The sequence below is a fragment of the Felis catus genome, chromosome B1 (assembly GCF_018350175.1).
Source record: "Felis catus isolate Fca126 chromosome B1, F.catus_Fca126_mat1.0, whole genome shotgun sequence".
Classification (NCBI taxonomy): Eukaryota; Metazoa; Chordata; class Mammalia; order Carnivora; family Felidae; genus Felis; species Felis catus.
Window position 1 is genome coordinate 75,584,422 of NC_058371.1, and position 576,716 is coordinate 76,161,137.

The following is a 576,716-nucleotide window of genomic DNA, read 5'->3' on the forward strand; positions in this document are numbered from 1 at the left end:
GCTCTCAAGTGTCTCCCATACAGACTCACACTCCCATGTGTCATCTCCCCCACCAGCCTTTTGTTGTGTGCCCTAAATTCCAAGTAGTAACACCTTTGCTTTGAGCTGAAAGGTCCCTGTTAAGACACAAATAGATGAGCTAGAAGAGTCAACACCCTAAGCCACTAGCAACATTAACAACTGAGCTCAAATGAGCTTATCAAGTAGCTGGAGTCACCTCCGAAGACTCCAAGGAAATGAGACCAGAGTATGTGATATTACGCAGAGGCCAAAGTCAGGGCAGAGTGGGTAGCAAAGACATGTCTTGGATGATCTGGGGACAGAAGGACGGTTCCAGCGGCAAACGGGACAACATGAGGTGTTTCTGAGGGCACAGAGGTGAGAGGCTGCAAGGGATGTGTTTCGTGGGGTTCAGGCAATTCACCAGGCTTGTTGGACTGAAACCTGAGAGCCCCATTTCCTGCTGGTCTCTTAAACACGCTGGTTTGGAGCAAAAACCATGTCGCTTCTATTCCTGCCACCAGCATAACTTCCGGCAAACAAATTGCTTGCTGTACCTCTCACCTCCTCCTCCCCCAGGTGCATCCACAGTGAGTGTCTGAGGCGAGGCAGGCCCTGCAAAGACCTGGTCACATCCATTAACAAGGCACTGGTTATATCAATGCCAACCCTGAGGAGATTTCTCTGTGCTGAAGCAAGGCACTAAATATAATAGCCTCTTAACTGGCACATTGTTATCAGTATTATTATGGCTTTCTCTTCATGCCTGTCAGTGGATTATGGTAATTTTTTTTAGTCATGGGTTTTAATCAGAGTCAAAGTCTCTGAGTTACTGACAGCTCGGGAGAGCAGTCACTGCTCTAAGATTGACTTCACACTGTCACAAAATCATAACACTGGCAGAAAGATAGAGGCTCTCACAGGCCTCCTCCCGCTAATTAAAAACAAAGCAACTTTCCAAACAGCAGGCTCCTTTGCCAGGCTTCACAAAAAAGGCGGGGGGAGGGGGGGGAGCAGAGGGCACCTACTTCTCCCTCCCTCCCCCAAAGTTCAAAGCAAGAGACAAGGATCCTGGCAAAGGCAGTACTAGAGGCAGATATTGCAATTTAGCTAATGGTATCTACAGGAAGCTAGAAATCATCCATTTGACATGTTAAGGGACTTCAACAGCATCAGGCCTTGTTGGATTCTCCTGACCTTGTAGCACCTCCTCACAGACATTGTCCACATGTGACCACTCATTCGAATAAATGTGATAGAGCTGGGCAGATGGGTCACGGAAGCTATCCTCTCTGGAGGTTATGGAACAGAGGCAGTCATACCTCTGGCCTTGCCTTCCCGTCATCACGTGTAATGAAGTTTCCCTCCTGACCAAATGGGACCCCAGCTGTGAGGCATCTAGCAATTGACCAGGTGTTAGGCAGAGATCACTACATATTTTTCTTCTATCACCATGGAGAAGCCATAGCAGACCACAGTACGAACTTAAGACAAACCCTAGATAGTTTTCCATGTTGCCTCCAGGGTCCTTCTGCTTTTCTCCATCTGCAACACTTTTCTTCTCTCTAGAACCATCATCCTTAGAAACCCCATGACCAGCATAGGCCATTCTGGCGTCTAACTTAGGTTTGTCCTTTATGTCCATCCACACCTTTGTTTGCCTGGGGTCCTGTTGTCAAGTAGTTCTCACAGGGAAATGACCCGAATATGTCTGGCACGATAGACTGTTACACTGCAGTGATACACAAATCTAAAATCTCAGTGGTCAAAATAAGGGCTTCTTGTTCATGTTGCATAGCCATCCCAGGTTGCCAACTGTCTATGCCTCAGAGCCATCCAGTAACCCAGGCCACCATCCTAGAAGTTGCAGTCATCAGGACACCTGGGTGGCTCAGTCAGTTAAGCATCTGACTCTTGATTTCGGCTCAGGTCATGATCCCATGGTTCATGAGTATGAGCCCCATGTCGGGTTCTGCCCCGACAGCGCAGAACCTGCTTGGGATTCTCTGTCTCCCTCTCTCTCTGCCCCTCCTCTGCTTGTGTGTGTGCTCTCACTCCCCATCTCTCTCTTTCTCTCAGAGTAAATAAACATTAAAAAAAAAAAGGAAGTTGCAGTCATCATCCCCAAGGGAAAGAAGGCTCTAGAATCTTCTCCTGGTAGTTGAAGGCACTGGCTTAGAAACGATAAGTATTACTTCGACTCTTAAGTCATTGGCCAGAATTAGTCACATTGCTCCATCCGAAAAAAAAGAGGAAGTACAATCCTCTTTTGTGCATTGGAAGAACAGAAATATTTGGTGAATTGCATAAATGATTAGCACACCACTTAATTAATTTACACCAAGAAGAAAAATGAAGATTCAGAGAGTAAAGAATTACCCCTCCCAGTGGCATTCACTAGCACAATGAAGCTTATTATGTTCCATTCTCTGGTGCTGCACAGACATGGGCAGATGCTAGAAACAAGGGGAACCTCTCCCCAGTTCAGATCCTGCATTCGCTTTATTCACTCTCAGTTCTCCGAGTGGCTTGCCACCATGAATCCAAAATTACACAAATACGTGCTGAAGATGAAAAGGATACGATGAGTGTTTACCAGAGGGTACACTAAACGATGTACATGGCGGATGAGGGCATTAGAAGCCGAGCCAGGAATCTGAAAGGAACCATTGGAAGATGGAGACAGGCTGGGTGAGGATCACTGTTGCTGCTAGCTGCTAGCTTTCTGCATAAGGGGAGACAAAAAGGCCAACGTGACAATTATAACATCAATCTAACATGAAGCAATTAAGGCTTGGAGCAGAGTTTGAAGGAAAGAGACATCGGGTCTCAGAATTGGAGACTCCGGTGAAGGAACGCCAGACGTGATGAGATGATGGTGCGGGGAGGACGGAGACACTTGTTCTTGAATCCAGGAGAACTTCCGAGCTTTAGCAAGAACTCTGCAATGGTGGCAAGAAGCTGAGTTTCAGAAAATAGAAGGGCAGCAAACTCGTGTTCTTGTACCCTAGCAAATGCCACATATGTGCCCAGGGCAAAAACCAGCAAAGAAGTAAACCCCAAGTATGACCAATAATGCAGTCCTGAGACTCCATCTGAGCCTAAAGCAGGAGGGCGTTGGAATCTCAAAGATCGCTGTGCAGCTTGCACCAATTCCAGGGGAATAGGCCGGTGGGGTGATACCACATCCAGTCCGTCAGCAAATTCTATTGCCCTTACTTGCAAGATGTAACTTAAAGGGGACCACACTTTACCACCTCCACCTTCCTCCGAACACTCTAACCTCCTGCCTGGATTTCTGCAGTTACCTTCCCAACTGGTCTCCTATTTAAAGCCTTGTCTCCCAATTGTCTATTTTCTGTGAAGCAGCCAGAGGGAACCTCTTGAAGTGTAACCATTTCTCTGCTCAGCGCTTTCCAATGGCTTCCCATTCCATGCAGAGGATCCTAAGGCCTTCCCTTGACCTAGAAAGCCCTCTAGGATACCATCCTCTGAATCTCCTAGGACCTCTTCCCCCCCCCCCCCCATCACCCCTTCCTCCAGCACTCAGCTTTGGTCACACTAGCATCACTGCTCCCTCGGCCAAGCCTCTGTCTCAGGGCATTTGCACAGGCTGTCCTCTCTGCCCGGAAGGCTCTTCCCTCGGAGATCTTCATTGGGCCTTGCTCTCAGACCTCCTTCAGATGCCACGACATCAGTAAGGTCTTTCCTACTGTTCCCAGCCCTGAAAGCCCAATCTCCTATCAACTATCTTTCCTTCACCAATTTTGTGTGAAATGGGTTGTCACAGGCAACATATTTTACATTCCACTTTTTGGTTCTAGTGTAAGAGCGAAGAGGGCAGGAGGGTTTTTTGTTTGACTTGTTCACTGCTGTAACCCCAGCATCTAGAACAGGACTTGCCAGCAGTAGGAGCTCAATACATACATGTTCACTGAATAGACTGCAATTGATCACAACCTAACCACCACACTGACTTAAAGAGATATTCAAGGGACAGGCATTTCTTCTTCTTGAAATACCCTGTGAGGATTCAGGGCTGCCGCCTCCTCCTACCTGATGTCAGCTGCCATGGATACAGGTTTCTTAAAGGGGTCAAGGATGCGACAGATGCTTTACATTAGCTTTTATGTCCTCCATAAAATTAACAACAAGCAAACCTTGAGTAACGGAGCTATAATTCTGTCTTGCAATTCTGATCCAACACAGAGTGTAAGAGATTGGCTCTTGAGGCTAAAAGCTGTTTCCAGAACCCTCAATGGAATTATACCTCTGTAATTCATTTACTGTTATTCATTTTATATGTTTATAGATAGAGCCAAAAAAAAAAAAAATCACACAGCCAGCAAAACCAAAGCAAAGAAGAAAAGATAACCTAGTGGTTTTCATTTTTAAATTACAATCATTATGTAAGATACAGTATTTTGCCACACTATAGCACTTCTAGGCTAAATAAGAAATATACTTAACAACAGGTAAACCTAATAAGATAGCTTTTTGAAAAAATGAATAGTACCTTGCTCTGTCTTCAGGGATGTTATTTTCGATGGCAATATCAATTCACAAAGAAAAGTCAAGAGAATAATTATGGCTTTTTAGCCAATAGGACTGATATACGTAAATAGGATCTGTGAAAGTGTTGGATAATATCCTTGAAAGGCTCTAAAGTTATTGTCCCACTCCAGCTATTTGCAATACACGACCAAAAACAATCCAATAAGCCTTCATCACTTATGTCCAAGTTTCTAATGAAACAAGCCTCATGAAAAATAAACTAGCATACAGATGGGCTTGGAGAGATCTGGCAGCATATCTACCTTTTATATTTATTTTATTTTATTTTAAAGCCATTGAGGGTAACCAAAGTGGTTTGTTAGGAAGGAACATTGCAGGGGAAATTGCATTTTCCACTCACCAGACACAACCTAGATAAAGATACAACATAGACACTTTCTTCAGCCAATGAACTACCACTTCATTTGTGAAGGAACTGCAGGATGTAGCGGGTTTTCTTGGTGTGGATTTCTATCCACAGGACATTTGGCTGCCGCTTACAACCCATTGCATGTATAGGCTGCTGAACAGCCTCCAGATGGTGTGTATAAGGTTTTACAAATGTTTTTCTTGTTCCAATCAGACATGACCTTTCAAATATATAAAGCTGTACACACAGAAACTGCCACAAGACTTCTAGAAAAATTGAGCAAGTTCAATTCACAAATATCTTTGAGCACCTACTACGTGTGAAACATCATTCTAGGTACTAAGGGATATAGTTGTGAACAAAACAGATTTTAAAGCCCTGACTTAATGAAGCTTCTATTCTGGGGGGTGGGGGGTACACACACAGTGAACAAAATATATAAATTATATATTTTTAAGGTGATAACTGCTATGTGCTATAGAGAAAAATCAAATGGGGGAAATAAGGTGGGGTGGGGGTGCAATTCTAAATAGAATTAAGGTGGGCTTTACCAAGAAGGAGACATCTAAGCAAATGAAGATGATGGATGCCAATATCTAGAAGAACCTTCCAAGCAGAGAAAACCACAAGTGCAAAGATCCTGAGGCGGAAACATGCCTGGCATGTGATTGGAGCAGAGTGAGCAACAGAAGAGCGGTGGATGAAGTCAGGGAGGTCATGGAGACTATATTCTGTAATGACTCAGGCATTCCCCCCCAGACAGGACAACCATGGAGCAGGGTAGTAACATGATAGGACCAATGTCTTCAGAGCATCCATCTGGCTCTGTCCAGAATAGCTGTTGGGCTGGGAAGTAGGGAAGTGGATGGGAGGTGAGGGCAGAAGTGGAAGCAGGGGACGAGTTAAAAAGCCATAGCATTGCTGTCAGTATGAGAGGGAGGTTACCACCCTTGGACCAAGGTGGTAGCCACGTGGATGATACAATGTGTTTGGATCCTGGATATATTTTGAAGATACATAAAATAGGATGGGGACAACAGGATTGGGCCACTCCCAAAGATTTCGTATGGCCACTTTAAGTATCTATGATCCTCTCCCAACTATGTCCTGGGCAGTGTTATTTACAACATCACTCACCCACCCAAAACTTACTGGCATTAATGACAGTTTTGAAGGATAGTTCAGAAATGTGGATTCTTCGGGAAGTTTAAGAACCATGTTAGAATTAAAGGGTTCCCGAGTCAACAGAAGTGTCACGTCTCTGCTGCTCAGTCTGCACATGTGGGAGTGAGGGGGTTCACTCTGTCTCTTCTCTGGTTACCAGTTCTCTCCCTGCCTCATCGCTGTGCTAGGAGCTGAGAGCGACAGAGCCGTAGGGTGCTACCTGTGCACGCAACGAGTCCCAGACTAGCTGGGGAGATATGTGGAGGTACCGCCTCCTTTCTTGTTCTGCTCTTCGTCTTCTCAGTTTCTCTCCTCCTGCTCTGCCCCTGTCAGATCTCTCTGGGGCCCTCAAGGCACCAAGCACCAAAGAGAAGCTGAATCACGCTCCTGACAATAGTGAACTCTACGGAGACTGCCCTTATTTGCTTCTATGTTCTTGTCTGCTGTCTGATGCCTGTTTATGCACAGCTTCCCTCTCGGGAGTGGCGTGGCCCCGTCTCTGACTTTCTTCTGTGTTGTTGTTGTTGTTGTTAGCTCCAAGTTAAGAGAAAGCCGCCAAATCAAACAGGACCCAATCCTATCAACTCAAGAATCAGCTTAAGATGATTGAGACTGTGACCCTCCATGGGCCCTTTAACTTGGATGCTCGGAGATCTGCTCCTACTGGGTTAAGGCAAGAGTAGGCATTCCTTTCTGTATAGCTGTGTTCCATCTTCCCAGTTACTTACTTGGACCTTTTAATAAATGAGCTCTCCCAGCTAGAGACCTACAGAAGGTCATTGTTGTTTCGGTTCCCGATGCCTTTGAAAATGTAGCTAATGTTTTGTACTGGAGATGATGTGGGCTAGGAAACCAGAGTTTTACTGTCTATTTAATTTGTAAACCATGTCTTTTAAGCATATGCTGTGGCAGATGGTAGGTGATACCATGGTGTGTTTAGTTAGATGGGATCCTCACTAAAGTTCACCTGTCCCATCTGCATACTCTAGAGGCCAAGACATTCTAGTACCTGTGCTAGAAATCCATCAAAACCAAGAAGACTTTTTTAATGGTAAGTAATAGTAATGGGTCTGTGCTAATGAAAATTCAGAGCTTCTCCACCCAGAGTGGAAAAAACTGAACTGAACCCAGTATCAGCGATTTTCCAGCAAGGCTGTCACTGTGATCTGTGATGCGCTATCAAGATGAAATTGGAACCAAGTGTACTTTATTCAGGACATCTGCGAGATAAAAAATATAATGCTCCTTTTCTATCTTTGTGACATTGTTCGCAAAGATGTGATTTGGCTGTTAAAACCACTTGCGCTGTATCTCAAGGCTAAGGCTGACAATTCAAATAAAAGTCTCTCTCTCTCTCTTTGGTTTGTTATCTGAACCACAGTTAGCTGTCATGGCAATTCTATATACTGGGGCACTTGGGGAGGGGTGTGAGGCGTTTGACCTGCCACAGCTTCCCATCTGACTCTATGCTTCTGAGCATTTAATTTCCTGGAGTTCTAGGAAGTTGTTGTTTTTTGGTTTTTGGTGTATATTTTTTAATGCCTTCAATATCAGGAGCAGTGTTAAAAGACAAATAATGATGTTTAGTTTTTAATAATTTTATTATATGCACTTGGTAGAAAATTTAGAATATACATATTAGAAAATAGGATGCTACCATTTTAGATTAGTTCTGTGAATATTCCAATACATTTCCTTCCAGTCTTTTTTCTGTGTGTGTGTGTGTGTGTGTGTGTGTGTGTGTATGCATGTGGGTGCAATGTTGGCTTGTTTTGTTTAAAAAAGAGAGAGATGGGGAGAACTGAATGAATAATTTTGTGAACTCCTCATCAACAACTTATGACAAACATTTTTCCACTAATCTTTCATTCTTCACAGATGTGGACACACAATTTTTGGTTCTCATCATTAATGTGCAAGGAACACCATGAGTTCCTCCACTCAGATGAGTGTCTGTCTAAATTGTCATAAATCACTTTAGAATTTTCATCAAAAGAAACACTGTGAAATATCTCTCTGTCCTATAGGGATACAATACTGCAAACAGAATCTTATCCAAAACATTCAGATTTACTGGCCCTGCTGCCTCTAGCTTGAGCAAGCTCTGCATTCTTGTTTGCTTAACCTCAAGCCTGCTCAGAACCTTGAGTCTACCTGATATGTGGGACCATCCTGGACTGCAAAGAGTCCCCCAAGATGTCCTATTTACTACCCCTTTTCTTACAGGGGTGCCTCTGGCTTTCTGCAGAACCATTCATTCTTACAGCTAAATCCAAATCTCTATAAGAAGGCAACTTTCAGATAAATATATTTGTATATTTTCACTGGAGACACTAGGTTATAGAATTGGTGTTAGAAGTCCATTAGAGGCTTAAAGTACCAAGGGGAAGAAAGATGCACAGTTTAAATTTGAGAAAAGGAACATTAAAAAGCCACTCATCAGGATCTAGATTTGGCTGACAGCTATTCATGCAGCCCCAATATTTGGTATTCATTAGCTTGTGACATTGTCCTTTACTATGACACACTCCTATTAAGGAATCCTCAGGGAAAACTGTAGTGGTTGAGGAGAAGGAGGGTGGCCTCCTTAAAAGAAATTTCACTTTTGGAACAAGAAAATGGTTTGCAGTGCACTCACTTGTGTTTTGTCCTCTGAGTTGACCTTGCACCAAATTCAGACCAACCAGAGTTTGGCCAAAATTTCCATCTTGAAGTCATAGAGGTTAGGACTAGCCAGGGGCTCCCATGTCAGCAGTGGGTACCAGAGACCCAACATTCACATTGAAACTTTCACTTGCCTATTTTCTTTTTTGTTTGTTTGTTTGTTTGTTTGTTTCATTCGATGTAGGCATCCATCTTCAATCACATACAAACTTTTCAATAACATACAAATCACATACAATCGTCATCAGCAGGGAATGAATAAAATCTGTTGTATTAAACTTACTAAATTCCCCATTCCTGGGTATTGGAAGATGAAGAAAAGGGATAGATAGTCAAACTTCATTAGTACATTTAGTAAAAGTCTGGCTAACTGTGGTTCAATGGTTTCTCTTAGATGAAGCTACATATGTGTTCAAGTCTGTAATAGTCTTCTTATTTAAGGGCAATAACGAGCCTGCATAGCCTTTTTGAGCCACCCAGGCACCCCTAGATAGCGTAGCTTTCAACTATAAAAATATTAGGTTCAAGATCCAGGCACAAAAATGAAAGAAAATGAAGCAAAATTTCATTTTTACAGAACAGGTCAGGGTCAAGGGCACTTCCATTAAAAATAATATTCTCTAAATATGGAAATCAGCTGATTCTCAGGAAATGTTGGGAGATCTAGGACGAAACTTGCAGGTGTTGACATTTTCACTGGGTAACAAATGCTGACCACCAAGAAAATACACCAACAAATGTCTAACCTAGAAAAGAAGAAAAGGGAAACTCTAGAAGAGAAAGACTCATGTCCAGAGAGAAACCTGAGCAGTTCCTGGAAACTGAGGAAGGGAGCGGTCACTGGGGAACTTGAGTAGAGAAGGAAATTGCAGAGTGATCATACCCAGCTAGGTGTGAAGGATAAAAGAAGTTGAGAACAGGAAAACTACGTGAAATGGACAAGCTCGCAAAACAGAAATCCCAAGGAATGCCTGTAATCAAGGGTGTTTAAAGGACAATTCGCGAAGGGAATTACCTGAGACACAAATGCAGGCACCTCTGCCATCACCTTGAGTGGAAGGCAGATTTTACACGATGGATTGGAATAGTCATTTTCATTTCATAAAGCCTACATCCCTGGAAAATTGGGTTCCATAAATTGAGATTTTTGTTACATTAAGCTTTACTACTAACTTTCCAGTAGTTTTAGAGATATAATTTATTTGAACTATTCAGAAGTATAGAACAGGCTTGTAAGATAAAAATGCGTCAAAAGCTTAAAACTTCATTGAATAAATCATATTGGATAAGTAGTCAAACAATACTGATTTTTCAGGAAAAACAAATTGCATATCAATTAATACACTTGAAATACAGTTTAATTTTTCTATAAGCAATTATCAATGCTTATAGAAAAAAGGCAGAAATGAGAAACAAGGTTCACAGAGAACTCTGAAATTTCATTCCCATTTCAATCTTTTCCCCCATCTCCATTTCAATCTTTCTGTTGAACTAACTTGGGTGTTAAGAAGCTTGTTTCCTTTCTACTCATTAAATAAATATTTATTAATGGCCTATTCTATGCCAGACCTTCAACAGGGCATCTAGGAGAAAGGGACCAGGGCCAAGGGCTGACCAGAACCCTACTAATAACAGAGTTGATTTCAATTGTTTTCTGTTATCATCTCAGCAAAATGCATAGTATAAATTAAAATTAATTTTAAGATTCCCATAATAAATATGGGTATCCTTATCATAATCATGTCAAATAGTTTTTCACTAGCTCTCATTCTTAATTCTGATCTATGTAGGGACAAGAAAATGGCATCTAGGGAAAAATTGAGAAAGAATAGAAACTAGGAAAAAGCAAAATGAAAGTATATAAAAAATTAAGACACAAATAGAAAAGCAGAGTGTAATTCACTTACAAACAGTATTGAAGTTAATCCCGGTTTTTTCTGGTAGATGAAAAGTTGCAAAAATGGATTTATAAATGTGAATGTCATGATTGACAAGCCAAAGACTTATGTGGAGAGGATGTAGGAGTGAGACAGAAATGGTGTCTATTCCAACAAATAGCTAGGAAAAAAAAAAGGTAGCTGCAGAAATCAGTAAGCAGGAGCATTTGCTCCACATTCATTACAGAAATGACCAGTCACGAAGTCTAGGATGCAAGGAGCCGGTCAGGGCCATTCAGGAGGAGCTCTTTCTACAAATCATTTTCTTACCTACTCATTCCACAAACATTTGAGGTGCATCTCATAAGTACTTTTTGAGCCAATAAACAATAGAAGAAAATAATGAATGATCAAGCCAATCCTTCAGAAAATCTACACATCTTTTAGCACCCGCAGCTTTCTGCTATTATGTACTTCCTTTTTTTATTATTTTTTTAATGTTTTTTTATTTATTTTTGAGACAGAGAGAGTCAGAGCATAAGCAGGGGAGGGGCAGAGAGAGAGGGAGACACAGAATCCAAAGCGGGCTCCAGGCTCTGAGCTGTCAGCACAGAGCCTGATGCGGGGCTCGAACTCACGGAGTATAAGATCATGACCTGAGCTGAAGTCGGACGCTTAACCGACTGAGCAACCCAGGCTATGTACTTCCTTAACCTTGGCTCCTGTTGGGCTCTTTCTCACCTACCTATAAATAAGGATTCTTCAATCATAGTTACCATGACTTCAGACTTTCATGGGCCACACCAAGCAAATGATCTGGTCTATTAATTTTGAGGAATATGAATAAAGGCAGGCTGCAGAATTTCAAAAAACAAGATTAATGGTCTTCTTCCTAATTCTATCACTCATGGGAAAAATGGAAATATAAGCATTATGTTGCCAAATACCAAGGAGATGGCAGATATCTTCATTGAGATAAAGAGATGCACCCCTAACTTGAACTCTCACACACAACACTGTACCTTTCTGCTATAATAAGACATACACTATGCATGACATGATCTCGGCAGTGTTTACTCAGACATCCATGATGCTGGGTGGGATGACATTACAGGTCTTGACACAACTGCCTCCAGCTGTCTAATGGTGCAGCACAGGCTCATGCTAAAGTTTAGTATGTGATTCCACAGGTTGAGAAGAGGAGATGGGGAGCACTATGAGCTGAAAAATGTCATTCGAACACAAGCCGATGCCAACACCTGGGATGGAAGTAGCATGGACCCAACTTAACTACAGAAATCCAAAAGGAATTTTTCCAGAACCCAGTGCCTGATCATGCTGTCCCAGAAACCAGGGCTTAAGTAATAATAGTAAACTCTTGCATACTGACACTTGTACATATTTTGTCTTGTATTTATTTATTTACTTATTTACTCCAATATAATTAACATACAGTGTTATATTAGTTTCAGGTATACAATATAGTGATTCAACAATTCTCTACATTAGTCGGTGCTCATTACGATAAATGAACTCCTAATCCCCTTCATCTACTTCACCAACCCCTCCACCAACCTCCCCTCTGGTAAGCACCAGTTTGCTCTCTATATTTAAAAATCTGATTTTTGTGTGTCTGTTTTTTCCTGTGTTGGTTTGCCTGTTTCTTAAACTCCACATGTGAGTGAAATCATATGGCATTTTTCTTTCTGCAACTGACTTCTTTCACTTAACATTATACCCTCTAGATCCATCTATCTTGTTGCAAATGGCAAGATTTCATTCATTTTATGGCTGAGTACTATTCCACTGTGTATGTATACCACACCCTCTTTATCCATTAATCTATCAGTGGATGCTTGGGTTGCTTCCATATTCTGGCTATTGTAAATAATGCTGCAATAAACATAGGGGTGCATGTATCTTTTCAAATTAGTGTTTTCATATTCTTTGGGTAAATACCCAAGAGTGGAATTATTGGATCATATGGTGATTCTATTTTTAATTTTTTGAGAAACATCCATACTGTTTTCCACCTTGGCTGTACTACTTACACAGTTTTTAAAGCTCCATAGGTGATTCTAATGAACAGCACCATTGCCATAGCATCACAAAAGCTTCTAATTCTTCCTTCTGCCTCCTCCATGTTCCATCATGAAAATGACAGGTTCTTAAAACATAAAAAAAAAAAGTCACTAGATAAGGGTATTTGACAGTGTCACAAGACTTGCCTAAGACTAGATGTTTAGAGACATGCTTATCAATCTAAAATAAATGGGCGAATTTGCAGAGTAAAATTAAGTGGTTGACCGGCCGATGAAGTGGTGAAATATGGTCTATGCCTTAATGAAGAGAATAATGTGATCTCTTTTTTTTTTATCCTAAGTTTTTTTTTTCCCCATTAGGGGAAAAAAACCTTTTTTCCTTTATCCATCGTAGGTTCATTGACTAGGGCCCTACAAATTAGACTGAGAAAAAAAAATTAAGAAGAGAAAACCAAGCAGAAGTATATTTTTTTAAATTTTTTCTTAATGTTTATTTTTTAGAGAGACAAAGACAGAGTGTGGGTGGGGGAATGGGCAGAGAGAGAGAGGAAGACACAGAATCAGAAGCAGGCTCCAGGCTCTGAGCTGTCAGCACAGAGTCTGACGCGGGGCTCGAACCCACAAATCGCAAGATCGTGACCTAAGCCGAAGTTGAAGGCTTAACTGACTGAGCCACCCAGGCACCCCCCAAGCAGAAGTTTATTAACATGTGCACTGCCCATACACATGGAAGTACTCAGCGATAAGTGAGTACTTATGGGGTGGTTAGAACTTGGGCTTATATAGCATCTTAACAAAAGAACAGTAAGTTTTGTAGAGAAGTGATAAGACAAAGGAAAAGGGCTTCAGGCTTTTAGGGGTGGCCAACTGTGGGAAGGTAAATATATGGAGACACTAATGGAAGATAAGCGTTGTTCTGGCAAGGTTTGTTGTATAGATTCCTCTGGTGCCTGCCATCTCTGGATTTAGGATTTGTAAGAGTCTAGAATTGTCTCCAGTGATTCAGAATCATCTTACCCTTCCTGACAGAGAGGGAGAGGGCAGAGAGGTCTTTTGTGCCTGCTTTTTTTTTCTTCTTTAATGCCTTCAGCTCAAAATAATCCTTATGCCAGAGTGGCATATTCTGGGATGGCATACTCTGAACTCCTAAACCCCTTTCAAAGCTGTTTGATGGGCTGGAAAGCCCTCTGTGAACTCCCCACTAAGTTACTCTCACTATATCATCACCCAGTTGATTTCTTCTTTGGCACTTGTCACTAAGTAACTTGTAATTACTTAGTATATTAGAAGTGATATTTTGAAAATTATTTAATTAGCTTTTCCTGTTTGCTTTTGTACTGCAGACCCAAGGTGTCCATCTGCCATTGGGGAGATTAGAATTTCTTATAGGGTGGTATTCACTTCTAACATGCAAAGTAGGATTATGCAGTAAAACAATAGCTTCAGTAGCCAGGCATTTTTGCTGAAAGGATTTTCCAAAGTCCTCTAATATCCACTTCATTAAGGGCCAGTAGTGGAGCTCTTCTGTTGTGGTGAGAAGCTATCCCTTTCTCCCTGTGACAGAAAAGCTGGTGAGGTTTGTTGTTCAATATGGAGAGGATGTAGTGTAAGGGAGTAAAAAACAGGAACAAAAAAGCAAAAGCCTGGGAAAGACTCCGAGAGTGGAGAGAAAGAGAGAAAAGGAGAGAGAATCAATAGACCAGCTTTAAACCCGAGGAGGGTAGTTACTGTAGATAAATGAGTATAATAAGAGTAACACCAAGGGCAAATAAAAACTCTTGCTCCGACTTCTCTTTGGGGCTCTGGAAAAGTTCACCCAAGTTAGCCCTGGCCTCCTGCAAATTAACCCAGCAGTGTCCTTAGGCACAGAAGGCATATTGGTTAGTGTGCACAGGCTTTCTGCGGATACAGGTACCATTTCTGTCAGGTTTATTGAAATATTGAAAGTAGTTTTACAAAGTGAACTGTCGTGTTTGTACCCACTCCAGTCAATATTTTGCAGGATAATGAATTCTAGACAGCTCAAGCAGGAATCAGGGGCCCTTTTCTATCAAGTCCAACGTTTCCCCAATCCCTAACACAGTGATTGTGAATCCGTAAGTTTGCTTACTTATTAATCAGTCATTATTTATTGAGCACCACAATGCATCAGGTGCTGGGATAGATGCAGTCGACATGGAACTGTCTTCAAGGAGCTCACAATAAAGTAGGAAAAGGTGGTCATGTAAACACAAATTATAATACTGCTGTAAGTTGAATTGTGTCCCCCAGAAAGATAAGTTGAAGTCTTAACCACCAGTGCCTCAGAATGAAACCTTGTTTGAAAATAAGATCTTTGCAGATGTAATCAGGTGAAGGGTAGCAGAATATGCCACCCCAAAATATGACTACAGCAGTTCAAGGCATGCCACTTCAAAGTATGCCACTTTGGTTTGTCATATTGATTATTTTAAGCCACAGGCACTTGAAAAAAAGAGCAAATGCACGGAGAAGCTTTCTCTGAATTCCCTTTATCTACCTAAAGATGAATCCTCCAAAAGAGACTCAATCGCCATAAATCCCCTCCCCGGGAGTTGCATGAACCAGAGGAAATTGACTCTCATCATAGGAGACACAAAAAGTGGACATCACACCCAGACAAACTTTGTCACGAACTACCATACCTTCCATCTATGCCTCTAAGGGCTCGTTCACTAAAAACCCCTGACTCTCCCCTAAGAGATCAATATCAGCCTTCTCTTTTGTCTATTAAGATGGTATTTAATGCTGCATTCTAAGCCACCTCATGGAGTTACTCATTTTTTCTCTAGCTATCTCCCATGTATACATGAAGTCTATATAAGAAATTTCTGTTTGCCTTCCTCCTGTGAACCTGTCTTTTATTAAGCAGTCTCTGCTGAGAACTCAGAACAGTGAGAGAAAATCATTTTTCCCTTCTGATGCCCTAATCCAGTGGGACTGGTGTCCTTTTACAAAGAAGAGCATATGGGAGAGGACACCATGTAAAGAATTTAACAAAGATTGGAGTTTTGGTGCCACAAGCCAAGGAAGACCAAGGATTTCTGGAAACCACTAGAACCTTGGAGACAGACGTGGAACCGATTCTCCTTCAGAACACCCAGTGGTTCTGAACCAACTCTGCCAACACCTTGATTTGGGACTTCCGGCCTTCAGGACTGTACAGGAAAAAGTTTCTGTGGTTCAAAACCACCCAGTTTATTGTGATTTTTGACAGTGGCCCCAGGAAACTATCACAAGTACCATGTGAGGAGTGCGTCAACCAGGCATCATATAGTACTGGGAAGCACAGAGGACTCTCACACAAAGAGTAGGATGTTCTGACTCACTGGAGTGGCACAGAAGAAGTTGGAGGCAGAAGGCACATGAAGTTTCTAGCTCAGCCAGAACAATGCAGGAGACCTAGAAAACAGACTACTGCATACTCAAAAACTATTCAGTGGCTCTGAGAAGAAATGAAGCCTATGGTGGACCAAGGTGGAATTCAGTCTTAAACTGTAAGTTTTCCAATTGCATGGGTAAAGGAAATGAGGAATTCATGACAAAGCTTGAAAGCAGGCAATGGAACAATGCCTCTCTAAGTATGTGTGTGCTTTAGGGCCTTAAGTAAAGGAGCCCTAGGAAATGAGGCATCAGGGAGCAATGTAAATTCATAATCTGTAGATGCAGTACAGCCGGCCACTGGTGTTCTGTGGAAAAAAGGGGATGAAATGTTGCTCAATCTGTTTCTCAATGAGATATTATCATCTTTATTATTATTACTTCCACCAAGTTGACACTTTATCTACCAAAGCTGATATTTCAAGAAAGGCTTTCTTCGTTGAAATGGGTTCCTATCTTTTGCTATCAGACTCCAAAAATAAATCCATACCCCCAAGACTATGTATTTGGAATTCCAAGGGGTTTTCTAGGTAAAAATCTACTCTGCCATCTTTTTAAACAAATGAGTTCGGTTGCACAAATACATTCATGCCAAACCATTTCTAAAAGAAATGTACTTCAAGTTCCATAGATCATGTTGAGTTTTTATTCCAGTATTAGATGTCATTGTAAATCACAGAAAGAGTAGAGGTGTAAAGGCTTGAGCTGTCATTGCACATGGAAGGAAATGTTATTTTCTCTTAATTCCAATTTAATTAAAATTATTTACCAAGGTAAATATATTTACCTTACAGGAAAATACAGAAAAATGTTTCAAGATACAGGCAGGAGGAGAACACATATATTTTTCTCAATCAGACTATTGAGCAGAATCTTTGGCAAGTCTTGTGGGGAAAAAAAAGATACTAACCTTCTATTTTTGGGGTGGCTGATTATCCAGGTCTATCTTCTTTCTTCTACTATTAACTGATCAAAGCTGGGGAGAAATGATGGGTGAATCGGGAGCTTCCCATTTTCTTTTAAGTCCTTCCTTTTAGTACATTTACATTTTAAGCTTTACCTCTACTACAAAGTATTTCCTTCAGAAGGAGTTATTTCATGTGTCATAGCCTAAAACCTCAGCACCCAGTAAGCAACATTCTCTTTCTCTTATGGATAAGGCCAGTTCTACAAATCCCAAACTGAAGTGGTGTTTAGAAAGAAAGAGAGAAGTGAAACAGAAAATGTACGTGCAATTAAGGACCCGAAGTCCAAATGGCTGGTTTTGATTAACATGTACCCTTTTCCTAATGCTAATTCATTTGTTCATTTATTGGATTTCAAAACTGCACCCTATGCCCTCCAGCCTCAGCAAACAAAGACATAATTTAAAATACCAAGACACAAATGTGCTATTTATTACTGCGTAAAAGAGCCATTATTACAGTGACTTATTTTTTTTCTTCAGGAAACTAGCTCTTTTCAAGTTATTTACCATGTTGTCAATTATTACCATCATTAATAATGATAATGATAATCACTGAGAACTAGCAATGTGTTGGGGGATAAATAGAGCACAGAGCTAGGCCTGGTCCCAACCCAGTGAAACAATGGGGATTTTGTTTCACCTCAGATTTCACAAAGTGAGGATGGTAAATATCAGGAAAGTCTTTACCCATAATCTTCCCTCATCTTTTTAGTTGCAAAGCTCCCCTTTTATAATTCCTTGTGCACACAGAGGGTGTGAATTCACAGTTGCCCTCTCATGCATGACCTGGCACGTGCACGCCCCAACACTTACAATTCTTCAGGCTGGCACTGATTGCCAGATTCTCCCAGCTGAGAGGGACTGCATGTTAGTACCACTGGATGCGCTATTAATGGAATCTGTTATCAAGTCACAAGACAAGATGCCAGTCTGGCACTATTCTACAAACTGGAAGTGCATGGGGGAAAACACAGACACCCTGTCTGTCGATGAATAGCTAAGCTGTGAAACCCAATGACTGGGCACCTACTAGAAATTAGCTTGTCAAAAGTGATTGCACTGTATGAGACGGAGCATCGTGTGTTCGTGTGTCTGTCTGTCTATTTGCATGCATGTGCTTCCTTTGAAAATGCATGTGTAATTATAAGAGGAGAGTAACTAATAACTGAAATTCTTGGGCAGTATCTTGCTTGGATTAATGTGTTCTGATCACATTCTGAATATAAATCTAAGTGAATTACTAGAGCAAGAGTAGAAGTTGTATAATAGCTCTTTTCTAAGGAGTAATCTCTTTGGAATAATTTATTCTCACTTTTTTCATGTATGCTTAGGATGAAATATGTAATTTATTTTTATCATGTTATAGAGTTGACTTAATACAAACTTAAAGATAGACCCCTTCCCACTAATGTCAATGCTTTTCATTCCAAGGTTCTGAAGCTTTAATGCTTTAATTTAAACACGAGGAATAGGACTAGAAGAAAAGTCGTAGATCTTATTTTCCTTCTGCCCATTCCTTGGCTTCATAGAACCACTCCTTGTTCTGTAGCTGTCTACAAAACAGGGATCAGAAAGAAAACTAGGCAATGCTGGTGGAGGGAAGCACCGGTGGAATGTACCCTGGTTGCTGACATTTCTGTTTCATGGCCCCACTTCCTATTTATCCCACCTCTTGGCCACCTACAGATTACTAACTAATCAGAGGATCAGAAGAGAATCTCCACCTGCACGTGTATACACATAAACCCCTAAAACAAGCTTTTCTGAGAGCCACAGTAGAGATCATTTAGCAAAAAGGAGGTGAGTCCTCATCCTTTTAGCTCTAATTTCTACCTAGTTCTTGAAACGTTTCATAGGCAGTGGATAGAGACACAGAAACTACACACACAAACACTACATGTGGATACAGAACCATTCAGACATGCTTAAGACCACCTTCTTCTCTTGGGAAAACACATAGTATTCTGAGGTCCAAGTACAGCCCTCACTTTTGTATAATCATCTCAGCCAGAGTTATCTGTGTGTATCAAAGGGTGAAATTTGGTCTAGGCTATTTAAGTTTGTTTTCCTATTATCACTTAGATGCATAGAACAATATTTTCAAAATCTGTTTATCATGTTTTTAAGAAATAATTTTTCTCATATACACTTATAAGTGAAAATTGCTACGGGTAAGGACTTAGTTGTCAATAGTCATCCATTTTTCCTTCATTTGCAGTTACAAACCAGCATCAGATTATTTCTGACAGAGAAGTTTCCTTCAGTTTTTTGAAGAGGGAGAAGGTGGGAGGAATATTGAGCTTTTTTATTTAAATGACCTGAGATTTGTGCCTTTAAACTTCCAATTACAGAGCCCAGATTTGCTGCTGAACCTTCTGTAAACCTATCAGTTAAAAGCCTGTGTAGTTTTATGGCACGTCACCTCTAGCCTCTGATTAGCAAATTGCAGGCCAAGCTAAAACACTTAAGCAGTGCTGCAGCTTGTCTCATTTTGGAGGACCAGATCATTACAGTTTAGTAATTTAGAGAAATCTTTGCAGTCTATATGCCCTCCCTCTGTGGAGATCTGACGCACAGAGAAGGCACTCAGGGCCAAATTACACACTACATTTTCCTTATAAAAAAAATACCAAAGAAATTTGCATCGGTGGAATTTATGAGGGGTTTATTGCATTCACTCTCTGAAATTATCTTGTTCACTTCCTCACGTATGAGTTGTCTCCTCCTCCAAAATGTAAGCTCCATGAGATCACAGACCTCTTCTGTCTTGAGCACTGCTCTGCTGTATCTCCTGTATCTCCAGATTACTGCTCCGAGCTCAACGGATACTTGCTGAATGGATAGATTCATTCATTCATCCATTCCTCAAATATTACAGACGAGAAAAAATAAGTCCCCCACCTTTGAGAGAGTCACAGTCTTTTAGAGGAGTCACAAACACTAAACTACTACAGAGCAAGTACATGAGCCAGGGAAGGGCATCAAACACTAGACATTACCTTTAAAAATATAAGCTACATATATGTTAACTAACTCGGATTTAAATAAATATAAAAATATATATAAGCTACATATTACCTTTACGTTTCATATGTATGCTATGATATGGATACAGACATATTCACTCTATTAGCCCCCACTGCTTAGTTATTCATTCAGCAAATATCCTTTGAGCACTTGGGCAAGGCTGCCATTCTTATAATTTGGAACCATGCCAGAGCATGAAGCTGGCAGTCACAGGCCAAGAGGAAGTCTGGAGTCAAAAGCAAGCCAGGGTAAAGTTGGGGCTGGTGAGCAGCTTACGGGGTCCCCACAGTCCATCTAATCATTGGCTGGAGTAGGCAACTAGCATTGGAATATTTGAAGTCAAGAGGGCAAAGTTCAATAAGTTCTATTAAGTTCTCAGATTTTGAATTCGACGGAAAGACCCTGATGTCTGAATCTCCCAAGGGATGCCCATGAAGGAAGGCTGTTCAGGAGATAATTCATCCATTTTTGACTTGTGATTTCCCAATTTAGGGCGTCTACTTTTCAGTAAAAAATTAGGACTTGGTCCAGAGCCCTGACATCAGAATGTCTTCAAGCCACCCCTGGCTTAAGTACATTTGGGACCAGAGACACAAGACTGGAGGTCCTTTAGATAATGAGCCACCTGGTACCAGAACAAGTAATCTCTATTTATTTATTATGTGCAAATTTATTTTAGCACGCAAATTAAATTACATCTGTGACTTTATTTGGACTCCAAATGATGACTCAATGCATGGTTGAAATAGTTGCTTTGTTGTTTAGTGGCTAATAAAAATAATAATACCTGTATTTATTGAGTGGTGATTATGTGCCAGGGCTCCAGACATTTTCCATTGACTAACTTATTTAATATTTATAACCACCATGTAAGGTGGTTCCTGTTACTATCCTATCTTAAAGATAAGGAAATAGGCCCAGAATTGTTGAGCTGAATTTGCCCCAGATCACACAACTCATAGAAGGTAAGATTAGACAAAACCCAGACAATCTAGCTCCAGAACCAGCAAGCCCCTAACCACTGATTATTGCTACTATTTATTAAATGCCAGCTGTGTTCCAGAGGCTTTACATTTATTTTTATCTCTATAAATCTGTTTCATACAGCAACACGACAAGGTAGATGTTATCTTCCTCATTTTGCAGACAAAGACACTTAACGGTTGGCCCAAATAAGTTCTGAAATCAGGATATGAACCCTGTTTGTCTGTCTCAAAGGCCTCTACTCCATCCACTGTCCAGAGCTTCCTCTGCGACCTTGAATAGTCTCTTACCTGATTCTTACTTCTTCTATTCTTGCTTTATTTCATTTTCTCTGGTCAAAAACATCAAGAAGTTCTAATCAAGTGTTCATTAGGAGGTTCTGTGTTCCTTTCTTAGAGTTATAATCTTTTATATTAATATACCACTATGTATCTTTCCAATAATCTTCATTTACACGCCCTCATTCAATTATCACAACAACTCTGAGCTATAAAAAGCAGGGGGGGGGGCATTATTGTCCCTTATTTCTGAAATGAATAAGCCTCACAAGAGAGAGAGTGAATCACATGCCCAAGGGGCTTGCACCTGGTCCTGCTATACTTTCATTCACTTGCCTTTGTTTCTACTTTGTGCAAACATCCTGAAGCAAAGTTTGATAGGTGGGAGAATCAGACCAACAAAAGGAAATCTGGCTATCATCTCAGAGAGACCATATGGATTTTTACAAAACCGTTCCTACCCACAATAAAATAAAAGTATCTGAAAAGCCGTTGGAAGGTTCCAGTTAAATTCAGAGAACTGGACACATGCATTTATTACTACATCTTGAAATTATACAAAAATGAAAGAAAATGTACTAAGAGAATAATCTCACAATAACAAAGACATTGAGAGAGAAGATCAATTTAGGACATGCAATATCTGCATAGTAGGAGCCCTGAAGAGAGAGAACAGAGGGAGATTACTAGAAAAATAATTCAAAATTTTTATCCATAACTGCAAGATATAAATTTTCAGATTGAGATAGTCAGTGGAATACCCAGCTGGAGAGATAAAAAAAGACCCATATATAGAGGCATTGTCATGAAATTTAAGAACACTAGGAATAAAGAGAAGATCCAAAAAGCATCAAAAGAGAAAAAAACACAGATGACATAAAAGGACTGAGAAGCAGAATGGCACAGAAGTTCTCAATGGTAACATTGAAAATGAGAATGGAACAATGTCTTTAAAAGTCTAAGTGAAGAAGAGAAAAAAATTCTGAAGGAAATTATTTCCAACCTGGAATTTTAAGTCCATCCAAGTTATCAATCACATATGAGGTTAGAACAAATATGCTGTCAGATATTCATCTCAAGTATGTACACCCAATATATCCTTTCTCAAGAAACTACTAGAAAATGTGCCTTATCAAAACAAGGAAATAAACCAAGAAAGAAGACATACCATGGGAATAAGGAAATAGAGCTCCTCCTACACATTCATAAGGTAGAGGGAATCCCCAGGGTGATGATAATAGGATTGTTCAGGAATACAGTCGTGTATCAGGACCAGGGAACAACCATCCAGGATCAGAAGAGGAAACAGTGAGTTCCAGAAGCAAGTCTCTAAAACAAATATGAAACTGATAAACAAATACATGTTTGGCTGAATCGAGATGCAATTTACACGTAAAATCTTAGGAATAAATTAAGCACATACAAAACTAAGCAAAGGAAAAAATCATTCGGTGAAAATTAAAAATTTTAAAAAGAATATGTAACTGTAATATACTACATAACACAGCTTTGAATCATATTAACATGGCCCTAATAATATAAACACTGAGCATAGAGTGAATAAAATTATGACATGATTATGTTGGAAGAATGAGTGAAGAGAAGTGGTAGTGGTGTAGGCATAAGTGTTGTCATTTTCCATAATAAAATAAATAGATAGTATTTAAAACAAGAAAATACTTAGCAGCACAATGTTGTTGTTTTTGCCTGAATGTGAATGTTTGCCTGAATTCTAGGGAAAACAGATGAAATAGCTGAAAACAGTTTGCCTCTAGGAAGTGGGAATCGGGGTGAGAAGGAAGATGGCCCAGAGGACATAGTTCTTCTTAGAAATTTGGACAGAAATGTTGTTGCCTACAATTTTCCCCGTTTTTTTCTTGGTAATAGAATGCTAAATTTATTCAGGAGAGCAGTATGCCCAGGTAAAATGGCATGCTTCTCAATGACACTTACAGCTAGATCTAGCAATGTGACTTCATTCTGTTCAATGAGATGTAAGCAGAAGTTGTTGAGTATGACATGCCTTTTATCCTTCTTCTTTTTTTCTTTCTGCTGCCTGGAATGCAGACATGAAAGCCTGGACCTTACTGTGACTGAGGACAGAGAAGCAGAAAGCTAGAAGGAGATTATGTTTCTGATAATCTCAGACACTGTCAAACAAGCTCTGGACTATCTAGCACTAAATAGCTTTTACTAAGGGAGAATAAACCTTACATATTTAAGACATTGTCATTTTGGGTTTTTGCTAAATGCAGCTGAAACTAATTCTAACTAACACATATACTTTAATTATCTATCTTGTATATTAAACCATGTATGTGTACCTTGGATAAAAATTAGAAATGAAAGAAGGGAAGGTCAGCAAATGCATAAAGAGAAGAATTGCCAAATACTCATTTTGTAAAAGTTCTTTAGGACACTGATGTCCACCTGATAAGTAATGTTTCTTCCCTCATAAGCTTCATTGCCAAAGACAAAACTGAGATGAAAAATACACTGGGTGGAGCCTGTGGCAGAACAGACATTATATAAAAAAAGATTAGCGAAATTAGTCAGGGAAAGACAAATATCATATGACTTCACTTATATGAGAACTTTATGATACAAAACAGATGAACATAATGGAAGGGAAGCAAAAATAATATAAAAACACGGAGGGGGACAAAACATAAGACACTCTTAAATATGAAGAACAAACAGAGGGTTGCTGGAGGGGTTGTGGGAGAGGGGGGTGGGATAAATGGGTAATGGGCATTAAGGAATCTACTCCTGAAATCATTGTTGCACCACATGCTAACTAACTTGGATGTAAATTAAAAAAATAAATTAATAAAAAAAGATTAGTGACTTAAAGACATAGTAATAGGAATGATCTAAATAAAAAGGCACAGAGAAAAAGGAAAGTTAAAAAACAAAAAGACCTTCAGTAGGCTGTGGGATATCTTTAAGAAACCTAATATTATAAAATTAGAGTCCCTGAAGGACAGAAATGGAAAAAAAAGAGGTGGACAAAAAAATATTTGAAGTTGAAAATGGCTGAAAATTTTGCATATCTGGCAGAACCTATAAATCCACAGATCTTAGAAAAAAATTTCAAGAACAAAGCACATCAAATAAGATTGCTCAAAGTCAGGATAAAGTGAAAATCTTAAAATTGGTCAGAGGGAAAAAAAGATATGTTAGGTAGAGAAGAACAGTAAGGATTACAGCTGATTTCTTATAAGAAACAATGGAAGTGAGAAGACATTGGGAAAACATTTAAAGTAAAGGGATAAGAAAATATAATAATAAAGTAAAAGGATAAAAAACATGTGCAACCTAGAATTCTGAACTCAGAAAAAAATCATTACATAATAAAGGCAAAATAAAGATGTTTTGTTTACATACAAATGCTGCAGTAATTCATCAGCAGCAGATCTAGACTGTAAAGAAAGTCCTTCAGGCAGAAGAAAAATGATAACAAGTGGAAATATATATCTACACAAAGGAGAAAGGGAGTGCTGGAACTGGTAAGCAATGGGTAAATATATAAAAACATATCTCCTCCTAAGAACAAAGCAAGTATGTACATTCTCACGACTTGTATTCAAACTTATCCTAGAAGTTCTAATTGATGCAATAAAGCAAAAATAAATAAATAAATATGGCAACTGGATTTAAAAGGAAAAAGGAAAACTAATTTTATTTGAGACAATATAATTGTTCCGGTAGAAAACCTGATGAAATCTGCAACAAAGCCAATAAACTAATAAGTGACTTTCAGGAAGATTTGCAGAATACAATATGCAAAAACTCAGTCATGTTTCTGTATCCTGGTGACAACCAAAAATTTAAATTTAAAAATAATACCACTCATTATACACCAAAAAAAATGACATTCTTAAGGGTAAATCTGACAAAACTATGCCAGGCCTGAATACTGAAAACTGTAAAATGTTGCTGAGAAAAATTAAAGAACTAGATGAATTAAATAAGTCTTAATATTGTTAAATGTCAGCACTCCCCAAATTGATCTATAGATTCAATGCAATCTCAATCAAAATCCCAGCAATGTTTTTATAGAAAATGACAAGCTGATTCTAAAATTTACATGGAAAATTCAAAGGACAAAACAACTTTGGGAGAGAAGAGCAAAGTTGTATAACTGACACTATTCAATTTCAAGTTTTATTTTAAAACTACAATAATATAGTATTGTACTGGTAAAAAGATAAACCTATAAATCAGTAGAAAAGACTAGAGAATCCCGAAATAGGTCCGCACATATATGAACAACTGAGTTCTTCACAATGGCACAAAGGCAATTCGGTAGAGAAACTATAGTCTTTTCCACAAATGGTGCTGAAACAATTGAATGTCCATTTCAAAAGATAAGAACTTTGATCCACACCTTACACCAAACTCCAGAATGAACTCAGCATGTGTCATAGACCTGTAGATGACATGTAGGTGACATCTGACTTTCATTACATTGCCCTGAAAGGGGAGTGTGCAACGTGAGGAACCCATGCAGTTATAACAACTCTGCTTCTGACCCAGAAACCTCATGTTTGCTCTCAGGACAATGTATTTTATATATTGAAATATATAAAGAGACAGACATGAGCGGGGGTGGGGCAGAGAGAGAGGGAGACACAGAATCCCAAGCGGGCTCCAGGCTCCAAGCTGTCAGCACAGAGCCCAACACAGGGCTCAAATTCACGAACTGTGAGATCATAACCTGAGCTGAAGTCAGACGCTTAACTGCTGCTAACTGAGCCACCCAGGTGCCCCTATATTTACAACTTTTAAATCATACTATACACCCCAGCCCCGCTAATTTCATCATTTTCATGGTCCTAACCACCACATACCTTCTTAAGACTCCCAAATTCACGTTTTTCAGCCTAGACTTCTTGTTTTTCAGACTGGTATTTTCCACCAGCCCTCCATGTATCCACTTAGATGTCTCACTGACATCTCAAACTCAGTGTGTCCAAAACCACACTTGGTATCCTGTTCCCCACAACTGCTCATTTTCCTGTGGAGGCATCACCTCCCTGGAGTCACCCATGCCAGAAGCCAGGCAATCACCAAACACACACGACAGTACAGGAGAGACAACTTTCATGTGTCATTTCAATGTTTGTGGCCAGAATGGCCGAGAGCACCGTTTTGATTAACAGAAAAAAGCCCAGAGAAGGAGCATGACGCTCAGAGGGGAGACATTGTGGACATGTTGGCTTCAAAGTGCTGGCAGGGCATCCAGGTGGAGATTTCCAGCAGTCGGTTGGAAATGCCACTGTACATGACAGATTGCTGATCTTGGTTGCAGAAATGAAAGCTCAAGAGCTTTTCTGAAAAGTTTAAGCTGTGGTTTGACAGGAATCATACTGTTTCTAAGAGTGAAAACATTCAGAAGCATTCAGCTATGGAGGACAGACCACAGGGAGAGAGAGAAATGGAAGTATGCTGAGGAAAAGGGGAGCAGCGTTTGAAGCATGCTTTCTAGCCACCTAAAGGAGAGGCGGTACTGGTCAATATTTTTGTGGTAGGTCCTTTACTAGAGACTTCATGAATATATGACTTCTTTCTCCTTCTCTACCTGACAGAATCTCTTCCCTCTGTTTCCTGCTTCCTTTCTGACCCTATTTTTTTCTGGGCTAGGAATGCCTGCATGGGAGAGTGCAGTGTGGAGGACAAGGGCCTGGCTGTAGGCTTCTCACTCCACTGCGTTTGGAAGGCAGACAGTAGGGAACAGGTTAGCAGGAAAAGTCTTAAGGCTCTGGCTGCCCTTTTTGATTTGTGCTTTAATGCTGGAGTTGACAGCTTGCCTGAGAGAGGCTGAAGGGATGTGTGTTCTGCATGTCTGGAATTTATTCCTTTGGCTCTGTAAGATGTGACACTGCATAATGGGCATGAAGAAGTAATTTTGATCCTGTGACTATCTTGGCAAAGGTTCCAGAAAGACATATGGACATAATCTTCTGGACATTTGTAGAAGAGCCCTCCCTTAAGGATTGTCTTTGCAGGCTTTCATTCACTTCCAGTCCTATGGCTTTCACCTCAGCTTTATTCTGTTTTCACTTGAGAGATAAAAAGCCAAATCACATTCAATTGAAAGAACTAAAAATATTAATGTAGAAGTAAGTCATCATTATGACACGTATCAATTTCTCACCTCTGAGGCAGTGCACAGAAGCAGGGCTCTGGTTATTAACCAGCCATGATTAGGGGGAAAAAAAAGATCTGGGTAGATCTTGGTAGACACTGTGAAAATACAAATTTTCACCATGATGGGTTCTAGCATCTTCACCTACAAATTTGCAAAGGGTGACATAAACAGAAGAGTCTTCCTAAGAATGACAACCTGCTTAAATATCATTCTGCAACAAGCTGTTCCGTATCTAGGACCCTACATTCTTGGATGTTTCAGAAATGACTTATTTCTCATTGGAACAGATTTCAATCTATACACATTTCTGTTTTAAAATAGTTGAGATAGCGCAGTAAATCCAGCTAAGTGTACCCTAAGCTTCTGTGTGAGTGTGTTTGTGAACTACTTGTTCAATTTAAACTTCATCTACAGCCTTCATTTAATATTGATCATTGTTTCTTTCCTTGAAGAGTCTGACTAATACAGTGATAGAAAAAAATTCAGAAAAAACAAAAGCCAGACCCCAGTCCTAGGAAGATAACTGTGCCCTGGCCCTAAAGATACTCTTTAAAACTAGCTCCCAGAAGAAGAGGTCTTCCAGGAGCCAATATTTCTTCATTTGCTAGTGTTTTTGTGAATCTTCTTTGAGAAAATTCTTTGGAGTTATACTACTGGGAAAAGGAGAGACTGAAATGTGGAGACAGATGTTCCCTGGGGTATGAGGTCTTCTTTGCTTAGACCTAAGTGATTTTCCCTCCAAGGGAGCACTCAAAATCACCTTGCTGCAAAATTGCCTTGGCTAATGGCCAGCCTTAAGGGAAAGGTTTTTTTCTATCTCAAGGGGTCACCATACTGTCAAGGTCTAAACAAATGGCTGTTCTATGAACCGACTGAGAAAAATGAGTAATCAGGAGATTTTCTGTATTTCTACTCATTATGGTTATAGAGGAAGTCAATCTGATAGAATCTGATTATAGACCCAGAGAATTCTAGATCTTGAAAATGCTCAAGAGGTCATGTGATCCAACCTCTTGAAACTCAAGGCTAATGGATAGTAAGTTGCAGGGGTGCGGGGACACTATCAGGCCAACAGGATTTTAGATGATAACTTGCATATTTACAAAATTCTCCTGCACATGTCTGAGATAGGATGGAGGAATGTATGTTTAGCACATCAATGACTTTCTTCACATGGCTGGAAACAAGACTTCTGATAGGTGCTCAGTTTTAACCAATTAGGACAAACTTCTTCTCTTAGTTCTCTAGTTACAAAGAAACAAATAAAGCAGGAAAGGACTCTGATTGAACTTACTTGGGTCAGATATTCCTTTCCTCAGGTCAAATAAGCCGTAGCTGTGTGTGTGTGTGTGTGTGTGTGTGTGTGTGTGTGTGTGTGTGTGTGTAGCAGGCCAGCTTCATGTGCATGCAGACTGTGCCGTGACACAGGGATCTGTGCTTAGAAGGATTCCATGCTTGGCTTAATGCTTTGCTGTTTCCATCTAGAAATTCCTAATAAGTTTTAATCAACGAATTCTACATTTTAATTTTGCACTGGATGCCCCAAATTATGTAGCCAGCCGTGACATGGAATTCTAGCTCAGCTTGGCAATTCCTAACAGAGTCATATGAATGGTGTGAGTGGGAAATAACCCTAGGATCAATGGGTAAATGGTGGCCAGTACAGCTAACAGAGTTCTGAGAACTTAAAGGGCATGAAACATGAAAGATATGGTACTTGTACTCAAAAATCTCAGTCTAGTAGGACAGGTACGGAAATATCCATGAATGGATAAAGGAAACGCAGTTTGTATATATATGCACACACACACACACACACACACACACACACACACACACACACTGAAATATTATTCAACCATAAAACGAAAAGAATTGGATCTTGCCATTTGCAACAACGTGGATGAAACTGGAGGGCATTATGCTAAGTGTAATAAACCAGACAAAAAAAAAAGACAAATGCTGTGTGATATCACTTAAATGTGGAATATAAAAAAAAAAAGTTGAATTCACAGCCACAGAGATAGAAAAGGGATTGCCAAGGGGTTGGGGTGGGATTGGAAATTGGGATAGGTTGGTAAAAGGCTACCAACTTTCAGTTACAATATGAACAAAATTGAGGATCTAATACATAACATGGTATATTATAGAATTTAAATTTGCTAAGAATATAGAACTTAATGTTCTCACCAAAAAAAGAAAAAAAAGGTAAATATGTGAGATGATGGGATGTGTTAATTAACTCAATTGTAGAAATCCTTTCACAGTGTATGTGTGTATCAAATCATCATGTCATACACTTTAAACATCTTACAATATTTTTGTTAATTAAACCTCAGTAAAGCTGAAAATAATCTTAAAGAAAAAATGCAGGGAGAATGTCCACCTTTGCTTTCATTTCATAAAGACTGGTTTTATGAAACTATGAGTTCGTGTGTATGATTACAGATGGAATGAAGAGTCTCTTGTTCAACAACAGTGACACCATTATAGCAGCAATGACTTGCTACTAGACTGCTAAAAATATTCTTTCTACAGGATCCATAAAGAATAGGACAAAGGAAGCCCTGGAATGATGCCTGTAGTCTTGTAAGGACTCAAGGAATACATGGAGAATAAATGAGAGAAGGAAGTTGAATAAAGAATAAAAGAAAGGAAGGGAAGAGAAGGAGGAAGTAAGTTGGCCATGCTCAGTTTTTCCAGGTAGTCAGGCTGTCCGGGAAGACAGTAGTTGGAAACCATAAAAATAAAGGGTAAGCCATCTAGAGCAATAAATTTTATGAAATGTTAATTGGGTTTACTCTTAGCACTCTTCCTTTCATTATTATGTTTAACACCAAACACTAAAAAATTAATCAGGAAATTCCATCTGGCCAACAATTTTAATTTATGAAATTCCTTTTGCTTCTGAAGATTAAAAGCAATCCTCTGAGTGAGTTAGGCATTCTAAGAGAGCCCCAAACAGCCCTGAACAAAGACTCTAGAGTATCATTTCCTTTTATATTGTAACATCTTTGAATCACTTGCAATCTATAAATAAACTTGCATTTTACAGAAATGGCCCTACAAAAAGCAGTGCCATGCTGGAATTCAATATACAAAGCTATTTTTAACAGAGTTTTGATTTTTTAAAATTAATTGTAGGCCCTAGATAACACAGGAGTTCTAACTTGACTTACTACAAGTTTTATGTTGTGTAACAACTCTTTAAAAATGATTCTCCTACATCTGTGCTTTAAGTGCAAGTCAATGCTAATTGAAAACTTTGTTGATTATGGCTTCCCTGTTCTATAGTGGGGAAAATGGAAGCACTGATATTCTGAAATCAAAAATTAATGCTCTTTACCTTTAAACATCTTCGGTGCTATGGTGCTCCTGTTTTTAGAGCTATTTAGTTTCCCCAGGTGCAATATAATAAGTTATCTGACATCAAAATAAATCTTTGAGACAAAAGCTGTCCTCCTAAAACCTGAAAGAAAAGGAAGGGGAATTTGGGGGCAACCTTTATCTTGGTAGAAAGGCATGTTCAACTGTAAATCTATGAAAACATAACAATAATGAAATAATGAAAACTTAAGGCCTAGATATGTTTGTCTAACTGACCTTATTAGTTTATTTTATATCAGAGGATAACAGAGAAGAAAGAATTCTTGATGTGATGAGACATATATGAAACCACAAGCCTGGGGAACATTATAGCCTTTATCTTCTATCAAAAGGCATAGATCGTAGGATATAGCAGTTGTAGTATTTGGAAATTTTAGGCCTCAGAAAGTAAATGATAACTTCTTTCAAGAGTCCGTGGTTTTAAAGTATAGGAAGAGGAGGAATTATTTCTGCCTCTATCTTCATTAACCAAGATTAAATGCCTAGGCCTCATCTGTTTTTTGCTTTAGAAAAAAAAAATCTTGGGTGGTTTTCTCCTAACATTTGCTTTGGAGAGGATCAGACATTAGCTATGGTATCTAGAGACAAAATAGGACCTCAGATACAGGACTCTTGTAATAAAAACTAATTGATTTTCCGTAATTTGACCTGTCTTGCAACATTGTATTTCAGAGTGAAAATTATCACTTCCACACTTGCTGTTTTTTGACAAGCAAAAATAAATAACAGCACTTTTGAAAGAAGAAAGAGTAAATACAACATTTGAGTCAAAGGTGCCATAGAAATCTAACACAAGACATATAAATACTCAATTTTACTTTTCAACTCCATGGACAATGACTATTACACAGTAAGAAGCACAGTTCATGTGATCCACTGCACAATAGAACCAATACAAATGGATATTATCACTTTGAAATAAGTGACACCTTAGATCTCTGTTGGGGAAAGAGAACACAGGAGCATAAGGAAAAGTCCAGTTGAAGTTTCTAAAAAAAAAAAAAAAAAACAATAAACAATGTAGGCCAACAGCAAAATATTGGTTTTCCTTAGGGAAGTGAGCTACTATTCTAGAAAACAAAATTGCTCTAAGGGAGGTTGTTACATAGCAGAATGTCCTCTTGTCATAGATCCCAAGAGAAAGGCCCCAGGCACCTAAAATGGTTGCTAGTCTGGACAACTAAGCAAGACGAATTATTTTCTTTCCTAAACTCAAGAGTCTTCATTTTGGCATCTGCTAAGGACACTAAACTCTGAGAGACTGTAAAATGTCAAACTGACCCCCATAAATTGTGAGAACATTTCAACAGATTATGTGAGTTTCAGTGTGGCAAATAGAAGGTAATGCATTTATTGAATAAATCTATATAAAGTTTTTAAAATCACAGGCTCTGAATCACTGCAAAATGTTTCCCAGAAATACCGTATCAATGTCCTATGGCAGCCAAAATAAAGATAATAGCTTAGAGAAGGAACACAGAATATTAGGCTTGTTATTTGCTAGAGTGGCATTTTATATAATCTTGATTTCCTTTGCCTTTTGAAAAACGTGGCATCCAGCCCCATTTTTAGTATCATCTCTTTTCACTTTTACTACGTATGGAAGGGGTGAAAATACCTTTTAGTAACAAAGCTGGTCTAAGTGTGGAATCAGCATCAACCTGAAATCACTGTTGGGTCAAATTATCGAATCTTACTGGTGAATTAAAATCTAGAGTCGGACTCCAACGAGACAAGAATAATGTCTATGTTGGTCTTTCCCTCTTTAATTAGTATTCATGAATCACTGGATTTTTTTTTTTCTGTCTCTCTCTTTGCATTTATCTCAGTAGTTGTATCATTTGATTGCTAATGTGTTTGAATTGAGCTGCTTGATTTTAATTCAATCTGGCACCTCTTCATGGAGCACTAAATCTCCTCTCAATGGCCATACATTAAACCGTGGCGAGCCCTGAAGGCTCTGCCACCAACAAGACTTCAGCTTTTATTGCTTTGTGCAGCCCATCTATTCTTGGTTCAAGGGCAGCCTAGATGTAGAGATCCCAGTCCAGATACTCACAGGTAATGACACGGATTACCTGGCAGGATGTGTAAGATAAGCCTTTCTGTTCCCTTCTATACCACCCTGGTGGAGTCTGATACGTCTTCCCTTCGATTAGCAAGTAGGATTTCATTCACTCAGGGAAAATTGTCATCAGAGCTCCTGTGTCTTTGGTGGAGTAGTTCTTAAAATTCATACTTTACTCCTTGAAATCTTCAGACTTAAAATCAAGAGAACCATCTGACATACAAAAAAAAATCATCTGTTTTGAAATTTAAAAGCTGTTCATCATTATAGGTACATGATCTGGAAATAAGATATTACTCAGTGTGTGTGTGTGTGTGTGTGTGTGTGTGTGTGTGTGTGTGTGTATAAGCTCTGCAACTTTGAAGGGTAAAGACCCAATTTCAAAACAGAAAAGAGACAGCTTCTTAGTGCATAGCAGGAATCTTACCACATGCCGAACATAGTTTACAGGGACACAGTGTTTAACATGTTCTACTACCCATTACTTGTGACTCAGGAGTCTCTTCTCTCAAGTAAATGGTGAGTCATGGGGATATGTAGAGGTGGAACTTCTTTCTTACACATAATTTCTCTTTGCTTCCAGGATTAGTCAGATTTCTAGAAAAGGACGGGGGAAACAGCAAACCGTCCCTTGAGACCAGAAACAAGGAAAGCCAGTGGAGAGATTACAGTTTATGGGCCAGGCAAGCCTATTAGCAGCTATGCTCTAGACTCATCTTCCCCAGATGGCACTTCATCTCTACAAAGACATTGGACAGGGTGTTCTATTTCCCTGTCTTGGAAAAGAAGAAAAAGTTATAGATTTCTTTGCCCTGAAGCAATCTTCTAGAGAAAGCAATTGTTCCTTTCACATCAGTATTTTATCAGAATCAAGACTTAATGGTAAAAATAAAAGGAAATGAATCCTGTTCTCCCAATTGTCCAGCATGTACCTATTCCCTGTCTTTCTTCTTCCCCTAATGACACCTAACTGGATCTTAAAATGTGGTTTTTCTAAGAAGGAAACTTCTATTTTCAGAATGTCTTTTCAAAAACAGGACTTCTTCCTTCTCGTGCCAGTGTTCTTCTTACATGAAAATAATGCTGTCAATTTCTGTCATATGTACATCATTCTAAGTTATATTTTTTTCCTTAGAGAATTTATACTTACCTAGCTACCCTTCCTCCTTACCACATAACACAAAATTTAAGAGAGCAGGCTGGGCACTATAGCCATAGAACAGATAGAAACTAACAGTCCCACAGAGGAACTAAACTCACAACTGTGTTAAGAAATACTACAGCCAGCTCCGTTAGACAACAAGGGGCATTTCGTTTATCAGTCTGCTAAACGCCTTTAAAGCACTGTTTTGTTTCCACGGGGAAAAGTCGTTATCAAAGAATAAACTGGTTAACACAACTTTAAGTTTCAAAATTATATACAAAGAAATTTTGAGATACATTGCTGTGATACATTATCAAAGTGAATAGTGGAAACTACCTCCTTTAAATTTTCCTTGGAATTTTAATGTTTCCATTAAAATCGTTTACTTCATTGTGAAAATGATGCAAGTGGTTCTAAAAAATTAGAACCACTTGCACCATCCTCTCACATTGTACCCATGTTAGTCATGCAGTCATAAATCCTGGGACACCATGTTTTCACACCATTTCCCTCATCCCAAACCAACAGAAGGATGAGAAAGGGAGTGATTACAGTCAAACACAACTTAGATTTGGGGGTGATGATCTGCGTGTAAAAAATCAACGTGTTTATATAGATACCTGGAGATTTTGAGTCAAACCCAGGGGTAAGCCAGTCTGATCCAACTCTGACATTCAAAGACTCTCTGAAGAATACTAAACAAAACCAAGCATGCTATTTTAGACATACTTTCTAACTATTGCCATTTATAAGTAACAACTCAAAAATCCTGCTCTGGCTTACATATCTTTTTTAAAACTTGTTCTAAATTTATTTGTACTGTGTCAATTATGTGAATAAAGTAAGAGCTGAGAAACTCTCCCTAAGAAAATGTTTTTGCTAGAAACCCTGTCCTGCTACCTTCTGAGCTTCTTGAAAATGAAAATCTCTGTCTTCCAGATGACAGCCACCTTTTTGGTGGAACCAAAATAGCTCTCTCTGCTAGAGTGCTGTCAGTAAGAGTTCTGACAGATAACAGATTTGGCATGCAGGAGGAAGGTAAGAAATGGTCCCATGGTAGGGGGTTGGGTGGGAGCACCTACTAACTAAGGAGCACCTGACTAACAGGAGGGGTGCTTGGAAAACAGTGCCCTCCTAGACACCAGACCACGCTTGAGGAAACCAATGGGCACTTCTGGAAATGACACATAATCTTGGGGGAGAAGGGAACCATCGCTCTTGTAGGATTTTGAAAGGGCTATGTAATATGCATCCGACTGGAAGGTTTCCATTTGTGAAAGGAATCAAATATACTTGCATGCAGAGGATTTTCTCTCCCTCTAGTGGCAGGGCAGGAGCCTCTGAAGTGACATGCTATCACTGTATAATACTGCTTCCTAAACAAAGATGTGCATTTTGCCCACAAAATGAGTATTTTCACTAGTAGTGTGCTGCTCTCTCTTATGGTAGTTCTCAAAACACCCCCAACACTTCGTGTTAGGGAATGAATTGCCTAAGTATGCTCATTACCAGTGGTAAGGTAGCAAGGATCCTGCTGTTCTTTTGCTAAAAGATGCCTGTGCTCACTTCTGAGATACAGGATTCCCCTTTCCTCTACATTCCTATCAAGGATGGAACCATGCTGTGATCAGAAGCAACTGCCCTGACACCCCATCTAGGCCAGAAAAATCTGAGGCACTAAGTGAGAAAGAGAAAACAAACTTACCTAAAGAAAAGGTGGGCAATATGGAAATTCAAAGGAGAGATACTAATGAATCTGAAGAGTGATCTGAACCTGATAGGTCAATAATTAACCATGAATTTTGGAACAAATCTATTCCTCTACTTTGCAGTCTCTGTCATTTCTCTCATTTTCATTTTGGTCATGAATACATACTTCCAGTGTAGCAATTTGGATCAATGATATGGGTGAAAAACAGAAAAGATGGAAAAAGTAAATAATGACATTTTGAAGAGAATGACTAAAATTGCCTCCAAAGAGGGATTAAACTGCATAAAATACCACAGTTGTACAAAAGTATTGGTGGAAATGGATCATAGGTTAAAGCTGTCTAATCAATAGGTTATTTATCAATAATTGAAAATCTACCAGTGGGAGGTATGCAGAGTATGCAGCTTTTTCCCTGCTCCATACTCAAAGTCACGCATCCATGATGCCTACTTGACTTCTCCTCTTGTATGTCTCCAAGGCAACCAAAATCATGTTTTCCTGCAAACCTATTTCTTTTCTAGTTTCTTTATCTCAGTGAATAACTCCACCAGCCATCCGTTTTCACAAGCCAGAAATTCAGGAGTTACTTGACCCCACCTATTCTATCACCACCATATCTAATCCATCACCAAGTCCTTCAGTCTTACCTCCTAAATCTATCTCACATAGGTCAATTTCTCTTTGCCTCCACCACCACACTATTTCATCATCTCCCTTCTAAACAACTCCTACTCTAAAGGGCATCCACTCCATTCTTTGTCAAACACATTTCCCACACTGCACTGCTTCATTCAACAAATATTTTTAAGGGGTCTACTTTGTACTCTGAAAACACTTTGTTGAATAAGACAAATTCCCCATTCTCAAGGAGCTTGTGGAGACAGAAGATAAACATCAGATAGTCATAATAAGCACTATATAGAGAATTAAAATAGGGTGAATAATACAGAATGGCTGAATTGTGTGCTCAAACACAAGAAATCAGTGAGAGTTTCAGAAAGGGTTTGAGTTTCAAAGAAGTCCTTTGGGATGATGGTATCTATTAAGGCTTTTTCTCATGTAAGAAAAAGTGTTTCAAATACTCAGCAAGAACAAAAAGGAAAATAAAAATGTACCTGAAGGTACAATCTAGGTCTGTTTGTCTCCAAGCACCTCTCCTTAAATACAGCACTTATTACCTACATGAAAGTATCCTAGTTTCATTAACTTTTCTGTATAGCTCCTCTCCCAATAACGTAAGTCCCACGAGAATAGTGGACGTAAATGTCTTCCTCGTTCCTGTATCGTCAGTGCCTAAGAACTGTGCCTGGCATATAAGTAGGCACCCAAGTGAGTATTCGTAGCATTAATGCACAAATTAGTGTGTGAACGGGCAGAGTAAATAGAGAAAATAACTGAGTGAGTTTGGAACCTCAGGAAGTCTTCGCGGAGATGTCAAGTTCATTTACTTCAGCTGTTAAGGTTAACTGAGGTATAAGATCCCGCCAGGTTTCTTACCTTTGGATCTCCAGCACCACCTGCTCTTACTCAAACTCATCTAGGCACTCCCAGCCACAAACCTCTCCAACTCCCCGCTAGGAGGAGTCACACCTCCCGACCCAGAAACCCTCCCACCCTCTCCTCTAGTTCTCCTTCCCTCCCCTCCCCGCCAGAGTTCCGGCAGCCTTCGAGTAGCAGTGCTCACTGGGAATAGTAGTCTTCCGGTGTGAGGCTAAGGCGTTTTATCCATTTCTAGAACTACGCTTCCCAGAGAGCCTCGCGGCAGAGGAAAGCTGTGTCACCTGACAAGGACTCTGGCGGGGCAATGGCGGCGCCCATGCTGCGCGGGCGCTGCCTTGGAAGGTGTTGGGCTTTAGCCTGCATTGACAGCGGTTCTCGCCACGGAAGAGGGGCCGCGACTGGGTTCACGTCCAGCGGGAAAAGGGGACAGAGCTTCGTGGCTCAGCAGCCCCTCCTCACGGCCCAGAAGTCAAGGAAAGGGTATACTATTTCATACCATTACTGCCCACTTAGGTGTGAAGTGGAAATGCCGGAGTGGGGAGGTGGTGGCCACTACAGCCTGGCTTCAGTCTAGGCGTTTTGTGGGCGGGGGGGTTGGACTGTAACCTGAAACCTAAATGAAAGAGCAACACGAGCCCTCTGTCAGCCTCGTCTCCGCACTAAATCATCAAATAGATAAGCATATTTGAGGAATTCGCGAGTGTAAAATCTCAGGTGTTTTCTTGAATGTAAAACTACACACACCGAAGTGTGGATTCAGTCACTTTACTAATAGCACTACCAGTGGGGTCCGTGACAATAAGCGGGATCTTATTTAGCTGACATTTATTTAGCGCTACTGTGGGAGAAGTGTTTTCAAAGTAGAGAGGGATCCTTTACCTACAAGCTCTGGATGGTGGTGGCTTAATATTGTCAGAAAACTCCACCTATCTGTGGAGGTGTTTAATGTTGAACGTTTTCTAGACCTAGGAGGATGCAGCCAATACAAGAGATCTTCCTTCTGATTAGAGAGCTTTGCTTCGTTTGTTAAATAGCCTCTAAACAGCTGTTTATACTTTATAAGACTTAAGTAGTTTCTTTTTAAATACAGAAACAGAAGGCACGTGTTTGGTAATCACTGTATCCTTTGAGACAGTTAAGTTGGCATTATATTTGCTTTTCTGTTGGAGCGACAGAAGGAAAATGTCCAGAAACGTTCAACTTCTATTCCTTTTATAAATTAGATCGTCCGACTGTAAATGGAAAGTATTTTTTCTGTCATGTAATGAAACTTAAAAAAAAAAAAAAAACTTTTGAGTAATGTTTTCGCAAATGCAGACTTTCTGATGAGTTTTTCATTTAATTCCTCTCAGTAGCAGGCAGCGCTTCCAAACTTTAAAAGGAAGGACTTAATCTTCTCACAGTACTATAGATAGAGAACTTGTGTTGAAATGATTGGAACAAAACCCAATACATGCAAACAAAAACCTAGATAATATAGGAAATTGCATGGGAGCAAAGCAGAATAGGAACAGAACATGGGAGGAGTATGTGTAAACATGCATTGTCCAGGATGTATGATTTCAGAAGGAATAAGCACACTTACAAGAACCTGGAGAGATTTGTGTATGGAATGTTCATATAGACCCAATAGAGTAGGAGTGGCCAGATAGAGATTATTATAGCATTTAACAGCTTCTTAGATTTTGATAGCAATCAAGCATAAACAAACAGGAACCTGAAACTGTATCTGGGGAATTGAGAAAAAAAACAAAGCCACATCTTACAGTTTAATGTTCTCATTTGCACAAAATTCCCAGGAAGAGTATGATTTAGTGATGATTTATTATATCTGTGTCACTCTTACCATTTTACTTGCAAGCCATTGCATGATGGAGAATTTCCTTTCCTTTTTAAATAAGATATACGACTATTTATTTATCATTATTTCTCTAGAAGTAAAAGCATAATGTTTATGTTAATTCTAAAATATTTGCAAGATCAGCTTTCATTTACTGAGTCATTAATTGGGGAAAGACAGTTAATGTAGAAAATGCTGCTTTTCACTGAAGTCAGCCAAGCAGATGTCACGTGATACCCATTTCTAAATTGTTTCAGGATGCCAAATTGTTTCTTCATCACCTTCCTCTGTACAATGAGTTTCCTTATGCCATGTTGTAAATGCATTTTATCTTGCTGGTCTTGTAGATGTTCACTATGGATTGCTTTTGATTCAGTGATCAACACAATATGACATATTTTTAAATATAAGGATCTAAAATTTTAGTAAGTTAAAAAATATGAAATTAATACATATGGTTTAGGGTTGTAGAAATTCATGCATAGTTGCAGATCCAACTACTTCTTAACCATTATTTTTTTCTCTTTAGTGAACACAAATGGGCAGCTGTGGTAGGTTTGGAAATTCATGCCCAGATTGCCTCCAACTCTAAACTCTTCTCTGGATCTCAAGTCCACTTTGCAGCACCTCCCAATTCTTTGGTATCTTTTTTTGATGCATCTCTGCCTGGAACTCTGCCGGTAAGGTTTTTGTTTAATCATATTTCATTAGAAAATGCTTATGTTTTATTGGACATAGATAATGATTTCCTTGTTTTAACATCTTGGCACAATTCTTAGAAAGTACTTGTTTAGGGATTTGGAGTGAAGTAGGATGAACTAAATGTTTTCTAAAGACCCATCTCTGTAATTCTGTTTCTAAATCTAAATGTCATCCATTTATTCATACATGTATTCACTCATTTCACACACATTTTAAAATGTCTACTAAATACCAGACCCTGTGCTATGAACTGGAACATAAAGATGAGGGGCATTCCTTGCCTTTGAGGAGTTTAAAGACTAGGTGGGGAGAAGTGTCTTATAAACAAGTAGAGTACTATGTGATTATGCCTGTGAAGGTGATATGAAGGACATGGTTTTGGAACCCAGAGTGGGGACATCTAATTTTGTAAGAGAAGGATTATTGTGAGAAATTGGGGTATGAGTATGATTGGAAAGCTTGTTGAAACAGGTGGTGTCTGAGGTATCTGAGAAGCCAGATAGGAGTTAGGTAAATGAAGGAGGAGAAGGAGTCTGGTCACGGAAAACAACATATGTCACATGATATTATAGTGTAAGGTTCATAATGATTGTGATTATTGAAAATTAAGTGGTCAATAGTAGAAAAAGTCAACCACAGTATACATTGAATTAACTACTTATTTACTCACTTTCACTTAAACCCAGGGAATGACTAGGTCCAGTGTACTCAGTCAGCAAGATTGTTATCATATAGTTTCATACAGTTAACTGGATTTTTAAGAAAAGGATGGAAGGAACAATATGAATATTTGAGGTAATCAATAAATCATAGTCTGTGCGGGACATACAATATCCACTGGGTGTGGGATTTCCTGCCATCCTTGGAGGGAGTGTGTATAGATAGGTGGTGGGAACTGACAGGGAGAGGGAAGGATGGGTGAATTCTGCACTAACATGTGAATACAAGTGAAAGCTGGTTGATGTGACCATTGGCAGACTTGCAGAGATGGAGGTTTACTTTTCTCAGAGTCACTGTCCAGAGTAGAAGGTTATGGGCAATGCCTCCAATGTGCCTGCTATACCCAGTGCTTTGATTCTACTGGGCAGTGTCTCCTGTGCTTTTTGTTGTGGAGGACTCCCATCCCTGCAAACCCTATCCAGGCTCACCTTTGATTTGCTGTTGGGTCTTTCTGGAGGAAAGACAGATAAAGGGATGCCTGTCCCTCCCTCCCTCTGACTTAGAGTGTCTGTCTGTGGAAAAATAATTTTTGTTTGGGAAGAGACAATTTGTCAGTTACAAACGTATGAGTTCCTGTTTGGGCAGAGATGCAGATATAGTAGAAATAGAGTAATATCTGTTCAGACAAGTGAAATGGAAAGCAGGTCATCATAACACCTCTCCTTTTTTTCCTTCTGAGCTCAAAACTTTTTTTCACCATATGGTAGTTCATTATCAAGAGGCTACACATAACTTCTGATTTCTTTCTAGGTTTTTGCAGCTGGGAATACAGAATCCAACAAAGTATTTATTATAGTTCACATTTAGAAATAGATCTATTTGCAGATAGGTATGTTTTCTATAAATAGGCTTTCATTTGTGGCTAAATATGGTCAAATATTAGAGACAATTTAAAATAACTAAAATGTCAACATGCTTTGAAAGACTTCTTGCTATACACCAAAGAAGAAGGTGCTTGCCCAGTGATAAGCATAGCAAGAAAACAGTGAAGGTGTTTGGACATTTAAGTGGGTGAAAGCAGACATGAAATCAAGGGCAAAATTTTTATTAGTCCTGTTTTTCTTAATATTGGAGAGATTTGAGAATACTTAAATACGTATGACTTATAGTCAACAATAAGATATTCCATACTTAAAAACTGTATTAAGAAGGTAGATTTCATCATAAGTATTCTTACTGCAATAAAATAAAATTTTTAAAAATGCTGATGAGGAACCAATGAAGAAGAGCTAAAAACAGTTAAAGAGGCTTGAACATATGCATTGTAATCGGTCTCTCTCCCTACCCCAAAGAAACCCCACTGAAATTACAGTAAAAGAATTTAAAAGTTATAAACCTATAAGAGAGTGGGAGACCAGAATACATGAGAGATGGTAGATGGAGGAGGGACTGACTTAGCAGAGCTGAATTAAGTATAACCCAAGAAAGGGCCGGTAGTGAGGAGTGAGACGGCATGCCCTTCGTAGCCTCAGAAGTGGTCAGGATATGGGATCCTTAATTATTGTGGAGGGCCAAGGAGAGGTGGAAACAAGGGATTGATTCTGAGTCTGGATATGGAGCAGTTAGACTTAACGTCCTTTCCCCTGACCCTCTGTAGCTGCCCCACTCCCCACAGAAATCTATAGTTTTAGGAAAAATTCAACTGGTAACACATTCTCCCTGGGACCCCAGGCAGAGGAAAGGCACTGATGTTAGAGATTGCCTACACTCTAGACTCCAGGGCCTGCCCAGTGCTTTTCTCTACACTGTTTGGGGACCTCAGGCAACCTTGTATAGCCATCACTCCCCTTCCCCAAGCAGGAATTTGCAGAAACTTGTTTGGAGATTACATGTCCCTGGAATGAAGAGCTTCAGATACTGAAATTTGGAGTGGTAGGGGTCTCTATAAACAAAACTGCCTGGTCACCTGATCATCCTAGAATGCAGGCCACCGGTCAACAAGTCCTGGATACTTACGTTGAACTTGTAATCAGCATTTTAGTACCCTACTTCAAAATACAGACGGATGGCCAAAAATCACTAGACTTTTGAGGAGATTCTCCTACATAATGGAGACAGCCCCAAATAAAAAGACTAAAAGAAATAAGAGGCAGCAGATAATGCATAGGGTAAAAGAATACCTTAAAAATTAAAAGCTTTTATAAATATCCTCAGATAAAAAAGGTAGCTGCACCTTTGAGATAAGAGCATGATAGTACTTTTTAAAAATAATCAGAACTAAAGCTCCAAGAAATTAAAATTATGATGACAAAGAAATCCAGAGGAGTTAGAAGATAAAGTTAAGAAAATCTTCCAAAAAGTGTAACACAAATACAGTGAACTGGACAGTTGGGGATAAAATTAGAAGATTAGAGAATCAGTCTAGGATGCCCAACATCTGATTCATAGAAGTTCCAGGAGACAGAAGAGAGACCATAGACAAGAAGAAACTATCAAATAACACAGATTAATTTCCCAGAACGGAAGGACCTGAATCTTCAAATGGGAAGGGCCTGCCAAGGACCCAGTGCGAGGAACAAAAAGAGTCTCACATATAGGCATGTCATCGTGAAGTGTAGGAACGCCTGGAATAGAGGTAAGATACTGGAACTTACATAAAAAAGAAAAGAAAGGTCACGTGCAAAGGACTGGGAATCATAAAGTCATCAGACTTCTATTTTTTTTTAATTTTTAAAGGTTTATTTATTTTGAGAGAGAGAGAAAGAGAATGAGTGGGAGAGGGGCAGAGAGAGAAAGAGAAAGAATTCTAAGCAGGCTCCTTGCTGTCAGCATACAGCCCAAGGCAGGGCTCAAACTCACAAACCGTGGGATCATGATGTGAGCCAAGATCAAGAGTCAGATGCTTAACGGACTGGGCCACCCAGGCACCCCATAAAGTCATCAGAATTCTTAGAAGCAGTGCTTAAAACTGGAAGAGAATGAAATGGTATCTTAAAAAAAATCTTAGAAAAAAATGGTTCTAATTTAGAATTCTGTATCCACTATCAACTGTGACAGTAGAATAATAATATTTTCAGACAGGTTCTCAAAAACTTGGCCTTTTACTATCATGAAAACCTACTGGAGTAATGGAGAGGTTCCAGATTGCCAGCCCTGCAGCAGGCCCCAGGGAATCTGGTGGGACAGCAGGATGGATGGCTCCAGAACAGAGCCATTTCGAGAAAGAATGGGTAGCTGGGTGGGAATAGCAAATATCTAATGTTTGTGTAGATACAAGATTTTACATATAGAGTCTTTGAGAATAATAAGCAATAAGTAAAGTGAAAAATATGAAGCAAATAATGAAATAAAGACTCGTCAACTCCAGAAAAAACACAGCGTTCAAGAAAGGAAATGTGATCATAGTACACTTACCAGCTTAGCCAAGAAACCCATTTACTTAATAATAATAGAAGAACAAACTACTGATTTAACAAAAGCTGATATAACTAGGATTTGGGGAAATAAAAGAACTAAATTCTTATCTACCATTATCAGAAGTCACATTTCAAATTGATAAGGCAAGAAAAAAATAAGAATATGCTCTAGGAACAGTTTTGGTCACAGATTCAGGGAGGCCCCTTTCTGCTTTCCAGGCCCTAAGTTGGTAGATTGGTTTTTGTTTTTGTTTTTTTGGCTTTTATTTTTTTATTTTTTTAATTTTTACAAATAAGGCAATGAGTGAAAAATTTAGAGTTCTCAAGAGACAAATTAGTCAAAAGGGTTTTCAATGACGTATTAAGAAATTTTATGTAAAAGTAATATTAAGTAATCAAATATTAACCTCTGCTGGTTTCTCAGCCTTCTGCTAGTGAAATATCTTTTTTGTTCCCAAAGTCCAGATAGTGACAGACTCCCCCCCACACTCCCTACCTGTGATTCCCATCCTTACCATGCTTTTAGGAGGAACAGGCTCATCTATATTCTAGATTATTCATACCCAAATTTATGCATGTCGTGGGAGTATGTGCTTTCCTGGAGGTGAAGTGACCTACCTACCTACCAGTTTGACTTTTTGGACTTTAACATTACTCAGCTTACCATGGGATTGGACTGAAGAGTGGCATATTTTGTTCCTGAATAGAAATGTAGTAAAATAGGAAGCATGGGTAAATTCTAAGAGGCAAAGTAAGATAAAAATACTGCAAAATATCTTGCCTTATAACTTTATTTAAATTATCTCCTGGGGGGCACCTGGGTGGTTCAGTCAGGCGTCCGACTTTTGGTTTTGGCTCAGGTTTGTGGGTTTGAGCCCCATGTCGGGCCGCATGCTGACAGTGCAGAACCTGTTTGGGATTCTCCCTCCCTGTCCCTCTGCACCTCTCCTGCTTGCGCGCTCGCGCTCTCTCGCTCCCCCCCCCTCTCTCTCTCTCTCAAAATAAATAAACAAAAAAAAAAAAATTATCTCGTAGGAATGAAATTGGCCAAGTCTTGGGGCTCCATGTTCTAAAACAAGAACACTGTGTCATTAGGACAGCTATCAACTCTGTCTTTTTCCCAGATGAAGGAAGGATTGTCACTTGGCAAATGGCCAGCAGCCTTGGCCAGCAGGTGATGGATTTTTCCAAAGGTCCCCTGGCACTGCATATTACTTAAAAATAGGAAGATAAATATGACAAGACAGCTCAAAGATCTGAAAGTGGTGCTGCCAGGGAACAGGACTGGCGGGTGAGGGCAGCAAGAGCTGCTGGTTTTCATTATAAATTATTTCAAAATACCTGCCTGTAATAAATTGTTAAACAACTAAAAGTTAGTTGTAAAGGAGCAACATATAGATAAGAGGAAATTATTGATAGAATCAGGTTCCTGAGAAAGCAAGAAGTATCTTCAGAGCACAAGAAGAAGGACAGCTTTCCGTCTGTAATCTCGCGGAAGATGGTCCCTCCAACCCATCTGTAAAGGCAAGTTTTTAGTTTGGGTTGTGGAAGGTTGAGGAATCTCCCATCTGGTTTTTCCCTTTCCTAGCAAACACTTTCTTACATCTCACACTCCTTTTTGGAGCTCTTTCCTGCCTGAGTCAGTATCCCTTGCATTCTGGGTCTGTGGGTGATTCAGTCTCTCAGTTTTTCTGTGCCTCCAGTCGTTTCTAGCTCTTGAATGATAGCACAGAATTCTAAGTTGACAGTTATTTCCCCTCAGCACACTGAAGACATGATTCCATTGTCCTCAGGCATCTATTATTGCTGATGAGAAGTCTGCATCCTTTGTAAGTAATCTGATTTTTTTCTCTGATAGCTGTAGCCAGGACATGTCTAGGTGTGGATTTGTTTTTATTTATTCTGCTCAGTACTCAGTATGATTTTTCCACTTGAAGACTCTACCCTGCATTGTGGAGGTATCTCTGCGGGATGAATTCATGGCGGCCTCTACCAAGGCCCATTGGGCTTTATTAAACAAACTGTTTCCATGTTCAGCTCCTGAATATCACTCAGCTCGGATAGTGCCAACATTCAAGCCACACCCATGCTAGGTACAGGTCCAGGGGCCCTGATTTCTCAACACTTTCTTTTCACTTTGGCCTTGAGGCAGGTGGCCTGTTCCATATCCACTCCTATAGTTGGTGACAGAACATTTTCTGCCTGGACCAGGATTTTGTGGTTCCCATCTCCCTGCCCCAGGTGTCTCACAACCTCGACTTTTGCTCCTAGGGCAGGGGTGGGGGTTAGGGGGGAGGGGCTTTAAGTGGCCAACATCTGGTATCCTCTCCGCCTGGTGAACAATAATGATAGTAGTAAAATCAACTGACATTTACCAAGTGCATGGTATGTGGCAGGGACTGTTTGAGGTGCTTTCTTCATATGTGTTAACCTTTTTTAATCTCATAATAACTATATCAGACAGTTCTCATCATCATCCCAATTAGAAAGTAAGTGGAGAAGCTAGATACAAACCCAGTAGTCTGCCTTCCAGGTTCAAACCTGTAACCCCTTTGCCATCCTATCTCTTATAGTGACCCTTGGGTAATACATGGCTTTAAGCTCCACTACTGCCATGGAACCCCAGTTTCCTTTCTGGCTTTTGAACTTAGCTGTGTGTGTGTGTGTGTGTGTGTGTGTGTGTGTGTGTTTATAAATTTATACATTTATATAATGTCTGTGTGTATAGATACAGTACTTGTTTTCATCCACTGTGTCCCCTCCAACCCCAGTGTATCTGTACTCCCAGCTATCTATCACTTAGGCTGCTGTTTTGACCAGTGATTACAACCCCAGCCCCCTGCCCCTATTCTGATTGATGACTCTTCTGAATGTTTCTTAGGACCACAGGCATTTTATCTTCTTATTTTACCGTTAGTTTTAGAATTATATGGAATCTCATCATAAATCTTCAGACTGAAAAGGTCATTCAGCCCATTTTCTTGCTTATAGGCAGGATTACAGCTAAACTAAGGACAGCATTCTTTGTTTTTATTAGCAGGGATTCAGCCTCACTCATTACTTTGACCTAGTAAAACCTCTTACTCTGGTATAGAATCTTCCTAAACTTATTGAATAATTATTCATCTATAGAACTTAAGCGAATCTTAGGTTATCTGCCTAGAGTTTACTATTTCCTACTTATCAGTGTCATCTCGATTTCTCTACTTATAATACTTTTATGAGATGTGAAATGGGAAGAACAATAGGAAAGGAAACATATTTGTTTGATAAAATGTCAAATTTACAACTCTTGTAATTTGCTAATGTTTCTAGTAAGGGTGAGATTTCATCAAGTTTGTTTGAAATTTGTGCTTGTGCAAACCTGCTTGGACACACACCCACCCACCCACCCACCCTTCAGTCTGTTACTTGAAATGCTTGCCCCCTCCTAGTGTCAATCCCTATGCAGGAGAAAGCAAAGAGAACATTCTGCCTCTGTTGATGCCAGCTGGTAGGTTGCTCAGCTATGGCCAGTAGATAGCTACTTCTGATAATCAGGCTGCGCCACAATTAGATTAATTAAGAACTAGTGACTCTGCTCTTGTTTTCCTTGTTTGAAAGCTCTTATCTGTACATAACACCGAGCCCCCTAGTAACTGTAAATGTCTATTGTTTCCAGAACAGGGGAAAGGGCTGTAAAAAACTGTTTTCCACGCGTAGGCAAGAATATTCTCCTCTTTTCTCAGGATTAACCTGTCTAAAAAAGCATTTGAGGTTTTACATATCAAACATGTTTGGAATTGGCTCTGGCAGCTGTGGAATGGAAACTGGAAGATTGTTTACCATATTTTACAAAACTTTCTTTTATGCCTAAGAGTATATACAGTTGACCCCCAAACACAGGGGTTAGAGGCACAGAGTCAGAAATCCATATATAACTTTTGACTCCCCAAGAACATATCTACTAATAGCCTGCTGTAAACCAGAAACCATACTAATAACATAAATAGTCAAGTAACACATATTTTGTAGATTATATGTATTATGTGTTATTTGTATAATAAGTCTTCTAGAAAAGAAAATGTTAGTAAGAAAATTATAAGCAAAGGAAATTTATTTGTCATATTCTCCTGTATTTGTCGGAAAAATTCCACATATAAGTGTACTTGCACAGTTCAAACCTATGTTGTTCAAGGGTTAACTGCATTACTATTAGCAAGAAGAGAATGGAAGAGGGGGAAAGATATGATGTCAGTATATCTGAGATGATGCCTGCCCTCTGGAAACTAAGAAACGATGGAGAGATGATGCTTTATATTAGAGATTCATACTTGAACATGTATGCCACGTTGCACCATAAGGGATCTTGGCCCTTAAAGAAATGATGATGTGAATACTTTGTAAAATACTTTGAGATTAATTTAATTTTTAAATTTCTTATGGCATATTTATTTAAAGTTAGCTGTCAATATCCTAGCTTTCTGAACATAGCAGATACTAGTAATAACTTTTGTTTTGAAGGACCTAATAGATTTAGAAATACTTGACTAGTTCTAGAGAACATTAGGCTGAAGTGATTTCCTGACTCTTAATTCTAAACGTAATTATAAAAGTTGTTAACTCAAAACTTCTAAACGAAATAGAAATTCAAGAACACAGCATTAGGGAAGTGTTTAAATGCATACATTTATAATCAGATCTATATTTACCTCTCTGTCCATTCATACTAGATTATGTTATTTGACTAAGAAGACAAAATGTGACAGTTTTCTATTAAAATATTTTTCCATTTCAATGATTTGCTTTAATGTAATCTGTAGAACTTATAATTATATTATATTCTCAGTCTTTAATCTTGCCAGTCATTCTCGGAGTCACTTTGATGGTTTTCCTTCCTTCTTTTGTAAAGTAGGGTGTTCCAGGGGTGAGGAGTTTTGCCCTATGACCCTTGTCCCTATAAAAGTGGTGTGTCTGTGAGTTCAGACACACAAATGTGGAAAAGTTCCCTTTCAGCTCTTAAACTCTTCTGATGGTCCAACACTTGCCTTATCATGTCAGTAACTGGCTATCTGAACTCAGATGACTCATGAGGGTGATGGACTCACATGTTCAGTAGGCAGCATGACCTCCTCTCCCCTCACGTGGGAATCATTTGACTCCTTCCCTGCCATGGATCTTTTCCCAGCTCTCCGTAGATTCTTGAAAGCCTCCCTCTTCACGACCATTTTCACCTCCCCTACCCTGTAGCAGTCTTACCTGCAGTATTCCCCATGTGAAGTCTGACTGTATTAATAATAAGGCTTCTACTTTGTATCAATATATATTTGTTTTGTATAGTTGATTGACCATCCTTTTTGTGTATATTGTTTATAGCAATTTATGTGTTTGATTATAAGTTTCCAAAAAGCAGTTCGTGGACCTTTCTTGGGACGCTTGATAGTACCTTGCATATAACATGTATATAACACCGTGAATGGATATTTCTCTATATAATTGCATGCACATACATGAGGAGTCCATATGAAATAAAGTTCTAGGTGTCTAAAACCCTTTTGCCATTTTTTAACCTCTTTATGGGAATCTTTCTGAAGTATATTTTATACTTTCCCACTTTTGCATAGGGTATATTGAACATATAAGCTAACCTCTTGATTACTCAAGGTCATCAGCAACGTCAGTTATTGGTCAGTGTTGTAATATAATGGCGCCTTCAAAGGCTGTTGAGGTGTGTAAACCTATCTGATCCTACAGTAAATGGATCAGATACAGTAAAAGCCATTTTTTTAGGTTTCATATTGTGGTCTTTTTCCTTGCTATTATAGTTATCTACCCCTCACCTTTTTTTAAGCTGCTGTTAGTATATTTGACTCAAGGAGCCCCTTCTTGCTCATTTTCTACTTGTCAATCATTGCTTCTCATCTGCTGTAGCCCAGAAAGCCTGATTATTCACTTGCTATTGTAAGTAAGAACAAGGCTCTGCACAGAGATCTGTTCTACAATACAAAGTACATGAGTGGTAAGAAGCTTGTTAGCTTCTTAAAGTTATAAACAGTATGAGGATGGAATAGAAAGAGATCCTGGAAATTATTCAATTTAGTCCTTTTAATTTACAGATGAGAGAGCTGCTGTTGTGACTTGACCACAGTCACACAACTGCTTTGTGTCCCAGTCAGATTAGAACTCATGCTTAGCTTCCAATCTATATTCCACCATTATCGGAATTGCTGGTAGGCATTGTTATTTTGCAGGTATGTGTATATTTCAAAACATAATACCATTGACAGATGTGTATGTAATGTGTTTACATGTGCATCCACATGCTGATAGACACACAGAGAGGCATTGACTATTTAGCATTGACAATGATATTATGCACAGTTTCTAACGACAGTGTCCACTGGATGAGAGATCTAAATCTGGAGAGAGAGAAAAGAGGGAAAGAGTGCTGATTCTGAAGAAGAAATGGAGAAAAGAAAATCTAACCTAATTAGTCTTTCTCCAAACCCACCATTAAGGGAGCAGCTGTAGCTCTGGGCAGCTCTCAGCTGTACATATCACCATGCAAATACTGATTATAATGAAACATTCTTTTAGGATCTTTACTACATACTTCCTCCAGGAAAATTTTCTCTAGATTTTCTTTTGGTTCACGAATTCCCTATTATGTCTGCTCTGCTCTTTAATATATCCATTGAGGTGTTTTGTTTTGTTTTGTTTTTCTGAGAGTACCTTCCATATATAGAAATTTGGTTTTTTCCTTTAAATGTCTCCTGACTTTTTTTTTAAATTTTTTAATCTTTATTTATTTTTGAGAGAGAGAGACAGACAGACCAACAGAGTGTGAGCGGGGGTGGGGGGGGTGGACAGAGAGAGGGAGACACAGAATCCAAAGCAAGCTCCAGGCTGCGAGCTGTCAGCACAGAGCCCAACATGGGGCCCTAATGCACGAACCATGAGATCATGACCTGAGTTGAAGTTGGAGGCTTAACTGACGGAGCCACCCAGGTGCCCAAATGTCTCCTGTCTTTTAAAAAATACTGCGTTTTTTGTGTATTCAGTTTTTTAATTCTTTAGTAATTTTATGTATTTTTGAAAGTTTTTTTTTTTTTTTGCTTGAGAGAGAGAGAAAGAGAGTGCACATGTGCAGGGGAGGGAGCAGAGAATCCCAAGTAGGTTCTGTCAATGTAGAGCAGAGCTAACACCGGGTTTGCTCTTGCAAACTGAACCATGAGATCATGACCTAAGCTGAAACCAAGAGTCTCCTAGTGTTCAGAGTACAGATCTTTCACCTCCTTGGTTACATTTATTCCTAGATATGTTATTCTTCTTGATGCAGTTATAAATGGGATTGTTTTTTTATATTCTTTTTCTGGTATTTCATTCTAATAAAAACACAACCAATTTCCGTATATTAATTTTGTATCCCTCAATGACATTTGTTAATTCTAATAGTTTTTTTGTTGGAGTCTTTAAGGTCTTCTATATATAGTATCATGTCATCTACAAATAGTGGCAGTTTTTCTTCTTTCTTTTTTTTTTTAAGTTTATTTACTTTTTTTTCTTTTTTTTTGAGAGAGAGAGAGAGAGAGAGAGAGAGAGAGAGAGAGAGAGAATCCCAAGCAGGCTGAGCGTTATCAGCACGGAGCCCAACTTGGGGCTCGATCTCATGAACCATCAGATCATGACCTGAGCCAAAATCAAGAATCGGACATTTAATGGACTGAGCCACCCAGGTGCCCCAGTTTTTCTTCTTATCAGTTTGGATGTCCTTTTTTTCCCTTGTCCCATTGCTATGACTAGTGATTATGATGTTAGCTCTGGGTTTGTCCTATATAGTCTTTATTACGTTGAGGTACATTGCCTGTATACCCATTTGTTGTGAGATTTTATCATAAATGGTGTTGAATTTTGTCAAATACTTTTTCTACATTTGTTGAAATGATCATATTGTTTTTATCCTTCATTTTGTTAATGTGGTATGTCACGTTAATTGTTTTTTGCAGACATTGAACCATCCTTGCATCCTTGGAATAAATCCCATTTGATTGTGGTATGACCCATTAAATGTGTCATTGAATTTGGTTTACTAACATTTTGTTGAGAATTTTTGAATCTATGTTCATGAAAGATATTGCCCTTTAATTTTCTTTCTTTCCTCTTTTTTTTTTTTTGTAGTATCTTTGGTTTGGTACTGAACTAATGCTGGACTCTCAGAATGAATTTGGAAGCATTCCTTCCTCTTCAGTTTTTTTGGAATAGTTTGAAAAGGATAGGTGTTAGCTCTTCTTTAAATGTTTGGTAGAATTTACCCACGAAGCTGTCTGGTTCTGGACTTTTGTTTCTTTGGGGGTTTTTGATTACTGATTCAATTTCATTATTAATAATTGGTCTGTTCAGATGTTCTATTTCTTCCTGATTCAGTCGTGGAAAGTTGTGTGTTTCTAGGAATTTATCCATTTCCTCCATGTTGTTCAGTTTGCAGGTGTATAATTGTAGTGGTCTGTCAAAATCTTTAGTATTTCTGTGATATAAGTTTCTCTTTCATTTCTGATTTTATTTGAGTCCTTTTTTTTTTCTGGGTAAGTCTCACCAAAGGTTTATTAATTTTGTTTTATCTATTTTTTCTGTTTTTGTTTTTATTAAGACACATTTTTTTTCATAAGTAATTGTCAAGTTAACTAACATACAGAGTATGTAGTGTGCTCTTGGCTTCAGGAGTAGAGTCCCATGATTCATCACTTAAATGCAACACCCAGTGCTCATCCCAACAAGGCCTCCTCCTCCATGCCCATCACCCACTTACCCCTCCTCCCCAGCCCCCCCCCCCCCTTCCCCACATCAACTCTAAGTTTGTTCTCTGTATTTAAGAGTCTCTTATGGTTTGGGTCCCTCTCAGTTTGTAACTTTTTTTTTTCCTTCCCTTCCTCTATGGTCTTCTGTTAAGTTTCTCAAATTCCACATATGGGTGAGAACATATGATATTTTTCTCTGACTGACTCCACTTAGCATAATACCCTGCAGTTCCATCCACATTGTTGCAGATGGCAAGATTTCATTGTTCACATAGCTGTTCAAGGCTAGCTGTGGGTGTGGCTGAGTGGGAGCAGTTTTGGAGGAGTATTAGTCTCAAATGAGCTACCTGCCAGTTATGGCAGGGTGGGAGCTGCTTTGGGGATTTGCTGGTCCTGACAGAGTCTGCCTATTGGGTATGGCAGAGTAGGAGCCATTATGGAGGGACACCTGCCAAGGCTAGCAGGTTGGGTGTGGCAGGTCCATGGAGGAACACAGGGGCAGGGTGAACAGTGCTCACAAGAACTGGCTCTGGCCAGCAGTGGGCCAGCTAGGTAGAATCAGGGCAAGAAGAATAGTGCTTGCCAGTGCTTCTGTTCCTGGAGAATATTCCTACAGATCCCTGCCTCTTTCACATGCCCTAAAACTCATCATACATCTACTTCACATATGGCCCAGGTACTTTTCCATCTTCTGCCTCTGTGCTCAGTCTCCAAGCAAGTTAGCTTATGCATAGGCCCTTTAAGAGAAGACACTTGGTTTCCTATATCTCTGGCTCCCTTGGAGGTAAGCCCCACTCATTTTCAAAACTCCTAGAGTTAAGCCCCACTGGTTTTCAAAGCTCAGCATTATGGGGGGCTCATCTTCCCAGTATAGTGCCCCAGGGTAGGGGGTGTCTGATGTGAATCTTTTTTTGCATTTATTTATTTATTTAATTTTTAAATATTTACTTAGAGAATCCCAAGCATACTCCATGCTGTCAGCACAGAGCCTGACGTGGAGCTTGATCTCATGAACTGTGAGATCATGACCTGAGCTGAAATCCAGTCAGATGCATAACCAACTGAGCCACCCAGGTGCCCCCGGTGTGGATCTGGAACCCCTCACTCCTCAAGGAGGATCTCCACACGTGTGATATTACTCCCGCTTGTGGATCCCACATCAGTGGTGGGGGACCCAATACACATCTCTCCCCCTCCTACCATTCTCGCTGTGGCTGTTTATAACTTTAGCTGTGGAAGAATGTTCTGCTGGTCTTCAGGTCTTTTTCAGAGAGGGCTGCTCTATGTAGCTGCAGTCTTGGAGTGCCTATGGGAGGAGATGAGTACAGGATCCTCCTACTCCACGGTCTTGATCATCCATTTACCCATTGCCTTTAAAGGTTATCATTTTCCAAAAAGAATGTATCCTTTATCCTTTATCATTATCCAAAAAAATTATTGAATAATTGCCTTCACCTTTGTATGGGAATGATGGTGCCATCTCATTTCTCTTAAGAAACAACAAAAAGTGGGGCACCTGAGTGGCTCAGTCAGTTAAGTAAGTGTCTGACTCTGGCTCAGGTCATGATCTCGCGGTTCGCGAGTTTGAGCCCCGCATTTGTCTCTGGGCTGACAGCTCAGAGCCTGAGGCCTGTTTCAGATTCTGTGTCTCCCTCTCTCTCTCTCTGCCCCTTCTCTGCTCACACACTGTCTCTCAAAAATAAATAAAACATTAAAAAAAATTTTTTTTTAGTAAATAAAAAAAGAGACAACAAAAAGCAATATGATAGAATTGAAAGGTTCAGCCAGCTATGGTGGGAGACCCATGAGGAAACTGAGGTTTTGTCTTGCCCTCCACCCCAACCTTGGGGAACCTGAGGAAAGTCACCTGGCCTTTTCCCCAGGTGACTCTCCTAGGCCTGCAAAGCATCTCTCTAACCCAGCCGTGTTTCTCTGCTGCTATCTGCTTTTTTCCTGATAAGGGAACATCTCTAGGCAGCATACTCGGTCTTCCCAGAGATTCATTCCTGAGGATGAAACCTTCAGTATTGTATTTGGAAAGGGATTTTCTCCCATTTCCACATTCCTTATGCTGGTTTGTTTTCCCCTCAAAATATGTGCTTGGATGAGAGATTGCACACAGTAACAACGAACCCTTGTCAGAAAAGATGGTGCTATACTTAGAACACATAACTGTTTGTAATGAATTTGGTACACTACTGCACCAAAAAGTCTGTCATACTAGAAAGTGAGGTGGGGATATGTAGAAAATAAAATATAAACACATTACCAAAGATACCCAGGAGTATGAAAGCTTAGGGGTCTTTTGTTGATATAAATATATAGTAGTTAAAAAAATTACCTAACAGTGTTCTGTGACGCTATTTTTGTCTCTGACATTCAGGCAGCTCATACAGGCTTTGTACTGGTGATTTATACTAGCAGCCTGTAATAAAAATGCAGCCTGAAATCATGCAGCTGGGCACCATTCATTTTTCCTCCATGGACAGTACCAGAACTTAAAAAATTGCAGCAGACATGTAAAAGCTCTTCCCTCACAGGAAATGCATGCCCAGCCATGGCAGCTGGCCCTCCTGGGTTTCTTCTGCTTTATGGAGTCATTGGTGATGCTGTGCAGGTTTCTAGATTGGTTTTATGAGTATGAGAAAAGAATTTCCAGGAAGATATTATGTGGTTTTAGGGGGTCACTAAAAATAAGACCCCCTTCTCCTTTTGAATCAGAACCAGTGGAGAAATCAACACAGAAGTCAGATAGAGATGAACGTATCAGCTTTATTACAAATAATGACTTGATTGAAAAATGCAACCTGATATATAGCCAAATAACTTCTAACGCTTTCTGCTTAAGTTGAACTGGCTCCCCAAAACTGTAGGCCTTTCACTTGTTGGGGAAGAGCCTGCTTCTACAGAAGACTTGTCAAGTGTCCACAGTGTACCAGAATATATCATCTCTGTGGGCATGCTGATCGGAAAGAGCTTATATAGCTTTGATGATTTATGCTAGAGGCCTGTAAAAAAATGTTCAGCCAGAGGGGCCAACTCCCATGTGCTTGCTTCCTTTTCCCAAAGTCACTATAGTCAAGTCACTCCTCTTTTGGGAGAACAAAGTATGGAGTAGAGAGCAAAATCTAGCTATGGTAACATAGGAACAAGAGAATGGAGAATGCCCACTCTGCCTTCAAAAGCATGGGACAGTTTTATTGTGTCTGGCAGTAGATGTGAACTACTCTTTTTGGATAGGTTCTGTGGAATTCTTTCTCCATACCACAAGTATATATGCACTTGTCATCTGAGGCCATTGGGAGGGGTCTTTCTTACCTGGTCATTTCTGTGTGTATTTTCAGCTTTATATTAATATGGTGAGGGGTTGAGGTGGGGGATGGTTGGCTATTCTGTACACTGCAGCATCTTGGGGAATTTTTTTCCTTAGCTCTTTTTAAAATCTTGGCAAAGTTTGGAAGTCATTTTGCCATTGGCTTCTCAGATGACAAAGTCAGCTTGGTGATGTTGGCATTGTTGGTGTAGTCAGGCTGGGCTTCTCTGAAGAGCATTCTGTTCCTTGTGGCAGAGCGTTCTTGCCAGTGAGCCTTCATGTTTTCCAGCCTTCCACCACTGGTTGCATCGTTATAACAGGCCTAGAGCTGGGACAGGAAGAGGAAGTGGGAATATCAAAAAGCATTTGCATTCCCAGGAATCTTAAAGTATTCTGTTCCAAATTCTGATGCATGAATCTTCTTTCACAAGTGTAAAAGCAAGAAGCATAATCAATCAAGGGTCTTTGTCATGCTCTGCAGCTTTCTTAGGAGATGCAGGCAGGAAATAATATGCGATTGTCAATAGTGTCCTGAATTCTCAGTGATGTTTGCCAACTCATAGGCCACCCCAGTGAGCAAGGTCAGAGGCTTCAACCTCAGCCGACAGAAGAAGAAGCTGAGGGCTTTGCTGACTTGCCTTAGGGAGTCAGGGAGGTCAGGAGCCCAGTTAAAAATAGTAGTGAGAGTTGCCTGGTCCCCATTCTGCAGTATTTCTATTCTGCAGTATTTGCTAATTGTTCATTTCCAACACATAACAGGGATTTTTTTCCTTTATAGCTGGTTGTAAACTTTTAAGATGCCTGTCCTCACTCATAACCTGTGTTTTCTTATCATAGCTGGCTAGCTATCTTAGTTGCCGCCTTTTTCTCTTCCATTTTTACATCTATGAACATAGAGAAGTTAATGTATGTGAAAGCACTTCATGAACCCTCAAGGGGCATGTAAATGTTTTTGGTATTATTATGATACTCATATTCTTAACTTTGTGTCATTAAATTATAAATACTTGCATTTCATAGTGGCCAGTAGGTTTGGGCAAGGAATGGAGGTGGTTAAATATTTGTGTAATGCTCACTGAAATAGCTTAAGGTTGCACATGTCACAACAGCATGAATTTATTTAAGATGAGGTTCTTGACCATGGATGTCTTTCAGAGAAGCACACATTGAGAAATTTCATGTACATTTACATAGTGAAGCAACAGAATGGAAGCATCAACAGAAAATAAGATACCCACACAGCTTTGGGGGAAGCTGGAAGTATTTTCAACCAGAAAATATATAGTTGGGGAAAATAATTTACCTACCATGTAAAAAACAATAAACAAGTTGTCTTTCCATATTCTTGATTGCAGACATGTTGCCTATATGCAGGATTTATATACTTACATGTAGATGGTAGAGAATTCCCTGTCAACAGATTTTTCACGTTCCTGGAGGGTTGCACCATACTTCGTCACCTCTGTAGGGCCTTAGTATGTCCCACTTAATGTTGGCATAGGAAAGTTTTAGATAGATACAGTATCTAGAATGTTTTCCTTTCCACAGCTGATTTTCAACAGCAGTGAATATAAGCCCCTGATACGCACGTACAGTTTATGAGTTAGCATCAGTTTAAATAGCTCCTGTCTCCTCCAGGCTCTCTCTCCCTCTTATGGCTTGTAATATCTCACCATCCTCTCAGGTAGAATTATCTACTCCTTTCTCCTGCCCCCACACTTTTTATTTTGAAGAAATTCAAACTTATGAAAAAGTTGAAAAAATAGTACAGTGCACATCCATCCTGCACCTAGATTGTTTTTCCCTCTGGATGAGTCATTTGAGAGTAGGTTGCAGACATCATGGCACTTTATCCCTAAATACCTTAGCATCTCTCTCCTAAGGAGCAAAAACCTCCTCTTCTCTGCTCACTGAGAACTGGTCACAACTAACAGCGATACAACACTGTTCTCTAAAACACCGTTCATACTCAGGTTTCCACAGTTGCCTCAGCATTATCCTTTATTTTCTTCTCCCCAGGCCAGGATCCATTCAAAGATCACATACTTCAGGGGCACCTGGGTGGCTTGGTTGGTTAAGTGTCCGACTTCAGCTCAGGTCATGATCTCACGGTCTGTGAGTTCGAGCCCCGCGTCGGGCTCTGTGCTGACAGCTCAGAGCCTGGAGCCTGTTTCAGATTCTGTGTCTCCCTCTCTCTCTGCCCCTCCCCTGTTCATTCTCTGTCTCTCTCTGTCTCAAAAATAAATATATGTTAAAAAAAAAAATTCAAAGATCACATACTGCAACTAGTTGTCTTGTCTCTTTGGTATCATTTCCTTCCTTTTTCTTTCTCCTTTCCCTTCCCTTCTTTTAAAAGTCCAGGCCAAGTTCTTTTGTAATCTATTCTTAAAGCAAACATGATTAAGGAAATGGGGTGTTTTGCCCTATGAAGGTTTGGCTTTTTTTCTTTTTCTTTTACTTGTTAACTTCCATGATTTCATGGCTTGCCATGAAGCCTCTAAGGAGATGTATTCCTGTTGGGTGCATAAAATTAAAGATAGTTTTTTCTTCCTAAAAATGTACATCCTGACAGACTCCTCCAAAGGCTCACTCCTCAGGACACTCATCAGGGACTGATGAACGCAGCAGGTACATGTGCCTGTAGGAGTTTGCTTTTGGTATTCACAGGCCTTGTTCCACCAAATTCCCTATCCATCCCAGTAGTGAATACCCAGCTAGCATTTTTTTTTTTCTCTTCAAATTTTTATTTAAATTCTAGTTAGGTAACATACAGTGCAATATTTCTTTCAGGAGTAGAACTCTGGGGTTCATCACTTACATACAGCACCCAGTGCTCACCACAAGTGGCCTCCTTAGTACCCATCACCAGCTAGCCCATCCCCCACCCACGTCCCTCCGCCAACCCTCAGTTTGTTCTCTATCATTAAGAGTCTTTTATGGTTTGTTTCCTTCTCTCTTTTTTCCCCCTCCCATATGTTCATCTGCTTTGTTTGCGAAATCTTACGGTATTTGTCTTTCACTGACTGATTTATTTCACATAGCATAATACACTCTAGCTCCATCCATGTCACTGCAAATGACAAGGTTTCATTCTTTTTGATGGCTGAGTAAAATTCCGTGGTGTATGTATACACATACCTATATATACCACTCCTTTATACACACACACACACCCCATATCTCCTTTATCCATTCATCAGTTGATGGATGTTTGGGCTCTTTGTTTTCATAGTTAGGCTATTGTTAATAGTGCTGCCGTAAACATTGGGGTGCATGTACCCTGTATTTTTGTATCCTTTGGTAAATACCTAGTAGTGCCATTGCTGAATCATAGGGTACTTCTATTTTTAACTTTTTTTTTAATTTTTTTTTTTTAACGTTTATTTTTGAGACAGAGAGAGACAGAGCATGAACGGGGAGGGTCAGAGAGAGGGAGACACAGAGTCTGAAACAGGCTCCAGGCTCTGAGCTGTCAGCACAGAGCCCGATGCGGGGCTCGGACTCACGGACCGCGAGATCATGACCTGAGCCGAAGTCGGCCGCTCAACTGACTGAGCCACCCAGGCGCCCCGATATTTTTAACTTTTTGAGGAACCTCCATACTGTTTTCCAGAGTGGCTGCGCCAGTTTGCATTCCCACCAACAATGCAGAGCGTTCTCCTTTTTCCACATCCTCACCAACACTTACTGTTTCTTATGTTGTTAATTTTAGCCATTTGACAGGTGTGAGGTGATGTTTCATTGTGGTTTTGATTTGTATTTCCCTGATGATGAGTAATGTTGATCATCTTTTCAGGTGTCTGTTAGCTGTCTGGATGTCTTCTTTGGAAAAATGTCTAGTCATGTCTTCTGCCCATTAATTGGATTATTTGTTTTTTGGGTGTTGAGTTTGCCAAGTTCTTTATAGATTTTGGATACTAACACTTTATCTGATATGTCATTTGCAAATATCTTCTTCCATTCTGTAGTCTGCCTTTTAGTTTTGTTGATTGTTTCCTTTGCTGTATAGAAGCTTTTTATGTTGATGAGGTCCCAATTGTTCATATTTGCTTTTGTTTTCCTTGCCACCGGAGACATGTCTAGTAAGAAGTTGCTACAGCTGAAGTTAAAGCGGTTTGCCACCTGTATTCTCCTCTAGGATTTTGATGGTTTCCTGTCTCACATTTAGGTGTTTCATCCATTTTGAGTTTATTTTTGTGTAAGAAAGTGGTCCAGGTTAATTCTTCTGCATGTCACTGTCCGGTTTTCCCAACACCATTTGTTGAAGAGACCGTCTTTTTTTCCATTGGATATTCCTTCTTGCTTTGTTGAAGATTAGTTGACCATATAGTTGTGGGTCCATGTCTGGGTTTTCTATTCTGTTCCATTGACCTGTGTGTCTGTTTTTGTACCAGTACCATACTGTCTTGATGAATACAGCTTGAAGTCTGGAATCCTGATGCCTCCAGCTTTGCTTTTCTTTTCCAGGGTTGCTTTGGTTATTTGGGGTCTTTTGTGGTTCCATACAAATTTTAGAATCAGCTTTGTGAAAAATGCTGGTAGTATTTTGATAGGAATTGCGTTCAATGTGTAAATTTCTTTGGGTAGTATAGACATTTTAACAATGTTTGTTCTTCCAATCCATGAGCATGGAATGTTTTTCCATTTCTTTGTGCCCTGTTCAGTTTCTTTCATAAGTGTTCAATAGTATTCAGCCCATAGATCTTTCATTCAGCATACAGACCGTTAGTTAGGTTTATTCCTAGGTATCTTACAGGTTTTGGTACAGCTGCAAATGGGATCAATTCCTTGATTTCTTTTTTCTGCTGCTTCATTATTGGTATATAGAAATGCAGCAGATTTCTGTACATTGATTTTATATCCTACGACTACTGAATTCATGTATTAGTTCTAAAAGTTTTTTGGTGGAGTCTTTCGGGTTTCCTCAGAGTATCTTGTCTGCAAATAGTGACAGTCTGAGTTCTTCCTTGCTGATTCGTATGCCTTTTATTTCTTCTTGTTGTCTGATTGCTGAGTCTAATACTTCCAGTACTATGTTAGATAGTAATTAGTGAGAGTGGACATCTGTCTTGTTCATGACTGTAGAGGAAAAGTTCTGTTTTTCTGCTTTGAGGGTGATATTAGGTGTGGGTCTTTCATATATGGCCTTTATGATGTTGAGGTATGTTCCATCTATCCCTACTTTGTTGACAGTTTTTATCAAGAATGAAGGCTGAAATGCCTTTTTAGAGTTTGGTTGGTTCAGGCCAGTTGTTTCATTTCTCAGCAAGTCAGATCTTTCACCATAATACTACTCTTCTATACAAAGATGAAAGTAGATCTCATTCTGAATCATTAGAGCTTTTGACTCATGAAATTTCTTACCACTATCACTGATTACTCTCGAGATTTCAGTGATATGAAAGTTTGTCATGCCACTAAATTTCTCTAGATAATCTTGTGAGGAAATTTTAGGATAGATTAGAAAAGACTCAGCAGTTTCGGTATGGGGTCAATCTAAAATGAATGGGTTTGTGTGTTTTAGCCTTTTTGACATTAATATATTTATTCTTAAAAGTTATAAACAAGAGAAAGACAAATTTCAGAGTTAGCGGGGGGGGGGGGGGGGGTGGATCTTTCTCCAGTAAAGACTGTGGCCCCATCCCAAAGTTTTATTGACAAAGAACAGTGATTTTTTTTCTTAAACATTATTCCTGTATCTACTTCATGCCTTCTTCATACATCTCTTCTCCCCAGCCTGTCTGCATTTCAAACATATTTACTGTCTCAGAAGACAGGAAGCCACAAATGTGTGGTGGACATCAATGAGATGACGGTAAAAATTGGCTCTTTTAACTAATTTACAACTATTCAACTTGTTAGAAGGTAGCTCCTTTCATTTGAGAATGGGAGTTTTTTCCGGCCACAGGCATGCATGCAGTGTTACCCGGGAAAATTTTGGGTCACCATAAAACAGAGACAATGAAGTAATACAAGTTTCCTGAGGCATTAAGAAATATGGTCTCTGTTGCACTGGCGATAACACACTAATTATCACAAAAGGTGTTGGTTATCATTTAAGGGGGAAATAGCATGTTGACATAATACATAATTTCAGCATCTGTTGTGCCTTACTTTTGATTGTAAATCTAGAGTAATGGATCTATGGAGCTGTTTAGACCTTTTCTCATTAGAGTCTTTTGCCTCCTAGGAAAGCTTGCATATGAAAGATTCAAATGAGATGGGCATTCTGCCTTTAATAACACTTGAGTTCTGAAATCAGTATTTTCTAAATGTCTACCATGTGTTGAGTAATTTTGTTTAATTCACAGAACAACCCTGCAAAATTACTATTCTCTAACAGATAAGGAAACTGAGGCTGAGAGAGGTTAGGTAATTTGTGTAAGGTCACACAGCTAGTAACAGTAGAGATTAGATTCGGATCTCTCTGACTCCATTTTGTCCCAGTTTGTCAATTAGTAAAAGTCTTCTCATAGATCAGTTTGACTGCAATGAGTAATGCCAAATTAATAACTGTTGGAAATGTTGTGGGAAAGAGACCAGTTTAATGTATATACCCAATCTTGCTTTTTACTGGCTGTCAGTCCCTCTTAAGCCTTCCTGTCTGATTTGGCTAAGTGGCCAAGCTTGAGACTCCACAAATGAACATATAGTAGCTAGGCCATTGGCCTCCAACCCCAAAGGGAAGTCCAAGCAAACCAGGCTGTGCCCTGTGAGAAGTTTTAACTAGGTTAGAGATGGGTCTTGAGTTGCCAAGGTTTTTTCTTCTTTTTCGTACGATCCACAGGTAAATGTCAGATCTTAGATGCCAGTGGTCTGTGGAAAAGCAAGAGAGACTGCTCCAGCTCTAAAGACCAAGCTGGTCTAGGCTAGCCATAGCTGGTGGTGACTGTGGGCACCAGGTCCCCCTTGCCAGGTGGGCAGAGGCTAGAGGAGGATGGAATCCCACCTGAGGAGATTGGGCCTTCTGGCACTTTGGACCAACACAACATCCTTGCCTTTGATCTTGACCAGACGTCGGGAGTGGAACTGGTGCAAGAGGATAAAGAGGAACTTTGGAACTGAAGAACAGTCTAAACTGCCAAACCACACCCTTCTTTGGAACAAGAATTGTTTCCTGTGAAGTGCATATTTGATATTTTTTCCCTTTTGTGAAAGAGGGATTTAAACAAAAGAAAATATAGCATTCTCTTTCTCCTTTTCCCTAGGCAGTGTCCATGTTTAGGCATAAATAATATATATTTCTGTGGGTATATCCTTATAAACATTAATATCTGCATAAAGCTAGTAACTTCTGATGGTAAAATTTCACTTTAAAAAAATTAACTGACCAGTTTTCACAAGCTTAATTTTCATAGCTCTCGTGAGTGTTTGTATTTGTTTTGGGTGATGATAAAAGAGCTTCGTGGTGAGAAGGGATGTGGGGATACAGAAATGGGGGAACAGTTTTCTCTACCATAAGGAAAATTTATCTGTGTAGTAATTTTTTTCTTTGAATATGAATTAGAGGGAGTTCATGTTTTGAAATAAATTTATGGTTAGCAGTAAGATAAAGGCCCATTTTACTGCCTTATTTTTACTTAATAAATCTTAATTACTTTCTATCCATAAATTAAAGCATTTACCATGCTGTATCTTAATCATCAGTTTTGTCATATATAGCATTAATTTCACAGAATAATTGCCATTTGGGCTTTTTGTAAAACATCACCTTATAGTCTTCACTCCAAAAGAAGTGCTAACTAGAATTTCAGCGAGTACACGAGTCTTGTCATGTTACCTCCGTTTTTAAAGGAGGCACTGATACCAGTTGGACTAACTTTGGGGATCACCAGTTAAGGATGAAGTAGGAAGGGGAGAGAAATGGTATGAATTACAGACTGTTATGAAAGGCAGTTTTATTTCTTTGAAGTGCATCACAAAATATTTCCTGGTATAGGTCCCAGGGACTGCCTTCACTGAATAGACTTATTTATAATTACTAGAATTCCAGGAAATTCTAGTGAATATTATATTGACTTAAGTGCATTATATAATCTTCTTCATTCAGCTTATTTGCTTAGCAAATCCTTTCCTAATAGTATATAGACTTAGAGTTTGTTCCAGCCCAGGTTGAGTTATCACAGATGTTCCTTAGAAATTAGTAGCATTTCATGATTTTTTGGCTCCCAGTCTGTGAAAAAGGAGTCCACGAAATTTTCAGTTTTATGTTGATTGGATAGACGTGAGAGTGGCATCAAATATTAGCTATTATCAAAAGTCACAGAAGTGAATATAAAAATGTGTGTATTTGCTGTGCAGTTGTGGCCCGTGTATCCCCATATCACACCTCACTGTTCCTCTGCTCTGCTGAGTATCACTGGGGAACTGCCCACACACACTTCTGTTTCTGGTGCCTCCGCTCAGCTGGTAAAAGACCGGAAGTGGGAGGAAAGGAGCCACAGGGTATTTCTCCTTCCCTAGCCTCCTCTGGCAACACCTCTGGTAGTGGCTGGGTCTCATCCCTGGCTCCACCTCCCAGGAGACAGGTCCGCTGTGTTTCTGGCGTCCTCTGGGTGCCCTATGCCCCGGATCCAGTGATGCTGCTTCTCCACACCCCCATCCCTCCATCAAGGGGTAGAAATGGCTTCCTGCTGTTGAGAGTCTCCTAAATTGCATTACTGCGCCCTCTGTGATGTCCCAGCTCTTTGTCATCTGTGTAATAAAGTCTCTTTTTTCAGGTGGTTCTGTTTTACATACTAAGGGTGGTTTCTTTTTCTTGACACATATTTTATAGAACAATTTTGCTTTTATTTCATTGCTTATAGTCTTTTGGATGTTGATAAAGGGAATGTTAAATTATTCATTACCTCGGTTAATGTTTAATCAGCTTGGTATTGCATTTAGGTGGGGGGGGCGGAGCAAAGAGGAATAAGATAAAACGATTTGACTACCCTCAGGGAGCTCAGTCTGCTTGGAAGCTGGTGCTTTATCAGAGTGCATGGGTGCTGGAGAAGGAGTACCTAGACTGCAGTGGGGGCAGGACATCCAAGGCTTGCCAGGTGCTGAGATCTTGTTCAAGTGGATGAGAATACAGGGCATTACCAACAGAAGCAGCAGTCTGCACAAAGGGTGTCAAATGCATGTTTGCATGAGGGTCTATGGGATTAGGGACAGTGGAAGAAGAGGAAGCTAGAAAGGTAGGGGTTAAATCATGAAGGACATAGGAGACTCCCCCGAAGACTTGCACTTTATCTTTACAGTGATGAGAAGTGGTGAAGAAGGTTTTTAAGAAGGGGCATTGCATGGACAGATTTCCTCTTTAGAAAGATTGCTTTTGAATGGGTGTGGAGGAGATGTTGAGGGCTGGAATGGAGGGAGACAAACTTGGCCAAGGTGGTTTGTGCAGAAATCTCAGTTGGAGGGGATGATGCTTGAATAGAGGCCTGAATTAAACCAGAGGATGTGAGAGGAAGGCGGGGTGGTGGGGAGGGGTGAGTCAGGATATACTGAGAAGGTGGAATATGTGCAGCTTGGTGAATTGGGGCGGTTGGGGGGGAAGATGTGTTGGTAGTTGTTATTAAATGATGGTCCATTTTACTCAGAGATTAGGAAATGCTTGCTTAAAACTAGAAGACTGTTTCTCAAATTGGGGTCACAATGTGTCCTTGGAGGTCTGATGCATGTTTCTTCTACCTCTGCCTCTCTTATTTTCTGATTAAATAAAAGAGCCTCTCCACTTATTTTATAAATCATTTCGTGGGTACTTGTGTCTAAGGGTTTCAGAAACCTAGAAATAGAACATCCCCTGCTAAAGGTCCACTCATCACCAAATCTTCCACATGCCAGAGACTGTGTATTGTTTTACAAATTGAAAAGAACACAGTGCTTGCTCTCTAGGAGTTCAACCTCTGAAAACAAACCTAGAGAGAAAAAAACTGCTGAGAGAAAGATGTTAGAAACGATACCTGCCTGAACTTATCTACAGCGGAGTTTGGTTTAAGTTGCTGCTCCAGAGTTACAGCCAGGTATTTGCAGTTTACATAGCTATCAGTACGCTTTATTCTTTGAAGATTCAAAGTAGAGTGTCGTAATTGAGAGCCGGAGTTCCAGGGGTCTGACTTCCTGGCTCTGCCACTTATCATATGTGTCACCTTGGCCAAATTACTTTATCTCTAGAACCCCCTTCATTACCTGTAAGATGCCCTATGATTACTGAAAGGGTTAAATGGCTAACGTATGTGTTGTGCATGGCACACCTCCTGACACAATGCAGTGTGCAATAAATACTTGCCGATGATCATTCCCGAAGCCAGAGCGAAGCCTCTTCTAAGACTCAGTTGAGACCGGTGTGCTGTGTGAGTTCCAAGGATTGTTACTTTCCTTGTGCATTAAAGCTGTTGGGGCTAAACCTGAGATCCTTTGTAGTCACTTTATGTTAATTGTAAAGAAAATCCTGGGACATGCTTTCTTCGGGAGAAGTTAACTCTTTGGATTTTCAAGTTACCTCTTTGATCCCATTATACATGATTGGTCTTTGCTTCAGGAAACTTCTAGAAACCAGTGTGAAGGCCTGGAGATTGAGACATCACTGCCTCTCTGAAACCTTGCCTTGATATGCATCACCTCCATCCTCATTGGAGTTCAACACACATTAATTGAGCACCGCTATTTTTCAATTCCTTATTAGGCTCCAGGGATGCAAGGATGAACTGATAATTCCCATCCTCGTGAAAATTAGTCTAATGGAAATATATGTAAATAAGGTCAGTCCACTGTATTGCTAGCACAAATGGAAGTGTGTAGACGATCAAGAGGGGTACGAAGGGAAGATTAGTAAGGAGAGTTTCACAGGTTTGGTGACATCTCAGTAGATTTTGAATGGAATGAGAAAAGGGAGAGTCCACAGGTCAGCGTGGTTTGTATAGGTGATGGACCGTATGGGGTGGTGGGGAGCGGAATGTGACGGGAGATGAAATTGAAGATGGGGGGTGGGAACTGGATCTTATAAAAGCTTAGCCTGTGGGCGTTGGGAGCTATTGAGTGATTTTAAGCAATGGAATGCTGTAGGATTTACATTTTTAGCAAGATCTTCCCAGTATAGCAGGTGAACTTGAGAAGGATGTTGGAGATGCTGGCACGTTCATGTCCCCACTACAGATTCATTGAGGCCAGTGACAGAGTCCTATTTACCTTTGTATCTCTAAAATCTAGTACTTTATAGACACTTCAGAAGTTCCTCAGAATAAAGACAGCCCAAGTTGAATTTTCCAATTCTGCATCCCATTCTCGCAACATGCTGACCTGGACCTCCATCTGTCATAAGCAGCTTGACTAAGATCATAATAAATTCTTTTTTCTTGGCATTCTTTTAACTGGCACTCTCTGTTTACTAGCCCCTCTGTGCAGCTATAGTGTGGAGATGATTGATGCTTATAATTCTGACCCTGAAGTACTTCAAGTCTTCTAAATCATCAAAAAAAGATTAAAGTATATTCAATATTGCTGTAATGTTTATGTGTTTTCCTGCATTCTTATTCTTTGGAAATTGATGGTTTCTCAAATGCCTGCATCCTCTTGTGCACACAGGCACAGTGGGAGTCTGTGATCACCCACAACCCCTCACTCCCTCGCAGGGCCAGGTACAGGGAGTTTGTTAGCAATGCACATGCAGAAATGAGCAAGCAAAACAAAGCTGGGTTCTCTTCATGTCTAGAAGGAGGAAGCAGGTTGGCCCCCCGAGGGGCAGACCGGACAGAGATGAGAGAGAAAACAGGGGGAATAATAAAGCAAGAACTGGTACAGATTAGCAAGACAGACAGTTTCCAGCAAGCCCCCACTACAGTAGAGCCCAGGAGGAGCAGGGCTCCAGGCTGGGACACGAGCTTCACATTCTTGTGTGCCTTGACCCAAATCATCAGGCTGGGATTTGGCAGTGTTCTCTGCCAGCTATATTTGTATTGCAGTAACAACTGTTCAGTAAAATACCAAACATTAACAAGTGAAAACATCAATAATTAGAGAGCATCGTGTTCCCCACCCCCCCCAACACATCTCTTCATGAAAACCATTATTACTGCAGAGCTAACAATATTACTTGTCCCAGAATGAAGAAATCCAAATAGAAGTCCATTTTGTAACCTGGTTTCTGAAGAAAATGCATATAATGATGTTACTAGGAGGGAGATTCACTGTTTGAGTTCTCTTTCGGGGGTGGTATATTGCAGTGAGTAGAGACGCCTCTTACCTTTCTGTTGTACAGATTTGTCTTCAAAATCTGTGTTTGATCAAGTTCTGCCTGTGCTGGAGTGCCCCACTCATTATTCCAGCCTGGAGAGCCGGTCCCTAAACCACAGGGATTCTATTTGTCACTCGCTAGGCAAGGGCTTGTGTGGACCTTAGAGCTGACTTTACCATTTGCCAACTCAGTGATTTGGGTGACTCTTAGGATCTCTGGGTCTTAGTTTTTTCTTTACTGAAATAAAATAATACAAATCCCTTCTTTACAGGGTTGCTGTGAAGCTGAAATAAAATGGTGGATGTGGAAAGCCCTATATAAATAAAAGTATACTAAATATACTAATGAACATCATAAATATTCTAATAAAGAGTAGAAGTATGTTTCATTAGCAAGTACAAAAATTTTTCATCTTCAAAAATTTTCCCGAAGCAGAGTGGGGAAATGAACTAACTAGATAGGGATTTCTTACTATGGAGTAGATGTTCTGTCTGTTACTTTATGCATCCTGCAAGGTAGGTATTAAACCCTTATTTCAGAGAGGAGGAAACTAAGTCTTCACACACTTATACATAGCAGAAGTGGGGTTTGGACCTGCTTACTCCAGAACTTAATGCTTTCACCTTATCTCTAGTTGCCGGTCTTATTCCTTACCCCACATCCCCACCCCCCGAAGTTCTTTAAAAAGCTGTTCATGTCCTTTTGGGCTGGGAAGTTTGCTAGCCATTTCTTGGTCGTTCACTCCTGAAAGTGGGGTAGGGTGGGATCTAGAAGGAACCTGTGAGGTACGACAGCCCCTGGAAGGACCAGAGGCTCAGGAAGAGTCGGGGTGCAGGGCACACTCGGTCTGTACCTCTAGCGAGTCCGCCAGGCCTGGACCGAAACTGAGGAGGCAGGCATGCCCCATTTCCCAGCCCTTGAGGAAATGGCTGTGGCCGTTTTTCCAGAAGATTTTTCCCGGAGTTTCCAGAAGTTCGTTCTTCCTCTGGCAAAGTGCTTTCCAACCTCGCTGAGGTGGCTTGGTGAGCTGCTTCTTGGCTCCTCCTCTTAGGAATCAGTGCCTCTCCTGTATTCTGACCAATTCCTCGTTCTGTTTTAGGATTAAGTTTATTCCATGTAACCCTGCTGGGCTTTTCTGGGTCCCTCCCTGTTAACTTTGATGCGGCAGTTCCTGAAGTTCCCCGTGGAACCCACCACCGCATGCATTTTCTTTTTTATATAAAGTTTTCCCGGTTCCAGAGGATCAGAGCCTACTTGCGAACTGGAGCTGCCCACACAGAGAACCAGAGATAATGCCTGTTGAAGGGCCAGATTGAATATTCAGGGAGGATGTCAGTGTGTGGGAGAAGCATTTGTTCAGACTGGATCTGAGAGATGCTGTGCATCGTGTCTCCATAGGTTCTCAACAGGAGATGCGTCGAAGCGGCGGTGATGACAGGCCTGGCACTGAACTGCCACATAAACAAGAAGTCCTTGTTTGACAGGAAGCACTACTTCTATGCAGACCTCCCTGTAAGTACGCTTGGCGGCCCGCCCTGTGTACGGCCTCAGAGCTGGGGGGCTTGACGCGAGGGAGGGGGGCCGCGCCTCTCATGTTTTCAGTCAGAGCTCTGTCCGTGTCAGCGGGAGGTTCTGCCTGGCCCTGATGAAGGCAGGTGCCCCCCGATGTTTACTAGATTGGATGCAGTTGTCCTGATTGCTGACTCCTTGCTTAGCCTCATGCTTCTGCCGGCTCCCTCGTAATTGAACGGGGAGTAGAAGCCAGCGTTCTCGGGCTCAGCCCAGCCGCGGTGTTTGGCGCTAATTGCCTGTTAGGTCAAATCTAACTCTGTGGCTGATGCAACAGTAAATGCATACTGTAGCTTTGCAGATGGAGTGATAGCTTCCCTCTTTGAAGTTGAAGTTACCAGTAATAGGACTGTCTCCTCCAGGGACATTTCTGTCATCTCACGAGGAGCACATAAGTGGACAATAGTAAGCGGAAACATGAACCAGAAGCCTCGACTAACGACAGTAATTGTCTGTGCAGTAAACCCAATATTAACCTGCTTTTTCCTTAAAATTATAGTTTCTTCTTTAGGAGAAGCCAGGGTGAAGTAGAGCCAGTTTTTCATAATGTTGAACTGAACCGAAACTGTAACGTTGAGTGGGTTTCCCAAAATAGTATTTCATTTGATCTGAGCCTCTGATTAGTAAGTATGCCCTTTCTTCAGATTTAGAAAAACGATAGCGAAGATATTGCTTCCCGTTATTCTCCTTGAACTGAAGATGAGGGTGAGCTGGTTGTTAGTGGGTGAGGGTGGAAGTGCGATTAAATACAAAATGCGACTGGAACCTTATTTCTCCAATTGCTTGCTTGCTGCTTTCCCCTCTGGCTGCCACCCGTTAGCAAATTCTATCGCTTGGTAGGATGAAGGGAATGAAACTGCATTTTTTTCCATCTTTTGAGAGTGCTAATCAGTTCGGTTAAGGTGGGAGACTTAGCATGCAACTAAAATGAGATGTTTTAATTATCTGTGGCTTTCTGTTCTTTCTGGCCCAGGTGGCTCAGATAACCAGTTAGTCTTGCCAAATTTTACATGGAACATACTTCTGTAAAACGTCTTTGTTGTTTATCTGAATAAACAGTTCATTCAAATCCAAATATGACTGAGCATCCTGTATTTTATTCAACAACCCTATTCAGAGTTTAATTTTTATACATTGCGACTTGCTATTTCAGCACAGAGTTGACCCAGTGTAGCGGTTCTCAAAGGGCGGTCCCCGTGCCACTAGGATCAGCATCTCCTGGGGACTTGGTAGAAATACAAATCTCAGGTGCTGCCCCAGAGCTGCAGAATGAGAAACTCTTTGGGTGGGGCCAGTCTGTTTCGACCAGCCTGCCAGAGGACTCCTGATGCAGAGGAAGTGTGAAAAATGCCAGCCTGGTGGCTAAGAACAGAGTGTGGAGCCAGACCATCCGGTGTTCAAATCCTGACATGGATACTTACTAGCCCTGTGGCTTAGGACAAGGCACTTAACTCCTTCCCTGCTCCGTATCTCCCTCATAGGGTTGTTGTGAGGATTAAATGGTGTGAAGAACTCAGAACAGTGTCTGGGACCCCATAAGCACTGCGGGGACTTCAGCTGCTACTCTCTGTTCTCCAGTTCTCCATATCAACCTCCTGTCTCTTTAACGTGTGCTGATGCATGTGTGCGTTTGGAAGTCCTTCCACCTCTACTTAGAAGGAGGTGAGGGATGGGGCGCCTGGGTGGCGCAGTCGGTTAAGCGACTTCAGCCAGGTCACGATCTCACGGTCCGTGAGTTCGAGCCCCGCGTCAGGCTCTGGGCTGATGGCTCAGAGCCTGGAGCCTGCTTCCAATTCTGTGTCTCCCTCTCTCTCTGCGCCTCCCCCATTCATGCTCTGTCTCTCTTTGTCCCAAAAATAAATAAACGTTGAAAAAAAATTAAAAAAAAAAAAAAGAAGAAGGAGGTGAGGGAATCCTTGCAACATCCATCAGTATTTTAGTACTACATGTTTTCTTAGCCGAGTGTGAGTGTCACAGCATTTTCTAGCAAGGGAAATGGGAAGTTGGGTCATGGAGGGCAGCTGGCATGATTGGTTCCCTTAAAGAGCAGGAACAAAACAAGCGTAAAGGCACTAGCAACTGCTGTCTCCCGCGCTGAGAGTAGATGGCAAAATGCTTAGCCAGCACTTCCTAATAAGGAGGGTCTGTCAAGAGCCCAGTAATCAGATGCAAGGTTTAGGCTAATGAGCTAAGTGGAAACAATAAATTCTTCTCTTAGAGGCCTCTGACAATGAGATTATTGTTATTCCCCAATTTGTAGGGAAGATGGGATTCGTGTTTATTGCATCATGATTGGGGGTTGGGGGAGGTTCAGGGAAGGTAAGGGAGGGGGGAAAGCCAGAAGAGGCCAGGTTAAATTACAGCTAAATTGCATAAACTAATTTTCTTCTCCTTTTCCTTTTTTCTTCTGTTGTGTTTTTAAGTAAACCTCTAGTCTTAGTGACATAAAAAGAAATAGTGAACTGGACTCCCGCTCACATTTATGGCCTAATCACTGTGTAACTCATGTTGTGTGCAGGCAGGCTACCAAATTACTCAGCAGAGACTCCCGATTGCTGTGAATGGGAGCCTGGCATACAGTGTCTGTGTGGGGAAGAAATGGAGGCAGGTGATCACCAAGACCGTGAGGATCAAGCAGATCCAGCTGGAGCAAGACAGTGGCAAAAGCCTCCACGATGAGCTGCGGTCTCAGACACTCATCGATTTGAACAGGGCAGGTAGGCTTGGAGATTTTCTCTTGCCTTTCCTTCCAGCCAACCCTCTTCCCCCCTAGAGTTTTCCCAAATCAGTTGAGGAAATAGGCCCAAGAGTTTCGCAGATCCAGATCAAATATCAGCATTGGTATTGGCACAACTGACTCGAGAACTCAGCCTGAACTGTGATTACCATTGGGCTTGCTAATAACCCACCAATAACTGTGATTATCGTCAGGCTTGCTAACCTATCCCTAAAATGTGATAAATGTAGCCACCTCGTCACCGACCCCGCAGCTCGATCTCTCAAGCAGACACTGAAAGAACCAAAGTTAAAAATCAAAATTTGAAGGGGAGGAGAAACCATTCAAAGGCTAGAACCCGTGTTGAGAGTCCATCAGTGATGCAGGGTTTTCCTGAGACTTCAGCCTGATTTATCTGGAGAGCTGCGGTCAGGCTGACCCTGCCTCTCTTTGGTAGGAGTTGGCCTTCTGGAAGTGGTGCTGGAGCCGGACATGTCCTGTGGAGAAGAGGCAGCAACAGCCGTCAGAGAGCTGCAGCTGATACTTCAAGCACTGGGGACCAGCCAGGCAAATATGGCAGGTAGAAGCCACAGAGGAGCTGTCGGTCGTGTCCCTCCTTCTTGATCTTCTTTTTCCGCTTCCCAGGTGTCTTCTCACTGGAGTGTTTTCTGTGTCAGCTGCATTGGGGTTGTTTACGTGTTTTGTCAGCCTTTAGACCTCTGGGGTTTTTTTCCTTAGAGTTTTCCTTGGATTCCTTAATGAGCCCCTAGTCAAAACTAAACACACCAACAGCAACGGCACCAAGGCACTGAGCCCAAGAATATGAGATTAGGAGTTGTTAAAAAAAAAAAAAAATTCAGCTGAGTAAATTTGAAGATGAGACTGGCTTTATTTAAAGATTCATGAATCAGGCAGCATCTCATCTAGCTAATAGGAGGTAGCTCCAAGGAGTTGTACCAAATGGAAGACTTTTATAGAGAGAAAGCAGTGATAAAGGAAGTTTTATAGCAGAGAGTGGATTGTTTCAGGTAAGGTCACCTTTCTTTGGGGGGCGGGGTCTGTCATGCAAATTACCTCTCTGGTGTTGATGAGGAACTTCCAGGTCAACTGGATAAAAGGTCACGGTCCTGGGAGAGGCTGAAACTGCACTTAAGTTTTGGTTTGCTATACTGCTATTCTTTTCTTTCTTTCTTTCTTTCTTTCTTTCTTTCTTTCTTTCTTTCTTTCTTTCTTTCTTTCCTTCCTTCCTTCCTTCCTTCCTTCCTTCCTTCCTTCCTTCCTTCCTTCCTTCCTTCCTTCCTTCCTTCCTTTCTCAAAGGACTAGATGCGACTAGGTGCTTTCTTCTGGCTTCTTCTATCCAAATGTTTTGCACCAAAATGAGGGTCAGTGAAATAGTGTGTTTGAACAGTTTTATCTTTCTCAGAAGACATTATATTTTCCAGAATAGCTCTTAGTTTGTGAGTCTGTGCAGGTAGCACTTAGTTGCTACTTGATGATTTTTATTTGTGTCTTTCATTTTGTGGAATTTTCATCCAACTACAGCTGAAGCCCAATTACATCAAGTATAAGGCAAAGTTATGATTTCAAAATATTTGAACTTTGGGATAATATCAACTTCATTAGAAATGTAGTAGGAAATCAAACAAAAGAAACACCTGTGCCATTGGGACCAAGCAAAATGTATGTTTTAAGTGTTTGCAAATTGGATATAAAGATTACAAGTTTGGGGGGCACCTGGGTGGCTCAGTCAGTTAAGCGTCTGTCTCTTGATTTCAGCTCAGGTCATGATTGCAGGTTTGTGAGGTCCAGCCTAGCATCAGGCCCTGGGCTGGGCATGGAACCTGCTTAAAATTCTCCCTCCACCTCTCCCCCTGCCCCTCCCCGCCTCACTGTCTGTCTGTCTCTCTCTCAGAAAAAATAAAGATTACAAATTTTGGTCAAACTCAATTTCTTAATGGTTCCTCTCATGGCCCCTTCCTAGCACTCCTTTTTTTTTTTTTTTTTTAACTTTATTTATTTATTTTGAAAGAGAGGGAGAGAGAGGATGCATGCAAGCTGGGGGAAGGCAGAGAGAAAAGGAGAGTGAATCCCAAGCAGACTTCGTGCTGTGCTGTCAGCATGGAGACTGATGTGGAGCTCAAACTCACACACTATGAGATCATGACCTGAGCCGAAATCAAGAGTGGGATGCTGGATCAGCTGAACCACCCAGGTGCTCCTCCTGCCCTTAAGTCACCAAAAGCTAGCCTCGCCCATGATTGCCCTCTATTTTCTGTTCCCAGGGGCTTTAAACAAAACTCTTGCCACTCAGCATTCCTTGAGTAGAGAAAGGCAGGAGTGGAGAAAAGATACAGATTCTGCATATACAGTTGTTAATTCATAATTCAGTAGTGTATTAGAGTACTCCAGCGAGACAGAACCAATAGGATGTGTGTATATGTGCACGTGAATGTCATATGTATGTATGTTTATATATGAAGAGATTTATTCTAAGGAACTGGCTGATGTGATTATGGAGGCCCAGCAGTCCCATGATCTGTAGTCAGCAGGCTGCAGGAGGGCTGGTAGTATAGTTCCAGACCAAGTCTGAAGGCCCGAGAACCAGGAGAGCCGGTGGTGGAAGTTCCAGTGTGAGGCGGAATCCGAAGGCTGGAGGAGACCAGTACCCCAGCTCCACGACAGTCAGGCAGAGAGAGCAAGTTGCCCCCTCCTCTGCCTTTTGTTCTCCTCAGGCCTCCAGCAGATTGAATGAGGCCTACCCACAATGGCAAAGGCAGTCTGCTTTATTCAGTCTACCAATTCAAATGTTCTCTCCTCCAGAAGCAGCTCACAGACACACCCAGAATACCGTTTAACCAAATATCTGGGCACTTCGTGCCTCTGTCAAGTTGACCCATAAAATTAACCATCAGAAGGTGGTCACAGTGGATGCCAGTAAATACCATTTGAGGATGATGATTCATCTCCTTGTTGGTTTATAATACTATTTACCAACCTTTTGATGTCCCACATTATATTTGTGTGTTACAAAAGGACTTCTGAAATTGTAACGCCACATTTGTCACAGAGAACATGTTACAAGCAACAAACTGTAGCATTGGAGCCCCATACAAGTTGAATTTGAAGACAGAACTTGCCTATTTAGTATCTACTTTAAGCTAAACACTGGAAAAACACAGCTACATGAGTCTGCCTACAACTTGGCTTTATAGAAGCGAGGCTCTGTTGTAGGGTAAGAGAACTCTCCATTTCAGATTTATGGTTCACGCTGCTTTTTTACCCACAGAACATAAATGAAATATGGGCAGGTTGGATGGTTATCCATTTATGCACTAAGTGTTGATTCTCTATCACTTAAAAAAATTTTATTATTCCATTCTTCCTCAAAATAACTGTGATTCCTAGCAAACCTATGGAATAATAAACGGACCACCTGTTAGCTGAGAAATAGTCCCATCTGGGTCCTTGCCAAGAGATAAACCATAACGGCAAGAACTCATCAGTCGGTGACAGCTGAGAGGGTTCATTAAATCTCATTTGTTGTGACACTGTTTGTTGCTTTTAAATACAAATCCAGCAGCTTTGCCCCTAGCACAGCAGCAGAGCGGCTGTGGCTGTTCTGAGTGCTATGGGGAGGGAAGGTCCTCATAGAGTCTGCAGGGGTCCAGCTTTTTGTGCTGTTAGTATTTTATCAGCCCCAACCCCTTTGATCCTTCTTCTGCCCCACCACCGTAGGACCACTATGCTGGCATTGGAGACTGCAGTCTGAGAACTGAGGACCACCCTAGAAGGGACCAGTGGACCCCCAGGGTGCTTTTGGAATGAAGCTTCAGTTGCTCTGGACTGTGATTCAGTGAGTTCCTGATAGTTTTGCTAATGAGCATGGGTCAGCTCAGCCTGGGTTCCTGAAGTCATTTCCTTCTCAGTGGACGTTTGCCACTGTTGAGATCCTCAAAGCCATCTGTAGAGTTGAGTGTGCACTGAAGTAGACATTTGACATGGTTTCGGTGATAATGTCTGCCATTTTGAACGGCTAGCCTGTGCTCATCAGCTCACCAAGCATTTTTAAAAATTACCATCTTGTTTAAACTTTACGGCATTCCTGAGACATAGGTGCTGTGACGCCTGTTGTATAGGTGAAGAGGCTGAGGTTTAGAGAGGTCGTGTTATTTGCCCAAGGCTCACAAGAAGTGACTGAGCTGGGATTTGAGCCCAGGTGTGTCTGAGCCCAGGAGCCCTTTCTCTAAACCCCGCATCACACTGCGTCCTAGAGGCAGCCACGACAGTGTCACAGCCATAGATGACACCTTAGAGAGGCAGGATGGCAGAGCATGGGTGCTGAGGATGCTAAGGTCCCAGCCCTGGGTTGGGGCCCTGTCCTGCCTCTGGTGGCCGAAAGAACCTGGGCAAGGGGTTTTGATTTCTCTGAGCCTCACTTTCCACATTTATGAAGCGAGTCCCCAGATACTTGTCTATGGAAAGGGAAAGGTCATCACGTAGGGCTGGGCAGCTGGGTGTGGTGTCACTGTGCACTGAGACATGGAAGACGGGGAGAAAATCTGGAATTCCATCTTGGGTATGTGAAGTTTGAGATGCCCAAAGGGTGTCTAAGCGGCTTCATCTAAAGCTGCATTGTAGGAAATGAATGTGATAAAGTGTATAAAACTTCTCACAAGCGCTGACAAGTAGCATGTGCTCGGTAAACGTTAGGTGCTTTTATTAATGATAGTAAGTACTGTTGCTTTTACAGAACCACCACTCACTTTGGGTACATAAGCTTTGCGAAATATGTTCAATAAAATTTGGTCAGTGTGTGTGTGTGTGTGTGTGTGTGTGTGTGTGTGTGTGTGTGTGTGTCAGAACTTGTTATTTAAGTCCTGGAGAGCATCCAGTGATCAGAATGAGATAGCTTAACAGACCTCTCCAAATCCTCAGGCCCCTGCTGTTTACAGAAACAGTTTTCTGTCCTGATGGTATATTTCTGATGTGTGAATGTGTTCTTAGAAAAAAAATATGTAACTGCACCATATCACTGCGCTCAGTGGTATCGTTTTTTAGTTTTGCTGTTACAAATCTCTGCTTCTGGAGGGCAGAAATCGAGCTTGATAACGCTCTCATGATGTGTGAATGAAGGCCCCTCATTCAGTGCTGCAGAATGCATTGAGGTAAACCTGACTGGTAAGGCTTTTGTGCACCGGAGGCAATTTAACTTAATTTGTTTAAAAGGTATTTTGTCTTCACTGGATAGAATGTCTTTTGTTGATGCTTGATACTATATTTGAATCCAGGCTAGTGGACTCTCTTTCAACACTGCAGGATACTAAATGATTCCTCTCAGACATTTATGTAGCATGGCCTTCGCCGGGAGAGACTGAAATTCATGCTCTTGTTCCTTATCCAAGTTAAAATTCTAAATTGCAAAAGATGGTGCCATTTTTAAAAGTGGGTGAAGTCCCACTCAGGGTTCCCTGAGTTCAAAAAAAAAAGTTTCCCAAGAAGTGAGATTTGGTTGAGCACAGCTCAGCATACTTTAGAAGTTTTCCTCTGAGCTGAATAGGCCTTTCAGATGATTCCAGCTGTAGATCAGTCCTATTCAGACAGAAGTTGAGAACTTATCAGGAGCCTCTTGTGAGACAGTAACCAGTCTGCTTACTCATTGCTCAGGAAAATACCAGAGTTCTGGCTTCTCCAACAAGGTATTAATTTATTGAACAGTTACTTTCTGCCAGATCCAGCTCTAGATTCTGAATATGGCAGTGAAAAAGACAATGGCATCAAATAAGACTGAAAAGAGTTGACAAGGGATAGATTACCAATAATGAGAAGAAATTTGGATTTCATCCCAAATGCAGTGGGAAGTCGTTGAAGGGCTTTTAAGTAAGGGAATGACAGAGTCTGAAGAACGTTGTAGAAAACCACTCTGGCTGCAGTGTTGAAAGTGGATTTCAGATGAGTAGGAGCAGAAGCAAAGAGACCAGGAAAGAAGCTCTTATAGTAGACCAGATGAAAGATGATGCCGTTTTGGACAGGGTGGCATCAGGAAAGATGGAGAGATCAAGCTGAGTAGATTCAAGGTGGATTTTAGAAATAATGGGATTTGTTAACAGGCTGGTGTGGAAATCAAGGGGCAGGAAGAAATCAAGGATGCCTTCAAAGAAGCTTGAGGGGCTAGGTGGTGCTGTTGGCTGAAACTGGGAAGATGAAGATGAGCATATTTGTGGAGGGGAAATCGGGATTTAGTTCTGGAAAGTGAAATGTCTGTGAGATCTCCAAGTGGAAGTGTCACGTGGAGGTAAGGGTGGGGCTCAGAGTAGAGGTCTGGGCAGAAGAGAGAAATTTAGGACTTAGCAGCACATTGGTGGTATTTATAACTATATACCCCTCCAGAGAGAGTGCAAGAAGAGGGTCCTGAATTAGATGGGGAAGAAAATACCAGCAGACGAAATGCAAGTAGAGTGTCCAGAGAGGTGGGAGGGAAGCCAAGAGCATATAAGGTCACGGCAGCTGAGAGAGGAAGGTAGTTGAAGAAGGAAGGATTAGTCGGTATGTTGCATGCTTCTGGAGTGTCCAGCAAGGGGAGACAGAACAGGTCCTGTGTCCACTGCATTTGGCAGCCAGGAGGTTGCTGGTGACTTTAGCGAGGAATTTTCAGAGAGGCGGGGACAGAAGCCAGACTGAAGAAGGTTTAGGAGTGAACAGGAGGTGAGATGGTAGAGACAAGATGTGCAACAAGCAAGCAAAACCTGTGGGAGAGGATTTGCTGGAAAAGAAAGCAGAGAGCTTAGTAACTGATGGAAAGCAAATGGGGTTCAAGGGACTAGGGTTTGTGCTTTGTTTGGTTTGTTTTTGTTTTCCAGGAGCGAGACTTTCTGCGTGTGTCTCTACTAGAAGTACTGCCGAGAAAGCAAGGGGGTTGACTGATGTGGGAGAGAGGAGGTAGCTGAAAGAATGATGTTCTTGGGAAGGAGGGTGGGTGAGGATTTGAAATCCAGGGACAGTCCTGAAGAGACTTCCATTTTGGTCCTAAGGATAAGATTAATTCAAAATAGACTGTAGTCATGTGCTAAGTTCTATGGTATTGACCGTGTCTATTCTAATAATTCAGAGGAGCCACCAGCGGAGGCAAGCTTATTGATGAGAGCTTCTAGGAGGAGAAGTGGTAACACTTAAGTGGGATCTTGGGGGATGAGCAGAGGCTGAAGAAGGGACAGTAATAGTGATAAAGAGGACGTGCAGGAGCCAGTGGAGTGGGCAGGGGCTCCTATGCAGAAAGCTTCCCTGACTGGAGGAAAGCGTTCTCGTGGTCTGAGTAGCAGAGAAAATGTGGGTCGCGTCAGCCAAGACTGGATGACGGCTCTTCAGTACCAAGCAGAGGAGACAAGATGGTCCAGCAGGAGCTGGCCCTGCACATGAGCAAGCAGAGAAAATGAAGAAAGCCACATCGTAGCAGGATGAAAGTCATAGCCACATTGTGGGTGACTGGACAAGGAGGGGTTGCTGAACTACAAGTCGGGATGTGATTCTGAAACCCGGTCTGAAGTTCCGAGCCCTCCAGCGAGGGTGGCCGCAGTGGAAATAGAGAGGAAGTGACAGATGTGAGGGGTGTTGGGAGAGAAGAACTGACAGGATCTAGTTGTCAGTTTGGACGTAACAGGAAAAGAAAACAGAGGCAGTGTAGACGACTTCAGGTTTCCTAGACCACGAGTCTAACGTCAGGAATAGTTGGGACTTCTTGACGTTCAAGGAGGCACAAATTGTCCAAAATGTTGAGAAGTCCGTGCTAGAGACGTAGATTAATTTCTGAGCTGAAAGCTCCTTTTTCCCTGACGGTCAGCGTGGGTGGCACTTGGGGTCGCAGAGTGGGGGAGCTCATCCTTTGTTCTGGGGGAGCAAGTGGAGAGAGTAGGGCAGGCAGTGGGTGGCCGGTGGTCTCAAGCTTGCAGGAGGTTGAGCCCCACATCAGCATTTGGGGGAGCAACAGAGACTAAGACCATGGAATTTCTTGGCATGGAATTTATGTATCCTGTTTCATTATTTTAATATGCTTTTGCTGCGGAGTCTTGGAAAATGAATCTCTTGATTCAGCCCATCACAGCCCTCAGGTTTGGCACGTCCTTTTTAAATTTAAGAACCTGCCTAGGAAAATAAAAATCCAGCATTTTGCCCTCACGTTCTGTTCAGTTTTGAATATTGTCAATGAAACTGGAGAATAGAGAATCTGAGTTTTACTTCGTAGGGTATAAAATGCGATTGTTTTTTATCTTCATCTACCTATTTGTCTTAGGATTTTGTCTCTGTCTCCTCCTCAAGGGCCTCTTAGTCCTCTCCACAAACCACCTGCTTCCTTAGGGGTTATTGCTCCTTATCTGAAGGGGCTTTCTGGGTCAGAGAAGGGCCTTCCAGGAGGGAGGTAGTCCCCTCTGAGTTCCTCCACACACTCACCCCTTCATAACAGCACTGTCTGCTGCAGCAAATCCTTACAGCAATCAGGAAGGGTTCAGAGTCCTGTTTGTGGAAAGAAGAGATGATTGCAGTACCCAGAGGAAGGAGGAGGGGAAAAGCCCAGGTTTCTGGTATTTGCCCTTCAGCTGTAAAATCTCAAGGACTCCCTTATGGATCTCCTGGAATCACTGTTGGAAATCCACCTTCCATTGGAGAGCTGTGCAGGGTTATCAGATGATCATTTCTAATGCCTTCCTGCCAGCTCAGCTCTCACACTTTGGATAAAAACTCAGGATAAAACTACAGAGTAATTTTCCATTTTGACAGTGTTGTTTTTCTTATTTGGCAAAAAATTAGATTTCTGCATCTGGTACCTCCAGAATTTCTCCTGTCTTCTGCATGTGCACAGGGGCGTACAGATATGCACGCACACATAAGCTCACACCTCAGATGCCTTAGGACTGTAATTCTCGTAAGTGGGCAGAAGAGCTTCGGGACCAACCATACCTTCTCTAAACTTGGGTTGCCATAACTGACTAACAACAGCAAGTGGAATTAAATATTACTTGCCGGGAGACTTCAAAAGACCACGTTGCCTCAAAGAATTTCTAAAGAGTTATCTTTTTTCTCTCCTTCCAGAGGGCCAGTTAAGAGTGGATGCCAACATATCTGTGCATCATCCTGGGGAGCCTTTGGGCGTTCGAACTGAAGTGAAGAATCTCAACAGTGCCAGGTTCCTGGCCAGAGCAATAGGTGAACGTCAGCTATTACTTTTAATCTTCCTTTTGTATCCATTATCTATTGCTTTGTAACAAGCCACCCCAAACCTTCGTGGCTTATACAGTCACCATTTCAGTTTTCACAATTCTACTGATTAGATCCTGCCTCAGCTCATTCATGAGGCTGTGGAAGCTGGCACCTCGGCTGAAACAGAGGGTCTAAGGCGACACCACTCACATATCAACGCCTTGGTGCTAGAGGTCTGCTAGGCTTCTCTTTCCTTGTGGTCCTTCTTCATTCGCTTGCCTAGCCTGGACTTTTTTGTTTGGCGATGGGCATTCTAGGGGAATGAAGGCAGAGGCCTCAAGGCTTCTTGAGTCCTAAGCTCTAGAACTCCTATAGTGTCTCTCTCTTCCAGCACATTCTATTCAAAGCAGATTCAAAGGGAGGATCCTTTTTATGGGAGGGTCTGCAAAATACTGTAACTCTGTTTTTCCATTTACCACATTCTTTCTGACCTGCATGAACTTTATAAAGTCATGTTTATTCATTATACATTGGCCATAATTTGACCTCACTGGTCAGTATATTTTTCTGCTTCTTACTGTTTTTACTAATAGATTGCATGTGCCTATATAGTCAAGTTTTGGTCTTATTGGAGCTCATACAGTCCCATGACATTGCTGACTGTGAAGACATCTCAAAGGCCTAAAATATTCTTTAAAACCAAAAGTATCTGTAGAAGAAGAGAGAATGTAGGGAGGGATTGAGTTTAAAGTGCATTCCTTCAAGGATGCACAGAGCACAAGCTATCTGGATACATTGCTGTGTGTTGAGTAGAGTCTTGGGTCTTGTTGAGAAAAGCATTGGAAACAATAGAGCAGAGATTCTCTAGTCTTGTGTGAAACCTTATCCTGAACCTGAAATGATCAGCCTCAACAAAGATACTGTGAGTACAAATTTTCAGAAAAACGGCATCCTAATGGTCAAGGGGGATAACTTACTCAAGGGAAAGGGGTAAGAGAAGGTTCCCACATGAAGATAGACCAAAGAGGTGGGACTCTTCTGTCTCTAAAAGGAGATACAGTCCATGTCTATGAAGCCATGAAAGGTTTGGGTCAGGGAAACCCTTACAGCGCAGTGTTATGAAGGGGAAGCTTGGCAAAAATAGAAGAAAGCTCCACCTCACCCTGTGAAGTGTTCTGGAACTCATTATTCTAGGAGGTGGTGACGCAACCTAAAAAAACAAGCAGCAACAGGGGCGCCTGGGTGGCGCAGTCGGTTGAGCTTCCGACTTCAGCCAGGTCACGATCTCGCGGTCCGGGAGTTCGAGCCCCACGTCAGGCTCTGGGCTGATGGCTCAGAGCCTGGAGCCTGTTTCCGATTCTGTGTCTCCCTCTCTCTCTGCCCCTCCCCCGTTCATGCTCTGTCTCTCTCTGTCCCAAAAATAAATAAACGTTGAAAAAAAAATAATAAAAACAAGCAGCAAGATTTTAGGTAGGTTTATCCGTAATGATTTGCAAAGGAGCTCCCGAGACAGAATTCTGCCTGTGTTTTCACTCGGACCGGAAGAACCTCAGATTTACTATGATGGGCTTAATTCTCCAAGCCCATGATTTTTCCACCCCACATTTCTCCCTACATCATGCCTAGTAGCTATCATCTCAGTGGGGGAGATGGGGAGCAGAAACTGACACATTTTGGTGTTGCTGCTGCTTGTCAGCTCAGGTAAAAAAGTTTGGATTCGGGTATGGGAAAGTGGTATATGATGGTGTGGGGAGTAAAGGGGAGGCTTAAGCTGCTTTCAGAAAGAAGCTTAAGAGTTGTGGCTGTGTTTTGCTTACCACAGTCTGCCTGGTTTGGTGGTGAGGGAGCATGGCATAGAGCAGTGGCTCTTAATCATGTGGGGTCATAGATCCCTATGAAAATTCTGGACTCTGTCTCCAAAAAATGTACAAATGCACACACCCACATTTTGTGTATAATTTCAGGAGGTACCAGAACCTCTTGAAGTCTGTCCATGGATCCCTGGATAAGAACTCTTGATTGGCAGCGGTCCCTGATCTGGAGTTAGTTGGCCTAGATATTGGTCCTAACCCTTCTTCTACCAAGAGCTGTAAACTGGACTGGGTCACCATGAACCTGAGTTTTCTCAGAAAGTGAGGAAGCAGAACTTCCTAAAAGGCCCTTTCCGGCACCATTATCCTATGATTGCAATGAGAAAATATAGCCTATCAGGGAAGAATTATTATGAACAACTCTCTTGATTATTTTTGACTTGAAAATTGAAAAAGATTTCTAATTATTGCTTGATTGGATTAAAGGAATCAAAATATGATACTAAATTACTATGTTTTCCTTAGACTATGAAATTCAGAGACAAATCAACGAACTTGAGAATGGATGTGAAATTCTGAATGAAACTCGCTCGTTTGACTACAAGCTAGGGTGAGTTTGCATTGACAAGCATCTTGAACACAGCTGGGTGGGGCTCCAATCCAAGCTCACCACAGGCAAGCCCTGTGACCTTGAAGAAGGTACTTAGCTTCTCTGCATGAATGCTTTTCTCACTAGTGCAATTGGGAGAATACTGTATGCTACAGGGATAGAATATCCTGTAGGGCTGGCAAAAGGTTGAAATTGAACCAGACTTGTACATAAGTACTTATTACGTTCTGGCCTTTCATTTGCTTCTAGTTTACCCACTTTATGGCAAGAATTTCTACTTCCTTAAATTCTATCAGACTTAAGCTCTACCAGTTCAAGCTAGAGGTAAAGAGAGCTTAGGGTTGGTTACAGAGGTGTCCTTTGTTTTGTTTTGCTTTGTTTTGATAACTTTGACTCTGATATTCTGACTCCGAATTTTGAGGATTTTGTGCTTTTAGCAAGAGACCGAAAAAAGCTCAGAAGACGAGAGTTTGAGCTGGTTAGAAGCCGGACACACTGAAGCAATTTCTTCTCTCTTTTTTTAGTTAATCTAAATATTTCTCTTCCATTAATATAATTTTTTCATGGAGTCACGTAAGTGTCTGCCAAAGAAGGTGAAAGAGCTTGAATTTGCCCGTGGCTCTTATTGAGAGGGGTAACCCATTTCCCTTTGCACATATGTTAGGCGGTGCTGCACGCAATGTTTGTGTAACGTTTTCTTATTTAACCGTTATAGGTGCACTGTACCGATGAGAGACAAAGAAGGAAAACAAGACTACAGGTGGTTACTCCTCTTGTCAAAGTACCGTTACATGTTTGGGGTCAGGGGCGTATTTCAAATCCACTCGCAGAGTACCATAATGATCCTGGATAGTTTTTAAGAACCACTTTGTGTTTGTATTGTTGCATGATGGAAAATCTGGACTTCCTATTTTATGTGTATACTGAGAGAAAGAATGTTTTCTTCTTTTGGTAGCCTCAGAGTGCCTGATTTGACGAAATTCAACTGTTGGAAGACACTGTTGACTCACCTCTGTGTGAGAGTTGTTGAGCTAAGAGGGTGGCAGTTGAGGATGGGGCCTAGGATGTTCTTATATTCAGTGATAGATAAAGTAACACACTGAAGATCCTTGAGAAGATATGGGGAAAAAAAGAGATGCATATGTCAGTGGCATTTCCCTTCGTATCTCAGGTGATGCTATTTAATTGATAAACTAAACAACTTGTACTTAATATGAGATCCAGAAATAAGGACAGGCTTAAGGTAAATTGAACCTTTTGGTTTTCTCCCCACTGAGTTTAGCAGATTTGAAAGACTGAGGTTTTAAGCGACAAAGTTGTTGAGGTTAGCCCACTGTTCCTCCACAAAATGCAGGAAGTGCAGCTCTTGCTGTCGATGACAAGCATCTTGAACAGAAGTAGCACTGTGATGTGGGAAAGAAACTCCTAAACCCTTAGAGTGAACCTCCCCTGAAGGGCTCCTCTCCTGTCTCTCAAAGTCAAGATTGTTTGAATCACTGTGATCTTCTCAGTTCAACCTGTTCTTCCCAAGAGCTTCTTTGTTCTCCAGTGTTGCCGCCCTACTCTGTTTGTGCTGCTTTCTTAATCAGCGTGGAGTTTGGCTTTTAGGTCAGCTAGTGGTTTTGGCTCAATCCCTCAGGTTAATAGGCGGGATTCAGGAAGCCTCCCTTTGGCTTTCCTCTTGCCATCGGAAGTCAGGCTGATTCACAGCACAGATTTGGCATTGAGGTGATGGGTTGTTTGCACGTCTGATCTATCACCATGGCGCCACCATTTGCTCTGCATTATCCTGCTTCTACGTAAGCCCTTTGACAAGTATAAGCAGAGAGAAAATGTTGGATGCTGGAATACAACAGAGGGAAAGACATTATATGCAATGGTGCAGCAGAGAGGTCCCGTATGCTCCTTGGCATGTACCGTGTGCTCCATGTCACCCCCCACAGTTTCCCCTGACAGCGTCTTGCGTTGCTGTGTGATTTGCATCTATTCCCCAGGAAATGTTGAACACTCACTAAACACACTGGTACAGTACATTTGCTATAATTGATGAACTGATATTGAGATTTTATTATTAACTAAAGTCTATAGTTTACATTAGGGTTCACTCTTCACGTTGTATGTTCTGTGGGTTTTGAACAAATGTATAATGACGTACATCTACTGTTACAGTGTCCTAGAGGATAGTTTCACTGTCCTGAAAATCCCCTGTGCCCCGCTTACTCGTCCCTCCCTCCCCAATAGCTTCTACATTTTATTTAGGCAAAATCTTATTGATTTCTTCCACATCTCAAGGTTTTCTTTTTCTTTGACTTTTCATTTATTTCACAGATACTGCTAAAAATAGTGAGAATTTTTAAATGAGGGAAAGTCTTTTTTTCTGCCTAATAAGTAGATTGTTCTCCTTTGGTCCTATTTTTCGCAACCTATGTCTTTATGAATATGTACTTTATCCACAATTAGAAATCGCAGTGTGGCATCAACCCTGCGTGGTGCCTTTTTTGCTCATCATTCGTTTATAAGCATGGACGCTGGCAGATCTGGTGGTCTTGACCTGTAGAATACACTTGTCCAAAGACTCCTTCCTGGGAAACAGGGAGAATTGATATTATGGGACATTCGAAGACATTGGCAATTTTAACACGGCAGCTAAACATGAAACTTTTGATGATAGGAGTTTTTTCCCGTTAAACGAAACACTTCCGAGTCAGACCCCATTTCCTCTCTGTGCCTAGGTTTATGCCCGAACCCAACCTTCCTCCCCTGCTGCTCTATGACACTGCATCTCTGCCTGCTGGTGCAGACCCGCAGCAAGTGATCAACATTGACCGGATTCGGGAGCAGCTCCCTGAGCTCCCCAGTGAGACCCGAGAGAAGCTCATTCAACAGTATGGGATACTGCCAGAACACAGCTTCGCCTTACTGGTAGGTATTGATCAGAGGCTAAAATAAACCCAGCTCAGCAGTTTAGGGTAATGCTCTACACTGGGCTCTGAGTGGAGCAGGCAGGTTGCTTCAGTTGTACAATAGATGCTTCTGAGAAGAACAAGGTGCGATAACCTTTGCTCACCACCCTTTACGGTAAATACTCCTCAAAAAACCAGAAGATGAAGCAGAATTTCGCGTCAGTCATTTCTTCTGTGTAGAAATGAACAGCTGCTCACAGCAGCCGTGGAGGCTTCTTGAAGACAGTCCAAATGTTATGGATGAATGTTTTCCCATGTGTCCGCAGGACAAAAGAAAATCAATGTATAGGGTTTCTAGATGTCTAGCAGTATTGAACCATGACAGGGTCTGGCAGGAAGTTCGGTTCTCAAAAGCCAGCCAGCTGTTTCTCCAATTGTAGAAGAAAAACGTTTATTCCACACGAACCGTTGAAAACTCCGACTAAAAGTATCGGCCCTTTGAGGCTTGAAGATGCATCTTAAGGGGCTGTTAGAGAATCTGACACCACTGAGACCTGCTTAGGGATTTTCCATTCTTTTCAAAGCTGCCCGGGGCTTTGCTGTTTTCTTTGTCATGGCAACATTAAAGTGATACAGGCTCAGTGAGGGTAGGGTTTTGTCACAGTTGTCTCCTGCGTGCCTGTTAGGAAGTAGGAAGTTTTGCTGCTGCACGGTTCAGGCACTGGGGATGTGCCACGCTTTAGCTTTTGGAGCAGCGGAGTCTGCACAGACTCTGGATTTTTGGATTTTAATTAACCAATAATAACTACATAGGGATGCTGGAATGCACATGTTTATATACTTCAGTAACAGCAGCCCTGCCGTTTCTGGTACAGGGTTGGCAAGTGGATATTTGTTGAGTGAACGGCTCTCTCTTTATAAATCAGCTAATAGGAAAACTTCCTGGAGAATCTCACGTGAAAACTCCTCTTTTCCTCCCGGTAATGATTAGGCGTGCACAGATTGTTTTTCATACTCCAGGCAGAGGTGACCACTGCCTGCCGTGGGCTGGCATTGTGTCTTAGCCATAACTCTGTGATGGTTGCGGTGCTAGATTTTAATTATTTCATAGTGTGACTTGTTCAGTGCCTTGCAGGCAAAGGCTGTGTCACCCTCTCATTCGCTGTTCCTCAGCACAGATTAGCGCATCAGCAGTGCTTAATGCCAGATCTTTGTGTGAATCAGTTAGCATCTTGGACAGAACAACTTTTAATCTGAAACCTCGTACAACTCAAGTATTTTTCCCTAGGTTGACATAACCAAACTGAGTTTTAGTCCTGTCCATCTTCCCCAACATCTGATCACTTGAATTTCCAGCCCACCGGACTAAATACGAAATGCCACGTTCTGGTTCTGCATTTTACAACTGCCAGATTACACAGGGGGCAGGAAGACTGGGACGGAGCCCACTGGGTCATAGCCTCAAAGACATCTGTTACCTCTCTTTATTTGGCCTTCCGCCAGGTGAACACAGGCAGCCCTTGGAGGTAGCAAATGAAGAACCTAGGTTTCGTGGCCATTTAAAAAAGAATTTTTTTTTAACTTTTATTCATTTTTGAGAGACAGAGATGGCACAAACAGGGGAGGGGCAGAGAATGAGGTAGACACAGAATCCAAAGCAGGCTCCATCCAGGCTCTGGGCTGTCAGCCCAGAGCCCAGCACAGGGCTCGAACCCACGAACCATGAGATCATGACCTGAATTGAAGTCAGATGCTTAACCACCTGAACCTCCCAGGCTTCTCTTGGCCATTTCTTTGCTCACAACTGCGATTTTAGAAAAGAATCCACTAAATATAATGTTAAAAGTTATTTTTGCATATCAACTTCCTTTATAAGAGAGGTGAAAAGATCTCTCGGAAACTCCTCTCAAGATTATGGCTATTTCTCTCCAAGGCACGGACTGCAAATATACACTCCCTTTGAAGAGCATCTCTCTAGCATTGTCACACTTGGCCTCCGACAAGCATGTGATGGTGGGGAGCGTCTGCCGTCCCTTACTGAAAGAAGTCCTCTGAGGGCAGGGAGGTTTTCTTGTTCATGTTTCTGACCCAGGCTCCACTCGTGTGTCCTTCACAGGAGGCCTTGAATAAAGGCTGAGGGATGTCTGGTGAGTGGGTGTATGTTTTCATAGTTTAAGGTCCTGTTTAGGGGAACCCACCTTTCATCTCTTCAGTCCACCACTTTTATTTTCTGTTGCATCTCCTATGTAGTGGGTACTCAGTGGCAGAGATTAAAAAAAAAAAAGTGTTTCTTTGCTTTCCAAGAGTTTATATGTATACACACACACATGACACAGCTAAGCAGCTAACCAATAGATGCATAATGCAGGATGGGAGCCCGGGGAGGCAGTGATTACCTTGATCAGAACAAAAGGGAAAAACTTCAAGAAGGAGGTGATTTTTGAGCCAGTTTTGACAGGACTGGTCTTTTAATAGCTTAAAAATATGCTTATTTGTATAGCTTGCAGCCAATGTATTAGGTGATTCGTTGTTTTTTAAAGGGCCAGCCCTTGAAATTCCCAAGATGAGCGCAAAGAGAACTTAAAAGCAATGGAAAGAGAATGAGTCAGACAAATTGTTTTCCGGAAAGTAAAATCCTGAGCTCTTTATGACTTTGTAATCATTGAAAGCTGAGTTACTCAGACCCGAAAATGATATGTTCATGTTTTTTCCTGCCTTCATCAGAAACACAACAGATTGCTGAGAAGGGCGGATGCACAAATCTAATGAACCATCTTTCAATTTAAAGAGTGCCCAGGAGTATTCATTAAATAAATAGCAGTAGTGGAGGTGTGCTTTGCTGAGCTTCGATTCCATGCTTTGTGCCTTCAGATTGCTTGTTAAGTTAAGCATTTAAGCACATACCCACCCTCACACACATGCCTTACTCACACATAACAGAGACTTCAGAATTTAACTCTGATCTTTATCTTATTTTATTGTCTGGTAAGGACTGAATTATGTATTGATAATTTAGGCTTGATATTTACAGAACCCTAATATTATATTTTAGCGTCTCCCACCACGTCTGGCACATAGTAGGCACTCAGTGAATATTTATTCAGTGAATGGGCAGACAAACAAGTAAGCACGTCGGATACCATTACAATACTCATGGAAGCCCTGGAAGAAGCAGCATTCCTGACAAGAGCATCTCTATTTCTAAAGATCAGATACATAAGCCAGTCTTGACAACCTAGCAAATCATGGAACGATACCCGACTCCTTGAACTCGGGGTGAGAAGACCTGGATCACCGCTCTAACCACCCCAGATCCTGTGTTCCGATGCAAATCACTGGGTGTCTCTGACTCTTGTTTTCTAAACTGGTTTTGTCAGGACATTAAGTCCAATCTATACTCTGGTTTTCTCTCATGAACCTTCCTGACAGTCACCTCCAAACAGAAAGTCTGTATTACTGTTTTTTCCTCTGGCCACATAAAAAGTATCTTGCCCGACCTGAAACTTTGACCTATTTAGTTAACCTTGCTTCCCTTTCATAAGTCAGATTGCTCGATTGTTGACCTCCTTTGTAAGGATTAAGGAATAGAAATGTAGAAGCTGAGATCCAGGTATTAGGATTCTGAAAAATATGAGGTTTTAATAGTGTAACAAGTCCTTCTCTGAGTCAGCATATTCCAGGAGTAATTATTAGAATGATCTAGATTATATGCATGTGCCGATAATCCCAAAATGATGTCTGTGGGGGTATCTCTTCCTAAATCTGCCTTACCTGATTCAGAGAATGCAAACAAATTGTAGTCATTTGCCTAAGCAGTACATAAAAATGGCTGCTCGCTGACAGAAGTCTCTGTGGTTTATAGTGGTCACTTTTTAATTTACCCTTACAACAACCTTCTGAGGTAGATATTGCTGTTCTCCCCATTTTACAGATGAGGAAACATAACCTCTGCGGTTGAATGTAAGACGTTAAGTAACTCAGCCAAGCCTGTGGGGACTTCAGAGCCCAGGCTTTATTTACATGCCGAAGCTCTATTGCCTGCCTGCACGTGTAATGTGTCACAATGCCAAACAGGAATAATGTGTCAAGTTCATTGCTATTTTGGATCACTTGGTAGAGAAAATAGAATTTTTACGTTTGTTAATGTTTTATACAGTCCCACTAATGCTTCAATCAGGCACAGTCACAGACCATTGAGTCAATTGGAACTTTTGACCACTTGGTTTTTAAGAGGTCAGACTGCCTTATAAATAAAAAATGCTGTCTACTAAATTTAGTGGAAATCAGTCAAATCCAATGAAAAGCAGATATTATGTCCATTTTCCAAGTAGGAAATTTAAGTCACCAAAAATAAATGTAAGCTCTCCTCTGCAACTTTGTTTCTCAAACTTGCTGCCTCAGGTTCTTGGCTCCTTCTGACTAAATCATCGTAAAGGGTCTGCACAGAGTGCAGAATATGTGGAGTTTGTGAGATGACTTTGCCTGTTGTTGGCCTCGTGTCATGCACCCTGGCACATGGTAGGCACTTGGTGAGGAACAGATATGAGCTCACAGGGTGGCTGGCTGTGTACGAAGTCAGTAGATGGAAAGATGTCCATCTCATCAAGATTTCAGTGGAGGGGGCCGCCTGGGTGGCTCAGTCGGTTGAGTGTCTGACTCTCGATTTTGACTCAGGTCACGATCTCACGGTTCAGTTTGTGGGTTCAAGCCCCACGTCGGGCTCCATGCTGTGAGCACAGAGCCTGCTTGGGATTCTTTTACTCTCTTTCTCTCTGCCCTTACCCTGCGTGTTCGCACGCTCGCTCTCTCTCACTCAAAATAAATAAATAAACTTAAAAGATTTCAGTGGAGGAATGGCATAGCATCCCCAATTTAGTATTTCTTGAGGGCCTGCTATATGCGCCACAGTGCCTTATGCTGTTTTCAGATATAAGAACTTTATCTTTTCCGTGCCACTTTTAACTCTCCCAAGTAGCCCCACAGGGCAATGGGTTGAAACACTGACTAAGAGATAGTCTTGATTTCAGATCTCACCTCTGATGCTTTGGAGGGGAGAGCTCTGCAAAGGTGACTGGAACTATTACCCTCCCCAGCTGAAAGAGGGGAGGGGATGATTCACTCATCCTAAAGATGACTGACAGAGAAGAATCTTCACTGAATCTAAAAGAAGCCTAAATGCAGCCAAGCAGACTCCCTAGAATGAGTTCCCGGGGAGAAGAGCAGTGGCACCGAACAGCTGCTAACTAACACATTGATTTTAGCTCCTCAAAAGAATGCACTTTCCCACAATTCCATTATTTTATTCAGTACCTGCCAGCTGTTCAAAGGTTCTTAACATATTAAAAATGTTGCATTTTAAGAAAAGTCCAGCATGGCCCCAGTAAGACTGCAGGAAAAAGTGGTCATGACCCGCCAGATTAGTGACCTGTGCTGCTGTATATGGCTGTCTTTCTTTGTATTCAGCCTCAAGATGTGTAGTCTTACTTGAACCACTTCATTTTCCCCAGCTGGTTATTCCCCACTTAAAGTCATAATCCTTTGTTTCTGACACCATGAAAAAGGTTAAAGTGACTCCAGGGGACCAAGAAACAGAAAAGATATCATGACTATGGTTGGTCGTTAAATGGATTGTTTTCCAAGAGTTTTGCTTTGAGTTTCTAGTAAGCTTGAAATGGCTTGGTTTGGATGAACTGTCTTTAAAGTAATTTCCCATGATAAATATCTGTATACCCATAGGTAATACTGCTTTAAAGCTAATAGTTTAAAAAGGCGTCTGAAACCATATTGACTGGTTTCAGACTGCTTAGATGTACTGAGGAGCAAAGCACTGGTCTTCTAACTGCTGCTGAAGGAAAATCCATTTGGTCAACATCGTCGCTCACCATTTCAGCTCCATGTAATTTTCGAAATTGATTTTATTCTTCATTTTATAAAATTGTACCCAGTGCTTGCCAGCTTATGGGTGCTTTTACAGTTAGTGTATGCACTAGAAACATAACCAATATTTTCTTCTGGTAAAGCTAAATAAAAGATGCACCTTCTAACTTCACTCCTGCAAAACCAACAATGCATTTATTTCAGATACAACTAACAAAGGACTTTCAGAGATGAAGATCCTCCAGGCTCAGGGTCATTTGACCCCTCAGGGACACGCTCATTGGCCCAAAAGTACAGGGAGGAGTGAAGCCCCGAGTGCCCAACCTTGGGGATTCACAGGGGCTCTCTCCTTAATCCTTCCTGAAACCTGGTTTCCTGTTTGTGGAATGATTTCCTTTTGGGGACAATTAAAATACATTATTTCAGGTTTCAGTCAGATCTTAGAGCCAGTGAGCAAGCACTGCCTTGAAGCTTTGTTGCTGGTTTTAAGCTGCAGCCAGAAAGCTGCTGTTGACCAACACAGGTTCTCTCCGTGTTGGGCCCATGTGACAATGGTGGCTTTAGGCACATTGAAATGTGATTGTAATCAGAATTGATTTCTTGACAGCATACTTTTTATGGCCCACTCTTGCAGATACAGTTTTCTAATTATGCCAATCTACCGTCACTGTTTATTACCTAAATTATTTGGGTTTTAATTATCCAAGGAAAAGTCTTATTGCTATATTGGTTTCCCTCCACATCCCTCCTAGAGTTAATATATCTTGGAAAACGTACACTTGTTTTCCCGTTAGTCTAAGCCAGATGTAGGTGTGAACCCTCCCCGAACGGAACCATTATCCTGAGTTAAACTCAGATGTGTTACTTCCCGACTCTGCTGGGAACACAGCACAAGTGAAATTGTTGGCACCAGAGTTTTGCTCAGATTGTAGGGGCTTCCAGACCCACTGGAAACATGACCCAGGAGGAAAAAGTATGAAGACCAAAATAGGACCGTAGCTCTTTCTAGTTGTGTATTTTATGAGACAGACTAGAGAGTATACCCTTGGTGTTTCTGGGCCAGTTTCAGAGCTGCTTCAGATCTCCGTGTTCTTGAAAGTGGCCGTGATGGTTCAGGATTCTGACTTCGCCTGACACACTCAAGGGAGAGTGGTGTCTCCTGCGCTAGTCTCACACCACCAGACAGCTGCCTTTAGTTTTTCCCCATCCAAGACTCCTCTGGATGATTGTGTGTGTGTGTGTGTGTGTGTGTGTGTGTGTGTGTGTGTGCGCGCGCGCATGCACGTGCATGCTTGTGCTCGCTCACTGCAGGATTTCCACAGCCACTTCTTGTTTCCATGAAAAGCAGAGGGAGGGCTCCCTCACATCACAGACCTAAGCCACCACCCCACTGAATGTCAGTCCTTAATCTAGCCATAACTTCTGCTTTCTTCCCTAGCACCACCACTCAGGCATCCCTACCTAGTTTCCATTTCATCCCAACACTAGCATTTGATGCTATTTTTAGGGCTGCTTTTCACAAAGTTGGTGGGTCTGCATTCTGTTCCCACTTTGTGAGAGCGACCGAATTCACAGGAATAAAGAGGGAACAGTGGAGTCCCCACTGATCCACAGATGCTGGGCCCTCTTACAGTGTTTGCAGAAAAGCTCAGTGGCCGCTCACCCCAACACCCCTGCCATGTGGTGGAAGGGTGCGGTTCCAGTTTGTGTCTCCACCACATGGCACGTGAGCACCTGGCTCAGTCCACAGATGCAGGGTCTCCTGTACAGTCAGCCGCTGCCACCACAGGAATGACCTGCCCCGTTAGGTGTAAACCCATGCACAAGTTCTTCGTATTAGAAGAATTAGAATGCAGTAAAATGCAGCGTGCTTGATACCAAAACTACGTGAGCAGTAATGGGGTTGGTTTCGTAATGTCAGAAGGGGCATCAGAATTAGGCAGTGTCCTGGTTGGGCATATACATACCCGCTGTAACTTCTCTGAGGAGAGGGTGCAGAAGGGGTGCAGAAGAGAAGCCCAGCAACTCTGGCCACCCTCCTGTCCCCTGGAAGCTCTGTATGGCATAGGGTGGGGGGGGGGGTGGGTAGGGGGGTTGAGTGTCTTCCTCCCTGATCTGGGGGCAGGTGTGTGTCAGGCCACGGCGGAGAGTGCCAGGTGGTGTAGATGTACATTGGCAGAGGCAGAAAAAGAACTTGCCATTTTCTCCTAATTTCTCAGTTAATTGCTAAGGGCCTTTGCAACATTTTTAATATGTTAAGAATCTTTGAACAGCTGGCACGTACCGAATAAAATAATGGAAGTGGTGGGAAAGTGCATTCTTTTGATGAGCTAGTTGCTTCACGTTGTGCCTGGCACTGGTAGGTGCTCCGTCTTGGTCCCCAGGAAGGCAGCAACATGATATTTTCTTCCTCAGCGGCGGTGTAGCGTGGAGATAAAGAGCACAGACCACAGGCGTTCAGGTCCCAGTTCTGCTGCTTTCTTGCTGTGGAACCTCAAGCGAGTTCATGCCTCCACGTCCTTGTCTGTGAGAGAGAGTTCTGCTAGGATCCACCCAGGGTTGTTGTTAAGAATTAAATGAGTTAACGCAGAGACAGCACTTAGAACAGTGCCTGGCCCCTCTTGTTGTTACTAAAATGTATTATCATTGCCAATGGCGGTGGCAGCCGTGCACAGCTCCCCACAGGGCTGGCCGCCATTCTCCATGTCTAGCAGCTATTCTGGAAATATTCCTGAAAGCCTCCTAACTAGCCCCGGATTGCTAATCTAAGGTCCCTTTAGCTGCCATGTCACTCCCTGCCACATAATCAGCTGTTCCTCAGCTTGTACTTTGTGGGTTTTTTCTTCTCTGAAGTCTGCCACTGGGCAGCTGTCTCTGTCAAGTTGCATTCTACTTCTAAATATAGTCCAGCTAATTTCTGCCCTGTCATCAAGTTCAAAGGCTGTGTGACTTAGAACAAGAATGGTGGTTGGGAAGGCAGCCCTCATCCTATCCCAGCTTCATAGTCTTCCGACATTTTGTCGTCTCTGAAGGTAGAATGTAAAAAACAGCATTGCAAAAAGACGTTGCTTCCAGAGCCCGGCGCAAGGATAGATCGGGGTTCCTTTGCAGAGCAGACGGTGAAGGTGAGGCGATCCCTCTGCCTTGCCTCACAGCCACATTGACCAACTGACAGGTCCATTAGCAGTGGAGGGTTCCTGTCAGCCTCTACGAGGCTGACCTGGCATTGGCGCCGGGTGTAATTGAATGCTTCGGGAAATTTGATTAAAATGTGAAAAGGATGCTTCCGGGTCATAGAGCTACAAAGGCTGTCTGGCGTTACACGAAAGGCAGGACCAGTTAGTTGTCCCTGCTGTGTTAGCTGCAGCTGAAGGAACAATTAGTGTTACATTCAGCCAGGAGACTTGACACCCCGTGTAGCTAGAGTGTCGGCTCTGATGTAGGATAGGTCAGTCCGAGTCGGACGCTTGCATGTCGCCTTTGAGAAGGAAGTTGGGGGTTCCCTAATGCAGTGGCCTTTTTGTGTTGCTCTTCATATGGTTTTTATGGAAAGGAATTACCAGCGCACTGTTTTCCTGAGAAAACCAGATGGCTGCACTGCCACGTTCACCAGGGCCTCAGAGATTTGTGCCGAGCTTATTAGCAGTTGCCGACCTCCTAAGAAAAACTAAGAAGACCTTATCTAGAATGCTTGAAACGCGGGCTTGTGATCTAAAAAGCCAGAACAAGCAGCCCATGTGTGACTTTGTATTGATCCGTCATTCCCTGGGCGGCAGCGGCTCGGCCTTCTTCAGCCCTGCCGCGTGTAGCTCGCCCCATTACCATCACAGATTTTCACATCCGCTTCCAGTTGTGTGCCAGAGCCGCGTATCCCCCAGCGAAGTACGGTTCCAGCTTGGAGAGGCTTCATCACAGCACTGACACAAAAAGACAAACAGAAATCTGACTTGCCATGTTATCCATCCAATAAAAAAACCACCCAAGGGTAGAAGAATAGATATTCATCACGTCCCAGCAACTCAGCCAAGCCTGGGAGTTCAAGTGCAATATTTCTAGGTGGATTTAGAAAACCTTTCCTTGGCAAAGCAAAGAGCTCTGCTTCTGACAGCTCTTTTCACCGGCGGGCCAGCCTGTCTGCGTTAGAACAAAGGGAATTCTGCCCGTCTGATTTGGGCCAGATAGTGGTTTTCTACTTCCCCAGCGGTTTGCTGTACCATTGTGGAAGTTTGAATACTTTTCCGTAAGTTAAGCAAAACTTCCTCTTCATTCTTCCTGCATTTGCCTTTATCTGCAGTCAAGCTTTGGCTGCTGAGGCGGCCTTTGCCCTGGTTTAGCATGAGCAGAATAGTAACATTGGCTTGAAAAGAGATTCAAGAGATGATTATGGGATTATTCAGTAGGCTTGTCACCAGAGAATTTATCTGTTACAAAGGGCATGTAGATTTTTTTTTTCTTATGGAATTTCTACTTTAGCAACCGTGTGCCTGTGTGTATATTACGGCATCTGCAATAGCTGAGCTTTCAGAGAACTTTTGTTCGTATGTCTTGCTTCTTCCCAGTATCTTGTTTTTCCAGAAAGTTCTTTTGCTTAACGAAGGTTCTCTGAAAGGGCAAGGGTTCGAGAGCCTTACCCGCAGTATAAAGTGAAAAAGACCATTTCAGGGAAAGTGTGGTTTTATTTGCATTTCAGCAGGTAGGAGAAATCTACTAAAAATGTGTTCCCTCTGCATTTGGAAGCTTCAGCTTCCCCTGTGTGAGGGGAACATGTTTTTATCTTACTGAGAAACAAAGGATGGACTTAGCCACATTTTTTTGGTCCTGCCGAACTGCTCTGAGCTGGCAGTTAGCTATAGTAGTTAAGGCACTTTGATGAGTGCCTTGGGGTTACTCTTATGCATAATTGTGGCAATTCTAATATTTAAAGGTGAACATGGTATGATAAAGAATGAGCATTCACATGTGATTTTTTTTTTTTTTCAATGCACATGGTGATGGCAGCAGACATTAATTCCATCCGTGGATATTTACCGTGTAGCTGCCATGGCCCAGCACTGACTTAGCTCTGTTTATTGAGTGAACAGGACAGAATGGACCCTGACTCACAGAGCTGACAGTCCAGAGGGGAGACATAGTAGTCTTCTTCACATCTCCTTGTTGAGCCCACCCAGGCGATTGTTTTCACAGAGCAAGAGGAGAGGCAGGGTTAGCTGTGTCTAGTTTGGCTCCGAAGGCACGGAAGCCACTGCTGCCTCCATCAGCTGTGTGGTCTGAGTCGGTCACATGTGCCTGGGTTCTTCCTCATTTTGGAAACATTTGAGAACCATTTCTGTCATTTTGGGGATGATGTGAAGATGAATACAGTTACGATCCACTTTTGGTTTTTCAGAGGTAGAATATTCTGTCTGTTCCTTCTTCATTTACTTCTTTCCCTGCCTTCTTATTCTCACAATCACTGGGACTTCCAGCAGAGGATAGGCCTGGAAAGAGAAAAGACAGTGAAGTGGAGCCAAACTTCATGGGCCCGAAGATGAAGGACGCAGCTCAAGGGTAAAGGGTGTAGGGTTCACAGGGCTGACGGTGAGAGGGCGGGTGAGTTTGAGGGACAGTGGATTTCATTGCCCTCTGGTTCACCAAGCCAGGCTTTTGGAAATATGTTCATTCCTTTGAGAAAAAGCTATATAAAAAGTGCCATGACAGTAGTAGAAGTCAAATACTTGCTGTTTACTGAAAGTGATTAGAATTTTCTGGTGGCATTTCCATGTTTAGGAAAGTACAGGTAGGTGTCTCAGAGGAGGCAGAGGGTGACAGTTTCAGATTTGCCTTCAGAATGCTGATCTTTCATTTTTTTGGAGATATATATATATATATATATATATATATATATATATATGAATTTTTTTTTTTCTTTACAGAATGAAGTTGGCCTACTGGAGTTCTTCCAGAATGTGATAAAAGAAACTAGGGCAGAGCCAAAAAAAGTAACTAGTTGGGTCCTCAACATTTTTCTGGGTTTTTTAAAGCAACGGAACCTTGCTGTCAATGAGAGGTGAGTAGGGTCTGGGGATTCTTTCTTCCTTTATGATGAACTCTGTGTCCAGAAGCAGTTTAAGTAGGGCAGGGCTGGTGTTTTGTTCTCCGTAGTTCCCCTTAAGATCTCCTAACAAGACACAAACACCCTTGTGAATTCCAGATTCTAAAGCTATCCGCCATCACCTCTGAGATTTCATTTATTTGTTCCAATCTCTGACCGTACTGCCCTTTGTACCATGCAGGGCTGGGGGCCTGAAGATGAGTAAGACCAGGAGTCTACAAGCTGGTGGGGAATACAGATCTGTAAGAAAACAGGCATTCACCTCAGTGTGGTCCTGTTAGGCCAGAGGCACACAAGGTGCCATGAATGAACACCAAGGGGGCCTGGCCTGAGGCCGGAAGATGACAAAGGTTTCCCACGGAGGATATGCTGGAACCAGGCCCTGAAGACCTAGTGGGAGTTGCCAGGTGATGGGAGGGATGAGGGGATTCCGGGTAAGGGAGTGGCCATTGGACACTCAGAGACGAGCAGGCATGGAGGCTTAGGAAACCCAGAAACTTCGGGGTGCCAAGGGGGCACGCAGGAAAGCTCAGGAGAAAGCTGCAGAGACCACCAGAGGCCACCGTGCAAACACTTCTGTCAGCAGCTCTCAAAGCTATAGATCTCCAGCACACTCCAGTTTCACTCGGAGGGGTGGAATGGAAGAACAGACCAGAAGCAAGGAGCCTGTTGCCAGAGTGCCAGTAAGAAATGCCATGGGCCTCAGCTGAGGTAGATGGGAGAGCAGTTATCTCACATCGCATGACTTCCAGTTCTTACTCGGACAGCGGAGCGACATGGAGGATAGTGTTTTCCAGCCTGGCGAGAGCTAGAGGAGGAGGAATGAGTTCAGAGGGAAGGGGCGGGGCAGGATGCCATGCTCCATTTTGGACGTGCTGAGCTGGGCTGCCTGTGGGACAGACATCCCCCTCACGGACATAACCGGGAGGCAGGCAGATATATGATCTACCACTGACGGGAGATATCTGGCAGGTATAAATCCTAGAGTTCTCATTTGTTCGTTATTCAGCACATGTTTATTTAGACTCTGTGCAAAGCACTGTGCTAAGCATGGGAAGATCAGTCAGCACACAGATACAGTCCCTGCTCTCTGAGCTGACAGTCTAGAAGCTGGTGATTAGAAAGCAGTGAGCTAGCAGGTGCCCTGAGAAGGCGAAGGTAACAGCTAAGCTAAGGCCTGAGGGAAAGATGAGTAAGGTTAGGCAAAATCCAAGAGGTAAGAGTGTTCCAGGTATAGGGAATAGCACGGGTAGAAATCTTGAGGTAAGTTCAGGCATCATACTTCTGGCAATGCAAGTGCATAGTCCAGTATGGGTGGAACGTGGACTTCGTGGCTTATAGATGGTACTTGAAGTTGTTAAAGCGGAAGAGAACTGTCAGGGAGGGTACGGCCTGATAAGATGCTTGAGGAAGGAGCCGGAGATGCTCTAGACTCTTAAGTGAGAAGCGTGGGCAGAGAAGGAGGCAGCCGAGAAGAAGTGGCAGAGAAGAGGAAAAGTAGGACAGAGTTAGCACCACAAAAGCCTAAGAAAAGGAAAGTTTCAGGAAGGGAGGAGCAAGCAGCAAATTTAAATGGGAGAAGGAGGGAGAGTGAATTCATCAGGAACCCCAGGCTGATGGCCGGGGCCTGGCAGGGTCCCGGTGGAAGGGGGAGCCCAATCTCAGCAGGTGTGTCATTTGTCTCAGCAGCCTCCCATGGCCACGGAGAAGTGGAGGAGGGGGGACAAGCATATGTTGATACGTGATTCTGAAAAACTATTCCCCCAAAGGAGGTTAACACCATAGTGCCAGTTTCACATCCAGCCTCTTGCTTGCAACGTGTATATGTATGTTGTAATGTGGCATTTGGGATCAATTCACTTCCTCACTTAGCTCCTTACCACCAGTGGCCTTGGATGAGTTCCCCTCTATGACCCTCCATTCTTCACTCTGAAACAAAAATGACAGTACCTGCCTCCAAGGGTTTTTGAGAGGAAAATGCACAGTGCCGGGCACATAGTGAGCCCTCTGTGTTCGTTTCCTTCTCTTTGCCAGGTCAGTATACCAAGTACCAAAACAGTGGCCACCCTCAGTCCCCTAAATTCCTGTGGCATCTGTGGCCTTTTTGTCGTTCATTCCTGTCCTTTCAGGTTTGGCCTCTCTTCAGAAACTCCACTCTACACTGAAAATATTGTGGCCTTCAGTGAAGACTGGAACCATCTAGAAGAGTTTATGGAGGAGATACAACTGTCTCTTAAGAATGGCCTTAAAGAACGGATAGGATTTGGTGAGGCAGAGGTCTGGGCAGCACCTGTAGGGAGCCAAGGGTGGAATGGCAAAGAACTGGCATGTTTTTAGACCGAGGAGGAGCATAGCTTACAGGAGCAGAGAATGGAAAACGGCAGCAAGCACTGCTTCCTGTATGGTTGGAGCAGGGCTGGAATCTGAGGGTGTGGGAAGTCACGGGAGGTTAGCTGTGAATCCAGTAAATACGTGTAGAGCACCACTAAAAGGACCCCATCCAGGCCCTCAAGGAATTCTCCATCTCCTGGGGAGGACTAGACTCATGCACCAGTATTTTATTTCAAGGCAGAAAGGGGTGCTTCCTGTTTTAGAACTATGCACAGTGCAGTGAGAGCAGAGAGGAGGGAGATTGATGTTGGCCAGGAGAAGCTGGGAAGGCTTCAAGGTGTGGTTTGAGCTTTTGGAGGAGTTACCGATCTGATCTTTAAATGTATGGTTTTCCGTGTTATTGGCTGTGATTCTTAAAGTCACTGACTTTTCTTGGCAGAGACCTTAGAAAACCTTTGGTTCAGCTCATTCCTTTAGCAGACAAGGTGGCATACCTCAGGTGGTGAGCTGCTAAGACTGGAAGCCACGTCCCCGGACTTCCGAGCTAGTTTCTTTCTATATTGGTCTATAAAATTAGGGGTTTGCTCGACAACCATGTTGGTAGCTGTTAAAGGAGCTAAGGTTAATAAATTAGCTTGTCAAGTGCACTTGGAGCCCCTGGTATTTACCCAAACAGTTCATATGCACTAGAGTTTTAAGAACCCAAAGGGTACCCCGTTCTAAATAAAAGTATACGTAACTGTTCCAAAAGCAGGTAAAGAGGAAGCTAAACAATAGCTGTATCACACAATTTATGTAGATCAAGAGCCGAGGATCCAAAACCAAGCTGTAGGCAGCCTCTTTCTACACAGTTCAAAGAACCATTAGCTGGGCTGGATACACCAGCCTCACCTTGGAATAAACAGTAATTAGTGCACAACTCAGCTGCTGGGGCTAACATTTCCAGAGCTTAGCACGGCCGTAGCCGCGGAGCTTCGCAGTAGTCTCATGATGACCCCAGGCAGGGAACACTCTGGAGGTCAAGTTGGTAAGAACCGATTTTGCAAATTAGCACTCATCTTTAAAGACCTGTCTTGGTGTTTAAAGGGTCCAACCAGAAAAGCTCTTGTTGAACTCAGCTTTTTAATTATTTTGAGCATATTGCTTTGAAAGTTGTTTTTCTGTTAACTCTTTTAAATCTCTATTAATAACGGGTTTGATGTAGTTAAGAAAGTGGAAATTACAGATACCCTGGCCAAGCATTTCGTGGTGAGATCAGGCAAGCCCCACCATCCAGTTGTCCAGTCTAGTTGAGTGCCCAGTCTAGTTGAGTGCCCCAAACTTCAGGTCAGCCAGGGGCAGCGGTTCCTGAGGCACTAGCAGATCAGGGCAGGCTTTTGAGCCAAGAGGGGCTTGATGGTGAAGGGAAGGTAAGTCCAGCAGTGTGATGCATGGGATAGCATCCAAGTGGGGCTTCAGGGTTCAGAGCCTGTTAAAGATCATTCTGGCGGGCCTGTGAGCGAACAGTGCGTATGACTTCTTAAACCAAAACAAAGAATATGTGACAGAAACCATGTGTGGCCCACAAAGCCTTAAATACTTACTCTCTGGCACTTCCTGGAAGAAGTTTGCTGACCCCTGGTTTAAAACACGTTTGGTGAGAGCTGGTTGAATCTCATGGTGGAGAGAACTGGACCCCGAAGAAGCAGCGGCAGTCTTGGGAACAGATGTGCTTCCTTTCCCTGGCAGCCTGAGGTGAAGGCAGAAGACCACGTGGGAAAGAATGCTGGCCGGTGCTCATTATCGGGCCAGGAGTGAATGAGGGACAACCAGGGAGAGGGAAGAGATGGGAGGCCCAAGGAGAGGAGTTTTCACAAAGAGCTTTAAATGTAGCCCAGAAGTCAGGGTGCAGCAGAATGGGGAAAGCTGTTACGCTTGGCAACAAGCGAGGAGGGGTGTGATTTTTAAGAGAACATCTTCTGTAGAGGGGGAGGATTGGTGCTGGAATGGCACATGCTTACGAGGACAGATAGTAGCCACTAATGCTAGATATTTATCCATAAAAGTAAGGTAAGAGACCAGGCTTGCAGACTCCGAGATCACTTGCAGACATTTTCAAGATAGGAAGATCTGAGCATTTGTGAGGGTGCATGATTAAAGCCAAAAGAGAGGAAACAAACATGCAAATGGAATCTGCAGGAGTGGAAAGTAATGGGATAAAAGCATGGGTTGAGGGGTTTGTTTGCTGGAAGAGGAGGAGGAGGGCATGATAGAAATTTCTGAGTCGTGCATCATGAGCTGCTGTCCTTATGAAGTGAGAGGTGGGGGCAGGCGCTGAGAAGGGAGGTGGGTAACAGTTGCTTTGGTGGGGCCACCGGATAGGGGTGTGGGGAATTCATCGAGAGGAACACAAGGATTATTGAGCAGCAAGAGCCACCTGGATGTCCAAGTCCCAGTGTCCTCCTCCAGGAGCTTCCTGTGTCCCATCTTAGCAGAAGTAGAGAAGGTGGACTTTGGGCTTGAAATGGGTGCAGAGATGGAGATGGGCTGCTCATTTCTCTGATGCAGGGAGGGGTCAGGGATGTGCAGTTGTAGAGGTGGCAGTGCGTCTGCTCCCGATGCAAGCTGGAGGTGGTGTCGTGACCCTGAAAGAGTGCTAGCCGGACTAGAGGAAGTGGGCAGATTGGAAGGATCCCTTTGTACCTACACTGGCCTCGGGATTGGAAGCTGGCATGCAAAGCTTAAGCGTTTAGGTGTCAGATTCTTCTCAGTGGAGACACATTCACTGTCCAGAGACTGGCATCTGACAGCAACAAATCAGTAGCTTGTGCCTCGGCTGCCAATATGTTGCAAATCTGATGATGGTTTATTTATTTAACTGAGGAGTGGGGTCTTTCAGGATCCGTGTGACAGGTACTGATCTTTGTCCTTGTCGTATTCAAGGTTAGCCCCGGCATATCTGGAATTAATGTAGGCTGTAGGCGGTATACCAGATAGATATCCCTGTTGGTGGGAAGAGTTCTGTGACACAATTTCTTACTGACCGACTGTGTGTCAAGCATTTGCGGGTACAGAAAGATGAGTGAGAAATCTCAAATGCTGTTAGGTCAGTGGAAATATTTTATGGTGTACATTTATGACCTAACTAACGAATTAAGGTCATTAGATGAAAGGCAAAGTATTTTTAGTTACGTCGTGTTCTATTTCTATTCTCCATCTCCATGTCCCTTATATCATCAACTCATATGGGAGAAAGGACCTTTTCTTTTTTTCATGCTCTAGAAATCCAGTTCAACCTCAATGCTTATTATGGGTTCTATACACTGTCTACACTCTAATCAGCCACTGTATTTTCTAGGATTGCAGAGCATCCAAGGAACCCACATTTTTAAAACAAACTGATTCTTTATTACTTGTCAGTAAGGTAGAAGGCTGGAAAGGGGGTTTATCAGTTTATTTCCCAGCCCTCTGTCCCTCTTGCTGCTGAGATTTAATCAGGGTGATTCACAGATGTTCCGAATGCCAACTTAATAACACCAGACAGTCTCCAAACTTAATTTCCACTTGGAATTACCTCTTATCCATACTTTGGGATAAACAAAGACTTTAAGGATGATGGTCTGCCTCCGTGTGTCAGCTACTTCGAATGAACAACCTTAATGAGGTTTCACTGTGTTTGAATCAGAGTCCAGTAAGTCAGAGCTGGTAAACGAGCTCAGTTGGTTTGGAATGCATGGAAACTGGATGGAGCTAAGTGGCAATTTCCTTTTTATTATCTAAAAGCACGTAAAGAAATTAATTGTGATTGATGAAAACTAAGACAAAAGGTGTTTTCAAGTGGCATTAAGCACTTCAAAAGTTTTAGTTTATACAGACATACTAACGTGCTATTTATAAGTCATTCCTATTTAAAACTAGTCCCCTAATGACCTCAGATAAACAGAGTTCTTTTAGCCTAGTTGCTGTATGTGTTTAAAAGTAGCAAAATCAGGGGTGCCTGGGTGGCTCAGACCAGTGGCTCTTGATCTCGGCTCAGATCATGATTTCGGGGTCGTGAGTTCAGGCCCCGTGTTGGCCTCTGCCCTGGGCGTGAAGCCTGCTTTTAAATAATAAGATAGCAAAATCACATATTTTAAAAGAAATAGTCTAGGGGCACCTGGGTGGCTCAGTCGGTTAAGCATCCAACTTCGGCTCGGGTCAAGATCTCACAGTCTGTGAGTTCGAGCCCCACATCAGGCTCTGTGCTGACAGCTCAGAGCCTGGAGCCTGCTTCAGATTCTGTGTCTCCCTCTCTGCCCCTCCCCAGCTTGTGCTCTCTCTCAAAAATAATAAACATTAAAAATCTTTTTAAAAATAGTCTATAGTTCAGTGTTACTTTTCACCAAGTCACATCCTAAAGGTATAGATATAATGGATCCTGGGCCCTTCTGTGGTGAAAGCTCTCAGAAAGCTGTTGTGAGCCTGTGGAGGAGAACAGTGTCTGTGCAGATGCCCATGGGGACAGTTAACGAAGCGGATGGCAGTCACTGCACTCTCTTAAGGAAAAGCTCTTACAATTAAAAAGAATTTATATTTGCATAAAAACACTCAGAAAAGTAGCCTTGTTAGCTCTTTTGTTTGAAGTAATTTTTAGACTGATCTTGCATTCGAAAATATTTAATTACTGGGTGGTGGTTTTTTTGTTTTTTGTTGTTGTTTTGTTTTTCTCTTGTCATGGTTCATGAATTTTGCAGCCACTCCTTTTTTTTTTTTTTTTTTTTTTTTTTTTTTTGACTAATTAAACTGAGCAGTTGTTGCTACAACTTCTGCCAAACGGCCATTACTGTTGAGTGGTAAAACAACACTAGTCACCGAAACTTGTTATATCCTAACCTACAAAATAAATAAATAAAATAGAGCCCCATTGCCCTGTTATTTCCATTCCTGGGTGTGTTATTTAAACCTACAAAATCGAGCACTCTTCTTCTAAATGGGTGTGTGCTGACAGTGTGAAATGTACATTTATTTTTCTCTCCTTTTGGGGGCTGCTAGTCCTGTCACACCTTCTGTGCTGGCTGAGCTTCTCAACCTGCTGGACAGAAAAGTAATTTCTTCGGCAGCAGCTAAACAGGTATGTCCCCACTTCCTAAAGTTTCTGACTGCTCTGCTATTCCAGTAGATGTTGTATGTGAAATTCAAAAGCCATCACTAACTGAATTTCATAAAGTATTAAATGCGTGTAAGGGCTGTTTTCATACTGAAGAGGTAGAAACATTTCAGTTAGCAAATGAAAAAAGGCCGGTATGTGCAATGCAGGTAATGTGCTTTCCATCTTTGCTAAGCAGGTGGTTCCTGTGTGGTTTTGCCTGGAACGTTTGCCAAACATTTGTTTATGTGAAAGGCGGGACTGTAGCTTTTGGGGGCTTCGAAGCACATGCACTGCCCCTGTGGCCCCCACGAGGCCGATGCCAGAGCACCTTTAGCACTGCTCCCGGCCCTCTAGTCCTTCTCAGTCCCCTGCAGGCTCCCAGCCAGTACTAGGGCCTTATTTGTCTTCATTGCATGATTGCCCCCTGAAATTTAGTCTTCCAGCAAGGAGGATGAGGTCAGACAGACTGCCTCTTGTTTAGTAGACAAAACTTTATACACATGCGCAGTGTATGCAAACTGAGAAAAACAGCATCGTCATCAAAGGTGGCCTCTGCCTCGTCTCCTTTCCACCTGACAGTCATAGGTGGGTGAAAGGTTCCTGGAATCCAGAAAAGTCTTAAAGGATAAAGAACACCAAGGTGGCTGCCTTATTTCAACTTTGGGTATCAAAGCCATCAATGCTTCAGCCAGAAACTTAGTGTGACTTTAATGGTGCCTTCTGCATTTAATATTTATACCACATCAACAGTAGTGGCAGGCACAAAGTGAGGCTTTGGAAAAGCAACTGCTTTTGGCTAATTATGAGGCGCTGTGGCACTCATACCCAGCTCTGTGCAGTGAAACTGGAGACAGAACTAATAAAGGCTCTGTTTACCCACCGCCCAGTGAGGCTGTCGACTACAGGGACCTTGGCACATGTAGGAAAGGATTTGAGTTGCCTGGATGTCAGAGGAATACAAATGTTTATGACAGTGCTCAGCAGTGACAGAAAGATTAGATGGCCTGAGGGCATGCATATATATATATATATATATATATATATATATATATATATACACACACACACACACACACACACACACACATAAGAGCAGATGAATTGTAGCATTTGAAATGAAAGAAGGGAAAAAAAAAATCTTCCCCTTCTCACTCATCCTGCCCCACCAGACGAGGAAAAGGGAGGAAACCTAGTGCAGTGAATGTGATTGGTTTGGTAGGACCAATGGAAAATGCTAGAAGATGCTGATGGTTGGTTCAGATGTAGGTAGGGACACCTTAGATTGTATCAACTTTCAGCATGCTCAAAGAAAGCAGGGTGAATCCTGGCTGCTGTGAGGTAATCAAACTGAAATAAAAGTCTGACTAGAAAGGTGTTAAATGTATGTTGCCTGAGGGAATCTCCTGTATATATTATTGCCTTGGGGGTTTTGCTTTATTTATTTTTCTATTTGTTTTCTGTGTTTAATAAAATCATGTATGATTTTCTGGTGGAAAAAAAAAGGTATTTTTTCATTATAAAGAATTTAAGTAATATAGAAAAATATAAAGATCTTCAAATTTTACCACCTTGAAATAACTACCATTAATATTGGGTGGACACCCTTCCAGGCATCCTTCCATACACATGTACTATCAGAAGGATGGATTGATGGGATGGACAGACATGAAGTTAGAGAAATAAAGACTTTAGAAAATAAGAAATAAGAGGTTATAGTGATTTTTTTTTTTTAGTTTATTTCTTTATGAGCCAGGCAGTTCATTGGCTTTTAGTATATCCACAAACCTATTCAGCCATCACCCTAATTCCAGAACATTCTCATCACACAAAAAAACAAACCATTAGCAGTCACTCCCCCACTAACCCCTTGCCCTAGGTTACTACTAATCTACTTTCTGTCTCTGTGGATTTGCCTATTCTGGACATTTAATGTAAATAGACTTGTACAGTATGTGGCCTCTGTGTCCGGCTTATTTTACTTAACGTGATGTTTTCAAAATCCATCTATGTTTTAACATGTGCCAGTACTTCATTTCTTTTTAAGGCTAAAGAATATTCTACTGTAAGTATATGCCACATCCGTAAATGGACATTTGAGTTGTTTCCAGTTTGGGGCTCTTATTGAACATGCTGCTTTGAACATTTGTGTTCAGATGTTTTTGTTTGAGCATGTGTTTTCAAGTTGGTTACGTATAGACCTGTACGAACGGAATTTCTGGGTCATATGGTAGTTGTACATTTAACATTTTGAGGAGCCGCCCGACTATCTTCCAAACTGGCTGCACCCAGTTGCATACCCATCAGCAATGTATGAGGGTTCCTGTGTCTCCATATCCTTGCTAGCACTTGTTATTGTCTGTCTTTTTGATTATAGTCATCCTAGTAGTAGGTGTAAAGCGATAATCTCACTGTGGGCTTGATTTGCATTTCCCTAATGACCAACTATGTTGAGCATCTTTTTATGTCTTTTGTAGGGTACTTTTTTAAAAGAAAAATGTTACAATTAACTTTTTACTGAATTTTTAAAAAAGAATCGAAGTAGGTCTTGGCTTCTAGAAACCTGTGAGCCAGAGGGTGCTCCAGTAGAGCAGACTCTCTGCTTCTACTCCTTCTTGGTGTTTCCCTCTGACGGATTGGGGTTCTATTAGTGATTAGATGACCAGGAGATGAGGAAAAAAAAGTAGACCAAGTAACTGACTCCTAAGGATGACAGATATGTAGAAAGAGCCATCCTGTCCTTAGAACACACTGAATTCCAAAGAATCTCCCACTTTATGTCTAATTTACTATTAACCCATCACTCTCCCTTACATCATTGCCCATTATTTCATCCCTTACACATTTCACCGCCCCTTCCTTGGAGGTACTCCGGCAGTGCTCCTGAGATTTACAGGCCTCATCCCCTTGGCACCCCAGGGCAGAGGTGTTAACAGGTTGCTATCATGCAGCACTCCTGTTTTTCAGAAACGGAAAGAGAAAAAGATTACTTATCATCATGAGCAACCTCCTGGTAACTGTGGACAAAAGCATCTCGATTCTTGTCACAGGATCTAGTTCTAGCTGTTGAAGTTGTGGGTAGCGGCCCCTGTCTCCCTCACCAAGGAGAGGGCCGTCAGAGTCACGGTTCACCTGCAGACCTGCACCCCGGGATCCTGAGCCTCTTGTGAGTCAGAGGCCCTGGGTGTTGTCCACACTGCTGGCCAGCCACAGCCCCAGGGGAAATGGTGTGGACTGTGTGCATGCCTCCTTTGTGCACACTGGAAATAGATGTGGTTTATCCACTGTCTCTTGGAGATTTTCCGGTTAGCATTTCTAGTGGAACCAAGCCGGGTTATGATTCCATAGCGATGGAAATTGAATTTTAACATGTAGGTGTGCCACTTAACCCATCTCCTCTTGTCTACTTTGGGATCTGCTTTAAAGAGAAATCACCAACCCCTTTTAATGCAGAAAATGTTATATGTAATGCAGTAAAACTGTTACAAATGATGTGATGTCTTTTTCTCCCTTTTAGTGAGTGCTTCAGTTCTATGTGCATTTTACTGTGCCCTACTTCTTTTCAGGGCTTGGGCTGATGTTTGTGCCTTTCTAGAAGAATGACCTTTCACAGTTCTTGCCTTTGAGCAGAGGGGACACCCCTTTCTGTTCCTGTCCCGGCCCCCTCCCTACCTTCTCCCTTCAATAGGCCTTTCCTCTACACTCTGACCCTGGAAACCCCTGGACAGGTGAGAGGCCCATCTGCTTTCCTTCCATCCTTCCTTCTAGATACTTTAAAAATAGCTTTAGCGAGACACAATTGGGTAGTAGTTGAAAGGGTGTGTGAATTCAGTCCCCAGGGAACTTAGGGCTGCCCTATGTGTCAGAGCCGGCTCCGTGGTCAGTGTGTGATTGGGGGTTCCCAGCTTGCGTGACCCCATGCTTTCAGTGGCCATTTAACACAGACGGCCAGCATTACCCTAAGAATCCTGTGTTAGGGACTTTGATCTTGGGTGGGCAGCGGCAGGGCCTGGGAGCTGCACTCCTAGCCAGAAACAGTTGCACTTCGATAGCACTTCCCAGGGTGGTGATTAAACACAGACAAAAGCTGAGGATTTATGCTGCAGCACGAGGCTGGCAAGTACAGAAGCCATTATGTTTGCAGCAAGAGGGCTGGGGAGCCCTGTCGAGTCTGGCCTGGAGGTGGAAGGCCCCTTCAGTGATTCTCACCCTGCTGGGCTTCGGCCAGGAGTGCACAGACTGTGTCTCAAACAGGAACGAACAGAGGATTAGACAGCTGGAGTCTACTGCATCGGCCCAGGGGGGCTGGGGCTGGGCTGCGGTGGCCACTCGACCAATTGAGGAAGTTAATAAGCTGGTATGTTTTCACTCTGGGAGTAGAGAACACCCCAGACACAGGGCTCCCATTTGTTCCTGGAGGCCGCTGAAATGTTTCTCCGGCGTCACTCTGTATCCCCGCCCTACCCCGCTCTACTTTCTCAGGGAGCAGCCAGCCCCTGCATTTAAAAGTATCCATCCCAGCACTGTCTTGCGTTTCCTCTTGAATGGTGTGGTTTGGCAGTGGTTCCCAAGCTGCCTCACATCGCCTCTGTTCTGGTGTTTTTGGCTCAGCCTCATCCAACCAGCATTCGAGCCTGTCGGGTCCCACTGTATTAGGTGCCAGGCAAAGGCTGAGCCCCTGGTCAGCCTGCTCAGATCCGCTGTGTGCTGTCAGCCACGGTGGCTGTTGCGGGCCAAGAAAAATGATGCAGGCCCAGGAGCGGCCTCCTGGGTTGGCCAGGTGTGCCAGCTTACGATTCCCAGGCCCCAGGGACCGCCCACGTCTGCTGAGCTTGCCACCTCATCTGCCTATAAAGAGGTGCTGCATAGATTCCTAAGTCCTCACAGGTGATTGCACTTTTGAGCCAGAGCTCTAGATCCCTCTTGAGATTTCCACATTCTCCTGCTGAATGTTGGACATTTTTTAGGCACTGTTTTAGGAGACTGTGCAGATGAACAAAATAAACACTGGTCAAAGTCTAAATACTTACCAGAGGGCTAATTTAATCATATTATGATAAATATACTTAATGGATATTAATTTTTTTATTAATATGAAAAGTAGTTCTGTAGCAAGTAAAACAAAAGCAGATCACAGACTGTATATATGTTATGATTGCAACTGTGTTCCCTAAGAAAAATAGGGGAAGGAAAAACCCCAAAATACTAACATTTATTATCTTGAGGGAATGGGAAATACAGGTGATTTCTTTTTATCGTTTTTATATTTCCTTATTTTCTACAGTGAACATGTTTTTAATAGAAGTATAGTTGACACATAATCTTACATTAATTGCAGGTGTACAACTTAGTGACTTAACATTTATGTACATTATAAAATGATCACTATAACTCTAATTACCATCTGTTACCAAAGTTTATTATTGACTATAATCACTATGCTGTACCTTGACATCCCTGTGACTTGTTTTGTAACTGTAAGTTTATACCTCTTAGTCCGCTTCACATATTTCCCACAACCACCATTTTGTTCTCTGTATCCCTGAGTCCATTTGTCTTGTGTTTTTTAGATTCCACATACAAATGAACTCATATGATATTTTTATTTCCGACTTATTTCCCTTAGCATAGTACCCTGTAGGTCCATCTATGTTGTCACAAGTGGCACGATTTTCTTTCTTACGGCTGAGTAATATTCGTTTGTATATATATACCACATCTTCTTTATCCATTCATCTTTTGATACACACTTAGGTTGCTTCCATATCCTGGCTATTATAAATAATGCTGCAGTGAACATACAGATATATATATCTTTTCAAATTGTTTTTTTCATTTTGTTTGGATAAATATCCAGAAGTGGGATTACTGGATCATACGGTGGTTCTATTTTTAATTTTTTGAGGAGCTGCCACACTGTTTTCCAGAGTGGCTCCATCAGTCTACATTCCTACCAACAGTGTATGAGGATTCCTTTTCTCCTCACCAACATTTATTGCTTCTTGTGTTTTGTTTTTAGCCATTCTGACAGAAGGTGGTACCTCACTGTGGTTTTGATTTGCATTTCCCTCAAGATTACTGATGTTGAGCATCTTTTCATGTGTTTGTTTGTCATCTGTATGTCTTCTTTGGAAAACTGTCTATTCAGGTCTTCTACCCGTTTTTTAATCAGATCATTTGACGTTTTTTGGTGTTGAGTTGTATGAGCTCTTTGTATATTTTGGATATTAACCCCTTACTGGATATATCACTTGCAAATATCTTCTCCCATTCAGCAAGTTACCTTTTCATTGTGTTGATGGTGTCCTTTGCTGTACAAAAAAGGTTTTTGGTTTGATAGTCCCGTTTACTTTTGCTTTCATTGCCTTGCCTGAGGAGACAAACCCAAAATAACATTGCTAAGACCAGTGTCCAAGATTTTACTGTTTTAAGAGTTTTAATAGTTTTAGGTCTACATCTCCGTCTTTAATCCATTTTGAGTTAATTTTTGTAAATAGTGTAAGAAAGTGGTAGTTTGATTATTTTGCATGTAGATTTATTATATTGCATTATATTTATTGACTCCTTTGTCATAGATTCATTGAACATATCAGTATGGTTTTATTTCTGGCCTCTGTTCCATTGACCTCTGTTTTTTTTTTTTTTTTTTTTCCCTTTTTGCCAATATCATACTGTTTTGATTACTGTAGATTTGTAGTACAGTTTGAAATCAGGGAACATGCTGCTTCACACTTTGTTTTTATTTCTCAAGATTATTGTTGCTATTTAGGGTCTTTTATGGTGGTTCCGTACAAATTTTAGGACTATTTGTTCTAGTTCTGTGTAAAATAATGTTGGCATTTTGATGGGATTGTATTGAATCTATAGATTAGTTAGTATGGACATTTTAACAATATAAATTCTTCCAGTCAGTGAGGATGGAATATCATTCCATTTATTTGTGTCATCTTCAGTTTCTTTAATTGGTGTCTCATAGTTTTCAGAGTACAGGTATTTCACTCTGGTTACATTTTTTTCCCCCTAGGTATGTTATTTTTTTTGATGCAGTTGTAAATGGGATTGCTTTCTTCTCTTTCTGGTATTTCATTATTAGAAAAGCACAACCAATTTCTGTATATTGTATCCTGCAACTGAATTTGTTTATTCTAATAGTTTTTTGGTGGAGTCTTTAGAGACTTCTTAGTATCATGTCATCCATAAATAGTGACAGTTTAACTTCTTCCTTGCCAATTGGATGCCTTTTCTTTCTTTTTCTCCCCTGATTGCTAGGACTAAGCTAGAACTTACAGTACTATGTTGAATAAGATAGTGGCAAGAGTGGCCATCCTTGTCTTGTTCCTGATGTTAGAGGAAAAGCTTTCAGCTTTTACTGTTGAATACGTTAGCTGTACATTTTGCATATATGGTCTCTATTATGTTAAAGTGTGTTTCCTCTCTAGCCACTTTGTCATAAATGGATGTTGAATTTTGTCAGAGTTTTTTTTTGCATCTACTCAGATTATCATATGATTTTTATCCTTATGTTGTTAATGTGGTGTACCATGTTGGTTGATTTGTGTATGTTGAACCATCCTTGCATCCCTGGAATAAATCACTCTTGATCATGGTGTATGATCCTTTTCACATACTTTTTAATTCAATTTGTTAACATTTTGTTGAGGATTTTTGCATCTGTTGTTGATCATGAATATTGACATGTTATTTTATTTTTTTAATTTTTTTTTGGTAGTGTCCTTGGTTTTGTTATCAAGGCAATGCCAGCCTTGTACAATGAATTTGGAAGTGTTCCTTCCTCTTCAATTTCTTTAACAATTGTTTGAGAAGTATAGGTTAACTCTTTTAAAAATGTTTGGTAGAATTTGCCTGGGAAGCTGTCTAGGCCTGGACTTTCGTTTGTTGAGAAATTTTTATTACTGATTCAATTTCATTATTGGTAATTGGTCTGTTCAGATTTTCTATATCTTCCTGATTCAGTTTTGGAAGATTATATGTTTCTAGGAATTTATTCATTTCTTCTAGATTGTTCAGTTTGTTGGCATACAAGTTTTCACAGTTGTCTCTTACAATCTTTAGTATTTCTCTAGTATCAGTTGTAACTTCTCTTTCATTTCCTATTTTATTTGGAACCTCTTTTTTTTCTCAATGAGTCTGACTGAAGGTTTGCCAATTTGGCTTATCTTTTCAGAGAAATAGCTCTTGGTTTCATTTATCTTTTCTATTTTTCTTGTTTTGTTTTTTGGTGTCTATTCATTTCCACTCTGATCTTTATTATTTCCTTGCTTCTACTAAGCTTGGGCTTTGCTTGTTCTTTTTCTAGATCCTTTAGGTGTAAGGTTAGTTTGAAACTTTTCTTGTTTCTTGACGTGGGCCTGGATTGCTGTAAACTCCCCTCTTACGACATTTGTGCTGTATTCCATAGATTTTGGAATGTATGTTTCCATTTTCATTTGCCTCAAGGTATTTTTATTATTGCATCTTTTATTTCTTTGTTGACCCATTGGCTGTTCAGTAGCATGTTGTTTAGCCTCCATGTTTCTGTGTTTTCCAGTTTTTTTTCCTTGAAATCAGTATCCTTGAAATACAGTCATGGTCAGAAAAGATGTTTGATACGATTTCAGTTCTCTTAAATTTATCAAGACTTGTTTTGTGGCCTCACATGTGATCTGTCCTGTAGAGTGTTCCATGTGCACTTGAAGAAAATATGTATTCTGCTGTTTTGGGGTGGTAGGCGTCCATCTGGTCTATTGTGTGATTTAAGGCTACTGTTTCCTTATTGACTTTCTGTCTGGGTGATCTTTCCATTGCTGTAAGTGAGGTGTTACAGTTCCTTACTATTATTGTACAGTTGACCCCTGAACAACACAGGTTTGAACTATGTGGGTCCACTTACACACAGGTTTTTTTTCAACATATATTAGAAAGTTTTTATTTTGTAAATATAATTTTTTTCACAATGTCTTTATTTTTGCTGTATACATATAACAGTGTTTTGTATAAGACAGTATTAATATAGGTACTGACATGATACTTGTAAATGTACATTAACTTATGGTATTGATAAGTACAGTAATATATTTCTCTTATGATTTTCTTAATAACATTTTCTTCTCTCTAGTTTATTGTAAATATATCTAACATACAAAATATAATACTTTATAATATAAAAGTATATAATATATCTAACATACAAAATGTGTTAACAACCGTTTATGTTTTCAGTAAGGCTTCTGGTTTACAGTAAGCTGTTAGTACTTAAGGTTTGTGGAGTCGAGAGTTATATGTGGTTTTTGACTGCACAGGTGATCAGCACCCTTAAGCTCTGTGTTGTTCAAGAGCCTGATGTATTACTGTTAATTACTCCCTTTGTGTTAATATTTGCTTTGTATATTCAGGTGCTCCTGTATTGGGTGCAAAGATACTATAATTGTTTTCTCATCTTGTTGGATTGATCCCTTTACCATTATGTAGTGCCCTTCTTTGTCTTGTTATGGTCTTTGTTTTCAAATCTATTTTGTCTGATATAATCATTGGTACCCCAGCTTTCTTTTGCCATTTACATAGAATGTCTTTTTCCATCCCTTCACTTTCAATCTTTGTGTGTCTTTATGTCTGAAATGAGTCTTTTGTAAGGTAGCAAATGTGGGTCCTGGGTTTGGGGGGGGGTGTTGATGTTTTGTTTTGTTTTTTTAATTCATTCAGCCACCTGATGTTCTTTGAATGGAACATTTAATTCATTTACATTTAAAGTAATTATTGGTAGGTGTGTACTTATTGCCATTTTATTAGTTGCTGGTTGTTTTTGTAGTTCTTTTCTATTCCTTTCTTCTTCTCTTGTTCTCTTCCCTTGTGGTTTGATGACTTTTAGTGTTATGTTTGAATTTCTTTTTCTTTTTATTGTGTGTGCCTATTACAGGTTTTGGTTTACGGTTACCATGAGGTTCATAATATAATACCCTACGTATATGGCAGTCTGTTTTAAGTTAATGGTCACCTAAGTTCAAATACATTCTACAAGCACTATGGTTTTCCTCCCCTTTCCATTGTTTTGATGTCATATTTTCAGTCTTTTTGTATATTGCTTAACTAATTTTTATAGATTAGCTGATTTTACTTTTGTCTTTTAACCTTCATACTACCTTTACTGTATGTCTGCTTTTATCAGAGATTTTTTCCTTTCACAGTTCTCTTATAGTTGTGGCCTTTCCTTTTTTGTTTCCAAAAGCCCCTGTAACATTTCTTCTAAAGCTGGTTTAGTGGTGATGAACTCCTTTAGCTTTTGTTTCTCAGAAACTCTCTCTCCTTAATTCCAAATGAGAACCTTGCCAGGTAGATTTGTGGTTGTAGGTTTTTTCCTTTCAGCACTTTGAATATATCATGCCACTCCCTCCTGGCCTACCAGATTTCTGTGGAAAAATCAGCTAATGGTCTTACGGGGTTTCCCTTGTCCATAACTAGGTGCTTTCCTTTTGCTGCTTTTAAGATTTTTTTTTTCCTTTTGCTGCTCATCTCAGGGGACTTCCACTACCCTGTCTTCCAGATGCCGATTCATATTTGCTCTCGATTCCTTCTACTGTATTTTTCATTTCAGTTATTGTATTCAGCTCTCATTGGCTCTTTTTCATATTTTCTCTTTGTTGGAGTTCTCACTGTATTCATTTTTCTCCCAAGTTTGGTAAGCATCTTTATGGCTGTGACCTTGAACTATTTATCAGGTAGATTGCTGACCTCCATTCTGTTTAGTTCTTTTTTTGAGGTTTGTCTTGTTCTTTTGTTTGGAACATATTCCTCGGTCTCCTCGTTTTGCCCGACTCTCTGTATTTGTTTCTATGTACTAAGCAGATCAGCGACATTGCCCAGTCTTGAGGAATGATCTTATGTAGAAGGTATGTGCTGATCCCGACTACTCCCCAGGGGTGGTGCACAGGAGCTGCTTGGAGGGGCACCTCAGGGGAACATCTGGGTGGGTTGAGCAGTGCTTGCAGGGTAGATGGAGAGTATCAGAGATGGTGCCCACCAGTGCTTCCATTGCACGAGAAAGTTCCCACAAATCCATGCACCTCTGGCACATACCCTAAGGGTAGTCAATAAATCTCCTCCTTATATGGCCCAAGCACTTTTCTTTTTTTCCTTTCTTTTCTTTTTTTTTTAACCTTTGTTTATTTTTGAGAGAGAAAGAGAGAATGCAAGCAGGGAAGGGGCAGAAAGAGGGAGACACAGAATCCAAAGCAGGCTCTAGGCTCTGAGCTGTCAGCACAGAGCCCGAACTCACAGGCTTGAACTCATGAACCGCGATATCATGACCTGAGCCAAAGTCGGACTCTCAACCTACTGAGCCACCTGGGCGCCCCAGCCTGGCACTTTTCAAACGGCTGCCCCTGAGCTGGGTGTCAGAGTGAGTTTGTACTCCAACCTTTTAAGAGCAGAACCTCATTTCCTGTAACCCTTGTGCTCTCCCGGAGCTAAACCCTGCTGATTTTTAAAGGCACACGTTACTGGGGGGCTCATCTTCCCAGTACAGGTCCCCGGGGCAGCAGTGCCTGACGAGCCTGAATCCTAAACTCCTCGGGGGGGACCTCTGCATTGATTTCCCTCCTACTTGTGGACTGCCACGCCAGGCGTGTGGGTCCTGACTAGACCACGTCTCTGCCCCTCCTGCCCACCTCACTTTAGGTCTTTAGTTGTGGAAGAGCTGTTCTGCTAGTCTTCAGGTTGTCCTCAGAGACGATTGTTCTGGATGTAGTTGTAGTTTTGGTGTGTCCCTGGGAGGAGACAAATTCAGGATCTTCTTACTCCGCCATTTTCATCCTATCCCCCCAACATGTATTTACTCATATAATTAGAAACAATGTTTTGCAGTTTAAGAAATTTAAGAAATTTCTAATCTAAGAAGTAGATGAGAGAAATTCTTCAGACTTGCTTTTCTGCCTTACACATTGTTCCGTTATCCCTATGCTGCTGATGCTCCACTAAGAAGTTTGTTGAAGGCAGGGAAAGTTCTTATCTGTTTTTGAGCCCTTCTCCCTCAATGCCTCACCCATTTTCTGGCTGAAAAAATAGTTGAAAAGTTGGTTGGACGCATATATAGTCCGTGTTTTTCTAAGAGCAGGGACAGGTTTTCTCTAAGCAGCCAGGCCTGTGTAGCAGTAGCCAGAGGGGTGCCCTGCGGGGGGGGGGGGGGCTTCTAGGAAGACCCACCAAAGACACCGCTCAGCCATAGTCACCATGAGTATTCTGATAGCTGAGCGGATGGTGCACGGACTGTTGTAGCCACGGTAAATATTTGTGGTTTGTCTTTGTCCAGACTGGGGAAACCTTTGAGCCCTGCAGAGATACAAAGCATCTTCCCCTTCATTTGCTTTGCCCTGTGTGCTAATTATTGACGAGCTCTGTATTTCTGGGAGGAATGGCTCCTGGCTGGCCTGTCCTGAGCCCGAATGTTCATAAGGAACATCCAGTGCTCAGTACTGACTCCTGGCAGAGGTGAAGGAGGTGCCGCAGGAGACACTAGAAAAACAAGAGGAAGGAGGAAAACTACCCTAGGAAATGCTTTCTTTAAAAATGTAGTCCTTTCTTCCCCAACTTTGATAAGCTTGGGGATTTGTTGCTGTTATTTATTTTTTAGGTAGAAAAATACACCATTAACTATTCATTATCGTAGCCAGATTTGGGTCTAGCTCCACCAGTAGGGGATAAACGTGGCATGGCAGAGGCCCCTGTGGATTATGATTTATGTTTTTAGTTATTTTCCCTTTTGTAACTTATTATAGGGCCACTTTCTTGCCCCCCGGAAATCATAATTCCCAGCAGGCTGAGCTTTCTGGACTTCATCTCAGTGCAGTGGTTACATCCCTCAGCCTGTGCTGCCCCTGCCTTCAACAGAATAGCACCTCAACTAATTTACGCAGTGGGCGTGAAGCAGAGCTGGCCCTGGCCCTCTGACTCTTGGCGGCAGGGGCCCTGTGAGTCCTCAGCTCCCAGCTCCTCCCAGCCTCTCCCGGCCATGTGGTTTGAGTCCATGAGTGGGAAGGGCCCACTGTCCCCCCGTCTCAGGCTCTGTTCTGTGGGAACACCTCAGCCTGGGTAGACTGTCCAGGTGCTTCAGGAGAGACGGAATTCCCAAAGGGCAGGCCCGCACATCTGGGAATTCACTGAATCTGCTCTACCTCAGCTCCGCTTGTCCTGGCCGCGGCAGGTGGAGCAGGTCCTCACTTCTCCGTCCCTCTCTCCCTCCTCTGGCCCGTAGGTGTTTGAGGAATTGTGGAGGAGTAAAGGGAAGACTCCATCACAGATTGTTTCAGAAAGGAAGCTTGAACTGATGCAGGATGAAGAGGCACTGGAACGGGTGTGCCACGCCGTGATGGAGGGGCATCCTCAAGTGGTAATTAATGGTCACCACAGGGTGGAGAGGGTCTACTCTCCTGGTCAGGCCAGGACAGGGCCAGCCTGAGGACTCGGCCAGGAGCCTCTCCACTGCTCCCTTTCACCGCCCAGAGGCACTTCCTAATTAGGGCCGGCCCAGCTTGCCCAGCAGTTCCCTAAAACACTATCTGTTTTTAGCTAAGGTCAAGAGCTGAAATTTGGTGAATATTAGAAAAATACCACATTTCCTAGAAGGAAAATCCACCCCTGGAGTTTCATCTCATGCAGTTCAGTTTACGGGGGTGTTTATTGGGCTCACCGGATCCAAGTTTTGACCTCCCAGCACGGCACCCTCTCCCAGGGCGGGCACTTTTGAGTCTGTTACCACTCACTCTGCTTTATAAGGAGACCGCTCACTAACAAGCCAGCAGGCATGACTGCAGAAAGGGAAGAAAGATGGGCAAACACTTTAGCTCCATGCCTAAAAGAGGTGGGAAGAAAGGCAGAAAGGGAAATTACTTGTAAATTATGGAGAAAATCCTTGACAGGAGCATAGCTGAAAACCAAGTCATTCTGTGTTCTGAGCACAGAACAAAATATAAAAGCGAAAATGAGTGCCATCCCTTCCTCCCCAAGTCTAATCATACTGTCTAGAGATTTTTTAGTGGGTAAAAAATTGCTAGCATCTCTTTCAGAATAATACCCACCCACCCATCGGCTTGCCGGGGACACTAACAGCTCTGAAAAGAGCTCTCGATAAGGAAAATGAGCTTGCGCTGGGTCCAGCAATCTCCGTCTTCTGCCTCATCTGTAGTGACTGATAAAGACACACTTTCAGTTTTGGACTCGTCCTGCGGCACTGAGTACAGATGCCCACAGACGTTATTACCCATCAAGATGCCGCAGAGCCGGAGCTCGGGGCGGGTGGCCCTGACAGTCAGTGGCTACTTGATAGGAAGCTGGCGCCTCCTTCTTTTGTTGTCCCCATCCTGCCCACCACAGTGCACTCCCCAACCCCCGTGCTCCGGGACAGCTGCCATTTTTCGGATTTGTCTTCTGACAAACACGTGTCCTTGGCAGGCAGTGGGGGAGAAGGAAAGCCAGGCATCTCCGTGCCTGCTAACCACAGGAGGATTAGAGAAGGACCTCACTCTGACTAGACTAGATCGTTCATCTAGGGTTACTCACCCCAAGACTGAGAAGCTCTGTGTCACTGGGGCACCCAGGAGAGCACCCTCGTTCCTGCACTCCAGCTCCCTTGCTGTGGACAGTCCCTCGTCATGCACACAGCCCTCTCCTTGTCCGCTTTAATCAGAGAGCACAGTGGCAGACATCCCTGTGATGGGAGCCTAGAAACCTCCTCAGAAGTTCACACCTCCCCCCTTTCCTTTTCTCACTTTATATCTAATCCTAACAGGAAAACAAAAGAAATGAAGTTTAAGTGCCAGCAAACATAAACCTTAATTTAGCATTTTTAAGTATGCATATCATTATTTTCTCCTCTAAAACAGTTTCTATCTATCTTTAAAGGTAATGGACATGAAGAGGGGAAACCCCAGAGCCATAAACAAACTGATTGGGTTGGTACGAAAAGTAACTCACAACCGAGCAGATCCTACGGTGATAAAGGAGATCCTGGAGAAGCAGTTGTCGTCATGAGATGTTCTGGGTCCGTCTCTGCCTGAGGGACAGCAGAGCGGCCATGACTGAGAACCTGAGCCCGTGAAACCTGACATCCAGGGGCTCAACCTGCTGGCGCCTCCCAGTCTCTAGCCCCAGCTAGAGCTGTAGGCCACCCAGGGCCAGACCCGACTCTGCCCTGGGGTGCTACCTGCACAGACCAGCAGCGACAGCCCCGTTTGCCTCGTTGACGTGGAAGTGGTTCCAGGATGGCCGCAGTGGTGCTGAAGGAATAGCACGTTCCAGGCCTTAGTAATTCTAAACTAAGTGAAACACACGGTTTCAAGTGCTGTCACTGTTCTAAGTAAACTTCCCATCCCGCACTTCTTTAACAAGTATTTCTGAGTAAGTTCCAAAAGCCAGGCACTGCTCTAGGTGCCAGGCATGAGCAGTGGTCAAGAGGGACCATGGTCTGGATGCAGTGTTTTAGACCTGAAAGTAGATGAGTGGAGATGAAAACCACAACAGGACAGACATGCCAAACACACTTTTGTCTAGACAGGCCCTGCGGGGCTGGGAAGGAGGGCATTAGTCTCACTAGCCCGCACTCATCCACGGAGTAAAAGTGACATTGCCCACCTGCTCAGCTCCCCAGGGATTGCCGGGAGGTCTGAGAGTAAATGAAACATTATTTGTAATAAACAAAAAAAAAAAAGTTTTCAAATAAATTTAATGAACAAAATATATACTGAAATATCACATGAAAAATTAACTTACATGTCAAAGACTGTGCAGCTGACAAGGATCCCCGCCCACCCCACCCCACCCTCAAGCCGAAAAAAGATTAAAACAAAAAATGTAACATTAAATTGATTTGTTTTCCCTGGAAAGAATAAGATTATAAACTAGTACATCAAAATCTTGACCTTTAGCAGTAATTGTGGTGCAGTTAGTTAACAACCTCTCCGTGAAGGCTGGGTCGCCTTCACCCCTGTTCTCGTGACAGTAATGCGGCTTCTGTGTAACGCACCGGAGCACCCCTGTGTGCGCCGCGTGCCTTTGTTACCTCTGACTCATGGTGCTCAAAGACCACTTTCACAAATGCTGTCTTGTAACGTGTCAAACCGTGGCATAAGAGAACAGGCTCTTCGGAGGCTCTGGTTTTACACTGGCTTCTCCAGCGTACCAGGAAGAGTCCAAGCGTTGCCGTCATGAACGGTGGCAGCTGGGGAACCAGAGAGAAGCAGACCGTCCCCATCGCCAGGGTGACCGTGAGTGGTGCCCCAGGTGCTGGCAGTTGCTCAGGACTTCCCTAAGCATCCCCCTTACCCAGCCAAAAGAGCAGGGACAGAAAGGAAACCAGACAAGCAAGAAGAGGTAAGGTTTTTAAAAAATTGTGACAGAATGGCTCAGAATTGTGCGAGAATGTGTCACCTCACGCAGCAACCACGTGCCTGCTCCGCGTGCATTCTGTTCCAGCACTGACGACCTACTGGACCTAGAAGTAGAATATTCTCTTTTCTAGAGAGAGAGGCTGAGTCCAACTTCTCTCTGCACTTTGCAAGTCTGAATTACAAATGGGGCAGGACAGCCTGAGCCTGGATTCTGGCAGGATGGTTTTCTCAGGAATAATACGGTTCAGTTTTGTCTTAAAAACTCCCATTTTCACCAAAGGTCTGGCTTCTGGGTAATCAAACGTTACAAAAGATGATACTGGAGGATCTTCCCAGACCCTTTTAAATCAAGGCCTTGCTAAAATGGGTGATGGGGGTGGGGAGGCAGCCAGATGAAGACAAATCACCAAAATTATGTCCAGTGTAGACTGTATTATGGACTGATCATTTCCAGAGAAAAATGCCATCGAGACACCTGACCTTTTTAGTGCTGTCTACCTCTGACAATTGCCCGTGGTCTTGAATGCCCACTTCTGAAATCCCGAGAATTAGTTATAACTGCTAATAGAAAAAATCAAAACACAGCTCAGATTACCTTACTCGGAACCTGACTATATATTCAAAAGACCTATTTGCATAACAGAGTCAGAAACTCACAAAGTATGGCTCTACTCATAAACAGGTCTCAAGTACAGTTTTAAATAGATCTTTGCATGAGTGAGAATTTAGTCTGGTTCGTTGCTGTTCCAACGAAAATCTCATGAAGATGTGTGAGTTGGTGTCATGTGAAGCCATTGCCATCTGTCTTTGGAATCCACACACCTGTAGGCTGGGAGGGAAATGTGCTGGAAAACTGGCTCATCCCCAGGATGGCATGAACCAACTGGACCTGGTCATGCCCAAACCATGTGTTCTGTTGGTTGGTTGGCTGGCTGGTTCTGGCAGAAAGGAAGCTCAGCCTCAACACTTAGCATGGTACCTGGCACAGAGTAACTTTAGCGAATGCTGATTAAGTTTATAAAACCAAATTAGTGGACAGCCTTTTAGAATGAGAGGCTGGTGCTGCCAACAAGTAGGCTTTGAATTCTGGACATGAGTCTAGGAAGGAGCTTCTTGACTCTGTCCAGGCATATGCACCAAGGTGAACTTCTGTTCCTGTCTCTTAAAGTATACATGCCTCAGAAAAAAAGAAGCTAATCATTATAACAAGTTTAGCATGTTTTAGCTGAGCTTATACACACACACACACACACACACACGCCTCTCTTTTCTAATTATTGCTTATCTGCAAGAAGGCTATGAAATTTTTGAAAGTACACACCCTCCTGAAGCTTTGAGTTAGTTGATTCAATACACAGCTTATGGGAATAACCCACAATTCATACTGTGTTTTTCATTTCTACTGAATTTGCTTCATTTCAAGGACTCTACCGAGTGTTGCGGGGGCAAAACACTAAGTCTATCTCAAAGGTCATGTTATTTACCCATTACCAAAAGCAGCGTGGAAATGGCCATGCTTCTCTGGTAGATTTCAGACAAATGTATTCATGGATTATTTGAACACGGATGACCCTAAATTGAAAGATGGCTAGAATGTGATTGAAATCCTCTCTCCTTGCCTCCCTTAATCAAATAATTTAGCAAAAAGCATTTAAGATCAACACTAAATTCCCCCTTAAAATATCTCCAGGCCAAAAAGGGGCCTTGTTACAAGCCTTCTGCAGACTCGTCCCAATAAAAAGTCCGTAGACACACTCAGAAGCACAGACTTCTGCAGCCTCAGCTCCATGAAATTTATAATCTGGCCTGAGAGCTTCCATCACCCTTGTCAGGTTCTGAAATGACATAGTAAATCTAAGCTCCCCAGAAGATGCCTGAAATACATATCGAATGCATACTGACAGAGCTTATTGGCAGTCTTGTAACCGGTGTGGCTGACAATGAGTTAGGTTTACTCTCATGTCATAAGACAGGAACAAAATTCACAATGACCCAATGGGATGGGAAGGGTCAGTCCTAGCCAAAATCATCATCTGTCTTCAGATCCAAAGTGCAGAGCCAAAGAACTGAAGACTTACGCCACCCCCGCCCCCAACCCTGTCCCTGTCTTCTTCCCCATAGAACGTCACCAAAAACCTTTCATGAAAGCCCTGTTTATCCAGTTAACGAGCTGCCAGGATAATCTGTCCTCCAGAACAAGTAATGGCCTAATAAATGCCTGAGCGTGGGGAAGATTTACTGAGGCAAAATTATCCCGAAAACAATTCTTAGTCTTCTGAGAGCTCTTCCTAAAGCATTAGGTTTATGATGGTCATTCAAAAAGGAAAAAAGTCCACTCCATTTTCTTACAATGTTTCCTCAATGATGTGATTTAAGGGTGGAGTACACACTGGTCTGACAGTGTTCTAAGCTGTGATTTGATGGAGAATTAGTGCCGCGTGATTTACAGAATGATGGCTGAAGCGAGAGGGGCCTGAGAATATCTTCTCAATGACTTAAAGCTGGTGTGGCCTCAGCCCCCAGAGGACCGCTGCCTCCAGGAAAAGCCAACACTGCAGAGCTGGCTGAGCTTCGCAGCAAGCCACAAATTACACTGGTCTGGGCCAGTGGCTTGAAGTAGCACGTGCAGTAATAGCTGTCCTGCAATAAAGCGTTTCATAAAAATGGCAAGCTTGACAGCCACTTCCGTAAACACAGGACTGGTAATGAGCAATTAAACTGAACTGCCTTTAAATGAGAGCCGTAGCTGATGCTGCATATCCTTAACCTCACGCCAGTGACACAGCCCACCCCAGCCAGGGCAGCGCTTCCCTCACGAACCTAGACACGCCCGATCCCGATTCCGAATGAGCGGTGCTTCCACGGCGCAGAACCTCCAACCAGATCCGGACGTCAACCCACATGACCGTGGCATCCCAGCCGATTCAGAGACCATTTTCCACCCTGAGTACCACTGGCTGCCCAAACTGAACAGGCAACCCAAATATTCTCGTATCCTGTTTCTGGAGTCTATTTGTAAGAGGATGCTCTCCCCATAATTCCAAAGCTCTGTGAGGTCTTTCTTAATGGACTGAAAACCAACAATTACGTATGACCTAAATCAAAGGCACTTGCTGAGCAAAAGGTACTCCCGAGGACCCAAAAAAGAACTGAATGCATCCTCCCTACATGTGACAGAGACCTCAGTTCCAAGCCATCAATACGTCAAAGTATTTTCCAAGCCAGTACTGGGTAAAGAGGGGAAAATTCCAGAATTCCTTTAAATACTGAGGAAAGGAAGTTATCTATTAATAAAGGAAATCACATCTCTTTAATTGGTTACTCTGGCACCCCCCCCCTTTCATGGCTGGGAAATTGTTTATACCCCAAAAGCTGTACGTTAGCCTAAATTCACCTGGAATTTGTTTATAATTTTTAAAATTTAGTTGGTCGTTTCTAAAGATCTATTTTAAATATCCCAGTGCACACATATACTTTGAATCATAAAATTCACTCCATCTGGAACTTTACCTCAGACCCTGCATTGGGAATTGAAAGGCATGTGTGATGTTCCAGGAATCCTCAAGTTGTTTTCACTGCCCAGGACCATCAGGCTAGACACAGGGACTCCGGTCTCAGGCCTGCAGCCAAGGGTTTGTGCCCACTGTGCCTGCCAACAGGTAGCACAGCATCTGAGTGGGAGCCTGTCGTATGGAGCAGGGACCACACTCTCGGACCACATTTTAAAGCACGCCAAATATCTTTACAAATTTTCCCTACGTTACAAAAAAGAATTTCTGCAGGCCCCACTGACTACTTTATGATTTTTACCATGATTTTTTCCCACCAAGGAATTACCATTGTCACCCACCTACAGTACAGTATCTCCAGATCTTTGAATGATCAAAGTTCATTCCTCCAACCCCCCCTCTCCCCCCTCCCCCACCATATTTGCTTTTCTCTTATTTATAGCCTCAGGACTCTGCTGTTTTTCCTCTGGTATGTCCACACTATTGCCACAACCATCCTTACCTAAGCTACCTGGCTGTTTCACTCCACCGTGTGGATTTTCCAGTTCTCTATAATGCATTTCCAAGCCAGATTTCTGATTTCATTTTGAAAACCCCTGAACACAATACTGTGGAGGAGGCCTATAATGGATGCAGAAAGATGAACCAGTTTCCAATTCCAAATAGGGTTATCATGTGAGTTTGCTACCGGCACCCCACCACGGGAGCTAATTTTACTGTCTCCCACCCCCGACACTGATCATTTCTGCCCTCCTTTAAGGTAAGTCTAGTTCAGTACCTATTTTTAAAAATGCTAAGAGGCACAAAAGCAATCTCTTTCCAAAAGGGTACCCTCTACACAGGGGACTACAATGGTCTATAATAAAGCAATATGGACTGAAGAATCAACACCATCACCAGATAATGGAGAGAAGTGTAAATCAAGCCAAAAAGCCAATGAATACACTTTCCAGGTATGACTGCAGCATTTTCTGTACCTGTTCAGTCCAAACTGGGAGGCAAATACTTGTCCAAAACGAAGCTAGAGGATAATAAATTACAGCTTACATTCCATCTTCCTGTTCCTCTTTCTTAATCTACCTTGAGCCACCTTCTTTTCCAGTGGAGACCTGGGGGTTTGCGAATACAAGGCTGTGCCAGGAAGCCAGGCCAGTCCGCTGGGCCTCATACATTCCTGCAGCTGTACCACAGGGGGGCAAGCCATTTTCCAAGACAGACAAATGTGAAGTCAGAAACATACAATAGGTCGACATCTTTGGTTTCTTGCTTAGACTTAGAAACACTGTGAGGCTGGCCGCTGAGAGCCTCCTTGCCCAGGCCAGGTCTCCTGGGGTCCACATTCCATGGGCTGGCTAGCTCTCAATACAAAGCTGCTTCAAGAACCATGAAACACTGAAGGGCAGCCTCTGCTCTGCAAGGTCTCAGATGGGATTCTTCCCTCCACTGCCCTCCTCTGCTACGGGCCTGATTAAAATCATACCAGTCCTCCTGAGGCACAACCGCCAGACCTGTGGCTGCCCCCAGGGCTCAGCAGCGATGCCCACGAAGAAAACAAGAACTGGGAAGAACCGGGACTTCCCATTTCCCCCCAGACAGGGAGGCCCACCCTTGTTATGTGCTCCTCCCCTGCTCAAAATAGAGGGGAGTGGAACTGAATGTCCACAAATATCAGCTGTTCATGGTCTCGTTTTTTAGCAGACAGTTATTGTGTGTGTTTCTCCCTCTTTGGTGGTTTAAGGAGACCGGTGGCGCTAAGTATAATTATGCCTGGAGCAGGCTGCAAAGCAGCACAGAGGCACTAATACATCGTGTGGGGGCCTTCTAATGAACCCCATTACTCAGAAGGCAGCATTTCTGTGTGTAGTGAGTCACCAGCAGGCACTTGGCTTCGCGGGGCTTCCTGTGACCCGTCTGCATTTACATTCCAGGTCCCAAAGTGTACAGTGCTTGTTTCTCTACAAAGTGCAACATATTAGAAAAAGCAAACAGGATCTAAAATAATTGCCAATGTTTTTATAGATTTCATTTAGTTCACCTTTATCCTTTCCCCTGCCCCATACTCCTCCCTACCCCCCCAAAACCCACTGTGAAATAGCTTCACAAAATCTTTTATAAAACACAAAACAATGATACCCGAGTATATGATACCCCACTTTCTCCACCAGATCAAACTTCTAAAAACCAATGTAACGGTTTGCCTATGTAGATTTCATTTTGCGCAAATCTTACTAAAATAAAACTATTTCCAGTGTTTAGGAAGTGATACACTGATTAAAGAAAGCTCTCAAGCAACAAGAAAATTTCCCTGCATTCCAAATTATCCACAACGACATCTGACTTCCCAGGCAAACAGCTGAAACCAATGGATTTGCCTGCAACATAAGGCAACACATGTTGGGCAGAGTGCAAATCTTGGAAGTAAGATGCAAAGGGACACATGATACATGCTTGTGTGATAGAGGAAAGCGGGGCCCCATCTTTATTCTTCCCTTTTAGAAAAGGGAAACCAAAATACAGAAGGCAACAGGAACAGATGTTCATTCATGTGCTATTTGAAGAGCTGAGCCTTCTAACCCGGGGTACTTCCAGAAATCATGGAACCCCAGTATTTGCTTGGTGTGATCTAAGCTCTAAGCTGCAAGATAAGTGACTCAAAGGGATGGGAGAATACCAAAAAATTGAGGAGTAAAAAAGAAAAGAAAACCTGCCCAAGGAGTTACCAGCTTATGAGACTTACATTCTAGAGGAGGTGGAAAGACCCGGCTAGAGAAAGAGGAGGTACACAGAAAATTTCCCTCCCCAAAAATCAAGTATTGTCAGGAAATATCAAAGTAGAAATTTTTGTAAGCAGCTTTGCATTTAACATTCAGTCAAGACGCTAAAACCTTAAAAACAAGAAACCTCTATTAAAAAAAAAAAAACAAAAAACTAACAACAGGAGTCCTCAAAGTCACCCAGGATCTTGTAGCACAGAATGGAGTGTTCCTGGGCCAAGGCAGCCAGTTCCTTCAGGAACTCTGGGAAGAGGGCAGCGGCCAGCATGGTGTTCCTCACCGGCAGGGGCAGGCTTGGGGGCACCCCAGCCACCTTGGCTCTGTTTGTCAGGAAGGGCTGAAGCACTCTTGGGGGACCATCCAAAAGGTTCTTGCCAATTCCTGTCCTGGAAGCATCCTGAATGGGATCTGAAAGCAGAAAGAAAACTGTCAGGGCGACCCTCCACAGGCCTTTATGTCCACCCTCTTAAGTATGTGTGTTTGAGGGGAGGGGGCTGGTGGACTGTCTAGTCGTGGGTTCAGTTCCTAGAACCGAAGTCCGAAGACACAGCCCTTGAACATGTACCTTCTCCGCCCCGTGGCGCACACACACACACACGTGGCTGGGTTGCTGTCCAGCAGATAACCTCCAGCACCAGGTATGTGATGGCGAGAGTTTTATCCCAAATCCTGTGTAAGGAACTTCGTGCAGCAATTGTGGCAACCCTCCATGCCCAGGACATGGTGAAAGGAAAAAATGAAAAAGGTGTCTCCTGCCACTGCATCCTACCAAGTGAAGACTTAACTCACCACATGTTATCTGGGGACGTCCAGAGGCTCCACCTGCTCTCCTGGTGTTGGGGGAACCATCCTACCTTTACCAATTAAAGCAGAGCTGCAGGAGGCAAGCTGGGCTAACCAAGCCACTCCTTGCTCTCTGTAGCTCCGGCCTCAAGGGCTCCCTGAGGACCCCCAGCTCCTGGCTGGGATCTCCAGCCTTTTTTGAAGAACAGAATGGAAGAAGCCTTTTAAAGGTTGGAAATAACAGAGAGGAAGCTGGGTGCTAGGAAGACCGACCAGATTGGGAACTTCCCACCACCATGGGCATCTAGTGGCAGCAAGTGGCTTAGAAGCCTCCATCTAAGAAGGGTTTTCAGGGGTTTCAATCTCAGCTTCAGTAACACGGGTCCAGGATGAGATGAGCCCAAACTTGAACATATTCAAATGATTTGCATTTCCACATCAAATCAGTTTTACTAATTAAAATGGTTCAACTTTCCCCACTATTTAATTCTTAAATATCTCCAGCCTTCATATATTTATAGGAATTATTTATGCGTCCGTCTGCCCCTACTCAAATAGGCTCACTACTCTTTATAAATCATTATATTCAAGTTCTTCATTATTTTGGCTGCTTTTTAGAATTCAGTCCCATTTTTCAACACTTCTCAGAGTGTCGCTTAACTACAGTACTAAAAATTCTTGACATTTATAGTACTTTCCACATCTCACTACTATAGTCTTTAGTGTGAAAAAAAAAATCCTCTGCTTTACTGCTTTAAATATCTTTTAGATTAGAGTTTATCACACTTCATTCCATGAAGAACTGGAAAAGTTGTAGAGGATCTGTCTGCTGCCACCTTTCAGCAGAAACACACAACATGTCCGGACAAGAAAGTGAGGACAAAAGTGTTGAGATCACTGAGGTCCATGGCCAGCCTTGAAGACCACCCCCTGGGACCCTCACAGGAGTCCTCCAGCACCACAGCTCTTCAAAGGGTCCAGCAAAACTCACAAAGGAAGCTGGCCTGGCTACGAGTGAGGAATGGGACACCCATAGGCAGTAATCCCAGGCCAAGACCTGCACTATCCATGGAATTCTCTTCCCCATATCTCTGCTCCTCTAGATCTCACTAGCCTCAAGAGACCCCAGTGCAGTGGTTAAGAAGAGCACACACTCTGCCACTTAGTGGCTGAGTGACATCAGGGAGGTTGCTTCGCCTCTCTGTACTTTAATGTCCTCATGTGTCAAAAGCTCACAGAGTTGTAAGGATTAAGTGAGTCAATAGGAAACTCAACCCCCAGAACACAAATAATCCAATTAAATATGGGCAAAAGACCTGAATAATGAGACCACAATGAAATCTCACTTTGCAACTGTCTGCATGGCTAAAATCAGAAACAAGAAATGACAGGTGTTGGCGAGGGTGTGGAGAAAAAGGAACCCTATTGCACTGTTTGGTGGGAATGCAAAGTGGTGCAGCTACTGTGTAAAACAGTATGGAGGTTCCTCAATAAAATTAAAAATAGAATTATCGTATGATCCAGTAATTCTACTTCTGGGTATTTACCCAAAAAGAACAAAAACACTAATTTGAAAGACCTATGCAGCCCTCTGCTGCATCATTATTTACAAGAGCCAAGATACAGAAGTAACCTAAATGTCCATCAATGGATGAGTGGATAAGAAGATATAGTACATATATAATGGAATATTACTCAGCCATAAAAAAGAACGATCTCTTGCCTTTTGCAAAACGTGGACGAACCTGGAGAGTATTCTGCTAAGTGAAATAAGTCAGACAGAAAAAGACAAATGCCGTATGATTTCACTTACATGTGAAATTTAAGAAACAACACAAATGAACAAAGAAAAACAAAAAAAAAAAAAGACTCTTAAATATAGAGAACAAACTGATGGTCACCAGAGGAGGGATAGGTAGGGAGACGGGTGAAACAGATGAAGAGGATTAAGAGGTATAAACTTCTAGTTATAAGACGAAAAGTAAAGCAGAGGGAATACAGTCAATAACACTGTAATGATGTTGTTTGGTGACAGGTGGTGACTACACTTACCGTGATGAGCACTGAGTAATGCATAGAATTGTTGAATCAATGTTGTACACTGAAAACTAATATTGTATGTTAATTATACCTCAATAAATCAACAAACAAGAGGTAAAAAAAAAAAAAAAAAAAAAGAGCCACTAGGCATAATGTACACAGGGACCTCTTGATGGGTCATCCATCATATCATCAGCAATTCAGCTGCCACTGACTTCACAGACTTCCTGTTTCCTGCCCCAGATGTCGTTCCCTGCTCTAGCCTCCCACCCCATTTTATTAACCAGCAAAGGCCAATGTGGCCCTTTAACCTTGTATTGTTTGTTTTTCCTCCTCTATCAGACCTTGAGTTTTCTGAGAGCTGAGCCCCTAGGCGATGTGTCCTTCACAACACCCAACCCACTTCGTTATTCATAGCAGAAGCTAATAAACATTCGCTGAATGAACGAATGAGGGAAGGAACTGACCAACACCAGCTCTTCCCTACAACTGATCTCCCTGGATGGTTCATTTTCCTCATCTCCATCTTTCTCTTTCAAATTCACTCCTCCTTCCTCCCAAAAAAGGGTTTTTGTGGTTCATTATTCTAGCTTCATCCATGAATTCAAAAAGTGTCATGACTTTAAAAAAGTGTCATCACCAAGGCTCATTTACCCACTTGAATCCAAGAATCAAAATTGTCTTCACTAATAAGGCAGCAGCAGGAGCGTGCCCAGTGAGGGAGACCTAAGATTTGCAGGGAAACCCTCCCAGCAGGCTGTGCTGTTAGCACGGGAGTGGCCTCTCAGAGTGTCACAAAGCTCCATCAAGCTCTCAGTTCAAAAGCAAGGAGAACCAAGTTATGGTTCCTACCTGGCAACTAGCTTATCATATAATGTCTCTGTTTCCTTTTCTGTAAAATGGAAATACCACCCACCTGACCTCCCTCCCTCCCAGAACTCATGATCAGTGAAAGGACTCTGAAGATAACTAAATACAAGCAAATACAACCTCTGTGGTTTGGAAAGTATTTGAGGGGAAGTGGCTGATCCCAGCGATCAACAGTCTCAAGGATGACAAAGTGACAGCTGGCATAGGAAGTCTGTCCCTATTTGAAGCCATTAGTGAGGAGGCTCGTTTTTTTGTTTTATTTTTTTTTAATGTTCTAATTTATATTTGAGAGGGAGAGAAAGTGCAAATGGGGGAGGGGCAGAAAGAGAGGAAGATATAGAATCCGAAGAAGGATCCAGGCTCTGAGCTGTCAGCACAGAGCCCAACACAGGGCTCGACCCACAAACTGTGAGATCATGACCTGGGCCAAAGTCAGACACTTAATGGCTGAGCCACCCAGGCACCCCTTTGGCTCATTTTTTACAGGGCTGTCAGGAGGCCAAGGGAGTAGAGCACCTGCATGATGGGGGAACTCGCTGCAGGCACCCGAGTTCCACCCATCATCAGAGGACTCAGCAAGCACGCACAAGCACCTAATGAAAAAGGCAGGGAAGAAGAGAAGTATAAATAAATGTCAGAATCGGGAGTGGTTTTCTGAAATGCCGCCCTGGGTCTGAAAAGCTGCAACAGAGGGTTTTCAAGACTAATACTGGCAAGATTTAAAAGTCAGGTGAGAAATCTGTTACAAGCTCCTCCCACCCACCACGTCCACAGTGCTAGACAAAGTACACAGCTCACAAACATGGAAAACCCCAGTGTCTGGCCCATTACCATGATGCTCGAGCTCCTGGATTCAACTCATTTAGAGGCAATCGCATCACACTCAATGCTTTGGTGGTCAGCTTTGTGCAAGGGGACAGACACCTTTCTCATTCTGTGAGAAAGTTTAGAGACTTTTTAAGTTGAGAGGAGGGTGTCACTTTGCCAATATGAAAGAAGTTGGAAAGTTTACCTGAACAATTCTGTTAAAGGAAAAGTCTTCTTCCCCAGAGAACCTTCTCACAAGTCAAAGCCCCCTGAACATTACAGACCTTAGAAAGCATCAATTATGGCTCATTTGACAACTGTATGTGGTGAGAACAAGTTCCCCTGGGCACATACCTGGCATCCACAGCCAAGAAACAGTCTGAAGCCAGGACATAGCACAAGGTGTGAGTGGTCCCCGCCACTCCCCACCCCACCACCCCTCACCTGGAGTCTGTGGGTCAAGGAAAGCCTAGGAAGCCAGTCAGCGTCTGTGCCCTGGGCTCCACACACTGGGCAAGACAGGCTCAGGCACCTGAGCCTCATGACCCTGGCGGACTACTCCAGGCACCTAATTTCTGCTGCCTTATACGAAAATGAAGCCAGTAGTATCCTTCTCGCCCACTGCACCGTGCTATCTGAAAACAAGATTGCCTCGGAAAGCACGTTACAAATTGAAAACTACAAATGAAGACCAAGCATGGAGTGTAATGTAAGAAGAGGCATGCCACCTTCCATCTACAGATTGTAAAAATGCCCACAATTCTTCTAGCCCTTGCCATGGAGAGGTGGAAGTTTGGCTCCATTCTTGAACCTGGGCCGGCCCCATGACTTGCGTTGCTCAACAGAATGTAGCAGAATTGACCTTGTTTGGGCCCCGAGACAGAGCCTCAAAAGATTTTGTACAATCCTGCTCTCGTTCTTGCAAACCTACAGCTGTGATGTTGACGAGCCGGGGTGAACCCTCTGGATGATGAGTAATACAGACCCCCACGACCCCCATCACCCCAGCCGGAAACCACCCATATGAGTGAGGCCATCCCAGACATCCAGCCACCCGCTGACGGCCACACATAAGCAAGTCCAGCCAAAATCAGCCGAGGCTGGCCCAGATCAGAAAACCCGGCAACCACACAGACTTGTGAGCACTCATAAATGACTTTCTCTTAAACCACTGAGTTGCTGCAGTGGTTTGTTACTGAACAAAAGCTAATGCTCACAGGGTGAGCTACAGAGGTGTGCTCCGGGTTCAGGAGGAACACAACTAACAGACCAGTAGTCCAGGAGCTAGGAGAGGCCACGCGGGCCCACAGCCCACCTTTCCACAGAGATGTGGGGGCTATTCCCCCTCCGTGAATGGCCCGGCCCAGCCTGGACTACTCTTCTCTAGGGCCAAAGCTTGGAGCCTGCCCCCTCATCTCCCAGTGGCACAGGCCCACCTGTCTTTCAAAGTCTGCCTTGCTGTGCCCTGAAGGCTCTTCACAGTCAGAGCTCTACAGCCAAAAGGACTTGAGATAGAAAACAAATTCTTCATTTAAAAGTCAAGGAACAGGAGGCTCAGTGAGGCCCAGTGACCAAGAGGAAACAGCTACACAGAGACAAGGTCAAGCCATCAGAGTTCTGGGATCTTTTCAGCTCCCTTCTCCCAGTCCAAATGAATAGTTTTTACCTTACAGAGCCCTAAAGCACATTTATTTGGGGCCTGAGAGTCTCTGAAAACATAATAAAGAGAACAGATGCCCTCCTCAGGGCAGGACTGGCCAAAAAATGGTTCAGGGTGTGCACATAATGCCTCTTTCTGGCCCACACACGCCAAGTTATTTATTTTAGCCAAGCAACAACACGCAGCACTCCTCCCTGACCACTGTCGGGGAGGCAAGCAAATGTCCTACTAAGCCCTCCCAGCCGGGAGCAGGCCAGGTGCAAGCAGGGGAGACTTTTCTTTAGGTTTCAGAACGCGAAGAGGCGGCTCTCCCCTGTTGGGGAAAATGATGATGTATTTAGATGCTTTTAAGGCCCAGGAGCCAGCACAGCATCTGTGAGGCCAAGTCAGGAGGCTGGGGAAACGGAAGAACAGTTGGAGGAGAGACACAGAGGAGACACCTGACTTACCTTTGGTTAGTGACTCAGGGGTCATGTCAGACATGTCCACTCGGAAGAGCAGGTATTGCTGGGCTTGTATGAGGAGCCCCGGGAAGTCTCTCTCCACAGAAGCAAACTGCTCAATCTTGTTTTTCACAGACGCAAGGACCTGTCAAAAGCGACATTAATGATGTTAACGCTTCACAATGGAATCCCACCCTCAGTTATCGATACATCTTTCTGGTACAGCCCTCGCTGCCGGAACTTTCATGATATCAGGCATTTGCTTGTTTTTAACTGCCTGGGTGTTCTTGGTAGGGCGCCCTCGAAACATCAAGCTAAATGAAGCTTTGCAGTTTGTCTAGAATAATCCACACAACTGGTGTCATAGGACGGGGAAGGAGAGCAAATGAATTAGAACCGAGGGATTTTAGAAAAACAACAAAATAACAGAGGAAAGGAGAGAAGCAGCCCTCTCCTTAGCACCCATAAAATCAACAGGTATGGATATGGGCTCAGCTAACGTACCTGATAGAGGGAGCGGACACTTGGCTGGAAGACCATGTTGGTGTTGAGCAGAAAGGAGCGCAGGAGAGGCTGCGGGTAGCTGGCTAGCTGAGTAATGATCCCGATAAGCAGCAAATTAACATGTAGAGAGTTCTCCAGCATGTTCTCCAGCTTTGACAGGACCACGCTGATGAATGGGCCTGCAGGAAGAGCACAAGGCATCAGGGCTGGCTCGGCACAGATGACATCTTTCCTTGACAACTCAGGAGGCACTGGGGCCACCGCTCCCAAACCGCGGGTCCGCCAGGTGCAGATCAAATACAGAAACAGCAAATTGAGCCAGATCTTCTCCTGCCTCAAAGCAGAACATGAAGCAAACCACCACCACCAGGAGAAAGCAGGGATACGTGCATGGGAGCTGGTATTTTGACTCTATGAGCAGTTTTGATGCTTTGAAAATTATCACAGACCTTGAAAAAAGTCAGAGGAAGCATAATTTTAAAGATACACTTCGGGGCACTTGGGTCCAACTTCAGCTCAGGCCATGATCTCATGGTTCGTGAGTTTGAGCCCTGCGTCGGGCTCGCTGTCGGGCTCGCTGCGGTCAGTGCAGAGCCTGCTTCAGATCCTTTGTCCCCCCCCTCCTCTCCCTGCCCCCTCCCCTGCTCAAGCTTTCTCTCTTTCAAAAATAAACAAACATTAAAAAAAATTAAAATACGGGCTCTGTGCTGACCGCTTAGAGCCTGGAGCCTGTTTCCGATTCTGTGTCTCCCTCTCTCTCTGCCCCTCCCCCGTTCATGCTCTGTCTCTCTCTGTCTCAAAAATAAATAAACGTTAAAAAAAATTTTTAAAAAAATTAAAATATACTCCATAACGTTGCCGTATATCCAGAACTGTCAGAGCTCAAAACCATGATATTCAATCACCTCATGAAGACGCATACTGTAGGGCTTCACACAAACATCAGAAACCAGCAAAAGTTTTAGTAACAAAAAAACCTTTGTGCTAGTAAAGAACAGCAAACACACAAACTATGTTTGCCAAGTAGCAACATGGGAACAGGGATTGTCTATCCACAAGAAGCACCCAGAGAAAGATCCCGTCTTGTGAAATATCACCATGTGGAAGAATCGGAAGAAGAGAAAAACCAGGGGTGAATGAGGCCTGGGCTGTAATTTTAATGGCATTGGGCAGCTGGGTAACAATACTTTAATCTTCAGGTGGAGCAGGCGAGGGAGGGAGAAGAGGGACTCAATTTGGGGAGGTATAGTTTGAGGTGTCATAGGTTCCTCAAGAAAGAAAATCTATACGACTGCAAAAGTAGTTCATAAATAATTAGGCAAAAGGAGGCTTTGACTAATTTGGATCGTGAGAAAATTAATGTGCTTTATGTGGGAATTCATTGAAGACAGGGAAAATCAAAAAAATTAATCTGGCATTAATAAAATTACTTGAAGACATTTTCCATTTTTACCATAAAAGCGGTCCATTAAGCAAAATGAATGAGAATTCTGCATTTCCCCCAGTGGAGCTATTGATGATGCCTCTAAACCACGGCATCTTTATAACAAAAGCACATCACCCTTGATGAATAAACCTGCCTTACGAAGATTTCACCAACATTAATACGAGTTTAACAAAAACATACTTTACCACAAGATGCTTTATTCAGAAGCCTTGGTGGTGTAAGACAGTAAAACCCTTTGCAAGAAAAGAGAAGCCATCTGTGAGAATTGGGAACACCAAACCTAAACCCTTTACCCCTGGATGATGGCAATATTCCTGTCGCTGGGGTTGCAGAGGATGTTTCTACTGGGGCCTCAAACAGAAAGGTACTACCCCCTCATGTATTTGGATGAGCCTCAACTTCCCCATCTCTGGGATGGACAGAGCTCCTCACTTTCCACAACACAGGCGTTCCATGAACTCTCAGAGTAGAGAGCCTTCGCAGAGGCCCTGCTCACAAAACACAACTGGGAGTGTGCCAAACACATTCAGAAACTGGATGAGAATCCCACTTTGAAAGCACCTTAAAGAGGCTTCATCAAAAACCCTGGAAACGTCACTAGTAACTCTTCTGAAGGCATCACAACCCAATTCAAGCTTTTCAGGTAGAGGTACAAGGTGAAGGCTGCTGCCCTCATCCTCCCCGACTCCCGGCCAGGTCTTCCCTTTCTTCCCCTCCCACCCCCTCCCCCGCTGCCCTGCAGTCCCTGGCTCAGCATCTATTTTCCTCCAGAGGAAGCCAAGACAGGTGAATTCAGTCCCTTGAGGTAGATAGAATCCCCTATAAACAAACACATGTCCTTAATGAGAGTCCAACCCTGCCCTCCCATGGCCCGAGACTGTACTTTGCCCGTGTAGCCATCCAATGCACGTGAGATGTGCCGACCTTGCAGGTGCCCAGGGCAGAGCAGGCACAGTCTACCGCTACTACAGGGGAGGGAAACAGACCAGCCCCCTGTGGAGAGCGAGTGGCATCACCATCTCTGTTCTGAATGATAGAACGTTAGGTCAAGACCAGCAACTGTCATAATCCACTAATGACATTAATTACAACTTCTTAGGCATGTGCAAAAAGAAACATCCATGAAACCCTTTCAAATTCCTCTTTTATTCTTAGTTGATTTCTAGCACTTAAAAAAAAACTGCTTGGCAACAAACAGTTGCTAGGGGAAACTCTTAAGCAGCTGAAAATCAGAAAAAACTCAGCTACAATTTAGAAAGCCACAGGTGTGTGTGCGGGGTGGGGTGGACAGTGTGTTTTTTCTTCCTCTCTTCTTCTAGGAGGACAGGCAAACTCCCCACCCAGCAAATACTAATTTCTCAGAATAACAAGACAACGTGTCATTCACGTCTCTCCCCTCTCATGTGCCCTCTTCCCCTGCCCCCCCTACCCGCCCGCTCCTCCTCTTTTCTCTAACTCCAAGAATGGAGCGGCCATCAATTCCGTGCCTCGGCTCTGCTGGTCCCATGCTGGAAATACCTCCTGAATGTGGGCCTTCACTGCCACCTCTCTGCCAGCTCTGCCTGAGGTCTGAGTCCCATGGTTGCTTGTCTTGACTCCAGCAATGGTCTTTCTATTTTAGTAGAGATTTAAATGATTTTTTTTTTTTTTAGTTTTCTTCAAACAGTACAGAACTATAAAGATATATATATATCTTTATATAAACTCAGTTTATATATAAACTATATATATATTTATATATATAAAATATATATATAAATATATATAAATATATATATATATAAATATATATAAATATATATAAATATATAAAAAATATATATATATAAATATATATATAAATATATATATATATATATATATAAAATAGAATATATATATATATTCTATATATTATATATATAGAATAGATATAGATATATAGATATATATAGATATATAAATATATAGAGAGAGAATATATATATAGAATATATATAGAATATATATAGAATATATATATATTCTATATATATATTCTATATATATTCTATATATATTCTATATGCATTCTATATATATATATTATATATATAGAATATATATATAGATAATATATAGATATATATAAATATATATATAGAGAGAGAATATATAGAATATATATAGAATGTATATATTCTATATATATTCTATATATTATATATAGAATATAATAATACATATACAATAGAATAATAACTGAATTATTATTTAAAACATTTACTAATCACTATGTGCCAGGCAGTGTTCTAAGTGTTCCACACTTTTCATGTATCAACTTACTTAAATATTCTACAGGAGCCTACGAAGTTGGTTATTTATCCCCATTGAACGATGAGGCAGAACACTAAGTGTACGTGGCCAATAAATGAAAAGTCACGACTGTAATCCAGCCCATCTGTTTCCAGTGCTGCTTCTTTTCACCAACACACTGCCTTGCCTCTGCCCGCACACACGTGTGTGTGTGTGTGTGTGTGTGTGTGTGTGTGTGTGTATCCTGGTTCTTTTTTTTTTTTTTTTTGATCAAATGATGACATCTTCCACACCCTGTCCTGCACCTTGCTTTTCCATCGAACACTCTACCCTAGAGACTGTCCCATAGCAGCACATACAGAGCAGTCGCATTCAGCACAAGGCTGCAAGCTAGTCAGTCACCATGGGTACTACATTCGTAAAACAGTCTCCTACTAGTGGACATTTGGGTTGTTTCCAGTCTTTTTCTATTACAAACAACACCTCAACAGACATCCTTGTAAATACATCTTGGCACATACGCGTGAATACAGACTGTGAGACGTTCCCAGGAACAGAACTCAGAGCATGAGTGCATTCTGAATTCTGCCACAGTGACAGCAGGCTCCCACCTGCTCTCTCTCTCCCTATTACTCTAGGCTGGCCTTTCGAACACAGACCCAGTCACATCACTTGCCAACTCAGACGCTTCCAGGGTTTCTTCAGTGCCAGCAGCGCAAGGTCCCTGCTCCTCAGCTTGGCCCAAAGACCCCCTCCCCATAAGGTGGCACCAACCAAGCTTTCTGGCTTCCGCTCTCAGACACTTCACTGTCTCACAGGATCCACGCTCTGTCACACCTGTGCCTGCGCTGTCAGGCTCCTTTGTCTTCTGCCTGTTGTTTCCTCTTCCCCAGACGATCATTCTGAGCCACTTTAACCTGAGAGCTTCTATCCGCTGTTTGTACCCCTCTTCTGTGAAGTCTTTCCCACTCCCCCCCCCCACTGGGCTCCCCTAAGACGTGTGACACACAATCACTAATAATGCACTTCTTTGGAGCGCCTGGGTGACTCAGTCGGTTAAGTGTCTGAGTCTTAATTTTGGCTCAAGTCATGATCCCAGGGTCGTGGGATCAAGCCCCACATCGGGCCCTACTCTGACAGCATGGAGCCTGCTTGGGATTCTCTCTCCCTCTCTCTCTACCTCTCCCCCCCAACTCTGTGAGTCTCTTTCTCTCTCAAAATAAACAAACTTAAGAAAATAATGCTTTTCCCACTGAGTACAATTCTTTCTTGATCTCTCCTCTGCAAGTCTGTGAATCCCTTCAGTTTTCTGTCCTAGTACCTGGCACAGAACCTGCCAAATATTAGGAGATCAATACAAGACTGCTGAATGCACAAATAGAGTTAATTAGATAAATGAAATGGAATGCTTTGATCGTCCTGAGAAGCAAATTCATTTCGGTGGAAATCAGGATTCCACAGAGAGACAAAAGTTACGCTTACTGCTACACAACACACTCAGGAGTTTGGAAACTACAAAGTTTATATACGTGGAAAGAGAAAAGATGTTTCCTGAAGCTGTGTACAAATTTCAAAGGAGGAAAAAAGCAAAGTTTTGGTTAAAATTACCTATATGTATCAAAAAAACTCACAACATTTTGTTGGTTCTCAGGTGTATCCTATGCAAAACACTGATGTTATTTGATAAAGTGTTGTATTCTCTTTTTCTTCTTGCCCTAAGCTATACTTTGTTTCCGCAATTTACATATTTCCCAGGGACGAAGCTCTTTCACAAGAAAGCCAGCGTTCAGTTCTAAAGAGCAACCCTCATTAGCCCTGGGTGGCTCTCACACCCCCAAGAGCTCTGCAAAGTGGGGATTTCCAGCTGGGCCAGAGTAAATGGGGCAGGCCCCAGGCAAAATTCGGGTTTGTGGTAGGTTACTTCTGCCCCCCTTCACGCAGCCAGGGCCCTCCTGCTCCCCACCCCATCCCCAGCCCCCTCCCCTTATCACCTGGGCAAACTGAGATTATCTAATCCTTCTTACTTCTGATGGACTGACTGATTGAATTTTAATTAAAACCCATTCACACTGAAATGTTATCTCCACTAGAACCTCAAGCCTTTTAATTGTGGAATTAAAAGCTCTCTCCCTCTTTAAATAAATCTTCAGGCCTCAGTAAATAGATGAATAAATACAGGAGGAGGCTGGAAGAGCCACTTGAAATCACAGGAAGCCTACCAGACTGGGCCGGAAGATAATGTGATCTCATCTATTTGGGGTGATCCGAGGAGGTGGAGCACGACCGGTCCCACCAAGCTGCTCCCCGCCAGGCAGAGAAAGGCAAGCCTCAGCCAAGGCTGCCGGGGGCTGCCTGTAAGAGTGATAACAACACACACACCCCGCCCCGAGGTTCCCATTCAGTCCTCACAGGAGAAAGGGGAGGGTTTAGGATCTCAAGAGCTGGAAGTGCTACAGCCAGGAATCCCCCACAGGCCTGACTCCAACGTCGCTGTGGGTCCCTCTGCGGTGTCAGCCCCTAAAGGGGGGGATCTCTCCCGGTTATCTAGACACTGCTCAGGGGTCCCACACCAGCCTTCCCTGAGTTTGATGAGCCCCCTGGGCCCATTCCCCCCGCACCCCAATTTGCAGATTCAGATATTACTGGCTAATACTTAATGATGTTTTCTATCATAACTCCTCACCCCAATCCACGCGTCTGATATCCTAACCTATCCCTTGGGCTCTTACTCGGTTCCTACCTGTTGTTAGGGGTATATGCTGGAACACACCCATTCGCTGGCAGAGTTACAGGTTTATGGGGGTCCACTCTACTTATTTTTGGGTAAAGATTTTGCAATTACCTGAAATGAGCTCCGGGGCAAAGGCATACCTAGCTCCAATGGCCTCTGACGTGTGTATACAGCTGTCTTTATTCAGCAGCTATTCTGAGCACCTGCCCTGTGCTCTGTTCTCTGTTCAGGTGCTGGGAAAGAGCAGAGAAAATCCAACACCTGTGCCTTCGCGGAGCCTATGATTCTAGTGGGGGAAACCGTACCTTTCTTCTGTATAAAAACACATGCCATGGAGAAAAATTAGTAGACTAAGGGAAATGAGGCTATCAAATACTGAGACTGGAATTTTTGTGTGGTTTCATCAGTCCTAGTATTTTATCACACACATATCAAGGGAAGCAGTTACCCAGCTGTGAAATGCATCCTCTGATTGGCTGGGGTCCAAAAAAGACCGCTAGAATGACAAGGTAACATGAAACCACCTCTCTGTGCTCTTCACAAATCCACTTTCCCCCCTCTGTTAGGTAAAGTGGCAAGGCTCCTTGCCTCCACCTACCGTACTTCCTCGTTACAATACGTCCAAGTACTTACAAAAGCAGAAATCAGAAAGCGAGCGAAGATCATCACCTGTGAACGGGGTGCTCTGAGTCCTCACGGGAGGCTGACTGGCAAAGGCAGTCTCATCTCTCACCCCAAACGGGGACGGCGCGGCGTCGATGGTGGGAGCGTCTGCTATAAAAGAATCAAAGTCGTCCTCCTCTTCCAGGGCCTTCTCCCCGGCCTCCTCCTCTTCGTCCTCCTTTTCTCCTTTGCTCTCTTCTTCCTTCCCCTCTTGCTCTCCCTTGAGATGCAAGACAGCAGGCGAGGGGAAATTCTCTTCTGTCAAGCCCTCGGGGCCCGAATCCAGTTCTTTAATGATTTGGTCATACTGGGCGATGAAATCTTCACCCCCTGGGTTAATGACCATCGGCTTTGAATCGTGTTCGGCCTCGGAGATGGGAGACGCTAACTCCGGGCTCGGTTGCGGGGCTATTTCCAGCTCCTCTTCTTGTTTCGGTCCCTTGGACGCATTTGGAAACAGGTCTGAATTGTCCCTACCGTGTTCCTCCTCTGAATCCGTGCCTGACGGAGGGCTGGGCAGGGGGCCGTTGTTCAGGGCGGGACCCTGAACCTCAGTCTGGGCTTGGCTTGCGGGCCTGGCGGTTTCCGCCTGTACCTTCCTAGTGTCCTCAGAGTCCTTCTCGGCACACAGCCGGTACACCATCACATCATCCTGGAAGTCAGACTCTTCGATGTAGGACCCTTTGAAGAGCAGGATGGCGTTCTTCTTCATCTCCTGGATGTGTCTGGGGGGGTCGACTGGTGCCGGCGGGCCCGAATTCTCCAGATCATCATAAGGCCCGGGGGAGCCCACGTCCGCCCCTGAGGAGATGCCGGTGTCATAGCTGTCATCCCACTCCAGCTCCGTGTGGCTCTTCTCCTTTCCTGGAGGCGGCGGAGAGCCCCTCTTCCCGGGGAGTTGCGGCGGGAGCCTGAACACAGGATAGGGGGAGCCGACGACGCTGTCCTCCGTCAGGCTCTGGACAAACGTCTCCGGGTCAGGGGAGTCTCCGTCGTACAGGGCGGACCAGACTCGGCAGTCCCTCATGCAGCGGAGGATGTTGGTGTGGGCCTCCCACAGGTACTGCAGGTAGCTGATGTCCAGGGCTTTGCCGTACTCCACGATGCAGGCCGACGGAGACGACACCTGGGGCACTGGCTGCTCCACGGCCCCTGCCACGGGAGGCAGAAACGAGTCAGAACGAGCCCCCTGCTTACACGTACAACAGGTGGGGAGACAAAGGTAGTGGACACAGATGTGACTCATTTGGCTTCTAAGATTTTGTCCCGCCAGCTACTTTAGTTCTACTAACTTCTGAGTAAAAAAATGGTTAGATTTTAAGAAGAACAGAATGTCTGTCTTCATAGAAGTTATAGAATCATAGAGGAGACCTAGAACTCCACCATTTTTTTTTTAAGTTTATTTTATTTATTTTGAGAGAGAGAGAGAGAGCAGAGGAGGGGTAGAGAGAGGGAGAGAGAGAGAGAATCCCAAGCAGGCTCCACACTGTCAGTGCAGAGCCTGATGCGGGGCTCAGTCCCACAAACCATGAGATCATGACCTGAGCCAAAATCAAGAATCTGACGCTTAACCGACTGAGCCACCCAGGTGCCCCAGAACTCTACCATTTCTTTTCTCCTTCTTCTTTTTTTTTTTTTTTTAATGTTTATTTATTTTTGAGAGACAGAGAGACAGAGCATGAGCAGAAGAGGGGCAGAGAGACAGGGAGACGCAGAATCTGAAGCAGGCTCCAGGCTCCAAGGTGTCAGCACAGAGCCCGATGAACTCTACCATTTCTTAAATGGAGAGCTTACATGGCAGGTGGTTTTTCAACACTACCCCTCCCAACAGCCCTATATGGCAGATATCATTTTCTCCATTTACAGGCAAAGAAACTGAGGCTCAGAGACAAAAGATCACCCAACTAGTCAGGGGCAGAGCACAACTCAAGCACAGGCTGTCTCACGTCAACCCCCGTTCACACTTTGTTCGATGCCACACCTTTGCAAGCTTCCTGTCTCTTCATTATCTAAATCTCTACCAGGCCAGACCAGAATTATGAATTGCATTACCTGTCTACCCACCCACCTACGCCACTGTTCATCCATTAGGGCACTCCACTGTAAGGCGATCCCAGAGTGGGAGAGTGGAAAGAATGTGGAATTGGGAATCAGAGGACCCATCAGCTGTGTAGCCTTGAACAAGTCAACTCCTCTGAGTATGTTTCTTCCTGTGTAAAATGGAAATACTACTTTCTTCAAAGGATTAAATGTGAATACAGGGAAAGAATGTGGCAAGTTGTAGGCATTCGACAATCGCTTGTTTAATTTAAATTTTGAATTATGCAGCAAGGTCAGCCCCAGAATCATTCTTTTTTTTTTTTTATTTTTTTTTTAATGTTTTTATTTATTTTTGAGACAGAGAGAGACAGAGCATGAATGGGGGAGGGTCAGAGAGAGGGAGACACAGAAGTGGAAACAGGCTCCAGGCTCTGAGCTGTCAGCACAGAGCCCGACGCGGGGCTCGAACTCACGGACCGCGAGATCATGACCTGAGCCGAAGTCGGCCGCTTAACCGACTGAGCCACCCAGGCGCTCCCCCCAGAATCATTCTTGAAACAACTTTCTTAGTAAATAAAAAGACATCAGTTGTCAAATATGTTCTAAAAAATGACTATTGGTAGGAAAATAGACGATATCTGGACTAGTTTACCTAATAGGAAAATACATTTAAAATAACTTGTACTGCCAAGTAAATTATTAATTTCCATGATCACTGTATCTTTATTTAAAGACCAAGAATACCACCACCTTAATTTGTAACAATTACATCTACACCAAACACCCTGATATTTTCCTGGTCAAGTAGCCCAGCTCTTAGAGAAAATATACTTTATCTAACAGGATGGTGCCTGGATAGACAGGATGATATTGTTTGGGGGGATATCAGAATACACACTGGAAATACCGGGGTCAGTACCAGGGTTGGACTCTTCCCTAGCGGTCACAGGAAAGGCAGAACGTTCCTGAACTGAAAGAGCCTTCTGGCCACCGAAGATGAACAAATGCCTGCTTGTTTCAGCTGCCTGCCAGAGGGCCAAGGTTGATATAGGTGACCATTTAAATTTTACCTGTGCAGGGCCTGGGTGACTCACAGTCAACCGAGCATTGACTCTTGATTTCAGCTCAGGTCATGATCCCAGGGTCCTGGGATGGAGCCCCACGCGGGGCTCGACGCTGAGGGTGGAGCCTGCTTACGAGTCTCTCTCCCTCTGCCCCTCCCTGCTGCCTGCACACTCCGTGTCTCTCAATAAATAAATAAATTTTACTTGGACAAGATCAACTGTAACTGGCAAATAGCACGAGTACGATAACTCCTATTAAAACAAACAACAACAACAACAAAACAAAACCAGAGGATTTATTTAAAAACAAATAAAACCCTCGGAGTTACCTGGGTGGCTCAGTCAGTGAAGCATCTGACTCTGCGACTCTTGATTTTGGCTGAGGTGATGATCTCATGATTCCTGGGATCAAGCTTTTCCCCGCACTCCTCGGCTCCCACCCCGTGCTGTCAGCATGGACCCTGCTTGGGATTGATTCTCTCTCTCTCTCTCTCTCTCTCTCTCTCTCTGCCCCTCCCCCACCTGAGTGAATACTCTCTTCTCTATCAAAATAAATAAATAAACTCAAAAAAAAAAAAACCTAAGTAGGTCAACGAAATGAATCAGATATTGTTGCCACATCACAAATTTCAAGCTTTATGATGATATATTATTGGCAGGCAAGCACGCACAAAGGGTCATCTTAGAAATTAGAATAAGGACTAATTCTATCTTAGTTACAACCATCTCCACATCTCTACCCCCATTTTGTTTAAAAAGACATGGTGGCACATATTTTCATATATGTACTCTGAGGATGCCACTAAAGCCTGGTCAAAATAAAGGTCTGGTGGGTGGTGCCTGGGTGGCTCAGTCGGTTAAGCATCCAACTTCGGCTCAGGTCATGACCTCGTGGTTTGTGAGTTCGAGCCCCACATAGGGCTCTGTGCTGACAGCTCGGAGCATGGAGCCTGCTTCGGATTCTGTGTGTGTCTCTCTCTGCCCCTCCCCAGCTCTGTCTCTCTCTCTAAAATAAATAAACATTTAAAAAAATTTTATAAGACGAAGCAGAAAAGACCCTCCCCGAGTCATTCATTAATGAAATGGGGCTCACTGCATTATTCCCTGTCTACCCAAAGAGACACATATCCAGAGGAGGAATGGCATCTGGCATCCTTTTTGTTTCAAGATTATTCACTAGGCGAGTTCCTTTTACCTGAACTATCATGCGTACACTTTGACCAGAGAATATAGTCCCTCTCCTGGTTCCCAAGAGTCAGGGTGATCCCGCTGGAGCAGCAGACGGGGGTCAGGGCGAGCAGCTTGGCCGCAGAAACAGAGTAACAGTCTCTCTCCTTCACGGCCCACCTCTGACTCAGCATCATGTGGTTGCAAGGGATCAGATACCTGTAACGACAACACGGCTGCATTCAGCGTCTGCCACATCCACTCCCATCGGGACTCGTCATGGCCCGAGGTGGACGCATGATGCATCCTCTCCCCACTCTCGAGCCAGCCATCCTACCGGCCCCCCGGGGCTCACTCGCTTGCGTAAAACCTGCGGAGGGCTTCCTTCTTCTGGCAGAACCACCCCCTTGCAGAGGGCCCTCACGCTGCAACCTTCACGAACTGCCTCCTCTCTCACCGGGTCCGCTATCGCTCTGCCTCCATGTCTGCACCCACGGTAACCTTCACTAGGAATGTGCTCCCCGTTCCCTGCCTCACCGATGTCTTGTCATCCTGCAAGGTCCAGCTTCAGTGTCACCCTCTCTGGGAAGGCTTCCGGGGCTTCCTGCTCCAAGACAGAGCTATTCCCGCCCTCCACTACGCTCACTGCCCTCTCCTAAAGCACGGGTACCTAGACTCACAATTATTTCAGCGTCTCAGAACACTCAGACACTCAGTACAACGTGCTACCAGAGCAGGGGACTTCTTTAACAGTTTGGTTTCATAGTCCCAGAAACTCTGGCTCGTAGTGGATGCCGAATGACCGCAGCCGCACGAAAAGGCAAAGACCCACTCCACAGTGCAAACCCCCTCTCGTACTCTCGTGGTTGACCCTGAGAAAATATGGCGGCGAAAGGTATTCTGGTCACCAGTTCCAACATGGGAGCTGGGGACAGGGAGAAGGGGTGTCCCAACACCAACAAGCCAGCAAGGCTCTAGACACCAGCAGGGTGTCCTTCAATTCAACTCAATTCTGACCGTACCTACCTGGAGACAGCGTCCACAGGTGAAGGGTTCGGTCCTACATGACTGTCGCCCACGCACACACACTTCAGATGACCATCGCAGGCCAAGGTTATCACCTGTGCTTCTGACCAACCTGCTATAAATGGGAGGTTCCAACAACCTCCTTGGATATCAAATAATACACTGCAGTGGCTCACCGAACTCAGAACAACATTTTACTTCCTGGATCACCAGTTTATTACAAAAGGATATAACTGGGGAACACTCAGATGGTGGAGATGCATAGGGCAGGGTGTGGGGGAGGGCGCAGACCTTCCATGCTCTCTCCGCGGGTATTGTTCTCCCCACATCTCTGTGTGTTCAACAACCTGGAAGGTTTCTGAACCCGGTCCTTTTGGATTTTTATGGAGGCTCTATTACAGAGACACGGTTGATTAAGTCACTGGCTGTTGGTGACTGATTTAACCCGGGAGGTCAGGGGAGTAGGACCAAGAGTTGTAAGTAACCGGCTAATCACATGGTTGGGTCTCCTGGCAACCAGCCTCCATCCCCAGGTTTGGGTCCTGGAGTGGCCTTATCAACATAACAAACACATCTTTGTTCTTCTCAGCATGTAGGAAATTCCAAGGGTTTCAGGAGGTCTGTGCCAGACACAGGACAGGACAGGGACCAAATATGTATTTCTTTTATAAATCACAACTTCACAGTGGCCAAGGCCTCACCAAGGAACACTAGGCCCCACTGCACACAAAATGCTTTCCGTGGGTGATCAAAAATACCTGAGTATCACTATGAACCTAGAGATAAGAAAATCTGGGCAATCAGTTCTGACACTCTGGGATCACATCCACGGGCTTCACAGGTGGAATAAAGTTTGTTTAAATGGTTGACACTCTTAGCGGGGGGGGGGGGGTGTGTGTGGCAATAATACTGTTCCTTTAAACAAAGACGGAAAAAAAACGGGATGGAGGCAGCATGCCAGAGCCAGAGCCAAGTGTCACTCGTACACAGGGGCCAATTCCCGAAGACCTGAGCCATGATCTTCAATAAACCAGAATGTTTTTGTTTCCGTTTTTCGCTTTTGAGGAAGAGGCAGTACAGAAGAAAACAAGCTATGATGAAGGATTCGGTGAAAAAGATAGAAGGACAACTTTCAGGGTGTGTCTGGAGGCCTGAGAACAACTAAGCTGTGTCTCCCACTTCCTGTTGATCCAAATGAGGAAGGTACGTTTACATTAATGACTGACCAACGGCAAGAGCCTGAGTCGAGGAGGAAAAAAGACTGAATTCTTTTCATGGTGCTTTACAAGAACGATCTTAGTAACTTTCACAGTGTGAAACAAATTTGCCACTTAGCCCTCCCATTCCCAAAAGAACCACCACACCATTCTTCAAGTACTCTGCCACAGGCTCCTAGTCTCTTCTCCCCCACACGCACGGGCATATAATCCACACACTCCTGAAGCCTAAACTTGGAATCACCAAGATCCAGACATTCCCCGCAGGTCTGATGTGGTGGCATCGACTTTCATAAATTCGAGTGTATGAATATCAAAGGTCATAAAAACAAAAAGGAAAGAGAGGAGGACAATATGGGCAAGGTGACAGGTCTGTTCTAATTCTTGGCCCAGCTCTGGGGTCTTGATCCGAGCACTAGCGGAGAAGAAACAGGAGTTGTAGGTTGAGGCACCAGGGTGGCTCAGTCAGTTAAGCTTCTGACTTCGGCTCAGGTCATCATCTCACAGTTTGTGAGTTCGAGCCCCGCGTCAGACTCTGTGCTGACAGCTCAGAGCCTGGAGCCTGCTTCGTATTTCCTCTCTCTCTCTCTCTCTCTCTCTCTCTGCGTCTCTCTCAAAAATAAACAAACATTTTAAAAAAGAAGCTGTAGGTAGCAACATGAAGGAGGTCTTTCCACAAGGATCTCTGTGAGCAGAGATGCTTTGGTGACAGACAATGACGCAGAGGAGAGAGGCTTTCTCCCACTTGTCTACACAGGGCACAGCTCTGGCCCTGAGGGCACAAGGGAAGGCAGTGCTGGGCCAGCACCTCAGCACCTCTGCGCTCTCAGGTGGGGACCAGGCAGGGGCAGAGGGAGACGGCGCCAACCAAAGGGGCCTCACCAGGCACTGCTGTGGCAACTGTGGTGGTGGACACACTTGCTTGTGACCATGGGTTAAGACCCCTCCCTAAGGCCAAGTTCTTAGTTGACAGGTGAAGGCCAGAAGACCCAGGAATACATCGTGTGGTTGTTGAGATGGACTGTTCTCATCTCACTGGCTGGTGAGGCCTAGGGAAACTCATATCACATAGGATTTATTATCTCCTTATTTTGATCATTAATTATTTAAGAAAGAAACTGCTTCAATGCTTTGATACACTGCAGGAACTTGATGACTGCTTACAGCTCCAACCAAGCATATTTCATGATTTAAGTTGATATACATAGATTTCTGCTCTTTGTTTGAAGTATTTTTTAGAAATGGAACAGTGGATCAAACCTAATAAAGCTATTTATCAAATATCACCAGTGGGTAGCTGGAAATTATATTAGAATAAAGAGTAATTGGGAATTTGCAACTTTGCAAACACATATTTTCAGCAGAAACTAAGAATTTTCTTCTGAGTAAATCAAATAAACAGATTCCCTATAGGCTGAAGCAGAGGTTTTATCAAATCGAAAACGGGGGGGGGGGGCCTGGGTGGCTCAGTCAGTGAAGTGTCTGACTCCCGATTTCAGCTCAGGTCATGATCTCGCAGGACATGAGTCTGAGCTCTGCTTTGGGCTCTGCGCTGACAGCCCAGAGCCTGCTTGGGATTCTCTCTCTCTCCCTCTCTCTCTGCCCCTCTCCGCTGTGCGTTCTCAAAATAAAGAAAGTTAAAAAAAAATTGGAAATGGGGAGTGAGTTCACATAAATAACCCCTCCCTCGTATTCACAGTGCTTCCACAGCACCTCTGAAATGAAGGATCATCCCAGAGGGAAGAGTGGGAAAACCACGCGTTGACCCTCTGTCTTCCCATCCCTTACAGGGAAAGATTAGGAACAGAATGAATGTCAGAAGCTGCCCTAATGTCAAATATCAAAATGAAGTGGCTGTCGATAAGAGAAAAATCACTCCAGACTTTGTCCTCAAACCATCTTTTCACTTATACTACACATACTTTGTCTGGAGGCTTTTATTTAAATTCAAAAGCAGTAAAAATAACCAGAAACTAAGAAATATCTGATTTTAGAGATCCAGATTACTCAAAGCCGTCCTACGACACAGCAGGGGGAAAAAATGATATCGTCCATATTGTCCTCTCTTTTTTTCGTTATTTCCCCAACCCTTCGCGCCCCTTGGCCCACTGTCCCTCTCCCTGGCTCTCACTCATTGAAGTGAAGCATCCTTGCGTCTGAAACAGTTCAGTGACAGCCAATCAATAACAAAGCGCACACATTGCCTACTGCTACACTGACAACACGAGCGAAACAAAGCAGTACAATGAAGTAGGTAAGGTGTTTCTATGAGATGACAAGAACCTCAATAAAGCACCGAGAGGCAAAAATCTACAAAGCAACATCAGTAAATTTCAAAAAGATTGTTTTCCAAAGACACTCTGACTGTACTTTTCCTAGCCATCTTCCCCTAGGCTGGCTTGCCTTTTTTTCCCCCTGCTCTCCTCCAGACACCCAGTTCCCATGCAGGATGGAAATGTTCCTGAAGTGGACACACAGCAATGCACTTTGCTCTCCGAGCAAAACATCCTCTAACTGAACACAACAGGCAACGCAATTCAAGAACCTGACGACGGACCAGCACTTCCGGAAAAAATGCCCCAACCAGAATATTCAGAAACAGCATTCAGGGTAGTAAGCAATTAAATTTTGCCTAAACTGGCAAGTGCCAGGAATATGGGGGTGATCTGTCACCTCACTGCTTATCAGCGTTTCCTGCCTGCCTCTGGCCTATTCTATGTCACATCCATGCAGGCAGACAGTTTCTCCTTGGTTTTCTGCTCACTAAAATAGCCTCTCTTTTGGGGGTACCTTATTTCAAGTTATGGCTCCTGATTACTATGCTAACCGTAAGAAATATATCACTTATGAATGGATTATCACTTTGCAATATCAGTATTTAGTAGTATTTGGATTGCAACAAAAATGGACATATAGTTATTATTTATCACATAACAAATAAGTTCAATTCGGTGGACTCACATAATCTCGACTGCTCTACTGCCTCTCAGCCCCACACGTTTATCATGTGCGCTCGAACCACTATAGTGGCAATAACAAAAAGGACAGATTATAAATCTGTGTTTTATGTCCCTGAAGATAAAGTTTAAATGACTAGAAGAATAAGGATTTTGCATTGTCTTTGCTTTTGTACAGATTCTAAATCAGAAAAGACAACGTTTTCATTAGTTTAGGATGTATTTTCCAGGAAATTCTCCTCCCTTCAGTTTGTGTAGTATGTTACAGCGTTTCAAAAACACTTTTCAGATAGCCCCACACTTGATTCTCCCAAACATCTTAGTATGAGCTAGAAATTCCAAAAATAGAAAGGTCAAGTCAGCAGTTCACTCTCCTTCTAATGGGATCTGTTACACTTTATCAATTTAACCACCGTCATTCACAGCCTTGTTTTCATAATTTTAATCTCTTTACCTCTTTCTGCTGCAAATGTAGTAACTTCTTCCATTCTATCTCCTAGTTCACTAATTCTCTTTCTCTCTTAATCTGTGTCCCACATGCTATTTACCCAAACCCCTGATTTTTCATTGTAATAATTACAGCTTTTACTTCTAAGAGTTCTGATTGGTTCTTGAAATCTGTCTCTCACTTTTGCATGATCACAAAAACACCATTTCTTTAACAGAAAATAACAAGTGTTGGCAAGGATGTGGAGAAACTGGAGCCCTCGTGCACTGTTGGTGGGCATGTAAAATGGTGCAGCTATTATGCAAAACAGTAAAAAACTTAAAATAGAGTTACCATGTGATCCAGCCATCCCACTTCTGGGTATATCACCCACAAGAATTGAAAGCAGGGTGTTGAAGAGAGGTATCTGTACTCCTATGCTCCTAGAAGCATTATTCACAACAGCCAAAAAGCGGAAGCAACCCAAAACGTCCATCACCAGACATGGAGAAACACGATGTGGTATATATAAACAGTGGGATATTATTCAGTCCTAAAAAGGAAGGAAATCCTGACACATGCAACAACATGAAGACAACATGAAAAGTGATAAAGTTCAGGCACCAAAAAAAGGGTATGATTCCACCTAAGGGAGGTATCTAGAGAGTAGTCAAATTCAGAGAGACAGAAAGTAGGAGAGTGGCTTCCTGAGGCCGGAGGAGGGAGACATGGTGAATTAGTGCTTAGTGGGACACAGTGTTCCTGTTGCAAGGTGGAAACATTTCTGGAGATGGATGGCAGCAATGGCTGCACCACGATGTGAATGTATTTAATACCATTCAGTGAACTGTATGGTTGCGATGGCAAATTTTATGTTCTATGTATGTTATGACAATTAAATATAATTTAAAATGGGGGGGGGGGACCTGGCAGTTCAGAGGGCAGAGACCAGGAAGCTGAGGGTTCCCGCGAGTCTGCTGCATACCTGACTTCCGTGTATATTCTCCATTCGCTCATGGATTCCCCCAGGCAATGAGGTAGAATTCGAAATAAATTGGGGCGCCTAGGTGGCTCAGTCCACTGAGCGTCTGACTCTTGATTTTCACTCAGGTCATGGTCCCAGGGTCATAGGATCAAGCCCCACGTCCAAGCTCCACACTGAGCATGAAGCCTACTTGGTGGCTTCCCTCTCTCCTTCTCTCCCTCTCTCTCCCTCTCCCTCCCCCACCCCCTGCTGCCCCTCTCACACTCTCTCTCTCTTAAAAAAAAGAAAAAGAAAGTATTACATAAAGGGCAACTATCATTATTGTATTAAAGCCATCATCCTCATTAAAGAAACAAGGAATATGCTTGGGCTCAGAGAGCCTAAGACCAGGTAGTTACGTGGGATTTGGCTTCCATCACCCTATTCAGAATCTTCGACGTGTGCCCTTCAGGCACTTTGCTGGGAAACGATTAGCCCTGACTTGGATATGGAAATATCTCAACCATGAGCCAATTTCTCCCCCTTCACGTGGCACATGGCTGGGTCTCAAAAGCAGCTAACACGATCTCTGAGGGCGGTGTTTAGCACAACGAGCACCGCATCGCATCCCGCGTAGACCAAAGGTGATGGAGGAGTTGTCCCCAGCTGGGCCACACGTGATGAGGTGGCTCGGAGGGGAAAGGCTCTGCACATCCCCAGCAGGGCCAGGCTTCCAGGGAGGCTGAAAAAGACAGCTGCATTTCATGCCCCCAGCGAAGCAGCCTTTAGGAATTTGACAAATATAATCAGGTTTTACCATGGTGGGAAGCAAAGTGTGGTTTGGGGCAGTAAGAAAGGCTTTAACAAGTTGCTCTGAGGGATTCCGTTCAGGCCTTGCTAAATGCATCTGTCACGTCAGCAGACACCTAACGGGAGGCTGAAGCAATCCTTTTAGGATGGGATGTTCTACTCAAAATATTCTAGCCAGACTACCCAGGCTCTCCCTTCGTGATCAGATTTGTTCTTTGCCAGTCCTTTTTTTTTTTTTTTTTTTTTTTAATTTTTTTTTTTCAACGTTTATTTATTTTTGGGACAGAGAGAGACAGAGCATGAACGGGGGAGGGGCAGAGAGAGAGGGAGACACAGAATCGGAAACAGGCTCCAGGCTCTGAGCCATCAGCCCAGAGCCTGACGCGGGGCTCGAACTCCGGGACCGCGAGATCGTGACCTGGCTGAAGTCGGGACGCTTAACCGACTGCGCCACCCAGGCGCCCCGCCAGTGTCTTAAGATTAGTGACTGATGACCTAATCTAAACCTCTAGAAAGTCCAAAAACTCTTTTTAAAGTAAGAAAATTAATAAGCGATCTACTTCCCCACGAAATGATAACTCTGTGAGGCCTCCACCATGGTGGATGCCACCATCCACCTCTTCCAGCCTGGTTTTGGTTTTTTTATCGCTCCCATTTGCAGATAAACCAGTGACCACTGGTTCTCAAAATCAGCCATGCATCAGAATCCCCTGGAGAGTTAGTTAGAACACAGCTTGCCAGGCCCCACCCACCCCCTGAGTCAGCACATCTGGGAAAAGACCAAGAATCTGCATTTCTAACCTGTTCCTGGGTGAAGCCTCTCCTCTTGTTCCCCAACCACTTCGCCACCCCCTTACTTGTCCACAGCTACCACGCTGGAAATGCTAACGCAGCCACTTGGAATGTCCTCTTCTTGTAATTCTACTCACGTTGTATCAAAACCCCACTGGTGACCAGAGGTGGTCCAAGTCTCCTCCTCCTCTTCCCCTGTCCTAGGCTTCTTCTCCCGCTACTCCCAAGGAGGAGGTCACACAAAGGGTCAGAACGTCCTCAAAAGAATCCAAGGAAGGAGGAGGCAGGAAGGCGTGCCAGACGACCCTGGCTGACTTGTTCCTTTTTGTTTCCATACCCCGAGAGGGGAGTGTGGGAGCACAAAGCCTAGCCACCTCCCCCTCTCTCCCTTCACAAAGCAGATGCTTCCCTTGGGGACCCCCACAGGAGAGGCAGAGTTGGGCCAAGGCGGGATTAGGTGTTCCTGAGTCCCCTGCCAAATGACCACATTAACAGCATCCTAACAGCAGTTCACTTTGACTCCTGACACCTGCCTTCATATACTAGCCAATTCCCCAAACCTTTCTCACCTGTCCCTCCGAAGGTCCTACCTGCTCCACCTTGTTTAGAAGTCCTTTTCAATCCATCTACCCCATGCCCTACTCTCTTCTGAACTGTACACGGAAAGTACTCATTAAATATTTACTGAATTGAATTGAAACATACTTATGGGTCAGAGAGAGCACGCTGTAGGTGTAACATTAGGAAGGCAAGAGTCATAAAAATTATATATCAATAGCATTTCATATTTGGAAAAGTTGTTTCCAGTAACACAGGCCTCTAAAAGTGTACTCCAGGAGAAAGACATTCAGCCGCAGAACAGGAAAGCCTTCATAGTCTGAAAATTTCCCAACATCCTATCTGTTATTTCCAGGAACATATTTATAATACAATGTATTTAGCCCCGTAAATACTCTTAATAGGAAAACTAAAATTAACCTTGGGAAATGATACAGAAATCAGATTGATATTCCTGATCATTTTTTCCCTTAGAAGCATGGCTCCTACATGGCTTATATGACCCAGAGAAAAATATAATAGCAATAGAACATATTGAGTTTTTCTTTAAAGAGAACAAAAGAGGGCAACTCACCTTAGAACTAGCTGTAACATCACATCTTCACAATGTAAACCGATGAGAGTTCTAAACAATGCCAGGGACACCACACAGAGCTGGGAAGCAAAAAACACACATTCTATTTCAGATATTGGAAGGACAGCTCTACTCCCCACAGATGGAAAATAAATCAGAATTACAAAATAAAATGGCCTCTTTTTTTAGCAGCTTTGATAAAAACATGCTGCTTCCCGAGAGAATGTGTGTTAAGGCTTTTAGTTCTCCTACAGGATTTGATTAGAAAGCCTATGTCTAGGGGCGCCTGGGTGGCTTAGTCAGTTAAGCGTCCGACTTCGGCTCAGGTCATGATCTCACAGTTCGTGAGTTCGAGCCCCGTGTCGGGCTCTGTGCTGACAGCTCAGAGCCTGGAGCCTGTTTCAGATTCTGTGTCTCCCTCTCTCTCTGCCCCTTCCCTGCTCATGCTCTGTCTCTCTCTGTCTCAAAAATAAATAAACATTTAAGAAAGCCTATGTCTAGAATGATGCCATAATGCAGAATGACCCTCCTACAAAATGCCTGTGCTCTTATTTCCAACTTTTAAAGATCCACATAAACGTGCTCCTACAACTCCCCAACACACATCACACACACACACACACACACACACACACACACACACACACACACGATCTCCTGCTGGGCATTTATTTTCCCAAGTTATTTTCAAATATGACATTGGTTATTTACAAGACAGGGCTAACAGAAAATTGCAGGTACCCTGGCCAGCTCCCCAACTAGAGTGTTTAGCCCCATGCCTCAGCTCCTTTGGGCTTGTCTCTTGGCTTTGGGGCAAACATTCTCCTTGGTTCCATTTTCAGTAGTGCTGAGAGTATGATAATATAGTCTTCTAAGAAGTTCATTCGAAACCAAGAATTCTTTTGATCTCTAATTTCCAAAAAGGAAAGGTAAACAGCCAAATAGGGAAGATACCTACAGGTGAATTATAAAATCATGGTACCCTTTTGAGAGTAAGCTTTCATCATTTCATCAGAGCACTTAAGTAATTTTTTGCACCAGGGAGTCTGTGTTCTAGACAGGACGGACCTAAAACCTGGTCAATGAAATCCATAATGGTGTCATAATAATAATAGCTACAAGAAACAGCAGGGGAGGGGGGATTAGAGAAAAAAATATTCATCATTAATCCCCAAAACAAACTCTCCTGAAATTTGTTCTGAGTTATAAAGTCCCTTCCTCTGGGGTTCACCTTACCCGAAATGGGGTGTTGATTCGGCTTGTGAGAGTATCTAGGATGTGGACATTCTCGTGCTGGTGCAACAGGATAAAACGGAGGAAGATCTCGAGTAATGCTGGCTCGGAGATACTACGCAGGAAAAGGTCCAGATATGCAGTTGTGGTCATGACCTCCTCCACAGTCACCTGGGACCAACGACAGAGTGAGCACAGGCGAGCATCCTCTCGATGCTGTGATACATGCTTCCCCAAAGGCCCCTGGCCTCACCGTAGTGACCCCATCAAGGCAAGGACATGCCAACCACGAGAACACGCTTCAGAGCTTCATCTGAAGCCTATAACCTATTCACATCCCACAATACCACATGCTGCTTCCGCCCTTTAATTCAGTAACGGAAAAGCAAGGACATAAAAAAGCAATTCAAGTGTTCTGACAACTCTAATCATCAAATGCAGTTCAAATACCATAAAGATTTTAGTGTGTAACCACAAAGGGGGGGGGGGAAGATAATGTAAAGTATCTACATGGTCAATAAAGGATTAATTAGAAAGCTCAATATAACTGTTTCATCATTAGTCATCCAATAAATATTTATTAGACTTGTTATGTACCAGGAGCTAGAACCATAAGAACACATTTTCTGTCCAGGAAGATGGGTGTGTGTATGTTTGTATATATGTAAGAGGTACAGATACAAAGTAACGCAGATGTTCAGGTATGTTCCTGGAAAGCTGCAAGTCAAATTTTTATAACTGAATAATATACATAAAGTGTTATTTATAAAGTGCTATAAGAGTTTACCACTTATAAAGTAACCGATTTTTTTTTTATAATACAAATTAGTATTTTCTACGTGGTGTGATTATCCCAAGCAGTAGAATGTCTGTCTTTCAGGGAATATAAAACTCTCAAGAGTCAAGTTTTTCAAAGTGCTGAGGATTTGGTGCTTAAAGCATTCAAATTTTAATTTTAAGCATTTTGATAGGGAATATTTTAAGAACTCGGATAGCTTTCTTTGTCTTCCTAAAAAGCAAAGTACAACATCTCTTGACGAACAGGGGTCATCAATTGTCTGACTGACCGTAGAACAGAAATACCCAAACTGGGGTGCATGGAAATCACGAGGGAAACAGTTCCAAACTTCAGATTCCAGCTCTATCCCCTAGAAATCTCGGCAATCTCCCCTGCCATGAGTCTAATGCACCTGACGCTAAACAGATGGGGATGCTTTTTGAGTGGTTACATCTTTCTCTTTTCCAGTTTTTCACTTCTTTCTTCCTTTCTTCCAAAGTATTAACTGTCACTTTATGATATTGTTGTTGGTCATTCCTTTTATAATACACTCTTCTCCTTGTAATGTTCTGTCTTCAAAATCAGTTTAGAAACCAGATCAGCAAGTCTGATATCTGAGTATAGATAGGCCCCATGTGGATGCAGCTATACATAAAGGCTTAAACTGTTTTCATATATTTTCTTGGTCCTTAGTTATATTCCAGACAGAGGAGTCCAAGTGGATAAGATAAAGCCAAATCAGTTTTGTCTATTTTCCTTATTCCAAGCAAGGCATGCCTATACAGTACACTTGAACTCACCCTCTCAGGATCTGTTGACAAGTGGCCCAGCAGAACCCTGAGTGGCATGAGCTCGGCGTGCAACAGAGTGCAAACACCGTCCCCCTCCAGCTCAGCGCCAGGGCTCTGAGACCTCAAAACATTCCACACACCACTGTGTCATCTGACCAACTTGAAAGGGCTCTCTGTGGCCCAAATATAACAAAACAAACAGGTGAGCCTCAACCACTCGGCAAATAAATTACCTTGAGAAGAGTGCTTCTCATGGGCTGTCCCTGGTCCTGAAATAAACTGCTTCTATCCTTGTGTTTTTTTGGTGTTCTCCAGTCCCAAGCTCATAGCACTCTTAACACTGCCCTGGAACACATGCTATGTCTTTTTTATTACTCCAGTGCAATGTACAGAGTTGGGCACATAGAAGGTACTGAATATAACATTTCCTGAATAAACAACAGCCCCCAAGGTCCTAGTGATTTACATTTGCCAGAGTTGAGCTTAATTTTTAATTCTTCCCTCTTCTCTGAATGTGTTCTGAGGGCCCCAGAGAATGGGGACATTTTTAATAAAAACCTATGAAATAACTGATGTCACCAAGTATACTTATGGGGGAATGATTCATACCACCACCGAACGTGGAGCTCCATTAGCTCACCCCCATTCCACTGCCACCATCTCGGGGTCCGTTAGCAGAAACTTAATTCAAAATCACTTGGGCAGAAGTCTAATTCCCTAATGATCTGGATCACTAGAAAAACGCACAACCAGACATTTCAAACGGGCCATGCATGCATGCAATTTCTGCAATACTGTATTTTCAGCCTTCTTTACTGAGCACTGCTGAGCTGACATGTCCTGCACAATTCCAGGAGCTGCCTTTGCACCAATAATGCACCATCAGCTTTTCCCCCCTTAAGTTACACATGACCTTAATAAGCTCAAAAGCACAGCAATAAACCCTTTAGAACAGAAGTCTCAGTCTTTGGGGGCTCACATGAAAGCTGGGCATTAAGCATCTATTGTTTACTACTCTTAGGCTGGATAAATGAAAGATTTTATTATTTTTTTTTTCTTTTCTTAGCAATCAAAGCTGTCATTTATAAGCTAAGAGGATTTAAGAAAACACTTGGAGGGGCAGCATTTACATAACATGGTATAAATATTAAAACCCAATTCTATTAAGCATCAAGTTGTAACCTCTTTATAAATCGAGGTCACACTCACCTTAAACTAATACCCAAGCCAAGAAAATCTGGTTCCCTTCTCTGTCTCTTCCCTCCTCCATATTCACAGAGCCCTCAGAAGACTTTTATCCCAGAAAATCTTTTCCTGCCCCATTATCTTACTTTTCAGAATCTTCCTCTAATCCCCCAAATAGGCAACCTCCTTAACGAGGATGAGACCAGAGCCTAAGTGTGATCACTTGAAAGCTAACGATGAACCCCCAGGGGAAGGCAGCTCTGCCGTGCAGAATGCAAAACCAAAGCGGCCACTGATGCCCCAAAGAGGACATATTAGTCGACCAGGACAGTAGCATCCTCTTCATGGTCCAATTACAAAGGACAATCAGCTCTTGATGTATGTAAGACCTTTTGCCTTACCGGTGAGATGACTGTCAGTATTTATTTCTCTTGTTCTCTAAGGAATTGCAGGTAGCTACAAATTTGGGTACAAATACTAGTAGAAATAGTAAATGAGGTTCTACCTTACTACCATATAATATACAGTAATAAAATTTAAGGATACTAAAGCTTAGGAATGTTAATTCTTACTAAAGGCAGAACCATAGGGGCACCTGGGTGTCTCAGTCGCTTAAGCGTCCAGCTTTGGCTCAGGTCATGATCTCACGGTTCATGAATTTAAGCCCCGTGTTGGGCTCTGTGCTGACAGCTCAGAGTCTGGAGCCTGCTTTGCATTCTGTGTCTTTCTCTCTCTCTCTCTCTCTCTTTCTCTCTCTCTCTTTCTCTCTCTCTCTGCCCCTCCCCTGCTCATGTTCTGTCTCTGTCTCATAAATAAATAAACATTAAAAAAGTTATTTAGAAAAACAAATTTAAAAAAATTAAGGCATCAGGACAGCAATAACCTAAGGAAAACTCCTTCCCACAAACAAATAATTATCCTTGACAAGATAAATGCAACCATGAACCTAAAGAATGTATCTGCTGAGGCACCCTTCTGTGCTTCACTTTTCAGCCCCAGTTCTAGAATGGAACCTGAGCCCTGACTCAGGGACTTGACTTCATCTCTGTCAAGACCAGTTTGGTCTACCCTTTGAAATCAATCCCTTTCTTCACCCACCTTCTCCTCTCCCCCTTCCACTAGCTCTCACCTGGGTCCCCTTCACGCCCAATGCCTTCACCAGTCCCTCAAACTGGTGTTTCTAAACTAGAGTCTGAAATCCAAAAGTGGATAGTGAAATCAGTGTATCGGTTCACTCATGGTTTAGACCAGACTGAAACAGAAAATACTAGAGTACATTGCACTTGGTAGGAACTATTTTGTGAAACTTTTGGGTGCCTATTTTGTTCAAACTATATGTAATGTAATATATTATATTTATGTATGTGCCTTGTTACATACTCAGTAAAAAATATAGACAAACATACACAAATGCCTAAGATAAATTTTGGACTGTGCATTAGAGTCAGAAACATCTGAAAAGCGATACAGCAGCACTGCAATAACCACACCAGCCCATGGGCCTTTCTGCCTCCCCCTCAGCCGCTCAGGATCCTCACCAGTCCTACACCCCAGGCTACAACCCAGCATGTTCAGAGTCTGGAAGAAGTGCATGCATAGTCCAGATTAGTTCTCCGACCAGGAAGCAACTGAATTTACAGTCAATCTACTCCTCTCTATCTTAACCATGAGCCCCAGACATGCATTTTTAAAATTAATATCTCAAGCCTCTCAGAAAAGGACAAAATAGGACTTGTTTTCCTTTAAAAAAGGGAGTGGGAAGGAAGAGAGGAGTTGACACCATGTGTCACATCCGCTTCTGTAATTCAAAACTCTCTCAAAAGCGAAGGCCAGAACCAAGCCCAGCCATCGTGCCCACGATCGCGGCAGCACATTAACTTAATGCGTAGCGTAGGAGTGAAATTGAGCATATAGACATTCTGACCTTTCTGTAATCAGCTCGAGTTGGGCAATTCCATTTGCATCTAAATTAGCACCAGAATCCTCCCTATAATGGCAGGTTTATGTGTATGTCCCGAAAAACAAATTTCCCACCTGCTAATTGTTTTTTTGTGATCCAGTCACATTGGAACAAACAGATGGGTTCTACCTTCTGTCGCTTAGGCAGGTGGCAGGCAGTGGGGTCAGGTGACTGTTGCATCCTCTCCAAGTTAGAAGCCACCTTTCCCTGGCTTTTCCTTCCATAGACAGGAAAAAACTAGCTAAGCAGGGGCTCACCCGGGTCGTGTGTAAGTCTTCAGCCCCTGCAGCTCCAATTGGAGGGTTAGGAAACTGAGACTCAGCTGAACCCTGCCCACTGAAAGCAGCAGGGAAGAGAGGAACAATAAGGCTGGATCGCACCGAACAGGCATGAAGGGACATTCACAGGAAACACAGGCTAAGAACTTTGCTTGCTGCTGCCAGACACGCTAGCAGCCAGGCAGGAGGCATGTCCACCCAAGTGCAGCCAAGGGCAGCAGCTGGGTGGGCTCTTCACAGACATCTTCTACCCTCCAAGGACACAGAGCACAAAGAACGTTCCAGTACATAAAGGAAGACAGATACCCTGGTTCTCAGCAAGCAGCCCCACTGTTTCAGCCAAACATTCAGGAAAGATGACGTTCGGTTATTCCAAGTCTGCAGAGAGCCTGCAGTTGATGAGTCAGACTCTCTCCCTCCTGGCCCCTCAAGCCTCCCTTCTGCTCCTAGACCTCTAGGCCACACCAGTCACTGACACCGCCACGGGCAGGCTGAAAAGGCAAATGGAGGTGATATCCAAAATCAGTAAGTTTGACTACTTATTCCTAAAATATTTGAGGAAGGAAGGAATTAAAATGATGGCTAGAGTGACATCAGCAACATATTTTAAGGAAAAATATTAAAATTAAGCCAGTCTCTATCTTTTATTCCCAGCATTTCTTCAATATATCTGTAATACATTAAATGTAATAATTAAATCAATTAAATATAATCAATTAACTAATTCATTAAATATAATACACTTCCTCTTGCCTATCATAAACCTCTCCCCAGAGCGGTCAGCAAATTCTTTCTTTTTTTTTTAATGTTTATTTATTTATTTTGAGAGAGAGCGAGCACAGAGGAGAGGCAGAGAGTGAGGGAGAAAGAGAATCCCAAGCAGGCTCTGCACTGTCAGCATAGAGCCCAACGCGGGGCTCAAGCCCACAAACCATGAGATTATGACCTGAGCCAAAACCAAGTGTTGGATGCTCAACCAACTGAGCCACCCCGGTACCCTGGCACATTATATCTAAAGCCTCCCTTGCTGTACTATGTGTGCATAATTTGTTCCCTAATACTTCATTATAATATAACTTATCAGGGTGTAATTCAACATATGATCCATTATATTTGAACCTCATCTAATGGAATTCAGTTATTGAAATACTCCAAATATTGCATAAGAAAGCTATTTCACAGTTTGGTTCTGAGGTCAGAATGAACAGAGACACTCTGGGGTGGGTGTTTAAGTGCAGAAGCAGAGATCCAAACAGTATCCCAAAGATCGCTAAATCCATCCGTCGGCTGTTTACTAGCTGTTTCAGAAAGCATCTTACGAACTTACAATACGAACCACCATACAAACAACGCCATCATCACTGGTCAGTTTCTGAGCACCTACTGTGTAATGAAGGATTATTCTCAGCATATTGCTTCAGCTCCTGGAGTCCACACAACTTCATGAGAACGGACTCAACCCAAGCAAAATGACCCTGCATGAAAGGACCCTGCGGTACGTGAGCAGAACCACCAGAAGGCTGAAGAAGTGGGCTTCCAGAGGAAGGGGTTCTGCTGCCGGGCAGCCAAAACACACATCGCCACTCTGCCTTCTTCTAAACTGCTTCCCGTGGCAACACAGCCCCGTCTTCCCAACCAGAAAGCATTCCTCGTTGTAAAGAAGATTCTACCCCGGTCATCTAAAGTGTGCCTCACGCGGAGCGCCTGAGCAGCCCAGTCAGTTGAGCACCCGAATTCAGCTCAGGTCACGATCTCACAGTTCGAGAGTTTGAGCCCCGCGTCGGGCTCTGTGCTGACAGCTCAGGGCCTGGAGCCTGCTTCAAATTCGTGTCTCCCTCGCTCTCTGCCCCTCCCCCACTCATGCTCTGTCTCTCAAAAAATAAATGTTAAAACTTTTTTTACAAAAACAGTGTGCCTTACCCTGTGCTCACATTAAGATGTGGTGACAGGGAAATGCCACCTCTCAAAACTCAGCTGTCTTTCCTATTCTGGAATTATTAAGCCCTCAGCTTCCTCTTTTGTGGGCTAGTCCATTTCCTTTCCCAGTTTCCTTAATGCCTTCGCCCATCCTTTAAGACTACAAACTTACTGCAGAAATGACTGTGTCTGACCTACAGTGTGAATTCTCAAAGCACCTGCTACGCCAGCAGGGACTCAGAGGGTAATCAATACATGTGTCGAGATGGAAATCAGCAGCCCTGTTACTAATAAAAACACGTGGTTTTTACAGCCCATGTTTGGGGACGCCTTCATCAGCAAGGAGGTTAGATTAATTTGACAATACATGCAAAGCAGAGGATATTTTCCTTTTATCATGAATAACATTACATTGAAAATACAGAGCCTAACTCATGCCATGCTCTTGAATTACAGCAACCTAGAAAAGTGACCTATTGGGAAAAAAGAAATGCTTCCTCGGGTTTCCCCCTAATTTCTCTTCTTGATTAATAGGACAGTACTAGTGAATTCTGATGAGCATCGACATTAAAACCCAACAGTCAAGGGGAAATGGCTCATGGACCAGAGTCTCAATCAGCAGCTTCTGTAGAATGAAGTTATTTGAGAACAATTCTAAGGCGGCCTACCACCTCCCTCCCCATTCAATTTGCCTGCTGGGTCAAAGGGATTATTTGGCCTGGAGTTTTATACACAGACCAATTTTCCTAGACACCACAGACTATAACAAAGGCAAGCTAGGATGACAAGAGCCAGATTTCACTCCTGGCTTACTTTCCACGAGACAGAAAGTCCTCAACACAATGGAAGACTTAGAAAACACACAGGTATCTACCCAAGTGAGTTCAATAATTCTCGTCTCTCTGTTCTAATTCTCGTTTCTCTCTGTTGCCCCAACCTGGTCATCACCTGGCACTAGATAATCACAGAGTAAGGTACACAGAGGCAGACCCTGTCACAGTGATTCTGTCTCCACCTCACTGGAAACGCCAGTCAGACATACAAATGGGGGGTGGGGGAGAGCAAAAGAAAGTTTAGTGTGGGGCAAAAGAAAACTAAGCAGACTGTAAACTTCCTTTCTGTTTTCCTTTTTGGTTTTCTTACGACAATTTGAAATATTGCCGGCATTTGTTGCAGATAAATGTTTAATGTTCTGCTAGGAGGGTGCAGGGAAAGAATAGAAGATTCACACCACCTTCCAGACCGGACCCTCCCTCCCTTCTCCAAGACTGTTTCCAGGACAAATACCACCTGGCTGCCTTAGATAAATAAGGTGGGGCTTTGTGCAAGGTACTTTCCTGTGGTTCTTTGCGTTAGAGAGAGTGGGACCCTTCCTATCTTTCCATAATTCTGATGCTTAAGAACTGAGGGAGCATTATCTCCCTCGTGCACTTGTTGAAATTAAAAAGAAAGAAAGAAAGACAGAAATCTACTTTTCCATTTCAAATCAACAGTAAATGCAAGCTTAATTTATAACCCTAATCTTCTCTCCTACAATGGCAGAGAAATGACATGAAGTACCACGGCGAGGTCAGAGATGAGGTGGCTTTTCAGAAACTTACACTGATTCAGACTCTTAAAAGCTGACTGCGTGTGTTGAGACAATGAACACACTTTAGTCTCCTAACTTCGAGCTGCTTCTCCCAACTCCCTCTTCCGATCTGCCCTTTCTGCAGGACGTCCCTGTGCAGTGCACAACATGTGCAACCCTATATGTACACAGCCTGGCTTTTCCGCAGAATAGTAACAGAAAGCTCCAGCTTCCCATCAACAGAAACTAAACTTTGTTAACATCTATGAAACTTTGAGGTTTGTGGCAGGCACTTCTAACTGTCTCCCCAGTATTCAGTCTCTCTTTCTTCTTTGAGAACGAATCTTAAATTTAGAGCTAAAAAAACTACAGTTCCCTCCTTCCTTTGTATCTAGGTATAGCTACACCTGTCCTGGCCAGTGAGATAGATGTGAACAGAACTGGTGTATGGAATTAAAAAAAAAAAAGAAAAAAAGATTGTTTAAAGGGAGTTTTCTGTGACATGAAGGGAGTGTTCTGTTATCTGCAGCTAAACCTTATGCAAACTGATACAGTGTTTTCTCTGAAAATTAGATGATTTGCTTTGTAAGTAAACTGCTGGAGTGATCTCATGCCAGCATTTAGAACAGTGCCTCGCATATACTGGGTGTTCAAAATATATTTGTTGAGTGAATGGATTAATAATGAATGTTTTATACCAAGAAAAGACCAGCTAACATTTGCAGCCCATGATAAGGCTTAAAAGTAGTGTCAAGATTAATCTCATGGGGCGCCTGGGTGGTGCAGTCGGTTAAGCGTCCGACTTCAGCCAGGTCACGATCTCGCGGTCCGTGAGTTCGAGCCCCGCGTCGGGCTCTGGGCTGATGGCTCAGAGCCTGGAGCCTGTTTCCGATTCTGTGTCTCCCTCTCTCTCTGCCCCTCCCCCGTTCATGCTCTGTCTCTCTCTGTCCCAAAAATAAATAAACGTTGAAAAAAAAAATTAAAAAAAAAAAAAGATTAATCTCATAACCCATTCTCCAAATAATCTTCCAAAACATGAGAACAGTACTTTTTAAACTTTTTAAAACCAGAACCCACCATAAGAACTATATTTTACAATAATACATAGTATTTACAGTTACAAAGTACAACGCACTGATGTTTTCTATTTTATTGTTTTTTAAGGGCTAATTGCAACCCACCAAACCAAATTTGTGACTCATTAATATGACAATACTCAGTGTTTGAAAACTGTTTAAAATACAGATATACTTACCTGTTAATTTTTCTGTTAACTGCTAAACGAGTAAGAGCAAACACTAAAGTTTGATTTTTTTGTTTCTTAATTAAAACTCTAAAATATTCAGGGCACCTGGGTGGCTCAGTCAGTTAAGTGCCCGACTTCAGCTCAGGCCACGATCTCACAGTTCGTGAGTTTGAGCCCCACATTGGGATCTGTGCTGTGAGCGCAGAGCCTGCTTTGGATCCTCTGTTCCCCTCTCTCTCTCTGCCTCTCCCTGCTTGTTTGCTCTCTCTTGCTCTCTCAAAATGAATAAAAACTTTTAAAAAAGCTAAAATATTCAAAAGGTAACAAAAAGAAACAATGGTAGAAACAACAAAACACTGTGCTTATTTTGCCATTTTTATACAATAGTTAAATATCATCACCAATGTCTTATCCAAGCTTGGTTCCAAAACTGTCTACTCTGGATGGCTAAGTATTTGTGTTAACTGTTCTTTCTCTTAGCTAATGAGGGAACCGAAAGTGCACTTCCTTTCTAAGCTGGGATTCTCAAAGTCTACAGATACTAATTTAAAGAAGCAAAGGGTGGCGACTGGGTGGCTCAGTCGGTTGAGTGTCTGACTTCGGCTCAGGTCATGATCTCACAGTTCGTGGGTTCGAGCCCTGCGTCAGGCTATGCACTGACAGCTCAGAGCCTGGAGCCTGCTTCCGATTCTGTGTCTCCCTTTCTCTCTCTCTGCCCTCCCCCCCCCCCACTTGTGCTCTGTCTCTCTCTGTCTCGGAAATAAATAAACATAAAAAATTTTTTTAAAAAAAGAAGCAAAGGGCAGCATGGTGTAGTAGAAAACAGACAGCAGTGGGAATGTAAAACACTTGCATTTTAATCCTTGGATTCTGGTGACCTTGGGCAAGTCAAGCAATCTATTGGTGTCTCAACTGCTGCAGCTGCAGAACAAGCAGGATGTCCCTGACCCACGATGGAATCCAGCATGTCCATGAAGAAGCCCAACAACGAGATGTGGTGAAAGCTTCTGTGAAAAGCATCTTCCTCTACAGATTTTAGTGAGAACCCATAAGGTGAGGCTCAGGGTAACCGAAAAGCGCTTTGGAACACTTAGAGGACTCCCTGAAGTTAACATAAAGCCACCACACAAGCCTCCTCTGGATAATCTAATGTTTAGGCATTGAAAAATCATCTATTCCATATCCTCTATTCCTCTCACAAATATTGAGCTCACGGTCTCTGAATATTTCTTTCCAAGTCATGAGCCTTAGCGCGCTCCGCTGTGAAATGATGGCGTTGAACCAGATGATCTACCCTCTCAGTTCCAAAACCCTGAAATTCTTTGATCTCATGTCAGCGACATGAAACGGGAGCTAATTTCGTTTCTTTGCCTTGGTAATTTTACCTCCAGCATAACCAACACATGACTCTATTCTGTAGTGATAAGGGTGCTACCCACGTTCTTTGGAAACATTTATTTAATCACCTGCCTATGTATTGAGTGCTTTTCCTGTGTAAACTAGCAGCTGAGGACACATAAAAGAAGTACAGGAAACATCCTGTCCCTCGTGGCACTTCCAGAGGTGGGCTGCTGAAATTCACGTGGAGAAACAAGCATGAGACCGCGTGCTTCCAGAGAGCAGCAGTTCAGAGACAAGACAAATCAGTGCGTACTTCAGTGCAGGGCGTTAGCCCAATACAGGGACTGTGCCGAGACTTAACCGATGAATACATTTTGCACAGACAGACAGGAAGCAGGAAGAATTATCCAGCAGGAACACGGTAATAAGAAAGAGGGCAAGGGAGGCACTGCTCTGACCTCAGGTCTGCCTTTGAAAATCACGGGGAAAGGAACGTTACAAGGCAGGATGCGGACAGATTAGGAGGGGTTTTCAGAAACAAGGGAGGGAGTCTGGATTATTTTCTGCAGGCAACAGGCACGCATGATGGGCTCTTCAACATGGCAATAACATCTAAACTACCCCTATTTGTTTTTGTAGTATGAATTACTGCTTCCAAATCTCTAGAATTTAGAAAGGTTGGATTTCCGTAAACCTGACAGAGAAAAATGATCTTAATGTTTCCTCCCACATGCAGGATCACCCAACAGAGTACTTCCGGCCTCTCTGCCTCCCTAACGCCCTCCCCAGGAGAAGAAGAGTAAGGTCATTTTGAGAAGCCTGTCCTTCCTCTCTCCTTTCTTCTGGGAGCCCAACTGCCAGCAGGAAGTACCCATTCTTCTCTACTCCTCTCACTGCAGGCTCTATGGTGCATCTGGGCAAGTCTGTCTAATCCTGGGGGTCGGTACGAGGCAATCTTACCCCCAGGTATAAACTCTATTCTTCAGCCTCAGTTTTATTGATAACAAAGGCACTATTTTGATCTCCTCTCTGCCTCACTCGTAGTTCTCAACCTGTCAGAACTCAGATGGGGAAGAGAGCCCTTTATACCTCAATTACACCATACTGACTTTCCTGAAACTGCATAACCTCTGCTACGCACAGTTTGCACTTCAGAAACGCTTCAGACTCCAGGCCCAGGGCTTCAACCGTACTGTAACCCCAGACACTGCCAGCCTAGGGCAGTGAGAAAGGTGGCCACCGAAACAAACTTACGGCAACACACAGGCAGTCCTGACGGGGAACTGTGGACAGCAATTCCAAACTGACGGCTGCTGTATTTGGGCCCTCACCACCCTAAAGTCCCCGGTCCTGGCATCTCCTCTTCTGGGCTTCCTAATGGTCCAGCCCTTTCTGTATGTCCGAAGCCCACACCACCAGGTGTAACTTAACACTAAAGTAATCCCCCCACAAGTCACATTCTCCCATCTTCCCTCCTAACCCCCCCCCCCTTCCACACTGTTTAAATGAAGATTTATAGTCTATTCTCTCTGAGGTAAACAAGCAAGCTATACACAAGATGAAAGATCAGTGGAATTAAGTCTTCTAAGGAGCATCTACATTTTAAGGGTTTAACATGTGATGAGGCTAAATGATAACATGTTGATTATATGAGGATGAAAATTCTGAGTACACCTTTTCCAGCTGGGGCCTCTGTCAACACTCTTACTGTCCCTATTCTCAGCCCACCGGAGAGACAACTGGACACAGGCCAGGAGCCATTTCCAAAGGAGGAAAAAATTTGTTTATTTTTATAATCATCAGTAATTAGTACTATTATTAATAGTATTTCCAGAAATAGCTACCATTTATGGAGTCCCAGCTCTGCACCATGCATTATGGTGTTTCATATATGTTCTCTGGGTTAACTCAATTTGGCTTTGCAAGGTAGCTGTCAGGGTCGTCTTCTCACAGATAAGAAAAGTGAGGCTCATAATCTTGTCCCAAAAGTACACAATAAGTGGCAGAGACCAGATTCACCAGAGACCAGGTCTGCCCGATACCAAATTTCATGTTCTTTGTACTATTTTGAGGAGAAGCCAAGATAAGAATTCTAACATTTCCTTGGCATTCTCGTCCCCTGCCCTCTGGAAACTGAGTATAAATACTTTGAAATTGAATAGCTGTATCAACTATGTGGGCTGATTAAGGTCAAAGACACTATCTCCCATTATAAGAGTTGAGTGATGGCATTTTGGAGGATTTAGACCCATTCCTGCCCTTTTACCACACCATCCCTCATCCCACCAATTCAGCTATTTTTCTCTAAACCAGCTGCTCCCAGGGACGAGTCTAGACTTCACTCCAGAAAACAGCTTCTCCAAAGAACTTACTGAGCACCTTACTCCTGGGAACCACCAAAAGAGGTAAAATTGATTATTAAGCCAACAGGAAGGGAAAAAATTGTTCTTAAAACCAACAAGAGAAGAAAAAGATTTAATGTGAAAGGCCAACTCTCCTACTATCACTGGACACATGCCAACAATATAGAATCCATACCTAAGATTAGGACAATTATAATAACACATTAAACTGCCCCTCACAAAAACATGAACTTCTGGTCCTCACAGCTCCTGGCTATCCCAGAAGGGACTCCCATTCCTCAGACCTGGATCATACACCCAAAACTGACTCTACCAGCCCCAAATGGGGATGCAAAAATGGAGTCTTTTAGATGCAGCAATGACCTCATTACTCCAATCACAATACAGGACAGCTTCTAGCCTCAAAGAGAATAATGGTTTTCAAATATAGATCTCCAATGTTCAATTTGATTTGGAATCCAATGGTTCAAACACATTTTCAATGACATCACACGGCACCTCAAAAAGCTTTTAAAAAATACCCATATTCACACCCTATCTGGATCCAGGTAAATCAGAATCTCCATGGGTGGGGCCAGGCTTCCCTTGATGACTCTGATGTGCACCAGGGTAAGAACCACCCTCACAAAGGACACCTACATTACGCAGGTGCTAGGATGCCATGTAAGATACTTCAGTGGATGGAGTAACAAAAGTAAAAACAAAATGAAGAACTCAAACACAAACAAACAACAACAACAACTTTGGTTTTTGCTGAGCATTACTCTGTAAATATAAGGATGACAATCACATTCCCTCCAAAGAAGACTCCGGCCCAGGAGGTAAATGAGCATTTCACATCACAGGGCAAGTCAGTGGTGAGATCCCCACCCCGCGTTGCCCACGCAGTCATCAAATTACCCTGCTTGAAAGATGCCATTTTCTACCACCTGCCATACAAAGCGAGTATCGTGCAGAGCTTGAGAAAAGATTTTAAATTTCTATTGAAGAAAACAAAGGAGTAATTTGGAAGCTTCCAAAAACTTCACGTATCCAACTGGATAGAATACTGTACATTATTGAATAAGTTAATTGTCCAAATGAGTACTAGAGAATTTCCCGAGAATAGTAGCAGGATTTGACTAATTCCCACCTATTATAGAAAGACCCATTATAGAAGAGTTAATGTTTTGAATTAATGAGGCAAAGGATCCAAGCATGGTTGAAAAGACAGGTTGATATAACACCCACTTCCTTACCCTCCTTCTACCGTTAAAAAAAGGCAGAAGAGCATGGTCAATAGCATGTTCTGCTTTTAGCACTGTGAGGTACAAAGTGACCCTAACATCATTCTGGGCTTCTTTTTCTTCTTCTTTTTTTTTTTTTTTTTTCTCATTCTGGGCTTCTAATATCACTCTCATGATATGAATAAAGGGTTCCAGGTAAGAATCTGCAGATTAACTAAAAATATTGTTCCTTTCTTTATTTTAAAGTGGGGCCACCAAAAAATTAAATCCAAGAGCCTCTTCTTAGATCCACTAGATGGTGCAAGCTCTCCTGTTAGAGCAGACTTACCAAGAGGAGAAACTCAAGCAGGACATCAAAAATTAGTATGGGCGCACCCAACCAGCCCCTGGTCACATAGGAGGCTTGAGAGTAAAAGGATTTGCTCTCAAAGAAATCTATTTTGCAATTAATATAAGCATAAGGAGAATTTGTTCTAAATTCTGCACTGGGAGCTCAGGAGTTAACTTACACTTTGGAAGCAATCAATGGATCTAAGATTTACTTCCAAAGGGGTAATGGGAAGAGATGATACTGAAGCCTCTATAGACCAGCAGTTCTAGGTTTGGTCCAAGTTCTGCCCGTAACCAGCTGTGTGAGCCTGAGCAAGTCACTTAACCTCTCCGGTCTTCAATGTCTTTATCCGAAAAATGAGGAGCTGAGACTATACAGTCTCTGGAATTATGTCTAGTACTAAAATCCTGTGAGTGTATATCACATACTATGTTCCTATCTCCAATTCAATCTCTCCATTTAGATTTGGGAAGAACTTCACACACAGGAAATGCTTCATGAAATCCAACCAATCTGTGAAATTTGTTTAAACTGAGATGTTATTAATTCATTTACTGACAAACATTTTTAGAATCCCTACTGGGTGCCAAGCACTGGGGTGACACCTGTCCCAGAAATAAGGATGCAGAAACAAAGGAGTTCCTTACCTTTGTTCCACATAGAGTTCCTCTGTAAAACTGAAATCCAATAGATTTTAAAGTTATAAACCATAAATTCTGACAGACAGAATGCTATCTTCAAAGAAAAAAATGGACAGCTAAATCCACTAGTTCTATTAAAGCAACTATCACGAATATAAATATCATACATGCTTATCCAGATAGTTGAATGTCTTGATAAATAACCATGAAAATGATATATTGCCAATTATTTTTAACTTGATAGGTATCTCCTAGGCAACTCAAGCCAAAAACAATAAAGAAAATTCTCCCATTTTGAACAATTTCAATTCCAGATGTGGAGAGCATATTTTAAATCTGAATCTTAGAGGGGCACCTGGGTGACTCAGTCGGTTCAGTGGCTGACTTTGGCTCAGGTCATGATCTCACAGTTGGTGGGTTCGAGCTCCACATCAGGGTCTGTGCTGAGAGCTCAGAGCCTGGAGCCTGCTCGGATTCTGTGTCTCCCTCTCTCTCTCTGCCCCTCCCCCACTCATGCTCGCTCTCTCTCTCAAAAATAAACATTAAAAAAGTTTAAATATGAATCTTAGCATCTTCGCTGGTTCTTGAGTAATATTTTTTTATTCATTTTTCTTTTCTTTCTGGAAAACTCCGTATCTTCCTTTACACTGCTCCAGCAATATCCGTCTCAAATCTGGTCATTTCCATTGTGGATTTCCACAACAAATAAGACATATTCCACTTTTTCAGCAAAAAGCCACGTCTAGCCAATCCTAAACACCCCTCCCCTCAAGTACCTCACTTTCCTCCCATTCCATGCCACCCCGGAGTGCCAGCTGTCACCCAAACATCAGTTCATCAACCTGACATGACCCCCCCCCCCCGCAACAGCTCCAACTACTTAATGTCTTCTTAGCTCTCTCCTCTTTCTCCCTCACATTTGCTCCACAGATACACATCACTATCTAGTTACCATATCTATGTTCACTTCCTTATTCAGAAAACAGCAAAATACCTATATGTGCAAGGCAGTGTGCTAGATGTGCTGCTATAATATTTGTATGCTCAATGGATATATAAATAAGCACACATCATCTCTGCTCTCATGTTGTTTGTCACCTGGTAGGATAAGTAAGACACAGCAAACCCATAATGATCATACAAGGTAATCTTTTAAGTGCCATAGGAGTGAAACCAACAAAACTCTAAAGATGAGAAGAATGATTGCCTACGCCTGGCTTGGTCAGGAAGACTTTCAGAAGGAGGCAGTATGTGGTCGGGACACTGGAGGATGAGAAAGATTTGTATAGTATAGTTGGAGGAGATAAGTATAGTTGGAGGAGAAAGGTATCTCAAGTAGAGGAATGGCATAAGCACAATTAACTGGAAATCAAGTTCATACTCAGTGTATAGCAAATGGTTCAAGATAGCTGGAAAAGTCAACCTTTGGAGGAAGTTCGGGGTCAGCCTGGGAAAAGATTCAAACAGCTAAACTCTACAAGTCGAGTCCCAGAGTTATTTCTCCTAGTACATTGATGCCTACGGTTTCCTACCTTTTACTCCTGGCAATATGCCAAATTTTATAAATTACAGATTAATGAGAGAGCTGCCCAGTGACTTAAAACTATGATTCTCCAACATGTACATGATAAGAACTAAAAAGGAATAACAGAATTAACACATACAAAGCACTAACTCTGTGCCAGGCAACACTGCAAAGTATCAGCCCACTAAATCCTCACAAGTCGTTTAAGGTAGGCACTATTATATCACCCCCATTTTACAAACAAGGAAAACGGCTCAGAGGAGTTGAAAGTGCTGCCCAAGGGCACAGAGTTAGCAGGTGGCGAAGCTGGAATATCAACCCCTGCAGTGTGACTCTGAAGTTCACACCACATTAAATCCTCCGCAAAGAACTAACTAGATACCACTAACCACTACATCCAGGTTTATGCCAATGAATAAATGCACCTTCCTCTTTGCTCTCTATTTTAAGTCTGTTTACTTGGGCCAGTGTTTTTGTTTGGTTTTTGTTTTGTCACAGCATTATATACAGCATTATAAAGATAGGGATGCCCCCCAAGACACCATGAGGCTGGCTCTGGGCCATGGATTCTGTAGTCAGTTCACAATTTGTTCTGGGAATATGCAAAAGGAGAGGGAAGATTTGGGTTTCTGTGCACGTAACAGCGTGCCCAGGTCTCAGCTTACCATGTGCGCTACCTGGAGCCTCCACATTTACAAAATATTCAAAGATACAGTGGTTACGGGATACCTGGGTGGCTCAGTCAGTTGAGCATCCGACTTCGGCTCAGGTCATGATCTCACGGTCTGTGAGTTGGAGCCCCGCGTCGGGCTCTGGGCTGACAGCTCAGAGCCGGGAGCCTGCTTCAGATTCTGTGTCTCCCTCTCTCCCTGCCCCTCCCCACTCATGCTCTGCCTCTCAGTCTCTCAAAAATAATTAAATGTTAAAAAAAAATTTTTTTTAAAGATACAGTGGTTACGTAGGCTGGAAGCTTCGCACTACAACCTAGATATTAATTAGAAGATTTTCTTTAGAAAAAAAGTTAATTGTTCTGATAGTTTCTATTATAACCTATTTCTATATTCTCAGAGGTTTCCCACGATAAATACTAAGACATTTCATTATGTTCCACAGTTGGTCCACAAGGGATAGCGCTCTGGGATAAACAGTCGACTCTCTTAGGCTTTTCTATATACTGATGAAGGGAAATGTGTTTTTGTATATGGATCTAAATGACTGTGTGCATCATATTTCCACTTAATAACCTAGAATATGAGAAGTAAAAAAAAAAAAAAAAACTAATAATGGTTACAGTCAAATGAAGAAAATCTTGTCTCTACTGTGCAATCTCTCATGACAAGGAGCACTCACTTCCCCTTCTGCCCATAGCACCACGGCATCTAGTGGGTCCAGTCGGCAGTACAAGGATGACGCTTTGTTGTATTCTGTGATACACATGACACCGATGTGTGGCCAGTTTTCCTACTGCCAAGCTGGCAGCATTTCCATTTGAAAGTATTTTTTATGGTATTCACATCACTGTATACATATCTTCATAGTATTACACAGGAAAGCCATGTTGATTTCACAGCAGTAAATAATGGCACTTGTCCAGCATCCTGAACCATGGGAGGTACTTCTCACAATCAAACACTCTACACACACAAGGGAGCAGAAATTTATTCTTAGAACCGATACATCAAAGGGCACCTGGGTGGCTCATTCAGTTAAGCATCCGACTTCAGCTCAGGTCCTGAACGTGATCTTGCAAGTTCATGAGTTCGAACCCGGCAATGGGCTCTCTACCAGCACAGAACCTGCTTCAGATCCTCTGTCTCCCTCTCTCTCTGTCCCTCCCCTGCTCTCTCTCTCGCTCTCTCTCTCAAAATAAATAAAACATTTAAAAAAAGAACCAATACATAAGAACTCAACAATGTCCTTTCACTACTCACCTTTAGATGCTACTACTACTAAGTCCTTAAATGATGCAAGTATTGTGACCTATGCTACCCTCTTTGATAGCTAAAACAGCTCCAGAGGGAGGCAGAGCAGACCATATCCCCTTTTTTAATGCCTTGCTCGTTTGGGAAAGACTTCACAACTTCCCAAAGCACTGTTCTCTACCTCCTCATCTGATGTTCACCACAGCCTTAGGAGGCTGACAGCATAGGGATTACCACGGATGAAAAAACTGCATGCTTAACCAGGATAAGCCCCTTAAGATCACACGTAAAACTGGGATCTATGTCTTCTGAATCCTAGTCCAATGAAAGAGCACAAGCAGGTACCATGCCAGCAGAAGGGCAGAGATTATTCGTCCAATCACCCAGTGTGGTCCATGGATCATCCAGTTGCTGGCTAACAGGCAAAGCTCTGGGTATCAGCCCTATTAAATTAGATCCTGCTACTCAAGAGTTTGAGAGTAAGAAGTTCCCAGATGACTGTCTTTGCACATTTAAGTGCAAAGTGCATTGAGAATTAGAATAAGGAAGAAAGTAATTCCAGGTACAACACAGTTGACATCACGTTCTGAGAGAAATAAGGAAAGAAGTAAATCCAAAGTTAGGCTATGAGAAGAGATAAAAATGAGGTAAGGAACAATAAGCACTATCAAAATAACACCAGCATTCTCAGGGTGCCTGGGTGGCTTAGTTGGGTAAGCGTCCAACTTCAGCCCAGGTCATGAGTCTCACTGCTCGTGGGTTCCAGCCCCATGTCAGGCTCTGTGCTGACAGCTTGGAGCCCAGAGCCTGCTTCGGATTCTGTGTCTCCCTCTCTCTCTGCCCCTCCCCAGCTCATGCTCTGTCTCTCTCTGTCTCTCAAAAATAAATTTGAAAAACATTAAAAAAAAAAAATAACACCAGCATTCTTCACAGGGCTAGAACAAACAACCCTAAAATCTGTGTGGAACCAGAAAAGACCCCAAATAGCCAAAGCAATCCTGAAAAAGAAAATGAAAGCTGGAGGCATCACAATTCCGGACTTCAAGCTGTATTACAAAGCTGTAATCATTAAGACAGTATGGTACTGTCACAAGAACAGACACTCGGATCAATGGAACAGAACAGAGAACCCAGAAATGGACCCACAAACGTATGGCCAACTAATCTTTGACAAAGCAGGAAAGAATATCCAATGGAAAAAAGACAATCTCTTCAACAATGGTTTTGGGAAAAGTGGACAGCAGCCTGCAGAAGAATGAACCTGGACCACTTTCTTACACCATACAAAGAAATAAACTCAAAATGGAAAAAAGACCTAAACGTATGACAAGGAGCCATCAAAATCCTACAGCAGAAAACAGGCAGCAACCTTTCTGACCTTGGCTGCAGCAACTTCTTACTTGACATGTCTCTGGAAGCAAGGAAAACAAAAGCAAACATTAACTATTGGGACCTCATCAAGATAAAAAGCTTCTGCATGGCAGAGGAAACAATCAGCAGAACTAAAAGGCAACTGATAGAATGGGAGAAGATATTTGCAAATGACATACCAGATAAAGGGTTAGTATCCAAAATCTATCAAGAACTTATCAAACTCAACACCAAAACAAATAATCCAGTGAAGATAAGGACAAAAGACATGAATAGACACTTTTCCAACAAAGACATCCAGATGGCTAATAGACACATGAAGAGATGTTCAACGGTCGCTCATCATCAGGGAAATACAAATCAAAACCACAATGAGATACCACATCACACCTGTCAGAATGGCTAAAATTAACAACTCAGGCAACAACAGATGTTGGCGAGAATGCGGAGAAGAGGAATCCTTTTGCACTGCTGGTGGGAATGCAAACTGGCATGGCCACTCTGGAAAACGGTATGGAGGTGCCTTAAAAAATTAAAAATAGAACTACCCTACGACGCAGAAATTGCACTACTAGGTATTTATCCAAAGGATACAGGAGTGCTGATTCAAAGGGGCACACGCACAATGTTTATAAGCAACACTATCAACAATAGCCAAAGTATGGAAAGAGCCCAAATGTCCATTGATGGATGAATGGATAAAGAAGATGTGGTGTATACATAATGGAATATTACTCAGTGATCAAAAAAAAATGAAATCTTGCTATTTCAACAACATGGATGGGACTAGAGTGTAGTATGCCAAGCAAATTAAGTCAGAGAAAGACAAATATCATATGATTTCACTCATATGTGGAATTTAAGATACAAAACAGATGAATATAAGGGAAGGGAAGCAAAAATAATATAAAAGCAGGGAGGGAGACAAACCATAAGAGAGTCTTAACTGTAGAGAACAAACTGAGGGTTGCTAGAGGGGTGTTGGGGCAGGATGGGCTAAATGGGCAAGGGGCATTAAGGAGGGCACTTGTTGGGATGAGCACTGGATGTTATATGTAAGCGATCAATCACTAAATACGATTTGTAAAATCATTACACTATATGTTAATGAATTTGGACTTAAATTTTTAAAAAAAATCTCCACTGAAAGGTCTAAAAAAATATAAGCAGAAGTATAGATTACAGGGCTACAGAATACTGATGAACCAGTAATTTTTCCCACTAAATTTAATTGACAAATAAAATTGTGTCTATTTAGAGTGAAAAAAAGGGAACAATAAGCATATTATCTAAAATCAAAAACCAGTGACTACAAATGGTACAGGATTCACTGTCCAGTAACATACGGTGTCATGTGAAGGATGTCTCATTTAAGAGATTCAGCTGGTTAGTTAACGGGTGATATGCGTCAGGACTAAGTGCCAGAGACAATAAGAACTGTAAATGCAGTGCCTTGTTTGTTCTTCACAAGAACCCAATAAAATAGGTATCATTTTATCCATACATAATATATATACATAGACAAAGGTGCTTGCCACAGTCACATTGCTACTTAAGTAGCAAAGAGCCAGAACTCAAACTAAGGTCTCTTTGACCTCAAAAAACATTTTTTTGAAATGTTATGCTAGATTGCTTCCTCAAATTGTATTAATCAATTATAATGCATTAATTGAATATCTTAGATGGCACACACACACCTTCAGTTTTCAATTCATAAATCAAGTATTTCCAAGTCAAAGCCTCTTATAAGTGTCACTAAAATCCTCTGGGTCTATTTAATAGCTGCCTCTCGTTGGATAGAGCAATTATTAATTAAGGCGGTCTGAAGCTGGCCTGCTTCACATGATTTCTTCAATCCAAGTTGCATAGCACTACAGCCAATCCATGTTACATAGCTGCAGGCCCATGACAGGACGGGCCTTTTAATTACCTCATTCAACTGCCTCTACTGACAGACCACAGTGATCCCTACATCTGGCCTCTCGACTTCCACGGACTCTTCTGTTTAAATCCAGGATGACCGAGGACCCAGAATGACTGTTCGGGCCCCTTGCCACTGCCATCCCAGCAACTCGGTCGCAACTAGATCTCCAGCATCAGACTGGGACCATGACACTAGGATGTAAGCTGGAGACGGCCCCAGGTGCATCAGGCTTTCCCGCTTGAGCTCAAGCTCAAACATCCGCAGCACATGGCTTCCCCACTGCCAGATGGCCCTAAAGGGAATGCCTGCCTCCCTGCCCCGAAGCCGCTGGAGCCTGCCTCAGGCTCTGAGACAAGAGCAGCAACTTCTAGAAGAAGTGACCCCATTTCTCTAGGACATCCCCGAGACCCCTTCACTTTACACCAGACCAGCAGTGTATGGGCCAGGTGGGTACACAGGTATGCTTTCAGCATGGTGGAGGACAGAATCATTTTAAGTGACTGGTTTACTCCAGGCATGGTAAGAAACCAAGTTCCATATGAACAAGTATAGCTCAACATCATTATAAGAAGAGGAGTAAGAAGCTAGCAAAGAAACGGCGGGGGGTGGGGGGGGGAGGGCAGGATAATATTCCAGAGTCTTTAGTGATTGGACACCTTAGGTCAAAAATGTAGAGAATGGGTTTTAAAAAGCAAATTACTGAAGTGTATAAGCAGAAATATGAAATGGAGAGACCAAAATATTATCCCATTACAGTTATTTATACGGCACACCCCAGAGCTGGAGCCTAGTTTGGAGCTCCATCACTCAAGGGAAATTGTAAAAGATTTAGCAAAGAAACACCAAATTTCAAATATAAAATCTCAAAATTCCAGGGCCGAGATGGCATCCTAATTCCATGTTTTTGATTCCTTCTTTCTTCCAATTTCCCACTGAAAGGAATGACCTGATCGGTGAAGTTTTACAGCATTACTGGAACCAGACATAAAACTTCAAGGTGTTTTTCATCAGGAAGTAATGCAGACGACAGCAGAGTAACGTGCTGGGCATCCAGAAATGCAACAGGAAGTCTTCCAGAAGGGCGGTCAGGAGGCCTGTCTCTGTACTCTGGCCACTCCAGAACCCTCTCCACCATCTCCCAGACTAGAGATGCATAAAGAAGGGTGGACAGAAGAAATGGAGTGAAGTGACAGTTAAGTGACAGGCTGCTCTGCCCACTCCTCCCTGGAGACTAAAAACAGTATGACCTCAGAGGTCAGTGCACACCTCCTGTAAACTCAGCATCCAATTATAGCTCTTTAACATTTATTACTGGTGATAATTTGAAGATGGTATTTAAGTTCTCTTAAAACTTTCAGTCACAAGTTCCCCTGAGCATAAAAGTCAAAAACATTCCTAGCCAGTGAGAGCCCAATTAGACTCCAAAGGGGTCCCAGCCCACCTAACCCACAGACACACTAAGAGCAAATGGGTGACTCACGAGTGTGGCTGCTCCCAGCCTCTCAAAATCTCCATCTTCTCCAGTCCCCCAAAAACTTCCATCCATCAACCTAAGTCAATAAGCCATGAATTATTGAGCTCACAGGATACAGATCATGAATATGTATGTGTGTGTTTAGGAGACAAGATTGTAAAACAAATGGGCTCCACCGTGGTTTAGAGGAAGCCAGCCACACGTGCCTTTAAGGAAATGGCTGAAATTATTCTACCCATGTATATCGTTCAAGCATGTAGCACACAAGAGATGGTGGGAAATTGGGTTTTCTGGTAGATTTTTTTACTTCTTTTCCAAGCATCCTTGTACGGAATAACTTGCTGAATGAAACACAGCTGGCTGCTCTTCACAAAAACCAAAGGTACAGGCTTTCTTTGAGGTCAGTTATTACTGCTAATGTCTGTGAGCTGCCTGCAAAAAAGCGGGGTATGTAATTATTTTTCCTTCTCTCTCTCTCTCTTCCTTCAGCACACTCCCCTGTCAAGGTCTCCTGTCAATTTCCTAACGGTCTCCATATAAGGGAGCCAAAATAACCCACAGAACAGAAGAACATGCTAGTCCACAAGACACTTGACCATAATAATACGACTGAGCCTGGGATGCTATTCGCGCACCCTTTCTCCTCCAAATGCCTTGCCAGTCCCCTCTTTCTAACCCCGCCATGGCCAGGGCAAGCACTAGCGCCATCTTTGGCTGCTACTGCCAGCAGTCTGCCAGTCTCCCGCCAGCCCAGGAGGCCTAAACGACACACCTGCACAGAGATTCTTCCAAGCTAATGACAAAGTCAACCAGCCTGCCTCACTTCCGTTTTTATCTGCTACTCCCCAGCCTGATCACCGCATTCAAAAAACGACCAGCACCAACAACAACAGACTTCCTTCCAGTATTACCACCATCTTCAAACATTTAGGGATCACCTAACGAATACAGGACAACATGCTGCCTCCTACAGTACAGGTTAGCAACCTTTTCCTGTAAAGGGCCAGAGAGTAAATATCGTAGGCTTTGTGAGTCACATACAGGCTCTGTCATATACTCCTTTCTTTAAAAAACACTAATTGAGGGGTGATGGGGTGGCTCAGTCGGTTAAGCATCAACTCTTGATTTGGGCTCAGGTCATGATCTCACGGTTTGCGAGTTCAAGCCCCACGTGGGGCTCCACGCTGACAGCACGGAGCCTGCTTGAGATTCTCTCTCTCCCTCTCTCTCCCTGCCCCCCCACTCCACTCTCTGACTCTCTCTCAAAAAAAATAAATAAACATTTTTTAAAAACAATATTTGAGAAAGGTGAAAAACACTCTTTTAAAAGGAAATTTTGGTAAAACACACATAATATAAAATTTGCCATCCTAACCATGTTTAAGTGGACAGGTCAGTAAAGTACATTCGCACTGTTGTGCAATGTATCTCTAGAACTCTTTCATCTTGCAAAACTTAAACTTCTATACTCAATAAACTCCATGTTCCCCCAGGCTCCCCGCAAACACCGTTCTACCTTCTGACTCTATGAATTTGACTACTATGTGGAACCATACAGCATTTGTCTTTTTGTGACTCATTTATTTCACTTGGCATGCTGTCCTCAGGGCCCATGTATGTTGAGGCCTGAATCAAAACTTCCTTTCCTTCTAAGGCTGAATAATACTCCACTGTAGGTTTATACCATATTTTGTTCATCCGTTTATCTGTAGATGAATGTAAAAGCATTCTTAACTCACAGGATATACAAAAACAGGCCATAGTCTGTTAGATTTGGCCCATAGATCATAGTTTTCCAAGCCCTGCCCTGGAGGCATAAAAGAGCATTACAACACAGAGGTCATAGGACTTTCTCAGTCCATGGCACCTTCAGTGCATCAGTAATTTTTTCACAGCACCTCTAGGCCAAAAGAAATACCCAACCATCCCATTTATTAAGTATTTCAGTCCAAACAACTTAATATGTACTTAAGTCCTAACAACTTACTTCCTGTTGGGCACTCAAACCTCGGAATCAGACTGGACAATACCAGGTCATTCCACGTTCCACAATGATTTTCAGGTGATACTTGATTTTTATGTACAGCACCCACCAAAAACTCAGTTTTGCAAAAGCACAGTCATATTGAAAGGAATGTATATTTAATACTGAAACTCAGCAATTCCAAGCCAGTAATTCATGTGGTATCTGACAGACGTCACTGTACTTCCTTCATAAATTTAGAGTATTTCACCGAGACCTGGCACACTGCTTAGGAACTGCAGGTGCTGGATGGAGGCGGGGAAACAGAGTCAAATGCCAAGGATACATCAAACAACAGAAAGGAGAATAGGCTCATGGACAAAAGATTGACGCAGACACTAAGCTACAGATTCTAGAAAAGGGAGATGCCTGGAACCCACAAAGTCAGGGAAAGCCACAGGCAGGAGTGGGACTTCAGCTGGTCCTTGAAGAGACAGTAAGACCTGACAAGAGAAGAGGAAGAAAGAGAAAATTCCAAGCAAAGGAAATAGGCTAAGTATAGGAGAGGTTCTGAAGCAAGAAGGAGGATGGCCTGGAGTGGGGGGTGAGGGGGCACGGTGCAAGGTGTGGACTGAGGAGACCGAGGGAAATGGGGCCATTTCAGGTTTCAGAGGGAGGGTAATGGCTTTAAAGATATGTTTAGAAAGCTTAACCCAGCCATACATGTGAGACAACCTGAGGAAAGAAGTTGGCAGCAACAAGACATGTGAGCAGACAGTAACCCTGGTCAAGGCACATGGAGACAGGACCTAAAGTGCCCATGCTGGGAGAAGAAACAAAAGGATCACACAAAAGAACCTTATGAAGAAAGGTTAACAAAGGGGGTAGTAAGAGAAAAGGTTCAAAAACAACCAGGCATCTAGGCCAGGTAACTAGGAAATAAACGACGTGCAGAGGAGGAGCTAAGCTGGACTGGGGCGAAAGCTACGAGTCTGGCTTCTGATACTCTAAATTTGAGGAACACAGCAGGTCGCTTAGGCAAAAATACCCAGCCAGCGGTGGAGGATTTTCAGGCCATCTGTGTAGTTCATTGCGGGTGTAGGGGTTGATCAGCAGAAGACCAAGCCCCACGCATGCCCATTATTTAGAGAAGGAAAGGGGAAAGTTAAGTCTGTGCGGCCAACAGACTACAGGAGAACCAGGAGAGTCCACGGAGTGGACATCAAAGGGGAAAGGAGGTCACTAAGGAGTCAGAAGTCTTGGATTTGTTAATACAGCCATTTTTTCAAATCCCAATAATTTTAAACAAAAGTTTAAGTGCATTTAATGATCCAGCAAGGGGAAAGCTGGCAGGCGTACATAAAAAAGAAAAGCAGTCATCTCTTTCAGTAGTTTGAAAGGGTTTTATGGGTAGCAAGAGGGATAATATCTTCTCTTTAGGATGCTTCTTCCTTGTATCCCTATTTTCTTCAGCCCTTCCTTTCTCCTGAGTCCCCTTTCTTTCTGTTTTCTTTCAGTTCACCCCCACACATCCCAAAACGCCAACCACACCTACTGCCGTATCTGGTCACCGCCAGACGGGTCCTGAGCCCGATCTCCCAACTCCCTCTGCACTGAAACTGCTCACTATGGATGCAAATGCTCACCTGCCCTGGGAGTCAGACCAGGGTCTTTGCCCAGTCCTCATTCTCCCTGTCCCCTTGTGTACACCACAGCGCTCCGGTCCGCCCCGAGCCCGGACTCCCGCTGGAGCTCGCTTCCTGAACGTCCTTCCCCACCTGCTCACCTGCAAGGTTCAGCCCCAGGTCACTCACGTCACTCTCTCCCTAACTACTCCACCTTCTGTGTCCACCCCACACCTTCCCCCACCTGCCTGGCTTCCTTCTCTGGGACAGCACTTATGTTAGTCCATCTTGCTTCACATTTGTGGTTAACATGTCAGGATCCTAGGTCCCAGATTATAAACCCCATGGAGACAAGAAGGTTTTCAGGCAACTTCATTTCCCCATAGGGTCTGGTACAGACCTTTGCTTCCGGTGCACAATCACTGAGTGGTCTTAGAACACACAATATTATCCTCTGACTGCATAGGAGATGGCAGAATTTGTCCTGGAATAACTATGATAGCACCTTTGCACATAACGGCAGGTGATTCTCAGAATGCTCTCACGTTTGCTCTCCATTCCCTGCAAGAAGGAAAGAGGAGTTTGCTGTTCCCACTGTGCAGTTGAGGAAACAGACTCAGAGAGGCTAAAAACTTTGCACAAGGTCACACAGCAGTAAATTTGAGAGCCAGGACTAGAATTCAGATCTTCTGATTCACGGTCTAGTACTCTTCCAGCGCACACCCTGCTTCTGCCTGTGCTTTAGGTAATTTTTCGTTGTTTATTCATATCTGGTATATCGTTAGCATATCTGCCTGTCACATTAAAGTCTAACTATGATTTCAGGTTCCAGAGAACAAGGATCAATACATAGAAACAGGCAGTAACTATAAACTATGACAAGTGGACTTCTGTGTTTCTAGAAATTTTTAAACCACATTTTACTTAAGCACTAAATCCAAATACACTCTACAGTTGTCTGTTCCTACAATCGACACTCTAAAGTGCTGATACTAGTAAATACGTGTGCTGAATCACCTCTGTTCGCCTCTCCATATCTGCTCTCCATCTTTTCCACCATGCTCTGAGCCCCAGATGACCCATATGGACCACTTTCTTTCCACAGTTCCCATGCTATCTGGTTTCCATTTGGGTTCACTCAAAGGGAGTCTAGCAGGAGACCAGAGGGAAGGAGGAGAATGAAATTGGCTATTTCTTCCCTTGCCTCCCTCTCTGAGGCACTGCCTCAGATTGGCTGTGACCCACACCTGAAGTTTCTGGTTCTATTCAGGTGGCCCTCTCCACACAGCTCTCTCTGACACTTTACAAACACATTCAGTCCTAGGGATGGTAACCATGGTCAACTTGCCCACAAATTCTTTGACATTCCTACTATCAAAAGGTGGGGTCTATGTCCTTTCCCCTTGAAAAGGGGTGGACTCTGACTTCTATGAATAATAATAAAATATGCCAGGAGTAACACTGTTTCAGTTTCCAGACTGACAGCTTCTACTTCCTGTCTCTTGAGCCCTCAGCAAACAAAAAGGAATCCATCTATCTGCAGTTGCCATGTTGAGACAACACCCAAGCCAGCCCTGTGAAGAAACTGTGTGGGATGAGGGAAAGAGGGAGAGGGAGAAGGGGGATGAAGAGAAAGAAACCCATCGTTCCAATCAGCCCCCAAGATATTCAGGCCCCAGCCACCGTACTCATCCCAGCTGAGGTCCCAGATATCAAAGAGCAGAGAGAGATGAGCCATCCCCACGGTGCCCAGCCTGAATTCCTGAACCAAAGAGTCGTGCTTTATACTAATACATGGTTGCTTCAGGTCACTAAGTTAGGGAGAATTTATTACATAGGAGTAGATCACTGAAACACCATACTCTTGTAACCAGTCCCCCCACTGCCCAACTTGAGTGCCATCTGTTTCTTCTGGGCCCTGACTAACAAAATACGTATGACAGCCATTAGGGTCATATTATAATCACACTGCAGACTTCTCTTCTTCTAGGAAAATGGTAGAACTGCACCTCCCTCTGAGATGTGGCCTGGTGACTTGCTTTGCTTTAGACAACAAAATGTGAACGGAAATGACATGGGTCACTTCCAGATAACAGCTTCAAGAGCCAGTGGACCATTTACTGTGTTCTCTTCCTCTGACATTATGTGCCCAGCTATCAGTTCCAGATGGACCCCCACCTTGGGTCCCTGAGTTAGAAGAACATGGAGGAACGCTAGCTGCAAACTGCCCGCCCCACACCTCAAGATGGACAAGTAGTGTGAACAAATAATAAGTATTAGTTTTTTCAGCCCCTGAGATGTTGGCGTCATTTGTGACTGTAGCATACTCATCGTGACTGACATAGTACATTCCTTCGTCAAGTGAATCCTGACCAAAGCAAACCCTTGCCAGTGGAGACCATTTGAACTCCTGAATATTCTGTACACAAGGAAGCAAGTATATAGGTCCATCGCTTTCACATCTATAATCAGGAAAGCATGGAAATCAGTCAACCATTTGGAAACATGGGAACCCACCTCTTACACTTCCATCTACAAGGAGTGAAAGAGACCAAGGGTCCCTGCTACTACACTCAGAAGTCCTCGCCACATATCCCACAGGCGGCCCCCATAGTGACTGAGTACAGCAGGGACACCAGGCAGACCTGTCCCTGGGAGACACAGGCCTCCTCTGATGGGCCTCCTCAGACTGCACAACACTGAAGGACACTCCCAGCCAACCTCCCTCTCTCTACTTCACCTGGGGTCAGATTTGCACTGAGGTCCGACAACTCCCAGCCTTCCCCACCTTGCTGCCTATTTTCTCTCTCGCAAGCATTTCCCCTAATAAAATCCTTGCACGTTTAATCCTGTCTTGGCATCTGCTTCTCTGAGAACACAGACTAATACAACCACACCAATGAATATTCAGCCTTGAAAATTTAGTTTTAATAAATTAAATATACAGAAACAAGAGAACTACTCTTGCTGGTTAAGGGCTGCCTAAAGTCATAAATAACCAGTTTTGTACAACACAGTGTCTAGATCAAACTAATTCCTAAATCATCCATATTAACATGGTATCATTTTCTCTAGTATGACTTTTACTAAGTATGATTTTAAACCTATCTCCAAAAATTGATCCTTTCCTAAATGTACAAAACAGGGTTCCAATCCCTTATTCAAAATCCTGGAGACCATACATACATTGGAACTCAAACTTTTCATAGTTTAGAGAAGTAAATTTGTAGGATGCCTGGGTGGCTCTGTCGGTTAGGCGTCCGACTTTGGCTCAGGTCATGATCTTGCGGTCCGTGGGTTCGAGCCCCGCATCAGGCTCTGTGCTGACAGCTCAGAGCCGGGAGCCTCCTTCATATTCTGTGTCTCCCCCTCTCTCTGTCCCTCCCCGCTTGCACTCCATCTGTCTGTCTGTCTCTCTCTCTCTCAAAAATAAACATTACAAAAATTGTTTTTTAAGAAAAGTAAATTTGCCGTATTTGACTAACCCAGCGGATCTGAGGCAGCACCTTATAACCAAATATATTAGTATTCCTTCCACAGAACATACACATGTTAACACAAGTGGAATAAAAACAAATAGTCTCAAGATAGTTCAGGGGAGGGTTGACCACAAAATGAGTTCAGCAAAGGTTAGGTTGTGCTGCCACATGAATTATTTAAAAAAAAAAAAAAAAAAAAAAAAGGTTTTCCAAGCTTTTTGAATTTCTGACTTGAAGATAAGGGATTATGGATGAGTATATCCACGCTACAGAAAACTATGCAGCCCTGTGAAAAAAATCAAATATGCCTCTGCGCTAACACAAATATGCCTTTGCGCTAACAGGCCACAGTGTTGGATGGAGAAAGCGCCTAATGGAACAACTTGCAAAGGCAACTTTACATTGTGCACATACTGACTTGGGAGAGGGATGGTAGAGGCGACCTTCGCCTGTCAAGCAGCAGCACCCCACCTCTCATTACCCGCAGTCCTTCGTGATGACTTCATCTCTGGTTAGGAAATGCCATAGAAATAGTTTATGAGAATTGATTGTGATGTAGGAATATTTTTAACTATGAATTTATTTATATTATTTATGAGACAGAGAGAATGAGTTCACCTCTGCAAACTGCCTACGTGGATGGGACGGACAGTAACTAAAATACTATGCATAACTTGGGAGCTGAGATAGTACACCATGGAAATTTATTTAGGATACTAAATTAGGCTCCTCTCCCAGGGCAAGGGACACAAAACATGAAAAAACATACACTGGAGCCTCTACAGTAGACCTGAGACTTCCAGCTATCCTTTCCCATATCAAAGGAGAGGCCACAGGCTATTGGAGGTGAGTGTTCCCCCAGGAACTCCTCTAGAAACACCCCATTCTGGACTTCCTCATCTGCCTCGGGGGCTCCTGTCCTGCCACTCATGAGAGGCACCTTACTTCATCAACCACTGAGGCAGCCAACAGTCGGGGGAGAGATTGTTTACCCTCTCGCCTTGCCCTGCTTCCTTCCTAAACTTTTTCATTCTAAATGATAAAAAACCACAAAGAAGAAAATATTGGAAAGCAAGAAGAAAAATTAATTAGGGAGGAAATATTCTCCCTGGTCTCTAAATAGCCCTGGGAGAAACTATCTGTAATGGATAAAAGTTAGGGAATTTTAGTTAGGGGTTGGAAATTCAAATCCAATACAGTAACATTCACTTTGCATTTTATTTATTCAGTAGTGACGGTATTGTTTTTTATCACAATAAGGATGTGTTCCTGACTTCATGATTTTAAAAAACCTCATATTTTAATTACAGGCATAATAGAGGGCAATATTAATTAATATACATAAAGTGCAATTAGTATTCTCTTTGCATGGCACCTTAACAAACATCCTTCCGTTTGGGCACTGTTTATTCAGCCTCCCGAGTCCAAGGCTCTGTCCTTGGCATAGAAGATACACCAGTGAACAAACCAGGTCTGAACCTTACCCACAAGAAGCAGGCAAACCACTGTGGAGACAGCCATTAAACAAGCTATTGCACATTTAATGATTTGATTCCACTTCTGGGAAGTGCTATGAAGGAGTAGTACAGAGTGACCAGTGAGGTCCCTGTAACAGTCTCTGAGGTGGATCTCATTCTCAATTATGGATAAAGAGTTATCATTAATATTTGTAACATTAAGGTATGATAATTATAATAATGTAAAATATCCTGAACAAATAATCATGATAATTATCACTATTATAATAATGACTTGGGAAATTATTTTATATCAACTGGTCAATGAGGAAAAGCATGGGAATAAATGAGGAAGAAAGTCTAAATGTGTGAGAGAGTATAATTACTGCCAAAGAATTTCAATAGCAGCATTGTATTCCTTCATAGAGGAAAATGTCTCCATGCAGAGGCTTAGAGACCTTCAATACAAGACATCCACTCCACCTCCAGGACAGCAAGGTACTAACAGAAAGACAACCTGGAAACAAACATGAGCTTTGTATTTTCCAAAGATATATCCTGTGTTTTCCAAGACAGATTTCATTTTGAACACTTGGTCCCTTTGTGCCCATTAACCACTAAAACAATCTGGAAATATCAATATTTTGAGGTTGAAACCACATCCAAGATGACCTCCTGAACCTAGAAGTAGCACAAAAGTCCCAGTCAGACCAAAAACACTGTTTTGCAAAATAGTGCAGCACTAAATGGTAAAAGATGAACATTTTCTATCAAACCTGTTGCTCTAAACTAGAAACCCCATTACCATGGCTTCAAAGCTGCCATAATAAGGTATTCTTCAATTCTGTAAAATGAGAGCCCATGGAAATGGTACTTTCAGATGTAGAAACCTGGGCATCCCATCAACACATGTGATAAGTTGTTTCTTGCTTATCTCCCCACATGCACTGGCAACTCTAGTGACTCCACAAAGATTCTATGAACTAAATACTCTATGTGTCTCTTTACTCAGTGAAGAAAAACTCCTTGTAATTAGAATTCTAGGCGCATGGGTGTCTCCGGACAGCTCACAATGGAAAAGATACCAGTTGATTTATTATATGAAATGAGTGCATCATAAGGAATTCAGAGTGGTGTTAACGGGACAGCCAATCTTTGCTGGGACCCTAAGTTGCTTCGCTTTAATTTTTGCTGTCACACAATTGTTATAATAAAAAATTACGTTCTATTAAGGAGATGACGAATCTATGACACTTGTGCTACCATTGCCCCTTTCCCCACCACAGTAAACCTTTCACTCTCTAGAACAGACTTGGCCTCAGAGGACAGCTTAACAGAGAGTTCCAAGTAGCTACTCCCCATGAACTGAAGGAAACGCAAGAGTCAGAGTCATTTGCTAATCCTCACATAGACTATCTTACTTAACATTCACAATGCTGGGTTCTATGACACCAGCTGGATTCCATCAGACTTAAACTGTTGCCATTGTTAAGACCTATCTTTGGCACAAAAACAGACACATAGACCAATGGAATAGAATAGAAACCCCAGAATTAGACCCATAAAAGTACGGCCAACTAATCTTTGACAAAGCAGGAAAGAATATCCAATGGAAAAAATGGTGCTGAGAGAACTGGACAGCAACATGCAGAAGATTGAAACTAGACCACTTTCTTACACCATTCACAAAAATAAACTCAAAATGGATAAAGGACCTGAATGTGAGTCAGGAAACCATCAAAACCCTAGAGGAGAAAGCAGGAAAAAACCTCTCTGACCTCAGCTGCAGCAATTTCTTACTTGACACATCCCCAAGGGCAAGGGAATTAAAAGCAAAACTGGACTATCGGGACCTCATGAAGATAAAAAGCTTCTGCACTGCAAAGGAAACAGTCAACAAAACTAAAAGGCAACCAATGGAATGGGAAAAGATATTTGCAAATGACATATCAGACAAAGGGCTAGTATCCAAAATCTATAAAGAGCTCACCACACTCCACACCCGAGAAACAAATAACCCAGTGAAGAAATGGGCAGAAAACATGAATAGACACTTCCCTAAAGAAGACATCCAGATGGTCAACAGGCACACGAAATGATGCTCAACATTGCTCCTCATCAGGGAAATACAAATCAAAACCACACTCACATATCACCTCATGCCAGTCAGAGTGGCTAAAATGAACAAATCAGGAGACTATAGATGCTGGTGAGGATGTGGAGAAACGGGAACCCTCTTGCACTGTTGGTGGGAATGCAAATTGGTGCAGCCGCTCTGGAAAGCAGTGTGGAGGTTCCTCAGAAAATTAAAAATAGACCTACCCTATGACCCAGCAATAGCACTGCTAGGCATTTACCCAAGGGATACAGGAGTACTGATGCATAGGGGCACTTGTACCCCAATGTTTATAGCAGCATTTTCAACAATACCCAAATTATGGAAAGAGCCTAAATGTCCATCAACTGATGAATGGATAAGGAAATTGTGGTTTATATACACAATGGAGTACTACATGGCAATGAGAAAGAATGAAATATGGCCTTTTGTAGCAAAGGCCTTTTGTGGGTGGAACTGGAAAGTGTTATGCTAAGTGAGACTCTTAAAAACTGAGAACAAACTGAGGGTTGATGGGGGGTAGGAGGGAGGGGAGGGTGGGTGATGGGTATTGAGGAGGGTACCTGTTGGGATGAGCACTGGGTGTTGTATGGAAACCAATTTGACAATAAATTTCATATTTTAAAAAAATAAAAATTAAAAAATTAAAAATTAAAAAAATTTTAAACAAGACCTATCTTTGATATTGCTGAGGAATGTGAATGGAATGAGAAGAAAAATGAAGCTAAGGTCACTATCAAGTCAATTACACTGTTCACCTTCCTCAATTTCCACCAGTTGTGCCATAAACAGACAAGATTACATTAGCCAGTCACTGACCTTATGGAGCGCAGGAGCCAAGACCGGTACCAAGAACCCATTGTAAATATAATTAACAAGCTGATTGCGAATCAAGGGGTGAGCCACCTAAGAGAGAAACAGGTAGTCATGAAAAAGACAAAGAGTTTAATCTATAGGTCTTCTTAAAATCACACATTTCTGTGAACATCCTACATTAAAAAAGGAAATTCATATTTTGGCCATTTATTCCATGGTTAAAAAGTAATTCAGACTTCAAACCACTATGCAATTTTTTTCAGATGGTTTATTCCAGTATAAACAGCTTGGACTTTCAAATTTAAAAATTGGTAACTTTAGGGGTGCCTGTGTGGCTCGGTCACTTAAGCATCCGACTCTTGATTTTTGGCTCAGATCATGATCTCAAGGTTCATGGGATCGAGTCCTACGTTGGGCTCTGCACTGACAGCACAGAGCCTGCTTGGGATTCTCTCTCCCTCTCTCTCTGGCCCCCCACCCCATTCACACTCTCTCTCTCAAAATAAATAAATAAACTTCTGAAATAACTGATAATTTCAAGTTTCTACTTGAAAACAGATAGTGGATTGAATATGTATAAGGACACATAAATTAAAATTAACAAACTATAAAGTATATTTTTGCCCCATAACTTCACCTATGTCCCATCTCAACTTCTGACTAATTAAAAAAAAGAGTACAACTACTTGAGTGGACAATTCAATACATTTATTTTGCTAGCAGAAAGAATTCATGTTAATGATGGATTTTCTGACATTTATACTGAGGGGAAGGCATGGAGAAAATCTTTTCATAAAAAATAAGATTCTGTTCAAAAGTTGAAAACATTACCAGAGGTACAACTCTTCCTATGTTTGATTTTTAAAATATATTTAGCATGGATAACACTTTACTAATATCTTTTATGAGTAATCTTTTCAGTAATACCTCCAAACAAAAAAATCTTAAAACTATATGGCCTCAATTTCAAAATATAGCATGAAATATATCATTTCTCTGTCTTTAACCATGCCTGTTAGTTTTTACTTCTCTTTCTTAAAAAAAAAATAATAATAATAAAATCAAACAATAAACTGAAAAGCAATTTCTAGGGAAGTAAAGCTAGATCTTTAAATTACTGATAATCTCTCTCTGTGTGTACATTTGGGAAGGAACTAATAGTTTCATCTTTTTTATTTCCACACACTTCTGCAAGAAATGTTGATGGACTGTAATATTAAAGGGGGGAAAAAAAAACCCTGAAGATGTAATCCATTTATCTTATATATAAATAAAACTTCCTTTGACTTAGCAATAAAAATGAGATAGGAACTAAAGTAATTTACTTTCATTTTCTTCCAGAAGCTATTTCTTTATTTGGTAGATAAACAGATTATAACTAACATTTTTCACCTTATAATCAACATAAGGAAAACTTGATTTCTTAATAAATCCAATATGAAGGTAATATTTGTATTGTATAGAAAGAAAACATTTTTTATGAAAAACCACTACATCCTTAAATATATATAAAATCTGATTTTTATTGAAAGCAGTAACAAGAAATCTGAAGGTAAAAATCTAATCAAGGAGCCAAATATACTAGAGTTCAGTGGTTGTTTTTTCCCCGAAGCAGACCAATTTCAAAGCATAGATTTAATTTGTGTTGCTAAGAAGATGCTTAACTTCTTCTAAATTCAATTGGGATAACAATATTCTTTATGTAGCATGCACCATTAAGCAAAATAAAGTGTTTTCCTTTGTATACTCCCAAGAAGACCTTGAAGTAAGAGTAGTATAATTTGGTGTACTTAGAAGCCTAAAAATATCTATTTAATGAGTGAAGCATTGAACTTATTTTTGATGGTTAAGTGGATAATCAAAACAGAATTAACACTTTTTATAAGGAAGATAAAGAAAACCTACTTATTTTCTTCTCAATTAAAACTTCCCCCAAACCTATAAACTAACATTTTTGTTCATTCAAGGACATTCAGTATGCTTAAAATAAAGCAGCAATATTCCATAAACATTAAAATTTTAAAAAGGAATGCTGATGAACTATCTTCCGCAGTGCTTGTATCCTGAATGCACCAGCACAAAGGGCTCCTCTACTGTGTTCCAGTACCCACCTGTATGACGGCATTGCAAAACTCCAGGGAGTTCATGAACTGAACGAGAGCAGGGAGTAGGAGCCAGTCGTCCTTCAGAAGGCAGTGCCATTCCTCACCTTTCTCTTCGAGCTTTGTAGGCAGGGAAGAGTAGAGACCACTGAGCCCGGTTGCAAGTACCTGTGTTCAGATATAAAAATAAGCTCTTTTCCAAAGTTCTTAGCCTGTAACTCATAGCTGCCTGGTGATGCCAATGCCACTTGTCCAAAGACCACACTCTAAGCACCAAGGCTATTCAAATATTCAAAAATATCAGCTAGCTAGGAAGGACTCAACAGGTGAAGGGTTCAACTCCAGCCGAGGACACAGCAGCACCAGAGGGATTTGGCTGACACATGCACAGTTAATACAGGCTGCTTATCTCTCATGTGCCAGGCATATGCTCAGCTGGGGGTACAGGGAGTGGAGAGAGAGACACATGTGGAGATGAAGAAAACATGAGTCTGCCCGCAAGGTGTTTGGGAGAGAGGCGGATCCATATACAATGCATTACAGTACAACACACTGTGTTCAAATCCAGAGAAAGACTAAGGCAATCCAGGACAGAAGATCGCACAGGTAGGAACCATGAGTAGCCTTATGGGAAAGATTCGTGCAGACGTATTAAAGGTCATGACCGATACGCACATGTTTACAGTTTAGAAAGCACCTTAATCTGATCTCCACAATTATAGCAAGAAGTGGAGGTCATGGGCCAGTTAGATGTGATGATGATCAGCTAAGATGGGTCTAAGCTGAAGCATCAGCAATAAGAGAAGAGAGGAGGAAATAGAGCTGAGTATCATGTGTCAGGTGGCTGTGAGAGTGCACTAGGTAGGCCTCTATCAATCCAGTAGTAATCCAAAGTCACAGGGTTTATTTACATCCTCTCTCAGTGCTAACATGAAACTTTCAGCATTTGGGCTTAGTCAGTGAGGGTGAATGAGAACTCAAATTTGTCAGGTTATCCAGCTTGGTCTTTAAGAAAATAGCGATCCTTTTTTTTTTTTTTTTTTTTTTTTTTTTTTTTCCCAAAGAGAGAATGTGAGCAGGGGAGGGGCAGAGAGAGAGAGAAAGAGAGAGAGAGAGAGAGAGACAGAGACAGAGAGACTTAAGCAGGCTCCATGCCCATCGGGGAGCCCAAAGCAAGGCTCATTCTCACACTATGAGATCAAGACCTGAGCTGAAATCAAGAATCAGATGCTTAACCGACTGGGCCACCCAGGCACCCTGGTGATGCCTTTAATAGAGATAGAAGTGTAGGAAAGAAACACATTTACAGTGGGTACCTATTGATTTTATCTTGCAGAGTATAAGACCAAGGAAAACTATTAATTTCACAGTACTAGAGGCCTCCCAATTGGGAACTGATGCCAGCTAAACAGCACCTTAGAGATCCCAATCTGGCAGCCATGCAAAGAACGGGCAGGAGTGGCCCAGAACGGGTACAACGAGGTCATCTATAGAAGGCACTGGTCCAGGGTAAATGCTAAGTTTACAAGGAATTCAAATCAGATTGAACACTCAAGGAAACGTTCAATCCTGAGTGAGCCCCAGAAAAGAAAGAGTGAAGTATTCATTGATCTGACCGTCTAATAAGAGATGAACAGGCCAATTACAATAGCGCAATAAATACTCAAAATATGTAAGAGAAAAAATATAGTGCTCTGGATATACAAAAGGCTCTTACTCTAGACTTGGGGGGCTGAGAGCATGAAATGTTCTCAACAGAACTGATATCCAAGCTGCTGAGAAATAAATAGGAGTTACGCCAAAAAAGAGCCTTGGAAGGAAGACTATTTCAAGCAGCGGATGTACAAAAGCTCATAGGGGTAAGAAAAGATGGCATCCTCCAGGAACTAAGAGAAATACAGCATTACTGGAATGTAAAGGTAGAGGTAGAAAGAACCAGGCAGGTTCAGATCCTATAGGGTTTTGGAGGCCAGGGAAAAGAGCTTGAGGGACACCCCAATGGGGAGCCTAGTAGACAGATGTGTGCTTCTGATGCTCAGGAGTGGGATCTGGACCAGACGTGGGATCTGGAGTCATCCATTTGTAGATGGTGGTACCTCAAGCCATCAAGACCAGAGAGAGGAGGGAAGGCAGGTTCAGACAGATGAGATATGACAAAATAATCCAGGGCTTGGCATCAGAAACAGAAAGTCAGAAGAAAGTATGGAAACAGGTATGCTGAACTTGGAAAAATTATCTGCCAACTCATTGCTGTCTCTCCTTTTCTCTTGTCCTGTTCCCACAGCACTCTCCCATCCCTCTGTGGAACAGTCATCTTTCTGGTCGTCTTTATTAGGTGATTGGCTATTTTCTCCAGTTCATCTGTTCTGACTTATTCACTGCTCTTTCCCCAGCACCAGCCTTCCATAGTGCCTGCCCGACAGTTGGTGTTCTAGAAATATGTGTAGGTCGGGTGAATGAATCTGAACTCTGAGCAAAGTCTTGGAAAGGAAGACATAAATATTTAGCAATGAAGGTTTGGAGTCTTGTTCTTAAGACTATGCAATACTCATTATTCTGCAGAACATTTTCATCCATGTTTCTCTGCCACTCTGAAGAAGACAGCACAAGCATCCTCTGGCTCCACTTTCTGTAGGCCAGAACAAAGTAGGCCTCTGTGTCCAGCTGTCACATGGCACTGTCCTTCTGCACAGGCAGGCTTCTGTTTGCATCTGAACCATGCCCTTCTCAGAATACTCTTTTTGAAAAGTGAATACTAGGGCACCTGGGTGGCTCAGTCGGTTAGCATCTGACTCTTGGTTTCAGCTCAGGTCAAGAACTCGCAGTTCGTGAGTTCGAGCCCCATGTCAGGCTCTGTGCTAATAGAGTGGAGCCTGCTTGGGATTGTCTCTCTCCCTCTCTTCCCCCCCCTTGCCCCTCCCCCACTCGCTCTCTGTCGCTCTCTCAAAATAAATAAATAAACTTAAAATTTTTTTTTCTTAAGTAAAATATTAGGTATGTGTTATTTTTAATTACTGTCAGTGATGTATGTAATTTGAAAATTAATGTTGCTGTAATTATATTGATATACTGAATAGCTATTCCCAGCTTTTTAGTCAGACAAATTAGGCCTGTCTATGAATTCATCTTCAAAGCCTCAAAGTGGTTAAGGAATCGGGAGTAGGCAGAATTAAAGCCTTTGTACTGCGGTTAATTTAGCATGAGTTAGCAAATGTAATTGATTTTTAAAATGTGACATCAAGATTAGATTTCCCTTCAAGGAGAATTCTCCGTCTCTGTTCTCCCTTGCCAGAGGTTCCAAATTTGTAACAGGCAACTCACTCGGGTCACATTCAAAACTGGAATTAAAATGATTTGTTTGGGTATGTTGACAAGGAGTTAAATACTTTAAATAGGGGACATTCTTCTTTGGGACAACAAATGCCCTGATTTTGAAAAAGAGATAAATGCACAATCTCGTTTACTGTTTGTTTCCAGTACTTTAACATATTATCTGGCTTGAAGGTGTTCACTTGAGTGAGTGAATGAATGCATCAATAAAGGTCATTATATACTCTTGACGCCTCCCATGTTGAAATGGTTCACCTGTTTTTCTCAGGGCCCTTCATACTCCACTGTGGGCTTCTCTCCCAGATGCGCCCCCCTGCCCCCCCACACCGCCCGACTCCCACTCTCTCCCATGGCGTCAGCTGGTGTCTCTGCATGAAGACCTCGGATTCTCAATCTACAGGCCTGTAGTCTGTTGTGGAGTTGGATGTGTTATTCATAGTGAGTGCTTCTAGCATCTGATACTCAACATACCTGACTGGACAGATCATCCACACCTCCAGAGTGGACTAGAATGAACAAGTCAGACCAGGTGAGCCGGAGAAGACAGCCAACAAACTAACAAATGCAAGAAACACGAATGCTCTACAGAGGGACTCAGGGGGTGCTGTGGGAACAGTAGAAGGGAAAAGGAGAGGCAACAATAGGTTTTGCAGATCATTTTCCCAGTAGTTTAATGACATAATCTATTTACTTTTTTATTTCATTTTTATCGTAAAAATTTAAAAAAACATAGACATTCAACAGTTAAACATAAAATACCCATCTATTATTTGAGCCTTTTATGATCCTTCTCTACAAAACAAACAAACAAAAAAAGTAATTTTAAAACATAGTATTTATTCCCAGCCCATTAAGTGTTAACTCAGTATTTCTAATTTATCTTCTCTCAAGAGTCTCCTTAAAAGAAAGCTAATCACCATATAAAATCATAAGGATAACAACAGTTTAAAACAACAGGGTGCCTGGGTAGCTCAGTTGGTTAAGCGATCAGGTCCTGATCTCGCAGTTCGTGAGTTTGAGCCCCATGTCAGGGCTCTCTCACACATATTCTCTTTCTCTCAAAAACTTTAAAAACAAAATAAAATAAAAAGCAAACCACTTCCCTGACAGCAGAACAGTATGGGACTTGTTGCAACTGTGGATTTTAGTATCAGACTAACACGGTTTCAAACCTGACTTTGCCATTTACAGAGGTTTCTAAGGTTCAGCTTCTTCAGTGAACTGGTGAAAGAATTAAAGACAATACGCAGGTACAGAGATGGGCATCGTGGCTTACACACAGCAGTGTTTCCAGTGGAGGTGAGGAAAGAGGACATGCACAGAGGGCGGAACAATTCAGGGAAGGTCCATCAATAACTTTAAACACTAATGGTACCTGGTTAATTTTAGCAAAAGAAAAAGATTTCTAGAAGATGACTTTAGTCTGAAGCTAGCAGCAAAACAGCTGGTGGGGACCATTTGATACAACTTGCCAAAATAAAAAAGCTCATAAATTTTGGAGAGGAGATAAACAACTTTCTATCAGTGGCTGTGTACCTACAGGTTGCTTAATTCAATTTGCATTTCTTGATTTACCTATATGCAGCTTTCTACTTTGGCCAATATATAACAAGTGATGAAGACATAACCATCAATATTTGGTTACAAAAAATCAAAAGTGATAGGGTCATATATGGTTGCCCATCTATCATTTGTCGGTACTAAACTATACCCTAGAGTATTCTCATTCTCCTCCTTTTCTGGGAGAGCACGTCTTGCCAGTGGAGGCAGCGGAACGAGCTCTTCCTAAAAACTACAACACAAAAGTTTCCAAAATGTGGTCCAGTTTCCTGAAAGAGTCATTACTCTTCCCAAAGCCTGATGCTAACACACTTTGACAATCATACTAATTACAGAAAGCTTTTTGTCAATTGTGGTCCTTAGCTGGATGGCTAACAGAGTATGCTTTTATCATCAACATAAAGAGTTCTTTTTTTTTTTTTAATTATGTTGTCAGATGTAATTATAGAAAACTGGGTACAAATGAGATTATGGGATCTATCCTGAGGGGCAACTTGGCACAACGGACCTCTGTGTTCCACTCTAGCAAATAAGGTCAGTTGGAGCTGTTGTTGTCCCTCCGATTTTAATGAACTGCACAGTGTTTTAAAACACGTTTTTATAAAAGCAACAATTACTCAGCGAATTCTGCTTATAACACATAATAAGTGGGTATCTAAACATTAAAAACTGCTCCATTCTAGTGATATGTTTACATTTTGAAGTATAAAATATTACAAACCATAAAACCTAAAAACACCTCCAAGATTTAACATATTTTAATATTTTGCCATAATTTCTTCAGAGTGCTCTTTATTCTTTCAAAAAAAAAAACAACCCCAAAAAACAAAAAAAAACAACCACATTACAAATAGAGCTAAAGCCTACTCCAATCATTTCTCCTTCCTTCATCCCCAGAAATAACCACAATTTTGAACTCAGTACATATTATTCCTGTGCTTGGTCTTGTACTTTCGCTGTATACATATGTGTCCAAAAAATAGTCTATACTAAAGTTTTTTGAGTTAAAACCTTATGTAAATTTTATGTAAATACTAACACGCTATATGAAACCTCTTTCTACTTTTTCTACTCAACATGTTTTTAGATTACTGGTGTTCACACATGTGGATCTAGTTACATGCTAATACATGTGATTCATTCATTTTAAATCCTGAGTAGTATTCCATTGAAAAAGAATAAACCATTCATTTATCTTTCCCTTAATGTATTTCTGTTTTGCTCTTCCTCAAATCACTATTCTATTGAATATCTTTGTGTATGTACCCTTGTAAACATGCGCCAGACTTCCCTGGGGCAGATATCTAGAAGTGAAGACAAGATGACATAGTGTGCAAATATTCCATTTTATTAAATATTGCCATACAGTTTTCCTGAATTATTGTACCAATTTATATTCTCAAGAGTTCTTGTTTTTTCTCACCCTTGACAGATGTTGGTGTTAACAGATGTCCAACAGTTAGCCAACTTGATGAGCATTATCTGGTGTCTCCCTGTGGGTTCAATCTGCATTTTCCCTGATGCTACTGAAGATGAGAATATTTTCGTATGTTTATTGGCTTTGGGTGTCTTCTGGGAACTGTCCATTCATATCCTTTGCTCCACACTGGGTGTGGAGCCCGATGAGAGGCTTGAACTCACAACCCTCAGATCAAGACCTGAGCTGAGATCAAGAGTTGGACACTTAACCAACTGAGCCATGCAGGCCTCCTTTGCCCTTTTTTCTAATGGGCTGTTTCATTGTTTTCTTATTAATTTGTAGCATTACATATATTTTTGTGTATTTGGGGTTTCAATCACATACGCAGTTATGTGTATTACAAATATCTTCTCCAAATCTGTGTTTTTGTTCTTAATTCCAGTCGCTTCCTTATGGTTCATGCATTATAGGAAATCTTCATATAATTAACAAAGTGCTGCTTAAGCACAAGGATCCTTGAGTCAGGTTGCCCCAGTTCAGATCCCGACTTCATCTCTCACTAGCCATGAGGCCTTCTATAAATTTACTTACTGTCACTATGCCTCAATTTCTTCATCTATGAAAAAGGGTATAATACTAGTACTTACAGTTGTGAGGACTAGATGATTTAATACATGTAAAGCATGAAGAACAGTATCGGCCATACAGTAAGTTCTCAACAAATACGTTACTGTTACCATTATTCATAATCATCTGTTATTCCTGGTCTTTTACACACATTTATAGGACTTTTAGCAGCGATTTGTCATGTTCCATGAAGAATCCTATCGGGATTTTGATTTAAGTCACATTAACACTTCATAAATTACACCTTACATTTGCAAGGGGGCAACGTTACTTTTACCTGGAGAGATAAAGTGATCACCACTTTAACCAATAAGTAATCAAGTGTAGCATCACAAAAGTGAGATGACCCAACACATGCTTCTTGATATAATGCAATAAGAAGTGTATCACATCACCTGTAAAGTATTCTTACAAACTTACCCTGAATTTAATCAAGCACTTAGACCTAACTTCCAATTTGCGGGACATACAGGTGATAGGGACAAGTTAAACTACATAAGAAACAAACCCAGAGTATGTAGGACATTCAACAAGACAATGGCTTCTCTTAAAAAGTCACTGTCATTGAGGGGAAAAGTGGCAGGTTGTTATAGATTAATAGTGACTTAAAGAGATATGACAGGGGTGCCTGGGTGGCTCAGTCGGTTGAGCGTCTGACCTCGGCTCAGGTCATGATCTCACGGTCTGTGAGTTCAAGCCCCGCGTCGGGCTCTGTGCTGACAGCTCAGAGCCTGGAGCCTGCTTCAGATTCTGTGTCTCCCTCTCTCTCTTCCCCTCCCCTGCTCATGCTCTGACTCTCTCTGTCTCAAAAATAAATAAAAACATTAAAAAAAAAAAAGATATGACAATCAGAGATGTACCTTGTATCAGACTCCAGTTTGAAAAAAAAAACAACCTACAAAAATCATTCGAGGCATAACTGAGAAATTGGATATTAGATCCCATTACGGAATTATTGTATAATTTTCTTAGGTATAATAAAGGCATTGTGGTTATGCAGGAGGGTGTCCTTATTTATAGGAGATTCATACTAAAGTATTTAATGTCTGTAACTTAATTCCAAATGTCTATATCTTCATTTCAAATGGTACAGCAGAAACAAAAAACATAGATGATAAACATAAATATTAACAATTTTGAATGTAAGTGGTGTGTATTTGGTGATCATTTCGGTATTCTTCCAAGTTTTCTGTATTTTACCTTTTTTATAATAAAAGGTTGTAAAGCATAAGTGGCATTAACTTTATGGACTGATTTTCAGGAAAGTGTCATCTACACGGTATCTACAAATAAACAGTTTTCCATTTATTTAGGTCTTCTTTTATACTGATTAACAAAGTTTTATAATTTTCTCTGTAAAACCCTTTTCACAGATTTGTTAGATTTATTCAAGATACCTTAGAATTGTTTGCTTTTGCAGATAATATCTTTTCTTAATTGCCTTTTGCATACTGATCTGGAGAACCACCTGAATATTCTGATGATTTGTTTCAATGGCTGTGCTCCTTCTTTAACAGAACTACCCAAAACAATTCAAATAAGCCCAAACCCAAACCTCTGTATAGGTCCCTCACAAAACTATTTTTAGTAAGCTTCTGCCTCCACAGCATTGCTCATATCCAGCCCTTCCTTGCCATTCTCATCCCTATTGTTCTTGTTTCTAGACCCTAATGTATCTCCCGACCTCCTCAGCATCTCCCCATCTTGAGCAAACTCACCTATTTTACCCAGTTTAAACTCCTAAAAGAATTCTGATTCTACCGTGTTATTGCTCAAATTTCTTCAAGAGCTCTCTGAACTGGATAGAGCAAATGTGATAGGCAGACTAATGCCCACCTGCACCCACACACCCACACTGTCCGCTTCTAATCCCTGAACCTGTGAATGTAATAGGTTACATGGCAAAGGGGAATTAAGGTTGCTCATCAGCTGATGGTTAAATAAGGAGGTCATCCTGGATAATCCAGGTAAACCCAAAGTAAATTGCAAGGCTCCTCCAAAGTAGAAGAGGGAGGCGTGACTACAAAATGGTGTTCAGAGAGATACAATACTGCTGACTGCACAAGTGGAGGAAGGGGCCACAGGCCCAAGGAATGTGGGAGGCTTCTAGAAGCAGGACAGGGCAGGGAAGTGCACTCACCACGAGAGCCTCCAGAAAGGAGGCTGCCAAGGCAGGAGCCCTGCCAAGATCTCCATTTTAGCCCAGTGACACCTGCTGGACTTCGAACCTACAGTAAGCCAATACTACCGTAAGGTAATGAATCTGTGTTGCTTAAAGCCACCAGAAGAAATAAAAAAGTAATACAGCAATGTATTTCAAAGGTACTTAGATTCAGGTAAGAAGTTCCATCTTTGCCGATGATAATATATTCTTTAAAAAGAGTTTACAAGAAACCGCACCGTTGAAGGCAGTAAGGAAGGGAGATTTAATATGTTGGCACAGATGGAAGGGAATCAGCTCCTTACTTCCCATCTGACTATCACTCTTTCTACAATTTCTAATTCTACTGGTCAGAACCCAGAAGAGACACATGGTACCCTGAATTTCTGAACTGTAGTTCTAATTTTCAAAATTTTTATCCATCTGTTTGCCCCAAAATATTCACCACATACTAGGTGATCCTGGTTTATTAGTAAAAATAAGAATTTAGTAGCATGAAAAAGATCATTGCTTTTGAACCTCAAAGCAAAATACAGTATATTATTCACTAGGGTTGCTATTAGCATTTTGGGCAAGTCGGTTCTTTACTGTGCAAGACTGTTCCACAAACTTCCAGACATTAAGCATCCTTGGCCTCTGAACACTAAATGCCAGTTGACCTCCCTCCACAGCCACCTCATGTCCCTATGACAACAAAGGACACCCCACAGACATTCCTAACTGCCCTCCCCCCAGTCAAGAACTACTCATATAGTGTTCGTTAATAATGAATCTAATCTACTTATGGCAACTTGCCTGGCCTATTTCAATAAAACTCATTAATGGTCTTACTATTCCAGCAGAATCAGGCATACTTAAGGCAGTACAGTTTATAAAGAAATATAATGAGGTGACTGTAAGAAGAACAACGAATTGGAGCACCTGGGTGGCTCAGTCAGTTAAGCGTCCCCTCAGGTCATGATCTCTTGGTCATGGGATCAAGTCCTGTGCCCCACCCCACACTGAGCGTGGAGTCTGCTTAGGATTCTCTCCCTCTGCCCCTCCCCCACTTATGCATGTGTGCGCTCTCTGTCCCTCTCTCAAAAAATAAAATAAATACAAAATTTTTAAAAAGAACAGACAATGGAAATAGACTGGGAGTGTTTACTGAGTTGGGAAAATAAAATTAGCTGTTGCCCAACATCCCTGACAAATCAGATGATATAAATCTGCCATTCAAATGCCCCTTCCAAAGACAACACTAACACCAAAAACTAATCAGAGCCCTAAGATATCTTAAGAGCCTCAGACAGCTCCCATTATTTTCTGGAACTGTCACCACGATTGGATCTATGCTACACCAACACCTGCAAAGGACCTCACACTTTCTTTGTCACCATGTCGATGATCACAAAGCTATACAGAGTGAAGTATTTCTTGCTACCTCAAACTGTAAATACGTATTTATTTTTATAAATAAAATCAGTGCTTTGTGTCTCTAATCATCTGGTCATTATCTTGCTGAGAAATAAACTGATCTGTGAAACCAGCTGAACAGTCTCACCGCGTGCCATGATTCTACAGTGCAAGTTCAACTTGAAAAGCTAAGAATATAGAAAGTGCACGTTCTACCAATCACTCAGGATATGTTCATAGTAAAAAACTAAAATAGTTCCTAACCCAACAGAAATGAAACAAGAAATGGTAACACATAGAGTTTCCTCTGTTGGCTTATTTAGAGCTGACAATGCTCAGCCAAATAGCTTTTCAACTTAGATTGCTCCCTCCAAAAGATTTCCTCCAAACATCTTTCCGTAGAAGGTGCCAAGTACAACTTGCTGAAAAGAAAGGTATAAAAAAAAGTATTTACCATTAGCACGAGAGAGGAAAAGCGAAGTGGGTGGAAAGCATGCCAACGAGAGGGACTTACTGGACAAAAGTAGGTGTTCTCCACAATGTGATTAGCCACCATGCTGTTCTCAGCAGACAGAGACATGATGAAAAGCAAAGCATCCCGGGCCTGCTGACCCACTGTCCCCTCTCGGTGAATGAAGGGAATCAGAAGGGAGAAGATGAGGAAGTTGGCTGCCCCTTGGTCCTCACTAGTGTGGAAGAAGAGTTCCAGAATAGATGGATCTTTGGCAAGGATGGAACAAAGCTGATTGAGGAGGACAACCAGCTTCCCCTCCACGGCAGGGGTGCTTGTTCCCGAACAAGAGCTCAGCAACATCATCAGGGGCTTCAGGATGGGCTTGTGGTGCAACAGAGGCTGGTGCGACTGAGTGACCAACATCTCGTACATCTTTAGCTGCTCGATTTTAGTCTCATCAGTAAATTCCCTCCGCAAGCTCCAAAGGAAGAGTTTCTCCATGATGTTCTCGGAGACCACAAATTCCAGAATCGGCCCCATCGCAGCATCCTTGGCTTGCTCTTCAATTAGCAAGAAGAGCATGTGTTCTACATAATTCTGCACGGCACTGGCCTCATCTGGAGGGATGGATCCATATTTTGCCTGGGTGTTCTTCAAGGGGTCGTGCTTCTCTAAGATCTTCACAACCTGTAACCAATTCAAACATTTGTCATCCATCTCATGTTTACCATAATTACAATACACACCACCCCTGACTGCGCCTTATCTTTCATGGAAAATGCAGGAGCCATGGCCCAAAACAAGATAAATATGAACACTGTGTTTGTCTCTCTCTCTCTCTCTCTCTCTCTCTCTCTCACAAGAATAAAATGAAGTGGTTAAACTATAGAAAGCAGACATTTGAAGATGTTCCTTTAAAATCGTTATAAATTTGGGCAACCTAAACGTCAGAGAAAGTAGTATAGTTTAAAAAATTAAGCTACTTGTGTTCATGAGCCTATTATGAATACTACTGAGCAAAATGAAAAATTGTAAGTGATATATTAGATGAAAAATAAAGTCTTTATATATAGTCAGATACATCATTATCAACTATGTCAAAAACATACATGACAAAAGATCGAAAAATATATATGGAAAAATAATAATCACTTTTGTGTTCAAAGTGATGATAAATTTTCACTTTTTTTCTGCACTGTCAAAAATATCACTTTTTAATTTTAAAATACATTAAATAAGTAAGACTACCCATGCTCTACAAATAGATTTGGAGGTTCCAACAGGAAAACACGGCTCCTTCGCACGCCCTCGACTGAACATCCCCCTCCCTCCTTTACTTGGATGGACACATTCTCCCACCAAGCATGCAAGGTTAGTAAGGATGAAAGGAAACTGATGAACAAGGGATACATACCTAGCACAATCACCCCTAGCATATGGCATATGATGAAACTAAAAAAATGAAGGCTTGAACTTTGCATTTTTTAAAACCAGAAAAAGTTCTGGGATGACCATTTACTAAGTAAATCCCTAATGCAGCAAGTTTCTGTTTGAAGTGATAAAAAAAAGTTTTGGAAATAGTGGAGACAGTTGCACAACATTGTGAAGGTAGCCAAGGCCATTGAACTACACATTTTAAAAAGGTTAAGATGAGGGGCAGCTGTGTGGCTCAGTCAGTCAAGCATCCAACTTCAGCTCAGGTCATGATCTTGTGGTTCACGACTTTGAGCCCCATGTTGGGCTCTGTGCTGACAGCTCATGATTCTGTGTCTCCCTCTGTCTCTGACCCTCTCCCACTTGTGCTCTCTCTTTCTCTCTCTCAAAAATAAATTTATAAATAAATAAATAAATAAATAAATAAATAAATAAATAAATAAATAAGAAAGTTAAAAAGGCTAAGATGGCAATCTTTGTTATATATGTTTTACCACCACAAAGAAAAAAATCTATTGACGGTAAAATATAAATAAATCCCCAATTAGGTCATGCGATGTCCTGGTGTTTTTCTCCCTTACATCTGCTGCCTACTGAATGCTTCCTACCTCTCTCTGCCCATCAGTACTTACCTCTACTTTAGGACCTAGAAATTAAAAGAATTTCCTATCTCAACTCTCATGTAACTTTATGACTTGGAATTTCTACAATATCCATTCAATTGACTTCCCTTAAAATGTATACATATTCTAATAATAATTTTTAGACAACCCAGCACCCTAGCGATGAATTTATACTTGTTCCCTTTTGCCTTTCTGAACTGCACGCTATGGGGATTATGTTTGTCTTTTGCAGTACCCTCCTGGCCCAGTTCTATAACGTGCTGTTACACGCTCTATATTTAGGTTATAGAATTTTTGCAAGTCACTGGGGAAGCTGGCAAAAGTACAATGCTATGTCAGCATGCATGAGAAATGAGAAAAATGTATTTCCCCAGGAAAGGTCTAAGTTTTTCTCCTGTCAGAAACAAGGCAAATGAGCCTTTATAGACCAAGCAAGTGTATCCTCATAGAATGAACAGAATTCTACAGAATCTGGAATCTCTATCAACCTTCATTATGAAATGAATAATGCTGTCACAAAGAAAAAAAATCACTGCAACACCCCTGAGTTGACATTTTCAATGAGAAAGGCCTCGGGTTCGCAGCTACCCAGGTGGCACCTGGCTTAATGACTCAGCCCCAGCACATCCACTGGACGGACATCTCTCCTTCGCTCCCTGCCAGACTCCAGAGATCCCCCAGCCTCCCCCAACCTCCAAGAAGTCCTCCAGAATTCCTCAGAGGCCTGACTACCTCACTGGCAGAAATGTTGGGATCTGGCTGTCCTTTCCCTCTGCTCTGGCCTTGACAACAACTCCCAGCATGGGACCACAGTACCTCACTTGTCCAAAAGGGGCCTCCACTTCAACACGTATGTTCTCGAGCCCCCACAGCTCGAACTTCAAGGTTCCACATTCTGAAGAATAAATCAGCAACACGCTTTCTCCCAGTTCCATAATTTCAAAGTCCACATATTGAGTTTACTTATGAGAACTATCTATACAGGTAGGCCTCAGGGTAGAAATGTAATTACACTTCTCATGTGTGCTCAGACTGTCTAAACTGTCTAAAATTGATCCTATGCTTTATACACTGTTAGTGGTGGGGCAAATTAGCTCCATCTTTCTGGAAAACAATTTGGCAATCTGTATCAGAAGCTGTAAAATTATCCCTGCCCTTTGACTTGTTAATCTCACTTTGGGGAGAATCTAAGGAAATAATCCAAAAATAATATGTTAAGAAATGTTCACGCCAATGATATTTTCAATAATGAAAAATAAAAATAATATTGACCCAGTCAACAATAAGAGAATTATAATCGAAATGTTACATCACCATACAATAAAATTATTAAAAATAAACACTAAGTGAAACATATCATTGCATGCAAATGTATATATGAAATAATTTAAGTTAAAAACTAAATATATTGACAAATAGACACAGGATCATAAGTGAGTCTGAAAAGATATAAATGGGATTTTAAGGTTAATTACTTCTTCTCCCCTATAAATTGATCTAATTTCATAATATAAATAAAAATAAAAGTAGACAAAGTAATTTTGCACTAATCTCTTTCTTAAAAAACCAAAACACTGGAGCACCTGGGTGGCTCAGTCAGTTAAGCATCTGACTTTGGCTAAGGTCATGGTCTCAGTTTGTGGGTTTGAACCCCACATCAGGCTCTCTGTTGTCAGCACAGAGCCTGCTTCAGATCCTCTGTTCCCCCCTCTCTCTCTGCCCCAACGCTGCTCATTCTTTCTCAAAAATTAAACTTTAAAAAAAGAAAAACCAAAACCCTGAGTTAAAAGCAATTAATAATTGAAAATCTCCTAATTCTCAGAAATTCCTAAGCAATATAAATTTATACACGTGTATATGTATTTATACTATATGCATGCATGTAAGTATATGTTACACATCTAAATATATATAAGTAATATATAGCAGAACTATTTACATAGTCATGAAGCACATTTTCTCATAAATTAACCGTCACATATTATTTATTCCACTGTATTCCTTTGCAAACAGACTTACTTTTTTTGCTGTGAAAAAGCTTAGAAAAGAGAACTGAGTTTTTTATACAGAAGACAAACTACTTAGCCACTTTTAAATTGAAGCATCTTTACCCTCTTTATAGTATAAGCTCCTCTACACTGGTTAATGGGCAGAGAAACTCAAGAACAGAGCTATGATAACCCATGGAGACTGAAGGTTTGTTGATCATCTGTAATGGAGCAGACATATTAAGAGCCCTTACTCATTCCCGGCCCTGGCCGGGTGGTTTAACTGCCTGGAAAAGGGTGTGTTACACCAAGGCCTGTGAGTCATGGAATATACAGTGCTCAGCAAAGCGTTAATTATGCCTGCGTTGACACATGTCCTTAACCTCTCTTCTTAGGTGTCAGGACCCTCCCAGGCCACCTCCCTTTCCCTTCCTGGCAGACACACCCATGAACTGCTTTTAAGAGTGGTCTCTAAGGGCCCATACCCAGGGCCTGGTTCCTAACCTGACAGGGAATGTCTTAAGAAGCTTCTCGGCTACAGCACAACATGCGTTGAAATGCCAAAGAACTGATGCCTCAAGTTCACTGCCCAGATGGTGTCACAGTTCTCTCAGTTTCTGTAGATGCTTTCTCACGTGACCTGGACTTTTCCTTATTTTTTCCTTTAGTGCTGTCTTCTCACATCACTTCCACCATACCAGTACTCCTGTGTCCTGACTTCTGCCTGCTGCCTACTTTCATCCATTTATCTACTCTGAGCTTCCAGTCCTATAGATCCATGGTCTCTTGCTGCTCCTGGTGGCCTCCCCAGGCCTAGCACATTCCCCTGAGTATCCTCTATCTTATGCTCACAACTCTGCTAAATTGGCTTCTCAGCTGTATACTCAGTCTCAGGGATTCAGGTCCCAGAAAAAAACACCATTAGGGGAGCTGGAGGGACCTAGAGATGGGAAGAGAATGAACGCAAGCAAACTATGCTGTGCAAATATTTCCTTTACTAAACAAGTTCACTTCTTTAGGCTAAAAATGCCATTTAATAAAGCAATCAACCCCTGCTACAGCCCCAGCTCATTAAGTAAGGCAGCTAAGATCGGAAATAGCACTGTAAATGTTTTGCTGATCATGGCCAGGCATTTGTTGGTCTACAAACTTTAAAAAATATAAGCTGATACATTTATGTGTGAATCATAGCCTGGATCACAAATAGAGCCACATGTAAATTATCACAAATGTACAAAAAATCAATAGTATGAACAATTGTATACAAATTATCATCTGACAAATACGCTTAAATTTTAACCTAAATTCAAAGTCATTTGCTCTATAAATATAAAGGTTATTAGGGGTAAAGGAGATGAATAAATAGCATTTTTCTTTTATTAAGGATATCAGCTACTCCTAATGATGGTCCCCATCAGTCAGCAATAATAGGCCTGGATTAAAAATATTCACAAATTCTAAAATAGGCATCTCAAATGCTGTCAAAATGAAAGATCCACATAATCACTCCTCTAGCTAACAAATGATTATTCTTCGTGGTAAACGCAAGTGTTTATCTGTCAGATTAGCTTTGACTACATCTCAATATTGTTTTATGTCTTATATACACGCATATGTTAAGAGATGATTACTTATGCTACTTTGGTTAGAGCCTAGTTATTTCAAGAAAGTCACATGAGTATAACCCATACTTCCAAATCCTTTGGAATGCTAATTAAAGTGGCATCATGGAAAAAACCAAGTTACTAAGCAACATTTTCCATCACACAGAAGAAGGCCAGGCTTTTGCGATCTTAAGCCAAATTCCACTTAATGTACCAAATAACTACAACAAAACTAAGTTTCCATCCAGTCCTTGATCATTACTTAAAAGCCATGTCTTTCAATCTGGGGTATTCCTGGCACACCTATTGCCATGGGAGACATCTACTGAGTCATTTCTTTTTGTATTAAGATTAACAGCCTAGTAATATATCTGTGCTTGTACAATTTGGTTCATGTCAGCTCCAGTCCCAGTCTCCAGAGGCATATCTAAATCTGGGATTGAACAGGGTAAAAGCAGGAGCTATATCTACACATACCTCCTTGGGACCAAAGATGGTCTAGCACTACCATAATAAAGAAACATGGTAGAAACATCAATAAGTAAAATAACATAATAAAACCTTCATTTAGGTATGTTTGTTAAATTTAGGTTTTAGGGAAAGGATTTAAGAATAATGATCTATGTAATAATATTCCATGGTAAAAAAACAGACTTATCACTGATCATACAGTGGGTGCACTGTTGATATTTCCACATGTTAGACCACTTTAAAGTCCACTAGAAGCATAAGTTAATGCCTCAGCCCTCTAAAGAAACACAGCTTCTGTTCTGCTTCACTTTCTACTGTCAAGTTCAGAGCTACTTGAGAAGCTAAAAGATATAAATTTTTTTTTAATTTTTTTTTCAACGTTTATTTATTTTTGGGACAGAGAGAGACACAGCATGAACGGGGGAGGGGCAGAGAGAGAGGGAGACACAGAATCGGAAACAGGCTCCAGGCTCTGAGCCATCAGCCCAGAGCCTGACACGGGGCTCGAACTCACGGACCGTGAGATCGTGACCTGGCTGAAGTCAGACGCTTAACCGACTGCGCCACCCAGGCGCCCCTAAATTTTTAAAATATTAACAAACATCATTTGACTAAGATATTAAGATGAGATTCTCTAATACTTCCCAACTTTTCATCTCTCAAAGACTAATTTTTGTCATTTCGTCCATGACAAGGCATAGACCAAAAGAATGAAGACGAACGGAACAAGAGAATCAGTTTCACAGGGAACAGACACATCTCAAATCCATTTATAAGTCCTCTATACTTCTTTACTAGGATCAGGCCCCTTGGAGCTCTACATAAGATACTATACTTAAACCATATCATCTACTTTGCATTATTGTGGGAAGACATTTGACTTAATTAACTAATCTAATTTTTCCCATCCCCACCCTCACCAAGAAGAGAAAGGCTACTAGACTCACTAGCTTTTCTTCATCCATTGTCATTATTCTATCTGAGCTGAAATTTTCTTGGCTCAAAAATTGTATAACCGCTTATTTTTGGAGGCTGAGGGATGGTAAGGAGAAGCTTTGGGCTATTGACTAACCAGAAGCACACAGAAATGTGCATTTCCAATTGATTTTATTTTTAACCCATCACTTCTGTTCTCCTAGCTCTAAGTGCAGACACCATTGAGTATATAACCAATACTGATTCAAGGCTCAAAAGGAGAGGACAGAGAATGAATAGAGCAAGGTCCATGAAGCTTCACGGTACAGCTGTGCCATTACGAAAAACTGGTGTATGGGTGGGTTAATTCACATGGCAAAATAGTTGAACAGTTTATTATCTGGTGGACCAATGCTTCTTACATCCTGTTCTCTCTTCCATTCAGAAGAAGCACAGAAGTAAAGGCAAGAGATAAAAACAATAGTCTACTCGACTATAAATCGTTCTTCCAGACTACTATAAAAACTAAACACACACACACAGTCCTCCAAATCACAGATCATTAAATAGAAGTCCAAAGACCTTCCTACAAAATTATGGAATGTTTTAATACTAACGTATGTTCAAAGCTGTTTTCTAAGTCACCTAGCTCTTCTAAAGTTGTACTTCATACAATGTTCCCATCTCGCAGTTCAACAATTTATTGAATATCTACAACAATGGGGCTACGCTATTCTTGGCACTTGGAGATGTAGGTCAACTATAAATGGTCTCTGATCATGAAGAGCTTGAAATGAGGGTGGAAGGAAGCTACTGCACACATAATCTTAATAAAATGTGGCTGGTATAACAGAGAAAGAACACTCAGGATGCTGCTGGAGCACTGAGTAGAAGCATAAAAGAGAGCAGAGAAGGTTTCCTAGAAAAACTGATGTCCCAAAAGACTCTTTAAGAAGGAGAGGCATTTAACCAGGGGGAGGGATATTCCAGGCAGGAAGAGGAGGAAATGCCTAAAGCAGAGAAGCGTGAAATAGCGTGAAGGCCACTGCCTAGGAGTGGGGTTGGCTAGGAACTCCAAGTAATTTCCCATTTCTAGAGAATAAATCAGAGACAGGGAGTGAAATGAGGCCAGACCATAAAGGCCCTGTGTGACGTGCTGGCCTGTAGGTGCCCGGATGCCACTGAAATGTCCAACTAGAAAACTGACACGGGCAAATCTGGGTTTTAGAGTCACTGCTCTGGCAACATGACAGTGCAAGACGGCGTCTCAGAAAGTGAGAGAAAGTACAAGCCAGAGGCTGCTTCCTATGGCCTGGATTCACTGTCAGCAATGTCACCTGCCGAATGTCCCCTAAAGAACTATTCTGGGGATGTCATGACATCACTGGGCCCAGGGAACAGTTTGGAAACTCAAGTGCACAACTGGGCCACTCAAGATCTCTCCACTGGCAACCTTCCTGAATCACAGACTGCCGTGGATGATGGCTGGTTGTGTGACAAGCTGTCCCTGACAGACTGCAGCGTGTAGGTGGGCAAGCGGATAGCCTCCTCCATCAGAGTTTGCTTTGTAACTCAAGGCCTGGAACAGAAACTGCCAAATACACGTTAATTAGGCTGAATTTGTACTCAAGTATCCTAACAAACAGAAGAACTCTGGATACCACGGACGTCTGTTGACTTCATTTTCCCTAATTTAACAGATAAAAAGTATTATGCTTGCCAGCTGCTGGGGCACTTCGGTAAATACAATGTTGTCACCCAGTTCTGACTATGCCACATTTCTTACCAGCCTTACAGCTTCCTTGGGTGGCCTCAGGGAAACCCAGGGGCTGCTGTCACACTAGTCACAGGAGATTATATCAGGCTTTAGCTCACTTCCCAATCCTCTGCAACCCTTCCACATGTAGCTCCACACTGCACAACTCACAACAAAGTACTAATGTACAAAACTCTGAAATGAGTCTCATTTATTCCTATCAACTGAATCTCTCATTCTTTACCTGAGTTAGCCTTGCACCTCCACTTTGCCCTAACTTCCTCACTTTTTTTTTTTTATCACCAAGAAAAGCCAAAGCTGAACATTTCTTCCCAACATCTTCTCCAAAACATTGTTTTCCTTTGTCAAGAAAACTTTCCTTTCCTATAGTCAAGCTAGCAAAAATCTCACTTCCTCCATTTCGCAAGCCACTTTCACCCATAATAGTCCCTTCCTTTGATTTAATTCCTGTAGTAATATTATTCATTTTCTAATCATGTATCTCACCTTGTCATCCAAATTAGCATATACATTCTTTATTTTTAAAAATTTTTTTTAAATGTTTATTTATTTTTGAGAGAGACAGAAAGACAGAGTATGAGGGGTGAGGGGCAAAGAGAGACGGAGACACAGAATCTGAAGCAGGCTCTAGGCTTCTGTCAGCACAGAGCCCGATGTGGGGCTCGAACTCGTGAACCACAACATCATGACCTGAGCTGAAGTCAGACTCAACCGACTGAGCCACCCAGGTATCCCAGCATATACATTCTTTAAAAGCTCAGACCAAGGCTTACACATTCCCATGTCCACCTGTGCCCCCTATACCAATGTATCCGCAGTTTGGGCTTGGTAAATCTCCATTTAACAATAATTGTGTTGACATTCACATGCATTTCTTCAACGTGAAGAAATGCAACAGAAAGGTCCTCAAGAGCCTTTCTTGGAAGTAAATAGACACTGTGGGCACTTGCAGGTTTATTTAAAAGGAAAAGTCAAGGCTAAAGAAGTAAGAAAGTTAAAGAAATGGTTGAAACAACAATAAAACAAAGAGTGTCTCCACTTTATAAAAGCAAGTATTTAATAACTAAACACCATTCCCTCTGACAAAGTTATCCTTACTCTCAACTCAATATTCTGCTGCACTGGGATAAAGAAGATATGGCATATATAGATACAATGGAATATCACTCAGCCATCAGATCAAAAAAAAAAAAAAAAGAATGAAATCCTGCCATTTGCCACGAAGTGGATGGAGCTAGAGTATATTATGCTAAATGAAATAAGTCAGTCAGAGAAAGACAAATACCATATGACTTTACTCATATTAGAATTTAAGAAACAAAACAGATGAACATATGGGAGGAGGGGAAAAGAAAGAGAGGAAAACAAACCATAAGAGACTCTTAACTATAGAGAACAAACTGGGAGTTGATGGAGGGATGTGGGTGGGGCTTGGGCTACATGGGTGATGGGTACTAAGGAGGGCACTTGTGATGAATCACTGAATTCTACTTCTGACACCAGTATTGCAATATATGTTAACTAACTAGAACTTAAGTAAAAACTTGAAAAGAGGGTCCTAGGTGGCTCAGTTGGTTAAACATCCAGCTCTTGATTTCAGCTCAGGTCATGATCCCCCATCGTGCTCTGTACTGACAGCATGAAGTCTCCTTGGGATTCTCTCTCTCTCTCCCTCTCTCTCTGACCCTCACTCTCTCTCTCTAAATAAATAAATAAACATTTAAAATTTTGAAAAGAAAAAATATATATATTTTCTGCACTAAACAAAGGGTACTATGTTTCAGATAACCCATAATGTCTGATAATGCTGAAGTCATTCATATAAGATAGGGAAATGAGTAATATGATTCTGGGACCACTAATTTACTCCTTCACTAGTGTGAAAGAGTATTTACAAATTCATGAATTAAGACTCTCTAACAGCACTCCAACAGCTTTGGAGAAAGCTTGCCCAGGACGGAATTTGACAGGGCAAATGATCCATCCACATAAAATCAAGAGGTTGATATATCATGTCTATATAAATGGGTATTAAATGGACCACATCACAGATACTCCACCAGGAACAATTACAATCAAAAGTATTTTTACACAAATAAACAAAATGGGCTCAGAGCCAAGAATACATACTAGAATGATGGGAGTTCTTCAGCCAAGTGAAATGACTGAGGCTGAAAGTACTGTTAATATAAAACATCTAATTGGGGTGCCTGGGTGGCTAAGTCAGTTAAGTGTCTGACTTCGGCTCAGGTCATGATTTCATGCGTTTGTGAGTTCAAGCCCCATGTCAGGCTCTGGGCTGGGCATGGAGACTGCTTAAGATTCTCTCTCCCTCTCCCTCTGCCCCGCCTCTGCCCTCTCTCTCTCTCAAAAAAATAAAATTAAGTTAAATTAGAGATAAAGATAAAGATAAAAATAGGCTTTCTAAAATATTCTTCCCACACCCAATGGGCTAACAGCCACATCCCCTTGGTTCACAAACCCACTTTGGAGCTGGCACATTAAAATACTTATAAAAGTGCAAAGTCAAAGACAACTACTCTAATTATCTGGAAAACTCCTGAATTACTTTCCTCCCTTTGCTAAAGCAGACATGCCCTTAAAATCCAGAGCAAATCCATTATGATTCTAATTGTAAAAAGTCAGAGAATGGGAAATGCATAAAAAATCTTGGAAGCTTTATATGAATGACAAGAAGCTACAAAGTGCAAATGACCCAGAAGTAGAATCGATTTTGTTTTTGATCTAAACTGTGTCCCCTATAATTGTTGTGATTTGCAGGCTCAGTGCTTTAACCCCTGTACTGTGTCCGGCCACAGGAAGGAACTGGGTAGTCATTAAAAAACTGTCACATAAATAGCCACTTACCAGCTCACCTAGGGAGTGTAATGTTGGACAAGTAGTAAAGAAGGCCAATTTTATTTATTTTACTACTTACAAACTCCCTGAGGAAAGGTGGTGAGCTGATAAATTTTCTGAACACTCAACCCTTAATTATCTCTATGAGCAGATCAGAGTTACAGAGAAGTCAAAACGAATAATCAAGAAAACTTTTATAAACAGCTTTCTAATGAATTCAGGTACTGCCAGGCATCTTCTTTTGTTAGATTACACAGGGACTACCAGCCCAAAAAATGGTAGAAGCACAGAGGTCAAATACACGAGTCAAGGGACCAAGGTCTATGCACTTGCTTGCAAACTCGCTATTTGTATAACCTCAAGCAAGTCATTTAACATCGCTAATTTTCTATTCCCTCATCTGTAAAATGAGGAAGCTAATATTAACTGCCTTGTGGGTTTGCGGAGAAGATTAAATGACATAAAGCTTAAAGCTTTTGAAGTACTCAGCACAGCACTTGGTAGGTATTTCATAAATGTGTATTTTAGTGCTATTGGAATGTGAGGACTAAATGGAAATCATCAGGGAGGAGGGAAAGAGAGTTTGTAAACAAGGTCAAGTCTACTGCAAAGTGATGCAAAAGCCACTTTAAGGCCAACTGCTGTTCTTCTAAAAATATCTGAGGAACATATATGTTCCCTAATTGCTTTTATGGCAACCATGGTTTTTAACCAGATCCCTATTCTAGGAAAGAAAAAAAAAAGTTGCTTTCCCTTCCACCTGAAAGGGTTTCCGTGCCCTATACTTCTGGAAGCCTTAGTTAGTGCCACAGAGATAGGCAATCCTGGTTCAATGTGATGGAGACCTTGAGGGCTACCTAGACCAGCAGAGGAAGTGGAACTCATACATTACCTGTGCCCAGTGGTTTTTAAATACAATCATGCATGTTTCTGGGTCAACTCCCTGCAGGCTCACAGTCTGCTGGAGTTTACTTTCTGTCGCAACCGATGACATCATAAACCTTCATACATCAATGCTTCTAAGTCATATTTAATTTTCCAGAAAATTTGGCAAGCAGTCACTAACTTTCAAGTATCACGTAAGAAATGTAACTTCTTCACATTTCATTGTTATCTTCTGAAACCTGTAAGGACAATAACAAAAACACATCTCGTTATGTTCATATATTTAATAGGACACTGGCTATTAAATTTAAATCCAAGCATAGACATTCTCAAAGTCCAACGCAGAACAAAACATCCACGAAAGAGACATTACTACTCTATCTACGGGTTCCCCTATTTTCTCCTACCTTGCTACCAAAAATACAAAATAATGATGCTACTACCAAAGCTACGTGCATGAATTAAACAATTATCAGCTTTATTTTCTCCACTACCACCAACCACAGTCCCCTAGATTGAATTTCTAATCATTCAAATCTAGTGTCTATAATCAAGCAAGAGATTATGATAACAATGTCTGTGGAGTTTAAAAACATCCAGAAACAGGAAAACCATTAGTTAACAGCGACAGAAATAAATGGCTTGATGCCACTTGGGGTACTTATAAAACAGCACCCAGACTCCTGGGTCCATTATGATTGAATTTTTTTTTAATCAATGGCTGTCATAATGGAATTTAAAGCATTCTCAGTCATTTCATAGCTACAAACCAAGTTAAGGTTTCTAGCTTTTCTGAAAAATAATAGAATTCCAAGTAACCTTGACAAATCACAGATAGAAATGATCCATCAAAAACAAGATAGTGCTTACTCGGTGTGAGTACAAGATAGCACACTTACAAATGAAAAATGAATTATGTGGATAAAATATGAAGAAAGTATGACTACAACAGAGCCGGTAGGGAGAAAAAAGATATTGAGGTCACAGAGTGTATAGTAAATATGAGCCAGTTGCGTGTTGCTAACAGACAAAAGTGGTAAGACAATGGTATTGTCTTATCATTGTGGTCAGCCCATCCAAAGGACTGGGTACAGTTCAGAATCCTTTTTTTTTTTTTTTTTTAAGCGTACAAACTGGAGAGAGTTCAAAGTGATTACAGGATAATTATTAGAGCACCGGGAAACAAAATCCATGATAAAATTTCCAGACTTGCAGTGCCAAAAAAAATCCAGCTATTTTCAACTGAGTAATATGAAGGGTATCACACTGGTCAACTGTTCCGCCCACTAACAATAAAGTGTGAGAAAGGGGGCTTAATGTGAGGATTCAGGTTAGACTTATGGCCCAAGTTCTTTGTGGGGAGTGAAATTAACTAAAACATAGTTAAGGAATATTCAAAACAAGGACATCTGTTGGGGGTAGAAGGCTAACCATTCAACATTCATATCTGGGGGAAAAAATGTTAGAATGTAAGAACAGAAAACTTGCTAGACGTGATCATTCTTGAGGAAAGAAAACATTTTTAAGGAGAATGGAAGGAGATTAAAGTATGTAGAAAGAGGACAGCCTCTTTGAAGAAAGACCACACAAATTACATACCTGAGGGAAACAGCTCGTGTGTATCGTCTAGGACTGTATTTTATTACTCAAATTGGTGAATTTTCCAACATGTAATTCTTAATTCCTAATAATATAAATCTATTGTTTTCAATAAGACATTGCCCACTGCCAACAACAGCTCTTTGCCACTAAGAGGCATGTTTTGACAGGCCCATGTGTTGTCTTAAACACCAGGAGTGGCCTCCCCACGCACACAGGGTATACATTTCCCGTTCCCACGGTCCCCACCACTCCCTAGAATCTGACAGCCAGCGTCATCACCTCACTCTTGGTTACTGGACTGGCCCTTATTAGGTAACATTTCAGTATGTGGCCCTGCTTTACGTGATAAGAGATAAAAACAAGTTCTGACTTAACTCCCTTGTTGTCTTAAACATAATATTTCTGTGACAATGTCTCTTATTCAGATGCTATAATGAAAATAATGAGGAAAATCAGAGTGTTTCGGTTCATCCCAGAGGTTCAAAACGTACAAGACTCCTTGAGACTCCTCCCAGCCCCAGGATCCCCAGATTCTTCTTCTGACATAAGAAGGGAACATTGAACATGCCAACTGCTTCAAAATCAAAATTAGAAACATGCTCTCTAAGGTCTGTTAGGTTTGTTCTCAGAGGGGCTGCACACGCACTCTTTTCAGACAGTGAGACTGCATTATAGACAAGATAAATACCTTAGTTCAAGTCATAAATTACGAATTAGTTTCTTTTGTTGTTTTAATTTTATTTTATTTTATTTGAGAGACACACAGAGAGAGAGAGAGAGAGAGAGAGAGAGAGAGAGCAAGCCAGGGGAGAGGGGCAGAGAAAGAATCCTAAGTAGGCTCCACTCTGGGACTGAGCCCGACTCAGGGCTCCATCCCACAACCCTGGGATCATGACCTGAGCCAAAATCAAGAGTCAAACAGTCAACCCACTGAGTCACCCAGGTGCCCCACAGGTTAGTTTTGATGGAAATCAAAGGTAAGTCTCTTGATTCCCAGTCCACTGTTCTTTCTAGAAATCTATATTCTCCTTTCTCCTGGCTTTAATCCCTGGCGATATTCCCAAAGGAGGCTGTATCTTCTCTAAGAAAAGTGCATCTCGCTTGGACGATGCTTAACCAATCATATTTTTAAGGCTAAATGTGTCATAAATACAGAAGATTCTAAATGTGTCATAAATACAGAAACCACAATAACGGGTAAGCTTGGGAGAACAAGGGGGAGGGGTATCAGGCAAGTCAAGCAATTCATGTTTCAGAAGGAGAAACTGCCAGAAGATTCTATAAATGAAAATACTTCCAACACATCCGAGACAAGAAAGCTGGATATTTCCTCCGTCTGCCTGCCTGTCTGTCTGTCTGTCTCTCATTCCCATGTTAGAGTATTAAAGCACTAGCGTGTCCCCAGGGCAATAGAAAACTGAAAGAGAGGACTCCATATTTATGAGAGATGTATAAAGGTATATTTCCTCAAATGCCAAGGTTTTCAATATATTCCTGCATCTGTCTGTTCTCAGGCTTCACTTTTTTTCCCTTTTGCATTTTTTCCATTCCAGGCTTTTTATTTAACTCTCAGAGCACAGCTGAACGTCCCAAGTGAAGAACAGAGAAGGACAAAACTAAACAAAAAGCCAGGAGCAGGTAAAAGAGGCTGCAGCCACCGGAACATGTGCTCAAGTCATAAGTACGGCATTGTTGGACCTTTCTCCCGTTCTTGCCCTCTACTCTCTGTAGCCTGACCTATAGGTGCTGGGACTGTTTAGAGGAACACTCTGGCCACATATTCAGCCTGTTCTCCCTGCAAATACCCACACGCTCTTCAACTCGAATTTCATGCCTGAGAGACAGCTCTATAAACCATTCAGAGTGACTTTTTTCTTTCTTCAAATGAACCACCAACACTGAAAAATACCCAAAGGACTCTTTCCGACAGCGGTTGCATGTGGTTTTGTGGTGTGGTTGTTGAGTTTTTTGGCATGGGGTGGGGGGGAGGAGCTACCAAAATACATGTATAGCGTCTGATAGGCCAGCACAGATTCTATACCGCAGACAGAGCTGACTTTATTATTTCCAAAATTACTGAACAGTCAAATTTATATATCTCATTAATATTATATGTAAAAACATTTTTCACCAGTAAGGAAAGAAAAATGCTATTAAATCACTGTTGGGGATAGAGATAACTGACATAAGAATTATATGTATTCTTATTTGCTCTTTTTTGAAAGTACATTATATCTTTTATTTGGTTGTGAAAAAAAGCACATGCATATGCTTCCGTACCACAGAATTATAAAATATACCATCAGATCATAAAGGCTTAGATTCTAGTTACTAGATTATACCTCTTGCCACTGCAAAAATTCCTTCAGCCTCATTCGCAAATAGACAGACATCCTTATCTAATTTCAGGCTCCTCTGAAAAGCTTAATACTGAGGAAAGCTATAAATGTGTGAAAATCACTTTCCCCCTGAACACCAAATGACTCTATTTTCATATACCCCTCTTTCACTATAAGACTGAAATTACAAAGTAAACATTTTGTCATTTAATGATATATGGTCTCATACCACTCACACCATCCTCCTTTTATCTATTTAAATATAATATCTTCTAATAATGTATTATAAAAAATTCCTTAAGGAAAAGAAATGGTGGTCACCTTAAGGGGAAACAAGGCCAAGGGAACATTTTTATTAAGGAAAAAAATGATCATATTTGCAGGCCTAATGGGAAGGAACCAATGAACATAGAGAATTTAAATATATATGTATATTTATATACATATTTATATGTGTGTGTGTGTGTGTATATATATATATACATACATATATATGTATATATATATATATATTAAGGATTTTGATATAGCAACAAGAGCAGAGGAAAGGCAAGGTCAAGAACACGGGTAGGAGAGGCCTAGACTTAAAGAAAAGCCACAATGAGTTTTTCCACAGTGAGTCACCAAATTAGAAGCAATCTCTTGAACTTGATGAAAAGGCATGACAGGCTTCCTTCCCATTTCTCCTTCTTCCCTCCTCATATTTCTCTGGTTGGCTTGTGGAAATGCTTAGAGAGATTAGGTGGATTTAAAGTGGTAACAAAGGATAGGGCTAAGAGTTTTTAGTTCAGTCTTCCACGTGTGGAGGTCAGAAAATGTCAAGTCACCACTTGCAGACTTGAGCTCTGAACTGGGAGATGGCTCAGGACTCTAACCAGCTGTGAGACCTTGAGTAAAAAAAAACAGGGCTCTTGATTTGGAACCTGATTTAGATGAGTTACTAGGATTACATGGTTATTTCTTAGGTCTCTCCCAGCTCAAAAGTCATTATTTTCTGTACTTTATTCCACTGTTTTACTAATGGGGGAGGGGTAAGAAGATAGCTTAGAAGCAGAATAATGGCCATAATATAAAAATCTTTGTAAGATTTCTAGTTATAAATGGATTCTATCTGTACTCTTTTTAACAATTAAAAGCATATTTCAGGGAGCCTGAGTGGCTCAATCGGTTGAGTGTGCAACTCTTGATTTCAGCTCAGGTCATGATCTCAGGATCATGGGATGGAGCTCCGCTTTGGGCTCTATGCTGATAGAGCCTGCTTAAGATTCCCTCTGTCTTCCTCTCCCTCTACCCCTCTCCCCAACTCATGCTTGCACGTACACACTCTCTCTCTCAAAAACAAAAAAAAAAAAAAAAAAAAAAAGAAAAAGAAAAAAAAGAAAAGGAGGCATATTAAACAAACAAACAAACAACAATTAAAGCCTAGTTCACTTAAAGAACCCAAAGCAGGGGTGCCTGGGTGGCTCAGTCGGTTAAGCGGTCGACTTCGGCTCAGGTCATGATCTCGCGATCCGTGAGTTCAGGCCCCGCGTCGGGCTCTGTGCTGACAGCTCAGAGCCTGGAGACTGTTTCAGATTCTGTGTCTCCCTCTCTCTGACCCTCCCCTGTCCACGCCCTGTCTCTCCCTGTCTCAAAATAAATAAAACATTAAAAAAAAAAAAAAAAGAACCCAAAGCGCAGGAATCAGCCATCGCTAATATAATTCAGTTTGTTTGGGTTTTTTCCTAAGCAATTGCCAATAGAAAAACTCATTGTTTTAGAATGCACTTTGGAATGCCCTGAATTGGCTGCTACTAAATACATAAAAAGTCTATTACTATAAATGTGCTTATCATGTAAAATTCCATCTAGGGGTGAAGATTCTTCAAATACTGGGAACACCTGAAGAGAGAGAAAACTTGTGCCCTCAATTATGAGTAATAGCAGTTGGGGGGGGGATTCATTTTGGGTTAAACTACCTCAGACAACCTCTACTTAGAGCCTAATAAAATCCTATTAAACCTAAATCCTCCCTGTGCTGTAATCCTCTGGCCCAGTTTCCTTTTCTCTCTGGCTGTCATATCACATAGCAATGCTGGACTGTAGAAAATAAAGCAAGCATCCAATAGGCCCTGAGTCTCCTGGACCTTGTCCTTAGCCTCCCTCAACCTGCCATAGTTTTTTGACTCTGGCTCATTCACTGATTACTGTCCATTATTCAGTAAAGCAGAATCTTGTTTTGTCCCACCAAGTTGTAAACCGCCCATTAACAGAGTGTGCACAAGGAAAATTCTCTCGGTACGTAGATTCCAAATAGTTTCAGGCTTTGATAAATGCATACTTCAAAATAGTAACTAGATTGCAGAAAACTGTCAACAACTTCTTGAAAGAATTCCATGGTTTACATTTTAATTTCACTAGAACGGGCTGCCACCGAGGTCATACCCAAGTGCCATGTGACTGATTGATAAGTAGAATGGAGAAGAAAAATTAAAATTAATATTCATATTCATACCTGAAATTTGTTTGGGGACTTAATTTTTTTTTTAATTTTTTTTTCAACGTTTATTTATTTTTTGGGACAGAGAGAGAGCATGAATGGGGGAGGGGCAGAGAGAGAGGGAGACACAGAATCGGAAACAGGCTCCAGGCTCTGAGCCATCAGCCCAGAGCCTGACGCGGGGCTCGAACTCACGGACCACGAGATCGTGACCTGGCTGAAGTCGGATGCTTAACCGACTGCGCCACCCAGGTGCCCCATTTTTTAAGGCTATTTAAGAAACTAACCCACTACTGGCAAGGATTTAGAACATAAAAATTATAGTTTTTGAAAATTATACGAAGTGTCAAGACATCAGCTCGCTGGTGACTGAACAGAAAAGTTTCTTGCACACATGGACTGATTTGTTGAAACGAAAACTAAACCATTCTTGGGGAGTCTCCCCAACAAACCAATTCACCACTACAATTTTGGTAGTATGCACCGCCCTTTCATGCCACTATTTTGTTGAAAGCTATCAAGGGATAACTCAGGTAAAATTTATGCCACAAAACTGAGGTAAATGCAGAAACAAGATGAACCAACAACTTCTATGGGGTAATATTCTAAAACAGAGATTTGGGGTAAACGCTCTGAATCTAAGGACCCTCTCATACTAATGAAGTTCTTCTCAAGAAATGTTCTTGGAAAAAAAAGTTTTTGACCAACACGTTTTTTGGGCACTTTCTAGGGAAAAGCAGGTACTTTGGGAAGTTGTGCTGTTGAGTCTACACCTACCTTTATAGCTGTATCATTCAAAATTAGTTCCCTCCCAGCAGTTTTTCAAGTGCTTTCAGTGAAAATTTTCAGATACGCAATCCATAGTAGAACGAAGGTGATGTGATGATTACCTTTTGAAATAACAACATGAAAAGCCCTCTTTTCAAAAAATGTCCTTCATCCATGCACGACATAAGACATACTAAATCCAATGAGTGAAGTACCAATAAAATCCCATGCATATCCAGGAATCTCATAAATTGCGGGCATCCTTCTCTGAAGAGAGGCAGCTACAGTTTTCAGCCAATTCTAAAAAAGCGTCAATGAATTGCTCCCGTGTGAAAAAAGTTTAAAAGCCACTTTAAAGTTGCATTCATGGTAAAGCCATGAAGAGTCCCAAAACAGAGGCTAACAGCCAGTTCCAGTACTAAAGGTATTACTAGAGAAACCTGTAGAATTTTTGTGACTTTAATTCTAACTAAAAGTTCTGCTGCAGCAGCGTGGGGCTGGTTCCAGCCCATGAGTAACCACGCTCTTGAATAATAATCAGGTCAGGCCTTGGTGTCCTACCAATTTCATGGCTGGCTAAGCGCTTCCACTCTTACCCAAAACACTGCAAGGTGAGGCGTCAGAGGTACAAAGTGATTAGCATTTATTACAGAGTTAGCAAAGGCTTAGAAGTCAACAATTTGCTCGTCTCCGAGAACATGATCCTACGCTGATTAGGACAAAGCACTCTTCTTCACCAGTCTGTGAAACGGGCCACAGAGTTGGGTGCCTTTTGCATACTCTAAACATGACAGAAATGGAGTAAACCACTGGTGCTTGAGCTAATCGAGACTGCTGTCTTACCTTCAAGCAGGTGCAATACTAGTAGCTTATGTGGTAACCTAACACTATCAAGTTCTAATTTTACATTCATTTTTTATGAACATAAAAATTATGGGGGCGCCTGGGTGGCTCAGTCGGTTAAAGCGTCTGACTTCAGTTCAGGTCATGATCTCACAGTTCCTGAGTTAGAGCCCCGCGTCGGGCTCTGTGCTGACAGCTCAGAGCCTGGAGCCTGCTTCGGATTCTGCATCTCCCTCTCTCTCTGCACCTCTCTGGCTCATGCTCTGTCTCTCCCTCTCTCTCTCTCAAAAATGGATAAACATTACAAAAAAATTATGCAAAGCTTCCTTACATGTAAATATAATAATCCCTCTAACAAATGGTATGAAGATTTAATAGACTAAATTTTCTCATCTATGAGTAGGTAAAGCATTCTACAAGTACATAATAAAAGCCTACTGGTTTAAAGTAGTTTACCACTCACACATTTATTATTGCCATGATCAGTTTATTATTAAGATAAGACGTCATGATGATAAAAGTAAAAAAGTAAGATCTTCTAGAAGCACTGAAAAATTTCAGGGGTCAGAAGTTTTTAACTTGAAATCTTTCCCTCTTGAGCAACTACTTAAATGGGCCTCAGGAACATACAATCACGGTCCAGATTTACAGACATATCCAGAGGCAATTTATGAGAACTAAAAATGAGCTCACCTCCCACACCTCAGGTGAGAACATCAACTGGTCTTCTACCTACAGGGAATGATTTGGCAATAGTCTTCAAAATTAAATTTGATCAGCAAAACGATTTCTGTGCATTTATCCTATGAAGACCCTTTCATCTTGCAAAATGGCAGACTGAATAGTAAGAGTTGTCACACACGGAGCATGTCTCTGTGCCAGGACTATTTGAAATATATTACAACATTAAATCTTCTCAACATTCCCATGGGCTATACTCCCCTTTTTTCACAGGTAAGGAAATTACAGAGAGGTAAAGGAAGTGGCCGAATCAAAGTCATGCAGATATCCTGGGATCTGAGCCAGACACGTCCTCTTAACCACTAGCACCTCTCTAACTACAGTGATAGCCTTTGTAGCACTGTTTAGATAGTAAACAACTGGAAAGATCCTCAATATCCCCCAGCAGTGGTCTGGTTACATAAGTTCAACACTTCTTTTTTTTTAATTTTTTTTTTTAACGTTTATTTATTATTGAGAGACAGAGAGAGAGCACGAGCATGGGAGGGGAGGAAGGAGGGGAGACACAGAATCTGAAGCAGGCTCCAGGCTCTGAGCTGTCAGCACAGCTGACAGGTGCCCCAGTTGGGCACTTCTATATAATGGAAACTATGTCACAATTTTTTTTTTTAAAGTAGGTAGCTCTGAATGTACCGATATCGGAAAGGCTGCCAGGATATGTACAGAACATCAAATACACGACGCCATCGTTTGTGTAAGAAAAAAAGCAATGAGTTACTCTATATGCCTGAAAATGCACAGACCATCTGTGAAGATACCCAAAAAGGTTAGCAAAGTGGCTACCTCCGCAGAAGGACATCAGGTGGCTGGGGACAGAGGAGGCAGGGAGACCTTTTTTCACTGTGTACCTTTCTTCACTTTTTGCATTTGGTACCATGGTCATGTACTACTTAGAGAAAACATTTTTTAATTTAAAATAAAAGCAGGGGCACCTGAGTGGCTCAGTCGGTGTCCCACTCTTGATTTTGACTCAGGTCACGATTTCATGGGTCATGAGTTTAAGCCCCACATCAAGCTTTGCACTGACAGCATGGAGCCTGCTTGGAATATTCTCTCTCCCTCTCTCCCTCTCTCTCCTTCTCTCCTTTTACCCCTTCCCCCTCATGCTCTTTCCCTCAAAAAAATAAACTTTAAAAAAAGTTTATAAAATAAAAGCAAATGAACATCCAAAACAGTAGTACCCAAGTCCACCTTAGTATAGCAATTCCAATAGACCTGATGTCTCTTCATCTCAACAGGAAAGGAAAAGTGCCTGTGCAGAAAACGCCTGATGGTGTGAACAGGGATAAAGGAGAATCTTAATAGAATATGCCATTTGTTTTCAGTTTTGTTTTGTTTTGGTTTTTTTAGAGAGAGGGGAGCAAGCATGCCCAAGTTGGGGAGAGGGGCAGAGAGAGAGAGAGAGAGAGAGAGAGAGAGAGAGAGAGAGAGAGAGAGACTCCTCAGCAGGCTACATGCTCAGCACGGAGCCCAATGCAGGGCTCAACCCCACGACCCTGGGATCATGACCCAGGTGAAATCAAGAGTTCGACATCCAACCAACTGAGCCACCCAGGCGCCCCTACAGTATGCTGTTTGAATCAATTATAAGGACCACAAGATGTTTGAGAAAATATTCAAGAGAAGACACACAAAGGGAAAACAGCTACATCTAGAGTTCTGGCTTATTATCTTCCAACAGACTAAATATGGATGGAAAAAAAATGTTAAGACGGTGTAAAGAATTCAGGGCACCTGGGTGGCTCAGACGGTTAAGGGTCTGACTTTGGCTCAGGTCACGATCTCACAGTTCATGCGTTCGAGCCCCGTGTCTGGCTCTGTGCTGACAGCTCACAGTCTGGAGCCTGTTTCGGATTCTGTGTCTACCTCTCTCTACGCCCCTCCCCTGCTCATGCTCTGTCTCTGTCTCAAAAATAAACATTAAAAAAAAAAAAGTGCAAAGAATTCAGAAGAGTGGCAGTCTTACTGTTAAGGACAACTTTTCTAATACTTATTTTTAAATTATTGTGTAATAATACTTAGTTAAAATTTATGTAGTTTACCTTTCCCTATGGGGTTCATAGCTCTGGGAATTTAGAGAGTTAATGTCTTGCCAAAATTTTTGTCAGTCTAGATCACTGGTTCTCCAAATGTCGTTGGAGGAATCCTGTGTTCTCCACGGTTCTCAATAATTTTTTAAGGACCTCTTTTTAAGACAAAACAAAATCCGTCAAAGTAAAAGTAAAAAATCAAAAAAAAATACATCAGTCACAGCTCACTATGAAGATTTCTCTTACTTTAAAAATCGTCCAGCATTACAGTTTACTGTAGTTGTTATAGTTGAGCGATTTCACCACCATGCACTAAAACTTTTTATTTTTTTTAACGTTTATTTATTTTTGAGACAGAGAGAGACAGAGCGTGAACAGGGGAGGGGCAGAGAGAGAGGGAGACACAGAATCTGAAACAGTCTCCAGGCTCTGAGCTGTCAGCACAGAGCCCGACGCGGGGCGCGAACTCACGGACCGCGAGATCATGACCTGAGCCGAAGTCGGACGCTTAACTGACTGAGCCACCCAGGCTCCCTGCACTAAAACTTTTTAAATGTTGTCTTTTTTAATAGGATTTTTTTCTACTTGTACAAACCCCATTCTTCCAAACTAACATTTGCCATTGAAAACCGAATATTATGCACCTACAAATACATTTCTTAAACTTTCTCGTTTAAAAATATTGCACTCATTAACAGCAGATCTCACTACACTGAAGCCTCCATTTTGCCACAAGTATCATCCTGTGGAAGTCGAGAATAGAACTTGGTAAGAGATCAGTTACCTCCAAACAAAGCAGTGCTTTCCCTCAATGAGAGGTACATGCTCTCTCACTCTCCCTGCGCACAGAGATGCACACACGGTGCACGTGCACACACACACACACACACACACACACGTCTAGTTCTGCACACAGATGGAAACACTAATCATTACTTGCTGCCTTTTCAGAGACACTACAGTACAAAAGCCATATGTAATTTGCAATTAACAAAGGGTAATAGAGGCTCTAATTTCTGCTTGGGGGGTCCAGAATTTAGGCTGACTGTGATGCCTTTCCAAGAAATAAAAGCAAAGCTGAAGCGACTCGTATTAAGCAGTTCCACTGTTGCAGCAAGGATGGCTTATTGACTGGATGGCTGCCAGCCCCCTAGCAGACCTGCTGAGAGGCTGTCCTCATGGGGAGGAAGGCATTAATTTATCTATAAGCCTCCAGAAGCAACTGGGTAGATCACAGCTCTCCCATATTCTGCTTCAATTCATCTACACTTGCCTCTACAGTGACTGGCACAGCCTTGAATGGTTTCAGGCTATCCATACTTGTTTAATTAAAACTCTTCTCCACTAAATTAACATGTGTGTATCAATGTCTTCTGTACAGAGGGGAAAGAAAGAGAAAGTGAACGCAAGAAAAGAAAAATCAAAGACACCGGTATTTTAAATTAAATTTTGCTTGAGATAAATGTTGCAATTGGCACTATTTCTCCCTGGAGTTAGTGTTTCAGGTGGAAAACGATGAGCAAAAAGAGTAGACAAGAGTTCCTACTTCCCCCTCAAAGCATCCTGCACTTGAGAGCTAATTAACTTCTAAAATCAAAGGAGCTGTGAAGTAGGTATGGAAGCAAAAGAGTTCCTTTTTGTGGAAGGATAATTTTATATAATATTAACATACATATGCATAATAATTCGCTTACATTCTAAACCCTGCAGAATTACCAAAGATTGACGATCTGACTCAATACCACTGGGATGGAATTGCAGCTTCTCTGTAGATTCTAATGTCCATGCCTAAGGCAATACATGCAAACACTCAAAATTACTACCGACACCCCTTAGCAAAGCCCTTGCTGGAAATCAACATACTTTGTCTCATGAAGCTGGCAAAATGGCTAGAGTATCCCAAGAAGGCAGTAGGCATTTGGGGTCGGTTGTACCAAACATGACATGTATGGTCAAATGCAGGAATGGCTTTCAGCACACTGACACATTTCACACCAGGAGAGGCAGGTGAAGTTAGGACCAAGCAAGAAGATAGCAGGAACACATCTACAATTCCCCAAAAACAAACTCAAAATATCTGAAACTTTGAAATTATTGTCCTCTTTCTCTGATTTTTTGGGGGCGGGGGAGTGGTAGGTCAAGGACATATAAGGTGGGTGAAGTTACTACACAACATAGGAGCTTGCTTCAGAATAATTCACAAGGAGGAGCCTCACAAACATTAACTACATAGCAAATCTGTGCTAATTCCAAGTAAGTTACATTTCCTGCTTTCATAGAAAAGGAATGTAGGTAAACCATCCAAGAGACAACTGGAGTAAAATTAAAGACAGATTTTTTCCATTCAGTAAACATGGCTCTGTTTCTAAAATATTTTAAATTTATGCCCACGAAAATAGCATATAAACACTGCCAGTTACAAATCCGGTAATAAACACCATACTCTGGAGAAGGATTTCCCCAATGTGAGAAAAAAGAGGACAACGGAATGGGAATCAAACAAATTTAATCTGGATTTCAGGTGGGCCTGATTGTGCTAATATTAGTATTGATCTAATGAACTGATAGTGAACTTAGTAGCAAAAACTTTGGGCTCTAGCATACAAACTGTTCATTTTAGGTTCTTTCTATGCGAAATCTAAGAGAATTTCGAGCTTTAAACCTGACCATATCTAGTTCTAAGGGTTTCCAAACACATGCTCAATATAATTAATGTATGTTTAAAATATAAGTACTTACTTATAAGTATGGTTTATTGAGAGAATAAAATGATTTTCTCCAAAAAGTTGCCACAATCTTTGTCTGTCATGTGCTGAGAATTTAAGCACTGAGTGCAAAAAAGGTAAGGACTGCTATAATGCTAGATTTAAGTATTTTATATGATTATATCACAATAACATCTTCTTTAGTCTAACATAATCAGTATTCTATATTTGTTGCCTGCACAAAACTATAATTACTCGTTGATTTGATCGAAATTACTAGGTGACTTGGGCAATTCAGTCTGCCAGCCAGCCTTCAGGGTAATTAGCCAAATCAACAGTATATCAAAATGACTAATATGTTTCTGAATCATAGTTTAGACTATCTGCAACATCATGGCAATGCTTAGATTCAGTTCCAAAACCTCAGTTCATCTTGTTTAACTCTGTGGACTATTTTCCTCATAATTTAATTTACTCTGCACACAAGTTGAGTTTTTCCTCCCCTTCAAGGGAAAAAGGAAAGTGACAATAAAAGCCAAAGTACAAAACTCAATGAAATCAGATACTCTTGTTTCAAAAAATAAGGGGACGAAGAGGAGGAGAGCTGTTTATTGTGTGAAAAGGGTGTAGCCAAGGAGAAGGAAACAGAACAACAACAACAACAAATGGATTCTTACCAATCAAACCACCTCTCGGTGCTTCAAATTCCATTAAAGGCCACAATTCTGTTGATTTGATGCCAAATGCCTCTAAAATGTTCTTACCCAAGAAAAGTGTATTTTTGAAAGAACAAGGAAAGCAATACATTTAAAGGCTGGAGAAAATTTTCTTCCATTTACTTGGGTCAGTGAAACATCCATCATACAGAGACACAAACACCTTACAGAATAAAAGATCAGAAGGGCTACACTGGTAGAAGATCTAAGAGCCAGTGCCTCTGGGGGAATCAAACAAGTAACTGTCTGAACAGATCCTCCTGTGATTTCTCCCCTAAATCTAGCTTATGTGATTGGGTGGGGGCGGGGGGGTGGGGGGGGGAGAAGGGAGGAGGATCACAAAGCAGAACATGCTAGCCAAAAAAATGTGATTAAAAAATGATTAATTCTGCTCTCTCTCTCTCTTCTCTCTCTGGAGAATCTTTTCAAAGTCATTAAACAGAGTAACAATATAATGAAAAATTTTAAAAATAAAAAAAATGCTCATATTATCTACACACTGCAACCAAGCATATGAAATAAGCATGGGCTCAGCGTAACAGCACACGCAGTGTAAATACTGGTAGATGTATTCGGTAAATGGTAGCAAAAGTGTCAAAAGGACCTGGATGCGTTTAACAGATGCTCTCAGATCTAATTCCACCTGCTTGGGCTAAAAAAGAAGCACCCTCTCCACCCCTGTCACATGTAAAGTTCAAAGAACAAGCTGTCATTGCAAGTTGAGGGGGGTAGAATTCAAAGCAGAAACATAACATGTCCACTATAATCCTGCAAAAATTTCTAGCATCCCCAAACCTCTGGCTGCCAGGATCAAAAACATTATGCTGAACACCTACTAAGTGCCTGCCTTAAATTTACCCTATTAATCTCTTTCTTCTCTAAACCTCTTAATTACATCTCCCTATGGCAATGTACTTTCTACTTTGTGTTCTAGTTATTTCGGAACCAGACTCTGGTCTCCTTGGGGGTAGGGATCACAATTTATGTTATTCATGGGTGATTTACAAAGCACTCATCCAACTGCCCAAGATGCACAGTGTGGAGCACGGAAATAAGATTTAGTCCGAGGCCTCGGGGAATGAGGAACTCACACCGGGGAGAGGTTTGCCTGGGCAAGTAACAGTAATAACCAGAAGTAAGGGCTGCCATTTATGGGAGTCAGTGTACCCTGTGCTAGGTACCACATTAAACCGTCTGTGTAATTTTCACAACCATTCAATGAGGTAGGGGCTATCATACCCATTTTATAGTTGAAGGAACTGAAGCTAAAGGAAAGATGAATGGTCGCAAGGCTAACAACAAGCAGAGGCAAAGAGACCGGACAAGTTGGGAGACTGGTGAGAGAGAAGGGGAGTCCATTGCAGCAGTGGTCAAGCAAGGGAGTAGGAATGGCTTCACCAAAGAGGGGTTCTTTCACCGATACCATGTTTGTACGGGAATGTATCTGAGAGTGACACAGGGCAGCAATTCACCTGACCAAATGAGAAGTGTGTTGATAAAAATACGACGTGATTCTCTACATTCTAGGTCTTAATGAAATGTCTCCATTTGTTATTTGTTTTACTATAATGTCAAGAGAACGGTGTCATGGAGCTTGTACCCATTACAAATCCAACTCGTAGACAGATTAAAAGTTTGGGAATAGGCAAAATAATGGCTGGAAGAAACTACAACCATTAGTCAACCAGTTGTTGCTACCGCCACAACCTAGCACTCAGTTTAGAAAATCAGGGGTTTCAGCTACTGGATATGCTGTTGCATTTCCCTGCTTATACCAGGAGTAGCTATGCAAATGAAATCCAACTGGTTTGTAATTCCAACGCATGTTAGAAAGATTAACAAAACGGGGGCGTCTGGGTGGCTCAGGCAGTTAAGGGTCCAACTTCAGCCCAGGTCATGAACTCGTGGTTTGTGAGTTCGAGCCCCACATCAGACTCTGTGCTGACAGCTCAGAGCCTGGAGCCGGCTTCGGATTCTGTGTCTCCCTCTCTCTCTGTTCCTCCTGTTTGTTCTCTCTCTTTCTCTCTCTCAAGAATAAAGATTTAAAAAAAAAAATTTTTAAAGAAAGATGAATTAATTACCCAAAATGCTGACTCAAAACACTTTTGTGTTTATTTCTTCATATGACAAATACTGATCAATATGAGGAACGGCTCATAAGTTTAGTTGTGTATCTACTGCAATTTTTTGTATATAATTTAAATTAGCAAATTAAGATGTAACTACATGTGTTTTGTAAAATTGTTAATGAAATATAAAACCATGCAATATTTTAAATAAAAATTCAGGTCATTAATCCTTATATTAAATCCCCCCCTGTGGATCAGATTCTGCAATCTGGCTCCTGGTTACATAAAATTTCTATAGGCCATGCTCATCTTCTCCATGCAGCATGGTTCCAGGCTTTTCTTCAGATAATTATAATACAAGCACATTCCTGTGTGAGCAATTTAAAAATCCGTGACTTAGCCAGATTTGGAATTTAATACTAGAATAAATCACGCAATAAATTAGGTAAATTCTATACCAAAAAAAGTGGTTCTATTTTTATGGGGCTATACCTCAAACTCTCTTCTCTCTCTCTCTCTCTCACACACACACACAGGGTAAGACTGAATTTGTTAACAGATTGCATCTCCTACAACTATCCACTTACCTTAAACCCATATCCACCACACAAAGATTATCTAATAACCTCCTCTCCACCTTCTGCTACCCTTCTACTGAATTTCAAGAGCTGACGGCACTGTACTGGCTGCTGCGACATCCACACAGCCCCTCCAGGGCCAAGGGATTTATTCTCCCAGCTGCTACGAGTGTTCCTGGCTGTCAGCTTTCTCTAGAAGTTGCCCTCTGCTGAAGACAGCCATTTTACCCAATATTACTCCTTCTCCTTGAAGGCAGCCACACCCATGCCTGGACTAAGGAACACTGGGACCACCTCACCCCAATTCAGGACAGCCCAGGCCTTTGTGGAGACTTCGTGGCAGTCCATCATCTCTCTCTGCCTAGTCCTGCTTCCTTCTCTCCCCACAGGTGTTGATTCAAAGAACACAGCCTAACCTAACCATCTCAGAGTCTGCATCCCAGACGGCCTACAACAAGCACTATCAGTCAACCACAAGAAGCTACATACATATCCACAGCTATTAAAGATTACTTTGAAAGAAAGAAAATCCTATTTCTTTGAACAACAAAAATTTTTTGAAATGTTAAAAGTCTTCAAACAGAGAAAGAACATAACTCTGCAGGCAAACCAACAAAAAACAACACTAAGGCTGCTTCAATAAACTCAATCCATATTTCCCAATATTCAGTCCTAACCAGTCTTAAGAATTAACACAAAAGTAGCTTTTACTCTATGTGCTTACATTACCATTTAAAAAATATTTGTCCTTCATGTTAGACTGGTAGGTGATTTGAGTTCATTTAAAATAAATATCAGGGCAACTGGGTAGCTCAGTCGGTTAAGCACCTGACTCCTGGTTTGGGCCAGGTCATGATCTCAGCATTCGAGAGTTCAAGACCCTTATCGGGTTCTCTGCTGTCGGCACAGAGCCTGCTTCAGATCCTGTGTCCCCCCTCTCTCTGCTGCTGTCCCCCGCATGTTCACTCCATCTCAAAAGTAAACATTTATAGGGGCGCCTGGGTGGCGCAGTCGGTTAAGCGTCCGACTTCAGCCAGGTCACGATCTCGCAGTCCGTGAGTTCGAGCCCCGCGTCGGGCTCTAGGCTGATGGCTTGGAGCCTGGAGCCTGTTTCTGATTCTGTGTCTCCCTCTCTCTCTGCCCCTCCCCCGTTCATGCTCTGTCTCTCTCTGTCCCAAAAATAAATAAACGTCGAAAAAAAAAAATTAAAAAAAAAAAAAGTAAACATTTATAAATGAATAAATACATACATACAAACAACCTGGAGAACAAGACAAATAAATTAACCCATCTACTAACTTTTTCTTTCAAAAATAAACCCTTTTCAAAGATTTTTTGACTTGTCTGGTTACAGACAAGACAATAAGGTAGGTGAGAGGAGGAAGGGGTTTCTCCTCTCCAACACATGCTCATCGCCTTTTCAAAAAAACAAAAAAACACTATTCTTTTGCTTTATGAAAAGAAGGACATGAGTCACTACGTTTTGCTTAAGGTAACTGTTCTCCTAGGAAACTAGCTGATCTATGAGATATCACTCTGATAGTTCCAAAGCAGCTGTCACTATGGTACAGCATGAAGAACACTGGACTAGGGGTCAAAATTACTGGGTCCTGATCCTGACCACAGATGTGACCTCACGAAGTCATGACAACAACCTTTGACATCTAGTGCTGATGTCCCACTAGATTGGCAATTAAGGACACTGGCTGGTAAGTCAGGGAGACCCAGGTTCAAGGCCAACTCCCATCACTTTCTAGCCATGTGACCTTAGGCGGGTCACTAAAGGTCACTAAGCCTAATACCTCATGTGTAAAACAGTGAGGACCATATGATGTCAACATCATAGGGCTGCTAGGGACAATAAATGTGACACTACAAGTATGTGCTCCACAGTGTCTCTCTCGTTGCAAGCACTAATACAAATGAGCCGGTATGATCAGCTCTTTTTCAGCATGTGCCTGGCAGAATCCAAGAGCTTCGGGAAGAATCAGTGCTTAGACATTCAAAAAATAATGACCATGAAGGCTCTCCCAGGTGTCAATTCATTGCTTTTCTCAGACTTATAACCTAGATATCCAAAGAGGATTTTGTGGGGGGGAAAAAAGCATTTAAGAAAGTTCAAAGAACATGGACCAGCTGATCTCGGAGCTCTCTGTGAGTGTGTGGCCTGCTCCACAGAGACCCTCTTTGTAATGTAGTTCCAGCACCACCGCTGCAGATACTTCCGCCACTTGTCACACAAGGTAGAATGCAGCTGATGGCCTGTATTCCTTTACGACAACCCTGCAGGGGACAAGATAAGGCCAATTAATGGCACGACTGCACAGAAGCACATCACAATTATTTTCTCCCGGTTTCTGAGTAGCAATGACGCGTTCCAATCAAAACTGCCCATCTACAGGAAGAATCACCGTGTAGTTTTCCAACAAAGGGAACAAGTGTCAAGGCAGGAGTCGCTGGAGCTGCTGAATCCGATGAAGTGGGGATCAAAAAGAACGTCTTCGCAGTGGTAGCCTGAGACGTTGCGTTTCCCTCTGGCCATGAACCTGGCCACCAGAGAAACAAAGTTTAGGCTCTGAAATAACAGCAAACAGTTTCTGTTATTGAGATGAAGGCTCTGTCCCTACGCCTGAATATGTTCATGGTCCTCCTTCTTTTATGCACATCCCCACAGTTCCAGATCTTTTCATAGTAGGCATATTCTTCACTCCTGGATGACTAGGACATCTTCTCACTGCTCAGGTCTTGGCTTGCATGTCTCTACCATTGGGAAGTCTTCCCAGAAAGACTGGACATTTTGCCCCACAAGATGATAAACCCCATGAAAGTAAGATCTGTATTTTGTTCACTGCTGTTATCAAACCCAATGCCTTTGTTGACCAGGAAAGAATCCACCAAAAAAAATTTTTTAAGCGAGCATTTATTTGGGTGATTAGAATTGCAATTCGTGGGACACACTGAATCGTGTTCCAAGGAAGACAAAGAGGGACAGAGTTATAAAGGCGAAAAGTTAGGAGTGTAGTTTTCACTGAGGCACAGTATACAAAACAGGAACTGAAATTAGGTTAACTGGGGTTGGCCGGAATGATATGCAAACGAGGGACTGAAGCATCTTAGACTGAACTGGCTCCTTTCACAGTGAAGGTTGTGGATGATCCAGTTGCCATGGTGAGGAGGAAGTTAAATCCCCACTAAGGGCTTGTGGGCTGCCTTAAAAGTTCAAAAAGATCATAGTTCTTCCAGTGAGTACCCATGTAAGCTCCTCCTCCCATGTGACCTCCCAACCCTCTTTCAGAAGAGACTCTTAGCTAGGCTTGCTTCCCCCCGCCCACCCCCCACCATTAAAATCTCCTTTTACACCTTACACAATGCACGTAAGAGGCCCTTCACTAATATTTGTTGAGTGAATTAATGAATGACTAAGTAAAAGAAAGGGAAACAGGGTTGTCAGGCCAAAAACTTAAGCCCAGTTTTACCTATCATTTCCATGATGTTTAAACAACCATAATAGGGGCGCCTGGGTGGCGCAGTCGGTTAAGCGTCCGACTTCAGCCAGGTCACGATCTCGCGGTCCGTGAGTTCGAGCCCCGCGTCAGGCTCTGGTCTGATGGCTCGGAGCCTGGAGCCTGTTTCCGATTCTGTGTCTCCCTCTCTCTCTGCCCCTCCCCCGTTCATGCTCTGTCTCTCTCTGTCCCAAAAATAAATAAACGTTGAAAAAAAAATAAATAAACAACCATAATATGTTCCTGAGAGAGGAATGGACATAATTATCTTTAAAAATTGCCTTTTCTAAACTTCTCCTCCAAAAGCATATTAAATAGGGTTTAGGCATTCACCTTTCCCCAAAGGCCAGAGGCTTTTCAAAGCAGGTTTCTTCTTTTTTTTTTTTTTTTTAAATTATTTTTACAGGAAATTTTAATCCATCAAGACAGTTCTTGTAATCAATTAATAACATCCTATGCTCTCTGTTTAAGGGTAGGGTGATAAAGGTAGGTTATTCTGAGACTAAGAAAAGTGAGGAAGTATCTTGCCTTGGTAATTTTAGTCAATCTTATTGGCAGTAAAGGAGAGATATGAATTTAATGTGCGTTTCCAACCTTGAAGCTACTAACCTTTCTATGCCTTAATCATCACAATATCAAAAAAACATTTGAACTGCAAAAACTCAATGCATTTACGTCTCATCCCACAATACTGATATACAGAAATACTAATCCGTGCCACCTAGACCTTCCTGGAAAACCAAGAGCTCTTAAGATAAAGGCAAAAAGAGTGAGAACAGTGAGGACTTACATACTTCTGAGCCTGAAGAGCAAAGCTGCATTAAAATTATGGTTCTAAGAGGGCACCTGGGTGGCTCAGTCAGCTGAGTGTCCAACTCCTGGTTTTGGCTCAGGTCACCATCTCACAGTTTGTGGGTTCAAGCCCTGCATCAGGCTCAGTGCTAACAGTACAGAGCCTAGTTGGGATTCTCTCTCTCTTCCTCTCTGTACCCCACCTCAACTCTTACCTCAAAAATAAATAAATAAACTTTTTACAAAAATAAAAATAAAATAAAATGATGGTTCTAAGAACCAGTTTCCAGGGCAAGGTTTAGTGAGACTGAGTCAGCTTCCGTGGACTAGCTCCATATCACAGCTTTCCTCAAACCACGGCAGAAGAGAAAGCCACACGGCCAGACATTGCAGGTACCACCGAAGCCCACACTCCTAAGGAAGCCTGTTTCCAAGCACAAAGCACTAAAGAACTTCACAGAGTCGGAGGCCTCTCTCTGCCCGTCAGGGACAGGTCATTGCTCAAGTCCTCATCTTCCTCATCTACACACTTCTTCCATTTTATCAGAGTTAAACATTGGCACCTGGGAAGCTCTAAGTGGGGAAAGGAAGGATTGAATAGTGCCAAAGCTGGACTGTCCGATTAGGTTAACCTGAACCCTTTTACCTTAGTTGCAAACATTGATTATTTTGTTCTAAGCAGTACCTCCAAATTTGGTCAGCTATGTCTGGGAAGCCAGACGGACAGATGTAGATGAATAATTAAGGTAAATGAGACACAGTGTGACAAAATGAAAAATCAATGAGTTTCAAAACCAGATCAAGACTCATTCTGCTCTGAACTGGTTCTATGAACCTGTTGCTTAACCTCTCTGCGTCTCACTTTCTTCATCTTCACAACATGGGTTAAACAGTTCATACAGTCTCCTCCAGTTCCTAAGTCCTAGAATTCTACAGAGCCCATCACATCTCTACTGAAAAATCAACCAAGTAACTACTCATGCAACATCGTGTGCCTTGGGTTTGGTGCAGTGTGAGTCATGACCCTTGCCCTAGATCATCTATCACATTGGGGATGACTCATCAAAATGTTATTGGTCAACAGGAACAGTGAATGAGTGGTCAACAAGCACTTAAACACCTGGAGTTTCCCAGGATAATGACATAATAAAGTGGTACAATCTCTGAAAGGCAATTTTGCTAAGATACCAGAAGTCCTCTTTAAAGCCAGGATCTATGAACTATTTAATTATAGAAATATTTATTAGTCATTTAAGACCTGGGTATAAACTGTAGGTCCACTATAGACAAATTACATAAACAATTAAATTGCACTCATTATAATGTTGATTTAGAATAATACTTAATGACATAGGCAAATACATATAATGTTAAGAAAAACAGGATACAAAATTATATACATGGCATGGCCATAATTGTATATAATGTATATAAATGCTCTGTATTATCAGGTATATATGTATAATATTTATAAGTAAGACAAAGAGGACAGACACCATGTGAAGAACAGTTATCTCTGGGTATATATATATTTTAACATTTATTTATTTTTGAGAGACAGAGAGCATGAGCAGAGGAAGTTCAGAGAGAGAGAGAGAGAGAGAGAGAGACACCGAATCCAAAGCAGGCTCCAGGTTCTGAGCTGTCAGCACAGAGCCTGACGTGGGGCTCGAACTCACAAACTGTGAGATCATGACCTGAGCTGAAGTCGGAGGCTTAACCAACTTAGCGATCCAGGCGCCCCTCCAGGTGTATTTTATTTTCTTCTTTGATGTTTCCATTTTCCAAAATCTCTATTTTAGCATGTAATAATCTCACAGTCAAAGGAATTTTTAGTACATAAACAGGACTGAAGAATACAAAACAGCAAAGACTTAAGTAATTACTAACTTATTCTCCCCATTATACTAGTTAGGAGTTCAGACAAAGAGCCATCACTCTAGGCTGGGGGACTGAGGAAATTCACAAGTAGAATTTGAGTGTACAGAATAGTGTTTAAGAGCACTGACTCTAGAGCTGGACTGCCTCGCTTCAAATCCCAGCTCTGCCATTTATCAACTGTGTGAGTTTAGGGAAGTCCCTCAAACTCTCAGCCTCAGTTTTCTCATCTATAAAATGGGACTGATATCAATTCTTGTGAGGATTAAACAAATTCATATAAGGGTTTTAGGGCAGTGTCTGACACATAGTAAGCATTATGTAAGTACTAAGATAGTTATTAGAAGGGCATTTTAGACTACCTATGCATAATACACTAATACATCACCCTTTTGCTGAATTCTTACTTTGTGCCAGATACATATACAACTCAAACCTCACACTTCTGTGAAGGAAGGACTATCATTATGCCCAATTTATAGACGAGAAATCTAAAAGATTAACTGCCCAAGGTAAGCTGCTGAACCAGCATCTGAACCCCATGCTAACGTGACCCCAGAGCCCGTGTTCTTTATCATGACACCATCCTGTATGGAGCAGTAAACAAGCTTACCCTGGGCAGACAACTTACTTTTGAAGAGTCCATGCACAAGAGTGCATGGAACTGGATAATGAAAGCCAGACAAGTGAGTTAAAGCTCTAGTTCATTAAGGCAATTAGGAGTTGATAAAGGTTTCTGAGCAAAGCAGTTCCAGGACAAAAGAGGAACATAAAGAAATTAGTCTGTTAGATAAACATGGGATATGTTGGAATGAGGTTTTTGACAGAGAGACAGAGAGAAAGACACAGAGAGAGAGAGGGATTATAACTGGTGCAGTGATGAGGCACTGGGCCAGGTTAGAGGACAAAGAGAAAACAGGGCTGAACAAATGGAAGAAAAAAAACCTGCTTTGAAGGAAAAATTAAGAACTTGGAAACGCTGTACGCTGGGAGGGAAAGAAAAAAAAAAAAAAACCAGGGACAAACAAGTCACATCCCACAACCCAGGAGGGTCAGACTAGAAAAGTTTCCTTTCATGTTGATTTCTGTAAGTTTTGAGAAACATTTAGTGCAATTACTTATTTGTAAAACGTATGTTAAAAACCAAACCAACAGTAGCACAAAACAAAGCACTATGCAACACTGTACCCTGTACAAGCAATGTGGGGTGAGTGAAAAGGTGCCCCGCAGGGAGTAACAAAGTGATTAGCAAGGAATCATAGAACATAAACATCTACTGTGGAAAGGAAGTGGCTATTTACAAAATCAAGATAAAGATCCCACTAATGGCTAATGCCGACAAAGAGCCCAGGTCTGATAACATCTTCCAGGACAAAGACAAGCTGATTTACCCCTTGTTTTAAAGAGCTTGCCAACAAAAATATGTGATTGATCTAATTAGCTTACTGCACTGAGGGAAACGCGTGCCAAAATCATGTGTCCTCACAGACTAGTCCTTCCAGGACAAAGCAGTGTCGCATAAAAGCCTATCCTTCAACTTAAACGTCTATGCTCATTAAAAGGGACGAAACCCAGCAGTCCTCAGCATGCAGAAGCTTAATGAACATTATTGGATAGTGATGACACAGACATGAGTCTCAAAAGAACAAGCTCTTGTGGTGGAAAAGAGGAAGGAACAGGAAGGACTACAAAAATGTATGTGTGATGGCTAAAGTCCAATTCTCTGCTCCGGCCAGGCAATTCTAGTACATTATACCTGCATTAACATTCCCACTCTCCACTTTAATGGTTTATTAACCTAATCATAATGCCTGTCTTCACTTGAGGTTATTAGCAAATATAAGCCATGTCTGTTGGGTCCAGCAAAGTAATTCATTCGTTCAACAAATCATCTTGGACGTTTGCCCTGTGTAGGTAATAAATGATTATCTCTATCTAGTCTTGTTACTAAAGCCAGACAGGGTCTAAAAACCAGTTTGGTGTGCTAAAAAATCCTTCATGAGCAGAGATGAACAACTCAGAGAAAAGAAAAGTGACACCACTAGCTTCATCTAATAGTCTGAAGATCACAAGGAGCAGGAGACTAACTGGTTACTAGCAGGTGGTACATATATTTCCAAAAAGCAAACTGTCTTCTTCAGAAAGGGTATTATTACTCAATTTGGACTTGGCCAAAGTCAGCACAAGAAAAAAATAGTATGTAGTTGTTTATCCAAGTTGTCTTGCCTATTCTACCTTCAACATCACTGCCTGGAAGGATCCTTGGTCCAGGAAGCCATAGCAGCTCATGCTCTCGGAGCCTGGGGTCAGCAGATGTGACCTGAATAGCCGGGCAGCCTGCCTGACGTGGGGACACAGGGCACACTCAGAGCATACAGTGGGAACAGAACAGGGTCAGCCATCTAAGCAGACTGCTACTACTTTTTCTAAACTTATTTTTACCACTAAGATCTTATATAAAAACAATTTATCAGTTCGTGTCTGAAGTAAGGATAATTTATTATACCAAATTTTACTGCTTAGAGTATATTTTGAATAGCCTTGAACGTGAAAAATGAATCACTTTGTGTCACCTTATATTGAATAATGAGCATCAGTTATAGGAGAAATTTCTCACAGGAAGAGAAAACAAAATGTTTGATTTTATCAAATGTATAATTACTGCTATTTAAGAATTTGAAGAACTAAAACTAAACAGCTATGACAACAAAGAAATGCATCAAACTTCAGTTTTCAGTGAGAATTGTTTTGAAAGGTATTCATAGATAATTTAGTTTTTAGAGGACTGTCTTCTCTGAAAAGAAAACCTGCCCCCTGCTTGGCTGCAGACCAGTCTTAGTCAACTACTCAATTTTGCTAGCATATAGCTCTCTGGGATGGAGGGGCTGCAGAAATCCTACTGCAACTGAGATGACTGTGGGTAGATGAACACAAAATGTCCTTGAAGGCAGAGACTCTTTAAAAAGGACATATATACACATTTTCAATACTTTGTTTCATCATGAACCCTAAAGAAAAGCAAATCCATTTGCCAATATTTTCACACTGCCATTTCTTCAAGTACAGGCATACTGACTGAAGTTCAAAGTTGTCTTTCCTGCATGAACCATGCTCATAATGCATAATGTATCATTTCCAGTTTGGCTACTTGAAGCTGAGAAAAACCTCAGTGTGAATCAATCTAAGTGTAGAATCTTTTCATATTTTAAACATCTTCCCAACCTTTTAGAGTTATCTCTTCCACACCCAATTTGACAGCAATGTCTTAGAGCAACTTGCCTTTATTTTACTCTTTACAAAGAATTCAGCTTCACGGGAACAATTTTCTCTCCGCACATATATTTTATCAGTTTCAACGTTATTTGATGAAATTATATAATTACTATAACAATGCACACAACTCAGCAGTGGGAGGAGACATCTGAACCTCAAGAACACCCTGGAAATAGTCGGCCAAATAGAACACTCACCAGGGAGTGGGTAGTGTGTTTTCCAGATGGAACAGAAGGAACTGGAGATCCAGGGAACCACTTAGATAGGTTATGAGAACTGCCGCTGTATGACAAGAAAGAAGCCTGTTGTGTCTTCAAGAGTCAGCCTCCAGCTTAAAAGGGTATCTCCAGGCAAAGTTATGTCTTGTTTAGAGAAAATGTCAGCTAAGTCTCTCAGGGAGGGAACTTCTGTGTCTTTCTGCAGCATCCCTTGTGGGAGAAGTGCTAGAGAGCCGTTCTTTTTGAGAATGGAAGCATGTACTGCTATCTGCATAGCCTAAGGATATCCCAGAGTTTAGTTTCCAGTAGTCACTCTGGACAATAATCCCTAACAGACAAGCTGGTGAAAAAAACTACGGCCGGTAGAGAAAAAACTGACACACAGATGGCAAATAGAATCTCCCACACCACACACACCCCCACCGACACACACAAACACACACAAAAGACACTGCTCTGTACCTGCACAAGGCTATTACAACTGGCAGCCAGAGTACTGAAGCCAGCCCCCTGGCTTATTTTTTATTACTATTATTCCCACTTGGGAGATTAACAGGTTTGGTATTCATGCTCCAGTTTACCATAGACTCCACCACTCCCTATGGTCTCACACCTGCCTCACCCCAGCAGAAATGCCACTGAATCAGTAAGGATATTAATAGAGTTCCACCATAACTTGATCCTGTATAGGCACTTTGGTATGCCTCTGGTAACAACTAGGAGTGCTCTTAGAGAGAAAGCATTTGCCTTGGCAGAAGCACCAACCCCGACAGTAAAGAAAGACTGGAGCATTCACTTACCACAGAGAAACAGAAGCAACTGAGTAATGAACTGTTCAAACACCTTAGCCTCCATAAGAACCATATGAGAACCTTGCTGAAATGCAGATTCCTTAGAGCCCTTAATCCTTCAGATTCTGATTCAGTGTGTCTAAGAGTGGAGATCCAGGAATCTGCATGCTAATAGGCACCCAAGCTACTTACTTTTATTACACTGATGCAAGACGTATAATAATAAAAGTATTAGCAACAACCATAAGTGCTCCCCAGGCCATGCTCCGAGCAATTTACATGTAATGACTTAATCCTTGGGACAACTCCATAAGGTAAATACTATTATTATCCCTATTTTACGAATAAGGAAACCGGAGGAGAGAGAGATTAAGGAGCATGCCTCTGCAGACTCAGCTGGTGAACGGAAGAGCCGGGATGAAAAACTAGGCCATTTTGGCAAAGAGTTCACTGTCAACCACCCAGCTATACCACACACTACTACCTCGCCTAAAGGAAGCTGTAAAACATAAAATACAAATCCCTAAAGGTTTACAGCTTCTGACTCAGCAAAAGCCCAGTTAGGGGAGTCCTAACAATGCCCATTTCCACATTCATCACCATCCTTCATGGCAGAAAATAAGGAGTTTATTTTGCTTGTCACAATTCAAGAAATTGTAGAACTGGTGAGAGAGACCGGGGGAACAGGATGAATGACCAGACTCAGGTGCCCCGATTCTGAAGCAGGATTGTAACATCTTGTGAAAGCTCTCAACAGCATGAAATAAAACAGAACCCTTATATTCTCCCAACTAAAGTTATGAGAAAAGGAAAGACAATAGCCCAGTTATTAATAAACCTAAAAATAGTCCAACCCAATTCCTACACAGTTACCCCAAGCTGAAAAATTATGATCAAAGTTAGAGGGTCTCTGAGGAACGAATCAAAAGGCCATGTTGGCTAGACAAAGAGTTCTGAAACTTGATACCAAAAGCATGATCCATAAAAGGAAAAATTGATAAATTGAACCTCATTGAAATTTAAAACGTTTTGCTCTATAAAAGCCTATATGAAGAAGATGAAAAGACAAAATAAAGACTGGCAAAAAAATATCTGCAAACTACATATTCAACAAAGTGTCTAGAAAACTAAAGAACTCTCAAAACTCAAGAGTAGTAAATAATCCAATTAGAAAACAGGCAAAAGATGTGTACAGACATTTCACCAAAGAGGATACCCAGAAGCAAATAAGCACATGAAAAGTGTTCAACATTATTAACTGTTAGGAAAATACAAATTACAACCACAATGATGTATCATTAGACACCTATCAAAATAAGCTAAAATTTGTAAAAATGACAACACTAAATGTTGGTGAGGATGTAGAGAAACTGCATTGCTCATACACTGCTGATGAGAATGTAAAATGGTACAGCCACTCTGGAAAACAGTTCAGCAGTTTCTGTAACATGTAACTCCAGTACAACCCAGCAACTGACCAAGTGGGTAGTTACCACAAAGAATAAAACCTACATTCACACAAAAACCTAGACACAAATGCTCATACCAGCTTTATTTGTAACAGTCAAAAACTAGGACCAGCCCAGACGTCCAACAGGTAAATGGTTAAACAAATTATAGTATATCCATATCATGAAATATTACTCAGCAATAAAAAGTAACAAACTACTGATAACAGCAACAACTTGGATAAATTCCAGGGAATTATTCTGAATGAAAAAAGGCAACTCCAAATGGCTGCATACTGTACAATTCCTTTCACATAACATTTTTGAAATGACAAGATTTTATAAATGGTGGGTGGATTAGTGGTTGCCAGGAGTTAGGTATGGGAAGATAGGGACTGGGAGGGCAGGGGGGAAGTGACATGGTTACATATGGGCAGTTCCAGTATTAGAAACATTCAGTATCTTGCCTGTGGAGGTAGACACGCAAACCTACCCAGATGGGAAACCTGTATAGAACTTGACAGGGTAATAAAGGCACATGCAAATAAGTACAAAATTGGGGAAGATCAATGGATTGTATCAATGTCAATATCCCGGTTTTAATACTATACTATAGCTTTGCAAACTGTTTCCATTGGGGGAAACTGGGCAAAGTGTACAAGGAGTTTCCCTGCATTATGTCCTACAACAGTATTTGAATTTACAATTATCTAAAAAAAAAAAGAAATCAATTTAAAAAAAGGTCTATGATCCCAAGTGTGTAGGTAAAATCAAGTACTGTACTGTGTTCTTTCACTGGAAATGTAAAATAGTGCATCCTTTCTGGAGGGCATTTGTCAGTGCTATTGAAAGTGAGAAACACATACATACCCTTTGATCTTGGTCCAACAACTCAACCACTAGGTTATTAATCTTAATGAATAATTTATGATGTATCAAGCATTTAGTTACAAGAGCATTTATTTCAGCGGAGCTTTCTTAAAGACTGGAAAAAACTAAATGTGGTATATCCACACAATGAGATTCTAGCTAGTCGTCAAAATAACCTTTGGGAGCAAAACAGGTGAGTTGAAAGATCATCAAGATGCATGCAGTTGTTCCATGAATATTTACTCAATTCCAACTAAGTGCCAGGCACTGTTATTGCACTATGAACTCTGACATGCCCACAAGCCACAGTCCCGGTGCTCATTAAACTATACAGTCTGGTGGACCGTCCTCTATTGGTAAGAAACACTGTGCATGTATCTCTTTGTGTGACTACAAATACACACATACACACACACATACACACACGCACATATGTGCATCTATAATATAAATTCAGGAAGGACATAACCCAAAATGTAAATAGTGGTTATTTCTGCAAAGTGGGATTGTGTGTGTGTTTAATTTTATTTGCTTTGTTATCTGTCTAAATATTCTAAATTTCTACAATTAACAAGTTTCATTGGTATTAATTTTAACTATTGAAGGAAAAAAAGGAAGGTCCCCAGAGATTGTCTTTGTTTTTGCTTTTTAGTTTCTTTTGGTTTCTATCAGGGTACAATCAGAGTGAAATTTTTCTAAATCTTGTTTCAAAGAACTCAAAAGTCTCCTCAATTATCAATGTCAATAAAGGCAAATTAACCAAACTGGATTACCTTGGGGTAAGAATTATGTCCATTCAAAACAATTACATTTCCTCACAAATTCAGGTGTGTAAGCAATTTCTAGCCCTTGGATTGAGCTGGGGTTACTACTTCAGGAGGTTTGTATTATTTGCTTGTTATCAGAAAAACAATGCAGATTAATTACAGAAAAATAAATGTAATGCAGATATGAAAAAAAAACACAACTGGTATCACTCAACCAGACAAAAATAACTATGTTAAGCTCCAGATATCCTACTTTAAATCTGCATCTACGTGTGCATATTCACCAATTCATGTGCTTGCGCTTACCCTAAGATTTGCATAGCATATATTATAACTTTTTTCTTTTGCTTAACAATACATGCAATTTTAATGACCTGTTTTAACATTAAGTATGTGTATTTAAGGGGCACCTGGGTGGCTCAGGTGGTTAAGCGTCAAACTTCGGCTCAGGCCATGATCTCACAGTTCGTGGGTTCAAGCCCCGAGTCAGGCTTTGTGCTGACAGCTGGGACCCTCGAGCCTGCTTCAGATTCTGTGTCTCTCTCTTTCTTCCCCTCCCCAGCTAGTGCTTGGTCTTTCTCTGTCTCTCAAAAATGAATAAAAACGTTAAAAAATAAAATTTATGTATTTAACCAACTAGTGTCATAAACAGGGGACAATGAACGTTCTTTTTACTAAACATTTTCGCATATCCTTAGTTTTGTCCTTTTGTGAAAACCCTAGAAGTACACACACCTGAAGGCTTCTGATATAAGTGGGCTCCCAAAGAACTGTACTGATCTATACTCCCCATAATTAGTAGGGGAATAAAAGCGATCCATTTTCTACATGCTTACTAATGCTGCTGACCAACAATAAAGATTAACTTGTCATCAAATTCTCTAGAATTTCACCTTTGGGGGGAAAAATTTTTTTTTTAATATTTATTTATTTTTGAGGCAGGGAGGGGTGGGGGGGGGGGCCAGAGGATCCGAAGTGGACTCTGCACTGACAGCATAGAGCCCAATGCGGGCCTCAAACTCATGAACTGTGAGATTATGACTTGAGCCGAAGTCAGGCGTTCAACCTACTGAGCCACCCAGGTGACCCAGAAAAAAATCATTTTTACAGCGGATCAAAATAGAGGAATTATTTGGCTGTGAGTTAAATTAGAAATTTTAATTTGTCAATTTCACTTTAATTGCAGAAATTTGTCAGACCCTCTATGGCAAACAAAAGATCATCTCTGTAGGACTCTGTATTCAAACAACAGCTTTATTTAGATAATTATTGCAGATTCATATCTGACACCTCCAAATCTTTGGCCTGCAGAAATCAGCCTTTCCACCAAGAACTCCAGTGCTGACAGAGGCGGCCTCTTTTTTTTTTTAAGTGTTTATTTATTTATTTTGAGAGAGAGAGAGGGAGAGAGGGAGAGAGAGAGAGAGGGAGAGAATGAACGCAGGGGAGGGGTGGGCAGAGAGACAGAAGAGAGAAAATGTCAAGCAGGCCCCACACTGTCAGCATAGAGTCCAACGCGGGGCTCAATCTCATGAACCATGAGATCATGACCTGAGTTGAAATCAAGAGACAAATGTTTAACTCTCTGAGCCACCCAGGTGCCCCGAAAGAGGTGGCCTTTTGAATAAATGAGATGATGCAGGCTTCACATACCTGCCATAAGGTGCAGTATAGTAGCTCAGTGCCCAACACAGTAAATGGTCTAAAAACGTTGTTTACTATAAGGTTGTGCTATAAGCAACGTAACCTTAACTGACATAGTGAGGACTGAAATACCAGCTGTATCCATCTTTTTTTTTTTAAACAAACAAGGAAACTGGGGTTCACAAAGCTAGGCCTGCAACTCATATCTCCTTAATGCCAGGCTGATCCTTTTTCTCTAGCACTATGTTTCCCCTGCACAGACTGAAGGCTTAGAGACACCTTAATTCACACAATTACACTTAATCAGAGCAATCTGCAATTTGAGATTTAAGTCTACATGCTCAAAATATACTTGGTTTATAGATATCTGCCTGGTTAAATAATAATTCTCTAAAGCAGATATTTTAAGTTGCAGGCTAAAAGTGAATGGGTTTATAACCACCTCAGAAGATGATGAATGATTGATTATAAATCTCTCCTCTGATAGAGGGCTTCTGATTGCATTAGACAGAGGGCATGAAGACTAATTAAAAATGCTCATACATTCATCACCGCTGATTGTGCGTAATCCACTGCTGAAGGTACCAGCGCACTACCTTCTCCAAATGACAGCGGAACCAGATGAATTTCCACTCAGAACTCCCAGAGGCTATCTGTCTCTATTTCAGGGTAAATGGGCTTTCCCTAATAACCTAAATCACAAACAGAATGACGGTTCAAAAACCCTGGACCAAATTTTACTATTCTATCTGAGCAGGGTCTGGCCAAGCCTGGTCACATGGTATGTGATCAATAAGTAATTACAGATGAATTGGTAAATAGGTGCTGGGTCTACTTCAGAAAGTTTCAAAACTAATTTTTCTAGGTGCCTACATAATTGGAAATCACAGTATGTGTTCCAGTCAGCTAAAGGAAATACATCCTGTATGGCACCCCAAACAGCCCTCATACATGCACTCCAGCCCTAGAGTGAGTGGTTTGTACGGATCGCTCCCCACTCCCTTGGGGGCTACAGTTCTTATCTGGCAGTCATCACTGCTGCAATCACCTGGGAAAACATCACCAAGGCAAAACACTGACAGGTGCTTTCTAACAAGGAAAGATGGATGGTCCTCACCTCTGTCCTCTGCTCACCACACACCACAACCACCAATACATGCCTCTGAGCTGAAAAAGGAAGAATGGGAGTAGGCTGATGGTCAATCTGGGCTCTTCTACTCCTCAGGAAGTATCTGTCCGCCCACTTCACCCCGATCCCAGAAAGCCGCCACCACCAGCCTCCCCTTTGACCGTGTTCGGGAGTTAGAATCCATGCCTAGCTTCAGGATGTGAGAGGAGGAGACTCCACGCATTACGCTGGCTGAGAGTGCCACAGTGCTTAAGGAGCGTTTACCCACACTGCTCCAGGAGGCCCCTGTGGCACCTCTGTATGTCAGCAGTGGGAGCAGCCAGGGGGCTGGGGAAAGGAACAGTGTCTGGTCCGTGGAACCTGCACAACAGAGGGCATGTTTGGAGTACTGGCTCAAAACTCAACTTCCTGTTGAACTCATACCGGCCTTTGACTCCCTTGCTGTATAAAGGACCTGACGAATGAAAATGGATCTGAAATTGTATAATCTGCATTAATAGCAAGGAAAAGAGTTTTGAAATTAAGGGTGATTAAACACAGCAACTATAAACCTAAGGTGGAAAATGGAAAAAAAATGATGAGACTCTGAGCTTGAGAAGTCATCCTAGTTTAAGTAATAAAAGGACAACATCAAGAAAAGATATAAACCAAACAAGAGCAAAATTGTTATGCAGCTGCTCGCCCTCTGCTTTTTGAAAAACAATCAAATAGCAGCACTGAATTATGCAATGCCACACATCCACACACTCTATGTTCCCTCTACGTGAACTACCACAAGGGAAATTTACATTTTCTATTTTGTAACTTTCTTATACATTCCTAATATGTTTCTATGTTGTCTTTTGTTTTTGTTTTAATTCTTGCTTTCTTTACCTCATTCTGTTGTTTACACTTCTTTCACTAGGTCCTGGAGATTCAGATTCTGACCCTACAGATATCTGTCCCTATAGATATCACTGTAATTTACATAAGTCTCAATGAACCTCCGTTTTCTCAATAAATCATTCCGTAAATTCTATTCTGCACCAGATTCACTGCTAAGTACAGGAATATAAGACAGAACAAGTCAAGCATGGCACCTGTTTCTTAAGGAGCTCAATCTATAAAAATGATGGTTAGATATGAAATCAACAATCCTTTTTAAGTTTTCAAGGTTTTTTCTTTGGTTTTCTCCCTCTCTCTCCAGATTCTCATGGATCTAACTTTACCTCTTTCATTTGCATTCTTAATCATCTTTAGTACCCCAAAAGCACTCAGTGCCATATGAAAATGTTATTCTGTAGCATTAAGATTTAGCCAGATTGGCTCACAAGGCAAAACAAAGTGGCGGGGAGGGGCGGGTGTGAGAGGGGCAGTGCAGTAGGGACAATCTATAAAAATCAAGGCCTCAAACGATGTACAGCAGCACTTCTTCAGATAAACACTGGCTGTGAGTAAAGGTGACAGGGAAAACGGGTAGGGGAGAAGAAGAGAGCATAACTATCTCCTCCTCCTCAAAAATTGGAACCTGATCCCCTGAAGGTCTGGTCACTGGGTCATTCAGTCCTAATTGCTTAATGAAAGTGTACAAATCAGCAGATATTATGCCTGAGCGTTCCAAATGTCCCTAATTATGACCAAGTAGAGGAAGGCCTTAAAAAAAAAAAAAAATCACACTTCACCATATTGAAAGGGTTGCTGGCACATCATTAATTAAAACACCTCAGCTCCCAACTACATTAGAAACATGATAATTATCTTCATAGGAAATTTGCTTTAGAACACTTGAAATGCTTCAAACCCCAGTATGACAACAGAATATAAACAAGAAGACCATGCATTAAGGCTCCTGTCCATTACTATGCTGAAGCAGCTCAAAGTTAAGAGCTCCCCCCTTTGGGAAGAACGAGCATTAACAATCCTGAGAAGAAAACGCAACAATTACCACGATTATCATTATAACCTTAGCAGCACCTAACTTTTCTGGAGTCATTACCTTGTGCCGTGCACTGTGCCAAATGCTTTCTTTACATGCCCCAAAAGCTCAGAGAGACCAAGTAACTTGCCCAAGGTCACCCGACTCAGGGCATGTTAGAGCAGGTGGTAATGTAGCCATTACCACCAAAGAGGTAATGTCAAAAGAGGAGACAGGAGCAGGAAAGAGGAGTTAGTTAAGTACAAACATCTGCATTTTCCCAAAGTACAGTTTATTAGACTAAAAATCATAAGGAACACAGAAGTTAAAGCTGAACCATTAAAGAAGCCAAACAGAATTCCAAAGAATTCCCCAAACAGGCATCAGAAAATCTGCCTTCTCTCCCACAGCGGGTAAAATCTGAATAAAGAGAAATGATGGGGCGCCTGTATGGCGCAGTTGATTAAGCGTCCGACTTTAGCCCAGGTCATGATCTCGCAGTCTGTGAGCTCAAGCCCCGCGTCGGGCCCTATGCTGACAGCTCAGAGCCTGCTTCGGATTCTATGTCTCCCTCTCTCTGCCCCTCCCCTGCTCATGCTGTCTCTCTCAGTCTCAAAAATGAATAAATGTTTAAAAAAAAATTTTTTTAATAAAAAGAGAAATGATGAGGAGCACCTGGGTGGCTCAGTCATTTTAAGCATCTTGACTTCAGCTCGGGTCATGATCTCGCCCTTCATGAGTTCGAGCCCTGCATCGGGTTCTGTGCCGACATTTCGGAGCCTGGAGCCTGCTTCAGTTTCTGTGTCTCCCTCTCTCTCTGAACCTCCCCTGCTCATGCTCGGTCTCTCTCTCTCTCAAAAAAATAAACATTGAAAAGAACATTTTTTTTAAAAAAGAGAGAGAGAAAGAGAGAGAAACAATGAGAATGAAGCATGAGGAAAAAGGGATTCATCAAGAAGGTGCCTACCCAGGACCTGAGGACAGGCAGTGGAGCTGCAAGCTAGCCAACACAGTGTAGCCTATGCCTACCGTGTGCCAGCTGCAGAGCAATCACAAACCCCTGTGTGAGGAAGAGGACCTGGGAGAGGGAAATGAGCAGGACTGACAGGCTCCATTCCAGTAACGTTCACCTCTAGTGTTCCTCAGTTCAGAGGAGGACTTCTCAGTTTGAGAACGTCCCCAACCCAGCTCCTGGTTCAGCGCCAATATAGTGAGAACAGTAGTGATGTCAACATACTGAGTTTTAACCATTTCTTTTCAATAACTGAAAACTCAAGAATCTTTCTTAGAGCCTCTTTCCCTTGGGATGGGAAAAATGAGATGCTCTCCTGGCTACCGCGCACCAGGAAAATGGCTACCAAAGCCCAGTCCCTCCAAGAACAAGAAAGGGCCGACACCATTTCAAGTTGTACTGTGGCCCTGCCTCATTTTTTAATAACTCGAAAGTAGAAAACATATCATGGCCTAGGAGAGCCAAGTAAATCAGGCATTTTTCAAATCTCAGCTCTGTCACCTACCATGTCTATAACTTTAAGCAAAGTACTTAACCTCTTTTGGCCCCAATTTCTTCAGTGTCAAAAGAGGGATAATATCCTCCACCTTCCTGGTATCTTGCAGGCATTACGTGAAAGTGTGTATGCTCTTCACCCCGTTGAGGCATATGCCTTGCTCACGATCCCTTCTAAAGGAAATTGGTAATATTCCCAACCAATGCTTGAGGGCAGCCTTAGGCAATGATTTTCTCACTAAAACACACCCACATTCACACCTCCACACACACACTCCCACACCATCGACCTGCTAGTCCTATGGAACAGAAACTGACAGGACCCAGATCGGGAACCTGACCTAAAAGCAACCAATGCCTAGGCTGGCCATCAACCTGTGATGTGGTGCTTTAACCTCAGAGATGGTTAGTTGGCTCAACCATTCAAATTCTCTCAGAGATCTGAATCAGGAAGTAAAGTCAGCTAGCAGCAGGCAGTGAAGCAGAGAGCCCCAAGACAGACCAGCAGCCTGGAGAGTACCTGAGTTAACAGGCAGGGCAGGCTCCCAGAATGACACCCCACAACCCCTCAGCAGAGGCCTCCAGAACTAGTAGAGACACAAGCAGCCTTCTGACTTCAGCCTCCAGTTCTCCTCAGCCCCTGCCCTTCCCTTCCCAGAGCCTGACTGTTTCCCTTTCCTAGGACCTAACAATAAGCTTCACAGGACCCGAAGTCACAGGAGTCCATGTCTGTCCTTTGCAACCAGTGGTAAGGCATGTAAGTAGCCTACACCAACCTGTGAAATAGGCATGCGTGGCAGAGAACCATTCACCAGGCTGCTTTGTAGGACCTCATGGACAAGACTGGGAAGGAGCAAGGACATGATCCATCTAACAAAGAAAGGCTCGAGATGCCCTTTACTGGGGCGCCTGGGTGGCTCAGTCGCTTGAGCGTCCGACTTCGGCTCAGGTCATGATCTTGCGGTCTGTGAGTTCGAGCCCCACGTCAGGCTCTGTGCTGACAACTCAGAGCCTGGAGCTGCTTCGGATTCTGTGTCTCCCTCTCTCTCTGCCGCTCCCCTGCTCATGCTTGGTCTCTCTCTGTCTCAAAAATAAATAAACATTTTAAAAAAAAATTTTTTTAAAAGATGCCCTTTACAGACCCAAACTGCCAGAGAAAACAACTCAGGGGAGGGGACACCCTGTTATATGATACTAAGTATGTGATACAGATCTTTACGAATTTCCATGAAGGGAGGGGCGCCTGGGTGGCTCAGTCAGTTAAGCAAGCATCCAACTCTTGGTCCAACTCTTGATCTCGGCCCAGGTCATGATCTCACAGTTTCTGAGTTCAAGCTCCGCGTCAGGCTCTGCACTGACAGCACGGAGCCTGCTTGGGTCTCTCTCTCCCCGCCCCTACCCCATTTGTGCACTCTCTCTCTCTCTCTCTCTCTCAGATATATGCAAAAAAAAGAAAGAAGAAGAAGAAGAAGTAATGGTAGTAGTAGTTCCATGCCAGGAAATACCTAGTAAAGTCCAAAAGCCCTCATATCTTTGCCACCATTTCTAGCCTCCTTTGAGGGAGAAAAAAAATAAATAACACTCTAACAATTCTTGAGATTGAAACAAAGATAAACGTTGCTAGTTCTCACTTTAAGTTTTCATTAAGGAATGAAAAACAACAACAACAAAATACACTATCCAAGCCCTTCCAAAACAAAACACAGAACAAAAAAAAAAAAAAAGCCTTAAAGCCAAGCCTCCTTGCTCCCCCTCCCAAATACAAAATTTAGGAATCGGCAGTCAGGATAACTGGCTGCATCCATCATGCAGGAGCCTCGGCATGAAGCCCCTCCCAGCACCGACCTCCTCCCAGCCTGGCCTCCAATCCCATGCCAGCTTTTCGGGACGACCTTTGGGGTCCCTCTCCATTTATCACTTATTTTATTACCTGGCTTGCAACCCAATTTGTTCCACTTCATGTTTCTGGCTTAAATGTGTGAGTTCTATATTTCAACGGCATGGACAATGGGTTTCGGCAGACACCCTTGATGTCCATTTCACAGCTACCTGCTTCAGTGGCTCTCTCAAATCTGCACAGAACATCGAAAATGTGTTTGCTGTATATTCAGAAGAGGCGGCAGACAGGCACTTCTGCATAAATCAGACCTGGGGAGGGAGTCAGGGGTACTCTAACAGGCCAAAGCATAATTTATCTAGATTTACTTTACGTCCGACCGCTATTCAGCTGGGCCCGAAAACTGTCATTCCTGTTAGCTTTTCCTTCAGCCACCAGAAGCACTAGGCCCAAAGCAGCTGCTGTTTTGACAAAGTATTCACCTCTCACAGGGGTGGGAGTAAGCAGAAAAATTCAGATCTAAAGCCATTGGCCTGGGTCCACTCGATATGTTATGAGAAATGCCTGAGATAACAACACTTAGGCTTCTGTTTTGAGCTACGTGGTGTTTATTCTATTCTCTTACTGTACGAGATTCAGTGCCTTCCCGGCACTGAGTGGCAATAGCTCAAGGTGATGAGCAGTGAATCACAACAAACTTCATTGAGTGTTTTCTTGCAGCCTATAAATAAAATCAGAATCTCTGAAGCCAGTAAACCTCCGGAGGTCTGAACATCTCAAGGTTATTCATTTCTAAACCTCTCCGGGAAGGATATAAACACAATCAAAAGAAACGCAGTTTGTAGGGAACAAAACTTCTGAGCTCACAAAAATCCCACATTTTGATTGTGAGGACGTTAGGCTAAAGCACTGCAGACCTTTAACTTTCATGCCATGTTACCAAAAACAAAACAAAACGCCAAACACCTCATTTTCCAATAGGGTTTACTAAGTGCAGACAGGTAAGCAGCAAAACACCAGCTTCAAGGAAAAGCTAGGGTTCTGCAATTATTTTTATATAATGAAATTGATAAAAAGGGACCAAATTTAACTCTTCGTTATGCCACAGAGAAATTTCAAAACATTTGCACAACAAACGGTGAATAACTTTTCAGGAATCTGGGCAACTTTAAGTTGGGATTATAATTTGTGGGTAATATCTGAATAGGTTCTCTTCTCTCTCCCCAGTACCCCCAATTCAGGGGTGGAGCCTGGCCGTCCTGCCTCCCACCCTCGATGAGTGGATTGCAAAAATGGGCTGAGCCAATCAAATTCTGCCCCCCCCCCAACTAGGGATTTAAATCAGAAATGGAAAACACTAAATGAGTTCCTCTAGTTGCTTCAATAACTGGGACATAAACTTGGGAGACATAAAGCAGCCCAGTTGAGCTAGGTGGAATGAAAGCCAGTTTAATAAGAGGAAGAAAGAAAACAGGATAGAATGCTGAGCCAGCAATCCAGTCCCTGGTCAGAGCGCAGGCTAAGTCTGAGTTCCTTAAGGTATCAGAACCCCTTCAATAAATTTCCCTTTTTACTTAATCAGGTAGAGGTTTCTCTTAACGTCCACCTATCTCATCAGGGCTAGGGCTAGGGCTAGAGCACGGGACGAGGCTTAAGTAATATTAAAATGATCCTTCAATAAGTAAAAATGAAATAAGATAATCATCAAAATTCCAAGTCAGAAAACCTTTTGATCAAAAGAGATAGAGCTGACATGCCATTGAGAATTTGATTCCTTTTTCTAACATATATTTATTATAGCACCTGAGTGCAAAATCAAAGAGCCTCACTTTGTATGTGTCAAACGGGTAGTAGCACCTCGCTCCCAAGGCCATTTCTTGCTGCCCTCCCTGATCGCAACCACACTGACACACAGCAGCGAGTATCTTTTGTGTCTTCCCTTGAGTGTTAATTTGCCCACGTTCAGCTTCTTCTCAGCAGCCTATAGTGGCTTCCAACTGTTCAACCTATCAAATTAAAACACCCAATTTTGCATCCATTAGTTGTGCGCTATCCAGCCACTGTCCTAACCCATTGTACCTAAGCTCACCGTCAGCCCAAGAATCAGCAATCTTGTTCATCACCCCATGGTCACAAGATGCCCACGCCAAGTTGAGAGCACAGCACTTGCTGATGCTTCCACTCAGACAGGAGTGAAGAGCAAAGAGAAAAGATCCCAGAATCTGGACACTTGGACACCAGTCGTGATTCTTCTATTAACCAGTTACCTTTTAAATTCTACAGGCCTGATTTCTTCTCTACAAAATAAAGATGCCAAGACTTGACCACTGGCTTTTAGCCTCTTTTTCCTGCCCCAACACACCAAAAAGGTATGGCAAGAGCACAAGAAAAATTAAGTAATAACAGAAGAAAACAAGGTAAAATGTCACACTGACTGAGTACAATATCCAGAAAGAGATTGCTGTTGGCTTGGCTGGCATCATGGCAGAGGTAGAACTTGAGTTAAGCCACGAAAGACAGGACGAACATAGATCAATAGAAAGACATGTGTTGGGGCGCCTGGGTAGCGCAGTCGGTTAAGCGTCCGACTTCAGCCAGGTCACGATCTCGCGGTCCGTGAGTTTGAGCCCCGCATCGGGCTCTGGGCTGATGGCTCAGAGCCTGGAGCCTGTTTCCGATTCTGTGTCTCCCTCTCTCTCTGCCCCTCCCCCGTTCATGCTCTGTCTCTCTCTGTCCCAAAAAATAAATAAACGTTGAAAAAAAAAATTAAAAAAAAAGAAATACATGTGCTTATGTCACTTAAGCCTTCATTTACTTTTGTGTTGGTTGTTGACAAGTCGTATTAATACACCATTGGGGAAAAACACATATTAAGAGATTGAACTAGGAAGAAAGGAAAAAAGGAACAACTCTAAAAGTCTATCAAATACCTATTAGGAAAGGTTTCTAAAAGGCAAAGGATAGTGGTAAAGGGAGATTTAAAGATAAGGGGACATGGCCTCCTAGCACCTAACCACTGAGGGTAAAGACCGCATCTGCTCTGCTCTAGTCTATACACTAGACTTCCAAACCCTGAGAGCATCTAGCTGCATGCACTGTAAATATACGTTAAAGAATACATAAATATAGCCCCTATCTTTAAGGACTTAGGATTTTTTTTTTAATGGAGAAATAAAAGAGAGAGAACATGTTGTCCTCTCCCTTCAGGATCGTTAATAAATATGGCATCAATTTTACTTACAGGGAGCCCTCCTAGGGATAATAGAGGGACGAATGTAAACCTCACACAATAACCATTTTACACAATAAATAATCAGATCCCACCATGTTAGCAAGTAAACAAATCTGTCACTTGACTCATTCTCTGTGCTGATGCATTAGCTAAGAATGAGCTTTTTAATAAAAAAGAATAAGTCACTCCAGAATGGTGAGTCCAAGCAGTCTCTGAAATATATATTAATTCGCTCCAAAATGCCATCTCCTCTTAAGCTGATTTTCTTCTCCAACTGCCTCCACCATAGGCAATTATGTCACACTCACCAGATCCATGTGGTCCCAATGACAGTCTCCTTAAACCAAATGTATTACCATAGCAACAAAGGGACTACATTTGCCACTCTCTACCTGCCAGGACCCAATCAATTATTTAACATGCCTATACTACAGTGACACTGTATAAATGATCATGTTCATTAGCAGCAAGAGTCAGCTTGAAAAAAACCACAAACACCCAACAGCTAAACTGATCACAAACCAAACACACACACCTTGGTGTTGATGTTAAAGAGCACTGCACAAGGGAAGGACGGAGAACAAAATGTTCTTAATTTTAAGCTTCCACTTTAGAATTACACAAGCAAACGCATCTCTCAGCTCTGATTTAAAAAAAAAAAAAAAACAGGAAGAAAAACATATAAACCAATTTTAAACATAAAACACACATTATCAAAAGTTGCTGAACACAGGCTAATTCGATGAGAAGATTAGAGAGCCAAAGGATGAAATTCATCTTAAACCTGTTTTACGGTTTGGGTTTTGGTTTTTGTTCTGTCCCATTTTCTGGCTTATTTCTCATTAGGAGAATAGGCAGGGGACTGGAAAATTGGATTCTGAAGGAAATGTGCAGCCGCCAGCAGCCAGCTGTGACCGCCCTCTCACTCAACCTGGTTCAATCTCTACCGACTTCCCAGGGCAGATTCCTGAGCAGAGAACCACTGAGGACATCCATCTGTTCTGTGAGAAAGGAGAGAGATTCTTCCATTAAGAATAACCAGTGGGTGATGGACATTGAGGAGGGCACCTGTTGGGATGAGCACTGGGTGTTTCATAGAAACCAATTTGACAATAAATTTCATATTAAAAAAAAAAAAAAAAAAAGAATAACCAGAGACTGAGTTCAGTCCAGGACTCCTTCAATTCACTATGGGATGCACCTCAAAACCTCAAAGCCAATACAACTGAAACCAACGATTCTATCTTGTGAGCTGAATCCAGATGGGGGCTGGGTTAGGGCGGCCCCCGTGCCTTGTGTCCATAGTGACCTCATCACAGGATCAGCACTGAAGGCTGGCATCAACACTGGGACTGGAATGGAGGGTAAATGGCTTTTTGACTCACTTTGTTATGCTCTTTCCTGTTGCCCCTCAGAAAAGGAGAAAACGGGGGTAGCCCTCTGAAAGATTCTCATTTTTTATAATCAACTATAGTTTGACAGTGAAAGCTTCACACAGATGAGAGTTTACATTTCGTTAAAAATGGCCGACATCTCCAATTTACTGACAAATTAAAAGGCGTATATAAAGTGTGAAGAATCCACTCTTCCACAGAGTTCCTATGATACTGTTCTACATACTGTCCTCTGTCATTCTGCTTGCCAAAAATCTAGCCTGCCACAAGCTGCGGCTATCAAACTTTGATTAGATTGCAGAGATAACTTAATAATTTATGAGAACGGTAGTTTCCCAGTACAGTAGTCTTTCCAACACAAATATTAATTTTTGTTATTGTAAATACATCAAAACCTCTTAAAAGATTATGAAGTACAATTAATTCACTTTCCAGATGGAAAAAAAAAGTTTTGAGAACATGAAAAATATATTAAATATTCGCCTAAAATAACTGCTTTTCCCTTAGAATCTATCTTCCCCAAGAAAAGCATCACAAATACTTTAAATGATGTCTAGGGTGGCCCATCCACCAGAAATTGCTCCTGGAAGTGGATAAATTATCAACAAGCATTTATAAACACTTCACACCATGATCTAATTTTATTTATATGCTCACATAAAATAAAAAACATTCACCTCGGGTATCATTTACACAACTAAATGTCTTGCTGATTATCATATAAAAAAGCTTACGACAGATAACCTCTCACATTTGACGGTATATGAGACATGAGTTATGACTGCTGTTCTATTTCCATAATTGAGTGAATGCCTTTAGACAATTGGTCAAATGTCTGCCTCTCATTCTCAGTCACTTGACATGCATGCAAATACATGTTTACAATAGAGTGTGGAATCTACGGAGAACAATAAATTCTCAGAAAACCCTTCTGAAGTTTTTATTTTTAGTCTTTATACTTCTCTACTCTAGTAAGTTTGGTTGACAGTATAATAGAAGTAATCCATCGATGACATTTAGAAGCAAGGTGTTATCTTCTTCTCTGGCTGATAAGCACTTCGTGGCTAATCTACCTTTTTACCAAGAGCAGGCACCCTCATTTGTCACAGAACTAAAAATAAGAATATGTTATGTAAAGCTGAACATCACACTTGTATATATTTGCCCTAAATTTTTGTTTACAAATTATTTCTACCACTTACAACTGTAATAATCAAAAATTAAATAACCTAAGTAATATTCATCACATACTGTTTTTAACAGCAAAAATTATACACTTTTGAAAATCCAACAGCAAAGTGACTCCATATGATTATGGACATCCCTGAAATATACAACTATTAATAATGGCACAAGACAAAAGTAGTCAAAGGAGATCAATGGAACAGAATAGAGAGCCCAGGAAGGAAAGTCCCACATACACAGCCATGACTTTCAACAAATGTACTAAAGCAATCCAATCAGTGACAAAAAATCTTCCCCACAAATGATGCTGAAATAACTGGGTTATCTAATCTACATGGAAAAATACCAACTTGATGCCTACATCTCACATCACTCACACAAACTGATTTGCAATGTAATGTAAACGCTAAAACCATAAAGCTTTTAGAGGAAAATATAAACTATCATCATGACTTCAGGGTGGGCAAAGGTTTCTCAGGTCACAGAATGCAATAATATAGGAAAAATAATAAATATGACTTTGTCCAAATTTAGAAATGCCATCAAAGACAGAATTAAGAAAATGAATAGCTAAGTCACAGACTGGGAGTAAAGACCTGCAAAACACCTATCTGACAAAGGACTGATATCCAAATATATATAAAGAACTCCAACAATTCAATCATAAAAAGACAACCCAGTCTGAAAATGGACAAAATATGTAAACAGACTCTTCACAAAAGATATGCAATTGGCCAATAAGCATGTGAAAAAGTTCTCAACATCATTGTACCACTACACACCAAACAAAATGACCAAAATCAAAAAGACTGCCCAACACAAAGAAGGGGAGCAACAGAAACTCGTATATATCACTGGTGGGAGTGTAAAATACTACAACCACTCTGGAAACAGGTTTGTCAGTTTCTTATAAAGGTAAACATACTCCTAAGCATTTATCCCCCACAAAATGTATACATGTACACACACACACACACACACACACACACACACGAATGTGTGGATATGCGTGTGTCCTCAAAAAGACTAGGGAACTCTCTATGGTATTTTTGCAATTCTTCTGTAAATCTAAAATTATTTTTAAATAAAAGTCTTTTTTTTTAATGCTGACAAGGAGGGCCCATGCAACATGTGGAAGGAGGCAGCTAAGGAAGCAGGAGGTATATGCAAGGGCACAGTGGGTCAGGGAGTCACGTCTGCCTTCTGCGTGCTTCCATTTGCTAGCTTGTGCCAGACATCTGGGCTAAAAGGGACATAACCTGCCCTGTGCATGTGAAAGAAGAAGAGAACAAAGCTCTCCTAGTTCCCAACCCTATCTAGGACAAGCCATGTTTTAATACTTTCAGTTGTAAGAAAAATGTTTGGACCTCCCAAAAGGTTTCTGCTCCTCCTCAACAACAACAACAAAAAAGACAGAGACAGAGAGACAGAGAGAAAGAGAGATCAATCCTTGACCCAACTGATGTTTCCAATCCAGATCACAACTTGCCAAGAGAGAGATATAAATCCAGGAAGGAAGGAAGGGAGGGAAAGAGGGAAGAAAGATGGATGATAGGTAGGTAGGTAGGTAGGTAGGTAGGTAGGTAGGTAGGTAGATAGATAGATAGATAGATCGATCATACATGCATACATACGGGGTGGGGGGAAAATCTCTTTAAATTATTTATACCTACACACAAAATAAGGAATAACTACGCCAATCACAGTATTTTCAAAGTACTTTCAGCAGCTCCATGGGAAAGAAACATGGAGTAAACAAAAAGGGGCCCTGGGATGCAGTCTACCTCAATGCTAGCCTTCTGTTGGCCACCATTATTCCTTGCCCCAACCACTATTTACTTGTTTGCCAGTTGAGAATGACAACAGAGGTAAATTTCACACAAGAATAAGCTCACAAATGGTGCTCTCAGTCTCCAAGGCCCAAAATCACATCTGCCAATCCATTTTGTACCACCTCTGGCTCAGTGCCCCATAAAGGTAAAGAGCTTAATGAATGCGTCCAGTGTGCCAATGGCTGAAAGAGTTTGCTTCCCATCTCATTTACTCCTCAAGTAGTATTTAGTAAGTATTCACTTGTACAAGGGTAGCCCCAAGCTAGGGGCTATTTATATTCCTCCCAAATAATGTCCGATACTGCCACAGGGAGGAATTTCATCCAAATCCAAACGGAAGAAAAATTGTTGCTTTAAGGGTTTCCTGGATTTATCTTGAGGCAGAAGTTTTAAGAGGAATGTTCCTTCAAAGTTATAGAAAGTTTTTAGGGAAGGTAGGCTGGGGAGGGGAAGCGTAAATGAGCTGACTGTGGGGAAATGGGCTTTTCTAACCTCTGAGCTGCCCGTTTGCTCTGCTCTGTCTCTGCCAGGATCCAGACAGTGCCAAGTGACTGGCCCTACCTGGTTCTGGACTCAGTGAGTTCCAACTCCAAATTACCAATTTTTGTTTAGCCCATAATTCTAAGCCTTGTGAAAGTAATACATCATATTACAATCCTGAGAGCCTTTCCATGCAAGTACACCGTTGAATTTTTGGTTCAACGAATGACTGTGGACCACTGTTCACTGAGAGGGCAAGTAGAAAGCTGCTTGTTCTTTCTTACGTCTCACACTGTCACCCATAGCTCCAGCCAGGGGCCACATACAGCCAGTTATTTATTCTTAGTTTCTGTTCTCTGATGAGGAACCTCTAGATGAGCCAGATCCTACCCCAAGGCAAAACGCTAACAATTCCAGAGCCAGTAACGTAAGGAGACAATGCTGGCCACGGGTCAGACGTCGGCACACTTAACATTTCCAGACAGCACACGAAAGCAGATCCCCAGAGCCTTTCTTCCCTAAATTACCGCACCTGCCTTGGTCTTTCTTAAATCTTAAGTTCCCAAAAGGTTGTTTTCATTTGCAAACGTTGCACCTCTCTGAGATACTCTAAAACTAAATAAAAATTGAGTCACTCGAAGCACAAAGCCACACAAAATTATGTGATCCTGTTGCATAACCCCTACTCTATCTCCCCAGTCCCATCTTTGTGCCTCTTCCAAACCGTTTCATAAACCTGCTCGGCAAGGCCTAAGTGCTCAACCTTCCTATGGCACCTCCTCTAGTCTTCACCTTGAAATTGCCTCTTCCGTTTTCATTCTATATTCTCTGTCTTCTCCTGAATCCTGCAGAAATGCCTCAGGAAAGAGACACTAATTTCAATACTAGTCTGCTTCCAGGATCAGCAACATTTACCTTCACTGTTTAAATAATATATAACACAATCTCTCTGTTAAGCACTAGCCCACACCACCCTTTTCAGTTCCCAACCCACTTCTATCCCTGTAAACGTCTCCATCTCTCCCTCAGACTCAAAACTGTGGTTCTCAAAGTGTTTAAATTAACGGGTAGTGAGAGAGGGGTGGAGAGAGCAATAGGAGCTTTTCTGTAGGTCATTATAACTCTGAAAATAATGGGGGGAGGGGTCGAGATGGTGGCATAGGAAGACCCTGAACTCACCTCCTCTTGTGGACACAACAAATTTATAGCTACGTATGGAATAATTTTCCTCTGAAAATGGCCTGAGAACGAGATGAATAGAACCTCCACAACAAAAGAGATGCACTGAGAAGGGTAGGAGAGGCAAAGACATGGCCTCACCCACGACCCACCCCCCTCCTCAAACAACACAATCAGGTGGGGATCCAAAAACCGGGGAGCTCCCCCTCAAGAGTGAACAGATTACAGGTGTGCCTGGGTGGCTCAGTCAGTTAAGTGTCAGACTGTGGCTCAGGTCATAATCCTGCAGTTCACGAGTTTGAACCCCATGTTGGGCTCTGTGCAGACAGCTCAGAGCCTGGAGCTTGCTTTGGATTCTGTGTCGTCTCCCTCTCTCTGCCCCTCCCTGCTCATAGTCAGTCAGTCGTTCTCTCTCTCTCTCAAAAATAAAACATAAAAAAATTTTTTTAAAAGAGTGAAGAGATTGTGCCCCACAACAGGCACCCAACCCTAGGGGCATCACCAGAAAGACAAGCCCCCAAAATATCTGGTTTTGAAAATCAATGGGAATTAAACTCAGGACAATCATAGAACTAAAGGGAACAGACATCCTGTTTGTTTTTGTTTTTTTAATACAATTTATTGTCAAATTGGTTAAAATACAGTGTGTAAAGTGTGCTCTTGGTTTTTGGGGTAGGTTCCGTCCCTGGCTCATCGCTTACATACAACACCCAGTGTTGATCCCAACAAGTCCCCTTCTCAATGCCCATCACCCATTATCCCCTCTCCCCCACCCCCCAATCCACCCTCAGTTTGTTCTCTGTATTTAAGAGTCTCTTATGGTTTGCCTCCCTCCCTCTCTGTTTGTAACTATTTTTTCCCCATCCCTTCTCCCATGCTCTTCTGTTAAGTTTCTCAGGATCCACATATGAGTGAAAACATATGATATCTGTCCTTCTCTGACTTATTTCACTCAGCATAATACCTTCCAGTTTCATCCACATTGCTGCAAATGGCATGACTTCATTCTTTCTCATTGCCAAGTTGTATTCTATTGTATATATAAACCACATCTTCTTTATCCATTCATCAGTTGATGGACATTTAGGCTCTTTCCATAATTTGGCTATTGTTGAAAGCACTGCTATAAACAATGGGGTACATGTGTCTCTATGAATCAGCACTCCTATATCCCGTGGATAAATTCCTAGTAGTACTATTGCTGGGTCATAGGGTAGTTCTATTTTTCATTTTTTGAGGAACCTCCACACTGTTTTCCAGAGTGGCTGCACCAGTTTGCATCCCCACCAGCAGTGCAAGAGGGTTCCCATTTCTCCACATCCTTGACAGCATCTGTAGTTTCCTGAGTTGTTCATTTTAGCCATTCTGACTGGTGTGAGGTGGTATCTCAGTGTGGCTTTGATTTGTATTTCTGTGATGATGAGTGACGTTGAGCATCTTTTCATGTGACAGACATGCTGCTCTTAAAGGGCTTGTGTACAAACTCACTTGCCATGAGATCCAGCACGAAAGAAGCAGACTGAAAAGCACCTACACCATAAGCAAAGGAGACCTACTTACTAATTTTAAAGTGCCTGTAGAAGAGGCAGGAACCTACAGGGACTTTATCAGGGACAAAAGTGCCCACAAACACCATTTTTGCATTCCCATCCTAACGTGGGTGACAGATCCAAGGGGCACCACTTGTAGTGCCTTCCCTCTAGCCTGCCAGCACTGGAGGGCATGTTCTTCCCACCCTGTGCTCTAACCAGGTTGGCCAGCACCCATAGTACCACCCATCCTAATTAGCACCAGAGCTGCAATTGGCCCAGACAGGTGGTCTCGGCCCCACCCAACCCACACAGAGACCAGCTGCCACCACAGCAAGTGAATAACCCAAGCCCCACCATCTCCCCACAGCAGTTGACCTGTAATCAACCAAGCAGGTGCCCCAGTCCTCACCCCACCCCCAGCATGCAGAGATTGAGCTAAAACCAGGATGGGTCAGCACCCCACACCTGCCCACCCTCTGAGCCCAGAAGCTGACCCATAACTGGACTGTGTGAGCATCCTGAGTCCCACTCTACCCATACAGAGGCCAAGGCACAACTGGGCCAGCTAAGTGCCCCAAGCCTTGTCCTCCTGGCATGCAGCAGCGAGGGCCCTATCCCGGCCAGAAAGCACAAACAGCACATAGGGGATGCCCACAGACTGCCTGGCTCAGAGCCACACAGAACAGCTCCTGAGCCTCCATTTCTGAGCCACACAGAACAGCTCCTTCACAAGATCACTCCTTCAAGACTGGGGGGGTAGTTCACCTATATACAGACAAACACAGAGAGACAAGCAAAATGAGACCAAGAAATATGTTCCAAACCACAGAAAAAAGAACTTAATGAAACAGAAATAAGCAACCTATCTGATAAAGAGTTCAAAGTAAGGCCATTAAGATGCTCACTGATCTCAGGAGAAGAATGGATGAACACAGCAAGTTCAACAGATGGAATGAAAATATAAGAAAGTACCAAACAGAAGTTACAACTGAACTGAAAAATATACTAAAAGGGTTCAACAGCAGAATGGATAAAGCAGAAGCACAACTCAATGAACTGGAAGACAAAGCAATGGAAAACACTCAGAACAGGGAATTTTTTTTTTAATTTGTAAGAAGAGGAATACCTTAAAGGACCTTGGGACAATAACAAGTATAATAACATTCACATTATAGGTGTCCCAGAAGAAGAAAGAAGGAAAGGGCCAGAAAAATTATTTGAAGAAATAATGGCTGAAAACTTCCCTAATCTGGTTAAAGAAGCAGACATCCAGGTCAAGGAAGCCCCCAGAGAATTCCAAATAAGATGAACCCAAAGAGAACAAAACCAAGGCATACCATAATTAAAATGATAAAATTTAAGGATAAAGAGAGAATCTTAAAAGCAACAAGAGAAAAGCAACATATTACATACAAGAGAAACCCTGTAAGGCTATCGGCAGATTTTTCAGCAGAAACTTTACAGGCCAGAAGGAAGTGGCATGATATTTTCAAAGAGCTAAAAGGAAAAAACTGCCAACCAAGAATTCTCTACCCAGCAAGATTACCATTCAGAATTGAAGGAGAGATTAAAAGTTTTCTAGATAGGCAAAAGCTAAAGGAGTTCATCCTCATCACACTGGCTTTATAAGAAATGTAAAAGGGGGGGCACCTGGGTGGCTCAGTCGGTTAAGCATCCGACTTCGGCTCAGGTCATGATCTCACACTCCATGACTTCAAGCCCCGCGTCGGGCTCTGTGCTGACAGCTCAGAGCCTGGAGCCTGCTGCAGATTCTGTATCTCCCTCTCTCTGACCCTCCCCCATTCACACTCTGTCTTTCTCTGTCTCAAAAATAAATGAACATTAAAAAAAATTTAAGAAATGAAAAAGGGACTTCTCTAAGCTAACCAGCAAAGCACTAATTAATAAGAAAATATACAAAAGTAAAAATCTCAAGGGAAAAGGTAAATAAACAATAAGATAGACATTAAAGTATGAAGGTTAAAAAGTAGTAAAATTAATTATAAATATAATAATTAGTTAAGGGATACATAAAATAAAAAAGATGTCAATATGTTCTTAGAAACATAAAACGGGGGGGGGGATGGGTGAAACTGTAAAGCTTTGGAATGTGTTCAAAATTAACTTACTATCGCATTCAAAGAGACTGTTATTGCATAAAATGTCATGCGAACCTCACAATAACAAGAAAGAAAAAAACTTATAGTAAATACACAAAAAAAGAAACAGAAAAGAATGCCTGGCAGACTAAAGGTAAAGGGATGGAAAAAGATAGACTATGCAAATGAAAATAAAAAGAAAGTTGGGGTAGCAATACTTATATAAAATAGACCTTAAAACAAATACTAGAATAAAAAACAAAGGGTTGGGCGCCTGGGTGGATCACTCGGTCGAGCGTCCAACTTCGTCTCAGGTCATGATCTCACGGTTCATAGGTTCAAGCCCCACATCGGGCTCTGTGCTGACAGCTCAGAGCCTGGAGCCTGTTTCCGATTCTGTGTCTCCCTCTCTCTCTGCCCCTCCCCCACTCGTGCTCTGTCTCCCTCTGTCTCAAAAATAAATAAACATTAAAAAAAATTTTTTAAAGGGCATTACATAGAGATAAAGGGATCAATCCACAACAAAACATAACACTTATAAATATTTACATACCCAAATAGAAGCACCAAAATATATAAAGCAAATATCAGACATAAAAGGAGAAGAAGATAGCAACACAATGTTAGTATGGGACTTTAATACTCCACTTTCATCAATGTATAGATCTTCCATACTATTTTCCATAGTGGCTGTACCAATTTACACTCCCACCAACAGGGCACCAATGTTCCCTTTTCTCCACATCTTTGCCAACACTTCTTATTTCTTGTCTTTTTGATACTAGCCCTTCTGACTGATATGAGGGGATACCTTGTTGCGGTCTCAATTTGCATTTCCCTAATGATGAGTGATGTTGAGCATCTTTTCATGTGCCTGTTGGCCATCTGGATGTCTTCTTTGGAAAAATACCTATTCAGATCCTCATGTTTGGTTTTTGGTAAGTGTACCATATGAGTTCTTTATGTATTTTGCCTATTAACCTCCTAGTGTGGTGTGTGTGTGTGTGTGTGTGTGTGTGTGTGTGTGTGTGTGTCACATACATATATATGTAGTGTGTGTATACAGACATACACATACATAGGGAATATAGTCAAAATATTTTAATAATTTCATATAATGACAGAGGGTAACAAGAGCTATGAAGGTCATCATTTTTTAATGTATAAATATATCAACTCATCATGATATACAGCTGAAACTAATATAATTGTATCCCAATTATAATTCAAGAAAAAAGATAGAAACCATCATAAAGGCCACTTCTTGACTTAATTGTCCAAGAAAGCATTTCCCTCAAAATACAACATAAATCTCAGATTATCTACCATACCATTAATGTATAACGGCATGAAAATAAAAATACATTAGATAACTCTTTTATCAAATGCTAATAAATGCAAATATGTCCTGGAAGTAAAAAGTGAAGAATTTGGGTTAAAAATAATACATAACATGTTTTAACTTTTTAATAAATTCGTTTCTGGTTTTTACAGTCTCTCACTCCTTATTTACTTCTTTTTAAAAATTAGATAGGGGCGCCTGGGTGGCTTGGTCAGTTAAGTGTCCAACTTCGGCTCAGGTCATGATCTCACAGTCCGTGAGTTCGAGCCCTGTGTCGGGCTCTGTGCTGACAGCTCAGAGCCTGCAGCCTGTTTCAGATTCTGTGTCTCCCTCTCTCTCTGCCCCTCCCCTGTTCATGCTCTGTCTCTCTCTGTCTCAAAAATAAATAAACGTTAAAAAAAATTTTTTAATAAAAAAAAATAAAAAAAATAATAAAATAAAAAAAATAATTAAAAAATAAATAAATAAATTAGATATACCAGGGCACCTGGGTGGCTCAGGCGGCTGAGCGTTCAACTCTTGATTTTGGCTTAGGTTCTTGAGTTTGATCCCCACATCAGGCTTTGAGCTGGCAGTGCAGAGCCTGCTTGGGATTCTCCCTCCCTCTCTCTCTGCCCCTCTCTCTCACTCTCTCTCTCTCAAAATAAATAAATAAACTTTAAAAGAATTTTAAAATTAGTTATACCTATCCCAGCATATAAATAGAGACAGTGGTACAAGTCATGGAATTAAGCAGTGCTACTTTGGGTAGGAAACATGTACTTATTATTGAAGATTATGTAAGTCTCATTTTGGCCTTAAATGCTAAGGGAGTATCATATTGAATTTCTCTCTTGGAGCAGTAAGATTTGTTCTCTGTCCCAGGTAAGAAAGTTGGTTTACAAATAAATTTAAGAAATTATTCCCACAGTTCTAAATTTCCTCCCATATTACATAATTGGTTTCATATTTTTATGTTCTCAAATTCAGCACTCTTTTAATATAGGTCTTCTTTTATTTAGTGGAACTACTTCCCTGGCAAAGGTCATAGAAGACTCAGTAGAGCCTTGCAATATAGTAAATATTTTATTAAGTATCCTGTCCAAAAATCACCCCTCTCTACATACTCACCACCCAGGCCAATTTCTTTCCCCCATTTTCCATAACTCCACTTGAATTTTATCCCCCAAACACAGGCCAAGCCTAGCCTCATTTACGAACATGATTTATTAATGCAAATGTGCTAGAATCTGATCTTTAGCTTTCTGAGAAAACCATATGGTAAAGCACCTTTAAATAAAAGTTACTGATCAAATCTTGGCAGACTATCAGTCTCGTGGGTACAGCATAATCTGTCCTAATTTATTAAGAAAGCTTTTCCAAGTCTGACTACTAATTCTTTCAATATCTAGTTCTAGGTAAATTAAATTAGTCTGCAGATGGTCCAGAGCTCGGGAGATTATCAAACTATTTTACATTTTCAGAAACCCCAAATTATTCGGTGCTAGCTAGCCATTAAGTACAGAAGATTTCCATTCGTGGCTAGTTTATTATTAATGGCCTTGAACAACATACAATTTTGTTGTCAATCCATAGCATGCTAGGACAACTCAAAACACTCTACTGGGTGCAGACCAGGCAGCACAGGAATTTTGTCATTTCCCGTCTCCTTCAGTCATTACAAGAGTAATGCCAGCCCGTGTTTTCAATACAGTTAAAGAGCTTAAGCGACTGCCACACTGAAACGTTTGTTTTACTACATTAACTTCATATTCCTGTTCTGAAATTGGACAGTGTACCCATTTCGTTTCTCTGCACTTGTCCCTTATTTGTCTTTAAAGAAACAAGGAAAAGTTCTAACTCTATTGCAATCTCACACACAGAAAAATGCTAGATTCTTCTGGCACACTTATTCTTTCCAGGCTCCATTTAGTTCAGGGCTTCCTCCCAAGTGTATCAGGACATACTAAGTTTCTAAGACCTGTTTAATTGTGACAGCACCAGAATTTCTCCACAATATGGACTCCCTTTGGACAGATCTTAACCTCATACCCTTTGTCCTCAGATTTCCAATCAGTCCAGTCACCATCCTCTCTCACTACTAATTAGAATTCCACTCATGTTTGTTTTGAATTCAAAACAACAAGAATGTCCCTGGGCACATGAATCCCAGCTATAGGGAAACTAAAGAGGAGTATTCTCCACACTGGTTATATGCTTATGATTCTACAAACTATGAACAGCCAAGACAGAGAACTTCTGATATCAAATCAGCCTCACCACAAGTAACTCAAGGTCAACTATTCTAAAACTAATCCAGTTCAGTGCTTCTCCCCAAATATGTTTTAAGTCTATATCTTCCCACACTGAACTAGAATAATATCTCTTAAGGAAAACCTCTGCAACCCACTTATTCTAAAACATTTATTGGGGTACCTGGGTGGCTCAGTTGGTTAGGCATATGACTTCGACTCAGGTCATGATGTTATGGTTCAAGTTCAAGCCCCATGTCAGGCTCGATGCTAACAGCCTGCTTCGGATTCTGTGTCTCCCTCTCTCTCTGCCCCTCCCTCACTTGTGTTATCTCTCTCTCTCTCTCTCTCTCTCTCTCTCTCTCTCTCTCTCTCTCTCCTTCCCTCCCTCCCTCTCTCAAAAAAAATAAACATTAAAAAAAAAAAAAACAATAAATCTTTACTAGGAACAAGCTACAGTACTTAACATTGGCCAGTGACTATTTCCAAGTTGAGATTGCTTTCCCCTATGGTCATGATTGACAATAATACCAGCTCTGGAAAAATTCTGGGGTAGATTTAACATGAGTGCACCTTTCGCCATGGAACACCTCAGTGGTTCATTCAGCCAGGTATTAGAGTGACCATTCTAAGAAAAAGTGTTACCGTATCCTCAGATTCTTCCTCAAACAATGTGTTGATCAGGATGGCTGAAACTATAGGTGACAGAAATCCATCTCAAGTCTGCTTAAGCAAAGCAGAAGATATATTAGTTTATCTAGACAGGAAGAAATTCTGGATAGCACTCAAAACAGAGGAAACAGGAATCAGGACTCAGTACTGTCATGAAACTCACCCACCACCCACCTTAACAAGTTTCTGCTTATCTCTGGGTCTCCTTGCTTAATGCCTTCCTACTCTTCACTCTATGTGTGTCTTCCATGTGACCCAGGAAATAAACTCCAAGCTATCATTTATCGCAAAAGTCTTGGGGACAATTCCCGTCTGCCTAATTAGATCATGTGCCTTTCCCCATATACATCACTGTAGCCTGGAAGATGGGGCAGGGGAGGAGATGGGGCACTGTAATTAGTCAGGCCTCAATTCATACTTGCTTTTGTGGCTAGGAATGGGAGGCAGGGAATGGAGACATGGATCAACATGACTGTTATCCTTATCAAAATCACATCAAGTGGGGGAAGAAGTCTCCAAATGGAAGAGGCTGTTACTACCAAAGGGGCAATGAGAGAAAAATGTTCAGGGCAGCAATAATCATTAGCTAGTATAGTCTACCAATGACCTCCTCCAGGAAAGATAAGGTGGCCATCTACCCAAGTGTGATTCCCAGACTTCTTACACATTTTAAAACAGACAGCAACCTGCCACCCACTCAGATGACCATTGAGAAGCATAAGGATATATTCTTGTCAATAATGTTGAACAGCTCAACTCTGGATGCTCATAACAAGAGAATAACCTTGAATTTTCTGCTGCTCAGCTCTGATCAAAAGTTTAATTGTAGGAAGTAACATTCAGGGAAAATTAATGAAGGATATGCTGTCCCTCTGTAACTACTGGTTACCTTTCCAACTGCCATTTTGCCCTTTTGTTGTTGTTATTGGCAAAATTTGACTTTGTTGGGTATCTACCCTGATTCCACCTGATTCAGCATTAACTCCTCCTTCAGGGATAAAGAGTGAGGAGTTAAATTCTAAGTCACTCATAACGGCCTTTCATGCTCCTTTCTAGGGCTGGTTTAAGGGTAGATAGGTGACCCATTTCTGGCCAATGAGACCCGGAGGGAGTCTGCTATGGAAATTTCTGGGGCAGGCTTCCCTGCTCCTATAAGGAAAACAGAAGAATGTCAGGAACTCTTTCTACTTTTGGATAATATCACAACCACCTTGCAATCTAGAAAGGGGCCAGCCTAAAGACAAACACATTGAAGATGGTGGAAAAGACAAAAAGCTCATTGATGACACTGTAGAACTGCCAGTCAACTAGCCCTGAAATCTATCATAGAGATATCTATTATTCTTTGCAGTTAAACAAATTTAGAGGCGGAGTGCTCTGTATTTGTTTTTTTTAATTAATTTATTTTAATTTAAATCCAAGTTAGTTAACATATAGTGTAATAATGATTTCAGGAATAGAATTTAGTGATTCATCACTTACATATAACACCCAGTGCTCATCCCAACAAGTGCCCTCCTTAATACTCATCACCCATTTAACCCATGCCCCCCACTCACCTCCCCTCCAGCAACCCTGTTTATTCTCTGTATTCTCTGTTTTTATCTTATTTTTGCTTCCCTTCCCTTATGTTCATGTTTTGTTTCTTAAATTCCACGAGTGAAATCATATGATATTTGTCTTTCTCTGACTTATTTCACTTAGCATAATACACTCTAGTTCCATCCACGTTATTACAAATGACAAGGTTTCATTCTTTTTGATTGCCAAAGAATATTCATGTGTGTGTGTGTGTGTGTGTGTGTGTGTGTGTGTGTGTGTACACATCCTTATCCACTCATCAGTCAATGGATATTTTGGCTCTTTCCATATTTTGGCTATTGTTAATAGTGCTGCTATACACACTGGAGTGAATGTGCCCCTTCAAATTTGTAACCTTTGGTAGTGCAAATGTGGGGTCAGAGGGTAGTTCTATTTTTAATTTTTTGAGGAACCTCCATACTGTTTTCCACAGTGGCTGCACCAGTTTGCATTCCCACCAACAGTGCAAAAGAGTTCCCCTTTCTCCACATCCTCACCAACATCTCTTGTTTCCTGAGTTGTTAATTTTAGCCATTCTAAAAAGTGTGAGGTGGTATCTCATTGTGGTTTTGAGTTGTATTTCCCTGATGATGAGTGATGTTGAGCATCTTTTCATGTGTCTGTTAGCCATCTGGATGTGTTCTTTGGAAAAGTGTCTATTCACGTCTTTTGCCCATTTCTTCACTGGACTGTTTTTTTGAGTGTTGAGATAAGTTCTTTATAGATTTTAGATACTAACATTTCTAACGTTTGATACTGACGTTTATCAAATACATCATCGGCAAATATCTTCTCCCAATCCATTGCTTGTTTTTTAGTTTTGCTGATTGCTTCCTTCACTGTGCAGAAGCTTTTTATCTTGAAGTCCCAATAGTTCATTTTTGCTTTTGTTTTCCTTGTCTCCAGAGACACATCAAGTAAGAAGTTGCTGCAGCTGAGGTCAAAGAGGTTGCTGCCTGTTTTCTCCTCTAGGATTTTGATGACCTCCTGCCTTACGTTTAGGTCTTTCATCCATTTTGAGTTTATTTTTGTGTATGGTGTAAGAAAGTGGTCCAGGTTCATTTTTCTACATGTCGCTGTCCAGTTTTCCCAATGCCATTTGCTGAAGAAACTATCTTTATTCCATTGGGTATTCTTTCCTGCTCTGTCAAAGATTAGTTGGCCATGTTTATGGGTCCATTTCTGGATTCTCTATTCTGTTCTATCGATGTATGTGTCTGTTCTTGTGCCAGTACCATACTGTCTTGATGACTACAGCTTTGTGATACGACTTGAAGTCGAAATTGTGATGCTTCCAGCTTTGGTTTTCTTTTTCAGGATTGCTTTGGCTATTTGGGATCTTTTCCAGTTCCATACAAATTTTAGGATTGTTTGTTCTAGCTGTGAAGAAAGCTGGTGTTATTTTGATAGGGACTGCAAGAAGTGGAGTACTCTATATTTGGGGTAACAGATACAGCAAAAACTTCTTTTTACCCAGAATGATCTAATTGGATGGTTAATGTTAAAGAATTGGCTAACTGATAAAATCAGAAAAATTACATAAGCATTATTTTCATGTAAACATATGAACATACATTTATTCACCAATCTTTAGATGTGGGACCCACATGTTTTGTTTCGTACAGGACTCTGATTGTTATTACATACCTTGTTTCTTACATAAGCCACCTCCACAGTGCATACTTACACCTTTCCAGTTTGGGTTTCTTTCATGTAAATTAATAAAGGTACTTCCTAAGTAATCTGAATGCTGAATCCTTACGGAGTTGTTGGAATTTTTTCACAATAGTTTACAGTTGTTTCACTTATACAAAATATAAAAGCAGTATTTTTTTAGTTATTCTCATCAAGTTTTTCCAAAGCATTAATACTTGTTTTTCGTAGATATGTCTTTTTACTCTTACAATTGTTTTATATAATACTTAATTATTTCATACACTAAGTAAAATTTGCACAAACATACACATAGTTGGCTGACAGTAAATATAAAATTCAACTAGAGGAAGCCCAAGTACAAGGTTTCTCTAAGTAGCCCTTGGCTGCAAGTGCAATTCAGCATGCTGTGGACGGTGGTCATGATGCTTTGCAGAGAAAATGGAAGCTGGATGAATCATGAAATCTGGTGAAGTAAAGGTCAATTAAGAAAACTTGTAGGGCACCTGGGTGACTCAGTCGGTTAAGTGTCCAACTTCGGCTCAGGTCGTGATCTCATGGCTCGTGGGCTCCAGCCCCACGACAGGCTCTGGGGCTGACACCTCAGAGCCAGGAGCCTACTTCAGATTCTGTGTCTCCCTCTCTCTCTCTCTCTCTCTCTCTCTCTCTCTCTCTCTCTGCCCCTTCCCTGCTCATGCTGTGTCTCTCTCTCTCTCTCAAATAAATAAGTAAATAAACATTTTAAAAAAAGAAAACTTGAGAACTTGTGTCTTATCAGATATAGGACTTACAAATATTGTCTCCCACTCTGTAAACTGTCTTTTCACTTTCTCAATAATGTCCTTTGATTAATAAAAATTGTTCCTTTTTATGAAGTCAATTTATTTTTTTCTTTTGTTGCTCATGCTTTTGGCGTCAAATCTAAGATCCATTGTAAAAGCTAAGATCATGAAGATTTACCCCTATGACTTCTTCTAGTAGGTTAATAGTTGTAACTCTTGTATTTAAGCCCTATGCCTTTTGAGTTAATTTTTGTAGATTGAGTGGGCTCAATATCCATTCTTTTGCATGTGGTTATCCAGTTGTGTTAGCACCATTTGTTGAAAAGACTGTTTTTTGTTCATCCCCAATAAATAAATGGTTTTTTTAACCTTATCGAAAATTAATTATTGCAAATTAAGTGGCCATAGATATTTGAATTTATTCCAGGATCTTCAACTCTATTCCATTGGTCTAAATGTCTATCCTTATGTCAGGAGCACACTATTTTGATTACTACAGCTTTGTTACTACAAACTGTTTTTTAAAAGTTTATTTATTTTGAGAGAGAGAGAGAGCATATGGGTGCTTATGACCTGAGCCGAAACCAAGAGTAAAAACTTAGCCAACCCAGGAGCCCCTGTAGTAACTTTTTAAATCAGGATGTACAAGTCCTCAAACTTTGTTCTTTTTCAAGAATGTTTTAACTAATTAGGGCCTCTTGTAATTTCGTATGAATCTGAGGATTGGCTTTTTTTTATTTCTAGGGGGAAAAATCCATTTCAATTTTGACAGATACTGCTTTGAATCTGTAGATCACTTTGGGGAATACTGTCATTTTAACAATAGTAAGTCTTCCAGTCAATGAGCATTGAGGTCTTTCCATTTATTTAAGTCTTAATTTATTTCAGTGGTATTTTATAGTTTTCTACTGCATCAGTCTTTCACCTCCTTAGTTAAATTTATTCCTGGAGATAGATAGATAGATAGATAGATAGATAGATAGATAGATAGATAGATATTTTGCTTTATTTCCTTTAGAATTGTTCATTGCTGGTGTAGAAACACAATTGACTTTTTGTGGGTTGATCTTACACCGCAATTTTGTTGAATTTCCTTGTTAGCTCGAGTAGTTTGTGCGTATGTGTATGCATGCACTCTTGGGGACCTTCTATATATAGAATTATATCATCTACAAACAGAAATAGTTCACTTCTTCCTTTCCAATTTAGATGCCTTTTATTTCTCTTCCTAGCCTGAATGCTCTGGTTAGGACTTCCAGTGCAATGTTGAATAGTAATGGTGAAAGCAGACATCCTTGTCCCAACCCTGATCTCAGCCTTCAGTCTTTATCATTGAGTATGACGTTCGCTGGGGATTTTTCATAAATGCCCTCTGTCATGCTAAGGAAATTCACTTCTACTCCTAGTCTTCTGAGTCTTTTTTTTTTTTTTAATCTGAGAGAGAGAGTGCAAGCACAAGTGGGAGAAAGAGGCAGGTGTTGGGGGGGAGTGGGGTGAGAGACCCAAGTAGGCTCCACACTCAGTGCAGAGCCCAGCACAGGGCTCAATCCCACAACCCTAGGATCATGACCTGAGCTGAAATCAAGAATCAGACACTGAACCAACTGAGACAACCAGATACCCCTTTCTAAGCCTTTTTGTTACAAAAGAGTGCTGAATTCTGTCAGATACTTTTTCTGTATCTATTGAGTTGATCATGTGTTTTTCCCCCTTTGTTCTATTAATGTGGTATATTATATTGATTACTTAGTGGTTACCATGGGGATTACAGTTAATATCCTAAGTTTATAACAAACCCATTTGAATTAATATCAACTTAGCTTCAATAACATGCATTAAATCTGTTCCTATCCAGCTCTGTACCCCTACTTTATGCTGTTATTATCACAAATTATATCTTTATACATTGTGCACCCATTAACACAGGTTTCTAATTACTGCTTTAGACATTTGTCTTTTAAATCATATAGGAGGAGTACCTGGGTGGCTCAGTCAGTTAAGCATCCAGCTTTTGCTCAGGTCATGATCTCAGAGTTCATGGGTTCAAGCCCTGCGTCGGGCTCTGAACTGACAGCTCAGAGCCTGGAGCCTGTTTCAGATTCTGTGTCTCCCTCTCTCTCTGCTCCTCCCCTGTTCATGCTGTGTCTCTCTCTGTCTCAAAAATAAATAAAAAAGTTAAATAAATAAATAGATAAATAAAGAAATAAAGAAATAAATCGTATAGGAGGAGTACCTGAGTGGCTCAGTCAGTTAAGCATCCAGCTTTGGCTCAGGTCATGATCTCAGAGTTCATGGGTTCAAGCCCTGCATCGGGCTCTGAACTGACAGCTCAGAGCCTAGAGCCTACTTCAGATTCTATGTCTCCCTCTCTCTCTCTGTCCCTCCCCCCCTGCTTGTGCCCTCTCTGTCCCTCTCTCTCTCAAAAAAAATAAACTTTAAAAAAATAGTAAGGCATATAGGAAAGACAAAGAGAAGTTACTAACTAAAATAACAATAATACTAGCTTTATATTTACCTATAGTTACCTTCATTGATGATCTTTATTTCTTCATATGGCTTCACTACTGCCTAGTGTCCTTTTGTTTCAAGCCTAAAGGACTCTCTAGCATTTCTGGCAGGACAGGTCTACTAGCAATGATCTCCTGTAGCTTTTGTTTATCTAAGAATGCCTTAACTTCCCCTCATTTTTGAAGGATAGTTTTGCCAAATATAGAATTCTTGGATAACAATTTTTCTTTCAGCACTTTAAATATATCTTCCCATGGCCTTCTGGCCTCCATGGTCTTGAAGAGAAATTGGCTGTTCATCTTTTTTTTTATTTTTTTCTTAACGCTTATTAATTTCTGAGACAGAGAGAGACAGAGCATGAGTGGGGGAGGGGCAGAGAGAGAGAGAGAGAGAGAGAGAGAGAGAGAGAGAGAGACAGAATCGAAGTAGGCTCCAGGCTCAGAGCTGTCAGCATAGAGCCCCACGTGGGGATCAAACTCATGAACGGTGAGATCATGACCTGAGCCGAAGTCTGTCGCTCAACCGACTGAGCCACCCCGGTGCCCCGTTGGCTGTTCATCTTTCTAAGGGTCCCATGTATGTGACAAGTCAATTTTCTCTTGCTGCTTACCAAGTTCTCTTGGTCTCTGGCTTCCAATAATTTGATTACAATGTACCTAGGTATGGATCTTTTTGAGTTTATCTTACTTTTAATTTTTTTGAGTTTTGGATGTGCAAATTCATATCTTTCATAAAATTTGGAAAGTTTTCAGACATTATTTCTTCAAATAATCTTTCTGCCCCTTTCTTTCTCTCTTCTTTTAAGGATCCCAGTAATGCATACATTGCTAAGCTTGATGGTGTCCTATAGGTCACTTAAGCACTGCTCATTCTTCACTCTTTTTGCTTTCTGCTCCTCAGACTGGGTAATTTTAACACTAAGTCACACTGATGGCAGAAGATTGTGGGGTAAGGTCCTAAAACGCTTGCAGCTCAGATCTGCAAACACCATGAACCCAGAACCCAACTCCAGCCTTAGACAGGCTCAACCCCTTCAGGACACTTGTTCTTAAATCATTGTGATGTTTCAACTTCTGGCTCCCCTTAATGTAAGTCAGCTGCACCTATGAAGCAAATTTTTCATCCACATTGAAAAACAGGAGCTCTCTCTCCCTCTCTCTCTCATAAAATAAACATCTATTTAACAGAAAGAAATTGATCAATAATTAATAATCTTCTAAAACAGATATACCAGGCCCAGATGGGTTCACTGGTAGATACTACCAAACATTTTAGGAATTATACCAATTCTCTATAATTTCTTCAAGATAGAAGTAGAGAGAATACTTCCTAACTCATTCTATGAAGCCAGCATTACCCTAGTATAAAACCAGACAAAGACATTACAAGAAATGAAAATTATAGACCAAAATTTCTAATGAACACAGACATAAAAATTCTCAACAAAGTATCAGCAAATCAAATTCAACAATCTGTGAGAAAGCACGTGGTACAGAAGGATGAGCAACGAGCTTGGGCTTGGAAGGTCTGGGTTTGAGATTCGGTCTGTCACATGCTATTTAATGGCATTGGGTACATCACTGAACCCTGCTTTATCCTAATTGGCACCCTGCCTATCTCCTGTATAGTTGTATTAAGTCAAGTGAGGAAAATTTATAAAACCACGTCAAATTCCATTGTTACTCCAAATTAGAAAGCACTGATTTAATGAACAGCAACAATGATACTCTGAATAACAAGAGACAACAGAAGTAGGAGTTACCAAAATCAAAGCCACAGGTTTAATCTTGGATTGGCTTCAAGCTCACACTGTTGTTCATGGCAACATACTGCAGCTCCAAGCCTAAGCAGCCACCTCAAGGATGCACAGGCACCACCAGGACCTTAACAAAACTCCCAGAAAAATGACTTAAGGATTCAGACCCTACAGACATTGGCAGAACAGCCCATCTCTCAGGCACCAGCTAAGTACTTGACAACACTGCCATCCTACGCTTTTGCAGAAGCTGCATTTATTTTCCGCTAAGTGTTCTGGCAGCCCGCTTTACAGGAACCCATTACACAGCCACCAATTTATTTGAAAAAAGGAGAAAACAGATACACACAAAAGAAATTCATTACCCACGGGATATGTCACAGTTAATGGTAATTAATCAAACTTTTTTCCCTTCATGTAGAAAACCAGGCACATAAATAACCATATCGGGGATCAATGGAGCATCTGTTTCATGCTTTAAAAAAAAAAATCAACTAGCAGAATGCTGCTCAGATTTTCTGGTATTCTTAAAGAAAACCATTTTCGGAGAAAGAAGATATATTTTTACTTAAAAGAATAAATCCATTATCTCTTTCCTAAATTTGTTTTCTATACCATAATTACATCCTTTTACAGATGGGTACAACACATATTAACACAGGTGTATTTGATTATAAACATTAAAAAAATTAGGTTATTGGCATAAAATATGAAAATGAAGCTCAGGCATTTCCTTTGGCATTTTAGGAAAGCAAATGTCAATTGGAAATGTTTCTGTACATCTAAATTAAACAACTATACTGATTAAAGAAAAATGTCTAATCTTCTGAATTCCGATCTCCTGAACAACATGAAGGAAAAATTGCCCCCCTCCACAGATGGCCAATTTATTCTGTCATGTGACCAAAGTCCAGGTGTTTTTACTGCCTTTATGATGGCTGGTATCACCCAAATTCAAATCCCATGTGTTTTGCTACCCTCTCCAAAACTGAACTCCATACAAATCTTCATTCCTATGTTCTTCAGAAAATCAGTATTTGCCCAGTGATACTTATTTAACCAAGTGCCATTTTAACCACAGCCATAATAGATACCCAGAAGGCAGCAGTACTTCGTCGGCTGAAGATACCATAAACATAAAGCTATACACTATTATGTGTATGGTGAGTCACTTATACAAAAAACATATAATTTAAATCTGCCAACTGTTTCATTTAACTTTCGCTGATTTAAGAATTATGCTTAGGCTTTTCTTTCTGGAAATGTCTGAACCTATTTCTTTGAACTCCCTAAATTAATATTTGACCGGATTAGGTCATTAACTCCAGGACTGTAATAAATACTACTAATAATAGCTAAGGCTTCAGTGGCACTGAGCATGTAGACTTACATATAAACTAAGATAGGCACACCTCAAAATTCTGCAGGTTTGCTTCCAAACCACTGCATTAATGTTGCAGTAAAGTGAGTCAAATGAACTTTTTGGTTTCCCAGTGCGTATAAAAGTTATGTTTACAGCATACCTTAGTCTAGCAAGTGTGCATTACATCTAAAAAATCAATGTTTTTATTAATTTATATATATTTAGCAATGTATGTAGTAATATATTTATTAATACATATTTGTGTTAATGCATTTATTAATGTATCCATTAATTTAAAATATTGCTAAACAAATGTTAACCATCCTCTGAGCTTTCAGTGAGTCATAATCACTGATCATAGACCATCATAATATAATAATGAAAAAGTTTGAAATAAAAGGAGAATTACCAAAATGGGACACAGAGACACGAAGTGAGCAAACCACAGGAAAAATGGTGCTGAAAGACTTGCTTGATGGCGGCGTTGCTACAAACCTTCAATTTGTTTAAAAAAAAAAAAAAGCAGGGGCACCTGGGTGGCTCAGTCGGTTGAGTGGCCGACTTCGGCTCAGGTCATGATCTCGTGGTCTGTGAGTTCGAGCCTTGCGTCGGGCTCTGTGCTGACAGCTCAGAGCCTGAAGCCTATTTCGGATTCTGTGTCTCCCTCTCTCTGACCCTCCCCCGTTCATGCTCTGTCTCAAAAATAAAAACAAACGTTAAAAAAAATTTTTTAATTAAAAAAAAAAAGCAAAAACACAGTATCTCTGAAGAGCAATAAACTGAAGGACAATTAAACGACATATGCCTCAAGAGTCCCTATAACAATCTTATGGGGTAGGTATACTGTTATTTTCTCTGTCTCACAGCTGAGAGGAAAGGAAAACTGAGGCAGAGAGAGGTTAAGTAACTCGTCCCAGGTGACAAGGTGCAGAGATAGGATTCAAACCCAGGTAGGCTGTCTCCAAACTCAGTATTCTTCAGCCTAGATTATACAGTATTTCTGAGGATACATTAGCAGATTTAATTTTTTTTAATAGATTTTATTTGAAGAGAATAGCTGATCTTGACTTAATCCAGGGGGAAAAAGATTTTTCTATGTCTATTAATAACAAATAGTAAATTAGGAGGTTCTACCTCATTGCTTGACTGATTGTTGCCTTCTTTTACTGAGTTGCTAATACATTAAAATGGTCCTTTGGGAGACTAGAAAAAGAAAGAATGGCCACAAAGTCCAGTAGGCTACTAATTAGAAGTCTCCATATGCTCTCCTCCTCTCTCTGCACAAATTTTAAAGTTTCCCCCTGTCCTTCTGGACATCTTCTATGTTGTCAATTCCGAGTCATTAAAATAGTCTCAAACAATGTCCTGATAGTACCCATGAAGTCTCTTATGAGAATATTCTCCCAGACAATAGCTGAAGATCTATAAACAACAGCATGGTCTTCTTTATGACTTCCCATCATCAAAATGAAAGATTTCCAGAAGAAAATGGGGTAAAAATTAAAACGTGTGGAGAATGGAGAGAAATGCAGAGAGAAGTTCTAATTGGCATGCATTAAGGGCTTTGTGGCCATTTTATAACTATGCTTACTTTATGAAGTCATGTATCAGAACTCAGTCTAGAATAATGTGGTCAAGGAAAATCAGGATGTTAAAGAAAATGATAACCATCAGCTAGAGGGGTTCGGTTGAGCAGGCTGGATGTGTACTGGGCAGAATTGGCTTCATGTGGAAAAAAGAGAAGTTCAGACCAGTAGGTAAGCCAACGATCCAGGGTTTCTGCCCAGAGAAGGAAGCAAAGCCACATGGATTGAATAGAGGTCAGGGCTCCAGTTCTTAGGAAAGTAGCAGGCAAAAGAAATGGGAGACTGGGACTTACATATACAGTAAAAGTCAAGTTATAGCTCTTGTCTTTCACTTGCTCTTGCCTCTCAGTCACCAAGCAAGATTTCCAATCTCCTTAACTTCTACCCCAAGATATAAAAACACATCTTCAGACCCTGTGTGCACTCTTGTTCTCTTTACACACTTCTAAATGAGAACCCAAAAGATATAGTAATCACTTCCATTTATTGCTTAGTAACTATCTAAACTTGTTTTTAACAAGTTCATACATTTGCCTTTTAGCATTTTACTTTCAGTTGAAGATTGCAAGGTTCTATTTTTTTTTTAATGTTTATTTTTGAGAGAGAGAGAAAGAGACAGAGTGTGAGTGGGGAAGGGTCAGAGACAGAGAGGGAGGGAGACACAGAATCTAAAGCGGGCTCCGAGCCCTGAGCTGTCAGCACAGAGCCCAACACGGGACTTGAACCTACAAGCCACAATATCATGACCTGAGCTGAAGTCAGATGCTCAACCGACTGAGCCACCCAGGCACCCCAAGGTTTTATCTTTTAATGAAGATTCCAACGTGTAAACAAATACTGGAGAGAAAGAGAGGTTGAAACTGAAATCCCCCTAGATAGAGTCCACCTTATTTCATTCTTTTTTTTTTTTTTTTCCCCAACGTTTTTTATTTTTTTATTTTTGGGACAGAGAGAGACAGAGCATGAACGGGGGAGGGGCAGAGAGAGAGGGAGACACAGAATCAGAAACAGGCTCCAGGCTCCGAGCCATCAGCCCAGAGCCTGATGCGGGGCTCGAACTCACGGACCGCGAGATCATGACCTGGCTGAAGTCGGACGCTTAACCGACTGCGCCACCCAGGCGCCCCCACCTTATTTCATTCTTAAGGCCACCCAAAGAGCACAGCCATCCTCTACCCTGGAAATGTTGTTGGGTAAAGTATCTTTACAGTTGGCCTCTTCCAAGTCCTGAAGCAACTGTTCCCCAGTGCAGGTTTGTGCTTGCTGGTCTTTCCTCCCTATAAAACAATGGAACCCCAGAGGTAAAGGGGGGGGGTCCCACTGCAGTCATTCTGCAGAGGTGATCCCTGAATTCATATATGTACCAAACATTAGGTCATGAGATCATGACCTAAGCTGAAATTACTTTAGTCCAGGGTTTATCAACCACAACACTACTGATATTGTTAAAGAGAAAATATTCTGACAGTTGTCAAACAAGTATGGGAGGATTTAACTCAGGACCATTATAATAGGTGTCAAGACTATCAAAACAGGGGAGTGAGATCAGGCTCAACTCCAACTCCATAGAGCAAAGACAACTGGGAATTTATACCAACCAACAAGCAGAGTGAAGAGGTCAGGAGACAGAAAATTACTAAGACAAGACAGCAAGGATGGGGGATTCTTACTAAACTGATCTAACAGGATTCTTGCTGAGCAGATATCAAGGGTGGGGAATATGGAATTTGATCAGGAATCAAAGCTGATCAGATATTAAGAATGGGGGTATTTTCACTAAACTGGCTTGGCAAAATTCTTGCCAAAATGGAGATAGGCAGGCCAAAAACAGGATGGGAGCCAAGTTTAAGACCTAGTCAGCAAGAAGGCTCAGAGGAGCCTAACTTAAGTTTGGGCAAGAGAAAGTCTTTGTCAACATTTTGGATCAGTTCTTTGTTTGTCTTGAGGAGCCATTCTGTGCATCATGTTTAGCAACATCTCTGGCCTCTACCCACTAATTGCCAGTAGCATCCACACCCCCCACAGTTGTGACCACCAAAAATGTCTGGAGACAATGCCAAATGTCCCCTGGTGGCAAAATTGCCTCTGGTTGAAAACAACTGCTTCAGATCAAGGGTTGTCTTTTTTTTTTTTTTTTTTTTTCTTTCCTGTAAAGAGCCAGGCAGTGAATATTTTAGGCTTTTCAAGATACATATAGAGTTGATCCTTGAACAACACATGTTTGAACTACACAGGTCAACTTATATGTGGATTTTTTTTTTCAATAAATACAGAACTATAAATGTATTTTCTCATCCTTATGGTTTTCTTAATATTTTTTCTCTAGCTTACTTTAAGAATACAGTATATAATACATATAACATACAAAATGTGTAGTAATTATCTGTCTATGTTATCAGTAATACTTCTGGTCAATAGGAGGCTATTGGTGATTTTAGGAAGGTTTTTAGGGAGTCGAACGTTAGCATGGATTTTCTTTTCTGTTTTTTTGATGTTTATTTATTTTTGAGAGAGAGAGAGGCAGAGAGAGAAGGAAACAGAGGATCTGAAGCAGGCTCCTTGCTGACAGTAGCCCAACACAGGGCTCGAACTCACAGACTATGAGATCATGACCTAAGCTGAAATCAAGAGCCAGATGCTCAACTGACTGAGCCACCCAGGTGCCCCAGCTGTGGATTTTCTGGGAAGCCAGTGCCCCTAACTCCCTACATTGTTCATGCGTCAACTGTATGCTCTCTATACATATTCCTGTCTCTTTTTTTTCCCAAGCATTTAAAAATGCCTAAACTCTGGCACCTGAGTGACAGTTAAGCAGCCAACTTCAGCTCAGGTCATGATCTCACGGTTTGTGAGATCAAGCCCCGTGTCCGGCTCTGTGCTGACAGCTCAGAGCTTGGAGCCTGCTTCGGATTCTGTGTCTCCCTCTCTCTCTCTGCCCCTCCCCTGCTTATACTCTGTCTCTGAAAACTGAATAAACATTAAAAAAAAAAAAAAAATGCCCTAACTATTCTCAGCTGGTAGATGGTTTAAAAAAAAAAAAAAAAAAAAAAAAAAAACAGACAGCAGGCCAGATTTGGTCCATGGGCCATTGTTGCCCAAACTCCACTTTAACCACTTTTTGAGTACCTATAGACAGTATACAGACAGTATACAGACAGTATTATGTTTAATAAAATACCAAGTTACTTAAAAATATGAGTAGAGTCTTCATACCTTTCTATCAGTATTATTTTCTCAATTGAGGGAAAACAGAACTAGGGGCAAAATGTTATAGCAGCCCACAGAATGATTTTACATTAGAAAAGTATGCTCATTCTCAGGAGCCTGAAGGAAACTACTCAAAACAAATTCCCACAAATCTGCCCTTTCCCCACCAAACATAACTAAACCTTGCATTCCCATCCCGAGGTCCCCAAATTCTGACAGACAGTGTTGATTTAGAGGTTTGTTTTTGTTGTTTTTTAACTGACACTACTTTGGTTTATATTTCACATGGTTTTCATACGCTCTCTCCTTACATAACACTCTGGAATGCACCTCTAAAATTACTCTATTCCTGCCTACAGAGCCTGTGAATATGAAAGAGGTCACTATCTTGCCTAAGGGTCACTTACATGAACCCATACACTCCATGGTCCTCTCATTATTTTTCTCTAGAAACAAATATATACTTATATATTAATAGAATTGCCCTGGACATGATGACTTAGTTAAAAATGACCCTAGGACTACATAGAGGTGATGCTCCAATCCAGCTACTGAATACGAGAATTCAAGTTTTGTGGTGCTTTTGTTTTTAACAACTACAACAAATGCCACTGGGGAAAATAAAAAGACCCAGCAACGTTTGTTATTTCAACTTTCTAGTTTCCATTAGGTAAGGTTGAAATACCAGGCAAACTAGAGAAGGGATCTTTACACCAATTCAGGAAAACATGTCTAACATGTAAATTCTAAACCCTAGAGGATACATCTTCCATTGCTTATTCTTCTGTGATTAAAACATCAATATATAACTTTACCTTTGATGATAAGACCCTAAATAGCAAAGCAGTGGTTGATCATCAAAATAGAAGGCATATTCTTTATTTTCAACTGAATTCCTTTTTTAAATCATAAAAAATAGTCACTGCAAACAAAGAATATATACAAAATACAAGAATAGTAAAAATGACTCAAAGCATAAGCAATATACTATTTTTAAAGCTCTAGTATCTTTCTACTCTTTTTCCTACATTTCCTAATAATTTCATAAATTTTACAAAATCAGAGGTATAAAATATGTGTGGCAAAAGAATTGGCAACAGAAATCAACAAATAAGGGATCCAAATCTTCAATCTCTTCTGTTCATTCTTCTATAAATCTACCAAAAACACAGAAATCTAAATAAAATTATATACAAATGTACTAAGTCTTTCATCAAAGAATATTTTTAATAGTGAAAAAACTGGAACAAGCTTGTGTTCAATAATAAGAAAAGGATTAAATATATTCTTATAGTGGAATGAATGACAACTGTTAAAATTGCATGTTTTTTTTAAAGAATTTAATGACTTGGGATCAAATTTTGATTCCTGCTCCTTCCCTTTAATATTATATCGTAAGCATTTTCCCAAGTCATTACATTCTCAAAATAATCCAATTTATGGAATTTAGATTTTAGCTTTACAGAAAAGCGAAGAGAAGGAGATTGAAGATAGAAATTTCTTACTTCTTGATATCTCTTGCCAAATATTTTGCTAAATATTCTAGCAATTTATACTCCCACCAGAAGACTGGGGCGCATCTCAATGAGACTTTAAGGTATACTCTCAAATCACTAAGTGCAAATACCCAGAAAAAAATGTTTCATAAAAGTAATCATTTAGATTTTTTACATGCCTGTGAATAAAGATCATAAAATATCCAAGTAGATTGCTAATTCTCTCCTTTATTAACAGAATACCAATTTTGCAGCAAGCAGCCAAGATCTAAGGCAAAAAGTAGATCTCCTGGGGGTGCCTGGGTGGCTCAGTCAGTTGAGCATCCGACTTCAGATCAGGTCATGATCTCACAGTTCATGGGTTTGAGCCCTGCATCAGGCTCTGTGCTGACAGCTCAGAGCCTGGAGCCTGCTTCAGATTCTGTGTCTTTCTCTCTATCTGCCCCTCCCCCACTTGTACACTGTCTCTCAAAAATAAACAAACATTTAAAAAAAAAAAAGATCTCCTGGCCTCCCTATAGCCAGAGGTGATACTATGATACCGTCCGACCAATGAGTATAAGGGGAAATCCATGAAGGAAATCCATGAAGGCCTTTCAGGAAAGCCCCTAAAAAGGGTGGAGGCAAGAGGCAGACTGCTGGCAAGCTCCCTTTTGCATTTTGACTTTCCCTTCATTCCTAGAATGAGGACCTACACTTGAGCTAGACTTCTTACGTCCATCTTGAGATGGGAACATGGGGCAAGGATCACACCAAGATAGTAAAGCTGAAAGATGGAAGGACCTAGGTCCCTGATAATCAAGAAACCACCACACTAAGCCTGGATAGCCTAGTGCCAGACTTGTTTTATGTGGAAGAAAAATAATCCCCTAATTTGTTTGAGCCATTGGTTCTGGTAGTTACTTATGGGTGAACCTAACCCTAACTGATATATCAACTTACAGAGTTATTTTTAAAAAGGTACGAAGCAGCTGGAATTGGCAGGAATTAATTAGTTCATTTAAATACTCATTTACTCTTCCATACAATCAATAGCTACTCTGGGCAATGGAAACACAGCAATAATGTAGCTTACAGTCTAAAAGAAAAACTGAACAATTAAGAAACAGTTTTATATGGGCACCTGGGTGGCTCAGTCAGTTAAGCATCTGACACTTGATTTCGGCTCAGGTCATGATCTCATGGTTGTGGGATCAAGCCCCATGTCAGGCTCTGAGCGGGCATGAAGCCTGCTTGTGTTTCTCCTTCCCTCTCTCTCTGCAAACCACCCCCCCCAATTCACTCTCCCTCTCTCAAAATAAAAAAAAACTTTTTTTATAAATCAGATGGTATGGAAAGAATGGTATGCTATGGCAGCAGGTAAGAAAAAGCATTTAACCCAAACTGTTGAAAGGTAAATGGGATCAGAGGTGGTTTTCCAGGTGATGTGAAATTTAAGTTGAGACCTGAAAACGGAAATGGTAGTGTTAGCCAGACGAAGAGACAGTGAGGGAGGAGTATTCTAGGTGGAGGGAAGAGCATATGAAAAGACCCAGAGGAAAAGAGGGACCGTGACATATTGTAGGGAATGCAAACGGTATGCTTTGCCAGAGCACAGAACTGGAGTGGGAGTGGGGACCGCACTCTTCCAGAGAGCTTCCAAAAGGACAGATACCGACCCTTCTCTGCACCAGACCTGACTCTGACTTTTTTGTTCTTTTATTTCTCTACATACAAATTAAGGACCCAAAGAGGCAAAAACAAAGATATCAATTATCTTTTTATTTTGAAACTCTCAAAATATAGGTACCACCAAGGTGCGGGTACCTGCACCCTTCCAGCTTTCTGCCTTAGGGTGAGATTCTTCAAATGCCTGAAGCATTCTTTCCTCAGAACTCCTGGGGCTTGCCCAACAGAGAAGTGGAATAATCGAGGATTCACCCAATACTAGCTATCTGATCATGGAAAGGTTAGGCTGGTGAGTACAGAAAAGTGTCATAATCAGATTTACTACAAGGAAGAATAACACACTGGCCATAATATAAAGAAATGGATGGAAAGAGGACACAGGTTATAATTGCAGGGGCCAGAGATGATGCAGGCCTAGATCAGAATACTTACAATAGAAAGCAGAGAGGGACACCTGGGTGGCTCAGTTGGTTAAGCGTCTGACTCTTGATTTTGGCTCAGGTCATGATCTCAGGGTTCATGAGTTCAAGCTCGACATCCAGCTCCATGATGACAGTGTGAGCCTGCTTGGGATTCTTTCTCTCCCTCTCTGTCTGCCCCTCCTCTGTTCAGCACAAGTTCATTCTCTCTCTCTCTCTCTCTCTCTCTCTGAAAATAAATAAACTTAAAAAAAGAGAGACAGAGACAGAGAAGTAGATTGTGCTTCTGAAATTTAGTAGGAAATTTAGTCTGCTCAAGAGGACTGAGCAGACATGCAGAGGGAAAGAGGGTGAAGTAAAGGGTAATCCTAGACATCTGGCTAGGCTTCCGAGAGAGGAAGGTAGCAGAGCACAATGATTAAGACTACAAACTCTGGGATTCCATTTCCACCAATTAACAGCTGTGACCTTGGGGAAATTACTTAAGCCACATACTCGGGTATCCACATCTGTATGATAGGAATAACAATAGAATCTACCTCAAAAAATTGTGTGAGACTTACCTGAAAGTCCTTAGAACAGTCCCTGGCACATAGGGAATGCTGGATAAATGTCAGCTACATAAAGGGTGATGGTGATGCCATTCACCAAGACAAGGAACATGAGAGATTTCAGGGGAGTAGAAAGAAGAGTCCTGTTTGGATATTTTAACTGGATCTGCCTGTGGGATATCCAGTAGGCAGCTGATTATATGAACTAAAGCTCAGAGGGGAGTTCTGAGAGTCAGGTGCTACTTTAGAAAGGGTGGTATTAAGGGGTCATTTGAGCAAGGGCGGGCAGACATGCAGAAGCGGGCCCTGAGGGGAGAGCATGTAGGTGAGATGTGGAGGAAAGAAGCTCCTGGGGAACCCTGACATTCAAGGGATAAAGGAAAAAAAAGACTGAGAAGGAGCAGCCACTAAGAGGGAGACTCACGAAAAATATTTCTAATAAGATTGTACCATAAAAATTAAAGAAACAAAAATATGAATGGCATGGGAGGGGAGCAGCAAATTTTCTTCTGCCTTTCTAGGTTCTTTTGGCTGTCTATGAATTAAATTGACAAAAGACAGATTAACAGTAGAAAAACAGATTTCATTACATACATTCAGGAGTCCCCAAAAATGTGACCCACAGGCAGTTGGGCAATTGAGGCTTATATGCCATCCTGAGCTAAGGAGAAGGGGGTAGGGGTGTGAGACTTCAAAGGGGAGAAAGACAATTTACAAAAGGTGGGAAGAGCTAATGTTTGGAAAACAAATGTTTTCCATGCCATTCAAAGACAATGAGATACAGAAAGGAACCTGATTTCCAGGCCTTGCCAAGCTTCCCCCAAGCTTACCACACTTAGACCATATTTATAGTTATCTCTGGTGACAGTTCTCTTCCTGGACCAAGCCCCCTATATAAATTCTTTTAGGCCCCTAAGAGGGAGGAGAAATCTCTGAGTCTTTTGGGCCTCAAATTCAGCTCAAAGTAATCCACATGCCAAAGTGGCACATATCAGGGAGGCTTGATCTCAATTCCTTCAAAAGTCAGATGAGGGAAACATCACAGAGGGAACAATCTCAGAGATTATAAATAAAGGGTAAGGACAAAAAGACCTCAGTAAAAAGCAGTATTCCCTAAGAGCCAGTGTTTATTTTTATAAATTACCTAAAGAACCACATAATGAAATCTCCAAGTTTACAAGAGTCGGAAAGCTCTTTTAAGTGAGCGGACTGCCTTACCAATGAGGATTAGCATCAGAAAAATCTCCTACAGTAATCTAAGTAGTCAAGAAAGAACAAGATTTTTCAAGGTAAGATTCTGATTTTTCAAAATCAGAACATATTGGTTTCAGTGAAAAATAATCCAAACTGCACTTTGCAAATAAAGCTCTGGCCCCCAAGCTTCAGTTACTGAACCTCCCAAAAAAGCCATTTTAAAATCCCATTACTTTATAACTTGAAGGAAACTCAGAGACATCCACTGGTTCAGATCATAAATATGAAAATTTGCTGAAAAGTAGACAGCGGAGTCATCCAAGACCTACTGAATCAGAATCTCAGGGTATGAGGTTAGAAAAAATTTACTGCTTTTTAAATTTTTTTAAATAAGCTCACTAGATAATTTGTGTGCACACTAATATTTGAGAACCCTTGCTTTATCTGATCAGGAAACCAAGAGCTAAAGAATATGAATGACGGGGCACCTGGGTGGCTTAGTCAGTTAAGCATCTGGCTTTGGCTCAGGTCATGATCTCACCATTCATGGGTATGAGCCCCACATCAGGCTCAGTGCTGATGGCTCAGAGCCTGGGAGCCTGCTTCGGATTCTGTGTCTCCCTCTCTCTCTCTCTGCCCCTCCCCCACTTGCACTCTGTCTCTCTCTTAAAAATAAATAAACATTTAAAAAAAATTTTTTAACGAATACGTATGACTTGGACAATAGCACATAACTAATGAGAATGACTGAAGCAATTCTTAAACTGTAATATGCATCAGGATCATCTGAGGTCTTGTTAAACATAACTACCTGAGCTCTACCCTCAGAGTTTCTGATTCAACCTAAGAATTCACATTTCTTTTTAATTTTTTTAATATTTATTTTTGAGAGAGAGAGAGAGAGAGAGTGCGCACACATGCGAGCAAACAGGGGAGGGACAGAGAGAGAGGGAGACACAGAATCCAAAGCAGGTTCCGGGCTCTGAGCTATCAGCACAGAGCCCGACACAGGGCTCAAACTCATGAACCACAAGATCATGACCTGAGCCGAAGTCGGACACTTAACCAACTGAGCCACCCAAGGGGCCCCAAGAATTTACATTTCTAACAAGCGTCCAGGTGGAAGCTGATGCTGTTCATCGGGGGACCACATTTTGACAACCTCTGGTCTGCACTAAGCCATTAGAGACTTTTCTCTGTACACCGATTCAGGGCAGCCTTGTACCCTTAAAGACCAAGAAAAGCCAATGCGTTTCAGGAACGTTGTTGAAAATAAATAGAAAACATGACCAAACATAAATTACATACATTTATTCTAAGCCGTTCTGATAAACTGGAAGAAACATACAGAGCTGGAAAAGATCCAAACTAAGCTAGAATGAAATTACAAGGGTCGTGGAACCTATGAAGAAATAAAAATAACTGAATACATAAAAGGACAGATTGCACAAAACAATTTAAAGATAGATCGTGATTTTAAAGTCTATAAATTATGAAAAGATACATGCAGAATGAACAAATTTCAGAATGAAAGCACTAGGTAGCTGGTTTGATTATTTGACTGTACAAAGTCATTTTAGGTATCTCTTTATGTTATTTGATGGGGTTTTGGAGTGGTGGGGGTCCAGAGCTGACAGCCAAGAAAGAATTCTTTGGTGCCAAAAGGTGATTTTATTAAAGCATGAACAGGACCCGTAGGCAGAAAGAGCTGCACTGGGGTTGTGAAGAGTAACTGATTATATACTATGGAATTGGAGGAGGTAAAGGCAAAAAGGGAGGCCTCTAAAAGGACTTCCATAAGTGAAAGAAGACTCCTAAGATACCTGAGCCCTCGCTATTCTCAAGCTAAGGTTATTTTCCCTCTAGCAAGACATTAACATGATGACAGAAGAGGTTCCTGGAGAAATGTTATGCACACTCCGTATTTGCCTTAAGTATTTGTCAGTGGGCTGCAGGTTATAAAGAAATTTAATTTTACCTGCCATTTCCTTCTTGCCTTTGTTCCCCACATCACTATGAAGGGGAGGGTGATATTGGGGCTCCAGGAAACTGAGCCTATAGGTTTCTGGAGATGAGGCTATTAACAAGATTGCATTTTTCTTGTAATTTACTACGATATTCGTAAACTGATGGAGACTCATGTCCTGCATGACTGTGATCTCTATCAGTTAATCATTTGTTTTCTCCTTTCTTGTGTCCTTGCACAGCCAGGAGTGTCAGGAATAACATCACACATACCCCACCTGGGGGGTTGGCGTTTGCTACCTATCAGCTTGCCTTATGCTCCCTCAGCATCATTTACTCAGAAAAATCTAGTCCAGTTTTGAGGCTAGATTTTTTATGCAAAACCACTTTTGACAGTGGTTTCCCACTGGTTCCACACAAAGCCATGGAAGTCACTCACCACCCCAATTCTGCATGACTCGGACATCCCGGATTTACGTCCGAAAGACAGCATTCTAGTGCTGCTGTCACTGTGGCTCTTCTCTCGTGTAGACAAGTCTTAACCCTGAAACACTACATTCAAATATGTAATTCCCTCAACAGCTCAGAATATCTGTAATTGCCTCTGTCTACCTGCTATTTGTCTCACTGTTCTGAGAACAAAATCCCTAACAGATGAATTCCACTGACAGCATCTCCCCAAGACTATCATACACATTTTATATCATATTGTCTCCAACTCCTTTCAAACCCACTTTCCATCTGTAGTACTTACTGTGCTACCTTTATTATCCGTTACCATTTCCTCTGAAGAAAGTAATGCGCCTAAGTATGCAATCCTTTCATTATCCATGCCACTCCTACACCCACCTGAACTGTTCCCTCAATCTTCTGCCCAGGCTTTCCTCTCAGTTACATATATTTGCTACTACATTCTTCCCACTCGGTGCCCAGTACCCTCCTCCCCTCCCAAAAATAACCTGACTTCTAAGGGTGCAATATCTGATGTCTGACCTTTCCAAAACCAGTGTAAATATTCTGTTGACACACACACACTGCTTTTTACAGCTAAGAGGCAAAAACAGGTTCCAAATAACTTCTGCTACACAGACAGGTGAATGTTTGAGCTGGCTACAGGTTTTTCCCAGGATTCATTACTGGCTATTCTCTACCACAAAAACGTTGATTCTGTTACGATCTTGAAACTAAAGCTCCATAAAACGACAAGATCCTTCATTGGCCAGAGTTAACTAAGAAAAGCCCTGTATCAGGTCTCATACACACACACACACCCATACCTAAAAAACAAAACAGAGTTTACCATAATCAAAGCCCAAATACAAGAAGTCACTGCCCACCAATTAACAAACATAAAACTTAAACACAGCCTTTACACTAACCTACATTTATTAAACCTTAGTCTAAAGTGGGCTTCATATTTATAAAATAGTTTCTGAAATAGTCTTTTTTTTCTTTTTGTTTTGTTTCTGAAATAGTCTGACATATCTTCTTAATTACAAACACAGGAGTTTCTGGTTATTCCTACATAGATACAACATAGCCATTTATGATTTTCTGCTTTTCTTTTCCTTATCCTAAACTGTTTTTAAAAGTACAAACTTGGGGCGCCTGGGTGGCGCAGTCGGTTAAGCGTCCGACTTCAGCCAGGTCACGATCTCGCGGTCCGTGAGTTCGAGCCCCGCGTCGGGCTCTGGGCTGATGGCTCAGAGCCTGGAGCCTGTTTCCGATTCTGTGTCTCCCTCTCTCTCTGCCCCTCCCCCGTTCATGCTCTGTCTCTCTCTGTCCCAAAAATAAATAAATGTTGAAAAAAAAAATTTTTTTTTTTTAAAAAGTACAAACTTCACTTCAACAAACAGTGTTGGGAAAACCAGATACCCATACACAAAACAATGAAGTTGGACCCTTACTTTACACCATATACAAAAATTACCTCAGAATGGATCAAAGACCTAAAATAAAAACTAAAACTAAAAAAACTCTTAGAAGAAAAGACAGGGGGAAAGCTTCATGACCTTGATTTGCACAGGCAACAAAAGTGAAAACAGATATACTGAACTATATCAAAATTTAAAACTTTGGTGCATCAAAGGACACAATATACAGAGTGAAAAGGCAACCCACAGAATGGGAGAAAATATGTGCAAGTCATATTTCTGATAAAGGATTAATATCAGAATATAGTATATATTAAAAAAATACAACTCAAAACTAAAAGACAAATGACCCAATTAAAGAATGGACAAAGGACAAGGGGTGCCTGGGGGGCTCAGTTAGTTAAGTGTCTGATTTCTGCTCAGGTCATGATCTCACAGTTCGTGGGTTTGAGCCCCACGTCAGGCTCTGTGCTGGCAGCTCAGAGCCTGGAGCCTGCTTCGGATTCTGTGTCTCCCTCTCTCTCTCTCTGCCCCTCCCCAGCTTAAGTGCTTGCTCTCTTGCTCTCTCTCTCTCTCTCTCTCTCTCGCTCTCTCTCTCTCAAAAATACACATTAAATTTTTTTTAAAAAAATGGACAAAGGACTTGACTAAACATTTCTCAAAAAAAAAGGTACACATAGGGCCAAAAAGCATATGAAAAGGTGTTCACCATCACTAATCATTTGGGAAAGGCATATCAAAACTACAAAATACCAACTCACATCCATCAGAAAGTCTGCTATTAGAAAACAAACATAACAGGGGCGCCTGGGTGGCTCAGTCGGTTGAGCGGCTGACTTCAGCTCAGGTCACAATCTCGCAGTCCGCGAGTTCGAGCCCCGCGTCGGGCTCTGGGCTGATGGCTCAGAGCCTGGAGCCTGTTTCCGATTCTGTGTCTCCCTCTCTCTGACCCTCCCCCGTTCATGCTCTGTCTCTCTGTCTCAAAAAAATAAATAAATGTTAAAAACAAACAAACATAACAGATGTTGGCGAGGATGGGGAGAAAGAGGATCTCTTGCATTGCTGGTGGGAATGCAAACTGGTGCAGCCACTCTGGAAAACAGTATGGAGGTTCCTCAAAAAATTAAAAATAGAACTACCTTATGACCCAGCAATTGCACTACTAGGTATTTATCCAAGGGAAAAATGTATGCTGTTTCGAAGGGGCACATGCATCCCAATGTTTATAGTAGCACTATCACCAATAGCCAAAGTATGGAAAGAGCTCAAATGTCCATCACGGATGAATGGATAAAGAGGATGTGGTATATATATATATACAATGGTGTATTACTCGGCTATCAAAAAGGATGAAATCTTGCCATTTGCAACTATGTGGATGGAACTAGAGGGTATTACGCTAAGCGAAATTAGTCAAGAGAAAGACAAATATCATAGGACTTCACTCATGTGAGGACTTTAAGACACAGAACAGATGAACACAAGGGAAGGGAAGCAAAAATAATATAAAAACAGGGAGGGGGACAAAACAGAAGAGATTCTTAAATATGGAGAACACACAGAGGGTTACTAGAGGGGTTGTGGGAGGGGGTATGGGCTAAATGGGTAAGGGGCATTAAGGAATCTACTCCTGAAATCATTGTTGTACTATATGCTAACTAACTTGGAGGTAAATTTTTAAAATAATAAAAATAAATAAAAATAAAACAAAACAAAACAAAACAAAAAATCAATAACCACTGTCAGTGAGGATGTAGAGAGCTCTTGGGTACCATTGGTGGGACTGTAAAGTGATGTAGCTGCTAAGGAAAACAGTGCTTCATAAAATCAAAAATGGAATTACCATTTGAACTAGCAATTCCACTTCTAGATATATACTAGAATATATAATAATATATATACATATAATAAAATAACTGAACACAGGGACACAAACATATTTATACACCACATACATAGCACCAGTATTCGTGACAGCCAAAAAAGCTGAAGCAACCCAAAAGTCCATCAGTTGATGAATGGATAACACAAAAATGTAGTAGAATATGATTTAGCCTTAAAAAGTAAGGAAATTCTGGGCCTGGGTGGCTCAGTCGGTTGGGTGTCTGACTTCAGTTCAGGTCATGATCTCACGGTTCATGGGTTTGAGCCCCACATCAGGCTCTAAGTGCAGAGCTTGGAGCCTGTTTCAGATTCTGTGTCTCCCTCTCTCTCTGTCCCTCCCCCGCTTGTGCTGTCCTTCTCTCTCAAAAATAAACATAAAAAACTATATATTTAAAAAAAGGAAACAAGCATCTCAAGATAATAGCCTTCACTTAGAAATCTACAGTCACATTTTTATTTTACATTTATCTCTCAATATTAACATGCACAGAATGCTATAATAGTGCACATATCTTTTAAAGTAAAGGTATAATCTGTAAATTTGAAAATATCTAAAAACTAACACACTTTATACGCAAGGCTTACACTACCTAAAAATAGTAAATTTATAGGAACGATTACTAAAGAATGTACATGGTAATGAAAATAACATCGTAACAAAGGCTACTGTTTCATTTCATGTTAATACTCCCTTTCATTGGGGGGGTTCAAAGAGCTTCACAAAATTTCAGGACACTATAAATTTTTCCTTTTTTTTTTTTTTTTTAAGTTTATTTATTTATTTTAAGAGAACGAGAGCAGGAAGGGGCAGAGAGAGTGGGAGACAAAGAATCCCAAGCAGGCTCCATGTTGCCAGCATGAAGCCCCCCATGGGGCTCAATCCCACAAACTGTGAGATGATGACCTGAGCCAAAACCAAGAGTTGGATGCTCGGACACGGGAGGCATCCAGGCGCCCCAAGTCTTTTTTCTGTTTGAATCATAAATTGCACAGCAAAACTTTCCTCACTGTATTTACTGGAAAACACTGGGCTGGATGGCAAATGAGTGTAGCATAGACTCCAGGGGCCTCCAGTGCCTCCCCATTCCTCTTTTCCAGCCACACTTGAAGAAGATATCTGAGGTACAACTTATTAGCAAATATGAAGAGCAGATCTTTCATAAAATTTAGCATTTGGCATCTGGATGTCAGAAATAGATTTATGATTTGCACCTAAGGAAAAAATACATCCACTGTGAATTTAGACATAAAGTTCAAAGTACAGTTTTATTCAATTACACCCTCCATTTGATCTAATGATAAGCTACTTGAGAATGTAGTCCTGTGCTATTATATTCAAAGCAAATATCAAGGAAATAACTATGCAACAACAGCTTCACATTAAAAAAAAATACAAAGATTAGATAGAGGTATGCTTTTACAACATTGGGGATGTCAATCTTCGATGGTATTTACTTGACAAATGCAGATTCCCAAACCCCTCCCCACACCATTCTGATTGTGACACCCTAGATTGGGGCCTAATAATTTGAATTTTTAATGTGCATTTTTAACAAGCACCCTAATAACACTTGGAAAAACAATGCAAAACACACCACCAGTAAGATGCAAATTACAAGGCATAGAGGTATACCTGAAGTTTAGATCCCATCTTATTTAACCTCATTAATACAGGAACACTTTCTACAATGCAGACTGATTGATTTTAATAAGAAAGAATACCAACATATACATAGTCAAATAGATAGCACATGCTTCTCTGCAAACTATAAGCCCTATTGTTTAACAATACTACCATTGTTTGAAACTTAGAGTCACCTCTTCTTAGAATTAACTTTTAATACAGTGTATAAGCCTTCAAACACACAAATTACAAAAAGGAAAACTGTTTTCATTATGTTACTGTACCTTGTGGTTTTTGATCAAAAGTAGAGCCCCACAGATTCATCACCCTAGCTCTAAAGTTTAGACTACTTCCCAAATACACCCCCACAGGGTTGAGATGTGCCACCACAGAAAATATGATGTTTACGAGTGCTACTGGAGAGGGGCGCCTGGGTGGCTCAGTAAGTTAAGCTACCAAAGTTTAGGTCATGATCTTGCGGGTTCGAGCCCCACGTGGGGTTCAGGCTCTGTGCTGACAGCTCAGAGCCTGGAGCCTGCTTCAGATTCTGCGTCTGTCTCTCTCTCTGCCCCTACCCACTTGCGCTCTGTCTCTGCCTCTCAAAAAAATGAATAAACGTTTAAAAAATAAAAAAATAAAAAAAAGAATGCTACTAGAGGATAGAGATGTAGGTCCAAAAAACACATAAATAAATTGGTTTTTTATGTTTATGTAAATGTTTTGAGTATAGGACAGCCTCTCAAACTGTTGTGAACAAGATAATGTTCACTTGGATGTGTAAGTTCAAGTAGGTTTTTTTTTTTAAGCCTGTTACAGAACAGTACTGAACTCATACTAATAGTAATGAGAAGATGTTACCTGAGATTGCCGTCTTTGGTAGCGTAGTGCTGGGCTGTATTTGCTCAATTCACACTATCAGAGGGGCAGAAAAGATTTCTCCAACACTTGGCACTGTTGGAAACTCCCAGAAGAAGACTTCCGAAATCTATAGAAAGGAATAAAAAATATCCCACGATCATTAATAAACTGCTAAAACCCAGTCTAAGACTCTCTAGTCTTTCTCCCCTCCCTTTCCCCACCATTTGTGGTACACTGAGAGGGTTCTCCTCAGATCGCACCTCTCTTTATCAAAAAGAAAATTATAAGCAAAAAGTAAATTTTTACTTAAACACCTGAATGTTTGCCAAAAATGAAAGACTCCCTCTGGGTAGCAGAAAGTAGAGGATTCCTCCATTGTCTAAGAGATGTTAGACAACTACACACTTCTTCCAGAACAGAAGAAAAAAAAAACATGAAACTAAATAAATCCATACCCCTGCATCAGCAGCATTGTATTAAGATAATGACAATACAATACAAAATAGTCAAGGCAGGGCCACAAACGACTTTCACAATCAACTTTTTAAAAGTGTGGAATACTCCCAAAATATTCCCTGGTACCTCTGACCTACCCTGACTTTGACAGTTGAAAATTCCAGCTTTTTTGCCAGCCCATGAGCAAGGTTTACGTTGGTCTTAGACACACATCTCCTATCATCAGGCCTAACTGAGAAGATAAGTTTCACAACACAGATAGATGGCTTAATCCCTACTGTACAGCCAGAAATGCAGGAGTCTGAAGAATGTTGGGAAATTATCCTACCTGAGAGAAATACAAAGAACACCTAGAAGTGTCCTGGAGAGCACAGCAAAAACACTAACTCCAAACACAGAGTACAAAAGGCAGAAGCTAATGCAAATGCTAAACAAAACCACAAGAAGTCACTGTTCAAGATCAAAATAGGTGGAAGCTAGACAAATGTCCAGGTAAGAACATCTTATAAGAAAACAATAAATGCTACACTTAAATTTGGCCCTTAACTACAGAGAACAAACTGATGGTTGGTTACCAGAAAGATGAGTGAGGGGATGGGTTAAATAGGTGATGGGGATTAAGGAGTGCACTTGTGGTGATGAGCACTGGGTGTGTACAGAAGTGTTGAATCACTATATTGTACACCTAAAACTATTACACTGCCTGTTGACTCTACTCGAATTAAAATAAAATTAAATTATATATATATACATATATATACACACACATACAAACACTTAACTGTAAAGCACGAAAACCATTTAAATGCCCAATAACTGGGGAAGAGTTAAGTAAATTTGACACAACATAATTTACTTAACCGTAATTTTGTCAGCCATCAAAAAACTTTGAGTTTATAACAAAATGGAAAATGCCATTTACCATATGAAGAAAAAGCACAGTGCAATGTTGTAATTACATATGATCGCAACTACTTTTGCAAAAGCAAGAAATAAGATGCAATATATTCTGATATAGTTATAAGTATTGGGTAAAATATTTCCCCAACTTAGTTAAAGGGAACAATTCAAGAGTCTAGTACAACAAATACGTCTTTAAAATCTGTGTGTAACAAGGATGAGCCACTCGTTAATGCAATAATTTTCCTGCAACAGTCCAATATATTAAAACATGGCTTCCTAGAAGTCACTGTCAGAGGTTTTGTGGATGTGTTTGGAATGTAATACCTTTTCTTGTAACAAAAGTTTCACAAAAGCGAAAAAATGGGGAGGGGGGGGACCTCAGGGCAACCTAAATCTTCAAAACTGGGTACAGTAGTGGTACTGACCAGGCACAAGAAGAGTGCGTATGAGGCACAGAAAATAAAAGGTAACATTTTACATGCAAATAAATTCTTATCATTAAAAAGGAGACAGAAGGCCCCAAATGGAGGCACTTGTGCTAAACCCCACCTCAGCAAACCAAGACTTAATACCTAACCTGCTTTTCCAACCCCTTCACCATCCCCCCCAGGAATGTAACCTTTAACAAATCAACATGGAATTAGCTGAACAGCACTAGCGAGATAATCTACCGAATACACCCCCTCCCATCTCCCTTAGGGTGACAACCTTGTCTGAAACAATGTATTCTTTGCTAATAATTTCCATTTTCTGCCCCCACCCTCCTGCCTTTAAAAACCTTTCCTCTTCTACAGCTCTATAAAGCTCCTGTCTGTCTCTAGACGGGAGGTTGCCCAATTCATAAATCAGTTAAACAAGGCCAGTTTGATCATCAAATTTATTCCGTTGAATTTTTGTTGTTTAAAAATATTAAAATATCTTCAGTACCTTCAAATCCGCCTTCTTCACTCTAATGAATTAATCATTTATTAAGCATCTGGGACAGCGCAGTGTAATTCATAATCAAATCTACAGGCATTTAATCGCAAGAGGTTTTACAAGAGAACAGAATGCTACTTTTTCCATAATCCCACATGAACAGTTTCATCATCATGCACTGGAGAGATACAGGCTCTCCTAGTGCCTCTTAAGAATTACAGATTGCTTCCAGATGCTTTTCAGGTGATTTCGAGCCTTTCTTCATTCTGTGACTCTTGAATTATGAAAGGGCATCTCTAATTCATGAGAAATACTTCTCCCATCTTAGTGTCCATTATCATATATCACATATCCTCCCCTTACACTCTAAATTTTTAGACACACATACGCTTTTACTTAGGTAAAAAGGCATCGTGTATCTATCACTAAGGGCTTTACTGAGAACCATTTCTATTTTACCATCATGATTCCGCCAGCAGCAACACTTTGGAACTTCAAAGGAAGCAGAGTCCTTTGACAGTAATGCACAGAATGACATCGAAGCAAGGTTAAAAAGAACTCAAGTAAATTGATAGGACTCTCAAAAAAAATTCACTGGGTCTTGGTAATTCTCTTGGTTGTCATCTCATTTAAAAACAAAATATTTCTCCTGCTTAAAAGAGGGGGGGGGGGTGGTAGGGAGTTAGCAGTTAACTGTTCAGTCACACTCAGATAGATCTCTGCTCAGGCAAGTACTCTCCTAACAAAACATTCTACCTCCACATAATAAAATCATATTCAGGCTCACACTCTTCTGTGTAACAGCTAGGTTACATCCCTAATTTCAACTGAGAAACAAAATTTAAACCTCATTTCCTGATGGCATAAATTCAGTGAATTTAGACCTCTGCTGTGCTGAGTTCAGAAATCTGTTAGCAGGCAGAAGCACACAAAAAGCACAGCGAAACCACCAAATGAACACGGGGCGGGGGTGGGGGGCAGGGAGGATAATTAATATCCACATCATGGACTTCTCCCTATAATCAGTACAACAGATTCAGGGGGTTTACACAGGAGGTGTGGATTTATCTGCAGCACTATATTAATTGACCTGTGCTATAATCAAGTGCTTTCCTGGAGGGTAATTAAATCAATCAATCAAAACAGAAGTCTCAAAAAGTTCAACAAGTTCATTCAAATACATGCAATTGACTATGAGCTAATTATTGAATAATTTCATCCTCCAAAAGAGCTGACCTGAGATAGACTATATCCACACGTGGAAACTGTAGGATAGAACAAAATATATTCTACATGGTTCTACAATCTTCAATGATTCCATTAAGCACATCAATAACAGCCTTAAAATGCACGGACCTAAACCCAATCCCTGAATTTTACAGACAATAAAAACGAAGCACAAGGCACAAGAGGCTGAGTGACCTGTTCAAGATCAAACAGCTGGTATGTGGTGAAGACAGAGGGAGATACCCTATCTTCTGACCCACAGTGATGCCATCTTCTCCACATTATACGCTCACGATTCCTCAACTATCTACCCATTAAGTTGATTATATTCCTCTGCCCCACCCCACCCCAACAGCAAAACTTCTAAAGCTTTGGGAAAAGCTGAATCAAATGAAGCTTCAATCTTCAATTTCCATTCAATCAATCCCTGAGATTTTGCATTACTTTTATAGAGTCTCTTATTTACCCAAGAAACCCAGTGTAATCTGGATGACTTTGGGAAGGTATCAACCAAGAAACAAATGAATGAGTTGTAGCATATCACAGAGGAGGAAAAGCAGGCAGAAAGAGATGACAAATATCTTAGAAATATATCAAAAATACACATTTATTAAAATGAATAACAAAGGTGAACAAAGCCAAAATCTAAGTATTAAAGTGCTATTTCCCAATGTGACAACTACTCAAAAAGATGTTTTTTAAAGGAAAAAAAGTAGTAATTGTTGTTTAAAGTTTGGCATTCAAATAAATTTGGAAAACACTGCATTCTAAATATCTCTCTTGAACATTCACAAAGAACATTTTATGTATTAAGGATCTAAAAAAACCTGCAAGAAAGAAGCCTGCTTAGTTTTAATCCAATGTTGCCCAATTTTATTTGGCATCTTTGGTTTGCAGAGCTTGTACTGACATCCTCCAAGAAACATACTTCAGAAAAAGAAAGAAAGAAAGAAACATACTTCAGGAAGCATATATAGCATTTTTGATGAACAACATGAGTATGACCCTCATTAAGCAGCATTTATAGCAAGATGGGCTTCCTCTTCTAGACCCAATCGTTAAAAATCAACTCAGGAGATAAACCCTGTAATTATAATGCAAATAGCCACCACCACCAACATGTAATATGTGCTAAGTGCAAGGCATTGTGCTAAGTGTAATTGTTTTTAAAAGGGGTGGGGGTATCTTCATATTCAAATTATACTCCCCAGAGGCTGTATCTATTCATAAACAAGCAAAACACTTTAACACAGATAAACATATTATATAAACTATCCTATACCTTGCATTTTTCACCAAACACATACTGGCAATTTTTCCAAGACAATACATAAAGAGATTCATAGGTATTTTTTATGACTGCACTGGTTTTCTAATGTACAGATGTAACAATGTATTTATTCAGTTGCCATGGATGAATATTTCAGTTGTTTCCAATCTTTAACCAACATAAACACTCCTACAATAATTATCTTGTACATACATCACTTTCTCATACAGGTAATATATATATATACATGTAAGATACATTCATAGTACATATGTATATACAGTATGTCTCAGAGGATATATTCATATCTAGGATAAATTTCTAGAACTGAAGTTCCCAGTCAAAGGATATGAGATTCTTTGTTATTGTAGATTCTGCCAAATTGGCCACTAAAGAGGCTATTGTTTTGCATTCATACTCTCTACAGTGTAGATCATAAACCTTTTAAATCTTTGCCCATTTAATGGAGATAAATGGTACTTTGGCATAGTTGTCACGTACAAATCTCTTTTAATAAACGTATTAAGCATCTTCTCATGTTTAGAAGCCACTGTTATTTCCCTTCCTTTTAAAGACTATTTGTATCCTTTGTCCATGTTTCTACTGAGTTGCTGGACTTTTCTTATGGATATGTAGGATCTCTTTATTAGAGAAATTAGTCCCCCTTTTTAATATAAAAAAGTAAACATTCTTCCCAATTTTCTTGTTCTCTGACTTTCCTTATGCAGAATTTTTTTAGTTTTTTTTTTTTTTTTTTTTTCGGGGGTGGGGGGCAGCAATGCGATCAAGTTGGTCGATCTCTTTGGTGGCTTCTCAGTTCTCTGTCTTACTTAGGCCCTATGCAGTCCAACGTTATAAAATAGCTTCCTCATGCTGTCTTCTAGAACTTATTTTTTTAATTTGTTTTATATAGCTTTTGGCTTAACATTTGAGGTACCGCTCTAAATAGCTTGTTCATTCCAGATGGCTACCTGCTCATCCGACTACTTATCAAACACAGCATCTTTCTCTAATTAATCTGAAAGGCCATCTTTATCATACACTAAATATGGTATTTGGTAATACCAATGTTTCAAGTATCACAGCCTTATAATATATTTGAATCTCTTGTTTATTTTTCCATGCGAACATAGAATAAGCCTGTTTAGTATCCCCCACCAAAAAAAAAAAAATCCTATTGTTATTTTCACTAGAACATCATCAAACACACATATTAATGAATATAAGGAGAATTGGCATCTTTTTATCCAAGAATATGACAGGCCTTTTCATATCTCTTTTGCATCCCTCAGCAGCATTAAGTGCCTGCCTACATATACATCATATATATTTCTTAAGTTTATTCTTAGGTATTTTATACTTTTGTACGCTAATGGTCTTTTCTTCCATATATCTTCAGATTAGTTATTGTTGGTATATATGAAAGTTGTAAATGTTGACATAATATCTTGGCATCCAGGCACATTTATACATTATCTGTATTTTTTTTTAAGTTTATTTATTTTGAGAGAGAGAGAGCACATGCAAACAGGGGAGGGGCAGAGAGAGAGAGAGAGGGAGAGAGGGAGAGAGAGGGAGAGAGGGAGAGAGGGTACGGGGTAGGGGGAGAGAGGGAGAGAGAGAGGGAGAGACAGAGAGACAGAGAGACACAGAGAGAGAGAGAGAGGGAGAGGGGGAGAGAGAGAGAGAGAGAGAGAGAGAGAGAGAATATCCCAAGCAGGCTCCATGCTGTCAATAGAGAGTCCAAGGTGGGGCCCAAACTAACGACAAGATCATGACCTGAGCCGAAATCAAGAGTCAGACACTTAGAACTGAGCCACCCAGGCACCCCTATACAGTATCTTTATAATTAGTTTTTCACTTGATTCTCTTGGGTATTCTCGTCGTATATTCTTGTCATTTGCAAATATATTCATTTGCAAATATATTCATAGTATGTTCTCAAATTTCCTATTAAGCCTAAGATGGCTTTTGGAACGAGATGGACATACCTTATTTTGCTAAGAATATTTTCCTACTCTATTTTATAGAGTTCTTTGAGACCAATAATTGATACTGAATTTTATCAGATGGCTTTTCTATAAAAATGATATGATTTGGGGCACCTGGGTGGCTCAGTCGGTTAAGCATCCAACTTCAGTTCAGGTCATGATCTCACGGTTTGTGGGTTTGAGCCTCGCCTCAGGATCTGTGCTGACAGCTCAGAGCCTGGAACATGCTTCAGATTCTGTATCTCCCTCTGTCCCTGCCCCTTGCCACTCTCTCAAAAATAAACATTAAATAAACATTAAACATAAAAATGATACGATTTTTTTCCACTGATATTTAATAAGATAATGAATGTTGTTAATAAGCTTCATACTACTGAACGCTTCTTGTATGCCTAAAACAATCTTCGTGTATTATAAAGTACATAATGTGTTTTCTCACTCCATTTTCTAAGCAACCCTACAAGGTGGGTACTGCCCTCACAGCTGCTCTGGCCCTCACTCATTGCAGGCTGGCTCTCCTCCTTGCTGCTCCCCAAACATGCCATGCTTGCTCTCACCTCAGGGACTGTGCAGACTTGCTCCTCCCTGAGATCCCCAGATACCTTCATATATCATTCCTGTCTCCATTTAGGTCTCTGCTGACATGTCACTTCAGTACAAAGCCCTCCCCTATCTACCTCACATAAAACAGAAAGAAAGCGCCTTCTAGTCATGTCATTCTACCCCAAACCTGTTTTATTTTTCTTGGTAGCAACTGTTACCATCTAAAATACATTCTGTTTCTATTCATTTATATGCCGTTTCTCCCTGTAGAATATAAGCTCCACAAAAGCAGGGGTTTTGCTGCTTTGCTCACTGCTCACTCCCCAGCACCAACAGCCCTGACACATAGAAATAATGAATGAATGAATGAATGAATGAATGAACGAACGAACGAACGAATGAATACCCATTTTTTTAAGTAGTCTCTGCCCAGCGTGGGACTGGAACTCATGACCCCGAGATCAAGAGTCACACACTCCACTGATTGAGCCAGCCAGGTGCCCCATGAATACCTATTTTATAGACAACAAAAGTGAAGTTTAAAGAGATTATGTAACTGGGGCACCTAGGTGGCTCAGTCAGTTGAGTGTCCGACTTTGGCTCAGGCCATGATCTCACGGTTCGTGAGTTCGAGCCCCCTGTGTCGGGTTCTGTGCTGACAGCTCAGAGCCTGGAGCCTGTTTCAGATTCTGTGACTCCCCCTCTCTTTGATTCTCCCCCACTTGTGCTCTGTCTCTGTCTCTCTCTCTCTCTCAAAAATAAACAAACATTAAAAAAATATTTTTTAAGAGATTATGTAACTAAAATCACACAGTGGCAAAGCAGAGACTGAAACCCAAGTTTAACTTTCAATTCCCTACCCTTAACCGTCAAAACAAGTGACAGGTGATTTGAGCTCGCAGAAAATGCTCATACAATCTTATCAACAACACTGAAGCACAAATTATTGATGCCTTTGAAAGTTACAGGAAAACCGTAGATGGTCCCTGTACAAGATAAGCACAAGAATCAGAAGATGGCCTCCAGAGGTTTCCTACAAAATGCATGGGCACTCTGTTAGGGCAACTCTCTCAATACCCATGAACCTCACACAATTCCAAGCATCAGGAAGCTCTGACCTTCATCCACATATGTCCTTGGATACCCAGCAGGTAAAACTCAATGCTTCAGGGCCAAATGCCATTCGGCACACGTTTACTAACAGCACCGGTAGATGCAAGTACTAGAAGTGCACCGCCTGTCCCCCTCACCCCCAAGACTACCCATAGTGTGGCCACTACAGACATCGGGAACACGGCTTTGAAAAACTATCTGCTCTCTCAAAGCCTAAGAATCTTTTTTGGTTTTATGGCAATTTACAGTTGAGTCTTCTTCATGCTCTTTCCCTCTTCTTTCACTGGGATACTTTCTTGAACCAACTTTAGGGTAAAAAACAAAATTTCACTAATCTCCATTTCTGATATTAAATGGTACCTGTAATTTTTTTCAGAATTCCATCAAACTCTGTATTTTAGAACTGTGTGGCTGGTCCAACATTGCAATGTGTCACATTTAATTCCATCAATGTAAAGCATAATGAGCAAAGATTGAGCTAGTGAGGCATAACTAAATGTTTTGAACCTGTGAATTTAAAAAGCAAGGCTCATTTACGTTATTTCTAAATAGTAAATAAAATCATTTTCCAACATTTCACTATCAAATTACAGCAATTTTTCCACCAGCATACACTTGAGGAATGCCACAAAAGGACTTTTCTAACAGTTCATGCTATTGTCGCTCATAACCTCCTAAATATTTCTCTCATTGGCTTCTACTCAAAGATAAATAGAAAGCAGTAAAATTTATGGAAAATGTATTCAACTGCTTAAAATACATCAAGCAAAAGGAAAAAGATTTTAGAGCTATATTATGAGTTGTGAAATTATATCTCCTTCACTTAGTCTCCAGCTTCAATGATAGGTAACAAAACCGACCCACTGGTCAAGTTCCAAATCACCTCCTCCATGGAGCCCAAATCTCTCATCTCAAATTCTCACCTTGGTCAAGGCCAGAGTCAACACCTGTCCTTCATGTTTTTGCACAATGTCACTTCGTAGCCACAAGTACAAGCTTTCACACCAGAGAGGAAGCAAATGCCAGTGCAAGGGACACGTTTCCGCCCTCTTAAACCAGGCTGTTGATTGTTCCCTTGACTTTCTCAGCTGTCAAGATAGCAAAAGGCGGAAAAGGGCCTTTCTGTGAAACTGGAAAGTGTAACCAGATAAGTCTGCCCTTTAAGCAATTCACAGAGAGAAAGGTAAAATACAAGCCTGGTTACGGTTTAAAAGTTAGCTATGAAACCTATAAGCTAGCACACTTTACCAACATGTTGCAAGATTTTAATAAAGTAAGATTATTACAGCGAAGTCTATTCAAGTCAATTTTTACATATGGGCCAAGGAAGAGGCATGAAAGAATTTTTTAAAGTAACATTTAAAAGATACCATACTTTGTAAAATTAAGGGAAAAAATGGCAATTGTGCCAGTTCAGAAATGCCTTAGAAAAGGGAAGTGAGGAAGTCTAAAAAGCATTAAGTATAAAAAGAGAAACCAGAGTATTAAATTAAAAAAGAGAGATTAGCATTGAGAAAAATTCACTAACTTAATAAAACTCAGCTTAATATAAGAAAATAATTTATTCACCTTGCATAATACTCCTTCATCTTATTTATTCCTTTCTCTAAGAATTCTGGAGCTCTTTATAAATACTGTCCACTTAATCCCTCATTTACCAGTATGAAAGGAAAAGGCACTGCTATTACCATTTGCAAACATGCAAAAGATTTTAGTGTTTAAAAAAAAAAAAAAAAGAACAAGGGATCTAAAGTTTCAGGAAACTTCAAAGCAAAGAAGACAGGAAGTAGACTCTTTTTTGGCCTGGGGTTTGGGGAGGAGATGTGGCTAAAACATACAATAAAGGCAAAAATATATATAATATAGGACTGGCTTAAGTAAGCAAACAGGTCAGGAGTATACTGGCCAGCAGTCTTGCAGGAAAAATAAGTTTGGCAGAATCTCAGTTTACACTCCAACATTCAAAAATATCTTTTTTATATCAACTTTTGTAGCAAGTTATATAGCAAGTTCATGCTTTACAATTCTTACAAACAGACCAGCATCGGGCATCACCACGCGCATTTCTTTCTTTGAATCTTAGAAGCAAGAAATGTTCAGAAGCATGAAACAGCTGACAAAACTCTAACCTTAATATGAAATCCCTAACAGAAAACACGAAGACAACAAAGTGAGACAAGTCGCTACAAAAAACAGAGCAAGAGGAAAAGATTCCACCATTTTCAGGCACAAAAAGCAAAGCACAGTAAACATTCTTTGCAGCCACAGGGCACCTTGTACATGCCTCTATTAATATTTGTTTATGTTTTTATACCCCTAGGAGGCTATGATCTCCTTGAAGGCAAAGACCTGGCTTTATATCAGCCTGGCCTATCAGCCAGTGAATTCAAATAAATGAACCAAGTGTTGAGTCAATTAACCTCTCTTAAATTCTCTTGACAAAATATATTCACAGCATTCATATTATGTAAATTTTATTTCTATTAAAACAATACCAAAAAGATCATGACCTCAAACATATATTAAAAGCCAAATGGTAAGGAAAGGGCTTGTTCTAATTATTAAGGCAAAGCTGTTTTTTCAATCTTATTTCCATTATTGTTAAGGTATACTGTAATATTAGTTTCAGGTGTACAATTATAGTGATTCAACACTTCCATGCAATACCCAGTGCTCATCACAAGTGCCCTCCTTAATCCCTGTCACCTATTTAACTTATCCCCTCACCCAACTCTGCTCTGGTAACCATCAGTTTGTCCTCTATAGTTAAGAGTCTGTTTCTTGGTTTGTCTCTTTCCTTTGCTCATTTGTTTCTTAAATTCCACAGGAGCGAAATCATACAGTATATGTTACTAAGGCAAAGCTCTTGTGAAGTCAGAAACTACGTCACTGGACTCTAATATAAACATAGTATGTTTCACAATAAACAATAAGCCTTTAAAAATCACACAAGTGTTTCCTAACCCCACATATGTCCAGAATCCTTAACTGTCCAGACAGGTGAATACACAACCTCAAAATACCCACCAAGCTATATATGGCTTCTGGGTCAGGTGACTGGCATGGTGTTGAAACTCATTTACTTTCTTTATTTAGATGCAAACAGATTCTGTAATAGGAGGCTCCATTGTAGGAAGCACAGATTCAGAGTGCTGGTTTTGGGTTTGTTTGGTTTTTTTCTTACAAGAATCTGAGGTAAAAGGAAATTCAGAGAAATCTAGATGCCTGCTTTGCCTCAGGCTCCCTCCTAGCCTCAAGTATTTCAATCTATTCTGCTTCTTCCTAGAAATATAAAGTCCACCACCACGGGTTAGGGGACTAATTGGAACGTGGCCCTGGAGCTCCTGAACTTACCACCTGCCCCTCATCTCTCTTAATCTCCATTGCATGTGTACCCATTGATTCCCCTGAGATCAAAACAAGGCATCTCATTCAAGTAAAAAATATGATCTTCAGTATTGTGCTCTGACTGTGAAAAGTGAGGTCCACATCAGGCACAATTAGCTAACATCATACCCACTGTCTCTGCCCCATAAATTAAAATCCTGGAGCAAAAATGCAATGTGGCCAAAGACCAAAGAAGGAAAATGAAGACCTCAATAGAAAGATGCAGACGGCAAGGATATTATTAATTACCCAGTCTAAACACCTAATACTAACATTAGTGACTAGAAGAATTAAGAGCTTTCTATGACCAGTCAGGTCTCACCAGATATAAGAATGCTAAGCAGGACAATGTATCACGGGAATCTACTCCTGAAGCCATATACACTGAATGTTAGCTAACGTGACAATAAATTATATTTAAAAAAAAAAGGGGGGGGGGCGCCTGGGTGGCTCAGTCGGTTAAGCGTCCGACTTCAGCCCGGGTCACGATCTCACGGTCTGTGAGTTCGAGCCCCACGTCAGGCTCTGGGCTGACGGCTCAGAGCCTGGAGGCTGCTTCCGATTCTGTGTCTCCCTCTCTCTCTGCCCCTCCCCCGTTCATGCTCTGTCTCTGTCTCAAAAATAAATAAACGTTAAAAAAATTTTTTTTTAAAAAAAAGAATGCTAGGCAGGAACCCTCTTCTCTGTATTCTCACTACTGTTCAACAAATCACAGATCTATAAGCCCTAAAATACAGAAATTAAATGACAAAAAAAAGTCTAAATGACATTAATATGCATATTTGTGATAGAAATATGGAGTCACTTGCTCAAAGTGAAAGTCTAAATGACATTGGTATGCATATTCCTGGTAGAAATAGGGAGTCACCTACTTAAATTTTCATAATCAATTACGACACTGACAGAAAGAACCACCACCCCACTTACTAATGCCTTTTCTACCCACCCAATGCCATGGACCTGAATTTACTGACATCTTGATCCTTTTCGGTGACCCTACTGAAGTGAAAAAGTAATTCAAGTCAGAACAAGAATCTTTATAAGAAGTTTTCAAAGCACGAATACTCCTTTTGGAAAATGCTCTGGCCCTAAGCCCTCAGCACAGACACCTTTTATATGCCAGCCTTCCTTAACACACAGAATCTCATCACTGACTGAATCACAGATACAATGCATTTGCAAAATAAAAGTAAATAAAATGTCCACATATACAGCTTCCTTTACTACATTAAGCAAAAAGTACAAGTGGAGTACAGGAGGCACTGACCTCTAGCTTAAACACAAATGGAATTACCCTACCACACATTACTTAAAAATGCAAAGCACAATCTCAAGTTAATTTGTCACTTGGAGAAATCGCTGTGCTTTTAAGATGAGAATTCACTTATGAGAGGCTCTTAGCACAGTTTTCCCCTTAACCTTCTCAATTTATCTTACATTTGCTACTCTTCCATAGCAAACTTTTATGTGCAATTTTAAGGCTGTGTAATATAAGTTACAAGGGCACTAGTCTTTGAAACCCAAAGAACAATCTAATGAAAAGGAGGCGATGCTACCAGCTGCCAATGACTTGCCCTCTCCTGACGCAACATGCTAAAAAAATATGATCAGGGGGGTTTTCTATGATCTTTATGAAGGAGAAAAGAAGAGGGGTTGGGGCCAGCTTACATTTGACTGTGAAGTGAGGAGATGAGATCTATAAAATTTTTGTTTAAATATAAGGAACCGCAAAAAAGAAATCCACAATTTTCACAGGATCCATTTCCTTTAAAGAATAACAATTTTAGGGGCGCCTGGGTGGCTCAGTTGGTTGAGTGTCTGACTTCAGCTCAGGTCATGATCTCGTGGTCTGTGAGTTCGAGCCCCACATCGGGCTCTGTCCTGACAGCTTGGAGCCTGGAGCCTGCTTCAGATTCTGTGTCTCCCTCTCTCTCTCTGCTCCTCCCCTGCTCATGCTCTGTCTCTCTCTTTCTCTCAAAAATAAACATTAAAAAAAGAAAGAATAACAATTTTAGGTGCAGTTAAACAATCAGACTTTTATCCACAATGGACTTTCAATACTAGTCTAGGCATCATCCAAGAGTATTCAGAAGTAGCCATAGGGGCACCTTGGTGGCTCAGTCGGTTGAGTTTCTGACTGTTTCAGCTCTGGTCATGATCCCAGGATCACGGGATGGAGCCCCCGTTGGGCTCCGTGCTGAGCATGGAGCTTACTTGGGATTCTCTCCCCCACCCCCTCTCTCTTTCTGCCCCTCTCCCCTGTGTTTTCTCTCTCTCTCTAAAACAAAATGAAAAAAAACCATCTTTTTAACAAAATTAAACAAAAAAAGAAGTAACCAGAGCCTGAGCCAGTGGGAGTGTCCTATGCATTCAGACCATGAGGACAGATAAACCTAGCGACAATTTCACATTTTTCTCTAAACCTCAGGGTCATCAACTGTAAACAGGGATAATATCCTCCTGTTCTATATACCTCAGAGGATTGTACTTTTTAAAGAAACTACTCCTGAAACTACTGAATTAGCCATTGGTAGCAACAAGTGTGCATCCTCCCTCCTGCTCAGAAACAGAAAATCATGATTCTAGAAGTAAAGAACTAGTCTTGCTTTACTTAACATATGTACAAACACTTGAGGAGACCACAAGGCAGGCTAAACTAGGATTGCCAATCCCCCTGAAAGCTCTTCCACCTCAGATGACTGCAAATCTAGTGAAGACTTCTTACAACTATTATCCCAAAGCAGCTAAAGCAATAGTTAATCAGTTTGGGGGAGGTATCAGGGGGACAGAGATACTTTCCAGAATCTGATGAAAACTACAGACCCTCTATCCACAAAAAAAATCATATTCATACATCCAAGCCAATCTTATTTTTCTGATCTCAGGGGTGATTCTTGGATCTTACTTACATTCAGAATCCCTAGCTACAGGCTGTTGAATGACTGCCTAGTTAATCAGGGAGACACAAGAGAAGAAGAACAGGTTTGCAATGCTGAGACAGCTAAAATGATCGTGGTCATGTAAGTGCTGCATTGGGAATCCTCCAGCAGACCCTCCCTGGAGACACGAAGCTGAAATGCCTGAGTGGCCTCAGCAGCATCCAGAAGAATGAGGCCCTGACTGCTCCAGCAGAAGATCACTTCCTCTCATAAACAACCAGGCTTCCTACTAACACCTGAAACACCTAGTGTTCAGACACATCTAGTCGCGACTTCAGAATTTCCACATCAAAGTTACCAAGGGGTGGTAATCTAATTGCAAGTCAGAGCTAGGCTATTTGTTTTTTTTTTTTAATTTTTTTTCAACGTTTATTTATTTTTGGGACAGAGAGAGACAGAGCATGAACGGGGGAGGGGCAGAGAGAGAGAGGGAGACACAGAATCGGAAACAGGCTCCAGGCTCCGAGCCATCAGCCCAGAGCCTGACGCGGGGCTCGAACTCACGGACCGCGAGATCGTGACCTGGCTGAAGTCGGATGCTTAACCGACTGCGCCACCCAGGCGCCCCAAGGCTATTTGTTTTGAAGACAGAGTTGGGGCGCCTGGGTGGCTCAGTCGGTTAAGCGCCTGACTTCGGCTCAAGTCATGATCTCTCACTCCGTGAGTTCGAGCCCCGCATCGGGCTCTGTGCTGACAGCTCAGAGCCTGGAACCTGTTTCAGATTCTGTGTGTGTGTGTCTCTCTCTCTCACCCTCCCCTGTTCATGCTCTGTCTCAAAAATAAATAAAATGTTAAAAAAAATTTTTTTAAAAAACCTGTCTTGAAGACAAAGTTGCTGAGGACTTCCTACAAGATAGAGATAACATCAAATGTGCACAACAGAGCAAGAAAAACTCTATATATAGAAGGCAAGGGGACAGGGGTAGCTGTCCCATGCTAACCCCCAGACTACTACTGCTCTGACAGCAGAATCACCCAGAAAGCTTGTGAAATACCAACCACTAGGCTTCATCTTCAAAGTTTGTGATTCAGCAGACCCATGGAAGAGGCCAAGAATTTGCATTCTAGCAAGTTACAGGGGCTGTGGCTGCTTCTAGTCCACGGGACCCCACTTTGAATATCACAATTAGAGTCTATCCCACATAGGGCATCCCAACTTCCTAAGCACATTCATAGTTTCAGCCATATGCCATACTTGCCATCAAATAGAAAAACCAGTATCACTCCATCACTCAAGTCAGATTCTTACCTGTACCTAACATGCACGTTGGTTGGGCTAAACAACATACAATAAGCTTCTTCATGACTGGTGAGTGTCTGTAAGTAATTCACACTACTTCCTACAGAGGAAGAACTCTGAGCAGTTCTGTTTTAAAACTGTACCCTCAGGAAGCAATAAACAGCAAATTGGTGCTAGGAATATTTAAGACTTAGCAAAACACCCATTACCTCCAGAGCTGTGGTTTTCAAATTAAGCTCCACAGAGCCCCAGATGGTGTATCTGTATACCTCAAGGGTTGGGGTGGAAGGGAGTAGAGAGATAAAAGAGGCTTTTGGCCTCTCGTTTCAGTGCCTCTCTGAACTTAATGTTCAGTTGTTCTCCAATTTACACAGTGGCATAAATTACATTTATTAGTGCTTGTACTGTCCTTTCGAGGCAAAGAAAAGTTTAAAGAACTCTGGACTTGACTACCTTTAAGAGTCCCTCCATTTCTATAAATCTATTAAATACAACAGCCAAAGGCTGACCGCCCCATTATAAAAATAAAAATACCAAACTGGCCCAGAGGGCTGACAAACGGCTAAAAATAGCATCAGAATGGTTAGCAGTCAGATCACATTTGTGTCTGGTAAGAAGGTCTGGATGTCACACACAGGAGCTTCTAAACTCACTGAGGGCAGCAAATGAACTTCTGTAAACGGGATATAAAAAAACAAACTCCAGGGGCATCTGAGTGGCTCAGTTGTCGGTTGAGCGTCCAACTCTTGGTTTTGGCTCAGGTCATGATCTCGCAGTTTTGTGAACCCTGTGTTAGGCTCTGCACTGTCAGCGCAGAGCCTGCTTGTGATTCTTGGTCTCCCTCTCTCTCTGCCCCTCCCATACTCACTCTGTCTCTCTCAAAATAAAGAAATCAATCAATTGGGCGCCTAGGTGGCTTGGTCAGTTGAGCATCCGACTTCGGCTCAGGTCATGATCTCACCGTCCGTGAGTTAGAGCCCTGCGTCGGGCTCTGTGCTGACAGCTCAGAGCCTGGAGCCGGTTTGAGATTCTGTGTCTCCCTATCTCTCTGCCCCTCCCCTGTTCATGCTCTCTTTCTGTCTCAAAAATAAATAAACGTTAAAAAAATATATATTAAAAAAATAAATAAAATAAAAAAATAATAAAAAAATCAATCAATCAAACCTTAAAAAAAAAAAAAAAAAAACCTCCAGTAGTAATTACCTTTACTTAAACTTGCCCCATCAAGCAGACACCTTACAGAAATGACGGTCTTTTCAATAAGGACCGTGGTGATATTCTGAGACATAGAGCAAGATGCCACATACTCAGGATTATTATCAACAAAGCCATCTACAAAACTGGCCAAACTTTTCTTTATGATGCATATTTGTAAGCTACCAGGCAAGTTATGCACAAAGTACTGGGATCATCACTGCAGTCCACAGGTGGACCACAGCTGAAAAGACAGAACGGAGCACAGGTGGATGGGGGTGTGGTGGATGGGGGAGGTGGACAACATCTCTTTTATTATGCTTTAATGTAAGTCATCCATAATTCCAGTGTTTAGAGTCACCTTGGAGGGGCAAATGAGGAAATGGAACTTTCTAAGTGAGGAACCATCCATTCCTGGGATGCCAAAGTTGTCTATAATGACCAGAATGCCCTGTTATGGAATGGAAGATATGGGTTCAGGATTCAAAACAAAGACAGTAAGAGCATCTTCAAACACATACCATCATCCTATTTTCAAACAATCCCTTTGGTTACCTTCTTTGGCTAGGGCAGCTCCCAGAAGCAGGAAAAAGGGATTATCTCAAAGATCAATCCAATTCCAACAGAAAATCTAAACCACTCAGTAAAACTCATCTCTCCTAAACCAAAGCAGCCAGAATGTCCCCATTCGTATCTGTTCTAGGGACCATTGCAGAACGGGGGTGGTGAGGAGAGACAGCACCAAGCAGAGGTTTTGCGAATTCATTATTTCATTTAAGAAAAATGTCTCCTGAGTACCTAATATTCAGTGATGAATATTACATAGTCCCAAATCTAAAGGAGCTCACAGGGGCCCTGAAAGACCTACCCTCAGCCAACCAATACTGTAAAGTTATATCTAATTGCACAGAGAATTAGGTTAGAGTCCAAAGTCAAACTCGAGGCAGCAATTACAAACAACTGAAACTACCCTTGAAAATTCCCTGAAATTCCTCATAAATACAATACTATGCTGTACAATCCTAAGTCCAAGAGAACCAGTTTTTCCTGCTCTCTAGAAAAGACTATTACCTCTTCAGGTAAACACCAGATGAAGTACTTGGCCTGCATTTTACAGGCCATGTGGTTAAACCCAATTGGTCTCTCTGAGAGGAAATGAAATCTCCCTAACACAGCAGGCTCCTATCTCTCATCTCATGTTCACTCTAGGACCTATACTCATCATAATTCAATCATCCTTTCTTGACCTTTTTTTTTTCTTTTGGCCAAGTGCATTAGTTTAATTCCCATGAGTGAAATATGCATATAATGACTATCACCATCTTAATATTTACCCAAAGGCATGCCCAAAATGCCACCATTCCTTTGAGTCCACACACTGTGAATCTTTCTTTTGAATGCAAACATTATCCCTACACAAGAGAATGAATGTTTTTACCAAATTAGCTCCAGTTAGTTATCTGGAGAGACCAGAAACACCAGAGAGTTTTGGTAGGTAAAAAGAAAATCAAGAAAGATCCAGAATATGTAACATATGTTCAGCAAATTGGGGCTGTCAGGAAATAGTGTGAATCCACGGTATACCCCAGGAAGAGAACTGGAGGAACCAAGAGAAAATTCTGAAGACATATATCCAAAGTTCTTCATGGTCAGCCCTACCCTCATACGTTACAAAGAAATCCCATTCCCAAAGTCCTCCAGGTGAGAAACATTTCAAGAAAAAGAGATGGGCCTATCAGGCTATTCTACCTTGAGCCAACTAGACTACCCAGTTGATTATATAGTCCCAACTGCTCATGCTTTCCATTGCCTTCAAGGTCACACAAACTCATGTGGCTCCAAACATAGGCCTGGAAATTAATACAGTCCCCCACATCTTTTTCCATTTCTCTTGTCCCCCACACAATGGGAAGAATGAGTGCCACACCCACCACACCTCAGAGTCTCCTGGGCAGCATCAACAGAGTAAGCCTGACCACCGCTCGGAAAGCCAGCCCTCCCCAATTCCCACAGGTGCAGGTATACTTTATTCCAGTCGGCAACAAATGTCTTCTCAGGAAACAAAGCACTCACCGCCAGCCTCTTCACCTCACCTTTTCTGTAGCCCTTTCTCCTCTCTCTGTCATACCGTAGATTCTGCTGCTGTTGCCCCTGAGCAAGCTCCCTCTCTAACCAGTTTTCCCTCCACCTTATCAATATGTTTAGCTCACTGCACATCCCTCTCTCTTTGTCCGCTCCAGATTCCACCTCATCTTCACGTTTATGGTCAAGCTTCTAATCCTCTGATACTTAGCCTCTGGTTCCCCAGAAGAACAGGTGGCACATGTAAGGGCAAAAATGCACCCATAAAAAACTGTTTATACTAGCCAAATAAACATATACATTTTCATACAACTACACAATTTAAGCCCTGTTCCATTCTTTTGGACACAAATGTTCAGCAACCTGCCACTCCTCCATGACAGCCTGAAATCATTCCTCTCTGCATTTCCCCCCTACAGTGAACTTCCGATCTGCTCAGAACTTGTACTTGACCTCGGTCCATACTATAACCATCTTAAATTCTTCAGCTGATTTTGGAACCGAGAAATTTTAAGCAGGCAATTAAAAAAGACTAGTAAACCTGCTCTTGACAGGACTAGATTTAACTCTAATGAGATAAAATGACAACCACATGGCTTGCTGCCAAGGCATCATGAACAGTTTTAAGAATTAGATTCAAAATAGCTGATAAAATCTGAAAGACAGAACGACCTCTATCTATACATTGTATATTTTGCTTGGTTTGCACTGTGTGAAAGATAGGAAACTCAGAATATCAAGATACCAGTTTAGGGAGAGACCTTCAATTCAAGATTTAGGAAGAGGTGTTGGGAGAGAGTGCTATAGCAGAATACTTACTAACTAGATGTAACTATTTTTTATCGGCAGCCAATGTGAAATGTGTAATGCACAATATTCCTAAACTTTATGCACTGAATGTTTTCTTTTTCTGTCTTGCAGAATAAAATGGTCACTTCTTTGCTAAAATGCTCACACCTCAAGGCACCTGGGTGGCTCATGAGGTTAAGCGTCCAACTGCGGCTCAGGTCATGATCTCACGGTTTGTGGGTTCGAGCCCCGCGTCGGGCTCTGTGCTGACGGCTCGGAGCCTGAAGCCTGCTTCAGATTCTGTCTCCCTCCCTCTCTGCCCCTCCCCAGCTCACACTCTGTCTTTCTCTCTCTCTTAAAAATAAACATTAAAAACAAAATTTTAAAGGCTCTCTCACACAAACATTTCGACCTAATAACTGGAAGAAGATCTACAAAAACTATTTAATTTAAATTTAATACATTAAAGTCTTCATACACATTTGAAAACACTGTGTCAGTATTCTTATTTGCACAAGAACGTATCTTCACACATCAAAAAGAAATGCCATCTACTGCTAGGCATACACAATTTCAATAAAAAAAAAAAAATGGTTTCCCGTAGGGGCGCCTGGATGGCTCAGTCGGTTGAGCGTCCAACTTCAGCTCAGGTCCTGATCTCCCTATTCTGAGTTTGAGCCCCACATTGGGCTCTACGCTGACAGCTGGGAACCTGAAGCCTGTTTCAGATTCAGTGTCTCCCTCTCTCTCTGCCCCTTCCTCACTCGTGCTCTGTCTCTATCTCTCAAAAATAAATAACCGTTAAAAAAATATTTTTTAATAAAAAAAAATGGTTTTCCAAAGCAGGGGAAAAAGTAAATTCTTAAAACATGAAAAATCCTAAGCATTCAAAATAGTTGACTTGAGATTCCCTTCATTTCATTTGCCAAGAAAACACAGAGCATCTGTCCCACAATAGAAAACCAAAAAACACAAAAACTGAATGTGACACTGCCTTCACCTTCATACCACCACCACCAACCTTAAGAAAAGGTTGTATCATTTTGGCAGCTCCACAACAAGGGCCTCCATACTTAAGCCATTCTAGCTTCAACCACTGTTCTGGTTTCTTGCTTCAGAAACTACGGTCTTAAACCTGACACTGGAGATAAATAATGGAGATTAACGCAGTATTACCTTGAACAAGCAATTAAAAGAGGCTGAAAAGCAGCAACTAAACCCCAAACCATTTGCTCTTGCACAATAGGAAGCAGAAGATAATCTTGTTTACTAAACATAAATCACTGGAGATCTGGCCAAACTCTTAGAGGATATTCCAGATGGAAACACTGCAAAGACAAGAGCTGCTTATGTGAGTATTTTCTTCCAACTCTAAAAACAAACTGGACCAGTTTTTCTTGTTGCTTCTAGGAAAACAATCATTTTAAACCAGGGAGGTGATTCAACAGAAGGGTTTCCCTGGACCCACTCAGGATCTATTTTTGCTCCCACCCTTGCTGCCCACCCCCTCCCCCACCCCCCACCCCCCACCCCGGCCTTCTAGCAGGATTAGGTTTCTTGCAACTAAGTTTGCTTCTTCCTGCTTTAGTATCTATTTAAAAGTCTTCACACGGCAAGAAGCAAACTCCATTAATAAATCCTACTTTCTCACATATTTTTGTGGTATATTCCTATTTTTCAGAGGAAAAAAGTCAAGATACAGTCCTTTCGTGTGTGTGTGTGTGTGTGTGTGTGTGTGTGTGTGTGTGTGTAATTTTTAAATTCTCTTTAGGGCTCTGTGAGTTTATCCAGACAGGCCTCTCACAGAGGCTGCTGTGTTTGCTAGGGTTCATGTTCACATGCTGCCAGTTGAAAATCGCTTGGCTTTACTTTTCATTTCCTTGAGTTAGAGTCACTTAGACAGAGAGGCTTTGAGAGCTACAATGTGCAGAGTCAGGGGCTTATTTGTTTAAAGGTGCTACGTTCACAGCCGAATATTTTGATTGTGCTCCTTAATTCAGCAACCAAAGGTTTGTCAAGAGACTTTCTTTATTACTCTCTTTCGACTAAATATCACGGGAAATGCCAGTGATCCTGACTCAGATCTGCTGTGTCCCAGAAAAGCCACTCTGAGGCTTGAGTGGGGGCCTAGTGAGATAACCAAACAGGAGACCAGTGCAAAGGAGTCTGTCCCCACCCCTACACACACCCCCACCCCGCCCCACCCCATCCTCACTGCCCCCCATCTCCAGGCAAAAGCCTCCTTTCGTTTTCAAGTGTACTGTAACAGGAAGCCCTGGATTAAATCTCAGACCCCATACGTTTTAGTTTTTAGCCTACAGCTCTAGATATTCCCTCATACACATTTGAGCCAACGGTGCAAATATCCCAGGGGATCTTACTCACATCTGCCAAAACCTACATTACAAGCTCCTACCAAACTTCCATTTCGTCTGATTTTCCACTCCTATATGCTGCACACATTCCAACCCCACCCCCATCTCCTCCACCTCCACTATTACTTTATTCCCTAGCAAGGTAATCAAGTCCCCGGGCACCTAGTAAAGACTTTTCTAGAGTCTGCGCACACGGCAGCAGACATGATCCTGCTTTCTTCCTCTTCTAGGACCAAGAACAAACACTGCCCCTTCTCCGGGGCCTGGCAGCTTCCTCTAAGACCACAAAGCAAGCCAGTAGCTTAACTCTGAGTAGCTTAACCACTGACAATTTCCTTCCTACTCAATATAGCCAAAGTTCTGTGGCTTAAAATCAAAGCCTCACAAAGCTCAAGATCCGGAGCCAGGCAAAAGTGGCTTTGACTCTGCTCCTTACCATCTCTGTGACGTGGGCAAAAACCTCTCTAAGTCTCAGTTTTATCTCCAAAATGGGGATAATAATAGCATTTGCCTTTATCGTGAAGACAGAATGAGATAATGCATGTGCCTGGCACAGAGTAGATGTCAGATATTTTTGTTATGATATTAGTACTCTACTGTCGTTATTACTACAGGGATAACTGGCATAAACTGGTAGGCTTCAGGCCAAATTTGAACTTTGTTTGGCTGTCATATATACTTCACTTTTGTTTATTTATTACTTTTGGAGAGGTAAGCATGCTCCAGTCTGTCACAGTCCTCACTATTCCCCCCTTAAAACCTTATATCTCATTATACTACCTATCTGGCCCCTAAATGTATGTTACCCACCCCCTCCACACCTCCCCAAACTAAAGGTCTCAGAGATACACAGGAGTTTTGGGGTTTTTTTAAAAAACAAAAACATTCTAGAGCTAGGGTAGCTAGGCATTATACTAAAAACAATTCCTTTTTAAAAACCATAGCAAGGAGCCACCATTTCCAAAAAGGTTAAGACTTCTCCCATCAGTCAAAAGGCAAACAGGTGACAGGTGGGAAAAAAGGAATAAATTCTACTTTGTAGTTTTATGGTCAGTAACAACTTCCAAAACATGGAGAATTTGCAAGGTTCTTCTAAAACACAGAATCCACTGTTAGCTTTGCTGGTCTGGAACAAAATGGACAAAAATAATACCAGCTGATCAGAAAACATACTTCAAAAGCCAGACTCTTTCCTAAATGCAGAAGGCCATTATATCCAGGCAATCTCTTGTTCCAAATGCACCTGTCAGAAGTCAAGGTCTTAAATTCACCTATAGCTTTGTACATATCAAAAAGTTAAGCTGCCTGACATTTAATATTTTTCTCTTCTTACTAACTTTGCCCACAAAGATTTTCCATAAATGATAAAAAGTATAGTAAGTAACCTTCTTCATAATACATATAATTTCTGGAAAAAATACACTGTCAAAAGTACAAAAAAATTAAACACTATAAGACTGTAAAGATATTAGAGATTTATTGATATAAAATTACATAACCATAATTCTCTTTATTAAAAAAATCTCTATCTCCTATCATTCCCAAGAGGCTATCCATTGAAAACATTCTCGGGGCGCCTGGGTGGCTCAGTCGGTTAAGCGTCTGACTTCGGCTCAGATCATGATCTCACGGTCCGTGAGTTCGAGCCCCGCGTCGGGCTCTGTGCTGACAGCTCGGAGCCTGGAGCCTGTTTCAGATTCTGTGTCTGTCTCTCTCTGACCCTCCCCCGTTCATGCTCTGTCTCTCTCTGTCTCAAAAAAAATACATAAACATTAAAAAAAAAAAAATTAAAAAAAAAAAAAAAAAGAATCTCATATTAAAAAAAAAAAAAGAAAGAAAACATTCTCTTTAAAACAAGATCATTCCCGGGGCACCTGTGTGGCTCAGTCGGTTAAGCGTCCGACTTCGGCTCAGGTCACGATCTCGCGGTCCGTGGGTTCGAGGCCCGTGTCGGGCTCTGTGCTGACTGCTCAGAGCCTGGAGCCTGTTTCAGATTCTGTGTCTCCCTCTCTCTGACCCTCCCCCGTTCATGCTCTGTCTCAAAAATAAATAAACGTTAAAAAATAAAAATAAAAAAAAAAATTAAACAAGATCATTTCCAAAAGAATAAAAATAAAAACATGACCATTTACTTCAACATATAGTTGTCCCTTGAACATGGTTTTGAACTGCATGAATCCACTTATACAGACTTTTTTACAGTACTATAAATGTATTTTCTCTCATGATATTCTTAATATTTTCTTATTTCTAGCTTACTTTAAGACTACATTATATAATGGGGGGCACCTGGGTGGCTCAGTCGGCTAAGCATCCGACTTCAGCTCAGGTCATGATCTTGCAATTTGTGAGTTCGAACCCCGTGTTGGGCTCTGTGCTGACAGCTCAGAGCCTGGAGCCTGCTTCAGATTCTGCATCTCCCTCTCTCTGCCCCTCCCTCACTCGCTCTCTCTCTCTCTCTCTCAAAAATATATAAACATTTAAAAAAATTAATTAAAAAAAGACTACATTATATAATACATATACAAAATATGTGTTCATTGACTGCTACTGGGAAGGCTTCCAGTCAACAAGGCTATTAGCAGTTAAGTTTTTGAAAAGTCAAAAGTTATACACGGATTCTTGTCTATGCAGACGGTTGGTACTCCCTAACCCCCAGGCTGTTCAACTCTAAAAGGACTTGGGCTTCTTTCAAGGTTTACAAAAATTTTCAAAATAACTACAAAATAAAAGGCAGACAAGGTCAAAATTACCATCACAACAACCAATACAGTGATCTTGTATGAATCCAACTCATATTTACTCTTTATGGAATGTGCACACCCTCTGATCTGAGAATCCAAAGTAAACATAATTAAAGTAATTTACAAAGAAAGAAAAAAAAAGGGCATTTGCCACAATGTTAACATGGTTTATTTCTGGAGGAATCGATCCTAGGGAATTTTTCTTTTGGGTATATGTTTTCCAAGTCTTCTGCTCTATAAAAAAAAATATATATATATATATATATATTCCTTTTATCATCAGATGAAAAGTGTTTATTTATCTATTTTAAGGATACTATACCTAACTACTATTGAGGTTCAGGATATATTTCCTAAAGGGCCAAGTCCCTTAAGGAGTCAAGGGTCAGTATATGGAAAGCAGCTCTCCACCAGGACTCCTTTGCCTTCACTTCCTCTTCTGAGAGGTTTAAGGACGAACTCTCCCCCCCAGAATGCCACAGCATTTACGCTCTGTACCACACGATGCTCTGTACCTTTCTGCGGCCAGCTGGATGCGTTCCCTAGCGCTCAACACTTCTACCCTCTACTCCTGGCTACTTTCAATAGGAACTGCATTTTACATGTATTTTATAGACCTCTCCAGAGGTTAGCAGCTCTCTCAACACAGCAGACTTCTGACACCTATTTGTTAAACATAAATGAAATAACCAGTTAATAATCAATTAATTAATAGTAAAGTAAACTCAGCCTTCTGCTTCTTTGCCTTTAGAGGTAGCACTGTATTCTGTGTAATAACAAAGACTGACATGTGGTCCCAATGACCGACATCAGGACTACTGATGGGAAGGCTTTCAGAAAACACACCAAGCACGGGAGGAAGAAGTGGCTTCTCCCTGAGTCAGCCCTGCCCAAAGTAAGAGAACAGACCTGGGGGTGCCACCTCTCAAGACAGTAACGAAATCCACTCCAGTTCCTGCATCATTCCCGTAGAAAAGCATGTGATGTCAACTGCAGACTCCTAATCCAGCTTTACTATCCCATAGAGAATCCAATCAGCAAACAGTAAAAGGCAAGAGGAGCTGATCCCTCCTGGGGGATACCCTGCCTGCCTTTGGTGACGGCGGTGGAGATCTCAGTTTACAAAGGCTGTGAAGCACTGGCAGGGTTTTCAGGGATCTTAGACAAAGTGCTATTATTACAGTGACGCTGAAGATGGGCTAATCACAGAGGAAACATCCTTATATTCTTTGGCTTCAATGGCTTTAATTATATTTACTGTGAATTCTCAAACCAGTGGGTATACCAATGTGTGAAGAAAAACAGGAGTTGGGTGTGTAAAATTAATTTTACTGGGTACGGGGAAGCCACTGTGAATTTGGAATTGTTAAACTGAGCTGCTTCAGAGTCAAGTAATCATCTATACAAACTGGAGTTTAGGATGGCAAAGCAGGGGAGGCGGTGAATTGACTGGGATTTGAACTCCCAATGAAGCTGGGTGGCTGTGTCCCAAACCACAGGGAAGAATGATTTCTGTTTTGCCACCATGAGCCACCAGGAATTGCTGTTGGAGTGAAGGGAAATCCACACAAGTGAACAAAAAAAATAAACCCTACTAAGATTTTCCATTTTTACACACAAACGAAAGCTAAAGGATGTGTTTATAAATATTTCTGGAGCACCTGGGTGGCTCAGTTGGTTAAGCTTCCGACTTCGGCTCAGGTCATGGTCTCACAGTTCATGGGTTCGAGCCCGCATTGGGTTCTGTGCTGACAGCTCAGAGCCTGGAGCCTGCTTCGGATTCTGTGTCTCCCTCTCTCTCTCTGCCCTTCCCCCCACTCACACACGTGCTCTCTCTCTCTCTCTCTCTCTCTCTCTCTCTCAAAAATAAACATAAAAAGAAATTCCTAACGCAACCTCTTTGATTCTAATCTTTCAGGCAGTTGTAATGCAACATTTATGGTCAAACATAACCCCTCCGTGATTTCAAAAATGCTCTTTAGGAAGCATCAGCGCATTTCTGGGGTTTGTGTTCTACAACCACCTCTGCTGGAGATTTCTGAGGTCTGATTTGCCCCATTTTCTCCACTGGACTGTAATTGTTAGGTGTGTTGAGTGTTTTAAACAAACACAGCTGTCAAGACTTAGGAAAATGGAAATTTGCTGGGGGTTTGAGGGTGGGAAGAATAATAAACTTAGTAGCCTTTTTAGTTCTGCAAAAGAGTTATTTTACAGTCTTTGCAGTGAGAAATGCCTGCATTTTGGCATACCTGGTCCTGTATCACACACGCAGATCCCAAGTTACCTACAGCAGCAAAGTTATTGGCCCAAACAGTACAAAAAGTGGCTGCCAGTCTTCCACACCAACAATACCAATGCTTCCCGGTGAGCCTCCAAGATTATACGCCTGAATCAAGAGGCATATAGATGCCCTATCACAGCCCTCGAGAGTCAACTTTTTATTTAACCTAGTGATAATTAAAAGGCCGTAGTTCATCACTACCTTCCTACCACAAAATCAAAAGGGCACTGCATTATACCTGAAAGCTTTGACACCTAGTAATACCATCTCTACTGTCCAAAAAAAGAAAAAAAAAAAAACAAAATAAACAAATGCTGGCGAGGATGTGGAGAAACTGGAGCCCTGTGCACTACTGAAGGGAATGTGAAATGGAACAACTGCTATGGAAACCAATATGGAGCTTCCTCAAAAAAATAAGTATTAATTAACAGAATTACTATATGATCCAGCAAACCCAATTCTAGCTATATACCCAAAAGAACTGAAAGCAGGATCTTGAAGAGATATTTGTACATCAGTGTTCAGAGTAGCATTATTCATAACAGCCAAAAAGCAGAAAGCAACCCAAATGTCCATCAATGGATGAATTAACAAAATGTGGTATATATGTACAATGGAATATTCTATCATTAAAAAGAAGATAATTCTGATACATGCTACAACATGGATGAACCTTGAGATAGGTGCAGTGAAATAAATCAGTCACAAAAGAAAATAAATACTGTAGGATTCCCTGTATATGAGGTACCTAGAGCAGTCAAATTAGTAGAGATACGTTATAGCATGGTGGCTGCTAGGGAATGGGGGAAAGAATGGGATACAGAGTCTCAGTTCTGCAAGACGACAAAAGTCCTGGAACGGATGGTGATGATGGTCGCACAACAATGTGAACGTACTTAATGCCACTGAACTGTACATCTTGTTAAAATGGTAAAATTTGTGTTACGTATTACAGTAGTTTGCTTGGGCTACCACAACCAAGTTCCACAGACAAGGTGGCTTAAACAACAGAAACTTATTTTCTGGAAGCTAAAAGTGCAAGATCAAGGTGTCAGCAGGATTGGGGTCTTCTGAGGCCTCTCTCCTTGGCTTGCTGGTGGCCATCTTTTCCCTCTGTCTTCACAAGGCTTTCCTTCAGCAACTGTCTGTGTTGAAATTCTCCTCTTCTCACCAGAGCACCAGTCATATTGGATTAGGGCCCACCCTAATGATCTCATTTTAACTCTATCACCTCTTTAAAGACCCTGTCAATACAGTCACATTCTGAGGTACTGGAGGTTACGGCTTTTACCTATGAATTTAGGGGGAGGGAATTCAGCCAATAACATGCATATTTTACCACATTTTTAAAAAATAATAATGAAATAAATTGGAGCAGACATGGGGAAAAGAACAGCCTGTGGGAAGGCCCTGCGGAAGGAGAAGTTTGGTGATTGGAGGAAATGAAAGAAGGCCTGCAAGCCTGCCTCGAAGGGGAAAGTGACAGCTAGTGTCATCAACAGAAGACAAACGAAAAGACAATCCTTGAAAATTCATTCCAAAATTTACAAGCTCAAAAAAAAAAAAAAAAAAAAAAAAAAACCTTCTAAAAAGAACAGCCATGACAAAGAATAAGCAGCTTATTTAAGAGAGGTATTGCTAGTTACCATACATGGGTAATTTCAATTAACTTTTAAACTGTTTTTTTTAATTTAAAAAAATTTTTTTTAATATTTATTTATTTTTGAGAGACAGAGAGAGCATGAGCAGGGGAGGAGCAGAGAGAGAGGGAGACACAGAATCCCAAGCAGGCTCCAGGCTCTGAGCAGTCAGCACAGAGCCTAACGCGGGGCTCAAACTCACGAACCTTAAGATCATGACCTGAGCTGAAGTCAGACACTTAACCAACTGAGCCACTCAGGCACCCCTGAATTAGCTTCTGAAAGACCCCTCTGCACTCAAAAGGGGTCATCTTTGCATTTTTGTTAATGTCCTAAGTTTTCCAAAACTTCTTTTTTCTAGCCTTAGGTTTTTTTTTTAATTAACACTATGGTGAAACACTCATAAAATTTACCGTTTTAACCATTTCATGAAGTTTTTATTTATAGAAATATCACCACTTTAGAGAAAACATCCCTAAAGTTAACCTCAGCGTACATTGTTAAATGGAGAAAAGACTGGGTGGTAATTACTACTATCATTTTACATAAAGCCAACTTACTTTTCCATTCGATTTCAGAAATTTTCTGAAATGTGTTAAGTGCAGAGTCAAGAAAAATACCAGAGTTGTCACATTAAAGCCCTGGATCAGCATTCACAACCCAAATCCCCTTCTGGCCGTGTGCTGGCCAGCCTGCGGTGTGGTACCACTGAAACAGATCTGCTGGAACCCAGCATCCCAGGCATCATCCTCCAACTGTAATAGTATGCATTCCAGAGAAAACGTTCTGAGTCACTGAATGTCAGCCAAAATTTTTTCACAATAAAGGCAGATTAGGAGAGAAGGGAAAATAACTGCAAAATGTTCGAAGTGCTAAAACTTACTTCTCAATTTTGTCCAAGAAGAGTCACAACCAGAAGGAGAAAGAGAGAACACCATAATCATATAAGCAGAAAATCAACTATTGGAGATGAGCACTTCCTCTTCCTCCTGGTGCAATGAAGTCTGCCTACCAAAACTAAATTCCATCACATATTCTAGATATACAGATATGCATACCCTCACCTACATATTCAAGCTATAGAAGAAACACCCACCAGTCATTAAGAGAAGACTAACTGAAAAGGGCGCCTGGGTGGCTCAGCCGGTTAAGTGCCCGACTCCCAATTTCGGCCCAGGTCATGATCTCATGGTTCATGAGTTAGAGCTCCGTGTCAGGCTCTGCACTGACAGTGCAGAGCCTACTTGGGATTCTGTCTTTCTCTCCCTTTCTTTCTCCCCCCTCCCCCCCACCCAGCTCATGCTTGCTCACACTCTCAAAATAGACAAACATTAAAAAAAAAAAAGAGAGAGAAAACTAACTGAAAAAAATGACAAACTTTCACAGAAGAAAGCATGAAGGATTAATAGCCATATGAAAATATATCTCTAACCTCATTAATAAAGAAAATTAAAGTCACGAGAATGTAAATTATACTACACATAAATTACATCTCAATTTCTAAAACACACAATAAGACAGGATTTCACATCTACCAAACAGGCAAAATTTTTTACAAATCCAATCACACAAATGTTGTCCAGCCACAGGCAATGTCCTTCATCCTGATACAACCACTGGTAAACAGTCATCATCACCTAGTAACACGTATAATCTCTATGACCCAACCATTCCACTGCTAGGTTTATACATTAGAAAAGCTCTAGGGGCGCCTGGGTGGCTCAGTCGGTTGAGCATCCGACTTCAGCTCAGGTCACGATCCCTTGGTCCGTGGGTTCCAGCCCCGCGTCGGGCTCTGGGCTGATGGCTCAGAGCCTGGAGCCTGTTTCTGATTCTGTGTCTCCCTCTCTCTCTGCCCCTCCCCCATTCATGCTCTGTCTCTCTCTGTCTCAAAAATAAATAAACGTTAAAAAAAAAATTTTTTTTAAAAGAAAAGCTCTAGCACATATACAATAGGAACTATGTTCATACCGATCTTCCTCATGATTGCAAAAAGTTAACACAAATGTCCCTCCGCCAACAGAAAAGATAATTGAATATGGCATATTCCTATGATGCAATTCTATACAGCAAATAAAATACAGCTTTGTGAATAAACATGAATGAGTCTCAAAAACATAATCTGGAGTAAAAGGACAAGGTAGAGAAGAATACATGTTACAGGATTCCATTTTTAGAAAGAGTAAAAGCAGCTAAAATTAAACAATATATTGCTTAGAGATAAATACACATAAGGCAAGTCCTTTTGGTTTTTTTTAATGTTTATTTATTTTTGAAAAAGAGATAGGGTGTGAGTCGGGGAGGGGAAGAGAGAAAGGGAGACACAGAATCCAAAGCAAGCTGCAGGGTCTGAGCAGTCAGCACAGAGCCCAGCGCTGGGCTGGAATCCATGGGTTGGAATCCACATACCGTGAGATCATGACCTGAGCTGAAGTCAGACACTTAACCAACTGAGCCACCCAGGCAACCCCAGGGCAAGTCCTTTAAAAAAAAAGGGGGGGGGGGGCAAGAGAATGGCTAAAAATTAAAGAATAATGGTTAGTTACCACAGGAGGCAGAGGGGAAGAAGAGTTTCATATGTATTAAAAATATAATATTCCATTTCTCAAGCTATCTAGTAGGCACCAGTATTCATTTTATTATTTTTATTTAAATTATACATACACTGATATATACCCTTTTGTATGTACGTGTGTATATATGATATATCTCTCTTTTTAAAAAGTAAAAAAAATCCAAACACCAAATGCAAATTTTTTTTTTTTTTTTTTTTTTTTTTAAATAACAACCTGGTAACATTTCAGTTTCAAAATAGTTGACGGCCTGGGTGCCTCTCCTGAATTCCTAATGAAGTGAAAGCTTCAAAAAAACAAAACACAAGAATTTCAGGAGATTAAAAAAAGTTTGCTGAGAGAGAACTTCAAATGGACCGAGATTTCAACACATTCTAGAAAACAGGAAAAGGGAATGTGCTGACAGATGGAGCATGAGGAGAAAGCAGCTACCCAAGGACCACCAAGGAAACAATCTGCTCCACAGAATCCCAGTGAGACTCCGGGCTCAGAGACAACAGGTATCACAGAGTGAGGAGGAGGACACAGAGCAGGAAATAAGGAGGTGACGCGATGACAGTACGCACTACTACCCCACCTCCCTCAGCCTCTCACAGAGCCTCCAGGCAGCTTAGCTAAACACAATGACAGACAAAACATCTGGGGTTCATCTTTAAAAGAACAGAACCAATTGTGACAGTAGGGAGTGAGAGATGCCGCACGAAGGCTTCCGATGTGAATTTTGTTCTCTCAGAATAAATCCTCATCATTACGGCATTTGGGGAAGAAGCAAAGATGCCAGGTGACAACGCAGCCTCCCCTGGCCCCGCCTCCCCTCAAATCTATTTAGAATTGTTACTTAGGGGTGCAGTGCAGCTAGTGGAGGAGAAACTCTACATACAGATCTTTTTAGATTCTTCCAGTCTTTCATTCTTTAATCATGAAAATGCAGGGGTGCCTGGGTGGCTCAATCGGGTAAGCGAAGGACTTTGGCTCAGGTCATGCGCCCGTGGTTCAGGAGTTCAAGCCCTGCAGCAGGCTCTGTGCTGAGAGCTCAGAGCCTGGAGCCTGCTTTGAGTTCTGTGTCTCCCTCTCTCTCTGCCCCTCCCCCGCCCATGCTCTTGTCTATCAAAAATAAATAAACATTAGCAAAAATTACGAAAAAGCAAACAAGCCTACAAGGAGAATCAATAACATGGGGGCCGGGGGAACCTGTCACTGAGAAGAAACAGTTAATTCAGGAAAAGAGAAGAGCACTTTTAAAGGAAATCACTCTAATGCAACTCAAAGATTCCAAGAAGATACTACAGCTATTAAACAAGGAGACACAATGAAAATAAAATGATTGGAGAATAATCAAGAACTTTTTAAACAATTTTGATGATGTGATTACTAAAATGAGAAGTCTATAAAAGTACTGCAAGATAAAAATAAGGAAATCTCTCAAAATGTGTAATGAAAAGACAATGAAAAATAGAAAAGATTGGAAACAAAGAACCAATGCAGGAGATGCAGTATCCAACTAAAAGCTGCCCAATCTGTACGATGTTCGGTCTTCCCTGACCCAACCCCAATAGGTCACTGAACCCAGGGTGGCTACCTGATCCAGGAGAAATAGATCCATTGGCAGAACTAAGCCAACCCAAGCGCCCCTTTTGAGAATCTGACTTAGGAAAAATACAGGCTCTAACATGAGCCTAAAACCAAAGGTCATGTCAGTGCTAGTAGGTATAAATATGTTGGCCCATGGTACAGAGAAGGGAATAGAGAAGTAGAGAAAAAGGCAGAACAAGAGAGGAGGCAATGTGACCATGATTCTTGACTTTTTCTCCCAAGCCATAGTCCCTAACGGGTCCACTGGTACCACTGAGATTGGTTGTTAAATCCTACATTTCAAGGGTTGGGTTTTTTTTTTGGCTTTGTTTTTGTTTTTTATTTAAGTGAACTGAGTGGGCTGCTGTTCTCTGCAACCAATAAAACTCTGAGTGAAACAGCAGGTATCTCTTGTCTGGAACTGCACAGTAACCCAGAGATACCACATCATGTCTGCTCCACCATGGGAACGCCCTGCCTTTCTGCTCACCAATCCTCTGTGCACAACACAATATTGGCTCCCACTGCCTGTCATTCTGTCAGCGTCCCACAATAATGTGAGCTGTGTGGTATTGCTGAACATTTTTAAGATTATATGTGATCAAACACTCCCAATAATTAAAATGTCAAAATCCAAGAGTAAACATACAGTGTATTCAATGAAAACTCGAAACTGTGGAACAATTGGGAAGAGGAGGAGAAGGTTAACTTGCCTTACAATATGAACAAGAGAACAAATGGTTCAAGATTTGGAAGGAAAATGAACAAATTAACGTCTTTTGTATCCTCGCAGAGTTTTTCAATCAGTCTGAAAAATTAGAAAGCCAGGCAAAACCCCTCTTTTGATGACATGAATAAAGCTGATTTACTCAGAAAGGACATGGAATGCCATTGTCTAGATTAACCCGCACTGAACAAGAAAAAAAATATTCTTTGAAGTTCAGAAAATGGAACAGAACCCTTCTGCCTATTTGGAAGGTAACTTTCATGCATTCCCTGGGTAACCAGAGTCAAACCACAGCGTTAAGAATCTGAAGCCAATCTAAAACAGTGAGAGACAAATACTGTACAACTGAGCAAGGGCAACACGGCCACAGCTGAAGGTGAAGGGATAGAGCGTGTGTCCACAGGCTTGCGTGGTTAGCAGCCACCAAGCCTAGTCTTCCCTAGACCTTCTGATTGCAGAAACCAGTAGAACTATACATATATATACAGGTACACACACACAGGCACACACACATTCCACCAATAAAACCGCCAATTTTCTTTTTTCTAAGTAAAGGTAATTACTATGTAAGTAATTTTATCTAAGTAAAAGCTGTTACTATGACTAGATATTATTACTCTCATTTGAGTTTTTTTTTTTTAACATTTATTCATTTTTGAGAGACAGAGCGTGAGTGGGGGAGGGGCAGAGAGAAAGGGAGACACAGAATCCCAAGCAGGCTCCAAGCTCTGAGCGTTCAGCGCAGGGCCCCACGCCGGCTCGAACTCACGACCCACAAAATCATGACCTGAGCTAAAGCTGGACACTTAACTGAGTGAGCCACCCAGTGCCCCTGATTTTTTTTTTTTTGAAATGTTTATTTTTGAGTGAGAGAGTGCGTGCGCACAAGTGTATACACACGCGTGAGGGAGGGGCAGAGAGAGAGGTGGACAGAGGATCCGAAGTGGGCTCTGCGCTGACAGCAGAGCCCAGAAGTGAGACTCGAACTCACAAACCATGAGATATGACCTGAGCTGAAGTCAGACGCTCAACCAACTGAGCCACCTAGATGCCCCAGCATCATTTGATTTGCAAAAAGGACACTTTAATGCCCCCTCCAAAGAAAGTAGGAAGAACTTGATCTTAGCACTTTCTAAAACCCTAGAGAACTTCATCACAGGCTAGTAAATACACTTCCATTAAGGCAATTTTGCACCACAGCTTAGCAGGTTTTGCTTTAGCTATGATTTGTGATTCATTCCCTCACAACAAGTTCATTACGCTATTAGCCCCTTCCCTCAAAACAGTTTATTATAAAGAAGAGAGGGGCGCCTAGGTAGCTCAGTTGGTCAAGCTACCGACTCTTGGTTTCAGGCCACAAGCTCGCTGTTCCTGAGTTGGAGCCCAGAGTGGGAGCTGTGCACCGGCAGAGCGAAGCCTGCTTGGGATTCTCTCTATTTCCCTCTCTCTCTGTGCCTGCCCCCCCCCCCCACAGTCTCTGTCTCTCTCAAAATAAATAACTATTTAAAAAAAAAAAAAAAAAGGTTCTGTTTGAGAAGATTCAGGCCCATCTACCCTGTGTGAAAACGTACTATTTCTGTTCCAAGAGTTTTGATGCCAGTGACTGTCTAAATCTCCTGGAAAAAATTGCTCTAAGGTGTGGTTGCCAACCCCTCTAGGACTTTGCTCTTGGTGACATGAAAGCAGTGTCATTGGTGGAAATAAGAAAGGCACGAAAGGGAGTTGCTTTAGAAGAGAATCAAAAGTGATGTATTAATAGACATGTCCACTAGGCAACTGAAGATTCATTCATTTGCCCAACAATATTTATCAAGCCCCTACATGGCACCTACAATGTGCCAGACACTTGAACAAAAAAACATAAAAGATCCCTGCCTTTGTGAAGCTTACATTCAAGCAGGACGATAGAGACAAACAATAAACACAGTAAATACATTATACAGTATGTACAAAGTGCTTTGCAAGAACAATATAAAGGGAAAAACAAAGGTTGGTACTAATCTACAAAGAAAAAAAAAAAAAAACACTAGTTGAACCTAAGAACGGATGAGTTCCCCAAGGAGTAGACTATTTGGCTAAAATGCCTTCCACTTCTAAAGCTGTACCATTCCAGATCAAGGATATTGACATAAATAGCCTCAAGCTTCTCTTTGAAACAGAGGGTAGGATCAAAGGATCACAGGATTGTTGTGGGCCTGAAGAGGTATCAGAGACCCACCACCATGGAACTGTCATCTTCCAGTCGAGGACATACAGGCCTCCAGAATTTAGGTAAGGTCATCTTAGAGAGAAAGATGACTGGGAGAAGAGGAGTTCCAGAACTCTCTACCCTTTTTTGTAACTTTTAACAACAGTAGCCCTTTTGGTCACTTTAAAAGAGCTTCAAACTCTATTGGAGGCAATGAAAAATATTTTTTAATTACATAAATACATGGTTTTGCCATATAATGCCAATAATAAAAACAGAAAGCACTTAGATAGCACTTACTTTGTGCCGGACACTCCTCTAACTACTGGTCATGAATAATAACTCATTTAATCCTCAGAACAATCTTATGAGGCAGTCAGACTCCAGAGTCCTTGCTTTAATGCCACGTCACACCCTTCTACTTATTTATGCATAGCCGCATGGAGCATAATCTTTATCATTAATTAGGATACTAAGGTCTAGAGTTTTCATTTGGCCCTAGCAGAATTAGAACATATTTGCATGTCAAAAATGCAGCTATTTAAGCTTTGTCTGAGGAAGACATGATTTAGAAAAAAAAAAAAATTGAAACTATATAATATAAACTAGTTGCTCAGAATTAGAACATATTTGCATGTCAAAAATGCAGCTATTTAAGCTTTGTCTGAGGAAGACATGATTTAGAAAAAAAATTGAAACTATATAATATAATCGGTATCATGCTAAATAACTGGTAGTCACTGATTCAATAACAAGTCCTTGAGGTATGTTTCCAACCACATACTATTTCAAAGATACTCTTTCCAGACCCTAAGCAATTTTTTTTTTTTAATGAAACTCTGGTAAAGCAGGGGTTCATGTTTTTGTTAATTGGACAAATCTTACATGTTAGTTTTCTGAGGAGAGTAAGGGAGAGAAAAACAATTAAAAAGATTTCTCTGGTTAGAATTTTTCTTTCCTTTTCTTTCTTTTCTTTTTATTTTAGAGAAAAAGAGAGAGAGAGCATGCATGCAAGCTGGGGAGTGAGGCAGAGGAAGAGGGGCAGGGGGAGAAGGAGAGAATCCCAAGCAGGCTCTATGCAAGGCTCCATCCCACGACCCTCGGATCATGACCTGAGCCGAAATCAAGAGTCAGACATTCAACCAACTGAGCCACCCAGGCACCCTTCTGGTTAGAATTTTTCTAAGCATCTGGTATTTAAAGTTTTACTGCTAGAATCATGAGTTTACCAATAACATATGATAATGGGGGATAACTGATAAAATACAACATTTTTAAATTAAAAACAAAAAAACAAAGATTGCCCCTTCTCAACATACCAATACAGATTTTATTTATAAAATTTATAAAAATTTAATTATAAAATAATCAAATCTTACCATTTGTGACAATGTGGATGGAACTAGAATGTATTATGCTAAGTGAAATAAGTCAGAGAAAGACAAGTATCACATGATTTCACTCATATGTAGCATTTAAGAAACACAACAGATGAACCTAGGGGAAGGGAAGCAAAAATAATACAAAAAGAGAGGGAGACAAACCATAAGAGAGTCTTAACTATAGAGAACAAACTAAGGGTTGCTGGTGGGGTGTTAGGTGGGGAGAAGGGCTAAAGGGGTGAGGGGCATTAAGGAGGGCACTTGTGGGGATGAGCACTGGGTGTTATATGTAAGTGATGATTCACTGGATTCTACTCCTGAAACCAATACTACCCTATATGTTAACTAACTTGAATGTAAATTTTAAAAAATTGAATAAATTCAACATATTTCAATAATAGCCTACATCATATTATATCAGAATTATATTTTCATTTTTAACTGATTAGTCAATTTGAGCTTTTGTGAAAACATAACCTTGGTACTGAAAACTATAAAGCCGTTTATACGATGAAAGTTACTCATTTGCTCAAAAAAAAAAAAAGAATAAAAAAAAGTTTAAGAAGTCTGTTCACTGAGGGGCACCTGGGTGGCTCTGTCAGTTAAAGCTTCAACTTTGGGTCAGGTCATGATCCCATGGTTCGTGGGCTCCAGCCCCGCAATGGGCTCTGTGCTGACAGCTCAGAGCCTGGAGCCTGCTTTAGATTCTGTGTCTTCCTCTCTGTCTCTGTCACTCCCCTGCTTTCTCTCTCTCTCTCTCTCTCTCTCTCTCTCTCTCTCTCTCTCTCTCTCTCTCTTTCACTTTTGTTCTCGCTCTCTCAAAAATCAACATTAAAAAAAATTTTTTTTAAAAAGAAGTCTGTTCACTGAAATGTCATAGGTAAAAAAAAAAAATCTGTTTTCTACCAAGTTGCACAGATGTAGATGTGTCTTTAAAAATTCCTATACAATTAAAATGGATTCCTTTTCTTTCAAAATAAATAAAGTTGATGATCTTTTGCTTTCAGTTAACCAGATTCATTTTCATTTCAATGGACCTTCCTGTATAAGAGCTTTGACTATGTGCCACATACGATTAGAATTCACTCCACATTCATTAGTTGTACTAGAATTTAATCATATAGAATAATAGTTGAATACATGGATCACTGGTTTCAGCTCACAACCATTTTATTACAACTCTTCTAGAGGTGACGTAATCTGCATTTCACAGCAGGTATAATAACTATAGTATATATGTGCACAGATCTGAAAGCAGCTTCTAAACCCACACTGATTAGACTGCTCCTCTCCTAACTAACCCCTTATCTTTTTTCTGTAAGAGGAGAAAACTGATTTTTCTTATCGGAGCTAAGTTGGGAGATGCCAGGGTCCCAATTTGATGCAGCAGTATATTTAGATATGACACAGTGAGGAAAATAGCATATGTTGGTTCCAATATTCAACATTCTTTTCTCATCCTGAGGAGCATCACATTTCATTGTGTTATATTTTCAAACATATAATTCCTCTGACCCTCAGCACATTCCAAAACCTTCTCTGGCATACTGCCTCTTTCTTTCTCCTTATTCTTATCACCATGGAGGGCCCAACAAGCAGCTATTTTTGAATGACCTACTAATGCTCAAGTCAGCCACTATTTGAGTGCCAAATGTGTGCAAGGCCCTGTGATAACAATGTAAAGAATATAAAGAAAAGTATAGAATTCTTGTCTCCAAACAGCTTTTAAACTAGTAGGAAAAGATAAGTGTACCAATGACTATACCACCAAGGTAGAATGACAGGGAGAAGAGAGGTGTTCTAGACATTTAAGGAGGAGGAGGAGGAGGAAGAAAAGGAGGTGGGCAGGGACTCTAAGCTGTGCTGCAGCCAACATGTAGAGGGAAACATGATCGGTTATAATATTCAGTGTCCACAGGGTAAAAATAAACTAGTTGCTCAGAGAAAGAACTATTTTTTGATACTGAGATCAGAAAGAAATTCAACCACAGTTCCTGACAGGAGATTCTACTGAAAGTAATAAAAACCATAAGGACATACATATATATATGTATATATGTGTGTATATATATATATATACATATATACATATATATGTACATATATATATGTATACATATATATATGTATATATATATATACACATATATATATATTTACAATAAACAATAATAAGTGCGAGTAGGGCTGAAAAGCTCTAATGAAAACCAAGAAATTCAACACGGACATGAGGCAGAAGAGCAGTCCTCAGCTCTACTATGACCGCAAACTCCATACCTGTAGCACTCAGAGAAGATACTGAAGCATTAATCACCACATTTAGAACAACTGCATTTCTTCTTATAGAGTAAGAGGAGGTCTAAATAAGTAAATGCCACTGTGTTATGCAACTAAATTCATGTTTCCTTATACAAATCTAATCACAAAGATATTTCGATGTCAACAATTGATACTTCATGTAAACAGAAAGTAGGTCATCACATGATTCTCTACGTGAAAAACCCGAAAGACTCCACCAAAACACTGCTAGAACAGTTATGTGAATTCAGCAAAGTCACAGGATATAAACAGAAATGGTACAGAAATCCACTGCTTTTGTATACACCAATAATGAAGCAGCAAAAAGAGAAATCAAGAGATCGATCCCCTTTAAAAACCATAAGATACCTAGGAATAAACCTAACCAAAGAGGTAAAAGATCTGTACACTGAAAAACTATAGAAAGCTTATGAAAGAAACTGAAGAAGCCACAAAGAAATGGAAAAACATTCCATGCTCATGAATTGGGAGAACAAATATTGTTCAAATGTCTATACTACCCAAAGCAATCTACACATTCAATGCAATCCCTATCATAACAGCAGCATTCTTCACACAGCTAGAACAAGCAATCTTAAAATTTGTATGGAACCAAAAATACCCCAAATAGCCAAAGCAATGTTGAGAAAAGAAAACCAAAGCCGGAGACATCACAATTCCGGACTTAAAGCTATATTACAAAGCTGCAATCATCAAGACAGTATGGTACTGGCACAAAAACAGACACTCAGATCAGTGGAACACATAGAAAACCCAGAAATGGACACATAACTTTACTGCCAAATAATCTTTGACAAAGCAGGAAAGAATATCCAATGGAAAAAAGACAATCTCTTCAACAAGTAGCACTGGAAAAACTGGACAGCGATGTGCAGGAGAATGAAACTAGACCACTTTCTTTTTTTTTTTTTTTTTTTTTAATTTTTTTTTTCCAACGTTTATTTATTTTTGGGACAGAGACAGAGCATGAACGGGGGAGGGGCAGAGAGGGAGGGAGACACAGAATCGGAAACAGGCTCCAGGCTCTGAGCCATCAGCCCAGAGCCCGACGCGGGGCTCGAACTCACGGACTGAGAGATCGTGACCTGGCTGAAGTTGGACGCTTAACCGACTGCACCACCCAGGCGCCCCTAGACCACTTTCTTAAACCACACACAAAAATAAATTCAAAATGGATGAAAGACCTAAATGTGAGACAGAACATCCAAATCCTAGAGGAGAACACAGGCAACAACCTTTTTGTCCTTGGCCACAGCAGCTTCTTACTAGACACATCTCTGGAGGCAAGGGAAACAAAAGCAAACATGAGCTATTGGGACTTCATCAAGATAAAAAGCTTCTGCACAATGAAAGTAACAATCACAAAAACTAAAAGGCAACTGACGGAATGGCAGAAGATATCTGCAGATGACATATCTGATAAAGGATTAGTATCCAAACTCAACACCCAAAAAAACAAACAACCCAGTTAAGAAATGGGCAGGAGACGTGAATAGACACGTTTCCAAAGAACACATCCAGATGACTAACAGACACATGAAAAGATGCTTAACATCACTCATCATCAGGGAAATACAAATCCAAACCACAATGAGATACTACCTCACACCTGTCAGAAGGGCTAAAATTAACAACACAAGAAACAACAGGTGTTGGTGAGGATATGGAGAAAGGGGAGCCCTCTTGCACTGTTAGTAGGAATGCAAACTACCGCACCACTCTGGAAAACAGTGTGGAGTTCCTCAAAAAGCTAAAAACAGGGGCGCCTGGGTGGCTCAGTTGGTTGGGCGTCTGACTTCGGCTCAGGTCATGATCTCACAGTCCATGAGTTCAAGCCCCGCGTTGGGCTCTGTGCTGACAGCTCGGAGCCTGGAGCCTGCTTCACATTCTGTGTCTCCCTCTCTCTCTGCTCCTTCCCTGCTCATGCTCGGTTTCTGTCTCAAAAATAAACATTAAAAAAAAATTTTTTTAATAAAAAAGCTAAAAATAGAACTACCCTATGATCCAGCAACTATACTACTAGATATTTATCCAAAGGATACAAAAATGCTGATTCAAAGGGGCACATGCACCCCAATGTTTATAGCAGCACTATTAACAATAGCCAAACTATGAAGAGAGCCCAAATGTCCATCGACTGATGAATGGATAAAGAAGATGTGGTATATGTAGGTACACACACACACACACACACACACACACACACACACAGGAATATTACACAGCAATCAAAAAGAATGAAATCTTGCCATTTGCAACGAGTGGGTGGAGCTAGGGTATTAGGCTAAGCGAAGTAAGTCAGTCAGGAAAAGACAAATACCATATGATTTCACTCACAGGTGGAATTTGAGAAACAAAACAGATGAACACAGGGGCAGGGAAAGAAAACTGAAATAAAAACAGAGAGGGAGACAAACCATTAAGAGACTCTTAAATATAGAGAACAAACAGGGTCTCTGGAGCAGGGAGGAGGATGGTTTAAATGGGTGGTGGGCATTGAAAAGGGCACTTTTCGGTATGAGCACTGGCTGTTATATGCAAGTGATGAACCACTGAGTTCTACTCCTTAAACCAATACTACAGTGTATGTTAACTAACCTGAATTTAAACAATAAATTTTCTTTAAAAAGGAAAGTAGGTCATCAGTCTGAAACAAACAGAAGTCTAGTTACATTTAGAAATATGATTTTTAAAACAAAGTTTCCAAAAATATCTCATTTGACATCATTTGATTCTACAAAGGTTTATTTTACCACTTAAATTTACATCAGCAGAAGTTTGTATCTTCCCACTTTACAAGAATTAACAAAGTAGTTCGAGGAAAGGATAACACTTTTTCAACTTTAAAATAAGAGGAAAGTTTCTACTGGAGAGTAAATCCAATAATAACAGATACTTGGCTATTTTTACTAACAGATTTGTGTTAAAAAGGCATCTAGTTCCTGATCTGGCCACTGAAAGCAAAAGTCTCCTTTTATAGAATGGAAAAGATCATTCTTAGATAACAGAATCCAGGAATGATTGGTGGTAAGAGGTCAATTCTTTTTACCTAACCAGTGATCTATTCATTGCTTGGGTGAACAATCCACAAACATTACACAGTCTTCTGCAGTGGAGTCTGCATGAATTGACTAGAAATAAAAGCATTACTAGACCACATTAGTTCAAATTCCAGTGATTAGTCCCCAGCCATTATTAACAACTCTGAGATTCCACATGGACCAAATATTAAAATTTATAAATGACTGACAAAAAAATCCCAATTCTTATTGCAAAAATTCATATACCTGAAAATGAATAACCGATCAAGAAGAGGCAGAGAGGGTAGGGTCAACATGCAAATATTTACTCATGAACTTGGCTCTCACTGTTGCCTAATTTTTCATTTAGTTCTGCAGTCTGATTACGTATCATGTGTCTAAAAATTATCAATGAAGACAGGTTCACAGAGAATAAAGAACATATAAATTTAAAATAGTTTGAGTCCTTCTATTTACATACTGATCTATCACATTCTAAGTACATCTCATCCAAATAGTTAACAGCATACGAGCATTATTTTGCCCTCATCTCATTCCACAAAGAATTTGAGGTGACATATGAGAAATGCATGTATTAAGGGGAAAAAACTAAAAATGAGGCCAAAGGAAACCATAAATTAGAGAAGAAAATAAAGACTGTGGCTGGGAGAAGAGATATTGGAATAGAACTTAAGTATGGAGACTGTAAGCTCCTACATAGTTAATACAGTTGAGCAGAGACTTTGATTTTGTGCTTCCTAACAGCTGAAGTAAAAAGGTAAATGTGACCAGTTATAGGATTGTCTATGAGGAACAAAAATTTGCAATCCTCTAAGGAAGCAAAGATGTTTACTATTATTTACTATGAAATAAAATGCTCTTGGAGACACTGAAAGATGGGATGTAAAAATGTCCCAATAGAATCTCAACAACAAAGGAGGTCACAAAGCTGGGGCCTTTTATGTTGTCCCTGATTATAACTGAATTCTACAATGGAGTCAAGATAAAATGGCCCAGGTGCACAATTTTTCAAGCAACACAGAGGACTGAGCTGGAAGTACAGGCTGGAGTCGAACAAGGTAGTTTGACTAAGAGATTATTAGCACTAAAGTACAAGAGCGAAAATAAAAATAAACAGCCAAAACTATCATGTTTCTGAGTTTCCATCCTCACCTCCTTTCTCTCTTTGAACTAGTCAGTCCCTGGCCCAATGTCATCTATCCTACAACTGGAGCTGCTTAATTATCACCCCAGCCTACATGTTCTAACCCAGAGCTAAAATCCTATTTATTTTCACTTACTTATCTAATACTGTTACCTCAAGGTCCCCACTAGCAAATTAACTCTACAAATCCCAAACTCCTCTAAGTAATGTTTCTCAAACAGATTTTCCTTCTACCATTCCTTGTTTGTATAGAAATCTTATCCCCTCAGGCATCTTACATTCTTGAAATCAACTCTTCTCCTCCTCCTCCTCAACTTCCCACATCTGATCAGCAGTCTACCTTACCATTCCTAGTGGCACAACTGCCCCATTGTCTCTAAACGAGTCCCAGGAGCCCCCTACCAGGTCACATCACCATTATCTCAGGGCCCTGAATTATTGCTCAGTCACTTCTCTCTCCCCATTCCAATTTAGGGGTTACACTACTGCAAGAATAATATTTCTAAGGCTGTGATTATGACCATCCACTAAAAAAGCCTCCAGCGGGTTCCCTCTGCTTACCTGAAGCAATCCGGCATATCAGGCCTAATGACTTATCTCTCTCCCACACAGCCTATGCCCCAGCCAGCCAGTAAGTCTAGCCACTCCCTAAATAAGCTGGATCTCTCCATTTTTGTTCATGGTAATATACCCATGAGATGCCCTTCCCTTCACCTCTGTGTGTTTAAAAAAATTTTTTTTAAGTTTTTATAGAGAGAGAGAGACAGAGCAGGAGCAGGGGAGGGGCAGAGAGAGAGGGAGACACAGAATCCGAAGCAGTCTCCAGGCTCTGTGCTGTCAGCACAGAGCCCGACGCAGGGCTTGAATTCATGGACCGTGACATCATGACCTGAGCTGAAGTCGGATGCTTAACTGACTGAGCCACCCAGGCACCCCTCACCTCTGCATGTTTAAAGACTAAGCTTAAAGGTCACCTCCCTCAGAAAGCCTTCCCTAATTCTCTCTGTGGAAAGTAACACTTCCTCCTCTCTCCTTCCCCCCTGCGTCTGTCTAGGGCTGTCATTCCTCACAGTAATTATCACGTCCTATCATTAGTGTCTTCCCTGTCTAGCCTATGCTTGAGTCTGCTCCACAACTACCACCCTAAACACACATCTGGTCCTGTCAGCACACTGCCTGTAGTAATCCCTCAGCTCTCATGAGGATATGCAAGACCTTCAGAGTGGGAGTCACCCACAGCACGTTGTCCACACATCAGTCACTGCACACACTGACTCACTCTGTAGCAGGCGGTCTACATGTGTGTCTCCTCCAGGGAGAGTATCAAACCTTACTTATCTTTGCAATCTAGCGTAGCCACCCAGCAACTCTCTGCACGCCACCCTATTTTCTTTCTCTGCAGGTCTTGACACGCTTAGGTATGGTCTGTCTCCTTCCCACTGGAACGTACACTCAGGGAGAATACAGACCTTGTCTGCTTTGTTCACAGCTATATTCCCAACACCTAGAACAGTGCCTGGCACATAGGAGGTGATCAAACGCTTCATATGATTGATAAACAGATGAATGATTCTTAGTTTCTAGCCCTGTCCTGGCACACCACAGGTGCCAAATTAACGTCTGCGGAGTCAATGAATTCTGTCATGTGTAAGTTATTTTTGTATATGTTTTACAGGCTCTAACAGTTGGTGATCTTGATATCCTCTCCAGCTCCCAGCACAGTGCTTTGCACATGCTACACCCTCGATAAACTTCTACTAAATTGAATTGCTGGTTCAATAAAAGCCCAAGTAATTTATTAATTTATCTTTTCAATCTGATTTCATCTCATCTTGTCAGTAAAAGGAGTCTATTTTTTCTCATGCCACATGACGTCTTCCTCCCGGAGAAAAGGCAGCCCAGCGGGAGGTTAGGATCACCAGCTGTGCTGTCCTAGAGGTCTGGGTTCAGATCCCAGCTCTGGCACTGATCACCTACACGACGTTGAGAACACTATTTAACCTCTCCTGGTTTCAGCTTCCTCTTTGAAAGAGGATCAGGAAACGTGTCATGCAAAGCAGCCTATTTACTTCACAGCTAAATGAACGAACAGTCAGCCCTAAAATCCTTCATTACACCTTCTTTACCGGCGTTAAATTGTTCAACTCATGTTAGAACATTTTAACATATGTTGCCTGAACTTGAGTAGATCATTATTTGAAATAATAAGTATTACAACACCTGGGTGGCTCAGTCGCTTAAACGTCCAACTTCAGCTCAGGTCATGATCTCACAGTCCATGAGTTGGAGCCCCAGGTCAGGCTCTGTGCTGACAGCTCAGAGCCTGGAGCCTGCTTTGGAGTCTGTGTCTCCCCTCCCCCACTTGCACTTAGTCTCTCTCTCTCAAAAATAAAATAAAAACATTTAAAAATTTTTTAATAGTAGGTATTAGTTCTCCATTAATTTTTCATGACCTCACAGTGTTTCAGGGTTCGTCCAATGAGCACAGGTAACCTGAGCACATTACTGCCATCATTCCTAAGACTTCCCAGAGCTACAGCAAAATAATGTCCCAAGATGCCACTACCTTACACAGAAAATCAGTTCTCTTTCCTGTAACACACAGAAAACAGCACAACAATCAGGTAAGTGATAAGCGTAAGAATTGTACCCATCAAATACATTATATAATAACATGACCCCGGCTTAAGACTGGATGATTCACAAAAACTGATAATAATAGAGGGCTTAATGCTAAAGTTAAGTATGTCTCAGTCAAAATGCATTCGACAGCATTCAAATCCCTGTGGGGGGACAATAATTCCATTAGAGGCAGAGAATGGTTGGCCAGGGCTCACACAGATGAATGAATGTCACTGATTCACGTATGTGGTTATGACTCAGTCACAGAGAGCAATCACTGAGATTCACAGACAGAAAACACAGTGAGTCTTATGCACAAACACTGAAAGGTCTTTTTCTAAGAGCTTTATTTAACAAGAAGCAGTGACCTGCCAGGAAAGACATTGAGCATAGAACCACCGTTTAAAAGACCAAAATCAAAAAGTTCTCTCACAAATCTTGGTATTATTGCTTAGCTCAGAAAATGTATTTGGAAAAGGAGGCACAAAAAATACATTTGCATAAGTAAATACTATCCGCACTGAAGCAGTGTGAAAATGTAAGCCTTTAACTGGCAAGTTGTAAACCAAACAAAACGCTAAAGAAAGTCAAATCCCTGTTGTTCAGGTATAAGCAAAAACACTTGAGAATCAAAGGTCAATGGAACTTTTGTTACTAAAACTTGTCACTCAACTGTTGGCTTACAGAGCTGTCTACTATTCTAAAACCATCTACATCAGGAAGAGATGAGTGCATTTTCTCAAAGGTGAGCAAGGGAAAAATACAGTGCTGATGGTCACCTGAATGGAGCTGTGACAAATGTCCTGCTTGAAGACGAACTTCAATAGCTGCAGTTACCAGTTCGGTGTATCCAAAAGAGTTCCCACAGATTAAAAGGTACAGACACAGGGGCGCCTGAGTGGCGCAGTCGGTTAAGCGTCCGACTTCAGCCAGGTCACGATCTCGCGGTCCGGGAGTTCAAGCCCCGCGTCAGGCTCTGGGCTGATGGCTCGGAGCCTGGAGCCTGTTTCCGATTCTGTGTCTCCCTCTCTCTCTGCCCCTCCCCCGTTCATGCTCTGTCTTTCTCTGTCCCAAAAATAAATAAACGTTGGAAAAAAAAAATTTTAAAAGGTACAGACACAGGGGCACCTCGGTGGCTCAGTTAAGTGTCCAACTTCAGCTCAGGTCATGATCTCTCAGTTTGTGAGTTCGAGCCCTGAATCGAGCTCTGTGATGACAACTCAGAGCCTGGAGCATGCTAAGGATTCTATGTCTCCCTTTCTCTCTCTCTCTGCCCTCTCCTGCTCATGCTCTGTCTCTCAATAATAAATAAATGTTAAAAAAATATTTTTTAAGACACATATGTGGGTTAATTTCAATTCAGTTATTTCTGCTCAGGATCAATGCCGACTTAAGCTATTGGAGAAAGGGAATACATACAACTTCTTTGCAAAATCAGGAGGTAAAGGGGCAATCCTTAGCAAAAAAGAGGTTAAGTGCTGGTGACTAAGTCAACAAAACTACTGAATAAATAACCTTGAATAGAACTTGGCCAGACTCCTGGATACTTTCCAATGGAAGAATATGGTCCCAGTTCTGTGATCTTTCATACCAACGGAGACTTCTGCAAGACACAGAACTCAACATCTAAGAAATTTAAAGCACTTTATAATGGTTAACTCAATCCCTTATTACATTCCTTTCCAGGAAAAAACAAATTTTGCAAGACTCATTTTGCCCGTGGAGGATGAAAAGCGTCAAGATGAAGCGAATGACTTAAGAAAGTAAAATGCATCCCTCTCCCTCACGGCCAGAAACAAACGTGAAACATCCTTTCAACATGAAGGGTGACTTCATGAAAGATTTTAACAGAAACATAGCAGAACCCACACATCCACAGGAATATTAGCCTCTTCAAAGACTACATGCTGATTACAAAAATGCCCACCAATGGTCAACATATTTTAGGAACAACTCTTTTAAGGCTGCCTTATGTTTACAGCATTCTTTTGAAATTTTTAACTGTGGCAAATTTGGTTCCTTGAAAGTGGAATTGGTATCTGTAGGTGGAAGTACTTTTAGAATCATCAAGCTGGATATTTTTAATCAAAAGGTAAGTCCTTTTTTTTTTTAATTTTTTTTTAAGTTTACTCATTTATTTTTGAGCCAGAGCAGAGGAGAGGCAAAGAAAGAGAGAAAGAGAGAGAATCCCAAGCAGGCTCCACAGTGTCAGTGCAGTGTGCAACTCAGGGCTCGAACTCAAGAACCATAGGATCATGACCTGAGCCAAAAACAAGAGTTGGACACTTAACTGAGCCACTCAGGTGCCCCAAAAGTAAGTGCTTTTATTAAGCAGCCTGTAAACGTCTTCCGAAAACAATTCTTATATGTTCCAGAATTCCTTTCTAACAACAGCAGCAGAATAAGCAGGCAACCTCCCCGGATGACCCCTCTGAAGGGCACACTTCACTTATTACAGTGTCTTTGGTACTGGCAAAAGTGATTACATGCACTTAATCAGTTAGGTAACAGCTATGCCTGATTCCATTTTCTCATGTTTTTCTTTCATTCAACAAGTATTTACAGTGCACCTGTTATGTGCTAGGTACTAAGTCCTAGGGCAAAAACAGGCCCACTACTTTCCCTTATGAAGACAATTTATACAAGTACATAATTTATCACCAGTAAGCCCAATGGAATGGGGAAGTGGGGGAGGGGGGAGATTCATGGTGATATAAAAGCCTGCAACAGTGAGACCCAACTAGTATAAAAAGGCTTCCCTGAGAAACAAGGTTTGAGCAAAAGATAAACAGGACTTAACTAATTAAGCAAAGGGGACTGACAGGGAGAGATACAGACATGGTAGGGGTGAGGAGGAATGTTCGGAGTCATGAACAGCATGTGCAAAGATTCTGAGGCTTTTTAAAAGAGTGTGGGCGCCTTAAGAACTGAAGGAAAGACAGTGGTGCTAAAGTATTGTGAGCTAATGAGTAACGGGTGTGAGACAGGCTGGCAAGGTAGTCAGGCTGGACCCCTCAGAGACAGGCACACAGAGGATCTTTATTTACCTTCAGAGTGATGAGAAGCCCCAAGCCTCCTAAAATGGGAGGGAAGGTGAGCGAGGAAAACACCACCATGAAATCTGCATTGTTTACAAATCACTGAGGCTGGAATGAGGAGCCAAGTGAGGAGTGGATAGGGTGGAAGCAGGAAGACCAGGCAAGAACCTACTGTAATAATCTAGAAGAGAGGGTAAAGTTAATACAGATAAGAAAAATGAAAGGGCTTGAGAGATACCAAGGATGTCAACTCAGTAAAGGATTGGATGGTATTCTCCATTTGTGGTTTACTCAAAGATCATGCTTTGGTTTTACCCAAGAGTTCCTTATTTGTTAATTATTTGCAAACCAAAAAGCATCATGCAAATGCCAGGATACTTTCTCAATCAGCCTTCTAAATCATATTTTAGCTTCTTTTAAATGAAGAAGAAAAAGTAGCAAAGAAAAAAACAAAATTTAAGAAGCATCTCATTTTATGTAAAAATATGTGCTCCTGAAAAATTATGCTACACCTGGGTAATAAAAGAATCTATTTCATAAAGAATATTACTGAGTAAATATTTCTTCCTTGCACACAAGCATACACTAAAAAATGCAGAACAGATTATCGTGATACTTTATCAAGTGAAATGTAAACCACTATCTTGATTATTTCCATAAATCACTTCTCCTTTATTGCAGGGTACATAAATTGGGTGATTTTACAACCCTTAAAAGATGGAATGGCTGAGAAATTTAATAATCACCAGCAAGTTTTATAATAAACCATTTAGTAAGCAACTAGAATGCCCAAGAGGCTTGCAAGGATTTAAATCTATTCATCCACCAACGACTTTATTCACATGGAAAAGTCATTTTTATATCTACGTTACAACATGCCATCTCCAGTCCATACCCTCCAAAGAAACGTTGCTTTCCTATAAGCCTGAAGACAATGTCATAGCAATATAAGAAGCTCAAAATATAGTCAGCCTTATAGACTATACACATATACCACCACAAAAGTCTAATTTTGGCCATATGTCATTTTGTCTGACTATACAGACCAATTTGTACTACAGCTCAGAATGAACACAAAAGAAAGAACTGGGTTTTAGGAGTCTCGTATATCAAAACAAATGTACCAGCTAAATTCTAATTCAATGAGCTAAAAAAAGACAGTCTAATTTTGAGATTTTGCAACTAGAGTTTATACCAACTCTTCAAAATGCAGCTTTTACCTTGGGAAGGAAAAAACTGAATATGAAAAACACCGAGGAAAGAATTTAAAATCATGGAATGTCAATAAACTGACTTCTGAAGACTAAATGCACTTTTAAATATGCTGCTTTTGGCAACTAAAGTCACGACTCAGGCATTATTTTATCAGAGATGCTACATGTGAATTTCTGTTTTCTTAACTTAAAAAAAAAAAAAACCTTAACATACACAAGTATATGTAAAGTCATTTGAATAGTCTAAAACAGTATCCTGACAGTCATTATCATTTATAGCACATACACTTAAGGCTGAATTGGGCATACTGCAGTGTTTTGAGAAATAATCGTATTTCTGACATACCACAATAGCTCTGAGAAATGCTGTGCTCTACACCATCGTGTGGTTATTTTAAATGTATAACTTGAGGGGTGCCTGGGTGGCTCAGTCGGTTAAGCATCTGACTTCGCCTCAGGTCATGATCTCACGATTCGATTCGTGGGTTCAAGCCTCACGTCAGGCTCTGTGCTGACAGCTTAGAGCCTGGAGCCTGCTTCGGATTCTGTGGCCCCTCTCTCTGCCCCTCCCCCGCGCGCGCACGCGCACTCTCTCGCGCTCTCTCTCTCTCTCTCTCTCTCTCTGAAAAATAAATATTTAAAACAATTTAAATATATAACTTGAAATCTTTCCAGCACAGGGGTGAGAAGGAGCAATCATGAAAAATTTCACTATTTGGAGGTGGGGGGGCTGGGGGGGGGTGAGGAAAAACAGAGTAAAACAGACTAGATTTCTCAAGATTTATAACACTGCAGTATTACCTAAAAGAGTAATTCATAGAAAAATATTAATTACTACAGAGCTATGCCAGGGAATGTGCTCTACATGCCAACTTGTGGGTCACTGGGACATTTTATGATCACATGAAAACACAGTTGAAAGATGGGTTCTAAAATAATGCAGAACAGATTATCTTTCATAATTTCATCTGCTTGACAAAGATGTAATGATACAATAAGTTACTCTGCCTGAGAGTCTTCACCAACAACTGTGACACTTCTCATGTGATCACCAAGATTTTAGTACAGAAGAGAAAAAGGACTTCCCTTAGCTAAGCCTCAGGTCATCTTATAGCTTACAATTTCTGAGTCCAAGTAAACAGATTTTCATTTGCCCTCTATCTCTCTTGAGAAACATAAAGAAATGTCTAAAAAGCTAGTGAAAAGTTGAAGGATGTTAGAAATCTCATACCTAATTTTCATTAGCAGGAAAAAAAATTGAGATTTGTATTTATCAGGAGTCAATGTAGCATACTGTCCAGATTCTCAGAGAAACTAAGAAATCCTGCTCTGAGAGTCAACCTTTCTCGTTTGTTTTTACCTTTCACTACAGAAATATTCAAACACAAACAAAGTAGAGAGAACAGTACACTTAACTGCCGAGACTCATCTCAAAAATTAACAATTTATGGCCAGTCATAATTCAGCAGGTTATAATCTTTCACTTTGCTCCTTGCCTTTGCTGAGTTGTTTGAAAAGTGAAAGCAAATCTCATATACCCGTATGGAAGGTAAACAAAATAAATGGCCCCCAAAGATACATCACTTCCTAATCCCCAGAAGCTGTGAATACTACCTTATCTAGCAAAAGATGTGACTATAATTTAGGATTTTAAAAAGGAATTTACCTTCATTTACATGAGGAGGCTCTAAATGCAATCACATGTGTTCTCATTAGAGGCAGAAGGAGATTAGATACAGATGTACACAAGAAGATGACAGGAGATTAAGCAGAGAGATGCCGCCACAAGCCAAGGACAGCTAGCAGAAGCTGGAAGACACAGGAAGTCTCCTCTAGAAACCTCACAGGGGAACATGGCCTGCCAACACCTTGAGTTTAGAATTCTGACCTCCACAATTATGAGAGAATAAATTCCTGTTGTTTAATCCACCTAGTCAGTGGTAATTTGTTAAGGCAGTCAAAGGAAACTAACACAATACTATATAATCTGAAAAAAAATGTAGTATGCATCCTTAAAATAATTTTTAAATTATTTTTAAAATAATACCACTATTGGGTCGCCTGGGTGGCTCAGTCGGTTGAGCAACCAACCCGATTTTAGCTCAGATCACGATCTCATGCTTCGCGGGTTCAAGTCCCACATCAGGCTCTGTGCTGACAGCAGGGAGCCTGCTTGGGATTCTCTCTCTCTCTCCCCACTCTCTCTCTTTGCCCCTGCCCACTCACTGTCAAAAATAAACCTTTAAAAAAAAAAAAGGTCTACACATGTTTAAAAAATAATAGCAATAATTCCACTATTATTCCTCTAAATCCTTTAATTTATCCACTGTCTGGAGTTTAAATTGTCCAGATTATCTAACTTTGTATAATTTATAGCTTTGTAATTAATTTATCCAAATCAAGATCCAAACATAATGGACACATATCTCAAGTCCCCTAATGATAGCTTCTCTTCCCTCTGTTTTCCTTGTCATTTATTTAATTACACTAATGGAGTAATCTGTCCTACAGGAACTTCTACATTCTGGATTTGGCTGGTTACCTCTCCGTGGTATTGTTTAACATCATCCTCTTTTTCCTGTGCTTCTTATAAACTAGTAGTTAGGCATAAAAGTTTGATCTGAATTACATGACATTTTCTTTTAACAAGAAACCTCACAGACAACCTTGTATACTTCCTATCCCATCAAATTAGGAGGCCTGTAGTATCTACTTCTTTCTCTTTTTGTAACATTAAGATTGATCAGTGGGTTCAGGGATTATTAGCCTAATCCATCAATTATAAAGTCTGCCATCAGCCTCTGACCCCTAGTCACTGGTGACCATTCCTAATATCTATTATTTCATTGGGGTAACAAAATGGTTATATTTTCTTTATATCATTCCTTCCACATTTGTTAGCTAGAATTCTTCTAAAAACAAGATTTTTTCCAAACTATTTTGTTACTCTGAAATACAGCTGTTTGGCTTTTTGTTTTTAAACAGGAAAGGTACTATAAATGCTTGATAACATCTAATTTTTAAGGGAGTGCCAGGATGAACACAACAAAGAGACTACAAAGACCACCTTGTCTATACTCAATGAGTGTAACTTTCCAATTGCATTGAAGTTAGTTCTCAAATTACCAATTCAAATACTTGGTCTACAATATAAAACCTATTTTTAAATAAAAGCCAGGATTGGGGTAACTGGGTGGCTCAGTCAGTTGAGCATCCGGCTCTTCCTGATTTCTGCTCAGATCATAATCCCAAAGTCATGAGATCAAGCCCTATGTCAGGCTCCACGCTGAGCCTAGAGCCTGGTTAAGATTCTCTCTCTCCCTCTGTGCCTTTTCTCCCTCTCTCTCTCTCTCTCTCTCTCTAAAAAAATAAATAAAAGCCAGAATCCAACACAACATGTCAATTTGATGTCAGTTCTTGGGATTTATGCCCTATCAGATCATTCTAAACTCCTCAACTAACCACTCCAAACCATTCAGTCGGGGTCTACTGGATCCTATTTCACTAATACAAACCACCTTCTCATTCTACACTGTGCCTTTGGTTTAGTGTTCTTCACAACTGCCTCTCTCTTTGCAAACTACTAAAGCTGGCCTTTTCCCCTCCAGGAGTCAAAACACCTCCTGCTCTTGCTGTCCAACACGGCTCCTCTCTTCTGAGAAAAGCACAATCCTTCTTTTAGGAAACTGTTCCTCTTCCTCACCCCAAATAGGTATTTCTAAATGGGGCTGCCAATAACCAGACAATCGGTGCCACTGGCCATAAGGACAAAGATGTCACCCAAAAGAGGTCAACCAGAGCCATTCCTAGGATTCAGAGATTTGGACTAAGGAAAGAAGGCCAAGCCCCCTCTGAGTGATTTTTTGGCTTGCTGGCAGCCATGCCCCAGCCACGTGGAAGCAAATGACCTAGAGAGAAGGAGAGACAAGAGACAGAGAGTCTTGGGGCGCCTGGGTGGCCCAGTGGGTTAAGCGTCTGACTTCAGCTCAGGTCATGATCTCAAGGTTTGTGAGTCAGAGCCCCGCGTTGGGCTCTGTGCTGACAGCTCAGAGCCTAGAGCCTGCTTTGGATTTGTGTCTCCTTCTCTTCCTGCCCCTTCCCTGCTCACACTCGGTCTCTCTCTCTCCCAAAAATAAACATTAAAAAAAAAGAGGGAGAGAAAGAGACAGTTTTGGTGATACAGGAGTTTTTGGTTTGGGCTTCCCTCACACTCACCTCACCTGCCCTATATTTTGGCCATGCGAGCCAATAAGTTCTCCTTCTGTACAGTTTAATTTCTATAATTTATGACCAAAGAAATCCTAATATGATCCCTACCATGATTCTTGAAGACTTTGACCACAGTCACCACTACCTTCATTTGTCGTACCTACTTTCATCACATACTATCCTAATAATTTTATGTGTCAATTACATATCTGTTGCCACATATATTTTCCAGACATATATTTTACACACTTCTTGACCTCCCCCAAACAGTCCCTAGAATGGGGCTAATAGACCTCAGTATATAAATAACGATTGCCATGCACTGATTTTTACTTCCATGTTAAGCACTTCACATCTGTTATTTTATTTAACGCTCACAGAAATAAGAGCATTATTATCTCCACTTGATGATAAGGAAGCTAAGATTCATCCAAGGAAAGTAACTTGTCCAAAGTCACACATTTACAAATGGCAGGGTAGGGACTTGAACCCGATGTGTATTTAAACTGCCATCCTGCTTCCCACAATATAATTCCTTGCTACTTAACTTACCAGAAAGTATAAATGATCAGAGACTTCCATGTAACCCCTGAGTTTCCACTAACCTCAAAGTGTATTTTCCTCCATCATTAAAAATAACATTAATGTATTGATGTATAAATAAATGAACTATATGAAAATAAGTATCTTGAAAAAGTTATAATACAATTTCACCAAGATTGCTACTGGCAGCCTGAAGACTAAATGCTGGCATTTCTCTTAAAGTAATAGGTAAAAGGAATGAATATTTAAGACTACTCTGTCAGAACAAGTTGTATACAACTCCCCTGGCAGTGATATTTCAAAACAGCAAAAAGAGATTTGTGAGCACCTGTCAACATGTGACACGCCTACAGCTCTCCAATTGCTCAGAGGAATATTCCTGTGTCATCATTAGACACTAATAGTTATCGAGCGCTCCCATGGCTTGGAGGCAGGAACAGAAGGCCTTTAGGAAGAAAATGGTTTCATCTTCACGGCTAAAAAGGAGAGAGGCCAGGACAGTAAAAGCAACTTACTGGTGGAGAATCTAATCACCACCAGTTCTCACCTCTACAGTATCTGCATCCTTTGGGCCAACTTTCTCAATTTCATGCTTGTGCCTCCAATTCCTGCTAGCCAAGTCCACGTGTAGCTCTTGCTAGCAAATGAACTTTGAGGCAATAGTTTTTCGGCATCCAGCCAAGTATCTTCCATTGAAAAGAGTCCCATAAATGTATATTGACGGTTGTCTGTTTCTTTTTTTTTTTTTTTTACCCTTTCTCATTTTTATCACAACAAAGTGTTTTTTTTATCACTTTCTCATTTTTATCACTTTCCTTGAGGACCTGACACCATATAGGCACAGTTCTGGGGAACAGAATGATTGTTCCTAAAAGGCCAGAGGACATTGAAGAGGCACATGTAATTTTGGAACAACACAGTCAAGGGGAGGTATGCCTAGCACATACTGAAGAATGCATCCCCTGGTGAGACAAGACATACTGTCTCACTTGCTGACTTGCATACTTTGGTAAAAGCCCCTAAAGAATGGAAAGCTGTCACAGGCTTAAGAGTATCTGAAATGAGATCATATAGATGAAAGTGCTTTGTAAACCATGAACAGCCAAGGGACTATAAACTTCTGTTGTGATATGGCTATTATTACAAATGCACAGATCTGGGGAACTGGTAGTTATATGGTTTGAAAGAACTAACCTGGTCTGGATAGAAGTGATCTTTAGTAACCATTCTCTTTCAGAGAATGCAAAAGAATACAAAAGAAAAGCTAAGCAACAAATGGTAGGGAGTGAAGACCTCCAAGTTAGCAAACTCCCACTCAGTTCAACAAATTCTTACTGAATTTGGTCAAGCACGAGTCTGTGTCTTGGGATATACAGCCAAAGACAGCCAATACTAATATGGTCAAAGATTGCTGTCCTTTTTGGAGCTCTATATTCTTACTAAGGGAGAGAGTCAATAAACAGTACACATAATAAATAAGTAAATTATAATATGTTAGAAGATAAATGCAAAAGAGCAGGGTAAGGAAGATGGAAAGTAGAAAGTGTTTCCAGTATTTTGAGCTTAAAAGATGAGCAGACCGTCAGTACAGCATGTGACTCTTGATCTCAGGATCGTGAGTTCAAGCCCCATGTTGGATGTGGAGATTACTTAAAAAATAAATAAAATCTTTAAAAAAAAAAAAAAAAAGATGAGCTGAAGAACAGAGCAGAATGAAGTCGGAGTTCCTCAAAAACTACGTTCGGTTGTGGGAAAATGAGGAAAATCATACTCTGCTTGAATAAAATTTGCATAAAATTTGACAAATCTAAATTCCCTAGGAACATATAGCTCATTTTATTATTTCTTTTCCTTCACCCTTGTTCAAAATTATTGACAAAAATGTGCTATATAGCGTATTTACGGAAGAAGATACAAAAAGACTCAGCCAGAAGCAGAGCAAAGGGAATTACGAGAGAAACGAGCAAAGCAGAGGACAGTAAAAGTAAACCAGGCAAAGCAGTGCCTCAGGAATGGGCTCATTTCAACAAGACTTTAGGACTCAATTTTCTTCTCAGGCAAAGTTGGATCTAGTTCAAGGATGATATATAGGTTTCATTTCTGGTAACAACCCCAAACAACTTGCAGAGTCTCCCTGGAGCATGGCATTGATAAAGACTTTGGGGTCTTGTGGCAAATGAATTAGACATTTCTTATTGGGTTCAATACGGAGGGTGGGCAAGGAAGCATGATTTGCCTTCCCTTCCCTAGGTAGATCTTGGTGCTTTAAAAAAAAAAATCAGTAGACATTCTCTGGCCACCTATAAGTAAAAGTTAACATCAAGAACAATGGAGGATTTGGAAGGATAGGGATGGAATTCCTAAAGGATTCTTAAATTCCTAAAGGAATTTATAATCTAGTTGGGAAGAAGGTCAAATGTATACAAGATGACACTGCAAGGCATCAAATGACTCAGCTTGTAAAATTTCATTCCAGAGATTCACATGCCAAGAAACTGCTACAGCAAAAGATAGCCAAGAAAGACTTAGTGGAGGACACAAGCTCTGAACTGGGCTTTGAAGAATGTGCATCACTGAAATAACTAGAAAAAGGAAGGGTTACTCCCAGCAGAGTTGGATGAAAAGGCATAGGTAGCATCTGCTCCAGAATGAGAACAGACCAGCATGGCAACCAGGTCATAGATGGATGCCTTGTGTATCACTCAGGATTCTCCAGAGAAACAGAACCAATAGAAGATTTTACACACACACACACACACACACACACACACACCCCACAGACAGAGAGAGAGATTTATTATAAGGAATTGGCTCAAGCAATTATGAAGGCTGAAAAGTCCCACAGTCTACAGTTAGCAAGTCAGAGAAGCAGGAGAGCCAATAATACAGTTCAAGTTCAAGTTTCAGTCTAAAGGTAGAGATGGATGGCCTAGATCAAAAACAGTCAGGCAAAGAGTGTGAATTTTTCTTTATTCAGCTTTTTGTCCAATTCAGGTCTTCAACAGATTGAATGAGGCCCACCCACAACAAAGGCAATCTGCTTTACTCAGTCTAACAATTCAAATGTTAAATCTCATCCAAAAATACTCTCACAGACATACACAGAATACTGTTTAACTAAGTATCTGGACATCCTGTGGCCCAGTCAAGTTGGCACATAAATTTATCACCCCACTTTGAGTTGAGTCATTACCAGTAGGAAACAAGGACCATGATCCGTGACACGGGCAAAGATACACTTTATAAAATCAGACTGACTTTAGCATGAAAATGGATTAGAGAAAGAAAAAACAGAAACAGAAACAAAATTTAAAAATATAATTGTGGACACCTGGGTGGCTAAGTGTCCAACTCTTGATTTCAGCTCAGGTCAGGATCTCATGGTTCGTGGATTCTAGCCCCACATACAGGCTCTGCATGGAACCTGCTTGGGATTCTCTCTCTCCCCTCCCTGCCACTTCCCTGCTCAGACACTCTCGCGCGCGCACACTCTCATGTTATTTTTAAAATAAACATTTAAAAAATATATTATAATTGACCATGTGACAATAAGAAGTAGGTAGATCATCAACAAACAACAAACATGTATAGGGTTCTATTTGATATAAGGTACTCTGCTAGGTGATTAAGATGCACTTACTCATAAGTGCTACCCTATAGTTTAATTTGATATCTGGATCCAAACGTAGACCTGTCCAGCAGGAATTGGAGAAGCAAGCCTAAGATTCCAAAGGTCAGCGAGAGGATGCAGATTTATAAATTATCCACATGGGGAAGAGAGCCAAGTTGAGAGTTTGCCCCTGACATGCCTATACGGAGAAGCTCAGAGGACAGCAGGTTGAGTCAGTCAGGCTCGAGTCAGGAAGCCTAATCAGACCTACTCGTTTTGTGATTCACTGTGAAGGAATGACCACTCCTCAGTGACAGACTAACTCTAAAACATGTTCAAAAGGTAGGATTACTTTAAGGGGAAAAGAACGGGAGGCAGCAACACAAGCGGACCCCACACACCCAAACTCAAGTTGCAAGTGGGTTCTTCTGTAGCAACTCCAGTGTCTGCTTTTCAAATAGGACATGCAAGGTCTTAAACAGTAACACATTGGAGAAGTACCAGGAGGAAATGCAGAGAAGGTGAAACTTAATCAAGCTGATAAGAAATTTGCATTAACCATTAAGCATTTAATACAACTCAGGTAAATAGTGTTTCCTGAAGCAAATCGAGGGCAACAACAGTCCCGCTGTCAGATTTTTCACACGCATTTAAATGACTACATCTTGCTTAAAATAAGCAAAATGTCAACATTTTGAATATATACACAAATAGGAGAGATTTTAAATACTCAACTTAAAAAACTGACTTCATGTTACAGAATAGACAATAATCAAGAATACATTAGACAGGTTGCATCTTCCCAAAAAGATCAAAATAAGAGCATATGCCAACTATAAAGTACCCCCATGTCTTAAGAAATAGTTCTATTAAAAAATTTTTTTCATATAAGAGCACCTGGGTGGCTCAGTCAGTTAAGTGTCCGACTCTTGATTTCCACTCAGGTCATGATCTCACGGTCCATGAGGTCAAGCCCCATGGCAGGTTCTGCACTGTCAGCCATGGGATCCTCTCTCTTCCTCACTCTCTGCCCCTCCCCTGCTTGCTCGCTCCTCTCTCTCTTTCTCAAAAATACATAAATAAACTTGAAGAAAAAAGAAAATGTTTCATATAAAAAAATGTCAAGAAACATTTCCCCTAATAAAACAAAGATGGACAGACGTCATCTTCATGTTGAAGATGCACCAAATATTCACGCTAACAGAGCTAGTTAAGACACTGTTAAAATACACTTACACATCAATACATGCATGTATACATATGTGTGTACACACATTTATATACGTTTTCTATACTCGTTTTGATATATTACAAAGAAAATACTAAAATGAATGAATCCCAAGTACAAGTTCCATGAACACAAACCAAACAGAAGACACTCATTTTGAGGCATGAAATCTAATCCTCTAATCTAATAGCTATGAACAAAGCTTGAACTCAGTGAAACTATTAATCGACTCTCTCAGATAGTCAATAAACACTTTGCCACAGGAATCCCTGAGATGTGCTTGCTTCAGTGACCCTGAGTCATGAAATTTATCAAAGTAACATTTATCACATTTATCAAAGTATCATTTTTCACATTTTTCACACACAGAAAAGTGAAATCCATTCCTGGCACTTTCTATAAACCTAAAGGTCTTAAAATTAACCCATTACCAGTATTTCATCAGAAGTAAACTTTAACAATATAAGAAGAGCTAAGATACACTCATTCTGTGTTCTGCACCACCTAGTGGATTCGCTGAACTCCTTAAAGGCATGTCCTAGAATAACGTTCTTCGGAAAATGTTTAGGGAAAAGAAAAAAAAAAAAAAAACTATGCTCCATTAAAACTAATTAGCAGCTCGTCCAACAACTGCAGAGTATTTTTATAGCTGTTATCAATTACTATCTTCTCTTGGGGAAAACATTAAAACCAAAAGGAACTTGCAATGTGAGCAAATGAGGCAAGACCCACCTAAAAGCTCAGAGCCTTTGCTACTATGACCTCCTATTTCAGTGTCTGATCACATATGAATCATTTCTATCTTCAGTCTTACACATTAAGAAAAAAGTAATAGTGTCCCTCCATGTAAAATTATGGTGTTAACATAATTTTACATGGAGGGACACTATTACAGGAAGTATAAATTAGAGAAATTTAATATTTTCATGTCTTTGACTTTCACAAAACTTCGCTATAGAAAACATTCACACAAGTGTACTTTAGGGGATATTCTCTAAAATGCTGTTCTTAATATAGAAAAATGGGAAACCACCCAAATTTCCAACAACAGGAAACAGTTTAAATAACCTGTGATGTGCTATTACACAGCCGAAATGCTCTGTATGTAGGGGCATGGAAATACTTTTAAGTTATATATATTAAGCTAAAATAAAAACCAAGTTGAAAGTTGTTTAGTATTACCCATGTACTCGGTAACAACCACAATAATATTTTAATATGGAGATAAGTTTGGAGGAAAAACATGTACCTATTTATAGCAGTTTCGCCAGAACATTAGATTACAGTGCACTTCAAATTTAAACATGACATATTTCCATAATATTTGATTGTTGAATAATATGTACTATGTGTATAATCAGAAAGAATAAAGTTTTATTTTAAGTTAGTGATATACTTCAAAGGGAAGTAGGAGAAAAATTTAGGATAAAGAGAAAACATAGGATGTTAAAAACTTTTCTAGGGGCGCCTGGGTGGCTCAGTCAGTTGAGCGACCAACTCTTGATTTCAACTCAGGTCATGACCCCAGGATTGTGAGATGGAGCCCCACATCAGGTTCCGCAGTAAACATGGAGCCTGCTTGAGATTCTCTCTCTCTCTCCCTTTTGCCCCTCTCCCCCGTTTGTGCGTGCCCTCTCTAAAAAACAAACAATGCCAAAAAACAAAAAACAAAACAAAACAAAACCACTTTTCTATAATTGCTCTAAAATAACATCTGTCTCTACCTCCCTTTTAGAAAAGTTATATCCTTCTCAGAACTTCAAATTTAAGCCACACACACAGATACTGGAAACACCTCCTTAGCTAGCATCTCCTGTTAGTCACAGCTTCTCAGGATAGAAGTTGAGCCCAAATTCCAGTACTTATCAAATTCAACCGAGCAATGCTGTCACTTCCTAAACAGTTGCAGACAAACTGCATTCAGTGTCTCTAATTCTAACTACAAGTTAATACAGAATTCACAAGTAAAGGTACAGAGTCTGCAGACTCTAAAGATACTTGAAGCTTTTTCATAATGGAAATATGAGGGGTTAAGAGATAACTACTCTTGAATCCACAGTTCCATAACCTATTTAAACATTGCAAAAAAACTAGATCAAAGTGGAAAAGAGAATTGCCTAGAAAGGTAATTGTGGAGAAACAAACATGGGGAAATGTTCCACTGCCTGGGGACGGTATGAACTTGTGCTAGGAGAGGTTTGTCTCTACAGTCATGGGACCCTGACAAACATTTAAACTCCCATACCTCAATCTGCTCACCTGCAAAATGAAAAAACTGGCCATAAAGAGTCGCTATAGTCCTTTCAGTTCTAAAATTCTGAAAACAGACCGCTATGCTATTCTCGCCAAAGGATTTTTTTTAATAATATACCTGTACACATCATAGCATATATGATACAAAGTTGTAAAGTAACATAGCCAAAAACAGCAGACTCCTGTGTGTCTCTTCTCCACCCCTGAATTCCATTCCCCAGAAGAAGCTCCTTCAACTCTGCAAGATATTTCTTCTGGTAATTAATTCCACATTTGTAAATCACACATTTAAATTAGAATTTCCCAGGTTTTTTTTTTTTTTTTTTTTTCAGTTTGAGACATTATAAAAAGTTCTTTTCTCAATCTATTGGGGCATTTATTCACCCACCCCACTTCCCCAGGTATAGCCACACTGTTGAGATGCAAACGATATAAAAATTACATACACATATATGTGTGTACATATTTACATATCATCCTGTCCCCAGTGAGGTCACATTTTGGTTAATAAATAAGCTTTCATTTCACATCCAAACACTTCACAAAATGTAGCAGGCAAAAAATTAAAAGCTTGGCCTCTGTATTAAAAATCCTGGATTCGGGTTTGAGTCCACGATGTATAGCAGCAGAGTGTGAAAATGTGCTAAGGAAACCTAACTCAAAACTGGAGTTGGGAACCCTCGAAGAGAGGTCTCTGAGACGCATACCACTTGTGGTCACAGCTTGCGTAGTCCAGGAAAAAAGAAGAAAGGTTTCCTCTCAGCCCAGCAACAGCAAGCTGCGCCTACAGCCAATGAGAAGCCACCACCACTTAGAATTCTCATTTTCCTCCAATAAACTTTTGTTCAAAACAAATCCCTCTAAACTTCCTCCTTACCTCTATAAAGAAACACTCTCCTTTGTTTGCCTATGGTACCCCAACTGTAATTTTTCCACTTTCCCAAATAAGCTCAATTTTTGCTGGCTGAACAGTTTACCTTTTTTCTTTTAAAAGGTTGACATTTCTATGGTCAACGAACCTTCAACAAAGCAAGAAAGAATATCCAATGGAAAAAAGACAGTCTCTTCAACAAACGGTGCTGGGAAAACTGGATAGAAACATGTAGAAGAATAAAACTGGACCACTTTCTTACACCATATACAAAAATAAATTCAAAATGGATGAAAGACCTAAAATGAGACAGGAAACCATCCAAATCCTAGAAGAGAACACAGGCAGCAACCTCTTTGACCTTGGCCAGAGCAACTTCTTACCAGACATGTTGCCAGAGGCAAGGGACACAAAAGTAAACATGAACTACTGCAACTTTATCAAGATAAAAAGCTTCTGCACAATGAAGGAATAATCAGCAAAACTAAAAGGCCGCCTACAGAATGGGAGAAGATATTTGCAAATGACATATCTGATAAAGAGTTAGTATCCAAAAGCTATAAAGAACTTAGCAAACTCAACACCCAAAAAACAAACAACCCAGTTAAGAAATGGGCAGAAGACAAGAATAGACACTTTTCTGAAGAAGACATCCAGATGGCTAACAGACACATGAAAAGATGCTCGACATTACTCAGCATTAGGGAAATACAAATCAAAACCACGAGGAGATACCACCTCACACCTGCCAGAATGGCTAAAATTAACAACACAAGCAACAACAGGTGTTGGCAAGCCCAAAATCAAACATGAATTGCGAGGTTTTCTTGGACTGGCAGGTTATTGTAGCAACTGGATCCCAAACTTTCCCCTTATGGCCCAAGATTTATACACTTTGTCAAAAACTACTAAATCTGAATCTAACATCTGAAAGATTCAGATAACATGACTTTTCAAATCCTAAAAGTTAAAAAAAACAAAAGAACAAAAAACACCTGTCCTTGGACACCCCAATTGTCAACTCCCTTCCTGTATATGAGAAAGAAGGGAATGCCCTTGAAGCACTCACCCGAAAGCATGGAGATTGCCATTGATCCATTGGATATTACAGCCAACAACTAGATCCTGCAGCCTGTGGATACCCCATGCCTCACACTTATGTCTTCTACTGCCCTCTTACAAAGACCACTAAGGAAATAGTCATAGGATCTCCTTTAACCATGTTTGTGCCACATGCAGTTTCAAGTTCTTAACTCTCATCATAGCATCTTTCAGTAGGCTGTCTCACTTAATAAGTCACTGTAATAATTCATCACTGTAATAAATCACTGTAAAAACCTTAGCCCTGCTACTATTTTTCCCCTCCTACTCTGACGAAACCCCCCATAACTGCTCAATACCAACAGATCACCCTCTGACTCCCTGTGATGACTTATAGAAAACTCTTTGAGTAACACTGACTACTCATGGTTCACTGATGGTTCTTATGTGCAAAATGAAGATGGTAAATATCATGCTGAGTATGCAATATCAACTCCTTTTGAAGGAACTAAAGCAGCACCTTTAACTTTGGCTACTTTGGCCCAACAAACCAAACCATTCACACTGGGGCCTGTATCCTAATCAATGGCAAAACTGCCAACGTTTACACAGAGAGTAGATAAACCTTTGGAGTGGCTCATGACTTTGAAATGTTATGACAACAATGTGGCTTCCTTCAGAGACAAAATTAAAAGCAGACATTTTTTTCCAGAAATTATTGGATGCTATACTATTATCTGCTGCTTTGGCTATTACTAAGATTCTAGAACATTCTAAGCTTGACTTTTGGAAAGCTAAAGGAAATCACCTTGCTGACATTTCTGCAAAATAGGCTGCCCTCCAAAGTTCCAAAGTCAAACTTCTGTCGTGGTCCAAAGGAACTCATCCTCAGATGATAATGTGGAGAAACTGACTAGAGACACCCAATGATCAGCACTAGAAAGGAAAAAACAGTATTGGCAATCGGATGGTTGCTGGTATAAGAAGAGAAACCTCTGGTTTGGGTCAAATAAAAAAATAGCCCTACCAGAAATTCTGAAACTCCCACTACTGACAACTGTACATGCATTAAACTATCAGTTGATACATAAAATGAGATGTTTAGGAACCAATACTGGTAGGGAAATATTAACAAGGCTTCAGAAAGTGCCTACTTTACTCGTCCCACCTGCCCAAAATAAAATCCAGGGCAACCCGTCTGCACAGTTCCTGGGCACTTTAAATTGCCTAATGGACCATTCAAGGTTTGGCAAATGGATTTATTCAGCTACTTCCATCTTACGGATATAAATATGTTTTGGTAATAATTTGCATGTTTTCCCACTGGGTCAAGCTTTTCCAGGTAGACAAGCTACTGCCTCTTCAGAAGCTAAAATCCTATTGGAAAAGCATCTATACACAGGGAATCCCTCTTGAGCTTCACAGCTACCAGGGAACCCATTTTTACTCATCAAATATTATGGCAAGTCTGTGCTGTTTGGCCAGTTCTACAGCATTTTCACTGTAGTTATCATCCTCACTCCTCAGGACTAGTCAAGTGAACCAAAGGCATCATCAAAACCCAACTGGCAAAATTTGTGGAAACTCTCCAAATGCCTTGGTGGTTGGTTGGTTCTTCTAAATCTCAGATCCACCCCCTTTGGAGCTCATAAACTCTCATGCTTTGAGTTATTTACTGGGTTCCCTGTAAATCTAGCTTCCACGTCTTTTTACCTGCACCTAATAAAAGGAGATACAGTTCAATATTGCGAATGTCTAATTACATCTCTTGAAAACAATCATGCTCAAGTAGAGCAATCTTTTCACAGTGTGTTCCCAGGAGATGAAGACCCAAACATCACACCCTGCAACCTTGGCATTTTGTTTATTGGAAAAGATATCTCCAATAAGACTCTCTTCAACCACACTAGAAAAAGGCGTTTATCAAGTGTTACTGACTAATCCCTGTGCAGCCAAAATCCAAGGAGTAGACTCCTAGATCCATGTGTTCCATGTAAAGAAAACTCTAAAACCTGACTGGACTTGTACACCAACTGGTGGCCTCAAATTAGAGATTTCCAGGAACTGAAGCAGACAACAGCTGGAGCAGACAGCTTTCCCCAAGATGATGGCATCAGGCCAATACTCTTTCTGCTTTTTCTTATCCGTTTTCTCCTTCTCTATCCTGGAGGGACAACACCCTCCTTCATGTTTCCCAATCCCTCAAAAAAGGGGGAAACCTTCCTGATAGTTCAGATTCTGTTGAACAAACCCTGTCATCAAAACCCCAATCTGTCCAGGACAGCCATGACCTTGTAGTCTTCCTCACAGCAACCTTCTCCTTCATTTCCACTACAACCACTAACTATACCTGCACCTCTATGGATATTTGTCACTAAGTTAAATTTCTACAACCACGTTTTCCTGTACCTTGGTTTGATCTCTCCCCTGCCATAACTCTCAATGCAACTAATCATACCAATTCCACCCATACAGTTTCCCATTCCCACTACTACCTTAGGTCTGCTTGCCCTAGCCAAACAACCTCCTCTCTATATGGCCTTTGAGAGCAAAGTCCACAGAACAATATGGTTTCTCCCTACTTGTTCCTCAAACACCACTGACCCTTAGCTTGAAAGGACCAACTGAAAAATCCCAATTAAGAGCCCTATTAATAATCAAACCCTAGCAGGAATCTTATATGCACCACCTGGTTTTATCTTTGTGGCAACCCAGCCTCTCAGTGGGCCTATGAATGTTTAGACAGCTGGCGGGTTGGAGGCCAATGCTTGCTAGAATAACTGTCTCTGTGAACATCCACAATAAATCCGAAGCCTTCCTGTGGTCTTCCTCCCTAAACCTTCAACTCTGCATTCACCAGGAACTCCCCAGAGGTATACAGGACTCTGGATGCCTCTATTGTAGGTATTCACACCAATGAACAAATTATTAGAAATCTCTCTCTGGAGTTGGGAAAACTTGCCAATTCCTCTGTTAAGACAATAGCAGTCCAACCACAATTATTTGACTCATTGGTTAAAGTAGTTTTGGACCATCACATCGTCCTTGATTACCCACTTGCTAAATACAGAGGTATTTGTGTGATAGCAAGCAACTAACACACATGAATAAATTCTTCCAAAGAACCAGAAACCCAAATACATAAAATTAGGGAACAAGTACATCGCTACAACAAATTCCACCTGATGATCTGTGATCCTTTGATCTCTTTGGCTAGTTACCTTCAGGTTTAGGCTCCTGGTTTAGGACTATTACACAAACTGGAGTCATTATTCTGCTCATCTTATTTTATATAATCATTTTCAAACTTTGTACCTGGTGCCTGTCAAACCTTTGGGTAGAAATAACATACCCAATAAGGTGATGCTGGCTCAATGCATCAAGATGATCTCCAATGCTTACAACCTAAGATATAGACTTTAGATGGGAAATGCCTGAGAGTTCTCTCTTCTACTCACCCTTGTTACTCAAATGTGGCCTCAACAGTTTCCAATCTGGGCCCTTTTCCTTGACATGGGACAGGACCCTAGGAAAGGTTCTTCCTCACATCAAGAAATAAAAATGTTTCTAATAAGAACAGATGACCCAACTCTTGATCAGTGATGCTCTTAAAGAAATATTTTGATCACAATGGGGAAATGTAAAAATGTGTTAAGGAAACCAGACTCAAAATTGGAGTTGGGAAGCCAAAAAGGGAGGGCTCTGACACACGTACCACTTGTAGTCACAGCTTGCACAATCCAGAAGAAAAATTTCCTCTCAGCCCAGCAACAGCAAGCTGCCCTCACCTGCAGCCAATGAGAAGCCACTACCGCTTGGAAATCTCATTTTTCTTCCAAAGAACTCTTGTTCAAAAGCCCTCCCAACTTGCTCCTTTTCTCTATAAAAGGATACTCTCCTCCTTTATTCTCCCAACCTGCCTATAGTTCACCATCAATTGCCTGTCCTGAATTGCAGTTCCTCTGTTACCCTGAATAAATTTGGCTGAACTGCTTACCTTTTCCTTTTAAAAGGCTGATAGAAGGATATACCTAGAAGTTCCTTATTTTCTCTGAATCTTAACTGTTTCCCTCCTATATAATCTAAATATAATAGCACCCACTACAAAATGGTTAAATCACAAAGCACAAATATGGTACATGTCAAAGTACTTTGCTAATTATAAAGCTAATCATAAAACATACAGAAATGTTACTTTCTGCTCTTGCCTTTACTAAGAGACCAGATCCCTATAAATGAAATCCCTGACATTATTGGTCACTCTTGAGCACTGTTCCTCTACTTAGGCTAAGAGTTAGAAGTCACTGAAAATAAGAGTGAAATAGATATCAATTGTGTTCCAAGGCCAGAATCTGAGTGTCCAGTTCTTCAAAGGGCTCACGTGTACACAGAATATAAAATAAATACCTAAGCATGGATTTGAGAAGGCAATTTAGTTTTCTATTCACCTGGAGAGGAAGCTTCCTTACCAAAATTTTATTTTAAGTAATATGAGAACAAAATTTCAAAAGTCACCCCTCAGGCAACTCTTGTTTCTAATATGTACCTCTCTATTTTGAAATAATTTGTTTGTACATTTGCTTTTTGACTTGTAGACATTATCTATTGGCTTCCTATTATGATAGAATGAACTTCGGAGAGAAAGTGTTCTGAGCCAAACTTGAGATATTATGATGCAGAACTGTCCAGTGATGCATTACTCCGAACCACCCTTTCATTTCTAGTCTTCAAAGGCCTACATTAAAAGCAATACAACCTAGAGTGTCTCTGTTTAGAGACAATAAGAAAGCTAGCTGTGCCTAAAGTATTAGACCACTCTAAACCTCTCTCTGAATCTAGTTCAGGGATGCTCGGTTTCTTTTGCCCTTTTCACCCACCCCACACGGTTTAGTCCTGTTCCTAAAGCTATAGGACAAATGAAAAAGGAGACCCCAAACAGTTTCAGGACAGCTGTGGGCATAATTCTTATGAGTTCTATGGAAAGGGATTAACTGGAGCTAAAAGAAACCAGCTTTTAATTATCTGAAAAGTTATCTAAAGCCGACAAGATGCAGCATTAAAATTTATGGACTGAATCTCCTGCATTACATCTGTCCAAAGGATACCACTAATGTTCTCCAAATGTAGACTTCTTATGGGGTACGCTAGGTTTGAGGCAGGGACAACATCAGGTCCAGTGCCAGGTTTACAAGTAAACTTGAGGTCAGGCAGGTGACCCTGTCAAACAGGCATGGTACATTAAGGAAAGGAAATCTTTTCTCTCATTAATCAACAGGATAAAGGTGATTAAGCAGGAATTATTTTTCAATGACCTACATAATTTCATCAGGCTGCTATGGCTATTAGCAGAGAGCAGATGACTTCCTAACAAGATGAATTTGATAGCACAGCCCTTCCCGAGAAGGCTGGGTGTGGGCCCAATCGGTTGACACTGCCTACTACTACTCCTCAGCTTGGGGATCCTTCCTCCAATGGGGATATCTCCCCGTCACTGGATGGCTGAGGCTGCAGCACTTGCTGAATGGTGGAAGCCGGGTCTGTTAAGAAGGGATGGATCCAGGTAGGTGAGACAGAGGTCACGTGATTCCCAAAGTTCCAAACAAACAAGACTATAGCTGCTACCAACACCTCACCCTGGCCAGGCTTGAAATAGAACAGCAGCTAGTTCATTCCCTAGCAGAAACGGGGTTAACAAGGAAGCATTGTTGGAGTCGGGGCGGGAGACAGACGGACAGGCATGCAGGCACGACATCAATAACAACCACCATGATTTGAACGCAGTTTCATTAGAGACCTTACGAAACTGAGCAAGAGCCACCCAACAAGTCCGCCCTTACACCGGGAGAGTGCTACAAACCTCAGAGGGACGCCACCTCGGTCTCCCGTGAAAGCGAGGTGGCTTGGGGAGAAAAACTGAGCCCCAGATCTCTTCGCCTCTCCTTCCTCCCGTAGGACCCCCGCTCTCTGGCCCCAGGGACCAGGGAAAGAGGTGGAGAGACCTGATGACATCTTTCTCCGTCAAAATAAGCCGGCTCTCTCTCTCCCGGGGTCAGTCACCAAGTAACGCCGGGTCCCGCGGCTCTCGCAGCCACCTCGTCCTCGCAGTGCTGCGGCCCGATGCAGCGATCTAGTTTGGGGTATTCCCAGTGCAACCCCCAACCCAATACCTGCTCCTCCAGCCCAGTCGGCGGAATGCAGAGAAAGGACGCGTCTGCTCTCCCCACTCCCTTAACCCCCTAAAATAAAAGAAGTCCTCAAGCGGCAAAGCTCCAAGCAGGGTGCCACGTACCTGCCCGCGGACTCGGCTCCTCCTTCCACACAGTGCGGGACGCTCCGGACAAGTGTCCCCAAACTGTCGGGAAAGTTTGTGCCGCCGTCCAGGGTACACCGGACCCCGAGCCGCCACCCGCGCCGGACTCCAGGAGGGGCGGAGAGCCAGCTCCTCCCCGCCCGGCTCCAACTCAACAGCCCGGCCCTAGGAAGAAAGTAGGAGAAGGGAGAAGGTTTGAGCGCAACTTTCCGACCATGCGTCAGCGGGCGGCTGAGCCGCGCGGATCCGGGGCTCTGCACCACTCCCCCCTCCCAACTCTGTGCTCCTGGGAGCGCGGGGGGGGGGGGGGGGGGGGCGGGGCGAGCCGGGGCAAGGCGGGGCCCAACCTGCCCGGCAGCCCAGGGGAGCACGGGGCCCGGCCCCGCCCCAGCCGCCGCCAGCCCCGCCCCCACCCCTGCCCTTGGGACGCGCGGCCGCCAGGTGAGCCAGGGCTTGGGCTCCGCGGCGCGGCAGCCTTGCGCGGGTTTCCAGGGTGAAGGGGGAGGAGCCTCGGAAGGAAACTTTCCACCGAAACTTAACCCGGGCGACGTGGAGTACACCCCACCCCGCCTTTAGGGGCTCGTCTTTTGTCGGCACTGCATCCCTTCACACACAACCGCTCTCAAACCTCCCCACCAACGAAAAAATAAATCAATATTTATGAACCGACCACAAGGCTGGTTTCTTGGGTCCTGCGGGGTGGAGGAAGTCAGACAACTCCGCATGTCACGGACGTTTTAGATTTCTTGCTCCCCAAAGGTTTGACGGCAGCCAGCGGTGCCCTCTCCCCACTCCAATTTCTTTCACTGAAGCCTTTCTTTCTGTCCCTGAGGTTTGAACTTTAATACTAACAAGGTCCCAAGAGAGCTGAGTCGATGACGGAAGCGTTCTCCTGTTATTTTACTGGCATATTCTACTGAAGTGAGCAGGGGGAGTTTTACTCTTGGCGGACTTAAGGAGTCAGGGTTTTGGAGGAACGGAGGGCAGTGAGCAGGTGTTGCTTTTTGTTTTTAAGGTGAGTCAGCATTGTTGCAATTGTTTGCGAGTATATGTGTGCGTGGCACATGTTCCCTAGCAATCCTCCCCCAACCCCCAGATGAGGGCTTTTTAATGTGGACAGTTCTACAGAAAAAAGGAACCATCCCCAACTCAGGACTCCCCAGAAAATGGCACAGCAGGTTCAGAATCCATTACCCCAGCACCCGGGGCGAGGAGTTGGTGGTGGTCTTTGGCCCGAGCCCAGACCTCCACGGTGTAGGGCCTAGCCTCTCCTTTGCCCTTAGACACTTGGGGCTGTGCCCATTGCCAAAGTAGGCGGCGCTGACTTCCCTCCCCCATTCCTGCATCTCCCACGCCCCCTGGGTGCTTGGGCAGCAGAGTCAATGCTCTGCTTTCTGGACTTTAAAGCCAGGAGGAGGGATCAAATTTTTAGGTAGAGGCCTTCTTGGCATTTTCAGAGCCCTGTGGTTGGCATGGCTGAAACTTGAGGTAAGCCAAAACCTGAGCAGGTCAGGCCACACCACAACTTACAAAGGTGGATGTGGAGGACTTTCCACCTCAGCAGCATCCTGCTGGCACCTCACCAAATTCTCCTTTGGAGGAGTATCCTCCTCCCTCCATTCTCAGTGAATGGCATCCGGGGAAAACCAAAATCAGGTATATCTAGTTTCAAGTTCTCTCTTGCAACCATGGTAATGGGATGATAGGAACTTCCCACTTCCTTATAAGGCTGTCTATGACCACTGCTGTGGCTCATGGAAAGCAGCACCAACACAGGTTGCACTTGCTGGGAGTCCTTTCAGGATTCACTAGCCTTTTCACCTGTAACAAGTGTAGACAAGGGTCTCAAGTAAAATCTGGGGAAGGACAAGGGAGAAAAAAGGGGAAAGTTCTACCCAGCAGGTCACCTTGGCCTGCTCTAATAATTGGAATGTGGGGAAATCATTAGTGCTTTTTGCATGCTAGGCATTCTTCTAGGTGTTGGAGTCAAAGGGGATAACAAAAAAACTTAAAAATTCTAGCCCTAATGGAGCTTACCTTCCAGATGGGAGAGAGGCATATGGACAGCCATATGATTAGAAATGCTACGGAGAAAAATTAAGCAGGGAGGGGACATGAGGAAGAACAGGTTTTTTTTGCTTTTCAAAATTTTGTTTAAATTCTAGTTAACATATAGGGTAATACCGGTTGCAGGAGTAGAATTTAATGATTCATCACTTACATGTAACACCCAGTGCTCAACACAAGTGCCTTCCGTAATATCTATCACCCATTCAGCCCATCCCCCCCTGCCCACTTCCCCTCAGCACCCTCGGTTTATTCTCTATAGTTAAGAGTCTCTTATGGTTCTCCACCCTCTTTTTTTCCCCTTCGCCTATATTCATCTGTCTTGTTTCATATGGTATTTGTCTTTCTCGAACTAATTTATTTCAATTAGCATAATACACTCTAGATCCAACCACATTGTTGCAAATGGCAAGGTTTCATTCTTTTTTGATGGCTGAGTAATATTCGTGTGTGTGTGTGTGTGTGTGTGTGTGTGTGTGTGTGTACATGTATACACATCCTTATCCATTCATCAGTTGGACATTTGGGCTTTTTCCATAATTTGGCTATTGTTGATAATGCTATGAACACCAGGATGTATGTGCCCCCTTCGAATCTATATTTTTATATCCTTTGGGTAATGCTTGGTAGTGATTGCTGGATCATAGGGTCTATTTTTAACTCTTTGAGGGACCTCCATACTGTTTGCCAGTGTGGCTGCACCAGTTTGCATTCCCACCAACAGTGCAAGACGGTTCCTCTTCTCATCCTCGCCAAAACCTGTTTCTTGTGCTATTAATTTTAGCCATTCTGACAGGTGTGAGGTGGTATCTCATCATGGTTTTGATTTGTATTTCCCTTATTATGAGTGATGGTGAGCATCTTTTCACGTGTCTGTTGGCCATGGTGCTCTTTTAAATAAGAACATCTAGCAACACCTCTGTAGGAAGTAATATTTGAGCAAACGCCTAAAGGAGCAAGATATCTGGACAGACAACTTTCAAGGCAGAAAGCACAGCAAGTACAAAAGCCCTGAGGCAGAATTATGCCTGAGTGCACTAGGAACGGCCAAGAGGCCAGCATGGCAGATCGAAGAAGGTAAAGAAGGGGAAGAGACTGGGGTGAGACAGTTCAGGTGAGGCTTTTACTCTGAGTTGGGAGCCATTGGAGAGCTTAGGGTGGAAAAGTGACATCTTCCGTCACATTTTAATAGGATAACTTTGCTAGATTGAGTAGAGACAGTAGTGGGTAGCAGAAACCAATTAAAAGGCTACTGAAATCATCTAAGAGCAAGAGGGCAGTGACTTGGACCAGGGAGATACGGGTGGAGGTGATGAACTGACAGGAATCCCTCACAGATTGAGTGTGAAGTATGACGGAAAGAAAGCAAAGAAGACTGAGGTGTTTGTCCTGAGCAGCTGAAAGGATGCGACTGCCAGGGCAAAGAAGACGACTTCAAAAGGAGCAGGTTGGGATAAAAATCAAGAAGGCCAAAGGGATGACAGGAAAAAAAGGACACATAATTTGAACAATCTTCAATTTCCTCAGTTTATAAAATGAAAAAAATACCTACTTCATTAGGGTTGTTTTAAGGATAACATGAATTAATCCAGTGAAGTGGCTAGCACAGTCCCTAATAGATGGCAAGCAGTTAAGTTTCCTGTGTACAATATGAATTTCATACATATCCACTCTGCCCTCTGGGGATGAAACAGAGTCATTGTTTCAGAGGAAATAAGTCTTACTAAAAGGAGAGGGAAAAGAAAACAAAGAGAGAACATGAAATAAAAATACAAAAACAATGGAATATTACTCAGCCATAAAAAAGAATGAAATCTTGCCCTTTGTGACAAGGATGAACCTTGAGAGTGTTGTGCTATCTGAGATAAGTCAAACAAAGAAAGACAAATACTATATGATTTCACTTATATGTGGAATTTTAAAAATAAAATCAGACTCATAGATGCAGAGAACTGACTACTGATTGCCAGAGTAGGGGACAAAGTGGGTGAAAGGGATCAAGAAATACAAACATCCAGTTATAAAATAAATAAGTCATGGGAGAGTATTGAACAGCAGGGGAAATACAGTCAATATTATTGTATTAACTTTTTACGGTGACAACTGGTAACTAGACCTATTAGGATGATCATGTATATAAACAATGTATATAAACATAAAATTGCTATGTTGTATACCTGAAATAGGATATTGTATTTCAATTATACTAAAATTTAGAAAGATGGAAACTCATAGTCAATGGAGGAAAAAAACAGAAGAAATGAAGTCCAAGAAAAGTGTCTAATAAAATCTATGTTATAGTAGTTTCTCTGGAGTTCAGTCCCTCAAGGAGACAAACTATCAGAGTTTGATAGTTTGGGAAAGGAATTTGAAACATGAAAAGTTTGTAATAAAGCAAAAAAAATACAATATATATAATAAGCAAAGAATTTTGGTTACTACTCCTTATAAAAAATTATTTCAAGTAAGATGTAAGAATAGAAAAATATTCAAAAGAGAATTCTAAAAAGTAAAATTAAAAAAAACACAAATGACCACTGTATTTTAACAGTCCAGTCATATCAATTAAAGCTAGGATGAGAAACAATTATTTTTTATTTATAAATTTGGCAAGACTAGAAAAATTATAAAAAGTAATATTGTTGCATGTTGGATAATTTCATATCATGCTAAAGGAAGCTATAGTAATTTTTAGAAATGTGTATCTAAATATTGAAAATGTTTATACTTTTCAAGCTAGAAATTTTACTTCCAGGAATTTATTCTAATATTCAAATATTTGCTAAAACTTTACATATAATGTGGCACCTGGGTGACTCAGTCAGTTAAGCATCTGACTTCTGCCCAGGTCATGATCTCACAATTCGTGAGTTCAAGCCCTGCATTGGGCTCTGTGCTGACTGACAGTTCAGAGCCTGGAAACTGCTTCAGATTCTTTCGCTCTCTGCCCCTCCCCCCACTCAAATAAACATTAAAAAAAAAAAAAAATTTTACATATAACAATGTCCATCACAGGGTCATTTAAGTATAGTGAAAAGAAATATCCTAAGTATCCAACAAGACAGATTTATGGTAAGCACTAGGTTATGGTAAAGCCATTTATGTTATTATAGGCAGATTTTTTAAAATATGGATGAATATCTATTAGATGAAAACATGTTCACAATATATTATAGTAACAGAATAAGCCATGGGGCACCTGGGTGGCTCAGTCAATTGAGAGTCCAACTCTTGATTTCGGCACCACATTGAGTGTGGAGCCTGCTTGGGACTGTCTCTCTCCTTCTCTCTGTGCCTCTCTCTCAAAATAAATAAACGTTAAAATAAAATAAGCCTACCACAAAACAGAATGTAAAATAGTATTCTCCCGGGGTGCCTTGGTGCCTCCGTCAGTTGAGTGACGGACTTTGGTTCAGGTCATAATCTCGTGGTTCGTGAGTTCGAGCCCTACATCAGGCTCTGTGCTGACAACAAAGTCTGCTTTGGATTCTGTGTCTCCCTGTCTCTCTGCCCATCCCCTGCTTAAGCTCTTTCTCTCTCAAAAATAAACATTAAAAAAAATTTTTAAGGAGGATTCTCCTTAAAAATGTTAATTGTCATCTCTATATTAGGATGACTATTTATTTTCTTTGTTCCTTTCTCTATTTCCACGTTTTCTGTCATAAGCAAGTGTCATGCTCTCTTGGGAGTGGAGCTGCTGAATATATAATGAGATTTAGTGAATATTGCCAAAAGTTTTCCAACATGGTTATACCAATTTATTTTATTATTTTTTTTAATTTTTTTCAACATTTTTTATTTATTTTTGGGACAGAGAGAGACAGAGCGTGAACGGGGGAGGGGCCGAGAGAGAGAGACACACAGAATCAGAAACAGGCTCCAAGCTCTGAGCCATCAGCCCAGAGCCCGATGCGGGGCTCGAACCCACGGACCGCGAGATCGTGACCTGGCTGAAGTCGGACGCTTAACCGACTGCGCCACCCAGGCGCCCCGGTTATACCAATTTATACTTCCACTGGCACTATATAAAAGAGTTCTAGTTTGAAACAATGCATTTTTAACATAATGTATCTAGTAAACAGCCATTGATTTGAACTCTACTACTTTAGAAGTTAAAATGATTTCATGGAAGATAGAAGTACATTGTTGTGAATGCACAGATTAGTAATATAATGCCAACCCTTTCTAAGTTGTATTTTTCATTATCTCATTTATTCTTACCCTTCTTAGCTGTGTTATATACATTAGTCAAAGTATTCAGATTAGATTTCTTTAATGCAGCAGTTGCACAAGACTCCCTTTTCTTACCTCCTTTGTCCCTGCTTTAAAATGTGATTGTATTTCAAATTGCCTTACACATTTCCCTCAAAATATTTAAAACATCAAAATCCATGATTATGTGAAAAAAGGAGAGCAGTATCTCATTAGTACTTGCAAACACTCTTCTTTCACAGAGCTCATGGGACTATAGTCTGTATCTTAACATCTCTGTGAGAAAGCGAACAAAGGCTATCAGCTCTGTTTAACAAAAACAGAAGTTCAGGTACAGCAAAGGGAAGAGGGCAGTTTGAGATGAGGATGTCAAAAAGATCCCTTCATTGACCCAGATACCTTGGAATCTAATCTAAAAAAGACACAAAGACATTATCATTTATAGTCAGATTAAATCTAAATATAAATTGTCTCCTAAAGTTGCTTCTCTTAAGAAGAGCTTAGAAATGAACAATGTGTATCTTGTTAGAATATTAATCATTCTGTCAAGAAATTCTAACAAATACATTAATAATAAAATAAAATTGCTTTTCAATGGTCTCATCTCCTGTGGAGATTATCGAGTGGTCAAGGTCTACCTACTCCACTGATGATATGTCTTATTTATTATAAAAACTCTTCAAATCCACCTGTCTTCTCCTTTAAAGAAAGTCAGGGTAGGGGCGTCTGGGTAGTACAGTTGGTTAAGGGTCTGACTCTTGACCTCAGTTCAGGTCATGATCTCACAGTTCGTGAGTTCAAACCCCACATCGGGGTCTGTGCTGATGGTGCAGAGACTGCTTGCGGTTCTGTCTCTCCTTCTCTCTGTCCCCTCTCCCTCTTAATCTCTCCCTGCCTTCTCTCAAAATAGACTTTAAAAAAATGAAAATAAAATGAATCACTGTAGCATGTTAATAGCCTAAGCTCTGGAGCAGATGCAGCCGACAGGAGTATGTTCAAATCCCAGCTCTACTGCTTTCCAGCTGTGTGACCTGGATCAAGTAAGTAACTTCATTTCTTCTTGTGCCTCAGTTTTTGCTCTAATAAGAGATCATCGTTGTAACTATGTCACTAGTTTGTGATGAGGATTATGTAGCTCCCTGAGCACAGTGTAGAGCACATGATAAGCACTCAGTAGATTTAGTTTTCAAGGCAATTTTTAGGAATCTGTAATGAGGAAGTAATTCTAAAAGTGGATATTTAAGTACAAGTATTATCATACCAGCATGAATTTATATTACCAAAATTTTGGAAGTAATTTAATTATCGAATAGGAATGAACTAAAGTAAATTATGTTCTATCCAAACATAGTCAGTCTACCACATAGTATGATCTCCATTTTTTAAAAAAAAAGCTATAAAATAAAACCCCTGTGTACATTCAGAACTACAACGTACGGTTGTGCAAGTTGTTCACTGCACAGGATGCCTGCCCTTGGAGCAAGTAAGATCTGAAATCTAGCTGTGCTCCGCTTATCAAGCTGTACACCCTGGTTCAAGATTGCATTCACCTAGAGAACAGGATGCCTTTTTCTGAATTGCCCAAAGGGTTAGTATGGGCTAGCATCACCTATGTGTAAATCTGGACAAAAACAAAAAAGATTGAAAAAACGCAAACCGAAGTATTAACTCTGATTATCTTGAAGAACCAGGATTCTAAGAGATATTTGCTTCATTCTAATTTTTTATATTTTCCCAGCTTTCTACAATGAATATGTTACTTTATGATAAGAGAATAAATTTTACTTTTTAAAAAAGGTTGTATCAAAAATGCAAATCAAAACTACAAGATAAAGCCTCACACACATTAGAATGGCCACTACCAAAAAAAAAAAAAAAAAAAACCCACAGAAAATAAATGCTGGGGAATATGTGGAGAAAAGGGAACCCTTGTGCACTATTGGTAGGAATGTAAATTGGTGCAGCCACTATGGAACAGACTAGGACAGTTCTTCAAAAAGTTAAAAATATACTTACCACATGACCCAGCAATCCCCCCTCTCACATAAAACCAACAGAATTGAAAGCAGGATCTTGGAGAAATATTTGCACACCCATGTTCATAGCAATATTATTCACAATAGCCAAGAGGAAAAGGTGGGAAACTCTGGCATTGTCCTTGACTATCCAGCTCATCCAAAGTCATGCCCACTTCCTGGAGACAGTGACTGGTCTATGCAAGAAACAAAGTTTGGGTCCACTCTTTGCAAATCAGAAAGGCAGTCCCAGCTCTGGAATTCTCCATAGGATCAGGCTGAGACTACCACAGTTCAACTGCTCACTTAGCAGGATCCTGCTTCCTTTACTCCCCTACAGGTGTTGAGCCTGAGATCATAGTCCAATAATCTCCCTAAATGCAAATCTCTATTTTAGGGTCTGTTTTCTGGAGGACCCAACCAGGAACAATTGTTAAAGAAATCTTTTCCTTTCCTGATAGTCTCCTATATTTTCTTCTTCACTTTTATACTCGATCTTTTATAATTCATTTGGAGTTTACTTTTAGATAAAATCAGGATCTGATATTTTTCTTCTTACAGTGAGCTAATTTTCTCAGTACCATTTACTAAATAATCCAATGTTTCTTTGATTTTATTTCTCTATGGCAAATTGCCTATATACACACGTGTGTTTCTTGACTTTTTACCCTGACCTCTTGGCTTAAAGATTTGATCCTGGAACACTGTTTCGAAAGCTTTGGCTTATTTTTCAAAATTGTCTTTAGATATTCACCAAATACATTTTAGAATCACTTTATTGACATGCCTCCAAAAATCCTTCTGGGATTCTTTTTAATTACACTGAATTTATATTTTTGAGTATATTTTGAGTAATTTAATCTTCAAAATGTTAACCCATCCCATCTCTTAGCAGGATATTTTGCTTCATTTATTCAAGTATTTTTAAAATATCCCTTAATAGGGGTGCCTGGGTGGCGCAGTCAGTTAAGCGTCTGACTTCAGCCAGGTCACGATCTCGCGGTCCGTGAGTTGGAGCCCCGCGTCGGGCTCTGGGCTGATGGCTCAGAGCCTGGAGCCTGTTTCCGATTCTGTGTCTCCCTCTCTCTCTGCCCCTCCCCCATTCATGCTCTATCTCTCTCTGTCGCAAAAATAAATAAACGTTGAAAAAAAATTAAAAAAAAAAATTACCAACATCTGAAAGTGACATGTTGTAATGCATTCACCAATTCTTTCCAGTCACCTAGCATTAGAAGAGGTTTCTCTCCTTTTAAGTCTCCAACTCCCAGGGTGCCTGGGTGGTGCAGTCGGTTAAGCGTCCGACTTCAGCCAGGTCACGATCTCGTGGCCTGTGAGTTCGAGCCCCGCGTCGGGCTCTGGGCTGATGGCTCAGAGCCTGGAGCCTGCTTCCAATTCTGTGTCTCCCTCTCTCTCTGCCCCTCCCCCGTTCATGCTCTGTCTCTCTCTGTCCCAAAAATAAACAAATGTTGAAAAAAAAAAATTTAAGTCTCCAACTCCCATAAGAAAGAGCAGAAACTTGCTTTTTCTGGACTCTTGTACAGACAGAACATAGATTTTGCAAGGGACATTAATGAGCTAAAGGAGAAACCACCACAACGCATCATTCTGCAAGATATAGAAAACAGAGACCGGCTTGGGGGAGAGATTCTCTCACTAGTACCCAGTGCTCACACCGGTAGCATTGGCAATGCTCGCTGCAGTGTCCACACAGAGTGGGAACAGCGCTGTCTCCCCTACAGCAGACCTGCAGGATGACTGGTGTACATGCAGTTCCCAGTTATATGGCTTCTAAATCTGTATCTGTTGCCAATGTTACAGACTCAGTAAGCTGCCTAGTATTGTTTAATAAGTTATTTAATAAGCTTGATGTGGTTTTTATAGATTTTAGCAGAACTAACAGTTATATTTCACATTTATTGTTATCTCTTTGCAATGGCCAAGACATCAACTCTAACTTGAAAGGCAGTCGTCATGGTGGAGATCATGATGTTGTTCTCAAACCTAAACAGAATACAAAGCAGATGCTATTAATTGTCTACCCGATTTCAAGCCTTCAAGTTTTTTCCTTTCTACCAATTTTGTTTACAGAGGCAAAACTGCAGCTGCCCTTGCAACTAAAAGGTGGTCGTGTATCACAGTCAAGCCAATGGAATGTGATACAAGGTCCCTGTGTGAGCTTTTAGAAAGCCTGGCAGGCTAGGTTCCACATCTCTTTGCCCTCTCTCTACCTGCTTCTTCCTGCCTGGATCATGATTACCTAGAAAAGCAAAAGCCACCTTGAGAGGATGAGGGGGGAAAAGCTGGATATGTGAGATGATGATCACGCAATAAGAAAGCTAGAAGAGGCCTAGAACACTGAAACTTTGTCAGAACATACACCAGAGCTATACTGTCCACCTCTGGACTTCCTGCTATGAGGAAAAAACCAATCCCTTGTGCATTTACCACCATTTTGGTTTCTTTTACATACAGGAAACACACTCCTAAGTAATACAGCACCTAAAATTTTTCTAAGTATGATGTTTATTATGAATTTTTGGTTGATGTCCATCATTAGGTCAAAATTTTTTCCTTAGATTCTAGATTATAGATGTCTAATTTCTGGCATCTCCAGAATTGTTGTGCAGGAGAAGGAGCCAGCTGTCATGCTCAATTCACTATCTTAGCTAGAACCAGAAGTCTTTGACTTAATGCATGAAACGTTCTTGCAAATATATTTATGTAAGTACATATACACACCTTAAAGATAAGGAATACACCAGGCATGTGTGTGTGTGTGTGTGTATGTGTGTACATAAGCATTTATTTCCTTCCTTCCCTTAAATACTGTACACACAAAAAGAACCTACCAAATTCCAAACCTTCTATTAGTCCTATAGGGAGCCATAAACATGAGCATAATACTATCTTACCACTGTAATCCAGAAAAGAAAATAAACTGCATGGTATAACGTGATTAGAGTTATAGGAATTTTTTTTTAAAGGGAAGTAAATTTAGCTGGAGCTACCTAGAAATGTCTAATAGTTGGGGCACCCGGGTGGCTCAGTCACTTAAGCGTCTGACTTCAGCTCAGGTCATGATCTTGCAGTCCGCGGATGTGAGTCCCACATTGGACTCTGTGCTGACAGCTCAGAGCCTGGAGCCTGGCTTCGGATTCTGTGTCTCCCTCTCTTTCTCTGTCCTCCTCCCCCACTCAACACTCTGTCTCTCAAAAATGAATAAATGTTAAAAAATAAATAAGTAAGAAAGGTCTAATAGAATGGTACTTGAACGTTCTATATCAAGATGGTAATGTAGGAAAATCTTGACCTCCCCTCTTTCCATGAATAAACTGAATCAACAGCTACACATGAAACAACTTCCTCTGAAAAAACAAAACACACAAACTAGCTAAGCAAATCCTATGTATCAGACAAGTGAGGGGGGAAAAAAACACATTAAAGCAGATAGGAGTAGCTGACACCATCTCAGACACACTGACACAAAATCAGGAGGGCAATCGAAACCTGGAGCCTCTACGTGAGGAGGTAAGGATTTTAAGCCTGCATTGGTCACATCAGTGTTCAACACCTGCACCTGAAAGAGAACCCCCGCAACACGCGAGCTTTGAAAACCAATAGGGCACATGTCCACAAGACCAACAAGGCTATAGAGAACTGAGAAACACCTCTTAAAGAGCTCACACTCTCAAACTTACCCATTACAGGGACCAGTGCAGAGGCAGCCAATTTAGAGGAGCCCAAACTTTATGTAAACAATGCTTATTTAATTATCTTAAACACCCATCTGGAGGGCAGGCATCTAACTTAACACACATCAAGGAACATACTGGGGCACTCTCTGGGAACAGAGGCTGGCATGCCCTATCTGCACTCTCCTTGTGCCTCACTCCAGCTCACCATTATCTCCTGGAAAGGAATAATTACCCTCCTCTGGTCTCCAATTTTTGTAGCTGTCACCAATGGACACCTAGATCACCTGGCGCTAGTAGCCAGTGGGACTTAATGCTTGCAGTTCCATAGGACTGTGTATGTTGTATACTTTAAAAAATATTTTTTTTTGAGAGAGAGAGCATGAGTGGAGGGCAGGGAGGGAGAGGGAGAATCTTAATCAGGCTCTACACCCAGGACCAAGCCTGTAGCACAGAGTTCAATCCCATGTCCTTGAGATCGAGCATTGGATGCTTAACCGACTGAACCACTCAGGTGCCCTTATGTTTGCATACTTTAAAAGCTGCTGTCTGAGTAAACAAAAAAATAAAAATAAAAATAAAAAATAATAATAAAAGCTATATCCTGAGGGTCTGGCTTCCAATCAACCTGAACAAATGTACTGACTGGGATCCTATTCTTTGGGAAACTGACAAGTTTCGGCATACTCTCAATGACTGGGATCCACTAGCAATAAAATAGGCTGCCTGGGTAATCATGAAGGTTTGAGAGCCTAGAGCGAGGGCAGGGTTGAACAATAAGTTTCATCTCCTAAACAAGGTCACTCCTCCAAGGCTGGGAGAGGTGGCTGTTTTATCAAATACACACACAGAAACCAACAGAGTCAAACAAACAAACGAAATGAAGATACAAAGAAATGTGTTCCAAATTGAAGAACAAAATAAAACACCAAAAAAAAAAAGTCCTTAAGGAAACAGATAAGTGATTTACTTGATAGAGAATTCAAAATAATGGTCAGGAAAAAATCTCATAGAACATAGGTGAAAAGTGGACAAACAGAATGAGAACTTTAACAAAGATGGAAAACATAGAACTACTGGGGTGTGTGGATGACTCAGTTGGTTGAACATCCAGCTCTTGGTTTCAGCTCAGGTCATGATTCCAGGGTCATGAGATCAAGCCCCACGTCATGCTCTGCACTGAATGTGGAGCCTGCTTGGGATTCTCTCTCCCTCACTCTCACTCTCTCTCTCTCTCACTCTCTCTCTTTCTCTCTCTCTCTCTCTCTCTCAAATAAGAAGAAAAAAGAAGAAAAGAAAATATAGAATGACCAAAAAGAAGTCACAGAGCTGAAAAATCAATAACTGAACTGGAAAATATAGGGATTCAACAGCAAATTAGATGAAGCAAAAGAAAAGATCAGTGAACTTTAAGAAAAGGCAGTGGAACTCACCCCATCGGAGCAGCAAAAAGAAAGTGGAAAAAGAAAAAAAAAGTGGAAGCTGCCTTAGGGATTCATGAGACAACATCAAGTGGACCAACATTTGCATTACAGGGGGCTCAGAAGAAGAGAGACAAAACAGGGCAGAAAACATAGTTGAAAAATAATTGATGAAAACTTCCCTAACCTAGTAAAAGAAACAGACATTACAATCCAGGAAGCCTAGACAGTTCCAAAAAAGATGGATCCCAAAATATCTCATTATAATTAAAATGTCCCAAGATAGAGAGAGGCTAGGAAGATGGGAGAGTAAAAGAACCGTAAGCTCACTACATCCCACAGATACAACTAGGTAACATTCACATCAGTGTAATAACCCAAAGGGGACTGGGTGGCTCAGTCAATTGAGCTTTTGACTCTTAATTTTGGCTCAGGTCATGATGTCACGGTTTGTGGGATTGAGCCCCATGTTGACATCACGGAGCCTGTTTGGGATTGTCTCTCTGCCCCTCCCCTGCTCATACTCTGTCTCTCTCAAAATAAACAAACATTAAAAAAAAACAACAACAACAATATGAAGACTGGGAAAACAAACTCCACAACTAAAGGTAGAGAATAATCCACACTAAAAGAGAGTAGGAAGGGTGAAGATGCCATTTGGGAGTGAAACAGACATTGACTGTCTGTGGTAGAAAGGGAGCCGGTAGCATGGTGAAGAATGAAAAGGAGACTTTCCCCGGGGTGGGGGGGGGGGGTGCTACACATGAAAGACAAATCCCTATGACATTTGGCTCTTAAAGCAAGAAGGGAGGAGACACCACAGACCCAGGGCTTGGAGCAGCTCAGAATAATAGGTCTTCAAGTCTGCAATAAGAAGTGGCCTCCAATAAAACTACATTGCAAAAAAATGGGAAAGAAATAGAATGAAAAGAGTAAAAAAGTCGAAGAGGCAGAGCCTGAAGAATTTGTGGTGGAAAAAGTACTGGACTGATGTGTAGCGAATGGGAAGGTGGAGCATTTACTGAAATGGAAAGAATTTACAGGTACTGGCAATACTTGGGAACCTAAGGAAAATTTAGATTGTCCAGAGTTAATTGAAGCATTTCTTACCTCTCAAAAAGCTGGTAGAGGAAAAGATGGTACAAAAAGAAAATCTTTGACAGTGAATCTGATGAGAGCAAGTCAAAGAAGAAAAGATAGGCTACTGATAAACCAAGTTTGCCAGAGGTCTTGATCTTGGACAAATAATTGGTGCCACAGACAGCAGTGGAGAATTAATGTTTCTCATGAAATGAAAAAATTCAGTAAAGGCAGACTTGGTGTTGGCAAAAGAGGCAAATATGAAGTGTCCTCAAATTGTAACTGCTTTTTATGAAGACAGACTAACTTGGCATTCTTGTCTAGAAGATAAAGCTCATTGTTTGCATTGCTTCATCTAATATATAATATATAATATACAATATAGAGGAAATTTAGGTCTTAATTTTTTAATTTACTCGTGAAAAAATAACATTCTAATGAAAATCAAGTTTGATATGTTTCTTTTGAAGTAGTATTGGGGGATTGTTGGGGGGGTGGGTTCTGTAGCTATAGCACTGGTTACTTTGAACAAATAAAGGCTTTCTGTAATTGCTTCCTTTATCAGAAAAGAGCATTTGAGACATGGTATATTATTCTCCCGCATTAGAGAACACTTTCTCTACGTGTTGGGGGAAATCTTTATAGTCATTAATCACAATGTGTTCAACTCCTATATGCCTATCGACCATTCTGAGTTTTTTGTTTATTTGGGGTCTTTTTATGCATATGCTTAAAATACGTATGTAACACTGGGTGTTGTATGGAAACCAGTTTGACAATAAATTTCATATTAAAAAAATAAAATAAGTAAAAATAAATAAATAAGCAAGGCAGCAAGGCAATCATGAATTTCCAAAACTAGACCATCAGATATAAGTTCAGTTGATTGTGAGTTTTGAAACTGTTTATCAAAATCAAATAATTTGATTTGATTTGTATTAGGAAAAAAAAAAAGTATGTAAATGGTTTTCTTTTCTCCTCCTCCCCCTTGGTTTTTTTGGGTTTTTTTTTGTTGTTTTTTTTTGTTTTTTACATTCATCAAAACATCAACAGCATTTTATAACCATGGATGAGCCTGTGTTGCTGGGATGCCATCATTTTCAGCAACATAAGAAATAAATCACATAACGGGGTGCCTGGGTGGCGCAGTCGGTTAAGCGTCTGACTTCAGCCGGGTCACGATCTTGCGGTCCCTGAGTTCGAGCCCCGCGTCAGGCTCTGGGCTGATGGCTCAGAGCCTGGAGCCTGCTTCTGATTCTGTGTCTCCCTCTCTCTCTGCGCCTCCCCCGTTCATGCTCTGTCTCTCTCTGTCCCAAAAATAAATAAACGTTGAAAAAAAATTAAAAAAAAAAAAGAAAGAAATCACATAAATAGAAATTTTTCCTGAAGCCTTAAACTTTCAAATTTTATAATTGGAAGATTTAAATGTAATGTAAACTTGGGGCACCTGGGTGTCTCAGTTGGTTAAGCATTCAACAATCCTTGATTTCAGCTCAGGCCATGATACCAGGGTCATGGGATCCCCACTAAGTATGAAGCCTGCTTAAGATTCACTCTCGCTCTGATAGAGTCCCAGACAAGAGGCACCTGGGTGGCTCAGTCAGTTAAGTGTCTGACTTTAGGTCAGATCATGATCTCACAGTTTTTGAGTTTGAGCCCCGAATCCAAGCCTAGAGCCTTCTTTGAGTTCTGTGTCTCCCTCTGTCTCTGCCCCTCCCCCTGTCTCTCTCAAAAATAAACATTAAAAAACATTATTTTTTTTTGGCAGTTTCCCAGGGGCACCTGACTGGCTCAGTCGGTTGAGCATCCAACTTCAGCTCAGGTCATGAGCTCACAGTTTGTGGGTTCCAGCCCCACATCAGGCTCTGGGCTGACAGCTCAGAGCCTGGAGCCTCCTTTGGATTCTGTATCTCCCTCTCTCTCTGGCCCTCCCCTGCTTACGTTCTGTCTCTGTCTCTCAAAAATGAATCAATGTTTTTTTAAAAAAAATTTTAAGCGCTTCCCAGACAAACAAAAACTAAAGGAATTCATGACCACTAAACCAGCCCTGCAAGAAATTTTAAGTGGGACTCTAATAGTGGAGTGGGAAAAAAAAAAAAGCAGCAAAGGATACAAAGGATGAAAGAGCATCACAAGAAACACCAAATCTACAGATAACACAATGGCACTAAATTTATCTTTCAATAATCACTCTGAATGTAAATGGACTAAATGCTCCAATAAAAAAAAAAAAAGATCTTTATTCTGTCTACAAGACACTCATTTTAGAATTAAGGACACCTGTAAATTGAACATGTGGGGATGGAGAACCATCTATCATGCTAATGGACATGGAAAGAAAACTGGAGTAGCCATACTTCTATCAAACTAGATTTTAAAACAAAGACTGTAATAAGAGATGAAGAAGGACATTATATCATAATTAAGGGATCTATCCATCAAGAAGAGCTAACAATCGTAAATATTTATGCCCCCTACACGGAATACCCAAATATATAAATTAATCACAAACATTAAGAAACTCCTAGATAATAATACCATAATAGTAGGAGACTTTCATACCCCACTTACAACAGTGGACAGATCATCTAAGCAGAAAACCAACAAGTAAACAATGGTTTTGAATGACACACTGGACCAGATGTACTTAACAGATATATTCAGAACATTTCATCCTAAAGCAGAATACATATTCTTCTCCAGGGCACATGGAACATTCTCCAGAATAGATCACATACTGGGTCACAAAACAGCCCTCAACAGGTACAAAAAGATTGTGAACATACCAGGCATATTTTCAGATAACAATGCTATGAAACTTGAAATCAACTACAAGAAAAAATTTGGAAAGCCCTCAAATACATGGAGGTTAAAGAACATCCTACAGAAGAATGAATGGGTTAACCAGGAAATTGAAGAATAAAAAAATACATGGAAGCAAATGAAACTGAGAACACGACAGTCCAAACCCTTTGGGATACAGCAAAGGCAGTCCAAGAGGAAAGTACATTGCAATTCAGACCTGTCTCAAGAAGCAAGAAAGGTCCCGGGGAGCCTGAGTGGCTCAGTCATTAAGCATCTGACTCTCGGTTTTGGCTCAGGTCATGATTAATGGTTTGTGAATTCAAGCCCCATATTGGGCTCCATGCTGACAGTATGGAGCCTACTTGGAATTCTTTCTTCCCCTCCCCCATTCATTCTGTCTCTCAAGAATAAACAAACTTAAAAAGAAATTATAAAAAAAAAAAAACAAGAAGCAAGAAAGTTGCCAAATATACAACCTAACCTTACACGTAAAGGAGCTAGAAAAGGAAGAGCAAATAAAGCCTAAAGTGAGCAGAAGAAGAGAAATAATAGAGGTGCTTGGGTGGCTCAGTAGTTTAAACATCTGACTTCATCTCAGGTCATGATCTCATGGTACGAGAGTTCAAGCCCCACATTGGGCTCTGTGCTGACAGCTCAGAGTCTGGAGCCTGTTTCAGAATCTGTGTGTCTCTCTCTGTCCTTCCCCCATTTGCTCACATGCTCGCTCTCTCTCTCTCTCTCTCTCTCTCAAAAATAAACATCAAAAAAATTTTTTAAGGGAAATAAAGATTAGACCAGAAATACACATTACAAAACAAACAAACAACAACAAAAGAGATCAACAAAACTAAGAGCTGGTTCTTTCAAAGAATAAACAAAATTGATAATTCCCTAGCCAGACATATCAAAAAGAAAAGAGAAAGAACCCAAATACCCAAATAGAAAAGATCATGAATGTAAGAGGAGAGATCACAACCAACACCACAGAAATACAATTACAAAAGAATACATGAAACATTATATGTCAACAAACTGGGCGATCTGGAAGAAATGGGCAAATTCCTAGAAACTCACAAACTATCAAAACTGAAACAGGAAGCAATAGAAAATTTTAACAGACCCATAACCAGCAAAGAAATTGAATCAGTAGTCAAAAAATTCCCAACAAACAAGAATCTGGGCCAGATGGCTTCCCAGGGGAATTCTATCAGACATTTAAAGAGTTACTGCCTATTCTTCTCAAGCTGTTCCAAAAAATAGAAATGGTAGAAAAGCTTCCAAACTCCTTCTATGAAGCCAACATTACCTTGATTCCAAAACCAAAGACCCCTCTAAAGGGGAAAATTACAGGTCAATATCCCTGATGAACCTGGATGCAAAAATTCTCAACAAGATACTAGCAAATCGAATTCAACAGTACATTAAAAGAATTATTCAACATGATCAAGTGGGATTTATTCCTGGGCTGCAGGGCTGGTTCAATATTCACAAATCAATCAATGTGATACACAACATTAACAAAAGGATAAGAACCATATGATCCTGTCAATAGATGCAGAAAAAGCACTTGAAAGCACTTGACAAAATACAGCATCCTTTCTTCATAAAAACCCTCTCAACAAAGTAGAGATAGATGGAATATACCTCAACATCATAAAGGCCACATACGAAAGACCAACAGCTAATATCATCCTCAATGGAGAAAAACTGAGAGTCTTTCCTTTATGGTAGGGAACAAGACAAGAATGCCCACTCTCATCATTACTATTTAACACAGTACCGGAAATCTTAGCCTCAGCAATCAGAAAACAAAAAGAAATAAAGGGCATAGAAACCAGCAAAGAAGAAGTCAACTTTCACTCTTTTTAAATTTTTTAATGTTTATTTATTTTTGAGAAAGACACAGAACATGCAAGGGGGAGGGGCAGAGAAAGAGGGAGACACAAAATCTGAAGCAGGCTCCAGGCTCTGAGCTGTCAGCACAGAGCCTGATCTGGGGCTTGAACCCATGAACTGTGAGATAGTGACCTAAGCTGAAGTTGGTTGCTTAACCAACTGAGCCACCCAGGTACCCCAAAGTCAACTTTCACTAATTGCAGATAACATCATACTCTATGCAGAAAATCTGAAAGACTCCATCAAAAAATTGCTAGAACTAATACATGAATTCAGCAAAGTCACAGTATATAAAAAATCAACATGTAAACATCTGTTGCATTTCTATACACAAGTAATGAAGCAGAAGAAAAAAAAAATTCAATCCCATCATCACATTTACAATTGCACCAAAAACTATAAGATACCTGGGAATGAACCTAACTAAAGAGGTAAAAGATCTGTACTCTGAAAACTATAGAAAACTTATGAAAGAAAATGAAGAGGACACATAGAAATGGAAAATCATTCCATGCTCATGGATTGCAACATTATTAAAATATCTATACTACCCAAAGCCATCTACACATTTAATGAAATTCCTATCAAAATACCACTAGCATCTTCACAGAGTTAGAACAAGCAATCCTAAAATTTGTACAGAACCACAAAAAAAACCCAAATAGCCAAAGCAGTCCTGAAAAAGAAAAACTGGAGCATCATGATTCTGAATTTCAAGCTATATTACAAAGCTGTAATCATCAAGACAGTGTAGTACTGGCACAAAAACAGACACATAGATCAATAGAACAGAAGAGAAAACCCGGAAACAGACCCACAACTATATGGTCAACTCATCTTCAACAAAGCAGGAATATCCAATGGAAAAAAGATAGTCTCTTCGAAAAATGATGTTGGGGGGCGCCTGGGTGGCTTAGTCAGTTAAGCGGCCGGCTTTGGCTCAGGTCATGATCTCACGGTCCGTGAGTTCAAGCCCCGCGTCGGGCTCTGTGCTGACAGCTCAGAGCCTGGAGCCTGTTTTGGATTCTGTGTCTCCCTCTCTCTGACCCTCCCCCGTTCATGCTCTGTCTCTCTCTGTCTCAAAAATAAATAAACGTTAAAATATTTTTAAAAAAATGATGTTGGGAAAAGTGGATGGCAAAATGCAGAAGAATGACCTGGACCACTTTCTTGTATCATACACAAAAATAAATTCAAAATGGATGAAAGACCTAAATGTAAGACAATCCAAATCCGAGAAAAGAACACAAGCAACAACCTCTTTGACCTTGGCCAGAGCAACCTCTTACTAGACATGTTGCCAAAGGCAAGGGAAACAAAAGCAAACATGAACTTGGGACTTCATCAAGAAAAAAAAGCTTCTGCACAATGAAGGAAACAATCAACAAAACTCAAAGCCAGCCTACAGAATGGGAGAAGATATTTGCAAATGACCTATCAGATAAAGCGTTAGTATCCAGAATCTATAAAGACACCCTCTCCAAAAAAAACCCCACCCAGTTAAGAAATGGGCAGAAGATATGAACACTTTTCCAAAGACAACATCCAGAGCACTAACAGACACATGAAAAGATGCTCAACACTAGTCATTGTCAGGGAAATCAAAATCAAAATCACATCACACCTGTCAGAATGACTAATACTAACACAAGGAACAACAGACAGTTGGCAAAGATGCAAAGAAAGGCTACCCTTCCTGCATTATTGGTAGGAATGCAAACGGGTGCAGCCACTCTGTAAAACAGTATGGAGATTTCTCAAAAAACTAAAAATAGAACTACTGTATGACCCAGCAATTGCACTACTAGGTACTTACCCAAAAGATACAGAAATACTGATTCAAAGGGATATCAACAAGCATTATCAACAATAGCCAAACTACGGAGACAGCCCAAATGTCCATCGACTGATGAATGGATAAAGAAAATGTGGTGTATATATATCCAATGGAATATTATTCAGCAATCAAAAAGAATGAAATCTTGCCATTTGCCATGATGTCGATGGAGCTAGAATATATAATACTAAGCTAAATAAGTCAATCAGAGAAAGAAATACACCACATGATTTCACTCATGTGGAATTTAAGAAACAAAACAGGTGAACATATGGGAAGAGGATGGGGGGCAGAGAAGAGGGGAAAACAAACTACAAGAAACTCTTAACAATAGAGAACAAACTAAGGGTTGATGGAGGGAGGGGGGTCAGAGGGATGGGCTAGATGGGTGATGGGTATTAAAGAGGGCACTTGTGATGAGCACTAGGTGTTGTATGTCAGTGATGAATCACTGAATTCTACTCCTGAAATCAATACTGCACTGTATGTTAACTAAAATCTAAATTAAAAAGAAAAAGAAAAAGATTCTCCCTCCTTCTCTGCCCCTCCCCCACAAACAAAAAATTGCTTATCATGAAAACAATTTAAGTTGGACAATTTAAAAGCAACCATATCAGAATCCATATCCATATCTATAGTTCTATAAATGCAAGTTTATTTGTAAGATCCCTGAAAGGAAAATTTTGTTGCTACCAACAACTGCCCACCTAAATGAGAAATCTAGATAAATCCTGGTTTAATTAGGTAAGCAAAACTTAGCTAAATGGACATTTAAAGCTTCCTTCTAGTGAACCATTCCTTTTCAAGAAGTTGGAATCCTTGTGCTGTATTCACTGAAAGGTCATTATTCATGGAATGTATAAGACTTCATTCATGGAAACCTAATCATAATCAGATGATTAGAGAAGTTGACAATTTAACACCTGCTGGAATAAATGGGTGGACAAACTTCTATAATCTAAATTCTTGACCTGAATGTTTTTTCTTGATCCCAACTCATTCCTTACATGCATGCTCGATCCTCTCAGTATTTGAATTACTGGTTCAGCAGAAACCAGGAAAAATTATAATTTTGTAGTCAGAATGTTATCCAACTCTATGTTGTTTACTTTATTGTAAATACAGGTAAATAGTTGTCAATAAATGTTTATATTCCTTAAAAAATTTATATTTTTAAGGAATATTTAAGGAATATTTTATATTCCTTAAAAAATATAAATAAAAGCGAAAGGGGCCAAATTTCATGAGTTCTTACAACCAGTTAGACTTAAAGCCCAAAATTCTTAAAATCCATCGGTTTGATTCTGGGAGAGCCTGGAGGGCATTAGGAGGCCGAGTTCCCATCCTTAAAGACAGAGCCCAAAAGCTCATGCAGATATAGCACAGAACCAGCAGTTTGAAAACTGCCTGGACTAACAGGAGGGAGAGTAATTTACTCATCTCAGGGTATGGCCTTGAAAGATAGGGATCACAGGGAGACCCCACCAGGAACAAAGGAACTGGCATATGCCATTTCCCTATCGCACCCCACAGTATAAACATAAGGCCACCTGCAGGGACCAGCACAATACCAACACTTGCTACCTAACTTGCTTATGCCAAGTCACCCCACACATGCTTTAGCAGAACTGTCCTCCCCAGTTACACCTGCAGGGCACTGCAGACCCTCTCCCCAAGTAGAGAGGCATAAACCCCACCAATGTCCCATCTCCCAAACAGGTGTTTTATGGAACCTCAGTTCCAGCATTTTGGTGGTGGCGTCAGATATCCTTTAGAAGCAGACCAGTGCACACCTTGTTAAATCATGCCCAACCCCTGCTAGGGACCAAATGCTGCCCAAAACAGGAAAATAGAGCCTCTGCAGACAATTGGACTGAAGGAAAAAGAAGCCAGGACTCAACAGCAGAACACACACAACACACATAAAAGACACTTCCTGAAGGGCCAGGCCCTGGGGAACAGGGGACCCTGCACTGCAGGGCATTATAGGACCTCTTCTTCATAAGGCCATTACTGTCAACAAGAGACATATCTGACTTTTCTAACACAGAGAAATAGACACAAAGAGTTAGACAAAATGAAGAGTCAGAAAAAGATGTCCCAAATGAAAGAATAGGACCAAACCACAGGAAGAGACCTAAAAGAAATGGATATAAGTAATATGCCAGATAGAGAATTTTAAGTATTGATTACAAAGATACTCACTGGACTTGAGAAAAGAGTGGAGAACAGTGAGACCCTTAACAACCAGAGATGAAGAACACAATAAATAAAACAAAAACTCAATCAATAGTATACATACCAGGCTATGGGGGCATCTGGGTAGCTCAGTCAGTTAAGTGTTCAACTCTTGCTTTTGGCTCAGGTCATAAATTCCCAGTTCATGGGATCGAGCCCCACATCGGGATCCATGCTCACAGTGAGAAACCTGCTTGGGATCCTCTCTCTCCTGTGCTCTCTCTCTGACCCTTCCCTACTTGTACTCTCACTCTAAATAAATAAATAAAACAAACTTAAAAAAAAAAAAAAGAATACCAGGTTAGATGAAACAGAGGAAAGAATTAATGACCTAGAAGAAAGAGTAACCATAAGTAACCAAGCTGACCAAATGAGAGGAAAACAAATTATGTAAATTGAGAATAGTCTTAGGGAACTCAGTGACTCTGTCAAGTGCGATAATATTCATATTATAGAAATCCCAGAAGAAAAAAAAGGGAGGGGGCAGAAAATTTATTTGAAGAAATAATAGCTGAAAACTTCCCTAATCTGGGGAAGGAAACAGACATCCCAACCCAGGAGGTACAGAGACACCCCACACACACACACACCAAAAATCAACCCAAGGAACTCCACACCAATACACATAGTAACTTAAATGGCAAAGAGTAGTGATAAAGAAAAAAATTTTAAAGCAGCAAGAGAAAAGATGACAGTTATATACAAGGGACACCCCCTACATCTATCAGCAGTTTTTCAGCAGAAACTTTGCAGCCAGAAAGGAGTGGTGTGATATATTCAAAATGCTGAAAGGGGAAAATCTACAGCCACGAATATTCTATCCAGTAAGGCTATCATTCAGAAAAGAAGGTATGATAAAGAGTTTCTCAGACAAACAAAAATTAAAGGAGACCATGACAACAAAACCAGCCCTATAAGACATATTAAAGGGGACTCTTTGAGTGAAAAGGAAATGCCATAAGTGAGAGTATGAAAGGTAAAAAACACAAAAGCAGTTTAAGTCTTTCTGTAAAAAATCAGCCAAGGGATTCATAAAATAAAAGCATATAAAATATGATACCATATTCCTAAAATGTGGGGGAATATTTTAGGAGAGGAGTAAAGAATGGGTTCAAATTTAAGCAATCGTGAACTTAATATACACTGCTATATGCACAAGATGTTATATACAAACCAAATTGTAATAAATCAAAAACCAGTAATGTATGTAAAGAATAAGGAAAAAGGAATCCAAGTATATTACTCAAGAAAGCCAACAAAACATGAAAGAGAAGAAAGGATCAGACAAAAACTACAAGACAACCACAAAACAAGTCACAAAATGGCAATAAGTAACATATCAATAATTACTTTGGGGGTCACCTGGGTGGCTCAGGTCATGATCTCACAGTTGGTGAGTTCAAGCCCTGCATCAAGCTCTGTGCTGACAGTTCAGAGCCTGGAGCCTGCTTCAAATTCTGTCTCCCTCTTTTTCTATCTCTACCCCTCCCCAACTCGAGCTCGCTTGCTCACTCTCTCTCTCAAAAATAAACATTGGGGCGCCTGGGTGGCTTAGTCGGTTGAGTGTCCAACTTTAGCTCAGGTCATGATCTCACCCTTCATGAGTTCAAGCCTCACATTGGGCTCAATGCTGACAGCTCAGAGCCTGGAGCCTGCTTCAGATCCTGTGTCTCCCTCTCTCTCTGACCCTCTCCCATTCACACCCTGTGTCTCTCTCTCTCAAAAATAAACATTTAAAAAAAATTTTTAATAAACATTAAAAAAATAATAATTACTTTGAATGTAAATGGACTAAATGTTCCAATCAAAAGATATAGGGTGACCAAGTGGATAAAAAAACAAGACCCATCTACATGCTGCCTACAAGAGACTAATTTCAGACCTGCAGATTGATAGTGAGGGGATGGAGAAATATTTATCATTCAAATACATGTCAAAAGAAATCTGGGGTAGCACTACATATATCAGACAAAATGGATTTCAAAACAAACACTGTAATAAGAGATGAAGAGCACTATATAATAATAAAAGGGACAATCCAACAAGAGAATATAACAATTGTAAATATTTATGCACCCAGCATGGAAGCACCAATACAAAAAAAAATAACAAATGTAAAGGAAATAATTGATAGTTATACAGTAATAGTATGGGACTTTAACACCCCACTTACATCAATGGACAGACCATCCAACAGAAAATCAACAAGGAAACAATGGCTTTGAATGACAGACCGGACCAGATAAATTTAACAGATATATTCAGAACATTCCATCCTAAAACAGCAGAACACACATGGAACATTGTCCAGAATAGATCACATATTAGGTGACAAAACAAGCCTCAGCAAATTAAAAAGGATCAAAGTCATACTATGCACCTTTTCTGACCACAACACTATGAAACTAGAAATCAACCACAAGAAAAAAATCTGGAAATACCACAAATACATTAAGGTTAAATAATATACTACTAAACAATGAATGGGTCAACCAAGAAACCAAAGAAGGAATAAAAATTACATGGAAACCAATGAAAACGAAAACACAACAGTCCAAAATCTTTAAGATGCAACAAAAGCTGTTGTGAGGGAAGTTTATAACAATATAGACCTACCTCAAGAAGCAAGAAAAATCTCAAACAATCTATCTTTATACATAAAGGAGCTAAGAAAATTTTAAAAAAGAAGGAAAAAAAAAACAACAAAATCCAAACCAGGAAGGAAATAAAGATTAGAGCAGAAATAAATGATATAAAAACTAAAAAAATAGAACAGATTAATGAAATCAGGAGCAAATTCTTTGAAAATAACAAAATTGATAAATCTCTAGCCAGACTCATTATAAAAAAAAGGACTCAATCACAAATAAAAACCAATACGACCAAAACACAATTATAAGAGATTATAAAAAATTATATGTCAACAAATAAGACAACCTAAAAGAAACAGATAAATTCCTAGAAACAGAGAACCTACCAAAACTGAAGCAAGAAAGATTAGAAATTTTGATCAGAACCATTACCAGCAATGAAATTGAATCAGTAATCAAAAAACTTCCAACAAATATAAGTCCAGGGCCAGATGGCTTCACAGGCAAATTCTACCAAACACTTAAAGAAGAGTTAATAGCTATTCTTCTCAAACTATTCCCAAAAACAGAACAGGAAAAAATACCTCCAAATTCATTCTGAGGCCAGTATCTCCTGATACCAAAACCAGATAAAACACTAAAAAAAAAAAAAAAAAAAAAAAAAAGGACTACAGGCCAATGTCTCTGATGAGCATGGAAGCAAAAATCCTCAAAATATACTAGCAAACTAAATCCAACAATACATTTTTAAAAAACTGGGGCACCTGGGTGGCTCAGTCAGTTAAACATCGACTTCAGCTCTGGTCATGATCTTGAGGTTCATGAGTTTGAGCCTCGCGTCAGGTTCACAGAGCCTGCTTGGGATCCTCTCTCATCCTCTCTCTCCCTCTCTCTCTGCCCCCCTCCTCAAAAATATACATTTAAAAACATTAAAAAATGAAGTACATTTTAAAAATAAATAAAATTTTAAAAATCACTCACCATGTTCAAGTGGGATTTATTCCCAGGATGCAAAGTGGTTCAATATTCATAAAAAAATCAGGGCACCTGGGTGGCTCAGGGGGTTAATCGTCTGACTTTGGCTGAGGTCATGATCTCACAGTTCATGAGTTCAAGCCCTGGATGGGGCTCTGGGATGCTGACAGCTTAGAGCCTGGAGCCTACTTTGGATTCTGTGTGCTTCCTCTCTCTCTGCCCCTCCCCTGCTCATCCTCTGTCTGTCTGCCTCTCTCAAAAAATAAATAAATAAATAAATTTTTAATATTCACAAATCAATGTGATACGTCACATCAATGAGGATTAAAACCATATGATCATTTCAATAGGTGCAGAAAAAGCATTCCATACAGCATAACATCCATTAGGGTTTTTTTTTTTTTTTAGGTTAACTTATTTGTTTTGAAAGAGAGGGAGCGAGCAGGGAAGGGGCAGAGAGAGATAGAGAATCCCAAGGATGCTCCAAACTGTCAGCACAGAGCCCAACACAGGATTTGATCTCACAAACCATGAAATCATGACCTGAGCTGAAATCACGAGTCAGATGTTTAAACAACTGAACCACCCAGGCTCCCCAACATCCATTCATGATTAAAAGTCTCAACAAACTAGGTCTAGAGGGAACATGCCTCAACATAATAAAGGCCATATATGAAAACCCCACAGCTAACATCATAGTCTATGGGGTAAAACTGAGAGCTTTTTCCATAGGGTCAGACACAAGACAAGGATGTCCAATCTCACCACTTTTATTCAAAGTATAAGTCCTAGCCACAGTGATTAGATAACAAAAAGAAATACAAGGCATTCAAATTGGTAAGGAAGAAGCAAAACCTCCACTATTTGCAGATGACATGATACTGTACAGAGAAAACCCTAAAGACTCCATAAAAAACTACTAGAACTGATACATGAATATAGTAAAGTTCCAAGACAAAACACCAATTTGCAGAAGTCCATAGCATTTCTATAGACTAATAATGAAGCAACAGAAAGAGAAATTAACAATCCCATTTACAATTGCACCAAAAATAATACCTAGGAACAAACTGAATGAAAGAAGTGAAAGACCTGTACTCTGAAAACTATAAAACATTGGTGAGAGAAACTGAAAATGAGACAAAGAAATGGAAAGACAATCCATGCTCATGGGCTGGAAGAATATTGTCAAAATGTCCATACCACCAAAAGCAATCTACAGATTGAATGCAATCTCTACCAAATACCAAGAGTGTTGTTCACAAAACCAGAACAAATAACCCTAAAATGTATAAGGAACCACAAAAGACCCCAAATAGCCACAGCAATCCTGAAAAAGAGAAACTGGAGGTATTACAATTCCAGACTTAAAGTTATATTACAGATCTATGGTAATCAAGACAGTATGGTACTGGCATAAAAACAGACACATAGATCAATGGAACAGAATAGAAAACTCAGAAATAAACCCATGATTATACAGTCCATCAAACTTCAACAAAGGAGGCAAGACTATCCAATGGGAAAAAGACAATCTCTTCAACAAATGGTGCTGGGAAAACTGGACAGCATCATGCAAAATAATGAAACTAGATCATTTTATTTAACCATACACAAAAATAAAATGAATTAAAAGTCTAAATGTGAGACCTGAAATCATAAAAATCCTTGAAAACAGTACAAGCAGTAATTTTTCTGACACCATAGCAACATTTTTCTAGAGGTCTCCTGAGACAAGGGAAATAAAGCAAAAATAAACTATTAGGAATATATCAAAATAAAAAGTTTCTGCACAGCAAAGCAAACAATCAACAATCCTTAAAGTCAACATATTGACAGGGAGAAAATATTTGCAAAATGACATATCTGATAAAGGGTTAATATCCAAAATATATAAAGAACTTTACAATAGCCAAAAAACAAATAATCTCATTAAAAATGGGAAGACATGAACAGACATTTCTCCAAAGAAGACATACAGATGGCCAACAGACACATGGAAAGATGGTCAACATCATTTATCAGGGAAATGCATATTGAACTACAATGAGATTATCACCTCACACCTATCAGAATGGCTAAAATCAACAACACGAGTAAGAAGTGTCAGTGAGGATATGGGGGAAAAGAAAGACTCTTGCATTGTTGGTGGGAATGCAACCTGCTGCAGCCACTTTGGAAGACAATATAGTTGTTCCTCAGAGAGTTAAAAATAGAGCTACTCTTTAATACACTATGTAATTTAATAATTACACTATGGGGTATTTACCCTCAAAAAACAAATACGCTAATTCAAAGGGATACATGTACCCCTGTTTATTGAAGCATTATTTATAATAGCCAAATTATGGAAGCAGTCCACATGTCCATCAATTGATAAATGGATAAAGTGTGTACATATTTACAATGGAATATTATTCAGCCTTAAAAAAGAATGAAATCTTGCCATTTGTAACAACAGGGATGGAGCTACAGAATATAAGTGAAATAACTCAGAGAATCACAAATACCATATGATTTCACTCACATGTGGAATTTAAGAAAGAAAACAAGGGGTGGGAGGGAAGAGAGACAAACCAAGAAGAAGACTCTTCCTCGATAGAGAACAAACTGATGGTTACCAGAGGGGTGGTTGGTAGAGGGAGTGTGGAGGGGATTGGTGACACAGGGGATTGGATTTCAAGATTACACTTATGAAGAACACTGAGTAATGTATAGAATTGTTGAATCACTATATTGTACACCTGAAATGAATATAACCATGTATGTTGACTATACTGGTATTAAAATTTAAGAAACTTATTTTAAAGAATGTCAAAAGTTTTTTTTTTAAAGGAGAGAATCTTAAAAGAAGAGAAAAACACTTTGTGTCATATACAAGGGAATCCCAATAAGACTATCAGCAGATTTTTTAGCAGAAACTTTGTAGACCAAACAGAGCAACACAATATATTCAAAGGGCTGAAAGAAAAAAACTGACAACCAAGAATACTCAACCCAGTAATGTTGTCATTCAGAATTAAAAGAGAGACGGTTTTCCAGAAATAAAAACTGAAGGAATTCATCACCACTAGACTGGCCTTTTAAGAAATGTTAAAGGGAATTCTTTAAGCTGAAACAAAAGGGTCCTAATTAGTAACAGGAAAACATATGAAAGTATAATACCCACTCATAAAGGTAAATATGTAGTAAAATTCAGAATAATGCTGTAAAAGTTGCATAGATCATCACATATAAGATGGTATGAAGGTTAAAAGACAAAAATAGTAAAAATGTATCTACAATAATTAAGGGATACACAAGATAAAAAGATGTAAAATGTGACCTCAAAAACATAAAACATAGGGTAGGGGGATGTAGACCTTTAGGATACATCTAAATTTAAGTGGTTATCAATTTAAAAGACACTTATAGAGGCACCTGGGTGGCTCACTCGGTTAAGCATCTGACTTTAGCTCAGATCATGATCTCACGATTCAGGAGTTCAAGCCCCACATCGGACTCTGCTGTCACCATAGAGCCTGCTTTGATCCTCTGCCCACCCCCCTTCCCCCCTGGTTCTATCTCAAAATAAATAAACTTAAAAAAAAAAAAAAAAGAGATTGGGAAGCCTGAGTGGTTCAGTTGGTTAAGCATCCGACCGCAACTCAGGTCATGATCTCGCAGTTCGTGGATTCCAACCCTGCGTTGGTCTCTGTGCTGACAGCTCGGAGCCTGGAGCCTGGAGCCTGCTTTGGATTCTGTGTCTCCCTCTCTCTGTCTGCCCCACTCGTGCTCTGTCCCTCTCTCTCAAAAATAAACAAACATTTAAAAAAAAATTTTTTTTACGGTTTCTTGTTTTTAGCTCCTGATATGAATTGGTCCACTTTTTTTTTTATTTAACATTTTCATCAAGCTTTCATGACTTCTGATTCTCTTCTCCTCTATTCACAGGAGTCACCCACTCTAACTGGTTAGTGATAAACCTCTTCCTTAAAGAGAGATGGGGTGCCTGGGTGGCTCAGTTGGATGAACATCCAACTCTTGACTTTGGCTCATGTCATGATCATGGGATGAAGCCTGCATCTGGTTCTGGGCGGAGCATGGACCCTGCTTAAGATTTTCTCTCTCTCTCTGTCCCTCTCCCCTGCTTATCTATTGTTATAGCCTGATGAACACTTGCCATTTATGTTTTACATCTCTCAGAAACTGTATTCTCTTCATGGCCTGTTACATACACTCCATACTGGATGCTTTATCTTCGGACCTAGGCTACAAAATAACATTACACACTAAACTCACAGATACTTAGGAAACTTACAGCCAGTTTCAAGAGCTTTCTGTAAGTAGGCAGTGAGAGATTATAATTAAGCAGCTATATGGAGCTTTTATTATTTTTTTTTTCAACGTTTATTTTTGGGACAGAGAGAAACAGAGCATGAATGGGGGAGGGGCAGAGAGAGAGGGAGACACAGAATCAGAAACAGGCTCCAGGCTCTGAGCCATCAGCCCAGAGCCTGATGCGGGGCTCGAACTCACGGACTGCGAGATCGTGACCTGGCTGAAGTCGGACGCTTAACCGACTGCGCCACCCAGGCGCCCCTATATGGAGCTTTTAGAAAGGAAAATCCAACAAGAAAGTGTAGCTGTAGTGAACCATGATTATTCATAAAATTGTATGAATAATTGAAATTCACAAGTTTTCCTAATAAAAACTGCTTTCATCTTTGTCCATTTGGGCTGCTTTAACAAAATGTCACAGACTAGATGGCTTATTAATAACAGAAATCTTTTTCTCACAGTTCTGAAGGCCAGAAGTCCAAGATCAGGGCACTAAGGCATTCTTCTGAGTTGCAGACTTCTCATTGCAGCCTCACTTGGTGGAAGAGGCTGGGCGCTCACTCAGGGGTCTTTTATAAGAGCAATAATCCCATTTACCAGGGCTCCACCCTCATGACCTAATCACCTCTCAAAGGACCAACTCAAAACACCATGGCTGTGGGGGGTAGGTTTCAACACATGAATTTTGAAGGGACATAGTCAGACTATCACACATGCCCTCTGCATGTAAAATCCCACTGAATTTGCAACTCTTATCATCGAAAACTTGGAAAGATGGCAGGACTATAAATTTGTAATTACCAAAAGGATCATTATCTATAAATCAAATGTATCAATATGAAGGATTATGGTGATTCACAGTAGAATACAGTCACATATCTAAATATGTGAGTCCTAGCGGTTACTCACAAGGACTAAAAGCAGGTATCAGATTGAAACCATGTTCAAGAAAAGCATTTTTGCAAAAAAGCAGTCTTTCTTTCCATGAAATAGAAAAATCAGTTTGAAAGATGTGCTAAAAAAAAAAAAAAGAATAAGGACTGGTAGGAGACACCTGTGCCCAGCATAAAACAGTGGCTCACCAAGTGTGCATCCTTCTCCGTCATCAGCATCAGCATTACCTGAGAACTTGTTAGAAATGGAGATGCTTTGCCTCCTCCCACGCCCCTGCCCTAAACCTACCAATCAGACCTCAGGGTTAAGGCCCCGCGATTCATGGTTTAACAAGCCTACCAGGTGATTCTGATACATAGTAAAGTTTGAGAACTGCAGGTGTAAAACACAGCAGGAAGATATTTTAAAGGCAACTCTTCATCATACCTAATTTAAGTTCCTCTAATTTTAGATAGCCTTGGGATTTGGCCATCCTCGGCTTGTCTATGATTTTTCAAAAAGAAAGCTATAAGATTTGGCATTAAAAAGGGCATTTGTGACACCCTGTTATCAAAATAATTCCTGATCTAAGCATATTATGCTTGCTGTTTTCTATCTGTCATCGGGACCTAACTCTGCGACACAAAACACTCAGTTCTTCTTACCCCTCCCTTTATCCTCTACTGCTCCTTAATCCCTTTCAGGATTCTCTGTGGTCCACAGGCTTTGACAATGAATTTCAGGTTCTAATTGTTTCTCAGAATTTGTGAAAATATGATTGATAAACAGTGAACTTTACAAAGCTAAGTAGCTTTAGAAAAAATAAATAAGGGGCCTTATCTATAGCCTGGATATTCAGTTCTACAATATAAAGAGTTACATTTTTTAATTCTAGGCTTGTTTACAGTTCATTAGCATATTCCATTTGCAAGTATTTTTTTCCTTTTGAATGTGTTTCCTGGAGTTAGAATAGATGTGATTAAGATAAAACAATTGCCATTATTTACCAAAAAGGTGTATGATTCAGTTATAAAAATAAGAGTATAGGCAGTTGATCATTTAAGAACTCTTAAAAATGTACCAAACCTTGAATTTGGATTCTCTCTAATATCACTAAATATTGAGGAAAGCAGTACATTGTTAAAAACATATTGGAAAATCTGTCTTTTCCCCTTATGTTAAACCTGCAAGCTCTTTTACTACAGTAAGTAAAGCAAATAAACAATGATCATCACACAGTGAACTGTTGCTTAATTTTGCAACAGTGGAAATCTCTCTAGCACAGTAGTTCTCATCCTTGGTTTCATATTAGAATCACCCAGGGAGCTTTTTTAAGTACCAGTGAATGCCCAGGTTGTATCCCAGAACAATTAAGCAAAAATCTCTGGGGCTGGAAAGCAGATATCAGTATTTAGAGCTTCTCCAGGCAATTCTAGGGCACTTAAGGTTGAGAACCACTGTTTAAGTTGATCAAGGCCCTTTTATGGAAAGGATTCTATTTGGTGTGGTTAAAGTAGACATAGAATCTAAGGACATGAGTGTAGCACCTATTGATTATCACTGGTTGCTAGCTAAATCCTTAGCTCATGACCATTTCACATCACTCCATTTATTCAAAAATCTTTAGTGGCTATACAAAAACTCACTCAAAATGGATCAAAGACCTAAACACAAGAACTGAGTATAAAACTCTTAAAAGAAAGCATATGGGAAAAGCTTCACGACGGTGGATTTGGCAATGATATCTCGGATATGACATCAAAAGCATGGGCAATAAAGTTGAAAATAAATTGGACTACATCAAAATTTAAAAATTCCGCACATCAAAGAACACAATCTATGGTATGGGAAGAAATATTTGCAAATTGTATATCTGATAAGGGGTTACTATCCAGAATACAAAAAAAACTCCTACAACTCAACATCAGAGAAACAAATAAACTAATTTAAAAATGAGCAGAGGTCTTGATTAGACATTTCTCCAAAAATATACAAGTGGCCAACAAGCACATGAAAAGGTGTTCAACATCACTCATCATTAGGGAAATGCAAATCAAAACCACGATGAGATACCACCTCACACTCATTAGGATGGCTATTATTTAAAGAAAATTTTAATGTTTATTTTTTAGAGACAGAGTGTGAGCAGGGGAGGGACAGAGAGAGAGGGAGACACAGAATCTGAAGCAGGCTCCAGGCTTCCAACTGTCAGTCCAGAGCCCGACATGGGACTCAAACCCATAAACCACAAGATTATGACCTGAGCTGAAGTCGGATGCCTAACTGCCTGAGCCACCCAGGTGCTCCAGGATGACTATCATTAAAAAAAAAGGAAAGAAAGAAAGAAAGAAAGAAAGAAGAGGAAGAGTGTCCATAAGGATGTGGAAAAACTGAAATCCTTGTGCATTGTTGGTGGGAATGTAAAATGCTGCGGCTGCTATGGAAAGCAGTGTGGTGTTTCCTCAAAAACTTAAAAATAGAATTGCCATGATCCCACAATTCCACTTGTGGGTATATATCCCCAAGAGAATGGCAAGCAGGACCTGGAAAAGATGCTTGCACACCCATGTTCGCAGCAACATTATTCACAACAGTCAAGAGGAGGAAGCAACCAAAATGTCCATTGACTAATGAATGGATAAATTATGGAAAAGGTGCTCATTTATGTTCTGAGCACAAGGCAAACTCAAAAGAGTATAACTTAATATTGGTTCTGTTGTTATTAGCACCTAATATTTATTGAATGCTCACCATGCACTCAGTACAATGCTACCCACTTGTGGCAGCCCAGATGCTCCTCTCAGACCTCCAACCGCATCAATCTATTGGCCTCGGCTGCTAGGCTCTGAAACTATTTGGGCCAAGCTTCTGAAACTATTGGCTGCTCCCAGCCAATGCCTAAGCATTGGTAGAGGTACAAAGCAAGCCCAGTCCTGGAGATACTCAACGCCTCTGAAAGGCAACTTAGTGGTCTGAGGGCTCCCTAACAGCTTTGCCAAAGCTTATGTAGCTTGCATGGCAGTCTGGGACATTTCCACCCAACTTGCTTCTCTCTCTACTCCACTGATGGTCAGACTGGCATTATGGTCTGATGGCTCTCCCTGCCCTTTCCAGCTCCTTCTCCATCTTCTCTCACAGGGGAAAATCTAAAAGGAATCCTTGCATCTTTACCCCCGCTTCTTGCAGGACCTGTCTTCACATAGTAAATGCATTACTTCAGTCAATGCTTATAACACAAATTGTACCGATCATCTCTACTTTATACATAGGGAAACTGAGGTTTAGAGAAGTCATTATCTCATCAATGGCAGGATTAGATTTTGAACTATAGTTTTTCTGACCCTAAAACAAGCACTTTCAATCAGTACATGAGTAACACAAATATTTTTATTTTATTTCATTTGGAAAAATGTCCTAAATATGGGGAAATACAGAGAATACTGTAATAAATTTCCACATGTCTATTACTCACAATTAACAAGAATGATTGGGTTGTCAAATGAGCTCCTGAATTTTTAAAATATTTGAATAATAAAACACTACACTCGAACATTACAGATAGGAAAGGCCATGGGACTGGTGCTGGGTATTCTATCTCCCTATCAGCAACTATTTTCATGATTTTGCTGTGTGTCCTTCCAATTCATATATTTTTTTTATTTCATTTTCTTTTTTAAAGTTTATTTATTTATTTATTTTAAGAGGGGGGAGGGGCAGAGAGGGAGGCAGACAGAGAATCCCAAAAAGGCTCTGCGCTATCAGCGTGAAGTCCTGACATGGGGCTCAAACCCACGAACCATGAGATCATGACCTGAGCCGAAGTCAAGAGTCAGTGACTCAACTGACTTAGCCACTCAGGCACCCCTTTTCTGATAATTTTAATACATACATTTGTATCTATAGAAATTCATTGCTTTGTGTGTTTCTAAATTTTACATTAACGGATATTATCTGTATGTCTTTTTTTTGCAGCCTGCCATTTTCAAGATGAACTATATTTTTAAGATTGCTTCATGTTACTAATTCATTCTTCTAAACCAGTGCTTCTCAGCAGAAGGCCATTTTACCTCCCCAAGAGACATTTGGCAATATCCAGAGACATTGTTGGTTGTCACAATGAGAAAGGAGAAGAAAGGGCTACTAGCATCAAGTAGGGAGAGGCCAGGGATGCTGCTAAATACCCTACAATGCACAAGACAGCTCCCCACAAGAAAGAATTTTCTGAGGTGCATGGGTGGCTCAGTCAGGTAAGTGTCCGAGTCTTGATCTTGGCTCAGATCTCAATCTCTTGGTTTGTGGTTTGGAGCCCCATGTCAGGGCTCCATGCAGACAGCATAGAGACTGCTTGGGATTCTCTGTCTCCCTCTTTGTGCCCCTCACCCTGCTCCTGCCTTCTCTCTCCCTCTCAAAAATAAATAAATAAACTTAAAAAAAAAAAAAAAGAAAGAAAGAATTTTCTGGTCTAAAATATCAATAGTGCCAAGGTTTAAAAACCCCCACCTAAACTAGTGATCCTCAAAATGTGATCCCTGGCTAGTGGCCTGAGCATCAAATGGAAATTTGTCAGAATGCAAATACCAGGGCTTTGCATCTCACCCAATCAGAAATTCAGGGGGTGGAGCCCAGAAATCTATTGTTTAACAAACCCTGTTGTTTAACAAACAATCTATTATTTAACAAATCTAGTGATTCAGATGCTCACTAAAATGAGAACTGCTGATCTAAACTGTTGGCTAGTATTCAATTGTATGGAAACACTCCAATTTATCCTGGGAACCATTTCACATTTCTTATGAAAAACAATGTCCTCTCTACTATGATGCTTTGTCTTCCCATTGCTTTATCATAAAATATATGCTGTAACAAACTCAAATGAATATTTTAGCAGGAATGAACATCTATTGAATGCTTACTATATGCTTGGCATTCTAAATGTTTTTCATCTGTTACTTACTGATAGCAATCCCACCAAGTAGGTGCCAGTATTATCTAACTTCGCAGCTGAGAATCTAAGTAGTTAAGGGGTGTCTAGATGGCTCAGTCAGTTAAGTGTCCAACTTTGGCTCAGGTCATGATCTCACAACTTATGGGTTCGAACCCCACATTGGGCTCTGTATTGGTGGTACAGGGCCTGCTTGGGATTCTCTCTCTCTCCCTCTCTCTCTTTTCCCCCGCTTGCATTCTCTCTCTCTCAAAATAAATAAATAAACTTTAAAAAAAAGTTCCTTAAGTTAGAAATTTGCTTCAGGGTCACACAACTTAGTGTCTGGCTGAGTCAGGATTTGAACTCAGGCTGTCTGAAATTGAGACATTGCACATACTCTCAGAAACAGACCATACCATCCTAGCTTAATGTTCAGAACCTAGCATAATGAATGGTGCATTCAAGCATCTAACGAAAAAACGATACAGGAACGAGAGAAAAGGGTGCAGTGAAGGTGGAGTCTAATCTGCATTTGGCTTGCTTCCACCAGGCACAGAAGCCCAATTTTATCTAAAATACTTCAAAGCACCTGCTCCAACCATATACACAGGCATTTATATTTATATCACCAGAGCAAGAGCCTTCATATGAAATTTGGAGCAAGAATCTGGCTTCTCAACACTTTTTTTAAGATTAAAAACAGGATTTGGAATCAGGCTGAGTTCTGCTCTAAGCACATGAAAAATAGATACTAAAACTTTAATGGTATTTTTAGCCCCACCTCCCCTCAAAAAACTCTCAATGGTGGCCTCCAAACATTCACTGTAGTTTTAATTTTTCTTGAGTGTCATATTCTATTTTGATGTGGTATGAAAAGTTCAGTGACTTTCATCCTAAAATATTTAGGATGACACTAGGCATGCATCATATTGGGCCTGAGAGCACTGGTGTTTAAAGGGGGAGGTATTGGTATTTTGGGTGGGACAATTCATTACATAGACCAGCACATTGCAGAAAGTTTAATATCGCTGTTCCCCATCACAAATTGCCATTAGTGTTCCTGGTTATGTGACCATCAAAAATGCTCCTGCACATTCCCCTAGTGCACTGATACTCAAAATGTAGCTTTTGGACCAGCAGCATCAAAGTTACTTAAGAGATTATTGTAAATGCAAAAGGTAGGGCCTACCCCAAACCTAAACAATCAGAAACTGCATTTTAACAAAATCCCAGGTAATCTGTAAACACATTGAAGTTTGAGAAGCAGAGTGGGACTACCTGTTGAACACTGTTTCCCTAGAAAACTTCCTGGATTAGGAGGCACTTTCAAAACTGTTCAGACTAGAGATGCTACTCACTTAGTAAAGCAGTTCTACTTCTGATTGAAAATCAGAGACTCAGAGCATTTCTGAAAAATGAAGCTGACATCCAGTAGGATACAGTCAAATCGTATATGGGCACAAGTCCAAAAAAAATTGCTTGCACCCCTCAAAGCATTCTTGCCTCTCATCAGTTACTTAGATCTATAGGTCAATATCCTGCTTTTTTGTTTAAACAGGTTTGTGTTGGATTTCAGTTACATGTAATGAAAAAGCCCTAGGAAGAGAGAGGCCACACTGTGAAGAGTGTTAGAGGCTAGACTGAAGGACATGAGCAGATACTCCCAACGTGGGGTCTGTGAATGGTGACTGAAGTGCCAAGAGTGTGACCCTTTCAAGCCTTTCGGGTAAACAGGGAGCATAAGATGACCAGAGACCCCAACTGGTCAACTCTGGCCTTAAACAACTTTACTTATTTACCCTAGTGTGCTAGTGATCATTTCTGTGTGTGCCTTGTTTAAAAAAAAAAAATACTGGGAATTATTATTGTCGGCAATAGGTTACTTGGTTTGTTTTATTTTAAATTGTGGTAAATACACATAACATTAGATTTGCCATCCTAACCGTTCTTAAGTGTACCGATCAGTAGCGTTAAGCACATTCACAGTGTCGTGCAACTCATCTCCACAACTCTATTCATCTTGAAAAATTCAACTCTATATTAGTTCAACAACATCCCCCCATGCCCCTCTCCCTAGCCCCTGGCAACCACCATTCTACTTTCTGTCTCTATGAATTTGACAACTGTAGGCACCTCATGTAAGTGGAATCATACAAGAGTTGTCTTTTGGTGACTGGCTTATTTCACTTAGCATACTGTCTTCAAGATTCATCCTTATTGTAGCATGTGTCAGAGCTATTACAAACGATTTTTTTAAAGGAAAGGATTAAAGCTTCCCTCCTAAGAAATATTTCACACTGAGCAACATCCTTGTGGTTACAGCAGAATTTATCTGTTTGGAAGCCAGAGAAGATTAGGATGAACTCTGTGCCTGATATGATGCATTCCCAAGGGGGAAATTTACCTTGCTTGTTTTCATTGAACCCAGCAGTCTCCAAATTGATACAATAGTAAATAATCATTTTTTTAATAGGAACTTCAGTCTTGTACTTCTATTCAACTCAAGTAGAAATTGTACTTCTATTCAACTCAAGTAGAAATTTCCTGATAGTTTCAGTGAAAGAACCTGCAAAAACTGCTTAACCAGAAAGCTCTCAGGTGTCCAACTTACCCTGCTCACTGGTTTCTGTATTTGATAGGACATGGTAACCATATGAATCAAAACTGGGTGACTTAAAATACAGAAGAAGGTTTGATTCAGAATCCAGGTTCCTTTATTTCGTTGATTTTGTTTATGACAACCTGCAACCTTACCTTTCAAAATATGAATTGCATTAACTTTTGACCTATCAAAAAGCTAGTTTTATTTCCCCTTTCATCATTAAGAGGATAGAATTTTTCTTGAGTAAGGATTCACAGTTAATTCATGATTCTTTAGAGCTTTATGGCTACCTGTGAATACTAATGAGGTGGTCTTGAAAGAGTTGGTTGTTGATTTTTTTTGGTCGATTGGTTGGTTGGTTGTTACTCTGTTGTACAGTGGAGGGATAAGGGAATGCACTTCTCTGCAAAGGGAAATTCTTCCCATTGGCTTAATGTCTATCTTCAAGCTCTTGTATGTTTATTCTTCTTTCCAGTCATACAATACCTTAAAAATACCTACCGTGGGGGGCGCAGTCGGTTAAGCGTCCGACTTCAGCCAGGTCACGATCTCTCAGTCCGTGAGTTCGAGCCCCGCATCGGGCTCTGGGCTGATGGCTCAGAGCCTGGAGCCTGTTTCCGATTCTGTGTCTCCTTCTCTCTCTGCCCCCCCCCCATTCATGCTCTGTCTCTCTCTGTCTCAAAAATAAATAAATGTTAAAAAAAAAAATTAAAAAAAAAAAACCTACCGTGGATGAAAAAGATTTTAAGAGAGGGTTTGCTAAACTGTTCCTAAAGTATTACCAGTTATGGGGGGTGGGAGGGCCTGAATAGAATTCAGTGCTCCAAGAGCACTTACTGTGATTCCTGCCATCATTTTTGGAAACTTATAATTATTTTATCATTTAGAAAATAATTAAACTTGATAGATTTCAGTGTGCATTAGTGCATTAGAGCATATTCAATTCAAACCATAATAAGAGAAACAGCTTTACATTTGCAGCTCTGAATAGATATTTTCACTTTTGTCCCTAATGTTCATTAATTACTATAATTTTTTGGTAACTTTCCTCTCATTTAAACATTTCCTAAAGTTCTGGAGCTTGTAAAGGCAAGATCTTAAGAAAAAGCCTTTCCCAATATAAATTTTTAAAATAGTCCTATCCAAACTCTTTATATGTAATGACTCATCAGTAAGCTAGAAATTTTAACTTATTAAATATAATTGGTAAAGTTACCAAATTAAGCATTTCATGATACTGTTTTCCCAAGTTTCATTATTCAGTTGCTTCTAAATCTTTTGTGAGAGCAGGGGTACAGTGCAAGCCCAAAATACATACAAAGCTTTTTATAGTGCAGAAAGCATAGTAATAATACTTAACTGTATAAAGCTTTACATTGTATAGTGTTTTCACAGAGCAAGTAATGAGGACTTATCAGGAATTCTCACAATGATTTCAAAACATTTCTTCCTGAGTTCATTGATGTTCAAAGATATGTAGCATGTGCCAAATGTGTAGTAAGAATTTTCGAGCCTCCAAAAAGGGTCCAAAACACCCTCAAAAAAAGAAAAAGACAAAATTTAGCAATAGTTTTCAAGGCAATGGGACAACGAAGGAGAATGATCCCTGGAAAATGGGAAACAAGCAAGGGAAGCCGTGTGATTGCTGCAGCTTACTGCTTTGGGAGAGGTTCCAGGCCCCAGGGCAGGGAGCCAGAATCCAGACACAGCCCAGCAAACTCCCTGAGCCCGGAGTCCAAGGTAACGAAAATGGTGAGCATCCACAGGACAGAGTACTGGAGAAGAAAGAGTTGCCCAGAGACACAACCCTGGAGATATACAGAGGGCCCCTTTCAGTATTCAGCAGAGTACTGATGAGTGCATGTATGTGAGGAAACTACCTGAGTCTTGGAAACAATTATTTGAAAGGCACAAATTACCAAAGCTCACTCAGGAAGAATTAACTTAAATACCCTATATGTTCATTAACAAGATTGAATATGTAAAGAACCTTCCCAAAAACAAAACGCCAGGCCCAGATGCTTTACTTGTAAATGCTATAAAACAATCAAGGAAGAAATAATATTAATTATAAACAAACTTTCCAGAAATTTTAAGAGAAGGAAATACTTTCTGATTCATTCCATCTGGGCAGAATTCCCCTGACGCCAAAACCAAACAAACGCATGACAAGAAAACTATAGTTCAATATCACTCATTAACATAGATTCAAAATGGGGCGCCTGGGTGGCGCAGTCGGTTAAGCATCCAACTTCACCCAGGTCACGATCTCGCGGTCCGTGAGTTCGAGCCCCGCGTCGGGCTCTGGGCTGATGGCTCAGAGCCTGGAGCCTGTTTCCGATTCTGTGTCTCCCTCTCTCTCTGCCCCTCCCCCATTCATGCTCTGCCTCTCTCTGTCCCAAAAATAAATAAACGTTGAAAAAAAAAAATTAAAAACATAGATTCAAAAAATTCTAAACAAAATCCAACAATATATAAAAAGGATAATACATCATGACCAAGTGGGGTTTACCCCAGGAATGCAGAGTTACTTAGCATTAGAAAATGAATCAATGTAATTCATCCATCTTAAACTAAAAAAGAAAAATCATATGATCATCTAAGTAGGTGCAGGAATGCATTTGATAAAATCTGACATCTGTTTTCTCAGCAAGCTAGGGAACTTCCTCAATCTCATAAATGATATCCATGAAAAATCTACGGCTAACATCATACTTAACTGTGACAGATTGAATGCATTACCCCCTAAGATCAGGAGCCAGGCGTGGATCAACACTTCTTTTCAACGTTGTACTAGAAGTTCTGGAAAGGAAGAAGTAAAATAGTTCTTATTTTCAGACAAAATTATTGTCTATGTGTAAAATCCAATATAATGTATACAAAAGTCACTAACATAATTGAGCTTAGCAAGGTTGTAGGGTACAGGTACAGGATCAATGTACAAAAAAGCAATAGTATGAAACCAATCTGTAAGATACTGTAATGGTGGGCATAATATCATTGTACATTTGTTAAAAACCATGGAATATGCAACGCAAGGAATGGCTCCTATGAGCCATAAACTATAGACTTTAGTTAATAATAATGTATAAATATTGGTTCCACAATTATAACAAATGTACCACAGTAATTTGTATGATGTAAATGATATGGGAAACTGGGGGGTGGAGAGGATATGTGGGAATTCTCTGTACTTTCCCATCAATTTTCCTACAAAGCTAAGAGTGCTTTAAAAAGTCTATTAACTTTAAAAACTAACTTAAATAAACTTACAATTAAATAAATCGTGTTGGGGCGCCTGGGTGGCGCAGTCGGTTAAGCGTCCAACTTCAGCCAGGTCACGATCTCGCGGTCCGGGAGTTCGAGCCCCGCGTCAGGCTCTGGGCTGATGGCTCAGAGCCTGGAGCCTGTTTCCCTCTCTCTCTGCCCCTCCCTCGTTCATGCTCTGTCTCTCTCTGTCCCAAAAATAAATAAACGTTGAAAAAAAAATTAAAAAAATAAATAAATCGTGTCAATTCCCCCCAAATTGATTTCTAGATTCAGTGCCATCTCAATCAAAATCCCAGCTGATTTTTTTTTTGCTTGAAACTGACAGTGATACTAAAATTCACATGGAAATGCAAAAAATCCATAATAGCCAAAACAACCTTGAAAAAGAAGAACAAATTTGGATAACTAACCCTACCTGATTTTAAGACTTGTTATAACACTATAATATTCCAAATAGATACAACTGAGGGGAGTGTAAATTGAAGCACTGGTTCTATATATCATTTGGCAAATGACTAAAGTCTTTGACTCAACAATTCAGTTTTAGCAATTTCTACTATAAAAAAAAAAATCTAAGACACAGAAGAACAAAGATAGTAAAATCATCATTATTCTTTGTGGCTACAAACTAGAAAATTAACAGAAAACCTTGGATTGCGAGTAACTTGTTCTGTGAGTGTTCCGCAAGACGAGCAAACATTTCTAATAAATTTTAACTAGATAAACGAGCATTGTCTTGCAATACAAGTAGTCTGTGACACCGGATGCCACATGATCACAACTGAGCTAATGGTTCTTCTCTCTCTCTTGCTGCAGGATTGTGGGTGATCATCTCCCATGCTCTGATGCTTGGTCTCAGGCCTCAGTGTCTGGTAGAAGTCAGTGATTTTTCAGAACATTGCAAGGTGCTCAAACTGGCACTAGTGTATTTTTTGTCACTTCAAAGCACCTATGGACAATCCTTTGCTTTTCCATACAAAAGTAAGCTTAAGAATGCTTTGCTTCATCTAAGTTAAGCAGCCTGCAGGTATAGACCCTTTTCTCTGCTGCCTTATGACCAGTTACATTAAATACAGTATATGACAAGAGTTTATTAATACTGTAGTCAACATCGGTGTGAGCGTATACAGCACAGAAAAAGGTTGAAAAGAAAGGTGGTAAGAAGAAGGAGATGATTACGATGGCAGTTAGGGAGGAAATCATCAGGAAGTACTAACAAGATAGTGAATGGCCGAAATTGCAAGATTTTATAAGTAGTCTATGTCTGCATCTCATCTGTAGAGAGATGGAGGAGGACTCCCTTACTTCAAATGAGATTAGGGAGGTGTGTAAAATGTGGGTAACAGTGCAAAATTTTGTAGAAATCACCACCCGAATAAGGCTGTAGCAGTGTGAATGATAAATTTGTTTCAGGACAATGCAGTGTCACATTTCTGAGAAATCCTCAGAAGGAGGCAAAAGCAAGTGCCATTGAATAGGTTCCTTGTTAAAGGTACATGAAAAGAAAAAGATTCCATTGAGCCAATAGATAGCAGTGATTCTGTTAGTGATAGTGAAAGTCATCCTATACAATAATCCTCCTCTCTCGTCTCCCTCACACCAGCCATGAAGGTTTCCAAAAGTAATTGCAGGTTAATTTGTTTATTTTTCACTATATTTGGTATTTTATTATTTTGTATTATATTACAGTATTGTAATCATTTTTGTATGAATATTTTTGGATTGGGGAACAAATCATCTATATTTACATTATTTCTTATGTGGAAATTTGCTTTGATATACTAGTGCTTTGGATTATGGGCATGTTTCTGGAACAAATTATGATCACAAACCAAGGTTTTAGTGCATATGACAACAGGAGACTACTTGAATAAATTATGGTATATACTTACGTTAAAGTAAGTATACATCCCAGCCGTCAAAAATTATGTATTTAATGACATGGGGAAAACTGTGATATATATAATTATGTGAATTTAGCAGGTCACAAAAAAATAGATTCCTGCTTTATTTTAAAATATCTGTTTCTTAGTGACCGGCTAGCTCAGTCAGGAGAGCAGGAGACTCTTAAAATATCTGTTTCTTGAACTATTGGGACCCCATCAAAATAAAAACCTTCTGCACACCGAAGGAAACAATCAGAAAAACTAAAAGGCAACCAACTAAATGGGAGAAGATATTTGCAAATGACATATCAGATAAAGGGTTAGTATCTGAAATCTGTAGAGAAGTTATCAAACTCAACAAATAATAAATAATCCAGTGAAGAAATGGGAAAAAGGCATGAATAGACACTTCTCCAAAGAAGACATCCAGATGGTGAACAGACACATGAAAAAGTGCTCAACATCACTCATCATCCGAGAAATACAAATCAAAACCACAATGAGATACCACCTCACACCTGTCAGAATGGCTAACATTAACAACTCAGGCAACAATAGATGTTGGTGAGGATATGGAGAAAGAGGATCTCTTTTGCATTGTTGGTGGGAATGCAAGCTGGTACAGCCACTCTGGAAAACAGGATGGAGGTTCCTCAAAAAATTAAAAATAGAACTACCCTATGACCCAGCAACTGCACTAGGTATTTATCCGAAGGATACAGGTGTGCTGTTTCGAAGGGGCACATGCACCCTAACGTTTATAGCAGCACTATCAACAATAGCCAAAGTATGGAAAGAGTGCAAATGTCCATCGATGGATGAATGGATAAAGATGTGGTATATATATACAATGGAGTGTTACTCAGCAATCAAAAAGAATGAAATCGGGGCGACTGGGTGGCACAGTCGGTTAAGCGTCCGACTTCAGCCAGGTCATGATCTCGCGGTCCGTGAGTTCGAGCCCCGCGTCAGGCTCTGGGCTGATGGCTCGGAGCCTGGAGCCTGTTTCCGATTCTGTGTCTCCCTCTCTCTGCCCCTCCCCCCTTCATGCTCTGTCTCTCTCTGTCCCAAAAATAAATAAAAACGTTGAAAAAAAATAAAAAAAAAAAAAGAATAAAATCTTGCCATATGCAACTACGTGGATGGAACAGGAGGGCATTAATGCTAAGCAAAATTAGTCAGTCAGAGAAAGACAAATATCAGTATAAGTATAACTTCACTCATATGAGGAATTTAAGATACAAAACAGATGAACAACAATAATATAAAAATAGGGAGGGGGACAAAACATAAGAGACTATTAAATATGGAGAACAAACAGAGAGTTGCTGGAGGGGTTGTGGGAGGGGGGATGGGCTAAATGGATAAGGGGCTTAAGGAATCTACTCCTGAAATCTTTGTTGTACCAGGCACTAACTAATTTGAATGTAAATTATAAAAAATAAATAAATTATAGAAAGAATAAATAAATAAACAAACAAGTAAATAAAAGAGCTGTTTCTATATCTGACAAAATGTTTACAGTTCTGGGGCGCCTTGGTGGCTCAGTTGGTTAAGCATCCAACTTCGGCTCAGGTCATGATCTCACAATCTGTGAGTTCGAGCCCTGCATCGGGCTCTGTGCTGACAGCTTGGAGCTGAGGCCTGCTTCAGATTCTGTATCTCCCTCTCTCTGCCCCTCTCCTGCTCATGCTCTGTCTCTCTCTGTCTCAAAAATAAATTAAAAAAAAAAAAACATTAAAAAAATTTTTTAAACGAAATATTTACAGTTCTAAGTGAAGAAATTATCAGTTATTTTTCACAAAAACAAATGCATGCCTCTTTTTAAAAAAAAGGTTTTCAATTTTAAAAATTTTTGAATTTTATGATTAGAAAGATATATTTATCAAAATAGTAATGTTTCGCATGAAAAAATAATGCGTATCTCAAATTACATTTGACAAGTTAAATCCTGTTTCAAACTTAAGAAGGAGGAACTCTCTAAATGACTATATGATAGACTTTCCCTTCTCATTCATTCATTGTGTTTGCTTTCCATTTTGCAATCAGTCTGTATTTGCCTTTATGTTTTATATTTTTAAATTTATTTTACTTTTCATTTATGTATTCTTTTTATTTTAGAGAGAGAAAGCATGCAAACCAGGGTGAGGGTCAGAAGGGGAATGAGAGAGAGAGGGAGAGAGAGACAGAATCTCAAGCAGACTCTACTCTCAGCACAGAGGCCCTCACAGGGCTTGATCCCACAACCTTGATGTCATAACCTGAGCTGAAATCAAGAGTTGGTCACTCAATGGACTGAGTCACCCAGGTGCCCCTGTTTTATATTTTTAAATGAAATCTGTACATGCTTTCTATAAAAAATTTTAAAGACACAGAAAGTATTCAGAAGAAAATAAACAAATAGTATAATCACTACTAATACGTTCTTGTGTTTCATTGTTCTTTCAAGGACTTGTGAGTATGCTTCTCAGTCCCTGGCCTGTATCAGTGGAAGATGCTGTTCATATGGAATCAGTCCCATGAGCCAAACTAGTCCCACATAATTGTAATAAAGTTATGAAATTGCTCATCCTTTCCTATGTGTTGGAATAGATATTCACTTATTTGTTTTGGAATTTCATTAATTTTCTTCCAAATATAAAAGTATTCATATTCATTATTTTCTAAGATATAAAACACTATAAAGAAGAAAATAAAAATCGACAATAATTCTACCATAAAGAGATTATCACAGATACCTTCCAGGGTTTTATTCTATGTTAATATGTATTATATAAACACTTTACTAAAACTAGGATCTCACTATATATTGTTTGGATTTTGCTTTTTTCACTTAACTTTTTCTCATTGTAATTTTTCCTACCTGTTAATGACTGCATTGTATTTATTTGTATGACTATACCATAAGCCATTTAGTCAGCCCCTTATTATCCGACATTGGATTATTTCCAAGTTGTTGGTTTTTTTTTTTTTTTTTTTTTTTTTTTTTTTTTTTTTTTTTTTTTACAAGGCAAGCCCCCTGTTTACTGGGATATGGGGACATATTAGCAAGTACTGTAGGGACCATCAATTTACAAATATTTTTGTGCTCTACACGCATTATTTATGATAGAGTTTTTTTGTTTTTTGTTTTTTGCCAGGGAGAGGGTGATGGATGGTCAGGGAAGCTAGGAAGGGTAGGAGTGGGGAAATGTGCTCCATCCAGTTCAAGAAAAACCACTTTTGTTGCTTTGGGGAGGGATTCCTGGAGCCCCGCCCCCCAGACCGTTGCTCAGAAGTCTCCGTTCCTACTGTACGCTGAGCTGCACTGCACCCCTGTGGCGGAGCTGCCGCACTGCACCAAATCGCAATGGTTTTAAAGAGGTTATTTGGATTCATTCACTTATGAACTCATTTTTTAAATCCAATTTAAAACTGCAGTTGTTTTCTTCAACTCACAGATAGAAAATTTACAAACTCAAAATGATAGAATGTGTGGAATTTGGATCTGTAATAAATGCTTCCTTTGAGCTCTGAGCACTTGAACAAAAATAAACTGAGCACTTATGTCCCCTGCTCTTTTCTCTAGCTTCAGCCCTGTTCATCCTGCCCTCAGGCATTATCCTCTAGCCATAATGAACTACTCTCAAGTCCCCCAATAGGCCAGGCTTCCTTTTGCTTACTGGACTTTACACATACTAAGCAAACCCCAAATCCCCTCTCTTTACTTGACTTCTAAATCTCTCTTAAAATGTAGAGTCCTTTCAATTCTCTAAGATGGGACTGATTGTTGACTGGTGCCTGAAGCCCCCCTTCCCCCCCCCCCCCCCCAGCTCTGAACAGCAATTCCTGTAAACTCATTTCGTTCCCCTACTGGACTAAAAGGTGCTAGAGCACACACATGACAAACATAGATAGCACAGTATGCCCTCTCCATTCAGTTCCACCAAATTCAATTCTGCCAATATTAATGGGATGTCTACTCTTTCCAAGGATCATCACTGATAACTTGGGTGAAGAGAAGGGAGAAGGAAAAGGTATGGGATGGAGAACTGATATCTACTGCTATTAAATTTGCATGGTATATTACTCCTTCCAACCACTTACTTCATGGACAAAGCATGAGGTGTTAGACCTCGCTTGAAAGATTAGACTCAGATGTATATACTTTAATACACCCCCATGATTCTAATCATGTGTAGCTAGTGCTGAGAACCTTTGCCTCAGAGTATCTGTACCACACTCCTAAGTCTCAAAGTCTTAAACAGTGAGAAATAATGGTGAGAATTTCAAGTAAGTTGGTGAAACACTATTTGAAGACAGAAGTAATTTTAGAGATGTTCCGGTTTTGCCTGCCCAATATCCATTCTTCTGCTGCTAGGAGCACATTGGTTTTCCTTTGGAGAACTACCCCTTCCCTACTCCAAGCTCTTGCAATTGGGGTAGAACTGATTTTCATCCAGTCCCCCCCACCTCCAACACATACACATGCACACACACACAGTACATGCACACACAGCACCACCCCCTCCAAGCTCTGAATCTGCTCTTTTTCAGCTTAAATTGAATTTGGACTCAGTCACAGCTGAACCTTTAGACTGAACTTCTATCCTTGGACTTTTCAATTATTGAGCTAATAACTAATAAATCCCTTGCCACTACTTTTCCCCTAGATGACTTTGAGGTGAGTTTTGTCATTTGCAACCAAAACATTTCGAACCAACAAATTTATGAGACTTTTAAATAAGTAAAGCAGCTTTATATTTTGTCTACTGATAGAAAGGAGATACATCATTTGATATGTCCTAATATGTTTTTTTTTACATTGTTCTAGATAAGATTTCCTTCGTTGTTCTCAGCAGAGCTTAAGTGTATTAAACATGAAAAGCATGACATTTATATTGTCTAGGTTAGCCTTGTTCAATGTATAGGCATATTGTGGAGATACTGAGTGTTCAGTTTCAGATCACTGCAATAAAGTGAATATCATAATAAGGCGAGTCAAATGAATTTTTCAGTTTCCCATGTTATGTTCATACTATTGTGCAGTCTATTAAGTGAGCAATAGCATAGTGTCTAAAAAATGATGTACATACCTTAATTTAAAAATACTTTATTGCTAAAAAATACTAACCATCATCTGAGTTTTCAGTGAGTCATAATCTTTTTGCTGGTGGAGGGGCTTGCTTCAGTGTTGATGGCTGCTGACCAGGGGGTGGTTGGGGAAGGCCAGGGTATCTGGGGCAATTTCTTAAAATACCACAACAATGAAGTTTGTCACATTGATTGACTCTTACCTTCATAAATGATATCTCTGGGGCATATGATGCTGTTTGCTAGCATTTTACCCACAGGAGAACTTCTTTCAAAATTGGAGTCAATTCTCTCAAATCCTGCCGCTACTCTATCAACTAAGTTTATGTAACGTTCTAAATCCTTTGTTGTCATTTCAGCAATCTTCACAGCATCTTCACCAGGGGTAGATTCCATCTCAAGAAACCACTTTCTTTGCTCCTACATAAGTAGCAACTCCTTGTCTGTTAAAGTTTTACCAAGAGATTACAGCAATTCAGTTCTGTCTTTAGGCTCCACTTCTAATTCTAGTTCTCTTGCCATTTCCACCATATGCAGAGTTACTTCCTCCACTTGAACTCCTCAAAGCCATTCACAAGGGTTGGAATCAACTTCTTCCAAGCTCCTGTGGTATGTTGATATTCTGATCTCTTCCCATGAATTACAAATGTTCTTAACAGCATCTAGAATGGTAAATCCTTTCAGGAGATTTTCAATTGAAAATTGCTCAGATCCATCAAAGGAATTACTGTCTATGACAGCTATAGCCTTATGGAATGTATTTCTTTTTTTTTTTAATGTTTATTTATTTTTCTGAAAAAAGAGAGAGAGAGAGCATGAGGGAGGGAGGAGCATAGAGAGAGGGAGACAGAGGATCTGAAGAGGTCTCCGTGCAGACAGCGGAGAGCCATACAAAACTCATGAACTGTGAGATCATGACCTGAACCAAAGTCCAACGCTTAACCAATTGAGCCACATAGGCACTCTGGAATGTATTCCTTAAATAATAAGACTTGAAAGTCAAAGCTACTCCTTGATCCATGGGCCACAGAATGGATGTTGTGTTAGCAGGCATGAAAACAATATTAATCTTGTACTTCTCCATCTGAACTCTTGGGTGACAAGTGCATCGTCAGTGAACAGTAATATTTTGAAAGGAATCTTCTTCTCTGAGCAGTAGGTCTCAACAGTGGGCTTAAAATATTCAGTAAACTATATTGTAAACAGATGTGCTGTCATCCAGACTTTGTTGTTCCATTTATAGAGCACAGGCAGAGTAGATTTACCATAACTCTTAAGGGCTGTAGGAATGAGGAATGGCAAATGAGCACTGGCTTCAACTTAAAGTCACCAGCTGCATTCGCCCCCTACAAGAAAGTCAGCCTGTCCTTTGAAGCTTTGAACCCAGGCACTGACTTCTCCTCTCTCGCTATGAACATCTTAGATGGCATCTTTTTCCAATAGAAGTCTGTTTCATCTATGTTGAAAATACGTTGTTAAGTGTAGCCATCTTCATTAATTATCTTAGCTGGATCTTCTGAATAACTTGCTGCAGCTTCTACATCAGCACTTGGTGCTTCATCTTGCATTTTGATGTTATGGAGATGGCTTCTTTCCTTAAGCCTCATGAACCAAACTCTGCTAGCTTTGCTAGCAACCTTTCTGCAGCTTCCTCATCTCTGAGCCTTCAGCTGTGAAGATTGAGGAGATTTACAGCCTTGCTCTGGATTAGGCTTTGGCTTAAGGGAATGTTGTGGCTGATTTGATCTTCTGTCCAGACCACTCACACTTTCTCGACATCAGCAATGAGGCTGTTTCACTTTCTTATCATTCATGTGATTACTGGAGTACCTCTTTTTATCTCCCTCAAGAACTTTTCCTTTGCACACAACTTGGCTAACTGGTTGGCACAAGAGGCCTAGCTTTCGGTCCATCTCAGCCTTCAAAAGGCCTTTCTCACTAAGCTTCATTTCTAGCTTTTGACTGAAAGTAAAAGATATATGACTCCTCCTTTTCACTTGAACACTGAGAGGCCATGTTGTAAGATTAATTGGCCTAATTTCAATATCATTGTGTGTCAGGGAATAGGAAGGACCGAGGAGAGGAAGGGAAATGGGAGGATTGCCAGTTGGTGGGGTGGTCAGAACACACACATTTATTAGGTTCACCATTGTACACAAGCATGGTTTGTGACACCTCACAACAATCACAATAGTAACATCAAAACTCACTGATTACAGACCACCATGACAAATGTAATACTGAGGAAACCATTTGAAATATTGCAAGAATTGCCAAAATGTGACAAATATCTGATAATTTCTATTTAATTTTAAAACAAAGTTAGCAAATGCTGTTGGAAAAATGGTGCCACAAACCTTCAATAAATAAAAAATGCACTATCTGCGAAGCACAATACAGCGAAGCACAGTAAGACAAGTACACCTGTATTTGTTTCTGGCATGAGTCTTTAAAAGCTACACACACAAATAAAATGGAGATAACAAGACTTATTTCACAGAACTGTTGAAGGTAAAATGAAATAACATGGGTGAAATCTCTTTATGCCACATAAATGTTGGGTATCATTACTAATGGGTATCATCATTATTACCATCATCTTTCATTTTCTGCCAGCAAAGTTCCTGGATGGTTATTTATTGTTATATGTATTGATAGCTATACAAATGCAAACTGTAATTGAGCAAGTAAATGATAAAAACAAGAAATTTGACTCTTTTTAAGCTATAATCATCCCAGGAATGTTGTAAAAGATCAGTTGAAATAATGTATTTGAAGGTACTTGGAAAACAAAACTGCTATATGATTATAATGTGCTGTTATGTCAGCCCGATGGGTCACTGAATCTTAGATATCATTCATTCACATGTATGTTTTGTTTCAGAGCTTATAAATATCTGATAATTTCTATTTAATTTTAAAATGAAAAACCCACAGCCTGTGTTATAGAGTGCAATCTTATACAATGAATGGCTTTATCTTAGTTTTCATTCTCTTTGGCCTCTCGGTGACATTTAACCACCCTGGCAACCCACTCCTTCAAATTCTTTCCTCCCTTAGAGTCAGTGACACTACATTTCCCTATTTCTTCTTGACCTTTTCAACTATTTTTGATTCCTTTCCTCCCTTCCAACTCTTAACTCTGAGAATGATACACCCAAGACTCTGATCTCCACCTCCTCTGTCTCTGTCTCTGTCTCTGTCTCTCTCTTCAGTTCCTGTAGAATTCATTCATTCTTATCTATCTTGCATCAGTCCATAGTTCCATCTTCCAACTATTTATTTCAGCATGTACATGCTGACACTACCTCACTTTCAATATCTTCACAAAATTCATAATTTCTGCTATTCCAATTTGGCTCCCTTTGCAAATGCCCTGTTTCGGGTGATGGCACTGCCATTATTCCTATGTCCCTGCCTTCCATATTGCTTCCCTCTGCTTCAGATCTGTTTTCCAGGCTCCCAGTACATTAGTGCCTACCGGACTCACCTTTATATGCTCTCCTGGGACCACCACACCAGCCCAGGCCCTCATCGTCTCCCTACCAATCCTTGTAGCTGGTCTCTTTAACTCTAGACTCTCCCTATTCCTGTCTGTCCTATGGACTGCAACTAAATCAATTCCCTAAAATGCTTTTTTGGTGAGTTCCATCAAAGCAAGAATCATACAATGGGCATCTTGGTGCCCCCAGCACCTGACACAGTGCCCAGCACATATCATGGCTCTTGACTGATTGTCATTCCCTTGTTCGTGGGACTTGTTTCAGTGTGTGTGTGTGTGTGTGTGTGTGTGCGTGTGTGTATGTGTGCGTGTGTGTGTGATATCAACTTCAGTCTCCTTAGCTTAACTAGTTTTCTGTAATATGAATTATTCAGCCCATCTTATTTCTAACTGCTTCATAGAGTAAATCATTTACTCAAACCAGTCTGGTTTTTCCTTTTGTAAACTTATACTGCACTGATATTTAAGACCAAACTATTTAGCAATCATTAATTCTCTACTATCAATGTAATTTGTCTCTAAATAGATTATAATACCCTAGAAGTCTGAAACTCTATTAACTGGCTGCTAGAGTGTAGTCTTTTGAGGTACCCCCTTCACCATAAATACTACCTCTGACCCACTAAAGTAAAAAAATCTGATATTTTTCACTTATATACTTACATTTACTTCCATATTTATAGATCTATAACATATTATTTTTCACTTATATACTTACATTTACTTCCATATTTATAGATCTATAACATTATTTTTCACTTATATACTTACATTTACTTCCATATTTATAGATCTATAACATATATTTATGTATCTCATAGCACTTGACATCATGCTGAGTACCAGTGGTCGCTTGTTAATTATTTGCTGGGTACTGCACGTGGCACTGAACAGCATCCCATTGCGATTCACTGCTTGACCTGGAAACCCAACAAAAAATAGCACCTTGGTGGCCTGACATTATTATCCATCTCTGAAGATGTAAGAGCTTAATCTGTCACAGAGTGAGTCTTTTAATACTGGGATGATAGGGCCCCAAATATTTATTTTATCTAAAAAAAAAAAGAAGAAAAGAAAGAAATGATAATAGCATTTGATAAATATGGCTGCACAAACCATAGGACTTACAATGAGAGACAGCCTCTGAGCTGATGCAATGTTAAAAAAAAAAAAAAAAAAAGTACTGGAGTAGACCAAGAGAATTGTACCAGTCCAGTCGTGTCATTTCTGATTTTTTCTTTTCTTTTCTTTCTTTTGCCCACAGTAGGAATGACCAAATGATCACCTGGTAGCCTGAATTAATGGACCTCCTTTCAATTCCTAATTCAAAGCAAGGGAGTTACATTGTGTTCTTGGTAGAATCCAATGCATTGTGTGGATGCAGGAAGGAGCCTCAGAAATGGAGTCTTTACGGCTGTATAATTCTGCATGTATTTGAATAATTAAAACTTATGTACCCCTCCCCCAGCCATCCTTTTATTCTTAGCACACTGCAGACATTAATGGCATGAAGCAATAGTGCACTCGCACACTTTCTGAAACAATTGCGCTAATTGTGAACTTGCCAACTCCTAACAAAAATGCTAGTGTGCACTGCTCTGCAGTTGTGCCCAGCTCCACGAAGAGATAGCAACACTTTTGTCTCCAGTAGCCAAGACTCACAGATGGGTCACTCGGCTGAAGCAGAAATGGGCTATGCTTTTGGCAGATAAATTGGAAAGTTGGCTGACTTGCTCAGAAACCCGACGTCCTGATCATCTCCAGCCTCCACAGACAGGCAGACTCTTCAGACACATAGTTCCAGCTCACCACCTCCCCTCCTCAACAGCATTTTCTTTGGAAAAACTCACTTTTACTATGTAGCTCGCTTCCCCTCTGTTTCTTTGATGACTGTACATTTGCATGTCATATATATATTTGCATTAAAAAAACTCTCTTGGTAGATATATATATATATATATATATAGAGAGAGAGAGAGAGAGAGAGAGAGAACTACATTATATAGGGAGAGGGCAGGGGAGGGGGGAGGAAGGTATCTCAACCTCATCTTTCTTAACATTTCAGGCTTGATAATTCTTTGTTGTGAGAGTCTGTCATGTCCTGACAACCAAAACTGTGTCCAGACATTGCCAAATGTTCCCCAGTGGGGAAAATTGTCCCTGGCTGAGAAGCAATGGTGCAGAGCAATGTTGAGTGAATTGTTTGAATTAAGGCCTTGATGCACTGTACGTACTATGCACAATCCACTACAAAGTGCAACCACATAAAAATTGATTAGAACCGAAATATTTCCAACTGAGACTCATTTTTATTTCAAGAAATATAAAATACAACATAATTAGAGTATTAAAAAATTGAATAGACCTTTAAATTTTGCTGTAATTTGTACTTTTTAATCAAGTATATTTGATATACTAGGCTTTTATTCAAAACGTCTGAATAAGAGAGAAAAATGTTTCCGTAGGTTCCCTGCCTCTCCTATTCTGCCAGACAGGAAGTTTTTACCATACACCTAGATCCTTGAAAACATTTTTAAATGAGGTAGTTCACGTAGCATAGTATCATGTACATACATGCTAGCTTTCAAAAACTTTCAATAGTTATTATTATCTTATTTAATTCACATAACAACCCCAGATATAGAAATTATTATTTTTCTTTTACAAATGAAGCTCGTAGAACTTAAGGAGTTTCCACAAGGTCATACAACCAGAACATGTCAGAGTTACCTCTAGAACCCAGATCTTTCTAACCTCAAGTCTTATGTTTTAACCATTTGTTTTTACTCCCATAATAAGGAAACAAAAGGGGCGCCTGGGTGGCGCAGTCGGTTAAGCATCCGACTTCAGCCAGGTCACGATCTCGCGGTCCGTGAGGTCTATCCCGCGTCGGGCTCTGGGCTGATGGCTCGGAGCCTGGAGCCTGTTTCCAATTCTGTGTCTCCCTCTCTCTCTGCCCCTCCCCCGTTCATGCTCTGTCTCTCTCTGTCCCAAAAATAAATAAACGTTGAAAAAAAAAATTTTTTTAAAATAAGGAAACAAAATTCAGGACGAGAAGAAATGAATTGTCCAAAATCCCAGAGGGATTGCTTTGGTGACTCCTCTGTGGTTGTTGCAATGGGGTGATGGTGACTATGACATGAAGTCCTCTCTTGGGGTTAAATCTTGCCCACTGTGGCTTTGGGAATGTCACCCCATCACTGCTCCTTCAAGGAACTCTTCCTGTAGGGGCCTTCTGAGAGTGTGTAGGACATCTACATTCAGCCCACACTAGGAATAGGATAACTTCCAAATTAGACTTTGATCTATAAAGATGTGACATAGGGTGGGTTACTGTGGGGACTGGTTAGAGGGGAGGATCCAGAACAGATGTCAAAGATGCTGGGAATGGTGGGATCACAGGGTAGGCAGAAGGAGATTAAGATTGGAAGGTGAGATAGGAGGGGAGTAAGACTGGCCAAGGTAAAGATGTTTAGCTTAAACTAGGCAGAGAGAAGTATGCTTCTAGACCAAGGAGGCAAGGGGAAAGGTGTGTTCTCCACCCCTGAGGATGTTAGTTGAATTTACACCATCCTTAGGAAGGATCTCTATTCTCTTGCTAGGGCTACCATGACAAAGGACAACAGCCTGGGAGGCTAAAACGACTGTATTGTCTCCCAGTCCTGGAGACTGAAAGTCTGAGATCAATGTGTCAGCAGGGTCAGTTCCCTCTCTGAACTGTGGGGAAAAATCTGTTCCATATCTGTCCCCTAGTTTCTCCTAATTTGTTGGGAACCTTTCATGTTCCGTGGCACCTTGATCTCTGCTTTCAACTTCACATGGTTTTCTCCCGGTGTGAATGTTTATCTCCAAATTTCCTCTTTTCCCAAGGACACCAGTCATACTGTATTAGGACCGACTCTAATGATCTCATTTTAACTTGATTACCTCTAGAAAGATGCTTTCTCTGAAAAAGGTCACATTCTGAGGTACTGGGGGTTAGAACTTCAACATTTGAATTTTGGAGAGATATCCTGTTTCAGATTCTGTGTCTCCCTCTTTCTCTGCCCCTCCCCTGTTCATGCTCTGTCTCTGTCTCAAGAATAAATAAACATTACAAAAAAATTTGTTTAAATGGGGCGCCTGGGTGGCTCAGTTGGTTAAGAGTCCGACTTTGGCTCAGGTCATGATCTCACAGTTCGTGGGTTCGAGCCCCACGACGGGCTCTGTGCTGACAGCTCAGAGCCTGGAGCCTGTTTCAGATTCTGTGTCTCCCTCTCTCTCTGCCCCTCCCCTGTTCACGCTCTGTCTCTGTCTCAAGAATAAATAAACATTAAAAAATTTTTTTTGAATTTTGGAGGGCTATAATTCCACCCCTAACAGGATCTAAGTAATGTTGGACGCTTATAAATGAACAGTTAAATCCTTCTCCCAATCCCTCTTCAGCCCTGACCCAGCAGGAGTGACACCAGTGCTCCCACTCCAGCTTCAGACACTGAAGGGACTGCTACATTTTAGCAGCTGATGAGTCATGACCAAGCCACTCCCTTGTCTCCAGAAGAACAAACTCACAAATCTAATGAGGGTGCCTGTTAAAGCATAAGCCTTGCCTCTAGATTTTGAAATTTCTGTTTCTGAGCTAAGGACATGAAAACTGATGTCTTTCAGAATAAACAGATATTAGAGGTAAAAATTAACCCCTTTTAAATTAAATAATTTGAAGGACTTAGACTGTGTGCCAGTGACCCAGAAGTAATTAAGATATAATTAAGGTGCACTGTAGTGTAAGGACAGAGTTAATTCATATGCATTAAAGTGGAACTCAATCGTAAATGTAAGCTTTTGGAGCTTAAATCAGGAAATCCTCAGAGTTCTAGCCAAAATCAAATGAGAATCTACATGAGAATTTTCGCCTTTACATAGCCAGCTGTTGTCTTTGTCCTGTGCTATTCAACGCTTTCTGGGAACAGCCCCAGGCCCTCTGACCCCAGGGAAACCCATGTAACCCTTGCCAGGTTGCTCACCCCCCCATTTCAACGGTAGGCCAGGCTTCACACATGAATCGAACAAAGTCATTCGAAGCTCCCACCTAGAACTTTCTACAGGAGCTTTGGGGAGGAAGCTCACTCTTGCTTGTTGGGTCACATGCAGGAAGGATGTGAATCTGAAACTGTCAGAAGCCATGTTCCCCACCAACAGGGTAATGAAGAGAAGGGTAAATAGAGAGTCCTGGCAGCTTTGAGCCATTATAATCTCCAAGAATCCAGAGTTGCCTGGTTATAGCTTTTCTTTTTATTTTAGTTTTAATTTTTTTTAATAATAGCTTTACTGAGATATAATTCATATACCATAAAATTCACCCATTTATTTAAGTTGATTTATTTTGAGAGAGAGTGCAAGTGGGGGAGGGGCAGAGAGAGAGGGAGAGAGAGAGAATCCCGAGGAGGCTCCCCACCTTCAGCGCAGAGCCCTATATGGGGCTCAAACCTGTGAACTGTGAGATCATAACCTGAGCTGAAGTCCAATGCTTAACCAACCAAGTCACCCAAGTGCCCCAAAATTCACCCATTTAATGCATACAGTTCAGTGATTATTAATATATTCATAAGATTGTACAGCCTTCACCAGTATCTAACTTTAGAACATTTTCATCACTCCAAAAAGACACCCTATACCCATCAACACTCACTGCCCATTCACCCTCACCCAGTCCCAGGCACCCACCAGTTTGTTTTCTGTCTATGTGGATTTTGCCTTTTCCAGAAATTCTTACTTTTCTCTCATACTGTTTTAAAATTGTTTTCTGCTCTGCCTCCCCAACCAAGGCAGGGATTGTCCTGTGATGATACTGGATGTATTTAACAGGCATTCAGAGGGATAAGATTCTCTAGCAGGGGCTCTCCCCCTCTCCCATAATTTGGGAGCAGACGATGACCTGAGTCTCTTAGTGTGGAGCTCCTAGTGGACTCATGCTCAGAGGGTGGTAAACTTTTGCATGTGAGTAAAACGTGCATATCATTAAGTTTTTTAATTGTACAGTTGAATGGTGTAAAGTATATTCACATTGTTGTTTAACCATCACCACCGTCCATCTCCAGAACTTCATCTTCCCTAACTGAAACTCTGTACCCATTAAAACAATTTCCAATTCCCCCCTCTCCATCTAGGCCCTGAGCCTCTATTCTGCTTTCTGTCTCTATGAATTTGACTACTTCAGTACTTCGTGTAAGTGGGATCATATAATATTAGTCCTTTTGTGACTGGACTATTTCACTTGGCATAACATTTTCAAGTTCCTCTGTGTTGTAGCATGTGTCAGTACATCATTCCTTTTTTTTTTTTTTTTCCAAACTGTTTCTATTGTGGGAAAATACCCATAACATAAAATTAACCCTCTTAACCATTTTTAAACCATAAGAAACTCTTAAATACAGAGAACAAACTGGGGTTGCTGGAGGGGTCTAGGGTGGGGGGGATGGGCTGAATGGGTGATGGGCATTAAGGAGGGCACTTGTTGGGATGGGCACTGGGTGTTACATGTAAGTGAGGAATCACTAAACTCTACTCCTGAAACCATTATTACACTATATGTTAACTAACTTGGATTTAAATAAAATTTAAAAATAAACAAACACATTCATAATGTTGTGCTATCATCACTACCATCCATCTCCCAAACTCTTGTCATCTTGTAGAACTGAAAGTCTATACCCGTTAAACAATACCTCCCCATTACTTTCTGCCTCCCAGACTTGGACACACACCATTCTACTTTCTGTCTCTATGATTTTTGACCACTCCATATACTTCTTGTAAATGGAAATAGACAGTAACTGTCTTTTTTGTGACTGACGTATTTCACTTAGCATAATCCCCTCAAGGTTTATCCATGTTGTACATATGTCAGAATTCCCTTCTTTTTTAAGGCTGACTAGTAATAATAATATAGCTGATTATGTGTATGTTTGCTTATTTGTTTCTTTGGTTGGTTTTACTGATGATAATTAATTAATTTCCCAATCTCTGTCTTTTGATCAGAAAAATTAACCCATTTACATGTAAATCATTATTGATAAGGGACTTATGTCATTCTGCTCTTTGTTTTCATATGTCTTATCGTTTGTTTTTTTTAGTCTCTCATTTCCTACATTACTTTTTTCTTTTGTGCTTAGTTTACTTTTTGTAGTAGTATATTCCAATTTTTTTTTATTTCATTTTATGTATATTCTATACATAGCTGTTTTCTTTGTGGTTACCATGGGGGTTATATAACATCCTAAAGTCAGAACACTCTAATTTGAATTTATGTCAGCTTAACTTCAACAACGTTCAAAAAATATCCGCTACTTTACAGGTCCATCCCCTCCTTTTTGCTGCTGATGTCACAAAATTAAATTTTTACACACTGTGTGCCCCAAAACATAAACTAATAATTCTTTTAAATGCATTAGTCCCTTTAATTATGTAGAAACAAATGTGAAGTTAGAATCATAATAATGCTAGTGTTTAGACCAATAATTTTATTGTATGTGTTAACCTCTCAAATCATATAGAAAACAAAAAGTAGAATTACAAATTATTATTACAGCAATGCTAGCTTTTATAATCGCTCATATATTTACCTTTAGAACTCTTTATTTCTTCAGGCAGCTTCAAGTTGATGTCTAGTGTCCTTTCATTTCAACCTACACTATCTGCAGATAATTTTTTTGAGGTTCCCTTGTATGTGACTAGCAGCTTCTCTTGCTGGTTTCAAGATTTTCTTCATCTCTGTCTTAGAAAAGTTTGGTATAATGTGTCTTGGTCTGAGTCTTTTTGGGTTCATCTTGGAGTTCATGGAGTTTCTTAGATGTTGATATTCATGTCTTTCATCAAATTTGGGAAATTTTCATTTATTATTTCTTCAAATATTCTTTCTGCCCCTTTTTCTCTCTCAAGACTTCCCCCTCTGTCTTTCCGAGACTCTCATAATGCCTGCTTGATGGTGTCCCACAGGTCCTCACGCTTTATTCATTTTTCTCGATCTTTTTTCTTTCTGTTCCTCAGACACGATAATTTCCATTGCCTTATCTTCAAGTTCACTGATTCTTCTGCCTGCTCAAATCTGCTTTTGAACACCTCTACTGAATTTTTTATTTTAGTTATTGTACTTTTCCATTCCAGAATTTTCATTTTGGTTTCCTTTTAGGTTTTCTATTTTATTCCCATTTTGCTCATACATCTTTTTCTTAACCCTCTATGTCTTTTTTTTAGTTCTTTGAGCATCTTTACAACAGTTGTTTTAAAATCTTTGTCTTGGGATGCCTGGGTGGCTCCACTGGTTAAGTGTCCAACTCTTGGTTTTGGCTCAGGTCATGATCTCACAGTTTCATGAGTTCAAGCCCTGCATCAAGCTCTGTGATGACAGCATGGAGCTTGCTTGGTATTCTCTCTCTCCCTTTCTCTCTGCCCCTCCCCTGCTTACATAGTCTCTGTTTTTCTCAAAAATAAATAAATAAACTTAAAAAAATTAAAATCTTTGTCTCACGGATCTGCCATTAGGTCTTTTTCAGGAACAATTTCTGTTATTTTTTTTTTCCTTTAAGTGGGCCATACTTTCCTGTTTTGTATGCTTTGTGGTTCTTGTGTTGTTGAAAATTGGGCATTTGGAAAAACAAAACAAAACAAAAAAAAGAAAACTGGGCATTTGAATCGATAGTGTGTTAACTCTGGAAATCAGATTCTCTTTCTTCCCCGGGGTTTGCTGGAGACTTTTATTTTTTGTTTTTTATTGCTGTAGTCTATCTCTGTGCCAAAGATCAGCCTGAGGTGTAAACTTAAAGTCTTCTCAGGTCTTTTCTGAGTTTACACCCTTCGCTGGCCATGTACATTGACTTCCAAATTTCTCTCACATAGGCTGTTGTTTTGAATGTTCTGGTCTTTAGTATCTAGCTCCTAAAGAAGAAAAAAAGAAAGAAAGAAAAACAAGGGAGAGCAGGGCACCAGCCCTGTAACTTCCTTAAAAGTCACTTCAGTTGGAGGGAGAGGGGCTTGCAAAAATGAGGGGAGGTACAACAACAATGGCCACCTGCCTCTTTGTCTACATGTCTAAGATCAGAAGCAGTATCAGCCATCAGAGCTGATCACTGATGTTTGGAGAAAGGGTCCTTTTTGCCCAACTGGCTCCCTCAAGCTTTGTGCAAACTTCTCCAAAAACATATGCATAGCTGCCTGCCATGGGACTGGAGGTGGAAGATGGATAACTGTCAGTGTGCTGAGAGCTAAAGACCACAATTTACCATCCAAGCCTCTAAGCCTTCAATAGACTCCAGAGTTCCAGAATACTTACATCAGACAGATTGATTCTACCAGCACAATTGTTGTCTTGATGGGGAGATAGACTCCTGGTGTTTTCTCATCTAGAACCTTCTCAGAATCTATCGATTCTGCCCCTTTTTTTCCCAGCTCTGTGAGCTACCCCAGTATCTATCCAATAAATCTAAGACTAAGCTACTTTTGGCATTTCATCATTTATAACCAATAGAATCCTGAAAAATACACCTGGGTTTTGTACCACGACTGTAGAAAATCAAAATTTTCCCATAGTTGAATACAACCATACATGGCTAAAAGTAACTGGGGGCTTCATAAATTGAAGGCACTATTAACTGAAAGTTTCCGTAGTACTTTTGCTATCAACTTCACTAACCCCATGATCAAGTATATTATAACTAGTAGAGGAAGAACCTACCATGTTCCCAGTCTGTGGTTATCTGTCTCAGCTGAGGTCTGCAACACTAAGCAATGATAGTAACAGTATCTGGTGCAATGAAAGGGTAGCATGCGAAGAATGAGTTACCAGCTATGTGACCACACCCCCACAGACTAAGCCAAGGATGGATGATGGGCCAGAAAGACCAAAGAAATGACCCAGAGACAGCAAGTGAGACATAACTTTATTGGAGAAAGTTACATATAGGGAGTCCAGGAGCTAGACAAATATTTGCTGCTGGGATCTATATGTAGCAAGCTTTTATCATGTAGCAACTAACCTAGCAACTATCTGGAGCTTTTTCCCTCTTTGCATGGACAGCATTCCAAGTAGATTAAGGCCTGCCATCCAGACTTGCTTTTTTTTTAATTTATTTATTAATTTTGAGAGAGAGAGAGAGAGAGAGCAAGCAGGGGAGGGGAAGAGAAAGAGAGAGAGAGAGAGAGAGAGAGAGAGAGAGAATCCCAAGCAGCTCTGCATTACTAGTGCAGAGCCCAATGTAAGGGCTCAAACTCATGAACCATGAGATCATGAGCTGAGCCAAAACTGAGAGTTGGACACTTAAGCAACTGAGCCACCCAGGAGCCTCCTTTTTATTTTTATTTTTAAAGTAAGCTCTACACCCAGTGTGGAGCTTGAACTCACACCCCAAGATCAAGAGTCACATGCTCCACTGACTGAGCCAGGCAGAGACCCCCAGACATTCTTCATTACCAAGGAGACCCTATGGGTTGGCTGCCTCTGAAGCCCCTGACCTCAAACACTGAACATGTGTTTTCTATATGTCCTACCTGATGGGAATATAGAGGAAGAATGGGATCTTTATATTCTCAAGGTAGTGATTAATGGGGGCATTTAGGGTGTGCTTGTACAAACCAGCCTTCTAGTGAATACCATTTACTCCACACCAGAATACCCTGAATGGCCTGTACATTCTTTACATGCACCTCTTCTGAGATATCCCTAGAGCCAGTATGCCAAGGTGCATTGCAGTCAAATCCCACAGCAACAATATAAACCACGATATCCAAATAATAGGAAAACACAGATAGCTCAGAAACTATAGAAAACATTTCACCAGGATGAAGGCAAGTGATTTAACCAAGCACTAACAAGATCAGTAGTCAGGGAATCAATACATTTAATGTGTGTGTTTAAACTAGCTTTGGCTTGGGAAACGTTGTGGGAATAGCCAGGTACATACACATGGCATTCTGTCTTGATGAGAGCACATGTCCCTCCCTGTGCTATGGTTAACGCATCAAGAGCCACTCTCTGCAGAACTTCCAGTCTTATTTGGGAATTCTCTTTGGTAAGGAAGGTCATTGTCTTACAGGTGGAATTAAAGGTGGCACTGTGTGTTTGGCTAGGACCTCTACCTGCCACTCTACATCAATGTTGGCTGCAAAAGGGGAGAAAATGGACAGGGGATAGAACAACCAAGATGTTCTATTGGTTCTGTGTCAAGCCTTGACCACTTCCCAATTGATAGGTTTCCTCTATAAGCAGATAAGTATAAAGCATGGCAGGTATGTGTGCCCCCAGATGCAGCATCAGTTCAGTTATAGAGTAAGTAGGGCCAGCCATGGGTACCACATGCTATAGCCATCCTCATGGAGAGAAGAAGGCACCTTTTGCCTACCTAGCCAGGTATCAGCAGTAATGAGTATAGCGTGATTGCATTGTTGTGTGACTATCCATCCCACATTAGGACCTGTAGCATTAATGGTTCCATTTTCCCTCACTATGCATGATGGGGCTACTCCCATAATTTGTACCTGGGTTGCAGTTAACCATCCCAGCCCATCCCAAATGGCATATTTTACTGGAAGAGTCTTATTTATCTGCTTGTGTATCAATTGGAAATTTTTTCTCTTTGTGTCTTCTAGGAGAGGGAGCCCAACACCCAGGGAAATGTGTCAGTCCAGGTGTGGGCAAGGAGGCATTATACCAAGTGTAGAAGTATTTCTAAGTGCTAAGGTTGACAACTTAGATTTGCCAGAGGAGGCTTACAGTTGCTGATGGGAGGAATTCAGTACACAGCCAACAGTTGGTCTTATTCTGTATAGAAGCTGTGGTCAGGACCCAATGGGGGAACAGGTTTCCCATGCAGAATCTAAAAGCAAAACATAAGCTATTTAGTACATACCAGAAGAGGCAAGTCATGGTTGTCTAACAGAATGCAGGAGGTAGTGTTGTTCCGGGATTGCACCACCCCTGACTGTGGTTTGGCTCCAGGTTTAGAGTGCAAAATTTTTGGCCCTCTCACTGTTACATGGTGGGGAAAACCTGAAAAGGACAATGGAGGTATAACAATGCTCCATAAGGTGATTATGATAGTGTCCTTTTTTTATGAAAGGTACATGGTTGTGTACCTTCATTGTCTTCAGTAGAAAGGGGTAAAAAAATGGGGTGATGGTTAGGTCCTGTTCTATTCCTATTCCACATTGAGTCAAAAACCCAAACCAGCATGGATTTGTTTGCCATTTACAGGGCCATTTAATTATATGTTTCCCTGTAGATGGATCTTGTGGCAAAGACAATAAAAGGTTACCTCGTACCCCTACCTACAGCAGAGAACATCTTTCCTGCCTGCTGTCTATTTTGTTCTATGGGTGACATCAGGTCCTTGAGTGAGTACAGTACAGGCACTGGACCCATTGGAATGTACCTGTTCATTTAATGTCCTAGAGCTGTTGACAGGTGGCTTGTCCTGTGGGCCAGTGAATGGTTTCTTGTGACAATTGTTTTGATGGTCCACTCACATGTCCTGTCAGTCCAGCTGCAGTGGGATTGCATGGTAGATGCAAATGCCAACAGGTGTCTTGAGTGCTGGCCGACTCTTGCACTTCATGTCCTGTAAAGTGGGAGCCTTGGTCACTGTCAATGTCAGTGAGCACCCCACAGGCAGCACACGACTCTTCTGGACCAAGGACAGTGGCTTTCTGGTTAGCATGCTTACTGGGGTGGGCTTGCAGGAGTCCTGAGTAAGTGTCAATACGTATCAAAGAATAACAGCAGCCATCATGGAAGGACAGGGGACCGATGCCATCTCTGCCATCTCTGAAGAGGGTGCTGCGTCCTTGCTATCTGTCCAGTGTCTCTTGGCAAATGTCATGTGCCAGAGTCCAGCTCCAGCAGGTCCAGGGGTTCCCAAAGGATGAATGGTGTCGGCGAAAAGGTGAAAATAAAACAAAACTAAAATAAAAAACAAAAATAAAAATGGACACAGGCAACAGCAGTGTGTTGAACTGGCCGCTTTATTGTGGCAAACGTGGCGTTATATTTGCTAGCAATTTCCTTATAGCATGCGTCATCTGTGTTTTCTGGCATTTCCTAATTCTAAAAATGTTCCTATGTGTAATCACCCTTTAAGGAATAACATGGTTGTTTTCTCATAACATTCCCTCCTGCCCTTTGCTTATTGATTAATTTCTTACATTATTTTCATTATTAGCTACATTTATCTATAATCTATAAAGCATTTGCTTTGCTGTTTTCATGAAAGGTCATCTATCTCTCAACACCTCAAGTGGAACAGTTACAGGGACATGACCTCTTAGTTGTTTCCCCGAACCATTTGTGGTTTGAGGAACAAAAGTGTTTGCCTTGGTCCGAGGTGCCAGGAGGGGGCCAAAAGGGCCTTAGGAACCCACGCCTTATACATTCTCAGAGAGACAATGCACCTAGGAACTAATGAACCATTCTGTGCTTTGACCGACTAGGTTTCAATCATCATCTGGAATGCCTCCTGGGGCCCAACTGGGCCTAGGGGTTGGAGTAACTTGTGCCCATAGATACACTCCTTAGTTGCCGGAGTGGGGCTTTCAAATCCATTCGTTCCTGCCTAGGCTGAGAAATACATGAGGCTATCCTTCCTTCAAACAGAGGGGTCTCCATAGGGGATGGCAAGGGCCAAATGTAGGGCCGCACAATTTCCTTGAGGAAGCTATTTTCTTTCCCAATGGTTCTTTTCCCAGGGGGCCTATCGAGGGCAATTCCCCAGCAGACAATTCCCCAGGTACTTTTATTAGGGCCAAATTACATAAAAGCGGGAGTACAAGAAGCTTCACTGTCGGTGGGCCGCCTTGCAGTCCCAATCCGTCCACAGCAAGGGTCTTGCCATCAGGCTGGGATAGCTCAGCTTCCAACAGTCTTGGTCATTGCTGGTCATGGGTTGAGCATTGTTAGTAGATGGTTACAATGTCTCTGTATGCCAAGGTTAGCCCCAGTTCTTGGCAATGGCTCACAAGGTCCATTGTCCTAGATGTCCTGTCTTTTCATGTAGCCAGGTGGTTACATCTTCTGTTGACATATCTTCAAGGAGGCAGATGTGGGCCAACTCATGAGCCTGTTGATTACCAGGTGGGATGTGTGCTGTTGTGTGCATCTACATGATAAGCAGTGATGTTCATACCTCGTATGTGCTGGAGAATGTCCTTCCACATGCCATTGCCCCAGAGTGGGTGCCCTGCCACCACTCAGTCCTGTGCCTCCCATTGGAGAAGCCAATGGTCGATTCTTTGTAGACTATCCAGCTATCTGTGCATATAACATGGGGTCAGGCTCAGGGAGCGTCACCATTCAGGCTGCTCAAGGCTTGGCTCATTGACTACTATGTCCAGTGCTGGAGTCTATCCAGATATTTCCTGTTGAGTACTGGATGGTAGTGATGATCCAGGCACAGGTGGGCCCCTTGCTGAGCCATCAGTATACCAGGCATGCTCAGGGATTGGTCTGTCTCCTTTCGGCACAAAGGATGGCAGCTGTGATGGCTCTGCTCTGTCAGTTAATGGCTGCTCTTCAGAGTTGACATAAGTTATTGGGTGGAGAATGGAGTGTAGCTTCTCACTACACTCACTACTTCTCACTACATGGGGCTGTTTGTCAAGGTACAGCGTTGATGCAAGTAGGCAGGGCATTCGGCCATTGTGGGTCTGGGCACTGCCTGACTTGGGCTTTTGGAATATATCCTTTAGCCATCCTGCTGTGGGATACTGAGCACGAAGAGTTACTCGGATCCCTTTATTTATGTCTTCTACTTGCTATAAAGCATGGTAATTAGCACACAGCTGTTGTTCTAAAACACCAAGTCACATCTTGACTCCTTTCCATAATTGTGACCAGAAACCTAATGGTACTCACTTGTGCCCTTGCTGTTGCCACAAGCCCATCCTAACCCTTCTGGGTAAGTGGCTTCCTCCAATTCACATGACTATCCCTGGACAAGAATATCTAAGGCTTGGATATGTTTAACAGCTATCTTGGCTTGTTCAAATGTTTTGCTCTCTTTTGAGGACCAGTCCCATTGGTCTCCCTTTTTACCAATATATATAAAGGGCTGAAGCAATTGAACTAGGTGAGGGATAAAAGGACACCAATACCCCAAGAGACTTAGGAAAATTTGTAACTGCTTTGGGGTGGTATGCCTGTATTTGACTAATGACCACTGAAGAAACAACTTTTATCTTACCCAACCATATCACACACAAGTGCTTGACTGATAAGCCAGGGGCCTGAATTTTCTGTGGGTTGACTGTCTGTCCATCCTCTCTCTTCCAGATGCTCCAGCAAAGCCTGAAAGATGCTCTGCAGCAGAGGCAAGACTTCACGTGTTAACATTATATCCTCAATGCGATGGGTCCACCTCACTGATGTAGGTAAGAACAGGATCCCCAGCTAACATCTCATGACATATTGTGGGCCTATACAGGTAGCCTTGGGGGAGCACTTGAAAGGTTTATCATTGTCCCTCCTACATGAAGGCAATTTGATCCTAGCTATCAAAAACCTGTACTTGTCAAAGTCTTTTCCATGAGCGTCCTGGAGAATGAAGTACTTTTGTAAAAACACTTTTTTGCCAAGGCATCAGAGTAAAACAGTAACTCTATAAATAATAAAAGACATAAAACTATCCATGGCTAAAGGTCTGTTGAGAGTTTCTTATAAACCTGGTAAAGGCAAAACATAGAAACTTTGTTTTTCTGGGTAGATAAAGAAAATAAAAACTTTGTTTACAATTTCTAATCAAGCACAGACCCACAATTCAAGAAAAGTTTGTCTTTTAATAGAGAGAAAAACCAAATCCCAGTCTTACACGAGTGTACTTTTACAATGCATTTATTTCAAGTTTAGTCAGTCCTGATCATGTATAAAATTCTGTTCCAAAGATTCCCCTTCATGAACCTTCTAATTTCTTTTTCATTTAGATTTTGTCCTAAGTTTTCCCTCTCTAAACAACTGGCCTCATTTCTGGACTAATTTATTGATTTTACATTAACAAAAATATTCTCATTCTTCATACTTTTTTTGCACATCTCCTACTTTGCCTACATACAGAGTTGCCTTCTAGCAGTCTATATTTTATTTTTATTTTTTACATTTTATTTTTTATTTTTATTTTTTTTTATGAAATTTATTGACAAATTGGTTTCCATACAACACCCAGTGCTCATCCCAAAAGGTGCCCTCCTCAATACCCATCACCCACCCTCCCCTCCCTCTCACCCCCCATCAACCCTCAGTTTGTTCTCAGTTTTTAAGAGTCTCTTATGCTTTGGCTCTCTCCCACTCTAACCTCTTTTTTTTTTTTTCCTTCCCCTCCCCCATGGGTTCCTGTTAAGTTTCTCAGGATCCACATAAGAGTGAAACCATATGGTATCTGTCTTTCTCTGTATGGCTTATTTCACTTAGCATCACACTCTCCAGTTCCATCCACGTTGCTACAAAAGGCCAAATTTCATTTTTTTTCTCATTGCCACGTAATATTCCATTGTGTATATAAACCACAATTTCTTTATCCATTCATCAGTTGATGGACATTTAGGCTCTTTCCATAATTTGGCTATTGTTGAGAGTGCTGCTATGAACATTGGGGTACAAGTGGCCCTATGCATCAGTCCTCCTGTATCCCTTGGATAAATTCCTAGCAGTGCTATTGCTGGGTCATAGGGTAGGTCTATTTTTAATTTTCTGAGGAACCTCCACACTGCTTTCCAGAGCGGCTGCACCAATTTGCATTCCCACCAACAGTGCAAGAGGGTTCCCGTTTCTCCACATCCTCTCCAGCATCTATAGTCTCCTGATTTGTTCATTTTGGCCACTCTGACTGGCGTGAGGTGATACCTGAGTGTGGTTTTGATTTGTATTTCCCTGATAAGGAGCGACGCTGAACATCTTTTCATGTGCCTGTTGGCCATCCGGATGTCTTCTTTAGAGAAGTGTCTATTCATGTTTTCTGCCCATTTCTTCACTGGGTTATTTGTTTTTCGGATGTGGAGTTTGGTGAGCTCTTTATAGATTTTGGATACTAGCCCTTTGTCCGATATGTCATTTGCGAATATCTTTTCCCATTCCGTTGGTTGCCTTTTAGTTTTGTTGGTTGTTTCCTTTGCTGTGCAGAGCTTTTTATCTTCATAAGGTCCCAGTAATTCACTTTTGCTTTTAATTCCCTTGCCTTTGGGGATGTGTCGAGTAAGAGATTGCTACAGCTGAGGTCAGAGAGGTCTTTTCCTGCTTTCTCCTCTAAGGTTTTGATGGTTTCCTGTCTCACATTTAGGTCCTTTATCCATTTTGAGTTTATTTTTGTGAATGGTGTGAGAAAGTGGTCTAGTTTCAACCTTCTGCATGTTGCTGACCAGTTCTCCCAGCACCATTTATTAAAGAGGCTGTCTTTTTTCCATTGGATGTTCTTTCCTGCTTTGTCAAAGATGAGTTGGCCATACGTTTGTGGGTCTAGTTCTGGGGTTTCTATTCTATTCCATTGGTCTATGTGTCTGTTTTTGTGCCAATACCATGCTGTCTTGATGATGACAGCTTTGTAGTAGAGGCTAATGTCTGGGATTGTGATGCCTCCTGCTTTGGTCTTCTTCTTCAAAATTCCTTTGGCTATTCGGGGCCTTTTGTGGTTCCATATGAATTTTAGGATTGCTTGTTCTAGTTTCGAGAAGAATGCTGGTGCAATTTTGATTGGGATTGCATTGAATGTGTAGATAGCTTTGGGTAGTATTGACATTTTGACAATATTTATTTTTCCAATCCATGAGCAGGGAATGTCTTTCCATTTCTTTAAATCTTCTTCAATTTCCTTCATAAGCTTTCTATAGTTTTCAGCATACAGATCCTTTACATCTTTGGTTAGATTTATTCCTAGGTTTTTTATGCTTCTTGGTGCACTTGTGAATGGGATCAGTTTCTTTATTTGTCTTTCTGTTGCTTCATTGTTATTGTATAAGAATGCAACTGATTTCTGTACATTGATTTTGTATCCTGCAACTTTGCTGAATTCCTGTATCAGTTCTAGCAGACTTTTGGTGGAGTCTATTGGATTTTCCATGTATAATATCATGTGATCGTAGCAGTCTATATTTTAAAGAGCCTTCCCTCTCCTTTTTTTCCTCCAACCTCTATGGGCAGTGTTTTGGTTATCACCTGGAGTATTTATACCTTAAAGACATGATAAGATTTACAACTTCAAGGGTCAGAGAAAGAATGCGAGTTATCTCCTAGGAGTTGGTAGTAATTACATTTAAATTTTTTCCTTGGGGAGCACCTGGGTGGCTGAGTCGGTTAAGCCTCTGACTTTGGCCCAGGTCCAACTTCAAGCCCCACATCGAGTTGTGTGCTGACAGCTCAGAGCTTAGGGCCTGCTTCAGATTCTGTGTCTCCCTCTCTGTCTCTCCCCTCCCCTACTTGTGCTCTGGCTCTCTCTCTCTCTCTCTCTCTCTCTCTCTCAAAAATAAATATTTAAAAAAAAATTTTTTTAAGTTTTCTTTGTATTAGGGTTTTTCATCACTTTTTAGAGTTTCCACCTCTTAGTATCCTAATTGGGCTTTGTTACAGTGCCAGGATCTTAATCTATGGCATCTTGTGACCTCTTAGCTTTGCAGCACAGGACGCTAAGTTCTCTCATTTATCCTGTTCTCTCATCTTGTCCACCAGCCCCGAAGCCATCAGGCTTGTGAACATTTTCGAATCCTTTTCTAATCTCAGCTCATCTCAACTTCCAGACACAAGCTTCAGCCTGCAGTCAAGCACTGGTAGCCAGCTGGACTACCCATGGTAGAGGACAGCACAACAGGGCTACCATGTGCTTCCTTTCCTTGCCACAGTGCACAGTTCCTCTGCCAGCTGCATTAGACCAGCGGGTGTTTTCAGGGCATCCCTGTACTCATGCAGTGGTCCACAAATATCTGACATATGGGCCACCCCTCCCCACATGGACGTCAATGAACAAGTCAGAATTTCTCCCTCAGATGCCTCTTCCTTAAGTCTAGGGAACTTACTTAAGAGGCTTGCATGAGCCATTACTGCCCACACAAAGGTCGATGGTCAACTCAGGATGTACCCCAGCCCCCTAGCCCCCATGCACAGATTTCCCTTCTTCCCTTTCTCACATCTGGGCACTCACAAGTTTCTCTGACCTCCTGGCTGGCTCACCAGTTATGTAGGCACACCCTGGCAGACTCTAAACCAATGCTGACTAATGGCCCTACGAGACCAAAGAAATGACCCGGAGATAGCAAGCAAGACATAGGTTTATTGGAGAACTTACATATAGGGAGTCCAGGAGCGGCAGACCGGATGAAGCATCTGCTGCTGGGATCTACACACAGCAAGCTTTTATAGTGGAGCAACTAGCCTATAGTTGCTCTTATAGCAACTATCAGGAGTCTTTTCCTTCCTTGCATGACTAGCATTCCAAGGAGATCAAGACCTGCCAACCAGACACTCCTTGTTACCAAGGAGATGCTCTGGCTTGGCCACGCCTGGAGCCCCTGACGGCCAATGCTGAACAACATGTTTTTTCTACATACTCTGATTGATGGAAATATAGAGAGGACAGGATCTTTGTATTCTCAAGATAGTGATTAACTGGACCATTCAGGATGTGCTTGTACAAACCAGACTTCCAGCACGTACCACATACCATGTAAAAACCTCAGAGACTATCTCAGCATTTGACACTTAATTATAGAGTAAAAAAATTTCAAAACCTCAGGTAGTCCTGTCAAAAAGATTTGCCTCGGCTTTTTATCCAGGGCTGGGCTGACAGTTCCCTGTACTCGTGGTAATTAGCACCACCTTAACATTCAGCAAGCCATCACACATCCTCCAACTCCTCCCAGGTAGACTGGGACTGCCTTAGCCTGACAAATACCCTGCACAACCTCACCCAACCTCTCCTTAAATCTTCATCTTTTGTCTCATGCCCGTCTCTTCAGCCTTGGGGGTCATTCTAAGCCACCCCCACTGCCCCTGTGTCTCGCACAGTGCTATCTCTGCTTCCTTGCTGATGTCATGCCTTCTGCTGTTCCTCTTACCCTTGACGGCCAACTCAGATGCTTTTCCATCAGCACAACCAGGAGCAACTTACTGATCCTTGAAATCCTAGGCTCCTTGGTTATATCTCTCTGACCACTCTTGTCCTGTCTTCCTTTTAAGGTAGCTCTTGGGACACGATCCTCTCTTCATCAATTCTGCAATCTCTGGGATAGAGACTTGCTTTACATTTTCCATACTACCTAAAAGAGTTTGCAGCAAATTTTTGTTGAACAAAATGAATAAACAAAAGAATGCTTCTTGCCACTGATGGCCCTCCATTATCTGGCCTAACTCTGTTAGCCCTTTTATTTTGGTGTTTCCCAAACATGCTTCATGCTTCTTGCCATTGTTCCCTGTTCCTCTGGTGCCTTGAAGTCTTTGCTCATATTAACTCTGCATGTATCCTTTCGTTTATTCAGTCATTTATTATTCATTCATATACACTAATTCATTCACTCACTCATCCTGCCACTCGAATATTGACAGAGCATCCACTGAGTGCCACCCATCAGGCAGAGGCACTGAGAACACAAAAATGTCAAAGAATGGCTCCTTGTCTTCCACTATGGTGAGGGAGACATAGGTGCAATTTGAGCATTGTAAATACTGTGTGGTACTGTTCGTCCATAAGAGACGTATGTACACAATAAATATGGGGACAGAGTGTAAGCAGAAAGAGTTAGAGGTCCCCCCCCCAAAAAAAAACAAAGATAGACATAGCTTTCTTGACATAAGAAAAGTCATTTTAGGTCCCCAGCCATCTTGTGAAAGAATGGAAGAACAAACAGCCAGTATCAGTCCAGGGGATAACCAAGTCATATTCAAAACTGAAGACTGACCTGATGCACACTTTGAGTGTGCTTTGAGTTATCTTTGCAGGATCCACATGCCTTTGCACACCCAGTTACCACACCAACAGGAGCCAGAGAATTTATGATGCTGACTCTTGCCAGCCCTGGTGACTTTGACCTGGAGTAAGTCACCTTGAGAAGACTTTTGCCCCAATCCCATGCTGTATTCCCCATTGTACAAGCCCCTTAATGAATATATATATATATATATATATATATATATATATATATATATACCCTTAGCTTAAAACTTCCCCAATTTTGTTGTTGGGGAGACTGCTTTGGGAAGGATCCCTAGCATTTTTTTCCCAATGGGAAAAAGAATTTTTCCCCATTCTTTGACTTGGTTGTGTCTTCTGGCTTAATGCCCACAGAGAGGAGAACCCAGTTTTGAGTAATAAATTTGGTGACCCAGATGGGACCTCTCAGCTAACCCCCTTGAGTTCCTCCACCTCCCTCAGGCAACAAGTGGGCAGTGACAGTGAGAGTTCAGCTGGGTGAACTCATCTATGTTGTTAGGGAACCTGCGGGGAAGGACATAAGAGAATCCCTCTTGGAGCCTGATGTGTCGGATCTGTGTCCCTAAGACTCACTGGGCAGGATCAGTGGCTATCTGCTTGGAGAGTTCCTTCAGAGACATGAGTGGCAATCATCCCACAAACTGACCTTAGGGCTCTGCCTCTATCTTAAGTGGGGACAGGAAAGGCTCAGGGTCTGTGCAACTATCTGGTCTGGTGCACCTGGAGAATCTGAGGGATTGAAAGACATCCCTGTCTTCCCAAGTCCTGGAAGCTGATCATTGAAGGCCTCAAGGAGATAAATGTCAGATTCTGGAGATTGTCTGTCTGGAAATTGTCTATAGAGATGTGCCAGTTTGGTATACTTGAACAACCTGAATGTGCACTTTTAAATTACCAATTGAAAGAGTTTACTTACCAGCTCTCTAGAGAAGGAAATTTTCAGTGAGCTAAGAATAGCGAAATCTGTGTCTCTACTAACCCTTAAAGCAGACCTCTTGGTAGTTAGAGACAAATCCTTAACAGAGATCTAAGGACACGGGGAATCAGACATCAAGTCCCTCAGATGACCCATTAAGGAGGATCCTGAGTCATTGAAAACTTTTTGGGTATATCCCAATGACAAAAAAAAAACCCAACCTGTTTTCTTTTGTAATACTTCCTGGCCACGATACCAGCTAGAAGACCAGGAAAAATGGCCAGAAAATGTCTTGTTAAATTATAATACTGTACTCCAATTAAACCTGTTTTATAAGAAGGAAGAAAAATGGGATGAGATCCATTATGTACAATGGCCCACTGCTAAAATAAGGTACTGCAGAAAAAATATGGGCTTGAGTATATTCAACTATCTAACCCAGGGAATCAGACCATGCTTCTCATTTGGAGGGAACTCCCTGAAGACTTCTTGATCTCCCTTTGCCCTGGGGATTTGCAGCAGGTCCCCGGCCCTCAGTTCCACCTGCAAGTCCATTCCCTCAAGATTCCAAGTCACTGCTGGATTCACCCCCTGTTTACTACTCTTCTGACCCACCTCCACCTTACTTAGGAAAAGGAGAACGTAATGATGAGCCCCCAGTGCTCAGCCCACCATTAGGAGTGGTCATTCTTATCACACTAGGAATGTATGCTCTCTAAGGCAGGTCCCAGAAGGAAATTTGATCATTATGCATGTTCCTACCCTTCTCTACTTCTAACCTGTAAAAGTGGAAGCAAAATACTCAAGGACTCAGGACAGCCCTGGAGGGGTTTATTAACCTGATGAGCACTATTTTTATGAACCATAACCCCACTTAGACATTCTAAGGGAGACATTCAAAGCCTATTAACTACTCTGATTACAGAGGAAGAAAAAACTAGGGAGGAAGTAGACAAGCAGCCCACCATCCAGCCAGGCAGTGCTATTTGGAGACCAGCTAAGCAGCCAGTGCCAACCATTGACCTTTGCTAGGACTCAGATATCTAGGCTGGGGGGCAGGGGAGGGGGAAGCTGGAACATTATAGGTACTTGCTCCTCAAAGGTGTAAAGACTGCAGTGACTTGACCAATTAACTGAGGCAAGGTAAGGAACATACAACAAGGAAGGAATGAAAATCCCTCTGCCTTTTGGGGGAGAATTAGCAAATACCTTAGGCAATACACCACCCTGGACTCTGAGGATCCAAGAAAAGCTACAGTAGTAAACACCTATTTCATATCTCACACCACTCCAGATATTCACTGCAAGCTTCAAAAAATTGCAGTAGGACCTAACAGCCCCACCTCCCAACTGGTTGAGGTGGCCTTTAGGGTCTTCAAAAACCGAGTGTGGCAGAAGAATAAAAAGACACGAAGATGAAGAAACAGAGTGCCCTGTTGGCAGTGGCACTGCAGATCAGCCCAGGTAACCCAGGAGAAGAATATAAGAAGACACTGTGGATGAGTGCCCACTATCCCCAACATGGGATACACAAGCTGCCAGCAAAGCTGGAACCTAACCTATGTGCTTACTATTAAAAGAAGGAACACTGGAAGAGAAGATGCCCTGACTATTCCTAGACAAGAAAGGCTCAAGCTAAACCCTCTTCCTTTCAATTCCTGGTGACCGAGGCAGAACATTAACAGGGCCTGGGGGCTCCCCAGTTGGCTCCTCAAGGCACCATCCCAATATCCTCCGAAGACCCCCACATAGTGGAAGAACCAATTGAAATTTTGCTGATACTGGTGGTACCAGTGTTGACTACCCAACAGGGCCACCTCTCCAAGACAGAATGCAACATCAAGGGGGTGTCAGGAACGGTAAATATAAGGAAAATTTTGGAGCCTCTGACCTATGAAATAGATTCAAAAAACTTTAAAGCACTCCTTGTGTGTTCTAGAATGCCTGATCCCTCTGTTAGGGAAAGATCTGCTGGTCAAGTTGGGAACCACTATATATGTAAAACAACGTGGAGTTGAGATAAATGTGCGCAAATCATAGAAGGCTACCCTTCTGGCACTCTTAAATGGGGATCTTTCTGTTCCTGCCTACAAACTTGATCAAGTGAAGACAGAAGTTTAGGTGGGAGGGTAAGTAGGCAGAGCTGTGAATGTTCAACCTGTAAAAGTTTTAAGTAATTCAAGGGAAATTTTCTTTTGCCTGCTGAAAGTAAAATAATACCCCCTTAGACTGGAGGCAAAGAAGGAAATAGATCTTGTAATAAATAGATAGATAAGCCAAGGCTGGATAGGACCCTGCCAATCTCCCTGTAACATTCTAATATTACCTATAAAACAAAACAAAACAAAACAAAACAAAACAAGACAAAAAATAGGAACAGAAGAATATTGATTTGTCCAAGGTCTTAGGGCAATAAATGAGGCTATACAGGATATCTATCCTGTGGCCCCCACCCCCTATACTTCACTCACTCACCTCCCAAGCAATAGCAGGTTTTATAGCATTCTGGACCTTAAAAATGCCTTTTTTCTCCATACCCTTAGATGAGGGCTCAAAAGACCCATTTGTTTTTGAATGTGAAGATCTTCACTCATATCAAAAGCAGCAATATTGTTAGACTGTTCTTCCCCAGGGTTTTAAAAGCTCTCCCACTACTTTGGAGAAGTTTTGAGTCAAGACTTCAGAAGACTACACCTAGAAAAGGGAACAGTCCCCCCAAATGTTGATAATATTCTTATAGCTGACCCAGCAAAGGAAGACTGAGATCAAAATACAATAGAGGTTCTAAACTTCCTAGCAGAAAGGAGATATAAAGTCTCAAAGAAAAAGGCCCAGATGTCTAGGACAGTGATGAGGGAGCATAAGGCAAGCTGACAGGCCGCAACCCCCCACCCCGCACCCATGGGGGATATGTGTGATATTCCCCCCTCCCCCTCCCCCCCCAATCCTGACTGCCTGAAAACAAAGGAAAGGGAAAAAACAAATGGTTAACTGATAGAGATCATAGTCCTGCAGGACCTAAGTCTCCACCACCCCTCCACAGTGATGTGGGAAACAAAGGCAGAAGGAAATGGCAGATAGAACTAAATTCCCTTATAACCTGCAGCCCATTGACAAATACTTGAGGCTGACAGAGTAAAACGTTTCTCCAGGATTCCTACTGTCTTAATGCTAACGGTTTGCTAGAGGAAAAACAACCTTCGCATGACAATAGCTAGATCTCCTGTATCCTGTGAGTCTTCTTTGGTATATGAAAATCTCACTGGAAACTTCCCCTGGACTTTGCTCTCCCCAACTCCATAGTATAAAACCAGTCTCTCCTCATGGTCCGTGGGCAACTCTTCCTGCCCACGGGTCCTGTCCCCCTGCATTAACAAAATCATCTTTTTGCACCAAAGACATCTTCAAGAATTCTTTCTTGGTCATCGGCTCTGGACCCCACAAACCTCACAATCACCCCAAAAACCTCATCACTTAGGATACTTGATCCCTGAAGGACAGAGGAGACTCCCAGAGGACAGAAAGCAAGCCATATAACAACACTTGAAAGCAGTTGAGGGGTTTCTTGGGAATGGTGGGATTTTGGCAGATACGGATTTCCAATTTTGGTTTTGTTATGGAACCAGGCTGGAACGCTGGCAGAAAAACCAAGCGGCACTCGGAGATCTTGGTGGTTTGGAGATTTATTTAACACTGGAAGGCTCAGAGGAGACCGTTTCTCCAAAGATCTGAGTGCCAAATGCAAGCGGGAAGGGTAATTTATAGTTGTCAGTCTCCATATTCATGGGGGTTGGGGGGGTTCACGCACATGCGCGGCAAACAGGGCAAGAAGAACCTGGAAGAGCGGTCTCCAAGCCAGAGACCAGAGCTTGTTTTAGTCCCGTAGGCCATCTTATGGTGTAAAACTTTATTCATTTTCCCAACAGTTTGATTGAAAAGCTCCTTCATGAAAAATTGCAGGGACTGGAAACAGACCCTTTTGAGTGGGATGGCCAAAATGATGAAGACATCAAAAAGTAAAAGCCCTTCTGCTTTGGGCATTCCTGACCTCCCAAAGCCATTTGAATGATACATCCATGAGAAGCAGGGATGAGACTTAGGAGTCCTCATCCAAATGTTGGGACCTATGAGGAGAATCATAACATACTTGTCAAAAACAGAGGCCACCATGTCTACAGGCAGTGGTGACTACTTGCTTATTCATAAAGGGGCAAAAAAAACAAAAAGCAAAAAACAAAAACCTTACTGTGAGGCAGGCTTTCACAGTATGGACCCCTTATCAAGTAAGACCAATTCTGACTACCAAAGGCCATAATCGGCTAACAGATGGCAAACTAGGCCAATTCCAAGCGCTGTTGTTAGATACCCCAGGCCGGCTTATCAAATAACAGCAAGCTTTGAATCCTGCCACTTTGCTGTCATCTTCCCAGGGGCCACCTGTCCACTAACTGTAATGAAACCATTGATGTGGTATATTCCAGTAGAAAAGACCTAAAAAGTGAACTTTTGCCTAATGCTAATGAAGTGGGGTGGAAGCAGATTTATGGAGAGAGTCAAACATAAGGCTGGATATGCTTTGGTCTCCCTGCATAAACAGATAGAAGTCAAAAGCCTGTCCCTGGGAATTTCACCTCAGAAGGCTGAGCTAATAGCCCTGACCCAAGCCTTAGAGCTAGGGGAAGGAAAGACTTACTACATACATTGATTCAAAGTATGCCTTCTCGGTAATACACACTCATGGGGCTATCTGGAAAGAGCAAGGTCTACTCTCAGCTGCTAATAAAGAGACCAAACATAGCAAAGAGATTCCCTGGCTCTTAGAAGCCATCCACAAACCCAAGGAAATAACTGTGATTCATCACAAGGGATACCAAAAGGGAGAATATGAAGAGGCCAAAGACAATAGCCAGATAGACACAGCTGCCAAAAGCCCAGCTAGGGAGAAGGAAGCCTTAGAATTACCACTTATTTCTTAGTTTCCCTATGTAGACTTAGACCAGACTACATCCCCGAGGACTTACAAGAGACTACAAATGGCTACAAGGGGACCTCAATCTTAAAATCTTGGCTAATCAATAAAGTCAGAAAAATATGGGTACCTCTAAGTCTGGGATGGGCAATTGTTAAAGCACCTATGACTCCATTCATCAAGGAAGAGACGATGCACAACCGGCTGATGAGAATAATTAGCACACCCAGCTTAAGACATCTAATTGAAAAAGTCATGAGCCAATGTGCATATTTCCAAAAAACAATGCTAATACCAGGCCTTCTGCCCCAGCACTAAAAAGAGCTGTTTAACCTGAGGTTTCCCAACTAGGGTAAAATTGACAAATAGATTTTACTGTGATGCCCCCGGTATCAGATGGCTTCAAGAATCTCTTGGTCCTAGTTGACACTTGTACTGGCTGCATTAAAAACTTTCCATTGCAAGACAGAAAAACAAACAAACAAACAAACCAAGAGAAGTAGTTAAAGCCCTTCCATAGAATATTATTCCTAGTTTGGGGCTATCCCAAACACTTCAAAGTGACAATGAACCAGCCTTTACCTCCAAAGTGATGGTTAAAGTTACTTACTCCTTAGGTATCAAATGGAAACTGCATGCTGCCTGGAGGCCCCAGTCTTCAGGAAAAATAGAGCAAGCTAACTAGACCTTTAAAAAGACATTGACAAAATAAAATAAAATAACTTAAAAAAAAATTGGCCAAACTATGCCAAGAATCATAGGAATAATGGCTAAAGCTGCTACCTGTAGCTCTAACCCGCATTAGGGCAGCCCCTAAAGGAAAGTTAAAACTCCACCCCTTTGGAATGATGTATATCTGGGAAGCCATTCCTAAAGGGATGGGTGGGGCCCCACCTGAACTAGACATTATAGAAAACACTATAAAACATATGATACAACTAGGGAAAGCTGTGACTGGACTGAGCCACTATGCCAACCTAAGCCTTCCTGACCCCACAGAAATAAAAAGTCATCGTTATGAACCAGAAGACTAGTTGTATCTAAAGACACAGAAATAGGAACCCCCTCGGATCAAACACAGCACTTATGGAATTGATGAGGGTTTCGGGGTGATGATGGGGTTAGTGGGGTCTGGAGCCGACAGCCAAGAAAGAATTCTTGAAAATGTCTTTGGTACCAAAAGATGATTTTATTAAAGCACGGGGACAGGCCCAGTGGGCAGGAAGAGCTGCCCTGAGCCCCTGAGGTGAGACTGGCTATATACTAAGGAGTTGGGGGAGGTAAAGACAAGGGGAAGATTCCAATGGGATTTTCATATGCGAAAGAAGACTCACAGTGTACTGGAGGCCTAGGTATTGTCAAGCTAAGGTTGTTTTTCTCTCTTGTCAAGCATTAACAATAAGACAGTAGGGAGATCCTTGGGGTCCCTGGATAGCTCAATTGGTTAAGTGTCCAACTTTGGCTCAGGTTATGATCTCTCAGTTCGTGAGTTCCAGCCCCACATCAGGCTCTGTGCTGCCAGCTCAGAGCCTGTAATCTCTTCAGATTCTGTCTCTCTGTCTCTGTCTCTCTTTCTGCCCCTCTCCCACTTGCACTCTGTATCTCTCTCAAAAGTAAGTAAACAACAACAAAAAGACAGTAGGGAGTTCCTGGAGGACCGTCTGCCTCAAGTATTTGCCAATGGGCTGCAGGTTATAAGGAAACTTAATTTTATCTGCCATTTCCTTCTGCCCTTGTTTTCCATATCAGAATGGACCTTATTTAGTGTCGTTAACCACCAGCTCTTCATTTACATTGCAAGGGATGACACCTTGGATCTACCGTTCCACAGTAGAAAAGACAGCAGAACCTGTCTTGGGCAACAAAGAAGGGGACCAAACAGACTACAAGTGTGAACTGGCATCAGATTTCAAGCTCCCCTTCAGAAAATCCAGTTAACACAGGAGAGTTAAATTCCAAGGAGAGTCAAATGTACTTACCCTGAAGTACTGGGAATAATGTATTGTTATTGTTTGACCCCTGCATCTCCAACCTCCTAGTAAACTTTGTCACTTTGTGATTATAACAAATTCAACCTCAAATTGTTCTTCAAACAACCCTTAAAGAGCACCCCAGGGGATAATAAAAACTTATCTAGCTTTATCAGCAGGAGACTGTCACTCCTCTAACTAGGGACACCACAAGACCCATTCTCAGCAGGAAGTAATTACAGAAGGCTGACCTCCATCCATGACCCCTCAAGAATGAGGAACAAAATATCTCAAGGGGGGGATTTAAAAAAAATTTTTTTTAAACATTTATTTATTTTTGAGACAAAGAGAGACAGAGCATGAATGGGGGAGGGTCAGAGAGAGAGGGAAACACAGAATCCGAAACAGGCTCCAGGCTCTGAGCAGTCAGCACAGAGCCCGATGCGGGGCTTGAACTCACGGACCGGACTGTGAGATCATGACCTAAGCTGAAGTCAGACGCTTAACCGACTGAGCCACCCAGGCGCCCCAAGCGGGGGGATTTTGTAAGTAGAAAGAGTTAAGGGTTCCCAGAAAAACAAAGACACACATAGCTTCCTTGACATAAGAAAAGTCATTTTAGGTCCCCAGTCATCTTGTGAAAGAATGGAAGAACAATCAGCTACTATCAGGCCAGGGGATAACCTACTCATACTTAAAACTAAAGCCTGACCCGATGCACACTCTTGAGTTATCTTTGCAGTATCTACGTGCCTTTGTGCACCCAGATACCACACCAACAGGAGCCAGAGAATTGACGATGCTGACCCTTACCAGCCTGGTGAATTTGACCTGGACTAAGTCAACTTCAGAGAACTTTTGACCCAATTCCATGCTGTATTCCCCATTGCACAAGCCCCTTAATGAATAAATATGCACCCTTAACTTAAAACTTCCCTCTTTTATTCTTGGGGAGACACTGTTTTGGGAAGTGATAAGGCTTTTGGGGTGAAAGTAGGGTGTTTGTGGGGTCTGGGGCCAACAGCCAAGAAAGAATTTTTGAAGATGTCTTAGGTGCAAAAAGGTGCTTATATTAAAGCATGGGGACAAGACCTGTGGGCAGGAAAACTGCCCTGAGCCCTGTGGAAAGACTGGTTATAAATTCCAAGGGAAGTTTCCAATGAGATTTTCATATGCTAAAGAAGACACACAGGCTTCCAGAGGCCCAGCTATTGTCAGGCTAAAATTGTTTCTCCCTCTAGCAAAACATTAACATTAAGACAGTAAGCAGTTCCTGGAGAAAGTTTTAGTCTGCCAGCCTCAAGTATTTGTCAATGCGCTGCATGTTATAAGGAAATTTGTTTTTACCTGCCATTTCCTTCTACCTTTGTTCCTCATATCACTATGGAGGGGTGATGTTGGGGCTCCAGGAAAACAGAGTCTATAGGTTTCTGGAGACTAGGCTATTGATAAGATTGCTTTTTTTTTTTTTTTTTGTAATTTACTAAGATATTTGTAAACTGATGGAGACTCATGTCCTGCATGACTGTGATCTCTATCAGTTAACCATTTGTTTTTCCCCTTTCCTTTGTTCTTGGGCAGCCAGGAGTGCCCGAGGAATATCACACATACCCCACCTTGAGGAGCTTGGGGGTGTTTGCAGCCTATCAGCTTGTCTTATGCTCCCTCATCAGGAAGGATCCCTGGTGTTTTCCTTTACTGTTCCAAGTAAAACCCTTCCTTTTCCCATTCTCTGGCTGGGCTGTGTATTTGGATTGACCTACCAAGAAGTAAACCTAGTTTTTGGTAACAACAGGAGGAAGAGTGGTTAACTCTACCTGGTAACATCTACCTGGCAGATGGGGGACCATGTTCAGAGGAGCTTCACAGAGGAGATATTCCTTCAAGTATCATGCCCAGGGTTGTTGTTCAGGATGGACTCACAGCAAAGGGTAGCAGGCAGTCCTGGGTATGGAACTTCCAGGCCCCTATGAGGCCCTCTCCCCAACTGAGAATTTCTCTGCACGCTGAATTTGGGTCTCTCTTTAGATTGGGATTTGGAGCCCAAGACCCATTCAGACTTACTTTTTGGGTCTTAACTTGCAATCAATTACAATTGGTTAATAAATTCCTTGCTTAATTAAGTGAAATCCCCAATTCTGCTCTAGACAAATCACACCTGGCTACTAGTTGTTTGGTCCCTTTAAAGTACTTATGTCCAGTGTCATCATATTTGCCCTTATTTTATCAGTCAACTTCTCAGAGTTCAAAGGGTGACTTACTGGCACACCCTACATTTAACTGCTTCATGTGAAAAGCTCTTCCTCCTGCACTTGGATGTATGCTCCTTAAGTGTGGGGTCTATTTTTTTCCTTCTGTGTACCCCACAATACCGACTATGCTAGGCTGGTGATCAGGGTCAGTGTCTATAGAAAAAATTAACTCTTTTGTCTTCTCTCCCTAAGGCAGTTCCCATTTCTCAACCTTCTCTCCTCCTTTTCCAACTCATCCACTGCCTCCAATTCTCCCACCACCTGCAGTAAATTGCCTCCAGCCCCAGGAGCTATCTACTATCTAGGAAATGCAAAATGTTTCCTGAGAGAACAAGCCCTCCTCTGGGGGAGGATATTTGAATGTACGACAGGAATACACAGAGGTTAAATCTGGTGTATCTCTTCGGTATCTCTTCCCTCACTGAGATTTTGATTCTGTTTTCAGGTACTGCTTTTAAGGTCCAAATAGCTTGTTTGACACTGTTCTTTGTTCTGCAGATTTTTTCAGGTGTTATTATGTCAGGAAGAGGGAGAATGGGGGGGGGCAGATTTTCAATATAAACTATACCTTTAAACTGAGATTAGGAAATTGCTAATTGATAAAACATGTTTATTGTATTAGTCATTAATACTTTTACAAAGTAATCTATGAATCACACAGTAATAAATCAAAGAAAACCGAATTCAAGGTTACTTAAGGAACTAGTATATGTAACAATGCTTGTAACCAGAATGTGCTATGCAAAACTAAGATGTTTTTGTTAATATCATTAGTACTTACAGCTGTCCTAAATGTGTGATTTTTTCCTAACGCAAGGCACAAGACTAAGAATTGCAGAGATCTTTCAGTTCCTTGTCAATAGAAGATATCAGTAATAAGCAGAGATCATTTTCTGTTTTTTCCAATTCATCCCAGACTGTAATCAGTAACCAGGGCCAGAAATATCAAATAATAAAAAAAAATCAAATTCCATTCAAACTAGGCTATGCATCTTTCCAATGTCAGGACAAAGATTGGCGACTAAAAGCTTTCTCAAAATCTTTTCATCTGTAGACACTGGCATGTCAGGCAAAAACAGCAGCTACCTGTCAAGCTCAAGGGGCTTGGTTCTGATGGGACCTCTTCCTGTTCCACAGGGGCCCCAACCTGCCATCAAAGCAGCTGGGCTGGGCTGCTAGATGTATGCAGTTCATCTCCGGGAAATAGAAAACCTAAGTGGACTAAGGTTATCAACGTATCCCAGGAGCACACCTTCATATGCATGTGATTTGTGTCAATATGTCTATTTGGCTTCAAGTGATTTTGTAAAATGGAACACAGAAATGTAGAACAGGAGGAGTATGAGGTTTGAGTGAGAAGGAGATTGAAAAGAGAAGGACAAATGCTTGCATTATTTGCTTTGTTCCAGGGGAATTGTGCCATGCTCATTGATTTATTATGGAATAATATTAAATTAAGTGCATTACTAAATGTGAAGTGCCAACGCCACTGCCTGCACGTAGTAGACACTCAGTAAGTGTCATACCTCCCTATTGGCCTCCTTCTACCATTGTGATTATCAAAGCTTATTGTAGGGACACCTGAGTGGATCAGTCGGTTAAGCATCCAACTCTTGGTTTCAGCTCAGGTCATGATCTCAGGGTTTGTGAGTGGGAGCCCTTCATTGGGCTCTGTAGTGACAGCATGGATCCTGTTTAGGATTCTCTCTCTCTCTCTCTCTCTCTCTCTCTCTCTGCCCCTCCCACATACACACTGTCTCTCAAAATAAATAAATGAACTTTAAAAAAAAAGATTTTCTCCCTTTCCCTCTGCCCCTCCCCTGCTTGAACTATCTCTCGCTCTCTCAAAAAAAAAAAAAAAAAGAATATATATATATTTTAAAAAGCTTATTGCCAAACTTTGAAGAAAAGATCTAGAATAAACTGCCACCAGGAACAGAGACACAATCGGGGCATGTAAAGATTCTGTTAAGACAACCGCACACCCTTCCTTCAATCAGCACCTGAGGCACTTGATCTTTGCCCGGGCAGTATTCAGGTGAACTTTGGTCTTTAAGGCAAATCAGCCCTGACACCACATACAGTCTTGGAATTAGGTATTAGTGCAATTATCCTACACTCAGAAACAGCTAGGGTGGGGGAATGAGTGGGTGACATCAGAAATGATCCAAGGCTTCTACAGGTGGCTTCAAATCAGAATCAGTTATGAAGCTGCCCAAGTAACCCAAGCATAGAGTAATCCCCATAAAATAAAATTCTGACTTCAGGGCAAGGAAAGGGACCTTTTCTTTTCAAACCATTACCTTAGATCATCAATCATCACGATGGAAGATAAATCATAGCTCATCTCCAGCATTTATCAAAGTGCCCCAAATATTGTAGGCACTCAATATTTATTAGACATATGAATCTTAGTTTTTTAAGAATGTTTGACAGTCAATTCCAGGTAGAAATGATAGATTGAACAAATGTATCTTATCTAACTCCCTCCAGAACTCTACTAAAACTCACAAGGATGAGGAAAGAAGGAGAAGAAGCATTAGCAACAGATTTTTGGAGGCTAGAAAGCAGTGATAAAGGGCTTGGAAGACCTGAGAAAACCAAATGCTAAGTTAGTGGCATTACAAAATCCTCTGGATATGGAGTGAAGATGTAGGAGGGTTAAAATAAGGGAAATGGCTGTGATGCAGGCTGGCCAGGTCCAAGGATCCAGAAGGGGTCCTACAGGACCAGCCAGAGAGTCCTTGGCTCCATGCAGGATAGAAATTAAATGAGAACAGATAGTAGAATTTACTGAAGGTCGATCTGGCTGGCTCAGTCAGTAGAGCATGTGACTCTTGATCTTGGGGTTGTAGTTCCAGCCCCCCCCCCCCGTTGCTTAAAAACATATTTTTTAAAAGTTTAAAAAGAAACCACTGAAGCACAGAGAGAGTGCAGATATAGACAGAGCATCTGGGAGACTTGGAAAAGAAAGAAGATTGAATCTTGTCTTTAGTTGAAGTCTAGGGTTTTTATTGAGGATGGTGCTTTGGTGCAAGGGTCTTCTCAGTAATCCAAGTAAAAAGATGAATGTTTAGGTGTCCTCCATAAGTCATTTATGCCATGGAACTGGGGTCTTAATAAGTCAGTAGTCTTGGAAAACATATTGATGATGACCCCACCTAGTCACTCCTTAGATGTTACCTATTGTGCTAGAAGACTCCAAAGAAATCATAAAATCCTTGACCTTAGGAGGACATATTATCTGTTCTATAAGGCATGTGTAAGGGGGAGGTGTGGGTTCAGCAAAAATAAAAGTGAGAAAAGGAGGGGAAAAAAGTAGTTTTTCATGGGGTCCCTTTAGTTTCTTTGTCTCACTTGGAGGTTGGAAGCTACTTGAGAAGTAACACCACTTTTATATCCTCTCCTCTCTTTTCAACTGGATTTCAGTCACTTTCCCTACCCTAACTGAAGTGAAGGTGTATACATTTCTTATCCAGGGCTGAAGGGGCTAGGGATTCTAGTGAGTAAACAGGGATCAATTAGTGCAGGCATACTAAATGCTCACATCCTCTCCCAATTCCTCATTTGCTAGAAATCAAGACTTACCTTTCAGACATAAGATGGGAGAAGACTCTCTAAGGAACATGACTAGCCCAAGTGAAAAAAAAAATCCTTGGGCGCCTGGGTGGCGCAGTCGGTTAAGCGTCCGACTTCAGCCAGGTCACGATCTCGCGGTCCGTGAGTTCGAGCCCCGCGTCGGGCTCTGGGCTGATGGCTCAGAGCCTGGAGCCTGTTTCCGATTCTGTGTCTCCCTCTCTCTCTGCCCCTCCCCCGTTCGTGCTCTGTCTCTCTCTGTCCCAAAAATAAATAAACGTTGAAAAAAAAATCCTTAAAGATAGTGATATGGAGTGGGATGGGGTAGGGGTGGAATTTCCCAAAAAAGAGGTTACTCTATCACCTTTCAGCAACCATTCATGGTCAACAGTTCTTCCCCAATGCACAGAACTTCTGATCAGCTTTTCACTCTCCCACCCTTAAATATGAGCTGGCAGTCAGAATTACCAAATATAGGAGGAAATCCTGTAATGTAAAAGATAAGCAAAGGACCTAAATTGCCAGATTGAAGGAGTCCACCAAGTACCCAGTTCAATGAATGGCAACAGACCCATACCAACAATATCATCATGAAATTTTAGAACACCAAACACAAAGACAAAATTCTCCAAACTTTTAAACAGGAAAACCATGTGCAAAGGAGAAGGAATCAGAGTGGCATCAGACTTCTGAACAACAACACTGAACCCTGAACTCTGAGGACAATGGAGCAATGCTTCCAAATTCTGAAGGAAGTATATACTTCGAATTCTATACTTCGAATTACTATACTTCGAATTCTATACCCAGACAAACTGTCCATCAAGAATAAAGAGGCAGGACAGGAAACCATCAGAATCCTAGAGAAGAAGACAGGCAGCAACCTCTTTTACCTTGGCCAGAGCAACTTCTTACTAGACATGTCACCAGAGGCAAGAATAACAAAAGCAAACATGAACTATTGAGACTTCATCAAAATAAAAAGCTTCTGCACAGCAAAGTAAACAAACAACAAAGCTAAAAGGCAACCTATGAATAGGAGAAGATATTAGCAAATGATATATCTGATAAAGGGCTAGTATCCAAAATCTATAAAGAACTTAGCAAACTCAACACCCAATAAACAAACAATCCAGTTAAGAAGTGGGCAGAAAACATGAATACACATTTTTCCAAAAAAAGACATCCAGATGGCTAACAGATACATGAAAAAATGCTCAACATCACTCATCATCAGGGAAATGCAAATCAAAATAATAATGAAATATCACCTCACACCTGTCAGAATGGCTAAAATTAATCACACAAGAAATAAGTGTTTGTGAGGATGCAGAGAAAGGGGAACCCTCTTACACTATTGGTTGGAATGCAAAGTGGTGCAGCCACTCTGGAAAACAGTATGGAGTTTCTTCAAAAAGTTGAAAATAGAACTACCTTATTATCCAGCAATTGCACTACTAGGTATTTACACAAAGGATAAAAAAAATATAGATTCAAAGGAGCACATGTACCCTGATGTTTATAGCAGCATAATCAACAACAGCTAAACTATGCAAAGAACCGAAATGTCTATGGACTGATGAATGGATAAAAAAAATGTGGTATATATAAACAATGGAATATTACTCAGGCATCAAAAGGAATGAAGTCTTGCCATTTGCAACTACATGAATGGAACTCGAGTGTATTATGCTAAGCAAAATAAGTCAGAGAAAGACAAATACTCTATGATTTCACTCATATGTGGAATTTACAAAACAAAATAGGATTGCCTAGGTGACTCAGTAAGGTAAGTGTCCAACTCTTGATCTCAGCTCAGGTCTTGATCTCAGGGTCATGAATTCAGGTCCTGCACTGGGCTCCACACTGAGTGTGAAGCCTACTTAAGAAAAGAAAAGAAAAGAAAAGAAAAGAAAAGAAAAGAAAAGAAAAGAAAAGAAAAGAAAAGAAAAGAAAAAAGGAAAGGAAAGGAAAGGAAAGGAAAGGAAAGGAAAGGAAAGGAAAAGAACATATGGGGGGGGAGGGAGAGAGAGAGAGAGAGAGGGAAACAAACCATAAGAGACTCTTAACTATAGAGAACAAACTGACCGCTGATGGAAGGAGGTGGGTAGGGGGATGGGCTAAATAGGTGATGGGTATTAAGGGGGCACTTGTCATGTTGAGCACCAGGGGTTTTTTTTGTTGTTGTTTTTTTTTTATGAAATTTATTGTCAAACTGGTTTCCACACAACACCAGAGCACTAGGTGTTATATGTAAGTGATGAATCACTGATTTCTGCTCCTGAAAACAATATTACACTATATGTTAATTAACTAGAATTCAAATAAAAATTTGAAGAAGAAAAAAAAAAAAGAATAAAGAGGATGGTTCCACCTTGTGGAACCTGCCCTCTCTCCCACCTTGAGAGTGTACTTTTGCTTTAACAAATTGCTCTTGCAAAACAAACAAACTTGCAAAAACAAACAAACAAACAAAGAATAAAGGTAGAATACATATAAATTCTCAAAAACCTTAGCTTCCATGCATGCTTTCTCAAGAAGTTAAGGGAGGGAGGACATGTTAAATCAAAAAAAAGAAAGTGTAAACGAAGAAAGAAGAAGGTATGGATTATAGGAAAAGAATATCCAAGTAAGGAAATAGGTAAAGTGAGACTTCAAGATGGGGGTGTATTAGCTTATATACCAGATATAGAGAACAACAAATTGGAGCGTTATAACTCAAGAGAGAAGAAGCCTTGAGAGAGGTTATCATTAAGATGTCAACTGCCATTGTACTACTTTTTAAAATCTGAGAATGGAATGCCTAAATGAGCCTGATCCAGGTTGTTATTTGCATTTTCTTTGCCTTATCCATGTTTTGATGGAATTTCTGTTCTCCTGCCCACCTGTCCCCCTACCCCACCATGACCTACCACCCAGATAAGCCGAGGAACCCATTAAACCCCACAGAAGTTTTCTGCTTTGACCTACTCCAGAACTGGGATGACCTTTGGTGAACTTAGAGGCAAAAAATAAAGAGCAACCCCCTGCCCCATCCCCAACCCCCACCATAGTCTTGCCACATGTCCTGTACCTAGCCACCTACCAGTAGTCCCAATTTTTATTAAGTTCTATGTTTCCCAGGTCTTGCTCATGACCTTGCCCACTGATTTCTCCAGAAATGCCCTTTATACATTTTCATGGAAGCTGAAGCCAAACTATGGGCTAGAAACTGTGTTCAGTTTATCTTCTTTGAGATCATCTAATAGTGCCTTCATACTTTTTTCTTACACATCTGGGTTTTTGATTACTGCTCAGTTTTTGTTTTTATTCAGTTTTCAGTTTTTATTTACTTAAGTAATCTCTACACGCAGAGTGGAGTTTGAACTCACAACCCCGAAATCAAGAGTCACATGCTCCTCCAACTTAGCCAGCCCCTTGCTCAGTTTTTATATTAATCACTTACAGTGGTTGATAAAATATCTGAGAAAAAAAAGAATGATAGTAGTATTCCTTAAATATTTCAATTACTTCCTCTCCTGGGATTTTGGAGATGATATTCTGAAGATCAAGCCAATGAGTAGTAGATCGAAGTGGAAAGAATCTGTGTCATAGAAAAGCAGCCTTAATGGGCCATGAGCCGCCTGATAAAATATCCATCTCCTTTGCTTTTTTTTTTTTTTAATCTTTATTTTTGAGAGGGAAACAGAGTGTGAGCAGAGGTGGAGCAGAAAGGGAAAGAGACACAGAATCCGAAGCAGGCTCCAGGCTCCGATCTGTCAGCAGCACAGAGCCCCATGCGAGGCTCCAACTCACAGACCGTGAGATCATGACCTGAGCTGAAGGTGGATGCTCAACCAACTCAGCCACCCAGGCGCGCCTCCATCTTCTTTGCTTTCCTTTCATGCCCCACATCATCTCCATTTGGCTGCCAAAATCTTCACTTTCAAATCTTCACCTGCTGTCAGCACCTAGACCCTTTCCAGAAAAACAAACCGCCTATGTGGTAGGAGCAGTGCCGCACAGGGACTAAGGACATGATAAGAAGAGGGAGCCGAGTCCAAAAGACTGACCCTTCTCAATCTTCCTCCTGGCTACCAGGTCTCTCTGATGCTTAAAATCTTTCTAGGGATCCCTATTGCCCCAGCAATGGATCCCTCAGCATGGCATATAAAGGCTCTTTTTAATTTCACCTCTCCCTACCTTGTCATCTTCACCTGTGGCTCCTACAGCCTTTTGTCTCTTACCCACAGTAATGTTCAACTACGTATAATTCCCTGAACACTGTGTTTACACCTCTCTCTTTTGATCATGCCTGGAAGTTTCTTCTTACACTTTCCCCTCTTCCTTATCTGGTTAATATCTGCTTATTTTCAAGGCTCAGTTCGGGGGTAACTTCCTGCAGTAAGACTTCCCTGCCCTAGCCACCTCTCCTCTGGACTGGGTGAGATGTGCTTCCTCTGTGCATATCTATGCATGTCACCTTGTATTGAAAAGTATCTCTTTGTCTCTCTGTGCCTTTCATTAGATTTAAATCCCTTGAAGACAGGGACAAGGTCTTCCCTGTAAATAACTCCAGCGCCCGGCACTGTGCCTAGTACAAAGCAAGCATTCAATAACTATCGGTTGAATGTAATTCTTTTTTTTTTTTTTAAGCTTATGTATTTATTTTGGGAGAGAGAGGGAGAACAGAGGAGGGGCAGAGAGAGGGGGAGAGAGAAACTCCCAAGCAGGTTCCATGCTGCCACTCAAAGACCAATGTGAGGCTCCATCTCACAAACCATGAAATCATGACCTGAGCCCAAATCAAGAGTCAGATGCTTAGCTGACTCTCCAAGTGCCCTGGCTGAATGTAATTCTTAAAAAGCTTATCATATATTGAAATATCATTATGTTCATATTATTATTTTATTTTCTATTTAAAAAATAATTAATAGACTTAATTATTTTAGAGAACTTTAGGTTTACAGGAAAATCAGACAGCAAGTACAGAGTTCCCATATACCCCCTCATTCCCCAACCTAGTTTCTCATATAATTAACATCTTGCATTAATGTGGTACTTTTGTTAAAAGTGATGAACCAAAATTGATAGAATATTATTAGATAAAGTCCACAGTACACTAGGGTTCACATTTTGTGTTATACACCCCATAGGTTTTGACAATGGATTACTTTTGTATCATATGTAATAAATTCACTCTTAAAAATCCACTATTCTCCATCCAATTATCTTCCCTCCCTGCCTCTCTGGAACCCCTCTCTGGAAGTGATCTTTTTACTGTATCCACAATTTTGCCCTTTCTAGAATGTCATACAGTTGGAATCATAGAGTATACAGCCTTCTCAGATTGGCTACTTTTGCTTAGCCATATGCACTTAAGTTTCCTCCGTGTCTTCTGGTGGCACATTATCATTTTTACTCTTCAAAATAATCCTGCAAGGTATGATTTTTAGTAGATGAACACCTGAGACTTGGAGAGTATAGGTGACAGTGCAAAAATAGCTGGGATGTCAACAATGCCATACTATCAACCCATGAAGTAGACATTCACCAGGTTCCTGCTTTGTATCAGACACAATGTTTGCTTGATTCCGAGAGCAATAAGAAGATAATGTCCTAGTCCTTGAGGAACTAATGGCTTAGTGTATAAGACAGGTACATTTAAAAAACTCATCATTTCACAATACAGAAAGAACTACTGAAAGGATAAGTTTCCTACTGATATAAAAATTAATTCAAGGGGCTCAGTCAGTTAAGCATCTGACTCTTGATTTCAGCTCAGGTCATGATCTCATTGTTCATGGGTTTAAGCCCAGTGTCAGGCTCCATGTTGACAGCATGGAGCCTGCTTGAGAATTCTCTCTCCCTCTCTCTCTCTCTGCCCCTCCGCTGCTCATGCACATGTGCATGCTCTCTCTCTCTCTCTTTCAAAATAAATATACATTTTTAAAAAATTAATTCAGGGGCGCCTGGGTGGCGCAGTCGGTTAAGCGTCCGACTTCAGCCAGGTCATGATCTCGCAGCCTGTGAGTTCGAGCCCCGCGTCAGGCTCTGGGCTGATGGCTCGGAGCCTGGAGCCTGTTTCCGATTCTGTGTCTCCCTCTCTCTCTGCCCCTCCCCTGTTCATGCTCTGTCTCTCTCTGTCCCAAAAATAAATAAAAACGTTGAAGAAAAAAAAAATTTTAAAAATTAATTCAAATAATATAGGCACTTGGCACAATAATGCCACATAAGGTGTTCATTAACTGTTAATTAATATTACTGTTATTTCACTTAGTTCTTATAACAGCCTTAACCCCTCTATATTGTTATTTCTTATTTTTCTGATCTATAAATAGTTCAGAGTAGTTAATGAACTTGCTCAAAATCACAGAATGAAAAAATGAATCAAGGTTTGCCCAAAGCCCATGTTCTTTCTACCCTTTTGCTTTCTAAGTAGTCTGGGCAGAAGTAACAGCATGTCTCCTGAGGTAGAAACATAAACAAGAAGGGTATGTTGGGGACAGTGACAAACTGAGAGTGACTGGAAGTGCAGAGGGTGGGGTGGGGTCAGTGGGCAGTAAACACTAGTCACAGTTAGGTATGTAGGGTTTCCAAGTACTGAATTTCATAAAATATGTCAGTCCCACTAATTTGCTTATGATATTTAGCTCTAAGAACTGCTGAAGTGGAACATTCCCTTTGGAGGGAACAAAATAAGACAAGCTCTGTGTAAGACATTTTTGGTCTTGCTGAGGTCAACGTGGTGGGTGAGGAAGAGTTCTGACAATTGCTATGGAGATGCAACATAAGCAAAGAAAAGCAAAAATGTTTGTCTTCCAAAAGCAGAATTAGAGGGAAGCACAGTAACTCAAGATTCCACACATAACATGTTTGCAAATAAACACCAATTTGAAGAGAAACTTTAGGAATGAAATTGACTGAGTCCAAGACTTTACAGAAGACCCATCTGCTTTCTTCTCTAGATGGTTGGAATGCTTACATGTGGTGGCATTACTTTTTTTGTTGTTGTGTGGCTTCTTTACTTGAGAAGTAGAAATTTAAAAATTTACCTTTGATTTCTATTGTATTGTTGAAATCATCACATACATTAAACTGAATGCTGAATACTGAGGGCTGAATGCTATTTGTACTTTTCCGGGGGGAGAAAAGCACAAAACACTATTTGTACTTTTCAGCTATCCCATATCAGACACTTGTCGAACTATTAAAAAAGAAAATTAATTTCTACCTAATTATTTTAATAATATATATTTAGCATTGATTTTAATATAGCAGAAGAAATAGCATTGAATTCAATTCAGAACAATTCAAGAACATTACCAATATCTACTAATCTGATATATTTTTATATTTATATTTTTATTTATTTTAGAGAGAAAGAGAGAGAGAGCAGGGGAGAGGGTCAGAGGGAGAGAGAGAGAGAGAGAGAGAGAGAGAGAGAGTCTTAAGCAGGTTCCAAGCTCAACGTGGACCCTGACTTAGTGCTCAATCCCACAACCCTGGGATCATAACTTGAGCCAAAATCAAGAATCAGATGCTTAACCAACTGAGCCTCCCAGGTACCCCAAGTCTGATATTTAAAAAAAGGTTTTTTTTTTTTAAGCTTATTTATTTTGAGAGAAAGAGAAAGAGCATGGAGTAGGGGAGGGGCAGAGAGAGAGGGAGGGAGAGAATCCCAAGCAGTCTCCACATCATCAGTGCAGAGCTGGACATAGGGCTTGATCTCACGAACCATGAGGTCATGACCTGAGCTGAAATCAAGAGTCAGATACTTAACTGACTGACCCACCCAGGCACCCAATGATATATTTTTAAAATGTAACTTAGATGAAAGAAAACAGAGGTCATTTTAATACCATATTTTCTTGTTCCCATAAAAAAATTCTACCTATTTTTGGCCAATATTTATTTACTTATTGAACCAAAGTGGTTATCAAAAATGTACTATGTCCCAACTTGGTATCAGGCACTCAGAATGTAGTCATAGGCAAAGCAGACACAGTCTCTGCTCAGGGGGAGTTTGCAGTATAATACCAGAAAACTACAACCAGTTGCATCAAAGGGTTAAAGTTAGCCATTTTTATTACTGTATTGCAAAAAGATTGGGCTTGGGAGTGCATAGAATAGTGCTTTTCAAACTTTGTGTGTGAATCACCTGGGGATCTTATTAAAAAATGGATTCTGATTCAGTAGTCTAGAATGCAACTGATATTCTATATTTAAACATGGTGTCATACAATACTGATGCCACTAGTCCATGGACCACACTTTTTAGCAAGGGCATAGGCTATTAAGATGTAAGATTGTTCAGATGTAATGTTAAGATGTAGGGCATAAATAATATTAAAACATTTTCTTTTCTTGGGGCACCTGGGTGGCTCAGTCAGTTAAGTATCCAACCCTTGATATCAGCTCAGGTCATGATCTCATCGTTGTGAGATTGAGCCCCGAGCCCCACCATGCTCAGCACAGAATCTGTTCTCTCTCTCTCTGATTCTCTCAGAGAGTCTGATTCTCTCTTTCCCTCTCTCTCTGTCCCTTCCCCACTTGCACACTTGGGAGCTCTCTGTCTCTCTCAAAATAAATAAATAATCATTAAAAAAAACCATTTCCTTTCTTGGTGTGAAATGTACATTCTTTGGAATCAAATAGTCTGAGTTTCAATCCTGGCTTCACTATTTGCAGGCTGTGATCTTAGGAGGGCTACTTCACCTCTCTGTCTCAGTTTTCTTATCAGCAAACTGAGGATAATGGCAGGGATTATCTCATAAGGTTGCTGTGCTCTGAAGGTTAATGATATAATAATTTATATAATTCATTTAGAATAGTCTAACTGATAAGTACTCAATAAATGTTAGTTATTATTTTTTGTATTAGCATTGCTTTAGAGATCTACTTGGGATTTGACGTACTTCATTAATCTGAAGATTCATGATTTTTATTAATTCTGGATAATATTCAGTCCTTATCCTTTCAAAAGTTGCCTTTTGTCAATTGTTTTTTCTTTCCTCTTTCAGAATTCTAGTTGGACATCCATGTACCTTGTGAGGTGGGTTTAGAGCCATTGGCCAAAGAAGAATTATTGAAACATCTTCGATGCAAAAGGTGATTTTATTAAAGAATGGGAACAGTACCTATGGGCAGAAAGAGCTGTCCTGAGGTTGTGACAAGTGACTGATTATGAACTTTCAAGTTGGGAGGGGGTTAGGGATAGTGTAATCCTCTAAGGAATTTTGGAAGCAAGGTTTCCAGGACTTTGAGGAGGCTAGCTGTTAGTAGGAAAAGGTCATTTATTACTGTCTAATAAAACCTCAGTCATGAGGCTCTTCAGATTATATCAGTGGGCCATACACTTGGAGGATGATTACTAACATATATTTGGGGGGGAAGGGTAGAGATGAAGGAAGTTTCCAAAGGAAATTTTATATGTTAAGGAAGACTTACAAGATCCTGGAGATTGGGTTAATATAAAGATAAGGTTGCCTTCTAAATGGTCTCACACAAACACAGTAATTACAATAACAATGTAGGATAATGGGGCACCTGGGTGGCTCAGTCAGTTAAGCGGCTGACTTTGGCCCAGGTCATGATCTCACAGATCCTGAGTTCCAGCCCTGGCATTGGGGTCTGTGCTGAAGCCCAGAGTCTGGAGCCTGCTTCAGATTCTGTATCTCCCTCTCTTTCTGCCCCTCCCTTGCTCATGCTCTCTCTCTCTCCCTCTCTCACTCTCTCTCTCTCCCTCAAAAATAAACATTAAAAAAATGTAGAATGAAAGTAATTATAAAGCTCAAAAAAAAAAAAAGTGAACAGACTGTCAGATACCTGTGGGACTATTATGAAAGATCTAACATTCAGACCATCACAGAAGGAGAAGAGAAAGAGAATGGGGCTGAAAAAGCATTTAAAGTAATAATGGCTGAAAATTCCCCCAAACTGGCAAAAGATATAAACCTACAGATTCAAGAAATTAAATGATCCCAAATATGATAAATTCAAAGGTATCCACACCAAGATACAGCACAGTCAAATCCCTGAAAATTGAAGCCAAAGAAAATCTTGAAAGGACAGAAAGATCAATAAATTGGTTACCTAGAGAGGGAAACAAGTCTAATGACGGTGGATTTCTCATCAGAAAGCATACATGTCAGAAGGAAGTGGCATAATATTTTTCAGGTGCTAAATGAAAATAACTACCAACCCAAATTCTATATCCAGCAGAAATATACTTCATGAATGAAGGGAAAACACATGCTTTTTCACAGATGAAGGAAAAGTAATAGAATATGTCACCAGCGGACTTACCTTTAGAATGGCTAAAGGAAGTTCTCTAAGCAGAAAGGAAATGAGTTTTGTGGGGTTTTTTTGGAAACATTAAAAAAAAAAATAGGACTCTTAGATCATCATCAGAAAGAAAGAACAGAAAGAGCAATAATAGAGGTAAATGCAATAGACTTTCCTTCGCCTCTTGAGTTTTCCAAATCATGTTTGATGGTTAAATCAGAAGTTTTAACACTAGGGGCGCCTGGGTGGCTCAGTCAGTTGGGCATTTGACTAAGGCTCAGGTCATGATCTCACTGTTCGTGAGTTCAAGCCCCGCATCAGGCTCTGTGCTGACAGCTCAGAGCCAGAAGCCTGCTTCGGATTCTGTGTCTCCCTCTTTCTCTGTTTGCTCCTGCTTGTGCTCTGTCTCTCAGTCTCTCAAAAATAAGTAAGATTTAAAAAAAAAGTTTTAACACTATTGTGTTTCTCATGTACCTGGAGAAAATATCTGCAGTGATTACATTATAAGCAGGGAGGGTAAGGGGAGATAAAATATCTACAATTTGAACTGGTAATTAATCAATTAGTAAATGTAATCAGTAAATTAATTAGTAAAATGTAACACCAGTAGACTGATAAATTATGTATATATTATAATGTAATAGTGGGAGCAACCAATGAAATAGCTATACAAAGAGATACACTCACAAACACTAGAGATAAATAAAAATAGAGTTTTAAAAATACGTTCCAGCAAACCACAGAAAAGTGGAAAAAAAGTCATTTATATAACATTCTTAAAATGATAAAATCATAAAGGAAAAAAAAAGATAAGGTTCCTGTCTGCACTTAGCAAAGTATTAACATCAAGGCAGTTGAACTCGTAGAGGAAGGTTGCTCTGCCTGTCTCAAGGACTTGTCAGTGGGCTGTAAGTTGTAAGGAAATTTAATTTTTTCTTTTGCCTTTGTTTCCCACATCACCATGTATCATGTACCTTATGTCTTCTATAACCTTCATGTGACTTAGCTGCCTTATCTATAAAATGAGGATAAAGGGGCACCTGGTGGCTCAGTTGGTTAAGCGTCTGACTTCAGCTCAGGTCATGATCTCACAGTTCATGGGTTTGAGCCCTGCATCAGGCTCTGTACTGACAGCTCAGAGCCTGGAGCCTGCTTTGGATTCCGTGTCTCCCTCTCTATCTGCCCTTCCCCCCCCCTTCTCTCTCTTTCAAAAATAAACATTAAAAAATTTAAAGATCATATTGACTTTATTCAATGATCCGTGAATCAGGTAGCATCCCATCTAACAAATAAAAAGGAGCTCCGAGGAGCAGTACAAAACAGAAAGCTTTTATAGGCAGAAGGAGAAAGAGAATGGATTATTTCAAGTAAGGTCAACTTCCTTTAGGGGCCAAAAAGTCTATCAGGTGGATTACCTTACTAGTACCGACCAGGAAATTCCAGACTGGCTGGTTAAGATTACAGTCTTGGGAGAGGTTCATCAGGTTTGATTTGCTGACACAGGGCTTAGCACAGTGACTCAATTTGGGGATTGCTGGTCCTTTTTAACAATTACCCCCTTTTGATCAAACTCTCAGCTTAACTGAGAGATGTGATCAAAATTTAAGGGATTAACACGACTCCTAGCTATCACTCAAAAGTTTTCAGTCTTTGTTGATCCTCTATGTGGTATTCACAGGTTGCAATGTTTTTGCTGAATCGTTGTGATATTCATAAGCAATGCCTTCTGGTTCACAATTTAAAAAAATTTTTTTTAAATTTTTTTTAACGTTTTATTTATTTTTGAGACAGGGAGAGACAGAGCATGAACAGGGGAGGGTCAGAGAGAGAGGGAGACACAGAATCGGAAACAAGCTCCAGGCTCTGAGCTGTCAGCACACAGCCCAAGGCGGGGCTCGAACTCACGGACCGCGAGATCATGACCTGAGCCGATGTCGGCCGCTTAACCGACTGAGCCACCCAGGCGCCACCCCAAAAAAATTTTTTTACATGTATTTATTTTTGAGAGACAGAGAGAGACAGAGCACAAGTGGGGGAGTGCCCGGGCAGAGAGAGAATGAGATACAGAATCCGGAGCAGGTTCCACGTTCCCAGCTGTCAGCACAGAGCCCGACGCGGGGCTCAAACTCACAAACCATGAGATCATGACCTGAGCCGAAGTCGGACGCTCAACCGACTGAGCCACCCAGGTGCCTCTCTGCTTCACAATTTTTAAGTTGGTCATTCTCTTTGTTCCTTTTCTGATGTTCCAGTCTTAGGGAGATCATTTGGTTGGTGGTTAGTGGCTGCAAACATAAATTTAGAGCTCTCAAGAGAAAACAATGCATTAGGGAGATTTCTATGATTATTATAAGCAGGATAATTCCCAATGTCTGGAGTACACTTCAAAGCCACGACCCCAAAAAATCAAAGAAGTCAAAGAAAGAATTCATTGAAGGAAACACTTATTTAAGCCAAGTGGTTTGCTCAGTGACCTTATGTAATTGAGTTTCAACATCCTCAGAAGTGTTAATCCAGGTGTTGGCAGGTGATGTTGGCTATAGCACAGATACTTCTTTGCTCAACCTAAAGATAATTAAGGCTTATCCTATTATCAAGAACAGCTTTGGCCAGAGAGTCAAAGGATTTTTTGCTGGGCAACTACTGTTCTAGCAGCAGATTCTGCAATATTTTTGAGAGTTAAGGAGAAATTCCTGATCATAGCCTCATTTGTACTCACTACTAACCAGGGAAGTGGGCCCTGACAAAGGAAGCAAATCTTGAATCATGAATGCCTCCTCTGAGTCAGGCCTGGAAAGGTGACAGTCATGGAGGCCAATAAAATTTTAAGGGTCTATAGACCACACAGGCAGTTTTATTCTGGTTGCTCTGTGTCCCTTTCTTTGCCTAGAACCTGGACACAAGTTTCCCTGGGTTTAGGGTTCTTAACCAGAGACAAGGAAATGTATGAGGGAATCACTAGCATCATGGACAGATTGGAATTCTTGATGACAAATCCTCCAATAGTCTGAAAGATGTGGCCTGGGGGAATCAGATGATGGTGTTATCTTTCCAGGCCAGTGCCAGAGTAAAAGAAAGAAAGGGAAGAAGAAAGGGTTTCATGTTTAGTTAAAATATGAAGTCTTAATCGAGTTTCTTGGGCAGAATGAACACCAATGATAGCTACTTCTTTTCTTCTAAAAAATTTTTTTTAATGTTTATTTATTTTTGAGAGACAGAGAGAGAGAGAGAGAGACAGAGTGAGAGTTGGGGAGGGGCAGACAGGGAGGAAGACATAGAATCCAAAGCAGGTTGTAAGCTCTGAGCTGTCAGCACAGAGCCCAACTAGGGGCTCGAACTCATGAGCTGTGAGATTGTGACCTGAGCCAAAGTCGGACGCTTAACCGACTGAGCCACCCAGGCACTGCCTACACAAATTCTTCATAGTTGACTTGTCCATCTCCATCAATATCTGCTTCCCTGATCATTTCACCTACTTCTTCATCTGTTAGTTTTTCTCCTAAGTTTGTCATGACATGACATAGTTCTGCCGCACTGATGCGACCATTGATATCCTTGTCAAAGACTCAGAATGCCTTCCGAATTTCTTCTTTACTATCTGATTCTTTCATTTTTCTAGCTGTCATAGTCAAAAACTCTGGGAACTCAATGGTGCCAACATTGTCCGCATCTACCTTGTTGATCATATCCTGCAATTCGTCTTCTGTTGGGTTCTGACCCAGTGACCTCACGACAGTTCCAAATTTCCTTGTTGTGACAGCGCCACCACCATCTTTGTCAAATAAGAAGAAAGCTTCCTTGAGCTCAGCAATCTTTTCTTCTGTCAGCTGATCAGCCATGGTGCAGGTGAAGGGAGGAAGAACAGAGGTCATGAGGGTGACTGCACCAGCACAGGGGCTGTGATGGTGGGGGTGGCTCTACTGCTGCTGATGCTGCTGCTTCTGCCAAGGCACAGTGTGCTTAGGGCTGTGTGGCCACCAGACTGCAAGTGTCGGCCCCACACCTGCCGAGCTCCCAGCACCACGGCCTCATAGAAGCACTTTTTACCTTTTTATTATTTTTAAAGTTAATTTATTTCTTTATTTATTTGGTGTGTGTGTGTGTGTGTGAGAGAGAGAGAGAGAGAGAGAGAGAGAGAAAGAAAGAGAGAGAGAGAGAGTGCTGGGGAGGGGCAGAGAGAGAGAGAGAAAGAAACCCAAGCAGGCTCCACACTGCCAAGGCAGAACCCTACTCAGGGCTTGAACCCATGAACTGTGAGATCATGACCTTAGCTGAAGCCAAGTTAGAGGCTTAACTGACTGAGCCACCCAGGTGCCCCTATGAGCACTTTTTAAGTCTGCTTTGTTGGAACTTTGTAAGCAGGGCACCGGGTCTGTTTTTCCAAGGGGTTTTATTGGCTCTGTAAAGTCAGCTTTAGTTCCTTAAATCTGTCTGGCCACATCTGAATCTATGCACATCTATCTCAAATATGACATTCCAATTAAAGCTTAGGAAATATAGCTAATATTTCCAATTGTGTTCCTTTATAAGGACAATAAATTCTTATCAAATTTATGTAAATAAATAATAATTTTGCCACAAAAATAATACTGAAGAGTTTCTGAATTCAGGAGGGATCAGATATAGAGAAAAAAATAAATGTTTCACCTTTGTTTACAATAGTACACTTTACCAAATTGCTGTCAGGGATAACTTAAAGTTTCCTTAAATCTGGAAAAACAAAACATTTAAAGAACCAGAGCTCTTTCAAACAATAAGTCATAAAAACTATAGTCATACTCCTCAGTTCACTCAATTCCACATTATTTATTCTTGTTCTGCTTGAATCCAGTGTTTTGTTTTGTTTTGTTATTAGTTCTGGAAATTCTTATTCAGTTCAGCTTTATGATGGTAAAGTTATCAGAAATCTGTGTTTGCCAGAGTCCTTTCCATGAATCTTCTTGAAGACAAAGCACTTGGTACTTTTGCAAAATATCAGAGTAAAACAATAATTCTCTGTAAAAGACAAAAGACTTTAAAATATCCATTATTGAATATCTGATGAGAGTTCATTATAACGGAGTTGACAAGGAAATTTGCTTATTTTTGTAACACATAATATTTTATAATAATAACTGGAACTATGATCAATAACATATTACTAGGACATATCGGATTTCCAGGAGTTTCATGCAATTTTTGGAACACTTACGACTGTTCTAAATAATAGTAATTCACAATAGACGTACTTCTGGTTTCATGGTGGAAGACTTTATTAATTATAAGGGAAAGAGAACATACGGAATTAAACAATTATAGTAAACATAAAGAGGGAGAGAAGTAGAGAGAAGAACAAAGAGGGCTTAATACATCAAATTAGGTTCTTACAACATGCAACCTTCTGGCTGTGGAAACCCCACGGTGAACAGCCTGGTTGGAGTCCCGATTGAGGGTCCTTGTGGAGTGTCCTCCCCTCAGGTGAGACTTCCAGCTAGCTATTCTTCTGAGGGCAATATATATACTACCTGGGTGTGATTTATGGTGAGTCATTGAGTCATTAAGTTTGTGCAGTTCCAAGAAAGTTTTTTTTTCCCTGTTTCTCTTACCATATCTCACAATCTTAGGAGCCTGGGTATCTGTATATTCCTCTTCCCTCCCTGGTCCATTCCAGGGGGCCAGCCTGATCTGGATAAAGTCCGTGAAGCACATTAATCCCTCTTGGCATCAGGAATAAAAGGGCCAGTTCTATCCTGAGACCAGAAACAGACTACAAGCCAACTAAGGCCCCCATGATTGTATACGTGCAACTCTGGGCAGAAATGCATGACAAGTCACACAAACAATTTCTATACAGAACAGTACTATAGACCTATATAAATACAACAAAAAGAATGCTTAGTATTGCTTCTTATTTGACAATGCTTCCCACATAAGTTAACATGTGAAATATGTCTAAATAGTTTAACATCTTCCTTTTTATAAGGGGAGAGAGCAAATCATTTTAGATGTTCCAGGTATCCACTAAAAAACTCCAAAGTTAGTTCAAAGTCAAAATGATTTCATTTAGAACTTGATGTTGGGAAGATTGTCAAAAATATCAAAAAGTTCAAATAGGATCATAGGTCACTGTTAAACAATATTTATTACCCATTTAACCATTTTGACAATTAAAGACTTCATTGGCAAATACAGAAGGTCAAATAGTTGCGTAATTTCTTATTAAGAGCAGACAAATAATCTAAGAAAACTTGTTCTTTTAGCAGATGAAAGAATATGAAGATTTAGTTTTATAGAAGTACACTATTGCTATTATACCTTATTTTTAAAATCCTTGTAACAAACTATGCAATCTTTTCCAGCTTGGCTACACATGAAATTCTGTTCTCAAAATTCTTTTTTCCATGAACTTTGTAAAATTTTGTCCTATGTTTTCTTCTTTCCCATTCTGAAATAACCAGCCTCTCTTTAGGACAAAATTATTTTCTTTTCTCTCAACAAAAATGCATTTCCATACCTTATACTTTCTTTTACTGAAACACACATCCTACTTTCCTTGCATACAGAGATATTTCCCTTATTTCTAGTGGTTTTAGTCACTCATATTAGAATATTAATCCTTAAAAACCTTAATTTCTAGGGGCACCTGGGTGGCTCAGTCGGTTAAGTGGCTGACTTCAGCTCAGGTCATGATCTCACGGTCCCTGAGTTCGAGCCCCACATCAGGCTCTGTGCTGACAGCTCAGAGCCTGGAGCCTGTTTTGGATTCTGTGTCTCCCCCTCTCTCTGACCCTCCCCCATTCATGCTCTGTCTCTCTCTGTCTCCAAAATAAATAAACGTTAAAAAAAAATTAAAAAAAAACACCTTAATTTCTAGTGAAAATAAAGAAGTAAACAATTGTGAATTTTCTTTCATGTTAACATTTTGTGGCTTTGCAAATCTGTTATTTATTTATTTATGTATTTATTTATTTTTGGCCTTAATTTATAAACACCTTTTATAATTTCTAGGAACATATAGTTTTTCATAGTAAGTTTTTTGGTGGAGCACAATACATGTTTACTAATAGACACAAATATCTTCAGTTCTTCTGTGAAAGGAAGCAAAAAATAGATAAACTGATGTTCACTAATAAATGCTTTAGTATTTTATCATATTTGGAAATACATACAATGATCTAGATATTCAATAAATTTAACTTAATTCATCATTTAACTTAACTTAGCAAAACTTAAGGCTTCAAGTTACCAAAAAAATTTGGGAAAACTATTTTAAAAATTCACTTAAAAACTTTTTATCCTACTAAAAACTTAATGAGACATTAGACAATATCATTTACCATCCCAAGCTGTTTTTCGTATTGACAAATTTTATAGGAGATAACCTGAACTCATTTGACCTTTAGCAAGCATAGGTAGAATAAAAGTTGTATGTCTGCATTATTTTTAATGTTGATAACTCTGAAGACATGTCTATTTTAATGAAATCAATAAACTTTAAGTTAGCTTTAATATTGAATATTTCCCCAGATCACATGAACTTGAAATTCACTTGGGTTAGTTTCTATTATATTTCTGAGAATTTAATCTATATAAGCACTTACCTTTAAGCCAACTAAATAGAGCTCTTTTGTAAATTAATTTTGGTAATACCATCCAGAGGTATAAAATTACCATACATCTACAGTATATATGTATAGATAGATAGATAGATACATGTATATATAGATAGATACATATAGATAGATAGATAGATAGATAGATAGATAGATAGACACACACACACATATATATATATATAGAGAGAGAGAGAGAGAGAGATACAGAGACCTACAACTTTCATTTTAGAATTACTGCCATGAATCAACACAAAACTCACTAGGTATAAAAGAACTTGAAACAAGGTGGTTTTTTTTGTTTTGTTTTGTGTTAGTTTTGTAAAGATTTGTAAGGACAGTTGCTTTTAACGCCTCAAAGATTTGGGTTGCAACTTAAATCAGTTTCTGATTATGAGCTTCTGACTACAGAGCTACTTCATTCAAGTTATGTTGAAGAATTTGTGTAAGACTCTTTGAGACTTTTCCCCAGTGTCCCAGTTGATTGCAAATGAAGCACTGACCCTTAGGCCATCATTTTGATGGTAGACCCTTAGATGTGTGCAATGAGGGGGACCCAAGTGTTTTTAGGTGGATGGTTTTGGGTCTGTTCTATCTGTAAGGCCCATAGCTTAGTGGACTTTGGCCTACAGTCTTGTTCCAAAGTCCTTTCAAAGTGCTCAGCTGTGTCATGAGTTCACTCAAACTGGTAGCCTCCCATCCTATTTTCTGCTTTTTTATCAATCCACTAATCTCAGGAGATAATCCATTTACAAACAGAACAGCTAGAGCAGATGACCTCATTTATTGCATGGAACCTGGAATGCCACAGGAGGAGAGCTTCCAGATGGGTTTTAAAGTCTGCCACAGATTCATCTTCTTTTGTTTGCATGTTTAAATAATAGACAGATCAATGTGGGCAGGGAAGACTCTAGGAATGACTTTTAAAGATTGGTTCTTATTTTATGAGCTTCTTCTGGTCCGTTAGGAGACTGTCTTGAAGGTCAAGGATCTCAGATATCATCCTTGGGTTTACACCATCCTGCTTCCCACATCCATTTCTTGGCTCCCCCAGGTCCTACTAGCATATGCAGAAGCTAATAAAGATCAGGAAGCCCAGTTTCATAGGCCCTAATAATGACTCTAAATTCCTCAGAAAACATTTGGAGATCCTCCCCGGGCTTAGGAAATTTTTTAACTATGGCCCTTAGTTTGGTATTTGACCAAGGAATAAAAGATATCTGAGGAGGATCTCCTATAACCTTGAGTAGTTTTATTATTAAAGGTAGCTGTTTAATAGTCTCTTCAGAGTGGAAAGTCAATTCAGACAAAGAGTTAATAAAGCATGAGTACTCAGGTAAAGAAGGATAAAGGAATGCAGTAGGAATCACATAGGTCTTATTATTGTTTTAGGTACCTCTCGTGTTTTTAATTTTTCATTAGCCTTTTGTAACAAATCTTTTAATGAAGCTATTTTGGAATTCTGAAGCTTTTAGAAGCTTCTGTATACTGATTAAAATTGGTATTCCATTCTCTTTGTTTAATTTGGGAACACATGCTTTCAACTGAACTTCCTTTTTTTTTTTAATGTTGATTTTGAGAGAGAGAGAAAGAGAGAGAGCATGTGCATGCACAGGCATGAGTGGGGAAGGGCAGAAAGAGAGAGAGAAAGAGAAAATCCCAAGTAGCCTCCACACTTCAGTGCAGAGTCGATACAGAGCTCAATTTCACAAACTATGAGATCAACTGAGCAACCAGGCACCCTCAACTGCATTTCTTAAATGAATGATCTTGTCTAACTAGAACATCCCCCATAATGGGCATTGCAATCTGTACTGTTTTTAGTAAGATTTTGCCATTTTTGTAGATATTTATAGCTTTTGGGACTATATAGTTCTTAGACAAAATAAGCAGGTATGCTGGAAGGTGGTATACTTGATTCTTTGGACTTTAAGGATCTATCTATCTATGCCTTTGGCTGTCTTGGATATAACACCTAATAAGGTTATGGCACTGGGCTAGAAGCTGTGTGATGTTTTACAGTGTACCTCATTGTATGTAAATTTTCTTGAGGCTAGTGGATAATCCAGTGTCAACCTAAGGCATTCCGTGACCAACTTATCCTAACACAGGAGTCTTCCAGTTAGGTGGCAAGTACTCTCACAGCTTTTAAGTACTTGATCTGTGCCTGCCAATATTGTGACTGCTTCTAAGATTCCCACTAGCAATAGCCTTTATCTACACAAAACAAGACAAACATGTGCACCTTAATATGGTGGTAATAACCAAGAGATGTTAATGCATTCTTGCTGATAGAAGGACCTTCCCACCTTGGAAGTTAGAACAGAGGAAGGATTGAACGAGCATACCTCAACAAATGGGCGCTGTGGATGGGGGGCTCCACATAAACGGGTAACCATGAACTCCTACCAGCAGTTCCCACCTGGATCTTAGGAGAGAATCAAGGGCTGAGGGTTTCCATCAATTACATGATAATTGCACCCTGAACTACCAGCAGCTCCCAAAGTGGAACTGACCAGAAAGCCAATTAGATCAGGATCTTGATGCAAAAACAATAGAGCTCAGAACTGAGAGGAACTTACTCATGGCTATCAGAAACGGAGAGAAAGACAGAACTCAGAAGGATCTGTAGTACCATTCCTGTGTTTCTCATAGTCTCTGAATGCTACCAGTTCACTTTGGATTTCATCTCTGCCACCAAATCTGTTTTAAAAAAATTCAATTGTATGAATTTAAAGATTTGACAGACCTATTTCGATGATTCATTGATTCATGAATTGGACAACATTCCATGTAGCAAATAGAAAGGAGCTCCAAGGAGCTTTACAAAATGGGAGGCTTTTATACGCAGAAGGAGAAAAAGAGTAGATTATTTCAGGCAAGGTCACATGATATTTCATTGTAGTTTTGATTTGTATTTCCCTGATGATGAGTGATGTTGAGCATCTTTTTACGTATCTGTTAGTCACCTGGATATCATCTTTGGAAAAATGCCTATTCATGTCTTCTGCCCATTTCTTAACTGGATTATTTGTTTTTTGGGTGTTGAGTTTGCTAAATTCTTTATAGATTTTTGGATACTAACCCTTTATCAGATATGAAATATGACCTTTTTTTTGTGCAGAACACTTTCTTTCCCCCATACCTCCTCTCATGACTGTTTAAGACAAAGGTTAATATCTGTAATGTATTGAATTATATTAACTGTGTGCCAGAAAATCCAAAATAATCTTAGCATTAAAAAGTAGAAGTTGGGGCACCTGGATGGCTCAGTTGGTTGAGCATCCAACTTTAGCTCAGGTCATGATCTCAGAGTTCACGAATTCAAGTCCCACATTGGGCTCTCTGCAGTCAGTGTGGAGCCTGTGTCAGATCCTCTGTCTCCCTCTACCTCTGCCCCTTCCCTGTTCATGAGCTCTCTCTCTCTCTCAAAAAATAAACATTTTTTTTTAAGTAGAAGGTTATTTCTCACATAAATGAATTCTAGATATTTGAGATCTAATAGGTATGCCTTCTCTGTAATTACCAGGGGTTCAGGCTCCTAGTTTGTTAATATTTGGCGTCCATCTTGTGGTTAAAGATGGCTGCTCCAGTTTCAGCCATTATACTCAAATTCTAACCCACAGAAGAGGTGAACAATGGTGTGCCTCTTTTCTTTAAAACATTTCTCTGACTTGGCACACACCATTTCCCATTGGCCAGAATTTAGTCACATGGCCATGCCTGGTGTCATGGAACACTGGACAACGTAGTCTTTATTGTTGATGACCAAACACTAAGGAGATAACAGATATTGGAGGAAACAAGCAGTTCCTGCCACTGTGCTTCTCCTCTGTTCTCTCTTATATCATATATCCTCCTATCTTGCCCACTTCCAGGGTAAATGACTTGGCCTGATTTGCCCTGGACTTTGCTGATATTTGCACTGAAAGTTCTAGGTCCCAAGAACCACCTATCATTCCCCAGTCCACAGCCATGTATAAACAAACTGGGATGATAATCACCCTATGTCATCTCTGCCTTGGATCTTATTAAATCACAAGCTCCTTGAGGAATAGACCAGTGTCTGTTTTACTGTCACATTCTCAGTACCCAGCACAGTGCTCCACACATAGTATGCACTCAATAAATAGCAAATATTTACATTGTGCCTTTTATGTTCCAGAACTGTTCTAAGTTCTTTACATATGTATCATGAGTTGAATTGTGTCACTCACCTCCACCTAATTCCTGTGTTAAAGTCCCACTACCTCCAGAATGTGACCTTATTTGCTCACAGAGTAGCTACAGATATAATTATTTAAGATGAGGTCATACTGGTATAGGGTGAGCCTCTAATCCAATAAGACTGGTGTCCTTATAAAAAGGTGAAGTTCAGGGGCTCCTGGGTGGCTCAGTTGGTTAAGCGTCTGACTTCAGCTCAGGTCATGATCTTGTGGTTTGTGAGTTCGAGCCCTGCGTCAGGCTCTGTGCTGACAAGTTGGAGCCTGGAGCCTGCTTCGGATTCTATGTCTCCCTTTCTCTCTCTGCCCCTCCCTTGCTCATGCTCTGTCTCTCTCTCTCTCTCTCTCTCTCTCTCTCTCTCTCTCTGTCTCTCTCTCCCTCAAAAATAAATAAATAAACAAAAAAAAAGGTGAAAATTGGACACAGAGATATGTGTCCAATGTACACAGGGAGACCACCATGTAAAGACTGGAGTTACACAGCCACAAGCCAAGGAACTACATGAAGCATGGGGAGATGCCTGGAATAGATAGTTCCCTAGAACCTTCAGACAGGGTTTAGCCCTCCCAACACATTCATCTTGGACTTCTAGACTCCAGAACAGTGAGACAATAAATTTCTGTTGTCTAAGCCACTCAGTTTATGGTAGTTTATTATGGCAGCCTCAACAAACTAATATATTAACTCACTTTAATCCTCGCAAGGCTCTTGTGAGATAGCCATTATTATTGTCCCTATTTTACAGAGGAAGAAACTGAGGCACACAACAATTAAGAAAACAAAAGAAATTGCCAAGGAAAAATAAAGTGAAAGATATGGACAAACTGAAAGAAAGGAGGGAGGAAGGAAAGAAGAAATTTTTGAGAAGTTAAAATGTAGACAGGAATAAAGACAATGAAGTGGTGAAGGAAAAGGATTACAATTTCACTTGGCCGAAGGCTATTAGAAACTCTAGGTCACTGTATACAAAGCACTAACATTTCTCTTTTTCAGATGTGTCAAGAATTTGAATAAAAATGTCCTTCTGTCAGGAAATGAACTCTCATTTTTGACACTTTCATGTATTTTATTATGTTTTGAACCTGAAGCTACAGCTCCTGAGAGCCCTGGTCTTGATTTTGCAATATAGGCTTCATTTTTATTTGAAGAGAGGGACTAATAATAATCGCTTGTTCCATGAATGTGACTTTGAGAGATTTGGATTTTATGCCCACATGCTTTATGGATTTGTTTTTGATGGATGCAATAGTACTTTTTTTTTTTTAAAAAAAAAGTACTCTTCTCACTCTAGTTTCTTACACTAGTTTCATACATACTTACACACACATATGTATATGTATGTGTGTATATATACATGTATGCATGTGTGTATATATGTATATATATGTATGCATGTGTGTATGTACGTATAGAGGTATATGTACATGTATTCCCGTGAAGAAAGCCATAGCTGAAGTGCAAAGTTGGAGGCTGTACCCTATGAAGAGGGGATTAACCCATAAAAATACAGTATACACATTATATCAGAGATCTTTCTTTTGGTGGTGCTATGTCTCCAATCAGAAGAATATGTGGGTCTGGAAATGAGGGGGTGGGAACAGGAGTGGCCTCACTTACCATCACTCCCAATAATCTACTGAGTTATGCTTCTTGGGCTCTATAGGATTAGAGGTACTGGTTGTCATTAGAGGCATGCTTTCACCAGAGGCTACAACAAGGGTCCAATTGAATTACAAACTATGACTATCATCTGGGCACTTTGAGCCCCTTGTGGCCAGAGGCCAGCAGGTGAGAATAGTGACCACTGTGGCAGGGAGAATGAACTCCGATCAACAGAGGGAGGTAAGGCTGAATTTACATAATGGGAACAGAGAGGCTTATGTTCGGAACTCAGATGACCCACTTGGTCATCTTTTTGGTTCTCCTTTGGTCAACTGTAATTGTGAACAGACAAGTGAAACAACCCCAGACTGAGAAGGATATGATTCCTAGGGGCTAAGACAACCTGATCATGAAAGGTTGGTAAGCCACCAAGACCAGCAGAGGTGGTAGCCGAGGGAAAGAGGGATCTAGAATGGATAGTGGAGAAGAGAGGCTAGGACAGCTAGTGCAGGCCCTAAGACGAAGTGCAGTGACGATGGTTAACCTGAGCTACTCCTGCATGTGGATGGAGAAGTAGATTTGCATGGGACAAGGACTGAACCATGGCAGACACAGAGAGGTGCTGCTCCCTTCCAGAAAGCTCTTGCTGCCCACGTATGAAGAAGTGGTAAGCTGACAGCCTCTGGTTGGTAGCTTCTTCAGTGTCTGCCTCAGCTTCCAAGCAGCCTTAGCTAGTGACTGAGCAAGGGCCTATTCATTTACATGCCTGGACCAGCAGAGGCTTTGTTAGGTCTGTGTAGTGGTTCCCCTTGTTCAGTATTTCTGTCTCCCTTCTCCTTTTCACAGATGTTCCTCTCAAATAAATTTCTTGCACCTCTAATTCTATTTCAGTGACTGATTGCAGAGGATCCCAAACCAGCACATGCTGCATGACAAACCACCACCAAACCTCAGCAACGTGAAACATTAAGCATGTCTTACTGCTTATGAGGCTACAGGCCAGCCGGGCAAGTTTTGGTCTGAGGTCACTTATGTGTCTGCAGTCAGCTGGTGCACAGATAGGCAGCTCTGCCGGTTGCAATTGGCTTCTGTCTCAGCTTTGGGGGTTGTTGGCTATGGGCTGGTCGAGGTGGCTTCCACTGGGACAACTGGTCTTTCCCTCACATAGCATCTTGTTCCCTGGTCCTCTCACCTCAGCTTGCTCACATGGTGGTAAAAGGCTCTCGAGAGAGCAAGCTGAAGCAAGCAGGGCCTCTTGAGGACGTGGAAGTCACACACTGTCATTTTTGCCATATTCTTTTGGCCAGAGCATATCTGAAAGCCGGCCCAACTTCATTGGGTAGGGAACCACATCTTGCTGAAGGGGATACAAAGTCACATTGTAAAGTATAGGAAGAGGGACACATAAAGAAATGGGGCCATTTCCACAAGCTATCTATCACTAGGAGAATGCACTAGAAAACAGAAGCTATAGCTACCGCAGTTTACTACACTTTGCTTTTTAATTCTTTTAATATAATGAAAAGCAGACAGAAAATGTGGAGAATACGGTTAACACTCACTAAATTTTTTTTTTTTAACGTTTATTTATTTTTGAGACAGAGAGAGACAGAGCATGAATGGGGGAGGGTCAGAGAGAGGGAGACACAGAATCTGAAACAGGCTCCAGGCTCTGAGCTGTCAGCACAGATCCCGACGTGGGGCTCGAACTCACGGACCGTGAGATCATGAGTCGTTCACTCAACTGACTGAGCCACCCAGGCACCCCCAGTTAACACTCATTAAATCACCATCATACTTTAATGAATCTTAAAATTCTGTCATAGTTGGTTCGGATATTTTAAGAAACAAACTTTGAAGATACTATATACCTCTGTCCATCCTTGCTTTTTCTTTTTTGAGGTCTTCCGCTATAAATTTTAAATTCCAAATACTTACTTTTTATTTAAGTTAAAGGCCTTGAGACTCATGCCTTCTGGTGATTCAGCAGGAAAAATGAGTTATGAAAAGGAATTCTATTCATTCAGTCATTAAACAAATATTTATTATGTCTTCTATTGGCCAAGCACTGTGCTACATATGTATTGATATAGTATATTCTTACTTTTTGGTAGCATTCTATTCAATACACCGTTTTGTTATAGGCTATATATCTAAAGTGAGAAGGAAAGAACATTTCCTTTATAATCGGGGCTCTTTTTCAATACCTTTTACAAAAAAAAAAAATTTAATACCTTAAAGCTTTGATGGTGAATCGTGTTCTCTTAAGTCTGTAAATTTGCATTCCAAGTTTCTTAACATTTTCCCTCTATGGGTTTGGCTCTTGTGTCACTTGGGTGAGTAGAATGTTTCGGCATGTTTATTTAGTTGCTAGCTGGCCACGCCTTTGGTTTTCTTTTATATGATTAAATTGTTATTACTTGTAACTCCCATCTGGTTTCTCTACTTTAAAATGATGACTTCAGAGTGCAGTGCTCTCACTGGTCCTTATTTTCTGTGCTTTTATGGTGATATATATATATTTATATTTATACATAGACATTTAAATAACAGCCTTATTGACATAAAATTTACATATCATAAAATTTATCCCTTAGTACATTCACAGAGTTGTGCAACCATTGCCACTATCTGATTTTATGGTATTATCCTGACCTCAAAAAGAAATCCTGTACCTATTAGCTGCAACTCCCCTTTCTCCTCTGCCCTCGCAGCTCTGATCTATTTTCTGTCTCTATGGCTTAACCTACTGTGGACATTTCATGTAAACAGAATAATACATCACAGCAGTCTTTTGTGTCTGTCTTCTTTAACCTAGCACAATGTTTTCGAGGTTCATCCATGTTGTAGCATGTAGCAGTACTTCATTCATTTTTATGGCTAAATAATATTGCATTGTATGGGTATTCCACATTTTCTTTGTCCATTCACTAATTGATGAACATTTAGTTGTATTCACTTTTGGGCTATTATGAAGAACGCCACTATGAGCATTCATGAACAATATTTTGTATGGATGTGTTTTCATTTCTTTGGGGCATATACCTACAAGTAGAATTGCTGCATTAAGTGGTAGCCCTAGGGGCACCTGGGCAGCTCAGTCGGTTACGCATCTGATTTTGGCTCAGGTCATAATCTCGTGGTTTGTGAGTTCAAGCTCCACATTGGGCTGTCTGCTGTCGGCACAGAGCCTCTGTCTCCCTCTCTCTGCTCCTCCCTCACGTGCACGAGCGCACACACATTTTTTTTCTCTCTCTCTCTCTCTCAAAGGTAAATAAACATTAAAAAAAAAGGTAACTCTATGTTTAACTTTTTGAGGAACTGCCAATTTGTTTTTGAAAGTGGCTGCACCATTTTACATTCCTGCCACCTATGTATGAGGGTTGTAATATCTCCACATTCTTATCAACACTTATTATTATCTATATTTTTATCTTAGCCATCCTAGGAGGTGTGAAGTAATGTTTCATCAAGATTTTGACTTACAATTCCCTAATTACTATTGACGTTGAACATCTTTCATGTTCTTATTGGCCATTTGTGTATCTTCTTTGGAGTATATCCATCTTTAAATTGAGCTAATTTTAAAAAACTGTTTGAGTTGTAAGTTTTTATATATTCTTTTTTTAAAATGTTTATTTATTTTTGAGAGAGAGAGAGAGAGAGAGAGAGAGGGAGGGAGGGAGGTGTGAATGGGGGAGGGACAGAGAGAGGGAGACACAGAATCGAAGCAGGCTCCAGGCTCTGAGCTGTCAGCACAGAGCCTGATGCAGGGCTTGAACCCATGAACCCCAAGATCATGACCTGAGCTGAAGTCAGATGCTTAACTGACTGAGCTACCTAGGTACCCCTAGTTCTTTATATATTCTGAATATAAGAATATATTTCCTTTCCGTTGTAATAGAATTCTTTTCTGTTGAATTACCTTGGCACCCTTATCTCAGATCATATCTTTACTATAGAATTTACCAAATTTTGTCTTGTTTTGTAGTCAACTGGATGAATCTTTATCTGTCATTGGGGAATAGGGAATATGTTTTGTTCATTTAAAATGAGAAAACCGGGGTGCTTGGCTGGTTCAGTTGGTGGAGCATGTGATTTCTCCATCTCAGGGTCATGAGTTTGGCCCCATGTTGAGCATGGAGCCTATTCTAAAAAAATGGTTAAGGGGTAGCTGGGTGGCTCAGTCGGTTGGGTGGCCGATTTCCGGCTCAGGTCATGATCTCACAGCTTGTGAGTTCTAGCCCCGCGTGAGGCTCTGTGCTGATGGCTCAGCGCCTGGAGCCTGCTTCAGATTCTGTGTCTCCCTCTCTCTCTGCCCCTCCCCCATGCACACCCTGTCTCTCTCAAAAATAAATAAACATTAAAAAAAATGGTTAAGAGAGTAAATTTTATGTTAAAAAATAAAAATAAATAAAATGACAACACCTGTATGAAAAAACTTACCATAGGGCCTGAAAGTAAATATTTCTTTCTCTCTTTTGAGTCTCCCCAGAGCACTTAGTGTGGTATTTGGCACACGCTGGCTCTCACAAATGTTTGCTGGATGTCAAGTGCACTCTGAAAGAAGGATGTGGGTTCCTGAGGGTCTGATTGGATGGGAGATCCAGAACACATTCAGGCCTTTTCAAACTAAGAATCTGAGTCACATCAGAGACTGACTCCCAACAGCTTAGTGAAGCTGTATTGTTGTCAGAGTAGGGGCCTCCAAGTGATTCTTAATCCTTGAAGGTAAGTGAGAAGCAGGCTTTCACTTAAAGTGAACCCAAACACTGACAACAACCCGACAGGCCCAGAAATTTTTTTTTTCCTAGTTTAATTTCAAATTCTCAAGGTGTCTACTTATTTAACTGCTTATGGAATAATAAAATTTTTACTTGTGGATTTGACCTCAATTCCACGAAATCGATTGTGGTTCTTATCAGCCTAAAAGCAGAAAGATTTTCTCAGGCAGCAACAACTACTATTGAAAAGGCAAAGAGACAGCGCTCAGCTATGACAAGCAATTCTATTTTCAGTGACCCTTTTCTCCCTTTCTTTTTCTCTCTCACATGCTGAACATCACAAACTCTCACAATCTCTCAGAAATAGAGCAAGAGGCTGGAGATAAAGCCCTGTTTATTCCACCAGGGAGTTTCCTACCAGTTCATGTCGAGGCAACGTACCTGCTTGTCGCTTGGGTTTCTTTTTCTGAGATTCCAGGATCTGCCCCTCTCTTTGAAAATGTGTGTACGTGCAAGTCCTGAACCTAAGATGTGTACTATACAGAGATACACACAATACGTTTCTTACACAGTTCTTTTCATCTTTGAAAAACGTTCACAGGGGTAAGTCTGGCAGCTAAGTGCTTCAAATTAGTTTCTGACTCCAGCACCAGTGCTCCTGACACCTCACCAAATCACCTCCCAACAAATAGTCAGGTACATGGCTCTTAAAGCCATTTTCTTCCAGGGATTGTGGTCACTTCCCAACTCTAAGATAACTAGAATCCAGTGAGGCTGGGATTAAAAAAAAAATCTCTTTTTAAATTAGGCTCTATATTTTAGAGCAGTTTTAGGTTTATAGCAAAATTGAGCTGAAGACTGAGATTTCACTCCCCTAGGCACAGCCTCCCTCATCATCAACATCCCCAGAGATCCATTTGTTAAAATTGAGGAACCTACACTGACACATCATAATCACCCAAAGTCCACGGTTTACATCGGGATTCACTGGGTGTTGCACACGTATGAGTTTGGACAAATATATTGATATGTATTCACCATTACAATATCATACAGAATCATTTCACTGCCCTAAAAATCCTCTGTGTTCTGGAGAGGCTCCATTTAAAAAGGTGAAAAGAGAGGAAAAGAAAAAAGCGTGCAGCTCATAGGCTTGAGAGTTTGCTCAAGCAAAACTTGTTCCCGAGTTCAGGGCTCCCAGCGGACCGGTCTCTCCACGTCCAGCCCCGGGAAGGTTCTTCTGTTGTTGTTGTTGTTGCTGTTGTTGCTGTTGTTGTTGTTGTTCTTCTTCTTCTTCCTCCTCCTCCTTCGCCTCCCCCTCGTCCCCCTCGTCCCCCTCGTCCCCCTCGTCCCCCTCGTCCCCCTCGTCCCCCTCGTCCCCCTCCCCCTCCCCCTACTTTGTTTAAGTGTCTAGCAAATGGGTTTCCTGTTGACACCGGGATGTTGTGAAAGGGCAGGAAGAGGCCACGCCACCTCCTCTTTTCCCCTTCCTATCCTATTTATGTATTTTCTACACGTTTGTTTTGGTCGAGCAGGCGGTTCCAGCGTGTGGCTATGGGGCGGTCCCAGAGGCGGTAACCCCTCCCCGAGGAGGCGAGGCCCGGCCACAACCCGCCCCATCCCGGCTCCAACTCTGCGGGGCGGGGAAGGGAAGGAGGAAGGGGGAAGAGAGTGGGAGAGAGAAAGCTGGGAGAAGGAGGCCGCCGGTGCGCCGCGAGGAGGCGGGGAAACCGGCTGGAGCTCGGCCGCTCCCCCGCGGGCTGCAGGTGGAGTCCGCAGAGGTGGTAGCCGCCGCCGCCGCCTCCCCCGGGGCCCGAGGGCGCTGGCGTGCAGCGCCGGGTGCTCGCGGACCCAGCACCAAGGCCCACGGCTCGCTCGCCGTTCCGGGGCTGCGTCTCCGCGCCTCGTCCATGGCTGAGGGCCGGCGGCGGGAGGACGAGGAGGAAGAGCTGCGCGAGCGCCGCGAGCTCGGGGGCCCGCGCCGCGCCCGGGGCCGTGCGCTGTCCGGCCACTCGGCCGCAGGTGAGGGGCGCGGGGAGCGCGAGGGGGCGCGGAGTAGGGGGGGGGACGGGCGCCCCGGGGCCGCGCGGGTCCTGCCCGGGACTGCGGTGGCTCCCTCACCCTCCCGGTTGGGGCGGGCTCCTTTAACTGCGCGGCGAGACGCAGGGAGAGTAGTGTGGCTTTTCCATCCTCATCCTCACTTGCGGGCCGAGCCCGAGGAAATTCAAACTGGTCTCTCTACCTGCTAGTGGTCCCGGCGCCGAAACTACAGGTGTTTCGTACGCAGTAAATCAGGAGCTCCTGATTTGGGCCCGGGTGATTATTATCTCTAGATGAGTCAGAAGCCGGCGAAGAATTCTCTGGGTCTGGCAGTCTCGGGGGACGACACCCCTCCCGTCGGGTTTGCCTGCGCTGCGGCTACCTGGTTGAACCACGTGCTGATAGTCAGGGCTGGTTTCCTGTCTCCTGAACTTCGAACCTTTGATTATTCCCTACCCCCCACCGCCCGAGCTCACCATAATCTCTATAGCACTTGCTTTTGAGTTTTTAGGTGAGCCCCCAACCAGTCCAGGAGGTAGCCTGCCAAAAGGCAGTTCATTTGGACTGAGACTCACTGCTGAGTCTATAGTTACTTTTGTGGGTTTTTAAAATGTTTTTTGGGTGCACGAAGGCGGCTCGGATCGATAGTTTGGAACTTAAGTGGTGGAGTGAATAAGTGTGGATCCACACCCCTTCCCTCTTCCTGGGGCAGTTTTTCAGTCAAACATAGTGGAGAGGAAGTTCTTTGGCCTTTGGTTTCAACTGGATAAGCCATGTATCTACAAACTAGAGTGACAACAATCCTAGGGAGCTGACAACAAGAGGGAGATAGAGAAGTGAGAAGGATTCAGATGAGAACGATTCATTAAAGCCTCTTTGGAAATTGGAACCTAGTAAACATTCCACCAAGTCATGGGGAAGCTTTTCTGTGTGGCTCCCTTAGCCTGAAAGTTGGAGAATTAGAAGATAACAGGTCTCTGAGGAAACAATGAGGGATAGAAGGGGTGAAAGGAGAGAATCTGATGGAACATAAATTGTCAATTTGATGCTCTTGGTAGGAGCTTGGAACCTTAAAAATAATTCTTTATGCCCATCACTAGGATTTTCCATCAAAATAAGGCATTTGATTTTATGCATGAATACCAGTTGTTTTGAAAATAATTGATAGTTTTGTTTAGTATAATCCAGACTAATGAAATAATGGGTAATTGCTGGATATGAATTAATATTTCTTGCGAGAATACAATGAAAAAACTTTACAAAGATGTACCTCTGTTGAATTGCTGATTTAAACAGCATAGGCTGCCTTCGATTCCTACTACTTCCTTCACCAAAACGCTTCACTTTGTCTCAAAATGGACTGTATTGTGAAGAGCTGTAAAGGATGTTGGAGGTCAGACTAGATATGCTCCAGATATGTGTTCATCATTTAGTTGCAATATGCGTATTTATTTCAAGGCTGGCAGAAGCTTTTCTAGATTCTGTGGTAATACTTTGCTACGCTTTCACTCAGAAATTGGTGTTTGCAGTTTCTAACCACGTAATATGCCTTGACTCCATTAAGGGGTGAAGGACAGATTATAGAGTGGGCAGAGGGTTAAACTTGCAACATTTGGTCTTCTTTTTTCCGGATACATTATTTAGTAGTTCACATTTCTTTAGAGGCTGTCCTCCTCTTTCCCCTCATTAGTTAACTGTGTTTTTCAGACACCATCGCATTCCTTACCAAGCTTGGGCATTTGTTAGTTACAGTTGTGCTAGATGTTGTTCTCTATCCAAGTGAGAGTGTGAACTGACCCAGAAGTTTAATGTTTCTTCTGCTTAACATCTGTCTTTCTAATCTTTCACCTCTCCAGTTCTCAGACTTCCTCCCTCCCCCACCATTTTACAATCTAGATTTTTTCTTTGATCTCACATAACTTGACACCATACATTTGGGGTTTATGGACTTAGGGAGTCTGTGAACTCCTTCTTTCCCTGCTAAACTTAGGTGTGGTTGTGAAGGTGTGTTTATTTACTTTTGCAATGTACATTCAGAAGAGCATATAAAACCCGTAAATTATAAAGTGAAACTCCTGTAACCTGTGCCCAAGTCAAGAAATAGAATATTGTCAGCTCCTTAGAAGCAGATCCGATCCCTCCTGGTCCTGGTCCCTTCCTTCCCCTTGAGGGAACGAACTTAAATTTTGACTTTTGCGATTATTGTTTCCTTGCTTTTCTGTATGGTCTTACCTGTATGCATATACATACACATATGTATTTCTATACAATGTTGGTTTACTTATTTTAAAACTTCATATGACTAATGGGGCACCTGGGTGGCTCCGACTTCCGCTCAGGTCATGATTTCCTGGGTTTGTGAGTTCAAGCCCCGGGTCGGGCTCTGTGCTGACAGCTCAGCCTGGAGCCTGCTTTGGATTCTGTGTCTCCCTCTTTCTCTGCCCCTTCCCTGCTTGTGCTCTGTCTCTCTCAAAAAATAAAGAAACATTGAAAAAAAAAAACCTGCATATGAGTGGAACCATCCGATATGTATTCTTTAGTGTTACACTCTTTTCACTCAATACTGTTTGTGAGATTTATTCATATTGTTATGTGCACTTGTAGTTTATTTTCACTGCATAAATATATCCTGGTTTTGTCTGTCATTTTTATTGATTTGTTGGAGTTCTGACTCAAGGAATCTCAACTTTTGTTTGTTGCATGTGTTGCAAATGTCTTCTTCCACTCTGCAGCTTATTTTTAAAGTTTTCATTATACTTTCTTTTGATGTGGAAATTCTTAATTTTAATGCAGATGTTTTTATGAATCTTTCTCTTAACTGTTAGTGGCCTTCTTCCCTCTCTGTCACCCTTGGTTAAGAATGCTTTCTCTACCCCAAGGTCATGAAGATATTCTCCTGATCTCCTGCATTTCCTAAAAGTCTTACAGCTTTCTTCAGACTCTCAAATGGGTCTGAGACCCTCCGGCTGACCTCCAGCATTTTTATATTGTTTCTCAAAAGGGCAGAGAATGCAAAATTCGTTGACCTCCCCTAATCACCAGGAAGAGTGGTAGGAATTTAGTAGGGTTTAATAAATACTAAATATATTTATTCTTTCCGTATGTTGATGTCTTTATGGTAAACTCTGGCAGGATTGGGGCATCTGGGTGACTCAGTTAAGCCTCCCGTTTTGGCTTAGGTCATGATCCCAAAGTTCGTGAGTTCAAGCCCCAAGTCGGGCTTGCTACTGTCAGCACAGAGCCCACTTGGGATCCTCTGTCTCCTTTTCTCTCTGCCTCTCCCTCACTCACTCTTGCTGTCTCTCTCAAAAATAAATAAATAAATAAATAAACCTTTAAAAAAAAAAAAGGGAAACTGAGGCGCCTCAGTGGCTCAGTTGGTTAAGCCTCTGACTTCAGGTCAGGTCATGATCTCGAAGTTCGTGAGTTCGAGCCCTGGTTGGGCTCTGTGCTGACAGCTGGGAGCATGGAGCCTGCTTCAGATTCTGTGTCTCCCCCCCATCTCTCTACCCTGCTCCTGCTCTCTCTCTCTCTCTCTCAAGAATAAATATTAAAAAAGAAAATTAAATTTATTTTAAGTCCCACGGAAACTGGCTACATTTACATGTTGTTTAAAAATTCTGCATTCACGGGGTGCCTGGGTGGCTCAGTCTGTTGAGCATAGGACTCTTGATTTTGGCTCAAGTCTTGATCCCAGGGTTGTGAGATCAAGCCCCGCATTGGGCTCCACACTGAATGTGCACCCTGCTTTAGATTCTTTCAAAAAAAAAAAAAAAAAAAGATTCTTTCTCTTTCCCTCTGCCCCTCTCCCCGGCTCGCGTGCATGCTTTCTCTCTCTCTCTCTCTCTCTCAAAAAATTAAACAAAAAAAAATCCTGTATTCACCAAGTTCTTTGAGAAGACCTGTGTAGTTATCACCATCAGTATAATATGTGCAAAACGGTGTAGAAAATACATGGAATACAAACATATTTATAAAATAGGCTCCCTGCTTTAAAAGGACGTGTCATAGAATTGGGGAAGGTAAAGCTGATACTTTATTTTTTGAAAATTCCAGCATAATTAATGTAGTGTTATATTAGTTTCAGGGGTACAATATAGTGATTCAGCAATTCTATACATTACTCCATGCTCATCAAGATAAGTGTACTCTTAATCCCCTTCGCCTGTTTCATTGCCCTCCACCCATCTCCCCTGTGGTAACCACCAGTTTGTTCTCTGTATTTTGTTCTCTATATTTAAGTCTGTTTTGTTTGTCTGTCTCTTCTTTGTTCCTGTGTTTTGTTTCTTAAATTCCACACGAGTGAAATCCTAGGTATATGTCTTTCTTTGACTTATATCCCTTAGCATTATAGTCTCTAGATCTACCCATCTCGTTGCAAATGGCAAGATTTCTTTCTTTTTTTATGACACAAAATTCTATTGTGTTTATATACCACATCTTCTTATCCATTCGTCTATCAATGGGCACTTGATGGTTGCTTCCATAATTCGGCTTTTGTAACTAGTGCTGTAATAAACATAGGGGTGCATTTATCTTTTCAAATTAGTGTTTTGATATTCTTTGGGTAAATACCCTGTAGTGGAATTACTGAATATTATGGTTCAATTTTTAATTTTTTAAGGAACTTCCAGACTGTTTTCCACAGTGACTCCACCAGTTTGCATTCCCACCAACAGTGCACATCCTCACCAACACAACAATCTTGTGCTGTTGATTTTAGTCATTCTGACAGGTGTGAGGTGATCGCTCATTGTGGTTTAGATTTGCATTTCCCTGATATTTAGTGATGTTGAGCATCTTTTCAAATGTCTGTTGGCCATCTGTATGTCTTCTTTGGAGAATGTCTGGTTCATGTCTTCTGCCCATTTTTAATTGGGTTATTTGTGTTTTTGGTGTTGAGTTGTGTAAATTCTTTATATATTTTGAATCCTAACCCTTTGTCAGATGTGTCATTTGCAAATATCTTCTTCCATTCAGTGGGTTGCCTTTTAATTTTGTTGTTTCTTCTGCTGTGCAGAAACTTTTTATTTTGTTGTAGTCCCAGTAGTTTTGGGGTTTGTTTTTTGTGTTTTATTTTTTTTGCTTTTGTTTCCCTTATTTAGGAGGCATATCTAAAAAAATGATGCTGTAGCCATTGTTGGAGAAATTACTGCCTGTGCTCTCTTCTAGGATTTTTATGATTTCAGATCTCACATTTAGGTCTTTAATACATTTTGAGTTAATTTTTGTGTATAAGAAAGTGGTCTAGTTTCACTCTTTTGCATATAGCTGTCCAGTTTTCCCAAGACCATTTGTTGAACAGACTGCATATTCCCTCTTTTGTTGTAGATTAATTGACCATATAATCATGGATTTATACTTGAGCTCTCTATTCTGTTCCATTGAGCCATATGTCTTTTTTTGTGCCAGTACCATACTGTTTTGATTACTATAGCTTTGGAGTGTATCTTGAAATCTGGGATTGTGGTACCTCCAGTTTTGTTTTCCTTTTCCTTTTCTTTTCCTTTTTAAGTTAATGTATTTATTTTGAGAGAGAAAGAGTACAAGTGGGGAAGGGAAAGAGAGAGAAGAAGAGAGAATCCCAAGCGGGCTCGATGTGGGGCTCGATCTCATGAAGTGTGAGATCATGACCTGAACCGATACCAAAAGTCAGACCCTTAACTGACTGAGACACCCAGGTGCCCCTCATTTTTCTTTTTCAAGATTGCTTTGGTTATTTGGGTTTTTGGTGTATCCATACAAATTTTAGGATTATTTGTTTTAGTTCTGTGAAAAATGCTCTTGGTATTTTGATAGGGATTGCATTAAAATTCTGTAGATTGCTTTGGGTCCTATGGAAATTTTAACAATGTTTGTTCTTCCAGTCTGTGAGCATGGAATAACTTTCCATTTGTTTGTGTCATCTTCAATTTCTTTCATCAGTGTTTTATAGTTTTTAGAGTACAGGTTCTTCACCTCTTTTGTTTAAGTTTATTCCTAGATATTTTATTATTTTTGGTGTAATTGTTAATAGGAATGTTTTCTTAATTTCTCTTTCTTCTATTTCATTATTAGTGTGCAGAAATGCAACAGATTCCTGTATATTGATTTTTTTTTTTAATGTTCATTTTTTGAGAGAGAGTGTGCATGTGCACATGAGTGACGGAGGGGCAGAGAGAGAGGGAAACACACAATTGAAGCAGGCTCCAGGCTGTGAGCTATCAGGACAGAGCCAGATGCGGGGCTCAAGCTCAGGAATCGAACCAGGAGATCATGACCTGAGCCGAAGTCGGATACTTAACCGACTGAGCACCACCAGGTGCCCTTTCTGTATGTTGATTTTGTAACTTGCAACCTTACTGAATTCATTTATCAGTTCTAGTTGTTTTTGGGTGGAGTCTTTAGGGTTTTCTATATGTATAGCATTATGTCATTTGCAAATAGTTTTATTTCTTCCTTACCAATTTGGAAGCCTTATTTCTTCTTGTCTGATTGCTGTGGCTTGGACTTCTAGCACTATGTTGAATAAAAGTGGAGAGTGGACATCCTTATCTTGTTCCTGATACTAGGGAAAAAGCTCTGTTTTTCCCCATTGAGTATGATGTTAGCTGTGGATTTTTCATAATATGGGCTTTATTATGTTGAGGTATATTCCCTCTATCCCTACTTTGTTGAGGGTTTTTATCAAGAATGGATGTTGTACTTTGTAGAATGTTTTTTCTGCATCTATTGATAATATGATTAAAAAATTTTTTTTAATGTTTTATTTATTTTTGAGACCGAAAGAGACAGAGCATGAACGGGGGAGGGTCAGAGAGGGAGACACAGAATCTGGAACAGGCTCCAGGCTCTGAGCTGTCAGCACAGAGCCTGACGCGGGGCTCGAACTCATGGACCGCGAGATCATGACCTGAGCCGAAGTTGGCCACTTAACCGACTGAGCCACCCAGGCACGCCAATGATTATGTGATTTTTATCTTTTCTCTTGATGTATCATATTGATTGATTTGTGAATATTGAACCACCCTTGCATCCCAGGAATAAATCCCACCTGATCATGGTGAATGATATTTTTAAATTTATTGTTAGATTTGGTTTGCTAATATTTTGTTGAGGATTTTTACATCTATGTTCATTAGCGATATTGGCTTGTAGTTCTTTTTCTTCTTTTTTTTTTTTTTTTTGTAGTGTCTTTGTCTGATTTTGGTATCAGGGTAATGTAATGTTGGTCTCACAGAATGAATCTGGAGGTTTTCCTTCCTCTTCTGTTTTTTGGGATAGTTTGAGAAGAATAGGTGTTAACTCCTCTTTAAAAAAAAATTTTTTTTTTCAACGTTTATTTATTTTTGGGACAGAGAGAGACAGAGCATGAACGGGGGAGGGGCAGAGAGAGAGGGAGACACAGAATCAGAAACAGGCTCCAGGCTCTGAGCCATCAGCCCAGAGCCCGACGCGGGGCTCGAACTCACGGACCGCGAGATCGTGACCTGGCTGAAGTCGGATGCTTAACCGACTGCGCCACCCAGGCGCCCCAATTAACTCCTCTTTAAATGTTTGGTAGAATTCTCTTGGGAAGCCATCTGGTCCTGGACTTTTGTTTGTTGGGAGTTTTTTGATTACTGATTTAATTTCATTGCTAGTAATCAGTCTATTCAAATTTTCTGTTTGAATTTCTATTTCTTCCTTCAGTTTTGGGAAGTTTTAGGTTTCTAGGAATTTATCCATGTCTTCTAGGCTAATACACTTTAATGAAGATAAATAAGAACATAAAGTAGTGCATGGTGACTACCAAGTGGAGTTTAGCAAAAGAACTAAACTATTATGGTTAATTTTTTAGTTTACCTCTCACTGTGACCTTGGACAAGTTACCTAACCTCTCTGTGCTTTCATTCTTTATTTGTAAATTGGGAATATTAATAAAACCTATTGCATAGGATTTGAGGATTAAATGAGTTACCATACATAATACCCTTAAAATGTGGGTACACACATAGTAAATACCTATAAAGTTATTAGCGTTTATTTATGTATACTTTTGTTATTACTGGTAAAATACTGACACATAGCTGTGTCCGCATTTTTCTTTATTTGGGAGAAGTTATGGGGTTTCGGGCTGGTGGAGAAAAGGGAGGTAAATCTGCATCTTCACCATTTCATAACCTAATGATTATGTTGCTTTGCTTTGGGGTTCATTCATCTTTTAGAAATATACCAATTTTACAAGATTGAGCCTAGTTCCTCATTTGGCTTTCCTTGCCCCATACAGACTTATTTTAACATGGCTTGTAGTGACTTTTACACAGTGATTTCAGCAAATCAGAGGTAAGTTGGTGATCTTATATGCTTTTTTTTCTTCTTCATTTTTTTTTTTTAACGTTTATTTTTGAGAGAGAGAGAGAGGGAGAGAGAGACAGCACAAGCAGGGGAGGGGCAGAGAGAGAGAGGGAGGGAGAGATACAGGCAGAGAGACACAGAATCTGAAATAGGTCCAGATTGTGAGCTATGAGCAAAGAGCCTGATGCGGGGTTCCAACTCACTAACCGTGAGATTATGACCTGAGCCGAAGTTAGACGCTTAACCGGTTGAGCCGCCCAGGCGCCCTATCCTATTTTTAATCAGGGTGCATCTCTTTATTTATTTATTTTTTCAGTTTTGACACTATTCATCCAGTGCTTCTAATTTCATTGGCACATTATATTTTGGGGGCAACATGCTGTTTTCCCTTAGATCATTTCTGCTTTGCATTCAATGGTACTTTGAAACTAATCCCCTGAACACTTGGGTTTTAATCAAGTCTCTCTCGATTAGCTTTAGCCTCTAGCAGTTTATAGCGTCTCTCTGGGCCTTGGTTTTTGCTTTATTAATTGAAAGGATGAGGCTTCCACTTTTAACATTTTATGATTTTAGGAGATGAGAAGGAAAAATAGCTTCTGACTTGGTGTATAGAAGTTTGCCGATGTGCAAGATAAGATCTTGTGGAGGTTTCTCTGGGTTCCTTGTGAATTGCTCTTTTGATGAGGGAGGAGCCAAAAATGCAAAGCTCAAAACATTGCCTCACTTGGGGAGACCAGTTATAGTAGTTTAAATTGTCCTGCCGGCTCAAGATAGGAGCTCCACTGTTAAAATGATGATGTTCTACTTCATCAGTGGAAGGGAAGACGTGAAATATGTTCTAGGGAATTTATAGCACTGAACATAGGTATGATGGGAATGTTATCAATTAAGTACCAGATGAAAATACATGTTTAGTAGTTTCAGAGCATAGAGAGGAATTAAAGTTGGAGAGGAAGTGGAGATAGCCTGATAAAAGTCAGGAAGGAGGCCTGTCTTCTTGTTTACAAGGAGGTGGAAACCAGTTCCTATCCCTCATTAACTGTAGACCTCATCTTGAGGAGCTTTAAGCTTGCCTTTGGGGTGGGAATGGGTATATGGAGGAGACTGGGGAAGGGTACAGGCTGTAGACCATCTTATCTTTTTTTTCATATATTTTGTGTTTTAGAATAGTTTTAGATTTATTGAAAAATTGTGAAGATAGTACAGAGTTCCCATACACCCACATCCAGTTTCCCCTATTAACATCTCACATCTTAACCAATGTTGATATGTTATTAACTAGGATCCATATTTTATTCAGATTCCCTTAGTGTTTACCTAATTCCTTCTTGTTTTACAGGATCCCATCTAAAATGCCATATTACATGTGGTTGTTGTAACTCTTCAGGCTCCCTCGGGCTCTGATAGTTTCAAAGATTTTCTTTGTTTTTGATGGCCTTGACAGTGTTCAGGAGTACTGGTCACATATTTTGGAGGATATCCCTCTTACAATTTGTCTGATGTTTTCCTCATGTTTAGACTGGAGTTACGGATGTTTGGGAGGTATGAGTGTTTGCCACATTTTTATCACATACTAAGTGTACATAGTATTAGCATCATTTATCACTGTTGATGTTGACCTTGATCATTTAGCTGAGTTTGTATTTGCCAGGTTTCTCTACTTCAGGGTTACTCAACCCACCCCCACCCCCATCTCTTTCCATACTGTAAGAAGTGAAGGAAATGACTATGCACAGCCCACACATAAGGAGGAAGGAGTTATGCTCCACCTTCTAGAGAGCAGAATACTACATAATTTTTTTGGAATTCCTCTGCGTGGGAGATACCATTCCTGTTGTAATGTCTCCTTCGTTCCTTGAGGCTCTGTAAATATCTGCATTGGGATTGTCTTTAGACCCTGCCTTTGGGGCGAATGTAAGCTCAATTCCTATTCCCTAATTCTGTCCAGAATATCTGGTGTGTGCTGATGTCAAGCACGTAATTTCATTTCATAATTAGAAAGGAAGGGCAAATGGGGCCCCTGGGTGACTCAGTTGGTTGAGTGTCCGACTCTTGATTTTGGCTCAGGTTATGATCCCATGGTTGTGGGATTGAGCCCGTTTTGGGCTCCGTGCTGAGCATGGAGCCTGCTTGAGGTTCATATTCTCTCTCTCTCTCTCTCTCTCTCTCTCTCTCTCTCTCTCTCTCTCTCTGTCTCCCTCTCTGTCTCTGTCTCTCTCTCTCTCTCTCTTTCTCTCTCTCCTCTCTCTCTCTCTTTCTCTCTCTCTTTCTCTCTCTGTCTTCCCCTCTGCCCCCTCCCCCTCCCTCGTGCTCTTTCTCTCAAAAAATTAAATTAAATAAAAAAATTTTTAAAAAGACATGTCTAGGGGAGCTTGGGTGGCTCAGTTGGTTGAGTGTCTGACTTTGGCTCAAGTCATGATCTCACCATTTGTGAATTCGAGCCGTATGTCAGGCTCTGTGCTGACAGTGCAGAACCTGCTTCAGATTCTGTCTCTCTGCCCCTCCCCCTGCTTGCGCTCTGTCTCTCTCAAAAATAAATAAACATTAAAAAAAAAAAAAAAGACCTATATCTAGAGTACCTGCTGGCTCAGTCAGCTAAGCATCTAACTTTGGCTGAGGTCATGATCTCGCAGTTCATGAATTTGAGCCCCGCATCAGGCTCTGTGCTGACAGCTCAGAGCCTGGAGCCTGCTTCAGATTGTGTCTCCCTCTCTCTCTGCCCCTCCCCCACTCACACTCTGTCTCTCTCTCAAAAATGAATAAACTTAAAAAAATTTTTTTAAATACGTATGTCTGATTGAGGTGTCCTATAAAACTCATTTATACTAGCGTATCAGCAGGCACATAGGACTAATAGGAATTGTGTTCCAATTTTGGAAATTGAGAGGAAGTTAGAGTAGGAGAGGAATTTGGAAAAGCACTGGACTAGGATAATTAGATAATAGTTAATATTTATTGTGCAGTGGGTACCAGGTAGTATTGTAGTTGTTCTACATTTAGTCCTTGTGTCAGTCCTATGAGGTAGGTGTGACGATTTCCATCATTTTTAAACATGAGGAACATGAGACCTAGAAGGGGTAAATAATCTACTCAAGGTCACACAGCTAGGAAATGGCGGAGACTCCTAGTTGCCTACCCAGTATTCATCCCTTTCTTCTTTAGTCAGTGGAACCCTGTATTGCCAAATGTGGCAATGTGCCCACCTAGGAAACTTCTCCCAGCCTACTAATGAAACGCAAGTAAAAGTCTATTGGGGTTTCTAGGAAAGTGCTTTCAAGGGGACTTGGCTGTACAGAATATCCTTTTTTGCCCTTCCTTCCCTCTCCTACCAGGAATAAGGAGGTGTAGCTCACAGCAGCCATCCCAGGCCATGAGGTTACCTTGACGATGGAAGTCATGCACTGAGAATGGTGGAGCAGAAACATCAATGGAATCTTAGTTCTTAGTGATAACAGAGTCATCATATGTGCTTTTTGATCGCCTGCCTCCTCCTTTATTTGAGAAAACATAAACTGTCTGGTTAAAGCCACTATTATCTTAGGCCTGTACAACTAGTAGCTGAATGCAATTCCTGACCGATGAAAATTCTAACTTGATTTTATTTTCTCTTCTTACCACGAGGCTTAACGCATTTTAATAATAGGAAGTTACCTTAGGGTACCTAGATTCTTGTTGCTGTTTTGTTCTTTATTATAATGTGACCTTGGGTAGATCACTTAGAGCCACCCCCCTCCTTTTGCATCTTTTGAATGGGAATTATTCATTCTCTAACTACTTTATAAGTTTATTATAGGGAACGTGTTTCTGAACTTCCAAGTTGTCTTGTGTGATGTATAGTTCTTAAAGAGGGTCATGGTCTTTCTAGGACATTCTATAGGAAGCCTATAGAATCTGAAAGCAATTTTCTAATGTTGTCATTTTGCTTATTGCCAGGTTTGAATATTTCTCAGGGAATAAATAAATGGAAGCTGCGAAGGGAGGTGATTTTGTCCCTACTCTGATACCTATCAGTAGCTTAACAATTGCATTACTGATGAGCCCTATATTTTGTGCCAGGGCTGCCGCTTAGGATGCAGAGTTCATTTGTGTTTGATATGGCTGCTTTTATTGTACTGGAGCATTGTTTCCTGAAGATGCATTAATCAAGGAATCAGTATACTGGAAGGTAACTAAATGCTTTTGCTCTGAGAGCTAGCCAAGAACAAGGGGCGCAGAAGGAAATGTTTGCATAACATGGGGAGAATTTTTCTAGCAATAAAAATCATCATTTCCAGATAGTTCTTTGAAACTATTACAGGGGTGTTCACAAAAAACTGGAAGGCCTCCAGCATGGGGCCACCCATGTAAATGATCCCTTTTTTGTCACTACCCCCCTTGTTTCTTTATTTCCCCACAAGAACTCCCCGCACCCCACAGAGTGGAGATAACTGGAGCTATCTGGGATTGTAAAGTACATTTGTGTTACGCTGTTGAAGTACAACTATTGCCAGTGGAGGGTGTGGTTTGGTAGTAGAATTCATTTGGAATAAGAATTGCATTTGAATATTACTCTTAATTAGATGCTTAATAACATGAAATGCCTAGTATCAGAAACATTTCACCTCCTGTACTGTTCTATTCCTGTTTCTTCTTAGAAAATTTCTTGAGATATTCAACTTTGTAACATGGTATGGAGTATTTTTCACATTTCGGTAGCAATGGTGCTTCTCAAACTTTAATATACCATATGCCTACAAGTCCCCTGGAGATCTTAACAAATGTGATGCCTAATTTAATAGGTTTGGGATGGAGCCTGAGATTTCTGCATTTCTAACTCCAGGTGATGCTGCTGCTGCTGTTGGTCCCTGGACCACATTTTGAGTAACAATGCCCACAGTTACCTCTGCACCTCAGTGCTGGGGCTCTTAACACTGTCTGGGCATCAGAATCAGGTGGAGAGCTTTAAAAAAGACATATGCACCTGACCCCATTGTCAGATTTCCTGATTAATTCCTTCTGGAATAGTTGGGAGTTTTGAAGTTTTGAAGGTGAGACTCACTGGCTTAGCGTCCTATTAAAGAATGTGATGTTGAGTGGTTTCAGTGTGATTTCTTGTAACTTGAATTGTTACATGTTTTCCTCATACGTAATTCATGTTGTGATGACTTGTAGTCAAACAGAATCCACCATGCATTTTATATAGGGATTTTATTTAATCCTGTGTTATCTTGTAGAATAACGAGGCTGCACATAAAGAATGTTGTAAGACACTATCGTTGAAGTAACGGGAAAGCAATATATGTGATAGTTATGTTTCTTAGAGTGCAAGAAATAGAGGTCTGTTTGGCTAAACACAGCTGATGACGGCTTATTATAAGGATACATAGGTAAGTTAGTTGGAAGACCAAGGAAATAGCTTCAGCAGTCCTTTGTGAATAAGAGTAGCTCTGGGAAACGGATAGTAAACAGCTACTCCAGAGAACATTTCTTTGTGAGTTGGGATAACTGTTACTCGTATGTCAGTGACACCACCATTTTTGTGACATAGTTTACTTCTGTCTACTTCCATGGTTTCTGAAGTTACTGAATAACTGGCTGTCTCTTGTTTTTCTTACAGTCAGCCTCTCCAAGAAAGAGGCTTTAAGTAAGTTGGCCAGCCACTGTCCTGCACCCTTGTGGGCAGGGTTCTCAGGCCACATTACTTCAGAGGCGCAGGGCAAACTATAGATAGCTACCTTTTTGGACCCATCCCCGATCCCTTATCCTAGGAACTTGAGGGGTATATACGGTAGGGCCTGGAGTACCTGCAGAGGAGAGTTGAGAATCACCTGCAGCTGCTTCTATCAGGCCTTTGGATCTGGGGGATGTTAAGAGGTTTATTAGAATGAAGAGGGTAAAATTGGCAGACTCCATGTATGACCTGAATGCTCTGACTTCTAGTAATGAGTTCCACGAGGGGAGAGACTTAACGTTTTTTCATTGTTATGGCCTCATAACTCAGAACAGTGACTGGCACATATATTCAATACGTAGCTGCAAAATAGAATAGAATTGAACTCTTAGGAAATGATTTAATGCGTTTATTATTTAATTACATTTCATTTTGAGCAAATCCTTTTATACCCAATGATGGAAAGTAAATTCCTACTCTGTCCATGGCCTACCCTGTTGAGAAGAGACCGTAGGCCCTGACGCTAAAGATCTTCACGTTTTCCTGTTTCCTTTCTGGTTTAAGAGCTTTGGTATCATCAGTAAGGCTGGTACCAGGCTTTGGGCTGAAAAGGAAGCAAATGGATGTCAAGTCCAGAGCTGGGAGTCCTTCCGAATGGCCTCCCTTCTGGGTCTCCTAGGCCTCCGAGGGGTCTTGAACTCCCGGGCACGGTGGGTGGGCGTGGCAGGGCCTCCGCAGGGGGTTGTGGGTTCTCTGGCCGAGCGGCTGCTTCCGGCAGACGGCGCCGCCATCTTGGGTCCCGATTGAACCCGCTTTTAAAGTTCAAACATAGATTTGGATGCTTGACCAAGAAAAGGAGGCTAATTTTCAGGTAAGGAGGGCAACACTGGGAAGATCGGGGTCGCTGTTACTTGCAGCAGCTGCTGCTTCTTAAGTTCCAAACCCCGTGTACGTGGGGAATGCTGTGGAGGATGTTAAAGATCTTTGAGGAAGGATTGACCGACCAGGCAACAGACAAATGGGATGTAGGGCATCAAAGCAAGCGTCAAGTCCAGCGTTGCGAACGTTCCCCAACTTGTGAAAAGGAGGTAGTGATTTGACAACCTCTCTATGAGAGGGGCAGTGATAATGAACCTTTAGTACTAAGCCTTCATGAGAGCATTTTGCTGTTAGTGTTAAATAGAATGATGAGTACTTAACGTAGTACTTGGAACAAACTTTTCCGTAGCTCCTTGAGCACAAGGGTTCTGTAAACTTGGGTTCACCGACAAGAGAGGAAGCGCTGAAATAAAACAAAAGCGTTTATCTGGGGTTTAAGAATTGCAGTTCAGGGAGCACAGGTTTGGATAGCAACCCAAAGTAAGAGGAGTGAAAGCCAGGGGTCTTTATTACCAATTTGGGGAAATGTTGGGAAACTTAACACAAATTGTTTTCCAAAAATTATTATTGGAAGGTATAATTACATTTTACAATTAGTTTCCTGGGCACATAGCAGTTAATTAATATTCTGAGTACAGTTATTAGGAAAATATTTTCTGCAGTGCCTTTTTTTTTTTTTTTTTTTTTTATCAAGAGTATAGGTGTGGGCCACCTGGGTGGCTCAGGTTAAGCATCCAACTTCGACTCAGGTCATGATCTCATGGTTGTGAGTTTGAGGCCTGTATCCGGCTCTGTGCTGACAGCTCAGAGCCTGGAGCCTGCTTTGGATTCTGTGTTTCTGTCTCTCTCTGCCCCTCCCCCACTCATGCTCTGTCTGTCTGTCTCTCTCTCAAAATAATAAATAAACATTAAAACAATTAAAAAAAGAATATAGGTGTAATAGTCTTGTGCTCAGTCATATGCTTTTTTTGCTCAGTTCAATAGTCTAGTGTAGTTACTGTTTCAAAGAACAGGATGAGGTTTTAGTCCCTAAAATAGAGCCACTCATGTTCAGAGGTTTTACATAGGTTCACACATTGCAGAATGGAATTTGGTACTAATCACCTCATAGGTTTCCAAAGAATGTTTAGTGATAATGAGGAATTAAGGGTTTTAATTCCAATATTCTTTAATTCTTTGCTCTTTTAATTGAAAACTAGATTTCTTAGTACTGTAGTAGGTTTTTTAAAAGTACCAACTTTCTAGCATGTTTGAGCAAAACATTTATCAGTCACTTGTTTAGTGCTTATTATGTGTCAGGAACTCATGGCAATCCTCCTAATAAACACAAAGGCAGATTCTGGGGTTTTTTTGTTTGTTGTTGTTTGTTTGTTTATTATTTTGAGATGGAAAGAGCACCATGGTGGGAGGGGCAGGGGCAGAGAGAGGGAGAGAGAGAATCCCAAGAGTCAGGGCTTGAGCTCACGAACCATGAGATCGTGACCCAAGCCAAAACCAAGAGTCGTAACCTACTGAGCCATCCAGGTACCCCAGATTCTGTTTTTAAAATGAGAAAAATGAGGCAAAGAAATTAAGTGGAACTAGGCTTTGAACCCCTGCAGTCTTTTTTCTCCTTTAATTTAAAATTTTATCGGGGCGGGGCGCCTGGGAGGCGCAGTCGGTTAGGCGTCCGACTTCAGCCAGGTCACGATCTCGCGGTCCGTGAGTTCGAGCCCCGCGTCGGGCTCTGGGCTGATGGCTCGGAGCCTGGAGCCTGCTTCCGATTCTGTGTCTCCCTCTCTCTCTGCCTCTCCCCCGTTCATGCTCTGTCTCTCTCTGTCCCAAAAAATAAATAAACGTTGAAAAAAAATTAAAATTTTATCGGGGCACGTGGGTACCTCAGTCGGTTAAATGTCTGACTTTGGCACAGGTCATGATCTCACGGTTTGTGAGTTCGAGCCCCATGTTGGGGTCTGTGCTGACAGCCTGGAGCCTGGAGCCTGCTTCGGATTCTGTGTCTCTCTCGCTCTCTGCTCCTCCCCCACTCGTGCTCTGTCTCTCTCTGTTTCTCAAAAATAAATAAACATTAAAATTTTTTAAAAAGTGTATATACAGTAACATTGACTTCTTTTTTGATGCATCCTTCTATGAGTTTTAGTACATGTATAGATTCTTGTGCCTACCACCAGTCAGGATACAGAACACTTTGATCACCTTGAAATTCCTGTGTTGCTCCTCGTAGTTAAACCTTCCCTACACTCCTAACCCTTGGCAACCACTGATGTATTCTTTGTCTCTTTTCCAGAATATGGTATCAATGGAATCATAAAGTATCTGACATTTAGGACTGGCTTCTTTCACTCCACACAATGTTATAGAGATTCATTCATATTGTTACATTGTATCGATAGTTTCTTCCATTTTACTGCTGAGTAGAATTCTAGGAATGTACCACAGTTTATCCATTTACCTGATGAGGGATATTTAGGTTCTTTTTGGTTTTTGGAGATTATGAATAAGCTGCTTATAAATATTCACATATAGGTCTTTGTACAAATAAAAGTTTTTATTTCTCTGGTTTAAGTAGCTAGGTATCAGTTTGCTAGGTCATATGGTAAGTGTATGTTAAGTTTGTAAGAAACTGCCAAACTGTTTTCGAGAGTGGTGCTATGCCAATTTGCATCATCACCATATGTATGAGAGTTCCATTTGCTCCACATCCTCATCAGCACTTGGTATTGTCAGGTTTTTCTTGTTTTAGCTATTCTGATAGATGTGTAGTGATATTTTATTGTGGCTTTAATGTGCATTTCCTTAATGGATAATGATGTTGAGCATCTTTTCATGTGGCTAATTGCTTATATATCATCTTTGGGAAAATGTTCTAATCTTTGCACATTTTAAAATTAGGTTGGTTGTTTCCATAGTGTGGAGTTTTTAAGAGTTCTTCATATATTTTGTATTCATATCTTTTGTTGGATATGAAATTTGAAAATATTTCTCCTGGTCTGCAGCTTTTCTTTTTCCATTCTATTAACAGTGTCTTCAGCTCTGTGAATGTATTGAAAATAGCTGAAGTGTTGGTCTAGGAAGTTCAGTGTCTGTGCTTCTACAAGAACCATTTATATTGATTGCTTTTTTCCCCAGTGTGTGGGCCATGCTTTCTTGTTTCTTTGCATCCCTTGTAATTTTTTGTTGAAAATTGGACATTTTTATTTATTTAAAAAAAATTTTAAAGCATTTATTCACTTTTGAAAGAGAGAGAGACAGAGTGCAAGCTGGAGAGGGACAGAAAGGGAGACACAGAATCCGAAACAGGGTCCAGGCTCTGAGCTGTCAGCACAGAGCCCAACGTGGAGCTCAAACCCACGGACAGCAAGATCCTGACCTGAGCCGAAGTCGGACGCACAACCCACTGAGCCAACCAGGCGCCCTGAAAATTGGACATTTTGAATATTGCAGTGTAGCAACTCTGGAAATCAGATTCTTTTCCCACCCCAGTGTTTATTATTGATGCTTATTTCGGATGTTGTTTGTTTACTGACTTTTCTGAACTAATTTTGTGAAGTATGTATTCTTTGTGATGTGTGGCACTGAAGTCTCAGTTTCATTACCTTATTGGTCACCGATTAGATAGTTTCGTTAAATGTCTAGATCCCTCCTCTCCCCCACATCTCCCAGTCCTTTCCATGGGCTCTTTGTGTGTATGACAGCACATTTTCAACACTCAGCCATGCAGTTAGTGTACAACTTTGTTTAGCTTTCATTTCCTGCATGTGCAGAGCTGGGGATCAGCCAGAGAGAAGAGTTTAGGGCCTTCTCACATCTTTCCTGAGCATGCGCCCACCCTGGGAATGCACATGGCCTTCTAGATCCCCAGGAGTACGCAGGATCTTTTCAAAGCCCTCATCCCCAAAGCATTTCATTCTCCGGGCTTTCCTCCCAACATCTTTGGTTAGTATGTTGTTTCCCCAACTGTTATCAGTAGTCTCCTGCAGCCGCAACTAATGTATGTATTTACCTGTAAATATTTAAAACAAATTCCTCCAGCTAGCCACTTTTTAGCACTTTGAAGAGAGTTCTGAGTTAAGCAAGGTAAAGGCAAGTCTTTTGTGCAAGTCTTCAAAGGCAGTCACCCAACATGTCAAAACAAATTGCAGTTGACCCTTGAGCAACACAGGTGTGGTTCTACTTGTACACAGATTTTTTTCTGATCAGTATAGTACTATAAAAGTATTTTCTCTATTTTCTTAATAACATTTTCTTTAGCTTACTTTATTATAAGAATACAGCATAGAGGCACCTGGGTGGCTCAGTCGGTTAAAAGTCTGACTTGATTTCTGTTCAGGTCATGGTCTCCCAGTTAGTGAGTTCGAGCCTCACGTCCGGCTCTGCGCAGACAGGGTGGAGCTGCTTGGGATTCTTTCTTCCTCTTCTTCTCTGCCCCTCTCCCACTTGCTCTCTCTCAAAAATAAACATAAAAAAAAAAAAAAGAATACAGTATATAATACAATATATGTTAATAGACTGTTTATGTCATAAGGCTTCTGGTCAACAGTAGGCTTTTAGTAGTTAAGTTTCAGGGGAGTCAAAAGTTCTTTGTGGATTTTTTTTTTTTTTAATGTGTATTTATTTTTGAGAGGCAGGGAGGGTCTGAAAGAGAGAGGCACACAGAATCTGTAGCAGGATCCAGGCTCAACTGTCAGTGCAGAGCCTGATGTGCGGCTCAAAATCACGGACTGAGATCATGACCTGACCTGAAGTCAGATGCTTTGCTGAGCTACCCAGGCGCCCCCATGTGGATTTTTGACTGCGTGGGGGTCGGCATCCTTAGCCCCCACATTGTTGAAGGGTCAACTGTATTACATCTCTTTGCTGAATGAAGTCTGTTCTACTCTTTTTTTTTTTTCCTCCCCTGGTACTAGGAAGGCAAGCTATTATTTTCAAGGCTACCACTAAGCTGGAGAATGGGGGTAGGGTGACAGTAGATTAAAATGCTACAAAGCTTATTACTGTAACTAAAATTCAGCTAGTTTTTAAGTGTTTCATTGGACTTAAGTGCAATAAGAGGTTACTGCAAGCTTTTGGTTGGTTTCCAGAAGGGTTGGTTCTGCTAGTTTCTGCCAGTTTTTTATTGATTTTACAGAGGACAGACTTTTGGAGGGAGGTCTTGACTCTGCCATTTTCATTGATGTTACTCAAATTTGGATTTAAACAAAATCTGAGATTGTCAGTGTTTTTATGAGCAAGTTAGCCCAAGTTTTCCCACTAAATACCAAATTAGAAGGTACGGATATTCTTACTCATTTTGAAGTGTCTATATATCCTACTGTAGCGTTATCAAAGTATTTCAGGAGCCTCATTTGGTTACAGTAATGGGGGGTCACAACCCTCTATTTAATTTTTTTAAATGTTTATTTATTTTGAGAGAGAAAGAGCAGGGCAGGGGAATCCCAAGCAGGCTCCTGTGCTGTTCGCACAGCACCTGATGCCAGGCTTGACCCCACAAACCATGAGATCATGACCTGAACTGAAATCAAGAGTCAGATGCTTAACTGACTGAGCCATGCTGGTGGCCCCAAGATCCTCCATTTTAAACCTTGCATAGGTAGCATGCTCTTCCAGGCCATAGACAACCTTTAGTCTCTCTGTTGCTTTTTAAACCATGATTTCTAAAGGATATTTGGCCAGGGGAACTCCATATTCTCTTTGTTGTTAAAAGGGAAAGTAGTTGGGGCGCCTGGGTGGCTCAGTCGGTTAAGCATCCGACTTCAGCTCAGATCACGATCTCCCAGTTTGTGAGTTTGAGCCCCACATCGGGCTCTGTGCTATGCTCAGAGCCTGGAGCCTGCTTTGGATTCTGTGTCTCCTTCTCTCTCTGCCCGTCCCATGCTCATGCTGTCTCTCTCTGTCTCTCAATAATAAATAAATGTTAAAAAATTTTCTTAAAAAAATGGGAAAGTAGCTTTATTGCAGTGTCATGATTGCTATAAATCAGTCATGTGTTAATATTCTGGGGAGTGGAATTGAGGAGGGCATAGAGTGTGTCACTTTATATATTTCTGTATTGTTTGAGTTTCTTCCAGTGAGTATTACTTTAAGAAATAAATTTAAAATACGACGTGAAATCATTGTCTGCCAGTCTAGTGTATTTGTTGTTCCTATTATACTTAAAAAAATAGCCTTAAAATGAGTTACTGCAATAATCATAGCAAATGCTGTCCTGTTGATGAAATGATTGATAAAGTGAGAACATGATAGCAGGAAGGAGGTATATAATTGTGTTTCCTGTGAAGATAATTTTTCAAACACTGGCTAATTCATCATTTGTTCACCTATTCAATCTTAGAATTTTCATTTTTTTTTTTTATGAAAGCCATAATCACTTGAAAAGCAAATCCTTCTTTATAACCAAACTGTTGAAAGCTATTTGATATAATCAAAACCTACCCTAGGCGGACTTATATTTTCCTGTGTGTCTCATCTCCATCTTGTGACCCAAAAGAACCTTTTCTAGAGGACTAGACTCGTGAGATCTACATTCTGATGCTCAACTTGCCACTAACCAGTTGTACGACCTTGATTTAATTTTCTGGGTCTCAAATTTCTCATTGATAATAGGAAGGAATTAGTCCAGTGATCTTGAAACTATGCTCCTGTGAAGCAAATCTGACTCACTGTTTTTGTAAATAAAGTTTTATTGTAACACAGCCATGCTCATTCATTTACATATTGTCTGTGCCTGCTTTTGTTCTGTATCTATGGAATTGAATAGTTGTAACAGTCAGTGTGGCCCTTGAGCCTAAAATATTTGCTGTCTAGCCCTTTATGGAAAAAGTTTGCTGCAACAGACTGTCACATTTCCTTCCCGTTTAAAAGACTTTTTTTGTTTTTTGTTTTTTTAGCCATCAGATTGCTTCTTAGCAGATCACCAGAAAACTTCAACTGGAAAAGGGAAAACAAACAGATCATATATTGTTATTTGTTAGACACCTATATCTGTCATAAATCTGTCATGTTTTGTTTTTAATGCTGGGGTTACCAACAACCTCTAGAGCTCAATATCTTATATAAGTTATATTCAACTGGTGAGCTGTAGCCCAGCCTTCCTTGTCTTCTTCATTCTGGGATTCTGGCTGAAGGAGCAATCTCTTAACTGGGAAAAAGAACAATGGACAAATCATGTGCCACCTTTTAAAACTTCTATTCAGAAGTAGCTTATATTACTTCTACTCACATTTCTTTGGCCAACAGTGTTAGTGGGCAGGGAAGTGGAGTCTTTCTGCAGGAGGCCCTGCAAGTCACCTGGTACCTTGAGTGGGTGGATAATCCCTCAGGGAGAGCAGTGAGTCATTGGCAACAACATCGTCTACCACAGCCTTCTTAAAAGGTTCGCTAGTGTGAATAAATTGGAACTATGGCAAAAACTTGGTTTTAAGATTCTTTGTGTGTTATTTTTCATGAACTTTTGTAACTAGAAATTGGCGCATTGAGCTTTTGGAATATATTGTAATTCAATTTGCTTATTAAATAAATGCTCACTGTTAAGAATGTAATGTGTCTGTTTGGTTTTTTTCTTTCTTCTTCTTTTTTTTTTTTTTTTTTTTTTTTTTTTTTTTTTTTTTTTCAGACTCTTGAGGTCTTTAACCTATATTTCTTCCCCTGAAACCTGAATAAAGTTCTTAACCTCCTCCCTCACTGTGATTACTTATATGTAATTAGTTACCAAATTCTATTAAATATGTTTTCTATGTAGCTCTTGATCCTGTTCCCCATCCTCATTGCTACCATCCTAGTCCAGATGTCTCTTACCATTCACAACAGCCTTGCATGTAGCCTTTCTACCTCCAGATTTGCTTTTCTGTAATGCATTCTCTGCACATCTTTCAAAGTGATTTTTCTAAAATGCAAACTGATCATGTTATTCTCCTGCGTTAAAATCTCTCAATGTCATGTGCATTGTATCCTTCCCTTAAAGCTCAAATTTCTTAATGTGGCCTTGTACTTTTTTTTTCCTGGGAATTCCCAGACCTATCCTGTTATGCTTAGCTTATTGTCGTGGCTGGAAAAATATAGTCTTTCTTCTGGAGAGATTTTTCTAGAGCCTATTTTATGAATACACACAGTTTTTGGTAGATGTTTTTCCACTTGTAGAGATACAAACACTTAAAAAATATTGTGCAAAGCTGACTATGTCCAGTTTTGAGCATGATCCAACAGCAGGGTGCTCCTATCCTGATGCTTAATGGGTTGTTCCTTCTTGGAGGAGCTTGGTTAGGCCTGATGAGCTTCAAAGAAAGGTAGGCTGACATTGGTTTTATATTGCTTTCTCTGTAACCTGCTTTTAGAAGTTTAAAATGTGCCCATTTGGAACTAGTCACTTATTGGACCTCGTTTAGTGAGCTAACATATTTTTCCTTGCGATACCAACTCAGCAGCTTCTGGACAAAAAGAATGTGAAAAAAAAAGGCAGTTTTAAAAATACTTTCTACTTGAGGTCTTTCATGTTAGGTCTGTGTTTCAGAAATAAAAATAGCTTCATTGAACTCATAAGGGAATAGGAGATTTCTCCTAACATCCAGATACTCGCCTTTGAAGATGATCTACTCATTTTAGTTTTTAAGGCCAAATGTTTTCATTATTTAAAAAATTCATTGACACAAAATTTCTTTGATCAACCATTACCCTTCTTTTTACCTAGCCTAGTTATATGGAATTATTAATAAAATAAATCAAATGTCTCTCAACTCTGACACTTTGCAGATGTAACCATAGCTTTCTCTTATCATAAGCTAATTTTAAAAAGCAGGCTTGATTTTTTTTTTTTTTAAAGGCAAGGTTAAAGAAAACACAACTGTACATCTGTATAAACAGTTAAAAAGGAGTCAGAGGCATCTTGACCACATCCTTAAGCATGAAGAGCGTAGAAGCTGGTAGTGATGAACACAGTAGTTACATAGGGGTTTGAACTTTCTATGTTAGATATTTCTGTAACATTTTTACTTTTTTTAATAAGCGGAACTGGGAAAAATTTTTAAGATTTTTAAAATAAAAACGTTTACTTATATTTGAGAGGGAGAAAGTGAGCATGAGCAGGGGAGGGACAGAGAGAGATGGAGACACAGAATATAAAGCAGACTACAGGCTCTGAGCTGTCAGCCTAGAGCCCAACATGAGGCTTGAGCTCACGAGCCATGAGATCGTGACCTGACCTGAAGTTGGATGTTCAACTGACTGAGCCACCCAGGTGCCCCTAATATATTTTTTTAAATGAAGTTACTTGGGGCGCTTGGGTGGCTCAGTCGGTTAAGCGGCCGACTTTGGCTCAGGTCATGATCTCGTGGTCTGTGAGTTCGAGCCCTGCGTCGGGCTCTGTGCTGACAGACAGCTCAGAGCCTGGAGCCTGTTTTGGATTCTGTGTCTCCCTCTCTCTGACCCTCCCCTGTTCATGCTCTGTCTCTCCCTGTCTCAAAAATAAATAAAACGTTAAAAAAATTTTTTTTAATTAAAAATAAATTTAAAAAAATAAATGAAGTTACTTGATTTCCTCCTCCTTAGCAGGGGAACAGTCTTATCAGGGTTAGGATATGCTGCCTTGTGGTTACTTACAATATTCAGTAGGTTCTATGAATGAATATAGGGATCCATGAATGTCTTGAAATTATATGAAAAAATATGTGTGTGCATGGGCACTTTCTTTGGGGTGCAGGATTAGAGTGCTGTGGGCAAAAAAGAGGTCCATAATACTTCAAACAGATTCTTGTGAATTTATTTCTCTAGACTTGCCCTCTCTGAGCTCCAGACTGCCTGCTCAGCATCTTTACTTACTTGGGTATCTAATAGGCATCTCAAATCTAATGTGAATGTGTTCTGCTGTAACAAATTTGTATGACTTCAGTGGCTTCAAACAACAGCAATCTATTGTCCCACAGTTCTGGAGGTCAGAAGTCTGAAATCCGTTTCAGTGGGCTCAAATCAAGGTGTCAGTAGGGCTGTGTTCTATCTGCAGGCTCAAGGAGAGAATTGTATCTTTGCCTTTTTTAACTTGTAGAGGCTGACTGTATTCCTTGGCTCGTAGTCCTTTGCTCAATCCTCAAATCCAGCAGCCAGCATCTTTGCTCCTCTGTCTCTTCTGGTTCAGCCCTTGTGTCTTCTGCATAGTCAGTAAGTACCTCAGACTCTGACTCTCCTGCATTCCTTTACAGTAAGATTTGTGATTATATTGGTCTCACCCAGATAATCTAGGATAATCTCTCCATCACAAGATGTTTAACTTAATTATGTAGGCAGAGTGTCTTCTACCAGATAAGGTAACAGTAGTCACAGGTTCTGGGGATTACAACATTGACATCCTTGGAGGAGTTCAGTCTACCACTGGATTAGATAGCTCTGAAATCTGTTCTTCCTCCAGCCATCCTCATTTCTTTTAATAGTATGACTATTCTGAGGCCAGTAACCTAGGAGTCATTCTTGATTTCTCTTTTCAAATCCTTATCTTTCCCATCCTTCTATCCCAGTTACCATTCTCTCATTCTTACCATCTACATCCAATCTATCATATCATATCCAAATCCAGTCTAAGTATTATTTCACTTCTACTCAACTGCATCTAGAATCTGTCCTCTTCTCACTAGTTTGCACTAAAATCAGAAGCTTTTAGCATTTTGGAGCCCTAGGCCCTCATCCTATCTTACTCTTTTCACTCCTGGGTGTTCATAGTTAATTATGGTAGAAGGTAGTGTGGGCTAGGTGTCATGAGAGTGGCAAACGTGCTACAGGACTAGACTCCAGTCACTTTATTCCAACCACATGGAGAGGGGAAGCGAATGCTTACGTAGAAGAGGCCATGGAGAGAATTTGGGTCAGAGAATTTGGTGATTATCGTGAAAGCCAATTGTAACTTCCAATTAAATATTTTAATCTTTTTTATTCTTAGGATAGTGAACACTTTCTCTTAACTGTTGGTAGTAGGAAATATAATTAATCTAACCTCTTGTTATTTTGAGTGACTCCTCCTTCCCCATCCTCCCCTTCCTGAAGGACGAATATGGTTTTTTTAATTATTTTTTTTACCTTTGGGAGAGAGAGAACAGGGGAGATGGGCAGAAGGAGGGAGGGAGAGAGAATTTCTCAAATAGGCTGTATGCTCAGCACAGAGACTAATGTAGGGCTTGATCCCACAACTGTGGGAACATGATCTAAGCAGAAATCAAGAGTTGGATGCTTAACTGATTGAGCCACCCAAGGACCCCTTGAAAAAATATGTCTTGTTTAAAAATTTTTTAATGTTTATTTTTGAGAGAGAAAGAGAGACAGAGTGCGAGTGGGGAGGGGGCAGAGAGAAGGAGACACAGAATCCAAAGCAGGCTCCAGGCTCTGAGCTGTCAGCACAGAGTCTGACGCAGAGCTCGAACTCATGAACTACGAGATCCTGACCTGCTCCAAAGTTGGACACTGAACCGACTGAGCCACCCAGGCAACCCAGAATATGTTTAATAAAATTCTCAAGTAGCTGGTTTCTAGGATGTAAATAAACTATACATGGTCACACATGGTGGGGAGGATATTATAGCTTCAGAATGAAGTCAAGTATCTGAAAAGATAAAATAACCACTGTTGAAATAACATCAAAATACAACTTGCACATTTTATTATTTTGAATTCTTTTTCCATAATGTCCCCATATTTTGTGGGTGACTTTACAATTTAGTGAAATATAGAAAAACGTGTGATTACTTGAAGAAGTTCATTTGTTAACATTAGTAGAAGATCTGGGAAATAACTATATAACTTCCCCCCCCCCCACTGTTAGGGAACAAAATTGTGGATTGGATTTTTAGCAGCCTCAGTGTACTGCTTTATTTGTTAAATGTGACCTTAGCAAACCCCACCTTAGTTAAATTCCTTAAGATGTGAAAGTGAAAGTTGGAGCATATTAAATCAGATATTCCAAGGAATAAAGTATTCTAGAAATTAAAATCGATTTTAAAGCAGAAATGCTGCTGAGCCCCCCTCTAAAACAAAGTGTAAAGATGTCCCTATTTACTTTTGACCCACTGGGTCATTTGTAGTATCATTGACTAAATTTGTTAACAGTAAGTACTTGACATTTTAGTTCTGTGAATACAAATGTTTATTGATTTTTTTTTTTTCCTTCAGTAATGTGTACCAGGTGCTATGTGATTTATTGGGTTAAACTTTACATTTTGTGTTTTAGCATTTAAAAAAATTTTTTTTAAGTTCTTTATTTTGAGGGAGAGAGAGAGAGCACAAGTGGGGGAACAGAGAGAGAGGGGGAGAAAGAGAGAGAGAGAGAGAGAGAGAGAGAGAGAGAGAGAGAATCCCAAGCAGGATCCACACTGTCAGCACAGAGCCTGATGAAAGGAATCCATGAAGTGTGAGATCGTGACCTGAGCTGAAATCAAGAGTTGGATGCTTAACCGACTGAGCCACCCAGGCACCCTGTGCTTTAAAAGCATTTGGAACAAAATGTATGTAGTTAGTTTGAGCCTTTTTTTGAAATACAGTCATAAGAATTATGTACAATATCTTAAAGAGTCCTGAATACATTACAGACTTTCTGTTTAAAAGGAGAACAATTTCCTGTCGATTAACAAAAAATTTTTTTTTGATATTTATTCATTTTTTTCAAGAGAGTACTAGCAGGGGAGGGATAGACACACACACACACACACACACACACACACACACACACACACACACACACTCACACACTCACACACTCACACTCACAGGATCTGAAGCAGGCTCCAGGCTCTGAGTTGTCAGCGCAGTCTGATGGGGGCTTGAACTCATGAGCCATGAGGTCATGACCTAAGCCAAAGTCAGATGCTTAACTGACTGAGCCACCCAAGGGCCCCTCCCTGTCCATTTTTTAAAAATAGCTTTAATGAGATATGATTCACGCACCATATAGCCCCCCCATTTCCTATTAATTTTTTTTTTTTATTTTTTTTTTCAGCGTTTATTTATTTTTGGGACAGAGAGAGACAGAGCATGAACGGGGGAGGGGCAGAGAGAGAGGGAGACACAGAATCGGAAACAGGCTCCAGGCTCTGAGCCATCAGCCCAGAGCCTGACGCGGGGCTCGAACTCACGGACCGTGAGATCGTGACCTGGCTGAAGTTGGACGCTTAACCGACTGTGCCACCCAGGCGCCCCTCCTATTAATTTTTAAAACCACTTATTAGGGTCCTTTCCATACCTCCTTTTTTTTTTTTAATGTTTATTTATCTTGAGAGAGAGAGAGCACATGAGCAGGAGAGGGACAGAGAGAATCCCAAGCAGGCTCCATGCTGCTATCTCAGCCCCACACGGGGCTCGATACTCTGAACCATGAGATAATGACCTGACCCGAAATCCAGAGTCAGATGCTTAACAGACTAGGCCACCCAGGTGCCCCACTACCTCCTTTTCTTAATGAATGGACAGAAATAAGTGGATTAAGGTTTATGAAAGAAGGGTATTCCAGGTATAGAGGACAGGTAAGATAAGGCCTTGAGGTAGAAGTGGGATGAAGTATTGAGAAGAACAGTGGTCTGGGTAAGAAGGAAAAAAAAATAATAGGAAGTTAAGTAGGTGTCTTAATGATGAATTATAAAGTAGATGGTAAGAAACTCAGGATTGTGTTTTTCTTAACCTTGGTTGGTGGGGCTCTGTTGAAAGGGTAATGCAGATAGAGAATAGGGATAACCCACAGCCTTAAGGGAATCAAACCTTCTTCACTGATGTTCCAGGGTACTGTATGTAGCCCTCTAGTGTTTTGCTCATTAGTACATTGCTATCAGATTCTCATTCTCTCTGCTTCTTGTCTAACTCTGCAACCACCTGACTACCCTCTCTACCATTGTAGCCCCCTCATGGTTTCTGTATACTCCCATGAGCTGTGGTATGGGATTTTCTATTCTTTCATCATTCCCCTGCTCTTAGCCCTCCAGTCCCTTCTCACTGCACTGAGAATAAAACTCGGAGTCCTTACTGGGGCCTTCCAGGCTCTGTAGGACTTGCCCTCAGCACACTCTCTGGTCTCAGTTCATATTCTTCTCGCTCTTTGCTCACAGTGTTCCAGTGGTGACCTCTTTGTTCTTCCTCACACACATCTAGCATACTTCCAGCTCCAAACCTTTGTATTTGCCATTTACTCTACCTGGAATGTTCTTTCTCAGGTTGTTGTTGTTTTTTCTGTCCTCCTTTATGCAGGCCTCTGTGTAATGTCAACTTTTTAGATTTCCCTGGCCCCCTATCTAAAGTGAAATCCAGCCCCAACAGATCCCTTCTCCTGGTTAGTCTGAATATGCATCAGCTAGGATGTCAGCATGCACTCAGCAGTATTAAGTGCCCACTGGGTTCTAGGCACTGAGGATACTGCAGTACATTCAACACACCGAGCCTGCCTTCAAGGAGCTTACGTTCCACTGGGGGAGAGGGACAATAACCAAATGCAAAATAAATGTTTATTATAATGTCACATATAGGAAAGTCTGATAAAAATAAAAGAGAAGCAGATAGAGGTCATATGGTCGTCTTCTTTCAGTATCCCTTTCTTTCCCCTTGGATGGGCTGGTCCCTCTAAAAATTTGAAGTTTTACTTCCTGGTTCCTGAGAAAAATTGTGCCAAATCCCATGCTGTAGAACAGGTGCTTCCTGAGGGTCTGGAGAAATGATTAGGAAGTAGTATTTTGGCTTTCTTGACCTTCTTTATGTCCTTTTGCTGTGTTGTCTTGGCTCATACATTGTGTGCTTTCTCTTCCTGTTTTGATTTTAGTCTGTCCTTTCTCCTGTTTTCCTTTCTTGCCCCTTCTTTTTCTCTTGTACTTTTTTCTCAGTTGCCATTTTGCTTTGCCCTCTGTGTCATTCCAGAGGTTGTCTCACTTAAATTCTTGCCTCCAGAAACCTTTCAATTTACCTCTTTTACATGCTCTTTTCTCTCCTTTGTTTGTTATGGGTGAAGAGATGTGAGAAAGAGAACGAGGCTGAAACATTCTTTCCTTCATTCTTTAATATTTGAAAATCTGCTTTGTGTAAGACATTGTGTCAGGTTCTGGGCTACCTCCATAAACAAAATACCCAGGTTCTCAGCTGGGGAAACAAAGAGGTTGGTGATAATTATTCATTCATTCATTTATTCAATAAATATTTATTGATACTAGGATACAGTGGTTGCCAGAAACAAAAATTCTTATGTTTTGGTGAGACACACATTAAGAAGACAGTTACACAAACAATAAATTATAGCTGTGTTGAGCCCTATGAAGGAGGGTTCCATAATGCTATGAGAATATGTAATGGGTTTGTTCTGGTCAGGAGAGATGGGGACAGCTTCCTTGAGTAAAGGTTGAATTGAGATCTGAGGCATAGTAAGAATTAGCTAGGCAAAGACAATAGGGTAGAAGGATTAGCAGATGCAGAAGTCCAGGGCTAAGGTGGGGTTTGGAGCATTTGAAAAATTGAAAGGATGGAGAGCAGGGTGGAGCACTGCTGAAGAAGCAGTCTGGGTTTAGAACCTGCAGAGCTTTTGTAAGCCCTCCTAAGGGTTTCGTCTTTATTCTGTGAGCAATAAGTTGTTTTTGAAAAAGTGCTATAAGCACGGGAAAGGGGGGAGAGGAGTATTCAAAAATCTTTATTTTTTACACTGGTCTGAATGCTGTGGAGAATAAATGGGAGTTGAGCAAGGGTGTGAGAGAAAGGACGTGGGAGTGCCAGTTAGGAGCCATAGTGGCAGTCTAGAAGAGAGATGGGGTTAAGGGCTAGCAAAGATTTTAAGTGTCCAAAGCTACCCTCATTTCCTATTAAAGGTACTTATTTCTCTAAAATACTTTGTTTTGTTTTTTTCAAAAAATTGTTTTTGAAAGTTGATTCACCATGAAAGACACAGATGCAGTAAAACATAAGTTCATTCAAAGGAGAAATGAAGGATGTTATTTAAATAAGGGATGTGAATGGAATTATCCTACATAATCTAGGATAAAGGTGACTACTGAAATTGAGTGTGTAACTTAGCTCCGGGCTCCTGGAAGCCTAGGCAAAGAAGGAAATGGGATGGTTTAGCAAAAAGAAGCATGCTAGTTCAACAAGAGATGTAATCCTGCCCTTATGAAGCATGTAAAGTACTTTATTGTTGAAATAACATTAAACAACCTGGACAGGGTGCAAATTATTGAAACCTAAGACCTCGGCTCTTGAGATCATGGCATTAATCCATTTTTTTGGTAGTAGGTCACATTGGTATTTCCAAAAGTAAAACTCAGAAAAATACAGAGCTGATTTACATATGCACATTTTTTATTCCATCCCTTGCTACATAAGCAAAGTATAGAATAGTAGAGGAAGCGAGGAGTATAGACAAGATAAGAAGCCCATAATGCCAACCAGGGGCACAAAGTAAACTCTTAATGTATTTCCTTGAGGACTTTCCCTTTTGCCTTCACAGATACTTTTTCTCTTGCCTGCTTCTCCACTAGCCACTTTGTGTTCATAATTATTTATAGAAGGTATCTTTCTTGCCTTGCAAGATTCATAGGGACAAAGAATGCCATGTACAGAAGTGGCAGCCTTGTTTCTCAGCTATTCGACCTCTAAAACATACTTCCAGAGTAAAGAACCTCAAAAACAAAATCATTTGAAATTATTTTAATGAAGTAATCGAGAGTTCCCAGTGACTCTCCTGTGAGTTTTCTGCTCCTGGGGCTTAGTCTGTATGTATTCCCACCCTAGCCCTGTACTTAGAGGCTTTAGCTACACTGTCTACTCTCCTGGTAAAATGTTAGGCGCAAAGGCACAGAAGGGTCCCAGGAGAGCTAGAGAGAGCAGTACGATAAGGAACAGGAGGTCAGATCAGTCCAAATCGTTGGCACCCACGACCTCAGCTCTTGGGATAGTGGTCTTAATAATTTTTGATAGTAGATCACACTGGTGTAGACTCCAGGGAGAGATGTAGCACAGCCCGTTCCCCAGCTTACCAATCCTATCTGGATCCATACACCATTAATATGACATCACAGAGGCCCTCCAGAATCACCCTAAGGAAAGATAAAGTTCATGAGTATAGTGAAAAAGGACCTTGAAGAGGAGAGTGGTCACAAGACGTGGAGAGTTCCTTAGAATGGGGCAGTGGAACCCATGGAGCTGGAGAAATCTGGAAGGAGCTAGACTTGTTACTGTATCAGGGGAAGATCATGGAGGGAATTCTAAAATCATGGAATTTGAGATTGGCAAAGACCTTAGCTAAATTATAGCCATAGTTTCAAAATACTCATCTGTGATATAAAAGAAATTAATGTGATGAATTTTTTCCCTTAAGGTAAATTTATTTCATTTGAATGAACTGTCCTTATTATTCTATTCTTAGGTTCTTATTGCCTTTTTTTTTTTTTTTTTAGTGTTAAAGTGATCCTTTCTTATATAAAATGATAGTGATAGTAGGTGATGGTATGTCTCTCAATCTTGCTGTCTCTTTTCTAACAGCTTTATTGCAATATACTTTATATACTATACAGTTCACCCATTTAAAGTATACAATTCAGTAATTTTTAGTACATTCAAATGTTGTTCACCCTTCACCACAACCCATTTTGGAACATTTTCATCACCTCCAAGAGACCCCATACCCATTAACAGTCACCCTCATTTCCTCCCAGCCCTAGGCCAACTGGTAATCTTTCTGCCTCTGTGGATCTGCAATTTCTGGACATACTGTATAAATGGAACCATATAATATATGATGTTTTGTGTCTGTCTTCTTTCATTTAACATATTCATTTCAAGGTTCATCCTTGTTGTAGCAGATATCAATGCTCCATTCCTTTTTATGGCTTGAATAATATTCTATTATATGGATATACCACATTTTGTTTATCTAGTCATCAGTTGATAGGTATTTGGATCATTTTTTCTTTGTGGCTATTATGAATAATGCTGCAGTGAACATTCATGCAAAATTTTTTCCGTGGACATATGTTTTTATTTCTCTTGGGTGTCTACCCAGAGTGGAATTCCTGGGTAATATGGTAATTCTATATTTAACCTTTTGAAGAACTGCTAGACAATATTCCAAGGTGTATGAAGGTTCTAATTTATCCACATCCTCATCAACTCTTGGTTATTATCTACCTTGATTATAGTTATCCTGGTGGGTGTGAAACCATACACGTTCCATTGTTGTTTGATTTGAAGGTAGTGAATATACAGATAGGATATCAAGAGATACAGATATCTGTTGGCAGAGATACAGAAAAATGTGTGTGTGAGAGAGGAGAAAGAGAGGAAGAGAAAGGAAATGAAACCAAATCGTCATTCTAGGACTAAAAAATAAAATATCTGAAAGAAAAATTTCACTGGATGAACTTAACACTAAATTGTAGATGATAGGAAGAAGAGGCAATGATCTTGAATATAGATTAATTTAAAAGTATCCAATTTGAAGAGCAGAACAAGGTAAAAATAAAACAGTATCAGAGACTCTATGTGAAAATATCAAAAGGTGTTACTTACATTTTTCTATTTCAACCAGAAGAGGAAAAGAGAGAAATGAAGCCAAATATTTGAAGAAATTGCGAATGAAAAATTCTCAAGTTTTGATGAAAGCAAAAACCAAAAAAATCAGTGAATCCTAAATAGGATAAATACAAAGAAAATCATACCTAGCACATCACAAACTTCTGATAATCAAATATGAAGGTAATTTTATTGAAAAGAGCCATAGCAAAACAACACAATGCATTCATTAAGTGGAGGAAGACACAAATGATGGATGATTTCCCATTGGACACTTACGATCAGGAGACAGTGGAATGACATCTTTTAAGTGTAGAGTGAAATGTTCTTACTTGAAAAAAAAATTAAGTTGGCAATTCTGTGTCAGCCTGCTAATATATTTATAAAAATATACATGTCTGTGGAAACCCAGTAACCAATGGTTTGTGTTTGTCTAGATCAAAACTTGAAGAGATTAAATCAATCGGTAAAGGTTAAGTGACTTGTTCAGCATAACACAAGAATTATTGTCAGACCCTTTGTCTTCTAATTCCCAATCTACTGTTGTCTACAGGAAAACTTGGATCTAAATTAAGTCCTCCTTAAAAAAACGAAAAGAGTGAACCCTAACCTTGCAGCCATCCTTCTTGTTAGTTGAATGACCAGCACATATCTCATCTTCTTTGATGACTTGGTCTAACTCTGGCAACATGGAGCCAGTTGGGTTGTAGAGTTCACAGGCCTGGCAGGCAAAGATGATTATTTTTGCTTCCTGGAACGTGGAAGGGTAATCACTATCTGTAAAGACAGACAGGAATGAAAGGAAAAGCAATCTGGAAAGTGGCAAGGACAACATTCAGTTGTGATTTGTGGAAATCCCTGAATGGGAATCCAAAAGCAGAATACAATCATTTTCTTTTTTTTCTTTTTAAAAATTTTTAACATTTATTTTTGAGGGGGGCCAGGCAGAAAGAGAGGGAGACACAGAATCAGAAGCAGGCTCCAGGTTCTGAGCTGTCATCACAGCCCAACGCGGGGATCCACCTCCCAAACAGCGAGATCATGACCTGAGCCGAAGTTGGACATTCAACCAATTGAGTCTCCCAGGTGCCCCCCCACTTTCTAATCATATTCATTAGTGGAAGATTTTTTTTTTTTTGGTAAAGCTAATCTAGAACAATGAATGATTCAAAATTATTTCCATTTGTTTTAATGTTTTTCTAATATGCCAATGTGGGGGTATTCCTGGTGTTCTAAATAGAAATTCTGATACAATTTGATTAAGTAAAGATGTGAGTATTTGAAGTACTCTAAAACTTCTTGCTTTCCCTTTCTTCTACTCCCAGATCACTTCTTGTCTTCACTGGGAAAGAGTTGACACAACACTTTAAAAACAGATTTTCACAAACACTAGACTCTCCAAACTTAGATCAGGTTTGTTAACCTTTGTTTCAAAGAGGTAATTATGTGTTCAAATTGTTAGTATCTGTTCTTGCAGCTATAGCTAGACTCTAGGCAGGATATAAGAGTAAATTAAGTAAGCATATGTGAAAAAAGACATTTGAAGACTTATATATAGTATCAATAAGTTGGGGTTTATTAAAAAAAATAACTTGCTATAGTAATGGTATGCTTAAAATGCAGATGTTCTGAAGTGGGTACAAGAGGATGGTGGATAAAACCCCTTTCTCTACCCATTCTCACCTTCACTTTCCATAACCTTTCGCCATCCAGTCACCCAGCAAGAGCCTGGAAGTGTCAACCGCTTTGTAATGTGGGGCAAGCAGGTGGGCAGGATGAAAGAAGTAAAAGGTGACTCTAGAGACCAGTTTCAACAAGGTGATGTCTGCAGTTATATGTTGAAATTGGGGATGGATAATAATCTTGAATACATGATGCTTCACACTTTGGTTTGAGTGGTCTGTGTGAATTGATCCCAGCCATACCATATATAACAAAAGAATCCAGCTCCTAAGGGGAAGAGAAAGGGAGAATAAAAGTGAAGCACGCTTAGGTGCTACAGCTGGTTGAGAACAAGCTGCCTATGTGTAGCGCAAAGTCTCTAGGTGAGAAAGGATGGTAAGAGACCCTAGAATTAACCAGGCTACTTCCAGCTTGTACCAGGGCTGGTTTGTTGTTGCTTTTCTCCTTTCCTGTCTTCCTAACTATTCTTTCTTTTGTTGTCTCCTGTCTCTTGTGGTCTCCTCATATGCTTATGGCTAGAGTTTGATCCTGCATTTTCTCCCATTTTGGGGGGTTGGGGATTCTGTTCTGTGTTGTATCCCCTTTTTTCTGTATTCCATGTTTTCCTATTTTTCTCTCCTTTATTTTGATGAAGCACATTTTCCTAGGGCTTTCTGAGAAGGTGTGCATGAGAAGTAACTTTTTTTTTTGAGAGGTAACATTTTTGCTGCTTTGTAGATTTGAAAATATCTTGTTTCTGTCCCACACTTGATCAGTACTCTGCATATGGGCCGAATTCTGGATTGGAAATAATTTTCTTTCAGCATTTTGAAGTTATTGCTGTATTTCCTTTGAGCTTTCAGTATTGTCATTGAAAAGCCCTGCTGTTTTGATTTCTAAATATATAAGCTATCTGTTGTTGCATAACAAGTTACCATAAAGACTAGAGGCTTAAAAAACCAAACATTTATCTCACTGTTTCTGTGGGTCACGAATCAGGTGTGAGCCTCTGGCTTAAGATTTCTCACAAGACTCTAATCAGGGTGGGCTGCCATCATCTCAAGACTCGATTCCAGGAGGATCTGTTTCCAAACTCCCTTATGTTGGCAGGCTTCAGGTCTTCACTAGCTGTTGGCTGGAGTTGTTAGTTTCACACAGGCCTCTCCCTGCTGCTACTCACTGCGTGGCATCTTGCTTCTCTTACAGCAGTGGCTCTGAGAGACTGCTCAGATTGTGTTTGTGACCCAGAAGAACTTAAGATTCCCTGGCTGATGTTTAGGAAGTAATCTGGCACAAAGTAAGAGAAGTTTTTAATATAGTGCCTTTCTCCATCATTTCTTTCTCTACCTTTACATCCTATCCCTAGTCCAAGGTGATGTTGGATTTCCTTGTGCCTACCCCTCTTACCACTTCCATATGTCTGTTGGTACATTCATAAAGTCATTCAAGTATAGTATTTGTTGAGAACCTATCTGTGTGCTAGCCACCAGCTAGGACTCACATTTTTATGCAGTGTGCTGCTGTCAGTGTCCACTGTCACCGATGAGAGACCCTCCACAGACATGGGCCTGGTGCAAGTGCACACTGACTGGCCAATGCCCTGCAACAGCGTCATGGCCACCCACGACACGGCCTGAGTATACGGGTCATCCACACACTAGAAAAAGAAGAGAGAGGCAAGTGTGGCACACTGGGTGTCTTGTTCCTCTGGTCCTCATCTTCTCATCATCCTCAAACTCCCATCCATTCCTGGGACCCAGGTCCTCCCAGCCTCCATCCTCCATCCTGTCCCAGTTTCAAACTCAGCAGTCTAATTAGAGACCACTCATCTGACGGCAGGTCTTTCTTTTTGGGAGAAGAGCATGGGCAAGACCCTAAGAAAGACACCATATCTTTAATACATAATAATGCATCTTATGTCTGGATTCACTGAGAGGAGAGGCTTTCCACATATTTAAGTGTGTGGGATACTGAAATATTTCTCAGATTTGTGTTAAAGGCCAAATTTTTAGAAACTTTTTATAAATGTCTGCCCATTAGTGTGAATCTTGAAAATTACACACTGTCTTCTTTTAGCAGCATACATGAAACATGACTTTTACTGAAGATTCAAGGTTGTCATCAGGAATATCAAGTATATTAGGTTGCAAACACAATGATGCCTTCAGATGCTTTTGAGGATTAGGAATTGTTTTCTTTAACTGAATTGGCATTTTGCAGTGTTACCCTTTTGCTGCTTTCAGCCTACCTTGCCTTTATTTTTATTTATTTATTTGAGAAAGAGAGAGAGGAAATCTCAAGCAGGCTTTATGCCCAGTGCAGAGCCCAACATGGAACTCTATGTCACTACTGTGAGATCATGACCTGAGCTGAAATCAAGAGTTGGATGCTTAAGCGACTGAGCCACCCAGGTGCCCCGGCCTACCCTGCTTTTAAATCACTGTGGGCCAGAATAATAAGTTAACAAGCTTATTCCTGAAATCACTGACCTGCGTTTATACTTCCAGTTCCCTCTGCTTGAAATGCTCTTTTCCTAGATCCTTGTAGCTAAGTCACTCACCTCCTGCAGGGCTTTGCTCAAATGACTCCTTGGTGAAATTTCCTTGACTACCCTGTTGAAAATTACAGCACACCTCCTGCCCCTGCACTCCTGATGCCCCTTTCCTTTCATAACCTTTATGACTGTCTAACCTGCTTTAAAATTTACATATTTAAATTTTACATTACATATTATTTAATAAGTGAATTGATTATAAGCTCCATGAAGGTAAGGATCTTTATTTTGTTTACTGCTTCACACACAGTATCCCCTCAGCACTTCCTCAGGACACACTGTTCATAAGTAATATCCCAAGGGTGAAGTGACATATTGTTCTATATGATAACTTGTTGAACCAAAAACCTCTGCCTCTCCCCTCCCATGCCACCCACCCCAGAGGCTCACCCAGCAGAAGAGACAGTAGGAAGGCACTGCCAGCAGGGCCCATGTCTCTCTCGGTCCTCAGAATCAGAACTTCTTGTTTTCTGAACTCAGGCTCCCAAGGAGAGGCCAGCTGGGGAGCATCCAGGGAAGGGTGACAGGACCAGCTTCACCTCCTAGATGAATTCCTCTGGTTCACCCCCTCCTGTCCTTTGGTTTTCACCTGGTGCCAGGCACTGAAGGGGCCAGACTTCAGAAATGCAGCCACAGACCCAGAGGGAGGAGCCTGGGCAAGGGGCTGGGGGGGGGGGGTGGTGGTGCTGAGGCGCCTCCTGTGTCCAGGGAGAGCAGGAGGTCTGTGGTTCCTGCTTGTGGGTTGGAGGATAGGAGCGGGGGAAGGATATAGTAGCTATCTGCACAGGGCAGGTTGGAAGGGATTAGAAGGAACAGGACCCCTTCTCTAGCAAGGGAATAGAAGATGGACAGGATTCTTTAAAAGCAAGAAATGGGAAAGAGGAAATTAACCCAGTACCTGGATAATTTTTCCTAATTTTGTTTTCATCTTTGTCAACAGTGTTAACCATAGAATATAGGGTAAATCATACCTTCTGGGAAATAGACTAAGAGATTTGTGTGCCGGGAGTTTATTGGAGACTGGTCTCAGGATGAACACCTTGTTGTGGGGTGGGGGTGGGGGATGGAAACAGGATTGGGCAGAGAGAGAGTTAATTGTAATTCACTTGCATATAGGCCACAGCCAATCCCACAAGTTGCTCTGGAGCTGGGATGGCTCTTCAGAGATGTCTTGAATGGAGACAAGAAGGTTGGGCCTTTGGACTTATGCATGATTGGATGTAGACTGCCTGCAAGGAATGGGAATTACCTCAGGTGAAGTGCCTCTGTTGGCATTTCTTGGGATAGGACTTAGCTGTGAACTAGGAGCAGTCAACCTTCCTGGTTGTTAGGAGAATGCATACTTTAGTTCTGAAAGGTGATCTGGGTGGGAGGGAACAGCACCTTCTACAGAATTCTCTGTGCCCTTTTATGTTTTTGGTACCAGTTGTTTGTAGGGTACTAGGTCTGTGGAGGTGGAATTCAACAAACTATTGAAGCATGTTATTGCTTTCTTATAGCTCAGACTATTTGGGAGGATTGAAAGAAACACATGAATAATTAAATAATAGAAGACCAGAAAATGTAGCTATTTTGGTAAGGTTTATTCAGTTACAACCAACAAGACTCACTTAAACTAGCTTAAGCAAAGAGGGGATTACTTTAAACATATTGTTATTGGCTGAAATGTGTATTCCCCCAAATTCATGCATTGAAGCCCTATCCCCTGATACCTCAGAATGTGACCATTGAAGATGGTGTCTTTAAAGAAGTAATTAAGGAAATGAGGTCATTAGGGTAGCTTTAATCCAAGATGACTGGTGTCCTTATATAAAGAGGAAATTTGGACACAGACATATACAAAGAGAAAAATGGCTGTCTACAAGGAAGCTTGGAATAGATCCTTCCCTCTTGTCTTTTAGGAGGATCCAACCCTGTTGACACCTTGAACCCTGAGAAAACAAATTTGTTTTTTAAGCCCCCCACTCTGTGGTACTTTGTTATGGCAGCCCTCACAAACAGACATCTGTGGAACAATAAGGAGGAGACTAACAAGGACATCTGGAGCTATCACAGGACAGACCTGGAGACCAGAGCAGGAAGGGAGCTCTGGATTCATGATGGCTCAAGGGCTCATAACGAGAGTTCAGGGTCTTTACTTCTTTTCCTATGCCATTAGTATGGCCCAAGCACAGTCCATGCCTTTTCTTTCTATCCACTGAAAGCAGCCCAAGTTTTCCCTTATTTTCAGCCCAGATTCCCAAGGACTTGAACACATTATCTTGTCTTACTGAGACATAGTTTCATGGCTAATTGTCTTTGGAGTCAGTGCCCTTATACATGTAGTGGGGAAGATGAGGATGCAGAAATGTGACCAGCTAAGCAGCAGAGACTGTTGTGGTGGGACACATGCCAGACTCACTGTATCTCAGGGTATTCCAATTTACTTTATGGTGTTTACAGGACATTTTTATTTAGTCAGCCTATTTAAGTATAGCTTTTTACAGAGTCAGATCTCAGTTTGAGGTTTGCCTTTAAGTCATGTTTGGAATAAAGGTGGTCATTTTGCAAAGACATCAAAGCTCTGGACACATCTTTCTGTTGATTTATCAAAGGAACAAGAATTTGACCAGATACTCCTTTTCCACTGAGAGTCTTGTGCTTGCCCTATATCTTTGGACTTTTATGTCCCTGGATAAATCTGAAGTCACTGGTTAATACTCTTCAGAATTAGTTGGATTGCTTACAGATCTCTTCTTTTTCCTTTTGTTTAAGTGTTTCATTAAAAAAAAGTTTTATTTTGATTCTTGTTTAGTTAGAAATAAGCTTTATTGATAGTAACTAAGACACCAACCCTTTCCTCTGAAAATTGAAAGTAAAAAGAAAGAAGTAGTTATCTGCTTTTCCTGTCCAGACGGTAGTTTAGAATACAAAAATGGGCCTAGTTGATAAGAGGGAGGAATTCCAGCTCATAAGCGTTCTTGGACTGATGGAATTCGAATACCACCACTTGCAGCCCCTCATGAGACAATTGATTCAGGGGATGATCATCAGTAGTTGAAAGTTTTGGATGAGAGGTTGATGGAGTACTCAAGCTGTTACCATTTTAATCATTTGAATCAATCTTCGCATCATGAAAGTAGGAAAAGGCTGACATGAATCTCTTGATGTGACAAAGTACGAAGCAATAGCCAATGAAGTATTCATATCAAAAAAAGGGAAACCTGTGTTTCTTTTTTTTTTTTTTTTTTTTTTTTTTTTTTTTTTTTTTTATAACATTTTTTTTTTTTTTTAATATTTATTTATTTTTGGGACGGAGAGAGCCAGAGCATGAACGGGGGAGGGGCAGAGAGAGAGGGAGACACAGAATCGGAAACAGGCTCCGGGCTCTGAGCCATCAGCCCAGAGCCCGACGCGGGGCTCGAACTCACGGACCGCGAGATCGTGACCTGGCTGAAGTCGGACGCTTAACCGACTGCGCCACCCAGGCGCCCCTGGAAACCTGTGTTTCTAAAGTTACTTCCACTTATAACACATACAGAGGATAAGAAAATAAGTTTAATTATAACACAAGTTTATAGTCAAGTGCAGAACGTGGGACATTTTATAAAACTGATGTGTTTTCTATAGTAAGCCAATGGTATAGAGGGTAAAAAGGGATGGAAATTCCTCTAGATGAAAATAAACTTAAGAGACATAAACATGTGTAGCCCTTGTTTGGTTTGTAACAAACCAACTCTAAAAAGACATCTTGATGCAATCAAGGCCATTTGATAATCAACTGGGTAATTAGATGGTATCAAGGAATTATTACTAATCTTGATAGATGTATTAATGGCATTGAGTTATTTAAGAAAATGACCTCGGGGCGCCTGGGTGGCTCAGTCGGTTGAGTGTCCGACTTCGGCTCAGGTCACGATCTCACGGTTCGTGAGTTCGAGCCCTGCGTCAGGCTCTGGGCTGATGGCTCAGAGCCTGGAGCCTGCTTCCGATTCTGTGTCTCCCTCTCTCTCTGCCTCTCCCCCATTCATGCTCTGTCTCTCTCTGTCTCAAAAATAAATAAACATTAAAAAAAATTAAAAAAAAAAAAGAAAATGACCTCTTTTTCACTTTTTCTCTTTGTTCCTATTTATATGAATTGAGGTATAATTGACCTACAATATTATATTAGTTTCAAGGGTACAACATAGCGATGTGACATTTCTACACATTGCAGAATGGCCACCACAGTAAGTCTAGTTGCCATCTGTCATCTTATGAAATTAACACAATATTATTGACTATTTTCTGTGCTTTATGTTACATCCTCATGACTTATTTATTTTACAACTGGAAGTTTATACTTCTTAATCTTTTTCACTCATTCTGCTCCCTTCCCATCCAAACTCTCCTCCTCCCTGGCTACTGCCAATCAGTTTTCTGATCTATGAGTCTGAGTTTAGTTTAGTTTTGTTTGTGTGTTTGTGGTCTTTTTTTTAATTAAAATTTTTTTTAAATGTTTATTTTTGAGAGAGAGAGAGAGACAGAGAACGTGAGTGGGGAAGGGGCAGAGAGAGAGGCAGACACAGAATCCGAAGCAGGCTCCAGTCTCTGAGCTGTCAGCTCAGAGCATGATTTGGGGCTCGAACTCACAAACCACGAGGTCATGACCTGAACCGAAGTCTGATGCTCGACCAACTGAGCCACCCAGGCGCCCCTTGTGTGTTTGTTTTTTAGATTCCACATATAAATGAAATCATGTGGTATTTGTCTTTTTCTTTGTCTGACTTTTATCGATTAGCATAATACCTTAAAAGTTTATCCATGTTGTCATAAATGGCAGGATTTCTTTTTTTTATGGCTGAGTAGTATTCCATTGTGTATATACAGATACCATATCTTCTTTATCCATTTATCCATCAGTGAACATTTAGGTTGTTTCCATATCTTGGCTGTTGTACCTAATGCTGCAGTGAACATAGGGATGCATGTGTCTTTTCAAATTAGTGTTTTTGTTTTCTTCATATAGATACCCAGTAGCAGAATTGCTGGATCATATGGTAATTCTATTTTTAATTTTTTAAGGAACCTCCATAGTGTTTTCCATAGTGACTGTACCAGTTTACATTCCCACTAGCAGTGCACAACAGTTCCCTTTTGTTCACATCCTCATCATCACTTGTTATTTTTTCTCTTTTTGATTCTAGTCATTCTTAGAGGCAGGAGGTGATATCTCATTGTGGTTGTGATTTGATGGTGAGTGATGTTGAGCATCTTTTTATGTGCCCTTTGACTGTCTGTATGTTTTCTTTGGTAAAATGTTCAGGTCCTCTGACAATTTTTAAATTGAATTGTTTGGGTTTTTGTTGTTGTTAATTATTGAGTTTTTAAAGTTCTTTATATATTTTTTATATTGACCCCTTATCAGATACATGATTTGCAAATATCTCCTCCCATTCAGTAGGTTGCTTTTTTGCTTTGTTGATGGTTTCCTTTGCTGTGGAGAAGCTTTTTACTTTGATGTAGTGTTGTTTTCTTTTTGTTTCCCTTACTTTTGAAGTGACATCCAAAAAAATACTGCTAAGACTGATGTCAAGGAACCTACCATCTGTGTTTTCTTCTAGGAGTTTTATGATTTCAGGTCCTACATTCGAGTCTCTGATCCAGTTTTGGATATGGTGTAAGAGTTGTTATGGAGTTAATTTTTGGTTATGATATAAGATACTGGTTCAGTTTCATTCTTTTGCATACAGTTGTCCAGTTTTCCCAGCATTGTGTATTGAAGAGATTGTTCTTTTCTCATTATATATTCATGCTTCCTTTGTTGTAAATGACCATATATTCATGGGTTTATTTCTGGGTTCTCTGTTGATCTGTGTGTCTGTTTTTATACCAGTACCATACTGTTCTGATTACCATAGCTTTGTAGTATAGTTTGAAATCAGAGTGTGTGGTACCTCTGGCTTTGTTTTTCTTTTTCAAGATTGTTCTGGTTATTTGGGGGTCTTTTGTGGTTCCATACCCATTTTAGAAGTTATTCTATTTTTGCAAAAAATGCCATTGGAATTTTGATAGGGATTGCATTGAATCTATAGATTGCTTTGAGTGGTGTGAACATTTTAATAACGTCAATTCTTTTAATCCATGATCACAGAATACTGTTTGATTCATTTGTCTTCAGTTTCTTTCATCAGTGTCGTACGGTTTTTCAGTTTATAGGTCTTTCACCTACTTGGTTCAATTTATTCATAGGTATTTTATACTTTCTGATGGCATTACAAATGGGATTTTCTTGATTTCTGTTTATGATAGTTTGTTACTAGTGTATAAAAAAGCAACAGATTTTTGGTATCAAAATTGTATCCTCCAACTTTACTGAATTCATTTATTCTAGTAGGTTTTTGGTGTAATCTTTAGGGTTTTTTGTGTATAGTATCATGTCATCTACAAATAGTGGATGTTTTGCTCCTTTACTGATTTGGATACCTTTTATTTCTTGTCTGATGGCTGTGGCTAGGACTTCCAATACTATGTTGAATAAAAGTGGGGAGAGTGGAAAATTTCTCCCTATAGGTCTGTTAATAATTTGCTTTATGTATTTTAGTGCTCCTGGATTGGTTGTGTGTGTGTGTGTGTGTGTGTGTGTGTGTGTGTGTGTATTTATAAATACTGTATCTTTTTGCTTGGTATCATTATGTAGTGCTCCTATTTGTCTTGTTGTAACAAGTCTTTGTTTTCAGGTCTGCTTTTGGGGGCACTTAGCTGGCTCAGGTGGTTAAGTCTGACTCTTAATTTCAGCTCGGGTAATGATATCACAGTTTGTGGGTTTGAGACCCGTGTCGGGCCCTCACTGACAGTATTGAGCCTACTTGGGATTCTCTCTCTCTGCCCCTCCTTTGCTCATGCACTCACTCTAATATAAGTATATATTAAAATAAATATACTTTAAAAATATTAAATTCTGCTTTGTCTGAAATGAGTATAGCTATACCAGCTTTCTCTTGGTTTCCATTTACATTGAACATCTTTTTTATCCCTTTGCTTTCAGTCTGTGTGTGACCTAAGTTTTGAAGTGAGTCACTTGTAGTCAATAAATGAATATGTCTTGGTTTTTTTTTTTTTTTTATCCATTCTGTCTTTTGATTGAAGATTTTAGTCCATTTTCTTTTCTTTTTTTTAATTTTAATTTTATTTCTTTATTATGTTTATTTATTTTTGAGAGGCAGAGAGACAGCATGAATGGGTGAGGGGCAGAGAGAGAGGGAGACAGAGAATCTGAAGCAGGCTCCACGCAACTAGCTGTCTGCACAGAGCCTGATGTGGGGCTCAAACTTGTGAACCGTGAGATCATGACCTGAGCTGAAGTTGGACACTCAACTGACTGAGCCACCCAGGTGCCCCCTTTTCTTAAAATTAAAAAAAAAAAATATTTATTTATTTTGAGAGAGAGAGAGAGAGAGCCAGAGAGTGCGCACTTGTGCATGCAGATGAGCAGGGAGGGGGCAGAGAGAGGGAGAGACAGAATCCTAGGCAGACTGCACAGTGCTGGCATGGAGCCCGACACTGTGCTCAAACTCATGAACTGTGAGATCATGACCTGAGGCAAAACAGTTGGATGCTCAGCCGACTGAGCCACCTGGGCACCCCAGTGTATTTTCATTTAAAGTAATTATTGATAGGTATGTACTTACTGCCATTTTGTTAACTGTTTTCTGGCTATTTTTGTAGTTTCTCTCTGTTTCTTTATTCTCTTTCTGTCTTTCCTGTGATTGGATTACTTTATTTAATGTTATATTTAGATTCCTTTACTGTAAGTTTTTGCTTTGTGGGTACTGTGAGCTTCACATATATAACCCTATGTGTGTAACAATCTATTTTAAATTGATAGTAACTTAAATTTGAATACATTCCAAAACTACATTTTTACTCCCCATACCCCTGCATTTTATGTTGTTGTTGTTTAAGATTTTAAAGTAATCTCTACACCCAACATGGGGCTCGAACTCACAACCCTGACATCAAGAGTCATATGCCCTACTGTCTGAGCCAGCCAAGTGCCTCCTTGCATTTTATGTTTTTGATGTCTCTTTTTACATCTTTTAATTTTATGTATTTCTTAGTTAATTATTGTAGTTTCAGTTAATTTTACTACTTTGGCCTTTAATCTTATTAGTAGCTTTGTAAGTGATCAGTCTGCTACCTTTACTATATATTTACCTTTCCAGTCAGATTTTTACTTTTGTGTATTTTTTGTTATTAGTGCCTTCTCTTTTCAGCTTAAATTCCTTTAATATTTCTTGTAAGGCTGGTTTAGTGGTATAGTAGTTATCAACTACGTTAGCTTGTGCTCATCTGGAGAATTCTTTCTCTTTCAAATCTGAGTGTGTTTTGGTTTCGTTCTCTTTGGGTTCATCTTTTTTTTTTTTTAATAAATTATTTATTTATTTTTGAGACAGGGAGAGACAGAACATGAACAGGGGAGGGTCAGAGAGAGGGAGACACAGAATTTGAAACAGGCTCCAGGCTCTGAGCAGTCAGCACAGAGCCCGACACGGGGCTTGAACTCACGGACCGTGAGATCATGACCTGAGTGAAGTCGGCCGCTTAACTGACTGAGCCACCCAGGTGCCCCTCTTTGGGTTCATCTTATTTGTAACTCTGGGCTTCCTCGACCTATGTGTCTGTTTCTTTCCCCAGGAATGTTTTCAGCCATTTTCTTCAAATAAGTTTGCTGTCCCTTTCTCTCTCTGTTTTCCATTGTGAGACCCTTATGATGTGGATGTTATTCTGCTTGACATTGTCCCCGAAGTCCCTTAAGTTATCTTCATTTGAAAATATTTTTTTCTTTTGCTGCTCTGAGTGAGGTGCATTGTTTGACTTTCTAGTTTGTTATCTGTTCTTCTACTTCATCCAGTCTGCTATTGAACCCCTCTAGTATATTTTTCAGTTCAGTTATTGTATTCTTTAGCTCTATGACTTCAGCTTGGTACTTTTTTAATGTTTTCTGTTTCTTTGTTCAAGTTCTCACTGTGTTTATCCATTCTTCTCCTGAGTTAGGTGAGCATCTTTATGACCATTACATTAAATTCTTTTATCAGGTAGGTTACTTATCTCCATTTCATTAAGGTCTTTTTCAGATGTGTTGTTCTTGTTTTCTCATCTGGAACATATTTCTCTGTTTCCTCATTTTGTTTGACTGTGTGTTTGTTTCTATAAGGCAAAATAGCTACCGCTCTCAGTCTTGAAGGAATGGCCGTATGTGGCTGTGATCTTTCTCATTCAAACTTGCTTTGGCTATTAGTTGTCTCTTGAACCTTTGAGATTGTCTAAGCTGCCTGAATTATTTTTGATATTCTCCAATTGTTGAGGGTGTACCAAGACTTGTCAGTGATCCAAGGGAAAGAATGTCAGCATATAGTTTTAGGTTGATTGGAATCCAGACTTTCAGGCAGCAGCTTTTAAAGTAGGCAAATATATATAGTCCTATGGGGCCACAGTGGTAACCCCTGCTGTCTTTAGACCAGTGGATTTGGAGGGATCCCCTGGGTGACGATTGCAAAAACTGTGGCTCCACATGAGTGTATAAGTTCCTTCCTGGGAAGTCTCATTGACTAGTGCGCAAGGATGGCGTCTCACTGCTTACGTTCCCTGGGACCACCTCCTCAGCCTCTGTGTGTGTGGGAAACCTGAAGCCTATCCTTTAGGCTGAAGCTCCAGACTAAGTGAATAGTTTTTGTTTGTCTGTTTTGTTTTGGTTTTTAATCACAGGAAGGCTGAATTTGTGTTTCTGTCTGCTGTGTAGTGCCCTGGAGGTCAGAGCCTGCCAAGAACTGCCTTTCCAGTTGTTATAGTTCCATGGAGCTTTGGAACACCAGTCTTCTTGGTCACCAGGGCCAGGCAATCAAGAGGTGTCCCCTGTGTGGATTGCATGCACCTGTTAGCTTTAGAGAGTCAGTTGGAGAGTGTAAGGGGCAGGGCATACTCACTGGCTTCAGAAAGGCAGTGGGAAAATGTCTTGACTGCATGCACCTGTGGGATTGAGGTGTTCAGTGATTCAGTGGGAGTACCTTTTCTGTTTGCATGCTTTGGTTTTAGGCTTGGAATGGCAGAATGCCACGACTGTCCACAGTCAATAGCCCCAGTCAGGGGATGGGGAAATGTAGCAGTTGCCCACACTCACAAACTGTAGAGAGCAGGGGGGTCTGTGCTACCTATCATCTTGCCTGCCCCAGACAGGGAACGAGGGAGGGTTGCTACTGCCCTCACTCCCCAGCCTCAGCAAGTGCTGTGACTTCTTGCCCCCACCTGTCCCAGCAAAGCAGCAGGAGGGTACTGCATCCAAACTTGACTGCTTGTGCTAGCAGGTTACGTGGAGAGTGTGACAGTGGTGTCCAGCAGTGCCTCCCTCTCTGGTAAGCATCTCACCTGTCTCCTGCCCCTCAGCCAGTGCCCCCAGGTTAGCAAATGAATCTTTGTTGCGTATAGCGTAGGCACTTCTCAGACTGTTTTTCTCTTGCGTCTCAGGGTCAACGAGGCTACATGTGAACCCTCCAAGAGGGGGAATCTCAGTTTCCTGTAATGCTTTGGGAACCCCAGATATCAGCCTCCTTGGTTTTCCAACCCAGATGTTTAGGAGGCTCCTGTCTCCCATGCAGATACCAGGGGTTGGGTTGCCCAGTGTGGGGGACCAGCCTCTCCCTCCCCCTGCGAGAAGTGCCTTTTTGCTGAGATTCCTCTCTATTATCTGTCACCAAGCCAGGGGTGGGTTTTTTTGTGAGACCATATCTTTGCCTCTCCTACACATCTTGATGTGCTCATTTTATTCTTTGTTGTGGAGAGCAGTTAATCAGATATTTTTCAGTGGGAAATGATTCATATGTGGTAGCTATAGATTTGGGGTATCTATGGAAGGAGGTGAGTTTAGGATCTTTCAGTGCTTACCATCTTGGACCTCCTCCAGAAAATGCCCTTCCTTCCTTCCCTCCCCTCCTCTCCCTTCCTTCTTTCCATATATGTGTGTATGTATGTATGTATGTATGTATGTATGTATATGTGTGTGTGTGTGTGTGTGTGTGTGTGTGTGTGTGTGTATTTGAGAGAGCACACATGAGCGGGGGAGAGGGGCAGAGGGAGAGGGAGAAAGAGAATCTTAAGCAGATCCTACATTCAGTGCAGAGCCTGATGTGGGGCTTGATCCCACAACCCTGGGGTCATGACCTGAGCCAAAATTAAGAGATGGACACTCAACCGACTGAACCACTCATTTTTAATGTAAGGCAATATTTTTTTTTACCATATTGGAGAAAACTCCTCTGGTTTTCTACCCACAGTACTATCCTGTTGTTTTCATGGGGATGGCTGTATGATCTTGAGCAAGTCACCTACGGCCTGCGTTTTCCTGTTCCATGAAGGCATTGGAATCACTTAATCTCAAATTCTTTACAGATGTAACGTTGAATTATGCATTGCTTATTTGTTTATCTTTATTTACCTTTGTCAATCTGCCCAGTTATCCCTCTACAAATATTTTCTTATTTAGGGTTTAGCAATCAAGAAACATGTTGTTCTGCCATTTTGCTGTTCCCATTTCTTCTCCTAAGATAAGGAAGTGACAAGGAGTTAGAAGCAAGAAAGTAGGTGCCAGTGGCACTCCAGAAACTTTTCTGAAGACAGCGCTTTTAGTTTTCTGCCTTTCTCATCATGCTGTGTCTCTAGCTCTTCGATTCTGTGTTCCCAGGTCATTACCCTATTAATAACATTGAAGATATCTTTAAGTGCCTCTGCTATACACAATAATTGTTGGTTTGGAAAGTAGCAATGTGATGGTGGTGGTAGGAGCTTTATTACTTGCCATGTGGCTGTGGCCAACTTACAACTTTTCCATCTTTGCAAAAGGAGAATAATAATATTCCACAAGATTTTTGTAAAAATTAAATGAGATGTGGTGCTTAGCTTGGGTTTGGCCTATTTAAGGATGCAATAATAAATAGTAGCTGCTGTTTTTATTGTTACTGAGCTAGTATCTCCATTTTAAGTATTAGCTTAATTCTGGACAAACACGTCATCTTGGTGATGGCTTAGATTAATGTTGATGGTGCCTTTAGATAAGAATTTCTCAGCATTGGCACTATTGGCATTATGGGCCAGATGATTCTTTATTGTGGGGTGCTATCCTATGTATTGTTGGATGTTAAGCAGCATTTCTGGCCTTCATTTACTGAATGTCAGGAGTACTACCCACCTCCAGTTGTAACAAACACAATTGTCTCCAGACATTGCCAAATGTCGCCTGTGGGGCAGAATCACCATCAGTTGAGAACCAGTGTTATAGAGCAAGGGTGCCACTTCAGGGATGCAGTCTCTCTTAAGCACCCTGGGAATAAAACTGAGACAACAGTAGATTTGCAAGTTTTGGAGTTTTTTGTCTGTATTTCCAGGAAGGGCAAATGGATTCCATTGTCTCTTTTCTAATTCAACCCATCAGATTGATGTACTATATTGGAAAATTAATAAATCCCTTTGTAAAACAATCTTTTAAAGAATAATTGATTACTCTGGCACTTTGCCTTTTCTGTCACCTTGCAACAATAGACCCGAGGCTGATTAAAAGATCCAGCCTGGTCTTAGTTTTTGAACTTGTACAAGACATTTTTAGTCCAGCTTTAATTCCACTAACCAGTATGTGCTAGAACTGGTTTGTATCCTTGGCATTCATTATGTCAGGGCCAAGCCCTGGACAACCTTCTCCAGATACCCTTTTCCTCTTCCCAGCTCTTTGCCTTATTGGCCAATCTATAGTTTCCCTCTCCTGCACTCACCTTCTCCAGAGGGACTGATCCTGCTTTGAGCTCCATCCTGCTTGCCCAGAGCCCTGCTGCCTGCCTTTCAACCAGTCCCCCTTTGCAAGAGTTGGTCTTGTCCTTTTGATCACCAAAAGAGAAAATATTTCCCTTTTTATATTTGTTTGCTTGTACTCATACTAAGGGAATTCTTCCAATGTTGTTGACGACTGGCTTTCTATAGTCTATGGCTCTTCATTTTGTTTTCAGAAAATAAGATTTGATGCTTTCTGTCTTGCAGATCACTATGTTAGACGCTGCTAGGAGGTCAAGAAGATGAATAGGATAGTCGTTTCTTTTCTCAAGACCGTTCTTATCTGTGTAGAAGGAGAAATACAACTGTGTGCACCCGAATAATTACAAATGGAGCTAGGAGTATAATAAGTACAAATAACTAGAACCAAAGGGAAATGTTATTTTGGCATAATATAAAGAACCTTTAGTAGAGCCTTCTAAAAGCGAATGGCGCTGTTAGTGAATGGTAATTTTGTGTAGTGGAAAGAGCCAGATCTTCTGAGTCAAACAGTCCTGGATAAATCTATTTAATCAAATATTAGCTGTGTAATCTTAGGCAAGTTACTTAACCTCTCTAAGCCTCAGCTGTGTTTTTTTTGTGTGTATGTGTTTTCATTTGTGAAAGCAGGATAAATAATCTCCTCTTTAATTGTTAGAACGAAAGATAATGTTGGAAATAGCATACTATTTCAATACAGAGGAGACATAAAGTAAATATAAATTTCTGCTACAGAGATGAGCTAAAGATGTCCTATCACCCAGAGAGTCCACTTTGGCAGGTCTTTCGCAGGCAACATGATTTGATACAAATCCTCTCAATTTAGGTTCTAGGCCCTTAGCTTTTTGGCTTCTGAAATTTAAGATTTGTCAGAGCACCTAGAATACATCAAACTCAAGAGACTGACTCATTAAATTTTAAGAGGCCTGTGTATGAGCCAGAATGTTTATTTGCAGTGAAAGCTATTCATTTCCATTATTTGGGATTTTCATTTTTCCTAACCAGGGCACATCTTCTGTATGAGTAGGGGCGAACTAGTAAGTGGGTGGTGGTTTGAAGAGACTTAGGATCTGAACAAATGGAAGTGGTTAATCTCCACAAGCATTTCACTTAGTAGGATGATCTATCCCTTATTTATGGAAACTAGGTGAAAGAGCACTTCTCCATAACAGAACGTATTTTTGTAAATAAATGTGAAGTTTATATTCATCAGGCTTAGAGTCTCTTTCCTTGGGTCTGATGAACATGTAAGTTATCTGGCTTTTGTTGCCTTGGATTCCATGCTGACCCTTCCCCCTTCTAAATACTCGGTCCCTTTAGTCAGTGCCTGATGCTATTGATTACATTTAAGCTTCTCAGTTCTGATTTCATGCCTGTTATGTTGTTTCAAGATTGTACTTAGATCTCCAAGTTTAGCTTATTCATAAAACACATAAGGCATGTATTTGTTGAAATTTGGGGGGTTCTTTTTACAGATAATTATCTCATTCCATTTCATGTATTATGTGTAAGTATTTTCTTGTTAAGTTTCAGTTTTAGAGGATTCTGGTGGGAAAGGGGTGCAACAATATTGTGTAGTGAAAATAGTTCCCATTATCCGATTCCAAGTAGTGACTTACTTAATTTTCCAATGTTGCTGTGTTAAGAAGTGTAAGGATCATCCATTGGGTCTGTTTAAATAAGCAAACTTGAGTTTGCTTGAGTTAAGAGTTGTATCCGATAACTTGTAAGGTGCCTTTCAACTATTTTATTTTATGATTCTAAAACCTCTTATCTCCTTGTTGGATTTCTTGGCTTTAGTATCTAGATCCATCATCTTTTCTTATACTTCTTTTTTACTTATTTAGAATCTCACATGTTTAGTAAGTTTTATCTTTTCTTTTGTTAATTATGTTAATTATTTTGCCTTCCAATTCTTTAGTGTTGTCACGTAAAAAAAAATCCTGAGAACTTGTACATGAATAGTGTCCCTTTGAAAATAAATCATAATCATTCTTTGAATCCTGCCTATATTTTGTATCATTTTTACATTTAGAGAATTAATTTTTTTCAAAGTTCTTACTATTTTCATATGTATGGAAAGCTTTTTAATGGCCCAAATTTAATTTACTTATTTTTATGTAATGACTTTTGCAGTTATTAATGAATATCTCCCTTTTAAAACAGTGATTTTAGGGGCGCCTGTGTGGCTTAGTCAGTTAAGCGTCTGACTTCGGCTCAGGTCGTGATCTCACTGTGAGTTTGAGCCCCACATCGGGCTCTGTGCTGATAGCTCAGAGCTTGCAACCTGCTTCAGATTCTGTGTTTTCCTTTCTATCCCTCCCTGACTAGTGCTCTGTCTCTCAAAAATAATAAATGTAAAAAACAAAATTAAAAAAAATAAAACAGTGATTTTATTGGTATTTAATGAAATTTGAGCAAGGGATATCCATTTTGTTTGTCGTTAATTCTACTGTCTTGCCAAAACTTCTATCAATTATTTTTAGCTATTATTTGCCTAGTAATACAGAGAATCCTGTTATTATTTTAATCAGCTTCTTATGAAACCCATTAATTAACTCAGCATTGGCCAGTGTCACATCCCATGTTCTTAACCACTCTTTGTATACCAGAGGCCCAGGAAAGAGACAGGGATAAAGCAGCCATACATTTCTTACATGAGATATGTTCTTAGACCACTCTTTAGTTAGGATATTGCAAGCTGGAAACTCTCTAATAAACACCTTCCCTAACCCCAGTACACCTAAGAGCACAAACATGAAGTGCTTTCTGTAGGTGGACTTAAGGGGAGGGAGAGGCATTCTCCCCCAGATATCTCTATTTAAACTCTCCATCCCTCCATTTGATGTCAACTACTAAACACTGGTCAATCTTAGCTTCCTAGCTTCTAGTCCACACCCTTTCCTTACTCTACCTATAGAAGGCAGCCTATAAGATCCAAGGCCGTAGTTTTCCTTGCCTCCTGATATTCACACGTTGTTGACTCACTATTTTATTTTTTATTTTTCTTTTTAAAAAGTTTATTTATTTATTTTGAGAGAGAGAGAGCATGCATGAGCAGGGGAGGGGCAGAGAGTGAATCCCAGGCTCTGTGTGCTGTCAGTGCAGAGCCCGATACGGGGCTCGAACCCACTAGCCATAAGACCATGACCTGAGCTAAAGTTGGATGCTCAATTAACTGAGCCACCCAGGTGTCTCGACTCAACTATTTGAAAGAACAATACAACAGAAGTAATGAGAAATCAGTTTTGAGATTAGGTTATGAAAAGACTGTGGTGCTGGGTGCTCTCTTTTACTTTGTTTTGGATCATTCACTCTCAGGGAAGCCAGCTGCCATGAGGCAGTGCTCTGGAGATGCCTGTGTAAGTGAGCTTAGAAGCAGATCCTCTGGAGCCTGCCACAGACATATGAATGAGCTTGACAGCAGCTCCTTTTCTAGTTGAGCTTTGAGATGGCTGCAGCTGGTGCAGCAGCAGCCTCTTTTGTTTTTCTTTTAATATTTATTTATTTTGAGAGAGAGAGGGAGAGAGACAATCCCAAGCAGGCTCCATGCTGTCACCACAGAGCCTGATGCAGGGTTCAGTCTTCCAAACGGCGAGATCATGACCTGAGCTGAAATCAAGAGTCAGACGCTTAAGTGACTGAGCCACCCAGATGGCCCAGTAGCAGCCTCTTGAAAGATCTTGAGCCAGAACTGCTTAGCTAAGCCCTCCCTGATTACTGACCCACAGTAACTGTGAGATAATCAATGTTTGAATTTTCAGCTGTTAAGTTTTGGGATGATTTGTTATACAGGAATAACTAATGCACTGCCCTCAGCTCCTCTTGCCTGGTGTGCTTCAACTGAAAGCTAATCTTTTGAGTCCCTGCTTTTTTCTTCAGAACCCATTGTAGGCCCAGATTGGATGATTTTCATCTCGAGTTCAGCAAGGGTAAACAAACCTCTCTGAACTCCAGTTTCTTCATCTGTAGAATGTGAGATTGGTTGAGCCAGGTGGTTTCCAGATCCTTTTCAGCCCTAAAGTTCTGGGCTGCTGGATTTCCCCAGGCCCTATCTCCAGTTTCATCAAAAAAAAAAAAAAGAATATAAGAAATAACCGTTGGAATCACTGACGATCTTGCTTTTCAGGTTGACCTGGGGATAAAAGGCAACAAACAGATAAGGGTTATGGTGACTATAGCTAGAAGTAGCATAACTGCATCTGTCTTGCTAAATCTTCAAACTCTCTCATCAAAGCCATCAACTTCTAGAATATCCCCCCTTTTTTTCTCATTCTTTATTGTCACTTACATGACCATACTAACCTCAGCCAGTTAGGGTAGTACCAGGAAAATGAGAGGCAGAAGCATTACAAGGAGGAACCCAGAGAGGTCCAGAGTGAGGATGGCAGAAAAGTCAGTATGTGAAATGACTGACTTCTCAATCCAAGATTTGTAGAAACTGATGTTTGTATATATTCCAGGCTCGTTGGTTTGAAGGCAGTTTGATCCCCAGCTGACCACTCCTGTGAGGACCCAGGAGTCTTCCACTCTACATGTCAGGGGGTCTCCTCTACTACCCTGGGGAGAGAAGAAAGATGACTAGGCCACGCACAAGGCAAAGGGAGAAGAAATTCTCCCTGTGGTGTAGCTAAGATCTATGGAGTTTGGGCCTGTCCACACACTGCTGGATTCACCCAGGGATGCTGAAGATGTGAGGCATTCCATGGAAGCATTCCCTGGAAGCACACTGGGAAAGGGGAGGGCTCTGGAAGGTGCCTATGGGATGGGTTCTTACTATACACTGATCCATCCATTCCACTGGGATCTTAGAGCAGATCATGGCTTCACTGATGATGGGCTTGATTCCACGCGAGTTTGCTTTCTGGTAGTGGTCCCTGCATGTCTGGAGATCAATAAGGGGCACTTTTAGCTCCTTCAGTGTATAGGATGGCTTCATGTCTGTAAGATCAAAAGGAATCAGAGCTATCTTAAAATATTAGGAAGCAACTTGCATTTAATGATACAGATTTCGTGCCTCTGATTTTCAAGTATATCTCTCATTTTAAATATTCTGCCTCCATATCAGATGGCACTTTGATTTCCAGTTTGGGAAATAGCCTGAAGGCTGAGTTCCCTTGGTCTAAACAAGACCGAAGTCATTTGCTCCCACCCAGATGCCACAAATAACAAAAAAACCCATATGATTCAGGAAAACCCAAAACAATGAATGATGCAAAATCAACTTTTTTGGCCTTGGAATATATCGTCCTGTTCCATAGAATAGAGGTAGAGATAACACACTCTGAAGAATGAAGACTGTGGATACAGAAATGAAGCTCTACTTTCCTAGAGTCACTGAGATACCAGTGACTAGAGACTTGCTGAGCAGTCTTACTTTCTTGAATACATCTTCATGCCTGCTTCCCCTCTGTGTACCTTAACCACGCACACTACCCAGGTGCAGAAGGAGAGCTAGCCTCTCCCTAAGCTCATTGTCTTGTCCTTCTCACTTTTAAGGTCCCAGCACTATTGCTAATAAGAGCAAAAGCAGATATAAATAAGCAAAAGAGATTACAGCAGAAGAAAGCAAAAGAGGGAGGTATAGGGTCAAGGAGAATTTGAAGTCTGCGACATCTCAGATCAACTGCCTGGAGAGTGCAGTATATCTGGTGCTGGGCTGGGATAGAGAGTACGGGGAGAGACTGTCAGTTGAGGAAATGGAGCTCAGAAAATCTACTTATCCTCACATCGGTATGTTCCAGAATAGCCCCATCCGGTCACCCAGCAGGAAGTTGACTTCTTCAGCTGGACTGCAGATGAGGGGAGGCAGATGGGCAGGACAACAGGGCTAAAAGAAACTGGGTAGGCCAGTTCTGCCACAGCAGTGGTACTAGATGTGTTTCCCTGGAAGTCATGGTAGGGGATAATCCTGGACACAGGTATTATCGTTGCTTTGGAGCCTGGACGACCAGAGACCTGAAGTGACCCCACCAATACACTGTATTTTCTGATGTCTTTAGACCTGAGAAGAGAAGCAGAATGGGGACCATGAATTTCTTATGACTGTCATGAAGTGTCACAGCAGAGCCCATAGTTCTGGAGGTTGCATTTTTCTTCTGGCTCTCAAGCATTTGTTCCTTAACTAAGTATTAAGCATTTCCTGAGAATATAAATGAGACTTAGGCATGATCTGCCTCTCATAGGGCTTTTGGATTTATTGTGTATGTGTGTGTGTGCGTATATATGTAAGAGAGTGTGTATAAAAGAGGGGAGGAAGGAAGTGAGGGAAATGAGGCAGAGATAAGCAACAGTTTAACAAGTAAAACATTTTAAACTATGATAAACACTATGGAGAAAACAAACAGGATTTCAAGTTAGTAAAGGAGTAGGGGAAGAGACTTAGGATTGGGTGATCACAAAAGGTCTCATTGAAGAGATAAGTTCTCAACTGAGTCCCAAAAGATAAGAGTTAGCCTTGAGAAGAGCTATCAGGAAAAGCATTTCAGACAGAGGGAATAGAGTATGCAAAGGCCTTGAGGGTAAGTGAAAAAGAGATTGGCAGTTTCTAGGAGTTGAAATAAACTTGGAGTAGAATGAGATGAGGTTGGAAAAATGAGCAGATATCTGGCAATCTACAGCCATTTTTGGCCACAGTGAGGCATCTGGGTTTTATTCTAGTTGCCTGAGCAGCCACTGGAGGATTTGAAGGAGGGAGTGACCTGACCTTGCTTCTGACTTAAAAAAAAAAAAAAAAATCACTTTGTTGTGTATATGAAGGTAGCAAAACCTATTATACTATTGCAGTGGTCTGGGGACAGCTATTCTGGAGTCAAAGTATATTTTGGAAGTAAAACTGACAGAATTTGTGTATGCAGTAGTTATGGAGGGTGAGGGAGAGTAGGGCTTTATATTTCTGAGTACGGCTTGAGCAACTAGTTATGTTGTTGAATGAGAGAGGGAAGACAAAAGTAGGCTTAGGGATAGTGGTGGTGGTGAAATTGTAGCTCTGTTTTGATCATGTTCCCTTTGAGATACCAGTGAGATATCCAAATGGAAATGCATCAGAACCACAGGTTGGAGTTAGTGATGTAAATGTGTGTGTTATCAGCAAATATACAGCATTTTAAACCACAGAAATGGATGAGGTCACTGGGGAGAGTAAAGAGGGCTTAAGATTGTTTATCCAGAGTAGTAAGAAGATGTGGGCATGCTGTAAAGGGAGGGTCCCTTCCTGGGGAATGTCTTTTTGGGTAGAGACTTGGTTGGGGGGGACAGGAGGTAACTGTTTTTAGGCGTTCGTTTCAATCAAGATGATTGTCAAAGTGAAGATGCCTGAAATCGTAAGAGTAGTTGAATTGAACTGAGAGCTAGGGTAGGAAACATTTGGACCCACTTCTAAGGCACAGTGTACTATATTGGGCAGTGCAAGATAAACTCCTGTCTGACCTTAGTTCAGGAGCTCTAGTCACCTGAATCCCCTAGTGGGTCCCCCGGAAGCAAGGCCAACACTTACCGGAAGCAGCTTGCCACTGTCAACACCCACTGCTCTGAGATGAGGGTGGCTGCACAGATGTGAAGCAGGCCCTCGCGGATGCTGACCTGCCAGGGCCACTGCCCCACCTTGGCCTCCCTGCCTGAGGCAATGCCAGAGGAGACTGCAGGCCGCCCACAGACTGCAGACAAAAAGGAAAAAGATATGGGAGATCTGGCTGGAAACCGATGCCTCTTCTCCCACCCCTTCGTGCCATTTCCCAAACTGGGGTTCTCTCTCCAGCTCAGCACAGATTCCCTTCCCTTGGTCCGCCCAGGCATGCTGCCCTGGCTAAGGCCTCTTACTTGACTTCAGGAGATTCTCTGGTTCTTCCTCAGGGGTGCCTAGAGAGAGAAAAGAGGTATGTGGGAGACACCCATGATGAATTTTTATTGCCGTGGGAGGCCCACACCCCATGCTCTGTGCAGCTTCTCCTGGAGCCCTTACCCTCACCTAGGACTCTTCTCACCCCCCCCCCCCCCCCGGAACACACCTGAAATGCCCAGCAGAAGGGGCAGCAAGAAGACACAGCCAGCAGGGCCCATGTCTTTGTCCTCAGATTCAGCACTTCCTTCTCCCAGGGAGAGGCCACCTGAAGAGCAGCCGGAGAAAGGGGGCAGGACCAGCTTCTCCTGATGGATACCTCTGCTTCACCCCCTCCTGTCCTTTGATTTTCACCCCACACACCAGGGTGGGGACTGAAGGGACCAGACTTTGAAAAGTACAGCTGCAGGATCCAGGGGGAAGAGCTGGGGCCTCAGGCGCCCCCTGCTGTCTAGGAGAGCAGGTTGTTTGGGGTTCTGCCAATGGGAAGAGGGGCAAGTTGGGGGTGGGCTCACTCAGTGCAGTGACTCTGGTGTGAGGCAAGGCCAGGTTCATAGCACTCCCTCTGTCTAACCTGCCACATCTCAGGGACTTGCCCTAGGTGCTCACATGTAATTACCCCCTATCCAAAGGTGAACCAACCTAGGGCAGATCCCTGAGCTTGGATCATAGAGGTCTGTGCCCTAAGTCCTTGGCCTCTTAAATGGTTACAGAACTGACAAGAGAAAATAAAGAAGAGGAAATAAGCCAGTCAGTTGACCAGTATTTTCTGCTTTCTCTTTCCTTTTTTGCATCAATCTCTACCTGTTGTAATTTGTCCTTTGTCTTCCTAAGTCAGCAAGTATTTATTAGATCTTTATTGTGTACAAGGTATTGTGCTAAATGTGGAGCAGAATCTATAAAGAAGCATGAATTACGGGTGTTGCCTGCCTTCAAAGTGTTGGCAGTCTAGTTGGAGAGAAGTGGAATAAGGAAATAACTTAGGAGGTTTTTATTAATAATTGATCTCCTGTTTATTAAAAAAAGGGAGCAGAGGGCTCTGAAATGTGAATGAACTTAGATAAGGCATATAACCAAAGTGCTGAGCAAATGTTGGTTGCCAGTTTTAAAAACATGATGATGACTGGAGTGCCTGGGTGGTGTAGTTGGTTAAGCTCAGGTCATGACCTCACAGTTCATAAGATTGAGCCCTGTGTTGGGCTCTGTGTTGGACATGGAGACTGTTTAGGATTCTCTCTCCCTTTCCCTCTGCCCCTCTCCTGCTCATGTGCTCGCTCGGTCTCGCTCTCCCAAAAATAAATAAATAAGTAAATAAGTAAAAAATAAAAAAAAATTAAAACATGATGATGATGATGATGACGACGAGGACAATGACACAGTTAAGACTCTTTAATTCCAGAGCTGGTGCTTGGCATGAGAAGGTACTGTGGGTACAATAAAAGTGAGTGGCATTAAAAGATTTGTAGAAATCAGGGGGAGATTATACTTCTAAAAATCAAGAATGGGATTATTAAATTTTTTTTTTCAACGTTTATTTATTTTTGGGACAGAGAGAGACAGAGCGTGAACGGGGGAGGGGCAGAGAGAGAGAGAGGGAGACACAGAATCGGAAACAGGCTCCAGGCTCCAGGCTCCGAGCCATCAGCCCAGAGCCTGACGCGGGGCTCGAAGTCACGGACCGCGAGATCGTGACCTGGCTGAAGTCGGACGCTTAACCGACTGCGCCACCCAGGCGCCCCAAGAATGGGATTATTAAAATAGAGATTTAATTTAACTTGAAACTTTGTAGAGGCCAAAGTAGGAAAGAAATAAAGAATGAGCTCATGTCATCTGAAACATATCAATAAGCATAATAAACAAACTGTTCAGTCAGGAGGTAACTTTTTCCCCCTTGGCAGTGAATTTAGTGAGTTTGTTATGATAAAAAGTACAGGGGTTAATGTAACAAACAGTTTTCTAGAGGACTAAGAACTATACCTCAGTTTTTATATTCTCTCAATAGATGCTAATGCCATCATTTTGAATTACGATTAAGGCATTTCTGTGAAGAACTAAACTAACTGAAATGGAGTATTTATATTTCTTGTTATGTAACTTGAAACAAAAGTAGAATTTAGAGAAGATGCCTCTTTCAAATACCAGTTTTTCCAGCTGTGCTTTGGTGAGGTCTGTATTTTCTAGACAAATGTCTTAACATTTTATTTTCTGGACTAAGGAACCTGGCTTGAATTTCTGCCTCTCTGAGAACCCATCTTAGCTTTGCTTGGTTATGGGCTGCAGAAAGGCCGGTCGGTGAGAAGGACAATTCCGGAGCCAAATGAAAGTACCAAAGATCTCAAGATATGACCTCTGATCTCCCTTATTTAGAACGGAATGGGTAAGGTCTGCCCCTCCCCACCCCACAGGCAGGAACCTCATACCTGTCGCTCTCCCTGGACAGCAGGGGGCGCCCCAGGCCCCGCTCCTCCCCCTGGGTCCTTTAGCTGCACTTTATCGGAGGCTGGTCCCTTGAGTGCCTGGCCCTGGGCGAAATGGATTCTAAATAGATACTAGTATTAGGATATTAATGTGTACAATTAATAATGTAGACAAATTACACAGTGTAAAGAGAGGACAGTTTAAAATCTTTGTTATAATTCAAGTTGTCCTAGTTTACAAAGGGAATAAACTATTGTCTAGAAATGTTAAATTGATTCTAAATAGTTTAACATGTGCTCAGTTACAGAAGCTTGACAGTATTTTACATTTGCATAACATTTTCCTCCATACAGTAACTCTGTGAGGGTTTTCATTTCTGTTTTATTGATAAGGAAACTGAGGATCTTAAAGGTTAAATGACTTAACTAATTGTAATTATGCTATGCACGAGCAAAGCTGGGACTTGTCTAGTATAGTAGTCCCCCTCCTTACCTATGGGGGATGTGTTCTGAGACCCTCTTTAGTGGAGTCCTGAAACTACAGATAGTACCAAATCCTTTATTGTTTTTTCCTATACATGCATTTCTATGATAAAGTTTACTTTATAAGTTAGGCACAGTAAGAGGTTACCAACAATACTTAATAATAAATAGAACAGTTATGATATTATGCTGTAATAAAAGTTAAGTGAATGTGGCCTCTCTCTTTCAATACCTTATTGTATGTACTTAACTTCTTGTGATGCCGTGAGATGACAAAATGCTTATGTGATTAGGTAAATGACGTAGGCATTGGGACCTGGTGTGTTAGGCTAGTATTGACCTTCTGATGATAAGTGAGAGAAGGATCATCTGCTTCTGGACCACGGTTGACTGGTAGTAACTGAAACTGTGGAAAGCAAAACTGCAGATAAGGCGGGGGGACTACTATTATCAGATTCAAATCCAGATCTCCTGATTCATTGCCTAGTAATCTTTCCCTCCATGCTACAGCAGCCTCCCAAGTCCCAGAGACATCACTTATTTATTCAGTAATCGTTTTTTCAGTGGAGGAATGACAACATAGAAAAAGCCTCTGTCCTCATGGAGCTTATATTCTAGTTTTAGATCATGACAAGTGCTTTGGAGAAAAATTAAACAGGAAAAGGATACTGGGGTGAGACATGACTTTTAAAAATCTTTTTTTTTTAAGTTTATTTATTTATTTAGAGAGAGACAGAGAGAGAGTGGGGGAGGGGGAAGGGCAGAGAGGGAGGGAGAGACAGAATCCCAAGCAGGCTCCACACTGTCAGCGCTAAACCTGATGTGGGGTTCGAACTCACAAACTGTGAGGTCATGACCTCAGCCGAAATCAAGAGTTGGACACTTAACTGATTGAGCCATCCAGGCACCTCAAGTGTGACTTTTATTTTTTTTTTTAATTTTTTTTCAACGTTTATTTATTTTTGGGACAGAGAGAGACAGAGCATGAATGGGGGAGGGGCAGAGAGAGAGGGAGACACAGAATCGGAAACAGGCTCCAGGCCATCAGCCCAGAGCCTGACGCAGGGCTCGAACTCACGGACCGCGAGATCGTGACCTGGCTGAAGTCGGACGCTTAACCGACTGCGCCACCCAGGCGCCCTTCAAGTGTGACTTTTAAATAGAGTGGTCAGGGATGGCGTCACTGAGGTAATTTCTGAGCAGGTATTGGAGGAAAGAGAGGCATTGAGCTAGTGGTTAACTGAGGGAAGAGAGGTTGAAGCACAAACGATAGCAGTACAGAGCCCCCGAGGCAAGGGTGTATTGGGGACATTTGAGAAACACTAAAGCTAGAACAGAGTTGGTGAGGGGCTCCAGCAATAGGAAATGAGGTCAGACAGGGAATGAGTCAGACCATGTAGATCCTTATGAGCTATTGTGAGAGCTTTGACTTTTATTCTTAGTCGATCTGACTTAAAAGTTTTAAATGGATCACAGTGGCTGTTGGGTTGAGAATGGTCAGGGTAGAAGCAGGGAAACCAGTTAGAAAACTACTGCAATAATTTGGGTAGGAGATGATGATGGCTTTGGACCAAGGCTGTGGGGGCAAAAGTGGTAAGAGGTGGTAGATTCTGGTTGCATTTTGAAGGTAGAGCTAATGGGACTTGCTGATAAATTGGGTGAGGGTATGAGAGAAAGAGAGGAGTCAAATGTTTTTTGGCCCAGGCCCCTGGAAGTATGGAATAACTATATACTAAGATGGAGCACACTAGGTGGTGCAGAGTTCGGGGGATAGACAAGAAATTCATTTATAGGCATGTTTAAGATGCTTGATAAATGTCCAACCAGAAAGTAGTAGGCAGTTGCATATATGAATGTGGAATCAGGAGATTGCCACAAATTGAAGGGCTAGATTAGGGTGTCACCAGCATATTAAAGTATTTAAAGCCATGAAATGAGATAAGGTCACCTAGCGAGTAAGTATAAATAAAGCCCACTGTGAGTTTTAAGGATTGACCAACGTTTAGATGAGATAAGCAGGAACCAAGAAGAGACTTGAGAGGATAGGAGTGAGTTAGGCAGAGGACTAATATTAGTCTTCTGGAAGCCAAGTGAAGAAAGGAGGAAGAAATGATTGGCTGCCAAATCCTGCAGACAATGAAGAACTGACCATTGAATTTAGCATCATGGAATGGATTCTGTTGAAGGAGATGATCAAGTGGACATGCTGTCCATTGACCATGAGCTGTACCTGGGCATTCAGAAGCTCCTTACCCCCTCCTTTGTCCTTGGAATGGGGTTTCTATTTGCCTTCCATACTCCTAGAGGCATTTCAACGACATATCCTTGAGATAGTGATGTGGTGTTGAGACCATGAAGACAGTATACGTGACTAGCCCAGTTAAGGCCTCTATATAAACTTCTATGATTTGGCAAGTGGGCATAGAGATACACTTGTCTTGCTGGCCACCCAGGACAAGCCTCATGTAAATTCCCTTCCTACCCTGCCACCTACCAATCTAGAGTGTCCTGCTTCTTTCTTTGGTCTCTCCCTACCCTCTGTTTCAAGTTATATCTGGGAGGCTCCCAAGATGGCTGTGAACCAACAGATTCAAGAGGGAAAGGGGAATTATTGGAGACAGCAAACAAGGCAATTTTGTAAAGTAGTTTTTTGCTGTTCAGGGAAGTTGAGAAACAGCTGGCAGAAGAGCCTGGGTGGTGCAGTCTTTTGTTCTTGTTTTAAGATGGGGGAAATGATTTCATGTTTGTGTGCTAATGGAATTATCTAGTAAAGAGGGAGAAATTGATGTAGGACAGAAAACAAGAGAATTGCCGAAGTGTCCTTAAGCAGACAGGAGGGCACTGAACCTAGTGCATCAGTTGGGGTGTGAAGATGCTTAGATCAGAGCACAGATGGGTCTTTCATACAGCAAGAATAAAAGTAAGTATGTGGACATAGATAGATGCTAGTTGGCAGGAGATGTGGTGGTAGAAGTTCTCTGCTGACTGTTTCCATTTCTTCAGTGGAATAGAAGTCATCTATTGAGAGCGAGGATGAGAAGGGAAGTGTTGAGAACTCAGAGAGTGAACTAGTCAAATACTAGGGTGGGAGGTGAACAGACCAGAGAAATTATAGTGTGTCTGCTAGGCCCCAGAAAGCATCCACTTGAATTTGAATTGAAGTTGGCAGAGTTGTATTGTTCATAGGCAGTGTTCAGCAACATAGGTGGAGGCATAGAGAGGGCAGAGGTTGGCTATACCAGGTTGAGGTTTTCTGAAGTGGGTATGGTGAAGGGGGGTGGGTGAGCAAGGGGGTGATTATAATGATAAATCATGAACTTAAGCTGGAAAGGAGGGAAGTAAAGAATTGAAGTGACTGTAGAGAGTAAAGCAAGGCAAAAACCAGTGGATTATAAACCCTAATGGGATTGAAAATGATTGGAATTGGCATTCTTGCTATAAGGAGTGCAGGAAAGATACTTGAGTGTGCTGAGTAAGTGAGATGCTTGAAGTTGAGGTCACAGAGAAGGCGCAGTTATTGGTGATAACAAGGCCAGGGAAGATCATGGTGGTAGGTAGCATCTGAAGTCGGATGATAGATCATTTAGTCCTAATGGTGGAATATGGTGGAGAGGCTGTGGATGTTGGAGGGACTTAATCAGGAGCATGCAGAGGCCATGGCTCTCCTTTCTTTCACCTTGTCCTGAGTCTTTTGTAGTATGGATTTGAACACCAAGACCCCGGGCTGGAGGGCCACTGAAACTTCAGGCTGGAATGCATCCCTCAGTCAGCCATCTTTGTTGACCGATCTTCAGCTGGCAATTTAGCTAAACTGCTGTTTTCCATTTGGTTCACAAAACCATCATGGGAGACTTTGTGTTAGATCTAGTGCACCTGTGACCAGAGCAGAATGCCCTTTCTCTCCAGGCAGGCAGATGGAAAGAAATCTAGAGTTAATCGTTATTACTAAAATACTCCTAGCTCCAGTTCCTTCCTTCTGCTGCATGCTAGGTATAATGTATATATATGTATATATATGTGTGTGTGTGTGTGTGTGTGTGTGTGTGTGTGTGTGTGTGTGTGTGTATATATATACACACACACACACACACACATATATATACATATATATACATGATATATACATATATGATATATACATATATGTATGTATATATATATATGTATATACACACCTATATATAGGTATATATATGTATATACACACACATATATACATATATATACATATATATGTATATATGTATATATATCTATATATATATTTTATAATTATTGAAAAAATTTAAATAGAGAAATGAAGATACAAAGTAAAATAAGTTTCTCTCCCCATCCTCTTTACTTCTAGCACCTCCTGGGTGGTTTTTTGAGCATCATTCCAGATGTCTCCCTGTCTTTCATTCTTTTTCTGACTATGTGTGTCTATTTGTGTGGGCTCTGTATATGCACAGAAAAAGTGGAAGCATTCCCTATGTTCTTCTCTCGAGTCCTTCCTTCCAAGCCGATATATACTGGGCTGAAGACTTTTCTTTAGTACAGGTATATAAATTACACAATAATAGAAGTGTAGTGTAACTTTAAAATCATGCCTGTGTTAATGGAAACTTAGTTTTTATTTTCTGTTATTATAAATTATGCTGGTGGAATATGCTAAAGAATATATTCTATAGATATTATTACCACTATTCTTATGTATTTGTTTTTTTTCTCCTTTCAAACCATTCTTTTATTTATTTTTATTTTTTAAAATTAGTTTATTTTTTAATTTACATCCAAGTTAATTAGCATATAGTGCAACAATAATTTCAGGAGCAGATTCCTTAATGCCCCTTACTCATTTAGCCCATTCCCCCTCCCACAACCCATGCAGCTACCCTCTGTTTGTTCTCTATATTTAACAGTCTCTTATGTTTTGTCCCCTTCCCTGTTTTTATATTATTTTTGCTTCCCTTCCCTTATGTTCATCTGTTTAGTATCTTAAATTCCTCATATGAGTGAGCCGTATGATATTTGTCTTTCTCTGACTAATTTCGCTTAGCATAATACCTTCCAGTTCCATCCACGTAGTTGCAAATGGCAAGATTTCATTCTTTTTTGATTGCTGAGTAATACTCCATTGTATATATATACCACATCTTTATACATTCATCCATTGATGGACATTTGGGCTCTTTCCATACTTTGGCTATTGTTGATAGTGCTACTATAAACATGGGGGTGCATGTGCCCCTTCGAAACAGCATACCTGTATCCCTTGGATAGATACCTAGTAGTACAATTACCAGTCGTAGGGTAGTTCTATTTTTAATTTTTTGAGGAACCTCCATACTGTTTTCCAGAGTGGCTGCACCAGTTTTCAGTCCCACCAGCAGTGCAAAGGAGATCTCTCTCTCCACATCCTTGCCAACATGTTGTTGCCTAGGTTGTTAATGTTAGCCATTTTCACAGGTGTGAGGTGGTATCTCATTGTGGTTTTGATTTGTATTTCCCTGATGATGAGTGATGTTGAGCATTTTGTCATGTGTCAGTTGGCCATCTGGATGTCTTCTTTGGAGAAGTGTCTATTCATGTCTTTTGCCCATTTCTTCACTGGATTCTTTGTTTTTTTGGGTGTTGAGTTTGATAAGTTCTGTATAGATTTTGGATGCTAACCCTTTATCTGATATGTCATTTGCAAATATCTTCTTCCATTCCGTTGGTTGCTTTTTTGTTTTGCTGATTGTTTCCTACCTGTGCAGAAGCTTTTTATTTTGATGAGGTCTATTCTTATGTACTTTTTCCCTTGCTTTGACGTCAGTTGTTCTGACATAGTATGACTAAAGAAAATACTTAGTTTTAGAGTCTGATCTCTGTTGCCAAATTGTTCTCCACGAAGATGGTACCAATTTATAGTGATTGAGAGCATCCTTTTTCCCATCTCCTTATTCATACTCATTATTTATCTCTTCAACCCCTCCATATTAGCCGAGCTGATAGGACTATTAGGAGAAAACATTTTCGTCAAACAATACTGTACTAATTTGGAGGGAATAACTGAGATTGGGGGATAAGAAAAATAGGAAGATATTTCATTCTTATTCCTTATGCAGGGGATGGAATATTAACACTTCTCCAAATTCTAAGATTTAGCTAAAACAGAGAAGACCTTAACTAAATCTTTAAAGAGTTTGGAAGTGATCAGAGGCAAGGTTGGAAAGTAATGGAAGCCATCATAAATAAAAGAGTAGATTTCTCTTTTGTTCCTGAAATTGTTGTTTTCAAATCTATTCTTTTACACGTTTGTAAAAATTTCGAGTTCTCTGGTAAACGCTTATAAATCATTGATTCCAGATTTTATCTGAGTTTAATTCTGAGTTTGTGGTGACTGAATTGGAAAGAAATTTTATATGAAGTTTTTTAAATTTATTCTACTTGATGATTAAGTTTGGAGATCTTTAAATTTTGGCCTTTTTTGGAAGGAGACACCTATAATAGTACATATTTAACATGTAACACTATAGACTTAGTACTGCTTTTTAATTTTTTCATGCTTATTCTATATAGAATTTTATATTATTATCTCCAGTTAAAAGTCATATTTATTATTGATGTCTTGATAACTGATAATTTTTTCAGACAAACATTTAAAAACAAGTTTTAGGTATTAGAAGAGTGAAGTAAAATTCTTTTTCTTTGATTTTGCTAAGAAAATATTATTAAATGTTACGGATTTTAAAAGTATAAGCCTAGGACAAAGTATATGTACAGACTCTGAAAATATGCATGATTTATATGCTTTGGATAACTTTATTGTGAATTCATACTTGTCAGCACAATAATTATATACCCTTGAGTGCTGTATAGTTGAGCTTTCATGTAAGTACACATCTGTTTAAAACTCAAAAGAATCTTGTAATACCCACTTAAATGTTTTTGAGGCTCACTTTATGTTTTTGAGGAGAACTTGATACAAAAGTAACAGATGGCCAACAAGGATATTAAGTTGACAGGAAGCAACTTAATTGAGTTTCTTTAGTTCCTGAGTTAAAGATGTATTTATATATACTTATCAGTGTAAATTCACTTAAAAAAAATCTTGGGACTATGTTTCCACTGAAGTCTTTTGTTTGTGATTTGTCGTGTTTTGTTCTGTTTTGCAAGGCTTGAAAGGGGGAGAAAGAGGGAAGAGAAGAAGATGGATTATTATTGGAAGAAATTCACCATGCTCGAAGCAATTTTTCCTAATCTTAGATCTAAATATGCTACTGATGGGATTATGCATGTTTGAACATGCAAAAAGATTTTCTTGTTAAATAAAGTTTAATCGTATACTTAATGTTCCTTATTATATGGGGAGAACTTTGAAGCAAGGATCAAAATCAAATGACACTAATGCTTCCTAATGAGAGAAATCTCCATTCAATGCTAATTAAAAGTATATTGGCTGGAGTCTAGTCAGCTGGGCTTAATTCTCAGCATTAAAGTCGTGAACATTATGGGAAAAGCACTTTGTCGAATTGAGAAATAGCTAGATTTTTTCCAGACTTTCATTAGGAAAAATTAAAAAGTGAAATTAAGAAAAAGAAAATCACTTAAAACTATCTTAAAGGTAGAAAATATGAAGTAAAGAATCATGGCAGTTTCTGATGTGTCTGGAGGCAGGGTGATTATTGTGATCATATTTTAGTATTTGCATCCTACTTCTTGCTGCCATTGGGGCATTTAAGAATACATATTTATGGAAGCCTCAGTACTGAACATAGGAAACTGAGAACAATCATACTGTTTGTTTCTTTCCATAAATACCAAGTAACATTAATGAGCTATAAGAAAATTATACCACTTTTACATAGCACCACATTAATTTCTTAGAAGTAAATAATTTGATATAATATAGTCACTTTATATGCAATATATCTAAGATTTGGCTCCGTTTTATTTAATCCATATAAAATGAATGCATCTGTGCATATATGCATTAAGGTTATAGATTTAGGCAATTAAAACAAATTGGAGGGGCTGGAGATAGCAGCAGGGATTGATTCCAAATGGGCATAAGGGATCTTTGCAGGGTGATGGTAACATTCTAAAATGATTGTGATGATGATTGCACAAATCTGCAAATTTACTAAAAATCATTGTACATTGGAAACAGGTAAATTTTATGGCATGTAAATAGTATTTCAATAAAGCTATTAAGCTTTTTTAAAAAATGAAATGGAAAATATGTAACCATAGCTGACTCCAAAAGACATAGAAAATCCAAAGAACAGTTATAATTGATGAAATACAGAAAGTTGTTAAAGAGCTACCCTCCTTTTTTTTTTTTTTTTTTTTTAATGTTTGTTTAGAGAGAGAGAGGCAGCATGAGCAGGAAGAGAGAGAGGGTGACACAGAATCTGAAGCAGGCTCCAGACTCTGAGCTGTCAACACAGGGCCCGACACAGGACCGACCCATGATCTCACGTGTCAGGACCTGAGTCGAGGTTAGACGCTTAACCAGCTGAGCCACCCAGGCACTCCTTGACCACACCTTTAAGAACCACATCATCCCAGTGCTATTTTCAACTGTTTCAGAGCATAGAAAATGAAGGAAAGTTTCAGAATTCATTTTTTATGAAGGGAAAATAACATTGATACTGAGACAAGCAATATTTTTCCTGAAAGAAAACCAGAGATCAGTTTTGGGTGTGAATATTGGACCAAAAATCTTTGCAAGAAAAATTTATAATACAGTATCACCTTTGTAAAGTAACACACACAGGACACTCAAGGGACTCAGTTGGTTAAACAGGCGGCTCTTGATTTTGGCTGGGGTCATGATCTCACAGTTCATGAGACTGAGCCATGCATCAGGCTCCATTCTTACAGCATGGAGCCTACTTGGGGTCCTCTCTCTCTCTCTCTCTCTCTCTCTCTCTCTCTCTCTCTCTCTGTCTCTCTGCTCCTCTCCTGATTGTGCTCTCTCTGTCTCTCTCTCTCTTAAATAAATAGAACTTAAAAGAAAAGTAACACATACAACAGCAATTTAGTATAGTGCTGAATAGTTTGGGCTCTGGAGCTGGACTGGTTTGGAATCCCAGTACCACCACTTCCTAGTCCCATGACCTTTGTAAAGTAACTGAACTCTTTCTTTCTCATGAGTAAATAAGAGAATTTTCTTCATTGAGTTCATGTGAAGGCCAAGTGACAATAAATGTTGAATATTGTAATAACTACATAGTTTATTAAAAATTGGAAATGTCAAAAGTTATTTGGTCATTTCTCTATTGTTGACTGTTTGGATTTGCTATTGTAAAGGTTAGTGCAATAAATACTTTCTTATGGAAATTTCCCTCACATATCTATTCCTGAAGATAGATTTTTAGAGGTAAAATTTTGAAGAAAAAGCTATGAACTTTAAAGGCCCAAATTGCTCTCCAGAAAGGTCATACACATTCCTACCATTGATAGGTAAGAGTGTCTATTTACATTACTTACACCAGTGTTGAACATCATCGTTGCAAAGAAAATCTTAGGTGATTTGGTAAGCCCAAAATAGAATGACAGCACAGAACAAAACCTTAATTCTTAATGGGCAGGGGCAACTCAGCTCAGGTCTTGATCTGAGGGTTTTGAGTTCAAGTCCTGAGTTGGCTCTGTGCCGAGTGTGAAGCCTACTTCAAGGAAAAATATTATCACAAAACACTTGGAACTCTAAGAAATAGGAATATTGTCAGTGCTCCTAAGATGTTTACCTGGAGTTGGGGTTTCCTTTTCACATTCAAATTTTACATGATGTTAGGATATCTGCCTTTTGTAACTTTGCCTAAAGCTATTTGATCTGATGGAGGAATTTTCCAAAAAACATCAGTTAAAGAATAATCTAAGGGCACCTGGGTGGCCCTGTCGGTTAAGAGTCCTGACTTCATCTCAGGTCATGAACTCACGGTTCACGAGTTTGGGCCCCGCATTGGGCTGTGTGCCGACAGCTCGGGAGCCTTCTTTGAATTCTGTCACCCCCTCTCTCTCTGCACCTGCCCCATTTGTGTGCTCTCTCTCTCTCAAAAATAAATAAACATTAAAAAATTAAAAGAAAATAATCTACCCAAAGCAAATCCCACCAGGGAAAATCTTTATATTTTCAGCCTTTTACTTATTTATTTTTAATTTTTTTAAATTAAATCGAGATGGTTATAAAGTTATGGATCTTTCTAGTCCTTCTCTTTATTGTTCCTTTTCTAGTTAAATTTCATCCTAGTCTTTAAATTCTTTGGGAAGCAAAAATGGGTCAAGTCCCAGTGAAAGACTCATAAGCCTACATTGGGCCAATGCAAATCTATCCAATTGAATTTGAATTTAGATGACTTTTCAGCTACAACAAACTGGGAACTTTCATGATCTGTGGCAGAGAATGGGTCTGTCTGCCTCAGCATCTATAAGTGCTCGGGTTGCAGTCACCACTAAAAGCTGGGAAAGTGGAAATGACCCATCTCTGTCTTGATTTGTTTTCCTCTGAAGACTTGACCTTGCTAAGGGAGGATTCCCTTTTCCTGTATTAAAGTATTCACCTAAAATCTTGCCAAATAGTGATATCTCCTTACATTTCCCCTAAAAAAACAGTAGGGTATCGTGTCTTGTTACACTATGTATTCAAGACTTGAACAAATTAATATTAACATACTAGTGAGTTTAAAGATAGGTCAGCAGTGCTAAAAGTGCTTAGCAATTCAATTATTCTTACATACATTTGGATTCTATACAATAGAGATTGCTCCTGTTAAACCTATCGGTTTTGCTATGGCTACGTTTTAGAAATAGCCACACCTGTTGACACTTGTGGCTAACATTTCAATTCAGCATCAGAGACACGTTTTCTGTACAGGTTAATTATTTTAAATTGGATGGCACAACTCAGAGACTACCACAGTTCTGATGTCCATTTGCATCTTCTACTTTCCCAGAATGTACATTTCACTTGACATGTATATCTCATGGTCTCTGACTGTAATATAGTCTCATTAGGCCATTCAAAAATAAAACATCAGATTTATGTTTAAATCTAAGTTTTAATCTTATTGGTTTTTTTTTAAAGACAATTCTGAGAAAAAGCCATTCCTGTGATCCTCAGATATAGAAAGAAACAATGTAGAATCAGGTATTAGGCATGTTCCTTTCCTGACTTTGTTGAAAATTGTTTTCCTTAGGTTAACATGGATATTGAGCTTTCCTTCTACGTGCTATCAAGGTTCCAACCAGTTTCTCTAAAATCTAAAGGTGTAGTTCCCCCAAACTCATGTATTAGGGTGTCTTTGAACCGAAGAAAACCAATCAGCAGTTTTGTTTTTCAGAGATGTGAAAAGATTCTGTGCGTGTTAACAGTAAGATATCTGTGTCTTGTTTACTACAGACTCTTCTTGAAGGTTGAATCACCTTTTGTTTTCTTGTTATTCTACTCAGGAGCCCATAGCTATTTCATTAACCCACAGAAATCACTTACCCTGTTTACCAGTCAACACCAGGTACTTCCTTTGAGAAATGTATGTAACACTTTGGAAATTCAGTTCCAAAATGAGTCTTGAAAATCCATTGAGTTTTTCACTTTTTTGCAGAGGACATATCTGGAGATAAACTCCCTGTTCTGTTCTTGCTCTAGCAAGGATTTGAAAATCTATTTATGGTTTGTCTCCTTTTTAGCTTCTATTCTCAAACCACATCATTCAGTCTTCCCTGAGCTTATATCAAAGAATAGCAGTTTTCCTCAATGCTTAGGAAAAGAATAACAAGTTAAGAATTTTTGATTGTTGAGCTTTTCTCCAACAGTTGTCCTGTATTGACTTAGGAAATAGCCTTGGAAACATATGGGATAGATCTGATGTCTCATGCTTTGTTTCAGTCTTTCAAGATAATAACACGAATGATTATCATTTGTTAATCTCTTATCCTTTTATGACTTAATTTCTACCAGGAGGCAACAAATATGAATGCCTAAAACAGTTAAAAACTTACTGTTGTCAGTGACATCCTTACTAGAGACAGGAGTCACTTTATTTACTCCCATGTTTGTTTTGAGAATCTGTGACATCAGTTTATACAGTTTGGCTCCCACATCTTAATGGTATTTATGGAGGGAACTAGAAATGAGACATTCCTTTTCCTTTTATCCTTTTTCCAATTTATTTTTTCCTTTTATAGTATAAAAGCTTACCTTTTTATTTGATATTTATTATAATTTTTAATTTGATCATAACAGTATTTCTTAACTTAGTTGTTAAATGATATTTCTTACAAATATTTGAACACAGATTACTCAGGAAGTATACAAATTCTTGACTGCAAGTTTGTTTGTTCTTAGGTGATTAGCATCATAAAGATTGAGGAGAGATAACCTGTGAGAGTTCTTTACTTTTTACAATGCTGTTTCTGGAGAAATGGAAGAGAAGTTTGGGAGTGTTCTGTTCTCTGAATCTTTTTACAGTTTGTCCAATAATCAGGAGTATTCCTAGAATTATCAGTGTCTGTTACTTGGAATTATTATTGGGAAATTTCTTCTGCTTATTCTCTTTCTCCTCTTGATTCCTACAGCTGGTAGTTTTACTATCAATGCCATATCTATGTTCAACTTCTTATCTTCACCTGGGAGACTTTGTTACAGCTTTTTATTGAAAGATCATTTATCTTTTCTATTTCCCACAGAGCGTGTTTAGGGATTAAGAGTCTTACAGTCCTAGTTAAATACAACCCCCTTTATTATTGAAGCCCTCATACCAGAGGCTTTATGTCTTAGAATATTGTCATTAATTTCCCAATCAGCTGTCACTCAATGGTATAAAGAACCATATAAAGACATATAAAACCTATCCTTCTAAATACACCTTTTCCTTTCTATTCCATTGCACTTTTTCCTTTTTACAAGCAAAACCCTGACTTGTTAATAGAGATGTGCTGTTTTTACTTTCTTTCACTGTTTATTTAATAAGGGACATCAGGAACATGCTGTTGTGAAAAGCTGTCTTGAGCATGGGATTGTAGTCAGACCGAGCTGAGTTCCAGTCCCAGGCCCAGAGCGGCCCTTGTTTGTCAGGTGACCCTGGCTGGGCCAGTTACTTACCCTCTGAGAACTTCAGTCTCCACATTTTAAACTGGGAATAATTGCAGGGCTCTGAGGGTTAGTTGATGCACAAGGCACACAGAATGGAAATGCAGGTCAATTTTTACCGTTACTTTTTTTTTTTTTAACGTTTATTTTTTTTGAGAGCGTGTAAGTGGGGGAGAGGCGGAGAGGGGGACAGAGGATCTAAAGCAGGCTCTGTGCTGACAATAGTGACAATAGTGAGCCCGATGTGGGACTGATGAGCCATGAAGTCATGACCTGAGCCGAAGTCGGACGGTCAACTGACTGAGCCACCCAGGTGTCCCCCATTACTTTTCAGTTGGCATAGATCAGGTTGTCAGGCCAGTGTGTGAAATTAATAAGTATTTTTCTTAAAGAACCAGAGATCCACTTCTAGAATGTATTTAATTGGAAGTCTGAACTTTTAAAATTTGAATATCATACCAAATAATATCAATTGAGAGAATATTTATTTCCGAGTTCCAATTCATAGCAGTCTTATACTAACTTTAATATTAATAGTAAAACGAAAACCTCAGCCATTCAATCATTTAATCAGGGCTATTATTCTTACCTGCTTTTTTCTTATTAGTTGTAATTCACATATCCTATAATCTACCCATGTAGAATGTACACTTTAGGAGCACCTGGGTGGCTCAGTTGGTTAAGTGCCAACTTCAGCTCATGTCACAATCTCACAGTTTGTGAGTTCAAGCCCCATGTTGGGCTCTTTGCTGACAGCGTGGAGCCTGGCACCTGCTTCGGATTGTGTGTCTCTCTCTCTCTGTCCCTCCCCTGCTTGCGCTCTGTGTCTCTTTCTCTCTCAAAAAATAAACATTAAAAAAAATAGAATGTACAATTTAGTCATCTTCAGGATATTCACAGAGTTATGCAGCCGTCACCATAATCAATTTTGGAACATTTTCATGAGGCCAAGAAGAAATTCTGAGCTCATCTCTCATCTACCCCCACCCCTACCCCCCAGCTCTAGGCAACCACAAATCTACTTTCTGTGTTTCCATGAATTTACCTAATTCTGGACATTCTACATAAAATGGAATCATCAATATGTTGTCTCTTATGACTGGATTCTCTTACTTAATGTTTTCAAGGTTCATCCATGTGGTATGTGTCAGTACTTTATTCCTTTTTATTGCTGAATTATGTTCCCTTGTGTGACTATATCACACTTCACTTATCCATTTACCAGTTGATGGATTTCTGGATTGTTTTCCATTTTTGGATAATATAAATAATGCTGTTATGAACATTTGTGTACAAGTTTTTGTGTGGACATGTATTTCCATTTTTCTTGGGTATACACCTAGGAATGGAATTTCTAGGTCATATGGTAAACTTTATGTTTAACCTTTAGAAGAATGGCTGAGCTGTTATCCAAAGCCACTGCACCATTTTGCATTCCCACCACCAGTGTATGAGGGTTCCATTTGCTCCACATTCTTTCCCACACTTGTTATTATTGTTTTTATTATTGTTTTTTTTTTTTGATTATAGCCATCCGAGTGGGTATCAAGTGATATTTCATTGTGGCTTCTTAGCCACTTCTTAAAGTTGACTATATAAAAATCATATTGCTCGTGCTTTGGTAATCTCTGCTCAATATTGAGAATGAGAAGTTAAGCCTCATGTTGCAGAATCTTCTACTTATTGAATACCTAGTGAATAGAGCTTTTCTGGACTTTTCATTTATTTGCACGATCTCTATTCATTTTCTCCTGATTTGCAGTTTTCTGTATCCATTGGTTCTCTTGGGCTTATCAGCCATCCTCCAGCAACCCCTCTCTAAAAATATTACAACAAAGTGAACAGATCTGTAACATCTTCCCTTTTTGTCTTTACTTTGTTCGCCCTTCCCAAGAGACTTTTTCCTAACAATTTTAGACCGTATTCCCGAAATAAAACTCTTTTTGGACATGTATATGTTAAGTTCTAAGGGTAGATTATTTCTTTATAACTTTTCATTGGTCATTTCTTGAGCATCTTTTCCCCTTTATTATCTCTATTCTCTTCTCCTGAAATGCTAACTTTAGGAATGATGTAGACCTCCTGAATCTATTCTCCATTGCTCTTAATTTTTTTATCTTCCATCTCTGTTTTTGACTTGTGTTCTTTAGAATTTTGTTGACCTGTTTTAAAAATTTTTTTTAACGTTTATTTAATTTTGAGAGAGAGACAGAGCACGAGTGGGTAAGGGGCAGAGAGAGAGGGAGACATGGAATCCAAAGTAGGCTTTAGGCTCCAAGCTGTCAGCACAGAACCCGATGTGGGGCTTGAACTCACAAAGTGCGAGATCATGATCTGAACTGAAGTTGGACGCTTAACTGACTGAGCCACTCAGGTGCCCCTGTCAACCTGTTTTTTAGATTGCAAATTCAGTTTTCTGCAGTGTCCATTCTGTTACTCAGCCTACCTGTTTAATCTTTTATATTCATAATCATAAATTTAATTTCTAAGAACTGTTTCTTATTCTGTGGTTGTTTCTTTTCCATGACAAACTAATCTCTCTCTCTCCTTTTCTCTCTCTCTCTTTAATAGATATAACCTGCTTTTTCATCTTTGAGAATACCACTTAGAATATTTTAAACATTCTCTTCTATTCCGTAAATGTTTCTTTTTGATCCATAATTGCTCATTCATTTTGCACTTTCCCTTTTAAACCATTGATTTTTTTCCTTAGATGTTTGATTAGCATTGGTCATAGGTACATGTTGATGAATAAAAGGCTAGATTGGCTGATACATACATAGTGGTTTCATTTTCCAGGAATGCTTTCCTCTGAATGACATAACTAAAGTGTGTCAATGGCGTCTTAATGGGGTATGCTAGCAAGTGGATTTTTCTGTAAAGGAGTTGGAAGGCAAGGTCAGACCCCTAAAATTGCCAAAGTAAGGAAGTTACTATTCTATGGGTGAGATGTATTTAGAAATGGAGTGGTTTACTGTATTACACCTGTGGAACCTGTCTTTTCTCTCTGTCTCCCAACAATTTCTGGGTCTGAAGTTATTTTAAATCCTAACTTACCCTAAACTATACCCCCCCCCCCACCAGTTCCCCAGTCCCCTCCTGGGCCTCTTCCTAGGCAGATCCCCAGCTTTGTCAGGATAGCAGTACCAGATGTAATTGGTTGTCGAACAGGCTGACCAGTGCTGAGCAGCTGGATCTGGTGATCTGAGTACAGCTCTAAGTAACTATCCTCATGGTTATCTAAGGGCCCAGCTTTTATTCTTTGACTCAGAAGGAGCTCCCTAGGGAGAATTCATGTTTAACCTCTGATGTCTTTGACCTTGGTTTCAAATTTCTTAGGATGTCTCATCCATTGATGACTCCCATTCTTGTTTTGTTTTTGTTTAAGTGTTGTTATGGTTCGACTCATATTTTTATTTTTTTATTTTATTGTCAATTTAGTTTAGAGGCAGTGGGGTGGATGCAATTACTTCTTCCACAATCTTGAATGAGTCAAGTAAACATTTCTGTATGTTTTTTTCACTTAGAAGCCTCAAACCTTTATCCATACTCTGTTGAACTCATAAATGTTAGTAGCATAAGATTATTGATAGCACTAGGTAGTGAATATCATCCTAAACATAATATATTCCTACCCATCCTCTTCTTTTGCTTTGTTTCTAACCTCAGTTAATGGTAGTATATACCATGCACCATATCATGACTCCTGCTTCCTCCCTCAACACATATTGTCCATTTCTAATCCTGTTTGTTTCTACTCAACCCTCCTACTTTCATTTCCTCCTACCCTTTACTCACAAGATTTTCTTGTTTATACTGTTTTTAGTGGTCTCTCTTCTTTCATTCTCCACCCCTCCACCCCAGTGCATTCCACCACGCTACTCTTTCTTCTTTGCCTACAGAAAAGTACAAATGCTAACATATAACATTCATGAAGTGCTCCAAAAGATCCTGAATTAATTTTGTAATATCATTTCCCAATATATTTTCCTCACACACTAAAATATACCTACAACTGGATTACTCAGTACTTTCCCTCAGTTATTTATGCTTTCACTACTATTGTATATAGTTCTCCTAAACTCAGATGGTTTTCATCCCATATTTACTTCTCAAATTTTCCAACTTAAAGTTATGCTCAAACCAAATGCCATCTATTCTAGCCTTGAAGATTTCTTAGCCACCGCTAAACCGTCCCTTATAATTGATATTTTAGTAGCTCCTGGGCATTCATTGATTTAATATTCACCATTTGATTATTCACTAGAAACCCTGTAAGTTCAAGTAATTTTCGTGTCAGCTGAGATAGGAATTTTTTATTCCTGTTGTAAGTCAAGTATACCAGTACAAATGATTGATAAAACTGTAGTGAAAGTTGAAAATGCAGTTAACTCATGCTATAAAGATATGCACAGGAAATACATGGATTTTGGTGAAATTGTTATTTGAGAGAGGTCTGGGAATTGGACAAATATCTTTGTTAAGGTTTTGTAGATTCTTACAATTCTCATGACATTATTGTTAAGAATGTTAAGGTTCTTCTGCACTTTCTGTACTCGAAGTATGCATTAGAAATGGTTTGCTATTGTGTCTCAACATGTATTATAAGTTTGTTGAACTGAGCTTTTTTGTGTTCCAATTGTATTCCACAGTCTCTTATTCTCTTAAGGCAGTCAGCATTATCACTGATTCTTCTTGCTCTGGGCCAGAACTGGGTACATCAGAGAGGTCTATTCCTGATCAAACTGAGGCTGAGGGTGGCTAAGATTGATCTCACTTACCTGCTTCTGCAGGTGTTTCATTCATGGCTCTGTGGGGAGAAAAGATGTAATACCTTACTCAAGTTTCTGATAAAGTAGAATTGGATCTTTATTTAATGTCTTTATTGCTGGATCCACTGACCAAATGGAAGTGTCCACTGTTTCTCAGACCTATTTTTTAATCACTTGTGGTGCAGGAATGATGCAAACAAACATATTTCAAATGTGTCTGAGTCTGGGTGTGGAGTAGTGTGGAAATCTTAGATAGTGATGACAGGCAAACCCAAGATATCTGAAAGTCTGGTTTACATAAATGACACATTAGCTGCCCCAGAGCCAATTTCTGATATGTGGCTAATATAGCTTATATTTCTTCCTTCTCACTGCTCAGTGTTTGTGTTAACTATCATTAAGAGTGGATTTTGTGTTGCAATTAAAAGGTGGTGGCTAATTGTATTTGGAAAGAAAATCACCAGCACCCAGATTGGTGTTGTATAAAAATTTAATAATTATGTTAGGTCATTATATTCTTTTCTAAACACTTCACTCTGAAGGTATAGGAATTAACAAACAGTATTCCAAACGGAATTCATACTTGCCTCATAATCTGTTCAGTTTTATAATGAATTGTCCCTGTCATCATATACCTATATCCATACTCTGTTGAGCCCATAGCTTAAATGTTAGTAGCAGAAGATTATTGATAGCACTAGATTGTGAAATGGAGCTATTCTCCCAGTGTAGGTATCTTGTCATAAGACAAGACACCGAAGTGCAAACTCTTCCATATTCTTAGGAATTTATGAGAGGGTGTTTTGTTTTGTGGAGCTGAAGAAAACTGCAGAGACAGTTGGAAGGAATTTGAGGCCCTGTGTTCAGTCTCAACAACACACTATCTGATACTGAAATATAGGTGTGGCTTGTGGTGAACAGCATTTCTACATTTTTACCCTTGTAGTTTATCAAACGAGTTGGGACCTCCAACCCTCTGTTACAAAGGGACTTGGGATTCTTCAGATCCAGGTTTGAAAATTTATACTCCCTCTTTATTTAACTAGCTTCTCTGAGACTTTGTTTCTTATCAGTAAAGTAGAAAAGACTTACATCATGGGAGTTCCATGAAGATTAAATGAGAATATATTAAAATGCCTCTAACATAGTAAAGACTCAGTGAATAATAGCTGTCATTGTTGTCATTGTTGTTATGCTGATAGCTAATTCTTGTATTTATCTCAGCTGTGTTTTGTGACCTGGGAGCCACTGAAGATGAATCCCCTTGTGTAGCTTCCTGTATTTCTTTGTAATAATTGCGTTGCTCTTTTCCTCCCCTTAAACGGCGCATTTTTCATTACATGAATATAGTGTTTGCTAATACTACAACTCTGAAGCCACACTTCAAAATGCTTTTATTTCAAATCAAAATTATTTGAAGCCTTTGCATGGTAATGCACAGTCTTCTGCACGAATTAATAACACACCCCACCCTTCTGCTCCCTCAGCCCCCAAAAGAAACACCAGACAATATAGTGGCATTTTAGCTCCGCTGATTTCCAATTTGCACAGCTGTTGGAGAGAACTCATACCAGTATATTCAGTGACAGATAGGTTGTATCTACTGTGTGTAAGGTGCTCTGCTGGCCATTACAAGGAATATAAAGGCCGTATCTTGAAGGAACTTATAAAGTGAAAGCAATAGGATACAGATAAAGGCAATTATAAAGTGATTCAAAATGTGCTGAGTGCCAACAGGTGCTAGGCACTGTGTGGTGGTGGGGGTGGGGAAGCATTATTTCTGCCTGTGGGGAATCAAATAAGGCTTCAAAGTCGACATGGCAGATGTCTCTCAGGTCTCCTCTTAAAGATCCTGTGTCTCGGGCATCTGGGTGGTTCAGTCGGTTGGGAGTGCAATTTGTGATCTCGGCTCAGGTCATGATCTCACGGTTCACGGGATCAAGCCCTATGTCGGGCTCTGCGCTGGCAGTGCAGAGCCTGCTTGGGATTCTCTCTCCCTCTGGTGCACGCGCTCTCTCTCTCTCTCTCTCTCTCTCCCCCCCCCTCCCCTTCTCAAAATAAAAATTTTTTTAAAGGTTTCTGTGTTTTTTTTAGAACTGTGAAAAATCAGAACTGGACACTTATTTTAGAGGCATTCTGCAGTTAAAGAATATAATGAGACAATTGGGCATTCTCCTTGCTTGTGTCCCAGTAGCCTTTTGAAGGTGTTTGTGTGGATGGAAGTTTGTTAATAAAGTGGAGAGGAAGGAGACAGGTGGGCTTGAATTTGCAAGCAATGTGGTGTACAGAGAATACATTCTCAATTCCTAGGTAAGGTAATGTGGCAAGGCCTGAATGTGGCTTTACCTGTTCTCAATTGAAAGGAAAAAAATTCATCATTCTACAGTAGAGACCAAGAGTGCCCCACTGTGGATAAAAATTGGTTTGAGGACTCAATCAGAAAAATCCTTTATCTGTATAGGACAGGTTTGCACAGGCAAATGATCTTACATCAGAGTGAGACGTACAGTATTTGGAATACTGCGATCTTCCCTTTGTTTCCTGCTACCCTGTAAATTAAGGAGTCTCTTGGTTAGAGTGGTTTCTGATATTTGCTCATTTTGCAGAGACAGGTGTAAAAAGGTAAAACTTTGTTGTAGCATCTGCGAATTAATCAAAACTTAAGGAAGAACAGAATGTAAGAATGGGCCTTTTGTCCTTTAAAGAAAAAATAATAATCTTTATTTTTACCCTAACAGCTGAAAAAGCAACCTGTGATTAAAGATATTATCTATCCTTTGACACCTGAAATAACAATTTTAATCCTTGTTTTCTGGATTCTTATAAAAGAAATTCATACTATCCTAAGATATAGATGCCATTTGCTCTAATTTTATAAACATATATAAATATTTATAATATATTACAAATATATAAATATTTTACCTATTTAGGTTATTTCTTTACATCACTCATTAATCCTACAGAGGAAATTTATTTTAAAGTTCTTGGGGCTCAGAAAATGATTGTGAGGGCTAATTCTGACAGGATGGACTGGACTTCAAGGCATGGGAGGGACGGTGATCCTTAGTTGGCACAGTTTGCATTCTGAAGGAACTGCCTCTGTCTGCCTTTGAGTTCTCTTTCTCCTTTCTGCTGCTTACTTTTAGGGCTTATTTATCACTTCTGTCAGAAGCTGCAATGGGAAAATGAAGAAAAGTGAAAGTGCAGATTTATTAATTTTTTATAGTTAGCCCCTGGTTCAGAAGGGTAAGAGGCTGGAGCGATTAGGTAAGGGAGGGTTTGGAAATTATTTATTAGTACAGTCCTGTCCTCTTGACCAGTAGTAAGCAAGAAAAAAATTCTACAGAATTAAAAAATCCATACTGGACACAGGGTAATTAACCTTTTTAGATAATTCTACTCACAGTATTATGAACTCTATGAGTATTGTTTCCCTGATATTATCATCATGATAGTAGACATTTATTGAGCACCTTTCTTAGTCAGCAATCTTACTATGCTTTTTTTATTATTAATTTTCTTCTTTTTTTTTCTTAAATGTATATTTTTTTTTGAGAGAAAGTGCATACATGAGCAGGGGAAGGGGAGAGAGGGAGAATCCCAAGTAGGCTCCATGATGCCAGCACAGAGCTGACGTGGGGCTTGATCCCACAGAATGCGAGATCATAACCTGAGCCGAGATCAAGACTCAGACACTTAACCAACTGAGCCACCCAGGGACCCCTTCTTTTTCTTCTTCATTTTTTTTTTAAGTTTTTTTATTTATTTTGAGAGAGAGAGATGGGGGAAGAGTAGAGAGAGAGATGCCCAAGTAGGCTCAATGCTGCCAATGCAGAGTCCAATGCGGGGCTCACACTCATAGAACCTAAGCAGTTCTATGACTTAAGCAGAAACCAGGAGTGGGACGCCTACCCAGCTGAGCCACCCAGGCTCCTTTGTACTATCCTTTATATGCATTTCTTTATTTACTCATTCAATTTAATGAGATCGGTAGTACTCTTACTCCCTTTTAGAGATGTAGATACTGAGGCTTACATATCTTGCTAAAGCTTACATATCTTCTTGCTGAAGCTTACATGTCTTGCTAAAGTCATTCAGGTAATAAATGGTGAAGCAAAAAACTCAAAACAAGGCTTGTCTGACATGGAGTGCCTGCACTTAATCTTTGGGTTGTCATACTGAAATATGTATTGATTTCCCTTTACAGGCATGACCCAGTAATAGATACCTGGAGGCACTAAGTATACTCCCCTTTGTGGAACAGTGTAATTCTAAGATGCACAAATGAACCTAAACAATGGCAGAATCAAAGATAAATAAGTGAAATGATTATAGAAAGGACATATTTAATATAATCTTAAAAGATCAGAGCTTGACCTGATTGGATTGGAATGGAGATTCCTACACTTTTTTGTTTTTGGATCTGGCCCTACACCAGTAGGAGTTGAGTTCAGTAGAAAAGTGCCATCTACATGTCAGGCGTGGTGCTGGCCGTGGAGATCCAAACCCAAGCTCTGTGTGAGGGACTTTGATTTTCCAGGGGAGTGGATGGTGATGATAAGATAACACTGTGTGCCAATGGACCAGATATCAAGTCTGATTTTGTAAGAAACATTTCATCCTCAAAATAGTTTGGGAAATGTTGTGTTAAAGTTAAACAAATTTTTTTAATTGCAAGATTTCTCAGAGCCTTTAAGATACTAATATGCTTTGTGACTACCAAGAGGTTATTATAACTTGGGAAACACTGAAAGAAATGCCTGTTATTAGGTCACTCTCTCAAGTTACCTTTCTTGTGGCATCTTAACTCAAGGTAAAATTTATGACTCCGTTAGAAAAACCCTTAGAAATGACCTAGTATCTTGAATATGGGTCTAATATTTTTAATTTGGTAGTTGAGAGAATAGAAATTTATATTTAACTAAAAGGTCTTTTTATCCCTTCTTGAATCACAAGTTTCACTTGCTGAAAAGGTGTGATTTGATAACAAAGAGAGGTCTGAAAGTAATTATTAAGACAATCATTAGGGATCCTGAGGTGGGAACAGCAAGGAGAGTTGATGCCACCCTGTTACTAAGCCTGATTCCATATCTGCTCACTCGTCACCTTGCTCCCAGGACCTGAGTGGCACTGAATAAAATGTCCATCTTCCTAAAGTTTCTACCAAATGCACCTCGGGATGAAAAGGGGCAGTGGCTCTGATTTTTCATCTCTGAAACTACTAACTTAAAAAGCCTGATTCAATAGTGAGTCAAACTCAATAATCATAATGATTCAGCTGGACCATTTTTAATGTTTACTTGTTTTTGAAAGAGAGAGCGTGAGCAGGGGAGGGGCAGAGAGAGAGGGAGACACAGAATCAAGCAGGCTCCAGGCCCTGAGCTGTCAGCACAGAGCCTGACACAGGGCTCAAACCCATGAACTGTGAGATCATGACCTGAGCTAAAGTTGGACACTTAACCAACTGAGCCACCTCGGCATCCCTCAGTTGAACCATTTAAAAAAATAACTTTTAAAGTAGCAGTGTGTTGCTAAATAGATGATTCTCCTTCAAGTTGAAATGTGCTGTGATTTCTTCTCCTATGTGTGGTTTGGTTTGGTTTGGTTTGGTGAGAGCTACATTGAGACCAGAGTAGACCAAATGTGGCTCATTATAGGGCAGAGGGGATTCTTAGATCACTACCATGTTTATAAAAAGTAAAAAATGTATGGGAATATTTAGGTAGACACATTTTTTACCAGTAAAGATAGCCCAAAGAACAGGGCATCGTTGGACATTATCATTATCAACAAACATTCACAGAGGGCTGACTGAAACAGAGTTTAAGAGATTAGAGTCCTTAAGGGGCACTGAGGAATCTACTCCTGAAATTATTGTTG

The 576,716-nt window shown here is 40.9% G+C and overlaps 3 protein-coding genes, 3 long non-coding RNA genes and 2 pseudogenes across 15 annotated transcripts; 4 read left to right on the plus strand and 4 right to left on the minus strand.

Annotated features, from left to right (window-relative positions):
• Positions 1-2,054: 2,054 nt before the first annotated feature.
• Positions 2,055-37,385, minus strand: LOC123384909. Its single transcript, XR_006596693.1, has 4 exons — positions 37,288-37,385; positions 16,981-17,046; positions 12,681-12,796; positions 2,055-2,942 (listed from the first exon to the last, which is right to left on the minus strand). It is a non-coding gene; the product is annotated as an uncharacterized LOC123384909 (long non-coding RNA).
• A 160-nt stretch (positions 37,386-37,545) lies between these two features.
• Positions 37,546-127,349, plus strand: GATB (glutamyl-tRNA amidotransferase subunit B). 4 transcript variants are annotated; one of them, XM_019828861.3, is made up of 13 exons: positions 37,546-37,770; positions 39,660-39,810; positions 69,611-69,724; positions 72,300-72,498; positions 72,955-73,077; positions 81,580-81,693; positions 84,024-84,108; positions 84,824-84,883; positions 86,841-87,030; positions 98,801-98,934; positions 106,321-106,399; positions 119,658-119,756; positions 121,304-127,349. In XM_019828861.3, exons 1-13 carry the CDS (start codon positions 37,595-37,597, stop codon positions 121,430-121,432), a joined length of 1,653 nt encoding a protein of 550 aa, XP_019684420.2. In that variant the 5' UTR covers positions 37,546-37,594; the 3' UTR covers positions 121,433-127,349. The 4 variants fall into 4 exon arrangements, with proteins under 4 accessions (XP_019684420.2, XP_019684419.2, XP_006930884.2 ...); XM_019828860.3 differs by having other exon boundaries at positions 37,547-37,770; positions 119,658-119,792; XM_003984942.6 differs by having other exon boundaries at positions 37,548-37,770; positions 84,824-84,868; positions 119,658-119,792.
• Positions 127,350-128,737: 1,388 nt separating this feature from the next.
• FHIP1A (FHF complex subunit HOOK interacting protein 1A) lies at positions 128,738-405,276 on the minus strand. 6 transcript variants are annotated; one of them, XM_045055775.1, is made up of 14 exons: positions 405,179-405,274; positions 373,550-373,735; positions 302,594-302,720; positions 219,033-219,264; positions 206,530-207,156; positions 195,532-195,690; positions 193,424-193,510; positions 158,125-158,292; positions 156,889-156,968; positions 147,592-147,782; positions 143,299-144,444; positions 136,178-136,356; positions 135,680-135,818; positions 128,738-129,478 (listed from the first exon to the last, which is right to left on the minus strand). In XM_045055775.1, exons 4-14 carry the CDS (start codon positions 219,135-219,137, stop codon positions 129,225-129,227), a joined length of 3,135 nt encoding a protein of 1,044 aa, XP_044911710.1. In that variant the 5' UTR covers positions 219,138-219,264; positions 302,594-302,720; positions 373,550-373,735; positions 405,179-405,274; the 3' UTR covers positions 128,738-129,224. The 6 variants fall into 6 exon arrangements, with proteins under 6 accessions (XP_044911710.1, XP_006930886.3, XP_044911711.1 ...); XM_006930824.5 differs by lacking the exon at positions 405,179-405,274 and adding an exon at positions 226,223-226,335 and having other exon boundaries at positions 373,550-373,859; XM_045055776.1 differs by lacking the exon at positions 373,550-373,735 and having other exon boundaries at positions 405,179-405,276.
• On the plus strand, positions 209,035-222,556 carry LOC123384910. 2 transcript variants are annotated; one of them, XR_006596694.1, is made up of 2 exons: positions 209,035-209,510; positions 222,181-222,556. It is a non-coding gene; the product is annotated as an uncharacterized LOC123384910 (long non-coding RNA). The 2 variants fall into 2 exon arrangements; XR_006596695.1 differs by lacking the exon at positions 209,035-209,510 and adding an exon at positions 221,824-222,084.
• Positions 387,860-388,416, plus strand: LOC101101382 (annotated as a pseudogene).
• Positions 405,277-475,129: 69,853 nt separating the features above from the next.
• LOC101097390 lies at positions 475,130-475,561 on the minus strand (annotated as a pseudogene).
• A 27,381-nt stretch (positions 475,562-502,942) lies between these two features.
• Positions 502,943-514,284, plus strand: LOC111560145. The gene is made up of 2 exons (XR_002741756.2): positions 502,943-506,741; positions 513,634-514,284. It is a non-coding gene; the product is annotated as an uncharacterized LOC111560145 (long non-coding RNA).
• Positions 514,285-523,492: 9,208 nt separating this feature from the next.
• PRSS48 (serine protease 48) lies at positions 523,493-528,687 on the minus strand. The gene is given in 7 exon segments (XM_045056728.1): positions 523,493-523,638; positions 523,641-523,767; positions 525,852-526,018; positions 526,925-527,030; positions 527,032-527,191; positions 528,405-528,435; positions 528,438-528,687. Coding segments are annotated over 7 exon segments (987 nt in total).
• Between the last annotated feature and the right edge of the window lie 48,029 nt (positions 528,688-576,716).

Bases quoted from the DNA above. Each gene is read 5' to 3' on its own strand.
- FHIP1A (XM_045055776.1), bottom strand. From the start codon at position 219,137: ATGATGTCATCGGTTGCGACAGAAAGTAAACTCCAGCAGACTGTGAGC. The intron at 158,293-193,423 runs GTCAGTGACTGG...CGTTGGTCCCAG, and splicing joins TGGCTCCTGCGCTCCATAAG to GTGACTGTGGAGGAGGTCAT. The intron at 144,445-147,591 runs GTAAAAGGAACT...CTCCCGTGGCAG, and splicing joins GTGTACGCATGATAGTTCAG to GGGCCGTGGAGCAGCCAGTG.
- GATB (XM_019828860.3), top strand. From the start codon at position 37,595: ATGGCGGCGCCCATGCTGCGCGGGCGCTGCCTTGGAAGGTGTTGGGCT. The intron at 73,078-81,579 runs GTAGAAGCCACA...CTCTCCTTCCAG, and splicing joins CAGCCAGGCAAATATGGCAG to AGGGCCAGTTAAGAGTGGAT. The intron at 84,884-86,840 runs GTCAAAGTACCG...CTCTGTGCCTAG, and splicing joins TACAGGTGGTTACTCCTCTT to GTTTATGCCCGAACCCAACC.